Source organism: Canis aureus, chromosome 3, assembly GCF_053574225.1.
Source record: "Canis aureus isolate CA01 chromosome 3, VMU_Caureus_v.1.0, whole genome shotgun sequence".
Lineage (NCBI taxonomy): Eukaryota > Metazoa > Chordata > Mammalia > Carnivora > Canidae > Canis > Canis aureus.
Window position 1 is genome coordinate 66,816,288 of NC_135613.1, and position 576,716 is coordinate 67,393,003.

General features: G+C 39.7%; 2 protein-coding genes, 1 long non-coding RNA gene and 2 pseudogenes across 10 annotated transcripts; 3 read left to right on the forward strand and 2 right to left on the reverse strand.

Annotated features, from left to right (window-relative positions):
- Positions 1 to 1,264: 1,264 nt before the first annotated feature.
- LOC144305561 (mitochondrial import inner membrane translocase subunit Tim17-A pseudogene) lies at positions 1,265 to 1,899 on the reverse strand (annotated as a pseudogene).
- Positions 1,900 to 10,890: 8,991 nt separating this feature from the next.
- Positions 10,891 to 151,441, reverse strand: ARHGAP20 (Rho GTPase activating protein 20). 6 transcript variants are annotated; one of them, XM_077893415.1, is made up of 15 exons: positions 151,423 to 151,441; positions 131,446 to 131,528; positions 69,270 to 69,434; positions 61,251 to 61,400; positions 54,395 to 54,436; positions 53,430 to 53,514; positions 50,091 to 50,168; positions 47,647 to 47,713; positions 44,915 to 45,103; positions 25,731 to 25,909; positions 24,005 to 24,166; positions 20,093 to 20,202; positions 17,592 to 17,781; positions 16,136 to 16,250; positions 10,891 to 15,120 (listed from the first exon to the last, which is right to left on the reverse strand). In XM_077893415.1, the coding sequence occupies exons 2-15, from the start codon at positions 131,523 to 131,525 to the stop codon at positions 13,265 to 13,267; spliced, it is 3,468 nt and encodes a 1,155-aa protein (XP_077749541.1). In that variant the 5' UTR covers positions 131,526 to 131,528; positions 151,423 to 151,441; the 3' UTR covers positions 10,891 to 13,264. The 6 variants fall into 6 exon arrangements, with proteins under 6 accessions (XP_077749541.1, XP_077749538.1, XP_077749543.1 ...); XM_077893412.1 differs by lacking the exon at positions 151,423 to 151,441 and adding an exon at positions 150,552 to 150,769; XM_077893417.1 differs by lacking the exon at positions 151,423 to 151,441 and adding an exon at positions 150,076 to 150,208.
- Positions 61,969 to 62,825, forward strand: LOC144311223 (small ribosomal subunit protein eS4, X isoform-like; annotated as a pseudogene).
- LOC144311225 (uncharacterized) lies at positions 151,325 to 316,824 on the forward strand. 3 transcript variants are annotated; one of them, XR_013376797.1, is made up of 7 exons: positions 151,325 to 151,812; positions 153,687 to 153,735; positions 172,305 to 172,502; positions 226,790 to 226,911; positions 308,010 to 308,130; positions 312,340 to 312,461; positions 313,622 to 316,824. It is a non-coding gene; the product is annotated as an uncharacterized LOC144311225 (long non-coding RNA). The 3 variants fall into 3 exon arrangements; XR_013376796.1 differs by having other exon boundaries at positions 151,326 to 153,735; XR_013376798.1 differs by lacking the exons at positions 151,325 to 151,812; positions 153,687 to 153,735; positions 172,305 to 172,502 and adding an exon at positions 226,539 to 226,660.
- Positions 316,825 to 431,489: 114,665 nt separating this feature from the next.
- LOC144305563 (large ribosomal subunit protein eL39-like) lies at positions 431,490 to 431,912 on the forward strand. Its single transcript, XM_077884512.1, has one exon. It carries the CDS (start codon positions 431,556 to 431,558, stop codon positions 431,709 to 431,711), a length of 156 nt encoding a protein of 51 aa, XP_077740638.1. The 5' UTR covers positions 431,490 to 431,555; the 3' UTR covers positions 431,712 to 431,912.
- The last annotated feature ends 144,804 nt before the right edge of the window (positions 431,913 to 576,716 follow it).

Here is a 576,716-nt window from a genome sequence, read left to right on the forward strand (position 1 = left end):
CACTCACCACATTGCCAGTCAAGCTCTAGCCCTAGAAATCCTCAAAGCTCACTGCCTGCCACCCCTCACTCCTGTCAACTTGTTACCTAAATGTGCCTTCTCAGAGGCCTTCCCTGGACAGCTGATCAAAAATTTCACCTGCCACTTCTACCTCTCTGCTTCATTTTTCTCCTTAGTGCTTACCATCATATAATACACTAAATATTTCCTTATTTGTCTTGACAATTTGTTGATTGCCTTCAACACTAGAATGTAAACTCCACCAGGGCCAGAGATTTTTCCCTTTGAGCACTGCTTGCTCACTGTCCGCACCCTGCCAGGACAGCACCTGGCACATAGTGAGTGATTAGTATGTGACTTGCTGAATGAGTTAGCAATTGTTTTCTGTCCTTTAAGTAGAGCAAATACCTTTCATTAACAAATCAGGACACAGGCTGAGTGTTTCTGTGTTCTTGACTCCTAGCTTTTGAAAAAACACAACGTTTCTAGTGACTAGGCTTTTGCTTTTTTCCCCTCTCCCTCAGGTGAGACAGGAAGGCTGGGGAGGGGGGTAGTTTGGTACTTCCTCTCCTCGCACTTCCCAAGTATAGAGAACCAGAGTGGGCTGGAGTCACGTATAACCATTCCCATTTGTTGGTAAAATAGTTTTCCTTGAGGGCGAGCTTTGTTAAAAAGAACAGAATGCTGCAGGCATATTTTAAATGGCTGCTTTTCTCTTCTCCTTGCTGGAAGCATGAAATCTTTTTTCTTTCTTTTTTCCCCTACCTTCAATCCTTTTCTTTTTTCTTTCTTTCTTTCTTTCTTTCTTTCTTTCTTTCTTTCTTTCTTTCTTTCTTTCTTTCTTTCTTTCTTCTTTCTTTCTCTCTCTTTCTTTCTCTTTCTTTCTTTCTTCTTTCTTTTCTTTCTTTCTTTCTTTCTTTCTTTCTTTCTTTCTTTCTTTCTTTCTTTCTTTCTTTCTTTCTTTCTTTCTTTCTTCCTCTTTCTTTCTTAAAGAAAGAATAAATTCTAGGGGTTTTTTAATGTTTGAATGACAGAACACACAAAACCAGGCAGAGAAGTTCCCAAGGAAATGATGGTTACATTTCATTGTTATTTGCCCTTTGGTCCTTTGTCTTCTAAGCATTTATTATAGTTTCTTATAAATATATTAAACATTTGTTTTTATGACAAATGCAATCCAAGTGTAAATAAATAAGTGTATTATCTTTTAACATCTGCCCTCCCCCCCCCCCCCCATGTTCCTTTAAATAGAAAATGAGTTCAGAGTCTCCTTAGAGCCTATTTGGCCATAGCTGTCCCACCTATGGTTTTAAAAACAGGGTGTAACTTATCTTCTCTGATTCCTTCTTGAACTACAGCTCATTCTGTTAAAGAGATCCTGGGAAAGAAGTCCTATTGATATTCTTGATAGTCTCCAAAAGGGAAGGATAATTACTGGCCTGAAGGTTCTTCAGCAAACTGGGAAATTGTGCAGAGGCCATTCTTGTCAACAAGATACTAGCTCCTTCAATCAAGGCTAGGTGAAAGCCACCCATCGTGGCTGACTCAACCATGGTCACTGGTCCATTTCTAGCTGCCACTTGTGATGGAGTGCCAGGAATCTTCTTTCCCTCAGACTTGAACCATACAGTAGTCATTCATGGAAAATAAACTTCCCCAAACAGCAAAGCGACCTCCCAACTGCAGAGCCCTGCACTCCCTCATAGTCTGTGGTTTACTCCCACTGGAGAAATGCAAAAACCTTTGATTGCTTGAGAGATCCTACCACCTGTGGTACCCATCCTAAAGGCCCCACCACAAACATCTGCAGTTTGCCAAGGGCAGGGCTCTTGCGCACATTCCTCCATCTTTACTCCACCTGTGCAAGAGATCTTTTTCTTTCTTGCTTGCTTGCTTTTTTTTTTTTAATATTTTATTTATTTATTCATGAGAGACACAGGGGGGGAGAGAGAGAGAGAGAGAGAGAGAGAGAGGCAGAGACACAGGCAGAGGGAGAAGCAGGCTCCATGCAGGGAGCCCAACGCGGGACTCGATCCCGGGACTCCGGGATCATGCCCTGGGCCGATGGCAGGAGCCAAACCGCTGAGCCACCCAGGGATCCCTGAGAGATCTTTTTCTGACCTTTACCATGAGAACTTGGTAGGGCTCCTGTTAGTAAAACTCACAAAACTGTGGTGGTCTCCTAAGACTGGGCACCCTGGAGCTTTTAACTCTCAAACTTACTTATTCTGAGCCTCCAACAATATGTTAATTACAATCTAAGTTTTCTTCTTCAGGATTGGTTCCTGCAAATGTTTGTTTCTGGGCTTCTGCTCTGGTCAGCTGTCCTTCTCTGTATTTATTTGCCTATCTCTCTAAATTTTGGGGCAGCAGTTTTCCCAATGATCTTTGTTTTTTGATGGATCTGAGAAGAACTGTTCATTTTGTTTGTTCGGCTTTCTTCTAGTGAAGAAAACTTTCAAATTCCTTAAATGCCACACCAGACTTTACAAAAAAATTTACTGTTGAGAGGGATCCCTGGGTGGCTCAGTGGTTTAGCCCCTGCCTTTGGCCCAAGACATAATCCTGCAGTCCCAGGTTTGAGTCTGTGTGGGGCTCCCTGCATGGAGCCTGCTTCTCCCTCTGCCTGTGCCTCTGCCTCTCTCTCTCTCTCTCTCTCTCTGTGTGTCTCTCATGAATAAATAGAATCTTTAAAAAAATTTTTACTCTTGAGTTTTGAGAGTTTATAAATTCTAGATGCTAGTCCTTTGTCAAATACGGGGCTTGCAAATATTTTCTCCTAGCCTACAGCTTATATCCTCTTTACATGTACTTTTGGAGCAAAAGTTCTTAATTCTGGTGAGGTCCAATTTATTTTTATTTTTATGAGGTCCAATTTTTTCCTTTTATAGATCATGCTTTTAATGTCAAATATAAGAATTTTATACCTATCCTTAGACCCTAAAGATCTTTACCTGTTTTAGGTTTTATGGTTTAAAATTTACATTTAAGTCCATGATCCATTTTGAATTAATTTTTGTATAAGATAAGTAGTTTAGGTTGAAGTTCTACTTTTGCCTTTGGATGTCTAAATGCTCCAGTACTGTTTTGTAGAAAAGACTACCCTATCTCTATTGAATTCCTTTTGCACCTTTGTTGAAAATTAGTTGACCATATTTGTGTAGGTCTACTCTGTTCCACTGGCCTATTTGTCCATCTTTCCACCAATATCACACTGTCTTGATTGCTGTAGTTATATAATAAGTCTTAATATTGGATAGAGTGTTCCCTCTCGTTTTATTCTTTGTCAAAATTGTTTTAGCAATTCTATGGCCTCTGCCGTTTCATGTATTTTTGAAGAAGTTTGTCTATGTCTACAAAAGTCCTTCCTGGGATTTTGGTTGGGATTGCATTAAACCTATATATCAATTTGGGAAGAGATGACATTTTACTATGTTGAGTCTTCCAATCCATGAACACTACATCTCTCTCCATTTATTTATGTCTTATTTGATTTCTTTCATCAGAATTTCATCAACATTTTATAATTTTTAGAATACATATCTAATGCAAGTTTCATTAGATTTTTATCTATTTAAATTCATTTGGAGTAATTATAAATGGTACTGCTTTTAACTATATTTTCTATATATTTATAGCATATACAAGTGCAAATGACTTTTGTGTGTTGATCTTGTATCCTGTGACCCTGCAAAATTCAGTTATTACTTCTAGGAGAGTTTTTAAAATTTTTGTTTTGTTTTGTTTTTAGGTTCCTTGAAATTTTCTATGTGGACAGTCATGTCACTTGCAAATAGTTTTATTTCTTTTTCAATCTGGCTATCTTTTAAATTTTTTTTCTTGCCCTGTCCCAGTGACTACATCCTATGGTAGCATGATGAACAAGAGGAGTGAGAGCAGACATCCTTGCTTTTTTCCTCATCTTAGGAAAAAGAAATCTTTCATCATTAAGTATGATGTTAGCTGTAGACGTTTTTGTAGATATTGAGATAATTTTCTTCTAATCTGCTGAATTTCAAAATATACAAATTTGGTGTTAAATTTTGTCAAATGTTTTTGTGCCAATTGATATATTGTGATTTTCCACCTTTACCTTGTTGATTGATACAGTAGATTCCATTGATTGATTTTCAAATGTTAAACTACTCATATCTGGAAAATAATTCTACTTGGTTATACTGTATAATTCTTTTTACACACTAATGGATTTGGCTTGTTAATTTTTTTGTTTTTGGTCTCTAAATTCATAAGAGGCATTGGCCAGTAATATTGTTTTTGTATTGGCTTTGTTTGTTTCTCTTATCAGGGTAATGCTGGCCTCATAAATGAATTCAAAGTATTCCCTTCTTTCTATTTTCTGGAAGACATGATTGGTGTTAATTTTTCATTCAATGTTTGTTATTCTCCAGTGAAACCATCTAGGACTAGAGATTTTTCTTTAAGAGCTTGTGTATGTATTTATTTATCATTATTTTCAGGAGCTTTTAAATTGTGAGTTCAATATATTTAATGATTATAAGAATGTTCAGATTATTTGATCTTGGTTGAAGTTTGGTAATTTGTGGTTTTTGAGGAATTTTTCCATCTAAGTTGCCAAATTTATGAATGTAAAAATTTCTTGAGAGTATTCCATTTAATGACTACAGAATCTATGAAGATATTCTGTTTTAGTTCTGATACTGGTAATTTATGTTCTTTTTAAAACAATTTTTGCCATTAGTCTCAATAGAGGTTTATCAATTCTATTAATTTTTCCAATGAACTTGTTTTATTGATTTTCTCTATTGTTTTCCTATATTCTTTTTTTTTTCTATTTTTTTTATTTTTTTTATTTTTTTTATTTTTTTATTGGTGTTCAATTTACTAACATACAGAATAACACCCAGTGCCCGTCACCCATTCACTCCCACCCCCCGCCCTCCTCCCCTTCTACCACCCCTAGTTCGTTTCCCAGAGTTAGCAGTCTTTATGTTCTGTCTCCCTTTCTGATATTTCCCACACATTTCTTCTCCCTTCCCTTATTTTCCCTTTCACTATTATTTATATTCCCCAAATGAATGAGAACATATAATGTTTGTCCTTCTCCGACTGACTTACTTCACTCAGCATAATACCCTCCAGTTCCATCCACGTTGAAGCAAATGGTGGGTATTTGTCATTTCTAATAGCTGAGTAATATTGCATTGTATACATAAACCACATCTTCTTTATCCATTCATCTTTCGTTGGACACCGAGGCTCCTTCCACAGTTTGGCTATCGTGGCCATTGCTGCTAGAAACATCGGGGTGCAGGTGTCCCAGCGTTTCATTGCATTTGTATCTTTGGGGTAAATCCCCAACAGTGCAATTGCTGGGTCGTAGGGCAGGTATATTTTTAACTGTTTGAGGAACCTCCACACAGTTTTCCACAGTGGCTGCTTCAATCTTACAGATTTCTATTCTAATCCTTCTCACTTATTTTCTTCTGCTCCTCTTGGGTTTATTTTGTTCTTTTTCTATTTTCTTGAAATAGGAGTTAGCTTTTATGATGTAAGCACTCAGTGTTACGAATTTTTCTCAATACTGCCTTATCAGTATCCGACATATTTTTTTGATAGGCATTTTCATTTAGTTCTAGGATTTAGAAAAATTTCCTTTGAACTATCCCTTTAGACCAATAGGTTATTTAGAAGTGTGTTTTTTTGGTTTCCAAGTGTTTGCAGATTTTCCTGTTACCTTTGTTATTGATTCCTAGTTTGATGCATTGTGCACAGAAAAATACTCTGCATAATTTTAGTTCTTTTAAAATACTTATTTTTCAAATGGTTTTAATTTATGTTCCATGGGCAGTTGCAGAAAATGTGTATTTTGCTGGTTGGATGAAGTGTTCTATAAATCCCGATTATAACTTTTTGGTTCACGGCATTGATGAGTTCTTTCTCATTGCTGGTGTTGTCTAGTTGCTCTATCAATTGTTAAGAGAGGAGCACTGAAGTCTTCAACTGTTTTTATTTCTGCTTTTAGTTATATCAGCTTTTGCTTTATACATTTTGAAGCTTTGTTGTTTGTGCATACATGTTTTAGGCTTATGATGTCTTCTTGGTGGATTAAGCCTTTATCGTTATATAATGTTCCTATCTCTGGTAATTTTTTTTGCTCTGAAGTCTACCTTATCCAATTTTAATATAGCCACCCTTGCTTTCTTTTGATCAGTGTTTGCATGGTATATCTTTTTTATCCTTTTACTTTCAGCCTACATGTGTCATTGAATTTGAAGTAAGTTTCTTATAGATACGATTCAGCTAGGTAGTTTTTTTTTCTTTTTTTTTTTTTAATCCATTCTGTCAGCCTTTGTCTTTTGATTGGTATATGTAGGTCATTTGTCGTCAAAGTCATTGTTTACATGTTAGACCCAAAGTATGCCATTTTGTTGTTTTTGTTTTCTTTTTGTTGAGGTTTCTCCCCCCACCCCTTTCTGGTTCTTGTCCCTCTTTTTTTTTTTTTTTTTTAAAAGATTTTATTTATTTATTCATGAGAGAGAGAGAGAGAAAGAGGCAGAGACACAGGCAGAGGGAGAAGCAGACTCCATGCAGGGAGGGAGCCCAATGTGGGACTCGATCCCGGGTCTCCAGGATTAGGCCCTGGGCTGAAGGCAGTGCTAAACCGCTGGGCCACTGAAGCTGCCCTGTTCCTCTCTTTTCATTTGCCTTCTTAATGGATTAAACATTTTTTAAGATTTTATCATGATTTACTTAAGGCGTTTTATCAAAATACACTTTCCAAATACATAGTTTCTGTAGTTTCTCTAAGTATTATAATATCACATGTTGTATCCCATTTCATTAGAATCTTAATATTCTGCCACTTTGAGTGAAGTATAAGAACATTTCCTTCCCAGTTTTTATTTTTCCCACTTTTAAATATTATTCTTTTATCAAATGATGCTCTAATTTTTGTTTCAAGCATTAAATATGACTTACAGACTCATGAGAAGAGTCTATCATTAAGTAATCTTATTTTTGCTTTTTGTTGTCCTTTCTTCCTTCCCGAAGCTCCAAATTTCCTTCTTTTAGGATTTACTTTTTGTTTAAAGAACTTTCCGTAGCTAACCTTTATTTATTTATTTTGAAAGACTTTATTTATTTATTCATGAGAGACACAGAGAGAGGCTGGGGGGAGAGGCAGAGACACAGGCAGAGGGAGAAGCAGGCTCCATGCAGGAACCCTGATGTAGGACTCGATCCCGGAACTCCAGGATCACACCCTGGGCTGAAGGTGGTGCTAAACTGCTGAGCCACCCGGGCTGCCGCATAGCTAAACTTTAAATAGTATACCTGTTAGTGACAAATTCTTAAAAATTTCCTTTCATTTGAGAATGTCCTTATTTCCCTTTAATTCATGAAGGACAGTTTTACTGGATATGGAATTCCCGGCTCACAGTTCTTTCAGCATTTGCAAAATGTCCTATGTTCTTCTGGTCTCTGTGGTTTTAAATGATAAATCTGAAAACTGGTGTTCCCTTATAGGTAAGGTATCATTTCTGTCTGCTTTCAAGACCCTTTCTCTTTGTCTTTGGTTTCTAAACAACTAGTTAAGATGTATTTTTCACTTTTACCTAGTTTGGGTTTTCACTCAGCCTCTTGAATGTGCAGACTTGTGTCTTTCATCAAATTTGAGCCATTTTCAGCCACCATTTCCCTGAATATTGTTTCAGCTTTACTCTCTCCTTTTTTGGAACTCTAATGATACAAATATTGGATCTTTTGTTATTTCCCCACTAGTCTTGGCCTACATTCCGGGGTTGTGGGCCCACAGACCATTTAATTTTCAGAGACTCTATGGTGCTATTTTGATCTGTTCTCAGTCAGAGAAGCCTCTGTCCCACAGGCCTTAGATCCCCTTGGCTCAGTGCTTTGTGTGGTAGAAGAGGCCTCATGTCTATGCCATCTGGCTGTCTGTGTCTTTGTGTGGGAGAAGAGAGCCTTACACCTGCTGGGGCAAAGATGTTTCCCAGATTAAGCAGTTTGCTTTGACTCGGTTCTTCTTTCTGTTGTTGCCTGGCCATTCTGTTATCTCCCAGTGGGGAAGAGGGGAGTTTCAGGCCTACCAGGAAAGGATAACTCTCCCCTTGGCCATTTATTATTAGTGCGGCATTCATCTATCCCACTTGGTGGTGGTATCTAGCTGACCTAAAGGTGTCAGAAGGACTCTGATTGGGGGGTAAATGAGCATATCTGGGCTGTCTTCTGTTGATAGGTTGAGAAGGGTCAGGCCCGAGTCTCCTGTTTCTATTGGATGAGGGGATGTAAGATGCTGTTATTGTACTGTTTCTCCAGTCCTAGAGTTCTGAACCAATTTGCCTTCCTCTTAATACCATTTAGAGTATCTTCCTTGTATTATTCTTAGGATTTGTAGTTGTACTTAGTGGGGAGGAGAAGGGAGACACAAGTCTATACCATTTTCTCTGGAACAAATTTTCAGTCTAATTGTTTTTATATTTCTTGTAGCTTTTTGAATTATTTCCAATACTGGGTTATTATTATTATTATTTTTTGTAGTAGAGATATCTAGCTGTTTCTGTAACTTTAGAGTTTGGATTGGTCCTAATGTATATAATTTTTATCCGCTTTATTATGAAGTTTTATTATCATCCCTATTTTAAGGTGAAAGGCTGAGAAAAAAGAGCCTCGGGTCAGAATGAGGCTCCAATTGAATATACCCACCATATAGGGCTATTGTGAGCATTAAATGAAATAATACATATAATGCATCATTTACCAGAGCATGTAGACAATAGTAAGTGCCTACTGAATATTAATGTTTATTTTCTTCTACACATCACAATTTTTTTCCATGGTTGTTTAGAGTTCCTGGGGACAGAAACAATCTTTTGTTACCTTGTATCCCTAGAGTCTACAACAGTACCTGGTAATAAAAATTGAACTGCCTGAATAGCATTTGTATCATTTGTGTAACACCTTCATCTCTCCCTAACCCATGCTCTAGCACTCTTGTTTTCTTTGAACAACTTGTGATTTCAGTTTCTTGCTTGAATTAGCTCATCTATAGCTATCCTCCTTCTCTATTCATTTGCTGTGCCTTCAAGCAGTAAGCTTCTCTGTATTCATGTATTTTGATAATTCTGCTTCTCAGTCATCTCATTCTTACAAAGATATGTTTTATTTCCTCCTGAAAATCCTAGGCAACAGCACAGTCTCTGTGACCAGTATGAATAATTCTTTATTATACATTTTACTTGTGCAGAAATGGGTATACTTCCTAAGTACAGGTTTGTAGCCAACTTACTCACTCTTTATAGCAGGATCAAGATGCTGCAAGAAGTTCTAAATTTAATTCCAAGTTACTGTAATTTAAAATCAAACCTATATGTAAATAATATTTAAATCTTAATGTCTCAGAAACCTGCACTTTATATTGCTATGTAAAATAAAATCAAACTCCGGAAAATGTATTTACTTAGCCCTAACAAATAGGTTGGGAAAACACTTTGAATTATCTAAATATGTATGTATGTTCTAGCGCATGATGCACAATGAGAACACGTACTGTGCAAAGTTAGAACAAGGTACATCCAATACTATCCTCTGTGTATGCTTTCTTGGGACTTCAAAATTTTCCCAATTATACACCTTCTGCCAATTCTACTATACAACTGACATTATGCAGAACTGAAACTCAAGGAGTTCGCTGTATTTTAAAAAGCCCACAAACAATAAAGATGAAGGATTTATACTCACAGGTGGCTCAGAAAATGAATAGGACTCATACTTGGGGCAGACAGCACAGAACTCAAGAGAACTCTTCCTTTCAGCAGGAAGCTTAGCTTATGAGATATCCTGATAACCAGAATAGATATTAAAGAAAGTTAACATTTTACCTAAGTTTATTATTCAATCTTTTTCTTTGTATTGAAATACGCAGTTTTCAAAGAATTCCTCTCAAGCCATTAAAACATGATTGGGTAGGAAAATATCAGTTAAACACTACCATAATTTTGATTAAGATACATAATATTCTTAGAGTTTCTTTTCCACAGACAAAATATGCCAGTGGTTCAAGGATACATTAGATCCTTTCAGTTCAATGTCATGCCATGAAAGGTAGAAAAATACAATGTGAGATAATTCCTTGAATCCAATGTTTTTAGTAAACTGAGACCTTTTTCAAAGCAAAATTATTTTTGTATTTCTGTAAAACTTAGATATTAACATCAGTGTCTCTGTACATTGCCCAAATATAATCAGTGACATTTCTGACAGTGGAGTTGGTAATCTTCAGTATTCCATTACAGCAAATCACTTTTTTTTTTTGGGTGGGCGGGGGGAGACTAAGGTAGTTTATATTTTTGAATTTCTTTGCAATGGTAGTTAAACTTACACAGAATGAACCTCAATGAATGTTGAGAAGGCAAAGAAGCAGCAGCCATGAAAAACTAGTAACATTTAGTAAGTTTATATGATTTTAGAAATACTGATGTGTTGGAGTATCTGAATCCAGACATCCTGGATGTGTCCAGGGTCAAATGGGTACTCTGGTTGGAATGGTTCAAATTTAGAAAAGAAAATCTCACACAATCAACCAAACTGAGTTAATGGTTCTCTGGGTATGAAAACATAGACTATATCTGATTCTAGGAGCAAAATGAAATTGTAATGCCTAAGAAAATGAAGATTATGTGTCTAAAGCGGACTTGTTTGGTAAATGATAAGATTAGGAAAATAACAAAAGAAAGAAAACCCTATTTTTCTAGAAAGACTGACCATGGTCTGTAACTAAAAGTCCAAAGTTCCAATTCAATATTAAATACATGTTATAAAATTTCCAAAGTTAAGAAGAAATTGGGTTCATTAACTAAAACAACTCTACAAAAGGGCAATATTGCTCTGATGGGATTTTTAACTCTACAGAATTTTTTTTTTTTATTTAATAGACAGCATGGACTTCATACATATCCATTATCAGTGCTTTGAAAACCAAACAACTTTAAAAGTTAGCAGCAGTTTCTGCAAGTACAAAAATACACATTTATTACATTACATATGGTAGTAAAATTTGTCAAGATATATTATACAAACTCAAAGCATTTTAGATAAAGCATCAGTCTAATATATTATAGATTGACAGAGTATAATAAAATGACATGTAGTCCGTCTTCCAATCATACAATATAATACTTTACAGCAATATTAACAAACTATTCACATTAAGTATTACAGGAGTATCTAAGGGAACACAAAGAATAGGAATGGTTATGGAAAACTTCAGTATCTATTTTCTTCTATGCTTCAAATTGGGGTGGATAATATTCTACCCTCCCATATGAAAGGAAAAAGGATAGAGCTATTATTTTGTTAAGTGGAAAATGAGTTTCTTCCAGACACTCGAAGCCGTAATTACTTTTATTCACATCTTGCAGTTCCGACAGTAGTATGCCCTAAGGGTAAGGGGAGTGAATCCCTGTTGCCTTTATATATTATACCACAAAAGATGCATATGGACACTCAGGAGTCTAAATACAGGGGTGGCTGTTTATAAGGTAAAATCTACTTCACATCTGTGACTGAGATGGCCAGTGTCATGAAGGAGCTCTTTGGATACAGAGTTCTGAAAGTTAATTACAATGCTTAGGGCCAACAGGGCCATGTCCCATAGAGGTAGGTAGCACCTATAGCTAATACTGAAATGACCTCTACTTTATAGAAAACATTATTTTTTTTTCTATAACTGAAAAATGCAATTTTTAGGACAACAGGGAAAGAACATTTGACATGAAAGTTTCCTAGTAGCTAAGAAAAATAATTTGGCATCAGTTAATTTGTGGGAGAAAGGTCCATCTGATGGTGAACTAAAGAGGCCAAATGGATTCTGAGCAACTTCTTATAAATAAGTAGTTAAAACGAAGGAAGATGCACATCCATTCCTGATTCTATCCCTTTCTACTGGCTGGCAAGGCCTAATAATCTATGGAGATAATCCCAGGGATGTACTGGTATAATCTTTAAGGCAAGAGAGTGGAGAAGTATTCATGGATATGAGATAAACTAATGGGATATAAACCATGAATCATTTGGGACAAAAATGTGTAAAACTTCTGGAGATGAGAAAATCCAAAGCCAATGACTGTCTGAGAAGACCTCCTGCTTCTATGGTGGGTGTTCCATTCTATGACGGTTATAACCTGCCAACTTTAAAATCACTCTCTCAGCTGCCAATGACAATCAGAAAAGGGATGATTTATCAGTAAATTTTTTTTTAAGCTGGCTAATCTAAGAGGCAGGGCTCTAGAAAAACATTTTTCAGCAAAGAGAAGCCATGCTTTGATCACATGTTGGCAACAGCGTCCTATAACAAAGAAAGGACTGGTGTTGCAATCTTTCCCTCCACACTAGGATAGCGAATGCTGTAAGGAGGTCACTCTCCAACAGGACAAGGTGTAGTCCTGGAGAATGTTCCTAACACAGGCAACTTTGGAAAGGATACTGAAATGAGCAACCATTTCCTTCTTTCTCCTCACAGCTCTATGTCCCGGAGCCTTTGCAAAGCAGTGGAACACCAGTGAAAAAACAAATCAATGAACACAACCACCAAATAAACTATGGTACTCATGGCTCTTGAATCATTCTATTTATTCCATTCTAGCTCCATCGATGGGCTGATTCCTGGAATCTTCCTGTGAGGGCATGTGACTAGAGAATGTCACAGAAATGCCTACTGGCTTGGATTCAGGGAAACTTTTCACATGATTTCCCTCATTACTGGACATGCTTTCTTTTTTACTACTTTGATTAGTGGCATGTTTCTTGCTTAGTTATTAAAAACATTCTGTGGAATGTGGATGTTTCTCTGCACCCTCCCCCTCTTGCCACAGTCCTTATTCTTCACTTATGATATCCTGACCTCCTCAGGATACTAATCTCATGTAGGACATGTTTCCTCTACCCAGAATATGTTTTCTCTGGCCCTCTGCTAGTATCTCTAAAAAGACACGATAGGACCAATCCCATGCTCTATATAAGGAAAAGCCTCCCAGTTAGGTGGTGAAATTTTTTAGTCTAAACTTTTTGCCAAATGGTCTCAATAAAGAGAATTCTTCTGTTGTCCTAAGTATTAGCAGTGATTATCCTTATGCTACCCATCCCATGTATTTATACAAAGGGGTCATAATAATCTTGTCTCTATGTCATTATTAGCACAGTTTCTGTTCTTGCAGACATCAGATTCTTAGACTTGTTTCTGTTCTTGCACACATCACATCACATGTGGTTAAATGTCTTTGGCTAAATGTTGGTCCCCAGGATCAGAAACCATTGTAGGCCCCAAGTTTGGGCTGGATACATCATCCACAGACAAAGAGCTGGGGGAGGATCTTCTACAAGACAGAGAACCAGGAGAGCACTGCTCGTTATTCTCTTCATCCTTGTGTGACTTCACACAAAGCTTGAGTCCATCCTCCACGAGGCTGAATGGAGAGCTACAGTGTCTCTCTGAGTCCTGGCTGGGGTAAGAACTGTACCACTGGGCTGTTTGCACAGTTCCAAGCTCTTCAGGCGCCCTCTGAAGCATGTCTTTCTGTCTCTCTGGTAGTGGGCTGGCTTCTGAAATACCAGGAGCATGTGGAGGTTGCTCTGTGGGCCCTTTTAGAGAAATGACTTTCTTCTCCTCTGGTCTGGATACCCTTGTCTTCTTTTTGAGGGACCAGTTTTTCAAACTGGCCACACCATTTCTCAACCATGTGCTTGGGTGAAGAGTTACAGAATGTATTTGTGAATGCCATTCTACAGTATCCTTTTTCATATAAGCCAGGTGGCTGCTGGCCTGCCCTGATGAGGGACCAGGAGTTGCAGAAATGAGGCTGGAATTGCTAAAATCAGAAGAAAGCTCTTCCTGTTTTCTTTGAGCTTGAAAAGTGCAATCTATTGGAGAGGAAGTTTCAGTGGGGGTAAACACAGAGTGCTCAGAAATCTGAGAAAAAGCGCTGTCTTGGGAGCTCACCGATGAGCCAGATGGGGAAGTGCCTGGGGAGGACAAGCTGGAATAGCTAGTCCTTGGGCAGAGGTTTAATCTTGGGGGTAAACCCTTCTCAGGGTTCTGGTTTGTGCCACTACTCTTGCCCACCTCAATCCCCATGACCAAACTCTGATTAATGAGCTTTTGCCCCTCCATCTGCAATGACTTGTGCCGCTTGAGATAATCTTCCTCTCCATGAAAGAGACCAGCTTCATAGCTTGTTTTATGCTGTTTCTTTGAGTAAATTCCCCTGAGATAGGTCAGTTTGCAGTGCTGGTCATCCATGTTGGGCTCTGAGCAGCGCCGGTGCCTCCTTGAACCTTTGATGGCATCTGCTGCATGTGGTGGGGAGTATCCAGATGTATCTGCACCAAAAGGTTGGTTCCTGGGATGGTCCTGTGAGGACATGTGACTATAAGATGCCACAGAAATGGCCACCGGCTTAGATTTAGAAAAAAGTTTCATATGATTTCCTTCACCACCAGATAAACTTTTCTTCTTAACATTTTTATTAGTGGCATTTTTCTTGGTATCAGTGCCTGCGACTAAACTCTGTTTAAAATACGTCTTACCCTCTTCCTGGAGGGGTTGATTCTGCTTCAGATAATCTTCATCTTTTTGTGAGAGAATTGCATCACAGCTGGACTTGCGTAGCTTTTTCTGATAAAATTCCCTGAGATAGGAAAGCTTAGAATCTAGATAATCAATGCTGGGCTCTGAGCAGCGTCGGTGTCGCCTCAGGCTTTTGGGAACATCTGCTGCAGCTGTGGACAGGTAGCTGGGTGTGCTCATGCCAGACGGGGCCCTGGCATGATCTCGTAGTGGGACCTTTGTGTACACTACTGCAATGTTCACTGGCTTGGATTCAAGAGGCCTTTCCATTTGAATGTCTTCATCTTTAGAACGGTCCAAGTCAAAGTCGCTAAGGGTTAAAAGGCCTTCCACCTCAGGCTGGTCAAGGTCATAGTCACTGAGGGTTAATACAGAGTCCATGCTTCTGCTACCCTGACCAAGTTTCTTTACCAAGTCACTACAAGGAGCATCGACATCCTCATTTAGCTCATTTTCCAAGCTGTCATAGGAGGAGTCATTCAGTTGGAAGCAAGAGATATCTGTCAAAAAAGATCAAACCACAATTAACATTTTTACTTACCAAAAATACATTCTGCCTTACAAAAAAAAAAATCTATGGTACTTAGTTTCATTTTCTTCTTATATGGATTGTTCAGATTCCTACTCTTGAGAAAGAAAGGATCTTTCAGTCTTCCCAGAATAAAAAGAATATGTTGGATTATACTGAATTTATCTCAGTTCCCGAAGAAATAGGCTTTCTTAATTAAGATCTCCTCAAGGCAATGAGGACATGTTGTTAGTACCAAGAAATGGTACAAAATACAAAGGAATGAATGTCAGGTATATGCAGGTTCATGCCTGTAGGTGAGCGCACACGGTTTGGTCTCAGAGAAACCATTTATTAACCAACATTCTTCAATGTTCACTACTTCATTTAATCTTCCCAACAACTATAAAAGTTAGACATTATGGCTATCCAGATTTATAGATGAAGATACTGACATTCAGTGGCACAGAATAACTGGTCAAAGATAACATAACTAGTAACTGGTGGTCTTGGAATTCATATTCTGGAAGGTTGAATGGTTTCAACCACCCCCCGCCGCCCCGGCCTCCCAGCGCTAGCTGTTCCTAAACTGTCCACAGCATGCTGAAGTGTCTCAGGGGCCACTTGGAGGAAGAATGGGGAGAAGACCAGGCCCACCTCTACCCCTTCAGGGACTTTCTACCATAGTTTCAGCCACAGCAATTCTACATACATGTTAGGGACCCTTGTAAAGGGTTATTTACAAAAAGGTTAGAAACATACCATATGATGCTTCTGAAGTTCTGGACCTCATTTTATACATTTCTTAACCCCACCGCAGTGTTAATATGACCTGACCTACTAGTAGGTCATCCAAGGAAGAGCAGAAACCCTAGGCTCACTGACTGAAGTCAGAGGCTTCCTTCGTGGAGCTGCAGCAGGCCCCAGGACACTGTCCTAACATTTTCACAGACATATGTCTGTTCCTCACAAAAAAAAAAAAAACCCAATCCAGTTATTCACAATACCTGAGGCATTCTCTCTAGTATCACATCTTACTGAAACCTGTCCCAAGAGGGAAGTGATTTCTTCTCCAAATATCCTACAGCAATTTTCAATGAGAAATTGTATAAGCAAAGAAACCTGCACAAAAAAGGACAAAAACAAAGTGCTATTTTTCATATGACATGCTTATAAATCAAATTTCATATAGAATCCTGAGAAAAATTCATGTCTGCTTTAAAAATTTATAAAACAGTTCCCTCTAAAAAAACTACGCCACTTGCAAGAGTAGTTTGGATATAGAGATGAATTTTAATTGATGGACTAAAGTTCTTTGTGCCCTTAGCTCAATGTTAATGCTTTCATACTAATGCTCTATCTTTAAAATGAGGGTAACCGTGGCATCTGGGTGGCTCATTTTGCTAAGCTTCCAACTCTTGATTTAGGCTCAGGTCATGATCTCAGGGTCGTGAGACTGAGCCTCACATTGGGCTCCTCACTCAGCATGGAGTCTGCTTGAGATTCCCTTTCTCCCTATGTTCCTCCCCCTGCTCTCTCAATAAATAAATAAAATCTATTAAAAAAAATGAAATAAAATTAGGGTAAAGTATTCTCTTTAGGGCATTTGGGGTAAGTAAACAAATAAACTTTCTTATTGAAATTCATGAAGTATCATTTAGATAAAGATTTATGAAATGTATTTCATATGGAAAGGCAGTTGTCTGTCATAAGCATGGGAAGTGGGCAGCATCCGCTGTGGGTTTCCTGTGAAGCAGTGAGACAGCTAGAGAGAAAACTTGCATTTGCCTCACTGGTTTCCACCTATGGGATTCTTTCCCTTGGGCTCCCTGGAGGAGCCTGTGGAAGAGGTAAAATGTTATGAGGGGGCTCTGGGCCTCCAATGGGTTGTGCTGGAAGCCTTCCTTAGTCTCCTTACAATAGAAGTTGAGGTGGAGGAACAGGCAGTGTGTTGGAGCAATGGGAACTAACATCCCTAAGCCCCGTATTAACTACTAGGCACTGGAGGGGTGTGAGTTCAAGTAACTCCTATGTGAACTAGATATCATCACCACCTCTATTTTTGAGATGAGGAAACTGGATCAACAGAACTGATTTTATTTTAGACTGTGTGTCTGGAAGTGGCGGGGCTGAGGAATGAACCTTGGCTTGTCTAAATCCAAAGTCCTTTTTTTAAAAAAAATTAATCCTATCAACTTCTTTCTTATAACTCTAAGGTTTAAGTCAGTCATAGTGTTTTGCCTCAAGGTTAAAAAGAAGTAACCCAACTGCTATCACTGCTTTGCTCAAGAAATTACCTTTCCATAATCTACCAGGATAGGATAAAACACTCAGTACATTCAAATGTATAAGGAGGTGTATTTAAGTTATTTAAGAAAATGTCTTTCAGAATTAATACCCTGAATTTTAGGTTCAAAATGGGGACTCAGTCCCCCAGGGTATAAAAATGAAAAACTTCATTACCTTTTTTGTAAATTCATTTTCTAGTTCTGGGCTGGAGGAAGTAGGAGGCCAAAGAATGCTTGGAGCAATACACACCGCTAGATTAAATGCAGTCATCTGATTGGATGAGGAACGCTGCTCAATGTTGTGTAATAGCCCGAAAAGATACCTTAGCAGAACAACATTGGCTCTCGGAAGCTGGTCTAATAGCCTAAAGACAGAAAAATGCACTCTTTAAGAAAGACATTTCATAAAAAACTTGTGTAGATAGGCAACCCTTGTTTTGCAACCATGCAAAGGAAGGACTCAGTCCAGATATGCAAGTTTTAGTTAACATGGTACATGCAAAGCAGGGACTCCCTGTACAGAAAGAATAAAATATGTACTGGGGATTTAATGATTTATTTTGTACACTGTCTTCACAATCCAATGAGGATGTAAAAGAATGCAGAAAAATGGCTTGTAAAAAAAAAATGCCGCCTGAAATATTGACTTGAAATTAGTGCAATGTGTTTTTACTTAGGCAAATCTTGTAACATTTCAGAATATTCTCAACCAAGACCCCTAAAAAGCTTTTTGATGAAATTAAATAACAATTAAATTTTAGTGGTTCTTTATTTCCAAGTAGCAACACAGGAATTCTGTCTCTTGGTGAGAACCCAAACTTTTAACTATTAAGACTTTCAGGTCCATTCTGAGAGCTTACTTTCTGCTCTACCAGCTTCCAAGGTCAATTTTGTCCCAAATTTCTTTTCCTCACTGGTATTACTTTCCTACTTACCTATAAGTCCAGCTTATAATAGTACATTTCCTACTGTTCCTATTTTGTAATTGATAAAGGATTTTAAAATTAGTCATTGAAAATTATATTGACTACCATCCAGAAAAAAGATATATATGTTTATATTCATGGTTGTTTCTTTTCAATGAGAGTCTGCAACCTGGGAGGGAAAATAAGGTATTCTGACTCTTGCTGCATAAATAGCTCAGAGGCATTTCATCAGTGTGATGGGCTGACAATGAGTGTAGTTTTGTAAGGACAAGTTATAAAAGATATTGAAATCACCAAGACATTACTGAGTGTATTCTATGGAAAGTAAGGTGCTGGCTACTCTTCTGTGTTATCTGTAAGTAACTTATGGAAAGTAAGGAGCATACTCTTCTGTGTTATCTGATTCTATAGGGGCCCTATGACTGAGTTATTTTACAACTCTCTAAATTGTAGATTACTGATAGCACTATGCTTAACACCTGTCCATAGACTTTAAAATTCTGTCTGGTGGAGAGATACAGGATTTATTTGCTCCTCTTTCATGCTCCAGCAGAAAAAGCCAGTTTTGTATCTATATATAAATTCATTTCAGCATTTGATTCAACTATGCAAGTTGTGGTAGTTTGAAATCTCCTTTGAACTGGTGGTAAACTCTAACCGGTTCTCTAAAGATTTAAATAAAAATTTTCACATGTGTTCATTTTATATTTGTATGAGTCTTAATCTTTTAATTTTTTTAAATCATCCTTTAACAAGTTTGTATGATACACAGTTTTACACAATGAGCAACAAAGCAGAGAAGCTTTGTTCTTTATCTCTGAATGGCTTCCACCAAACCATAATGGAAGCATAGATAGCATTTCTGGTATCTTCAACAGTTGTACATGTTCTACTGATAAAAGATGTCTATCAATAGCAGTGTATAAATAATAATTCATATCTGGAAGTTTTCAAGAAAAAAAACGTACTAAATAAGCATATATAAATAAGTGATATTAGGATTCTTGGGTTTTCACAGAACTGGGAGTGTTACCTTTTGTTAATGGACACTTCTTTCCAATTCTCTTATAATGCAGGAAACAGTCAGGAATATGGGCAGTAAATTCTGCTAGCAACCTCCCTTTGCATGAGAATAGACAATGCGTTTTTTGTGATAAGACTGAGACTTTGCAATTCCCTTTTTTCTTGACACATTTCAATAGTTAACTGCCTCACTGTGGTGCCCCCACAACACCTTCCTCCATGGCTCTTTACTAGTACTGGTTGTGCTACACTTGAATTCTTGGTTTATCTATCTACTCTACTAAGGGAGTGAGTTCCTTGAGGGAAGGGAATTGCCTGTGTATGATTACAGCTGCTGAATGAGATATATAAGGAGTTGTCTGGTTAGCTAATTATTTACCAAAATTAAGATCATAAATTGTAGATTGAGTTTACAGTATTATTAGTTTATTATTATTATATATTATTATTATTTATTATTATATATTATTATATTTATTATTATTATTACTATTATTATTAGGTTTCCACTCCTAGAGAGTCAGATCTACAGGAGGTATACAATGGTCAAGTATCCCATGTTAATAAGATTAAGTAAAAACAATAATAACAATGATAACAGCTAGCATAAATCTATTTTTAAACTAGTCCTCATGGATGACTTTGATCGTCATTACTTGAATCGACAAGCTTAGAAAATACTTTTTTTTAAAGTATTTTTGAGACATGACTAAATTAGAGTAATTACCTTTGAATCGTATTTATTCTCTCTTCATCATTTCCTTGATCCATGACACAGACCCACTGATCATAGAGATCTGATGAAAAAATACTTCCTGGAATATTTCGTAGAAAATCCTTACACAGAAGGAAAATAAATATTTTGTCATTATTCTCATGCTAAATATGCACTGGGAAAATCAAAAGGCAAACATTTCGTTGAAAAGTTAAGTCCTCCCTTTTTGGAGTACACGGAGCTTTGTGCCAACTCTCCATTGTCGCATACACATAGAGACACAGGCTTTGATTTTTTTTCTAACAAAAACCAGAGGAAAATTGGAATCTGGACTATAGTGAGCAAGATAAGGACAACGTGCTTGGGTTGGAATCTCATTTGTGTACATTTTAGCCAAGTAGTACAACATGGCAGGGTCTGGCAAACCAACTTAAAGTCCTTTTCTCCCCAGCTCTCAAATCACCAGTTCAAATAAATGCACTCAGACATCTGTGAAGTGGGTAATATGGTAGTCAGTCATCCGATCATTCTACACATACTTGTGCATACGTGCTATGTACTGTTTGAGGGGTGAGTGACGGAGAACTGTGTAAAACAAAGTCCTTGTTATTTTGGAACTTTACATTCCAAAATAATGTGGCATTGGTCAACAACTCCATGCACAGGTAGAGTTTCTCCTGGCATTCCCCTCATATATTTGGGGATGGGGGAGAAAGAATTCCAGGCTATGTATGGCTGGGCTCTGGAGCCTGGGAGAGCACCCACACGCCTGATGGACACTCAACAACACGTCCCAGGTACATTACCCTCTCTGGCCTCTGAGACCCCAGTCTGCTGAGACTGCTGATGGGGCTGAGTGTGGTGAAACCAGGCTATATAACAAATAGGATACGATCAAGGGTATTTGTTGTTTGACTTGTTTATAAAAAGCTTAAAAGTAAATTAAATTTGGTCCTGGTCCTATATTCATTTCTGTTCTAGGCCAACTCTCTCTGTTGCTTTTGGCATCGTATTAAAAAGGCCAGGCTTGCAGAGTCTGATCTCCACCTCAGTAAACATTATGCAGAAAAAACTCAATTTTGTGTCTAAGCACTGTACCCATGGTCTGGCAAGTTCCTGCTTACAACATGGAGACGGGTCAAAGTCTGTAATTGAGTAGTTTTAACTCTTGCTAGAAAACCAAGTCAGCAACTTTACCTATGTGCCTTATAAAAGGCAATACATAACATGTTTCTCTTGTGTCATTTTTGTATTACTAATAGGGAAGCTGTGGCATCTAATTGTTACACTTTGCTGATGAGGTATGCATCTTCCCTCTGAGAAGGATGAGCTCTTCCAGGTCAGGGACAGACCTACTACCTTCTTTGTAGACCTCAATGCCACACATGATCCTAGACACACAGCAGAGGTTATTACTGAACTCTTGCTATCGTTCACATGGCCACATATTGATATGGAACAAGGGAAGGCCAACTAACATAACTGAGATTCTAAGATAATTTAAGACTCCTCTTTGTAGTCATGTCACCTATTATCATATATTTTTTTAGAGCAGTTAACAAGTAAGAAGAGATCACTTCAAAGTCTTTCTCTGTTCTATTATATCTTCTGTACAAATGTACCTGGATTCTTATAATTCAAATGTGTCATCACAAAAGTCATCTCCTTTTGGGTAAAGCTATTGAATTTTCATAATTCCAAACTAATTTTAGTTACTGCACCTACTTTAAAAGTCAGATTTAGAAGAGGCAAAATTTGTTATTTCAAAGTGGGGCAGTGACAATAGTTCCCTTCTTAAATCTCAGTGGAAAACATACTTATGATCTGTCTTGAAGAAAAACATCATTAAATCTTAAACCTACACTTGAAAGATAATAACTCGTAACATCTCAATGAACTCTCCACAGCTGGAATAACAAGTTACGAAATACAACCACCATCACAGCTGAGAAAGGATGTGAGAACTGGTTCTGAATTACAATCACCAGCTCACAGTACTCAACTGACAGTCTCCTCCCCTCCCAGAGCAGAGACCAGGTCCTCAGCAGGACTCTCAAATTAATTTACAGGATTAAAAATGAACTTTTCCTCAAAGGTCCAATGGATCAAAGTCAAAGTGTCTCAAGTAATTTTCTTCTCATTACAGTTTAAAGAGTTAAGCTTGTATTTTATTTATTTATTCGTTCATTCATTCATTCATTCATTCATTCATTCATGATAGACACAGAGAGAGAGATAGAGACACAGGCCGAGGGAGAAGCAGGCTCCATGCAGGGAGCCCGATGTGGGACTTGATTCTGGGTCTCCAGGATCACGCCCTGGGCCGAAGACAGGCACTTAAACCACTGAGCCATCCAGGCTGCCCAAGTTAAGCTTGTATTTAAGCAAAACCAGCATAAGTAAAAAATTAAAGGAAAACTTAAGTACCACTTCTAGATAGTCTTAAACACAAAAAAACAAAACAAACCAAAAGCTCAAAAACTTTTGGCAGAAAGTATCTTCTTTCCTGCAACCACTTGGAAGAAATGAGAGTAACACACGGTTACATGATTACAAAATTTCAATTACTTGGAACCCATTTACCCAGATTTTTCAATCATTTGTCTTTTACTTATTTGTATTTTTGTACCAGTGATATTTCTGCAATCTGAAATATAATTTGACTCCTCTAAGTCCCATATTTCTTGATAATAGCCTCAAAAATTTAATACAGAATTTTAAGTGTGGTTCTGTGAAGAATAGCATAGTAAGAACATTTTCTAAAATGTAAGCTTTAACTTTTTAAATTAAGAGATGGGAGAAAGCCTAAATATATGAAGAAAAAAAGAAAAATTCATTGTGCTTATATAGCCCACACATATATCTGGCTAGGCATACCATGCATATCTTTACTATATTTCAAGATGGAAGAGTAGTCACAAACCCTGTGCAAAATCGATTAGATAACCCTAACTCCAGCTCTCCATTTCTGTGAGTGATACTTTACTGTAAAAGTCTACAGCAGGGGTTAAGAGCAGAGGTGGCTCATTTGCCAGGAAACATTTGATTATTCTTCAAGTCATGGAGTAAGATTCTGTAGGCAGCTGACCAGGAGGAGGGACATGGAAGGGTTGTCTTCACCACGTTTTCCTCCACTCCTGGCTCAGGTGGATCCCACATGGGCTGGGAGATGGGAGCCTGAGTCAGGTCTACAGAAGCTATGGCTGCGGTTGAAGTCTCTGCTAGAAGCTGGTTCTGACTTTAGGTTTTCAAAACACGGGAGGCATTTTCAAGAATGTGGGGAGGAAAACATTTCAGAAGAGCTGTAACTCAACTATGGATGGGGTAAAGGGTAAGAACCACAAAAAATGCCAAATGTGGTCAGGGTTTTATAAAAGACCCAGATGCTGGAGTCATTCCTATTTTGCTTTTACTTTAAAAAGGCACTGGGGTGCAGGGGAAGGCATGAGGATTGTACAAGGGAATGGAATTTTCAGTGGTCTCGGTTAGCAAGTTTTTGTTTTAGTCGTTAGGCAAATGTTTATTATGGTAAATTCTGTTTCAAAGTTGGATACAAGTTTATTCTTGAAAATCTGCCTTTATTAGGAAGGTAATGAGACTGTGAAGAAGACATCATAATCAGGATGTTTATTTTGGTAAATATGCTGTGTGTGTTTTCTTTTTATTTTTTATATGGGGTGGCAGAGTGAAGATGAAAAAATTTAAAAAGCATATCTGACATGCCATATCTCTGGCAGAGGCTTTTAAAGGCCAATGTTGGCTTTGTGAAGTGGGTTTTGTTGTTGTTTGTTTGTTTTTAACACTTTTTAGATTCTAAATCTATTAGGGTTCTTTGCAGCTGGGAAAAATGTTGTAATGAGAGAAACTAGTTGTCTTCTTCTAGAGCTACACTGTGGGAGTAGATGGAGGGAGAACCTTTCCTACCTTGAAGACAGATGCTATCACAAAAACAGATTCACAGTCTAGATGTACTTCAACTCCAGAATTCAGTTTCTCTTTTAGCTCTCTGCAGGATTTCACATTGGCCGATTGTCTGAAGATCCCTTTTGTGAGGGGTCCTTTTTGATTAAGAAAGAAAAGCATATCCTATAAGGAAGCAAAGGAAAAAACCAAAGTGGCACTTCACCCATACAAGCAGGGGAACACATACTCACCCTCTCTGACTGCCAGAGGTTAGGGCGTCCCTGGGAAAACACGGAAGGAGGGGCTACTAGAAGTTCTAAGCCAGTTTATGTTCTGGTGTCTCTAAATCTCTCTCCCCTTCTCATTTTTCCTAAATTCAACATCTAAACATTTCATTTAATGAAACTGTCTTTTGTTCAATGAACAGCCACTATAAAATCAACTTTCTCTGACTGCTTCAAACTCCCTGCAAACTTGTCTCCCTTCTTCCATTACTCCTCTTTTCCTATTATTCTCTTATTCAGACTCTTTCCCCCAAATATGGAAATACTCTTGCTGGACTCATTCTTCACTTGGCTCGTTTTTTTTTTTTTTTTTATATATGACTCCATACCTCATTCTACTTTCTGTATTTTTACTCCATTCTTTTAAAATCAGGCTAAAAAAAAATCACCTCTTCAGGAAGCTTTCTCCACTCTACTGCATTGTGATCAATCTTTCATTTTGCTTTCTTTCTAGCAAAGAAATGTCCTCTGCTTGTGGTGTTTGGAAGAAGAATGGGTGTTGGAGACAAGCAACTCACGGCATCTGAAACCTAGTAATGGCGCATATTTACTCTGTGCATTTCTGGTAAACTGAAGCTTTTTAAGTTTGTAAAGTAGGGGGAAACCCGGGTGGCTCAGTGGTTTAACGCTGCCTTCAGCCCAGGGCCTGATCCTGGACACCCGGGATCGAGTCCCACGTCGGGCTCCCTGCATGGAGCCTGCTTCTCCCTCTGCCTCTCTCTCTGTCTCTCATGAATAAATAAACAAAATCTTTAAAAAAAAAAAAAGGTTGTAATGTAGGGATAATGATAATGATAATAAATGCTCAATCTGCTGTGCAGGGTGGGCAATAAAGGGGCAAGGCTCACGTGTGGCATGTATAAGTGCATGATACAGGATAAAGAACTGTACATCTAGTACGGTGCTTGTAGAATACGGGACACTCAATAAATGTCACTTGCCAGTGATTATTTAATATATCAAAGAGACAGTACAAACTCAGTGGTTTCATCTGGCTCATTCTATTCATGAAAGGTAACTAAATGCTGGAGGATATACATGTGTAAACACTTGAAATGTAAGTAAGACACACATTGGATTTTTAAAAAGTAAAAGAATGAGTAGTTTCTGCTTCTAAAGTGTTTAAAGGAGGCTTCCAGAACAATGCAGAGTTTCAGAAAGGCCGTGTGAGAAATGTGAAAGATCACAGGACTCTGGTGTAGACTCTGCCTACAGAGTAAACTCTAATTTATCTGAGCAGGCTGATATGGCTTCTTCCCGAAACCACCAGCCCTACACCATCTCTCCCCATTATGTTTCCCTTAGGATTCTGTAATAGCCTAATCAGATTTTTATTCCCTGAAGTAATAATAATATTCTCAGCCAAAGCTGAAACCGTGTTCTATAATTGTTCCATTTAAGAACAGATTTCCCTCCCAGGGTTCTCCTTTCCCATTGCTGTCACAGGCCAAAATGAGACTCACCAAGACATGTTTGGGCAGATTGTCATTTTCACAAATATTTGGCAGAGAGACTCCAAAGAGCTGTCCCGGCATAGGAGATGTTGGTGACACAGGCAAGTTATCCAGGTGAGTGCTAGAACCCCGCCAGAAAGCCCAATTTATGATAGATCTTCTCCTCTTAAATGTCTTCTGGCCTGAATCTAAGGAAGAAGTGAGATTATTAGGAAAACTATTTTAATTCACTTCGTCTTATTTTTACAATTTTCAATTTATATAATGTTCGTTACTATGGCTGAAAAAGAAAAATGCTTATAGATGTCCTTTGTTACTGACAATTCAAACTAGGAAGTTTCACTGTAATATTTTATAAATTAAGGAAAAAAAATCAAATGTTTGGGTTATTCTCCATCCCAGTTTTGGAACATCACTGGTTGGTTTATTTGATTTTTGGCACTGAATTTTCAAAGGCAAAGAAAAGGCTCTCTTTACTGAACTGTAACAGCTTAAAGCAAAAGATGTTTCATACTAACACCTATATTATCCCATTTTAAAATGAGAGTAGGCATACAAAGAAGTTGAAGATTAAATCAGACCACAATTAAATGGTGAGGAAAGGAAGGATGGAGGGAGAAGGAAAGGAGAAAGGGAAGAGGAGGATGAGGAGGAGGAAGGAAAAAACCCAAGAGTTGTCTTAAGATGTTCTCTAGAAACAAATAATGCTTTATTAACTTGATGTACCTCTCTACTGCTAAAAACAAAGGCAGGAAGCTAATGTTCTACATTCCCCTCCTCCTTTCTTTCCAACTGCAAAGACCTTTTTTAGGTATCTTTTTAGTTCCTAACTTTAAAAAGCATATTCAAGGCAGCATGGATGGGTGCAAATGTGAGTGAGACTCGTCCTTGCCATGATGAACTTTACAATCTAATGGGAGAACAGGTCTGGTGGTGATGGGAAAAGAAGCAAGTGTATTAATAAATAAAATATCATAAGGGAAGGGTAGAGCACCAAAGGCATTCAGAAGAATGGTAAAGCACATCTACCCACACTAAGAGGGAGGGAGTAATCCTGGAGGCATTTGCATTTGATTTGGATTCTGAATGAACAAAATTTCAACAGAGCACCTGGCATCGTGGTTCACACCTTGTAATTACTCAATAAATCATTCTCAGGCAGTAAGTGAACTGAAGAGAGATTCAGATGGAAAGGGACAGCGTGAACAAAATAGGCAGAAAAAGGTCGACAGTGAATCATGATTTTGTGAGATCACACTGCTAAAAGCATTTTTTGTCATCTGTAGCTAATTTTAACATGAAAGTTGATGGATTTGCACAGGATTTGATTCTTAAAAAAGACAGCTCTATAATGTTTCCTTGGACCTGTCCACTGACGTCCCCCAGTTCCAAGAACATACATACAGAAAACAAACTCTAGACGAAATGTAAAAATACAAAAGCCTAAAGGCACCAAAGAGTAAAGAGAAGAAGGTGGGTACAGGAGGTAAAAGGTTCGGTACTTGCAAGGGGGAATGGCATGGTATAGGGCAAGTGTCCCATTTTTACAGTTTCCTGTTCTTACAGCTTTTAGCCTGAGGGTGGGCTCCAGGGTGGTAGGGCCACTAAAATCTGGAGGAACCTGCACTCTCGCTGTCTTGAAGAACTACAGAAGGGACACAGATACACCCACAGCAGCTAAAAAGAATGTGTGTGGCATCCCAGAAAGGAAAAAAAAATGAATAGTGGGAGCCCCAAATATCGTGTATAAATTTTGCCCGAATCTCTGGCTGGCCCAGCAGGCACACACAACATGTGAGATTGATTCAAAATGGCTTGAGATTAAGACCAACAGAATGGAGATTTGAGGCTGTGGTGCCTTCAGGTGCCCACATAAGATCTGCCACTATTTTCTCCAGTGAGAGCACATACGAATAGTCATCAAACTCTGTCGTGTGGCCCTGAGAGCCAAGCCAGCACAGGTGATGTTCAGCTGGTGAACACTCCCTAACAACGGGATGCTGAAGAGGTTATCTTTTCAGAGTGGGAATGGCCACACATGTCAAATGCTAATTTCAAATAAGAGTTTTATATAAATGTTTTATATTGTTTAGCTCTAATGTCCCTTAGCATTTTATTTCCTCAGAATAGCCAACTTAAAACAAATACTACAAAAACCAAGTTGTGAGGAGACAGTCAAATAAGTAACATCTAATCAAATGGCCTTCAGACCTTCATCCACCTTTAGCTTCCTTAGAGTACAGTAAGTGCATCATCAGTTCCTTACTTCTTGGTGTAAAAGTCTGCAGCTCTGGAGTCAGGAGCCCAGTTAGACTCCTGGTTCAGATATTTATTTGGGCAAGTTACTTAATGCCAATTTTAAAGACATTATAAGAATATGATCTATACCTTAAAGACTTATTAAGAGGATTAAGTAGGATAATGTACATTAAAATACTACTTTGCAAGGGTATGGGTCACAGCAGTCTTCATTAAAACTGCCAAGACACCAATCTCCTCTCCACAGAGTGTGTCCTCAAATCCATTCTCCATTTAGTGAAACACTCTTGGGAATTGTGTGGACAGAAAGGAATACCAGACTCTGCTTAATTAAAGCACTTCCTGCCCTGACATTCCCAAACTTAACCATTTTAAAAAACAGAGAAGGAAACAAAACCCATTCTTAAACCCAGAAGGGAGGTTCCTGTGTTTACCAATGTCAATCTGCAAATGTTTATTTAATACGTATGTTAAGCAGCTGTGCTCAGTCTAGTTTCCTTACATTTAACCTGGTTTCTTTATTTCTAAAACTATCAGATTTATTTGACTTTTTAGCTTTCAAACACTCCTTAGGAAAAATGCTTCATCATAAAGTTATATACCCAGCTATCCTATGAGTGTTGACAGAGGATAAAGTAGAAAATGGAGTCCTGTACTTCATTATAAATACTTTCAGCTGCAGCCATGCCTTTTGTTATGGACAAAATTCAAGTTTAGAGTTCATGTTCACTCTGGGACCAAGAGAAAAAAAATTTCATTAAAGTTTATTTTCTTGCAGAGCTTGCAATGCATAGCTCGTACTTTCTAAATGTCAAAGGTTGATGAAAAAACATGCTATTGTTTTTATAAAAACATAAAAAATATAAGGGATATGTAATTGTAGAGCAAACTAAATTTTTATAAATCAAACTTTACTAAACAATCCTGGAAAGATTCAAGTTAGTGTTTCTTCATGCTTAAATTAGGGATCTGAATACTAAGAGTTACAATTCTCAAAAGTTTGTGCTTATCAATTATTATGGAAAAAATAATTTAAAAAACCTAATTAGAAATTCTAGAAAGATGGAACTTAGCATCAGGAGAATACAAATCAAAACCACAATGAGATACTACCTCACACCAGCCAGAATGCCTAAAATTAACAAGTCAGGAAACAACAAATGTTGGTAAGGATGTGGAGAAAGGGGAACCCTCTTGCACTGCTGTTGGGAATGCAAGCTGATACAGCCACTATGGAAAACTGTGGAGGTTCCTCAAAAGGCTAAAAATAGAGGTACCCAGCACTGCACTATAGTTATTTATCCCAAAGACACAAATGTAGTGATCTGAAGGGGCACCTGTACCCCAATGTTTATACAGCAATGTCCACAACAGCCAAACTGTGGAAGGAGCTGAGATGTCCATCGACAGATGAATGGATAAAGAAGATGTGGTATATATATACAATGGAAGATTACTTGGCAATCAGAAAGGATGAATACCTACCATTTATGTTAACATAGATGAACTGGAGGGTATTGTGCTGGGCAAAGTCAGTCAGTCAGGGAAAGACAATGATCATATGGTTTCACTCACAGGAGGAAAATACAAAACAATGCAGAGGACCATATGGGAAGGGAGGGAAAAATCAATGGGAAGCAATCAGGACAAACCATGAGTAACTCTTAATCAAAGGAAACAAACTGAGGGTCCTTAGAGGGGAAGGGGGTAATTGGATGGAGGGCACTGGGTGTTATAGGCAATTGATGATTAACTGAACTCTACATCTGAATCTAATGATGTACTATATATTGGCTAACTGATTTTAAACTAAAAAAAAAAAAAATTCTAGCAGGATGGAAACGTAGGAAGATCCTGAACTCACTTCCTTTCATGGATGCACCTAGTCTACAGCTAGATATGGAAATACTTCCTCTAAAAACCCCTAAAAACTGGTGGAGCAACACCTTCATACTGGGCAAGTGAGAAGGAAACCACATCAAAGTGGGTAGGAAGAGCTGAGACACAATCTTACCATAAGGTCCACCCCTGACATGGTGATCTGCGATTGGGAGGAAATTCAAAACCTTAAGCTCCTCCATGAGGAGAGAATAGTTTTTTTTTTTACTCCACATTAGATAACTCAACTTCTAAGTCTGGCTGGCACCTGAGAAATGAGTCCCCAAACATATGGTTTTGAAGGCCACCAGGGCTTACACCCATGATGCCCACAGTGTTGTGCCAAACTGAGGAACGGTTCTTGAAAGGCCCATATGCAGATTCTCTGTCCCCACAGCCCAGTGCAGAGGCAGCTCTTTGAAAAGCACCCAGACTTTATGTAAAAGAGCCTCATTTCCTAGTTTTAAAGCATTGGTTTGAGGGGTATGGACTGGGATCCTCTCTGAGGATGGAAGCTTCCTGCTCTCCCTCTGCCTTGTTGATGCTAGGTACATCTCTCTCTCTCATCTCTCTCTGTCTCTCTCTCTCACACACACACACAAATCCCCTTCTAGCAAGTACTGTCTTTATGCTCCAGCTGATGGGTGCCATATTCTATGCTTTCCCTCTGCCTAACTAATGCTGGCATGTGTCATATTTTCCCTTCTTTTTAAATTTTTCTTTTAATTTCCCTTTCCTTTTTAAAATTCTTTTCTTATTTTTCCTTTTCCTCTCCACCCCCTCCTTTTTGGGTAGGTGCCATCTTTGCAGCTTTGCACTCTCCCCCTGCCTTGCTCTAGCCAGTGGACACCATCTGCTCTCCCTCTGCTTGCTCAATGATTGTCTGGCACTGGAGACCACAGGAACTTGCATTTCTGGGTTCCATGAAGCTGTAATAGTCAGAGATAGTTCCTGGCAGATTACCACACCTAGGGCACTCTGCAGACAGCAGACTGAAACACACCCCCATTCTTTCTGTGAAAGAGGCCTACTTGCCAGTCTTGGGGCTAGCTTCAGATATGACATATATCTAGAGGCTTTGAAGGTATTCTCAGGGAATATAGGATGGGAGACACCATCTTTGCCCTTCCCCTCTACTTCCCTATAGGTCACCAGTATCTCCCAGAAAGAAGCTTATTCATTCATCTGGAGCCCTGACTTTTGCCACTACTGCCTAGGGGACATCTCCAGATGGATTAGCTCTAGGAACCAGCAGGGTATATACTTGTGGTCCCACAAGACTGCATATATTTTCATTCTTTAAAAGCTGCTGCCTGGGAGTCTGGCTTCCAATCAGCTTACATCTAGTGCTGAAGGAGATTCCCCCCCACCCCCGCCCCCTTTGGAACACTGACTGCTCTCGGCATAGCCTCAATTACTGGGAGCCATTAACAATAAAATGGGCTGCTTGGACAATCACAGAGGTTGGGAAGACAACCAAGAGCCAGAGCAGGGGTAAATGTTAAGGTTCATCTCCTATACAAGGCCAACCCTTCAAGACTGGGAGAGGTAACTATTTCATTTAATGTATAGAAAGTTGTACAGAGAGTTAAGCAAAATGAAGAAACACAGGAATATTTTAAAAACAAAAGAAAACATAAAATCTCAAAAAAAAAAAACCCTTAATGAAATAGAAATAAGTAATGATTAAGAGTTCAAAGTAATGGCCATTAAGAAGCTCACTTAATTCAGGAGAAGAATGTATAAATACAGAACTTCAACAAAGAGAAAATACAAGAAAGTTCTAAGTGGAAATCACAGAGCTGAAGAGTACAGAAACTGAACTAAAAAACACAGTAGAAGGGTTCAATAGCAGACTAAAGGAAGTAGAAGAAAGGATCAGTGAACCTGAAAACTGGGCAGAGGAACTCACCTGATCTGAGCAGCAGAAAGAAACAGGGATGAAGAAAGAGAAAAGACAGCTAAAGGGACTTATGGGACAAATATGAAGCAGACTAACATTTGCATTTTAGGATTCCCAAAAGGAAAAGAAAGAGAGAAAGGGGCAGAAAACTTATGTGAAGAAATAAGGCTGAAAACTTCCCTTAAGCTGTGGAAAGAAAGAGACATCTAGATCCAGGAATTCCTGAGAGTTCCAGATAAGATGAATCCAAAAAGACCCATACCAAGACACATTAAACTTAAAATGCTAAAAGTTAAAGACTAGAAAGAATCTTAAAAGCATCAAGAGAGCGGGATGCCTGGGTGGCTCTGCAGTTGAGGGTCTGCTTTCAGCTCAGGGCATGATCCTGGAGTCCAGGGATCGAGTCCCACATTGGGCTCCCTGCATGGAGCACTTCTCCCTCTGCCTATATCTCCACCTCTCTCTCTCTCTCTGTGTCTCTCATGAATAAATAAATAAAATCTTAAAAAAAAAAGCATGAAGAGAAAAGCCACTTGTTACATACAAGGGAATCTCCATAAGACTATTTGATCTTTTAGTAAAACTCTGCAGCCTAGAAGGAGTAACATGATATTTGAAGTGCTGAAGGAAAAAAATTTCCAAAGGAGAATATGCTACATAGCAAAGTTATCATTCAGAATTAAAGAAGAAATAAAGTTTCCAGGAAAGCAAGAGCTAAAGGAGTTTATCATTACTAAACCAGCCTTACAAGAAATGTTAAAGGGACTTCTTTAAGATGAATAAAAGGGCACTAATTAGTGATAACTAATTAGTAACATAGAAAAATATAACTCAATGGTAATGGTAAACATATAATAAGATAATGGATTGATCACTTATAATTTAGTATAAAGGTTAAAAGACAAAAGTAGTAAAAATTAATACGATAATTAGTTAAGGGTTACACTTGGTGAAAATTTGATGTAAAATGTGACATCAAAAATGTGAAACACAGCAGGGGTAGAATAAAAATGGGGAGCTTCAGAAAGTGTCCAAACTTAGTATCAATATTTTTTTCTTAGTATCAATTTAAAGTAGGAATGTTATAAATTTGTTATGTGTATGCCTCATGGTAACCATCAAACAAAAACCCAGAGAAGATACACAAAAGATAAATGAGAAATTAATCAAAGCATACCACTAAAAAAAATCATCAAACTACAAAGGAAGAGAACCTGAAAAGAAGGAACAGAGGAACTATAAAACTGCCAGAAAAAAAGAACAAAATGGCAATAAGCACATACCTATGAGTAATTACTTTAAATATAAATGGACTAAAAACTCGAATTAGAATGGAAAACATAATGTGGCTGAATGGACCAATAAAAACTTCATGACTCATCCATATGCTACCTCTGAGAGACTGACTTCAGATTTAAGGACATACATAGACTGAAAATGAAGAGACAGAAAAAGATATTCCATGCAAATGGGAAACCAAAAGACAGCTGGAGAAGCTATACTTATAACACACTGGACAAAACAGACTGTAAAGCAGAGTTTGTAATAAGAGGCAAAAAGAAGCTATACTTATATCACACTGGACAAAATAGACTGTAAAGCAGAGTCTGTAATAAGAGGCAAAGAAGGGCATCACACATAATGATAAAGAGGTCAATCCACAAAAGGATATAATGTTTGTAGATATTTATACATCCAAAATAGGAGTACATAAATATATAAAGCAAATACTAACAGACATAAAGGAATCAAATAGATGACAATATAATAATAGTAGAGGATTGTGATACTGCACTTTTATCAATGGATAGATCATCCAGACCAAAAAAAATCAATAAGGAAATACTGGCCTTAAATGACATGGTAGACTAGATGGACTTACCATACATACAGTGCGTGCACTCCACCCAAACAGAACAGAATATACATTCTTCTCAAGTGCAAATGGAAAAATTCTCCAGGAGAGATCATATATTAGGCCACAAAAGTAGTTTTAACAAATTTAAGAAGGTGAAGTCATATCAAGTATGTTTTCTGACTATAATGGTTTGAAACTAGAAATTCATTACAAAAAGAAAACTGGAAAATATGTGGAGATTATTCATGAGCTACTGAAAAGCTCATGGGCCAAAAAAATTAAATCAAAATAAAAAATACCTTGACAAGGAATGGGGGCAAGATGGCAGAAGAGTAGGGTCCCCAAATCACCTGTCCCCACCAAATTACCTAGATAACCTTCAAATCATCCTGAAAATCTACGAATTCGGCCTGAGATTTAAAGAGAGAACAACTGGAATGCTACAGTGAGAAGAGTTCGTGCTTCTATCAAGGTAGGAAGACGGGGAAAAAGAAATAAAGAAATAAAGGGCATCCAAGGGGGAGGGGCCCCACGAGGAGCCGGGCTGAGGCCGGGGCGAGTGTCCCCAGGACAGGAGAGCCCCGTCCCGGAGAAGCAGGAGCTGCACCAACCTTTCCAGGCTGAAAGGGGCTTGCAGGGAGTTAGAGCAGGACCCCAGGAGGGCGGGGATGCCCTCGGGCTCCCTGGGACACTACAGACACCTGCGCCCCGGGAGAGTGTGCCACACCCCGCGGCCGAGCTCCCTAAAAGACTGCAGCACGCACGGCTGGACCTGGAGCAGCTCGGAGGGGCTCGGGCAGAGGAAGAGTCTCTGTGGAGGGGGCTGCGGGGCGGGAACGGGAATCCAACAGTGGAGCACAGGGCGCCGGACACAGCCCAGGATTCGGTCTCCCCCCCGGGACAGGCAGAGGCTGGGAGGGCCCAGGACCACAAGGACCCTCCTGCCCTGAGCTGAGCAGATCAGCAGCCCCGCCCGGAGCCTCCAGGCCCTGCAGATGGAGAGCTCCAGAGTTACTGCGGGAGCTGACTCCAGGGCTCCAGAGCTGGCCCCGCCACTGTGGTTGTTCCTCCTGGGGCCTCACGGGGTAAACAACCCCCACTAAGCCCTGCACCAGGCAGGGGCAGAGCAGCTCCCCCAAGTGCTAACACCTGAAAATCAGCACAACAGGCCCCTCCCCCAGAAGACCAGCTAGACGGACAAGTTCCAGGGGAGTCAAGGGACTTAAAGTATACAGAATCAGAAGATACTCCCCCGTGTGTTATTTTTTTCTTTTCGATTTCTGATTGCTTCCCCCACCCCTTTTTTTTTACCTTTCTTTCTTTTTCTTTCTCTTTTTCTTCTCTTTTTTCCTTTTTTTCTTCCTTTTTTCTTTTTCTCTTTTCTTTCCTTCTCTCTCTTTTTCTCCTTTTCCCAATACAACTTGTTTTTGGCCACTCTGCACCGAGCAAAATGACTAGAAGGAAAACCTCACCTCAAAAGAAAGAATCAGAAACAGTCCTCTCTCCCACAGAGTTACAAAATCTGGATTACTATTCAATGTCAGAAAGCCAATTCAGAAGCACTATTATACAGCTACTGGTGGCTCTAGAAAAAAGCATAAAGGACTCAAGAGACTTCATGACTGCAGAATTTAGAGCTAATCAGGCAGAAATTAAAAATCAATTGAATGAGATGCAATCCAAACTAGAAGTCCTAACGACGAGGGTTAACGAGGTGGAAGAACGAGTGAGTGACATAGAAGACAAGTTGATGGCAAAGAGGGAAACTGAGGAAAAAAGAGACAGACAATTAAAAGACCATGAAGACAGATTAAGGGAAATAAACGACGGCCTGAGGAAGAAAAACCTACATTTAATTGGGGTTCCCGAGGGCGCCGAAAGGGCCAGAGGGCCAGAATATGTATTTGAACAAATCATAGCTGAAAACTTTCCTAATCTGGGAAGGGAAACAGGCATTCAGGTCCAGGAAATAGAGAGATCCCCCCCTAAAATCAATAAAAACCGTTCAACACCTCGACATTTAATAGTGAAGCTTGCAAATTCCAAAGATAAAGAGAAGATCCTTAAAGCAGCAAGAGACAAGAAATCCCTGACTTTTATGGGGAGGAGTATTAGGGTAACAGCAGACCTCTCCACAGAGACCTGGCAGGCCAGAAGAGCTGGCAGGATATATTCAGGGTCCTAAGTGAGAAGAACATGCAACCAAGAATACTTTATCCAGCAAGGCTCTCATTCAAAATGGAAGGAGAGATAAAGAGCTTCCAAGACAGGCAGGAACTGAAAGAATATGTGACCTCCAAACCAGCTCTGCAAGAAATTTTAAGGGGGACTCTTAAAATTCCCCTTTAAGAAGAAGTTCAGTGAAACAATCCACAAAAACAAGGACTGAATAGATATCATGATGACACTAAACTCATATCTGTCAATAGTAACTCTGAACGTGAACGGGCTTAATGACCCCATCAAAAGGCGCAGGGTTTCAGACTGGATAAAAAAGCAGGACCCATCTATTTGCTGTCTACAAGAGACTTATTTTAGACAGAAGGACACCTACAGCCTGAAAATAAAAGGTTGGAGAACCATTTACCATTCAAATGGTCCTCAAAAGAAAGCAGGGGTAGCCATCCTTATATCAGATAAACTAAAATTTACCCCGAAGACTGTAGTGAGAGATGAAGAGGGACACTATCTCATACATAAAAGATCTATCCAACAAGAGGACTTAACAATCCTCAATATATATGCCCCGAGTGTGGAAGCTGCCAAATATTTAAACCAATTAATAACCAAAGTGAAGAAATACTTAGATAATAATACACTTATACTTGGTGACTTCAATCTAGCTCTTTCTACCCTCGATAGGTCTTCTAAGCACAACATCTCCAAAGAAATGAGAGCTTGAAATGATACACTGGACGAGATGGATTTCACAGAAATCTACAGAACTTTACATCCAAACTCAACTGAATACACATTCTTCTCAAGTGCACATGGAGCTTTCTCCAGAATAGACCACATATTGGGTCACAAATCGGATCTGAACCGATACCAAAAGATTGGGATCGTCCCCTGCATATTCTCAGACCATAATGCCTTGAAATTAGAACTAAATCACAACAAGAAGTTTGGAAGGACCTCAAACATGTGGAGGTTAAGGACCATCCTGCTAAAAGATAAAAGGGTCAACCAGGAAATTAAGGAAGAATTAAAAAGATTCATGGAAACTAATGAGAATGAAGATACAACCGTTCAAAATCTTTGGGATGCAGCAAAAGCAGTCCTAAGGGGGAAATACATCGCAATACAAGCATCCATTCAAATACTGGAAATAACTCAAATACAAAAGCTGACCTTACACATAAAGGAGCTAGAGAAAAAACAGCAGATGGACCCTACGCCCAGCAGAAGAAGAGAGTTAATTAAAATTCGAGCAGAACTCAACGAAATCGAGACCAGAAGAACTGTGGAACAGATCAACAGAACCAGGAGTTGGTTCTTTGAAAGAATTAAGATAGATAAACCATTAGCCAACCTTATTAAAAAGAAGAGAGAGAAGACTCAAATTAATAAAATCATGAATGAGAAAGGAGAGATCACTACCACCACCAAGGAAATACAAACGATTTTAAAAACATATTATGAACAGCTATACGCCAATAAATTAGGCAATCTAGAGAAATGGACGCATTCCTGGAAAGCCACAAACTACCAAAACTGGAACAGGAAGAAATAGAAAACCTGAACAGGCCAATAACCAGGGAGGAAATTGAAGCAGTCATCAAAAACCTCCCAAGACACAAGAGTCCAGGGCCAGATGGCTTCCCAGGGGAATTTTATCAAACGTTTAAAGAAGAAACCATACCTATTCTCCTAAAGCTGTTTGGAAAGATAGAAAGAGATGGAGTACTTCCAAATTCGTTCTATGAGGCCAGCATCACCTTAATTCCAAAACCAAAGATCCCACCAAAAAGGAGAATTACAGACCAATATCCCTGATGAACATGGATGCAAAAATTCTCAACAAGATAGTAGCCAATAGGATCCAAAAGCACATTAAGAAAATTATTCACCATGACCAAGTAGGATTTATCCCCGGGACACAAGGCTGGTTCAACACTCGTAAAACAATCAATGTGATCAATCATATCAGCAAGAGAAAAACCAAGAACCATATGATCCTCTCATTAGATGCAGAGAAAGCATTTGACAGAATACAGCATCCATTTCTGATCAAAACTCTTCAGAGTGTAGGGATAGAGGGAACTTTCCTCGAAATCTTAAAAACCATCTACGAAAAGCCCACAGCAAATATCATTCTCATTGGGGAAGCACTGGGAGCCTTTCCCCTAAGATCAGGAACAAGACAGGGATGTCCACTCTCACCACTGCTATTCAACATAGTACCGGAAGTCCTAGCCTCAGCAATCAGACAACAAAAAGATATTAAAGGCATTCAAATTGGCAAAGAAGAAGTCAAACTCTCCCTCTTCGCCGATGACATGATACTCTACATAGAAAACCCAAAAGCCTCCACCCCAAGATTGCTAGAACTCATACAGCAATTTGGTAGCGTGGCAGGATACAAAATCAATGCCTAGAAATCAATGGCATTTCTATACACTAACAATGAGACTGAAGAAAGAGAAATTAAGGAGTCAAACCCACTTACAATTGCACCCAAAAGCATAAGATACCTAGGAATAAACCTAACCATAGAGGTAAAGGATCTATACCCTAAAAACTATAGAACACTTCTGAAAGAAATTGAGGAAGACACAAAGATATGGACAAATATTCCATGCTCATGGATTGGCAGAATTAATATTGTGAAAATGTCAATGTTACCCAGGATAATTTACACGTTTAATGCAATCCCTATCAAAATACCATGGACTTTCTTCAGAGAGTTAGAACAAATTATTTTAAGATTTGTGTGGAATCAGAAAAGACCCTGAATAGCCAGGGGAATTTTAAAAAAGAAAACCATAGCTGGGGGCAACACAATGCCAGATTTCAGATTGTACTACAAAGCTGTGGTCATCAAGACAGTGTGGTACTGGCACAAAAACAGACACATAGATCAATGGAAAAGAATAGAGAACCCAGAAGTGGACCCTGAACTTTATGGGCAACTAATATTCGATAAAGGAGGAAAGACTATCCATTGGAAGAAAGACAGTCTCTTCAATAAATGGTGCTGGGAAAATTGGACATCCACATGCAGAAGAATGAAACTAGACCACTCTCTTTCACCATACACAAAGATAAACTCAAAATGGATGAAAGATCTAAATGTGAGACAAGATTCCATCAAAATCCTAGAGGAGAACACAGGCAACACCCTTTTTGAACTCGGCCTCAGTAACTTCTTGCAAGATACATCCACGAAGGCAAAAGAAACAAAAGCAAAAATGAACTATTGGGACTTCATCAAGATAAGAAGCTTTTGCACAGCAAAGGATACAGTCAACAAAACTAAAAGATAACCTACAGAATGGGAGAAGATATTTGCAAATGACATATCAGATAAAGGGCTAGTTTCCAAGATCTATAAAGAACTTATTAAACAACACCAAAGAAACAAACAATCCAATCATGAAATGGGCAAAAGACATGAAGAGAAATCTCACAGAGGAAGACATCGACATGGCCAACATGCACATGAGAAAATGCTCTGCATCACTTGCCATCAGGGAAATACAAATCAAAACCACAATGAGATACCACCTCACACCAGTTAGAATGGGGAAAATTAACAAGGCAGGAAACAAATTTTGGAGAGGATGTGGAGTAAAGGGAACCCTCTTACACTGTTGGTGGGAATGTGAACTGGTGCAGCCACTCTGGAAAACTGTGTGGAGGTTCCTCAAAGAGTTAAAAATAGACCTGCCCTATGCCCCAGCAATTGCACTGTTGGGGATTTACCCCAAAGATTCAGATGCAATGAAACGCTGGGACACCTGCACTCCGATGTTTCTAGCAGCAATGTCCACAATAGCCAAACTGTGGAAGGAGCCTCAGTGTCCATCGAAAGATGAATGGATAAAGAAGATGTGGTCTATGTATACAATGGAATATTACTCAGGCATTAGAAACGACAAATACCCACCATTTGCTTCAATGTGGATGGAACTGGAGGGTATTATGCTGAGTGAAGTAAGTCAATTGGCGAAGGATAAACAGTGTATGTTCTCATTCATTTGGGGAATATAAATAATAGTGAAAGGGAATATAAGGGAAGGGAGAAGAAATGTGTGGGAAATATCAGAAAGGGAGACAGAACATAAAGACTCCTAACTCTGGGAATCCAACTAAGGGTGGTGGATGGGGAGGAGGGCGGGGGGTGGGGGTCAGTGGGTGACGGGCACTGAGGGGGACACTTGATGGGATGAGCACTGGGTGTTATTGTGTATGTTGGTAATTGAACACGAATAAAAAATTAATTTATTAAAAAAATACCTTGACACAAATAAAAATGTAAATACCACATACTAAATCTTAAGGGACACAGCAAAAGCAGTTAATTGTAATAGGAAAAGTTCATATAAATAAATGCCCATCCCAAGAAATGAGAAAAATCTGAAATAAACCACCTAAATTTACATTTCAAGGAACTAGAAAAAGAATAAACAAAGCCCAAAGTTAGTAGAAGGAAGGAAATTGCAAAGATTAGAGCAGCAATAAATGAAACAGAGACTAAAGTAATAAGTGAAAAATCAATGAAAACAAGAGCTGCTTCTTTGAAAAGATAAAGAAAATTGACAAATCTTTAGCTAGCTCACTGAGAAAAAGAAGGCTCAAATAAAATCAGAAAGGAAAGAGGAGACAATACAGGTGATACTACAGAAATATAAAAGATAGTAAGAGACTACTATGAATAATTATACACCAACAAATTGGACAATGTAGGAGAAATGAATAAATTCCTAGAAATATACAACCTTACAAACCTGAAAAATGGAAGAAGTAGAAAATCTAAACAGACCAATTACTCATAAGGAAATTGAATCAGTAAAGTCCTCTCTACAAACAAAACACCAGGACCAAATGGCTTAACCTGGGGAATTCTACCAAATAGGCAAAGAGGATTAATACAAATCCTTCTCAAACTCTTCCACAAAATAGAAGAAGGAACACTGTGAAATTCATTTTAAAAGGCCAGCACTGCCCTGATACCAAAACCAAAGACAGAGGAAAGGAAATTATGGGCCAATATCCCTAATGAACACAGATGCAAAAGTCTCAAGAATCTATTAGCAAACCAAATTCAGCAATACATTAGAAGGATCATCTGCCAGGTTCAATTTATTCTGGGGATGAAAGGATGGTTCAACACTGGCAAATCAATCAATGTGGTGCAACACATTACCAAAGTAAAGGATAAAAATCATACAATCATTTCAATAGACACAGGAAAAGCATTTGACTATGAGCATGGCTGCTCAATACAGCAAACTACAGTGACATATTTATATCTGGATGGTGTTTTGAGTGGCTTGTATATCCTGATACTGTAAAATTTTAATTTTTCATTACCTGTCATGTCTAGTGTTGAGCTTTTAAGGCACAGAGAGAGCTGTGTGGATGACTTTATTATTATAATAAATAACAGGATCCCTGGGTGGCGCAGCGGTTTAGCGCCTGCCTTTGGCCCAGGGCGTGATCCTGGAGACCCGAGATCGAATCCCATATCGGGCTCCTGGTACGTGGAGCCTGCTTCTCCCTCTGCCTATGTCTCTGCCTCTCTCTCTTTCTCTCTCTGTGACTATCATAAATAAATAAAAAAAAAGAAATATAATAAATAGCAAAGTATTGTGCTAATCATGCAATGATGTAACAGTTGTGGTAGAAGAACACAATATATGTTGATATTATACCAGGAACTCATCACAATATTCCCAACTTGGAAAAAGTAAGGATTATAAGAATTCAGAATATTTTTTAAAAAGATTTTTATTCATTTATTTGAAAGAAAGAGACAATACAAGCAGGGGATAGAGGCACAGGGAGAAGCAGAGTCCCCACTGAGCAGGAGCCCAATGTAAGACTTGACTCTGGACCCCAGGATCATGACCTGAGCTGAAGGCAGACAGTTAGCCCACTGAGCCACCCAGGTGCCCCAAGAATTCATAATATTTAAAATGAAATATTTCAGCACTGTAGAATTTCTTCCCCAAAATAAAAACAAAAAACAAAAAATGAGGTTCCAACAAAAGTCAGTCTCTGAGTAGCTCATTGTTAGTAATAGAAGGAAAACTATTTACCAACAGGGAGCTACTTAAATTTTCTGTGTTTGCAGTAGATGAAGATGTGTACAGAGAAACTAGACTTAAGACTATTAGCCTTATGGTGAGAACAGCTCCTTGAATAGTTGACATTCCCAGCAATAAGAAACTAAAAAACAGGACAAATTATTTCGGGCCACTATCCTTTGTTCTTGAATAGTTGGCAGATGCTACCAATACTGCTCAGTTGTTTATTCAAGAAGTCAGTGCTTTGTTTGAAGTGACTGAGTTATTAGCCTTGAATAGTCTTGCATGGGACAACTATAGGTGAGAATATTTTCAAAGAATTTAAGAAATTAAGAATACTTCACTACAACCTAAAGTGCAATCTGCTTTGGTGGTAAAAGTGTGTGGAGCAGAAAAAGATGTAATTTGACAAATTTACAAAGCTCATGAAAATGCAGTGTTTACTGCGTATAATGGTTGTTCATTATGTTATTCATCAGTAGTATTGTGTGGGAAATATACGCATCTATCATGTGTTACTGCATCAGCAGTGTCAACAGTAAACTTCATCCACTGGGCTTACCTACTGCCATTTCTGTGAATTTCTGTGAGTAGCCTGCATGCTATTACATGGCATCTGAATGGCTTAGTAGGGATAAAGCTGTACAGTGATTTTTGAACTTATAGCTGAGACTGAAATTTTTATGAATGAGAAAAATTTTCCTAGTGGTGAATGGCTTTGGAAATTAGTTTTTATTGAAAATTTGATGATGTTTCTTAATGAATTTAACCTAAATTACAAGGCAAAAAATGCTTACATATAAAACCTTTGAAAGTTTCATTTTGAGACAAGTGACATTTAATCACAACTGACAACGTTGAGCTGTTTTTACACTTCTCATGCTGTGAAAAGTTAAAAGAACCAAGATCTCCATTCTTAAATTTGTAGCAGATATATTTTCTGAGCTCAGAGTATAGTTCCAGGGGTATTTAACCCTCAATGCAAGTACAAAGGAAATTTCCATATTTCAAGATCCTTTAAATGTGTAATCAAGGAGCTTCTAATTTTCAAAAGTAAGTGATTAATGCGCAATGACGTGCTAAAAGGCAAATATCAAAAGAATAACAAATTCGACAAATGTCTCAGAAGAGGGGAATATGCTCAATTAAAATTATATGCTTTTAGAATGAAATCAGTATTTGGCACTACCTATCTATGTGAAAAGATATTTTCAAAGATGATAAAACATATAAAATCTTATTACAGATCAGAACATTTTGCATTCAATTATTAACTTAGTACTCCAATTAAGCAATATGTTATTCCCCCAGAAGAATTTAATTCATCTTATTACTAGACCTGTATTACATGAAATTATACTCAATTACTATATATTAAACATCATCAATAAAAAAAATGAGTGGAAACTTGTTTTCTCTTTTGTCATATAAGTACCTACATAATTTACTTGATTTTGTGTTTTGACATGCAAAGTTTACCATCTGACCCTTTACAGAAAAAGTCTGCTGATCCCTGATTTAAATTAGTGGTTTCCAAAACAGCTATTCATCAAAATCTTATGTGTTAAAATAACACAGAACTGGTTCACCTGTAATAGGTGATTCTGATGCCCAGCTATGTTGGCACCACTGGTCTGTGATTACTCCATCCCTGATACTATTTACTATGAATCACCTTATAGTTGCGACCACTACTATCCTAACTTCCAAGAGGGAGAATCAGGATTAATAAACAGAGAGTGCAAGTCATTGGCAAAATTGGGTAAAACCCTTAGGATTTCTGACTCCCAGTTATTGGTCAAATTACTTAAAATTGAAAAGGGACACAGAGAAATAGTTTTAAAAAACTGAATATAAAGGGAGAAGAGTAAGATACTCTCCTCAGCTTAGTTATAAAGGCAACGTTCCGTTTATATCTTTAAAGAATAACAGCATACCTATTAATAAATAAACTCATTTGACAAATATTTATTGAGTACTTACTTATATATGCCAACCACTGTTCCAGGTGCTGGGAATATAGTGGTGAACAAGACATACCAAAGTACCTGCCTTCACAGAGCCCACATATTAGTGGATGCAAAACTATAATGTGTCTATCATACCCCTACAGAATGGCCCAAAGATGTGAGGAAACAGGCTTGGAGTCCCCAGGACTCAGTCTGCCATCCTAAGAGAGAAGGTGACTGGTGCATGTACAGCTTCTATAGCTGTGTTACAATCCTGAGTGGAGGACTTCAGTGAACTATGAAGTCTGAGGCTAGGTTATCACCACTGAGTGACAGGTGGGAGTGTGCCTGCGTGGAGGAATGCAGATGAAAAGAGCTGCCATGTTCATCGGATCCCCCAGCAGGTTCGAACTGACAAAGGTTGCAACATCAGTTTTCTGCTACCCCACTCACATTTAAGCCTGTATGACACGTTTTATTCTGTTCCCTACTCAATCTCACTTTCAGACTGAGGGCTTAAAGTTCAAATTTGGGTTAGGGTAAATAATGGTCCTCTTACTGTTGAGTATCATTTTTATCATTCTAGAATCTTTATTATGGGGTGGGAACAAGCAATGGCTAGATTCATAGGGAATTTAGATTAGATTAGTAGACCAAGGAGACATTTCTGTGGAAATATCTTAGTTTTCACACACTTATCCATACAAGACCCATAACAGTCTCCTGACACCCATCATCCACAGGCTGGGGAACACATAGTGTGACAACGTGTTACAGTACAGAAAGGGCCTTTGACGGGTCTGTAGTATGGCACAGGGCCTTGGACACTGCGGTGAGCATAAGGCTAAAGGGGAAAGAATAGTGAAGAGGCAAGGAATGGACGGTGCTGCTACTTGCTGCTGATTCCAAGTCCATCACACCTACTGCTGATTTATAAAATTATCCATATTTTCCTTCAAAACACATAGGAAGTTAAAAAGAAAAAATATCTCAACGGGCTAGAAGTTTGGGCCTTTGCCTTTGTACTAACTTTGTTTTTAAGAATAAAAACTTTTGCTAAACAAAGTCTCCACAAAGGAGGAGAAGCAACTTACCACTTAGTTGCTGGGCTGCAGCCAGGCGGCTGGGCTTCAGGATGAACTGACACTGTGCCTCCCGAGGCAGCTGCTCCGTGAGGAGGGACTCCTGAAGGCTGGACGGTGCACTGGAGCCTTTTGACCCCTGTGTCAGGACCATCGTGTCTCGAAGATGGCTCATTTTAATTCCATAGGGATATTCGTGCCCTACACAGAGAAAAATCTCAATGTAGACTTTAGGCTGACAGGCACCATGAGCATGTGTGCTATCTACTAGAATGCACTGCAATTTGCGGCTGGGACTTCTGGAATAAAGAATCCTTTTGTCAACTGAATGATCACTATGCATGCTCTTAGACTTGGAGACTACTGCATAATGCAGGTGTCCCTATCAAAGTAGTTTTAAGCAGGTGGTGGGAAGAGGGCAGAAAAAAGCAAAAAGCAAAAAACAACTTTAGAGAGTATCTTCTTTGGAGTGCACAGATTAGTTTGTGAGCTGCAGGATGCTGATTTTTACTATGTTTGCATCCAAGACTATTTAAAGGTATTTGAGTTCTCCTTTGACACTAACTGTATCTGTAAATCTTCAGCAAATCCTTGACATCTCTCAGCCTTAAATTCACGGTTTAAGATATTTACCCTACTTATCACACAGTGATAAGGATCAAATAAGTAAACTTTAATGGTTAGTATTATCTAAATAGTAAGGGCAAAGAACTATGTATTTTGAGCATCACTATTACTGCTATAATTCAACACAAGACATGTGTCTGAAAAAGATATTTCATTACTTCTTATCAGTTATATAATCAGAGTTACTCCAGAGCATCAGGACTAGTTTGTTTGATTTATGCTTCCCTCCCACTGTTGCCCTCTGAGGGTGTGTTCACAGGCAATAATCAGAAGGAAGACTGCAGGGCATTAGAAACACAGAAACAGGATTCAAAAAGGAATCTGCGAACTACAAAAACTAAACTCTGGACATTTAACTGCAACAAGACTTTTTGCTCTTTAGTTTTTTCAGTGATTGCATTTTCTTAACTCACAGCTTCAAGTACCACTGTGCTGTAGATTTGCCTTTTTAAATATAGAGAATAAGTTCTCTTCTTTTTTTTTAAAATAAGTTCTCTTCTATTCCTAATTTAACACTGAATCTAACTCTGAACTCTTCCTTTTCCTTTCCATCTAGCATAAGTATACAATATCAATGTTCCAATAATATCGAGGATTACAGCTGCTTCCAGGGATTAAGGGCCAAAAAAAAAAATAGCCAGCAGCTAAACTACAATTGAAGTTTCCAAGGCACACTGAAATATACAGTGGAGAATTTTTGCTAAATCATGTTATTTTCTTTTTTCAGTGAGAATTAACAGTGAAGTTTGAAGCTGTTTTAAGCTCAAAAGCTACCACCTAAAGAATTTTAATTATTTTATGAAAACAATTATTTAAGTATTTGCTTTTATTTTATTTTTTTAAACATTTTATTTATTTATTCACGAGAGACACACAGAGAGAGAGACAGAGACACAGGCAGAGGGAGAAGCAGGTTCCCTGCAGGGAGCCAAATGCAGGACCCGACCCTAGGGCCCCTGGGATCACTTCCTGAGCCAAAGGCAGACCCTAGGACCCCTGGGATCACTCCCTGAGCCAAAGGCAGACGTTCAACCACTGAGACATCCAGGTGCCCCTGAGCATTTGATTTTAATCACAACTTGGTTGCTCACTTGGTTTTCACAAAAATGACAACTTAAAAAAGAAACCAGAAATGCAGTGAATTTTGGCCTCCAACATGTGCATGACATATATAAAATATATATTTTAAGTCTGAGTATATATATTTTATGAAAAGTTTGGTTTTTGATTACTCAGATCCCTTGAAACATCCTGAATTACACAGTAGTGATCTCTCATGTAAATGAAAGGATTACATGAGATATCACATATAGTATGCTTTTCACAGTACATGGCTGATAGTGAGCATTTAAAAATTGTTAGCAGAAATCATCATCTTCATTTTTATTACTATCATCATCTCAAGATCTACTACAGATACTGTCCCTTATTTTAATTGCTATATTTCTATTAACCACATGGAGTGACCTTACTGATCAAGAAGTATTTTTTAGCTGAACGATTTAAACAAGGTGAGATGCAATCTATTTAACCAATAATTCCTTAAAACAAATTCTGGGAAATCTGTCTAGAGAAATAGCAGTTTTGAAGTGATAACTGGTAAGTCAGTGAATATTTTTAAGGACTCTAAATGGGTTAATCTCATTTTCATTCTGATGCCTTGGGCAGGTTTTGAATATGCATTAATCAATTAAGAGGTATGACGGGATTATAGATAATCTTACAGAGGCAATGTAATATGAAGAAAAGGGAACAGGAAATTCAAGACTTGAATGTGAAAAATAAATATGCAGGGAAAAGGAATACCAGTACATATTGTTTTTTTATAGAAAAAAAATTTAAAAAGGTTTGCAAAATACCTCTGTTTTTAAGGTAAAAGAGCAAAAAGGGAAATTTACATTTCTCTTCCCAACTAACTCTACCATTAGTTGCTTGAGTGAAGAGACAGTTATTTGCCTAGCACTTAGGAAATGGTTGATAGGTATGTATCGAATGAATAAATAAATATGAGATTTAATATTTGATGGTACTTACATTTAGGACCACATGACCAATTCTCTGAGACATTTAGTCATAATTAAAATACAACTCCATCTTAGATTTTTGAAGAAACTTACCAATAAGTGGGTATGGTGCCTCTTCTTTGCCAGAATTGACCCATAATTGGTAATCTCTCTCAGACCCCTTGGGGATAAAAGAAGTAATAAATAATAATAATAATAATAATAATAATAATAATAATTCTTTCATGTTTGGTAATTGACTAAGAACACTTTTTAAAATTTTTTGCATTATTATGTTTTGTTAAAAAGTAGGACAATATAAACACTATTCAGGTTCATGGGGGTGGATATGGTTTTTAAAGATGGCAATGCTGATTGCTACAACCTATCTTCCCTTGTCTCATCCTTAGCAGAGGACTCAGGAGTCCTGCTCTTTCTCCCTAGTGATGACAGGGGATCCACAGACTGCAATGGAAACAGGCCCTCATGATGACAGGTAGCCCACAGAACATAAAATTATAAGCCTCTTTACAAAACAGAAAGAATGTCCTGGTTTTCTATAAGGTTAATCTCTTCTTTAGAATCCTGACTTCTGCTATATCTCTGGACTTCTCAGAGAATACTGGACTTAATCTCCAACAGGCCCCTGCAAAGACACCTTGTTATCCAGAAAGCCAAAACACTGCTGTGTCTGATGAAAAAGTAAAATCTCAAAGGCTAATTACTTATGCAGCTATTTCTGGGCAGAAAAGAAAATGACCAAGAGGCTCTGAGGAGATAGGTAGCTGGCATCTACACTGATTTTATTTTGGGCAAGTCCAGTCCTGGGGACAGAAGGGACAAGAATTCAGTCTAGAGAATATGCCCACTCATAGAAAACAATGAGATTGTTCACCAGCAGAATTACAGCCCAGCAATACTAAAAATTTCACTTCAAAGAAGTAATACTAAATTATGTAGACTTTGCTGCATCATCTAGGAGAGGATAAAGAAAAATGTTTTAATTGGCAATATTCAATATTCTTGCCTTTATTTTTTGATGAAAAATCATGGTCCTGACCTTATAATGGAAGGTCCTGGCTGTGGAGAGTAACCTCTGGCTCCCTCCCCTACACTGTCACTTCTTTCCCCATCCTTGACTCAAAAAATTTTATTGCAAATAGGGAGTGCAAGCAATCTAATGAAAATCCTTTATTTTTTGTCATATCTGAAAACTATAATAATCCATTAGAATAGAACAGTATAACCAAATAGCCTCAATTCTTAATTATAATGAATAGAAATATTTTTGGTCTCAGGAGATGGATCACTCTTTCATAGGAAAAGCATAAATGAGTCATGTCATTAATCTCCCTTCCTTTTCCTCAAACTACTTACTTTCTTCCAAGATATAAACACATAAGCTTAGAAGTCAATGCAGAAGTGCCTCTTTTATCAGTGTATATAAATCTAATTATACCTTAAATGTATTATTAAATTTAACTAAAAGAAGCTAGATTTCTTAAAAAAAATCAGATTTCTTACTCTGAAGTCTGATTTCTCTGAGTACTTACTTAAGGGCTTATGATAACACTGTGTACAAGTAAATCTAAATACAACTTATGAGACTGCAGCATATCTAAACATCTGCTATGTTACATCAAAGTAATACTGTCCACATTTACAGAGAACCTTACTCAGAAAATGGTGTTATTCGAGTGCTTCCTTTAGCTTCCAACCCTCAGAAGGTCATTCCTGTTAATATGAGGCCCACCATGTGGTGTTTATTTACTAGTAGGGAGGAAATAAGGAGAACTTTCCAGTGTTCTTCCTACCTCATCTTCAAATATGCCAATCTTTTCCATTAATAAAATCTGAACTTAATAAAATTTCAAAAACTCACCTTTGCCCAACAAAACAGAAGGAAGAAGAAGCTAAATGCAAAATGGGGGGAAATGTGGTATGCACACTAAAGCTCTTTAACTCCACAACTGAATTCAAAGCTTGTTTTTTAATTTACCAAACCGTTAGAGGTACCAGCCATCTCATCTCCTGGATCTATAGCATATGGATGTTAGCTATGTGTTCTTCATGTATAAATCCTACTACAGAGCAAATCCTTCAGAATTTATCATCTTAAAACTGATGAAATCTTGGGATAATAGGAAAACAATTAGGTGAAGGAGAAGAATCAGAAAAGGAGATAGGGAAAAGAGAAGAACAGTCATAGAGTGACAAGTGGGAAGGAGTTTAGAACATTCTCATTAGAATCTTACACCAAGAACCTCCCCCCCATATAGTATATGTATATAGCATATACAATAAAAATACATTATCATCATTCTAAAACTATAGCCTTATTTTATTACACTTTCTAGTTCACATAGGTCTTACAATGTCAGTAGAAGAGTAGCATCTAATAAGCTTTACTGTCCTTTTTTTCTCCATTTTTGGGACTAAAAACCAAGAATTTGGTATCACTAATAATAAGCCATCTTATGATAAAAGGGATAATATTTATATGACTCTAAAGTATCAAAGTTTGTTTTTAATTAAGAATATTTAGTAGAGTAACTTACAGTTATCCCTAGCATTGGTAGTGACATGTTGATAACTTCATTTGCTGTATCTGAATTTGTTACTGTTATAGTTTTAGACTGCAGAAAAAAAATAAGAAATATAGTTTGAATAGATAATTATTATGAAATGATTACCTAAAAGCAAATTTTGATTTCAAGTGTTAACAGCATAAAGCATATGACTTAAGTGGAACAACATATCCTTGATGATAATTTACTTTCATTCCATTATATCTTATGCCTTTTGATAAAACATCTATATCTCTTAATATAAAGAATATGTAGCACGCAAAATATGAGACCTTAAGCAAGAAACAAGAAGATTAACTACATATGAGAGTACATGGACTACCTTTCCAACAACCCCACTCCTGCCAAATCTAGTGAAGTTGGTCCCCTATAACATCTTCATAATTATATTTCTATAATGCAAAGTGTAATAAAAAAGGGAGAGCACTGGATCACCTTCTACTTCTTCCTGAGGACTGTTTTCACAGTGTGGGTTTCACAGTCATTTCTTTGCATGGTAAAAAGTTGAGGTTAAATCAGAATAAAAACAGGCTACGAAAAGACATTGAAAGTTTAGAATTTTTAAAAACCACTATGTATTGAGCACTATGTCAAACACTGTGGCTACTGAGATTTTCAGTGTTGAAATCTGCAGACACCTTAAAACCAATGAGTCAGGCAAACAGGATTGAGAATTTTAGAAAGCTCAATTGTACTGCCAACTCTATTAAATAGGAGATCTCTGATAGCTCTGTGCTTAAACTACATTTAGAAATTACTACTTAAAAATAGACAGTTTGGGGATCCCTGGGTGGCTCAGGGGTTTAGCGCCTGCCTTTGGCCCAGGGCATGATCCTGGAATCCCGGGATCAAGTCCCACATCGGGCTCCCTGCAGAGAGCCTGCTTCTCTCTCTGCCTGTGTCTCTGCCTCTCTGTCTGTCTGTCTGCCATGAATGAATAAACAAAATATTTTAAAAAAATAGTTTGCAATAAACAGAAAAGGAATTAAAATAATTTTGAGATATCTATATAGAGTTCACTGAGTTCCAAGACATTTAAATGTAAGACAATGCTATGCTATCAAAAAAGAAATATTTACTATGCACACAGGTTTTATATACTATAATCATCAGGTGAATCAGCAATTAGGGCTGTGTGCCTGATAGGGCTTAAATGGTATAAATAAGTAGTGTAAGCAGAAACAAAATGATATAAAAACAAAAATGATACAAAAATAACATTAAGTGAAATCTGCTGATAATTCACCACTTATCCTTCCATTATAGCATTTTTTTCTCTATGAGCCGATTACTTGACATGACAAATTACCTCTTAAAGTTGTTTGTTAATTGATTTCAAATTGTGCTCTTGAACTCCAAAGATTATGTAAAAGTGTCTCAGAACCCAACAGGCAGGGCTTAGAACACCCATCCTAGTGTTTGTCTTCTACCAGAGTAGATAGATGTTTTACACTGGGCTTTAACTTGAGATATAATTTTATGAAAGGCATCTGCTTTTTATTCTTTTAAGTCTGAAAACCTATCCTTAAATTAAATTTTAAAGAAATTCTCTTATGAAGTCTTTTGTAAAGTGAGGAATCTATCCTGTAATACTATCTCCCAATGTACCTGATTTCTAAGATAATGATTTTTCTTAATATTTGATACATTCATTCAAAACAGTAATTATAGGTTGTGTGTTTTTCCTTGTATGCTTTTCTGGCAGACGAAACAAATGAATTTCAGCAGACAGTCCTCTTTGGTTAGTAAACAAAGAAAACAAACAGACAAAAATGAAAATGTGGCTTTCTTTTTTCCACGTTAGCAGAATTCACTGACAGGTTGTATATTAACTAAAGGCCAAGAATGTTTTCCATACCAACATTTCTATTTTGGGGGGCATCACTCTTTCTGGAAGCAGGGCTTCCTGAAAGGAGACTCTTGCTATGAAGCAACGTCAGAGAGCCAAGGACAGGGTGTCATATCATTGTTGGGTTAACCAGGGTACTAGTGATAAAAACAGCACTTAACCTAACTACATCTCTTGTTTTCTCTTTCAAAGACAGTGGGACTCTGGTCCTTTCTCAAGCACAAGCTTTCCAAACACTGAAAATGTTAAAAAAAAAAAAAAAATTCGAGGGATTTTCCATGAAAATCCTAATTATAACCCAATTACAACAACTGAATCAAAGCTGGCAGAAAAACAGAGGTAGGTTTTTGTTTGTTTTTTGCTACTTTGCAACAATAGATCTTTGTAGTTTCAAACCATAAAAATTTCAGTATTTCCCTCAAGCAGTGACATCTGGCACTCATGTCAGAACTTCTATATAACTTTTGCTTTTGACCAAAACATACTGTTTTGTACTACATCGTTTTCCTGTGTGAACCAGAGCTGTTGTAAAGTATGGCAATGCATAGTATCATAAAAATATCCATAAGTTTTCATTTTGTTCATCACTGATGACATCCTTGGCATTTGTTCTATTTTTCCGGTCATCAAATTATAAATAATAACTAGGGCTAAGTGGGTTTAATTTTAATTTGACCAGTATGATAAAAATTGTGAGGTAGTAACATGCTGATGCCTTAAAAATGTCATCTCTCCTAGCTCATCCATTTCATTAACTCAAGGGAGTCAATCCCTAAGAGCTCAGAGAATGAAGAACTATCTAAAACCAGGGATCCCTGGGATTCCTGGGTGGTGCAGTGGTTTGGCGCCAGCCTTTGGCCCAGGGCGCGATCCTGGAGACCGGGGATCGAATCCGATCCTGGAGACCTGGGATCGAATCCCACGTTGGGCTCCCGGTGCATGGAGCCTGCTTCTCCCTCTGCCTATGTCTCTGACTGTCTCTCTCTCTCTCTCTCTCTCTGTGTGACTATCATAAATAAATTTTTAAAAAATTAAAAAAAAATAAAACCACCTTCTACTTAGGAAGTGACAAGTTGGAATTAAAATTGCTTAATACTAATAGGAAATATATCCTTGTGAAAATGACTTTACTAGGAGCCGCTACAGCTGCTATTGAAAGGATCCAGAGAAACATTAATGCCAGAGGGAAGAAAGAGACATCTGACAAGCAATATTCTTTCCAAGTGTAAATGTGAGATACTGTAGTTAATATGTTTCTCTTGCTTCATTTTCTCTAGAGTTTACTTTTCACATTTACAAAGACATACATACATCCAGCAAAATGCATTTTCCCACAATGGTATTTCTAAATGCATGCCTTCCACAGCACACACACAGCCACATGTCTGTCTGCCTGCCTGCCTGTCTTTTCATCCATGGTGCTCTGCTTTACACAGGGGCTTGGAATTTAATTCACTTACATAGGCACAATTCCCAATGTCCTTGGCGAAGATTTTGAGGGGAATGCTCTTCGGGTAGTCCTTCTCTTTCTCTAGATTGATGTATCTAATCAAATGCAACAACAACCCAAAAGAACACTGAGTCAGATGGATTTTGCTAATGGTTTCTTTGAAAATCAATCTATTTTGGTAATATTTTCAATATACTTGTATGCTAAGTTTTAAAAGGCAGATGGAAAGACTCAGCAAAATCTGATTATATATTATGTTGGAAGAGAATTAAAAAAATTCTCAGGACATGAGGTATATGGGCACAAAAAAGAGTGGCAGACCCACTTCAAGTGAGGTCTGAGCACCACAGTCTGCTTTAGGCACCTCTGAGTGGTGTTTCATCTTCCAAGTTCCCTACCTTCTCTGGACAGGAGACAGTACAGGAGCAGATAGGATACTTTATTACGCCAAACCAAGACAGTGGTTTTTTACTTCTCATTTAGCTCTGGGTAAAGCATGAATCTTCCCTTAGGAAGGCAGTGAGGGGAGGAAGAAGGTTATGGAAATAAGACATGAACCTAAATTGACCAGTTAGTCTGTACACTCAAAGGTGAGGTAATAATTGATCTTTGAGGTGGTTGGCAGAAAACCTTCCATATACAGAAACTTAGTACATGCTCTGAGGAAACTGCTCCAAATGCTGGGTTGGAGACATGGAGGTAGGAGAGATTATTGACTAATTTCTGTCTAGAATGCTATAACTAGGCCTCCATGTTCTCTTTCCTAGAAAGTAAGGGATACATGTAATGAAGAGAACATTGTTTACAGCAAGTAGTAGCCAGTGTACAGTTCAAACAGTAATTTATTTTGAGGATAAATGAATAATTTCTACTAAGGAAAAGATGAATAGTTTGGGGGCATAATTCTGCAGAGAAGAATTTAATTCTTTTAAACTACAGGTTAAAGATAAAGAATATGTACATTGAAAAAAATACCTCTGAAGGAGAGAGAGCCATTTGTCCTTTTGTTCCGGAGAACTGCAATCAAAGAAAATAGGAGAAAAATTAAACATGTAACACATTTATGCTAACATATCTGAGACTGTCAATCCAGACAAAATATCAACAGCCTGTTAAGAGGCAGCCGCATGCCATGGCAACTCTGGTCTAACTGAGCTCTGGGGAATCTGCAGGGGGAAAATCTCCAATAGGAAAAACTATATGGTCAAGTATAGTTCTGTTAAAACCTCCTGAATGGATCTAAGATAGGGCCATTTTCTTACTTTATGGCTCTTTTACAAGTATAGCTCTCATGGTGGAATGAATATTTGATCTGGAGTCTAAACACCTGGTTTCAAAAACACATGCAAGCTTCGTGATGATGAGTGGATCACTTCACATCTCTAAGCTTGCTTCCATATCTGAAAAACTGGGCTAATTGTCTCAGAGTGTTTTTGTGGCTTTAAGTACCATACAAACAGAGAGTATGCTCAATTTGAGATTAAAGAGAAATTTGGCATATTAACAAAAACATCTTGGCCCAGAAACCAGTTTCTTGTAAGGAAAAGAAACATTTATACATATAGCAGGATTTTAACTGAGTAAATTATTTCATAGAAAACCTATTCTTAATTATGACAATCTTCTTAGACCAATTCATTTAGGACTAAATCATTATTAATAATTTTTCTGAAGCTACTGCTACATTTAATTCTTAAACTTAAAAGTAATTCAGTGTTTATTTCTATATGGTCTTGTTACTCACTAGCTTTTAAAGTCATACTTCAAATCTTCTTAATGAAGCTGGAAACCCTTGCTGTTTTTTTGTTACAGAAAAATACACTTAAGTATTTGTAATCTGTTTCTAACTGTTGCTTACCAATTTCTCTATATAGAATCTCCCAGGATTGGGCATTAGAAAGTGCACTACATCTCCTTTACCACTGACCATACAATTTTCATCTTCCATTGTTCCTTAGAACACTTTGGTGTATTCACCCTTCTTGAACAGAGTATTTTCTAGGTTCATTTGTGTCAAATCTTGATTTAGCAAAAAACTTGAAAAATAGGTGTTTTCTTTGGACCTGTGCAGTTTTTTCAAAGCAGCTAAAGAAAATTACCCCTTTAAAACACTTTGTATTTTTTTTAACTTTTACTTTTTATTGACATGTACGATACACAGAAAAAATTGTATAATGCTTACATGTACAGCTTGAACACTTTTCACAAACTGAACACATCCATGTGACTGAAACTTAGATTATGAAATAGAAAATCACCTTGAGAGAATGGTTTTTGTTCCTTTTCAGGCATGAGTTACCACTATCCTGACTTCTAATAGAACTGGATAGTTATTGTTATTATAAATGTAACCATACAGTATGTACTATTTTGTATCTGGCTTCTTTCATTCAACATTATATTCATGAGACTTATCCGTATCACTGCAGGTGGTGTTAGTCTGTTCCTCCTCATTGCTGCACAATGTTCCACTGTTTAATATACAGCATACATTACTTCAAAACTAAGTGATTCATGAAGTGTGTCAGGTTAACTCACTGAGATTAACTTATGTAGTCTTATGTTTTCCCCTTTCTCCTACTCTCTGCAAAAAGAATCTAGAACTCCTCTTTCTTTAGTGATTCTTAATCTCAGGCATCTTTACCAAATTAAAAACAAAAGTACTCCAAAATCAAGGTGATCTCAGAGTTTCATCAAGACCTAAGCTCGTGTGATAAGAGCAAGAGAAGGAGAAAGCAGTATATTTTCAAGAAAGAGAAAAGGCAAGGCAGATTGGAAAGAGACCCTCAAAACTGGGAAGGTCTGTTACCCTGAGAGTGAGCAGGGAACCCGATGATCATCAGCTGAGGCGTGTCTGGAGAGACAAAGACCCCACAGCCAATGACTGTGAGCAGCAACCAAGTATCAGCACCATACCCTACAGGTGGCAAGGCATCAGAGAACATCTCTGAATGTAAAGGACACAGAAGAAGGTAATGTCAGTAGTGATTACCACAGACTGAAGGTCAGAGCCTTTCCCCTGTTTGGAAGACATCACGGAGATCTGCTGGCACCATGGAGGCTCAACATGGGTTTGCATTTCATCCATAAATAGACTTTTCTTGCCTTTCTGAGTTTATGAATAAAATTCCTGCTAGGTTCTTAAGTTAAAAATTTCATTCTTCTGATTCCTCTTATAGACTGTTCCGTCAGATTTCAGCACTTCTTATGTCTTTGGACAATGTTCTCATTTTGTAGCGTAGTTATCTGTAGTATCAAGAGCATCTTGATACTGTTCTTCAGGCAGTGTCTGTTCTTCAGGCAGACAGAGATCCCAAGTCTGAGAATCAGATATGAGCTGTAGGACTCCTTCTGGCCATTTCTTAGATGTGACAATCTATTTGTGCGCTAAGGGAAAGCACGAGAAGTTCACATTTATGATTTGCTCCTCCTTAACTTGACACAGCTGGGAATTTCTCACTATAGTGGCAGCTGTCAGTCTTAGATCTCAAAGCTATTAGTCTTTACATTTTTGGTTTCTTTGCAGTATTACAGTGTCTGGCTAGGAGAGCCTGCTTCTCAAGCTGCTAGACTGATGGTATTTTCAACTGATCATGACCTAGATTTTTAATATTGACTGACATATACCATTTCTGATGTTCTTCAATCCTTCCTAAAGATCCAAGCTTCTTTTTGATAAAATTTCACTTTAGGCTGAAAAATTTCTGTCAGTGTTGTTCTTTTCTTTCTTTCTTTCTTTCTTTCTTTCTTTCTTTCTTTCTTTCTTTCTTTCTTTCTTTCTTTCTTTCTTTCTTTCTTCCTTCCTTCCTTCCTTCCTTCCTTCCTTCCTTCCTTCCTTCCTTCCTTCCTTCCTTTCTTTCTTTCTTTCCTTTCTCTTTTTCTTCTTTCTTTCTTTCTTTCTTTCTTTCTTTCTTTCTTTCTTTCTTTTCTTTTCTTCTTTCTTTCTTTCTTTCTTTCTTTCTTTCTTTCTTTCTAGCAAAGTTCTGCTGGAATAAGTTCTTAGAGTTAAAAGAGGTTTTTCACTTTCATTTTTGAAGGGCATTTTTGCTGGATATAGTATTCTAGGTTGGAAGTTTTCTCCTCCAATGCTTTATTTTTTTATTTTTAATTTTTTTTCCTCCAATGCTTTAAAGATGTCATTCCATTGTCCTGAAATTTTCATAGTTTCTGATGAAAAAGCCACAGTGATGCAAATTCTTGTTCTCCTATATGCAAGGTGTTGTTTTTCTCTGGATGTTTAAAAGATTTTCTCTTACCTTTGGCTTATAGCAGTTTGTCTATAACATGACCAGGTGAGATTTTCTTCATACTTCTATTTGGGGTTCACTGAGCTTACTAAATCTCTACATTTACATCTTTACTGAACTTGGGAGATTTCCAAATTAGTATTTCTCCAAATACTCCATCCATTCCCTCTCTCTCCTCTTCTGGAGTTCCAATTACATGTATATTGTATCTTTTAGTATTTTCTAACAAGTCCAATGCATTTTGAATTAAAAAATGTTTGCTTGTAGGTTTAGTCAGTTAAGTGTCTGACTCTTAATTTCAGCTCAGGTTGTGATCTCAGAATCCTGAGATCAAGCCCTGCACTGGGGTCTGTGCTAAGTGTGGAGTTTGCTTAAGATTCTCTCTTTCCCTCTTTCTCTGCCCCACCTCAAGTAGATAAAAACATAATTTTTTTAAAAGGTCTGTTTTCTTTTCTTTTTTTTTAAAGATTTTATTTATTTATTCATTAGAGACACAGAGAGAGAGGGAGTCAGAGACATAGGCAGAGGGAGAAGCAGGCTCTATGCAGGGAGCCTGATGTGAAGCTCTGTTTTCTCTATTCTTCAGACTGGACAATTTGTATTGATGTATCTTCAAATTTACTGACTCTTTCCTCTTTCATTTCCATTCTGAAACTAAGGCTACATAGGGAATATTTATATATGTAGATATATAATATTTAAGATATTGCAGTTTTCAGTCTAAAATTTTCACTTGGCTCTTTTTAAAATTTTCTATTTCTCTGCTGAGAAATCTTTTCATTCATTTCAATTGGCTTTTCTTTTTACCTAGTGAGCACAATTATAGAAGTTGGTTTAAAGTTCTTTTCTTTAGGATTGGGCTCTACTGATTATCTTTTCCCTTTTCTGGTTCTTTGTATGTCAAGAATTTTAGATTATACTCTGGATATTATGAATATTTTGTTTTGGAGACTCTGAATCCTGTTATATTTGCAAAACAGTGATGTTTTTGTCATTAACAGTCAACTCACTTGATTAGACTCAAGCTGTCATTAACAGATACCTAACTTCATTAGACTTAACAGCACCTTGGCCCAATTCTTTTAGCCTTAGCTTCAAGTTGCTCTGAGTCTGCTCCATGCATGTCACCAATCAGTCCATCTACAGAATTTGAGATTTCCCTCCTCTGACATCCTCCTTTATGAGACTTCCTCCCTCACTCTCCTGTGGCTATGGCTGACTCAGACTCTGTACTCTTGTGGTTTGGCCAGAAAGACTGGGGGCTTCTGTAGGTTTAGTTCCTGATCCATGATATGACTATAGCCTGCCCTTACGCCAATGCCTCAAACCCAGGAAACTCACCCAATGATGGTGCCTCCTTCCAAGTTTCAATTCCTCTCACAAATATGCCAGCTTCACTCTGTAGAACCCTTATGTGGTTGTTGTTTGTATTTTGCTCAGAGTTTATAGTTGTTATCTGTAGGGTGGTCAATCTGCTAAGACCTCACTCTGCCATACCAGAGCCAGAACTCTTCTTTTTACCTTTTTTTTTTTAAAGATTTATTTGAGAGAGAGAGAGAGAGAGAGAGAGAGAGAGAGAGAGATCACAAGCAGAGGGGAGGGGTTGAGGGAGAAGCAGACTCCCCGATGAGCAAGAAGCCTGATGTGGGGCTCAATCCCAGGACTCTGGGATCATGACCTGAAATAGAGGCAGAAGCTTAACTGACTGAGCCATCCAGATGCCCAACACAGCATTTTTTCTTGAAATACTCTTTTAGTTTTGAAAGAAGTTTAAACTTTCAGGAAAGCTGCTAAGATAGTAGAGTCCTTGGATACCTCTCACCTTTCAGTTTCCTAAAGTTATCCTCTTATATGGCACACCTGTAAAACCACAAAACCAATATTGGTACATTACTATTAACTAAATTCTTGACTCTTCAGATTTTGCCAGGCTTTTTTTTTTGTTTATTTTTTTATTGGAGTTCGATTTTCCCAGTGCTCATCCTGTCAAGTGCCCTCCTCAGTGCCTGTCATCCAGTCACCCCAACCCCCTGCCCACCTCCCTTTCCACCACCCCTTGTTTGTTTCCTGGAGTTATGTGTCTCTCATGTTCTGTCATCCTCATTGATATTTCCCACTCATTTTCTCTCCTTTTGCCTTTATTCCCTTTCACTATTTTTTATATTCCCCAAATGAATGAGATTTTACCAGTTTTTCCATTAATGTACTTTCTCTGTTCTTGGACCCAATCCTGGATAACACATTGCATTTAGTTATCATGTCTCCCTAGTGACTGGTCTATGGCAGTTGCTATATCTTTTCCTGTTTCTTGTTTGTTTAACCATGATAATCTGGAGGAGTGCTTGTCAATTTAACCTATAGAATATCCCTCAGTTTGTGCTTGTGTGAGGTTCCTCTCATGTTTGGGTTTTGAAGAAGAATAATACAAATGTGAATTGCTCTTATCATCACATTATATCGTGGGGTACATGGCATCATTCGTGATGTTAACCTTAATCATTTGGTTTAAGTACTCTACTTTTTGAAGAATACAATGTATATAAAACTTGTTTCCATATATTTACATCTTCTTAAAACAAGTTTCATGGAAACTCCTTATTAAAGACATCATGTATGGGGCACCTCAGGTGGCTCAGTTGAGAATCGCCAATTTAGCATGTTCAGGATACGATACAGAGATTTATCTAATCCCATCCCAGTCAGGAGGTGAGTCTTAGGAAACTAACTTTCACTTCTTGATTCATAAATTTGCTTTTGATGGTCACATCTCTATGTCAAATAAGAACCTGATGTTCAGTTCAGGCACCCCATTACTTCATGACATTAATTTTATTTGTATCATAAAAAAACTGTTTCTTTAGAAAATCTGGGAGTATGGAGGTGCCTGGGTGGCTTGGTCAGTTAAGCATCTGACTCTTGATTTCGACTTAGGTCATGATCTCAGGATTGTGAGATTCAGCCCAGCATCGGCCTCTGCGCTTAGTGGGGAGTCAGCTTGGGAGTCTCCCTTTCCCTCTCCCTCTGCTCCTCCCTCTGCTTGCTCTCTCTCTAAAATAAATAAATAAAAAATCTTAAAAAAAAAGAAAATTTGGAATATAAACCAGTTATTCAAACTTAACTATTATATAAAATTTTTCAGTAGAAGTTTCTTTCAGTGGGTTGAAAAAGACCAACTCGAAAGCCCACGCTGTAAAACAATACTTGAACATGAGGGATAGAGAGACTGGAGAGGGGCGGTCCTAGAGCTCTGACCACTCTAATCCTCTCCCACAGTCCCTAGGTGTTTCAGCAGAGCCCCCGTAAAAATTACTGGTCAATTCAAGCTAAATGCCTCCATGGTTCTCAATATTTACCATTACTCTCCACATAATTGAATAAGAAACTCCGGGGGAGAAGTGAAAGGTATTCAAGTGTCTTTACTGGGGGTATGTCAAAAGAAGAGTCACTAACTTCAGAATAACTTAATCAGAATAAAATATTTTCAAAAATCAGAACAAAATCTGATTAGCTTTTTCTTGCCATCCTAGAAACTATCTCATTGACAGTGTTATACATGTAAATATAGGAGAAGCTATGGTTCTTACCTGAAAGTGGCCACAAAGTTCACTGTGGGCCAGCCCAAGACAAAGGACTTCGTGGCATTGGTGTTGCCTTCTCCCACTTCATCCACACAGCTTGCTGTCCACATGTCACATAATTTAATTTTATTTTTTATCTTAAAGTTGTTGTTGTATCTAGAAAGATACAAACCAGACAACACTTATTTTATTTCTTAAATTTTATGAGAGCTTCTTTACTTGTGATAACAGGACAGTTTTCAGTAATCATGGTTAAAGAATATCTTATTCATTGTTGGTAACTTCAGTGCCTACCACAGGAAACTGTTAAGATGCTTGGCTACCTTTGGCCCAACAAGGCCTTTGGAACATTTGGTGTATAAGGCCTCATGCTTACATTTATGGGCAGCAAATAGCCATGAACTGCCTACTTTATTTTTCTATGTTGAACATTGAGTCTGGATTAAAAATCTAATTTTAAATCTACTGCTGTTCTAAAAAATTTATTATTTATAACTTGCCTACTCCAAAAAAAGTTGAGTGGCTGAATAAAAGATTAAAATACACATTATTTATGAAAATATTTATAAAATTTTCACATTAAGAGAGATAGATGCACTTAAAATCTATTATCCAGAATTAATTAGAGGAATTTTTAATATATTTCCAACTAAATGGTTACAAGATTTCCTAGTCTTTACAAGCAAAGTTTAGTTTACGTTTCCTTTCTTAAGATTTTGTTTATATCTTTTCGTGCCTAGCGCAACCATAGCTCGTGGTCCCAAGAAGCATCTGAAGTGTGTAGCAACTCCAAAGCACTGGATGCTGGATAAACTGACTGGTGTGTTTGCCCCTCGCCCATCTACTGGCTCCCATAAGCTGAGAGAATGTCTTCCTCTCATCATTTTTCTAAGGAAAAGACTTAAGTATGCCCTAACGAGATGAAGTAACGAAGATCTGTATGCAGCGTTTTATTAAGATTGATGGCAAAGTCCGAACTGTTATCACCTACCCTGCTGGTTTTATGGATGTCATCAGCATTGACAAGACTGGGGAGAATTTCCGTCTAATCTATGACACCAAGGGTCGCTTTGCTGTTCATCGGATTACACCTGAGGAGGCCAAGTATAAGTTGTGCAAAGTGAGAAAGATCTTTGTGGGAACAAAAGGAATCCCTCATCTGGTGACTCATGATGCTCGCACCGTCCGCTATCCTGATCCCCTCGTTAAGGTGAATGACACCATTCAGATTGATTTGGAGACTGGAAAGATTACGGATTTCATCAAGTTTGATACTGGTAATCTGTGTATGGTGACTGGAGGTGCCAACCTGGGAAGAATTGGTGTGATCACCAACCGAGAGAGACACCCTGGTTTTTTTGATGTAGTTCACGTGAAAGATGCCAATGGCAACAGCTTTGCCACCCAACTCTCCAACATTTTTGTTATTGGCAAAGGCATCAAACCATGGATTTCTCTTTCCTGTGGAAAGGGTATCTGCCTCACCATTGCTGAGGAAAGAGACAAGAGACTGGCAGCCAAACAGAGCAGTGGGTAAAATGGTCCCTAGGTGACGTGATTGGAAGTCTTTATACTTAAAGATTCTACGGCACGAAAAAAAAAAAAAGATTTTGTTTATATCATCTCCCCTTACATTCTGGCTAAAATGAAAAAACTATAGACTAAAAACAGACCCTAAACCAAACTGGAAAAAAAAAAAGAGGCAGGAAGTACTATACTTAAGTGGAGTTAACACTTACTATTTATCTCCAAGGACTCAGAAGGTGATCTACTTCAAGTTGGCAACAATATTGCTTTTTGGCAATTTCTACCTAATTTCCCTTAGAACCTGATACTGAAACCACCATTATCTCTTGACCTAAATTCACAGATTTAATGCTCATAATGGACCCAAGACTTAGTATGAAGGCACTGGGAAAGGTAAGGAGAATGCTCAGGGAAACCTGCAGACTTCCTACCATTCAGAACCATTTGTGGAAACAGTAAAAGGTAACATGAAATCAAAGATACTTCATATGGCAGTATTCCTAAAACTCCTTCATGGAATATTAAAGCCAGAACTCTTCAGTAGGATTTATAAAATGAAAAAGGATCCTGCAGGAACTATACATGTAGGATAGTCTAGATTCTAAGCTTCATTTATACTTCCCCTAGAGCACACTTAATGTAAGTGTAATAGGAAAGAGACTTGTGACATAATGATGTCTTTCTATGTTTCATTTGAATATTTTTCATCCTGTTGCTACGAATCTTTAGATTTTTAAAAATGACACAGACTCAACTGAAGATAAAATCTTATTTCTTTTTATTTCCTCGTTAAAAAAACTTATTTTTTGATAGCAAGTATTTAGGAAATATAAAACTGAAACTATAAATCTTTTGGAAAGAAAGGTATATTTTCATTTCTCTTTTCCTAATGCAGGTCTCTCTCTTTATCAGATACTTCAGATACCAGGTGAGAACTTTTGACATTTACTGCCCTGGAAGAAAGTCATTGCAATGATTCTTTCCCTAGATCAATAAAGTGTCAAGATTATCCACCTTTGGATACAAAAACCAAAAAGTTGTCTGAAAGTGTAAACAATCATTTCTGTTCTACTGGCTTGTATTTACTGAGAACTTCCCATGTGCCAGTCACTGTGGTAAACACTTTGCACATATTATTTAGTTTAACCTCATTTCATAGATGGAGAAATGGAGCCATAGACAGATTTAGCTAAATAACTTGGCAAAAATCAAACAGCTTAACTAGTGCAGCTAGAATCTGAACTTGAGCAGTGTTGACTTCTGAATTTATCTAATACCTTTAACTAAAAATCCCTGGACATTGTTGGTCTTATAAGTATCTGGATGGATATCTTACCATGAAGTTCCCTTCAGCTTTTCTATTTTGAGCCTCATTTTTTAAAAGTTTTATTTATTTAAGTAATTTCTACACCCCACCTGGAGCTTGAACTCTTGCATGACCCTGGAGATAAGAGTCAGATGCTCTTCTGACTGAGCCAGCCAGGTCCTTCGAGTGTTACTTTTGTCTTTCTATGTACCTATAAGGCTTTCTTTTTTTTTTTAATTTTTATTTATTTATGATAGTCACAGAGAGAGAGAGAGGTGCAGAGACACAGGCAGAGGGAGAAGCAGGCTCCATGCACCAGGAGCCCGGTGTGGGATTCGATCCCGGGTCTCCAGGATCGCGCCCTGGGCCAAAGGCAGGCGCCAAACCGCTGCGCCACCCAGGGATCCCTCCTATAAGGCTTTCTGATGAGACTGTTTACTATGGAGGTAGAGAGGAATCTCATAAACACTTATGTCCACAAAAATAAATGGATGAGTTCCAAAATACTTAAAACTAGTATTAAATAAAATTTTGTATTTAGTCCTCGAGTCATAGTATGCTTCTTCATATTTTTCATACTCAATTTCCAAAAGTATTAGTCTATTCTAATAAATATCTAAAAGCATAAATCTAATGTAAACTGGCTGAAAAAAACAAATTAAAAACCTAACTAACTATTTCCACAGAGTAGTCCCTTACTACAAATTTATTAAGATGAGGAATCTATTTCCTTGTTTTCCTGTGTTCCAATCTTTATACTGGAAGCAATCCCAGTAACTGTTGAAATATACAGGATTCTAAGGAGATCTCCCTCCATTTGAAGATGGAAATGTTTTACTAAGTATGTTCGGGGTAGAGAGCATGGTGTATTCCACAAGTATCTGATGGTAAATTCTCCTGATAATGAATAATAATCAGAACTCCATTTTTCTCTTCATCTTTTTGACCTAAATAAAACTCATCATATTTCCCTACTTGCTCAGAAAATAAAATAGGAGTATCTGTGAATGCATCAAATGTAATTTATGAGAATGACCAGATAGTGATAAATTCTGGTCAACATTTTTTTTAAGGCAGCAGTATTCAATACTAATGATTACCTTCTCAAATCTAGATGTCTTCTCTATCTTGAGAGTCTTGGGCTCATGCCACCCATTCCCCAAATTAACTTAGATCACTCATACTTCTTAATGTCCCTAGTAAATGTAGAAAGTACTTAAAATAATCTTTCATGGATTGACTCTCTTAAATAAAAACACAATTAAATCCATTGTTAATAGGTTTTGTCATTTCATAAAAACATTTAAGTAGACACAGAGTTCTTTTAAAAGCAGCATATGAAAAAAAAGGTATATATCTTATGTGAGGAAGGGGACTGTCAAAATAAAAAATCAGCTATAAAAGCAGGTGAGGGGCACAGATTTGACAGTATATTTAAAACAGCAATTTTCTAGTGGTAAAGAAACTATCTTTATATAAAAGGTTTTTCAACAAAACACTATATGGGTTACATAAAACAACTTGGACATTAGCAAAATACAAAACAATAAATGACAGGTAAGAAAATGAAAATCTTCTACTCCAAATATTATCATAATTTCTGAGGGAAAAACACCTAAAAAGGGTGAAGGAAAATACTTTCCTTCCTAAGAACTGAATATATGTTACAAGTAAAAAGTCTCTAAGGTCCTAACGCACAGGAAATGGATTATTAAAGCAAGTTTTTGTTGTTTGCTTATCTACCTGCAGACTGAGTGTAAAACTATACACATAATGGGTACAAGGGGGAACAGTACGTCAGGTCAGCCACTGGGAATATGGCCTAGATCAAACCCTAGCTCAGCCACCTTCTGTCTGAAGGACTGTGGACGAACCCCCATGAGTCTCAGTATTCATTACCTAAAACAACTCATCTTGGAGGATTGTTAGGAAAATGTAGTAGGATCTTTGCGATTCTCTTATCATAATACCTAGTATACAGAATCCATCCAATACATTTGAAGAAAAGAAATGACACCTAATCTACACTAAAAGAATGATTTGTTCCTCTATTAATAGCATATCACTTTAAATGGACCTAGTACAGAGGTGTGGATGGGAGACTTTTCTTTCTCTATATTCCTTATAACATCAAATCCACTTCCAAAATCACATCATAGGCATTACTTACATTCAAAACATGTTTTAAGCTTTGCTGATAGTGAGTTTCATTCTATTATGGTTGGAAAAGATAAGTCGTAAGATTTCAGTCTTGCAAATTTTAAGACCTGAGATATGACCTCACAATGTCAGAATGGCTATTAAAAAAAAAAAAAAAAAAGAATCCAAAAAAACCAAAAACCAAACAAACAAGCCAAAAAGACAACCAGTACTGGTAAAGGACATGGAGAAATCGGAGCCCTTGTACACTGTTGAATGTAAAATGGTTCAGCCACATTGGAAAGCAATATGGAGGTTTCTCAAAAAATTAAAAACAGAACTATTATATGATCTAGAAATCCCACTTCTGGGCATTTATCAAAGAACTAAAATCAGGATCTTGAAGACATATTAACACTCAAGTTCAATGCAGCATTATTTATAATAGCCAAGGTGTGGAGAGAACCTAAGTGTCCACTGATGAATGAATGGGTAAAGATAATATGGAATATTATTCAGTCTTAAAAAGATGGAAATATAATGTCTAATAACACAGATTAACCCGGAGGACGTTATGCTAATGAAATACATCAGTATTTATAAGAGGTATCTAAAATAGTCCAACTTAGAGATATCTAAAATAGTCCAACTTAGAGAATCAGAGTGCAATGTTGGTTGCCAAGGGCTGGGGGAGGGAGAAAAAGAGGAGTTGCTCATTAACAACCATAAAGTTTCTGTTATGCAAGATGAATACATTCTAGAAATCTTGCCTATTAGTTAACAATATTGTATTGTACACTTAGAGATTTGTTAAGAGGGTAGATCTCATGTTAAGTGTTCTTATCATAATGAGAAAAAAGAAGACATTTTTTTCTTAAGGAAAAAACCCAACAGATTCTGAAACCATTTCCTTATTTTTATATTGCCTCTAACTTAAAAAAAAAGTATCAATGGTTCACTAAGCTTTTCTATACAGTTTCTTACTAGATGAGTGTTTAGTTAGATCCTTTTACTCAACACAATCTTAAGAAAGACCTGATTTAATGCTCAAAAAACAAAACAAAAACTTTCTACGGGGGAATTTTCTAATAAAATCCATAAGAAAAGGGGTAAGTACCAGAGATAGCAGACCTCATATTGTTTAAAAGCACAGACTCTGATGTAAGATGGACCAGGGTTCAAATGTAAGCTCAACTAATGACTACCTTTGGGATCTTGGTGAAGTCGCTTAACTTCTCTGAGTATCAATTTTTTCTGTAAAAAGAGAAAAATAATATCTGCCTGACAGAACAGTTCTGCAAGTTTAAGTCTCTAGAAAAATACTTAACATATAATATGATCCAAATAAATGTGAGGTCTCTATTGCTATTAATACTAAATAAACTGCTTTGCAAAATTAGAATTTAGCTCTGCCCATGTCTTATTTACGACATGATATGACTGAGGTGAGAGTGAGGGTAAGCTGAAAAAAGTCTTTACTTTTCTCTAGTGACTAAAAATCTCTTTGATGGTAATGGATTTATTAAAATACTCTTAACTTTTATTAGGTTTGATAAACAAGACTGAGGGATGGAGCAAGTAGCAACCACCATACTCTGGGCTGAGTGTTAAATGCATGGGTATTTAGTATTTGGCAGAAAGTAAATCCTTTTGGTTACCTCTAAAGCATATTCCAAATATGTGTGCCTCCTTCATTTAACTGCCACCTCCCCAGATAAAGCCCTCACTGAGTTTCTTCAGGACTACTGTAGCCGCCCGTCCAGGCTCCTTGCTTCTCTACTCTTGCCTACTCTCTGGTCCATTACCTATCCTAGCCAGAAACAAGACCTTAAAAACATGAACCACATTGTGGTACACACCTAATTAAAATCTCTTTGAATAAAATCCAAATTCCTTATCACAGCCTATGTTGCACCTGGCTTCTCAGGCAAGCCCCCAACTACTTTTGCTTCCTGATACTCCCACCCTTGCGTGGTTGTCCTCCATGCACTCAGGCTGGTCTGTGTGGCCAACTGCATACATCAGAAATGATGATATGCCACCTCCAAAGTTAGGTCATGAAAGACTGTGGCTTCTATTTGGGGTGTTCTCTTGCTTGCCTACACTCTACCTCATACTCTTGGATCTTCCACTTCAAAGGAAGCAATGCCATATTATGAGCAGCCCTGTGGAGACACCCACATGGAGAAGAACAGTCAGGGAGGAACCAAGGGCTGCTGGCGTCCACATGAGTGAGCAGGGAGGTGATCCACAAGCTTTAGTCAAGCTGGAAGACGATTACAACCTGGTCCACAGCTTGACTGCAATCTCATGAGGATGTCTGTGCCAGAACCACCAGCTAAGCCACTCCTCAGTATGAGATTGTTCAGTATGAGATGAATGTTCCTGAGTATGAGATGTCTGTAGTTATAAACTGTTGTTTTGGGATAGTTTGTTACTTGGGAATAGATAATACGTTACTTGGGAATAGATAATACGGCCAACAAAGGTCCTGATGACCTGATCCTTGTCTATTTCTCCAACCTCATTTCATATTCTTCTCCTGCTCATTATGCACCACTTACAGAGGCTTTCCTTTAGCTCCCTCCAAGCACCAAACTTTTCCCATTATCTTTGGACCTGCTCTTCCCTCTGCCTAGAATGCTCATCCTCCAATATCTGAATGGCTTCAATGATTTCCCCCCCAACTCCCAACGTTGCCTACTTAACATATACCCCACATTTTTACTTCACGCTGCACCCTATTCTCTTCATAGCACTAATTACAATCTGTAATTTCTCCCACACATTCCATCACATTCTGCACTGTATCCCCTATATGTATTCAGAACGTGGCAAAGAATGGGACTAAGTGAACACCTGTTGAATGAATAAAGCAATTGAAATGTTTTGTTTTCAAAAGTCAAACAAAACAACATAAAACTCACTTCAGATATTAGTTATGGTAACAGAGGCCAGACATTCTTTACAGTAAGCACTGAACAGAAAGGTTATCTTTGTTAGTGGAAATGCAATTTTATAATGGTAACTGAGAGGGTTTACAGTGTACTCACTTGATTTTGGCCACAACAAACAGATCATTGAACAGGAAAAGATGCCGCTCCTGCCTCTGCAGGCCTCTTTTGAGTTCTACCCTGCCATCAATGAGCAGAGTCCTGCTGGAGCATACAAATGATGAGAGAAATGTACATGTATCCACACTGGCAGAAGGACTCTCCCTGTAATAGATCAAACACCACAAATCTTTAGTCAGATGATCAAATATAGGAATGAGTTCTATAACATTATAACTTCTAGTTGGTCAAGGAATATAAAGCTCTCCACATCTTTTTAATGCAATGGCATAGTTTCTTAATTGGTCCCTCAGTCTCCCTCTACTCGGTGGCCTTTTACATTTCATTATGAAATTTTTTTCAAACACAAAGCAAGGTTGTAAATTTTATAATAAACACATGTATATCCTAACCTAAATTTTACCATTAAAATTTTATTGCACCTCAGTATCTAATCATATATCTCCCCAACTACCTATCCTTCTATCTGTTCAATAATCCATTCCATTTTTGGCATTTCTGTGTAAACAACATAACAGCAGTACCTCTCCCCTTAATATCATTAACTAGAGTTCAATATTTACTTATAACTTAAAAAAATGAATGCACAATGAAATGCTCAAATCTTAGGTATATGCTCACCAAGTTTTAATGGATATATTCACTTGTGTAGTCTAAAACTTCATCAAGATAGGAACATTGTCATCACACCGAAGTATTTCCTCTTGTCCCTTCTCAGTTGTTATATATACTAGCTTCGGCTTCTAGGTATTGGCCTATGGGTGGTTTATTTCTTCACTGCAGGCTGAGACCACCAACTCAAAAGTATAATAGCATCAAACTTATATTTTTACCTACCCGATTATTTAAAAAATAGCCCAAACCAGATTTTTAGCCATTTGTGGCTTGATTGTTTTGCATATGCCACATAATTACACCCAATATCTGCTAGCCTTGATAAAATAGAGCTTAGTGATGGTAAGACTCCACGTCACTCCTGCCCTTCAGAATTCTCTGACCCAGAGATTCCCTGCTGTGCTGCTGAGACGTGTAATCTTCAGAGACATCCTCTTCGATCCCCCTCACTTCCAATCCCCCTCACCTCCAATCCCCCTCACCTCCCTTGTCCTTTTCCTCTTCTGGATGTTGGTCCTTTGATCATAAGCCCCAAGACAGTCTCACGCTATGAGGAGCTTCCTTTCTCCTGCAACCCTGCCCAATGGTATCTTTTTCCTTGTTCAGTCCCTAAATCCCTCAAATTCCTAACAACAGTCAATCCCAACTCCATCACCATCAAGGCAATCAGTATTCTGACTTTTTTTTCCTACCAAAGATTAGTTTTGCCTGCTCTACAGTTTCACATAAATGCAGCTGCCATGCGTACTTCTTTGTATAAGATATTTTTAGTCAGCATGCTTTATTACATTTATCAGCAATCCATTCCTTTATGCTGTTCAAGAGTATTCCATGACATAAATATACTAAAGTTTGATTATTTCTTCTCCTATTGATGGACCTGGGCTCTTTCCAGTTTTTAGCTATTATGAATAAAACTAACTATTAAACATTGGACTAGTCTTTTTATGACCTATGCTTTAATTTCTTCTGAATAAATATCTAAGAATGGAACTGCTGGGTCACAGAGTAGGTAGATGTTTAATTTTAGGAAAAACAGTTTTCCAAAACAGTTGTACCAATTTTTATTCCCAAAAACACTGTAGGAGAGTGCCAGCTGCTCCACAACCTTGCCAACATTTGGTGTTGTCAATCTTTTAAATTTTGGCCATTCCAGTGGCTATATAGTAGCACCTCATATGATTTTAAGTTACATTTCTCTGACGACTAAGGATATTGAACACTTGTATATCTTCATTTGTGAATCATCTTCTAAATCTTTTGCCTACTTAGAAAAATTAGGTTATATATTTTTATACTGAGTTATAGGAATTTTTTATATATCTTGTATACTCATCCTTTGTCAGATGTTTTAAAAATATTTTTTCCTTATCTGCTGCCTGTACATTTTCTTGATTCTGTTTTTGATGAACTTTATAAATTTTGAAGAAGTTTAATTTATCATTTGTTGACCTAAGAAATCTTTACCCATCCCCAAGTCATAAAAGATATTCTCTAATGTTTTCCACTAAAATCTGTATAGCTTTACTTTTTGCACATCTAAGTATGTGATCTATCTCAAATTAACTGCAGCTTATAGTATAAGGCAGGGGCTAGGGTTCATTTTGCTTTTCCATATGGATACCTTATTATTCAGCACCATGTTCACAGAAGACTTTCCCTTCTTCAATGGATTGCTTTGGCACCTTTGTTAAAAATCACATGAGTATAGAGCATGGGTCTATTTCTGGGCTCTCTGCTGTGCTCCACTAACCTATTTGTTAATCCTTATGTCAGATACACATTGTCTTATAATTTTACCCTTACAGTAAACCATGAAATTAGGTACTATATGCCTACCAGCCTTTTTCCTTTTTGAGACTGCTTTGGATAATCTAAGTCCTGTATATGGAAATGTGTATTTCCATATGCATTTCAGCGATTAATAAAGATAAAGATGAATAAAGATTAATAAAGAACACAAACAGAGAAATGTTACTGTGGCAGAGGAAGGAGATGAGCACAGTTTCAAATATACTTTGTTTGGATTAGGTGGTGTGGGGAAACCAGGCAGGCAGCTAACACTTAGAAGAGATGTCAGAAGAGATGTAGATTTGGTGATCATACAAAGACAGGTGTATAAATACTATAGGAATGGCTAGAACAGCACAGAGAAGGAGCATAGAACACACACAAAAAGAAGGCAGAAACACTTCCTTGAGAAAAGATGTGATTTGAAGGGGTGAGGAAAGAAGAATCTGTGAACAAGATGGAGGCAGGTGAAAAAGTAGCAGAAAAAGAATGAAAAGCAGTGGTGGTCTGGGGTGCTGAAATTGGTAGAGGGGTAACAAGTTGAAGCCTGAAAAGATGTCTGGGAAAAAAAATCAGTTGGTCATTAAGACCTTCAAGAAAACAATGACAGGAGATTGGAGAGGTTCTGAAGAACTCAAACAGCCTGAGGCTTGAGGAGTAAAGAATGAGAAGGAAGAATTAAAGGCTGGTTCTGGTTATTTTTTAGCAGCTTCACACTACTAGGTGACTTTAAGAGGAAAGGCAGGAAGAGGAGAGAAACAATCAGCCCTGAAGGTAGGTGTTATAACCCCTCATTTTGCAGATTTGGAAGCTGATTTTCAGAGCAATTAAAATACACAATGACTTACAAGTAAGTATGGTTTCAAAACATGTATTTAGAAAAATTCCATGTAGCTTTTCACAAGGACAAGCATTTCATTCACATTGACTCATCCCTCATCCACCCATGGTAAATGAGCTCAGTAGCTTAGGACTTCATGGGGGTAGGTAGGAGAAGAAGTGGGCTCTGGATGGGCTTTTTTGCTAAGCAGTGTGACACGGTGACTTTGGCTGCCTCAGTTTCCCCATCGTAAAGTAAAGGCAGTTGGAGTGGAAGATCATTAAACGGTTTTTATAATTTGTATATGGGAATAAGTATAAAAACATGTACTCAAAAGATGGAATTAAGATTACTAAGGTCAGAGAAAAAGATAATGGATATGGTTAGCAAGCAACCCTAACCTATAGTTTACAAACATAGAGATAAGCATACTTGAGAATCACCTCAAGGAAACAAGTCAGAGTTCAAATAAAATTAAAACCAAGAAACAGTCGTGACAAAAATAGCAGTAAGAATGTAGAAATATTTATTAGTCTAATTTTAAAAGGAGCTCAAATAACAAGAATTTGTCGGAGTCTCCATCAAAGGTTAGGGTATAAGAGGCCATGTCCTGGCATCTCAAGCATCTGGTTCACATGGTAGCCACAATAAGTGGAGATTTTGGGTTATCTGTTTCCTGGGTTGGAACAGTATGGGTCACAGGGTCTCATCTCCCCTGGATTTACTACACCACTGAGTGCTCTCTGAGATATTGTCTTAGTAGTTAGCCCTCCCTTCCTCTGTTACTGCTGTCCTTAAAGTATGGTCCCCAACAAGCAGCATCAGCATCAACTGGAAACTTCTCAAAAATGCAAATTCTCAGGACCACCTCAGACTTACTGAATAAGAAACTCTGGAGGGTTGGCATAGCATTCTGTATTATTTAACAAACTCTTCAGATGATTCTAATGCACGCTGAATTTTGAGAACCACTGCTGTCCCAGACTCTGTAACACCCTTGGCTCTAACATTCTAAAATTCTACAACTCTGTATTTGAAGTAAATATTAGTAGCATATATTTCTACTTCAAGTGAACTTGTGAGAGCTGTTCCTCCATTTCCTGTAGTTCTGGGGCTATAGCTACCTTTCCTAGGAAATGAATTCCATTCTGCTCACTAATTGCTAATTACACACATACTATGTGTGATTTAAAGAGATGTGGGCAGCCCAGGTGGCTCAGTGATTTAGGGCTGCCTTCAGCCCAGGGTGTGATCCTGGAGACCTAGGATCGAGTCCCATGTCAGGCTACCTGCATGGAGCCTGCTTCTCCCTCTGCCTGTAATAAATAATAAATAAATAAAATCTTAAAAAAAAAAAAAGAGAGATGTATAAGTGAGGAACAAAGACAATAAACCAATCAGAGCTGTCTGAAAGGGAAAAGTTTCTCTATTTAATATTGTAGACTGAAGTTCCGCACTGATAAAAGGCCTATCATAGAGAAAAATCCCTTCTATTTCAAATTTTTTTTTTGAGATGAGATGTGGGAGGAGGCATAATGGCATCTTTTATCATGTAGTGATTTTCAAATATTTAGAAAAAAAAGAATGAAATTTCACTTGCTGTTATGGAAAATGAGTAGGGACAAGGCTAGTAAGCAAATAGATGAAGAATAACACAGTATTTTACACAGCTTTAGTTTCTTAATCTCTGGACAGAAAAACTTTGTAAGGAGAAAAGCCATCTTTTCATTTTGGTTTTAGGTTCAGTAAGTAACTGCTTTTTAATTTTAAGCTGTCAGATAGTAGTATGGCTTAAACTAGGGATCCTCAAACTCAAGGGTTCCAAGAGTAAATAGTTTAGGCTTTGTGGGCTATATGGTCCCTGCTGTCAACTACTCAGCACTGCCACAGTTTCACAAAATCAGCCACAGACAATACCTAAATGAACAGGTGTGGCTATGAGCCAATCAAACTCTATTTGCAAAAACAGGCTGCTTGTCTGGGCCATAGTTTGATGACCCTTGGCTTAAACAAGTTCTAAAACATTTAAGTACTCATAAATAAAGGCTAATCTGGAATAATAGGAATTAGAATTTTTTGTTTGTTTGTTTGAGGTTAGTACAGGCCAAAATTTAATTAAGTTATTTTTTAAAAAAATGTTTTGCACTTTAAAGCAACTCCAAAGGAATTTCATACATAATAATTCATTTTCCACCTCACAATAATAGTTTCAAATAAGTAAATTTGATGGTGGTGTAGGGGAGAATCCACAAAGAGGTTAAAATATTTTTCTTTTTCATTGTGGATTTTTCAATGTACATGTCTGCAGTCTGTCATTTTGAGGATCTATATGTAAGTATGGATTTATATTCATACGATTTCAGCAAGCTAAGCACTGGTTAAAAAAAAAACACAACCAACATTCATGTAGTAGTCTAAAGATAAACATCTCAGTACTCACATAATTTAAAATGAAAAAAATCTGTCCTAGAAGGAAACAAAAGCACAAATAACCTTTGTGTTTTTAAAACTACAATCTTAATCAGTGTTTCCTACTTAAAAATGTATTTCTCAATTATGTGACTCTGAAGTGTTTATTTTTATTCTGAGTGCATGTAGATGTGTTTATTTTAGTCTTTTAGAGTATGGATAGGGGGAGCAAGGCAAGATTGTAACCTTCTATTTAGCCTCTTAATATAGCCTGATTAGGATTTACAAGTTATAATTAACAAAGCTCTAAAATGATCTAACAAATACAAGCTGAGTCTAAGAATTAACCTGCTGCTGGCTTCTTATGTATTAACATTCCATTTTCAAATAGGTTTGTGAAGCCATTTCTAAAAGGCAAAAAGGAATTTTATAACCTTAGTAATTTTTTGCTAAAATAAGATAATAGTTTTTATGAAACCTGGCCATAGTAATGCCTCTTAATATTTTTTACTAAGGCTCATTGTAAAAGTGAGTTTACTTTTAGGTAACAATTTTACAATTTTAGAGGTGGTGTTACTTCATCATCTTAAATCAGAGAAGAAAAGACACTAAAATTCAGAACAGTTTTTGAAAGTTTGTTTATAAGTGATAATTAGTAATTATGACAGCAAGTACTAGATAGGATCTTGATAACCTCAAAGCCTAGCACATGGTCACTGCTCATTTCAAATGCCATCTATCTATTCCATGAAAATTTTCTTTCAGTTGAATTCTTGATGTTATCTTCTATCTGATATCTAGCACTTATATCCTGCCTTGTACCTCTGAAATATTCTCATTCAACACGTATTGGGTATATGATTGCTGTGTAATAAGTTAATTATTTGCTAGAGTGATATGGATTGCATTTGCCTGTTGTGTACCAGTGTTAGAGAGAGTCATGGTCCCCATGGTCCCTGGGGTCGAGGAATTACTGTGATAGATCCATCAGACAGTAAACACAATGACAAAGTAGTGAGGTAAGTGTGATAAGAACTTCAGCAGACTCGGACACAAGAGAGAAGCAAAAACAGGAGCCCCTATCTGGGCCTGCATGGGTCAGAAAAGTGTCTTGGAGAAACCAAAGTCTTAAAGGATGGACTGGCCAGTGAAGGCTGAAGGCAGTCTGAGTGGAAGGAAGAGCAGAGCGACCAGGCCTGTTGTGCTGCAGTAAGTGGTGAAGTTCAGAAGATGGGAGTGACACAGGCCTGAGGAGGGAGTGACACAGACAGCAGATGAGGAAGGGGCCATGTTATGGAGGTTTCTCCCATCACATTTAGACTGTATGTGAAAGCCCTAAAAGATTTTAAGAAACACACTGTTTTGTAACTTGTTGAAGAAAACAGATGAGGGCAAGCTTAGAGGAAAAGAGGAATTTACTGCAATAATCTTAGGCAACAAATGTCATGAACCCAAGCTGGCAATGAGAAAAGGACAGAAGATATAGAAAAAAAAAAATTATCAATGTTATTAAAAATACAAATTGTTAAAATTTGCAAATTGATTAGTTATGGGAGAGATATAGGACAAAGAAGAAGAATATAAACCCAGCGCCCAGCCTCTATTTATTTACTTATTTTTAATTTTCATCCAACATATATCTGTTAAGCATCTCCATGTGTCGGTGCAGCATCGAGCTAGATGGTGAAGAAGATACGGGGTAAGCAGCTCAGATTTATCCTCTACTCGTGAAACTCTGAGTGTAGCTCTACTGTCAGCTATGTTCTTGACATCACCCATCATTTTTGCTCAGTTCCATTTGTAGCAGAGGTTGAAAACCACAACCCACAATCATATTTTATTTGGCCCACCCAGAGGTTTCAAAAACATTTGGTTTTGAATATCCAGTTCACCACATTCCCTCTCTTGCCACGTTTTTTTTTTTTTCTGTTTACTGCACCTCCCTGCGACCTGAAAGCATTTAAGTCTGTGATTCAAGCCTTAGTGTTAGTCTTTTAAACTACCTTAATTTTTACTTTTAAAATGTATTTTATCTTTATTTTTAAAGATCTTATTTATTGATTCTTGAGAGACACAGAGAGACAGAGACATAGGCAGAGGGAGAAGCAGACTCCCTCTAGATAGCCTGATGCAGGACTTGATACTAGGATCCCGGGATCATGCCCTGAGCCAAAGAAAGGCAGATGTCCAACCGCTGAGCCACCCAGGTGCCCCAATTTTTATTTTTGAAAAATTCATGATAAAATATACACAAAATAAAATTTACCACTTGAACTATTCTAAAATATATAATTCAGTGGCATTTAGTATATTGACAATGCTGTGCAACCATCACCACTATCTAGTTCCCAACATTCTCACCATTCCCAAAGGAACACTTGCATCATTAAGCAATTACTACCTGTTCCCCATTCTACCCAGTCCCTGGCAATGACAAACTTCTTCCTATCTCTACGGATTTGCCTATTCCAGATATTTCAGACCACATTATAGGTGGCCTTTTGTGTCTGATTACTTTCACCTGGCATCATGTTTTGTAGGTTCATCTATATTGTAGTATCTGTCAGTACTTTATTCCTTTCCATTGCTGAATAATATTCTATTGTATGGATGGACCACATTTGTTGATCTATTCATTAGTTGATGGTCATTTGGGCTTTTCCACCTTATGACCATTGTGAATGGTGCTGCTTTAAAAATTCATGTACCGGGCAGCCCGGTGGCTCAGTGGTTTAGCACCACCTTCAGTCCAGGGCCTGATCCTGGAGACCTGGGATCAAGTCCCCATGTCAGGCTCCCTGCATGGAGCCTGCTTCTCCCTCTGCCTATGTCTCTGCCTGTCTCTTTTTCTCTGTGTCTCTCATGAATAAATAAATAAAATCTTTAAAAAAATAAATAAAAATTCATGTACATATTATTTATTTGAACAATTGTTTTGTTTTGTTTTGAGCATATACCCAGGAATGGAATTTCTGGATCATATTATAATTCTATGTTTAAGTTAATGACAAACTACAAAACTGTCTTCCACAATGACTAAATTATTATACATTCCCACTAGCAATATATGAGGGCCCATACTTTTGACTCTTCTCTCTGGTCTCCACACATAATCACATTTTATCTTTTAAGGATATTCAAACAAAAAAAATAAAATCTCCTGAGTCTAGACATTTACAACCTCTCCTATGGTTTGTCATGAACTCCTAATTGGACTCTCTACTTCCTTTCTCCCTTCTTCAATCTATACTACTCATATCTTACTTCTATTAAATCAATCTTCCTGATGCACATGTCAATGATCATGGCACGTACACTGTCTAAAGAGTCAGCCCAACTCATTTACCTAGCTTTCAAATTCTACCATCTGTTTGTCCTAACCAGTTGATGACATCTCAGGTTGAAATTCTCCATATTGCCTGTGTAAAGGTAACCCTTGTGAGTCTTAAGAGAATAAATTAGTCCAGATGTAGTTTAGAACAAAAAGAGATGACTACTGAAATGAAGCCATAAAAACCATCAACATCAAAATTTAGCTTATTCAGCAATAAAAATCTGTCCATTAGGTATTCACGACTATCTCAAACAGTCAACATTCAAAGCACATTTTCAGAAAATCTGGTCTAAAGCAATTATCTGTCTTATTGACATGGGAAAGCCTGTTACATTTCAACAGTCATCATCCAGAAAAAAATACATTCAAATTACCAAATAAAACTGTACATACATGATAACATGATGTGGCTGCGTGTAGTAGGTGCTATCATGTCCACCTCAAATTCACATCAATGCTGCATCATGCAGCTCATATTATAGCTCTGACTTGGTGGAACAGAGCCTAGTCATAGATAATGTTGATAATCAAGATCAAAATGAATGAAGCTAGCACAAGGGTTTTTAGAGTAAACAGGAAAATGGCTGGATAAATAGTGTGAGCAAGGCCTTAGAAGCAAAAAATACAAAAAGGAGAACTTTTAAATTATCAAAATTCTAATTGGAACATGCAGCATAAGTGACATAATGAGACCCAACAATCTTATGTTAACAATCCTAATATTTAAAGAGCCAGGAAAATATAAACACTACAAAAGCAGAGACAGAATAGCAATAGGGAAAGATAGTGATAAACAGTTACACTAACAGTGCACAATCATATACAGAGAGATACTACTTCCAAAAAAGGGACTAAACTACATCACTTCTTTATAGCCTTGACACAGAAGTTGTTCAACAACATCTATTAGGAATTCACTTAGTACAAAGCACTTGGAAGTTACAAGGAGAAAACAAGATCACAAAAGCACTACATCTGAGAGCTTAAAAAAAAACCCACAACCCAGTCTACATATAAATGAAACACAATGATGTAAGGCTAAGTGAAGAAAAACCTGAGCTTTACAACTCTAAACACTCCAGTGAAAATGGCAACTCTATGAGAACAACCTTATTTGATTATGAAATAATCAACAGGAACAGAGACTCCAACAAGGACTGGAGAAACCTTTAAACCACTTTAGACACTGTGTGGCCTGTTGACCTAAAAATACTGTATTATCATAATTATCAACTAACATTGGTTTGGGTCATCATCTTGACTCAGTTAAGAATGCTAACTATATTCAAGCTACTCAAGGAAATTTATATGTGTAGTGATTACAATGTGGTATAGTTCTATGTTAGCTTGTTTACTGACTCAGCAACAAACTAAGTCATCAACATGCTGGTTGGGCACTCCAGTACTCTAATTAGTTTGGTTCAGGTAATAACTATATAACAGTACACTGGAAGGAACAAAAGAATCATACCTGATTAAAGATAGTTCCATCTACAGTTTCTGGATCTGCTGAAGTTAAAAACTATCATTGGATAAACTTCTAGTTAGAAAATTAAAAAATATCATATACCTGTGAACTAGAAAGTCCTCAAGGCAGTACATTAATGGCAGGGACTTAAGTTATCTGCTACTTCTACCTCATTTAGGCCAAAATGTTAATATTCAGGTTGATCAATAAATGTGCTGATTCAATTGGTTGATTTGTAACTAATAGAGAAGGGTTACCTTTGATTGGGAACTTTACTATTTTACCAAAATACCTACAAAATGTATTTCACAGTAAGAAAAAACTGTAGAATAGATACTTTTTTTTTTTTTTTTTTTTTTTAAATTTTATTTATTTATGATAGTCACACACACACAGAGAGAGAGAGAGAGAGAGAGAGAGAGAGAAGCAGGCTCCATGCACCGGGAGCCTGACGGGATTCGATCCTGGATCTCCAGGATCGCGCTCTGGGCCAAAGGCAGACGCTAAACCGCTGCGCCACCCAGGGATCCCGAGATACTTAAAGGCTTTTTTAAAAAATATATTTTTTTAATTTATTCATGAGAGACACACAGAGAGAGGCAGAAACCTAGGCAGAGTCAGAGAAAAGCTGGCTTCCTGTGAAGAGCCTAATGTGGGACTTGATCCCAGGACACAGGATCATGCCCTAAGCCAAAGGCAGATGCTCAACCACTGAGCCACCCAGGCATCCTGACTTTTTTATTTTTTTTAAGAAAATCACAGCAATGGGGATCCCTGGGTGGCGCAGCGGTTTGGCACCTGCCTTTGGCCCAGGCCGCGATCCTGGAGTCCCTGGATCGAATCCCATGTCGGGCTCCCGGTGCATAGAGTCTGCTTCTCCCTCTGCCTGTGTCTCTGCCTCTCTCTCTCTCTCTCTCTGTGACTATCATAAATAAAAAAAAATAAAAAAAATAAAAAAAAAAGAAAATCACAGCAATGAGTTAAGTCTCTTAAAGAAAAAAAAAAACTCTTGGGGTGCTGGGTAGCTCAGTTGATTAAGCGTCTTTCAACTCAGGTCATGATCTCAGGGTCCCGGGATTAAGTGCCATGTCAGGAGCCTGCTTCTCCCTCTTCCTCTGCCCCTCCCTCCTTATGTGTTCTCTCTCTTCTGAAAAATAACATCTTAAAAAAAGAAAAATCCAGGATCCCTGGGTGGCTCAGCGGTTTAGCGCCTGCCTTTGGCCCAGGTTGCGATCCTGGAGACCCGGGATCGGGTCCCACGTAGGGCCCCCGGTGCATGGAGCCTGCCTCTCTCTCTCTCTCTGTGTGTGACTATCATAAATAAATTTAAAAAAATAAAATTAAAAAAAAAGAAAAAAATTCTCCAGAGGTTTTGAAACAGATTTTGAGCACATTCCTGGCCTTGATATATTTATTTCAAATTAAGTGAATTTGGGAAATAGAAAATAATTTTTTAGTGGATGCTAAATAGAAAGTTCTATTAAAGGAATATTTTAATCCAATGTGTTGTTTTTCTATATTGAGATGATTAAACTATTTGATGAAGTTTAACCTTTATTTTTAGAATCCCAAAACATATTCCATATTTACAAATAATTTGCTCAGTCACATATTAATGATTGACTACAGTGCATTAAGCCCTATTCAACACACTAAGGATATAAACCAGTTTAGTAGCCAGAGGTCATGAAAGAATTTCACCTTTCATTCTAAGTGAGTCAAGAAGAGGGGATGGTAAACAGTATGGAGGAAGACAAAAGTGGAAAAATGTAATACTTGCTTAAAGAAAATTTAAAAGAAAATCATAGTAATTAGATGGCTAGAGCTTCTTAAGTAAGAATTCATTAGAGGCTTTTTGAAAAGTAGTAACTCAGGAGAAAAATAATGGTGGTTTGGTAGTTGTGGAAATGGTAAGACATAGTTCTATTTTGGATATATTTCAAAGGTAGACCTTAAGAGGATTAGATGATACACTGATTTCTGATGTAAGCAACTGGAGGAGGGGCGGGGATAAGAAATCTGGCTTTGGAGATGCTAAGTTTGAAATACCTATTAGATGTCAAAGTGGAGATTTTTTTTTTTTTAAGATTTTATTTATTTATGAGGGACACAGAGAGAGAGAAGAGAGAGAGGCAGAGAAGAGACACAGGCAGAGGGAGAAGCAGGCTCCATACAGGGAGCCCGATGTGGGATTCAATCCCTGGGCTCCAGAATCACACTCTGGGCTGAAGGCGGCGCTAAACTGCTGAGCTACCTGGGCTGCCCCCAAAGTGGAGATTTTAAAGCTATGAAAGAGATCAAGCCATCTAGGGAATTAATATAGAGAACTTCCTCAAGTACTGAGGCCTGAAGCCATCAACATTTAGAGGTTTTTCAAGGAAGGAGAAACTGACAAAGGAGAATGATCTGGCTGTCAGTAAACAGAACCAAGAAACCCAGAGAAGAAGGGACAGATTGGAATGTCCAATGCCAATGCCAAGGAAGGTGATTTGACCATTGGACCTAGCATTATGGCATTCACCAGTGACCCTGTCAAGAACAATTCTGGCGGGCATTCATGAAGAAATGATTCCAATTTGGTTAACATCAAATTTTTGGTAATTGATGATTTTGGAGAGTCATCCTTTAACTTTTCCAAAAACATGTTCAACTTTTGGAAAGAAAATTGTTAAGAAGATACCAAATAAAACTGGAAACACACAAAAGTAGTATCTAAACCCAAGGAAGTACTAATAAAATGGCCTTGGTCATTAGTTGGGAACTATTACAAAGCTCCAACATTATTCCCTCACTATAAGAGACAAAATAACTAAGCTGAATAGAACCTAAATGCTATCTCATAATTTCATATGTTCCAGAAGTTTCTCCCTCACAGTGCTAAGATATATTTTCCCTCAGAGAATACAAAGCATATTTTCTTGTGCTTATTGGCAGTCACTTCTATCAAACACTAGCAGCTTTTCATAAAATTGGTGTTTAAATCAAGAATCAGTTAATATGTTATAAAGAAAAGATGTCTGAACTTTCTTTGACAGACATTTCAATTTTTGAAAAGAATATGTTTTAAAACTACTATGTGCACAGAAGGTACTTGAATAGCTTACCAAAAAGCCTGGGATGCTGTCTCATTCAACCTTTGGGACTGAACAACCTTTCTATCCACCAAACTCAGTCATACAGATGACTGAATTCTTGAAAATAGGACTTAGAAATTGTTAAGGACACCAGTAATTATAATTCCGGAAATGGTCTCATAAGTCCCATGCCATAACATGAAACACTTTAAATTATTTTTATTTATTCAATTTTATTTTTTCAGAGAGAGGGTGTATGGTGGGGGAGAGGGGCAGACAGGAAGAGAGAGAATCTTAAGCAGGCATCATGCTCAGTGTGAGAGCAACGTAGGGCTCAATCCCACAACCTGGAGATCATGACCTGAGCTAAAATCAAAAATTGGATGCTTTTCTGATTGAGTCACCCAGGCAACCCTGAAATGCTTTTTTTAAAAAAGTAAATCTCTGTTTTTGGCTTGCAATAAAATATTCATTTGTCTCCTTTTGATAAAAAAATACCCAAAATTCAAGTAACTGAGCTTTCCAGATAGCCTGGTTGTTTATTTTACTATACTAAAACTCACTTATTGTAGAATAAAAACAATAACATATTTAAAAGATGCTGCAGTTTGTTTGAGTCAAAGCTGACTTAATACTCTTCAAGTGTTCATGCAAGCCTATGCTGGGAAATCCAACGTTGACACTCTTAACCTTTCAAAGCATTAAAATTCTAACATACCTTCCAATTTCACACAAAAGTAAACCCAAGCCATAAAATAAAAGCTTTACGTAAAGCATATACAATATATACTGTCAACAAATGTTGTGTTGACACTTTTTTTTTATAAATTTATTTTTTATTGGTGTTCAATTTGCCAACATATAGAATAACACCCAGTGCTCATTCCATCAAGTGCCCCCTTCAGTGCCCATCACCCAGTCACCCCCACCCCCCGCCCACCTCCCCTTCCACCACCCCTAGTTCGTTTCCCAGAGTTAGGAGTCTCTCATGTTCTGTCCCTTTCTGATATTTCCCACTCATTTTTCTCCTTTCCCCTTTATTCCCTTTCACTATTTTGGAAAAGCAAGTTTTAATTTACTACTGCCTAAGAAACTGTTTTCCAGTTACTAATTCTTTTCACCTGGGACTGTCACCATTGGTGCAAGTATCTGAATGAAATGATGATGTAACACAGCACTTCAAAAGCCTGGTATTTTAAGTAACTCCTTTTATCTGGTACAATTTTAATATCTGTCACCAAAACAAGAAACACAAAAAAATCCTCTAAATTGACCAGGCACATATGTTGACTGGCATCTAAAGGTGTTGAAGACAGTGTAATTAGATATAAAAAAGATATAATAAAAGGTCACAGAAAAGGGATGTGCCCTCAAATATTGAGGGAGTTTACGAGTTGGAAAGTATCCTTCTTCCCGTGTGGCCAGGAAGAAGACAAGAGGCCAGAAGAAGCTTCTCAGGGGCATCAGCACTTGACCTGAGTCCTTCGGAGACTTACGCTTTGGACCATAGAGAAAAACTTAAAGCACAAAAAGATCAGGTGATTTGCTAAAGGTCACCAAACTACTCCCTGCACAGTCAAGTCTGGAACGATGGCTTCTCCATGCCCAAAGCAAGGAGGCTTCAGATCAGGCCCTACACTTGGGATAGAAGCAGCAGTTCTGGCAGCACTTTTCATACAGTTTTTCTCCTAATAAGTGACCTTTGTCTATTTTTCCATTTTTCTGGCTAAAATAGGTCACAACAAAAAGGACACTGAAGGGCAGCCTGGATGGCTCAGTGGTTTAGGGCTGCCTTCAGCCCATGCTGTGATCCTGGAGACCCTGGATTGAGTCCCGCATCGGGCTCCCTGCATGGGCCTGCTTCTCCCTCTGCTTGTGTCTGTGCCTCTCTCTTTCTCTGTGTCCCTCATGAATAAATAAATAAAATCTTTAAAAAAAAAAAAAAAAGGACACTAAGAACAGGAAAAATTCAGTTTTTGTTTAAATAACTTACAGGATATTCTTTATCTCTAAACAGAAAATATATGAAATCTTTTTAAAGAATGTCAGTATCCTGGTTTACGAGCAGTATCTGACCCATGATAGGTATTGTAACTACTTGCTGACAGAATGTACTACAAAGAAGTTCCATTATCATATCATATCATATCATTATCATATTTTTTTTGTTCTCTACTTATTTTGTATCTGTATGCCATGTTTTCCAGTGAGCACTCTACAATGCACATCAAGATAGGATCCATGCCTTATTTCTAATCCTGTTTCTAGAACCGTGGCTAGTATAGAGGACTCAGATGTTTGCAGAATAAACTGCTAAACAAAACATCCTTAGTTTCTTCTCCACCCACAAAAAAAGTAAAATGGAGAAATCACTCCATTTAGCTGGATCATTCAGAAACCAGAACCAAACTCCAAAGCCATTCTGTGTTGGTATGAATACTTTTTAGCTGGAGTAGGGCAGGGGTGGCTTCTGATTGATGATCCTCATGGTTTCAACAACAACCCAGGGGAGCAGTGTGCAAAGAACAGAATGAACTCTCTTGAGGGGAGGCAGACCTGTTTGATAATTTGCTCCCATTCTCTACCTCACTTTATGATTTTGGTCTCACTTTACACCCATGCCACTGTATTTCTAAAATTATTTTCCCTCACTGCTCTTAAATAAAAATAAAAATGAGGGGAGAAGAATCCCAGAAAGATGAATATTTGACTTCACACAATTTAGTTCATAGTGGCAGGGCTTTTTTTCAAAGGATCAAAGCATTCCAAAAAGTGAGAAAAAGCTAAAAGCTATTAGAAATAAACTAAGCCAACTGTCTCTCTTGCCCAAGTTAATAGACTCTAACTCACCCCCTCAAAGACTTGGGCTGCAGGCACATGTACACAAGCATGCACTAGGATGCCCAGCATGGTTTTGAAATTCTAACCCCTGACACAAGGGCAAATCTTTTAATTTTGTTCCTTACAAAATACAAAGCTTGGCATATACTCAACAAACGTTTGTTGAACTGAAACCCAAACTAAAGAAACACAAGAAGCATTAAAATACTTTCCAAACAGATCCTAGGCATGGGGAACCATCTTACCAAAATTATATTAAAAATTCTTTTATCATTCTCAAAAAAATTCTTTCCCTCATGTTCAAGTTATCAAGAGAGTAATCAAAATGATCATAAATTAATGCTAAATAACAAATATTTTAATTTCTATTTCTCCTCTAAGTCTCTAAAAATGTTAGTAATAAATGAAATACTTTTACAAATAACCACTGGTGCACGTTAAAGTGTGAAACCCACATATTTATAACTAGACAAAATAAAAATTGACAGCTCAACTAAAACCAAACCACATTTTAAGTCATTTTTCACATAGCTAAAATGACATCATTGCCTTAACAAAGCAAAAAGCACGCATTGCATCTGTGTTGGTAGAGCTGAGCAAACACACATGTGGCCTGATTTATTTCCAGACTGAAAATTTTAATGCACTGCTCTGAGGTGGTTTCCCTGACCATTCAGCACAGTGCTAAAGCAATATGCCCTGTCATAGAAGCCTTGCTGGAAAGAGATTAGTGAGAAAATGCTCTACTGTTTCTATCATTCCCAATAAAATTATATTGGAATTAAATTCCAAAGGTTTCTGAATCTTGGGGTTCAGAGAAGATCTGAGAATAAATCTTTAAAGCAGAACATGATTAAATTCTAATGGAAGTGTCATTCTCCTGATTCTTCTCCACTCACCTCACCTATAGTTACATGAAGTGTTAGCATTCCACAAAAGCAGAGTTGAAGTAACTACACTTGAGCTGCCAAGACTCTATCCTTTTTATATCAGGAAGCTAAGTAGACTTAACCTTTGGAAACAGAAGAAAACAAAAGGGTGGTGATGGTAGTGGGGGAGGAGAAGGGACAAGACTTTTCTTTCAGAACCAGACCTTTTTTTTTAAGATTTTATTTTTATTTATTCATGAGAGACACACAGAGAGAAGAGAGGCAGAGACATAGGCAGAGGGAGAAGCCGGCTCCCTGCAGGGAGCCCGATATGGGACTCGATCCCAGGACACTGGTGCCTCCAGAACCAGACCTTAATGTGTTCCAAAATTTCAGAACAAAATAAGACCCCCTGCTTTCCTTGAGGGCAAGGGTTTCTGACTGTCTTGCTCACTGCTGTGTTACCAGGAGTACCTGCCACAGGAAATACTCAAGAAAATATCTGCTAAATGCCTTATGATGATGAATGTTTATCTTGCTATGACTGTTACAGTCATGGGTCTTTTTCTGAAGGTGGCGGATTTCATCAGGGTTAGTGACATGGGAAGAGACAAGTCTCCGAAGAGGGTGAGAGTGCCCAGCTCTGCCTTCTCACTCTTTCTTTGATCTGGTGCCTCCTGAAAGAGCTCCTTGGGGTTGGCACTGAGATGACTAGAAGAAAAGGAGCAAAGAAAAAAAGGAGCAAAAGAAATGTACAAATGATATTTTCTAATGATATGTTATTGTCTTTATTCCCCATATGGCTCCTCAGTTCTCTGAGTATCTTCTCTGGGATGTTAACAGGTGCTCAGCCCTGACTATCCTCCCTAGTCACACCCTGTCTAACTGCCCTATTTTATCTTCTCATACTACATACATTTTTTTTGTTTCTTTTTTCCTTTTTCATTATTTATTTTCTTTAGTAACCTTGACACCCAACATGGGGCTTGAACTCATGACGAGATCGAAAGTCACACGCTTTACCGACTAAGCCAGCCAGGCACCCGTAGGTACGACTTCTAATACTCACATTTGTTGGTGTGTTCTGCTATCCACATCCCCTCACCACACTGTAAACTTCATGTGAGCCAGGGACCTTACAGCTATCTACCAAAATGCTAGATAATATCTGATATATAGTTGTCAATATATTTGTGGAATAAACTAACAATTGCTAGGCAATGTTCTAAGCAATGAGACCAACAAAATGCCTTCCCTTCTACAGTTTATGTTCCATAATGACATAACATATATCAGGAAAAAGAAACCTGAGGCAAACACTAGATTGAAGGGCTTTCTCCACTTTCCTATTTATCTATAAACACAGTGAAAATTGATGAAAAACCTTTCTTTCCCCCAGCTAAACATCTGATGGGAGTAATGTTTCTCATTTACACTGATACACTGAGAAATGTAGTCTTGTGTCTTCCTTAGGCAATCCCATTTTGTTTTCCCTGGCTGTAATGCTGGCACTACATATAGGATGATCCCTATACTGACACTTGGGCCAGAATCTTCAATTGTCACTGTAGTGATATCAGTGATACCTGGGAAGAGATCCTCCACGGTATTCAGAAGACACAGAATAAGGCTGAATTGAGAACTCTAGCCTTCCCTTCTTGCTTGGATATTCTCCCTCCACCACCAGTGTAGGACAATCTGGGTTTTATTCATTCAGCTTGCAAGTTTCTGGGTACCCTCATTAATTTTGTAAAATTCTTGGCCATAATCTTCAAATATTTTTTCTGACTCATTTTTCTCTGTTTCTTGAACCCAATTTACATGTATGTTAGACCACTGGATATTGTTCCACAGTTCCTGGATGCTTCACATTTTTCTCCATTGTGTTTTACTTTGTAAAATTCCTATTAATCAATCTTTATGTTTACTTCTTTCCTTAGCTGTATCAAGTCTGCACATAAGCCTATTGAAAAAAATTCTTCATCTTTGATATCACAGGTTTACCTCTAAGATTTCCAATGACTCCTTTTTAGTTTCCATCTCTCTGCTAAAATTTCCCATCTGTTCATGAATGCTGTTCATCTTTTCCACTATATCCTCCTTTACACATTTAAAAAATATTTTTTGTACATTTTTTTAAGTTGGAGTTTGATTCGCCAACATACAGCATAACACCCAGTGCTCATCCCGACAAGTGCCCCCCTCAGTGCCTGTCACTCAGTACCCCATCCCCCATCCACCTCCCCTTCCACTACCCCTTGTACATTTCCCAGAGTTAGGAGTCTTCCATGTTCTGTCTCCCTCTCTGATATTTCCCACTCACTTTCTCTCCTTTCCCCTTTAATCCTTTTCACTATTTTTTATATTCTCCAAAGGAATGAAACCATATAATGTTTGTCCTTCTCTGACTTACTTCACTCAGCATAATACCCTCCAGTTTCATCCACGTTGAAGCAAATGGTAGGTATTTGTCATTCCTAATGGCTGAGTAATATTTCGTATACACACACACACACACACCTCAAATCTTCTTTATCCATTCATCTTTCGATGGACACTACATCTGTATCTTTGGGGTAAATCCCCAGGAGTGCAATTGCTGGGTGGTAGAGGAGCTCTGTTTTTATGAGGAACCTCTACACAGTTTTCCAGAGTGGCTGCACCAGTTCACATTCCCACCAACCGTGCAAGAGGGTTCCCCTTTCTCTACATCCTCTCCAACCTCATCCATCCATTTGTTGTTTCCTGTCTTGTTAATTTTCACCATTCTCATTGGTGTGAGGTGGTTTCTCATTGTGGTTTTGATTTGTATTTCCCTGATGGCAAGTGATGTGGAGCATTTTCTCATGTGCTTATTGACTATGTGTATGTCTTCTTTGGTGAAATTTCTGTTCATGTCTTTTGCCCATTTCATGATTGGATTGTTTGTTTCCTTGCTGTTGAGTTTAATAAGTTCTTTACAGATCTTGGAAACTAGCCCTTTATCTGATACATCATTTGCAAATATCTTCTCCCATTCTGTAGGTTGTCTTTTAGTTTTGTTGACTCTTTTCTGTGCATAAGTTTTTTTTATCTTGATTAAGTCCCAATAGTTCATTTTTGCTTTTGTTTTCCTTGCCTTCATAGATGTATCTTGCAAGACGTTCCTGTGGCCAAGCTCAAAAAGGGTGTTGCCTGTGTTCTCCTCTAGGATTTTGATGGATTCTTGTCTCACAGTTAGATCTTAAATCCATTTTGAGTTTATCTTTGTGTATGGTGTAAGAGAGTGGTCTAGTTTCATTCTTCTGCATGTGGCTGTCCAATTTTCCCAGCACCATTTATTGAAAAGACTGTCCTTTTTCCAGTGCATAGTCTTTCCTGCTTTGTCGACTATTAGTTGACCATAGAGTTGAGGGCCCATTTCTGGGTTCTCTATTCTGTTCCATTGACCTATGTGTCTGTTTTTGTGCCAGTACCACACAGTCTTGATGATCACAGCTTTGTAGTACAACCTGAAATCCGGCATTGTGATGCCCCTGGCTGTTTTTTTTTTTAAATAATAAATTTATTTTTTATTGGTGTTCAATTTGCCAACACACAGAATAACACCCCGTGCTCATCCTGTCAAGTGCCCACCTCACTGCCCGCCACCCAGTCACCCCCACCCCATTCCCTCCTCCCCTTCCACCACCCCTAGTTCATTTCCCAGAGTTAGGAGTCTTCCACGTTCTGTCTCCCTTTCTGATATTTCCTACCCATTTCTTCTCCCTTCCCCTCTATTCCCTTTCACTATTATTTATATTCCCCAAATGAATGAGACCATATAATGTTTGTACTTCTCCGATTGACTTATTTCACTCAGAATAATACCCTCCAGTTCCATCCACGTCGAAGCAAATGGTGGGTATTTGTCACTTCTAATGGCTGAGTAATATTCCATTGTATACATAGACCACATCTTCTTTATCCAAACATCTTTTGATGGACACTGAGGCTCCTTCCACAGTTTGGCTATTGTGGACATTGCTGCTAGAAACATCGGGGTGCAGGTGTCCTGGTGTTTCATTGCATCTGTATCTTTGGGGTAAATCCCCAGCAGTGCAATTGCTGGGTCGTAGGGCAAAACTATTTTTTAACTCTTTGAGGAACCTCCACACAGTTTTCCAGAGTGGCTGCACCAGTTCACATTCCCACCAACCGTGCAAGAGGGTTCCCTTTTCTCCACATCCTCTCCAACATTTGTGGTTTCCTGTCTTGTTAATGTTCCCCATTCTCACTGGTATGAGGTGGTATCTCATTGTGGTTTTGATTTGTATTTCCCTGATGGCAAGTGATGTGGAGCATTTTCTCATGTGCTTTTTGGCCATGTCTATGTCTTCCTCTGTGAGATTTCTGTTCATGTCTTTTGCCCATTTCATGATTAGATTGTTTGTTTCTTTGCTGTTGACTTTAATAAGTTCTTTATAGATCTTGGAAACTAGCCCTTTATCTGATACGTCATTTGCAAATATCTTCTCCCATTCTGTAGGTTGTCTTTTAGTTTTGTTGACTGTATCCTTTGCTGTTCAAAAGCTTCTTATCTTGATGAAGTCCCAATAGTTCATTTTTGCTTTTGTTTCTTTTGTCTTCGTGGATGTATCTTGCAAGAAGTTACTGTGGCCAAGTTCCAAAAGGGTGTTGTCTGTGTTCTCCTCTAGGATTTTGATGGAATCTTGTCTCACATTTAGATCTTTCATCCATTATGAGTTTATCTTTGTGTATGGTGCAAGAGAGTGGTCTAGTTTCATTCTTCTGCATGTGGCTGTCCAATTTTCCCAGCACCATTTATTGAAGAGACTGTCTTTTTTCCAGTAGATAGTCTTTCCTCCTTTGTTGAATATTAGTTGACCATAAAGTTGAGGGCCCACTTCTGGGTTCTCTATTCTGTTCCATTGATCTATGTGTCTGGTTTTGTGCCAGTACCACACTGTCTTGATGACCACAGCTTTGTAGTACAACCTGAAATCTGGCATTGTGATGCCCCCAGCTATGGTTTTCTTTTTTAAAATTCCCCTGGCTATTTGGGGTCTTTTCCGATTCCACACAAATCTTAAAATAATTTGTTCTAACTCTCTGAAGAAAGTCCATGGTATTTTGATAGGGATTGCATTAAATGTGTAAATTGCTGTGAGTAGAACAGAAATTTTCACAATATTATTTCTTCTAATCCATGAGCATGGAATATTTTTCCATCTCTTTGTGTCTTCCTCAATTTCTTTCAGAAGTGTTCTGTAGTTTTTAGGGTATAGATCCTTTACCTCTTTAGTTAGGTTCATTCCTAGGTATCTTATCGTTTGGGTGCAATTGTAAGTGGGACTGACTCCTTAATTTCTCTTTCTTCAGTTTCATTGTTAGTGTATAGAAATGCCACTGATTCTGGGCATTGATTTTGTATCCTGTTACATTGCCGAATTGCAGTATGAGTTCTAGCAATCTTGGGGTGGAGTCTTTTGGGTTTTCCATGTATAGTATCATGTCATCTGCAAAGAGGGAGAGCCTGACTTCTTCTTTGCCAGTTTGAATGCCTTTTATTTCTTTTGTTGTCTGATTGTTGAGGCTAGGACTTCTAGTACTATGTCGAATAGCAGTGGTGAAAGTGGACATCCCTGTTGTGTTCCTGATCTTAGGGGAAAGGGTCTCAGTGTTTCCCCATCGAGAATGATATTTTCTGTGGGCTTTTTGTAGATGGCTTTTAAGATGCTGAGGAATGTCCCCCTCTATCCCTACACTCTGAAGAGTTTTGATCAGGAATGGATGCTGTATTTTTTGTCAAATGCTTTCTCTGCATCTATTGAGAGGATCATATGGTTCTTGGTTTTTTCTCTTGTTGATAATGATCTATCATGTTGATTGCTTTACGAGTGTTGAATCAGCCTTGTTCCCAGGGATACATCCCACTTCGTCATGGTGAATAATCTTCTTAAAGCACTGTTGGATCCTATGGGCTGGTTCTTGTTAAGAATTTTTACATCTGTATTCATCAGGGATATTGGTCTATAATTCTCCTTTTTGGTGGGGTCTTTGGTTTTGGAATTAAGGTGATTCTGGCCTCATAAAACAAGTTTGGAAGTATTCCATTCCTTTCCATCTTTCGGAAAAACTTTAGTAGAGTAGGTATTATTTCTTCTTTAAACGTTTGATAGAATTCCCCTGGGAAGCCATCTGGCCCTGAACTTTTGTGTCTTGGGAGGCTTTTGATGACTACTTCAATTTCCTCCCTGTTTATTGGCCTGTTCAGGTTTTCTATTTCTTCCTGTTCCAGTCTTGGTAATTTGTGGTTTACCAGAAATGTGTCCATTTCTTCTAGATTGCCTAATTTATTGGCATATAGCTGCTCATAATACATTTTTAAAATCGTTTGTATTTCCTTGGTGTTGGTTGTGATCTCTCCTTTTTTGTTCATGATTTTGTTAATTTGAGTCTTTTTCCTTTTTAATAAGGCTGGCTATTGGTTTATCTATCTTATTCTTTCGAAGAACCAACTCCTGATTTTGTTGCTCTCTTCTACAGTTCTTCTGGTCTCTATTTCATTGAGTTCTGCTCTAATCTTTATTAACTCTCTTCTTCTGCTTGGTGTAGGTTTTATTAGCTGTTCTTTTTCCTTCAGGTGCAAGGTGAGCTTGTGTATTTGAATTTTTTCCAATTTTTTGGTGGATGCTTGTATTGCGATGTATTTCCCTCTCAGGACTGCTTTTGCTGTATCCCAAAGATTTTGAATGGTTGTATCTTCGTTTTCATTAGTTTCCATGAATCTTTAATTCTTCTCTAATTTCCTGGTTGACCCTTTCATCTTTTAGCAGGATGCTCTTTAACCTCCACGTGCTTGAGTTTCTTCCAAATTTCTTCTTGTGATTGAGTTCTAGTTTCAAAGCATTGTGGTCTGAAAATATGCAGGGGACAATCCCAATCTCTTGGTATAGGTTGAGACCTGATTTGTGACCCAGTATGTGGTCTATTCTGGAGAAAGTTCCATGTGCATTTGAGAAGAATGTGTATTCAGTTGCGTTTGGATGCAAAGTTCTGTATATACCTGTGAAATCCATCTGGTCCAGTTTATCACTTAAAGCCCTTGTTTCCTTGGTGATGTTGTGCTTAGAAGATCTGTCATTTGCAGAAAGCACCGTGTTGAAGTCTCCTACTATTAGTGTATTATTATCGAAGTATGTCTTTACTTTGGTTATTAATTGGTATACTTGGCAGCTCCCACATTAGGGGCATTAATATTCATGATTGTTAGGTCTTCTTGTTGGATAGACCCTTTGAGTATGATATAATGTCCCTCTTCATCTCTTACTATAGTCTTTGGGATAAACTTTAATTTATCTGATATGAGGATGGCTACCCTAGCTTTCTTTTGAGGACCATTTGAATGGTAAATGGTTCTCCACCTTTTCATTTTTGGCTGGAGGTGTCCTTAGGTCTCAACTGAGTCTTTTGTAGACAGCAAATAGATGAGTCTTGCTTTTTTATCCAGTCTGAAACCCTGTGTCTTTTGATGGGATCATTTAGCCCATTCACGTTCAGAGTTACTATTGAAATATATTAATTTGGTGTCATTGTAATACCTATTCAGTCCCTGTTTTTGTGGATTATTTCTTTGGGCTTCCTCTTTCTTTTACAGGATCCTCCTTAGTATCTCTTGCAGAGCTGGTTTGGTGGTCAAATATTCTTTCAGTTTCTGCCTATCTTGGAAGCTCTTTATCTCTCCTTCTATTCTGAATGAAAGCCTTGCTGGATAGAGTATTCTTGGCTGAATGTTCTTCTTATTTAGGACACTGAATATATCCTGCCAGCCTTTTCTGGCCTGCTAGGTCTCTGTGGAGAGGTCTGCTGTTAATCTAATATTTCTCCCCACATAAGTTAGCGATCTCTTGTCTCTTGCTGCTTTAAGGATTTTCTCTTTATCTTTGGAATTTGCAAGTTTCACTATTAAATGTTGAGGTGTTGAACAGTTTTTATTGATTTTGGTGGGGGGGGGGGGGAGAACCTCTCTATCTCCTGGACCTGAATGCCTGTTTCCCCTCCCCAAATTAGGGAAGTTCTCAGGTATGACTTGTTCAAATATGCTTTCTGGCTCTCTGGCCCTCTTGGCATTCTCTGGAACCCCAATTATATGTAGATTTTTCCTTCTGAGACTATCATTTATTTCAGTGCAGATTGGCTATGTGAGTGTGCTGAGTCAAGAATATCAACCACAATCTAAGTAAATTTCACCCTAGATGAGTCTGAGGAGGTCAGAGACCAGAAATTGAAAACAAAGATCAGAATGAAATAAAACAAAAGGACCACTAAAGTGAAAAACAAATTTTAAAACAAAGTAGTAAAAAGTAAAAGGCCAAGAATCTCAAAGAAGAAGAAAAAAAAGGGAAAAAAAGAAAAGGAAAAGGAAAAGCAAATGTAAAGAGAGAGAGAGAGAGAGAGAGAAAAGAAAAACCAAAAACAAAAGGGGCGGGGGACTGGGAGATGGTGGTGATGAGGTTGTAGGGGACGGAGAATGTAGTCTACCTGAAGGGTCCTAGAGGGTGATCCTCTTGGTTCTGAGTTATTAAGTTCTGTATGTTAGAAGATGCTCAGTCCCAAATTTATATAAACCAGAAATACTTGTAGAAAGCCCCAACACTGACCATCAAAATATAAATGACATAAAAGAGAGGGGCAGAATGGGAATGAGGAATTTCACAGAATGAATCAGCACGGTATATCACTTGGTTCTGGGTGCATGCTGTTCATGTTTTAGAAGGTATTTACTTCCGCCATTGTAGTACAAAATGAGGCGGAGAAAACAAAAAACAAAAAAACACAAAACAAAACAAAAAAACATATCTTGTATATCTTCCTAAATTGAGTTGAGTATGTTGAAGGTAATCTAGAAGTGGAAAATATATCTGAGACCTATAATTGTAGAAATATGAAACTCAAAAAGGAAGAAACTTAAAAATGAAGAGGTGGTAAAATATTGTAGTTAAGGTGGGAAAAGAAAAAAATTGGAAATTTACAATCTGAAATAAAAATGAGTTGTACTGGAAAAACGAAGAAAAACAAATATGAGGGGTACCCTCTAGTTCTATATACTATAAATCCCTCTGACTTCCCCTGGAGCTTTCCAGCACTGCTTGGTCAAGAACTTGCTCTTCCCCTGTCCTTCCAGCTGGTCTTCAGGGGGAGCGGCCTGCTGTGCTGATTCTCAGGTGTGTGCACCTTGGGAAGCTACCCCGCCCCCCTGCCCAGGTGCCAGGCTCAGTAGGAGCTATTTACCCTGTGAGGCCTCTGTTCCCTGGCGGCCCCACCCCTCCCAGGCACAAGGTGACAAAAGGAAGGAGAACCCCACTGGCGGTAGCCAGGTCTCCAGCCTTGGAGTCAGCTCCCCGCAGTAACTACCGCAGTCTCCCAGTCCACACTGGCCTAGATGCTCCCGGGGTGAGGGGCACTGACCTGCACAGCTTGGAGGCACAAGGCAGTGGGAAAGTCCTCACTGTCCTGTGCCCTCCCCGCCTCCGTCTGTCCCAGGGGGAGCGCAGGATCCTGGGCTGTGTTCCCCAGCGCTCTGGAATCCAGGGCCTGTGGCTGCTGGAATCCTGCTCCTGGGCCGCTGCTCCTGAAGGCAGCAGAGTGCAGACCCCTTCCCCGGAGCCCCTGTCTGACCTATTGGCTTCTCCCCGAGGCCCCTCCTCCAGCCCTTTACCGAGCTTGGCCTACAGTCTGTGGTCAGGTTTCACATTTAGGTCTGTTAGCCATTTTGAAGTTATTTTTGTGTATGGTGTAAGAAAGTGGTCCAGTTTCACTCTTTTGTATGTTGCTATCCAGTTTTCCTAACACCATTTTCCTAACACCATTTCCTAACACCATAAGTTTTCCTAACATATCCAGTTTTCCTAACACCTAACATCCAATGAGTCTTTTTCTCATTGGATATTCTTTCCTGCTTTGTTGAAGAGTAATTGGCCATATAACTGGGTTTGTTTCTGGGTTTTCTATTCCATCTACTGATCTATGTGTCTGTTTCTGTTCCAGTACCACACTGTTTTGATCACTACAATTTTCTAATATAAGTTGAAGTCTGGAATTGTGATGCCTTCAGCTTTGCTTTTCTTTTTCAAGATTGCTCTGGCTATTCGAGGTCTTTTGTATTCCATACAAGCTGCAGAATTGTTTGTTCTAGTTCTATGAATAATGTTGTTGGCATTTTGATAGGGGTTGCATTAAACTGCTTTGAGTAGTATAGGCATTCTAGCAATATTGTTATTTTTTTAGAGTTTATTTATTTGAGAGAGTAAGCAAGAGAGAGAGCATGAGCAGGGGCAGAGGAAGAGGAGAAGCAGACTCTGAGCTGAGCAAGAAGCCTGGTGCAGGGCTTGATCCCAGGATCCTGGGGATCATGACCTGAGCTGAAGGCAGATGCTTAGCTGACAGGGCCACCCAGGTGCCCCCTCCTTTTTTTTTTTTTTTTTTTTTTTTTAGTTTCTATATCATTTATTTCTGCTCTAATCTTTATTGTTTCCTTCCTTCTGCTAGTTTTAGGTTTTGTTTGTTCTTTTTCTAGCTCCTTTAGGTTGTTTATTTGGGATTGTTCTTGCTTCTTCAGGTAGGCCTGTATTGGTATAAACTTCCCTCTTAGAACCACTTTTGTTGCATCCCAAAGGTTTTGGACCACTGTGTTTCCTTTGTTCCCATACACTTTATTTCTCTTTTATTTCCTGGTTGACCTATTGTTTAGTAGCATGTTATTTAACCTCCATTATTTAAGTCTCCAGACTTTTTCTGGTGGTTGACATCTAGTTTCATATCACTGTGGTCAGAAAAGATGCATGGTATGACTTCAATCCCCTTGAATTCGTTGAGGCTTGTTTTGTGATCTAGTAAGTGATCTATTCTGGAGAATGTTCCATATGCACTTGAAGAAAATGTGCATTCTGTGGTTTCAGGATGGAATGTTCTGAATATGTCTGCTATACCCATCTGTTCCAGCATGTCATTCAAAGCCATTGTTTCCTTGCTGATTTTGTTTAGATGATCTGTCCACTGATGTTAAAGTTTCCTCATTACTGTATTATTATCCATCAGTTCCTTTATGTTTGTTGTTTTATGTATTTGTTGCTCCTATGTTGGGTGCATAAACATTTATAATTGTTTTATCTTCTTGTTGGACTTCATTATTATATAGTATCCTTCTTTGTTTGTTACAGTCTGTTTTAAAGTTCATTTTGTCTGATAGAAGTATTGCTACTCTAGCTTTCTTTTCACATCCATTTGCATTATAGATGTTTCTTCATACCCTGCCTTGCTTTCAAGCCTAAAATATGTCTTCCGTAGGCAGAATATAGATGGGTCTTTCTTTTTTTTTTATTTTTTTATTTTTTTTTAATTATTTATTTATTTATTTATTTTTTTTGGGGGGGGTCTTTCTTTTTTAAAGGATTTGGCCATCCTATGCCTTTTGGTTGGAGCGTTTAGTTGATTTACATTCAAAATAATGTGATAGATATGTGTTTATTTTATTATATGTTTTGTGGTTGTGTCTGAAGTTTTCTTCTGATCCTATCTTCTTTCTTTTATGCTGTGTTTTTTAGTGATATATTTGAAATTTTTTCTCTTTATCGTTTGCAATATTAGTGATTTTTGATATATGGTTACCATTTGGTTTGTAAATAGTATCTTCTGTATATATCAGTCCATATTAAGTTGATGGTTAAGTTTGAACCCATTATTTATTCTGCTATTCCCCATGTTTTATATATATGTTGTCATAATTTTCTAAAGATTGGTTATTTGAGAGAGAAAGAGATAGGCAAAGAGAGAGAGAGAATATGCATGGGTGTACGAGGTGGGGCAGGGGGAGAGGAGCAGAGGGAGAGGGAGAGCATTAATCAGACACCTCACTGAGCATGGAGTCTGAGGCAGGGCTTGATCTCATGACCCTGAGATCACAACCTGAGCTGAAACCAAGAGTTGGATGTTAACTGATTGTGCCATCAGGCGCCCCTATGTTGTCATATCTTACATCATTTTATCTTGTGAATTCCTTGACTGATTTTTTTTTACAGAAATATTCATTTTTACTGCTTTTTTGTTTCTTACCTTTTTTGTTTCCTACCTTTAGTCTTTCCTTTCCACTCAAAGAGTTCCCTTTAATATTTCTTGCAGGGCTGGTTTAACGGTCATGAACTCCTTTAGTTTTTGTCTGGAAAACTCTTTATCTTTCCTTCTATTCTGAATGATAGCCTTGCTGGCTAGAGTACTCTTAGCATCAGGTTTTTTCCATTCAGCATTTTGAATATATCATGGCCATTCTCTTCTGGCTTACAAAATTTCTGCTGAAGAATCCCCTGCTAGCTTTATGGATTTTCCCTTGTATGTTACTGTCTTGTTTTTCTGCTTTTAAGTTTTCTTCTTCATTATTGTATTTTGCCAATTTAATTACAATATGTCCTAGTGTGTATCTGTTTTAGTTGACTTTGATGGGAGTTCTCTATGCCTCTGGATCTGGATACCTGTTTCCTTCCCCAGATAAGAAAGTTTTCAGCTACATAAAATAAATTTTCTGCTGCCCTCTTTATCTCTCTTCTTTTGGGACTCCTATAATATGAATGTTATTATGTGGGATGGACTCACTGAGTTCCCTAAATAGATTCTTGTTTTGCATAATTCTTTTTTTTTTCTCTTTTGTTCAGCTTGATTACTTTACATTACTCTGTCTCTTAGGTCATTAATTTGTTCTTCTTCTTCTAGCCTGCTGTTCATTCTGTCAAGCATGTTTCTCATTACATTTACTGAGCCTTTTATTTCTACTATGCTGTTTACCTCTCTGTTATGGGTCTTGCCTGTATCTCAGGTCCAATGAATATCCTTATGATCATTGCTTTAAATTCTCTATCAGGCATAACATGTCTGTTTTGCATAAATCTCTTGCCATGGCCTTGTCCTGTTCTTTTATTTGGGTTCATTTTTTCTGTCTTACTTTGTCTGCCTGTCTGTGTCTGTTTCTCTGTGTTAGGAGGGCCAGCTATGTCTTCTTTTTCTTTTTTTAATGTCTTCTCTTGAAAACAGTGACTTTATGAAGAGATCCTGGAGTGCCCTGCAGTATCCCCTTTCCATCAGGACCTGGTACTTATGTGTGCCACTTACACCCTGCTATTTTGTCTGAGTCACTTTTCCTTTCAATGCAGTCATCTGTACTGACTCTCTGTCGTTGTGGGCTGTGTTTGCTCTCTATGGTGTTAGTGGGACCCAGGCAGACCAGCTCTGGGGGGGGGGTGGTGTGCTTGCCAAGGAACTTGGGGGTTGGCAGTGGTGTTAGTGAAATTTGCACTGTGCCACTAGTCTTAGGCCAGATCCCCTGAAGTGCTGCAGCAGGTAGGGGCTAGGCACCAGGCCAGCTGGGGGTGTGAGGCTGGGGGCTGTGGCTGGGCATTGCAAGTGCATGGTTTTAACAAAATCAGCCTTGGGCCCAGGGTAGATGCTGGAAGGCTTGGGAATGGGTAAATCCTCAGGAGAACTGGAGGGCCTGGCTCACTGCTACCAGGTTAGGTAACAAGTGTCTATGTAGTCCTGCCTCCCACAGATGGCCTTGTGTTTATGCTGGGAGCTGGGGGAAGAAAATAGCACCTGCCAGCTCCCTTGTTTTCACAGAAGTCTCCCAACACACTCCAAAATCAGGATGAAGAGATCTGTCTCCCATTTGTCCCTGGCATTGTAAAAACTGCCATTTTTATATTGTTTCTCCAAGCAGGCTGCTGTCTCTTTAAGGATAGCAGCCCAGTTGTCACTGGCCTTCCCAGCCTGCCCAGTTGGCTGACTTTTAAAGCTCCAAGCCCCACTGGTTATACAAACTCACCAAATTCAGCCCTTGTGGTTTTCAAAACCAATCTTTATGGAAATTAGTCTTCCCTGTGTCAGTTTCCCCACATGAGGGGCTGTTTTTCTGCCCTCTCTGTGTGCACTGCTTCCTCCCCACTGCAAACAGCCTCCCTCACTTTCTGACCTTCCTAATCTCTCAGATACTGCTTCTTCTCTATATTTAGTTGTGGAGTTTGTTCTGCCAGTCTCTGGATAGCTCTCTGATTTATTTATTTTGAATGTGGATACCTAGTTGTAAATGTGGGACAGGGTGAGCTTGGGGTCCTCATACTTTGCCATCTTCCAAAACTCTTCCTGACTGCTATATCTTTTAACAGTGGGGTTTCTTCTTATTACATGATGTGTTGTGAAATTTTTGATTGAACACTGGACATTGTGATAGAGGAACAATAGAGACTGCTATAAACAGTATTTACTCATGGAAATGGGCAGGTCTCTTCTTCTGCTAGGACATTAACAAGAGAGGTTGAGTCAATTTAGTCAGTCTTTGACCTGGGCTTGCATTTAGTGGTTGCTATCTTTAACATCAGTGTACTACAGGCTTCTGATTCTTCCAGTGATCGACTACTGCTGCCCTGTGTGTGCTTAGTGTGAGGCCTGGAGCTTTTCTCACTGCTCTACTTTCAGCTTTTAGCTGTCCCTGAAAGCCTGTATTATGCATGGGAGGGGGGGGGGTCTCTTGCCAGCTCTTGCTCTAGCAGTAGAATCCTAGTGCTTGTTACTTAGCATTAGGCTCTTGGGGGGGAAGACATGTGGGATTCTCAGTCCCTTTGGTCTGTCTCAATTTTAGGCAGAGCCTATGTACTCAGACATGTGCAGTGGGGTTTTATATTTCTGCCCCTCCTCAATCTTCATGACAGCCAAATTCTGCTTTGAATCTGCTACAGCTCTTAGGTAGAAGAGAGTTTCCAGCTTCTCCCCAGCAATAGCACACCTCTAGCTTTCACTGGTGCAGAATCCTCGGACCAAGAGGATTTTCTGTCCTTTCCATAAGGGCAGAGGGTCCAGAAGCAGTAGGTATCTGTGAGCTGTGTAGGTGAGGAAGAAGCTTCTCTCCAAGAAGCAGATAGGTTTTGCTTCTTCCCCTTCTTAGGAAGCCCTGGAATTTCACTTGGGTTCTGGGAGTGAGAGGATTTGCTGAGTCCTTCCTTGGTGGCTTAAGGCTTTTGCTTCATAAGAAAGAAGATTCTGGGGCAGCCCGGGTGGCTCAGCGGTTTAGCACTGCCTTCAGCCCAGCGTGTGATCCTGGGGTCCCGGGATTGAGTCCCACGTTGGGCTCTCCGCATAGAGCCTGCTTCTCCCTCTGCCTGTGTCTCTGCCTCTCTCTCTCTCTCTCCTCTCATAAATAAATAAATAAATAAATAAATAAATAAATAAATAAATAAATATCTAAAAAAAAAAAAAGAAAAGAAAAGAAAAGAAAGAAGATTCTGACAAAAAAGGCAGAGTTTCATGTTTCACCCTGGTCTCCTGGAGGTAACCAATCAACTTTTGCATGCCTGTGCCACTCAGGTGGGCTCTCTTCCTTGTCTACCTCCAGTCTTTCTTGTGAGAAACCCAATGGAGGCCCATGAAAAAGAGCCTGCAAATGAATCTAAACTCTTTGTGTTCTGAAAGTGAAACAATCTGTGTGCCCCACCTCTTTGTAGAGAGACTTGTTAGTCTCTTGAATTTAGTTAGTTGGTTGTCTTATAAACTCAGTTTTCACCAGTAGGTTCAAAAACAGTTATAATTTTGAAGATTATATGGCCTTTACTCATTGTTATGATGGGAATGATGGTCTCCTGAGTATTTATTTTACCAAGGAAAGCAGGAGATATCAGATATTTAGTATTTTTTCAACCTTTAGTCCTTGAGGATATGAATGAAGTCTTCTTTTTTCTTTGTTGTTAAGTCCATTCCAGTTCTAATTTTGTAAGGTTCTGAGAATATCATAGAAGGGAAGTATAAATGTAGGCTGGAGCTATAGCGAAAGAGAGTAAGATACTAAATTTGGCTATGAGGTAGTCACTGGCCATTGATACAACAACAGATACCTAGGAAATGATCATGTTACAATGCGTAGTGAGAAAGATACAACATAACTTAAACGAAAAATCATTATGGGAATTTAGTGTGAGGAGTCGGGAGGGGTTGGAGAGGAAAGACAGGACAATCTGGCCAGGAAAGCAATCATAAGGTATAAATTGAACATCTTGAAGTAGTTCTCTAGGTAGAGGAGCAGAAGAGAAGTACATTCAAGGCAAAGAGAGGTAAATAAACCACAGCAGGGTTTAGGGCTGATGGTGTGGGAAGGGAGTTTTAGTAGGTAAGCATAAGACAGAAATCGTGGACTCACACAGACCTGAGTTTGAAACCTGGTTTGCTGCTTCAAGACTGTGTGACTCTGGACAGGTGGTTAAGCCCTAAAACTGCCTTTTAACAGCCTGTCAAATGAAAGTATTAATGCTTATCTCTCAGGGTTGTTACAAGGATTAAATGAGATAATGCACCTAACATCTAGCTAAGCACATCTGGAAAACGTCCGCCCTCAATACACATGGCTGTCACAACTGATAGCGGTGGTTCTCCATCACAGAGGGAGGTACCACACATTCTCTGCAGCAGTAGTCACCTGGGACTTTTTGAGAAACCTTAAGAAGCCCAGAGGGTCACCTGCTTTAGGAAAACAACTGCCTCCGTATGGCCTGAGTATAATCCTCTTCTCCCTTAAGACACTGCAGTGCCTATCTCCTCCTTGGCACAAAAACCAGAATACATATTTTGAAGTAGCTCAGGGACCCTCCTACTAGAAGCAGCAAGTAGCAATTTATGCCTGGCAAGTAGGAAGAACTACTAATTTCATCTGTTTCACTATGTCTCTGTAGGAGGGAAACAGATTTAAAAAAAGTATGTGCTCAAAAACCATTCTTATTTATAGGGCAGAGTTAAACTCAGGTTCACATAATGCAAATATAGTGAAACACAGATAATATCGTTCAGCAACAACTCCATTTCTATTCTGAGAACTAAGGGTTAGAGCCCATGTCTACAACATCCAAGACTCAGGCTGTTGTTTATTGTTTGCTTGCTTTTGTCTTGGGCTACCAGAACCTGGCAGCTCTCTCCAGACATTTAGTAATCCTGAAGAGGCCTGGAAATTGCCTCTGTAATGTTGCCAGAAATTAACTATATTACATGAATTTCATTCCCTGGGCTATGCTACCTGGCTATGGCTTAATTACTTCTGAGACTCAGATTTCACCTAGAGAATGCCCTAGGATTGCACTTTTCAAATTTTAGGCTGTATCTGAATTATATGTAGCACTTGTTAAAACACAGAATGCTGGGCCCTAGTCCTGGAATTTTTTATTTGCTACGTGGTTGGGCCTCTACTCAGTATTTCTAACATATTCCTATGTGATGCTGATGCTCTGGGTCCCAGGATCACCCTTGGAGAACCACTAGCCTCAGGGGTTTCTGTTTTCAGAGTGGTGTACTGTCTACTTACCTGAGGTATGTGTTAGAAGAACCCACTGTCACTGGCTCATAATTGTGAGAACAGGAGGCAGTGAATAAATAACAACAAAATAAGACAAAAGATGAAAGAAAAGAGGAATAAACAGTTCTTCCATCAGTTTTTAAAAGGGGCTGAAGCCTGAAGCTTAACTTGGGGGTGAGTGGAGTGTTAGCAGGTCGACCTTTTTTTTCTCATACGATTTTCATTAGATCTAGGAGCACAGAGCCAATTTATCCAAGCCCATCAACATTAGCTCCATCCTACTTATATCAACATTCAGCGGACAGTCTCAGGAACACAACTGCTAAGGACAATTATCCCAATCTTTCCCCAAAGGTCATTTGTTTCAGAACTAAGAGAATTTACTCACATTTCTGGTTACCTATTTTCTTTTTAAAAAAAGATTTTATTTATTTACTCATGAGAGACACAGAGAGAAGCAGAGACATAGGTAGAGGGAGAAGCAGGCTCCCTGTGGGGAGCCCGATGTGGATTCAATCCCAGGACCCCAGGATCACGATCTGCGCCGAAGGCAATGCTTTATCACTGAACCACGCAGGCACCTGTCTGGGTACCTATTTTCAATGCCTTAGAAAACAGGCATTTTTGTTTTTCTCTTTATGACTGTCCTGTGTTTGAAGACATGGGTCTCTTCTATAACCCTTTCCTATTTCTAAGGCTAGATAGGAAAGAAAAATTAAGGCTAGAGTGGGGACAATGCAAGCCTGGGTCCTAGCCCTAGCCCTCCTCCTAACACCCCCTTGAGGGGTAACCTGAAGCATGCAACGTCTCTCACTCTCAAGCTCCAAGACTACTGGAAAGAGCTACATGATTATCTTAGAAAAGTCTTTCCAATTTGAAAACCCCATGGTTCCTCAGATTCCACGTTTCTTTCCTAGTACAAAAAGAGGAATATTTGTAACCAAAATGAGACACAACAAAGGAACACTGAATTCTATGTGACTTTGTAATGACCCTTTAAAGTTGCCTAGTTCAATGCAGTAGCTTCTGGCTACAAATAGAACACTTTCACTTCACAAAAAAGCACTATTTGTCAGCACTGCTTCAGAAGTATAATCATAAAAGAGTAAATGGTTTTCTTTCCTTTTCCACTGATGTACATTTCTTCCCTCTTTCTCTATTCTCTCACCCCTACCAATAAAAAACTTGGTCTGGAATCATTTAAGCATTTGCCTTAATCTTAACTTTATGTTATAGTTGTAATCACAACTGTGCATCATATATATGTAACTTCACAACAATATTCTACTTCTAGAATAGAAAATGACTAGAAATGAGCTCTTTAATAGTACAATACCTTCGAGAAATCCTTAACATAGCACAGCTTCTCAACTGCCTAGAATAGTTTAGGTATGTTTCTGCTTTTAAGCTAGGGATTTTGCCTGTCATGTCATGTAGCTGAAGCCTAGATAACAACTTTTAGAGCTTACCCCTCGTACTTTTGGGTTCCCACCTGTATTTTCAACAGACTTCCTTTTTGCATAATGTATAAAGTTCTCTGTGTAAGTTCTCCCTTTCTTTCTAAAAGCAGTACTGTCAATAACGTGGGTTCTGGAGTCAGACATACCTGAGCTTTAACACTGGCATTTACTAGTTATGTGCCTTAACATTGATATTCTAGGAGCTTAAATTTTTCTATAAATGGTGATAACTAAGAATAACAAACAGCACTGGGGAAGTTAAAATGAAGAAATGTATTTGAAAGCACTCAGCAGATAACAAATGCACAAAAAAGTTAGCTACTGCTATTAAAGATCACGCGAAATTCATATTCTTCCCAAAAGAACAAGACCTCTGATCAATCACAGGTTACTTGCACTGAATTGCAACTTTACAAAGGATTATCAGATTACCTTGGCTGTATATGTCAACCTGAAGTGATGCAATATGAAATACCTATGAAGCTGTCTGGCACACAGTGATGATTTGAGTACAATCAAGCAGTTAGACACAACTTCCAATTTATAAGAAATATGGGAGTAATAAAGGAATAAATTATTATTTTTTAAAATTTTATTTACTTATTCATGAGAGACACGGGGGGAGAGAGAGAGAGAGACAGAGAGACAGAGAGACAGAGATACAGGCAGAGGGAGAAGCAGGCTCCATGCAGGGAGCCCAATGCAGGACTTGATCCCAGGGCCTCCAGGGATCTGGACTGAAGGCGGCGCTAAGCTACTGAGCCACCTGGGATGCCCAAAGGAATAAATTAAATGATAACACAAAAAAAGTGAGACAAATCCAGAACATGGGCTACTGTGGCCAGCCTCTGAGTTGGCATGCCATGATAGCAGCCTGCTGGTATTCTTACCCCTTTATCCCCTCCCACACTGTATTAGTGCTAGTCCTTATGACCAAGACCAATATGGTGGCAGAGATGGCATACATCACTTCCAAGATTATGTTATAAAAAATAATCTAGATTTCATCTTGGTCAGTGTGTATGTGCACACGTATGTGTGTATGTGTGTGTATCTTTCTCTTGGATTGCTTGCTGTGACTGAAGTGGGTTGCTGTATCATTAGCAAGCCTATAGAAAGATCCACTTGGCAAAAAATGAGGCTTCTCGGCAATAGTCTACTGAGTGAATGTTACTAGTAGTGGATCCTACAGTATTAGTCAAGCCATCAGATGACTGCAGGGCCAGCTGACATCTTGATTACAACCTCATGAGAGATTCTGAACCAGACCCACCCAGCTAAACTGTTTCTAGATTTTTCACGCTCAAAACCTGTGTGAAAGAATGTTTGTAGTTTGACGATTCTAAGTTTGGAATAACCTGTTACATAGAAACAGAGAGTATGTTAGCTATTCCATAGACAAAAACCGGGATTTAGGACAAGTTTCTTAAAAAAGTTAATAAATAAAAATTTAGGGGCACCTGGGTGGATCAGTTAAGCAACTGACTCTTGATTTTGGCTCAGGTCATGATCTTCATATCCTGATATTGAGCCCCACATCAGGCTCCGCACTCAGTGGGGAGTATGCTTGAAATTCTCTCTCTCTCCCTCTCCCTCTGCCCCTCACCTCCCCGCCCCTTTTGAAAATAAATAAATAAATAAATAAATCTTTAAAAAAATAAGAAATTGAAAAAATTTTCAGGGACTGTTCTATATTACAAGAGGCTAAAGAACTATAACCAAATTGTGAACTCTGATTTTAATCCTGTTTTAAAAAATGATAGCTATTAAAAAATGCAGGGACTGTTAGGACAATTTGAATATGAATATGTATGTATGTATTAGATGACATTAAGGAATTTTAATTTCCTCGGGTGTGATACTGATTTTTTTTTTTAAGATTTTATTTATTTATTCATGAAAGGCACAGAGAGAGACAGAGAGAGAGGCAGAGACATAGGCAGAGGAGAAGCAGGCTCCCCATGGGAATGGGAAACCTGATGTGGGACTTGATCCTGGGATTGCGGGATCACACCCTGAACCAAAGGCAGACGCTCAACCACCGAGCCATCCAGGTGTTCCTGATTTTGTTGTATAGGAGAGTGTTCTATCTTTAAGTATGTTATGCTGAAGTATTTTGCTGAAATCACTGTCTGAATTTAATTTCAAATACTTCAGAAAAAATATAGATACAGATATAACTAGATGAATAGAGATGAAAAAACGGGATTAATGTCAACAATTACAGATAAAATACAGGTGATGGGTAGGTCAGTGTTCACTGTGCTAGTCTATAAACTTTAATGTTTACAATTTTTCTCTTTTAAAAATGTTACAGAAAAGTGGAATGTACCCCTCCCCCCAAATTAGAGCTATCTATAATTGTCATTAAATTAAAAAAAGATTTCAGCCCAATGAGAACCGAGTCCAGATTTCTACACTGTTGATATTCAGTTCAGAAGTTTGCACAATTCCCACACAAACATATCAGAGGACTATTGTTGAATCAGTAATTCCACTTAAAAGTTATCCTATCTGTCCAATGTTTGCTAATGGTTAAAAAACACAAAGTTGGTACTGATTCCTCTTCTTTTCCTGTTTTCATAAAAAGCAGACAATTACTAAATCCAGAAGGAATTAGTCCATTTCAGTACCCAGGTGCACAAACATAACCAGAAGCTCATTTTTATATAATAAAGAACTTTTGTGCTTATCCAAAACACAGGGGAAAGAAACACAGTGGGGGGAGGAAAATAGGCAGGAATTCACATTTAGAAGTTAACTGAAAAAGGTACTTTAAAACCAATGAGTTAATTTGCAAGTTAAGTAAAATTTTACTTCTTTCTATAATACTGATATGAAAATTCTATCTGGGTCTAAATTCTCAGCTTAAGAAAAATTCACTGACACTCTCATCATGAGCACATCCAAATTACGCTTTAAAAAAACCTGACATAGCCGACTTATAGTCAAAACAATAATTCAGCATTTATTGTTATGTAAAGAACATTTTATATTTCTACATGGAACTGGTAAATTTTGTTTTTATGTCATGCATTTCCAATTATGCTCACATAACAGAGTAAATATTTTAAAATTTACATTTATTTAGTATAACATATAATTTAAAATATATAAGTTTTATTTCACACCAATAGATAATTAAATTAAAGCTACTCAGATACATCACATCAACATAACCTGTTAGTGAGGCTGTGGTGAGAACAGGAACTCTTCTGCATCAGTGAGGTGAAAAACAATGGCACAGCTTTTACAAAGGGAAAATGTGGCACTATCTAGCAAAGTTATGGCTATCCTACTTCTGATAAGTACAAGATTTTCACTGAAATTCATTCACAGCAAAAGAATGGAAACAGAGTAATCAATCATACATCAGTGGGATCCCTGGGTGGCTCAGCAGTTTAGCACCTGCCTTCGGCCCAGGGCATGATTCTGGAGTTCTGGGATCGAGTCCCACATCGGGCTCCCTGCATGGAGTCTGCTTCTCCCTCTGCCTGTGCCTCTGCCTCTCTCTGTGTCTCTCATGAATAAATAAATAAAACCTTTAAAAAAAATCATACATCAGTAAGGGACTGCCTTATGGTACATGTAAGCAATGGTTTACCAGGGACTGCCTTATGGTACATGTAAGCAATGGTTTACCAGGAAGCTATAAAAAAAAAAATGGTTTACCAGGAAGAAAAGTATCTCTATATACAAGAACTAAGTGATCACACAGATATATTGCTATGTAGAGGAAGTGCGGTAGAAAGCATATAGTGTGTTATTGTTTCAGAAAGAGAGTGAATACATATATTCATATCTGCTTATATAAGAAACTGAGTTTTTTCAAAATTACTAATGGCAAAGAGAAAAAAGTTGAGATGGAAATAGAAACTGAACTTATTTGAATATATTTTAAGAGATTCAACTTGTACTATATAAATACATAACTATAAAATTTTATAAAGCTATAAAAATTGTTTTTATACAAAACTATAAAATTACAAATTATAAAATCATATTTTATAAAATTTTATAGTTTTATTCACACAATAGAATTGTATGAAATCAGAAAAAAATAAAATTAAAACAAATTAGCCAAAATTATCACCTAGAGAAAAACTATTCCAAGTGACTTTATAAGAAAACCGTAATCACTGCTGGAATATGCCATAAAGATAAGGATAATTGCTTAAAAAAACCAAACTATTTTTAGTAATCATTTGTGGTAGTAATGTTGATAATGCTATTCTGAAAGTGTTATGTATGTATTTCAAGATAATGTAATTATTTGATATTCTACTTCCTACATTCCCAGAGTCACTGGGAGTGGTATTCTCGGCATGAAAGAAAGGAAACATAAATATTAACATAGATTATGTTAAGTAAAATACCTGTAGTCTGAATCTGAGTTGGAAATCAATTTATATTCAGTTATGACATATTTTGTCACTAAAGAAGTTATAGTCTCTTTATGATATCCATTGAAAAGACCTAAAACTGATGACCAACCTAGAAGCAATAAATGTATCAAGTGCCCAGATTATAGTCTTGAGGAAACACCTGATCTGAGGCAGGAAATACACAAGATGTACCACGAACATCTTGTCATACTGAAAATCACATTTTTAAGCAACCCATTTTCATAGAGAAAATAAATCAAAAGGAAAATTAGAAAGTATTTTCAATTGTAAAGGAAAACATTGCATATCAGAATTTGTGATATGGAAGTAGCACTTAGGGAGAAGTTTTTGCTGTTCAATGCGTATGTTAGAAGAAAGATCTTAAAACAACTATTTCAACTCTACCTTAAGAAACTTAAAAACAATAGCAAATTAAACCCAAAAGAAGAAAAAAGGAATATTCAAGATCAAAGCAGAAATCCTTGAAATGGAAAACAGAAAATGGAAAATTAAGAGAAACAAAAGCTGGTTCTTTGACAAATTGGTAAAAATTGTCAAAGCTTTGATAGATTGATCAAGCATAAAAGATAATCACTAACATCATTATTATGTAATACACTAATAATAGAATTACTAATATCAGAGATTTGAGACAAAATATCACTACAGACTCTACAGGTATTTACAGGACAATAGGAAGTATTATGAAAAACTATATGGCTATAAATTTGACAACGTATATGAAATGGAAAAAAATCTTTAAACTATGTCATCAGTCACAGTTTACTCAAAAAGAAAGAAATAATCTGAATAGTCCTGAAATTGAGTATGTAGTTAAAGCCTTTCCATGAAACAAAACTCTATGTCCATTCAGCTTCACAGGTGAATTCTCAAATATCTAAGAAAGAGAGAAAGAAAGAAAGACTAGTCCTCCACAAACTCTTCTAGAAAACTAAAGGGAAAAAACATCCCAATTCATTCAAAAAGGTTAGCATTACCCTGATACCAGAGCTAGACAAAGACATTATAAGAAAACTACAGACCAGTATCCCTCATGAACACAGATGCCAAAATTCTAAAAATACTCTTTGGCAAACTGAATTCATAAATATATGAAAAGAATATTATATCATGACCAAGTGGGGTTGTTCTCAAGAACGAAGAGTTGCTTTAACAACTCTAAAATCAATCAACATAATTCACATATTAACAAATTAAAAATTTTAACATTATATGGTTATCTCAAAAGATACTGAAAAAACATTTGACAAAATAGAAGGGAATTTCCTCTTTCCTCCTAATGTCAAGAGTAAGATGTCTACCATCACTGCCTATTTTCAACAATATACTCAGGCTTTGGCCAGATAAATCAGGAAACAGACAAACAAACAAAAAAGAAAAAGACAAAAGAAAAGAAAGAGCACCTAGATTGGAACAAAGAAGTAGAACTATCCTTGCTTATAGACAACATGATCATTTGTGTAGAAAGTTCAATAGAACAAAAAAATCTACTAAAACTAGTCTGTGAGTTTAGCAAAGTTGCAGGAAAATGTACAATGTGCAATAATCAACTATTTCTACATACAGGCAGAAAATACTTAAAAAAACCTACTATTTACAAATAGCAGTAAATATGAAATACTTAGGGGCAAATATGACAAAATATATAAAATATGAATACACCAAAAAAGATAAAACACTGCTGAGAATCATTAAAGAAGACCTAAATAAATGAGAAAAACATTTTGTTCATGTTGAGTTGGAAGATTCAATATTATTAAGATATCAGTTCTACCCTGATTGGTCTATAGATTCAGAATCCTAGTAAGTAATATGAAGAAATCATACAGGATATGTTATCCAATTACAAGCGAATTGAAATAGCAATTAATAAAAAAAATGGGAAAAGTCCAGAAATATTTGGAAATTAAATAGCACAGTATGATGATCATGGATATATGAAGAAATTATAGGAAAAATTGAAAAACATTTTGATCTACAGGACAATGAAAATATAGTATATCTGAACTTTGTGAAATGAAGCTAAAACAGTGCTTAGAAAAAACTCATGTTAGAAAAGATGAAAGGTTTAAAATCACTAATCCAAGTTTCCATTTTGAGAAGTTCGGAAAAGAACAAATAAAATACAAAATAAGTGAAAAGAAGGAAATAATAAATATAAGAGCAAAAGTCATTAAAATGAGAGATTTCTGTTCTCAACCATGCTAGAAATACTCAAACAACGGAAAAAAGAAAAGAGACAAAAATAAATAGAGAAAGAGAGAGAGAGAGGAAGGAATGAACAACCAACCAACCAACCAATCATTTCAGAACTGGACAACAGAAGCATAGAATAGTAATTCCTAAGAGAAGAGAAACAAATGAAGTGAGCTCCAAGATTGCCCCAGATCACCGTGTAGATACTCTACAATTCAGGGAAGAGGAAGCCAAACAACCCAGCTTCAGGAGATAGTTAAGAATTTGAGGAGGCCGGAGTGTCTAGAATTCACAAAGTAGAGTAAGCAAGAAGGAAACAGTCCAGAGTCAGAGCTCAGAGATCTGCTAAGGGTTCTGCTCAGGTTTTCATCTGACAACTGATAAATTCATGTGTGTGAGGAAGCGACCAAAGGCCAGGGAAATAATCATCAGGAAAAAAGCAGGTAAAACTAATACAGGAGTGGAAGTAGTACATGTTCCCAATGGCCAGAATGGAGAAACTCCATTAATATTCACAGTATTGACTGAAAGATGACTCTTAATGCAGAAAGCCCTAAAGAATCTATCAAAAAATGTTATTGGAACTAATAGGACACTTAGTAAGGTTGCCAGATACAAATACTATGTGATTTTTCTCTATATTAGCAGAGAACAATTGGAAATTAAAAATTTTAAACTGTACCACTTATAGTAGCATCAAACAACCCAGATACTCAGGTGTAAATTTGACAAAACATATGCAAGACACTAAAAACTGTAATATATTATTAAGAGAAATAAAAGCAGACTGAAATAAATGAAGAAATATGGTGTTCACGGATGGCAATACTCAATATTGCTAAAATAGCAATTTTACTCACAGTAATGTCAATGAAATTGCGATCATCATTAAAATCCCAGCAATTTCTTAAATTGCCAAAGTGATTAAAAAATTTCTATGGAAGCTTATAGGACCTAATACCAAAATGATTTTGAAAAATAAGAACAAAGCTGAAGAACCCTCACAACCTGATTTAAAAACATATTTTAAAGCCACAGTTATCAAGACATGATACTAGCATGAACAACAGAATAGTGTCCAGAAGTAGACATACACGTACATAGACAAGTGATACAAAGATAATTAAGTGGGAAAAGAAAAATCTTTTTGAAAACAGTGCTGAAACAACTGGATAGCCATATGCAGTTCTAAGTATTAATGCTGATCTCATATGAGATACAAACATTAACTCAAAATGGATCATAGCCCTAAATGTAAAATCTGAAACTATAAAAATTCTACCATCATTCATAGGAGAGAGGCTGACCTTGGGTCTAGAAAAAAATTTTAGTAGTATATAGAATGCACAAAAATGTAAAAGAAAAACAATGATGGATTTCATAGTAATTTAAAACTAGGCTCTTGGAAAGACATTGTTATTGGAATGAAAAGGCAAGCTACACATTGGAAAAAATATTCACAAAACACATGACTCAGAAAGAGACTTCTATTTAGAACTCTACTGCCAACTGAATTTTCTGAGATTATGGAAATATTTTCTATCTGCACTAACAGGTAGCCACTATTCACATGTGACTAAATGAGCACTTGAAATGTAGCTACTATGACTAAGAAAGTGCATTTACAGTATTCAGTTTAAATTAATTTAAATTTAAAGTGCCAGTGGTTTGTGGCTACCATACTGTGCAGCATAGATCCGGAACTTATAAAGAATACTTAAAATTCAACAGTAAGACAAACTCTGCCCCCACCCAACCAATACGTGATATGAACTGACACTTTACCAAAGATGATATATGGATGCCAAATAAACCTATGAAAAGATGCTCAATTTATTAGCAATCAGGAAAATACAAATTAAAACCAAAAGTGGCATAACACACATACCAGAATGACTAAAAATTTTAAAAGACGACCATACTAAGTGCTGGTGCATTTTAGGAGGCAATACTGGAATTCACTTATATCCTTCTGGAAGGAGGAGGTGACAATCTCAGCTCATTTTATGGGGCCACCACTATCCTGGTGCCAAAACCACACAAAGAAAAGAGAGGAAAGCTACAGCTCTATCCCTAATGTGTATGGACTGAAGGTACTTTATAAATCCACACATAACCCCTTTCTAACCATAAGAAAACATCACATGAACCCAAATTGAAGGACATTCTACAAAATGTCTCAAAATTGCCATGTCATCAAAAATAAGAAAGGTCTAAGAAACTGTCATAGCCTAGAGGAGCTTAAGGAAGATATAATGACTAAATCTAATATTGTACTTGGGATGAGAACTGGGATAGAAAAAGGACATTAGGTAAAAATCTGATAAATATAGCTTTTAGTTAATAATAATGTATTAATATTGGTTCATTATTTGTGACAAATATATGTACAACAGTATTTTAAGATGTTAACACAAGGTACACTAGTTGAGGGTACCCAGAAACTCAGTAATTCCCATAATTTTTTTGTAAATCTAAATCTATTCTAAAATAAAAGTTTATTTAAAAAAAATCACTGTAATTCACTATATTAAGACTAAAAAGGAAAGCAACAACAACAGTATGATCATTTCAAAGTTTCAGGATAAGTGTTCAACAAAATTCAACACCCATACATGGCAAAATACTAAAAAACCACAATTAAAGGATAATTCCTTAATTTAAGGACAGGACATCTACAAAAAGACTTGATAGCTAGCTAAAATCATATGTCATGGTGAAGGGCTGAATATTTTCCTGACTAAAATGAGAAACAGAAAAAGTTAAGTCTGCTCACACCATTTCTACTAATATACCAGAGGTTCTAGCTAGTACATTAAGGTAAGAAAATAAAATAAAAACTGAACAGATCAGAATGGAAGAAGTAAAACTGTCTTTATTCACAAGAGAAATGAATGTGTATATAGAATATCCTGAGAAACCTACATTAAAGCTAACAGAATTTTTTTCAAAAAGCTAACAATTAATAAGTGAATTTAGTAAGATCAAAGGATTAAAGGTCAATAAATACTCAACTGTATTTCTATATTTTAGCAATGATCAAATGGAACACACAATAAAAAGTTACAGTTATCAACAAAAATCATGAACAAGTTATAAGAAAGTTCAGTAATGAGGATATTATGCTATTGGCAAGGACAGACATATAGACTGATGGAAAAGAATGGAGTTTAGAAGTGGACCTACACAAATATGGTGAGTTGGTTTTTGACAAAGTTTTGAGAAGGAAAACATAGGTCTTATTTTCCCAATTGGCAAAAGAAAATTCTTTTCAATCATTGGTATTGTAACAACTGAATATCTGTAAAGTAAAACAATAAACCTCTATCCTTTATACCATATGCAAAAATTAAATCAACTTGATCATAGGCCTAACATAGAAGAAAACACAGGATATTAGGAGACTTTCAAATATTCAAATATTTCTTAGATAAGGCATATATGTATAAGCTATGAAAGAGAAAACTTGTTAAATTAGACTTCATCATAACTAAAAATTTTTGCTCTTCAAAATTTTTGCACTATTAAGAAAATGAAAAGACACGACAGATTTAGAGGAAATATTTTCATTATATACATTTGACAAAGGACCTATATATCCAGAATAAATAAAGAACTCTTATAATTCCTTAGGTTTACAAATAAAGAAATGCATAAAAGTTCACTCACAAAGGAAAATGGGCAATGATTACATGAAATGATGCACAGTATCTTAGTCTTCAGGAAAATACAAATGAAAACCACAATGAGATACCACTACATACCCACTAGAAGGGCTAAAAAAAATTAAACTGTCATTTGCTAAGGTTTGGCCAGGATGTGGAACAACTGGAGCTCTCTTGCATTGTTGGTATGTAAACCAATAGTACAAACACTTTAGAAAACTGCCTGACAGTTTATTTTAAAGGTAAAGAAACACTTAGTATATGATCCAGTAATTTCACTCTTTGGTATTTACCCAACAGAATGAAAACAGAAAAGACCTGCATATAAATGTTCCCAGCAGTTTTCTTCATAATAGTCCCAAACTGCAAACAACTCAAATGTCTATCAACTGGCGAATGAAGACACTAACTGTGGTATTTCCACAAATGGAATACTGCTTGGCACTAAAAAGGAACAAACGTCTGATAGATGTAATACAGATGAATCTCAAACATATTCTGCTGAGCCAAAGGAGACAGACAAAAGAAATAAATAGGACAAAAGAAAAATATTTATACTTGATAAAATATTTAACTATCTTAAGTTTTATATATCTCATAATAGAGGTTTAAAACATATAAAGAAACTAATAGAATAACAAGGAGAAATTTACATGTCCACAACTGAAGTGAGACCACAGTGAACTTACACAGCTCTCTTAATGAGCGGCAGAACAAGAGAATAAAATATTAGAAAGAGACTAATGATTTACATAAGTAGTAACATACTTTTCCACATATAGGTCTTCCTTCTAAAAATCTGACTATGTAACAAGTCATAAAGAAAAGTTAGAAATCATATATAACACAGTCATATAGAGGCCAGAAACTTAGATACTGACATCAAAAATTACAATAAAAAGTGAAAACAAACACAAGTAATATAAAATGCAATATATAACATTTCAACTTTCTTACTTTATACTAGAAAATACCTACAGTCAAGTAAATAATTACATTAAACAATGTCATTTACAGGAAATTTTAGCTTCTTTGAGATGGAGATAAAAGTAGAATCATTTCAGAGCCATTCTATCATTTTCATTTAAAGTGATCTCTCATCTCTTCGTATGGAACTACAATAGACAGAACGTAATGGCCACAAAGAAATTATAATAGTAACAATGAAGTTTCATAAATCTAGCTTCTAGAAATGTTCTTTATCTTATGAGATAGGAAATTCTCAAAATTGAAATGATTTTACTAAGGCAGTACAATATGTTGGGTAAGGTCACAAATTGTAACATCATAGAGAACAAATTTAAATTTCCACTTCTTTACTTATTAATAGCTGTGAGACTTAAGCTAAATCATTTTAAATTTCTAAGATTAAGTATCTTTACTGTAAAATGAGAAAGTCACTTAATAACGTATACAGAAAATACTTAATGAGGAATCTGGTAAATGGTAAACATTCAATTTAAATTATAGCTTTTATTAGTACTGCTAACACTAACACTTGTCCTATACACCATTATAATTGATGATGAAGATGTGCCCAATTAGCCAATCTGTTAGTGTCACCATATTTATCCAGTCTTCAAAAGCTAGGAACTTCATTCTTAGGTCCTTCCACTCCCTTGTATACAAGTCTGATTCTCACTCTCTAAATTTCACTCCTTTATCGTATAAGCTCTTCATTACCATTTGCCTTATTATTTTCATCTATCTCCTAAACAGTCTACCTGTCTCACCATCTCTCTTCCAATCAATTCTTTGATAGAGCTGTCTTTCAAAAACAAAAATTAAATCACATCTTTAACTCTGATTTTCTTAGATTATTGCTATATTACCTAGAAATCCAAAGTCCTCAGCCTGACAAAGGCCATTCCCAATATGGTCTTTGTCACCTGTCACTCTTTTCTACAAACTTTGAGCTCTAATTTACATTCTAATTAGTAGAACATTATACCACTGTTCCCTCTGTTAAGACACTCCCACTCATCCATCAAACCCCAGGATAAAACAGTACTACCTCTAGGATGCTTTCTCTCAAGGCCTAAGGCAGTTGCTTTGTTCTTTTATTTCTACCTTCATTATAGCACTTATAGTCTATTAAAGTAATTTATGTTTGACAGTTTTTCCTTATCTACTTGATTATGAGCTCCTTGAAGGTTAGTATGGAAAAACTCTAGTTTTTATTTTTATTTATTTATTTATTTATTTATTTTTTATGATAGTCACACAGAGAGAGAGAGAGAGAGGCAGAGACAGGCAGAGGGAGAAGCAGGCTCCATGCACCGGGAGCCCGACGTGGGATTTGATCCCGGGTCTCCAGGATCACGCCCTGGGCCAAAGGCAGGCGCCACACCGCTGCGCCACCCAGGGATCCCAAAACTCTAGTTTTTAAAAAGATTTTATTTATTTGAGAGAGAGCATCCATATGCATGTATAAGCAGGGGGGAGGGGCAGAGGAAGAGGGAGAAGCAGACTCCCTGCTCAGCAGGGAGCCTGAGATGTGGGACTCAATTTCAAGACCCTGAGATCATGATCTCAGCTGAAGGTGGCCACTTAACCAACCGACTGAACCACCCAGGCACCCCTGGAAAAACTTATTTAGTAGGAGTGCCTCCCTCATGGTGGGCAGTCTTTGAATAAATGAGAACATTTTTGTAGGAAAAAGCTGAGATGTCAGAAATAAAACATAAATGTTGTTACGATTTCCAAAAGCTTAGCATATTTATTCCTTAACTCCCTACTTCATGTTAGAAGTTAAAGCAAATCCATAGAATTTTATTTATTTTCAACATGACATTTTATATATGATACATAAATACAGTTAAGTAGGGACCATACACAGCATCATCTATGATCATGCTGATGATTCAGTCATAAAATTATGTACATAAACTTTGAAGCCAAATGACAGAAAAAGGTATCAAGATGGATAGCCATGAATACAGACCAACATTTCGTTTTTACCTCCCTGAATTTTTCAGATTTTCTAAAACGCAAATATATAACTTTCTATGTTTTTGAAGAACAAACAAGAAAATACATATTCCAGAAAACCATAATTATTAAAAAAGTTAAGTTTATTAAATCTCTAAAAGTTAATTTGTAAGAGTATGCATCATAGCAATCTGCCAAAGGACTATGCTTGTAGAAATTATTTTTTCCCAAAAACAGAAAGTAAGTTTCAATGAAGAAAAAAGAAAGCAATCCAAAACAAAGGTATGTAAGTATAAAATGAAGTGGACAACTGAAGCTTGGTTGGCTTTCAATTATCCAGATGTTTCAGGCTCAAGGGCTTTGGGGGCCTCAGAAGCCTCAAATTAGTGCCACAATACTGAACTCTGCTTTGTATACATGCACATAAAATTAATCATACTGTTTGGCAATACATAAAGAATTCTAACAACTCATTAATTAAAAGACAACCCAATTGAAAATGCTTTAAGTTTTAAATAGAACATTTCCCCAAAAAGATACAAATGGCAAGTAAACACATGAAAAGATGTTCAACAATCATAAGGGAAATGCAAATGAGAACCAGGAAGAAGTGCCTCTTTGAGCTGGCTGAGAGAACTACAGTCAAAAAGCCAGAAAACAAGAGTTGATACGGGTATGGAAAAAGCAGAGCCCTTACATGTTGCTGGTGGGAGTGTACAATGGTGCAGCTGCACTGGAAAAGTCTGGCAGTTCCTTAAAAAGCTAAAAACAGAGTTATCACAGGACCCAACAATTCCACCCTAGGTATATATACAAGAGAAATGAAACACACACAAAAACTTGTATGTGAATTTTCACAGCAGCATTATTCATAGTATCTGAAAAGTAGAAAATACCCCAATGTCCATCAACTGATGAGTAAATAAACAAAATGTGGTGTATCTATCCATCTAATGCAATATTATTTCACAATTAGAAGTAATGAACTACTGATACCAGGTGCAACATGGATAAACCCTGAAAATGTTACACTACCTGGAAGAAACTAGTCAAAAAAGACCATATATGCATGACTGCATTTATATGAAATGTCCACAAGAGGCAAAGTTATAGGAACAGAAAAGAGATGAGTGGTTCCTTAGGACGAGAAATGGTAAGAAAGGACATGGGAGATGAATAGGAGGGACAACTAATGGTTATGGGTTTCCTTCTAGAAGGAATGAGAATGCTTTAAGTCTGTGGTAATAGGGGGCATGCCTGCGTGGCTCAGTTGGTTAAGCATCCAACTCTTGGTTTCAGCTCAGGTCATCATCTCACAGTTGTGGAATGGAGTCCGTGTCAGGCTCCCTGCGGTTCAGATTCTCTCTCCCTCTCCCCTGCTCCTCTCATCACTTTTGCACATGTTCACTCTCTCTCTCACTCACTCATAAATAAATAAATAAATAAATAAATAAATAAATAAATAAATAAATCTTAAAAAAGAATGGTAATTAATAGCTGCACAATTCTGTGAATATATTAAAAACAACTAAATTGTATACTTTAAATGGATGAATTATATGGTATGAACTGTACCTCAACAAAGCTATTTAAAGAAAGAATGTCATCAGTCCCTTTTCAAACAAATTACATGGTCTGGAAAATGAGCATTTTCATTTATAAACAGAAATAGTATCTGTTTCCATCTTTCTACCTTTAGCTTTAAGAATACATAAAAGGTACATGGAGAAACAATCTAGAAATCTAGTTTCATAAACTAGATGACTACTGGTTATCTATTGCTGCATAATAGGTTACCCCAAACATAGCAGCTTAAAACAAACATTTATTATCTCACAGTTTCTAATGGTCAAGGAACCAGGGAGTGGCTTAGCTCGCTGGGTCTGGCTCAGATAGCTTACGAGGTTGCCATGAGGCTGGGGCTGCAATCTGAAAATTTGGGGTTGGGAAATCCAATTCCAGTCTCATTCATATGGCTGTCAGTTGGGAGGCTTCAGTTCCTCTATAGGCCCCTCTACAGGATTGCTCAGGACATGGTTTCCCGCAGAGCAAGTGATCAGAGAGAGTGTGAAAGCAATTAAGACAGAAGTTCGTATGTTTATAATCTCATCTTAAAAGTGATATACCATAATTTTTGCAATATTCTACTGGTTACACAGATCAATTCTGATACAATTCTGATGCACAATTCTGATACTGGGAGGGTATCAGACAAGAGTGTGAATACCAGGAGATGGGGATCACTAGAGCCATTATGGTGGCTGGCTACCAAAACATTATAACAACAAAGATCTTAGACCAAAGATCCCACATAAGTAAATGCTTGACCTTTGCAATTAAAAAGGACAGAGGGGATATGTAGTCCTCAGTAGTGTGACCAACACACTCCTAGGTGTGTAAGAGCTGTGATAAAAAGGTTTGCAAGGTGCATTCATACTATTTTCTGTTCTCCATGTGACAAAGCTACAATTAGCATAAAGAAACAAAACTGTGGAGTTGGGCATTGGTGGAGGAAGCACATAAAAGACACTGAGTCCATCTCACTCTCCCCTCTCCCTACCATAGTCAGATGAAGAAACAGTTCTAGCTGCAGAAAGGCTAGGTGACTCTACCAAGGTCATACTTGGACTCTACCAAGTGATAGAGCAAGAACCAGACTCCACTCTCTGTGTCTTCTCAGTACACCAGGGGCTCTACATCAGAGAACCAATGGCAGTGACTCACAGTGCAGATGATATGGTAAACATGTGAGCATTACATCACATACATCAAACAGTTGGTCACTCCAAAATTGGTATTTCTTTTTGTGGTTTTCTGACGCTGGATGCATTACTTTCTCAGGCAGTAGTGGACACTTACCCTTTTTCCACTCCAACTGGGAGCTGCCCTACTTAGCTGGGGAAGGAAGGAATCACTCATTCAGCTCAGCTAATATTACAGAGTATCATTCCATACCCAGCACTGAACATGTCGATGTGAAGAGCAGAAAACACGGTCCCTTCACGCAAAAAGCAGACAGTCAAGGTGAGAAAATGAGACTTATACATGGAGCACTAAGAAGTTATACATCAAGTGACAGGGCAGAGCAGGAAAAAAACGTAATACTTAGTGTGCCAGATATTTTATAGTATCAACTCTCTGAATCCCCTACGAGGTTATCCTCATTTTATAGATGAGGAAAGTGATGCCTTAACGGGTTAAGGAACTTGTCTAAATTTTTTTTCCTGGTAAGAAATTGGCCTAGAGGCTACCAGGGAAGATGGCAGCAGGGCCCGCACTTTCTTAGCCACAACTGTCAAATACGGTTTTCTTCTGCCACCCTCTGAAGTTCTTTTTTTCTGGGTTCTGATAGAAGTTGATTATGGAACTCTAAAGCTCCTCTGAGAAATTCTAGGTTTCCAGCTGCACAGGGGGAGGGAGAACCTAGCCTAGTATGGTATGGATGTCTCAGGATGTGGCTCAGCCTATGGGGAGGGGTGAGGAGTGGGGGAAACATTCACTAAGGCAGTACTGCCTTTCTGGTGCCAGTATGAAAGATAAATTGAATCATAACTGCAATTAGTAAATGAGGCCATAGTTGGAAAGAGGAAATTAAATGCATGCACTGTTCTGCAAGTGCAAAAATAAATTAATTTGACTCTGTCAAAGCCCACTAGAATGTGGAGAGACTTAACACAATCTTCTAATGAGTCCTCCCAGCATTATGTCATAGAATCAGCACAATACCCTGGAACAGATGCATTTGATCATTTTTTTTAAAGATTTTATTTATTTATTCATGAGAGACAGAGAGAGAGAGAGAGAAAGAGAGAGAGGGGCAGAGACACAGGCAGAGGGAGAAGCAGGCTCCATGCAGGGAGCCCGACGTGGGACTTGATCCCAGGTCTCCAGGATCACGCCCTGTGCTGAAGGCGGCACTAAACTGCTGAGCCACCCAGGCTGCCCACATTTGAGCATTTTTAAAGAATATGAAAAGTAGTTTGAAAAGATTAAGGTCATCTTTGGGTCTGGAGAGCCTTTTGCTTAACAAAGCAACAAATTCCATTTTTAAAAATTTTTTTTTTCTTTATTTATGATAGCCACACACAGAGAGAGAGAGAGAGAGAGAGAGGCAGAGACACAGGCAGAGGGAGAAGCAGGCTCCATGCACCGGAGCCCGACGTGGGATTCAATCCCGGGTCTCCAGGATCGCGCCCTGGGCCAAAGGCAGGCACCAAACCGCTGTGCCACCCAGGGATCCCAACAAATTCCATTTTGGTAAAAATCTGCCAACTTTGCCACCTTTGACACCTTTTGGCTGTCTCTTTCCTTTACAGCCAAATTTTACAGCTTTGGGAAATGTTCCTCACAAGGAAAGAGGGACCTTGCAGGCTGTTGGCAATCTTGATGTGTCAAATTTCTACTGTGTATTCTTCTGATCACACACCTTCAATAATCTATGGGTCTCTCAATTAAGACCTACGAACACATTGTCCCAAACTGTAGGAACAGGCTTTGTGCAGAACCAACTGGCATTCAGTGCAAGGCAGCACAATGACTAGTACTTGGCATGGGTTTTTTCCTAAGATAACATGTCTATATAGTTTATTGTGATTTTGAAAAGGTGTTGATGTTTTAAAAATTCCTCTCAAATTCAAAATTTTATTTCAAAGTCTTATATCAAGGAACTGTATCTAGATATGATAGGTTTACAGAATTCCAAAAGAAAGTCTATGATCACCTTTTTTAAAAAAATCAAGATTATATCTGTTTATTCATAAGAGACACAGAGAGAGAGGCAGAGACATAGGCAGAAGGAGAAGCAGACTCCTTGTGAGGAGCCTGACGCAGGACTCGATCCCAGGACCCCGGGATCACAACCTGAGCCAAAGGCAGATGCTCAACCACTGAGCCACCCAGGTACCCCTAGTAACTTCTCTTTTAGACTGATCTTTTCTTTAAATTATATCAAACTGTTGCCATGACTATCTTATTAGAGTCTTCAGTATGAGAATGGCTTTTATGAGGTCATTCACTTCATTCCAGTTACTCTATCTGGAAAGTTCACACTCAACAATCACAGGTGGAGGTGGTTTTTCATTCTGTTGTGAAAGGAGATTTGACCACAATCCCCAGTAAACTATTCCAGAGTATAAATGTACTCCTTGCATATGAAAGGACGATGTGTTTTCATTTAGATGAGTATTAAAATTACAATGCTAACGTAACAGAGAAAAAAGGAAATGGGGTAATGTGAAATTTGTACAACACATGTGGGATAGCCTAAGTAAGGCAATGTTAGTGTGTGTGTGTGTGTGTGTGTGTGTGTGTGTGTGTGTAGTTAGGCACAACAGGAGTGAACTGACCAAAAGGAACCAGAAGCCAGTCAGCAAACAGCTGCTGTCCTAGTTCTCTAACACCTTCTGATGTGGCTCTCTCATCCTAGCATCCTTACCCCAAACTGGCTAATTCTATATGTGTCTCATTTTGATTCATAGATTTGGCACATACAGATTTCCTAGACTCTTCGTCTGGAGAGGCCAAGCAAACCAGGTCAATTCTCTGTGTCTCTGGACCTTATTTCCCAGAGTCATTCTAAGTATACTTCGAACTTCGGCCTAGGGAGACCTCAACAGTTGTAAGGGTCTACCAAGAGTAAGTCCAAGGTGTTCTGAGCTAATCTTGCATCAGGCCAGACCTAGAAATATAATTGTCTTGCTAAAATGAATTTAATATTAGAATCCAGCTGGCTTCTAGACTGCAACTTTCATCCACTTTATTTCTAACCTGTGGTGGCCCTCAAAGAGTCTTTTTATGAGGATTCTGTGTCCTATTTCTACTGTTACTATTGATACTACTACTACTGATAATAATAATAATAGTTTTCACACATAGAGTACGGATTATGTGCTAGTAATTACAGTAAGGAATTTACATATATAAGACCCATTTGTCTTCCTTACAATCTTATGAGATAGGTTATTAACCCTGGTTTAAAAACTTACCCAACATCATACAGCTAGTAAGGACCAGTATCAGGATTTCGAACCTGGCAATCTGGCTCCAGAATCTATGCTCTTAGTATATCATAGGACTTTGGTTTGAATAATATACCATGCAAACCAGAGGCCTGTGTTTGCAGTCCCATCTCTAAGGCTATAATCAATTATGTGACCTAGGGTAAGTCTTTGACTCAATTTCCACTATTCAATGAGATAGGCTCAATGATTTGCTTCTGGTTATACAATGGTATGTATAAAGTAGGAGCTTTTCATTAACAAACTTGATTTTGCTAGATGAGTCAGGAGGCTTAAAGCTTGGAAATGAAATACATCTAAGTGAAAGAAGCAACTAATCTAAGAATTTTCATACTTCATAGTTCGTGATACAAGCATTAGATTCATATTTTACAGAGGAAAACACTGAGACTCAGAGATGAGGTGATTTTTCCAAGGCCACATAGAAAGTCAGGATGGACAGCTGGCATGTGAATGCAGTTAGAGCTCAAGCACTTCCTATAGTACTCAACACTTCCCTGGCAGGCTGCCTTTCCTCTCAGTAGCAGTAAGCAGAGATTGAAAAGTAACCTAGATAAAGTCCCTAGCATGAGGTCCTGCAAAGAGCACATATGCAATAAGTTAATTTGGACATGGGGATGGCAATAGGTGAATATCACCTTAAAAGTGTTAACAGATGGTAATTTATAACAAAAGTGGGCACATTTTTGTGCAACTTCTACAAGGTGGGCTGAGTACCTATCAAAACAAGAGAATTTCTGGAGGGAAAGTCTGTATGACTTGAATCTATCCCTGAGTAAACAATGAAGAAATACCATGAGAATGCCAATATATGTGTAGTATTTCCAGATTATATACATGAGTTTGTGGGTTATTTTGCTGCATGAAATAACTTCCTAACAATAACTCAGAATCAAAAGCAATCTGCCTTTCTTCTAGCCAGAATTTCACCAATAATACTGATGATTAGGGCAATTCTCTCATGTGTTGGCTATCTAAAGGAGGGCAGGAAAGGCAGAAACTTACGAAATTACTAACCTGTACAACAAACTTACTAAGTTCCTGTTTTGGTTTGGAAATGGAGTCACTTGTTCACTCACCAATTTATCCAACAAATAACACCAGAAATGTACAAAACATTACTTTATCAATAAATGGCAAGGGCATTCAAGACAACAGGACATAAATGGTGACACCAATGCAGTGGGATGAGCGCGTACAGTGAAAAGCTCCAGAAGCATGAATGTTATCTATGATAGGTTAGAGGAGTGCCTGAAGGAAGTGACATCTGAGCCAAGGGGAGAGCAGAATGTACTTCGGAAACTGCAAGTGGTTAAGAATGATTAGAATTCAGAGTAAGCAAAAGGAAGTCTTTTGACTGATTGAATTTCTCAAATCATAATTATGTAACCACTGAACTAGAGGTAGAAGGGTTTTATTAGATAATAATTTTGACGCTCTCATTTCAAGATCAAGGAAACTAAGCCCTCTAATTAGGAGCCCTGAGTCTCACCACGAGGACAACTACTACATGAGGTGGTGTTGTTCTTAACACAGAACTGAACGCTGTTGTGTTTGAGAGTCAATACAGCTGGAAAACCACTAATCTTAGTGTGAAGGCTTAGCATCTGCTACAACACACGCTAAAATAATTGCTTAGAGAAATCACCTCTAGCTCATCTGAATGGTATCCATGTACAAAAAAGAAAAGTTAAAATCTATAAACCACCTCTCCTTAGGTACTGTAGGAGCTGATCCAAGAACACTAGAGATAAAACTGTTTGACACATACAGTTAACTCACCAATTAACCTAAGTCTTCCCTCTCTTTTAAATTAAAGCTCTTGTTCATTAAATTCAATAAAAATTGAGGTGCAACAGCTGTTAAATGAAGGGATTCTTTTAAATCTCGTTTGGGGATGTTTGCTAAATGTTGGACAAAAAACTTTATCATCATTAATTACTAAGCAACACCTTACCAGGAAGCCACAGCAGAAACAGTGACATTCTGTCACAAAGTCAAAATCAAGTAAGGGTACAATTCAAGAAATATGCAGGGCTATGATGACTGTGTATTTAATTCAAGAATATGAAGTGCTAAAGTACTCTATTTCTTTTACAGGTTAGTTTTAGTTCCCATCATATTACATGTAAAGAAATAGTAAAGATTATTTTTGGGTACTAGAATTTTATTGTACAAAGTTCTACCTGAAACAATGTGCTATCAGCTTGGCCTTTAGAAGTTTTTCATGTTTCCTGGGTGCAACTGATTGTGAAGCAAAGCAAAATTCTTTTTTTTTTTAAAGATTGATATTTACTTATTTTAGAGACAGAGGAAGAGAGCACATGTGCATAAGCACACGTGTAAGGCAGTGGGGAGGCGGAGAGGGAGGAGGAGAGACAGAACCTCCAGCAGACACAGTGTTGAGCATGAAGCCTAACATGGGGCTCGATCTCACAATCCTGAGATCATGACCTGAGCTGAAATCAAGAGTCTGACCCTTTTTTATGTTTTAAAGATTTTATTTATTCATTCATAAGAGACTCAGGAGAGGGGCAGAGACACAGGCAGAGGGAGAAGCAGGCTCCATGCAGGGAGCCTGATGTGGGTCTCCAGGACCACGCTCTGGGCTGAAGGCAGCACTAAACCACTGAGCCACCCAGGCTGCCTAAGAGTCTGACACTTAATTGACTAAGCTACTCAGGTGGCTTAGCATTCTTTTAAGAAAAGGATTCTTTTGTAGCTTGCCATAGTGGTTCTCCACCAAGAGGGCATTAGAATCGACCATGAAGAGTTTCTGACAATTATGCAGCTGCCTGGATTCCACTGCAGGTCACTAACCAGGAAGTTCTAGAGACCACCAGGCTAGATGACCTTCATGGTTCTTTCCAATCTGGAGATTACATTACCTATAAATACCTTGTACACATTAAGTGCCCAACACTATACACACTAAAAGCACTAGTTCCACACCACAGGTACTCACTTTACTGATCTGGAGAAACTCATAAGAAATAAACCGAAAATTAAAATATACACAACCTTCAACTTAAATATACCTTTTTCCTGTGGTTATTTTGACACAAGTCCACCATATTTCATTATTTCTGAGGCAGAAATTTGTGGAACTGGCTCTACTGTAAGTACTAATTACTGCAGAGGGATAAGACGGCAAGAATAGGAAGGACATGGCTGTATATTATCACACTGGTTGTCTACCTCACCACAATCCCAGTAAGGTGGACAAGTGTTGCCAGTGTCACTGATCTGGCGCTTCCTCTACCATCCTTCTCAACATTATTAGACCCAATTCCCCTATGGGATACTAATGCCTACACATATGTATTGATTTCCATTCCTCCTTTTCTACCCTGAAATTCATAGATATTTAACTGAATTTCAAAAGTATCAAAAGTAATACAAAGGAAAATGAAATAAAAGTAATTAATAACTATACTAAAAGACAATGAAGTAGTCAGATGCTTACACTACTTAAAATTCATGTATTTAAATTTAAGAGAAGTTGGATGGTAAGAAATTGTAACACACAAGTACAGGAAAATGAAGTAAAGACATTTTATTGAGATTTTCTGAAACAGTCCCAAACAATAGAAATTATCTTTTGATATGCACGCTGGTGGCATATTTGGGGAATTTAGTGTTTATTAAAATAAAAGTATACAAAAATACTTTGTATATAAGACAGAGTTAGGTTATAAGCAGAGATAATCATACCAAGTTTTTTTAGCCTCCTTCACAAACGTCCAGGCACAGGACACTCAAAGCCATGTAGATATGCCACAATTCTCTGATGTGCAGGGTGCCCTGAGCATTATCTGATATCTACCATCTCTGGTCACTGCCCACTGAATCAGTGAGATAAACTCAAATGCTGTAAAAAAATTCCAAAATGCCCTCTAGAAGTTAGTACTACTCCACTGAGACCCACTGGTCTTCATGAACTTTAAGTATCTGCATGCATAGTATCATAGATTCTCACACCGGCTTAGGGAGTAAGTGGGCCACCAGACCTCTCATCTTGGGCCTAAGATTCTCTGATATAAGGACTACTTATTGAAAAGCCTAGGGCATGTCTATCCCAGAAACTTCCAGTAAGAAATTATACCTAAAACTGTTTTTAAAAAAGTAAATAAAGCTATTTTTTACATAGGTAATATATCCATATATACAATTATGCTAAAAATTCTGCCTCCTCTTACTACCTCCCCTGAAAAATACTCCTGAGTTTTCTAGGTAATCAAGGTCAAATTGTGAAAATGTTACCATTCTCTTTTTTCTACAAACGCAAAGATACATTAATGTAAATAATCCAAAAGTCATTTATATATGGCACAGAAATGTATTATTCATTTGGAAGAAGGGTATCTTCCTAAATAAGTTTTGCTTAGGCGTCTATTAAAAGTAATTTACATTTCCTGGTCTACCCAATGCCTAAGCATGTATCTTCTAGGAACAGGTTAGGGGTGCCTGAGCCTGAGAACATGTTGCTACTAAGAGAGCAACCAAAGTGTTGAAAGTTTCACTAATTGGGGGTTGGCTCTATAATTTATTTTTGACACTGAAAAAAAAAACACATGCCTTCACACAAATTTTATGTTAAATTAGCACATCATTCATAGGAATATTAGATATACCCTCACTGTAAGTAAAGGTAATAAGGACTTCACTTTATATAGAAAGATACACAGATTAGAGCAAAATCATCACAGGGTTCCTTTAAAGATAAAAACTCGTCCTGGTTAAAATGCCATTTAAAAATTAATGAATAACTTAATGACTGAATATTCATTCAATTTCTACATATTATGAAAGATTTGCATAAAATATCTATTGAAATGGTATTTAGTCTCAGTAGGTGAAATGGTCATTTACATAGTGAGTTTGCCTGTTTTTACACTTCAAATTCTGCTGATTAGTTCATTAATTTTTTTAAAAGATTTTATTTATTTATTCATGACAGAGAGAGAGAGAGACAGCCTGCAGAGAAGCAGGCTCCATGCAGGGAGGGAGAAGCAGGCTCCATGCAGGGAGCCCAACATGGGACTCGATTCCGGGTCTTCAGGATCACACCCTGGGCCAAAGGCGGCGCTAAACCGCTGGGCCACCGGGGCTGCCCTTTATTAATTAATTTAATAATGGATTTAAGAATATTTTTCCATCTCTTTGTGTCTTCCTCAATTTCTTTCAGAAGTGTTCTATAGTTTTTAGGGTATAGATCCTTTACCTCTTTGGTTAGGTTTATTCCTAGGTATCTTATGCTTTTGGGTGCAATTGTAAATGGGATGGACTCCTTAATTTCTCTTTCTTCAGTCTCATTGTTAGTGTATAGAAATGCCACTGATTTCTGGGCATTGATTTTGTATCCTGCCATGCTACCAAATTGCTGTATGAGTTCTAGCAATCTTGGGGTGGAGACTTTTGGGTTTTCTATGTAGAGTATCATGTCATTGGTGAAGAGGGAGAGTTTGACTTCTTCATTGCCAATTTGAATGCCTTTAATGTCTTTTTGTTGTCTGATTTCTGAGGCTAGGACTTCCAGTACTATGTTGAATAGCAGTGGTGAGAGTGGACATCTCTGTCTTGTTCCTGATCTTAGGGGAAAGGCTCCCAGTGCTTCCCCATTGAGAATCTTATTTGCTGTGGGTTTTTCGTAGATGGCTTTTAAGATGTTGAGGAATGTTCCCTCTATCCCACCTCACACCAGTGAGAATGGGGAAAATTAACAAGGCAGGAAACCACAAATGTTGGAGAGGATGCGGAGAAAAGGGAACCCTCTTGCACTGTTTGCACTGTTGGTGGGAATGTGAACTGGTGCAGCCACTCTGGAAAACTGTGTGGAGGTTCCTCAAAGAGTTAAAAATAGACCTGCCCTACAACCCAGCAATTGCACTGTTGGGGATTTACCCCAAAGATACAGATGCAATGACATGCCGGGACACCTGCGCCCCAATGTTTATGGCAGCAATGTCCACAACTGCCAAACTGTGGAAGGAGCCTCGGTGTCCATCGAAAGATGAATGGATAAAGAAGATGTGGTTTATGTATACAATGGAATATTACTCAGCCATTAGAAATGACAAATACCCACCATTTGCTTCAACGTGGATGGAACTGGAGGGTATTATGCTGAGTGAAGTAAGTCAATCGGAGAAGGACAAACATTATATGTTCTCATTCATTTGGGGAATATAAATAATAGTGAAAGGGAATATAAGGGAAGGGAGAAGAAATGTGTGGGAAATATCAGAAAGGGAGACAGAACATAAAGACTCCTAACTCTGGGAAACGAACTAGGGGTGGTGGAAGGGGCGGAGGGCGGAGGGCGGGGGGTGGGGGTGAATGGGTGACGGGCACTGGGGGGGGCACTTGATGGGATGAGCACTGGGTGTTATTCTGTATGTTGGTAAATTGAACACCAATAAAAAATAAATTTATTAAAAAAATAATAATGCATTTAAGAAATCAGCATTCCATTTTTATAATCTCAATTTGTTTATCTTCATACCTAAAATTGGTAAAAATTTGCCTCATGCCAACATAGGTATCACTTTATGATAAAAAACAAGCTAAAGTTTGTGCATAACAAAGACATATGGTGATTAAAATAGCTCATCTTTTAGTATTCTGATTGTTGTTTTTATAAATAAAGTTTAGCAATATGTGGAGCATGTACATTTGTGTACTAAGTGATATGAGATTTTTGAATCAGTTTTAAAGCAAGTGACCACACAGATCAGGCTTTATGATTCACATAAAATACAGACCTTATTAAGTAACATCAGAACAGAAGTCAGATTTTCTATTATTAAACAGAAAATTTTGGTGCTGATATAAAAACAAAAAAACCCCTCACACACACAGATAAACAGCGTATTCCAACTGTGTAATACAAAGCTATTCACTTACTTGGTACTGGGCCTTTTTTGCAGGGCTTTATCCAAGATAAGAGATGGGGCACTCCTCCTCCTTTCTGCTAGTGTTTTCATCTTCTGTTGAGACAAAAAACAAAAATCCAAATGAAGACCACGTGACTTGTAAAGCCAGTAAATGCCAACTTTCAAACCAATTCAGCAAGTTTTGTATTACTAATCTTTGCCTCTCAAAGAGTTTGCAATCTCACTGTAGAGATAAAATAATAACATCTAAACTAGAATATTAAGTGTCAAATAGTAGTATAGGCTTTAAATATTTTTTTATGGCCAGAGAATAAGGAGGTTAAATGTTGATCAGAGTATTTGGGAAAAGCATTATCACAACCATTATCATCAACTGTAGCTAACAGATATATTGCTTATTGTGTTCCAGCCCCTCTGCTAAAGGCAGGGCTGGAGTACCTTATTTACAATGCAATTTACATTGCATAAAATGTCATCTGCGTAGTTCTACTGTCTCTCTTTCATAGGCAGGACAGGCCCCAATTGGGCATCAAGGAAAGTCAGGATTTGAAGAGATCAAGTAAAGGGAGGTGAAAAAAAAGAAGAAAGGAAAAAAAAAAACAGTTAAAGCAAAACACATTTAATAGACCTTTAAGCCTAAGTATTTACACATTTGGATCCCTTCTTCCAAACAGATTTTTTTTTTTTTTTTTTGCTGTAACTTAAAAAAAAGACCAGTTTTTTCTTTTCTAAGTGGTATATAAACATAGGATTAACTGGATAATTCAAGTTCTCTGTTTCAGAGGACCTACAATTTTTGGTAAATGAGGATTTGCTTAACTTAGATTATCCAGATAATCACTCTCTAAATTCAATCTTGCATATTTAATAATTCTAGGTAGAGTCAGTGGGCCTGCCCCTGGGTATGGATGAGTAAAATTACCAATATACTCATCAACAGCCATGAGTGAAGTTCAGGCTGTGGCCACTCTTCTCGCTCCTTTCTCACCCTTTCCTGGCCACAGGTCTTACCTATGGCTGGAAAGAAGTTCCCAGCTATCCTGGGAACCGGGTGCTGCTCTAGGAGGAACCATAGAAAACTAACTGGCTCAGTGTGAGTCCCTCATTACATTATTCATAAAGGAACTGTTTCTTAGCTGGTAAAATAAAACCTAGATCCTGGCATAGGAACAGAGGAAGAATAATCCAGTGACAAAGGGATACTGGACGGCTTTGGTACAATTCATATCCCCCCAAATTTGTCATGTCCTCAGGACCTCTCCACAGTTCCTGTCACCAGCATCATCGTGCCTCAGTATTGCTGTTCCTCCCATTAATAGTTTGGCTCACATGTGGAAACTATATGTCTAAACCTCCTTAGTATAGCTTAGACAGCAACTGAAACAATTACATAAACCATGAATAAAAGACAGGAAACCAAGAGGTAAGAAATCTAGAATACCATATTTCTCAATCAGGAATTATTATTAACTAGGAAGGAGTTTCAGGGAAGGCTAAATTGTATCATTTTCTTGTTTACATGATATGTATTTAGTGCCTACCTTCTGGAGAGGAAGCCCACAGTTTTCAACAGATTCCCAGAAAAATCTATGATTTTGATAACCTACATTATAACCTCCAGCTTGTCAGCCGATCCCACTGTTTCCATTACTCACATCTTGTCGGAACAGAACTCTCCTGAAGCCACCATTCTGAGGCTAGTGTGCTTGTAGGGGTGGCAGGGAGAAGGAAAATCTGGGACACAGTGTCTGTATTGCGAGGTTCAGTGGCCTGTCCCCACATGAAGAGTCTCAAGAATAAAAGGTTAATTTTACTAAGAAAAGTGGCTATTTGTTTACATGCACATTTCTGAGGATTCCGTTTCACCTTCCGGTCTGGGCTAGATTGCTGCCCCCAATCCTCCTGACTTCCTTTCTTTATTCAGCATCTATATTCTATGCTTTGAACTGTGAAATGCGCCCAATCCTTTAAGCTTTACCTGGGCTCCTTACCCTTAGTTTTGACCTAGACCAGGTCTCCCTAATCTTCCTTAGTGGGAACCGACATTCCCGGATCTATTTTACCAATCTTGCTTCCGTGGCCCCTAACCCTCTGACACCATGGTCAGCAGGCCCAAGCTCCTCAAGGAATCTTCATCAGACAAGATTTCTAATTTGGAGCTCCTTGCCTTTCAGGTTTACAAAAGACTCAGAAAGTGTTCAAAAGACACCCATAAATATGATTTAAAATGTTGGGGGAAGAAGACTCTGTGAGAAAAGCTAAAATGATCTGAAGTTCTTCATTTGGAGGGAGAAATAATCTACAAATCAATGCAGAGTAATATGGAGGATAGAAAAGTGCCTTCCAAGGAAGACAACACAAAAAAGAAAATGCTGCTAGCCTGTAGACTGAGAAAACAGGTTATCTTGGTTAGTGGTTCCCTGAAAAAATTTACAAAAGCTGTGAATTAAATTGTGCACATAATTTCAAGGGGTCAGAGACCTGCATAACATGGATTCCTTAGGGATTCATGGACCCCAAATTTGAAATCTTCTGACATAAGAAAATTTTCCTGTGATGGCTGTTAAATATGAGAATGAATAATCAAATAAGGGTGACAAATTTTCTTCTGTAAAAGGGCTTTTTTTTTTAAAAAAAAAGATTTTATTTATTTATTCATGAGAGACAGAGAGAGAGAGGCAGAGACACAGGCAGAGGGAGAAGCAGGCTCCATGCAGGAAGCCCGATATGGGACTCGATCCCGGGTCTCCAAGATCACACCCTGGGCTGAAGGTGGTGCTTAATCGCTGAGCCACCCAGGCTGCCCTGTAAAAGGACTTTAATGGGTTGTCTGTCTTTCTGATTTTGTCTGGTTTTATTTTTTCCTCTCTTCCCTTATGATGAAACCATAAGAGACTCTTAATCATAGGAAACAAACTGAGGGTTGTTGGAGGGGAGGTGGATGTGGGGACGGGGATACTGGGGGGATGGACATTAAGGGAGGCATCTGATGTAACAAGCAGTGGGGATCATACAAGACCCGATGAATCACTGACCTCTACCTCTGAACCAATAATATATGTTTTTTTAAAAAAAGAAACAAAACAAAAGTGCTTTTAAAATAGAAGTTTTTCATGGACACCTAATGTAGAGGACCACTGACATACTTAGTAATTAATTAGACTGTGTTTTCTTAGTTATAAAATTATCAGATGTATGAGTTATCAAATGCAGAGTGTATCCACCTCATCCAGTGGATTCATATGCAAGAGAATGTAATCAAACTACAGCAAGAATATTATTTTTATTTGAGATCCTACTGTTTGTAGTGAGACTCTTTCATCACTAATGAGATATGCAACCCAAAGCAATTCAGTCACTTGTCTCGGGTTTCATTTCCTAATCTAGAAAATCAGAAAATGTGGACTAGACGGTATCTTAGGTCCCTTCTATTTTTGATATCCTCATGTTAAATGTCCACCAAAGATTTATTCTGGATATACAATACAAGGAAATAAGCATTATATATGCCATTTTAAGACTCACAGGATTCATTCCTCTTATAAATAATTAAAAGTCTTGGGGGCACCTAAGCGGCTCAGGGTTAAGTATCTGGCTTTTGATTTCAGCTCATGACTCAGGGTTGTGAGATCAAGCCCTGTGTTGGGCTCCATGCTGGGTATGGAGTCTGTTGAAGATTCTCTGCCTGCCTCCTGCCTCTAGTCCTCCCCCCAGCTCACTCTCTTTCTAAAAAAAACCCATGAAACATAAGAATAGATAAGCTCCAATATAATAGGAGCTTAATAACTAGATTTAGGTGTCAATTCACTAAAAATACACAGATCTCTTTCTTTTGCTCCCAAAGTATAGTAAAACAGAGGGCCAATGGTGATTCCAAAACAAATTCACTTATCTATCAAAGAATCTGTTCTCAGGCAATAAGGACTTAGATTTTCTTTTTTGTTTATAACAACTGTGTGAAATACAATACATGGAAATAGAAAGAGACTATTGATTCATCTACAAATAGATACCCTGCAAGCTTGTCAGGGCAAGTTGTGACTATGCCTATATTAGCACTAACAAATTTCAATTGTTCAAGGACAGGAAAAACTAAGATTTTTTGCCTCACAGAGAACAGAGGGTAGGTTTAAAGCAGTCCTTTTTGTTGTTGTTAGCTTAAAAATCACAACGTACAGCATGATTTTTCAGAATGCCCACATGTTTGATATTCATATCTAAATGACCTCACAAATACTGGATGCCATTCTGAAGCAGGATATTTTTAAAAAAGTAATCTGTTTTTTCTTTTTTTTTAAGAGAGGGAGAGAGGGAGGGAGAGAGGGAGAGAGGAGGGAGGAAAGGAGAAGGCGGAGGGGCAGAAGGAGGAGAGAGAGCCCAAAGCAGGGACCGATCTCACAATCCTGAGACCATGACCTGAGACGAAATTAAAAGTCCAACATGTAACTGACAGAGCTACCCAGGCGCCCTGATAATTTTTTTTCTAAACTGACAAACTATATATTAGGTTAAAAAATCAACTGCATTAATCTTTTGGGAATGATTTTCTTGATACTGTACCACTTCCCTAGTCTTCAAGACCCCAAAAACTAAACAAGAATTTTATATGAGCTAAAAAAACAAACCAACCATGAAGTAGCATTTATTTATTTATTCCTCCACCTCCAAATTGGGAAAGAGAAAGAGGAACTTGGAAGAAGTTGTAAAAGGGAATAAATGTGATTGCTTTAAAGACGGCTGTGTTTTTACTAACAGTAATTTATTACAGAAGTCTAACATGAATAGAAAAAAGTCATTAGATCTTTGATTTTCTAAGTTGTCTCTTTTGCAGTTATATTCAGCGATAAAGGCAAAACAAAACCTATTCTGCCAAAAAGTAAAATAGAGACCATAATTGAAAATAAGAACCAGGTGCTTATAATTCATTTTTTAAAAATATTTCAATCATAGCAGAACTGCAGCAATATCACCAGCTAACCTGCAAACTGCTTTCCACTTTCTTAATCAGCTGGATTCAATATATGCTCAATTCCCTGTGCTTCCATCTTCCTTCACATATTACGCCTTTGTTACAGAATTTCATGTTATATTATTTCTCTTTCTGTCCCTTTCTAGAGAGTAGGAACTGTAATTCTTTCCAACTTCCTCCAGTTCTTCAACAACTATTTACTGAAATTCTGCTCTGTAGCAGGCCTCTCTCTGCATTCCCAAAGCCTCTTACAATGCCTGGCACAAACTATGTACTCAATAAATGAAGGTTTTGTGTGAATTTTAAAATCCACTATCCTCCATATCTATTTCACTATCCCCAAACATACACACAGAAAAACAAACAAACCTTTAAGGGGCTTGCTGGAATGCTGTCATTAAGAAAATGTAAGCTTTTGCTATGGAACTGAATGGTGAAGAGTCAAACTTGTACACTGCCAACTATATCTGACACAGGGTTGACATTTACCACTTTGTTTTTTAAAGATTTTATTTATCTATTCATGAGAGACACAGAGAGAAGGCAGAGACACAGGCAGAGGGAGAAGCAGGCTCCCTACTGGGAACCGACATAGGACTCGATCCTGAAACTCCAGGATTACGCCCTGAGCTGATGGCAGATGCCCAACCGCTGAGCCACCCAGGTGTCCCGACATGTACCACTTTGAACTACAGGGTAAACATCAGATGATTAAAGTTAATTACCTGCCAACAAATGGTGCAGGGACACCTGGATATCCACACGCAAAAAGATTAGGTTGGACCCCTATCTCAAACCATATATAAAAATTAACTCAAAATGAATCAAAGATCTAAAAGTAAGAGCTGAAATTACAAAAAAATAGTTAGAAGAAATATTTGTGACCTTGGATTAGGCAATGGTTTCTTAGATATGACACCAAAAGCACAAGAACAAAAGAGAAAGAATAGATAAACTGGACATTTGTGTCAAGATTAAAAACTTCTATGCTTCAAGGGGCACTATTAAGAAAGCATAAAGAAAACCCACAGAATTCAAGAAAATTTTTGCAAATCATATATTTATTATGGGATTTATATATAAAGAACTATTGAATTGTCACAATTAAATAAAGATAAATAAGCCAATTTTAAAATGGGCAAAAGGATCTGAATGGACAATTCTGTAAAGAAGATATACAAATGTCCAATAAGCACATAAAAAAATGTTCAACATCATTAGCCATGAGGGAAATGCAGATCAAAACCATTAAATATCACTTTATACTCATCAAGATGGCTTTAATAAAGAAGACATAAAAAGTGCCAGTGAAGATGTGGATAAACTCAACTCTCATAAACTGTTGGTGGGAATGTAAAATGGTGCTGTTACTTTGGAAACTAGTTAAGAAGTTCTGCCAAAGGCTAAACACAGAGTTACAGAGGATCCTGCATTTCCTCCTGGGTACATAAACAAGAAAAATGAAAACATGTCCACACAAAAACATGCATGTGAATGGTCACAGTAGCATTATTTATAATAGTTAAAAAGTGGAAAAAAAATGTTCATCAACTGATGAGTGAATAAACACAATGTGGTATATCCATATAACAGAATATTACTTGGCAATAAGACACACTGACATGTATAACAACATAGATGAATCTTGAAAATCTTATGCTAATTAAAAAGCAGTCCCAAAGGGCCACATAATATATGATTCCATTTATATGAAAAATCCAGAATAAATAAATCTACAGAAACTTAAAGTGGATTAGTGTTTGCTCAGAGGTTGGGATGAGACGACGAAGGGGTGTGGTGTTTCTTTCTGGGATAATGAAAATGTTCTGAAACTGTGACAACAGATGCACAGTTCTCTGAATATACTATGGTATGTGAATTATATCTCAATAAAGCTATGAAAAAGAAAAACAAAGAGCTAAACATCAAACTGCTAAGCCACTGGGTTCCACCCCAGCAAAATGGCTTATAGCCAAGAGCCATAATTTCCTTTATTTGTATAACAATCACCTATAGTACAAATAAGAAAATGAAAATTATTTGCTTTTTGTCCAACATGTTTTTGTACAAAATGTGTGACTCTCCGAATTCCTCAGAGATCTAAGGAATAATGCTCACCTTTTTACTGCAGTTCGTCCCCGCTCTTCCCCTAACTCTCCAGTGCCCTCACCTTACCATTTTCACACAGTACACTTTCAGTAGCAGTATACAAGTCAGTGAATTAATATTGCTCGTATCTGAGAGTTTAAGCTGGTGAAACAAATGTGCCTATGTAGGAAAAGGAAACTGTAAACAGATAACTGAAGAAAAAAATTTTTGGTTTTTTATTTTCAACAACTCAGAAAACACTGCTATTTTTGGAACCTCTAAATCACTCTGAATCTGGTCATTCTTAGTTCTCAGAGAGATTATAGGAAAAGAATGCCTATCAAAAGAAAGAAACAGGAAGAAAGATTTTAAGTCAGGTGAAGTACAATTTTTCATACTTTCTTCTGTTACAGTCACTTTAGGAAGAAAAACATCTAAGCATTTCAGCAGAATTTAAGTCAAATGTGATGAAGTCACTTCTAAACATTTAAAATTAGCATAGCATTAAAATGAGGGCTTTGAGTGTTTGCTTCAGCAGCAGATATATTAAAATGAGAGCTTTGAGGAAAGCTTTTAAAGAATTCAGGTTTCAAGGCTAGAAAAAAATTAATCAAATTTACAAATTAGCTTATTCAAATTTGATCATGAATCCTTCTGTAGCTGGTCTATACAATTTTGCAAGCAATAAGCTGTTTCTTATTTGTTTTCCTGACATACCTGCAGCATTTAATTTGTGGAGACATACCTCAGAGACACTGGCTATGCAAGGAAACAAGAAAATTATTTTTAACCATACACCTTGCTTCTATGTCCTGTTATCACAACCAGGTTCTGACCACTGGGTAAGCTAAAGCTTCTCACTATTGTCAGTGTGGTCTGTGATGTGTGTGATCTTTTATTAATGAATCATCTCATCCAGAACCCATTTGAGCATTTAATTAACACAAATGTCATCACAATAGACTACTGTGAAAGGATAAAAGTTCTTTTCTGAGATTAAGAAAGAAATACTTTTACTTTTCGCTGTCTTTTCTCCTTCTATGAGAAAACCAATTTGAAATAAAACAATAAAGATGAGAATTTATGCCTTGTAGGACAATGGGCACTGGGCTAGGAGACACTGGACCTAAATTCTGCACCCTGGTTCTAGCACTTAACTTTTGAGTCCTCTAAGATGACATAACTATCCTACCTACCACAAAGAATAAGGTAAGATTATATGCGAAAGTCCTCTGACACGGAAAACACTGTGATAGTGTAACATATAAAGTAAGGCTTTAGCCTGCATAAGTACTGTATATAAATAAATACGAGGGTAGTAGAATTCCTCTTAGACATGATTTTTTGTTCTTCTGCCTCTACCTGACCCATGCAGGCTTCTGGAGTATCACTGTGGGCCTTGAAGTTGGTGGACTTTCCTCTTTGGCAAAGTCACCAGTTTCAGCCTCTGGTCATGATTCATTTTTAGTGGCACCCTGGAGTAGACAGGATCAATCACCAATCACCCTAATATTCCCTTAAAGGGGGCTTCACTACATTTTTCATATCATGGCCCACACAATGCGATATGATTTACACATCCATGGCACACTGTGATAACAAAGAGGGTCTCCGGCTGCCCTGTACCCATCTACCTGCCTAGTGGCTTTGGGGCTGGCTGTAGCAGCCACATCTCTAATGGTTGGGAAGCTCTGACTTGCAGCAACCTCTCACTTTCCTTATGCAGAGGGGAAGGGCATGGTCATCAAATCCAGAAACCATAATGGTAATAACCAGAATGTTTAAAATAAGAATAGAAAGCAGGCCCAGGTCTATCCAGATTCAGATGCAGTATAACTTAGTGATGACTACTGCCAAAGCAGAGGTTGAAGAGTTTGAATGTAGGGGTAGAAGAGGAAATACAGACTCTCTCCTAGGTGTCCATTAAGACCCAGGTAAACAAGGAAAGTAAAAGGCCACAGAGTAGCTGTGAAACGTGAGCTGATGTGGACACACATACATTCCATTTTCAGAGTCCACACACCAGTGACCAAACATCCAGAAATAGGTTTTACCTTTCACTTGTGCCATGTGACAGCTGTCTGTCAAAATGAGGTCAAGGCTGCTCAGCACAGCACTGACACACAGTACTGATAAGACTATTTCTGCTCTTGGTCGGATGTTTCTAATCTAAACTTGTCCTAGATAAAGAAAATAAGACTGAAACAAAATTATAAAATAAAATGGGCTGTGTTGCCTGCAAGCCTCATTATTGGTGGATGACAGGAAGCAGTTTCCTCTGCTCCCTTTGCAGCCTCTCCCACTGTAGCTAAGTCCTCCATAAGTCAACAAAGGCTAGCCCTCATCCCCATCCAAGGCTGCTTCAGGAACTGCTGCAGTTGCCAACACCACACTGAATACCCAGCCTGCAGGGCTCTGTGCACACACCAGGGCCCGCAGAGTCCCTATCATCCACAGCACGTGGGACATCAACATAAAAATGGAGAGCACACTTTCCTGCGGATGAACATTCATTTCAGAGGTATTGTGCACAGGCTACTATAACAAAATAACACAGACTGGGTGGCCTCAACACACATCTATTTTTCATAGCTTTGGAAGCTGGGAAGTTGAGTCAAGGTGCCAGCAGATTCAGTTCCTGGTGAGACCCTCTTCCTCATGTGCAGCGGCCTTCCAGCTGTACTTCTTCATACGGGGGACAGAGCCAGAGGGGGTACAAGCTCTCTGGTCTCTTCTAAGGGTACTAATCCCATCATGGGGATTCTGTCCTCATGACCTCATCCAACCCATGGGGATTAGGACCTCAACATGAGTTTAGGGGAGGGCACATTCAGTCTGTAACAGAGGTTCTTGCCAAATGCTCTGGAGATATGAGAGGCAGGAGTCATAAAATCTAGCAAATCACAGTAACAAAACATACATGTTTCTTCAGAGCCCATGTATACAAGTGCGTGTAGGCATAAGTATGTCTACATATGCATACAGAACCTTGGTGGTAGTTACATACCCATTTATTTCTATGAAACTTCATAGTTTACAACATGTGTTAGTGGCGATTTACTTTGAAATCTAGTATATTTTTAACTACTCACAACTTCTAGGAAGGCCAGCTTCGTAATCACATACATATCTTTGTTGTTATGTGGTTCTTTAAGGCACAAGATGTCTTTACTTTGAAAAGAACTACCAACAAGTCCTGGATAACAGGAAAAGAACTTTGAAAGAATTCGGACACCTCGATTACTGAAGTCTCCTTTTTTCTAGGTGCCTTCAGTTATGTCACCTCTCCCAGTTGATGGAACATATCCACCTTTTGTTCTGCAGACTTTTCTCCGACTCATAATCTGGGACAACTGTGAAATCATAGAGTAACCGATTGCTTCACAACCATCTTTACTTGGGAACCAAGAGCGACAACTACACTATTTAGGAATCTGTGACTTGTGAATTTTCGGTCTTTAAGCTGCAACTCCCTATTTTAACTATTTCACTTCAAGTTGATAATTACTTCTTATGCAAATGCATAAAAATAAGATAGCCCTTAAGTTTTGTTTTATAAAAAATACAATTTATTCTGTTCTAACATATGAATGTTAGAGTCACAAAGAATTAATTTTTCTTTTGCCATGTTAAAATGCACTATTGTGTTTACATTGTAAGTAAAAATAACTATGCAAGCAAGTTTTTTCCTACACACAAGATTCATGGCATAAAATGTTTTCTGAATTGAGAGTTTCAACTGGGTTTGCCAAACACATGACTGTCCATAGTGGAATCATCTGTACACCCACATGTAACTTTGAAATACAGTTCTATAAGTTTGGGGCCTATGCCAAACTTTCCAGCAGCAAGCAAGACTGAGATATTGGCCTGGAAAGCAGGCCTGGCTAAGGAACTCCAGAGAAACAATGAATGCCTTATATAAAACTTCTGAAAATGACAGATACCAAGGCATAAAAGTCATACATTTCCAAGGTAATCAGATCAATAATTGTGTCATTTATTGTCACTATTAGTTAATATTTACTGTAATGATTAATTTTACTGGTCAACTTGACTGTTCATAGGGTGCCCAGATTAAACATTTCTAGGTGTGTCTGTGACGTATTTCTGGATGAGATTACCATTTATATCACTGGATTTAAGAAGACAGATGGCCCTCCCCACAGTGAGTGGGCATCAGTCAATCTCTCGGGGGCCTTCACAGAACAAAGAGTAGAGGAAAGAGAAATTCGCCCCCTTTTTCCTGCCTCACTGGTGAGCTGGGACATCTCATCTCATCTTGCCTCAGGAAAAGATGGCAGACTATGGGACTGTTTTTAATCTGTTTCTCTGGAGAACCCTGACTAATGCATTTACCTGACATTTACCTAATGGCAGCAGTGAACATAACCTTCAATGGCAGATAGAGAAAGTAGAGCTTCTGATTCCCAGAGAAGGGAATTACCTCTCAGGAGAAAAATCTCTCAAATGTGCTTTTCTCAGCTGGTTATACAGAATTCAGATTTACTCTCTCCTATATCTTATGCTACAAATAGTAACAAAAGCATCTATAATCTAGTTAGAAAAAGAAATAGAGTTGGAAGATCTGGTTCAAATTCCAGCTTTGCTGCTTGTGGCCTTGGCAGGGCTCAGATTCCTTCTTCTGTAGAAATAAGCTAATAAAACATCTCATATAATTGATGTGTATTATATATATAGCGAGGCATTCACTTAAAGAGTCTTTAAAATTTCCTTTTATTATCCCATAAATTATAAACATTAAATTCTTATCTTTCTGCTCAGGTTTCTACTTTATATATTTATGACCTTCAAGGATGACTACTTTCAAGGGTAAGGTTATGGACTGAATGTCTATGTCCTACCTCCCCCCCCCCCATATTCATATGTTGAAGCCCTAATTTCCAACGTGATGGTATTAGGAGGCAGGGGTCTTCGGGAGATGATTAGGTTTAGATGAGGTCATGAAAATGAGGCCCCTATGATGAGATTAGTGCCCTTAAAAGAAGAGACCAGAGATAACTAGTTCCATCTCCATCTCTCTCCCTCTCTCCTCCTTTCCCTACTTCTCCTCACCCTCCCATGAAGTCAAAGAAGATGGTCAACCACAAGCCAAGAAGTGAACTTCCAACCAGAAACTGAATTGGCTGACACCCAGGTCATAGGAATTCAGAGCCTCCAAAACTGTAAGAACTATAAGAACTGTAAAAAAAATCAATGTCTGATGTTTAAACTACTCAACTTATGGTATTTTGTTATGGTAGCCTGAGCCTAATGAGACAGATAGCATTCTTCACTCATTTGCATGTAAATGTTCTTGTTTCTTGTTTTCAAAGAAATAAAACTCTTTTTATTGCTTTACACCTCCTTTCACCTGGGAAAAGATACTAATTGGCTTCTTTTTTTTTTCAAAAGTACAGAATATACTTTCTTCTTTTGACCCACATATGGGTCAAAAGATATACAAGATATGGATTATCACCACCATTTTTACAGACAAAGAAACAAAGTACAGTAACAATTTTGGAGATCTCACCAGGGATAACAGAAGCCATTTCTGATTAATCTAACTTAGATTTTGATAATTTCAGACTCCTCTCAGCTAAAACAACTTTATGGACCTGATTTTATCCATTGATTTTGTGAATAACACCAGAAAGGGATTCAGCAAGATACTGGTTTAACCACAGGCAAAGTATTTTTTCAGTATTATAGGGTAAAACTTAAAGTTTACTCTCCAAGATGTTTCATTCAAACTCCAGCACTTAAGGCCAAAGTTGGCTCTTGGGGGTGTTCTACCAAGACCCAGAGAATGCAGAAAGATAAGACAGAATGAAGTGTACAACAACAGCTGCCACATTTTAACATGTTGGAGCTATTTTAAAATCCTATTGCTTCGATTGACTTTCTGTGCATACAGGTCTGTTTTCCCTATCCCAACATCCATCTTATTCAAGGAGTTTTCAATTAGTACATGAAACCAAAGGGTCAGAGTGCTTGAGGAGGATACAAATGATCTCTAACCGAAATTACTCTAATTGGTGCTTCCATTGCATTTCATAAAAACTGTTCTATCCAAATAGGGATATCCTCAAGGATGCATTATCCAGAAGATTTATCTAGAATTCTATCCAGAATGCATATCCAGAAGCATTATCTATATATGTTCCCACTACCTTTTTTTTTTTTTAATTTTTATTTATTTATGATAGTCACACAGAGACACAGGCAGAGGGAGAAGCAGGCTCCATGCACTGGGAGCCCCACGTGGGACTCGATCCCGGGTCTCCAGGATCGCGCCCTGGGCCAAAGGCAGGCGCTAAACCGCTGCGCCACCCAGGGATCCCCCTACTACCTTTTAAAATCACACTTTTAGAAAGTACTATACAAATCTACTGTGTCTTATTCTGGAGAGCCTAGGTGACAGAAAATCTTTGATTTCTAGAAATAGTCAAATCCTCTGACTAGTGAATAAAAGTTGATGAGCCAGGTAGGTAATTCTGCTTCAGATTAAAATAATAAATGTGGCTATAAGATAAAAACAATAATTCTTACATGGCATCTACACACTGACTCCTCAAATGCATCATGTTCTTTCCTACCTCAGGATTCCTGAATAATTGTTCCTACTTCTTGAAATCTTTTTATAGCATCTTGTTTTCACTCATAAAAGAGTAAAGCCACACTGAAAAGAGGCCTTCCTTGAAACCTTAATGCCAGAGTGGCCTAGCTCCACATCCATGTTTGTTTTTTCAGTAATAGTTGGCATGGTTTATTAATTTTTTGTTATTACTGCTTTTGTCTCTTTGTCTCAACCTGTGCTGTCCAGTATGGTATCCATTAGACACATGCGGCAACTTAAATTTAAATTCAAATAAATTACAGAAAAAAATGATGAATTGGATATCATCAAAATTAAAACTCTGTTCCTTGAAAAACACTGTTGAAAGAATAAAATGACCAGCCACAGAATGGGAGAAAATGTCTGCAAATCACATGTATGATAAAGAACTTGAATCAGAATATACAAGTAACTCTAAAAATCAGTAATACAAAAACTAAGAATCCAACTAAAATTGGGCAAAATATCTGTTAGCACTTCACTAACGATAACACATGGATGACAAGTTAGCACATAAAAAGATGCTCAACAACAACAACAACAACAACAACAACAAAAAGATGCTCAACATCACTAGTCATTAGGGAAATGGAGATCAAGACCACAGTGAAATACCATATTATACCCTCTAAAAGGGGGTAATCAAAAAGTGTGGGTGAAGATGTGGAGAAATGAGACTCATGCACTGTTGGTGGGAATGTAAAACCACTTTGGTAAACAATTTGACAGTTTCTTAAAATGTTAAACATACATCTAAAATCTGACCCAGCCATTCAATGCTTGAGTGTTTACTCAAAAGAAGTGAAAGCAGAGGTCCACACGAAGGCTTGTAAATGAATGTTCACTGCAGTTTTATTTGGAGTAGCCAAAACCTACTAACAGGTGAATGGATAAACAAACTGTGGCTTCTCTACATGATGAAATACTACTCAGCAATGAAATGAACTACTGGTATATGCAAAAACATTAATGAATCCTAAAATAATTATACTGAATTAAAGAAGCCAAAAAAATACATAGTATGATTCCATTTACATGTAATTCTTGAAAATGCAAATTAATCTACAGTGACAGAAAACAGACCAATGGTTGCCTAAGAATGGGGAGCAAACCAAGGGATTAGAAAGGGACATAAACTTTGGGGTTTATGATAAATATGTTCATTATCGTAACTGTTGTGATGGTTTCACAATTATATGCATGTACCAAAGCTTACAGATTTATATACTTCAAATACGTAGTTTCCTGTATTATGCCTCAGTATCCTGTATTATGTATCCTGTATTATGCCTCAGTGAGACTGTTAAAAAATTTTGTTCCTCGGTTGCACTAATCACATGTCAAGTGTTCAACAGCCACATGTAGCTAGTGGCCATCAAACTCGACATTGTAGATAAACAGCAGTTCCATCAGCACAGAAAGTTTTAGTCAACAGCAAAGCTCCAAACCAGAGGGTGAGCAAACTATACGCCAGGGACCCACCACCTGTTTTTCTAAACACAGTTTTACAGGAAGACAATTATGCCCAGTTATTTACATACTGCCTATGCTGTTTTATCACTACAACAGCAAAGTGCGTAGCTGCAACAGAGACCTCATGGTCGACAAACCTAAATTATTTACTATCTGGACCCTTAAGAAAAGGTTTGCTGATTCTGGTCTAAATCAAACACTCTGAATACAGGGGCTCTATCTGTCCTGTCACTGCTGTATTACCCAACTAGTGCTTACTGAGTACCTCGTATGTAGCACTGTCCTAGGCACTGGAGAGGCAGCCTTGAACAGTACAGATAAGATCCCTATTCTCATGGTTTTCACAATCTGGTGAAGGGTTCAGATAACATAAGAAGTAAATAAGAAGCAAGGATGAATGCTACGATGAATATAAAACAGAGGTATAGAGCAAGAGTGAGGGTGGCAACTTCCATTTGGTAGTCAGGACAGGCATCTGAGAAGCCCTAACATCTGAACACCATGGGAGAGTCAACACTGCAAAGTCCTATGGCAGAAGCAGAGAGAAGAGCACCACCCAAGGCCTCAGAAGAGGAATGAATCTGAATACCTGATGTGTAAAAAAGAAGGCCTGTGTGGCTGGAGAATACACAAGGTAGAAAAGGGAATGAGATGGGAGAGATAGAGAAGGCTATTTTATCCTAAATATGATGGAAAGCCACTACAGGATTTTAAGCAAGTGAGCAATGTGATCAACTTACACTTTTAAAGATCACTCTGGTGCTAACTGGAAACTGGGTCAGGAAAGAGCAAGCGAGATGTTAGACAAGTGAGGGAGTCTCTGTAAACGTACAAGGGAGAGATGGTGGTGGTCAGGCTTGGGCTACAGTGATAGCCCTGAGATGAAGTGGAGAAATTCAAGATATGTTTTGAAGTAATAGTTGACTGGCCTTTCTGATGGTTGCTGTAGAGTAAGGAAATAAGAGGAGTCAAAAATGAATCCCAGAGTTTGGCTTGAACAAGTGGGACACAGTATGTACCACAAATATGGGAGAAACTATAAACAATCAGAGCTAATACTTACTGAGTGCTTATTATAGGACAGTAGTCACTCAATTTCACATTTCATATTCCTAACAATCTTGAATAGTAGGTAGTACTGTCGTGTTCATTTTATAAATAGAAAACTATAGGTTACAGTTAAGGTCAGAAAGATAGGACCAACTCAGCGGAGACTTGAACCTGGGTCTTCACATTCCAAATTTCACTACATTGTATGAAACTGCCCCCTTAACAGTAACATTCTAGGCAATGGCAGGACCACAGGATTAACAACGGTCTCTCTAGGATGACTAGCTTGAAAGACACTATTGTTTTGCTTCTTTCCATTATTTAAGATCACCTTGTTTTCATAGAATAAAAGATGCTTTTATTTCAAAGCACTTTCTGCAGAATTATCCCTTTGATTCCCATTTTATAAATGAGGAAGCTGAAACAAGTCAAGTGATTTCCTCAAGATCATTAAGATATCAACAGAACAAGAAGTAAAAGCCAGATGAACTGATTCCATGCAGTGATCTGGCCAATAAACTTGTCTTTAAAAATATGGACCATTCAGAAAGAAAACCACACAACTGTTTTACATCAATACCCAAAATACACATACATATATGAAATAAAGAATACAAACCTGCACTCACTAATTTGCTAGGATTTTTCTATTTAATTTTTTATAATGTTGATTATAACTGGCAGTTTAAAAAAACATTGATCTAAGCCTTGATAATTAACACTACAACCACATGGTAGACTTTTTTAGAAATAAGTCTCGTGACTCACTAAAACTACCAAACACCAAAGAACGCAAGATGAAACATTAAAAAAGATCAATCTGTCGAGTATTTGCGTTACATGACGACTGGAGTCTATGAGAGTATGGACTCCAGAGAATGACAATGATACCATGAACCATCCTTTGGAAGTATTTTTTATTACGATTACCTTCTATTGCTAATATGGAGGCCTGAAATCAAGGCGTGCCTGCTAATGTTTAAGATAAGCAAGGATGTATTTTTATGGGGGGGGAAAAAAAAACCACATTAAAAGCAAAAGAAAAGATTTCTTCAATCTCGTCTTTGCTCCAAAGGAAGTAAAAAGCTACAGAATGACCAGGATTAGCAAAATCTATTTCCAAAAGAAAGACACACTGCTGGTAATGTGACAGCCCATTATGATGTATAAGGAAGGTTAGCATCTTAAGGACAATGGTTCAAGATGTGAGGCTATCTTTCATTTAATGGACAAGTACTACTTGATAAATGATCAAGCTACTCCAGTGTTCTTTGCCAGAATGTTTCATTTCCCTTAGTAAAGGAAGACAGCTGTCCGGGGAATATAAATCTTTGATTATTCCCAATTCCTTAAGTTTACAAGAATTAAAAAAAAAAATGCTTTCAGATCTGTGTCAATTACTTTGAACATTCATTTACCTTCCTGAATGTGGCGCTAGCCTGGTAAATTCTCACACACACACACACACACACACACACACACACGCACACGCAGGCGCGCGCCACCCTGCATCTCATCTAAGAAGAAGAAAAGCAACAAGGACAAACCACAGCCTCCATACATCAAAGGCTGCCAGCACTTCAGCGCACGGTCACCAAGCTCGCAGGCACTCCCAGGTGGTCCCGCACACACTCGGGCGCTCTCAGCTCTGCTCCACGGACCTCCATCCACCAGGCTCCTGGTGTGCGCAGCCTCACGGAAGACTGTGGGGTCCCGGCCACCCGAAGGCCGGCACAGCCGCTGGGGGAAACGCGGTGCCTCCGGACATCTCTTAAGGACGGTCATCCCTCTAAGCCCAAGTTGTTTCCAGAGACGCTGGAAGGGCACCCTCAGGGCACAGGGCAAAAAGGGGCCAATACCAGAAGGTGGGGGGGGGGGGGGCGGAGGAAGAGCAGACACGGCCCGAAACGCCCCAGTTCGGTCCGCGGGGAGCGGGGCAGCGGAGGCCGGCGGCTCGGGGCCACGTGCCCTTGCCCAGGGGCCCCTCTCCCCGGCGCCAGCTGCACGGGTGCCCGGGGTGCCCGGGATGCCCGGGAGCCGCACGCCACAAGTTGCCGCCCGTCCCCGCTCCCGGCGCCCACGGGGCACACGCGCGCCGCCCCACGCCCCGCCGCCTGGGGGGCCTGGGGGGCCAGGGGGGCCAGGGGACCCCGCGGGGCGAAGGCCGCCGGGCCGGCCCCGAGCCCCCAGCCCCTCCGCCGCAGCCCACGGGCCCCGCCCCGCCCGCGTCCAGGCCCAACTAAGCCTCCGCGCCCCTGCGGTCTGGACCGTTAGCATCCCAGGCATACCTGCGCGTCCGAGCGCCGCCGCCGAGCCCGGGTCGCCGTGGGGGCGCCGCGCCGGGCGCAGGAAGCACCCCCTCCCCACCACGACCCCCCCCCCCCCGGCCGAGCGTCGGTGTCCAGGTGAGGGGCTGAGCGCCGCAGCCGCCCGCCTACCTTCCTGGCGCGGGGGGCCGCCGCCGCGGGCCCTGACCCCTCGGAGCTGACCTCGTCCGCAGGCGGTGAGCGCCCGGGGGACCCGGGGGCGCCCCCAGGGCACCCGGCGGGGCGGGGAGAGGCGAGGCCCCGGTGGCCGCCCGCGCGCCCCGACCGGAGGAGGAGCCCGGCCGCCGGTCCCGCGGCGGGTGGAAACGGGGAGGGAGGCTGCGGGGGCCGCTCCCGGAGCGGTTACGACTCTAGACGCCAAGGGCCCCGGGGTCTCGGGCTGACTCGGGGCACGGCGGCGCCGGAGGGCGGGGACGGCGGGAACGTCCCGGGACTCACGCAGCGGGCCGCGAGCCTCGAGCGTTGAGTCCCCGCGGCGGCGCGGAGGGAGCGCGGGGGGAGCGCGGGGGGAGCGCGGGGGGCGCGCGCTGGGAGTGGGGCGGCGGCGGCGGCGGCGGCGGGCGCGGGGCGCCGCTCCGTGTCCTCACCTTCTTGGTGCCGGGGCCTCCGGCGAGCCGAGACACGCCTGTCAGCGAAGAGGAGCGCCCCGGCTGCCCCCCTAGAGTCTCCTGCTGGGGGGACATCGCTTCCATGAAGAAGACTTTCCCGCAAACCCCAGCCAGGAGGAGGCTACGCGGTCATGGCCGCGGGGCCGCGGCCGGAGGGGCGAGGACGCGCGGGCCCGAGCGGCTGCCGCGCTAGGCAGGGCGCCGGGCTCCGGGCTCCGGGTGCGGGCGGCGCGCCTCCCGTCGGGGCCATGCACCGCCGCTGCGCTCGGCACCGCGGGCTGCAGGCGATTGCGGCGGCGACCGCCCGCCCGCGCCGCAGCCCGCCCCGCCTCGCCTCGGGCCCGCCCCCTCCGCGCCAGGCGCCCCGCGCGGGGACCCGCCCCCGGCCGCCGTCCTCGGGCCGCGGCGCTCCCAGCGGCTGCCTCGCTCTGCGGCGCACGGGCCGGGCGCGTCCCTGCAGGCACGGGTCTGCGAGGGTCCGGGCGACCGACTGACCTTGCCAGCCCGCGGCGGCTCCCCGGCCCGTGTCACGAACGGGAGCTTCTGAGCGCGAACGCGCGCCCCTCCCGCCCCTCCCGCCGCTCCCGCCGCTCCCGCCGCCTGCCCACGCGCGCCCGACCCCAGCTCGGCCCGCGCTGCGCCCGCGGGGAACGGCGACGCGGCAGCGCGTGCGGCGGCGCAGTCGAACCGAGGACTTGCGGTGATTTCGGCCTCCCTTCCACCGGGCTGCGGAGGGGTCCCCCCCACCCGAACCCGCACGCCCACCCCCGCCCCCGAGGCCTGGGGCGGGGGCTGCGCGTCGCAGGGTGCCGCGGCTGCGCACATTGGGAAGCCCCCAGCAGCGCCTGACCTCTGGAGCAATCCCGGACGTTAGTTAGCCTGTTTGGGGAGCCCTCGTTGGCTTCTGCAGCGGGGCTCTGCAGCCCCAGCACAATTTGCACCAGCGGTTTCCGCTGTCTGCGGCTGCAAGGACCTGGGCATTCCAAACGTCAAAGCGCAATTAAGGAAAATGCAGGCAAGAGAGAGGACTCTGAAATTTGGCTTAGCCATTGAGAAGGCTACAATATGTGGAAGTGTTTATCAGATATCTGCGCCGAGAGCATAACTTCCTGACAGCCCAAATAGTGGCAAATTTTTTTAAGGCCAAAGAATAATCAGAGGGAGGGGTTTTGGAGCCAACCCCGGTCTAGTTGAGCGTTGCTGCACTTTGCAGGACCAGCTGACTGGTGCAGATGATTCGGTAGGTGGCATTCTTCCCTTGGAGTCAGGACTACATAAAGGGCGGATTAGAGATGAAGGACACCACTCCATGATACTATGTTGTATGTTGTAGAAGGGGGTTTGTTTGTTTTTGTTATTTAAAAAAAAAAAAAGAACTGAGGTTCCTGTGGGATTGGGCAGTTATCAGGACAGGTTGTAGAAGAATAGGGCTCTGGCCGGCTCTGTTCCAAGCAGGAGATGCTATCCAAAACACACACACACACACACACACACACACACAGACATTTGCATACCCCCCCTCCAAACTCCAGCATTGTTTATCGTGGAAGTAACGGGGAGAAAATGTTCCAGCCCATATTAAGCCTTGTCCACATTACATTGTTCAAAGTAGATTTACATAGGCTGTAAAAATCTTGATTTATAAATGTATATACATATATATATAAATCATTCTGGTGTATGTGTGTATATTTTTATATATGTACACAGGCGCAGTTTTTCAGGAGTGACTCTTTCTGCTGCTTAGACCCATGTGTAGTGACAGGATTTGTACCCACTATAAAGTTTATCATGAAGTTTACACTGCAGATGGCTTTGCAGTTCTTTCATTCCTTGTCGAAATCCTACCATTATGCCTCCTATCATTAATGGACAATCCCAGTTTTCCTTACTCTGCTTCATTTTAAAAATTTCAATAATGCTTATCTCCTTTTAATATTTCATGTAATTTACTTATTATGCTTAATGTTTGTTATCTGTCTCCCAGCGATCAGCAATCTTTTTGTTATTGTTGTTTACTGTTGTATCTCAAGTGTCTGGCACAGTAAATGTTTGTTGATTAAATGAGTGAGACACAAAAAGGATATGAGATAGATCCAGAAGGGGCAGGCCTGAGTTATTTTATGCAGAGTCTCATGTATTATCAGGTGTTTCTTTTTGAGCTAATACCTCATGCTCCAATCAAAGTATTACTTACATTGCACATGTGGGAAACTCACTTTCACTTCAGAATTTGTGAGTGCTTTTATTTCAAATTCCATTAGTCTTGATTTGCATAAAAAACCACCCCACTCCTCTCTTATAAGGAGCTTTGGAGGAGATCTCACTTCCTGAAGAACTTTGCTCAGATTAATATCATCACCAGGGTAATGAAGTAAGAACACAAATAAGATCAGTCACTCCCCAGGATGCCTGGGTGGCTTAGTGGTTGAGCATCTACCTTCGGCTCAGGTCATGATCCCGGAGTCCTGGGATCAAGTCCTGCATCAGGCTCTCCATGTGGAGCCTGTTTTCCCTCTGCCTCTCTGTGTCTCTCATGAATAAATGATTTTCTTTTTTTAAAGATCAGTCACTCCCCAATGTAAAACCTTCCTTGGCTCCTACGTCTATAGAATAAATAGCAAATGCTACAGTGTGATATACAAGGCTGTCTACAATCTGACACCTCATTGCCACTTCTTTGTCTTATCTCCTGCTCTGCTTCAACTCTAGCCCTGTTTTCCCTCACATTAGACTATTCGCACTTCCAAGAGCTCCTTGACCTCTCACTTCTTCATGGTTTTGGACCTGGTGTTGTTGCCTAGGAGGTTTTCCTTCTGTATGTTCCAAGCCCTATTGTTTTGCTTGTGTTCATCTAATGCCTGGTGCATAGCAAATAACTGATTAGTATTTGTCAAGGAAAGAAAGCTTCAAGACTTACATGAATAATTACCCCAGGAAAATCTTTCTTCCTCTTTATCTAGCTACCTCCACACCTCAACCACAAGGTTAAGTGCACCTTCTGTGGTAGTAACATAACATTTGTTATTTTATACCAGGTACTATTTTATGTATTTTGCACATACTAATTTACTTACATCTTAATAATAATCTTCCCTACACCCCATTTTACAGATGGGAAAGCCAAGTCATGAAGATGTTAAACAACTTGTTCAAGCAGCTGGTAAGTGGTGGAGCCAAACTTGGAACCTGGACATCTGCTCCAGAACCAGTGCTCTTAACCGCTTGTCGATAGTACCTCTCCTATGTGCTTCCTTTTCTTTATAGCACACATTACACTGTTATTATCTGTTTTACTTGACTGTGAGCTCTTTGAAATAAAGGTGATGTTTTGTCTTCTCTTTTTTTGTGCAAGTACAGAGTTATACTCTTCAGTGATGTTTTTCAATGACTTAGCTTTGAATGAATGGTGAAGTAGCAAAAAATAGCCATTTTCATTCTGCTACACAGTTTAAGGAAGATGCTCTGATGGGGGAGAAATAATTCGTGGGCTAGTCTCTTATTCCTTAAAACAGTGAAAGCATTTTCCATGCACTAGGAATGTTACGCTGTAGAAAGTGTGATGCCAGAAAACAATAGTGATGACAAGGCAATTGAAGGAGTGTGATGACCATGTCTGACACAAGCAGGATGCATCCAGAATATTTTGAAACAAACTGTAAAGCAGAGTACTGAGAAAAGGATAGTTTAGCAGCTGGGAAACACCAATAGCAGACCTTTAACAGGAACTAGTCTAAGAATGAAACCAGAATGTTTGGCCAACCATTAGATTGAGTAACAGTGAATAAATTTAACTATGAAAGGGGATGTCTGCACAACTCATTCATCCCATGTATATTTATTGTGTGTCTGCTATGTGCCAGACACTGTGCCAGGCACTTTAAGTATAGTCAAATTGAGTCCACAGGTGTCATCCTTGTAAGCCCCAAGACATGCACAAGAATCATTGGCAGTGCTATCTGAATATTCTAGAGCAGAGACTGCAAACTGATGGGCAACAGAGTGAATTCAGGCGTGTTTTTCAACATAGACACTTTTTTTTCCCCAAACCTGTTGCCAACCTTAAAAATCAAGATATTTCACATAGAAATCTGGGCTAAATTTCTCCAAGGCAATAACAGCTAAAACTAAGTTGTAGCTGTGGTATTACATTTAATGCTCGTGACAACTCTGGTTGTCATAATCACCACTGTCTCATGCTGGGGAACTACTAACAGGGAAGATAGTAGAAGATGAAAAACGGGCAAGAGAGCTAAGGAGGTCAGAGAAGAATGACAAATACCAAATGTGTGACTGTATGTGTGTTGAATTAGTAGAATTTTTCAGAAAGAGAAAAAGTTGACAGTGTCTTACTGTTGTAAAAGATCAAGCCGTCCCAGGATGACTGTGAGCCTTGATATAAGTGAGGTTTTGACTTAGTTAATTGTCAAGATCTGACATGGGGACTTTCTCATCCTTGGTTAGAATCTCAAAAGGGGCTATTTCCTTAAAGAACAAAATTCCAGTTTTAAGAGTAGAAATTTATGAAGTAAGAGGGTAGTTAGGAAAAGCAGAGGAGGAAGGAAGGAAGAAGGGGGAGTATAGAAGGAGGATGCTAAAAGCTGAGGCTGGAAAAAGAGCTTAGTCAGACTGTGAAGGACCTTGGATTCTATGGTAAAAATTTGAACATTATTCCCCAGGGAAAGTTGTAAAAATGACTGGTGTCTGTTGAATGCCTACCATGTGTTAGATATACATTATATGCATCATTTCATTTAACCTCTATCATCACTAAAGATGTCGGTATTATTATACTCATTTTTAAATATGAAGATGAGGGGTACCTGGGTTCTCAGTCTGTTAAGTGTCTGACTCTTGATTTCAGCTGAGGTCTTGATGTCAGGTTATGAGATTGAGCCCCTCATTGGGCTCTACACTGGGTGGGGAGCCTGCTTAAGATTCTGTCTCTGCCTCTTCTTTCTCTGTCTCTCAAAAAAATAAAAAAGAAAGTTTAAAAAAGAATAAATAAGAAGTTGAAGCTCAGGGAAGTTAAGCAGCTTTCTGAGGTCGTTAATCAAAAAATGGTGGGTTTGAACCTTGATCTGATTGAGTTCAAAAGCCATACACTTATGATGTCAGAGTATTATAATATTAATAATAGCTATCACTTATTGAGAGGTTGAAGATGATACGGAGAAAAGGATTTGGTAGTCAAAACACTAAGCTAATCACTTTACACACTATCATAATCTTTGAAACAACCCTAATATTTTGTATTTTTATGCCCAATATACAAGTGAAGAGCTCAGAGCTATTAAAGTACTTATCAAAGATTATACAGGTATGAGTTGAAGAGCCAGGATCAACTCAGGACACTCAAAACTCACACTCTTAACCACTACACCTGATGATATGGTCTAATTTTTGTTCCTTGCCACTGAAGAACATCATAAATTGCGTTCCATTCATTTTGTGTGAGATAAAGCTACATATGCCCCTAAACCCTTCTGCTTAGTCCATGATACGCTTGCTTTCTGGTCAGAGGCTTAGCTTAATTATTTTTAAAGTGTATTTTGCAAAGCAACTTGATATTTTATATTTTGTAAAGATTTTATTTATTTATGTGAGAGACAGGGAGAGAGAGAGGAAGAAGCAGACTCCCTGCTGAGCCAGGAGCCTGATGTGGGGCTCCATCCCAGGACCCTGGGATCATGACCTGAGCTGAAGGCAGATGCTTAACCAACTGAGTCACCCAGGTGCCCTGCAGCTTGATATTTTAATAAGAAACAGCAAAAAGGAGAAATTTCTATTTTCCATCAAAGTTTAGGTTGCTCTGTCAGCCAGATTAAATTAATTAACTGATTATCATTTGTGGTCTATCACATGCTTTATGTTCTTGCCCATTATTCAAGGGTGAGCACAATCTGTGACACCTCTCCCCACAAAGCACTTCAGGTTTCTTTTCTGTTTCTAGACATTTCTTGTCTGTTTCTAGACATTTCAATTGACTGCATGTTTTTAGCTCTGTCTACGTGTTTGTGTTAGAATCCTCCCGAGGCATTTGTGGAAATTAGCCCTTTTAACTATACTGCTATTTCATGGTTATATCTGCAGCACACAGGTGATTATTGTCTGTGCTGATACAGTAGAGCTTAGGGAGCTCAGTACATGAGTGAGTTCAGTAAGTTGTGCAAGATTGCTCAGCTGATAAGTAGTGCCACAGCATTCCAGTCCAGTTCTGATTCTCAAAAGTATGAAACTTAAATCCTTTCTCTTAAATCCTATTTAAAAAATGAAAATCAACTGTTGCATATTTGCAATGGGAACTAACAGAAGATGTTATGGTAATAGAACAAAAAATATGTTTATTGCAGCATTATTTAGAATAGCCAAATTATGGAAACAACTCAAGTTTCCATCAAAAGATGAATGGATAAAGAAGATGTGGGATATGTATGCAATAGAATATTACTCAGCTGTAAAAAAGATTGAAGTCTTGCCTTTAGCAGCAACGTGAGTAGATTAGAGAGTACAAAACTAAGCAAAATAAGTCAGAGAAAGACCATCTGATTTCACTAAGATGTGGAACTTAAGAAATAAAACAAATGATCAAAGAAAAAAGAGAAGAACCCCCAGAACTCTCAAACACAGAGAAAAAACTTGTGGCTGCCAGAGGAGAGGTGGATGGAGGAATGGGTGAAATAAATGAAGGGGATTGAGAGTACACTTATCATGAAGAGCACTGAGTAACATATAGAATTATTGTATCATTATATTGTACACATGAAACTAACATTGTATGTTAACTATACCTGAATTAAAAAAAATAAAACAACAAAACCAAAACAGATTTCTTTTTTAATAGTGCTTATGTCAACTAAAAAATGTCAGATATAGAAATTCTGAAAGAATTTTTACTTTAAAGCATATTTTCTGAAGCATGTTATTTGCAACACTAGTCCATTAGAATACTCTTTTTAAAAAGGAGGGGTTCCATAGTTAAGGGTTCCATGGAAAATACCACTAATGTGATAATGTACATTATAAAATGTATATATTAATGTGCATAGTAAATCTTTGATAAATTCTGTAGTTAAATAAAAACCCCAACCAAACCCTGCTTAATCTCTGCTTAACCTTTTTCTGTCCCTATATGTATAACATGTTAATCGAGTCCTATTAGAACATTGCTGTGTATGCAATGAATTTTAATGCAGTGGTGATGGGAGAATGAGGCATGTTCTCCTTTAGTCACTTCCCCTCCATTGTTTCTTTCTTACATCCTTACAGTATTAAAAGTTCTTCCAACATGCTTCCTTTTTGAGTTATCACTATGCCGCCCCCCTCCCCCCACACCAACTTTCTTTTTTTTTTGCTTATTGCCAACTTTTGGAGTAAGAATCTATATAAACTGCCTCTACTTTTTCATTGCCTTCCCTTTTTCCTTTTTTTTTTTTTTTTTGCCTTCCCTTTTTCCAAATATGAGATTCCTTTTGTGATTTCCCAGTAAGCAAATGCAATAACTTCTATAATCAAAGATGATGCTTTATAGCATGTGTCCTGCCACTCTTCTTTTAGCAGCCATGACACTAGTCCTTTTTTTTTTTTTAAGATTTTATTGATTTATTCATGAGAGACAGGGAGAGAGAGAGAGAGAGAGGCAGAGACACAAGCAGAGGGAGAAGCAGGCTCCACGCAGGGAGCCTGATGTGGGACTCGATCCTGGGTCTCCAGGATCACGTCCTGGGCTGAAGGCGGCACTAAACCGCTGAGCCACCCAGGTGTCCCACTAGTCTTGCATTCATTCATTAATTTTACAAATATATATCCACTACCCAGTTGCGCTAACCACTGAAGATACAAAATGAACAAATTAGACATGCTTTCTATTTCTACTTTCTAAAGCTTATATTTTAGTTGCTCTATTTCTCTGAATTCTCTAAATGATCTTTGCTGGATCCTCTTTTCCTCCCCACATGTTTAATATATGCATCTCTCAAGGCCCTGTCATTTCTCTTTTCCCAACATACACTTGTGTGTAGAGACACATGCACACACATGCACACACTCAAGGTGTTGAGAAAAATCATGACTTTTGATCCCACAAATGTTGAATAAGTGAATTTATGATTTTCCTAATATTGGATATAACTATAGCACCTGTACTGTCATTTTTATTCAAAATGAGGATTGTTACATGAATGAAATGGGAAATTATTGTTTTTTTCCTATGATAGAAAGGTGTATGTTGAATGAGGGAAAGGCAGAAGTGGACTTCAGAGGGCTGTATCATACATGTGAAAAAGACACATAAGCAACTAGCACATAGTTACTGAGAACTTCTTGATTTTCTGTTAAGAAGTGACTAGGAAGATGTCAGACAAAAATTTTATCATACCATGAAATTTGTCTGGAAGTGCATACCCACAAAATAAACAAAAAGAGCTTTTAAAAATCACTTACTGCCTCCAAAGAAGGAAAGGAACATAACCTCAGCCTGCAGTTCTCAAGGTCAGATCTGAAGCATCGAAACCACCTTGGGAACTTTTGAAAGTAATATTTGGGCCCCTTCTCCAGAAATTCTAATTTAATTGGTTTTGAGTGCAGCCTAAATGTAGAATTTTTTTAAAGCTCCATACCTGTGTCTAAGGTTAAAAAACATTGGTCCAGGTTAAACATTCCAAAACATGGTTATCGAGGGGGTGAAAAGATTTCAGAGAGTAGTAAAGAAGAGTAGTGATGCTATTGTTTGTTTGTTTGTTTTCACTTCACTCCAAATCTAGGGGGCAAACTTCTGAATTGGCCAAATATCATTCTTGCTAATATCACTAAGTCTAGAAAGAAACACAATAAATAAGTATCTTTATTTTTCTCTTTTCCTCAGGATCAATGATTAGTAGAAACTGCTGCTAGAAAGAAACTGATGATAATGAAAAATGAACATTGAGGCTGCCTTTCTCTTATGGAAGGGAGGACTTCAAAGCTAATTCAAGAAATAATCTAAAACTTGAAAGTCCTCATCCATTGAATGGTGTACCACCCTCCACCCCAACTATAAGCAGAGAGAAGCAGAGAGTCCTAGTACAGACTATATAATAGAATCTCAGAAGAGATAGCAGAGAATAAGCAAGATGAAACAAAATGATGTGGCAGTGGTGCAAAAATATAATAGCACAACATGAAATCATGCATTGGATGCAAAAGATAGAGTCCAACCTAAATGAAATGAATTGAGAATATAAAGGAACATAAAATAATTCATAAATGCTGCACTTAATGAAAACCAGTATTTAATGAATAAAAGCTCAAAGAGGCAATGACAGATGAAAAGAGAAGTCACAAGTTTTAAATAAAATGAGGACTCGAATCAATGTCATTACAGAACAAATAAGTAAACTAGATGCAAAAACTTAACTTTAAGATCCAAAGAACATCCTGTGTTTTTGGTAAATTAAAAACAGAATACTTAGCATCAGGATATATCCTTATTAAACTATTAAACTTCAAGGTTCCACTATAATGCAAGTTCCATAAAGGTAAGAGTGTTTTGTTCACTGCTATATGGTTAGTGCCTAGAATGCTGTTGAGCAAGTCAGAGGTGCCCAGTAAGTATTCGTTGAATGAATGAAAGAATGAAGAAAGATTTCTTCACTTATTCAGACATAAAAACCAACTTATCTAATCTCTGGTTCCACTTATAGGGAGATTGGAAGTCATCACTAGAACTTAAATACAAGTAAAAATCTGAACAGACTGAAAAATTAACTGCTCTTCTTGGATCCATAGGAGGGGAACACACAGGGAAAAGTGCTACACACAAGACTGGGGAGATAGGGAAATACAGGGAGCCAGGGCTTACTGATGGAGATACTCACAAAAGGAAGCTGCTGCTGTGCCAGGATAGGAAAACCTGAACTGTAATTGATGAGTAGCTAGAGGCTCAGTGTGGACAACTCTGAAAGTTAAAATCTCCAGGGGGACCTAGACATGGTAGAGTGATGGGCAGGGGGCAGGGTGTCCCATATCATTGTAAGATTTCCAGGGTACTAAGTATCAGAAGAAAAATCCCTGGCAGTTTCCAACTGAGAGAGGGGGAAAAGAACCAGTTTGTTTGTTTGTTTTTTTAAAGATTTTATTTATTTATTCATGAGAGACACACACAGAGAGAGAGGCAGAGACACAAGGCAGAGAGAGAAGCAGGCTCCACGCAGGGAGCCCGACACGGGACTCAATCCCAGGACTCCAGAATCACGCCTTGGGCAAAGGCAGGCGCCAAACTGCTGAGCCACCCAGGGATCCCAAAAGAACCAGTTTGAAATACACCAGAGCATTCTGTTTTCTTAAAAACACCTGCCCTTCATGGAAAACTTGTTAACCAGAGCCTAACCGGATGTATTACCAGAACCTAAGATACCTGGGGAAAGGAAATACCTCATTCCAACCCTCCTTAGCCATCATGTCCCATGTAAGGGAGAGAAAAAAAAAACAAAAACAAAAAAACAACTGAGAAACACTTGTAAAGTTCACAGTCCAGAGGCATAAACTCACTGAAACATAGACCTAATCATAGGACTGTAGAATGTTTTCCCTCCCCAGCACCTCACCAGCACGTTATTAAAGGCCTACTTACTGCAGTTCCTTTTACCTAGTACAGCATGTCTAGCTATCAAGATAGAGTTATAAGGCATAACAAAAAGGAAACAGAGCACAATGAATCCCCTCCACAATTTGAGAAACAGAGTATGTATCAGATCCAGACATGGCAGGGACATTGGGATTTTCATATTGGAGTTTAAAACAGCTATGAGTAATATACTAAGGGCTCTACTGCATAAAGTAGTCAGCATGCAAGAATAGTTAGGCTATGTAAGCAGAAAGATGGAAATTCTAAGAAAGAACTAAAAAGAAATGCTAGAGATCAACAACAACAATGACACAGTAACAGAAATTAAGGAAGTCTTTGATGGGCTCATTAGTAGATTAGACATGCCTGAAGAAAGTATCTCTGAGCTAGAGGATGTACCAACAGAATATCTGAAAACCAAAAAAGAAAGAAAACAAAGCCTGAAGACAGAATGTAGTATCTAAGGACTACGGGGTAACTATAAAAAGTGTAACATACACATAATGAAAATACCTATTAGAATACCCAGTGGGTATTTTCTTCTCTTTAGAAGAAAAAGGGAAAAGAACAGAAGAAATGTTTTGAAACAATAATGACTGAGAATTTACCCAAATTAATATTACATGTGAAATCACAGATCCAGGAAGCTTAAGAACATAAGGTAGGATAAATACAAAAAAACCACACCTAAGTGTATCATTTTTAAATTATGGAAAAATCAAAGATGAAGAAAAAATGGTTAAAGAAGCCAGAGGCAAAGACATCTTACCTAAAGAGGAGCAAAGATAATTTTATGTGACTTCTCAGAAACCATGCTAACAAAAAGACAGTGGATGAAATATTTAAGGTATTGATTGAAAAAAAACCCCACCTACCTAGAATTCTGTACCCTGCAAAATTATTAAAAAGTGAAGGGGAAATAAAAACTTAGACAAACAAAAATTGAGGGAATTTCTTGCCAATAGACCTGCTTTGCAAGAAATGTTAAAAGAAATTCTTTAGAGAGAAGGAATATAATATATATCAGAAACTCAGAGCTACATAAAAAAGGCAAAGCATCAAAGAGAACTAGTGAAGATAAAAACTTTTTTATTTCTTTTTTTAAACTTTTTTCTTATTCTTAACCAATCTAACAGTTAAGTCTGTTAGAAACAATAATAGTAGTTATGTATTCAGTTATGTATGCTTATGTATGTCATATATATATACATATATATATGCACACACACATATACAGCTAACATCATACTTAATGATGAGAAACTCAAAGCTCCCATAAGATCAGATAAAAGACAAGGATGCTCCTTCTCACCACTCCTTTTTCAACATCATACTGGAAGTCTTTGCTAATGCAGTAAGGCAAGAAGAGAAAATAAAAGGTATACAAATTGGAAGACATAAAACTTTCTTTCTTTCTTTCTTTCTTTCTTTCTTTCTTTCTTTCTTTCTTTCTTTCTTTCTTTCTTTCTTTCTTTTTTTTCTCTTTCTTTCCTTTCTCAAATGGCATAGTTGTCTATGTAGAACATTGAAAAAAAATCAGTCAAATAACTCCTGGACCCAATAAGTGATTATAGCAAGGATGCAGAATCCAAAGTTAATATACAAAAGCCAATTGCGGGATCCCTGGGTGGCGCAGCGGTTTGGCGCCTGCCTTTGGCCCAGGGCGCGATCCTGGAGACCCGGGATCGAATCCCACATTGGGCTCCCGGTGCATGGACCCTGCTTCTCCCTCTGCCTGTGTCTCTGTGCCTCTCTCTCTCTCTGTGACTATCATAAATAAATAAAAATTAAAAAAAAAAGTCAATTGCTTTCATGTGTGTCAACAATGAACATGTGGAATTTGAAACTAGAAACACATTTCCATTACCATTACCAAAAAGTGAAATACTTAGGTATATCGAAATATGCACAAGATCCATATAAGGAAAACTAAATTTTTGATAAATGGTATTAAAGGAAAACTAAATAAATGAAATGATAGTCCATGTTAACTGATAGGAAGTCTTAATATTGTCAAGGTGTCAGTTATCCCCAACTTGATCTATAGATTCAGTGCAATCCCAATAAAAATCTCAGTAAGTTATTTTATGAATATTGACAAAGTTTATACAGGGAGACAAAAGATCCAGAATACCCAACACAATATTGAAGATGAAGAATAAAGTTGGAGGACTGATGCTACCCAATTCGAAGACTTACTATAAAGATTCAGTAATCAAGTAGGGTTATATTGGTGAAAAAATAGATTAATGGAACAGAATACAGAGCCCAGAAATAGAACCTTATGAACATAGTCGACTGATACTTAATCAAAGTGCAAAGCCAATATAGTGGAGCAGATAGTGTATTAGGCAAATGGAATGACTGTGCATCCATATCCCTCTCACCCACTGGCCCCCACCACTCTAGACACAGGCATTAATTCCTTCACAAAAACTAACTCAAAATGGATTATAAACCTAAATGTGGTATGCAAAGGGCATAGGATGACATAGGAGAAAATCTGGAGGACTTTGGGTGTGTTGATACCTTTTTTAGATACAACACCAAAGACATGATCCATAAAAAATGATAAATGTAAAACTTGAGCACAAAAAACAATATCATGAGAATGAGAGAGAATACACAAATTTGGAGAAAATATTTGCAAAAGACACATCTGATAGAAGACTGTTATCCAAAATATACAAAGAACTCTTAAAACTCAACAATAAGAAAACATATTGATTGAAAAAATGGGCCAGTGAACCTTAAAGATACCTACCAAAGAAGATATACAGATGGAAAGTAAGCATAAGAAGAGATGATTCATATCACATGTCATCAGGGGAATGTGAATTAAAATGAGATGCTATAACACATCTATTAGAATGGCCAAAATTCAGAATAGTGAGAACACCAAAAGCTGAGGAGGATATAGAACAGGAACTTTTCATTCATTGCTGAGTGTAAGTTTTCTTACAGAATTAGATATACTTACCATTGGATCCAGTAATGTTTTGTTGGTATTTACTTAAAGGAGTTAAAACCATATATCCACATAAAAATTTGCATTTTTATGCAAATTTTTGACATTGAGATAATGGAATATTATTCAGCACTAAAAGATAATGAGGTATCAGGCCATGGAAAGACATGGAGGCACTTAAGTGCATAGTACTAAGTGAAAAGCCAATCTGAGAAAGCTATGTACTGTGATCCAACTATATGATATTCTGGAAAATACTATGGACACAATGAAAGATCAGTGATTGCTAGTGGGGGTGGGGGAGAGGAGATGAATAGGCAGAGCATAGAGGATCTTTAGGGCAGTGAAAACACCTTGTATGATACAAAGATGGATATATGTCATTATTTGTCTAAATCCGTTCAATGTATAACATTAAGAGTGAAACCTTAGGCAAACTTTGGACTTTGTATGATTATAATATGTCAATATAGGTTCATTTTTGGTTAAAAAAATGTACTGTTTTAGTGAATGATGTAGATATCGGGGGAGCCTATGTATGTATGTTGGGAGGCAGAAAGTATATGGAAAATCTCTGTACCTTCCTCTCAATTTTACTGTAAACCTAAAATTGCTCTAAAGAAATAAAACCTTAAAAAAAAAGCAAATTACATACAAGAGGAAAAGAGTTGAGACTGCCTTCAGGCTTCTCTACAGCTAGAAGAAAACACACTAATATCTACAAAGTTTTGAGAGGAAAAGTGGCTTGAGAATTATACCCAGCCAAACTGGCACTCTGCTGTAAATATACATTATCTCATTTAGTCTTAGCAACAAACCTGTGAAAGGGTCACTCTTATGATTCCTGTTTTTTTTTTTTAAGATTTTATTTATTCACGAGAGACATAGAGGGAGAGAGGCAGAGACATAGGCAGAGAGAGAAGCAGGTTCCATGCAGGAAGCCTGATGTGGGGCTTGATCCCAGGACTCCAGGATCATGCCCTGGGCCTACGGCAAATGCTCAACCACTGAGCCACCAAGGTGTCCTGATGATTCCTGTTTTTAAAAAGGAGGAGTGTGAGGTTCTGCAACATTAAATCACTTGCCAGGATTATATGAGCCAGGAATCTAGGTAGTATGACTTCAAGTTCTTTATATCAATTTTTATTTAATTATCATAATAATTCTGTGAATTTTCCCCCCTCAGATTAAAAAAAGAAAAACAATCTACATATTAAAAGATAAAATAATTTTCCCAAAGACATTGCAATGCTGGGATTCAATTCAGCCCTATATACTTTCACCAATCATGGGCTTTCCAGGGCACCAACCTTTAGAATTGTGTGTGTGTGTGTGTGTGTGTGCGCGCGCGTGTGTGTATAGGTTTAATTACTAATTTCATCTGATTCTATCTATTTTCACCCTCTCTTCACCTTTTCTTGGAAAACATGATATATGGAGAAGTCATAATTCCTCAGACTTTTGCTTAAACCAATTTTATGATCTAGTAAACATGCCCTTGGCAATTTTTATTCAAGATCAGAACTGAACTTTGTGACCACAGAGCTTATGGTTCTGGATGTGCTTCAGAAGCCAAAGAAATTGCAAAAGGGCAGAAAGTGGTGAGATTCTCACAATATAATTCAATACTATATTGTTCTATGTAATTCCTTTAGCCTGGAAACAAATTTTTCCTGGGGAAAACAGAACAAGTCTATAAGCTCAGATTTCTCTGCCTGTTGAGATAGTTCCTTTCTTGTCCTTTCTTTTCTTTTCTTTTTTCTTCTTTTTTCTCCTTTTCAGTCAAATTGCTTCAGGGATGAGCAAATCAATGAATATAGATTTTATTTTTGTGTTATAGACCAACATATCTATTAGTAATTTATGTCCTAATTTTATTCTACTGTGTTATGAACTCTCACTCTGAGGTAGTAGGCTGTGGACAGAAACTTCTACCAAGCTTTGAATTGAGTTTTTAGTTTCTTAGACTGTATGGTATGCCCTGTAAGAATTCTAGAATCCTAGATGAAAAGAAATTCATAGATGATGCTGCTCTGAAAATTTAAAAACAAGACTTTAAGCAGAATAAAAATTTAGAACTTTAAAAAAAGTTCTTTAAGCAGAATAGTAAATTATATATATATATATATATATATATATATATATATATATATATATATATTAAAAAGACTTTATTTATTTGACAGAGAGAGAGCTCGAGTATAAGCAGGGGAAGCAGGAGGGGGAGAAGCAGGCTCCCAGGGCCCTGGGATCATGACGTGAGCTGAAGGCAGACCCTTAACTGACTGAGCCACTTAGGCACCCCACAAAATAGTAAGGTTTAGATGATCAAGTAATAGATCCAAAATGTAGATAATCCGAAACCACAAATGAGCCAAAAAATAATTTATAATTAGTTTAAGAATGTGTTAACTTGGGATCCCTGGGTGGCGCAGCGGTTTAGCGCCTGCCTTTGGCCCAGGGCGTGATCCTGGAGACCCGGGATCGAATCCCATATCAGGCTCCCGGTGCATGGAGCCTGCTTCTCCCTCTGCCTGTGTCTCTGCCTCTCTCTCTCTCTCTGTGACTATCATACATAAATAAATAAATATTAAAAAAAAATTTAAAAAAAAAAAAAGAAAAAAAAAAAAAGAATGTGTTAACTTTGGTAATTCTAGTAGAGTTTTTTTTGTGTGTGTGTGTGCCAATTGTACCACATTTGGGTTAATAGTAAGATTGATCTGGTTTCCTAGAATAGTGAATGTCGACTGGTTGATTCAGGGAGGCAACTGGTCTAGGATTATAGCTTTGTAAATATATCTGTCACTTAAATAGCAATTAACCTTGAATCTGTTCACTTCATTCCTTTCATACCTAGGGTGGTCTAACAAAATCATTTTATGATGTGGCCATTTGAAGGGACCTTTTATAGTTTATTTAAAGTATGAATCCTTAAAGCTGTTTTATTCCAAAAAAAAAAATCGAGAAGACCTACAATATTTATTCTAGGGAAGAACAAGTAGCTGGTGCATAAAATTTTTTTTAATCTCCCCAAGCATATTTACATTATTTTTTGTACTCACTGGATGTTCCTGGAATTTTCATGTGCAATGTGGACATCCAATAACTTGACTGGCCTTTTATTTAAACTAGAAACTAATTTATTCTTAAAAATAGGGATTAAAGAAACACCTAAGAAGGGTGAAAGTGTTCAAAAGGTACAAATAACTAGTTACAAAGTATTAAAACCTGGGGTGTAATATATAGCATGGTGGTTATAGTTAATACTATAATGTATATTTGAAAGTTGCTAAGACAATCCTAACAGTTACCATCACAAGAAAAAAAATATGTCTATGTGTGGTGATGGATACTAACTACACTTGTTGTGATGACCATTTTGCAATATACACACATATTGTATTCTTCTGTTGTATACCTGAAACACCTGAAATGTCAATTATATCTCAATTTAAAAATAACAAAAAAATCTTACCTAATCTTATGAATTTGCTGCTAGTACTTTCTTTAAGAATCATGAAGCATGGAATTAAGCAGAGAAATTCCATTTGGAGTTAGATCTAAGTTTGTTTCCTGGCTCCACATCCCAACTGTGTAAACACAAGCAAACTCTGAACTTTGGTTCAGATAAATTTAACACTTACCTCAAGGGTTTGTGGGCTTGGCATATATGAGATATAGGTAAAAGGATGTTGAATAATGCAAAGCACTGCAGAAGTGATATTTGTTGTTCTCTTCAGTTTAATCCAGACATGGGTTTCCCTGAACCTTTGCTGTAAGGTGAGAGCCTCAGGTTAATTCTGGAGTTTCCTGACTTTCTAAGCCTTGTGACAGGCACTGTCTGTGTCCCTGAGAGGACAAAGGAGAGGGAAGGGAAGACATGTGCCTTCCATTCTTCTTTCCCAAGCCATATGAAAAGGCCTTATGAGCCAGAGACTATGCGAATAAGAGTGAAACAATTAAGAATCACTTCCCTGTAAATTAAACTTGAGAAGTTTTCTTTTCTATGTGAGCTGATCATGAAGACACTGAAAGCTGTGTCCATAGTCCCTGTGTTAAAATACTTCAGTGTTAAATTACTGAATGATTCCATACTCAGAGAACAGAGCAGGAAGAGGAGAGTGATGAGAAAAGAGAATGCTTATGCTGACACACAGAAATTAGTAATCAGCAAGAAATGGAAGGGAGGAAAGTGCACATGAATGTTTAATGGAGTTTTTAGGCAATTAAATTTTACAGAAATGTGCTTTAAGCATGTGGCATTGCTTAAGGGCTAGCCCCATCAGATCAGGCCATCAGACAGTCTTTTGTTTGCACACTGTGTAGCAGGAGAAGGAGAGAAATACATATTTGTATATTTTAGGAGCATGTGATGGCTACATTAGAACAGCAATACATCTTTTAAGTCTTTTGGTTACCAGAAATCACTAGGCACCCCTACATTAGATCCAAGGACAAGGTGAGAAAATAATGCTTTCTAGAAAAAAAACACCAAGTAAAGATATCTCCAATGTATCACAGACTGTGTTGCTAAAGGCATACTGTTGCTCTGTAGGGTGATATCAAGAGGGGACAAGATAAAATTACAGCTGATACTGCATTTTTATGTTATCTTGGCAAGAACAGCGGCAAGGCTTAGCTTAACAAAATATTAACACTCTTCCCAAATGCTAATGAAATACAACTAGAGAAATTGGGGGAATTCTGAATTTAAGTGTTTTATGGGCTAATGCTTTTACACATTTGTCTTGTGTCTCATTTACACAGCCACAGCCACAGAATTGGAGATCAGTGTCTCCCTGGCCTACACAATCACATTTCATTAACTGTCATCGTCAACTCACTGACCTTCAAACATCCAGATCTATGGCTTGGGAAAGAAGGGGATGGAGGGAGAGTGGGAAGGAGAGAAAGAGAAAAGAAAGAGGAAGGAGGAAGGAGGGAGAAAGAAAAGAAGGAAGGGAAGGAAAGAAAAGAAAAAAGATAAATTACATGTAAACCAACACTGATTTACCAAACCTCTAAGACGTTTTTTAAAGACTTACGTATGACTGGGAGGTAGAAAGATATTAGGCCTTTACCTGCATTGGTTAGAAATAGCCTGTGGTGAAGGAACACACCCAAGCTCTTATAACTCCTCTGCAGGACGTTGCGTGAACTGATTAGAATACCTTTTGTAACTACTGTGGCCACGTTTCCTACAGAAGGAAATCTATCGCAGAAAAGCAGCTTAATGTCCTAAAAGAGCATATAAGAGAGGGGCTTAGCATAATTAAATTTCAAAAATAGGCTTTTCTCAAACTGTGGATGGACTGAGGAAAGTAATTCATACCAGAATAGACTGACTTGCTCCAACTGTCTTATAGAGTCTTTTCCACATAGACTGATCTGTTTGTATGCCTCCAATAGTTCTGTGCTATTGAAAAGTCTATTTTTTTCTTCTACCAAATATAGATATTCTACTTTGACTTCAGAGAAATATTTTTTTATGAATCCATTGAAGTTATGGTCTTACTCATTTTTGTGTGTTTCTCTATCAGTAGGTTGTACAGATAGTTACCAGCCCATTTATTTTTTAATTTTTATTTATTTTTAAAAATATTTATTTATTTGTTTGAGAGAGAGAGTGTGTGTGTGTGAGTGGAGGAAGGAGCAGAAGGAAATAATCTCAGGGCGACCTCTCCGACCTCCACACCACAAATCATGGAGTCCAACACAGGGCTCAATCTCATGACCCTGAGATGATGAGCTGAGCCAAAATCAAGAATTGGGCCCTTAACTGACTGAGCCACCCAGGAACCCAGCCCACTTGATTTTTTGAAAGAAAAGAAATGTTATAAAAATGAATTATCTTTCAGAGCATTCCTGCTCACAGACCTCAAATATGGAGGTTGGAGCAATGAAGAGAAGAAACCTCTGGCATTCCATTATCATTCCAGTTGTAGTCTGGTGAAACTCAACCCTTTGTGACTTACTGGACTTGTGTAGGAAAAAGCCTATTAACAAGGATTTCCAAGGGGGCTCACTCTACTCTCTCAATTTAGATGTTTTCCATTAAATACGTTGTAGTAACTACATTTCCTTGAGGTGTACACTCAACAACATTAAATACATTAGATACAACATGTCTAATTGGGGCCCTTCCTCTTCCCCATTACACTGGTTCCCTTTCTTTTTTCAGTCTGCCAGCTGCCAAAGGTCAAAACATGACTTGTATCCAGAACATGTAAGTCTCTTTCTCCATATGGGATTTCTGTATGGGATTGAAGGAGGTCCACCCTGATTAGGAGGGCAATTAGCTTTAGTCTATAGATTTCAATGTAATTAATTGTCAACCAAAATACCTTCACAGAAATATACAGAATAATGCCTCACCAAATATTCACACACCCCATGGCCCAGTCAAGTAGACACACAAAATGAACAATCACATCAAATTTTGCATGATTTAAATTTGGACTGTTTATCTTTTTAATTATTCACTTGTTTTTTATATGTTCTGGATAAAAGTTCTTCATGTATAATATATCTCAACTGAAGTATATGGCTTATTTTAAAATTCTCTAATAATGTTTATTTAGAGCAAAAGTTTTATATTTTCATGAATTTTTAAAAAAGATTTTATTTATTCATGAAAGACACACACAGAGAGGCAGAGAGACATAGGCAGAGGGAAAAGCAGGCTCCCTGTGGGGAGCCTGATGCAAGACTCCATCCCAGGACCCCAAGATCACAACTTGAGCCAAAGACAGATGCTCAACCACTGAGCCACCCAGGCGTCCCAATTTTCATGAATTTTTTAAAAAAAATTTTGTTACAGTTAGTACTTTTGCATTTTATCTAAGAACTCTGGTTACATCAAGTTGCAAAAATAATGTCCTATGTTTTCTTCTGGAAGCTTTGTAGTTTTAGCTTTTAGATTTAGGTATATCATCTATCTTTTTTTTTTTTTTTTTAAGATTTACTTATTTAGTGAGAGAGAGAGAAAGAGAGAGCACACACAAATCAGACAGAGGCAAAGAGAGAGTCTTCAAGGAGACTCCCTGCTGAGTGTGGAACCCATCGCAGGGCTTGATCTCATGACCCATGAGATCATGACCTGAGCAGAAACCAAGAGTTGGATGCTTAACCAACTGAGCCACCCAGGAATCTCTCAAATTAATTCTGTATGTTGTGTAAGGTAGAGGAATTAAGGTGTTTTTTTTTAAAATATATGGTTATCTAATTTGTGAAAGGTTTCCCCCATTTAAACTGCATTAATGTTTTTGCTAAAAATCAATCTTTAAAAAAATCAAATATATTTTTTAAAATAAATAAAAATTTTTTAAAAAGTCGGCTCATAACTATTTGTACAACCTACCAGGTAGAGAGACTTAGAAAGTGAGTAAGACCATGGCTTCAGTGGATTCATAAAAAAGTATTTCTCAATTATATAGCTTGTTGTAGCCCTATTTGTGGATTCTTTAATCTGTTACATTGATCTATTTCTCTATATTTATGCCAATAGAACACTGTCTTGATTACTGTGTCTTTATAGCAGTTTTGAAATCTTGTAGATAAGTCTGTCAGTGTTTATTTTTAATATTTTAAAATTTTTTATTTATTTTTTTAGAGAGAGAGCAAGTGAGCAAGTGCATGTATATGAGAGTTGGGGGAGGAGCAGGAGGAGAAAGGCTTCAGGCGGATTCCCCACTGAGCTGGGAGCCCAACTGTGGGTCTCAATCCCATGACCCATGAGATTATGATCTGAGCTGAAACCAAGAGTTGGAGGCCTAAGCAACTGGGCTACCCACTCACCCACTTTTCAAGATTGTTTCGACTATTCAAAAGTCTTTTGAATTTCCACAAAATTTAAGAATTAGCTTTTCATTTTCTAACAAGCAAACAAACCAACAAAAAAACTCTGCATGGATTTTAATTCAGATTGCATTGGACTGATTTAATTAAGGAGACTAGAATTGATCTTTTAATTATCTCGATTCTTTCAGTCCATGAACATGGTATAATCTTTACCTTTATATAGGTCTTATTTAATTTTTCCCAGAACAGGTAGTTGTTTTTTCTTTTTAATTTCAGTATAGTTAACATACAGCATTATTTTAGATTTAGGTATACAACATAGTGATTCAACATTTTTTAAAGACTTATTTATTTATTTTAGAGAGAGAGAGAGCACATATGAGCACAAGGGAGAATATGAAGCAGACTCCATGCTGAGCTTGGAACTTGATGTGGGGCTCAGTCTTACAACCTTGAGATCACAACCTGAGCCAAAACCAAGAGGCAGACATTTATCTGGCTGTGCCACCCAGGCACCTGGTGATTCAACAATTTTATGCATTATTCAGTGCTCATCATGGTAAGTGTACTCTTAATCCTTATCACCTATTTCATTCATTGCCACCCCTTTTGGTGTGCTTCAGTTTGTTCTCAATAGTTAAGGGTCTGTTGCTTGGTTTGTCACTCTCTCTCCTTTTTAAAAAAAAAAAAAAAAAACTTTGTTTCTTAAATTCCACATATGAGTGAAACCATAGGATATTTATATTTCTCTGACTGACTTATTTTGCTTAGCATTATACCCTCTAGCTCTATCCATGTTGTTGCAAATGGCAAGATTTTGTTCTTTTTTATGATTGAACAATATTTTTATGATTAAATAATATTCCATTGTGTGTGTGTGTGTGTATATATTCTTCCTTGTTCATTCATCTATCCATGGACACTTGGGTTACTTCCATAATTTGGCTATTGTAAATAATGCTACTATAAATATAAACATAGAGGTGCGTGTATCCCTTTGAATTAATGGTTTTGTATTTTTTGGGTAAATATCCAGTAGTGTAATTACTAGATAATTCTATTTTTAACTTTTTGAGTAACCTCTATTCTGTTTTCCAGAGTAGCTGCTCCAATTTGCATTCCTCCCAACACTGTAAGAGGGTTCCTTTTTCTCCACATCCTCACCAACACCTGTTGTTTCTTGTGTTGTTGATACTAGCCATTCTGACAGGTGTGAGGTGGTATCTCATTGTGGTTTTGATTTGCATTTCCCGATGATGAGTGATGTTCAATATCTTTTCATGTGTCTGTTGGCCATCTGGATGTCTTTGGAGAAATGTCTTCTACCCATTTTTAATTGGATCATTTGGTTTTTTGGTGTTGAATTGTACAGATTCTTTATACATTTTGGATACTAAACTTTTATCAGATATTTGTAAATATTTTTCCCCATTCTGTAGGTTGCCTTTTAGTTTTGTTGATTATTTCCTTCGCTGTGTAGAAGCTTCTTATTTTGATGTAGTTCCAATAGTTTATTTTTGCTTTTGTTTCCCTTGCCTCAGGAGACGTATCTAGAAAAATGTTGCTATAGCCAGTGTCAGAGAAATTATTACCTGTGCTCTCTTCTAATATTTTTATGCTTCCATGTCTCACACTTGAGTCCTTAATCCATTTTGAGTTTATTTTTGTGTATGGTGCAAGAAAGTGGTCCAGTTTCATCCCTCTGCATGTTGCTGTCCAGGTTTTTTTGATACTATTTATTGAATGAGACTGTGTTTTTCCTATTGCATATTCTTTCCTCCCTTGTTGAAGATTATTGACCATATAATTGTGGTTTTATTTCTTGGCTTTCTAATCTGACCCATTGACCTATGTGTCTATTTCTGTGCCAGTACCATACTGTTTTGATTACTACAGCTTTGTAATATATCTTGAAATCTGAGATTGTGATACCTCCAGCTTCATCCTTCTTTTTCAAGATTGCTTTGGCTACTTAGGGTCTTTGTGGTTACATACACATTTTAGGATTGTTTGTTCTAGTTCTGTGAAAAATGTTGACATTTTGATAAGGATTGCATTAAATGTGTAGATAGCTTTGGGCAGTATAGACATTTTAACAATATTTCGTCTTTCAATCCATGAGCATGGAATGTTTTTCCATTTCTTTGTGTTGTCTTCAGTTTCTTTCATCAGTGTTTTATAGTTTTCAGAGTACACCTTTCTAGGTATCTTACTGGTTTAGGTGCAATTGTAAATGTTTTCTTAATTTCTCTTTCTGCTGCTTCATTATTGGTGTATACAAATGGAACAGATTCCTGTACGTTGATTTTGTATCCTGTTATTTTACTGAATTCATTTCTGGCAGTTCTTTGGTGGAATCTTTCAGGTTTTCTATAAAGAGTATCATGTCATCTGCAAAATAGAAGTTTGACTTCTTCCTTTGGATGCCTTTTATTTCTTTTTGTTGTGTGATTGCTGTGGCTAGGACTTCCAGTACTGTGTTGAATAAAAGTGGTGAATCCTTGTCCTGTTCCTGACCTTAGGAGAGAAGCTCTCAGTTTTTTTCCCATTAAGCTTGATATTAGCTATGGTTTTTTCACAAAAAAAAAACCATATTTATTATGTTGAGGTATGTTCCCTCTACACCTACTATGTTGAGGATTTTTATCATGAATGGATATTGTACTTTGTCAAATGCTTTTTTAGTGTCTATTGAAATGACAATATTGTTTTTATCCTTTCTCTTACTGATATATCACGTCAATTGATTTGTGAATATTGAACCACTCTTTCAACTCAGGGATAAATCCTATTTGATTGTGGTGGATGATTTTTTTAATGTATTGTTGGATTCGGTTTGCTAGTATTTTGTTGATGGTTGTTCTGTATATGTTCATCAGGGATATTGACATGTAGTTCTCTTTTTTAGTGGTGTCTTTATCTGGTATTGGTATCAGGGTAATGCTGGCTTTATAGAATTGAATTTGGAAGTTTTTCTTCCTTTGCTATTTTTTGAAACAGTTTGAGAAAAATAGGTACTAACTCTTCTTTAACTGTTTGGTAGATTTCACCTATGAGTCTATCTGGTCCTGGGCTTTGTTTGTTGGTTTTTTTATTATTATTTTTTTTAAATTACTGGTTCAATTTCTTTTCTGGTTATCAGTCTAAGTTTTTAATTTCTTCCTGCTTCAGTTTTAGTAGGTTATATGTGTCTAGGAGTTTATCCGTTTCTTCCAGGTTGTCCAATTTATTAGCTTATAGTTTTTCATAATATTCTCTTACAATTGTTTGTATTTCTGTGGTGTGGACTATTATTCTTCCTCTTGTTAGTAATTTTGTTTATTTGAGTCCTCTGTCTCTCTCTTTCCCTTTTCTTTCTTTCTTTCTTTCTTTCTTTCTTTCTTTCTTTCTTTCTTTCTTTCTTTCTTTCTTTCTTTCTTTCTTTCTTTCTTTCTTTCTTTCTTTTTTTATGAGTCTGGATAGCGGTTTATCAATTTTGTTGATCTTTTTAAAAAACCAGCTCCTGGTTTCATTGATCTACTTTTTTTTTTTTTTAAGTTTATGTATCATTTATTTCTGCTCCAATCTTTATTATTTCCTTCCTTTTGCTGGATTTGGGATTGTTTGTTGTTGTGTGTGTGTTTTTTTTGTTTTTTGTTTTTTTTTTCCCCTAGCTCCTTTAGATGGTAAGGTTAGGTTGTTTATTTGAGATTTTTCTTACTTCTTGAGATAGGCCTGTATTGTTACAAACTTCCCTCTTAGAACCACTTTTGCTGCATCCCAAAGATTTTGGACTGCTTTTGAAAAGAGTTTCGTTTTCATTTGTTTCCATGTAATTTTTAGATTCTTTTTTGATTTCTTTATTGACCCATTCATTGTTTAGTAGCATGTTATTTAACCTCCATGTATTTTTATGCTTTTTCCAGATTTTTTTTTTTCTGGTGGTTGATTTCTAGTTTCATGGCACTGTGTTCAGAAAAGATGCATGGTATAACTTTGATCTTTTTGAATTTGTTGACATTTATTTTGTGGTCTACTGTGTGATCTGTTCTGGAGAATGTTCCACGTACACTTGGAAAGAATGTATACTCCACTGTTTTAGGATGTAGTGTTCTGAATATGCCTAGTAAATCAACCTGGTCCAGTGTGTCATTCAAGGCTATTTCTCCTTGTTGATTTATTGTCTAGATGATCTATTCATTGATATAAATGGGGTGTTAAAGTCCCCTACTATTATCTATTAGTTCCTTTATGTTTGTTATTAACTGTTTTATGTATTTAGTGCTCCTATACTGAGCACATAAATATTTATAATTGTTATATCTTTTTGTTGGATTGTCCCCTTTATTATCATATAATGTCCTTCTTTGTCTCTTAATATAGTCTTTGTTTTAAAGTCTGCTTATTAAAAAAATAAAAAATAAAAAATAAAAAATAAAAAAGTCTGCTTATATCTATATCTATATCTATCTATACCTATCTGTCTATCTATCTATCTATCTATCTATCTATCTATCTATCTAGGTATCTCTGCTTTCTTTTGATATCCATTTGCATGACAAATGTTTTTCCATCCCCTCACTTTCTTTTTTTTTTTTTTTAATTTTTTTTTTCATCCCCTCACTTTCAGTCTCTTGGTGTCTTTTGGTCTGAGATGAGTCTCTTGTAGGAAGCATGTAGATCGATCTTATTTTTTTAAATCTACTTTGTCACCCTTTGTCTTTTGATTGGAGCATTTAGTCTATTTATATTCAAAGTAATTATTGATAGGTATATATTTATTGCCATTTTATTACTTTTTTGTGGCTGTTTTTGTAGTTTTACCCTGATCCTTTTTTTCTCTTTCTCCATTTCATGGTTTACTGGCTTTCTTTAGTGATATACTTGAATTCTTTTCTCTTTATTGTTTGCATGTCTATTCCTGGTTTTTGATTTGTGATTACTATTTGGTTTGTATATCACATATTTTGAATATAGCAGTGTATATGAAGTTGATGTTCACTTAAGTTTGAACCCTTTTTTTATTCTTCTCCTCCCCACTTTTTAGGTATATGGTGTTATATCTTACCTCTTTTCATTTTGTGAATGCCTTGACTAATTTTTACACGTATACTTATTTTTACTACTTTTGTGTTTCCTACTTTTTATATGCTTATCATCTTTCCCTTCCACTCAAGGAGTTCCCCTTAACTTAGCTAGTTTAGTCATCTTGAACTCCTTTATTTTTGTTTGTTTGAGAAACTCTTTATCTCCCCTTCTACTCTGAGTGATAGATAGCCTTGCTGGATGGACTATTCTTGGCTGCAGATATTTTCCTTTCAGCACTTTGAATATATCCTGTTATTACTCCCTTCTAGCCTTCAAATTTTCTAATGAAAAATCTACTCATAGCCTTATGGGGTTTCCCTAGTATGTAACTGTCTTTTTTTTTCTCTTACTACTTAAAAACGTTTTTTTCTTTTTCACTACTATTTGCCATTTTAATTGCTATGTGTCTTGGCGTGAACCTCCTTGGGATGATTTTGTTGGAGGATCTCTGTCCCTCCTGGATGTAAATATCTGTCTCCTTCCCCAGGTTAGGAAAGCTTTCAGCTATTATTTCTTCAAATACGTTTCCTGTCCCTTTTCTCTCTTCTCTTCTGGGATCCCTATAATGTGAATATTATTACACTTGATGGAGTCACTGGATTCCCTAAGTTATTCTCATTTTGTGTAATTCTTTTTTTCTTTCTTTCGTTCAGCTTGACTAATTTCCATTACTCTGTCTTCCAGGTCATGAATTTGTTCTTCTGCTTCTGCTAGCCTGCTGTTTTTTCCTTTGAGTGTATTTATAATTTCATTTATTGTGGTCTTCATCTCAGATTGGTTCTTTTTCTTTGTTAAGGTCTCACTGACATTCTCCACTCTTTTCTCAAGCCCAGTGAGTATCTTTATGATTATTGCTTTAAATTCTGTATCAGTCATATTACTTATATCTGTTTTGTTTAGGTTTCTTGCTATGGTTTTGTCTTGTTCTTTCATCTTGGATATATTTCTCTGTCTCTTCATTTTATCTAACTGTCCATGTCTCTTTCCATGTGTAGGAAAGTCAGCTATGTCTCCTGCTCTTGAAGGTAATGGCCTTATGAAGAAGGGGTCCTGCAGTGCCCTGTAGTGCTGTATCTTCTGTTCTCCAGGACCTGGCACTTTAGAGGGTATCTCCTGTGTGGGTCACCTTTCCCCTGCTATTGTGTCTTGGCTGCTTTTTCCTTCAGTCCAGTCATCTGCAGAGGCTGTCTTTGCCTATTGTGGGCAGTGTTTGATCCCACCATGTGGGGTGATGTGTGCAGTTTTAACAAGGGGCTTGCTGGTCTGCTTGTGAAATGAGAGCTGCTGCTGCAGCCAGGACTGGGACTGTGTGGGTTGGGTGTGAGTTTAACATGGTGCACCTCAAGCTTCTGTGGGGTCTGCTGCCACCTCTGCCACCTCTAGACCAAGGCCTCACAAAATGCAGAGGTGGGGAGACATGGTTTTGGCCAGGTTTATGTGGGTCTTCTTGGGAAGGGGACCTGCAGCTCTGGAACTGAGACACTGGTGACTAGAAAGGGTAAATCTACAGAAGTGGGGATAGAGCTTGAAGTAAGCAAGTTAGGTAGTAAGTGTCTACATTGTGTTGGTTCCTGTAGGTGGGGGGCCCGATGAAGGGCAGGGGAGGGAAGTGGTACTTTCTAGCTCTTGTGTTCCCTGAGATCCCTGCCTCTGGGGATGGGCTCTGAGATGAGTAATATCTCTTCCTCCGTATGCCCCATGTGGGTTTCAAGCTGCTAGCTTTTAAACTGGGTCTCCTGGGGCTGCTTATCATGCTGTCTCTTTAAGGGTAATGACTAAGCTTCCTAATGCCCTCTAGGCTTTTCCAGAGCCCAGCAATCTGTTTTTTTTTTTTTTTTTTTTTTATGATAGTCAGGCTTTAGGACCTACTGATTGTCAGAAAAAAATGAAATTTGGCCCCACTTGCTTTCAAAGCCAAATGTTTTGGTGATTTGTCTTCCCAGTGCAGGCTCCCAGTATAAGAGTCTGTTTCTCTCTTCTCTGTGCCCCTCACTCTCTCCTGGCTGCAGACAGCTGGGGCCCTCTTAGTTCCCCACCATGTCTTCACCCTTCCTACCTTCTTCCATGTCACCTCTTTTCTACCTTTAGTTGTGGAGTTTGTTCTGCCAGTCTTTGGGTTGTATTCTGGGATATTTATGCTGGTGTGGTGTTATCTAGTTGTATCTATTGGATGAGGTGAGCTTAGAGTTTTCCTACTCTGCCATCTTCCCAGCCTCCTTCTAGAACGTGTAGTTTGTATATTATAGTTTTTATTCTTCAGGTATTATAATATTTTGCTAAATTTATCTCTAAGCATTTTATATTTTATGCTATTGTCAATGGTATAATTTTTTATTTCTTTTAAATTGGCTGTTACCAGTAACTAGAAATGCAGTTGGTTTTTGTGTTTTGACCTTGTATACTGCGACGTTGCTGAATTTAGTCTTCAGTTCTGGTGGCTGTTTTTAAGATTTCTTCAGATTGTATATATACTTAATCATCTGTGAATTAAGTTATATGCCTTCATTTTTAACATTTATGCCTTTTATTTATTTTATTGCCTATTTCGCTGTCTAGAATCTCTAAAAACAATGTTGACTGAAAGTGGTAAGAGCAAACATCCTTTATTTCACCCTGATCATAGGAGGAAAGGGTTTAATATTTCATCATTTATTGTGACATTATCTGTAGATTGTTTTATAGATGCCCCTTATCAGATTGAGAACATTTTTTTCTATCTAGTTTGAAGAAAGTTTAATTTTAAATCATGAATGGATATTGAATTTTATCAAATGATTCTGTTTTTTTTAATCTTTGAGATGATTACATAATTTCCTCCTTTGTCTTTAATGTGGTAAATTATTGTTTCTACCAACAGTAATGTAGTCTTGTTTTCCTGGGATAAATCCCACTTTACCATGATTTATTATTTGATGTCTTAATGGATATTTTAAAATTAAAATTTAGTATTTCCCTCAATTATGATTGTAGACAATAAATCATGGTAATATTAGCAAACCTTGTGGCATATTCACCAGTAAAATGAGATATTTTCATTTATATATATATATATAATGAGATATTTTCATTTATATATATAATATATATATATCAATAATATATTATTACATTTGCAAATATTATTACATTTGCAAATATCTTGGATATTGTTTATATTCACTATTGCATTGATAATATAGATGGTGGTTATTAGGCCTTTTGCTATGTCATATTACTTGATTAGTTAAAAAAGAAGTAATTTTTATTACAATATTATAAATGTTCTTATATTTGATAACTGAGTTTCAACACATTTTTTCTAATACTCTGCATTTTATTTTATACACTTAAAAATGTTATCTTATGAATGACTCTCTAGGCTTTATCAGACTGTCAAAGGGGTTCAAGGAACCAAAGGTTAAGAATTCCTGAAATAGGGATCCCTGGTGGTGCAGTGGTTTAGCGCCTGCCTTTGGCCCAGGGCACAATCCTGGAGACCCGGGATCGAATCCCACGTCGGGCTCCCGGTGCATGGAGCCTGCTTCTCCCTCTGCCTATGTCTCTGCCTCTCTCTCTCTCTCGGTGACTATCATAAATAAATAAAAAATTAAAAAAAAAAGAATTCCTGAAATAGCACTAAAAATGTCAAAGTCTTTATCTTAAAACATTTGGGACTAGATGAGATCACCTAAAGAGTGTACACAGAGAGGATTAGAGAGTGGAGGACAGAATCTTATGCCATGGAAATGAAATTTCAAAATTACATATTTCCCTTGTCTTCAACATTTGGTATGATTTTCTTCCTTAACTTTTTTTTTATTGTAGTAAAATACATATACGATAAAATTTACCATTTAACCATATTTAAGTGTATAGTTTAATGGTATTAAGTGCATTTATATCACTATGCAAACATTACCACCATTCATCTCCATTTACCACCATTTAGCAACTCTTTCCAACTAGCAGAGGTAGGACTTTATACCCATTCCTTCTTTGCTCAGGCCCCAGTATAGTTTTCAAGTAATTATTCCCAAAAATAAACAAGATAAATTAGACAAAGGTGACATAATCAAATAATCAAAAGTTCATTTTTACCCTTGCCCTATCTATGGACATCTGGCAATGTTACTTTGTTATATTTGGATTTGGGGATTGTATCTTAACTCTTTCACTTTATATGCTTGCTTTCTCTTCTAGATTAAAGTCACCTACAAATTGTTGTTAAATGATTCTGTACATTATTCAGTGATTACCACAATAAGTATTGTCATCATCTGTCACCATAAATGTTATTACAAAATTATTAATTATATTCCCTATGCTGTATTTTAATCTCTATGATTTGTTTATAACTGGAAGTTTGTATCTATTAATCTCCTTTATCTATTTTGCCCATCCCTTCCCACCTCCCTTCAACAACACTTAGTGAATACTGAACCTTGATCCAGGGAGAAATACAGGATAAGTTCTATAAGCTTCTGATCATGACATTTTTATCAACTAATCAACAATACATAATCTCATTTTATGCGTATTGTTTAAAGATGCCTTACTTTATATAAACTGTTGATTCATTAACACTGAGCTTAATGCCAAAAGCATTGTAACTCAAGAATGAGTTACAATGGGACACCAGAGAACACTTAGGCACTATGGTTGGAGGCCATTTTAGATAGATATGAATCTTTTTTTTATAAATTTATTTTTTATTGGTGTTCAATTTGCCAACATATGGAATAACACCCAGTGCTTATCCCATCAAGTGCCCCTCTCAGTGCCCCTCACCCAGTCACCCCCACCCCCCCGCCCACCTCCCCTTCTACCACCCCTAGTTTGTTTCCCAGAGTTAGAGGAGTCTTCCATGTTCTCTCTCCCTTTCTGATATTTCCCACTCATTTTTTTCTCCTTTACCCTTTATTCCCTTTTACTATTTTTTATATTTCCCAAATGAATGAGACCATATAATGTTTGTCCTTCTCCGATTGACTTATTTCACTCAGCATAATACCCTCCAGTTCCATCAACGTCGAAGCAAATGGTGGGTATCTGTCGTTTCTAATGGCCATTTTAGATAGAAAGATCATGATCAAAAAGCACAAAAATGCAAAAATGTGACATTCTAAAAAGGATATCTGTTTAGTATATAAGAACTGAAACAAAAAGGATAGGTATCATCTTGTTTGACCTCAATTGAGAATGTACACATTGGGTAACTCAAAATTTTCACTGCTATATGAATGTCTACAGATGACTGCAAAGGCACCATGAGTATTAATTTTGGCATTTCAAATAAATTTTAGTGAGTAGGTGAATTCACAGATATGAAATATACAAATAATGAGGATCTGCTATATTTTTCTTAAGCACACAAGAAGAATATTGAACGCATTCTCGGCAGAAGAAACCAACCATCAATAGCAAGAGATCAATTTCATACAGGTTATATCATATATCTATACCATAATTGGAGTACAAACTAACCATTCCCTCTAAAAAACTTAGAAAATACTTAGAACTAAACAGTGATAAAAATAATATATTTCAGAATGTGTGGGATATAGTTAAAATATATATGTGTGGGATATAGTTAAATATAGAGAATTTTATAGTTTTAAAAGTTTTTATCAAAAAAGAAGAAAGAATGAAATTTAATAAGCTAAAGGTAAAATTTAAGTTAGAAAAGGAACAATATAACCAATCTAAAAGTAATGAGATAATAAAAGCAAAAAGTAGAAAACAGAAAATAAATATACCATCATTTAGATCAATATAGCCAAAAATTAACAGACACACCTCTGGTAAAACTGATCATGAAAAAAGATCACTCTTTTCACTCTTAAGAATGAAAAGTGGTCATAATACAGTATAGCAGAGTTTGTTAGAGGATAATATATTTACATTTTGCCCATAAAATGAACATACTCCTCAAGGAGAAATAGAAAACCAAAAAAGTCCTATAATTAAAAACAAAAACAAAAAAACAGAACCTCCATCAGTAGTCAACAGTCTTCCTAGAATAAAAACATTTTGAAATGATTTTATAGGTGAGTTCCACCAAACTCTAAGGAACAGATTATTTCAGTCTTATACAAAGTCTTCAAAACCAATGGGGGAAAAAAGCAATAGAAAAACATTTCTCAACTCATTTTATAACATTAAATAACGTTTATAAAAGTATGACCAAATCTGGGCAAAGAGAATAAATTAAATGAAATGACAATAAATAAATGTAATAAATAAAATAAAATACCAATCCACTTTCTTTCCCCTTTAGAAAATTAGAATGCTATTTACCTTTACTACTTATATCTGCTAAGACTCCTTCTCATCTTTAGGGTTCACTAGTATGGATACAGTGATTCTGCCCGTAAGATTTCTGAGTTCCCTGGCTAATCCACTGGGGACCTTGAACTCACTAGGAGTAGGCGGATGATGTCTTACAATCTCTGTATCTACCTTGCCCATTTTATTCTATCCTTTTCAACATGGAGATAATTTTTCCTGAAAAGGCAGAAGTAAAATAGAAATTGTGCTCTATTTTTCTTTGTTATCCATTAACACTACACCATCATTCTTAAGTTAATGCCTGAAGTTATTATTATTATTAATAACCCGTAACTTAATAATAAATTCCAAAGTGTGTTCACATACTTGGCATGAAGTAGTTATTGCAATTTAGAAAAGAAATATACTGGATAAAACTTGAACCAAAACCAAATAGGACAGATGGTTTCATTCATTTATTCAACAACTATTTATTGATTATCTGTTATGTGTAAAAAAATTATGCTAGGCACTATGGACAAAAAGTTACATAGTCCTGACCTAGAAGAGCTCACAATTTAGGAAGTGGGAAGAGGGTGGGATGGGGAGTTGGAGAGGTGGGATAACCATTAGGCATTTTAATCCTAGAAAAGCAGGTGGTGATTTTCAGGAGGCAGAATGAACCATAAAAAAAGATTTATTTGGGCAGCCCGGGTGGCTCAGCGATTTAGTGCCACCTTCAGCCCAGGATGTGATCCTGGAGACCTGGGATCGAGTCCCATGTCCGGCTCCCTGCATGGAGCCTGCTTCTCCCTCTGCCTGTGTCTCTGCTTCTCTCTCTGTGTGTGTCTCTCATGAATGAATAAATAAAATCTAAAAAAAAAAAAAAAAAAAGATTTATTTCCCTTTATTGTAGACCAGGGAGTACCATACAGGGAATATATCTTGATTGTAACAAAAGACCATAGTTTCTTATTACCTAACATGACACCTCAGTTAAATATTCTGATGAATAAAACTGAAGGAGGAAAAATGAGTGGGAAAAATTAGAGAGGGTGACAAAACATGAAAGACTCCTTACTCTGGGAAACAAACATAGGGTAGTGGAAGGGGAGGCAGGTGGAGGGGATGGGGTAACTGGGTGCAGGCACTGAAGAGGACACTTGATGGGATGAACACTGGGTGTTATACTATATGTTGGCAAATCGAACTTCAATAAAAAATAAATTAAAAAATAAAACGTTATTAGAGCAATTGAAAAAACTTGAGTATGGATCGGAATAATGTAATAATGACAGCTCTCCAGATTTTGATAATGTACTATCAGAGAATGTATGTAGTGTATGTCAGAGAATTTCTGGGGAAACGTACATTGAAATATTTAAGAGAAAAATTCACAGGATCTCCACCTTATTTAAATGGCAAGAAGAATGTGTGTGTATATAAGATAAAATAATAAAATGGATAATTTTGAAAAAAAAAAAGAAAAACATGAACTGAATGATAGAATGGGGTAAAATTTATAATTGGTTGCATTTCAGAAGGGTGATTATTAATATGAAAGGATGTCTTTCATGGTGCCATGGGGTTTTGTTCATGACTGCCCTGTTCAAGTAAACCTAGTGAAGATGTGGAAGTCATGTTCATTGAATCTACAGAAGATGTAAACCTTGCGGGGAAAGCTAGCGTGGTCAAGACACTTAGATTTAAAGTCATCCTAAGAATCTGTAATAATATGCTTGAAACAGATGAAATATTATACAGGAAAAAAAACCCTGCGTGAAAAATTTGATTGTATGTTACAGGAAGGAGAAGATGTGAATAAGCAGTAGTTCCTAGGATGAAATCCAGAAGTTTTAGTTGACCACAAGCTCAATTTTAGCCAGTAATTTGATATGGCTAGTTAAAAGTGAATTCACATTCATATGCTGCATGAGAAAGTAGACCATGAAGATATGCTTGTGCATACTGCTAATTTAGCAAATACCAAGCTATATTAAAATTATTTGTTTAGTGTTTTTCCCACTAGATTGTGAAATATTTGAACATAGGGATTGTAAATTGTTTATTTACATATTCCCAGGATTTAGCTCAGTTCTTGGAATATAGTGAATGTTCAGGAAATAACTTTTGAATGACTAATGAATAATAATTATGTGTAGAGGCTGGCCTGAGCATATTAATGTAATTAACTCATTTTATCCTCCCAATACACCTATTGGAGAAAGTTTTATTAATATTTCTATTTTATTGATGAGGAACCTGAGGCCGTAGTATGTGATTGATAAAATAGAGGATGTAGAAAAGGAAAATACACAAAACTTCCAAAGTCTCAGTATAGAAAATAGTTTCAAACTTTTCAAGGTTTTTTTTTGAAAGCAAGTGACTTGTTCAAGGTCACATGCCTATGAGTGGTAGAGCTGAGGGTTATGTAGTGTCTATATAATGTGCTATTGGACTGCACAGCTTAGAACATAATATGGTCCAAGGGTTAGTGGAAGTACTCATCCTTCTTCCCTCTCTTTTTCCATCCTTCCTTTTCCATATACTCTTATTTAAAAAGGGGGGAGGTTAAATTACAAAAATAAATGTAACAAAATGAAAAAAATAAAAAGAGAAATTCCAGCTAAGAGAAAAGAAGGGTAGGTAAGTTGGAGCCATGGTAAGGCCAATACACAAAACACATATAGTGAGGTCCCGTTTCCATGAAATTGTGACTGCCTAACTATATTTATAGCTCCCTTCTTTACATCCTGTTGCATTTCTTGTTTATAGGATGCTTTTGGCACTTTATTATTAATTTGTAATAATTTTATGGGTATAACTGTTATGCCTCAGTAAGATTGTATCCATCTTGAGGTAAGGACCTGGTCATATTATCTTTCATATTTTTTGGCCCCTAATATAATACTAGATTCATAGTAGATTCTGTATAAGCAACTACTCAATTATTGGGGTTAATATTTACTTCTCAAATCTTTGTTTCCTTTCTTTCTCTTTCTGTCTTTCTGGAACCCCAGACAGATTTAACCATTCTTCCGCATTCCTCCTGCAAAAAGCAGTTTTCTTTATATTTCTACTCTAACACTTTGACTGACTACTTACCGACTACTTATGGCCACCCATAGATTGTGATCTATTTTTGAACATATTTTTTTATGTTCATATTCCATTCTGAAGTCAACTCCTAGTAAACATTGAGATTCAGTAAATAAATATGGGAAGGAAGGAAAGAAGGGTTTTTTTTTTTTTTCCTTTTGTCTATTTGATTGCTGGTCATTTCCAGAAAGATGGTAGGAGAAAAAACTTAGATGACAAAACTGCATCTTGAAAAAGTCTTAATTAGGAGAATATGGTCAAAATTACTTGCTATAATGAGATTTTAGCATTTGTGTCTTTTGCTTTTCCATGCCACCTTTCTATGAGTAAAGCGCCTAATAATTAAGAGTCTGAAGCCTTACTATTTGGATTCAGATGCTAGCATTACTACTGCATAGCTGTATGACCTTGGGCAAGGAATTTATTTCTCTGCGCCCCAGCCTCATCATATATAAAATGAGCTTAATAAAAATACCTACCTCAACGTGTTGTAGAAGGAATTAAAACCAAATATGTATAGCTAGAAATAATTTACAGTGGTGCCTGGCACATATATAGTACTAAAGAAGTGTTTGCTATTATTATGATATCTTCTTTTGAAAGATTGTATTCCTTGTCTTGTATTGCATCAATTGCCATTTTAGTACTGGAAACACTCCAGGACTCTTAGCCAGAGTGCTCTGTACTTCTCATTGCAATGCTGGCTACAAAAGCAATGCTCATAGAAGATCATGAAGTACCATATGATTGCAAATTCAAGAATGTGTGACCCTCAGAAACACCCGAAGGAGCTTGGTTTAGATTTGTCCAATGCTCGAGAGCATAACTGGTAAGAGGCAGGCAAAGGTCCAAATTAATGGGTGGCCCTGGCTATGGAGAGGAGATCCTGGGGATGGGAGGATGGTCCCACTAAACACCCTGACTCAGCTGTGACATTCCTGACAGCTGGATTTAGGAGCTGGCTCCAGGATATGAATCCAAGTTTACAAATTCCTTAAATTAAAAGACATGGAACAGAGGCAACTGAAGCCTAATACATTTTTATTCTTACAACAGCAGCTTAACATAACATAATCTTTTGAAGTTTGCAAGTGCTCTTTCCATTACATTATCTCATTAATTCACCTGTGAGAAATAAAGGGTGGATACTTTCATTAAAAATTTGTAATATAAATAAACATAAGTATTGAGGGAAAGATACAAATTCACTTATCATCTTCAAAGTCATTTCCAATCTTCTCCTATCCATTGGAGTACAGTTTTCTTAAGTGGATAACACTCTGGGTCTGAAAGTAGAGAAACAAATTTGGGCAAATGAAATTATTGAGAGGATCATCTCGGGGGTCTTCTAGGTAAAGAGAGTAGTAGTAGCACCAGGAACACACCTCAGATGTTTAAATTTGACTCTACTGGGTCGTGGCAGACTTGACTTCTCCAGTCCTCTGGTTCACTGCTTCAACTCTATCCCAAACTCTGATTAGAATCCACTCCAGATTCCCACTTGTCCAAGCTGTCCAGCTTTGCTCAGTCCAGATACTCCCAGTAGGAAGTGGTAGTTGATGGGCAAATAGGGCAATTAAATTCAGTTCAACATTTATTTATTGAACCCCTTGTAATACAGATTACATGAATGTGCTAATCCATGTGAACGAGCTAGGTTCAGGATTGGAGATATAAAGACATTGATCTAAGGTACTCCTGACTTCAAAGAGCTCACAATTTAATGTGACAGACTTACATAAAACTATGAGTAAGGGCTAGGCTGTGGGGTGTCTAATAAGAGACATAAATAAAATGGGCTATGAGGGCACAGAAGAAAGTGGCTAGTTTTAAAGGGCAAGACAAATGCCCTGACATACAATATTTTATTTAATCCTGTGAAGTCATCAATGTGGAAACTGATTAACCTCATTTGAAAGTAACTGAGCCTGAGACAAGTTGCCCAAAGTTAAACGGGAAATAAGTGAGCAAACGTAGATTGGAATTCATGTCTGCAGAAACTAACACGTGTATTCTGTTCGACACATTTTGCTGGTGATCCTAATCTGATTAGGGACCTGTGAACTCCTGTTGCAGGGCTCCTAAAACCCCACATGTTCCACGGGAAGCCAATGCCCTTCCTTAGATGGGTCAGGGCCCACCCTGATGTTACTTATGGTGGGAACATCTCAGTGGACTTGTACATCTGGATTAAGAAAGGCCATAAGAGAAATATAAATCCATAATTGGAACACACTTGATAAGAAAGAGGCACAGAATCCCAGAAATCAGTCTAGGAGTGGGCTCTGCTTCCTGCTCTCACGTAGTGCTTCTGTATCTGTAAGCCCTGGTGAACCCCCCAGCACTGCGGCAGCCTATGAAGTGCTTTCTCAGGGAAAACAAAGGAGTGCCGCTGAACTGTGCACCTGTTCCAGAACCATCATTCTGCACACTCTTTATTTGCAACACTCACCTTGGGAAGCTAATGCTTCTAAGTGATGCTTAGGCAAGCTGCCAGTTGTTTTTGCTTATCATTAATGTGTGCTTCTGATCTGGTTACCATGGTTACAGGAAACGCCAGAGTTGGCTTTCACTCAAATCAAGGGTCCCATCTTTTATCCATGGTGAATGCTGCACTCTGACCCAACATTCCAATCTGGTCCCATCCCACACCGGAGCCTACTTCTCTGTGCATTGTAGTGTACAGGGCAGGGGCTTGAGTAAGGGAGCCTTATTATTATTTTTTTAATGTTTTATTGTGTGCTTGTGCAATTAAATAAAATGCTACTCCCTGAGAGGAAAGCAGGATATTTACTCATAAGGGGAGCTTGGGATTTGCCTCAGGTAAAGGGCCATTTGCTTCCAATGAGCACATTACCTCTGAGGGGAAAATTAGTTTTCTTTACATTTCTCTTTCAAAGTAATCAGAATTCAACAAAGTTACTCTCCTTCACCAATCCGTAGTGGGGAATCCCAAATATCATGATTGGTCTCAACTTTGTCTGTCATTACCCAAGGCAGAATCACCACCAGCCTGTGAAATTACTTCCCACGTTAGCAGGATGACCTTTGGAACTGCCAGTCTTCAGAAAAATGCCTGGGGAAGCCTTAGCCCATTGTCCTGCTCCATTGCCTAACTGCCTCTGCCTGTGATAAATTAGACATTCAGAGAGCACCAGCTAAGATGCTGTGAGCTTCAAAACAGGCTTACGCTTTACGCATCTACAATCAGCTACCTGATTCACTCCCTCTGCTCAAGCTATTCAGGAAGTTGGAGGTTGTTGGTAGAGCCACTAACGTACTCCCTGCCCCCTTTCATATCTGCCCTTGACATGAATTTCTCACTAATTTCATCTGCACACAAGTGTTGGGCAGGGCAGGTGAAGGATCTACTTAGAATGGTTGGTCCTAAGCCTTACCACTAACTTTTTGGTCAAAATGAAAAAAAATGCTCTTTTTCATCATACGTATTATTTTGATTCATCACTGTTTGCAGTGGCTTCATTTTGTTCTCTCTGGAAAGGATTACAGAGAATTCTTTTACTCTGGGTCTTTAAAATAGGAACCCTTTATTCGGCGCCCCTAAAACCCAGGCAGCAGGCAGCTCTGGCAGTCCCCCAGAGCAAATAATGACTTGGTATTTCAATATTCATTCTGAGCACTGTCTATTCCCCTGGGCAGCCAGGCACATGGCCCTCTGGAAATCAAACAGCAATAAAATCCAGTTTGAGCTGGTCCAAGTTAAGACATTTCAGGGAATTTGGGTTTGTTTTTTCTACAAGCATAAATCTCACCACACCACTGTCTGTAGCTCCTCAAGGGCAACAAGAAAAGTTGTCTATTCAGGAGGCGAACTGACTTGAGTAAAAGGGTTCAAAATTAACTATCTGCTTGCTTTGCAACCAAAATTTTCCCCATAGCCAAAGTCCCAGGAAGGATACCTAATCAATTCTTATTTGCCTTCAGCTTGACTTCAGTTGAGGAAAGTTTAATTTAGTGCTTGTGTGGGTGGGCATGTGCAAATTTGCAGAATAACTCGCATTAACTGTTTATTTACTTGTCCTTTGGAATTTGGCATGCAGCCTGGCAGCCAGTCACTAGCCAACACTTAGCAAAAGTGGGGAATAGGGAAAGTTTATTTTAGACAACCCTACTGCCTCTTTCTCCTCCTTCTTTCCACATCTGTGGCATCCCCTTCCCCAGATGCCCTGAGCTATTATGTTCTCTCTCTCCCCCACCACCCGCCAAGTTTGCTCTGGAAAGAATCTGAATAACTCATTTGTTCTAAGTTATGAGACATCATCCCAGTGGGACAATACTGTCTTTTTTATTCAGCAATATTAGAAAATGAGGCATAAATAGAATATATACATAAATAAAATTTCCAGATAAATGAAAATTATATGTTTTAAGTGCCAATTAAAAAATAAATTGCCTTGGAAAGAAGCGTTTAAAATTGCACCATGTATATCCCTTTCTTCATATGCTGAGGGCATTAACAATAATTGACCAATTGCGCAGCATTTCACACTTTACATAGTGCTTTCAAATACATTTTCTCATTGATTTTGGCAATTTTTAAAGTAAGACATTGAGCTCATGTTTGTAGTATGGGAATCATTATTTTCAAGTACAAGTTGCTCTACTGTAATTCATACCACACTGTGATACAATGATGTCTTTCATGCCCATTCATAGTGTCTATCATTTACCCCTTCTTAAGGTCTTCATTTGTTTGCAGTGTTTCCTGGGTCTTTGTACCCTCCTCCCTCTGCAGAGACAGCTCCTATTTCTCATTGCTGGAGAAGCTGTATCCAGCAGTTTGAGCCATCCAACCTGATTTACTATCCCTGCTTTAACTAACTGCTTCTAACTTTTGTGGGTTGGGAAACCAGATAATTAGCCTATTAGAATAGTGTCTTCAAATAAGACCAAACAATCTGTTCATTGATGTAAGCTTGGCTTTCAGAATGACTTTATTTCCAAAATAGAAATCTTTAAAATTTTCCTCTCTCACCATGTTTTCTGAAACCATGATCCTATTCTGGTTTTTATATCATTCCTTACTCAGACTGTATCTCACTGTGGGCCAAGTCTATGATGCTTTCTTAGGATCCTCACATCTCTTCACTTCTGAGGAAGTCCGGGCTCCTCCCATCCTGCCCTTAGGCTGCTAAATATTCCCAGAAAAATTCAGGAAAACACATCAAATAACATATTACAATTTTCTTTTAAAATTATTTATTTTAGAGAAACAGAAAGAGAGCAAGAAAGAGTGAGCAGTGGGGGAGGGGGGCAGAGGGAGATAATTTTTAAGCAGACTCTCCGCTGAGGAGACTTGGACTTGGGGCTCCATCCCACAACCCATAAGACATTACCTGAGCTGAAACCAAGAGTCAGACACTCAACTGAATCACTCAGGTGTCCTGCACATTATAATTTTAAGCTTAATGTAAAAGTAATACATTATAGAAATGTAAAAGATGAATTTTGAAATCATCCCCTCCCCAATAAAGGAAGTAAATCACTAACCACCTGTTCTCTAACGTAAGCTCTGTTTGGCAGTTTGGTGCATTTCTCTCCAGTTCTTCTTCTGTGTCTGTGTGTGCATACCTGCATGTGAGTTTGTGTGCATTTCGATCTTACTTTTAATTTTGCATTCTTCTTTTTATACTTATGTTAATATCATTGGCATGTTCTCTTGTCATTGTATCCTTTTCCATCCATCATATTTAATGATTGTGGAATATTTTGTCAAGTCATTGCATGATAAATATTTTCAAAATTTTTTAAGACTTATATATTTGAGAGAGGGGGTGTGTATGTGGGGGGGTGGGGCAGAGGGAGAGAGAGAATCTCAAGCAAATGCCATGCTGAGTGCAGACCCTCATGCAGGGCTCTATCTCATGGCCCTCAGATCACAACCTGATCTCAAACTGAAAGTTAGACATTTAACCAACTGTGCCACTCAGGTGCCCCAAATATTTTTAATGTTAATCATGTTTCTGTTATTAGATATTTAGCTTCTTTTCTTTATTATGGTTTGTGATACTGTAGGTAACACTGCAAGAAAACCCTTTTATGTCTATACATTTTCTCTCATTAGGATTGTTTCCTAATTAACTCCCACAGATAGAATTACTGATTGAATGGAAAGAGCATTTAAAAAATGTGAAATCTCTAGAATCCTAAATCTTTCCTTCTTCACTTACACTGACTGTTATTTTCCTATTAACTATGCTCACTGATCCAGCAATTTTCCTGTGTCTACTTTGTGTCTGCCAGTAGGGAGACCAGAAGGAATAACCCGTGGTCCCTAGTCTCAAGGGATCCTCAGTTCAAAGTTATCCTGTGCCTGGTGCCACTGTGAGATATTTACTTGGCATACTGGTGACACAGAGGAGAAAATGACTAACTCTTGGCAGAAGAGACCAGATGTTTGCATTAAATTTTGAAGAGCGAGCAGGAATTTACCAGGCAAAGGCATAGACCCCAGAGAAGCATGTGATGCTCAGAAAACTGCAAGCAGTTAATTTTCATTAGAATATAGTGGGTGACCTAATAAAATAAGAACACCTGCTACAATTTATTGCAAGCTAGGTATCAAGTGCTTGCTAAATGTTTTCTAGACATCATTCCCATCAATCTTTACAACAGCCTGTGAGGTGGGTATTATTAGCCCCATTTTGCAGAAGAAGATTACTTATTCACTGATTACTGATAGGCAGTAGAATGTGTATTTGAATGCAGATCCACCTGACTGCATAGCCAATGTCCATAATCATCATGTTTTACTCTCAGCTAGATGGAAAAGACAGCATTATGGGAACTGAGATAAGGAGAGACCAGCTCATAGAGGTCTTTATAATTTATGCTAAAAAGTGGCTTTTATTTATAGCTTTTTTTTTTAGTGGATCTGGGCTGGCTATTCCCTCTTGGATGCTCATGTCAAACCTATACATACTTTTGTCATTACATTTGTTATGCTTACTTATAATGTTTGTTTGCAAGTATATATCCCCCATTGACCTGAGAGGTTCTCCAGTGGAAAGACTGTCACTTATTTCTATGTCTTCCCAATAGCCAGTTCAGTGCCTAGCAAAGTGTGAGATGAAATCAATGTGAATGGATGAATGAATGAATGATTGAATGGACTTGGGAATTTTTAAGTTTGATTATTGGTATGCTGCAGTGGCTTGCAACTGCCAATCATTATGTTTTCAGGAATGATCTGAGCTTGTTAAACACACAGTTATTAAAAATTAAAGCATATAAATTTACAACTAAATGCATTATATTAAAACAAAGGTCACAAATTGTTAAAACTCATAGCTTCTTAAACTATTTTATAGTATTTTACTATTACATACAGTCTGGAGGTGATTTCATCTATTGCCTCTGAATGGAAATATTCTATAATGGTGAGCTTCTCTTCACTCTGCATTCACACCAGTGACTTAAAATTGACCATAGTGTTGAAGCCCTCTCCTCTTTTGAAACTCCTCTTTAGTTTTTGTGATATTCATTGTGGTGATTTCCCTGTTTCTCTGCCTATTTTCTTTCATTTGCTTGTTCCTCTCTATCTTCCTGTCTTTTAGAAGTTCTTTCTTTGGCCTTCTTAAATCGTAGTTTTTGTGATTTCCCTTATTTCTCTGTAGAAATGACTTTCTCATTTATATATCCAGCCTGAGCTTCTCTTTTGGGCTCTGGATGCATATTTTATTTCCAACTATCTACTAGCATCCTGACCTAGATATTCTAGAATAAATCTCAAACTGAACCCATTATATTCCTAAGACAAACCCCCCCACCCCACCATTCTTTGTGGCCATTATAATAATTTCCATGATTATGTTGATGGCAGCTCCTTCATTTTACTTAGTTACCTGGGCTTGAGTTTTCTTTGTTTCCTTCCTCATTTCCCCTGACATGTTTCTTAAAATTTTCATCTGACAGTGGTCTGCCTTGTGTTTCCTTCCTTCCTACTGAAAGTTGTACAGCTTGATCATGTTTTGATTTGTACTACACTTATTTATGCTCATGTATTACACTTCTTAGCAGGTGTTTTAAAAGGCAGGACCTAATTTTTAGACTTCTTGGTATTCCTTAGAGCATCTAGTAATATTGTATGTAGTAAATGTACTACATTATTTTATGTTGTAAATTTATCTTTATTCATTAAATTCATTGAACTTAATTGAATGAAAGCCTGAGGGAGTTCTCTTATGAATAAGTTGTATGGACTTTATGAATATATTTTGGTGCCCTGAAGATTTTTTGTGCTAATTTTAAGTTCTCTGCTGAAGCATGAATAATTAATATTAACAGATAAGTAACTTCAAAGTAAGAGTTTGTAAGTAGAGTAGGCTGAATTATGCTCCCCAGCCCAAGATATTTACATCCTAATCCCCAGAACATGTTATTTTACGTGGCAAAAGAGACTTTACAGATGTGATGTTAAGTCTCCTGAGATGGAGAGATTACCCTGGATTATCAGTGTGTCCAATATAGTCACAGGGGTCCTTATAAAGGGGAGAGAGGAGGGCCAGAGTCAGAGAAACAGATATGATGACAGAAGCAAAAGTTGGGGTAATGTGGAGCCAGGAGCCAAGGAATGCAGGGATCTTCCAGAAGCTGCAAAAGAGAAGGTAACAGATTCTCCCCTAGAGCCTCTGGAAGGAATGCACATTGGCTGACACCTTGATTTTAACACACTGAGACTAATTTTGGACTTTGGACTTCAAGAACTATAAGGTAGTAGAGTTGTGTTGTTTTAAGCCTCTAACTTTGTGGTAATTTCTTGTGGTAGCAATAAGAAATTAATACAGGGGATTTTGGTGGAATGTACATTTTAATATTAGACAAAGCAAGGAATCAATTCTTAATTGTGGAATTTCAAGTATCTGTAAGCTGGTTGGAGGAGGTAGACTTAGGCCAATACATTGAGAGATTGTGAAACTGTTAGGCCCCATGACAAGTAAGCACTAGTGAGGCTTCCGGGGCAGAAAGTCTTTGGGTGTGCACATGATGTTCAGATCAGGAAACAACTCATCTTAACCCCGGGAGGCAAATTAACCTTCAGAGAATGAAAAATAAGAGATCAAGAGGCTTCCCAGAAAGTATTCTTTATTTTAGAGATGAAGACAGCAGAGACTAAAGTGTGTGAAGTTAGGGCTCTGATGCAGCACATCCTCTCACCCCCATGACTTATCTGTGGCCAAAGTCCATGTTACTTCTGACCTCATTCAGCTTTCTTTCCTCTCTCCCTCATCTGAGCCACCCATACATTCAAACCATCAGTGAAAAATTTCACTTTCTACTCTTTTACAGGATTTGGGCTAATGGGACCATGTGCATTAGTTATCTATTGTTGTGTAACACATTACCCCAAAACCTAGTGACTAAAAACACATTTATTATTTCTTATAGTTCCATCAATCAGAAGCTCAGAGATGGCTTGACTGATTGTATCTATCTCATAGTCTCCCAGTGACCTCAAGATGTTGGCTCAGTTCATGGTCATCTGAACACAGAATGATGCTGGACTACCCACTTCCAAGGTTGAAGTTGGTACTGGCTGTTGGTCTGAGGTCTCTGTACTCTCCTTAGGGCTGCTTGGGTATCCTCAGAACACAGTGGCAGGTTTCTCTTAGATCATGAGATCCAAGAAAGAGAGCAACAGGTAAAAGCCTTCCTTTTTATAGTCTAGACTCAGAGTTTGCATAGCATGACTTCCATTGTATTTGATCTATTAGAAGTGATTCACCAAGTCTGGCTTGTACTCATGAGGTAGAGGATTAGATTTCACCTTCTAAAGGAAGAGTGTTAAAGCATTTTTGGACATATTTTAAGGCCACTGCATCTTGCCTTAAAACCATAGTAGCTAGAGCAATTATCAACAAAAATATATATGTCATTTTGCATTTCATGATGTATTTCTATATACACGATCTCATTGAACCTCATAAATGCTTTGCAAAGAAGGTATTGTTATTATTACCCCAATTTTATAGAGAACAAAAGTGAGATTTGTTTTTATTTTAAAGATTTTATTTATTTATTAATGAGAGACACACAGAGAGAGAAGTAGAAGCCTGATGTGGGACTCAATCCCGGTCTCCAGGATCACGTCCTGAGCCGAAGGCAGACGCTCAACCACTGAGCCACCCAGGCGTCCCAAAAAAGTGAGATTTAGAGACCTTAAGAAGCTTGCCAGATCTAATCTTTGTGGTTTCAAAACTAATGCTCTGTCTTATCTTCCACTTTGACTTTTCATTTCCCAATACCAGTGGGTCCTTATAGAGCAAACACAAAAGAAGGATGTAGAATATGTCCCTTTTTATCTACATACTTTTGTAGCTCATTAAGAAGAAGCATATATTGAAATTTAGTATTTTCTATGAACAGGTCAACATACATTTTGACCTTCAATCCACTTCTCATCTTTACCTCTTCTTATTCTCCCATCCTTCAGTGAACAGATGCTCCAGTGTGATGGTCACGCAGAGTTTTGCAATGGCTGTGAACTTCTGGGGTGTTCAGGGCTGCCAGAAGACAAGGAGTATAGTAATTAACAGGGCACAAAGACTTCCTTCCCCAAGTGCACAGGTATCCCTGGTAAGACAGATGTTGTCTCCATTTTAATTCACATGGTCACTGCCTCTCCTTAAAGTCCAGTGATTCTAACCAAGGATGAAGAAAGAAAAATCAATGTTCATTGGTATCACTGGTACATCCCAGATATGGTGCTAGTTACTTTACATAGTGGTGAGTTCCTTAAGGGTGAGACTTATTTACCTTTGTCTCTTCCTTCTCCCAAATTCTAGATGGTGGAGTTCTATAGGGTTTGTCTTTTGCACTTCTTCTCTTCATATGCATTGATTCATGGATGAACTCATCCTGTCATGGCTTTAAATGCCACCTCTATCCTGAACACTCCCACATTTATATCACCAGCCCTGGTCTCTCACCACAAGTCCATGTGCACATACCAAGATGTCTACTGGACATCTCTGTTTGGTGTCTTAAGCTCAATTTGTTGGTTTCCTTGCCCTTAGTAGTCACAATGAACTATGCAAATATTTGTCTGGTTGCTCAGACTGAAAAGCTTGGAGCCCTTCCTTTTCTGGAGTCCTATCACACTCACATCCAATACATTAGTAAATTCTACTAATTTTATCTTCAAAATATGTCTCAGATCCAATCACTTCTCAGCATGTCCTTTACCACCTCCTGCTCCTAGTCATTATCCTTTCTCCTAACCTGTTGGCTTTTCCTGCTTCATTCTCATCTGTCCTCTTCTAGCTTATTCTCCAAGCAACTTTGCAGTGATCCATTGGCATTACAAATCCCTGTCTTGTGACTTCCCTGGTCAAAATCCTCTGGCAACACTCAGAACTTCTTCCTGGTATCCCCAAGACCCAGTCTGGCTCTGCTACACTCACCCTTGTCTGCTTTGCTTCAACCATGGGGGCAGCTAAGCTTTTCTTGAACATGCAAAGTGTGCTCCAGGCTCACATCTCCTCTCCTGTGCTGGAATGTTCTTCCACAAGATAGCTACTCAGCTTGCTCCTTTACTTCATTTCAGCTTCTGCTTACATGTCCTCTCCTCAGAGAGGTCTTCCCTGGCCACTCTATTTAGAGTAGGCCTACACCTCCCTCTTTAGTCTCTGCCTCCTTATCCTGCTCTTTTTTTGTTTGTTTATAGCACGGATTAATTGTGCTATAAACACATTGTGCATATTTATTGGATTAAGAGTGTTTTGTTTTTGTTTTTGTTTTTGTTTTTTGCCTATATCCTCCCACAGAACATAAGCCGGAGTTTTGTTTTATTCATTAGGTTAATAGTAGATACTCAGCAAACATTTTCTGAATGAATGAGTGAGTGAATGAATGAATTTTTCTTTGTAACTTCAGTATCTAATTACAAATCTGGAACAGAAGAGCTACTTAATAATGTCTATTTGAATTATCTCAATTAAATCTCCTAACTTGAGATTTAAATAGTTTTCTCATTTTATAGAGATATTATATAATTGGCCTAAGGGCACCCAGCTGAGCAGAATTTTGATTCCTGGTCTCTGCAAATTTAGAGCGTCTGTTATTTCCACTTTCCTCTAGGGTTTCTGTTTCCTTATGCTGCCTCTGAGGTCTTGGAAGGGCTCAGATGATAATGAAAAGGCTCCTTTGCATTGTGTTCATATAAGAAAGGTTAGGGGGAACTCAAGGTGTATGGGATCTAGGTCTCTATAATAGCCCAGAGAGACACTGTTGGCAGATGCCAAGTACCATGTCTTCTCATGGGTGAGGACAATAGCGTTCTTGCCCCTTCCCTCCTCAGAGAGCTATTCCAGAGTGCATCTTGTGAGTTTTTCCTGGGCACTCACAAAATACCCCAAAATAGTGTGGTCTGAGGCCAAGTCTAGAAAGCTTCAGAGCCATATCCTGTTGCAGCTCTCCTCAGGTCTCAGGAGAGGAGACGGTAGGGAGGAGATGGTAGAGTATGACACTTTGCATAACATATGTGTCTGTTTCAAAATCCTAAGGAAACTGTGGGTGGGAGCAACTGTGGTTCTTCATATTTATAGGATGCGTTAGTGAGCCAAATCAGTTACTCTTCCAAAGGTCTACATGTCAATAAGCCTGGCAAATAAGGAAATTTAGTGTAGCTGTCATTTACTTTGTAGCTACTGCTCTGAGGCTACTCAATCTCAAGGGTTATTTTTTCCACAAAACTACGGTTACTTACTACAGCCCAAACTAATTAATCCATCACTGGCCATTTGGTTTTGTAGTTTGTCCTTCAGTTATAAAGTTCTTTGATACTGTTCATGGTGCATGGCTTGGTTCCCTAACAGGATTGTTAGCTTCTTGAGGGCATGGACCAGAGCACACATCCCTCTTTTGTCCACACAGAGCACTTTCCCTCCTCTCTCTTAGTCACTGTGATCAGTGGAGAAGCTCATCTATGTGGAAGTTCCTGAAACAGTCCAGGTCAAGGTAAAGAGTATATTAAGAGGCTTCCTACCCCACTCTCCTATAACTCATCTCAACCAGTTTTTATAGTCTAGAATTTATTGTGCTATATTGACCCATTAATGTCATGCCTGGAGGGAGCTCTGGGCACTTTCCCATTTAACCATAGTCTTCCCTGAAGGCCTCCTACACAGATCACATCAGAACACTCAGGCATAGGCTTCAGTTTTCTGCTCAATAGTCCATTTCCCCACTGGGGTTGAATCCCCTTCCTGAAGCCTGGTGGAGTTTGACAAAATGTGGAATCCATGACCAGGCTGGACTCTGTTTTCCATGTCACCCAACATTTGAATGGAATTCTGAATTCATAGAGGTGTTTTACTGCTGCGTGGTTGAGTGTAATGGGGCTCCTACCTGTACTCTCCTGACACTTGGCCCATCCACTGCTCGGGTTCTGGAGTATCTTGTAGTTTTGAATACTGGCATTTAGACAGCAGAGTCTGAGGCTCAGGGGTGGGTTACCTCAGTCCTGATGTCAGTTTCCCACCTTTCTCATCAACCCATGTGACTGAGTTCTTTGTGTGCCTTTCAGCTGAGCTCATTGCAATTCTGATTGCAGTGAAGTAGATACTCGATAGTACTAAGAATGATGAACATGCATTTCTCTCTTAAATCATTTCCTATAATAAGAAATATTGGCAATAGAGATTGATAATATGAGCTTCACTCCATGGAAGAGAAACTAAAGATTTCCTCAGAAAGAAAGGAGAATGCCAGAGCAATCAGGAGCCACTCTGTGCTTCATTCCCATGAAGTTTATCCCTATTTCCAAACCCTTCAATGCCTCTAACTTAAGGCCTTCGAATTCACCTGTCAAGGTGAATTTGTAGCCTAGAGTGTTACAGAACAGTTAAGATCCAACTACTATACTTTGTGTTCACTTAGCATCTTTCCTCAGAACACACTGTCATTTAAAGCCCTTTGCAGAGGTATTAAGTGATGACCACTCTCTCATATAAAAGGAGGGTGACTGAAGCTTATTCTCATGGTAAAACTCTAGGAAAAGTATAAAACATATGACTCAAAATTATCCCACCTGAGAGTTGAGGGACCTGAGGGGCATTTATGCACTCATTTCCGTTATTCATTGCTTGAAGTCTATGAGGAGTAGGGATGTACTACCAGCCTGCTGTGTGTTTGGGGTGGTCGATATTATGTGTGGTGATAAGTGCAGCCTTCTGGAAATACCTATAGATCCATAAGTGGCAGTAATATTGTAATTTATAACAAGAAATATGTACTTGGTCTTCTTTCTTGTTTCCTTGGAATTGTAATTCCTTATTCTATTGGAATTTCCTAAGTACTGAGAGTGATAAAGGTGTCTTTTGTTATGTCAGTTAGGTGAGTTTTAGACAGCACCTAGGTAACCAAAGGATAGGGACTGGTCACCAGTTGATCCAACCAGGTGATTAGAAAGTTAGAAATTTTATTCCCATGCTCTGACCTTTTCTGGATAGGGGGGAGAGTCTGGAGGTTGAATCAGTAACCAATGGCCTAGGATTTAATCAATCATGATTATGTAATGAACCTCCATAAAAACCCAGAAGGATGAGGTTTGAAGGGCTGTTCCTGAGTTATATCCTTTCATAATGAGCCAGTGATGTAGTAAAGTAAAATGTTTCTCTGAATTCTGTGAGTGGCTGTAACAAATTAACTGAACCCAAGGAAGGGATTGCTGGAAACTTCAATCTATAGCCAGCTAATTAAAATGCACAGTTGACAACCTGAACTCATAACTGGCATATGAAGTTCAGAGGGTTGAAGGGTGGGAACAGGCTTGTAGGACTTAGCCCTCAGCCTGTGGGATCCGTTGCTGTCTCCAGGTAGATAGTGTCAGACTTGAGTGGAACTGTAGGACACCCAGCTGGAGACTGAGAATTGGGTGGTGGTGTGGGGGGATACCCTTCCCACCTTCCCCACCCTCTGTAATCAGGAACAGTATAATCAGGAGCAGTGTTCTTATTGGAGGTAGTGGGGAGTCCCCTCGGCAGGATGCTGACAGAGTCTACTATACAGTTTATTTATGGTCCTTGAATTATCTGTCAAGCACAGAACTTAGTTTTTACACATACAGCACTCTAAATTACTGATGAAGAACCCATGGCTCAGAGCGGTCCTAGTTTTGTACTCAAATGTAACCCTCTTGAGGTGAGGGATTATGACTGTCCTTTCATCATTCCCCCTGCCAGGCTTTGGATTCCACACCTAACTGATACTCCTTAAACGTCTGAGCTCCATCATGATAATAATTTACACAACGTCAAGTGGTTAATGAATGAATTAGGAATCATATCTTTATATCCTTTATTTAATTATATTTGAGTTTCACAATAACTTATTGAGTTATTTATGAGAAAATATTATTATCATTAGCCAAATTCTGCAGATGAGAAGCCTGCTGTTAAGTTATGAGTTAGAACAACTTATTTAAAAGGTAGAGAATAATTAATTCTTTTGATCTGAAATGCACAATTCACAGAAAACTCACGGTAAAGATAAAAGTTAATAGATGGTTATTTAAAGGATAATATAGTCAACAATGCCAGGAAATTAGAAGCAAAACTTCTTTTTATTTAGTAAAGGGCATTTAATATAAACTTCAAAACATGGTTATATGTGTGCTAATTGTTCTTAAATTGTTTTTGTAAAACATTTGCCACATTTCCAGCATTTTTATGGAAGCTTGAAGGGAAAATATTACTCTGTGAACTTTTCTTTTTTTTTCTTTTTTTTTTTTTAACTAAGGCAAATAAATAAATAACGATGAAACTTTGTGCATACCTCTGAAACCCAGATAAGGGTTCCTTTGTGACTCTCACTAATACAGAAAACTATTTAAATTTTCTCACTTCCCCTTTCCTTTCAAACCTGATCCAGTTTAGCCTTGGCTCCCACCCCCTCTTTCCCCAGTTATAAAACCAAATGGAATGTTTGCACTGAAGGGACAAGTCTGTGCAGTGACTCAGAGGAAACAAGCATTTATAAACCATGTTTCCCTAAAGCCTCAGCACAAACATGGCTGTGGCCCAGGTCCAGACTGGCCAGGGCAAAAACTCAGGAGAGTGGCCCCAGCAAAGCCGGGTGTCAGAGGGGCCCAGCCAGGAATAAGGCCTGAGCCGCACATGGCCTTGAGGCAGTGCCACACCTTGGAGATTTCTCATCTCTGAGAGTCAACACAAGAATGGCTGAAATGAAGTTACACAAAGAATTATTTGGCCTTTGCTAGAGTAGGGTCTTCTCTTTGCATGTTCAGTGTAGTTTGGTCTGGCTACAGCTTCCTTGCTGATGCCTTCCTTCTCAATTATGTCTACAAGCTGTCTTCTTTATATAATATCTTTGCCCTAGGGCCTAGGCTGACCATAGCTGCCTGGAATACATACAAGGACAGGTTGGTTTGCATTCTGAAGTCAGATCTAGTTTTGAATCCCAACTCACTACTTCATACTTACATTTGACAAATAATTATTAAAGACTTATTTTGTACCAAGCATGGTTCTCAGTGCTGAGAATGTGGGATCCAGCAGGACAGACAAGGGGCCTGTTCACTTTTCCATTCTAATCAGAGGAAATAGGGAAAAACAAAAACAAACATAGATGATTTCAGAGTGATGGCAATAATGTCAAAATGGGGTGACTAGGAAAGGCCTCCACAGGGTGGTGAAGAAGACTCTTCCATGAAGAAGTGGCATTTAAGTGGAAATCTGAATGACAAAGAAGGGTCTTGGAGGATAAGATCACTCCTGGCCTAGGCACACACAAAGTCCTGAAAGAGGAATAACCTTGGTCTATTTGAGGAACTGAAAGAAAGTCTGTATGGCAGGAGCACTGAGAATGAAGGAAGAGTAGACTAGGCGAGGCTGGAGAGTGTGGCAAGTCAAACAAAGATGGCCACCCATTCCTTGAGAGGCTAAAGTACCAGACAAGTGACCTTGGCCCAGCTTAGCTGCCAGCTGAATACCACTGAGTGACTCCCATAAATGCCTCATGAAACAAAAGGACCATCCAGCCAAACCTTACCTGAAGTCCTGACACACAAAATCCTGAGATATAATTTTATCTCATAATTTTTAAAAAAGATTTATTTATTTATTTGAGAGAGAGAGAGAGAGAGAGAGGATGGGCATGTGGAAGAGGAGGAGTGGAGGGAGAGAGGGTAAAAGAGAGAATCTCAAACAGACTCCCCCTTGAGCATAGAGGTTGGCATGGAGCTCCATCTCATGACCCTGAGATCATGACCTGAGCTAAAATTAAGAGTCAGATGCTTAACCAACTGAGCCACCCACATGCCCTTCTCGTAAGTTTTCAGCCCCTAAATTTTGGGGTAATTTGTGTCTCAGAAAATACTATCCAGAACAAAAAGATAGGCTGGAGTCAGGTTACTCTGACCTTGAGTCAGGAAAAAAGAGTTTGGCTTGAAATGGATGAAGTATCATGGGAGGGCTCACACAAAAGGTGTAGGGGCTTATAGGAGCTACATTTTAAAACTTAACTTGACCACTATTTGTCTCTGGTTCCCAGTTCTTTGCCTTGTACAAGTAAACTGATCTATCTCTGGTTTCTTTAACTGTAAAAGAGAAGAAGAATATCTACCTCCCAGGGTTGTTTGGGGATTGAATAATATTCAGTGATGAACATAGTGCCTAGCACCAGCATAAGGGCTTCACGAATGGCAGCTTCAATTGTTACTATTTTTTTTGACTTGGCTTCCACCTGGAGAATTGAGAAGTCTTCAGCTAGGTCTTCCTAAGGAGAATTGTGTATGTATTCACTTATAAAGCCCTTTGACATCCCAGTTGGTGCCTCTCACGTCCATCAGGATTGGCCACCAAAGCTGCCGTTTGTATCCTCTGTTGCGTCCTCTCCTCCTCTGATGTTGGTTCCATGGATCCTCCAAAATGGCAAGCCATGGTAGCTTAGTGGATTATGGCCCAGTTTCTGTGGCTGGTTTGTCCCCTCCAGCATGGGCTATGCCAGGCTGCCGCCTCCCAGGTCAGTTGGTGGACTCCAGCCGTCACCATGGTCAAGGGATCAAACAGCCTCACTCCCTCCTCCTGGGAGAAGAAACTGACAAAAGAGTGATTCCTTGGCCTCCTGATTCCTGTGGAACGTTCAGTGCTAAAAGTCTATTACATTATATATTGGTACGTTATCGATTTCACTAATACCTATTATGAGGTGACTTAGTCCACCCACAAATTGACTGTAAACAGCCATGCTCGCTGACCCTCTGATAAGCTATCTACTTGGCACATGCTGCTCCCCCCCGCCCACACACACACTGCTGCTCTAGTTTGTCCACTCCATCAGTTTTTCTCAGACCTGTGTTGGAGAACTTCAGTTCATCTCTTCAGACGTGCTCCATAAAAAGACAAGTGTTCTCAGTTACGTAACTGCTCTTTTCCACCCCTCGATGTCAGAGACCTGGGGTATGCATCTGGGTGTGGAGACTTGGAGACACACTCCAGCAAGAAACTCTGTTTCCCTGGGCTTAATCCAGTATTTCGTAAACCTATTTAATCATGGAACTGTTTTGAGTTTCTCCTATGAAGAATATCCTATAAAGGAATGTTTGAAAGATACTGCATTTAGTTTCCTTCCCCCCCTTTCAGGGACTGTGAGTCTTTTATTTCTTTAGGTTTCACCTTGCCTCTCTCTATTTTAATAATGCCAAATGCCAGAACTTTTTGTTCTTTTGGGTGTTAGTTCTATTGCGTGGTGAAAGTAGACTGCCTGGGTCTGAGTCCTGAGTCCATTCCTTACCAGCAGCATAACTTTGGACAAATTAATCTATCTGTGCCTCAGTTTCCTTATATGTAAAATAAAGATAATGATAGTGCTTTCCTCAGTAGGGCTGCTGTGGGAAGAAATGATCTTATGTGTAAAGAGTGGGTTCCACATTTTTTGCTCACAAATGTTAGCTAATACAATTAATATAATTAATGAAATATAATTACTACTACTGCTATCAACAAGGATCTATAAATCTATCTTTTTTATAGATTTGTGTGGCTTGAACTGATGTCATCCTGTTCTTTTTTGAATCAGCACTGCTGTACAGCAGCAGGTGTATACAGATGTATGCAGGTAATATATCACTGACATCAATATGAGATAAGTATTAACTAAATTTTTTCTCTCACTCCTAAATCTGTGTAATACTTTGTAACAATTACATTTGCTGTCTTATCAATACTAATGCCATAATAGCACCATTTAAAATGTGGTCATATGTGTTTAGTACATTTCAGCCATTCCACATCAAATATCCCTGAAAGAAAAGTTATTGGGGAGGTATAAGCCTCATGTTAGAGAATCATTTATTCTAAGCATGTATGAGTTTTCTTAGTTCATCGGTTCTCACTATGTTTAGGAGAGTCTTGCATGGTGTGGTAGAAATCAGCATTAATCCCATTTTCCAAGTGAGGCCTTCAAGGCATATCAAAATTTTATTTTTATATTTCTGCTGGTGGAAGCAGAAAAATACAGACTATCAGGGTGGAGGACAGCATGATTAGGACCTTTCCAGGATCCCCAGACACTATTTCAGGGCTTTTGTTTGGGCAATCAGAGCCAGCCTTGAAGAATGGACCAATGGCCCCTTTGACTCTAGTCTCTGGGGAGGGGGTACACAACGAGATCCATTGACTTCATAAGGGAAAGTTAAGGCCAGTGTTTTCTCTTGGAAGTGAAGTAGGGAAGATCAGGGTTCAGTTGAATCGAAATAAGTATAGTTTTTCATATACTAGTGATTAAAAGAAACCCTGTATTATATAGGTTGCCTCAATCTTGCTCTGTATAATAGTCTTTCATAAATTATATGTATATCATCATTAGAGAAGAATGGGTCATATGCTCTGTTTGGCTTCCTACTCTGCCCTGCAAGCAGCTGCCCCAATAAGAATTCCGTATTTGGAAAAATATTCTATAAAGCTATGCTTAAAAAGTCACACTTACACTAATGGTGACTGTACATAGTACAGTCCCTCCTGACTTAGAAGCAGTAAGCTTTCAGGCACATTTTTTTGACTAGCGTAATGACAGAAATGGTTTTATAACATAAAGCACAAGCACTCATTACAGAATTATTATTATTAACATTATTTCCAGAGGATTTCTTGCTTGCATTCTCTCTATCCTTGAACAACACATGATTGGGAAGAGCAAGAGTTCTAAGAAGACCATTTAATATCCACAGGATGGGCCCACTGTATCTCCAGGGCTGAGCACAAGCCTGGCCCCAGCGAGTTTCAGAGAACATTTGTTGGGTGAATGGATGGAGGAGTGAGGATATAAAGTGTTTTCCTGCTGAATTATCCAAATAAACTATTTAGATTTCACATTACTGGATATATTTTTTAGCTCTCCACTCTGTTCTGGCACTCAGGTGTGCTTTATAAAAAGTCAAAAATAAAATCAGAGCCCTTTTCAAGAGCAACACTTTCTAGGATCAAAAATATGATGCAAATATGAAAAGATGTCTCCTTTTCTATCCATTGCTGTCTTCAAGCAATTTAATATGTGGCCAAGAGCAAGAAGACAAGTATCTCTCAAATGCAATGCAGACAAATTGCCTACTGCTATTTAATGAAAAGGAAACAAAATTGATCTTACTTTGTACTTTTATACGAATAAAAATATTTTTTAAACCCTTAGGCCAGAAAACTTCCCTAGAGTAATATTGTATGATTGCTTGGTATTTATTTCTTTATAAAAATATCAATACCAGCTCTCTAGTAAATTGGTTTTTGTCTTATTTTGTGCAAAATCAAACCATAGGATAATTGCTAGCATATATAATATATATAGCCTCTTTTTGCTGGAGGTCATTTCAAAAACTTGTACTCTAAGATATATCTCAAAGTGAATAAAAATAAAGTTGTACAAATATTTCTATTGGCAATATATTTTTTTCCTGCTGTTTCACAGAACCAAAAGAGTGAGAAAAATGATTCACTGAGAATGCATATGCTAGTAATTTACACATACAGTGTCTTGGAATATTTTTCTTACAAATGACTTTATATTGAGGACGAATCTTCCTACAGCTTCTAATTCAAACCAAGTGTTCTGGATTTGATATTAGGATTCACTCTCAAATATCTTGCTCAAAGGACAGGGAACAGATCAAGGATCTGTCTAATAATGCCATATAATTATGAAAAGAAGAACCAAATCCAAGAGAAAGATGTTGCTGTAAACTTCAACATCTGTCAAATTTGTATAGACTCTTTTCCTGGAGCGTCTATGAATTCCCAGGTTAAAAGGTTCACTCTGAGAAGGAAAGAATCCTTAAAACCGTGAGAAAAACCTTATTTCCCAGCTTTTTTTTTTTTTTTTTTGTCTTTGTCATTGTTGGCATCTAGAACTCAAATCACCCATCAGCTTTGAAGATCAAGTCTTGGGATGTATGTGTGTGTGTTTTTTCCAAAGCAAAGTAGTAATTCTACTGTTTTGCAACACAGAAAACATAGGATTTATGGGAAAAATTGCAAAGTTTGTGGGAAAACATCCTGGTTTCCACTTACCTGTGATCTTATTAGTTTAAGGCAATTTTCTGTTCAGGTATTTTTCTACTCCCCACCTTTTCATCTGAAAACATTCACAAGCCTTCCTTAAAAATATGCCAGCAACTCCTTTATTGAACACCCATTGTGGTCATGGACCGTGCCACATTGGGCTCTGTGAGATCTCTGTGAGATCCTGGCACTTAAATAACTCAAGGTCTATTTGAGGTTAGCGGATTCCAAGAATGCTGGCAAAGGGGTACCAGGTGCCTACACATGAGGCAAATGTTAAAAACCCAGATGATGTCAAAAGGTGTTCTTTCCTGCTTCTCTGCCATCACTCATGCTTTCCCCCTCCCCTCATGGAATGCTGTCTCTATCCTTTTGAAGTTTTACCCATTCTTTAAAAACTGGCTTCTTGGGGCACCTGGATGACTCAGTTTGTTAAGTGTCTGCCTTCGGCTCAGGTTATGATCCCAGGATAATTATATTAATATAATTTATTATAAATATGATATAAATAATACTTAATTATAATTAATGATGTATTAATTGTAATTAATATATAAACTATGCCAAGTTACATATGAACTACAATGTTACATATTATAGTATTAACATTTTAGCTTGTAGATATGGATCACTCAGTTTTGCTATTATATAATAGTACATTCTGTGAATATATCACAAGTTATCCATTTTCATAAAAATGAACATTTGGGTTGTTTGCAGTGGCTTTGCTATTAAAACCACAAAATCAAAGCATCCATGAGCAGTCTTATATTCTCCTGGTTTACGTGAATAAGAAGTTGTCCCTCTTCCATCCATGCTTAATTTTTCTCCTTAGTATTTATCACTGTCTTGTATTATGCAGGTGCACGTACATACACATACACACATGTATGTGTCTTAATCATTACCTGGATCCTCTACTGAAATAGAAGATTCTATTTTTTTTCCATGCTATAGCCGCAGTGCCTAGAAAAGTGCATATAGCAAGGGCTCAGAAAATATTTGTCTAATGAATGAATGAGTGAATGGATAAATAAATAAATAAATAAATAAATAAATAAATAGGATTTTGCCCCTTGTTTGTTAAGTAAACTGCCCTGCCTGGATTTCCTATTGATGCAGAAATCAGCATGGAATATTGAGAGGACATTGAGTACACTATTCTGAGTCCTGATTCCAGATCTGCCACTAACTAGCTGTGAAACTTTTGACAAGTTACTCAACCTTTCTGATTCTGAGTATAAACATTTATACAAAGGGAATAACAATGATCTCCAACTGTTCTTAGTATGTGATGCATATACAAACGTCTTATAAACCATGAATTCATGAATGTATGTTAGCAGTCATTCCTTTGGTAAAAATTCCGTGCATTTTTATGGAGATTCAAACAAAAATGAGTAAAAGTTAAAATTACTTGTTCTGTATTGAGAATTTGTGAGGTTGGATAGGGAGCCTGAAAGAAAATAACAGACTAGAAGGAGCAAGGAAGACCAGTTCTGGGGCCCGACGGGGTATACTTCGTATGGTGGATGTGTGCTATCAAACGTTCACTGAAAAGTCAAGTTATTTTTAACCTCAAGAAAGCATGAAGAATCTCTTTTTAAATAGGGCAACCAAGATAGTGTGTTACCCTTTTCCATCAGCCTGCCTAAATGAAATATTCATTTTTGTGTCAAATAACAAGTGCTATATATAGTTGAGCACTAAGAAGGGATAGAGTCATCTGAAGGTAAATCCTTAAAAAGTCCTGGATATAAAATAACTGTAGCGGAAACATCCATTTATATTGAATCAAGATTCCATATTCTGGAGAATGATGGTTTCTTTTTTTTTTTTTTCTTCTATCTTGGTCTCACATGGACAGGCAAAGGCAGAAATGATGTCTGAGGGAAGCTTTTCATCCACCTGGTCCAGAGTGCCATACTGGAAAAGATCCCCGGATTTGGAGTTGGTTTGACCTTGTGTTGTCCAAAATTAATTGTAATGGCCTCTGTTTTACTTGTATAATGGAGTTGATAACAATACTGTCCCACTTTGATGGTTGTAAGCATTAAGCATGATGAGTGAAAGCCTTTGTAACCTGTAAAGTGTGATGTTGATATTATGAGATTTGAGTTATGAGGTTCAGTGTCATGAGACTGGAACCCAAGGCAAAAGTGTTTGTGTCATGAAAACTAGACACTAGGCAAAAATGTGAAGTGAGCAGTTTAATTATGCCCTCTTCCTGTCATCCCCCAGTGTTTATTGGTGTTCATTCTTCCTTCCTAACCTTGTCTTTCTCATGGGCTCTCAGAACTCGTGCTCAGGCACTGCTGAGAATCTCCCGCATCCAGAACTGGAACCAGATGTCCATCTGCCCTACACATCCGTCCTGTGTCTTCTTCTGTTCTATTTGGGCTTTGTCCTTTCCTTCCTAAAATAGTTCCAAGGTTTAGCAGAGTGGCAGAAAAAAAAAGGATTATTTGTTTTTTCATTCACCTAGAACCTCAAGTCTTGAGTTTTGACATGATCTCTGGATGAGGTTTATTCGGTCACAGAGATCCACTGACAAGGATCCACTTGGAAAGAAAAGGTCCACTGGGAAGCTTTAACTTTTCCATGACTTGCCTAAAGGTGTTTTGACAGTTTTACATATACCAGGAACACACTGGAAAAAGCACAGACCTCTCTCAACCTTTGACAAGGTCTGAGTGACACAGTTAATATGAGATCATTGTTAATAAATGCTTATGGAGTAGTATCTATGGTTTTAATTCTGTGTTTCATATCCACAGCAAGAGTTTAAGTGGGTTGGTTAGGAGAAGAAACATAGTATCTTAAGGAAAAAAAAGAATCATTTACAATTTTTTGAAAGATTAAATATATAACCATGCATGGATTGGAAAACCATATAGTAGAGTCTTTTTTACCTCCTTGTCTCTCTCTTGTGGCCCATTATGTAGTTTCTCTCTTGTTTTCCCTGCTTCTATCCATATTCTTCTTCATTCCCTCCTCATCCTTTCCAGGTCAAACACTGGAGGAACTTAGCTTGATTAGATTGGCTTACCATTACTACCCTCATTGTAGTAAGGTGAGGCTCTGAGTTAATGCACCCAGTGGGTTTCTGGTCTACCTCGCCTACCCTTGATTCAATTGGCAATCAGTGCTTTGCGGAGAACAGCTTGGCTCTGCCTCCCCTGGCAGGGAAAGGTCTACAGGTTTCCAGTAGAAGACAAACATGACTGACAGATCCAGGACACCTAAGAGTCAGGTGTATGAGCATTGAGGAGGGAAATTGCTTTGAGCAGATCACTGTATTAGCTTGAGAGGCCCCCTCAAATCTCATGGTTGCACAGTGCTCTCATCCTTTCACCTCTACTATGGATGAGATTGTTTCTCTCTCTCTCTCTCTCTCTCTCTCTCTCTTTCTCTCTGTCTTATTTTTCCAATTTCTCAAAGGCTCCAGAAAGGAGTAGGCAAAGAATGCTGGTCTTGGAGGTGAGGTGGAAAGGCTCATAAGGGCAAAGCATCTCAAAGGATTTCTCTAATGATTGTTGGAATTTGAGGCCAGTGTTGAATTTCATTTCCTATCTCACATCTCAGATCCCATTCTGCTACTTACCAGCTGTGAGACCTTGAGAAAGTTATTTCATCTCTATAACTGGCATAATGCAGCATTACATCTGCCTCCACACTTTGTGAGGATAAAATGAGGTAACAAATGTGAAGTGTTTACCCCATTCCAGGCACATGGCAGAGGCTCAGTATATTATTGTTGTTATTGCTTGATTACTTCACTTATTAACTGCCCAAACGTGTCACTTAGTCAACTTTTATTCAGAGCTTATCCTGTGCGAGATAGTTCACCAAAGCACATAAGGCACCCGAAATGATTTAAAATTTTAAATTTTAAATTTTAAATTAAAGTGATTTAAAAGTTTTAACAACCATCTGACTAACACTGCTAATTTTTTGAGCAAAGCCCCCATAAATGCACAATCTTATAGTATCAGTGAGTTAGGGTATTGTTCTAAGCTACAGACTAAAGAAATTCTTTTTTAAAAGTTTGTGATAATGAATTTATGTGATTGAGATGGAATTTATCTTGAAAGTAAAATTTTAAATAATGATTAAAGTTCATAGTATTTAAATAGACTGGGAAATTATGCCAAAAGAGACACAGTCAAGCTTCAGAAAGCATAAAAAACTGCTTAAAAACTGCTTAAAAGTTTTGAATCTGTATAATTTTTTACATGACATTTCTTCTCAAAACAAACATTTTTTTCCTTGAATGAAAAATTCTGTGCTAACTCATATCCTCCCCAAACACTCCTTGCCCTGCAATAACTTATCAGTGTGTGCACAGGATGGAAAAAAAAAAAAGCTAAGGAAGTAGTTTTCAGTTTCAAGTTTCCAAAAGGTTATTATAAATAACAACCAGTATGTTTGAACAATGGTGTTTTCTAGTTAATTTAAGTTTTTGCTTACTTGGGAATTAACCCTAATACACTTTTCATTTTGATCCATATTGAAATTTACTGTAGGATGGTGAACATAAATCAATTTTTCTTACATAATTCAGGGTGCTAGATCAGGGGCAGGAATGTTAATTCTCACATAAGGCATTCAAGAAATATTTGTTGAGTGTAATAAACTCTAGAGATACACAGTATAGAGGACTGGACAGATGATGTGTTAACTTTAAGATATGTGTTAGAGGCTTTCAAACCCTTTTACAGCAACCCACAGGAAAGAATACATTTCATATTGCAAACCATTACCTACACACACACACACACACACACACACACACACACATCCATATAAGTACTCAAAAGAAAACTTTTGTAAAACTATACTTACCAGCTGCAATGCACTCTGATTATTTTTATCATAATCTATTGTCTTTCCTTTTTAAAAATACTGCTATTTATGAACTACTAAGTTGATTTCATGACCTGTCAATGAACTATGATGTATAATTTGAAAAATTCTGTTTTGAAAAACAAATCTCTTCTACTGGCCTGTTTTGTTGTCAATTGCATAATTCACCTAAGCATAGACTTCAGAGGGAAAATGTTTTTCTAGTTATTTCTTTTAACTTTAGGAAAATTGAACCCTATTTCTTGTTTAATACTACCCTTTAAATTTGGATTAATTTAGCTTCTGGTTACTGTTACTTAAGTGACAGCCTATTACTGAAGATTTGACCTTAAGGAAATTGCTAAATCTGATTTGCCTAAGTATCCAAAGAGGAGAGAATTAAGTGATTAATGAAAGTCTTTGAAAATAAGAAATTCTGAAAGATTACAGTAAAATAATATCCTTAAAGTGCCTAATGTGAAATTCAGATTTAAAAATAATCTAAGAAAAGACACATCATCAAGCCAGTGAATGAGCTGAATACACTCTAGAGTCCTTTCCTCTGTGGCCTACTCATTTGTGCTTTTTATTGGCATTAGGAATCATTACCCTGGTATCCTGGTGTGTTTCCCTGTTATGGGGTATGCAGTGTATATGTTCATCAAAATATTTATTTATTTATTTATTTATTTATTTATTTATTTTTAAAATAATTTTTTAATAGAGGTGCTTGACTGGCTCAGTTAAGCGTCTGATTCTTGATTTTGACTCAGGTCGTGATCTCAGGGTCATAGGATCAAGCCCCAAGTTGGGCTCTATACTCAGCTTGGAGTCTGCTTGAGATTCTCTCTCCCTCTCTTTCTGCCTCTCCACCAGCTCACTCACTCACGCTCTCTCAATAAATAAATAAAATAGTTTTTTGTTTTTGTTTTTTATCACAAAGAAACTTAGTATGTCAGATCCTTAAGATTTGGGGAACTTAAAGCTTCATATAAGGATAAAAACAGCTTCTTCCACTTTCTTTGGCTGTTTGATTAAAGGCTTAATTTGTTATGGGTGGGGATGGAAATGGATAGGAGGGGCAGAGGTGGTTTTTACAAGCAACGATGTGGCTAGTTGTGAAGGTCAGAAGTGTCCTATCAAGTAGGCAAGCTCCCAGGTATTTATTGAGTGCCAATGAGATTCTTAGCCAGCCAGTAATGCTGCTAAAACTATTAAATGTTAAACCATGATGGTACACATTGCAAAACCTCAAATTTCTTTTCCTGTGGCTGCCATGTGGCTCTTTATATAGCCCAAGTGGTGTGTTGTGCAACCAAATCTGGACACTCCAGGCACAGCATGTTTCTGGTGCCAGAGGAAGTGGTGGGGTAGATCTGAAGGATCGTGGGAAGCAAATATTCAGTCCACATTTATTCCCAGGCCTTACTCAAGAGGGCTGCATGATTTGAGGAATTACCCCAGCCGTGCTTCCCTATTCCCAGAGAATAAAACCACAGGGCAGTTTGGGCTGATGTATTTGCACCTGCCTGCTGTCTGCAACATTGTCACCATCACCCTGAGTCACGGGCATTAATGACTGCCTTGTGGGCCACCATGGTGTAGGGAGGGGTCAGCCACTCAAGGGCTGGAATTAGATTTCGGGTCGTATTTCAGTTGTGTCACACTAGCTCTGTGAAGCTAGCTAGACCTTTCACTAGAGTCTTCCAGCACAGTTTCCCATCTGTAAAATGGGGACAATAGTACATACCAAGTGAGGTTGTTGAGATTAAAGAAAATAAAGACTCCTAACTCTGGGAAGTGAACTAGGGGTGGTGGAAGGGGAGGAGGGCGGGGGGTGGGGGTGAATGGGTGACGGGCACTGAGGGGGGCACTTGACGGGATGAGCACTGGGTGTTGTTCTGTATGTTGGCAAATTGAACACCAATAAAAAATAAATTTATTATTAAAAAAAAGAAAAAAAAATAAGACTTAACATGTATCACATGTTTATTATGGGCCAGGCATAATTCTGAGTTCTTTTTCCATTACACGAATGGACTCATGTGATTTTGAGCACAACCCTAGCTAAGGAGGTGGGGTGTCATTTCCATTTTCCAGAGGAAACCTGAGATTGATTTGTACAAGGTGGCACAGGTAGGAAGTGGCAGAGTGGGCATTGGAATCCAGGCAGCCCGGCCTAGAACTTGGCACTGTTCACACGGAGTGTTCATATAGGACTTCAGGAAAATAAAACTGTTTGAAAATGGTTCTGTGGTGGGGTGCTTGGTAGCTCGGTGGTTGAGCATCTACCTCTGTCTCAGGGCGTGATCCCAGGGTCCCGGGATCGAGTCCCGCATCAGGTTCTCTGCATGGAGCCTGCTTCTCTCTCTGCCTGTGTCTCTGTCTCTCTGTCTGCGTCTCTCATGAATAAATAAATAAAATATTAAAAAAACAGATGATTCTGCAGCATCCCCACGTTCATTCAGGGAAGAGCCGACGAACTCCCCTCAGTGTCAGTTCGATGTGAAGCCCTGTACTAGGTGCTGTGGGGAAGCAAAAGGAGCTCATTGTTGTCATGTATAATAGGGAAGAAAAGGCCACTGGCTTGCCTCTGATGAGGAGTGGGAATTTAGGGGATGAGCAGGGGCTGGGAGTTTGTGGTGTCAGCCACTGATCGGCGAAGGGTAAAGTGGAATGAGGAAAGAGCTCAAAGATACTGCTGAGAAATCAGGCTCAGAGGGTAGGAGAATAGTGATCCTCTTGAGCAGCATGAGGGGTACGGAGGAGGTATTGCTCAGTGGGAAGTGGTGCTGGTCATGCTGAGCTTCCCTCTAGTGACCTCAAAGTATATCATCTAGGTAGTGTTGGCTGTTGAACTGAACATGCACTGAACACGTTTGTTGCTCATTAATTTACTCCATAAATGTTTAACAAGCATCTATTTCCTGTTATGGTCACTTAGGCAGGCTCTGAGGTCCTTCCCATACTGGAACTCACGTTTATTGTGAATTTGAAGCAAAACGCTTTAAATCTATCAGTTCTATCTATAGGTATTATCTTCTCCTCTCTCAATTTTACTTACTGTTTCTGTCTTTACTAATTGCTCACATTAGTACCTGACACTAGAGTATAAGTAGAGGTCTAGTTACTACAAACATCTTAATTTTTTGAGGTACAATCAGGATAGCAAATTTAAATAAAAGATACTCTATCTTCCTACTTACACAAAAATACTCCAGAAGTACTTGGGAGGCCAGGTTTGAATTTACCATTGTCAATCAGCTTGGAGCTCTGCATTGAAACAGGGCAATTTGCAGACAGATAGCATAGGCCTATGGGCCATCTTCCTCCCTGCCTCAGACCCTCAGTAAGAGACCTTGGGAGCACCTCCCACACAACACTAGTAGCTACTTCTTGGCCATCCTTTGGGTGTAGCCCAGTCTACTCTCAGGAAAACTAACCCAATAAAGAGCTGAGATTGGTTCCCAGAGTGGGATTGAGCCCATTTGTATAGGAAATTCTAGAGTTCTCTGGAAGTAGGGACACAGGCTCTGTGGACTTTTTGCCTGGTAAGGAGGAGCAGATAGAGGGCATCTGAATGTGGGCTGTGAAGTGTGGAGCTAAAGGTAGGACCCTACTTGCCTTGTGTATGGGAGTATTATTTCCCTATTGGAATCTTAGTTACATTTTTATAATTCTCCAGTAAGCAGCACATATATGTTCCTACAAGATTAGTGTGAGCCCTCATCTAACTTCTGATACCTGTCATAAATTAAAGTTTTCAAATATTTATTTTTGTTGACCTTGCCAAAAAGCAAGCAAGCAAGCAAGCAAACAAACAAGCATTCATAACTCTGGTCTTATTGAGGACAGCTGCTAAAAAAAGTTCTCAGGTACTTAACTATCAAACCAAAGGCAGATGGATGCTGCTTACTTTGTTATAAATTCTGCAGATATTGTCTTTCCATGGAAATTCAGGGAAGCCTCAGATTTGCATTGTTGCAATTTTTAGTTTACTGCCATTTGTTTCCCTCATTATTCCTCCTAATAATTAATTTCCTACATTTGTAATTTGTTTTCAGTTCTCAGAGTTGCTTCATGGCACCTCAGCATTTTCAGGGGCTCTCAGTCTCAAAATCAGAAAACATCACCTTTTAAATGTTATTAATGAAGACTTTGTTAGTTCAATTCAGTTCAAAATCGTGCACTCCATCCTTTGTGCCAGATACTGTGTTTGCCCCTAGAAAGATCAGAATGACTAGGTTACTACCCTTCAAGAGCTCATAGGCTGGTTGTTGAGACAGCATATAAGCACATCAATTACAATTAACACACAACAAATCTTACTATAGGGGCTCTGAGAGGAGAGAGGAATGCAACATTGAGATTCAGATGTGTGAGAGTCTGAGAAGATCTCACTGAGATCTTACCCAGTGGGTATTTCCATTGGGTCTTAAGGATTAGTAGGAGTGTGCCAGATGAGTGACATGGTCGTTATTGTCCATTTTCCTTTTGAGTTATTCATTTTTTTCTACTTGTATAATTCATGAGATGTCTGGATCTTCTAGTCTCATTGCTCATGAATTTAGATTTTTCTGTTTTCTTATTGTATAGCCAGTGTCTCACATACAGAACACAGTTTTGTGTGTGTCAGTGTTATCATCTATAAAATGGCAACTATTAGTACCTACTGAATAGAGTTGTTTTGAGGATCCCAAAAATATGGTATCTAAATGCTTAGTGTTCTGTGTATGAGTTAGACTTGTGTTTGACCACTTGTCCTAAAACTCCAACTCTCATAGCTTCGCCAAATTGGGGTTCGTTTTCCTGGCATTGTTTACAAGTCCTGAGGGAAGCAGTGCATGGCTGGTGTAGAGAGTAGGATGGTGCCAGGGTCCTGGACTCCTATGAACTTTCTGTTCTGCCTTTCTTATCATATGGCTTTCTTTTTGATGCTTGTTAAGTCATGATAACAAGATGGCCACTCCACCTCCAGCCTCATGTACTGTTCAGGAAGAAGGAAGAAGGAAAGAAGAAGCAAAGGGTAATGCCTTTATCAGAAAAGCCAGAACTCACCCAGAAATCTCTATGAGACTTCTATTTACATGTCACAAGCCAGAAATTTTCCTGTGACCTCCGTGACTGTAAGAGAATCTGAGAGGGCAGATATTTCAGGTGACCATTTTTAGCATCATAAGCAACACTGGGATTCTCATAGTAAAGGGAAGGAGCATGGAAATTACGCAAGTAGCCAGCAGCTTCTGCTACATCCAACACACAATAAACCCCCCACAGTTGGTATTAGCTTGCAGAAAACAATAAGTGTTTGTTCAGTTGGATTAAACCATCATGCTGCCTTTCTGGTCCAGGTCGCTATTGTCTCTTGCTATGGTAAGAGCCTCCTAAGTGATCTCCCTACCTCCATTCTGGCCCCTTTACAATCCATTTACCACTAGGGGCCAAAGTGATCTTTTAAAAATGTAAGATGACCTAACTGTAAGAGCTAAAGCTATAATATTCCTAGAAGAAAACATTGGGCTAAAACCTCATGACATTGGATTTGGCAGTGATTTCTTGGATATGACAACAAGAGCATAGGCAACAAAAGAAAAAAACAGATAAGTCGGACAACCATTAAAATTAAAAACTTGTGCATCAAAGGGCATAATCAAATAAAAGGCAATTACAAAATGGGAGAAACTATCTGCAAGTGATGTATCTGATAAGAAGTTAATATCCAAAATATATAGAGCTCCTACAAGTCAATGACCAAATGCCAAACAACTTGATTGAGAAATGGGCAAAGGGATTTGAAAAGATGTATCTCCAGAGATGATATACAAATGACCAACAAGCACATAAAAAGCCTGCTCAACATCATTAAACATTAGGGAAATGCAAAAAAAAACACAATGAGATATCACCTTACATCTATTAGAATGAGTGTGAAAAACAGCCAAAGACAAGTGTGATGAGGCTGTGGAGAGATTGGAACCCACATGCACTATTGGTGGAAATGTAAAATCATGCAGCCACTATGAGAAATAGTATGGCAGTCTCAAAAATTAGAATTACCTATGATCTAGCCCCAAAGAATTAAAAGTAGGGTCTTGAAGAGATATTCGTACACCCATGTTCATAGTAGCAATATTCACAATAGCTAAAGGGTGAAAGCAACTCCAGTTCATCAGTAGATGAATAGATAAACAAAATGTGGAATACATACAATGGAATATTATGTAGCTTAAAAAAAGAAGGAAGTTCTGAGACAAACTCAGACTACAACGTGGATGAACCTTGAAGACATTATGCTAAGTGGTAAGTCAGTCACAAAATGACAAATATTGTCTGATTCTATTTATATGAGAGATCTAACATAGTCAAATTCAGAGACAGGAAGTAGAATGATGGTTCCCAGGGGCTGAGGAAAGGGGAAGTGAGGAGTTGTGTAGTGTATAGTTTCAGTTCTGTGATATGAAAAAGTCCTGGAGATTAATTGCACAATAATCATACACTTAAAAATTAAGATGGTAAATGATAAATTTTATGTTATGTGTATTTTACCATAAAAAAAGTCAGATAAAAGTCATTCAAATTGGAAAAGAGGCCAAACTCTCACTCTTTGCAGATGTCATAATACTACATATAGAGACCCCAAAAGATTCTGCCCCAAAACAGCAGTTCAGCGATGTGACAGGATACAAAATCAATGCACAATAACCAGTTGCATTTCTCTACACTAACAATGAGACTGAAGAAAGAGAAATTAGTGAGGCAGTCCCATTTACAATTGCACCCAAAAGCATAAGATACCTAGGAATAAACCTAACCGAAGAGGTAAAGGATCTATACCCTAAAAACTACAGAACACTTCTGAAAGAAGTTGAGAAGGCACAAAGAGATGGAAAAACATTCCATGCTCATGGATGGGAAGAATAAGTATTGTGAAAATGTCTATGCTACCCAGAGCAATTTACACATTCAGTGAAATCTCTATCAAAAGAGAGTTTATCATAGTTTTTCTTCTCAGAGTTGGAACAAATTATCCTAAGATTTGTATGAAACCAGAAAAGACCCCGAATAGCCAGAGGAATGTTGAAAAAGAAAACCAAAGCTGAGGGAATCACAATTCTGGACTTTAAGCTGTATTACAAAGTTGTGATCATCAAAACAGTGTGGTACTGGCAGAAAAGCAGACACATACATCAATGGAACAGAATAGAGAACCCAGAAATGGACCCTCAAATCTATGGTCAACTAATCTTCAACAAAGCAGAAAAGAATATCCAATGGAAGAAATATAGTTTCTTCAATAAATGGTGTTGGTAAAGTTGGACAGCCACATGCAGAAGAATGAAACTGGACCATTCTCTTATACCATACACAAAGATAAGCTCAAAATGGTTGAAAGATTTGAATGTGAGACAAGAATCCATCAAAACTAGAGGAGAACATAGGCAGCAACATTTTTGAACTGGGCCACAGCAACTTCTTGCAAGATACATCTATGAAGGCAAGGGAAACAAAAGCAATAAAGAACTGTTGGTACTTCATCGAGATAAAAAGCTTCTGCACATCAAAGGAAACAGTCAACAAAACTCAAAGACAACCTACAGAATGGGAGAAGATATTTGCAAATGACATATCAGATAAAGGGCTAGTATGTAAGATCTATAAAGAACTTACCAAACTCAACACCCAAAAAACAAAGAATCCAGACAAGAAATGGGCAGAAGAGATGAATAGACATTTCTCCAAAGAAGACCTACACATGGCCACCAAGCATGAAAAAATGTTCCACATCACTTGCCATCAGGTAAATACAAATCAAAACACAATGAGATAATGCTTTACACCAGTGAGAATGGCTAAAATTAACAAGACAGAAAACAACAAATGTTGGTGAGGATGTGGAGAAAGGGGAACCCTTTTGCACTGTTGATGGGAATGCCAGTTGGTGCAGCCACTCTGGAAAACAGTATAGAGGTTCCTCAAGAAGTTAAAAATAGAGCTACCCTATGGCCCAGCAATTGCACTACTGGCTATTTACCCCAAAGATACAGATGTAGCAAAATGACAGGCCACTTTGCATGGCAATGTTCCTAGCAGCAATGTCCATAGTAGCCAAACTGTGGAAGGAGTCCTTCAACAGATGTCCTTCAACAAATAAGTGGAGAAAGAAGATGCGGTTTATATATACAATGGAATATTATTCATCCATCACAAAGGATGAATACCTACCATTTATATCAACATGGATGGAACTGGAGGGTATGATGCTGTGTGAAATAAGTCAATCATAGAAAGACGATTATCATATTTCACTCATATGTGGAATGTAAGAAATAGTAAAAGGGACCATAAGGGAAAGGGGGAAACTGAGTGGGGAAAAATCAGAAAGGATGACAAACCATGAGAAACTCCTTTAACTCTGGGAAACAGACAAAGAGTTGCTGAAGGGGAAATGGGTTGGGGTATAGGGTAATTGCGTGATTGGCATTAAGGATTAGGGTGCACGATGAAATGAGCACTGGGTGTTTTACTATATGTTGGCAAATTGAGCTTAAATAAAATTTAAAAATTTTAAAAAAGTAAGTCAGATTATATCATCGTCATGTAGAACCTTCTAGTAACTTCTCATTGCACGAGAATAAAATCCAAATGATCCCTTATGAGCTATCGGCCCATTTGTCAAATGCCTACCTCCCTGACCTCATATAATAGCACTGTCCTTATTTGTAATGTTCCAGTGTCACTAATCTTTTCATCTACCAGACCGGCTAAACTCTTTCTTGCCATAAGGCTTTTGCTCTGCTTTTCTCTTTGCTTAGAACATTCCTCCCTATTTTCTTTTTTTAAAAAATTATTTATTTATTTATTCATGAGAGACACAGAGAGAGGCAGAGACACAGGCAGAGGGAGAAGCAGGCTCCATGCAGGGAGCCCGACGTGGGACTCGATCCCAGATCTTCAGGATCTGGCCCTGGGCTGAAGGCGGCACTAAACCGCTGAGCCCCGGGGGCTGCCCTCTTCCCTATTTTCACACAGCTGACTCCTTCTCACCATCCTGATGAAAGGTCAGATATTTCCTCTTCAAAGAGATCCTTCCCTATCCCTCTTTTAGAGAGGCCTCTTTCCCACTTTGGCCACCATCTATCATATTGCCTTATTTATTTTTTTCCTAGCCCTTTCACTATATGAAATTATTTCATTTGTTTCTTGTCTCCCTCAGTAGAATCTAAGCTGGATAGAGCAGAGATTTTGTGTGCTACTGTATTCTCAAGGCTGACACATATAGGCACTGAATAAATCTTAAACAAATAATTGAATTCAGCTGATAGTTATGCCAGTTGGTGCAGCCAACTGGGTTCTCATTATGTTCCAGGCAATGTACTAGGCACCAAGCATAAACAGACATTTTGTGATCACCTTCATGATGCTCTAGTAGTAGGCTATAGCCTTTCCCAAGACTGGAATCCAAAGGACCATCACCTGTCAAGAACCTGCCTTAGGGAGAAAGCAGAACTGAATGATGGAGGGAGAACCCGATGGTTCAGTTGAGCCCCTGCATCAAACTTTGTGGTTAGTGGACTATTAGATTTTTTTAATTTTATGAGCCCATAGATACTTTTGTTTGCTTATGCTAGATTGATCCAAATTTCTGCCTCTTGCAAACCAAAGAGTCCTAACCCATAAATACGAAACAGAATTGTAAAAAGCCATGATGGACTCTTCATGCATTGTGGATGTACATGGACATATGTAAGGAGGTGGAGATGATTTTATTTCCCAGTTCCTCTTAGGAAAGATACAGCATTTATTTGAGAGGGAGAGAATTGAGACAGCTGGATATAAGTCAAATTTCTGTACATGTGAAAGGAAAGAATCCTTTTATTAATCCAGTGGCAGAAGAAGGAGGAAGAAGGAGGGAAGAGTTGATGTAGGAGGGTATGAGATGGCAACACTAACTCAGTCTCATAATCCCTAAGTCATTAATGAAGTCATTAAACCTGAACAGGGCTTGGGTGCAGGTGAATTTGGATGTGTCGGGGTTAGGGGATTGTGGTGCTGGGGCTGAACTTTGGGCCTGGATGGGAATGATATGGAATTGAGACAGTATAAATGAAGAAGCAGAGTAAGGCTCAGTGAAGGATGTCCCTGAAGTCATAGAAAATGTGGAGGAGACATTGGATTCTCCCCAGGCTATGGATTTGGGTTCAACTCATGTTGCTCCAAATCTCCCAAGAACAAGGGGCCTAAGATGATGTCTGGTCTGCATAGATGTTTTCTGCTTCTATTAAATATATTCTCAGTATGCTGCATTTCATTCATGTGCTAACATGAATATGTAGTTTTGTATATACATATTATAGTCTTTGACTTTATATATAATTTTTTTTTAATCTTACATGGAACTTTTCTTCCAAAGACTTTCAGGCTTTTTTAGAAGTTTCAGTGCATTTTATACATTTCAACCTATTTTAGAAGCTCCATCCTTATGTTCTGTAATTGTCATGAGGTTGCTATGATCATCCCACTTTGCATGCTTTCACAGGAATTTGTTTTTCTTCTAAAAACATGGCTCAGGGCCAGAATCTGATTATAGATATCTGAGCCAATGGTCAGTGTCAACTCCAGAAAGAAATGTTATGAATTTCCAACATATTGTATAATCCAGCCTTTCTGAAATGACTGATGCTATTTTAAAAGCAAGAAGTAATCATAGTGTACTCTGTGCTCCGTGGCTTGTCACCATTGTGGATCAGCAGATAGACGCTGGCCAGATCTTGTACCTGGGACCAAGTCAGACAGGACCTGAGCACAGAGTTGCTGTCCTCAGTGCAGAGAGGCTCATGGCCTTTAGGCTGGAGCATGGCAGTGCCTAGGGATGCAGGTTGTAGTGGTTTCACATCCTCATTATTCAATCCTTTGGCATTTGCTGTGTGCTATAGAGTAGAAAGAGTTGAAAGGATCAGTTAAAGACAGACACAGGCTTTGGTTCTGTCCTAGTTCCTCTATATTAGGCCTCTTTCCTCTTTAAGCCTCAGATTCTTCATCTGTAAAATGGTGGTAATTAACACCTATCTTGCAGAATTTTTGTAAAGATTAAGTGCAGATAATGTACAAAGCATTTAGCCTGGGGTTAGTACATAGACACCTCTCAACAAGGGAAACTATTATGTGTTATATGTGTTATCAGTGCATCAGTGAAATTATTCACTGGTGTGAGGAAGCAAATATAAGGAAATAATAAGAGGTTACAGTTAAAAAAAAACAAGTAGCAGAAACATCTACACAAAAACTGTTTTCATCATGTAGACTATGTAAATTTGATTTTTTATGTCACTACTACATCTATAGTGATTCAGCCATCTAGTAGATAAAATGAAAAATATTTGAAAAATTAAATTCTCCCAATTACTTAGTTAAACTCTGAAAAATCACCCTGATACAGGTATGTGAGTATGCTACCCCAGCATGACTTGATACTTCTCTCCTCCACTTCTCACCTGTACTTCCTTTGTGCTGCCCCTCCACCCCCCACACCCTTCCTTCTCTCTGCCTCATGGGAAGTGGTATATAATGTTGGAATTGATAGTATGGGCTTTCCAATTAGGAAGAATCTTTTTCCTCTTTAAAAATGGGATGCTCCAAGGGGCCTAGATGGCTCAGTCAGTTAAGTGTCCAACTCTTGATTTCAGCTCAGGTCATGATCTCTTGGTGGTGAGATTGAGCCCTGTTTCAGGGTCCACGCTCAGCATAGAGAGATTCTCTCTCCCTCTGCCCCTCTTCTCCTCTCTCTCTCTCTCTCTCTAAAATAAATAAATCTTTTTAAAAAATGGGATCCCTGGGTGGCGCAGCGGTTTGGCGTCTGCCTTTGGCCCAGGGCGCGATCCTGGAGACCCGGGATCGAATCCCACGTCGGGCTCCCGGTGCATGGAGCCTGTTTCTCCCCCTGCCTATGTCTCTGCCTCTCTCTCTCTCTCTCTCTCTCTCCCTCTGTATGACTATTATAAATAAATAAAATAAAAATTAAAAAAAATATATAAAAAATGGGATACTCCAGCTCACAGTGTTGTAGGAATTTAGTACAAAAATGCCTCAAGTTCTTGGTGAAGGATCTACAATGTGCAAAGTAGTTAATAAGTGGTTGTTATTTTTTCAATGATTGAAAATTTTGCTGCATGCTGATGATTGACAACATCTTAGCATTTCTGTTGACTTATTAACTAATGTACTCAGGTGTGCCTGGGTGGCTCAGTTGGTTAAGTTGTCTGCCTTTCGTTCAGGTCGTGACCTCAGGGTCCTGGGATGGAGTCTGCTGCTTCTTCTCCCTTTGCCCGTCCCCCTGCTCATGCTCACTCTCGCAAATAAATAAAATCTTTAAAAAATAAAAAATTAAATAAAGTGCTCAAATATCCTGAAAATATTGCTGTTATCATGTAGTTCATAAACTACAGATGTTCACAAATCGGACATTGGTTAGATTAGAATTTCTCAAAACATGGTCCAGGGATTCCTGGGGGTCCCAGAGACTCTTTTAAGAAGGCTCCAAGACACTTTTATGGGATCCGTAAGATCACATTATCTTCCTAATAGTATTATGACATTGTTTGTCCTTTTTATTCTCATTCTGTCACCAGTGTTTTAGAGGTTATACAATGTGTTATATTACCAAGAGATTGAATGGAGAAGCAGATACAGGAAATCAGCTGTCTTCTCTTAAGGCAGACTTTAGAGATATGACAAAAATGTATAATGTTATTCTCACTATAATTTTTTTGTTTTGGAAATGTAGTTATTTTTCATAAGATTGTTATTTGTGTTAACATGTAATTGGTTTATTACTGGCATTTTAAAATGAATTAATAACATTTTAAAATTCCTCATAATTCTGATATGGTAAATTTTGATAGTTATAATCCACATAATCAAAAACTCTTTGAATCCTAGTAATTTTTAGGAGCATAAGGAATCTTGAGTCCAAAATGTGTGAAAAATCACTGGATTTGGTATATTATGGTCCATGCAATATGGAATGTTATGCAATCATCAAAAATGTTGCAGAAATGTCTTTGTTGATAAGGAAAAATATTCATAATATATTAAGTGGCAAAAGGTTACAAAATTCTGTGCTATGTTACCCTATTCTTGTTTGGAAATGTATATGCGTACAAATAAAAGATGATTCTAACTATTTTATGTTTGTTTTGCTTGTCTACATTTTCTGTCTTTTCTGTGTAATTAGCATGTAATGCTTTAGTAATAAGGAAAAGAAATTTGATTTTGAAAAAATTCAATTTACTAAAGCATTCATGGTTGCATTATAGCAAATAGTTGTAACTGAAGATGCACATTTCCATTATCTGACTACAGTAGAACAAATGGTTTGAAAACAGCACAAGCTAAATTCGAGGAAATTCTACATATTCTTGGGATAATGATTTGCAACGTTTTGAAATAACAGATAATAGTGTTCACCTAAAATGACCTGGAAACTCAACAAAGCATTTAAAAATGAACTGAACCAAATTTTAATGTTCTAGAAATATGTAGCATTATGAAGCTGGAACATGTTGTTCACGGATTGGTTTCATGTTCTGTTCTGGGGCTTTATCTTTTTTTTTTTTTTTGCACTCAATACTACAAAATAGTAACTTGTATTATTCTCTCATGGCATCACATGTCTCCATTTTGTCACCAGGATGAGATTGTGTTGTCCCTCAGAGCAAGGACCAGGTCTTAAAATTCTTTTGCAACAATTATCACAGTACTCAACTGACAGGATTCAATATGTAGGAGGCACTAAACACTTGAAAGATTGAAATGTTTCTTTTTTCTTTCAGACTTATTGTCCAACTAACTCATTTCATGTGAAAACCCTAAACTGTCTTCATTACTAGTTTATAAGCATAGAAGGAGCTGGAGAATTCTGAGTATCAAAATGGTTAGTTATTCCTGCAGTTTAAGAAACAAAACTAACAAAACAAAACTTTCTCACTGATTTGGTGGCTGACAGATCTCATACTCTATGGTGCTAATTGCCTTACTCATTTTTTTTTTCCATTTGAAACAGAAGTACCAAAGCACATGCATGACCAGACTGAAAGATGGTTGTGTTCTGTACAGCGGCCATATTCTGATGGATTCTGGAAGACAGAGGGATGAGACAAGCGGCTGCTGGAGTATCTCCAACAGGTAAAGCCTATGCTCTCACAGGGTGGTGGCAATGGTCATGAGAGGTGGGGCCGGTTTCCAAATCTGAATTGAGTTTTTTGGTTGGAAAGACAGAGTCTGTTGATGACTTTGCGTGAGGAAGGAGCTGTTGAGGGTGACGCAGAGATTTCTAGCTTAGGGGACAGGAGATTGGAAAGGCCAACCACAGAGTCAGTGACAGAAGGCATAGTGAGGAACTGGATATAATGGATTTGGGTAAAGACATATTGAGTGTAAGTTCAGTTTGAGACTTTTGTGGTATGTGAGTACCTCACTTCTTAGAGTTTTCTCTCACTAATGGATATTATCCTTCTCCAGGCTTTCCCCAATGCTCCTCCCTGAGGATGGAACACATCTCTGATCCTAGCATCCCTTGAATGTAGTTCATTGTCAGATGTTGGTTAATGAGACCTGCTAGGGCAGAAGAGTCTAATGTCTATGTCAAGTCAGTACGTTTAGAGAACTCCAACACCCTACCTGCCCCCCACCCCACAATGAATTCAATCCCTAAGCACCTCCCAGGGACCAGTCACAGTGCTGGGTATTGAGGCTGCAAAGCTGCACTAGACACTGAATGTGCTGTCGGGAGCACTGGGCAGGAGATAGACATACCAAAAATACAGCTCTACCGGGGGGGGGAAGCACAAGAGTAGGCTGAACCTAAAATAATTTCAAGAAGGAGTTTGGTTTATGGTTGAAGGTCCCTAAATAGAGGTTCTGTGTTCCCTTTCTGGATACTCATCACTGAACTAGATACAAATCCAGCATAGCAATTTTTAGGCTGCTATCTAAGAGAGAAGCTGATGGACAGATGCAGCTGGAAAGCAAAAAATATGCCATCAAAACAGAGAAGACCCTTCAGGGTCGGTTGAAGAGTGTCAGTTGAAGAGAAGAAGACCCTTCAGGGTGAGAGTCAGAGTGTCAGTTGAAGGCTTTCTATTAAGAACCATGTATTTTCAGAAGTTAGGTCACAAACATTTGAGATTCTTAGTAAAACAAGACTGTAGAAATGGAATGCAGGATTGCATTACCTTGGACTTGTTATTCAGTCTGCTATAACATGTAGCAAGTCCCAGATAGTTCCAGGTAAGCCTGAGGACTCTGCTCTGCAAATCAGTTAGGGACCCAGTTTCTGTGAAAGTTCTGATATCTTTAATACATAGTTTCCACCATTGCTCCAGGCATTGACATCTGGCCAGGGTAAGGGGGAAGAGCACAGAGGGTGTTAGCGCAGGAGGATTTTATAGGATAGGCTGACCAGGAAGTGGTATAAATCACCTCTGATCATATTTAGTCTCCAGGTTACTGCAAAGTGACCAAGGGCAGCTGGAAAAGGCAATCCAGCTGTGACTCCAGGAAGAAGAGGAAATGATTTGGTGAACAGTGAACAGTTTTTGCCACAGCCATGGGTGGGGATGGGAAAACTAAGCCAAAGGGGCGTTCTGGAGACACAGCCTGAAAGAAAAAGTTGGAGGGAAGAGAACAAGATAATCTCTATTGAAACAGTTTAAATTCTCCTTCACCTCTCTCAGGGAGTAAGGCTGGGTCACAAAGCAGTCAGCACTTCCAGATTTTCCAAGTGGCTTTCACAGATGGAAGTCAGCTAGGAATCTGTGTGTCTGTATGCAAATTTACATCTTTACTGTGAGCTATGAGTGTTGTATAGTATATTCTGATTATTATGCTCCTTATTATGACATCATGTTCAAATGCCATTCATCTCTTAATAATAATAATAATAATAGTAGTAGTAGCTATTATATATTGATCTGTCATTGGCCAAATTGAATTTTCTTGATGAATCTATTAAGTAGCTACTATTATTATAAGAATTTTGTAGATGAGGAGATGCAGGCTTAGAAAAGTTGCATTATAAGCAGTTAATAAAAGTCAGAAAATGTTACTCTCCTACTTAAAAAATTAGTGGCTTTCTGTTGATTAGAATAAACCAACCTCCTTACTTTGGCCTACATATCCTCTATAATATGGCCCAGCTTAGTTCTCTTATTTCTTCCCTTCCTTCTCTATGCTCTAGTCTCAGGGGCCTTCTTTTTGTTTCAGATCCCAAATTAATCTTGCCTTAGAGCCTCTGGACTTTGTATTCCCTTGGCCCAGGAATGTCTGGATTGTTTTTGTTAATTAGGTTGCAGGTCAAATCTCATCTCTTGAGAGAGGACTTCCCTGACCATTCTGTTCAAATGAGCATTTTCCTCTCCAGAATTGTTCTCTATAACCTTTCTCTGTATCATTTTCTTCATGGCAGTTGTTGCCCCAGAACTCTTTTGGTAATGCATCTTATTTGCTGTCTCCGCTTTCACTGTAAAGCCCATTAAAATGATGTCGTTGCCCATTTTGTCCACTGCTCTGTTCCCAGAGCCTAGAGCAGCACCTGACATGGAGGGCACTGAGTAAATATTGCTGAATGAATGAAGAAAAGTGTAACTCAACCCAAGTTATAAATTAGCAAGAAAGTGGAGCTGATATTCAAACTTTTCTTGCTTATAGTAAAAACAGCTGGTGACCACCTACTATGAGGTCTAGTAGGCATTGAGTAAACACTGTTGGATGGACCCTGCAGCAGTGTTCTCCAGGACTGAAGACAAGAACTTGATAGAGCTCTGCTTGCATTAGGGACCTCTGGGCCAGATGCCCTATTTTTGGGTTCTGTCATTTGTGACAGTCTATGCAACCCTCCAAGTCTGAGTTTCTCTGTCTAAGAAAAGGGGTAAAATACCACTTATCTCATCTCATTCTTGTGAAGACTAAATAAGATAAGCATGTGAGAACTTCGCTGGAGACTCTAAAAAAATGATATGAGCCTTTATTTTTGTCAGAAAGAAGTAGAAATGCACATTTGCTTCTTCAGCCCTCTCCATGGTGCGGTTTGCATAATGGGAGGTGGGGCAGGTAAGAAGCGAGGCCCTGAGCTCGGTCTGGACTTCCTGGGGCAAAGCCAAGCCAAACCTGCACACTGATGATGGGGCCTGAGTACAGACCTGTCTTAGTGCCCACGTTAGCAGAGGCTGGGAGCAGTTTCTGGGGGCTGAAAATTTCTTTCCCTGAAAACGTGACCCCACCAGTGATCCACTCTGTGGTTGGAAGAAGTTTCTGTATCCCCGAGTGCAGAGACAATTACCCCCAGTAGGGATGTGCCATGGGGAGGGGAGATGGTTGCATTTTGCGACACCAGGTTTCACTTTACTGCCACACAGTTAAATGTGAATTTGTGATAGTAGTAACGGTGTTATAGGGCGTAGGGGCTTTTGCCAAATTTCTCTAGACATTCTTTGATGACTTTGGGATACTGAATTGTCTTTGCTACTCTTTTACAAGTTCGAGAATACACAAGCAAGATGATTAACCTCTGCTTCAAATAGATGCTTAACATGTTTTCTTGTGTGTTGAGGAGAAGTGGGCAGAACCCTTAGTAATTTTTCCCAATTGCTCATTTTACAAAGGACACAATGAGGTGCTATCTAAGCTTAGGATGCTCTTTTGTGGTGGAGTTGGGACTAAAACTGAAGTCCTCTGACTCAGAACAGGTCTCTGGACACAACATATCCTCAACTAAATAAATGTTAGAAAAGAGTTACTTTTTGAGCTTCAGACTTTTTCCCTTATTTGTCCCATGATACATGCTACTCTTCAGTTTAACACCTTCTAAGAAGCATATAGATCTCTGTCTTGTAAGCCTTTGTGCTGTCCTCTTTCTCAACATCATTGCAGGTATAGAGATTTCCTAGAGGAAATGTCCAAAAGTCTTTGGGAGCTGCTGAAGAGCTGGGGAACTCAGAGTGTAAGTGGAAAATATTCTAAGACTCTTCCTAGAAGAGCTTTTCAGCTGAAAGAGGTCATTACATTTTAAGGATTGACTTTATATCTTTTATAAGCTAGGGTTAATAGGATTTCTAAATTATTCGCTATATGGATTCTTTTCTCCCTTGTGAATTGTTGCACTTAAAAAAATTTAATTGTAGTAAAATACACATAACATAAAATTAACCATTTGAAGTGTACAATTCAATTGTGCTGATTATAGTCACATTGTTGTGCAACCAATCTCCACAATGTTTTCTTATTGCAAAACTGAAACTCTATACCCATTAAATAACAACTCCCTATTTCCCCCTGTCCCCAGCCCCTGGCAACCAAAATTGTACTCTCTCCATGAATTTGACTACTCTGGTTACCTCATACAAGTGGAATCATACAGTATTTGTCTTTTTGAGATGAGCTTATTTAACTTAGCATGCCTTTAAGATTCATACATGTCATAGCACTTGACAGAATTACTGTCCTAAAACTGAATATTCCATTGTCTGTATATACCACATTTTGTTTATCCATTTATCTGTTGATGGATACTTGGGTTACTTTCATTTCTTGACTATTGTGAATAATGGCTTCTATGAATGTGGATGTATGCCTATCTCCTCAAGACCCTACTTTCAATTCTTTTGGGTATATACTCAGAAGAGGAATTGCTGGGTCATAGTTAACTATTTTATTTTTTTGAGGAGCTGCTATACTCTTTTCCATAGTGGCTGTACCACTTTACATTCCCACCAACAGTGTACAAGAGCTCCAATTTCTCCAAATTCCTACAACACTCATTATCTGTTAGTGTGTGTGTGTGTGTGTGTGTGTGTGTGTGTGTGTTTTGAAAGTAATCATCCTAATGAGTATGAGGTATTTTGCTGTGTATTCTTACTGTATTTCCCTAATGATTAGTGGTACTGAACATCTTCTCATATGCTTGTTGGCCGTTTGAATATCATACTGGGGAAACATCAACTAGAGTCTTCTGCTCATTTTTAAATCTGGTTATTTATTTATTTATTTATTTGATGTTGACTTGTAGGATTTTTTAAAAACATTTATTTTATTTATTTTAGAGAGGGAGAGGGCAGAAGGAGGAGAGAGAGAGAGAGAGAGAGAGAGAGACTCCCCACTGAGTGTAGAGCCTGATTTGGGGCTTGATCCCATGACCCTGAGACCATAACCAAGCTGACATCAAGAGTCAGATGCTTAACCAAATGAGCCACTCAGGTACCCCATACTTGCAGGAGTTCTTTGTGTACTTTGGATATTAATCCCTTATGAGACACATGACTTGCAAATAGTTTTCCCATTCTGTGGGTTGCCCTTTCATTCTGCTGTGTCCTTTAATACATAGAAGTTTTCTTTTTTGTGTGTATGTAGTCTACTTTATCTACTACTTTCTTTTGTTGCCTATGCTTTTGGTGTCACATCTAAGAAATCATTGCCAAATCCAATGTCATGAAGATTTTCTTCTGTGTTTTCTTCTAGGAGCTTTAGAGTTTTAGCTCTTAGGTTAAGGTCTTTCACCAGTTTTGAGTTAATTTTTGTATATGGTAGAAGATAAGAGCCTGTGTTTACTCTTTTGCATGTGGAGCTCCAGTTTTTCTAATGCCCTTTGTTGGAGAGACTGCCTTCTCTCCACTTAATGGTCTTGGCACCCCCATGAAAAATCACTTGACCATATATGGAAGCATTCATTTCTGGCCTCTCTATTCTATCCCATTGGTCTATATGTCTGTCTTAGGCCAGTGCTGCACTATTTTGATAGCTGTAGCTTCATAGTAAGTTATGAAATCACGAATTATGAGGCCTCCAACTTTGCTTTTCTTTTTAAAGATTTTTTTTTGTCTCTCCTAAGTCTCTTGAGATTCAACATAAATCTTAGGATGGATTTTTTCCTGCAAAAATTGCTGCTGGGATTTTGGTAGAGATTGCATTAAATCTATAGATTGCTTTGGATAATATTTAACAATATTAAATCTTCCAGTCCATGAAAATGGGCTGTCCTTCCTTTTGTCTGTATTTCATTTCTTCAGCATTTTTTTTTCTTTTTGGTAGTTTTCAGGGTACAAGACTTTGCCTCCTGAGTTAAATTTATTTCTAGATATTTGTGTGCATGTGCATGTGCTATTATAAATGAAATTGTTTTCTTTTTGGATTGTTTATTTTTAACGTGTAGAAATACAACTTACTTTTTTTTTTTTTACAACTTACTTTTTAATGTTGATTTTGTATCTTACGACTTTGCTCAGTTTATTAGTTATAACAATATTTCTTAGGAATTTTTTGGGTTTTCTATGTATAAGATTATGGTGTTTGCAGAGATCATTTTACTTATTCCTTTTCAATTTGCATGCCATATATTTTATTTATTTACTTATTGGCTAATTGCTCTGTCTACAGCTTCCAGTACTATGTTGCACAGGAGACATGAAAGTGGGAATCCTTGTTCCTGAATAATACAATTATCCTGTGTCAAAGTAAACAGCAACATATAGCAAACTGATTTCAAAGGAGAATATTGAGGCTGATAAAAGTCAGACAGAGGAATTTCTGTAGGAATATTCTTAGACTCCTGCATTGCTTTTCACTCTCTAGTGTGCTCCAGCAGGGACAGTGACCTAGGGCACAGTCACATTTAATAGATATTCATGAATGAACAGGCATTAAAGATTTCAGGAACAAGGGAGCAAAGTCCCTGCTTTTGAGGAGCTTACAGTCTCATTTGGGTGTATGTGGGGAATAAACCATGATCAAAGAAGCATTAAGAAAAATGTTGGAAGTGATAAAGTCCTATCGAGAACATTCAGCAGGATTGATGGGTAGGTAATGACTAGGAGATAGTTAAGGCCATCTCATCTGGAGAAGTGACACTTGAGCCGTGCTATAAATTAGGGCAAGCACCTGGCCATGTTAAGACCTGGAGGTATGTTCTAGACAGAGGAAGCACAGGTGAGTGAGTCTATGGCAGGAACAAGTTTGGTGTGCTCAAGCAAGAGAAAGGAGGCCAGTGAGGCTGAAGCAGAGTGAGCAAGGACAAAGTTATAGGAGATGAAGTCAGACAGGTTGGCTGGAGCCAAATCCTATAGGGATTTATTCTCAGAGTGATGTGGTTTGATCTACACAGTTAATCTCTGTGCTGCTGTACAAAGAATGGGTATGAAGATAATGGGCTGTACCCACATGGCTCCCACACATCCCCTTGCACAATCATTTTCACCCATTGAGCACAGGAAATCCCTGCACCAGAGGCTTGTCTTCCATTCTTGTACCAGGAACCAGCCAGTTTTGTAGTACTGCAGGAGTGATGAGAGGAGAATAGAAACAGAGAAGGTAAAGAGGGAAAACCAAAGCTCAACTTTAGGACATTTGGGAGACTTTGACTAGAGGTGAAAATGCAGCTGATACTGTCAGTACCTTGTCCATATGCCTGCCTTATCCCCTGGAAGCAGTCCTCTGCCAATGACCACCTGGGAGATGCCAGATAAATATTCAGATTCCCTTGCCCTTCATGTGATAGCTCACATGTGTTCTATGTGGTTTTCCAGAATTCCCCAGCAGGACTGATCCCCAGTTGCCCACGGAAGAATCTTGCTTGGTGGTGCACCATTTATTTGCTTCCTCTCTGTCCCATTTCCTACACCCCTGGCATTCATATTCTTGTCTCACACTCTGCTTCTGGGGTAACCCCACCTATGAGAGGCCTAAAGATTATTACACTGGCTGTTGGGGTTATGTCAGAGGATCCATTTATTGAGTACCTCCTGGGTATTTTTCTACAGACTTCTAGACATAGGAGGCAATATGAAAGCTTTAACTTGTGAATAGATTTTGTAAATTACAAACTGCTCCTGCAGACTGGATGTAAGCAAGCAAGATGAAATAACATCTTTGCTTTTTGTTCAGTTTGTATCTCCAGCATTTAACTCTGTGTCTGACTCTAGAAGACCCTGAAAATACTTATTGGATGAGTCAGGTAGAAAATATGGCAAATATCCAGAGATGAGATGAAATGCACATACTTTGTTATTTCTTAGATTTTTCGGGAAACCCAAGGTGATGGATAAACATCCTTGATTCTCTTTCATTTTATCTCTGTTCCCAAGCTATAGCTGGGAGCTGGGAGTGAAGTGTTTGCTGGGGCTGTGATATTCACTTAGTTTTTCTTTGTTAATTTATCTGAGCTTAACTTTTATTTAATAATTAATTAATAATTAAACAAACATTATCCAGCATCTACTAAGTGTCAGGCACTCTGATGAGAATATGGGGATACATGGGCTAGCAAAGAGACACAATCCCTTCTCTCTTGAAACATAAAGATTGTTGGGGATAGAGACATTGCACAAATTATTACAGATCTACTTTTTAATTATAGTTGTTTTACGTACTATAAAATATAAGTACAGTGTGTCATGGAGCATATAACTAGAGACCTATTCTGGTCCAGAAATCTAGAAAAAGTTCATTTGAGAAAGTAACCTTTAAATTGAAACTTAAACGTAAAGTGATTGAATTAAATATTTAGCTATTTCCTCTTTAGCTTTGAAATCCTGTGATTGTATTCCCACTTTAAACACGGTTTAAATTCTTATGTCAATCTCTGGGCATAGTGGTGGGTTGTGGGTCTAAGTTATGAAGCCAACTTCTTGCACATCAGATGACTCCATAACAAGAGGCACACAGGTTCTTGGTCCAGTTGATTCAACACTGTTCCCTACAAGAATGTGTTGAGGATTTTAAGGACACAAGATTGTGATGTGTCTGTACTTGTTCTGCCAGTTTTTCTAACTTCCTGTGTGCTCATTCTTATTGGCCTGCCTCCTTCTTCTGTTGACCCATCAACATATCTCTAGTGTGAATACTGCAGGGATATGCCTGAGGACAGATGCACACTTTTGGAGATGGAAACAAACGTGATTCTGAATTTGAAAAGAATAGGTTCAGATAATTCTCATGTATAGGCTCCAGATATTGGTGAAGATTCAAATTCAAGGAGCTGTAGAATATACATTTTTCTGGGTTCTCTTTTGTGTGTGGCACAATTACACTTACAGTATTTACCCTCACACCAACTGAAGGACACTAATTTTTTCCCCTGCTGACATGGCTTTTCTAGGTCTAATCTCCTCTAGAACCCAAACAGGGCAGCCGAGGTGCTGTCCAGCAATTGTGGGGAATCTTCATGGAATTTTATTATGAAATCTTGAAACAATAAGGTATCAATCCAACATTTCACTAATTTTTAATTTTTTCATAGAATTTGCTGATTAACTAATGGCTGAATAAGCCAGGAGAGAAAATTCATTTCTTCCTAAGGCAAGTGACTCATTCCATTCTTCTTTTTTCTAAAATTTATCCATGAGAGACACACAGAGAGAAAGAAGCAGAGACACAGGCAGAGGGAAAAGCAGGCTCCATGCAGGGAGCCCGATGTGGGACTCAATCCTGGGTCTCCAGGATCACGCCCAGGCCAAAGGTGGCGCTAAACCACTGAGCCACCCAGGCTGGTGACTCATTCCATTCTTTAAATGGCTCTGTCCATTGGCTTAACCAATACCTATGTCCCTATAATGTCTTCTCCATTGCTCTTGTATATTTTCTGTACTCTGCTCGAACAGGTGTGGAGCTGGAATTTTTTTTTTAAGATTTTATTTATTCGTGAGATACACATCATTACTAGTATCAACCACTAGACATATGAGTGGAGATGCTTCCAGATGATTCCATCCTTCAGCTGTTAAATCACTCAAGCCTTTAAGTCCTCCCCAGATGAAGCCAAGACATCCTATAGCAGAAACAGTGGTCTTGCTGTGACCCGAGTTCCTGACCCAACCAATAGTTTTTCTATGCCATTAAGTTTTAGGATGACTTGTTATGCAGCTATAGTAACTGGAACAGGTGGTTGTATTGTGCAAACAGTTGACTAAATATGCCTGCAGCTCAGAAGAGAGATTCAGCTAGAAATGTATCCCTCTGGATTTCTGCATTGTAGATGATGGCTGAAGCTCTAAGAAGACGTGAATAATTTAGGGCAGTGTGTAGATTTAGAAGAGGGTTAGGAATGTCACTTTGGGACATAACAACATTGAATGTCTATAAAAGACAAGGAACAGGAAAGAAGCCAAGAAAGGGGATATCAGAGAAAGGAACAAATACATGAGAGAGGGTTATTAAGGAAAGCATAGGATGAGCAAATTTTGTGAGACGTGTAGGGATCAGCACTCTCAGCTGCCACGAAGAACACTGGAAACTAGTTTAAAGATAAACAGGTATCCTTGTCCGGAGCCGTTTCTGAGAGAGAAGTGAGGATGAAGGGTGGATGGAGGTGTGGTGAAGAGTGGTAGCTTACATGGAAGGTTCTTAGTAAATATTTGTTGAATGAATCTGAAATGGAGTTCAGCAGAGATATGTTGGTTACAGATGGAAGAAGAGAGAAGTAGCTGACAGAGAGTAGAGAGCCAGGGAGTCTTGGTGGGGGGAAGGGGAAGAGAATATATTCCAGCATTTGTGATGGACGCTGCAGCACGGAAGAGCAGCTGTCTCTTGCCACCCTCCACCCGCACCGACCCACACAGGCAGCTGGGGTGACCCTTGTCCGGAGCCTGTTGAACACACACTCTGCAGTGGCCAGAACTGCTCTCAAGCTCCAACCGGGGGCTCTTTTCACCGCATCACAGCACAGCCTGGATGACAGTGGCATGGCCACATTGCCAACACTTCCCAGAACATGCAAGTCTTTTGTTTAATAAGAGGGTGGAGGTTGGGGGAGGGAGAGAGTAGTCAGCCAACTATGAAACAGGTCACAGACTGTGGACTTATATACAAGTGCCATGGAAAAAGTTAAGAACAACATCTTTTATTCTGACAGCACCTTCTTTCTTCCAAAAGCCCATAACACTTTATAATTCAGATTTGTTCCCCAAATCATCCAATCCAGCAGAAACATGCCATTTCCTTTGTGAGTATACTGAGGAGGTCAAGAAAAGGGAGGAGGGAGGCAGGGTAATCCTTTCAGACAATTAATATTCTGATTTTTCACTTACATCCAGGTTTAGAACCAAAGACCTAGCTGTTTTTCCACAGTAGAAAGACTTTTCACTGACTTTATAATTTCTGTTTTACATTGTCAATTTAAGCTCGTTTTGAGATGATTTTTTTTTTTTACCACAGTTTCTTGACAAGTGGTTTAGGGATGAGTTATGCCAAAAATCTGTTATTTACTAAGTAGAGAGAATCCTTGTCTAAATATATGTTGTAATGCTGCATTAAAGGGATAGTACAGTTGACCCATGAACAACGAGGGGGTTGGGGTGCCACCTGCCCCTGTGCCATCAAAAACTTGTATATAACTTTTGACTCCCCCCAAACTTAGCTACTAATAGCCTACTGTGACCAGAGCCTTACTGACAGCATAAAGTCAATTAACACACATTTTGTATGTTATGTGTATTATATACTATGTTCTTATAATAAAGTAAGCTAAAGAAAAGAAAATGTTAAGAAAATCATAAGGAAGAGAAAATGCATTTTTAGTACTGTCCTGTATTTATCAAAAAAATTAAAATAAAAACCCATGTATAAGTGGAGATGTACAATTCAAACCCGTGTTATACAAGCATCACCTGTATTTCAGTTCAGCTGCCTTTCAGGCTCCCTGGTCCTCTGTTGGGCTGGAGAAATTCTAGGTCAATGGAAAATTATGATTGCCTGAAGCAAGTTAGGAAAATAAGTGAATTATGGATCTTTGCCAAGTCATGTGCCTAAGAAACCAACTCAGACTAACCAGGACAGCAAAATCCTCTTAAAAATGACTGTTAAAGTACTCCTGCCTTACATTTGCTTGCCAGATACTGCAGATAGGCCCCTTTTGACTCTTATATTCTGAAGCAGCTTCTTAGGAGAAATGATTAGAATCTCCATAACCTCAAGTAGTCAACTTGTTCTAAAGAAGAATCAGCCTTTGAGTCTTCTCCATGTCCTGGGACCTTATTTGCTGATGAATGCCTAAAACGGGTGTCCTCTTATTATGCCATTGAAGCCAAGTCAAGAAGCTGTCAAAGAGCATGCTGTTTCTCCTGCCAAATCATCGTGAGACACAAATGTTTCCAAACTTGCTTCTCCGCATCTCCCCAAATGTATTAACCAAAGAACAAAAGGGCAAAAGAACCAAAGAACAAAAATGCTCTAGAGCATTATTTTATCCTTTCTATATTTCTTCCCATAAGGACAATGGCTTCATTCAACAGGGATATTAGAGTCAATTCTAGGAGTTGTCACAGTGGCCTCATCCAGGGACATGGTGGACTCCAAAATAGGCTCTGTAAGGTGGACACCTGCTGAGATGAACCCCAGTCTGTCTGTATTGATAAGCTTTCAGGGGCACACCTGCAGAGGACCTTCCTTATTCCTTAGGCTTTGTGATGGTTGCTTGTATATGTCAACTTGACTGGGCCATGGGGCGCCCAGATACCTGGTTAAACATTATTCTGGGGTGTATCTGCAAAAGTGTTTCTGGATGAGATTAACATTTGAATCAGTAGAATGAGTAAAGCAGATTGTCGTCCAGTATGTGGGCTGAGGCCCTCAGAAGGCGTGAAAAGAACAAAAAGGCTGAGTAAGAGAGAATTCACTTTCTCTGCTTGCTGGTCTTCAAGCTGGGACACCAGTCATCTCCTGCCTTTGGACTCAGACTCAGACTGGGACTTACACTATCAGCTCTCCTGGTTTCCAGGCCTTTGGCCTGAAGGTCTTGGGAACCTTCAGCTTCTATAATCATGTGAAACAATTCCTTAAAATAAATAAGTAGGTAGATAAAGAAGTATGTCCTATTGGTTTTGTTTCTCTGGAGAACCTTTGTTGATACAGGTCTCTTGTCATGTTTCCTTTAGTCTCAATGTTCAGGTCATGATAAAAGACAAGATGGATATCCTGACAAAGTCGTGGTCTGGAATTGTGCATTGTGACCCAATGTCACAATGGGGTCCCTTCTTACTACGCTGAGTGGGAGCTTCAGTCTCGTCACTCAGATGGTTAAAATGACGGGGGGCCTCAAGTATTAATATGATCATCTCCTCTCTCCCATCTAATCTTTCTTGGGTTGTTTAGTATGAAAGCTCATTTACAGGGAATTTCTTGTTTAGAGAAGATAACAGTGTAGAGCAGATGACCAAGAAATATTTCTTCAAAGCAATTATAAATCCTTGACCATCCTGGGTATGACTGTCTAGTCTGCCAATTATTTAGGTTCTTTAATAGTAGAATCTCCAGCTGTTCACCTGCTTGCAGGTGATTTTAGTAACTAGTTCACAACTCAACTTGAAGATGATCATGGGACATGGAAAATAATGAAAGTAGAAGCAGTTCATGATTTTGAAGTAGAAAGTTCATACTTTCCTTTTTCTTGGTTCGATTGAGATAAGACTGAGGTTTAGAGATTATATCTGGGGTTTTTTTGGTGCCTTTTACTGGGGTAAAAAGTGGAATATGCCCCATCTGAAAATATCAGTTCCCACTCCTGTGCTATCACAGTTGGAGGTATGCATGTCATTTGTTAAAAATGGCAGCTGGTAATTTTGTGTATCCAAGAGAAGCTTGAAGAGAGAGCCTTGCATGAGCCTCCAAAGGAAGGATCCAGTTTAAAAAAAATGACTCAGACACTCAAACACTTGCTTAAAATTTATGTGGGACATTTGAAATATTTCCACAAGAAAATTTAAATAAGCCTCATAATAATGATTAGACTGGGGATCCCTGGGTGGCGCAGCGGTTTGGCGCCTGCCTTTGGCCCAGGGCGCGATCCTGGAGACCCCAGATCGAATCCCACGTCAGGCTCCCGGTGCATGGAGCCTGCTTCTCCCTCTGCCTGTGTCTCTGCCTCTCTCTCTCTCTCTGTGTGACTATCATAAATAAATAAATAAAAATAATAATGATTAGACTGGCACAGACTGAATCAGTGGGAAGAAATCACAGTGAGGAACTGGGAAGATAGGGCAGCATTCTTATTTTTGCTGCAAGCTTACTGTATGGTCTTGGGTACAGCACATCGCCCCTCTGGGCTCTGACTGTCATGATATCACATGAATAAAATGGGGGAGATGTATGGTTTTCAAAATGTATGTCATAGTGTCCTGCTGTCTGCAGAGGTGAGGATAACCTGAATGGGGGCTCCCAGACCCTGTTCAACTGGAGAAGCTCCATTTTGATTGATTTCATATACATATGTGGCTTTCATGCAAGGTTTCATTTGAGGAAAATTGTCCATAGCTAAAAATAATTTAAAAAAGAGCTTTACAAACCTTTGACTAGATGATCTCTAAGTGTTCTCTCAGTCAGAATATTTTGTGTAATTATTTCAGCACTCTTCACCAAGAGGGCAATCCCTGATATGTCCATGGGGCAGGAGAGGGGACAAGAGAGATACACCTAAGTGCTTAAAATGGCTATTTTTTGTGTCTACTCATTCAGCACTCTTTGTTCATCACTCATCGTACCCCCAACTTTATTTGCTTTCTAAAAATTACCATTGCAACTTAAAAAGTTCCTCTATGGGGACTTATGGGTGGCACAGTCAGTGAAGTATCTCACTCTTAATCTCAGTTCAAGTATCTGACTCTTAATCTCAGCTCCGATCTTAATCTTAGGGTTGTGAGTTCGAGCCTGGTGCTGGGCTCCACACTTGGCATGGAGATAACTTAAAGAAAAAAAAAAGCTGCTCTGAGAACCAAATGCTTACATGTATCAAAGATTTTTCTTCATGATGTTTGCCCCCTTTATACTTCCTCAAATGTTTGATTTTATTTTGTAGCATCTAGAATGCCCAGGCTAGATATTATTTCATTCAGAGAACATCCCAAACATCCCAAAGTCAATGGTAAATGTTTGGATTTTTTCTTCACCATTTGGCATGCTAGTTAGCACAAATGGGAGACAATTCACTGAAACTTTATCTGTAGAACCTAAAATCACATTTTGTGCATAATATCTCACTGGGGATAACTCAGAATCCTTATAAGCCTTTTCTTCTCCAGGTGGAGTTAATCAAAGTGCTGAAGGGCAGAAATCTAAATCTTATCTTGTCTTTTTCTCCTTTTTTTTTTCCCATAAAAAGACCTTAAAATGTTTTAACAAATCCAGATTCTTTTATCATTGGTGCTTCAACTAGTCTTAATTCTATTGGAGCTCGTATTTTTTAGTCTAGATACCATCTGTTAAAGAAATGGATCATCTTTTAGGGTCTATAAAGCCAGGTCTGTGTTTCCAAAGCATGCCTTGAGATATGTACTTCCAAATGACACCACAACCTAAAAAGGAAGAATTAGCCTTTTTGTTATTGTTCTTGTTAGTTTTTTAAACTAGAAAAAAACTCATAAGGTAAAAATATTAGGCTTTGTCCTCTAGTGTTTTAAATGATTTTCCTTTTTACATCCAAGATTCTAGGATACTGCCCTTACTGACCAGGACAAAAATGGGACAGCTTCCCTTATCCATAGTTAAGGAACCACCTTTTATCTGCTTGCAGTAAGGGTTTAAGAACTTTTCTGCCAAATGTCTATGAGGGAAATTACATAGCAAGTACTTAGTCAAGCATGACTGTTGAGAAACTTGCTTGCCTAAGTGAAGCTCTCATTTTCCATTCTCACAGCTGTATCCATGGTCATCAAAGCAGTGGAGAGCAAAGCTTTATTTGCAAAGGCTACTCATTAACGAAATCAGTCTAAGAGAAGGCATTCCCTCTCTGTATCTCTATCTCCATCTATATCTATAGCTATACCTGCACCTGCGTCTACATCCACATCCACATTACAATTTCTATCTCTATCAATCTCAACATCTATCTATCTCTCTCTCTCTGTCCACTCCACTGTAAGCCTCAGAAATACAGGGACTGTGTTTACTCATCTCCATGTGTCCCACAGCACTTTTCTAGGGAATCAGACAATATCTGAAGAAGTGAATTATATAGCATCATCTTCCACATGTCTAAAGACTGAAGTCCAAGATAAAGAGGGATAAGTCAGTAGATTCCTAAAGTCCATTATCACCATGTCTGATCAGATAAATTACATTCCCAGGAAATTATAGCAATAATAACAAACCATGACTTATACAAGTTGCTACAGTTTTTGAAAAACCAGGACAGCAGACTTTATCTTTTATCATTTGATCTTTCTACTATGGCGTGAACATCATCCTGCTCATCTTACAGATGAGGAATCTGAGGCTCAGAAAGATTATGTGTCTGGTCTTAGATTACACAGCTAGTGAGTCTTAAGGCAGGATCATCTGCAGACTACATGCTTTTATCTATCTGCATTATGACCTACCTAAATGAGATAAGGGAAAAACAATTCAGTCAGTGTCTTATATAGTCCCAAATGCATAAGATATCTATATTATGCTTCCTTCTAGAAGTCCGGGCATCAGAAAACCAACCAAATTTTTCCAAAGTTGATAAACTTCTCTGTGAGAATCTGTGGCTTTGCAATAATTCTTCCCTCATGAGTATCTGTCTGACAACATCCTATGGCTTGGCACACTGCAGCCTCTCTACTCTCTATCTCATTTCCCTCCATTTGGAGTTCTGCAAGCACTTGCATCAGCTGGAACCAGATTGAGAGAGATTTGGAGTCTCATAGAAGTATCTGGAAAAGACTTGCTTCCTGGAACCTGGAACATAAGTTTGGAACATATTCCAAACTTCTATTAGGACAAAACAAAGCAAACAAATAATCTCTGAATAGAGTGTTGATTCTCTTAGCTTTAAGGAGGTAAGTGGCTACCAAAAGATATTAGACCAGTAGCTACTAAAAAAGAGAAAACAATGGACTAATAAAAGTATCTTACTCCAAGAAGATCAGAAGCAAGGCCTTGCCCCTCCCCACCCCTCCATAGCAGTGGAACCAGCTGCTCTCAGTTTTGACTATGATATTATAATACCTATTACTGTCTAGGTTTCTCATTGAATTTACTGCTTTTTCAATGTTGTCCCTTAAATTTTGGCACTGGTGGACTAAACTTACTGCCCAGCTGACTGAGTTTTTAATGGAGCTTGACCTTGATTTTTTAAGACTAGGGAACAAAGGCAAAGGGAGATTGGATCCAGGGAGGATCTTCCTGGGGTGACTTGACTTGTTTTAGTTCAAGCAAAAGATGGAGCCTCTCAGCAGTCACTTCTTCCATAAAACACTATTCTTCTTCCTCCTTATGTTCCATGCTCTCTGCTCTAGAGGTTTAATCTCTCTAAATATTCCCCCTGACAGAAGCTGCCTCTGTTACGCCACTGCCCCGCCTCCCCCGCCCTGGGAATAAAAGTCGAATTCCTTCACAGAGCATTTCTGGCTCCTCACATCCAGGGCTCACCCTACCTTCAGCCTTATTCCCCCTTCCTGTTTTCGTATTCCAAACATATGTGCTCCCAACTCCACACATGCCATATGTCTGTGTGCCTTTGTTGTATTGTTCATTCTGCCTGGAAATGCCATTTTTCCTATCTTTGCATTCCTAGAGTCTACCTTTTCTTCAAGACCCAGCCACAGCACCTCTTGACTAAAGTTTCCCTGATTACCAGGCTCACGATAACCCACCTACCCCACCTGTAACTTGGAAATTCTCCCCCATCTGGATCCTATTATTTACATACATGTTTTATCTTTCTGGGCTGGTTCTCTGTTGGCACCACCCCAGCCTTCACCTTGATGTACCTTGTTCCATGTTCTGGAATACTGATCCTTAAACACTCTGTCAGCTGGCTCCCTTGTCTGCCAGCTTCCATTTGACTTTAGTTCATGAGAGGTACCAGTAGGGAGATCAAGATTGGGGAGGAGAGCCCTGCCCTCTCTGTCCCTGCTTTAGCACTGCATCTCTGCCAGTAGCTGCCTCCCTCCAAGCCTGCAGCTTCTGCCAAGCAGCCCTTCTACTGTTCAGCTCTCATCAGGTTCCAGTTACACTCCTTCCTCCCCTGTTCCTCCAGCCATAGAACTAGTGATGGCTTACCATTTGTTGCTGCTGTCTGGATGCTTCGATAGCTCTTGTTAAATCCTGTAACACACTCACGCCTCTGTATGTGGTCCTTTCATTAAAATATTTTCATATCCACCATCTAGAGTGTGCTGTGTTTCCTCCTGGGACCCTTACCTGATATCCATCTTAAAGGCATTATTTGCAAGCTCAGGGAAAGGCTAAGGGGTAAGGTGTTTTGAATTGCAGTCCAGCTCTGCTTCTCACTACCTATAGAATATTGGGTACTCCCTTCCCCTCTCTTTGTTCTAGTTTCATAATTTGTGAATTATTCCTTCATGAATAATCTTGCAGGTTTGTTTTGGGGATCAAATGAGATCACAGGCCGGAAAGCACTTTGTATGTCTTTGTACAGTATTCGGTGTTATTCTGATTCATCTTTTAACCCTCCATGATGTCATAAGTACTCAATAAATGAGCTGTTTCATATAGATCTGTAGAATGAATGGATGGAAAAGATTGTTTTCCATGTATTTTTCAGAGTCAGCATTCCAAAAGTGTAGGAAGCAGACAATCTACATAGTAAGAATTCAGAGTAACAGAGGACCAGTACGTATCACACACAGAGAGTCAGCAGAGGCCCTAATGGGGAGTTTTCTGTCCAAAATCCATTTTGGCCAAATGTTCTGTAGCTGTACTGATTTTTAGTCTATTTGTTCTAGTGATTACCAAGAAAAAAGTGTTGCAGAGATCTGTTTTGAACTTCAATAGTGGAGGAAATGATAGGAAGGAAGAGGCCTCTGAATGTTGACTTGGGCCTGGGATGAAACTAAACATGGCTGTGGAGAAGTCTTAGCCTTCACCCAGACTTTGAAAAAAGCCAGATTCATTAGGAAAACTCTGTTGCTCCCCACAGATAGCTCTTGGTTAACCTGTCCCAGTTTCAGAGCCACCAACATCTCTAGCTGATTTTATCTGCAAAGATCACATACACTTTTCTCCATGAACATACAGAGCATACTATGGCAATCTGGTACCAGATCTGCATTGTGTTTAAAATGGCCATTTGACATCCATTGTGAATAGGAGAGTGTCAGTTGTCTGTGGAGAATTTTCATCAGAAATGTGGGGTGTAGTGAGTTAAATGGTGGCCCACAAAGAGATATGTTCATGTTCTAATACCCAGATTCTGTGCATGTTACTTTATTTGGAAAAAGGATATTTGCAGGTATAATTACATTAGGGATCTTGAGATGAGAACATCCTACATTACCTGAATGGGACCTAAATCCAATGATAAGTGTCCTTATAAGAGATAGAAGAGGAGAAGAATCACGTGAAGGAGAGGAGGCACGTAGGCAAATATTGGAAGCTAAAGGATGCCAACAGCCACTGAGAGCTGGAAGAGGCAAGGAAGGATTCTCTCAAGAGCCTCAGAGGGAATACGGCCCTTCCAGTGCCTTGATTGTGTACTTGTGAGAAAATAAATTTTGCTGTTTTGAGCCACCAAGTGTATAGTAATTTGTAGCTGTAGGAAACTAATACACAGAATAAATAATGTTTGCAAAAATCCCAGAAGAAAATCTGCCAAAAGCCATTGTTCTCAGTGAGCTTAGTATATTGGAACAATTTAGAATCCTAAAAGTCTAACTTTGTGACCTCAAGGGCCCCAGGGGCCCAGGCAGTAACTGCTTCTCCAAACACGAGAGACATTTGGACACGTGACAGTTCTGCCATTTGGTAAAGGTGGCTTTCTTTATAAGCTACTTATGTGAACATGAATTGTTGTAAAATAAATAGGCTTGGGAACTAAATGGCCCCACTGAGAAGAGCTGAAGCCTGTGAGGAATGCCTGAGGCGAGGGGCCAAGATGAAGCGGTCTTTAAGGCATCTGGAGAAGAATGCTACACAAAACCCAGGGTAGCTTGGTTCAAGGACAGGAAGTGTTAAAATAGTGCCTAGTAAGAGCTGGAGCCAGGGACTTGGCAATTTATCATTTTTGTGAAAAAAAAATCCCGAGCACATTCCATTGAATGTCTTTATGAAGGTGTTTTGTGGTTTGGAACACTGTGGTTCCTGGGCACTATTTCTGACTTCCAGTGGAGAGCTGGGGAACTGTCTATCATTTACACCTCCTCCGTCTCCCTCTCACAAGCCAAGGATAATGCTTAAGGGGACAGCATCCATTTCCCCCTATAATAATTTATCTTTAGAGAACCTCAGCTCTTCCTTTGATTAAACAGCAATGCACTGTAACAAATATGCATCTGTCCAAACCTCTTCTATTAAGATTTATCAATATTGACCAATCCATGGACAGAAGCCTTTCTTCCTTTTTCCTCACCTTCTCTTTAGATTTTCTGGCCTTAAGGGAAACAAAAGCAAAAATGAACTATTGGGACTTAATAATGATAAAAAGCTTCTGCACAGCAAAAGAAATAGTCAACAAAACTAAAAGACAACCTACAGAATGGGAGAAGATATTTGCAAATGACATATCAGATAAAGGGCTAGTATCCAAGAGCTATAAAGAATTTATTAAACTCAACAGCAAAGAAACAAACAATCCAATCATGAAATGGGCAAAAGACATGAACAGAAATTTCACCAAAGAAGACAGACATGGCCAACATGCACATGAGAAAATGCTCTGCATCACTTGCCATCAGGGAAATACAAATCAAAACCATAATGAGATACTATCTCACACCAGTGAGAATGGGGAACATTAACAAGACGGGAAACAACAAATGTTGGAGAGGATGTGGAGAAAGGGGAACCCTCTTGCACTGTTGGTGGGAATGTGAACTGGTGCAGCCACTCTGGAAAACTGTGTGGAGGTTCCTCAAAGAGTTAAAAATAGACCTGCCCTACGACCCAGCAATTGCACTGTTGGGGATTTACCCCAAAGATACAGATGCAATGAAACACTGGGACACCTGCACCCCAATGTTTATAGCAGCAATGGCCACCATAGCCAAACTGTGGAAGGAGCCTCGGTGTCTATCGATAGATGAATGGATAAAGAAGATGTGGTCTATACATACAATGGAATATTACTCAGCCATTAGAAATGACAAACACCCACCATTTGCTTCCACGTGGATGGAACTGGAGGGTATTCTGCTGAGTGAAGTAAGTCAGTTGGAGAAGGACAAACATTATATGGTTTCACTTATTCGAGGAATATAAAAAATAGTGAAAGGGATTATAGGGGAAAGGAGAGAAAATGAGTAGGAAAAATTAGAGACGGTGACAGCACATGAGAAACTCCTAACTCTGGGAAACAAACAAGGGGTGGTGGAAAGGAGGGTGGGTGGGGGGTTGGGGTGACAGGTGATGGGCACTGAGGGGGCTCTTGACGGGATGAGCACTGGGTGTTATGCTATATATTGGCAAATCGAACTCCAAAAAATAAAAATAAAAAAAATAAAAAAAATAATTTCTGGCCTACTGAATTCAGAATCAACACATCATTTTTGATGTGTTCTTACTATTAAACAAACTGGAAATATGACACCTTCTAAAGTGTATTGGGAGTGTGGCCAGTAAATCTGATTCCCCCAGTAGGGGACCAGATCAGGTGAGGTCTCCGGGGACCAAGATTGTTTTTTTGTTTTGTTTTTATAGATTTTATTTATTTATTCATGAGAAACACAGAGAAAGAGAGGCAGAGAGACACAGGCAGAGGGAGAAGCAGGCTCCATGCAGGGAGCCAGACATGGGACTCGATCCCATGTTTCCAGGATCAGGCCCTGGGCTGAAGGCAGTCCTAAACCGCTGAGCCACCTGGGCTGCCCCCCAAGATTGGTTTTAAGGACACCAGTCACCCAGATGTAGATCCAAGTGGAAGCTGATGTGAAACTCTGCTTAACGAAGAATGGAAGATTTACAGTCAGAAACGCCATTCCAGGCATTCATTCTGAAAACTGAGAGCAGAGAAGGGCTCAGAAGCTACGTGAGGGCCTGGAAAGGATGGGAGCTTGAAGCAAGTTGAGAATAGGGCATCCAGGACTCATTTTTATTGGGTGCTAGCCATGTGGTACTATGAGCAAAGTCAGAGCAAATAAGATCACAATTTGGGCAGTGTTCTATCCTGTCTGTGCTCAAGCACACTCAGCAAGAAATGAGGCTCCTTTTTTTTTTTTTTAATTCGCTAGAGCACTTACTGCATCAAAGATTGATTAAACAACGTTCACTAATTGACTTTTAAACATTAGGCAATAAATGATGCCTGGTTTGGGGACTAAGATAATAGAATTCATTTTAATTTTTCTGAGAATTAATAATCCTCATGGTATCATTTGATTAAGGACAGAGAGCTAATCAGAACTACCTGAGTGGCATTTACTTTCCAGACGTAGGTGTCTGTTGATTGTTATTTTTATGGTAATACCATTTAAAAATTATTCTCATTCCACTTTTTGCATTGATCCTTTTTCAATTCTAGGTAATGGTCAATTACTCTTAGCTGATTTTTTTTTTTTTAAAGTACAAAATCTCTCTCAAACCTTCAGTCAAAAATGCTTTGTGTCCCGCTAAAGGGCTCCTTCACTATTGCTATTGTTACCTTTGCCATATGTTCTGGCCATGATTTTCTGAGTACCTTTGAAATGTGATCACCTCTGACATATCAGAAAAATAAAAAATCAGGAGACATCTCATCTATGCAGCCTGATTCCCAAAAGGTTCCCTAGAGACACTGAGCATGCCTAGATCCAGATGGGGATATATAATCTGAACTGCTGGTGAGGCCAGGAATTAATAGATCAAGCAGCAAGGAGAAGTCAGCTAAGCAAAATGATGCATGACATATCATAGAGAGAAGGCCGCAGCTGGAATGCAGTGAAGCACTGCACCCTTACTGTTGGAAGCTGTCGTGCAGACGGCAGTTAATAATACAAAGCAAGTGTCGGATTGGATTTACTTCTCTATCCTGAATTGTACCACAAGCACAAACAAAAGATGAAAACAGAACCCTGTTCCAGGATGGAGGTGGGTGGGTAAACACTCTGAGTTACAGAACTACCTTAGCAAAAGAAATTTCATGAAAAAGAAACCTTCTGGAGCCTTAGTTATACTTGGGAGGATTTCACACAGAGACACCTGCAGTGCAAAGCTCCCAGATATTTCTCCAGATTTTGTATTCCAAAGGTCCAGATGCCTTTCATTTGAGTTAGATCCCAAGTCTTAAGAAATCTGTTTAATACTTAGTAGTGCAATTGCTAGGTTGTAGGGTATCTCTATTTTTAACTTTTTGAGGAACCTCCATACTGCTCTGTAGCGTGGCTGCAGCAGTTTGCATTCCCAACAGCAATACAGGAGGGTTTCCTTTTGTCTGCATCCACTACTAGGTATTTACCCAAGGGATATAAATATAGTGATTCAAAGGGGCACACGCACCCCAGCGTTTACAGCAGCAATGTCCGCAATAGCCAAAATATGGAAAGTCCAGATGTCCATGGACAGATGAATAGATAAAAGAAAAAAATATATACAATGGAATATTATTCAGCCATCAGAAAGGATGAGTACCTACCATTTATATCAACATGGAGTGAAATAAGTGAGTCAGAGAAAGACAAGTATCATATGATTTCACTCATATGTGCCATTTAAGAAACAAAACCAGATGAACATAGAGGAGGGAAAGGTAACATAAAATAAGGTGAAACCTGAGAGGGAGGGAAACCATAAGAGACACTGAACTCTAGAAAACAAATTGAGGGTTACTGGAGGGGAATTGATGGGATGGGGTAATTGGGTGATGGGTATTAAGGTGATGGGTGATGTAATGAGCACTGGGTGTTATATGCAACTGATGAATCACTAAATTCTACCTCTGAAACTAATGAAAAAAAAAAAAAAGAAATCTGTTTAATTGAGGACCCATCACTTGGGAGGAGAGGCCTTCTAGCATCCATGACAATATTGCCAGAGGTAGTGGCTCTTTTGTGAATAGTGTACACAATGTGGTATTCTTTAAAAATATATTCAATATGAATCATTGAATAACTACTATGCACCAGGCCCTGGGCTTGATGTTGGGAATATAACTATAAGGCATTTGAGAAGTTTGCAGTCTAAAGCATGAGAAAGAGAACAGGATATTATAGGGAGATTTACGTACCTTAGGAGGAGGTACAGAGTGGAAAGTAAAAAAGCAGACCCCGGAGCTACATTCCTTGGTGTGCATCTGGCACTCTGGCACTTTTTAAGGTGAATTTCTTAACATCTCTGGATCTCAGTTGCCTCATCTGTGAAATGGGTATAGTAGTAATTCTTTATAAGTTGGTGAAGACAGTGGATGAGTTAATTTATATAAAGCACTCAGAACACGGCTTGGTACATGGTGAGCATGTAAACATTAGTCTGTTTGAGAGACAAACGGGTGTTATGGAAGTGCATATGAGGAGTAGAGCACTTTGTCGTGTGGTGTCACGGAGGGCAGACATCGCAGGTGAGAGCCAAAGAGAGGAGGGGTTAGTGGGTGGGCAGGACATTTGGAGCCTGGGGAGGGAGGGAGACGTGTATAAAGAGGGAGACAGGAGTGATGTTGGCACACATCCCCGCAAATAATTTAATGTTCTCATGTTGCCTGATTCATTTGGCAAGAAAAACAGGTTCACAAGTTTGCTGCCTTCACCAGATGACAGATTCTCATTTCTCTAACACCTCTTCTGTGAACTGTCCCTGATAGATTTGGTTAGCTGCTCTCCTTGCTGTGTTTCCATATCCCTTAGTGACACCAGTCACACGACACCGCACTTGTTTACTCCTCTGTCTCCCCAATTAGGCTGTCAGCTCCAGTACGGCTGGATCTGCTGCTTTCCCCATTTCCTGGTGTTCCCAACATCTAAAGCAAGATCTGGTGCATAATAGGTACTCAGGGAAGGTGTACTGGATAAACTGTGTAGCTTGTGGGGATAGGGACAGAACAGTGCTAATTTTTCTCATCTCATAGCTCTTCCTCAGTTTTAGTATATGTGCTGCCGAAGCGAGCACTCATAGCTCTTCCTCAGAACCCAATCTTAGTTTTTCTCCTTCCAAATGTTCTGTCCTTTTCAGATAGAGCATTTAATCTTTGAATTATTGCAGGTGCAAACATGTGGGCACAACTTTTCCCTCCAAAATTAATCAGCTAATTCTTTGTTGCAATGAGGTAAGCATTTTGAAGGAAAACAATGGACAAAATATACTTAATATCGACAGTTGTCAAAATCCTGAGAAGCTTGCTATGAAGAAATTCTCACTCTGCAGCTACATTGCAAAGTAAACCTCACACTGAAGCTTCTTGCTGACTTTGACATCAAATTTGGAATCATTCCCTCAGCATTTCTTAGATTATCTCAATTAATTTCCATTTATGCATTTTCCAAGGGCTTGTGCAAGAAGTCTATGGACAACTCACTTGTAGGCATTTGTCTTCTTTGTTCTTCTTTTTCCTCCCTCTTTTTGACACTGAAGTTTGGGAGTTTCAACATGCAGAGCACTGCTAGCCAAAGGACATTTTTCTCCTCACTCAGAACCACTCAGCATCTTTACATGGTTCCCTGAGAGATCATCTGAAGTGCAGAGACATCCCTAATGCATAATTTCAAAGGCCATTTCCACATTATAAATACCAGATCTTGTGAAATGGGAGCAAGACACATATTTGGCTTGTTGACTTATTGCACACACACTGAATCAGGACAGGAAAAGACCCTCTAAGGTCTTTGAAGGGTAGGCTTGTAGCCAGGGAAGTCACGTCGTCATTGCACACGTGGAAGATGCCTCAGACCTGTCATGGCCATGGCCTTGAAGAATGTGTCGACCCCCACATCTAATATACAAGAATTATTGATTCATTTATTTACTCAACAAAGATTTGCTGAGTGTGCACTCTGTGCCAGACATTGAGGATAAAGCATGTACAGGATAGATAAGGGCTCTGTCCTCATGGAGTTTACATTATCACAGGGAGAGACACACAACAAACAAATATGGAGATAAATAGGACAATTCCAGATAGAGGCAACTGCTCTCAGGCACACAGGGAAATAGTATAGAGAATGAGTAGGCTCAGGGAAAGCCTCTCTGTGGAGATGACATTTTAGTTGAGGTGGAATGTTGAGAAGAACATTTGAAGATGTGGGCAGGAGGAGAACATTCTTGGCAGAAGTTAGTGACAGATCAAGGGTCAGCTCCATGGTCCCTATTCCTGTAAGACTCACCAGTCACACCAAAAAAGAAAAAAAAAAAAAACAAAACAAACAAACAAAAAAAAAACAAAGAAAAACAAAAAGAAAAAATTAACAACCTGGCCATTTCCAGATGACCTAGGGCCTCTGTGTGACACAATTCAGCTGACATCATGCACATCCACATCGCATTCTGATGCCTCTTCCTCCTTTCAATAGAGCAAAAGGTCTGAGGTGGGAATGGCCACTTCATTGGAAGGCAGAAGAGAGGGCTCTTGTGGCTGGAGCAGAGCAAGTAAGAGGTGGAACAGTTTGATTTGATTGTTATTGTTAGGATATAGAGCATAATAAAACTAGCTGTCATTGCTAAGTCTGATTCTTTTTTTTTTTTTTTAAGATTTTATTTATTTGAGAGCGAGAGAGAGCACAAGTGGGCAGAAGGGGCAGAGGGACAGGGCAATAGCAGGGATGCTAAGTGGGGAGCCCGATGTGGGGCTCTATCCTAAGACCCCAGGATCATGACCTGAGCCGAAGGCAGATGTCCAACTGACCAAGCTGCCCCATCGCCCAGCTAAGTCTGATACGTTTAAGAGCATTATCATATTTGTTACAGTAGCTCTATAAAGTAAGTGCTATTATGTCCTCCTTTTGTAGATGAGGAAACTGAAGCTTAACATACCTAAGGAGTTGGCCCAAAGTCACAGAGCTGCTAAGTGGTGGAGTCAAATTTATGTGTGTCCCTTCCGGAAACCAGACTCCGGTGTAACTTTGCTCATACTTTGCTTTTGAGAGGCGCTAAATATGGAAGCCAAAGCCTTGGCTCCTTAACATCCAGAGGAGCCTGGATGGAACAGCACTAGTGATCTGGTTGTTTCATTTTCACTCTGGCTCTTTTAGAAGAGGAAGAATGAGCAAACTGATTTTTCAGTGTGCCTTTTCCTTGTCAACGGGAAGAAGGAAAGGGTTTCCAGAGACCTACAGTAACAAAATAAGAAGTAGAGTTTAGGAAGGAAATGGTCAGACCACAAAGCTATTGAGAAGCATTGAAGCTGATTCTTCTCTTTGTCATTTATTCGTCCTTTTTTTTTTTTTTTTTTTTGATAATGTGGTATCTTATCTCCAGAGCTCTAGCACTCCCCAACCCCAAGATTGCTTTTTACTTAAAGAGAGTTTCAGTTCAAGAAAAGACCACACTCTGGTCTCCTAAAGCACGTGAACTGTGTACCAAGGCCTAACCTCATAGGAGAAGGATCTGGAGGGACCTGGAGCAACACAACTCTAAGAAGCTGCCTTGATTAAGCTTGATCATTACTCATTCATATTAAACCTCTGATGAAAGGAAAGGATTTCAGGTAACTGAAAGACTGGCCAAACTGCCCTTGACTTAGGATAAAGGCATTCTGCTGGTGGCCCTCTTTCCTGTAATGCTTTTGCCATAAGGGAAAATTGAACTTCAAAGAGCTGTGTGCAAGAATTTTATCAGGAGGAAATGCCGTAGGATGTGCTTCTTCTCTTCTCACATTTGTAATCACTAATCATGCATGTTTTAATTAGAGGTCCTCTTCACATAACTTACCAGAGCTACAAGAACATTAAAAAACAGAAATGAAAACTTAATTAAACTCCTTCAAAGAACATAGAGGAGATTGAGTTTAACCACAGTCTGATTCTAGAACAAATTAAATATTTTAATTCAAGATAAATATAGTTTCTTACATGAGTAAACAAATTTACCTGGAAAATATTTTCTGCCTTCAAACATTGATTGATTTAAAATTATTTTTTTCCTATTTATGCAGCACATTTTACTTATTTCTCTCAGAATGCTAAAATGTAACAAATTCTCAAAAGAAAAGGAAGGCTAAAACTGAGTCCCAGTGCTAGAGTGACATGCTTTCTGAAACTGCCAAACTGGACACGTTTATATTTACATAAATTACATAAACTAACTCATTTAGTTTTCATAGGTACTCTATGGCATGAGATTCTTGAACCTATTTTATGGATGAGAACTCAGAGTTTAGGTAGATTCCATAATTTTCCCAAGATCTCACATCCAGTAAGTAGTAGAGCTGTGATTTTGGTTAAGGCAGTCTGGCTACAAAACCTGAGCCCATCGTCACTATAGTAGGTGGCTTCTCAAAGTCATCTTTTCTCTCTCTGCTGTACCACCAAAATATTTGATATTGTGCCTCTCTTAGAATATCTGGAGAGTACTGCCATCCTATTGGAACCTTCACTTTAATTGTTATCATAAATTGGCTGTTCTTTCTTTTGTTAAAACATTTTTTATCCTACAAAAGTAACAAACTTTTATACAAATAATGAAGATGTGTTAAAAAAAAACACAAGAGCTACAGCCTGAGTTTTAAAGGATTTTACAAAAAAATAAATAAATAAAGGATTTTACAGGTGATGGATTTGATTGCTCATTTTATCTAGGCTTGTTATTTATTCCCAGTGATTCTCTGATGACCTTGTTCCCCCTCAGCCTCCACCACTGTTCTTCACTGGCTGGACTGCTTTCTGCAGACACCTGGCACTCCCTGCTGATGCAGTGACTAGACGTGTTCTCTTTCTCACCCTTATCTTGAAGGTTCCTGAAAACTGAAGATCATGTGGGTGCTCCGTACACTGTGAATGTTTCCTCACCACATAGAGACAAAAACCGAACTGGGCGGCATATATGATAAGACTATATCCAAGAATCAAACATATCTAAACAGAGGGAATTTGCTTTTGATTGATGTTTTGATGAATTCGCTGGAAAGTTTATTTTAGAACTCTTCAGAAGACATCTTATAGATGGTATAATCCAAACCATTATTTTACAGACGAGAAAACACACACTCAAAGAAATGCTGAGAAAGGAACACATACTTTGGCATCAGATAGATAAAAATTTGAATCCTGGCTCTGCATGCAAGTGGCTGGCTGTACCATCCTATCCCTGATGCCTTCTGAGGTTTGATATAAAACGGTGAAAATTGTTACATTTACTCTACCACCACTGCTATCCCTCTCTCTAATCTAAATCTCCCTAATCTCTTGTGTGGTTTCTTTTTTTTTTTCAATAATAAATTTATTTTTTATTGGTGTTCAATTTGCCAACATACAGAATAACACCAGTGCTCATCCCGTCAAATGCCTTCCTCAGTGCCCGTCACCCAGTCACCCCCACCCCCCGCCCTCCTCCCCTTCCACCACCCCTAGTTCGTTTCCCAGAGTTAGGAGTCTTTATGTTCTGTCTCCCTTTCTGATATTTCCTACCCATTTCTTCTCCCTTCCCTTCGATTCCCTTTCACTATTATTTATATTCCCCAAATGAATGAGAACATATAATGTTTGTCCTTCTCCGATTGACTTATTTCACTCAGCATAATACCCTCCAGTTCCATCCACGTTGAAGCAAATGGTGGGTATTTGTCTTGTGTGGTTTCTGAAGAGCCTCCTGATTTTTACTCCTTGTAATCTGTTCTCCACTTAGCAGCCAGAATGGACTTTCCTAAAACGAAAATCAGATCAGACTTTCTTTCATTGGTTCTAGAATAAAATCTCACAAAGCCTAGCATGAGCTGCCCTTGCCTTTCTGGGCTTTGCTTCTCTTCGTGGCTCCCCTCCAGCTACACAGACTTCCGTTCTCTTCTTGGAAGGTGCAAAGCTCTTTCTGGCTTGAGAGCCTCTGCATTAGCTGTTCCTGCCTTTGAGGTGCTGGCTGCAGGATGGTCCTTACCCGGCTGACTCCATTTTCCTTCCCCCATCCTGGTCACTCTACAAAAAGGTCCACATGTTGGCCTTTGTATATCTCATAACCCCTTTCACATTTTCCATCACAGCAATTATCATCATCTGCAATTATCATGCATTTATTTATTTGTATTTATGATTTTATTATTTGTTACACTTTGTCAAAGTTGCATTTATTTTCAGTGTTTCATTGAACTCTGCAAGTGTTAATACATTTGTAAATATGAAAATAGTGCAGAAGTACAAGAAATGAAACATGCAAATTCTCTTTACTGCCCAGTAGTAACCAAGGTTAACAGTTTCCTGTCCATATGTCAAGACTAACTATACACATAAAAACATTCATACACACACACACAGTTTTTTATTTAACCAAAATGTAATTATACTGTACATGTACATACTGCTTCTGCCTTTTTACCTATTTATTCTTTTTACTGGCTAGCTTATCTGTACATGTAGATCTATATATATATATATTTAACATCTAAATCATGTTGTTTAGCTATATCATAATTTATTTAAACCATCCCCTTCCTGATGGATACTAGGCTATTTGTTCCTTTTGTATTTTAACCAACCACACTGCAGCAAACAATAATGTACACATATATCTGTGCATGTGCCACAAAACAGTCTAGACAAGAGAGAATTACAGGATTTTTGGGTTAAGGAGAATAGGAATTTTAAATTTGAAGAGATACTGTCAAATTGCCTTTCCTATAATTACCTTGCTTTTAACAGAAAATGGATTAGGCTTAAATTATCTGTATCTCTTCCCAAAATATAAGATCCTTGTGAACAAAGCCCTTATTTTATCAGAGAAGCTTTTGACACAAAGGAATCCTTCTCAAATGATAGATATTTTTATTGGTAACAATACTAGCATACCTATTCATTTGATGTGAAATCATAGAGGGTAGCAACTTGTTACCATGGGATCTCCTTGGGGCTAGCAGAGTCAAATTTTAGGCTTTTTCTATATTCCTGGAACTGGGCAGGCCAGCACAGGGTAGAGGAAAGTAGCCTAGAAGAAGCCTGGTGGGCACAGCCAGGACCACAGGGGTCAATGACAGTCATGGTGAGTACTGTCAGGGCCTGGAGTCTGAATTGTGCTCAGACACTGGCTGGTCCTCAACTCTACCCCAGGGAGTTAGACGTTCAGAGAAACCTGTAGGACAGAGAATGCCGGGTATTACTGTCTGGGGCTCTCAATTACCAGCTACTTTTGACTTTGGCTAGAAGAAGGTACAAACATCTACTTCAGGCCACGTTAGATCCTGAAGCCCCATCACCAAATCAGCCATGAAACTTGTCAAGAAAGTAAGAATTCATGGGAGAAGTCTCAAAATAGCACATTCACAGACTACAAGAGGTTTTGAACTTTGCTCTGCCCTCTACCCTGCTACGCTATTCTCTACCCTCTAGCATTTTGGTGACCCAATTGTAGGTCTTTGCTCAAGCCTGAGCTCTTCCTGCTTAAAGCAAGTCTGAGAAAGTAGTAAAAGTGAGGAAGAACTGCTCAACCCGGGACACCTGCATGGCTCAGCGGTTGAGCATCTGCCTTCAGCTTAGGGCGTGATCCTGGGTCCAGGGATTGAGTCCCATGTCGGGCTTCCTGTGAGGAGCCTGCTTCTCCCTCTGTCTGTGTCTCTGTCTCCCTGTGTCTCATGAATAAATAAATAAAATCTTAAAAAAAAAAAGAACTTCTCAATCCAGGGCAAGGGCTGGCAAAGCCAGGATCCCAAGGTAGGCTGCAAGGAATTGCCCTGTTAGCAAGAGAGTGGCCTCTTCTATACCTTCAGGTTGGACGTTGACCATCAAGGGTTGGACACATTCTCCCCCAGCCCAGTTTTGTTGAGATATAATTGACGTATAACACTGTATAAATTTAAGGTGGATAGCATAATGATTTGATATATGTATATGTTGCCAAATGATCACCACAATACAGCTAGTTGACATCCAAGGTTTAGAGGTTTTTCAGTGTGTGATGAGAACTTTTAAGATTTACTCTCTTAACAACTTCCAAATATGCAATACAGTTTGATGACTACAGTCATCATGTTGTACATTACATCCCAGAACTTCTTTATCTTATAGCTGGAACTTTGTACCCTTTAACCACCTTCACCCATTTTGCTCACCCAACATCTCCTGGCAACCACTAATCTGTTCTCTATATTTATGACTTCATTTTGTTTTATTTTGTTTAGATTTCACATATAAGTGAGATTACATAGTATTTTCTTTCTCCATCTGACTTATTACAATTAGCATAATGCTTTCTAGGCCCATCCATGTTGTTGCAAATGGCTGGATTTCCTTCATTTTTTTATGGCTGATATATATCTATCACATTTTCTTTATCCATTCATCAGCTGATGGACACTTAGGTGGTTTCCATGCTTTGACTATTGTAAATAATGCTGCCATTATCGTGAAGGTGCAAACATCTCTTTAGGATAGTGATTGTTTCATTCAAATACATACCCATAAGTGGGATTTCTGGATCCTATGGTATCTTTATTTTTAATTTTTTGAGCCACCTCTGTGCTGTTTCCCATAGTGTCTGTACTAATTTACATTCCTGCCAACAGAGCACATCCTCACCAGCATTTGTTGGCTCCTAATTTTTGATGACAAATTCATCTCATTAATCTTAATGATTAAACTCATATCTTGTGCTGTTTCTGATCACTATCAGTAAAGAGGATGTAGACTTAAGATCAGACACTATTATTTCTGATCAGGAGCTCATAGGGCAAAGGCTTCTCTCTTCCCTCCTACCTCATCTTGCATGATCCTAATTATTCCCACCTTATTTAATCAGATGAATTTTGGGCAGAGAATGAGAGAGAGGACATTCAGTTGTGGAACATGAGTTGCCATATTCTTTCAATTACAGATAAGGTTATTAATACACAAAGGTAACCTCCAAGGATGACCTGGGCTTAGACCTTCCTGTAACCATTAGGATCGTGATTTAGCAGGGCCCTTGGAATTGACACATAAAGTCACCTACATATAATAATGGAACAAGATAAAAGCAAATAAACACACACAACTGCAATGGCAACCCTGGGGTTGGAGCATCTGGGCAGGTCTGGGATCAAAAAGGGGAGATGCTTCGGGAAGAATTCACCTGTGGCCTCCTTTTAAAGTAGAATCCAAAGGAGAATAGGCCAGTTGGAGAAAGGGAAGCATGGAGGCATGTCAGCCTTGCCAAAGTAGAGAACTGTGGGGCCAGTGATTTCTGCTATGATCCTAGCTCTGCAATCTTACATCTTGGTCCCCATGGTTTGTGAAGAGATGTCAGTGACTTCTCTGATATCCTGAGCTTTGAATTGTTCTTGAGTCTCTCTTCTCTCCATTGAAATGAGACTGCCTTGAGTCCCATTCCCTCAGAGACCTAGTTGTTGCTGGAAGGCAATGCATGCTATTGGATTATCAACAAAATCTACTAAACATAAAGTAATTCAGACTGTTACCCCTTTTCCTCACACATACAAAGAATACTGAAGCCTTTGGAAGGCTCACAGATGAGACATCAAGGACAGGGATTCACTGATCATGACATGCTAGGGAGAAGATATATGTTAATAGGCAGGCTTATTGTGTTTCCCTATTGACACGGTAAGCTCTCAGAGTTACAAGGGTGGCTCACATTTTGAACACTAAGTACTAGGCATTCTCATAGTCGAATAGTCACAACAACTTTTTTGAGGTATGTCTTCTTATTCACATTTTCCTATGACAAAAACAGAGGCTCAGAGAAGTTAACCAAATTCACACAGCTAATAAGTGGCCATGCCAGGGTTTCAATTCCTGTCATCTGGCTGTGTCTTGTAGAGGGCACCAATACCACTTCCTCCCAGGTTGAACCAGAAGTACTCAAGTGCTAGTTGCTCTTGATTCAAGTCAGTGTTTTTGGTTAAGAGCAGGCCTGATTTTAGTAACATCTTTCATTTCTGAAGAACTGGCAGAGAAAATGGGAGGCTTTAATCTCAAGGCCAAGCCAGTTTTCTACATCTAAAATCCAAAGGGCTTGATGTATCCAGGACCACATAAGACCACTTAATGTCTGTTTCAGAAGAAATAATTCCCAAATAGCTTCAAAATAAAAGTTCTCTTGCCTTTCTAGTGAGAACATGTAAATTGGACTTAAGTCACCTTAGAATCACATCATTTCTCAACTACTTCAATGTGATGTTCCAATCCCATCTCTTCAGTGCTGTTTCATGTCTTTTTACCTAGATAATCTTGGCCGTAGCTCCCTGACACTTTCATCAGTAAGGTGAAAAATAAGACAAAAAAATCACTCTGTAGTTTACCAGTTTTCCCCCAAGCTTGTTGCTCAGCAAAATTCACATTCTACAAATCTCATTTCCTCACTCGTGTTTTTTTTTTAATGTTGGGTTTTTATTTTAGGGGGGAGCATTTTTCAAAATTGTAAAATACAAGGATCTCTCTGTACTATTTTTGCAACCTCCTCTGAATCTATAACCATTTCAAAATGATTTTTTAAAACCTTGTGAAATGCACACATAATAAAGGAATATGTATGGCTTCAAGTGAACACCCATGTGTCTGCCACCCTGTGTAAAAAAATATAATATCCCCGGTGCACTGAAAGCCCACCTCCCACAGTGCCATATTCTCTTTTCCAGTTGTATTCCCTTGTCTCTTGCCCAGAGATGCTACCTTCCTGACTTGTATGTTTACCATATTTTTTTCTTCACTGACTTACCAAAAATGTTCATATCTCTAGATAATTTGGCATGTTTATTAGCTTTTATCAATGGAATTATTCTGCATTGTGTGAACTTTTCTAGGATTTTTTTATTCCTGAGATTCATCCATTTCACTGATGTAATTGAGGAGGTTATCAAGGGAGGACATGTTTCACCATTCCCACAGCCGGAGCTGTTTTCAAGAACCATTCCTGAGAGAGTAAGGTGTCATTGGACCCATCTGTATGGTACATGAGACTGAATCCCATTAAGGCATCTTTTAAGATTCTGCTGGGAAGGTGCGGAGATGTACTTGTTTTGCGGCTGCTTAAGACAAATATCCTATATAAGTTCCCTTGCTTGTTATATTTTCTGCCTACTGACCTGGAGTGTTTGGCTTCTTTCTTTGTCCTTACCTTGCCCTCCATGAATGGGCCAGTTTGTGAACTAACAGTCATTTATTTCTTTATAGGCTGTATGCTATTCCAATTGTATGATTATACCATCGTTCATCCAAACTATTTATTATTGACATTTGGGTTGTTCTCATTGTTTATAGTGGTGCTTTAGATATTCTTGTACACATTTTTGAATCCACACAGAGTTTTCTCTAGTATATTTAACTAGGAGTGGAATTATTGGATCATAGCTTAAGTACACATTCTACTTTACCAGGTGATACCAAACAGAAATTCAAAGAGTTGTACTTATTGACTCTCCCACTAATACTGGATGAGAGTTTCCATTGTTCTACAGCCTCACCAACACTTGATATTGTCACACTTATTTTTTTTCTCTGTCTGACACATGTGTAATGATGTCTTATTTTTTGTTCTAATATATATTCATCTGCTTACTAACAAAGTTGAGCATATTTTCAAGAATTTGTTGGCTATTTGAGTTTCTCTTTTATTGAGTGCTCATTCAAGTCTTTTGTCCATTTTCTCTACTGGGTTTCTCTCCCTTATTGATTTGAAAGGTTTCTTTTTGTATAGCTTAAATATAAGTAGATTATTGATTATATGTGTTGAAAATATTTTCTTTGTTTATGGCTTACCCATTATCCTCTTTATGGTGTCCTTTCAAGAATAGATGCTATTAATTTTAATGTTAAATTTTCTACTCTTACCCTGTTGGTGCTTTTGTATCTTAAGAAACCCTTCCAACATGAGGTTGTGAAAATATTTTCTGAATTATCTTCTGAAAAGTCTATAGTTTTGTTTTTTCATGTGTATATCTTCAATCCACATAGGATTGATGTTTGTGGATGATAGAAAGTAGAGGTCAAGTTTCATTTTCCCTCTATGGATAAACAGTTGCCCCAGTACCTCTTTTGGAAAAGTTGAAAGTGCTATCTTGTCCTCATTGCTTTGACTCCTGTCATAGGTTAAGCATAAACCTATGTGTGGGTCTGACTGTGGTCTCTACTGTGTCCCATCAATCTTTTTCTATTCCTGTGGCAATTCAACACTGTCTTAATTACTGTAACTTTATAATACATTTTGAATGACACTTTCCTCATCTTTGTTCATCTGGAGTAACTTACCTTTCTTGGCTTTTTGAGTTATTAGAATCAGATTATCAAGTTATATTTAAATTATTTTAGAAGAATTGATGTGTTTTTGATTATTGAGTTTTGTAATCCAATCCTTGATTGATTTGGTCATTTCTTTATTTATCTGAGGATTCTTTGGTGTCTGTAATGGACAGGATAGGCCAGGTTATGTTGTGGTTACTGCTAACCTTTAAACTCAGTGACTTAATGCAAAGCTTATTTCTTGCCTATGCTACTTGTCCACTGTATGTCAGCTGGGGATCCACTCTGGCTGATGAAGCATCACCATCTGTTTGCAGGGGTGGTGGGAAAGAAAGATTGCTGAGTAGTACACTGGTTCTTAAAGCTTCCACTCATCTTTCTTCATTCAAAGCAAGTCAGGTTGGTCACAACAGGAGCAGGAAAGTGTGTATATAGGATGAAAGAGAGCCAAATATGATTGTGAACACCAAAGCATCTTTAAATCAAGATAATTTTATAATTTTCTCTATAATGTCTTATTATATTTCTTCCTAGATGCTTCATATGTTTGTTGACATTGTAAATGGTTACAACATTTAATTTTTTTATTTGCTCCTGGCATATGAAATGTAATTAATTTCAGTATGTTGATTTTATTCAGCAACTTTGCTAAATTGTCTTATTAATTTTTAAATTTATCTGTAGTTTATTTAGGATTCTCCATGTACTGAATCAAATAATTTGTGAGTCATAACACTTTGTTTCTTTCTATTTCCATATCTGTTATTTTCTTTCCTTGCCTAACTGTTCTGGATACAATCTCTAATACCATGTTGAATAAAAATAATGATGTTGGGCATCATTATCTTCTTCCATATCTCAAAGACAAAGCTTTTCATTTTTCATCATTAAGTATGATGCTTCTTGAAGCTTTGTTTATTTGTTTTTAGTAGAAACTCTTTTAATAGATTTCCTACTATACCTAGTTTTTTTTTTCCTGTTGTTGTTTTTTTATATCCCCATGACTTATTTATTTTATAACTGGAGATTGGTACATTTTGATCTCCTTCATCCATTTCTCCTGCCCCCCGCCCCCATCCCCTGCTTCTGGCAACCACCAGTCTTCTCTGTATCCACGAGCTTGGTTTTGTTGTTGTTGATAATTCTTAATTTCTTAAGAATAAAAAAAGAAATCACCAGTGGGTGCTCACGTTGATAAATGCTTTTCCTGCACACGTTGGGAGAATTTTATTTTTTATTCTTTTTCATTTGTTAGTGAATTGAATTACATTAACTGAAAAATTACTGAAATTATGTTTTCTATTATGGAATCAGCCTTGCATCCCTAGGAGAAACCCACTTTCATCTTGATGTGTTATCCTTCATATGTTTTTCCGCATTATGCTTGTTAATCTTTTGCTTAGGATTTTTATAATTCCCTTCCTCATATACATCATTGTCAAGTTAGGTACTGAGGTCATACCATTACAGTATAAGTAGCTGGTCAAACCATCTTGGCTTTTACTTTCTTTGAGGGGGATTTTTTTTTTTTTTTGTCAGCTCACTAAAAATATCCTTGTTTTAAGTAGATTTTAAATAAATTCTTGATATTCCTCCTTCTTCTTTCTTTCCCCCCATTCTTCATAGGCCTACTTTTTGGTATTATTTAATGTTATAATTATTAAAATTTAAAACTCAGCAAAATATGTAAGCAAAATATGTAAGAAAAATGTAAAAAAAGAGAAAAATGTAGTAAGCTATATTTTATTCAAAGGAGAGAAGGAGAGGAAGATTGAGGCTGTGGCTAATGTGTATTAGGACTGATTTTTAAGTCAAGTGGATTTTTAAAAACTATATGACAATTACAATATATTTATTGAGAGCTAATTTGTTTATGGAGACTTCACTATGTGTTTGGAATACTGATTTGCAGGCATTATCTTATTTATCTATGTAAGACACTTGCATTGACAACTTTATGGATAGAGGGACTAAGGATAAATGACTTGTCCAAGGCCACATACCTGCTAAGTGCCAAAGCCAGGACTCAAACCAGTCCTGTTTGGCTCCCCCAGACTTTGAGCTTAATGTCTGCATTATGCTGTCTGTCATGTCTCAGCTCACACACAACAAACAGTGGAGGGTCCCATTCCATGGATGGCTCAATTCCAACTCCAAATCTGCTGAAGATTTGGATAGAAGCTCCCAGTTTATAGGTAATTGTTTTTAGTTTCTTTAAGCCTTGACTCTAGACTCAGTTTTGACCAGAACTTAAAAATGAAACAGCCAGCAGCAGGCAGGACTGGTTAGTTTGAGAACCAGATCTCTTAAGAATCATATCATTCTATTTGGCCAAAGTAGTGACAGCAGTGAGCAGACAGTCTGAACCTTTCAGGTTTATGTTTGAATTTAAATCCCTATTACTAAGGAGAAGCTTCTTTCATGCTGTACGTAATTTCACACTCAATACCTTTTTCTTCTTTTACCTGTAGTAGACATTCTATTGTAGATATTTGGGTGTGATGGGAGTGTGGGTAGGTGGAATATATGAGGGTTGGTAGATGTCCTAGGTTTCAGTCAATTTGAAAATTAATTCAGTCATTAGGCATCAACTTTATCTGGGTGTGAGGAGTTCCCTTAAAAATAAAGAAGTAAAAAAAAATAAAAAAAATAAAAAAATAAAGAAGTAATTGGGATTGGCAAACCTGTGTGCTCTTTTTCTTAGAATATTTATAGTGATAGTACTGGAGTTCTCTGCCTCTCCCATACTTGTTATGTGGGTTTTATCTAATGATTCCGGACATCACAGAGGAGATTATGATTCTGAATGTTGTCCTCTCATTTTAAGAAGTTGGAGTGCCTTGATCCTAGTGGGAGATGATTTATTATATCCACCCTCAAAAGAGGCCTCTGAATATAGCCCTTTCTTCCTCCTGCCCCAGGATGAGCTATTCTAATCTGTGGTGAGAGTTACATATAGAAACTCAATCATTTTATCTCCCCTCTCATCCCTCAGCTACTTTCTCTGAGAAGTGGGTCATTGTAGGGACTGTGAGACAGGACAGTAGTGGGGCTAACCCAGGAGAGGCTGCAGAAAGTAAATGAGAGTGTAAGTCTTAAATACCTGGGCTAGAGATTGTATTGTATGAGCAACATATTGTATGATCTCTGAATTATTAGTGGGAATCATGAGATGAATAAAATATCTAAAGATACTTTTTACCAGGTTGGTGTCTATAGATTCAATACATTATTCCATAATCCCAAGTCACAGCTGTCATAGCTTATGCAAGCACACATGCATACCCATGCATGTATATAGGGAAGAGAGACATGGAGAACACATGTTCCTATGATAGCAGACAAATGAATTTCAAGAGAATTTCAACCAATCAGGATATCTTAATTTCCTTCTGTAATTGATCATTTTTTAAGCCAATGTTAGAGATAACTCAAGAACAAAGGCCAAGACTTCTCTAATGAAATATGTCTCTTTAGGTCCTGTTCCTCAGAAGTGTCATTGGTGAACTTGCATTGGTAAAAGAGTAGGTGTCTCATATGGTGGCAGCATGGATCTGGGTAGATCAGACCCACAGAAGTCTGAAAGGACGTCAGGGTTGTCTTCTTGTAATTGTTCCTGAAGGTGTCCCATTCTAAAGGCAGGACAAATAGACATGTCATTAGAAACAGTGGTACTGGTTGGGGATCATCTTCATGTCTCCATGCTGGGCCAGTGTCCTAACACATGGCTTATAACTAACATTAACATTAAAGGTAATGCACCTCTGAGCCACCTTGACCCTCAACTTGTCCTTCTGAAAGTTATCCTCTTACCTGTTCAAAGTAGTTGAGTTTTATATCCTTTTGACTAGTGAGATAAAGCTGGAAAAAGAAATTGGGTCTGACTCTCAGAAGGTCTTCAATGCCTGCTTGAGAGTCATTGTAGGTTCTGGAGAAAAGGAGCAATTGATCATGGTGCTCCTGAGGAAGATTAGTGTGGCGTAGACCCAAGGGGAGATTGGGGATGCAGAGCCTAGTTAGCATGCTATTAGAATAACCTGGGGAAATGATTAAAAGGGTTTCAATTGGAGCAATAGGAATAAGAGAATAAACATGGGAAATATTAAGAAATAGAAGAGGCAGAACTTGGTGAGGTGGAGAGTATGGTGAACCCAGTATTTACTTTCTATTTTATTTCTTCCCAGTGAATTCCCAGTTTGGAATGTAACTCTCTTCCACATAATCCTGGGCTTCAGGGGGAAGGAAGCAGACTCTGTTCATCCCAAGCACCAGTAGATCTTGGCTAACCCATGATTATTTGCCAAGGGGATTGGTTTTGAGGTGGTCATGTGTCCAGATCGAACCAGAGGGGTGTGAGGTAAGCTGTCCTGGGCCTTTGGAAAATGTATCATTTCCTTGTAAGAAGAAAACACTCTTAGACATGTCCTGCTTTCTTTCCTGGTTGTTGTCATGTCTGGATGTGGTGCCTGTATTTGCAGGTCACCATCTTGTTATCAGGCAAAGCACAGAAGATGGCAGAGCCAAGGGAATTTGGGGAAGTGAAGACGGGGCCTTGAAGATGAATCTTTGAGTTTCTTCTCATGTATGATAATACATTTCCTAATTGTTTCAGCTCCCTGGAGTCATTTTCTATGGCTTGCAGCTGAAGCCATCTTGATGTCATAAGAGAGATGAAAAGTTTAAAGCAAGGATAAGGTTTCCCCGCTGGGACTAGGAGAATGGTGATTCCTTCATCTTGTGGTGAACAGTGCTTGGACTAAGTTCTATCAGATCTGGGCAAAATTGCTGTTCTTCTGCTTTTATTCTGCAACTTTGGAGAAACTGCCTAAGTCCTCTTAGTGTGTTTTCTCTTTTCCAGAAGTATAATAATTATGCATGTACTCAGGGTTATATGTACATAATACATATGAATGCTGTCACCAGTAGGCGCTCAGTAAATTTTGGTTTCCTACTTCCCCAATTCTACATCTGCCATGTGGTTCCAGAAAGGCAGTTTCTTCCTCAACCAAACCTACCAGCCTGCTGTTATGGAACCCAGCTCATACCATGCTCACACCATGCTCACACAAAATAAGAGATCAATAAGGACTGAACTGAAATGAACCAGAGGTTAGGGAGCAGAGAAGGATGAAGTTCATGGTTTTATCAGGGAGGGGATTGGTGGGCTAGGCTAGGAGCAGGCCAGAGCACAGTTTTGCAAATGATTAATTGAATAGGATGCTAGAATATCAAATGATGGATAATAAGCAGGCAGTTTCAAAAGGCCAAAATAGAGTCAACCATTTTGGCCTTTTGTTTTTTCTGTTATGACAGCACCGTATTTGTGTTAGTTTAATATTGATTTCAATTTTAAGTGGCATTGGGAGGCATCTAGGGAGGAGCCACAGGAGTACTAAACCTCAACATTTTTAAATGTTTTTTTTTAAAGATTTTATTTATTTATTCATGAGAGACACATAGAGAGAGAGAGAGAGGCAGAGACACAGGCAGAGGGAGAAGCAGGCTCCACGCAGGGAGCTGGACATGGGACTCAATCCTGGGACTCCAGGATCACACCCTGGGCCAAAGGCAGGCGCCAAAGCGCTGAGCCACCGGGCTGCCCCAACCTCAACATTTTTTAGGTGGTACAATAAGGGATTAAGAGACTTGGAATTTGAATTCTGTCTAATAACCTCTAAATCTGCCAACTTATTGAGAAGCAAACTCATTTAATTATTTAACATCATGTAAGAAAAAAAATTTAACATCCTTGTTCAGTTGGATGAACAAGGCAGCTTTGACATCGATCGCATAGAACCAACCTCAATCACACTTGTGCTGTAGAAGCACAGTTAGCAGCACAGTATGACACTTGGCAGGCTGAGACCTGGGTATCAGAGGGGAGACTTTCCACGTGGGAGGAAGCAGGGACCTGGGGTGGCCTTGAATCTGTGTTTGTGGTTAAAGCCCTTGCATTCAGGCTTTTCATGGCTTGTCTCAGTGCCTGGAGGGGCCATACTACATGTATTATGCAGTTGCAACTGCAGTAAATATAAATTGACCTCATTTACTCATTGCTTGGGTGTAGAATTTCTGGATGTGGAAGGACAGATTGAATAGTAAAGCAAATTAAATGACAATTTTGAATGCTGTGATCATATTTCCTGGTTACGAGGGCTTCGGTGGTTTTTCTGCCAACTGAATAATTCTCATTTGAAAAACACAGATGTATGTTGGCAGGTCCTGTGCTATCCCAAACATACTGTGAGAAGCTCAAATATAGTTATTTAAATTACCGGATGAAAGCACGAGTCCTCACCCAGCTCAGCTGTTATAAATGCTTACAGGATCAGAGTGCTTGGCTTGGGCTTTGAATGGCAATTAGAGATGTAGGTGAGAGGAGAGTTATAGGAGCTAAAGATCTGGGAAGCTGGGCATAAGTGTCAGCGCTTCTTCGCATCTCCTTTCTCCTCATTTCTGTAGTAATAAAAAGAGATGTTGGGTAGCTTTCACCCTGGGATGAGGCCGGGTGTCTTCACAAAACCATGGCAAGCACCCAAAGCAATCCTTTCTTTGCAAAGACCAAGAAACCTCCCACTTCCAATAGAAACTGTATCTACCATTTATCGAGTGTTTGCAAAATACCAGTCCCTGTGCTTTACGCAGTTTATCTCATCTAATCCTGAAAAAATCCTGGAAGGAGGTACTGGCTGTCACCATGTTACAGACGAGGAGGCAAAGGTGAAGAGAGGTGAAGGAGCTTGCCCAGCAGAACATGGCCAGTTAAGTTGCAGAATGGAGTCTCAAACCCAAATTCAGGTTTTCCTTAAGTTCCAAGGCCAACATTCTTAACCCTAGATTCAGTTGTCCTAAGCCTACTGCTAGTGAGCATGTAGTGTTGTAAAACTGAAGATGGCTAATAACTCTGAAGCCTTAGGGAATTCCACAGTGCTGGTAGACAGGTATTTGGAACGGGGCCCCATGGCTTCCCAAGTGAGAGAGCTGTAGTCACAGGGTTAGCTTAATAAAAAGATTGCCTTTCATCCCTCACACAGGGATAATGAAATAATATGGACTCATCACCTGCTTGGCAAAAATCTCTACAGAGTTAGCCAGAGGAAACCTTAGGGGGTTTGGACCTGGACAAGGCACACAGAACAATGCCGAACCTGTACCCAGTGCTGGCTGGCTCTCTGCACAGCCGCACTCATGCTCAGGACCCAGTGTTACTCTCCTTCCAAATACTTGTTTTTCCCCTTGTCAGGCACCATGTTGGGTTCTATTCCTGCCTAGGCCACAATGGAGAATACTTGGATTCTTCCCTTCTGACAACTAATGGTTTCCTTTTACTCATTCTCAAAAAGATATAAAGAGATCTTGCAGGGACCCTTTACTCATCCTAGGTTGGGTCCTTTTGCCTTGTACACTCTGGAAAAGGAGGTTCTGTCATTTTCCTTGTCTTCCATGCTGCGGTCCACATCCTTTCTGAATCCCAACCTAAGTTTGGCTTCCTGAGGTTTCTTTTTTTTTTTTTTTTTTTATTGGTGTTCAATTTGGCTTCCTGAGGTTTCAATTCTTTCCTTCTTGTCCTTCTTGCATTGTCATTTGGAAACTGGGGGTGGCTGGAAGAGATGGAGGTTCTTTGTGGGTATTCTGAATCCTGACCTGAGCCTTGTAGAAGTTGACAGCCACTCTGCTTATTAAAGAGAATATATTCCTTGTATGTCTATTTTTATATCCTCAGAGCACTAGGAAGCCTTCATTGGAAGGGAGGCGATGTCTCTCAAGAGACTGAGCAACTTGGAAAATAATGGGCTTTCAAGCTTTTCAGGTGCCCAGAAATTGCTCTCTTTTAAAAACGACTTTTATGCTTTTGAAATAGTTAATTGAATAGCGTTTACATTCATAACACTACAAGAAATCATCCAGCCCCATGTGCAGTTGTGACAGCTGGAAAGTATTTTTCATTCATCTTCATGCATCAGACCTCATGGAACCTTCGTTGCCCCCTTCCCCTCTCCCTATAAGCCTATAAAATACATTTTCTTCTGCTGACACTGCAGCATGAACTCTCCATAGCAACTTATCCCCACACCACCTGTTAATAATGCCAAGAGTAATGTATTTAACTCCCTGCATACTGTGCCAAAATGTTTACACAATTGAGCTTATTTCAGACTTTAAAGAGCAGACATAAATCCTAAACTAGCTGTGTCCCTTCCAAACACTCAGGGAGTTGGTTGCAACATTTTTGTGGGTAGAATTGGGTAGATTTTTCCCAACTATTTTTTAATAAAAAGTAAGGCGCTCCTTTCGGGCTGCTTTGCTGTTTGAGGGTACTCAGAAATGAGCTGTTTTGCAGAACATTGTCAAATGTAAGAGTACATCTTTTTAGTCAAATATCCACTTTATTGGCAAAGTCCTTAAAACAAGAACTAAAACTTCTAAATGAAAAATTTGTTAATATAAATATCTAATGATGATTTTTTATAATGCATTACCTGAATTAACATTTACTTTGTATTTTACTGTTTATAATTTCAATCTATTTATTACTGTTCTTATGCAAATTCTGTACTGTACTGATCAAAATCTGGATTTTACACAGACAGACCTGAGATTCATACTAGAAAGTGGTCTGCCTAAGATAATACAGCTAGTAGGAGATGGAGCTGAGAATTATACTGTGATCTGTTTGCTCTAAAGCCAAGACTTTGCACTACATAAAAGCTTTCAAAAATAGGTTTCTAGAAACATCTCATGAGGAGATATTAAGAGGCATATCTCTAAAAGACTGTCCTGTGGTTAAGGTACCTTTGGAAACTTGATACTATATTATTTTTACAAATTCACACTGCACAAGTACACTTAAGGCTCTGACAAGTTCTGTGATAAAAAAAAAAAAAAGCCTGCTTAGTTCTGTGCAACCTAGAAGTTTCCAGACTTATTTGAGCATGATGCACTTTTTCCTTAGCAAATCTATTAACACTCAGAGAAATGTGGTCTGTGGAACACAGTGTGAGAGACACTGTACTGTACCAGCCTGCTTCCCAGTCAACATTGAGTGCCCCAGGGGCCAGCTCCTCTGTCCTTCCAAAGGCCTCTGATACACCTTTTTAAAAAGGATATGTATTTAAAAAAAAAAAAAAAAAAAAGGACATGTATAAAACAGTACTGAATCTCCCGTCAGCCATTCCTTACTCGTTCACTCAGGGCCTCTCCCTCTTAGTAATACTTTATTTTTTTTTCTTAGTAATACTTTAATCCGACTTCCTAAAAGCGATAATTTTTCCACATCTTTTGAAACAAATAGCAAAATAAGGCCTGGATTAAACAAAGCTCAACTGGTTTATTCAGATCCCCAGAGAGTCAAATATCTTACTTTCATCTGAAAACTTTTACTCAGCCCAGCAGAACTCTGTGCTTAAACAAACATGTTCATGAGACCCCACATAGTGATAAAGCCAGATGAATTGATCAGTTCCTTCAGAAAGCATTTGGTATCATGTATATGTGGTCAAAATCTAAAATGATGTCACTACTGGTAAATGGCCCAATGAGTAAAGAATTAGTTATTCTAAAGATTGCGAATAAAAACTTTTTTCAGGAAAGCCTATTGTCCACTAAATACCCAGCACTTAAAACTAAAGCAACAACAACAGCAACAACAAAACCGAAAGCCTTGCTTACAACTAATCTAAATATTTGAAAACCCCTTAAGTTCTAACTGGAATGTTCCCTTTTCTTCCAAATGCCTAGCATTATGTGAATATAGCGAGGAATTTTGAATCTTTGACTAATTTATTCCTTTCTGTTTTTTAACTCCTCCACTTCGTATCATACTAATCTGGTGCTTCCTATGATATTGACAGCCTGATTATTATTAGTTGGCTCTAGGCTGGGACCTTTAGCTATAAGTGTTAATTACCTTTTTATTTGCAAAGAATAAAATGAAAACTAGCAACACCAGGAAGAAATCATGTTCCTCCCGAAAGAAATCTGAAGCCAAAATCCACGGAAGGATACAAATTTCTGTCTTCTTTGTCTTTTCACTGTTATCCATCTAAAGCTATAATGTGTTTTTTCAAGAGATCCTAAAACAAAGATGCAAAAATAAAAACTTTAGAACCACAGTTTGGAATATGCAGCATAGAAAAACCAGCAGAAACTGTAGACCCCACATGACAAGAGCAATTTAAAACCACCAAAGGGAGAAATAACCTGGCAAAGTAAGATATCAAAGAATTTGGATCCAGAGTCACAGATGAAAATGTCAAAAGCTTGCAGCTAAGGATAAAATAAGGAATTAAATAAAAAGTTGTTCCTTTGAACTGGATTCTTTCCAGGTCAACAACTACTGAGTCGTTAAGAAAAACTAGAGTCCAGGGAGTCCCTGATTGCCTGTGACAGGCCTCCATTCCCCAGATGGAGTTAGTGTGCTGCCCTTGCCAATAGCACTGACTCACCCACCTCCGCAGGGTGTGCACACAAGCTCCGAAGAGCAAAAGCAGAATCTGGCTGCATCCGGTTGTGTTCCTGGTCAGCTTGCATTTTCAACCTCAGAGTGAGGGGCTATGAGTTAAATGTGGACATTTCCTTAAAGTTCAGTTCATCCAGAGTGTTTGCAAAAGCCCAAGTGCTGCAGAGCAGTGAGGATTTTCTTATACCAAGAACAAAATTAAATGTTGTCTATCAGCTAGACTAGGGAAAAAAGTGATCCAAACCACATAATATGCTATTAGCATAACTATGTGCTATGATAATCACCATGATCGTCTCAGCATCAGGGTTGTAATGACTGCGGAGTAATGATGAGGTTGTACCACGCTGGCCATACTCTTTGGGCTGATCAGAGTGATCATCCTTGTGATTAAGGGCATTGTAGAACTTGCTTTCATTGGGTAGACCTCCATTTGCCCTCTCTTTGGAGAGAGTGGCATCTGTGAATACAATTTTCCTTTTACTTGGGTGGCTTACTTTTTGATGCACAACTTGTAAAAGTCTGCTGTCATAGAGTCCCAGAGCCAGCAAGGTCCCTAGGGGTCCTTGAGGTTCCATGTGCACGCAGCACACAAACAGGGTCAGTTCGGTCACATCTGGCCATTGCAGCAATTTACACAGCTGGGATCCAGAAACATCAGTTTCACTCTGCATGCTGTGCCAAGCACCCCACAGAACCCTGGCCTCAAGGAGATGTGAAGGGCTCTGTCCACAGCCCTGGATTCTACACACCCAGGCCGCTCATGGGTGGACCAGATGATGCTGTGTGTTATGATTTGGGAGGAACCGGCACTTGTGCCCTCAGAGTCTCCCCATCTGCTGGCACTTTGCCTGAATTTCCAACCATTAGATTCCCTCCTCTAGGTGAAGGCAGTGGTTCCCTAATTCTTTTTTTTTTCTTTAGTACAAAGAACTCTTTTTAACATCAAAAAATTTTATAGATATCCCACATTGTTAATATTTTTAGTTTCTGATGAGTGGAAAAAGATGCAAAACAAGCCACTAAAATCCCAGTGGTGCTTTTACATGGATTCATATTTAATAAGTTGTAATAATACCTTAATATATTTGACAAATAGTCACCCATCTATCTAAGAGCCCTATTATTTATTCAGTTTAGGGATAATGTTTTGGAAACCTATGAAATCATGCATCTCTAGGTCTGCATTTTTACTCCCTGCTTTCCCACTGTACCTACTCCATGTTTTATCACCAAGATTTACGGCCCTTTGAATGGAGACACTGAGTTAACCAGCATTTTATAAGTGTGCATTCTCTGGAACATTGCTTCCTAGTGTTCAAAATAAATATGCAAAAAAAAAAATCGGTAAAACCTGGGTTATACAAAGTCAAGAATTTTTCTTGACTGCAGGACTTCTCAGAGCCTTAACTGTTGACATGCATTTTGAATCACTATGAAGGAGGCACAGATTTCAGAATTCACTAAACTTGACCCATGGATCCTTTTTCCAGGCATACCTATTGACATATCTGGCAAAAGTGTTCTGAAGTATTCTGAAGAACACCACTTTGGGTTAAAACATTTCCCAAAGATCCCTGTTGGATATAAACATAATCTGGAAGAGGAGAAACTAGTAAGCCTTTTGTTTCCACTAGGATGTTACCAAGATTAGCTCCTGAGAGAGGTTGTTGAGTTGCCAAGGGAAAGGTCTTGAAGGAATAGCTTCTTAGACATCTCTCTTCTAAGGAGCCTGAAAACGTGAACAGCACAGCTTCTTGTTTCAAGTGACATTTATAGCTATACTTAATATCTCATTAGCTTCCTCCCTCTTTTATAAAAATCACAGAGGCCAAGGGAGCAAATGGCTGAGAGTCTGTCAGAAAATCATGTAGTACAATGCAGAAAATCATTTTGGTACCACAGAGTAAATGTTCTCTGGATGTTAGAAAATTCAAGGGGCACCTGGGTGGTGCAGGCAGTTGGGGATCCGACTCTTGGTTTCAGCTCAGGTTGTGATCTCAGGGTTGTGAAATTGAGGCCTGCGTTGAGACTCTCTCTCCCTCTTCTTCTGTCTCTCCTTCCCCACTCTTCTCTCTCTCTCTCTCCCCCCGCTATCAAATAAATAATTAAATCTTAAGAAAAAGAAGTAAATCATATGCAGAATTTTTGTCTTTAACTGAATACAGGTTTTGTTTGTTTTGTGTGGCATGTAAGGCATACGTCAGTGACACTTTGGAGGCCTGGCTCTGTCAGAGGCTGTGTGTTCTGGGTAGATGTGGGCTGGCTGGATACTGCCTTCTGATGGCTTCACGAGGTGTGCCCAAGCCTGAACACCCCTGTGATGATCCATTTGCTCTCACTGCCACCCACAATCTAAACTGAGCCCCAAATTGTACCTAGTCAAGCTTCACATCTCTGCACTCCTGTTGAAATTCTGACCTCCCTGGAAAAGATAAAAGTTCAAATGTGTTAAGTCTTTCACAAGCTTTTTTTTTAATGATAAATTTATTTTTTATTGGTGTTCAATTTGCCAACATACAGAATAACACCCAGTGCTCATCCCGTCAAGTGCCCCCCTCAGGGCCCATCACCCTTTCACCCCCACCCCCTGCCCTCCTCCCCTTCCACCACCCCTAGTTCGTTTCCCAGAGTTAGGAGTCTTTATATTCTGTCTCCCTTTCTGATATTTCCTACCCATTTCTTCTCCCTTCCCTTCTATTCCCTTTCACTATAACAAGAAGTCTTTCACAACCTTAATGTGACATGTGACATGGGATCGGTGAGACTGCAGTTGTGTGCAGAAAGAGGGGAGCATTAGGACGCTGGGGACAGCCCGCTGGAGCCACCTACAAGGGCATTTCTTGATAGAGACAAGGGACTCCCGAAGGAGCCTGTGTTGCCCCCGTTAAATGGCAAGTCGAAACAGCCAAATCACTTGAGGTAAAGCAAAGGGCAGACCATCTGTGCTTGCAGATGCAGCTAAACTAATGTGAGGGAGAAAATAAGAGCAATTACTTAGAAATTTTAAAGCCTCAAGCAATTCTTCCTCAATCAAATGAATATATCAGGTTAGAGTGATTTTTGGACTTGAAGTTACTAGTAGAATTGTGTCAATTTGTCATTCTTCGTTCATGTGTAGACACCGCTAATAAGCACATCTTTGCTTCTCACTTATCTCAGTGGAGACATAATTTTGTTTTATAGCCCTTTCACATGACATCATGTTGATCAGTTAATAATTTATCAAGAACCTCTAGCCAAATATTAAAACAAATGTGCACCATAACACATCACTATATCTTTCTTTTGAACCATTCAGAGGGACAGGCATAAAGTTAAATCACAAAACATCTGTGCTCCTTCACATTCTTGTAATGATGTGATTTTAACTTTCCATGCAATTAGAATGAAAACCATCCCAATTAAAAGATTTGAACCAATGTGGTGTTCCTATTAAGGTGTTAGAGCATTCATTCTGTCAAATAGGGAAAAAAAAATGGTTCCCTTTGAGATTTTCTCCATTAAACCAGTTTCCTAATTGCTACATGCTATTTAAATAGCTTTGACTGCACTTATCTCAAATGATACAGTTCAATTAGCCTGCAGAAAAATTTAGGTCTCCAGTGAAAATAAATCTCACAAAAAAACCCAACCTATATCAGAGGACACAGATATCTATTAAAATATTCTTGGTAGATGCTGCCTTTTCTTTTCTTTCTTTTTTTATGATGCCAAACTCAATTCCATTCTATTCTCTGAATATAAGCTATTATAATCAATCTTACTAGCAGTGTCAACTATAATTTATTAAGCATCTACTAGGTACCAGGCATATTGCATATTACAGAAGACTTGGAAGATACAGAGGCAATAAGATGCATTATTATATGTAGTTATTTTAACAATAGTCCAATGATAAATATGCATACTACAGGTGAGAAAATGAGATGGAGAAGTAATTAGAAAGCTTTTCCATCTACTTAATCAGTGTCCAAAGTGATATTCAAACCCAGTCTTTATTACCCAAGTTCTTATTCTTAATCATAGGGCCTCTCCTAGTCTTTGTTGGCCCTTCAAAAAAAAATTCAATGTAAGTATTATTTTCTTTAGTTAATTAAACAGCATATGTAAGATTAAAGTACAATTGTTCTTTCTTTATGTTTGATTTTTAAAATACATACATAAAACTAGAGAGAATCATATAATGGATCTATCTATCTATCTATCTATCTATCTATCTATCTATCTATCCAGTTTCATTTACCTCTCCACTTCTTTTTCAGGAGTATTTAAGGGCACACTCCAGCTGTCATGCCATCCATGAATATTTCAGCATGCATCTCTGTCTGGAGACATTTTCCACCACAGCCACCATGCCATTATCACGCCAAACAAGTTATTATCTAAACACATAGTCTGCTTGAGTCAGGGTCCTGGTAGGAAAACAGATGGCTTATTCAAAAGAGGTAATTGAAGAGATTTTAATAAAGGGACTGTTTACAAAGCTGTAGCCAGGGTTAAAGAAAACTAGCAAGGGCTGGTGCAGGGCCTGAAGGCTAGCAATGATGAGAAGCTGTTATCACCTCTCAGCCTGTAGACACAAGGCGAGGAAGGTTCCTGGAAGTTGGAGAGAATAGCTTGCCAGAAGGGAAAGAGGTGGAGGAATAAATAAATATTTTACTCTCCTTTTCACCCTCAGAGCTCCTCTTGGGGCAGTTCAATCTGAACTCCTAGGACAAGGAATCCCAAGTAATTAATACAGGGCTTGGCAAACATTTTTTCTGTAAAGGACCAGACTGTTAATATTTTTGGCTGTGTGGACCACATGTAGTGTCTCTCCCTTATGCTTTATTTTTTTTTTCTGTATGCCCCTTATGCTTTATTTTTTTCTGTATGCCCCTCCCACAGAAGGATAGTTTACAAATAAACTTATAAAATATTTAAAGTATAGAACGTGATGATCTGATATGCAAAAACATGGGGAGTGGAGCGTCCCCCACTGAGTTACATATCCATCACTGCACGTATTCACCTGTTTTTTGTTTGTTTTCTTGTTTGGTGAGAATATTTAAATCCTTTCTTTGGTAACCTTTAATTATATAATACAATGTTAACTAGAGTAACCATGTTATACAGTAGATCCTCAGATCTTACTTGTTTTATAACTGACAGTTTATACCCTTTTACCAGCCTCTCCTTATTTCCCCCAACCCCCAGCTAGCTACCAGCAGCCACTTTTCTACTCTGTGTTTCAAGGAGTTCCTCTTATTTTTCAGGTTCCACATATTTGTGATACCATGCAGTATTCATCTGGTTTATTTCACTTAACATGCTGCCCTCCACATTTATCCATGTAGTCCCAAAGGACGGAATCTCTTTCTTCTTTAAGGCTGAATGATTTTTCCATTATATATACATCATATATATAATGGACACATTATACAGATACATTTTTTATTTTTAGCTTACAGTCTAACGGCTAGATTTGGCCCACAGGTCATAATTTGCTGACTTTTAGTTCATAAAGACTAGTAACCTGGAACATAGAGGGAGTCAAGGGGGTATTTGCTTTCTGGAAAAGCAAAGGGAAAATATCTAGACACAGTAATTCAAAGACGGTTTGTTCAAATGAAGATCCTGACAAGATCCACACATTTAGTGGTATTTGGTAGCTATGTCTCTTTATTCTATAAACTCTTCCCTCTCCTTTTGGATAAATGCTACTGATCTTGGGGGAAACAAGTTCTTTTGTTCTGTAGACAAAATATTTGGCTAATTGCTTTCCTGTAGTACCTTTCAACATGTTTCTCTGTATTTCCTATAAACTGTTAGATGGTGATGCTTGATTAGATTAAGGTTCAAATGTTTAAGAAACAATGATTCCAAGTTGGTACTATATACTTCCAGTTACATCATATCAGGTGGAGTATGATGTTTCTGACTGTCCCACTTTTAGTGATGCCATTAAAGTAATGCCCAATGCTCTGCAAAATCCATTGATGATTGTTTCCTATATCCATCAATTCATGACTTTGGAAAATGATGATATTTTCATTTTAATTCCATAATTCTTTCTGCATTTATTAACTAGAATTCTTCTGTAATGATTTTCTTTACCTTATTAACTATTTGATTACCCTAAAATATAGGTCATACTGGGAATGCAAGATAAACACTTCGTTATTTACCAATTTTAACTTAGTGCCCTCGTGATCCCCAGCATTGATCAATGAGCTTTTTTAAAAAACTACTGCTTTGAATTTTTAAAATAAATATTTATATTATGTCTATATAATATCTAGACAAATCCATAAACTTAAAATAAAAATACACACGTATAGTGTATCAATCTATTGCAAACATCATTCTTTGTCTTTCTTACATTATCACATTTTAGGCAAATGAGCACTGTATTTGTGTGCATGTGTATGTGGCTTAAAACAACAAAAATTATTTTTTTCATAGTTCCTAAGTCCAGAAGTCAATATGTGAGCACCGTTGCATTACCTCTAGAGGCTGTAAGGGAGATTCCATTCCTTGTCTTTTCCAGTTTCTGGTGACCGTTGGCATTCTTAGGCTTGTGAATACATCACTCTACTCTTTACCTCTGTCTTGAGAAGGGCTTCTCTATGCACTTCTGTCTGTCTATTGTCATATGGATACTTATCATTGGATTTAGGTCCCACCTGGACCATCATGAGATTTTTAAACTAATTACATCTGCAAACTCTTTTTTCCAATTAATATCACATTCAAAAGTTTGGAGGATTAGAATGTGGACATAGGTTTTTGAGGGCTACTATTCAGTTCACTACTAGTGTCTTTATGGTTTTGTGATGATTGATCTATTTATAAAAAATGTGTTTTTTGAGGGCCATGAATATAATGTAAGCTAATATTGCAAATATAGAAGCACTGATTGACACTGTTTTATACCAACATGACACATAGTAAAAGTTTACTAGTGACCTATGAAATATAAAATTATCAAGTCAGTGGTAATAAAACAGCAAAAATAAGAAAAATATACATTATTTTCGCTAGTACAACTATTTGGTACCCTGCCATCCTTTGGTTCTTTATATGTGTATTTTTGTGGTATGGATGAAGGAAGTAGGGTCAGAAATTAAAAAGTGAAAGAATGCATTGAAGGGGTTTACTCCCATTCGATCACAGACACTGGAATAGGCTTGTCTTATCTTTGAGGATTCTCTTGTAAATTTCGTATCCCAATGGCATTCCTAACACTTTTGTATATAGTAGAATGGCTTGACCCATTCTGTCATAGCACAGAAGACTTGGAAGATACAGAGGCAATAAGATGCATTTTCTCTATACCTTTTGGAAAAGAAAAAAGTAGAGAAAATGTTCAATTTTTTTGTTTGAAATTGTTATGCCTTTGTTTCAAAGAATGGGCATTTTTTTTCTTCCTTCAAAGATCCTTTTTTATTTATTCATGAGAGACACACAGAGAGAGGCAGAGACACAGGTAGAGGGAGAAGCAGGCTCCCTGTGGGGAGCCCGACATGGGACTCAATCCCAGGACCCTGGGATCATGACCTGAGCCAAAGGCAGACGCTCAACCACTGAGCCACCCAGGTGCCCTAGAATGGGTGTTTCTAAGAAGGAAAACTTCTTTGCATTTCAAGCATTCAGACAAAGGTATCATATGTTGTCAAAATCTGCATTTTATCTGTCAGTGTCCCCGTAGTGACTGCAGTGTGGGCTCCTGTGTCCTTTTGGTAGCTTTCTTCCTTCCTTGCAGGGCAAAATATCTCAGGCTCATCTTACACATTTTCTGCTCTACATCTGTTTCTCCCAGCAAATCCTGTTTCTTTTAGTAGGAAATGATACTGAGAGCCTACTATGCGGGTGCTAGAGATCATTCCCTTGCTGAGTTGTAATTGTTTTTCAGATTTATTTCCTTTAAAAATTAAGTGTCTGTTGTTTATTTTCCATGTAATTGGGTGAATTTACATCTCAGTTGGCCAGAGATAGTCTGGGTTTACATCTATTTACCTAGTGCAGTCAATGGTACCACTTTAAAAGTATTCCTGTTAGGGATCCCTGGGTAGCTCAGCAGTTTAGCACCTGCCTTTGGCTCAGGGCGTGATCCTGGAGTCCCGGGATCGAGTCCCACGTCGGGCTCCCTGCATGGAGCCTGCTTCTCCCACTGCCTGTGTCTCTGCCTCTCTCTGTATCTCTCATGAATAAATAAATAAAATCTTAAAAAAAATAAAGTATCCCAGTTAGGACATGGTATATGACCACCCTACTTATAAGTCACTTAATCTCCGTGCCGAGCTGGGTAAGTTGGTGGAACAGGTGATCTTGACCTCAGAGGTTGTGAGTTGGAGCCCCACATTGGGCGTAGAGATTACTTAAAAATCAAATCTTTAGAAAACAAACAAATAAGTGTCTTAATCTGTTTTTATTGGCTGCCCCAAAGATGTTTCCTTTATCTTTAAAATCCTGTGGTTTCACGAGGAAATACCTTGGTATGGCTCTCTGGGTCAATTTGCTCATATAAATACGTGGTGTACTTTTTCAGTATGTAGGCTTGTGTCTTCTTGTATTTCAAGAAAGCTATCTTCTATAGTTTATAGGGCTAGTTCTGTGCCATGGCTTTGGATTTTTCTTGGAAGATTCTAATCATATTGAATTTTCCTTACCCATATTTTATATCTATTGTTTTCTTTTGTATACTCTTAGCTTTCTTTGAATTCTTCTCTCTGCCTTACATTTTTCTAACTATGTACTCTCTGTTACCAAGTCTTTCATGTTTCCTTTAGGCTTCATTCTGAAGTGTTTTTTTGTTTTTGTTTTGTTTTGTTTTTGCTTTATTTTCACAATTTTCCTGAACCCTGACAGAACTTTTTCATATCCTGCTGACTTTCACACCATCTCATCTCTGATATTTTCTACTCATAAGTTATGCTAAGTTTTCATAGTTCCCATACCATTCTTATCTGGATCTTAGCCCTTTTGTAATATTAAGCTATGGTTTTCATCTGCCTCATGGTCATATTTTTCTGGTATGCCTTCATCAGTGCTTAATTTTCCTCTTTTTTTTTTTCATACAGTATCCTTATATGGGGTTTAGTCGTGATCCATTTTCTCTTGAGATGCCCCTCCTTTTTTCCCCCTTATTCTTTGAGAAGGAAATTCAGGGTCAGGGTAGTTTCCAAAGGAAAGTGGTTCTGAGGCTCCCCTCTCTGTTGGTGCCTTGACAGCCTTTCCAGTCAACAGACTTGCTTTCCTGCACCCCCTTTCCATCATAGGAGTTGAATCTTCTGTTTATCACTATTGTTTCTATCCCGCTGGTTTGGTATGCATAAGCAGTTTGCATAGCAGTTTATCTCTGAGTTGGCCTCTATCTTCCAGAAGGGTATTTCTGAGGCCTTTGAGAGATTAGGCTGGCCAGGCCCTGTCATTTTCTCCTGGGTGCTTAGTATGTCTTGTTTGTACCCATCTGCTCACGATAGCCCATGGAACTCTTCCCCAGTGTTACCAATTGTCTGTTTCCAGGTTTGCTTGCCAAAGATTTCACTGCGAGGGAGCTCTCAAGTCTCCTGAGACCATCGGAATGCTCTTTTCTGCCTACAAGTGCCAGCTCCATGCATGTCCTGAGCAGGTTCTGTTGTTGATGGTGGTTTGGCATTATCCACTTTATGCTCTTGGGGCTCCAGGGAAATTCCTTGTCATCTCACTCTGCCGAAGATGCTGTTTTATTTTTAAATCTTGCTATTCTGGTTTGCCTATTTTGTTTTATTTTATTAGAAGACTGAGGGATATTTAAACAGTATGCTGCTATAATTACTCTGTTCTGGCTGAAATTTGAGGTCACTTTTAAAAAACTGACCTGACATAGTTAAATTTGGAAGTATAGAAAATAAGACAGGACCTCATAGAATTCAACCCCATGCCACTTGGGGATAGTTGCAACCTGAATCAGGAATTAGATTTCCATACCAGGCCCAACTGTCTACAGCTGCCACTAGTGCTTCAGGCAAAATGGCAAGGAGGACACCATTTATTTCTGGTTGCTTCTTGCTGCCTCACTCACTACTGTGTCTGAGCCAGTGGGCACAGCGGCTTGAGTCTTCTGTATGAGTTATTACTGGACAGACCTTAGGGGGATATGGGCCATGCATTCAAAGTCAGGCCACATCAGCCTAAGTCAGAAAACTTGTAATTGGTTGAAGGCAGAGGGGTTACCATCTGTGAGCCAAGATATGGGCCAAGGAGTCCACAGGCAGAGTCCACAGTTGTTTTGGAAGGGCTGAGGAAGCAGGTGGGGCCCTGATAGGCAGCCACCCAGGCTGAGGCCACTCAGCCTCCTATTTGCTCCTGTGCTTGCTGGCCAGATTTGCTGCACATTGTCTGTTGTTTAACAGGGCTGTGTTCTTGGATGATGCTAGGGCTCATGGTGGGGCATCTTCTTCATCCAGAGCCTTAAACTGGTCACAGGTTTTGTTCCTGTCGGTGGAGCTGCCATTATCTCACACAAAACACTATTATAATTTGAAAATTCTCATGCCCAGTATCTGAGGGCAGATCAAAGCCATTTAAAACAAGTACCCTTGACCACGTTCTCCTTTCCACCAAGAACTCCATCTCTGCATCATCCTTTTTGTCTCTGTTGGATCCAGGAAAAAGACAGGTCTCTCTCACCAAAGCTAAAACCTCAAGTGTTCTGGAGAAAAAAGTGTTCAGGAGATGTCCGATGGAAAAATACTTGTACCATTTTCTGACTGTGTGGCCATGAGTGTCACTCACATTATCTAATGTCCAGTTTTCACAGAAAGTTGCATGGTTGGGGTATCGTTTAAGGTTTGCTTGCAGGTAACATAAACCATCCTCACTTATTTGAAGTGAGAAGAGATTTAAAACAGGGAATTCAGCACTTATGAAATCAAGGAGAGTGTTAGAGAAGCCTGCTCTAAGCTAGTCCTTCAGGAATGACTCCCAGGAAACAACACAGAGCCCACCATCCAACCAGATGCATCTGATTGGCAGAACCTAAATTGCAGTGGAAATCTTTGCCCAAAGGGAGCCATGGATACACAGTTTTTGGGTTTCTGGCCTCAGTGGTACAGACAGGCACACTGGAATGGCTCTGACCCCATTCACTGATAAAAGAGAAACTGGCTCTTACCAGAAGAACCAGTCACATGACTGGAAATGGAAGAGCCGTAACTGAGCCTAGATATAAACTCACATTCTTTTTTTTTTTTTTTTTTTTATTTATTTATTTATTTTTTTAAACTCACATTCTTAAGACTGCCAGTCTCTGGCCTGTCCCAAAAGGCATCTCTGATGGAAGAAGAGTGAGAAAGCTAGTTTATAAGCATGATCAGGGCTTCCTTATCATAGAACATCTTTCCTTGACTGTGCCACCTAATTACCAATTACTGGTTCCATATCACTTTCTCCTCTCCCATCAAACTGCTCAAATGTGGGAGGAATCTTCTAGGATCTTACAACTTATGAAAACGACTATCAAAAAAAAAAAAAAAAAGAAAGAAAGAAAAAGAAAGAAAATGACTATCCTCAAAGTGCCCGGGTGGCTCAGTCGGTTGGGCATCTGCCTTCAGCTCAGGTCGTGGTCCCAGGGTCCTGAGATCAAGTCCGTGTAAGACTCCCTGCTCAGCTCAGAGTCTGCTTCTCCTTCTCCCTCTACCCCTCCCCACTGTGCAAGCTCTCTCTCTCTCTCTCTCAAATAAAAAAAAAAAACTTTAAAAAAATAGAAAGAAAATGACTATCCTGGCTTTCAGTCTGTTGTATGTGGACGGGTCTATACTTTGACTTATTATACTGGACTGTTTCCAAAGGTGGCAAATTATACTGCTTCAGTTTTTCATGGGAGAGTAGTTTTTTACACTAGTAAAAATTAAGTTTGACTTAAGATGGAATAAAACAGAAGTACTGATTCCTTCTGTAAATGGGCCTCAGAAAGTTCTGATGGATATCAAAATGCTCCAGGCCCTTCAGTCATTCATTCATTCACTTACTTCTTAACATCCTCATTCATTATTTGTTGAGTGTTCACTATGTGCCAGGAAAACATGCATTGTTCCTGCCCTCATGGTGCTAATAGTCTAAACATGAGGACAAACATTAAATCACTATTAAAGAGGTTTGGCACAAGGGGGAATGGTATTATGGCAGTAACAGCAGATAGGTGAGCACACGCCTCCCTGGAGGAGTTTCCTCTAAGCTGAAACCTGAAGGATATGTAGAGGTTAACAAGGCAGAGGAGGAAGAAGTGATGTGATAGTGTGTTCTCTTCAGAAAGGGGCTGCAAAGCCACAGTCCTGGGAGGAAGAGGGAGCAAGGTACATTTGAGATGGTGAATAAGGAGCAGCGTGGTTGAAGTGTGGGGTAGGAAGGACAGTGAACCAAAATGTGCTGTAAGGATGGGTGTGGGAGGTCATTTGCAAACTTGTAGGTTGATAGGTTGATTTAGCAGAATGCAACCCTCTGTTCTATTCAATGTGGTCATTTGAAGTTGCTGCTAAGCCAGATGGAAACACATGCTGAAATAGTGAGTAATGATCCATAGGTTAATAGCTTCCTATTAGTAAAAAGAAGCAGATGCTACTGGACCATACATGCAATTAAGAGATCTTGTTATTATGTATATTATACCTCTGTAATGCAGAGGTAAGAGATGACAAAGATGCACTCTTTGTCAAAGTGTATTTCTAATGTTCAGTGAATATTAGAGAAGTGACACAGAAAATTATCATCTTTTAAAAATGCACTCCTGATTTTCAGTATTCCAAAAATCAGGCCTTCATTGTTCAGTTATAGAGAATAGGTATTTCCATTTTGAGTAGTTAAATTTTTGTCTTTTATGTTTCCCATATTATTCATGAAAGGTGGATTATTTCATAATAATTTATTTTGCAAGGAGGAACATTGTCATGGTAATAATAAATTATTACTTTTAGAGAAAAGAATGTTTATCTTTCCTCAAAGTTTTGAGTTTTAGGATATTCCAATGGTGGAACAAATACTGGTGACTGGGGATGTGGTGGAGGTCGTCCCAACTATAGGCAGTGGGACAGCTGGAAGGAGAATATGAGACAGTTGGTATGAAATATTAGGAGAGTGTGCCGGCCCACACAAGGCAGTAGCTAGGCAGCCATAGGCATCTACAAAGCCTGTAGTATCTCTGGGCCTTAGTGGGAGCCCTGACCTATAACTGATCCAACCTTGAGGTTGCTTCTTTGATTATCTGGCTCCCATCTAGTATGGACATGACACCAGAGTGGGTTAGAAGACTTTAAGTCCATAATAAATTCATTTCCACGTGTGTAAAAATGGAATGAGTGACAGTTGAGTGGTGGCAGATCCAGCCTTCCAGGGATTGCATGAACTTTTGCTGCTATCTCTTCCATCCCAATTCACTCATTCTCTTGGAAAATGTCTAATGAGCCCTACTAGGAGCCAGACTCTCTTCTAGGTATTGGACCAGGATCTGTTTATTAAATTATTCAACACTTATTTATTGACTATCAGTTATGTGCCAGGCATGGTTCTGATCACAGGCAAACACAATAGACAAGGATTCTGCATTCACAGAGTTTTTGCATTCAATGGATATTTGAGATGTAGAAATGCAGAAAAGTGCTAAACAGAGAATTTACAATAAGGTAAATAATTATAACATGGTGGCTACTTTAATTTGGATGGTGGAGAAGTCTTCCCAGAGGAAGTGACCTATGTGCTGAGATTCGAATGGTAAGAAGAGTAGTCCTAGGAATATCAAGGAGAAGAGAATTACATACAGAGGAACAGCTAGCATAAAGATTCACTATCAGGAATGAGTTTTGCATGTCGGAGGAAAATGTAAGTTCTTGTAGTTGAAGTTTAGTGAAGGAGAGAGAGGTACAAGAAAGGCTGGAGAGGTAGAGAAAGATATTCAGGGCCTTAGAGGTGAGGGTCTGATGCTTGATTTTTCTAAGTGCACTGGAAAGCCACTGGGAATTTTTCTTCAAAATTATCTGATCTGTATCTAGCTGTCTGTCTAGCTCCATAGAAAATATATTGCTTTCTTTGCTATTGCATACATGATGTGTTACTGTAGATATCATTCTGATCCTTGCCTTTTTCACTTAAAAATATACCTTGGAAAGCTAAGCCACTGGGGATTTTTAAGCAGGGAAATGACATGATACGATTTAGATTTTTAAAAATATGACTCTGGCTGCTAGGGGAGAAATGCAGGATATGTGTCTTTGTTTCAGCTGCTATAACAAAACACAATAAACTGGATGGCTTAAAAAACAAACATTTATTTCTCACATTTCTGGAGACTAGGAAGTCCAAGATTAAAATGCTTGCAAGTTTGGTGCCTGGTGAGAACCTGCTTTGTGGTTCATAGGCTGTTCTTCTCACTTGTCCTCATACGGGGGAAGGGGTAAAGGAACTCCCTGAGGTCCCTTATATGATGATACTAATCTTATGCCTGAGGTCCCTATCTCATGACTTAGTCATCTCCCAAGGACCTCAGCTCCAAATGTCATCACATCAGAAATTAGGTTTCGATGTGTGAATTTGGGCGACATAATCCTTCAGCCCATTGCAGTATGATACTAGGATTGTATGAGGTATGAAGGATGGAGAGTGACTGAGGTAGGACCCAGCCTCAAAGAGCTTCATCTCTCTTCTTAGCACGTTCACTCTCGGGACCAGTCTCATGTCCTGTGTACTTGTCCCTGGTATTTCACACTGAACTGTGGTGTCCCTGGGGCCAAGCTAGTGTCTTTCTTGTTCATCTCTGTGACTTAAATATCTAGCCAGGTGCCTGACACTATAGTAAATGCTCAGTGAATGTCTGTTGAATGGGTGAATTGACAAGGCTAGACAGTTGTTGTTTTTAAAGATTTTATTTATTTATTCATGAGGGACAGAGAGAGAATCAGAGACACAGGCAGAGGGAGAAGCAGGCTCCCTGCGGGGAGTCTGATGCGGGACTCAATCCCAGGACCCCGGGATCATGCCCAGAGCCAAAGGCAGACACTCAATCACTGAGCCACCCAGGCGCCCCAAGGCTAGATAGTTTTATTAATAAGCCACCTTACCCTAAATAGCATGACTTTCTTCCCATGATTAGTCAATGTTTGTAATGGAATATCCACTGTGAGTGTCCTAGTGTAACACCATTATGTGACCACAGTATAAAAAATCAATGATTAGAGAATTTTGTGTTATATTTTTGGGAGGATGGACAGCATTCAGAATGGTGAAAAGCCCAGACACTAATTCATATAAAATGACTAAAAATACTAGGGATGTTGATGCTGGAGAAAATTTAGGGAAATGTGGCAGCTGCCTTCAAATGTGTAAGGAACTGTCATATGGAAGAGAAAGTGTGCTTATTTTATATTGCTTGAGGGAGAGAGGCAGGAGCACAAGCTACCCGTCTCAAATAAAAGAAAACAAATTTCTACAGCTACCCAATAATAGAATATGTTCTCTTGTGAGGTAATGTGTGCATTGTCTCCAGAGATATTCAAACAGAAATTAGATATTAATTTGTCAGGGATGCTACAGAAGCAACTCCTGGATTTTATATAATGACAATAGCTACCCTTTATTTAATACTTAATCCTGCTCCAGACACTCTGCCAAGAGCTTTACAAATGTTATCTCATTTATATTTATAACAATTCTATGTGGTAGGAATTATCTTTTTTTTTTTTTTTTTTTAGATGAAGAAACTCAGGCTTAAAAGAGGTGAAGTGATTTTTAAAAGGGCATACAATTAGTAAGCGAAGAGCCAGGAATGCATCCAGGTCTCTCTGACTCTAAATTCTTTGTCCTGTATCATACTGGGCTCAGGCATCCCCAGGAGATTCCTAAACCATGGCCTCTTTCTCAGTCCTCCTCCAGATTAAGCCACAGCATTTCATTCCTCTCCATCACCAAGGATAAGAGGTGCTCAAAGCAGAGACGTTACTGGTGGGAGTTCAAGGCTAGATGCAGTGGGAAGAGCCCTTCTGTTTCTTCTGTGAAGCTGGATGGAGAGAGTTCTGGATAGCTCTTCCTGAGAGAAGCTCTCATCATTTCTCTAACACTGTGTCTTCCTCTAATCTTGTCTAATAAGACAGGCCCCTAGGTTGCCATCCACCAGACCTGCCTGAGGGTGCCAGCACAGGGTGGATTTCCTTCAGGGATCCCACAGGAGAGATAGCTTGTCAACAGCAGGAGTCAGATACTCTTGACCCCCCAGTCCAAAATTACCCTGACTTTATTTCAACACCCTTAACATATCCTGCATCCTCTGAAAGTTGATTTCTTCCATTCTAAGATTCTGATATTCTAATACTCTTGGAGTATAAGATACCTTCTACTGAAGATTCAGAAAGGGGTGATAGTGTTATAGACTGAATGTTTGTGTTTCCCCAAAATTCATATGTTGAAGTCCTATCCCCCAGTGTGATGGTATTTGGAGATGGGGTCTTGAGAATATAATTAGGTTTAGATGAAGTTGTGAGGGTAGAGTCCCCATGATAGGATTATTGTCCTTATAGGAAGAAGAGATGAGAACCTTTCTTGCTCTCTCTCTCTCTGCTTTGTAAGGAACATAGAAAGAAGGCACTGCCTACAAACCAGGAAGTAGGCTTTCACTAGACACCAAATCTGCCCGTGCTTTGATCTTGGACTTACCAGCCTCCAGAATTGTGAGTGATAAATTTTTGCTGTTTAAACCACCCAACCACTGATATTTTGTTATAGCAGCCCAGACTGATGAAGACAGACAGGAAGTGGTTTTTATTTTGTTTTGTTTGTATTTATGGAAAGGAATTGTTGAGTGAAAGGACTTTTGTTTGGCCTCTGTGGAGGGGAATGTAATGTCTATGATGGCCACAAAGCCAAGGAGACATCATATTTGGATCTCTGATGAACCAGCAATCCAAAATGCCTGTCTCATATTCATGCATGCTTGACAACTTAGTGAAAAAATCAGCATGGTGCCCCTTCCTTTCCCATGCTATCCGGAGCCCACGTGGGCAGCACTGCTTCCTAGGGCAGCTCTGGTGGAAACAGAGCTGGGGCAGAAAAGTTGCTTCACTTATGAGCCCTAGAACGGATACCCCCTGTAGCCAGTGAAAACCACATTATTAGTTTCCCTCAGTCTAAAGAGAACCCTGCACAGTGTATAGTGGTGAAAACACCACCCCATTGTGTACCTCAGGAGAAAGATGTATAGTTTTCCCAAAGAAAAGAGAACTTTTGGAAAGTAGGGACACATGGATTGCCCTGTGAGATCAGGGAAAAGAGAATAAAGCCAATTTTTATTGAAGGGCTACTCAGTGTCAAGCATCTTACAGGTTCAGACAACATAAACCCCCATAACAACCCTGTGAGGATGTGTTGTTCTCTACTCATCAGAAGGCTTATAGGCACAAACTATGTGTTGGGTTCCACTGAGGACACAGTTGTAAGTAAAACTCACAAAGACCCTGCTCTCCATAAGCTTATCTTCTTAAGGTTATAATAATAATGCTAAGGTTTATTGAATAACTGAGTGCCAGTTCTATTTTATGGGCTTTCCACACACTATTTCATTTAATTACTCAAAAACCTCACAAGGGCAGGGGTATGGTCAGTCCCCAGTTTGTCACTGAGGAGACAAAGGCACAGATAGGAGAATTAACTTTCCCCTGTGCATAGCTCGCCAGTGGCAGAACTGGTGTTCTGACCTAATCCAAGGGGCCTGGCATCAGAGCTCGTGCTCTTGACCTAATCCTCTTCTGCCTCAGGGGTAGAAATGTGTTCCAGATGAAGAGGGTGGAGCTCACACGGCCAGTGACGGGCCACAGTGGGACTTGACCCCAGGTCTGTCTGACTCTAAAGGCCTCCCGCCTCTTCATGAGGCTCCTGACTGACAGTGGTGGATGTGCTCATCATCCTGATAAGACATCCTTCCTCTCTTCTCCCCTCCCCACTTCCAACGAATGTGTGATGAATACCTTCTGATTCTCACGGACAGTGCACAGTGCTGCATTCCTAATGTAGATTAAAAGTCTCTGTAGATCCTTTGTTTTCCATTATCAAGGGTTGAGTACACAGGAGACAAAAAGTTGCGAAAAGTGGAATCCGTGTGCATTCAAGAAGTCTGAAAAACTTTCTTGAACATTCAGAAAAGATGATTCTGGTTTCTCCCACAGCAGTTATTTTTAAATTGCCAAATGTTACTTTTCTCTTTCTTTTTTCTATCTCTTGAATGTTTTAGAATGTGCACAAGTCAGCAAAACTTGGGTTGCTTTTCTTTTCTATTCTCAGAGAGGCCTTACCCCAGAGGGCACGGCCTGGCATCGCGGGGCTGGGCTTTCCCACTTAGCGCGTGTTTCTTCAGCTGGTCCTGTCACTGCTGAGCGCGCAGCAGCGGAGGGCTCGGCCTCAATCTGGATCCACTGTGTTTTCCCTCTTATCATATTTCCATGCTCAGTGGACTCGTGAGTGGAGAGAGTCTTTGAACCGGCATGGCAGGCTCACCATAAACACAAGGACCTGTGAGCTGAAGAAGGAAGGAGGCTGCCCCTCCAGGAAGCTGTAGGCCTCACAGACAAGGAGGCAGCTCTGTTGGACTGACAGTCCTGTAGAGGAGAAAAGCCACGAGCGCCTCATGTCGTGTGAGAACACAGGGTGGGCTCGGTTACATACTCCCCACTTGTTCTCCCAGCACTTCCAAGAAGATCTGGAATAGGAGGGGGGTTCTCTTCACGGACTTGCATTAACCTGTTTGATAAACACAAAACAACAACAATCTGACAGCCGTTCTGTATGATTCCCAGCTCCAGAGTATTTAGCACCTTGCTTAGGATGCCGGCAGATCTGGAGAGCTCTTCTGCTCTCCCTCTGTCACTGAGGTGTGCCTTGCCTTTTGGAGGTCCTTATCCCTCCCTCTGGAATCCCACAAGGCACTTGTTAGACGTCCCATCATCTGCTCACAAATTCCATAGAGTTTTATTTTATAACCATAAGTACTTTCCCTGACTGTGAGTCCTCTGGTCTACCTCCAGCAAAGAGTTTATGTTATGATATGTGTGTACCTTCTGTCCAGTTGAGTGCACTCACCCAGTCTAATTAGGCTGCCATTCCCTCATCCCTATTTAGGTTCCCAAAGACCAATTAGTCTTTCTTTCTAAGTCACTGTTCGGGTCAAATCTCTCTCCTCCTCCCTGTTCTGGGCTGTGCAAAAGCCGATTCACAGCTACAGTAAAGCTGGGCAATGGTAGGTCACATCTTAGAGCTGGTCAGGAGTTGGTGACAGTTTGGATGTGGAACTTAAGGGAAGGGAGGAGTCGGAGGTGGCTCCTAGACTTGGATCCCAGATGGCCTGGGAATGACGTTTCCATGCATAAGCACAAAGGGCAGACATAGCAGACACATGCAAGAAAAAGAAGAGCTGGTTTGTGAAATGAATACCTATGAGGTCTTAAGTTTGGGACATGATGAGTTTGAAATGTGGGCCAATAGGACTGCAAGTCTGAGGTTTAGGAAGAGATCAGAAATACAGATTTAGGGGTTCATCTGCATAGACATGATGGCAGATGCTGTTAGATTTGAACATCATTGAGAGTAATGCTGTGAGGACAGAGTCCAGTACAGCTTGGAGTAGCAGCCCATGGGGGAATGAGAGAAGATTAGAGAGGCTGGAGATGAGCCAAGGTTGTACCAGATCAATGAAGACAAGGGAGAGGAGGATTTCAGAATGTCCAGATCACTGTAAAAGTGGACATTTTGTTGTGACTTAAGCAGAGAAACAAAGAAGGTATGTAAAAAATCCACATGAAACAACAACAGCAAGAAAGAAACTCTGAAACCTTAGATGTCTCTGTACCTTAGATGTCTCTACATGAGCCCAGTGTAAGTCACAAAGTAAGCCTGAGGCATAACCATGCAGAAAGAAACAGTGACATGAAGTCACACACATGTCAGCAGGGCACGATGTGATGATGGTCCACATGCCAGGAGCACAACAGTAAGAATGCCTTGTTCAAAGGAGCCACAGCTCCCAGACAGTGCAAGGGAGATGATCACGTAGCAGGTCATTTACCCTGATATCACCTAGTGGGATCATTGACATCAGGCATTTTGCTGACTGCATCACTGAGCATGTTGATCAAGCCTTCAGTTCATGCAGCACAAATTACCCAAAAATAACGCATTTAAGGGAGCCAGTGATATACTATTATTTCTAAGTGCAGTTTGAATTGTCGTTCCTGTCATTTGTAATTGAATGGCACCTAACTGATACGGCTTTTTACTTGGTCTTCCTGATTTTAATTCTTTGGCCTATCTTCTACTACAAGATTCCCAGTGTTTTCTTTCTAAACTATACATGTAACAATAGCACTTCCTTGCTTATACCCCTCTGCAGGCTTCTCAGCAACTACTGGATAAAGTCCAGATGTCCTTGGGTATTATACAAATCTGTTATCTGGTTTCAGATGACTGGTCTCTTGCCACTTCTTTCTACCTCTCTTAAATTATAATTTAAATGACTGAACTCTTTCATTTTGAAGCGTTCTAGTTGGTTCTTCTCCAAACTCATCTGTTTTATCATGCTGTTGTGATGTTTCATGTTAGCAGTTTGTTTTAGTCTCTGGTTTGTAATTTTGCAGAATGACTTGTCTGCAGCAGGGAAGTTTTTTCTCTGGCAGCTCCATGCATGCTAGGTTATAGACACTTCCTTCAAGATGCTTGTGTGTTAGCTTCATCCAGGGTCTGGTGGAATCCATCAACTTAGGACCAGATTCTACGTTAACCTCTTTGCTTAGGATTCTTGCACAATGGGAACAATTATAAGTTTGGACTGCATCTATTCATGAAGCACAGAGTTGGGATTTCTTCTCTTGAGAATGATTCTTTTCTGCCCATGTACTGTCTTGCATAAGCAGAAAATTTCCTTTTCACTTCCTTAGGCTTGTGAGGAGAGGGCGGTATTAATTTCTCTTTCACAGTTAGGGCAGCCCTTGGAGGCTCTGGTTTTATGCAGGTATTTCTGCTCAGCCCTCCCCCATCCCCCCAAGTGGGTGGGCCCAGACTATTTCCTATTCCCTTAAAGCCTAGCACCTCAGGGTTTAGAGCCAGTATACCTGTCTGACACCCCCAGGGCTACAGCAATATCAGAGCTTTTTAATTTTCCAACTCTGAGTTCCTTCTTTATTTCTAACATATGGAATTTCCTTGATTTCTTTTTCTTCTTCTTCTTCCTCCTCCTTCTTCTTAGCATGGTTGTTTCTTTGAATTTTTTTCCCTGGATTTTGTATATTTAACTAATATTTCAATTTATTTGTGGCTAGAGGGGAGTCCTCTCGTGTAAATACTTTTCTTACCATATTCTACCTTTTTAGCCAAAGAGGCTCACTATTTTTCCTAGTGTGTGACTTGCACTGTCCATTCATTCACCCCACAGATATATTTTTTGACTGTGTACTTTGTGCCAGGCACAGTTCTAGTGCTTGAAATATAGCATTGAAAAAAAAATAGAAAAAGATTCCTGAGCTCATGAAGCTTAGCTTCAGACAGGAAGAAACAGAAATGTGATGTATTAGGGCTACATGGATGAATATGAACAAATATCAAAAACAAACAACTGTATAAAAAGTAAGCTTCAAAATAATATGTATAGTACAATATCCATTTTATGATATTAAATACGTGTAACCCAGTATTATTTCTGGGTACATCATTGCCAGTAAACAAAAGTATACAAGGGAAGGTGATCGACCACATTCAGGTGGTTACCTCTGGAAGGAAGGGAGGGGGAAGACTATGCAGGAAACATCATCTGCTTCTTTAAAAAGAAAAGATTTTATTTTTAAGTAATCTCTACACTCAACATGGGACTCAAACTTACCACCTTGAGATCAAGTCTCATGCTCTACCAACTTAGACAGTCAGGTGCCCCTCTAATTTTCAAATATGTTTTTATTATATATGTGAAGTAAAAGTGACAAAATGTGAAGATTTAACAAAATTGGGTTGTGGCTACACATATGCTTATTATAGTATGCTCTGCATTTTCTATATGACTGAAATAATTTGTAATAAAACGAGAATGCTAGAGAACATAGGCAGCAGTCTCTTTGACTTTGGCCATAGCACCTTCTTAGTAAGCATTCTCTGGAAGCCAGGAAAACAAAAGCAAAAATGAACTACTAGGACTTCATCAAGAAAAAAAAACAACAACAAAAAAACTTCTGCACAGCGAAGGAAACAATCAACGAAACTAAAAAGCAACCTGTGGAATAGAAAAAAATATTTGCAAATGATATATCAGACAAAGGTTAGTATTCAAAATCTAGGAAGAACTTCTCAAACTCAACACTCAAAAAATAAATAATCCAGTTAAGAAATGAGTGGAAGACATAAATAGACATTTCTCCAAAGAAAACATGCAAATGGCTAACAGACACTTGAAAAAAGTGCTCAGCATCACTCATCATCAGGGAAATACAAATCAAACCACAATGAGATACCACCTCACGCCAGTAAGAATGGCTAAAATTAACAACTAGGGAAACAACAGATGTTGGTGAGGATACAGAGAAAGGGGAACCCTCTTACACTGTTGGTGGGAATGCAAACAGGTGCAGCCACTCTGGAAAACAGTATGGAAGTTCTTCAAGTTAAAAATAGAGCTATCCTATGACCCAGCAATTGTACTACTGGGTATCTATCCAAAGGACACAAATACTGATATGAAGGGGCACATGCATCCCAATATTTATAGCATCAATGTCCACAATAGCCAAACTATGGAAAGACCCAGATGTCCATCAACAGATGAATGGATAAAGAAGATGTGGTTCATATATATAATGGAATATTAGTCAGTCACCAAAAAGAATGAAATCTTACCATTTGCAACAACGTGGATGGACCTAGAGGGTATTAATGCTAAGCAAAATAAGTCCGTGAAAGACAAGTACCATATGATCTCACTCATATGTGGAATTTAAGAAACAAAACAGATGAGTATGGGGAAGGGATGGAAAAATAAAACAAGAAAAACAGAGAGGGAGGCAAACCAGAAGAGACTTAACTATAGAGAACAAACTCGGGGCTGCCAGAGAGGGGTGGGGAGTTGAGCTAAATGGGTGATGGGCATTAAGTAGGGCACTCATTGTGATGATGAGCACTGGATGTTATATGTAAGTGATGAATCACTAAACTCCACTCCTGAAACTAATACTACACTATATGTTAACTAACTTGAATTTAAATAAAATCTTGGGAGATAAATAAATAGATAAATAAAATGTGAATGCTAAATGGCTTTTAAAATGAAACCTAAAAAGAAGTCAATAATAAGAATTATAAATAAATAAATTATATAGTGTTTTTGGAAGATAGTAGGTTACATGGAACAAAAGAGAAAAAGTAGACCTGGGTAAGGGATTTCAGGAGGGTTGCAGGTAGGCGATAGGCTGAGGTTCTGAACAAAGGTGGCCAGCGTAGTGTTCACTGAGGAGGCGTTTCTGAGGTAACTACAAGATTTTAGTGGAGAGATGACTTCTGCTTATCTTAGATATCATTTACTGAAACCGAGGCACTAGCCCTGGGAGAAGCTGTGTGAGTGTGTTATAGCAGTAGAACCAGCAGACTCAGTGATGAAGGGACGATCTGGAGTGCATGGCAGGTGAGGGATTTGTCTTGCTACCTTTCAGACATTTAGTTTCTAGGGAAAAGATAATGAGGTCTTCACTTGTCTAGGAGAAGCAAAGTTTATCCTGGAAGTTAGGTCAAAAGGAAATTACTCTTGGTGTTCTCTTCATGTTCATAGGGAACATGAAGCTATATGTGGGACATCTTCAATCATATTTTTCTAATCAATGTGTATGGCTGTTTTTAATGAATCATCCCTTGTGTAACCTGAGAACATAATAGAAAATAATATCTGTGAGAGTAATTCTGTATGGATCCAAGACCATGTCATTCAGATAATTAGCTTCCAGCTACCTCTCCTGATCTAGGGATATGTGTTTGAGTACTTAGGCTGGAGGCCAGGATTACAGAGTGATTTCAGTGATACCAGGTAACGTCATTTGATTTCCCCCGTTCCACCCAGTCCTCCTCCATCGCTCCACTCCCTACCTAGTTCTTTCTCGAAAGTCTCATGGATTAGTATGATCCACCTTCACATAGCTACTTTTAAGTATTTGAAGACAGTTATTATAGTTCCCCAAACCTCTTCTTCTGTGTGGAAAAGGCACTGGTTCTTACTATTCATGTGAGCCATGGCATGTTTTTCAGAGACAGCCCTACCACCCTCACTGGCTACCACCTTGCAAAGATATTCTATTGTGTCAATGTCTGTCTTAAATCCCATATATGATCAGAGAGCACAAAATACAGTGTTCCTGTTGGTATTAATACAGCCCAAGATTATATTAATGTTTCAATTAACACCAGTGTACAATTTTCACAAGGACAGCTACAATGCCTGGATGCATAATCCAAAGTTCACTATTATCCAGGTCACATTTGCATCTCATTTGCAAAAAATGTGAAAAAAGGAGATCCCTGGGTAGCTCAGCGGTTTGGTGCCTGCCTTTGGCCCAGGGCGCGATCCTGGAGTCCCGGGATCAAGTCCTGCGTCAGGCTCCCGGCATGGAGCCTGCTTCTCCCTCTGCCTGTGTCTCTGTCTATCATAAATAAACAAATAAATAAATCTTTTAAAAAAGTGAAAAAAGTTATCAAAAGTTTCAGCTAAATCAAGAAACAGTACATTTATGACATCCCTTCAATCTACAGGAATCATTTTCATAAAGCAGATAGAACAGTTTTGGGAGTCTCATACTTAATAATCCATGCTGACTTCATATAATAATCCTTGCTTTTCTAAAGGCTTACATACCACATATTTTAAAATCTATTCTAGAATTAGATTCAGATTGATGTCATATTTAATGACCTATAGTTTCTGGAATTTATTTATCCTCCCTTTTTGACTTCAGAAATAAATGTTTTCCAAGTTTCACCATTGCAGCATTACTGCTGGTATAGAAGGAAGGGCCGTGCACTGGCAGCCAAAGGACTGTGGGTTTAGATCAGATTTGCTCCTAGCTAGCTGTGTAACCTCGAGCAATTTGCTTGACCCATTTTTGAAATTTAAAGGTTTGGACTGTAACCACTCAGAATGCCTCTTGCTTGGTGTCTTTAAGATATTTACCCCTTTTTTAAATGAAAATTTTATTTATTTCTTTGAAAGAGACAGCGAGAGAGAGCATGAGCAGGGGGAGGGGCAGAGGGAAAGGGAGAAGCAGACTCCACTGAGCAGGGAGCCCAATGTGGAGCTCCATCCCAGGACCCCAGCATCATGACCTGTGCCAAAGGCAGATGCTTAACCAACTGGGGCACCTAGGCACCCCTATATTTACCCTTTTGATAAGAAATTACCTATATTCTTCTAATTTCAATGTATAGTCTTAGAGTGAATTGCTTCTCCCTGTTAATAATAGATGTGCCACACTGAAAAATAATTCAATATCCAAGTTGATTTGGTTACTTTTGTTCTTCTTTTTCAAAAATCTTTATTGAAATACAATTCACATACTATAAAATTCATCCAGGAAAGGGTACCATCCCATGGTCGTTGGCATATTCACAGAATTGTACATCACTACAGTCTAAGTTTAAAGTATTTTCTACCCTTGTTCTTAAGTGGACTGAAGCATCAGCTCAGCCAGGGGGCTATCCATGCTAGGGTAACAGATGTAGGTCCAGAGCTTGGAACCCTCTTTCAAGTGTTACCCCTTTTCCTAAATTGTGTGTCCTCATTCAGAAGTATAGTTAGTACTTAGAACAGCATTGGCTGGCTACTATGAATGAAAGCTTTGGGGAATGCCTACACACCTTTTCATGAATCCACTAAATGCTCATTCACTGTATTTTCCAACGGTGGTAGAAATTACATGACTATTTCAGTAGCCTAAAGAAGTGGGCTCTTGGTACCACAGGGAACTTCCCCCATTCCTTATTCATCAAAACATACTTAAGTCTCTCAATTCATGTATGAATGTTCCTTGAAACTACCATCTGCCAGGTTCTGGATGTTCAAAGCTCTAGAGATTCAGGGGTGAATAAGATAGCTGTTGTGGCCACTGTTGGAGGAGAGAATCAGGAAACAATGAGATAAGACTATATATAGTCATCGTAACAGTTACAGGAATGACAAAAACATCTGTTGAAAAGGAAGTTTGTAGAAGGCAGAGGGCCAATTGCTTGATCCTCAAAAATGGGAGTTTATGAAAGTCTGGCCTCCTAATGGAGAAATCACTTGGGTCAGAAAGGAAGCTCTCAAGGGCTATATTCCCTGTAGCAAACAAAGAAATACAAGTGGAGAAACTGTCTGTGCACTGAATACAACTATCTGTTGGGGAACACATGTGGGCTATGAAGTCACTCCTGGTCCATAGAACAAAAGACCTGCCAGTCAAAGTCTCTCACTGGTCTCCCTTGGAGAACTCTGAGTTTGGTGTGGATGTCAGGTTCTAATGGGACATAAGGAGATGACACACACTTGGGTCATTTGAGGAATCTTGAGGACAGGCACAGATTTTAAGGCAGGGGAGGGAAAACCACCAGACCTAAGAGATAGTACAGTGGCCTGGGGCAAGTCACGGAGGGGTGCTGTTATTATCCCCAGACTGAAGAGCCAGGAGCCTTGAGGACAGGGCTGCCCCACAGAAGGTGTGACCTTTGCCCTCCCCAGGAAGAAGGCATAACCCCTTCCCCACCCCAACCCCCACAGTTTGCACTCTTTTCCAAGAGTTCTCTGATGGCTGAACTAGTGGGAAGCAAGAGGGCAAAGGGTGCTCTTTGGTGTGATCCTTGCAGGTCAGTCTTCCAGAACACAGAGCAGGGTGGATAGGGTGGAGAGTGGATTTGAAGGGGCAAAAGGGGGAAGTTATGTTCTGGCCTCTCTCTTCTTCACAAACTCTTCTTCCTCCACTGCCCTCTAGTTCCTAAACTAGGTACGTGGTGTAGTATCGAAGGAAAAGCAAAGGGCAACAAAGGTCTGGAGTCCAGTATTCAGCGATTCAAAATCTCTGAGTCCCTTTATGATGTGGAAGACACCTAACTTATCTGAATCTGGTTAAGAGCATGGGCTCTGCAGTCAAACTACCTGAGTGCACATCTTCCCTCTGCCACTTACCCTGTAATTCTCTCTCTCCTGTCTCTCTCTGTCTTCACTTGTCATTCAATTCCATTTAAGAACAAAGTGCTTGAAAAGTACTCAGTAAGTGTTGGTGGTTTCTGTCTGTAGATGGGGATTATCTTACCTATTTCTTTTTTTAAAAAAGATTTATTTATTCATGAGAGACAGAGAGAGTGAGAGAGGTAGAGACATAGGCAGAAGGAGAAGCAGGCTCCCTATGGGGAGCCCAATATGGAACTCAATCCCAGGACTCTGGGATTACTTCCTGAGTCGAAGGCAGATGCTCAACCACTGAGCCAGCCAGGTGCCCCTATCTTACCTATTAGCGCTGTCAGGAGAATTAGACAAGTTAATGCATGTGCAGAAGGACTTTGTGGAGCTCTGCATAACAACACCAAAGCCACAGGTTTCTGCTTTTCCTTCTTCTATCCTCTCATTCCTTCTTTCTTTCATACCCATTGAGCAAATCATTATGGAGCCAGACACTGTCCTGGGCACTGAGGAGCCAGTGGAGGGCAAGTATATAAGGTCCCTGCAATCCCCGAACACACAGCAAGTGGGGCCTGTGGATGATAAGCAAACAATCAAATCAATGAACAAGGTAATGTCAAGTGGCAGCAGGTGCCCTGAAGGCAACAAAACAGGCAACTAGATTAGGGACTAAGAGTGGGCATCTGGGGAAGGGAACTATATAGTGTGGCCAGGAAGTCCACCTGGAGGGGTGTTTGAGCTGGGACATGAAGGAATATAATATCCTGGCCTGGGTAGATAGTGAGGCCAGGTTATGGAAGGATCTAGAGGGAACAGAAATACAAAGTCTCTAAACAGGAGTGATCTTGGAGTATTCAAGGGTGTAGGAAGAAAGGCCAGAGTGTTTACAGCCTAGTAGGGGATGAGGGTGTAGGGTGGGGAGGAGTTGCAGCTGTGAGGTTGTAAGTAAAGGCATGTCGTGATCTGAATCTGTTTCTTCATCTTGCTTAGACACTGTCACTGTGGGCTTGAGGATTAATGTGGCACAGAGAAGACCTGTAGTATGGTTCTGAGAAGAGGGCCAGCCCTGAGGGCTGAGACAACACAGGAACTGCTTCCCCAGAAGGGGGCACTGCAGCTGACACCTGACCCAGGGAAGATGACCTACGTGGAGAGTTGGTGGCAGGGATCTTTCAGCCGGAGGTGGGGACCTCTTAGACACAGAGGAGAGGATGCACAGAAAGCTTTTGCAGAACAGAAAGAGGAATAACCTGGGCATTAGCGCTGAAGCAGGTGCTTGGAGTTGGGTCTCAGATCCAGGGAGCATGTTTGCAGGGCTGAATGTGAGAGCCACGTCCTCGCCCTGTCTCCCAGCACACGACATGCCCATGGGGCATGGTGGCCACCAGGTTTGGCCAAGATCTTAGGTTGTGGGACAGAGCATGGTTACCTGCCTACTGGGTCTCGTGACTTCTCTCGCACAGTCTGCTGATTGCCAAAAGGCACCAGTCACCATCCAGAAAAGGACAAGTCCTCATGCTTAGAGAGTAAATGGGGATATTAATGAGTGTCATATGGTGGAAGGAGCTCTGGAATTTGAACCTAGTTCTGTCCCTTTATTTTTTTGACCTTTTGCAAACTACTTAATTTCTCCACGTCACAGTTTCCGCATTTATCAAATTGAGACATTACCTACTCCCCAGGACTGTTGGAAGCATTTGGTGACATAATGTATGAAAAGCTGTATTTCCATTCCCCCTGCTTCCACCCCTCTGTGGCCATCTACAGTCTGTAAGTAGATTCCGAAGCTTTTTGGATATCCTGTGATTGTCAGTCAAAGAAGCAATGCCAGGGAAGGCATCTGAAGAGCAGGTTTCCTCTGGGTTAAACCTGGCCAGCAAAATAAGCTCCCCAGTCCAGTTTCCTTCCTGCTAGGTCACATATCCAAAAGCAACGTGCTTATTCTCCAAGGCAACAGCAGATGCTTATATCAACAGAAGGGAGAGGGTCAGACATTTTAAAATAGAAAACAAGGTCAAAAAGCTCAATTTGGTCAGTAAATACTGACCTCTCACAAACATTTTTAAAACCCCAAGTGTGGGATCCCTGGGTGGCGCAGCGGTTTAGCGCCTGCCTTTGGCCCAGGGCGCAATCCTGGAGACCCGGGATCGAATCCCATGTCAGGCTCCCGGTGCATGGAGCCTGCTTCTCCCTCTGCCTGTGTCTCTGCCCCTCTCTCTCTCTCTCTCTCTCTCTCTCTCTGTGTGACTATCATAAATAAATAAAAAAAAATTTAAAAAAAAATAAAAAATAAAACCCCAAGTGTAAAATTGGCTCATTTCATTAACTCTGCTTCAGATTCTTCAGCTGTAGCTACTTTCTCCTGCCTGAGGGGCCAGGCCGAGTGTCCCCAAGAACTTACAGAATGATAGGACCTGTGATCTTCATGCAGGAAACGTTCTATGCATTTAGATGGCATATTTTTTAGTCTGTTAGTCTCTATTTGAATATTTGAGAGGATTCTTGATGCACAAAATGTTTTCCAACTGCAGCTCAGCGGGTTGCTAAGGTGAAAGCGTTCGTGATTATAAACACACTGGAAAGAAGAAAAAAAAGGCCCTGGTGTATATCAGCGTTTTAAATGCTGTGACTTGGATTCAATTTAATTATTTCCTCCCTATGGCTTTAAATCGAAGGGCTTCAAAATCAGGAGTTACTACTCATAAACTTAATGCCTTTCCCCTGGTAAAAGCAAAGGAGCTCAGAAATAAAGGGGCCCCAGAGTGGAGGCAGTGTGAGCAGAGAGCGCAGAGAGCATTGGATGGGACATCCTGAGCCCCGGGGTCCCCAGCCCCAGTTAGCTCTTTCTGGGTGCCTCTGACTCATCATTCATAAAAACAAGGCCAACAGTCTCTAAACCTTTTCCAGCACTGAAAGGTTATGTTCTACAACTGTGGCAACGATATATGAAAATTGTCACTGCTCTCTCCCAGGGCCATAAATCCTGCAGAGTTCTGGAGTGCCAGAAGGAGAAGGTGGTTTGGTGCATTCACCTCCTTCCTGGGGCACACCTTGCCTCCTGCACAGTAGCAGTCATTGTACACCTCATCCCCCGGGCACCTCTCAGAATTGTTGTAAGGACTGAACATAAAAATAAGGTGATGAAGGCCAAACAGCTAACCTAGGAGCACTCCAAAGAGTTTGGGATGTTGAGAGTCTCTGGATGGGAATGTGAAGTTAGGCCTGGGGATGGAGGTGGTAAGGGTAACTGGTCAGTTCACAAGGATGTGGGACAAAATGGCAAATGCAGCTTTCCCTCTGCTGAGGCTTCAGGGGCTCAGTGGGACCTGGCCTCTGGAGACTGACCCACTGTTCCCAGCATTGCCCTGTGGGAGCATCTGGGCCCAGCCCAGAGTACAGCAGATTTGGCTCTGCATCACTGTGCATGGTGAAGATGGTGCATTTGTCAGTCTGGGGAAGGCTGCCTGGGTAAATTGTCCTTGCCACCCTGACAGCCACACAGAACAGAAGATTCAGAGTAGCTCCCACATGAACTCCACATGTGAGTTGTCCATATGGTCTGCAAATCTGTGGGACCCTAGCAGTCTGTCCTCAGGGGCCAGTTACACTGTTTGATAGACTTCTACCTCTACTTCATAGCCTTCTCCCTGTCCCCAGGTGTGTATAGCGACAGGAGTTTAATGAACATCAAAGGTGTCCTGGGGAGAAACATCACAGAAGATCAAGGAGAAATGTAACTGGTGTTTGCAAAGAGGAACAGGTTCTTGTTTCTTCCAGCCATTCCCCATCTTTTCTTTTCCTCATTTGCTTTTTTTTTTTTAAGATTTTATTTATTCATGGGAGACACAGAAAGAGGGGCAGAGACACAGGCAGAGGGAAAAGCAGGCTCCATGCAGGGAGTCCCGATGTGGGACTCGATCCCAGATCCCAGGATCATGACCTGAGCCAAATATGCTCAACCGCTGAGCCAACCAGGTGCCCCTCTCCTCAACTGCTTTGAAAGTATGAGTTCTTGTCCTTTTCTGAATGGTGACTGGTGCCTTCAGGCAGTCAACTGAGGGTGTGAGAGAAGTCATGAGACCCAGTGGGCAGGAAACTGAGCCCTGTTCCACAGCTTAGGAGTTCTCTGCTAGGTATATTAGTTTTTCATGGTTTAATGTGGAGATACTGTGTTTGCTTTGGATGAACTATAAGATTAGACATATTCTTGTAAGCAGGAGTAGAGTGCTCTGCTTTAGGGGTGATCAGCCTTATTTCCTTAGGTCAGGATCACTGGGATTCCAGGCCAGCTTGAGAGCTTTCCTCAGGACAGCAGTAAGACTTACCTGTCCTTCCTCACAGGGAAAATATCATTTTCTGCTCACTCTGGATATAGGAGTATTATTTTCTGTCGAAATGAAGAGTTCCTTGTCTTTTATGATCCATCTTTCTATCCCACCATTGACTATGCTCCTGAATCACAGTCTCATCTGTCTTCAGGGAAGAGACTGGGTGGCAAAGATAAAAAATCAAGCATTGATCATATCCTATCCTTTGTCCATAATCATCATTGATGCAGACACTATTGGTTACCTACTCAGCCTGAATTCCTTGTTTCTTCTTTGATGGTAGAACCCTGATCTTGTTCTGCTATCTCTCCTCCTCTGCATAGCCATATACCCAAAGAAGGTGGTCCTATCTCTAACTCAAAGATGGCCCCTGAGTAGTTATGCTATTCCATTCTTCCTGTCAGTGATTGGTTTATTCACAGATTGTGACTCAATCCTGGCCAATAAGATATGGGACAGGGGTTTTCCCTGTTCTTCTGTTGGACTTTGTAATATCTGCATGTGCTTGCTCTTTGGAGCTGCAACAGCCATCTTGTGACCAGCAAGAGAACTGCCCCAAGGGCCAAGCTGATCTGCTATGGATGGCAGAGTGGAAAGCTAAAAAGAATATGGTCCTTAGGGTTATATTCAAGCCCCTGAAATAACCAACCATGAAGCCACACTAACTTGGAATTTCTGATTTCTAAAGTTAGGCAAATGAGGGTTCTCTTTTATTTGCAGCCAAAGGAACTGGACTTAGAAACTGGTGCCAAGAGGGGCTGCATGCAACAATAGGGGAATGGTGGGGAATGCGGGATCAGTTAGTACCTGGCCAAAGGCAGTGTACCAGGTATATTATGTGGTGGGACTTGAGTCAATCACGGCATAGACTTAATTATAAGTTAATTATTAGCTGTGGTTACCTGAAATGGAGTGCCCTGTGAAGATAAGGTTTGAGGGGACCAAGTGGCAGCTACTATATAGTTTTATAGAAAGTCTAAAGCAATCATATTTTATAGACAGGATTATTGCTTCTGTTTGAGCTGGACAACACTTAACAGGGAGGATGTCAAGTTCGAATTTCTAATTCAGGTACAACTGAAAATCAGGAATGATCTAATTATGTAATGTTGAAAGACTAAACCACACACCAAGTTCACCCCTGCAGATTACTGAATTACAAATTCGTTAATATCACTACTTTACTGAGTGTCCTAAGTGAAAGTGAGGCTATGAATTGGAAAAGAGATGAACCCCCAGCAAAAATAGATACCTATGGGAAGAGCTGGATGAAGTATTAGTCTGGGTTGAGAGAGTTTCATATATATAAATAAAGACAAAGATAGAGAGAGAGAGATTGATTGATTATAAGGAATTGGCTCATGTGATTTGGAGTCTGAGAAATCCTAAGTTCTGCAGTCAGCAAGTTGGTGGCCCAGGAGAGCCAATGGTATAAGTTCCAGTCTGACTGAGAAAGACCAATTTCCTATTTCAAAAATAGGTTCCCTACTCTTATACAAAAAAAAAAAAAAAAAAAAAAGTGGCGGGGGGGAGCCTTTTTGTTCTATTCAAGCCTACAGTGGATCAGATGAGGCTCACCCACACTAGGGAGGACAATCTGCTTTACTTACTCTATTGATACAAATGTTAGTGTTGTCCAGAAACACTCATAGACTAACACATGACTAGATATCTGGCCCAGTCAAACTGACACATAAAATGACCGTTGCAGATAGTTTAGTCTTTAAAGCCGTCACTTTCCTAAACCTTCCTTACTCGGTAGGGCAGCTCTCTCTCCCATCCGATGAAGCCATGTTTCCCTCCTGAAAGCTTTGCATGACTAAGGAGACAGCTCTCCTCTTTCTCCACTGCACCCATGTCCCCAACCCCTGCCAGCTTCTTTAGCTAGAGCCATATACCAGAGTGTGTCAGGGGACCAATTACACAATGAAAAACCCAGGAGTAGATTATTTTCACACCAAATCGAGTTATAAGAATTTGCTAATTATTTCAGGAAAATTCTAGTAAAGGTCAGCAGAAAAGAATTCTGAATATACAAGATCAAGGAAAGAGGGACGTAATTCTAAATGCAACTGAATTTGTCAGTAGGTGTGAACCAACCAGAGATTCTGAATTTGGTGCATTGGGTCAGTATATTCTACCTATTTGCTTAGTTGCATAAAAACTAGATACAATAGTGGGCATTGCTAAATGAAAATAAGTTGCCAGAATTTCACTGTTATAATGGAGAAGAAGGAATTTAAAGACTTAGGGAGATGACAGTGTTAGGATGAATCTGTCTAGTAAGGTTCACAAACCCACACCTTAACTACATGTCCCCTGAGAGGGCCCAAAAGACACCCCCTTCACCCAAGCTCTAGGAGTACATTGCTTAGGGGAGCACTTGCATCTTTTAAAAGCAATGTAGCAATCTCTTTGGCCGCAGGATGTTGCCTTCTATTTTCCCTGTGATGTTTGAAGTGAAGTTACATACTGAAACGTAACGGGAAAGATAGACAGCAATCAGTTTAGAGAGATTACAGACTGATATAGTTACTGTGGGAAAAGAGGAAGAGAAATGATCAGAAGTATGTAGAATATTAGAACTATACAAAATAATGTAGCGATACTGGGGGCCTGGTTGATGTTGAAAAATATGAATGTTAGTGGCCCCAGTCCACTTGGTATTGTGTGTGTGTGTGTGTGTGTGTGTGTGTGTGTTCTTAGGAGCAGCCAGCAAGCTAGTTATAGAAACAGAGAATGAGAGTGCTCAGATTTATCTGTGGCTGGTACTTTTGCAAAAGTGTACAAGAAAATAACAAGAGGGGAAAGAAGTTAATCACATGGAAAGGGTGCAGGTGTTAGGAGATGTCTGGACTAGGCAAGGAGGCCTCAGGAGAGAGTTGTCGGGAGGAAGTAGAAGGATTCAGACTGTAGATCCGGATGAGACTGAAAATTGAAGATTGGGTGAGATAAGAGAATGGTAGACTGATTAGCCATCTATCAAACCTGTTTCTTTTTCTTTCCCTTCCACAGATAGATTATTTTCCCCTGTCTTTCCTGTGAGCTTGTGTCTGAGTGCTGGCCAGTGGACTATTGTGCACTAGTTCTAAGTCTGGTCCACAGAACCTTCCATGTGCAATCCACCGTGTCTTTCCTTTCCTTATTAGTCTCGGAAGCCACAAGTTGAAGATGGTAGAGACACCAGATGGAAAGAAGTTGCATCCCTGAGTTGCTGCTTAGATGAGAACTGCTTACTCATCAGGGGCACCTGTTTGGGACTTTAATCAAGTAAGAAATAAATTTATATTGTGCTAAGATGCTGAAATTGCATGTTTTGTCTGCTACAGCTGCCAGTGTTCCCTAACTAATATAGTTGTTTAAAAAAAAAAAAAAACAGGAGGGAAATTTTTGTTTCTCAATTAGGATATTCCAGAGGTGACACAGTTCCTGTTGATAACAAGGTCCAGGGAGTAGTGGTATGCCTGATGTGGAGAGGAGGAGGATGCCAATGGAAGGAAGACGTTAAAAGCATAGAGAGTTACAGTGTTGGATGTCAGTGTAGATATTAACATTGTCCAAGATGATGACAGGATCAATGGAGAAGAGGAGACTGTGAATCAGAATAATCTGATATCAGCTAGCTCTTATTGGGTGCCAAGCATTTTGCGTTTAATCCTTACAACCACCAGATGTAGTAGGCATTAGCCTCTTTCATAAATAGGGCTCCTAAGCCTTTCAGGATTTGAACTCTATTCAGTCTACTTGGCTTCAAATCAATATACTTAAGTACTATATTAAAGTTTCCCTGAACAGTATGGATTTAAACAGAAAAAAAATGCGCCAATGTCATGGACAAAAAGATTGCAAAATATTAGAGCAGAAATCTCAGTCAAATATTAATGTCAAAATTCCTAAACAAGGTGCATAGATTTATTTCTCTGCGTTAATAACTACCTGGGTGCAGAGTGCAGACCCCAGAGTCTAGGCTATGGTCCTCTCTGATAGTTCCCTTTTTGCTGTTGTCAAGTCTCTTTAGTATTTTACTAAAGACCCTTCATTGAATTTCTTTGAATGACCCCATCATCTGGTCATTTGAGCCTCACTACGCGAAGGACTAAGCAGGGTCAGAGAGATGATGTGACCTACACCAAGCCCAGATTGACCAAGTCGGGTCTTCTGATCCTGGGCCAGTACTTTTTCACTATGTGGGTTAGATTAGAGATTTCTAATTTTTTTTAAAGCTATGGAAGTTTTTCTTAAAATAAAAACATGTTAGGAAAATCAGTACATACAATGGATAGAAATAATTGTGTATTATCCATTCCATGCCCACAATATTTCCTAATAGTAAAAACTCTGTTTCGATGAACTACGGTAGGATGAATGCCCCCTTCTTTCTGCCTTCTTCCTACAGCAGACCCAGAGACACCTCCCCATTTCAAAAACCCCCTAAGCAGTAAGTGGCTTTTAGTTCTCTAGTGACCAATGCAAAGAGGGAAGCATAACTATTTACAAGAGGAACAGAACCAATGCAGTAAAACCAATCCACCAATTAAGAGAAACACAGTAGAAGGCTATTCCAAATATTCTGAATACTAGTCCTCTAGAAATATATATGTGTGTGTGTATATATATATATATATATATATATATACTAAGACTTTATATAAATAAGTAAATATACATATATAATGTTACAGAATATTTATTTATTTTTAACCCAGAAACTATATTCTAAAGTATATATCCTAAAGAAATGACTTTATATCTAGTATGAGACTGTCAAGAGCATCATTGTTCTCAATAACTCCTAAAAGGAAATTACATACATACCTACCAAATGTAGAACGGATAAACACATTGAGGTACTTTGAGACATAGGAATAATATATAATTATTATTATATGAAGGAAAATGAAGGAACTACAGGAATATGAATGAATGAATCCTAGATAATATTGATATAATATATTAGAGGCTTGTGTGTTTAGAAACTGTATTGCTGAGGAAGCGTCCATTGGTTTAAGACTATAAAGGAAAGCAAGAAAATGATTCTAATAAGAGTTAAGATGATTGTTACCTTCCAGAAGCAGGGAGAGTATTAAGGAGAGAGGAAAGAAGAGAAGGGTACTTGGCCTGGATGGGGCTTCCCAAGATTGTTAATCTGCCTAACTGTTATTTTATGCACTTTTCCGAAATTATGCTCCCCAATTAAAATTTTTTAATAGCATGAGGCCACACATATGCACACACACCTATTCCTAAGGAGAGAAACCTTTGGTGGATTTCCCTACAAAAGATGCAATGCACTGTAATTAATATTAAATACTCATCAATATCACCTTCATATTAAACATAGCATGTTCTTTTTCAGGACTACCTTTTACCCTGGTTCTTCTGGCACCACCCCAAAGCACACTTTGGTGGCTTGTTTGGTTTAAGCTAAGATTAAATTCCACAGAACTTAGAGGAAGGGAGTTGCCAGATTAATTCTTTTTAGGAATTATCTCTTTTACCTGAGCTTTTAAAAGATTTTCTGACAGTTCAAGATGGGCTCTTCTGACAGGTTGCTGGGCTGGGACTATTCTCAGTTGCTAGGCATGAGAGAGGAGTAGCCCCCTCCTCTGAGAATTGAAGGACCATTAAAAAAAAAAAATCTGCCTGAACAGAAGGCCATTTCCAGTTTTGATTGAAGAGAGCTAGAAAGTCCCTGAAACCAGGGCCAAGATTTCATTTGGAAAGTAATTTTGAGTCTGCTGCAATTCATAGAAAAATGAAAAATTGAGACTCCAGTTCTTTGCCATAAGCATAGCTCTGGTTATTTGAGCCTAGACAAAAACACCCATACAAGGTTTAGGTTTGGTAAATTTAGCTTCTTGGGATACTCTTCAAGACAAAATAGATAAGAAATGTCCATCAAGATACATCAATGCAGCTAATTGCTCTGGGGATATTTCCTCTGTTAACCATCTTCCTAAAATAACTTTAGTTTTAGCACAGTGGATTCAAAGCCTCTCTTAATGATGATAATTAAATATTGGGGTCAGATGTCTGTTAAACCACTGGTAGTTCATAATGATGAAGTCATGTTATTGGCATCTGAGAGAATTCTTAACTTTCTGTTTCTCGTTGAACGTATATGTGCATCTAGCTTATTTCAAAAAAAGTTCAAGTTCTTAATGGGCACATTAAAAAAGAAGGGGGAATCAGAGCATATTTTTCATTTATCCCATTAAGAATTATCTGATCTATCAAATGAATTCTCCTTCCATCTATCAGTTTCAAGGTTGCTGGTATAACTTTATTATGCATATCCATAACTGGGAGTATTAACAACCAGTAGTATGTGGTAAATACACACGGCTTAGTCTATAGCCGAGTGTTACATACAGAGTCAAAGGCTATTGAAACATCTCTCCATACGGAGCACTCACTACATGGTGTCTCAGGCTTTTGCAGTGATAGCCACACCTAAAGTCATCTCCCTAAAGAGCATGGCCCTAGGCCTTGTATGGTTCTAAGACATCTGCTTCATCTAAGACCACCAGGAACTCTTCTCTTAATCCTTAGTTTCTTCTACTTATGAATACTCTCTTGTCATCTGTCTACTTCACTGTTTCAAATGGAGCCAATTCTGCCCGTGCCAAACACATGGGGAAGGGTCAGGAAGCCAGGACTGGACAAAAGCCCTGGTTCTAGCATTCATCCACATATTTTCCTGCACCCCTATTGAACTGTAGTTCCCAGGTCTCATTTCCCTGAGGGTTTTGATTTTTGGCCCGTGCTCCAGTTCCTGGCATCTACCTTAGGCCCGCCTTCTCGTCATTACTAGTCTAAACTGCTTCCCTTACTTCCCAAACCATGGCATCCCACTCAACTAATCTTTGCACTTCCTTCTGGTCTTTACACTTGCTCTGGGCTCCTGTGGCCAGTCCAGGCTGTGCGGTTCCCCCATCAGGCAGGCCACACTCATCCACCCATTGGAGGAGCATGATCAACCAACCATCTAGGGTAGTACTTATCACTGTGTTGTAATAGTTACACTGTGTTGTAGCTTTAAGACCATGAGCTTCCAAGGGCAGGCATTGTCATATTTATCTTTGATTCTTCTAGCACAGTTCACAGCACAGGGGACAAGTTCATTTTGTAAACCGTCCTGGATGCTTTGGGAAAAGAGCATGAAGTAGTTCATTTATATTACATTTATACTCTAGTAGTTCATTTTGCAGTTGGCAGAGGTCATTAAGGTTGCTATTTCATTCAGTTAATAATATTATGTGCAAAGCAATGAGTACAATACAGGAAAATACTTTTTATTTTTGTCTTGTAAAAATGAATAATCATTTTCTATTGATTCCAATCCCAATTGGGCTGAAAAGAAAAAAGAACAAAAGTCTTGTATATGTATGTAGGAGGGGAGGGGTATCTGTGCACTAGGGGTGTGCTCTCCCTGTCTGACATTCCTCCTTGAAGTCCCTCCTCTCCTCCCACCCTCAGTTCTCTACCATCGGCCTCCAACTGTCTTCTCAACCCAGAGGAGACTTGACCTTTAGATGGGAGACTGGAGAAGATCACCTGGGTTGGGATCCTCCCAACCAGAAGATTGTCTAATTGCATGAGTAAGTAATTTTTGTCTAATTTTTTAGAGCAGTGTAAAACTACTGCCCTCCTTTACAACAGACATAGGTAATAAAGGCTTTTGGTGCTTGGGTAACACTTCCCTTGGAAATATTTTGTTCTTGGGGCACCTGGGTGGCTCAGTTGGTTAAGGGTCCAATTCTTGATTTTTGCTCAGGTCATGGCATCGGGTTTGTAAGATCAAGCCCTGTTTTAGGCTCTGCACTGAATATGGAGCCTGCTTGAGATTCTCTCTCCCTCTCCTTTTGCCCCTCCCCTACCTCTCTCTCTCTCTCTAAAAAAAAAAAAAAAAAAGTATCTTATTCTCAAAATGTCTGAAAGAGTTACCACATTGATTGATGCCAAGCCAATCCTGGGGTAGTGCCTTTAAAACAACAGCAATGCTAAAAGGTTTAGAGTACCTGTGCAGTGATTTGACTCTTTAATCATTTTAAGTTACTTACTAGTCATTAGCTTTCCATCTAAATGATGAGTCTCTTAGGGGAAGGACATGGTGAGAGGGAATTTCAAATTCTCCATCTTGTTTGTTTTTCTTTTTCTGTTCTCAGTAGACAGTGCAATATCTGACACCGGGTGGGCACTGCACAACCCTTTGTTGGATACATGTATATGTTTTAACTTCAGGAATACAATCCCTATTTAGTTAGCTAAGGAATAACTCCTGCTTACACGACTTAATGAATCAGTGGTGGTTATATGAGCAGGGAGTGTTGTAGGAAATGCCAGCCAATAACATAATTAGCACACATGGATAGCAGCCCAAGAAAAAGACTGTCCTTATAAGAAATGTAACTTCTGAAGCCAAACTAGGGATGTGGGTTAATAAGGAATTTTTGAGCTGCTGTCATATGCAAGATGAAACTTGCACAAGAACTCCTTTCTCTTCCTACTCCTGCACATAAAAATTTACTTCTGTGTCTCCTGCACCACCTTTGTATCCTCCTGTTACAATAGAGGAGCTTTGTATCAAAATCCAGCCCCTTCCCCTAGGTCTGGGCTTTCATTTCCCCAGCTTGAGGAAATGCATGCTATTTAATCTATATATTAGAGTTGTAGTTCTCTTTTATTTTTCAAACATGCTCAGATAGTTCTCATTTGCAAAAACAAAATAAAACTCTCTCTATCCCCATGATCTCCTCAGTGTACTTCCACTGCTGCCAGATTTCTAGAAGCAGTTTTCCACACTTGGTGTTCTCACCTCCACCTCGGTCTTCAGCATCACCTGGCTTCTGGCTCCATCACACCAGCAGAAGGCTCCCGCAAAGGTCATCATTGACATCTCCATGATGGGACCCAAAGGCTGCTTTAAGTCCTTGCCTAGGTAATTCAGATTCTACAGCACTGCTGACCATTCCCTCCTTTTCCTCCTGACTTTTGTGACTCAGCATTCTCCCGGTTTCCCATGGATCTCCTAGCCATTCCTTTTTTGTCTCCTTTGCAACTTCTTCCTCCTCTACCACGCCATTAAGCATCAGAATTCTCAACTCTTTGTTCTAGTACCTCTTCATTTTCTGCTCTGTGTTTCTCTCCAGGCCAGTGGCACTCAAATGTAGCTGCACCTGGAGAATCACACTTAAATATTTCTCTAAAAAAGTAAACGAAGAATTTATGGGGGTGGAGGTCTTAGTGTGTTCCAAAGTTTTAAGGATTTATGGGAATGAATATTTGGAAATTGGGAAACCTGGTTCTTGGAAGCAAAGACTGATAAAAGGCAACTCATAATCCAAGATTGCACTTGTTTTTCAAGGGACTTTATTTTTTGAGAGCAGTTCTATATTTGTTTCAAAATTGAGCAGAAAGTACAGTTTCCATATACCTTCTTTCCCCACAAATGCATAACCTCCCCATTGTCAGCGTCCTCCACTAGAGTGGTATAATCCATGAGCCTGCACTGACACATCATCACCACCCATAGTCCACAGTTTACATATGATTCATTCTTGATGTCATGTAGTCATAGGGTTTGACAAATGTATAATGAAATGTATCTGTTATTATAGTGTCATACAGAATGGTTTCACTGCATCAAAATTAATCTGTGTTCTGCCTATTTACCTCTCCTTCCTCCCTAATCCCTGACAACCACTAACTTACTTACTGTCTCCCAAATTTTCCTTTTTTTTTCAGAATTTTATATAGTTGGAACCATAGGATATTAGCCAGAATGGCCTCTTTCACTTAGTCATATGCATGTAAGGTTCTTTCATGTATTTTCAGGGCTCGATGGTTCATTTCTTTTTTTAGCTCTTAGTTACATTCCATTGTATGGAGGTACCACACTTAATCCATTCACCTACTGAAGGACATGTTGGTTTTGGCAACTATTATAAAGCTACTATAAACATTGGCATGCAGGTTTTTGCACAAGTCCTTTGGGTAAAAAAAATATATATATACCAAGCAGCATCATTGCTGAATCACATAGTAGGAATATGTTTAATTTTGTAAGAAATTGGCAAACTGTCTTCCAAAATGGCAATACCATTCCTACCTGCAATTAATGAGGGTTCCTGTTGCTCTACATCTTCACCAGAATTTTGTGGTGTCAGTGTTTTGGATTTGGCCATTCTGATAGGTGTATAGTGGCATCTGATTCTTGTGTTAATTTGTGGTTCCCTGAGGATGTATGATGTGGAATATCTTTTCATATACTTATTTGTCATTTGTACACCTTCTTTGGTGAGGTGTCTGTTCAGATCTTTTGGTCAGTTTTTAATTGGGTTGTTCATGTTTTTTGTTTTGTTTTGTTTTGTATATTTTGTTCTTTATCAGATATGAATCTTGCAAATATTGTCTCTCAGTCTGTGGCTTATTTTCTCATTCTCTTGAGATGACACATTTTTGGCCTCCTTATACAAGTTCTTCAGGTACACTTTCTGGAGTTTTCTTGAGAGAGGCACTGGCCTTACTTTTCATTTAGTATCTCCAAAAGGAGAAGGAGCTCTCCTGTTAGTAGTCTGCTTGTGTACACATGTTCTTTTCCCACTTGCAAGCTGTAGGTCAACTCTCAATTCTGCATTTTGATGCAAATAAGGAGGAGACATCTCTCATGTCTGGATCAAGAAGGACAACCCCTCAAAGGAAGAAATTTAATACAAGTGAGAGTGGCCCAGGAACTCAATTAAGTCACACATCTCCCTGAAAGTCCTCACGTATTCATTCTGGAAGCAGTGTATTTCAAGTGCACTGGCCAGGACTGACTGATGTCCTAACAGCATATCCCCGGATAGGATTCCTCCAGCTTTTTCACCCCAGGCCTCTTCTGCTCAGGTTCCCTGTCATAGCAGCCTTCTTGGTTAACATTATTATCATTTATTTTCTTTTAATTTCAACCTATAACTCAGCAAGAATTGGAAGCAAAGGAGACTCAAGGCTGCCTCTCTTTTAAAACAAATGATATCTTGTTCCCAGCAAGGTGCAAGTCAGATGGAAGACATTTTTCAAAAGAGAAAAGGCAATTCTGCCCTCTTGGGGACTTTCAGAAAAAAAAAAAAAAAAGACATGTGAGTTAATATCCTTCCTCTGGAGTGAAGCAGGGAGGAACTAAATGGGGTAGACAATGAGGAAATTAGTACCTCTGGGTGAAGCCTTCTGTATGATTTCATTAGTCTGGTTGAAATGAATTACCATAATTTTGGGCATTCACCTATTCAAATGTAAATATGAAAGCAAAATACTAGGTCAATTGTTTTGGGTTTATCTCCCCACCCCCCCCCAACTTTAATGTCCCATGCTAACAGTTTCTACATTGAGGACAACAAAATGGAGATTTCTTCTAGGATCACTGGTGATCCCATGGACCACATGGTAAATGGATCACATGGATAAAAAGGCCTATGTTACTCTCTTTATACAATAAATAATGCATATTATGAGCATTATAGGGAACAAATGAGTGCCTTCTAAATAATTGACTTCTGTTTCTTCCTTTTATCCTTTGGTCTGTCTCTTTTCCTTCTTTCCTTCCTTCCTCCTCCCTTCTTTCTTTCCTTTTTTTTCTTTTTTTTTTTCCTTAGAATATTGGGACTTCGTGTGCATATTTGTTGGGTTTCCTTTCAAATATAAGAGAAGTATGATTTTCAAGTAGCCTTTGTAGACATTTGAGACATGCAGGAAAGACAAAAATCAAAAGGTAGAGGCTTGAGGCAGCAGATGGGAGGACAGCCTGATTTAAGCAAGGTTCCAAGGTGCTTCATTTTCAATCATTTGTGAGCAATTGCGCTTCGTATTTCCTTCTTTCTTCTATCTACTTTGAGAGAAAGAAGCTTAGCTGATCAGTGGGTTTTTTCCCTTTCACTAATTCGGCTATTAATCACACAATTTCTTTGGTGGGATGAGGGAATACGTCATGGAAATTAAAGCTCCTTTTTCCCCTTCAACTCTTGTCTTGTATTTGCAGCACACTTTGTATTTGCAAAGCAGTTTGATGGGATGTTTGATCTCCACCTGCATCAGTCCCAGTGAGCTAGGTTGTGCTCTGGAAATGAACAACCCCAATTCTCAGGGTCCTAAAACAAAACAGTTAGTTTATAGATTATGGTCCAAGCCCATCTGAGACTATCAAGGTGAACTTCTTATCATAGATACTCAGGGAAGGCCAGCAGAAACTCCATCTTAACACCTGCTTTCATGACAACAGAGGCAGGAAAAGACCAGAGGGCATAGCCATCATGTCCACTCACCTTTTTTTGGTCAAAGCAAGTCATAGGGACAAATTTGATATTTTTGGAGTTGGAAATTACAAACACTTCCTGGAGAGGAGCACAAAATACTTGTGAATAACTACACCATCCTCCGTGACACCTTAGAGGTAAAACACCTAAAGTTCAGAGAGACGAAGACACTGGCACAGGATCACCTGGGTGATTAGAAGAGGAGCTATGTCTTCTGACCTCCATGTTGGGTATCACTGACCCTAAGTGCTTGATCTATATTTGCAGACATCCCCCTGCCTTCTGGAAGATACAGGAGACATTACCTCTTGAGTATCATCTTGTGGCTTATCAAACTCTTTCTAAAATTTTATATTTTCTTAAACTCTCCAAGACACATAGGGGTCACGTTATTTGGCTTAATCGACTATACAAGTGGCTCCAGAGTTATGTAACTGAGTAGGCAGCCATCTGGTCTAATTTCAGAGAGCTGAAAAGACTCCATAAATACTCCCCAGCCCCTACTCCTCAATGCCTGAAGCTCCCCTAATAGCTACTACTATTAATAGCTCTCATTAATTGAGGTGCTTATGTGTCAGGAATTGTGCTAAGCGCTTTACTTTTACAATCTCACTTAATCCTGCAAAGTGAGGAACGTTAGTGTTCCGCTTAACAGACAAGGAGTTCACAGTCCTTGAACTTTCCCCAAGTTGTACAGTGATTGAGTGATAAACAATGTTCTTTCTGATTGCCAAATCTATGCTTTTGACCTCCACTACTTCCACCTGACAGGGGACATTACTTTACATGCCACAATGACATATAAAATTTCAATGCAGATACTTCTGGGAGGGGTACAATGTCTTGGATAGTAGAAATGCAGCTTCTTTAAGGACAGTCCAAGTTTAAAAGGGGAAGATTTAGGCAAAACTTGAGGAAGGCTTGAGGACACATGCCACGGAATGAGAGTAGGAAATGGGAAGTTCCCCGTGTTAATTTCCCAACAGAGTAACCAAGTACTACAAACTAGGAGGGTTTAAACAATGGAAATTTCTTGTCTTAGTTTTGGAGACTAGAAGTCCAAGATCAAGGTGTCTGTAGGGTTGGTTTCTTCTGAAGGCTGTGAGGAGGAATCTGTTCCATGCCTCTGCCCCAACTTTTGGTAACCTCAGGCATTCATCTCTTGGCTCCAAGATGGTGTTCTCACTGTATCTCTTCATATTGTCTTCCCTCTATGTGTGAATGTGTCCAAATTTCCCCTTTTGATTGAGACACTGGTCATATCGGATGAGGGACCCACTGTGCTCTAGTATGATCTCACTTAACTAATCACATTCACAGCAACAGCATTTCCAAATAAGGTCAGGTTCTGAGGTACTGGGTCGTGGTGGTGAGTGTGGTGTTAGGGCATCAACATCTGGAGGGAATGCAGTTCAAGCTATGACAATCCCCAGTAAGGCCCCTTCATGCCTTTTTATTACTGGAATAGGTCACTGCTGTTAGGGATTCCCCACAGGCTGCCTGGAAAGGCAAGTGACCAACCCAGGAGAAATGGAGGTTGCTGGTGCTTGGTGAGGGGGATTCTGACCAGTAGGAGGCATGGAATTGGAGGTATCTGACTCCATGGTCTTGGAAGCAACACAAGAATCACCTGGTCCTAAAAATCTCTTTAAAAAAAAAAAAAAAGAATCACCTGGTCCTGAAAGCCAGGCAAGTGTGTGCATCTGGAGAATAAAACAAATATGCATAACAAGCATCCCCCGGAGTCCTCCCATCCTACTCCCTGGGCTCCACCTCCCTTGCTTGCTCCCCCTCCCTTGGTCCCCCAAGGTTACCCACCTGCATTAGGCCACAGCTCATAAACTTTTGCCTCAGGCTCTGTTCCCTATAGGAACCCAGAATCAGTCTAATCTAGAACATTTTTTCGTTTTTTTTTTTATAGCCATTTAATATCTTTGTGAAAGCCCCCACCCTGCTACCACCAAAATGTGATATCTCATTGCCAAAATAATCACTTTTACATTTTATTTTAGGTACATTCACTGGGAGGAAAGTTGAAGATACAGTATTTAGGGACGTTGTTTGTATTCATGGAAGTGCTTTTTTTTTTACGTTTCTCATTACTGGATATGTTTTCTGCTGAAAATAATCTGTCATCTTCCCCAAAGTGGGCATTATCTTAAAGCTGCAGTGAATAGAGATGAAGAACTGGAAAAAAAATCTTTTTTTTTTTTTTTTTGAGCAGGTTTGCACACTTCCATTTTCTTCTCATCCTCAGTCACTCAGACGCCTTCTAAAAATCTCAGAGACTTAGGGACAGATCACCTAAAGAGAAATGCAGCTGATCCCATTGGTATCAAGGAATTTTCTAGAGAAATGGTATGTGCCAAAACAATTCCAGGTATTTTCTTGGATGGGTTAACTTTATAAAAATGTAATGTGTATCTGACTTTTATTAGCCCAGGCGCTAGGGAAAGGGCTTAGCTGTTCTTGCTGATGCACTTTTATCACTGATGAATAGGATGGTGTGCAGGACAGGACCTGATTTTTGGAGGCCCTGGTCAGGCTTTACCTTTGCTGGAAAGGGAGGCAACCACAACCAACTACTTCATCTCTGGGCCTCATCTTCTTCATCCTGCGTGATGGGGAAAAGGGTGTGGATGTCTTCAAGGCACTTTCTGGTACTAGCCTTCAGCAATTTTTGGTTCACCTCAATTATGGACATAGTCAAATGGCTGGTTCACCAAGTGAGGAAAAAACAATCATTCTTATTTTATGTGTAACTGGATCTTCTGCTCACAACTTTTCTGAGAATAAATTTGTGAAGACCAGCAGGGAAATTCTTATTGTCTAACTTGGTTTAAGCAGCCAGTTTAGCCAGAGGGGTCCTCTTCCTGGGGATGAGGTGTCTCTTACTTAATAAAGACTGCAGAGCTGGCTGCTTGGACCAGTAACAAATAAGAATCACAGCCAGACCTCAGAAGAGTTGTTACATGAGAAGGAGGCCATTTCAGCCAAGGAGCTTTGCCAGGAACTTGCTGGAGCTGAAAGAATAGACTCTGGTTGTTTTAGCATTGGAGAACATCTGGGTGGTTGGTACTCAGGCCATCAAGGAGCATAGCACCAGATGTGGACAAGAAAGGCACACACCCCTCCTCCAACACACCCAGAAGCCTTCCAAGGATGGGAAGAGTGAGCAAGGTAGTTCTCTGTAACATTGCACCTTAAACACACACATACACACACACACACACTTTTAAATGTTTAGATTGAAATAAGATTAAACCCTCTGGACACTTATCTAATTTTCTCTTCTCTATTTGCCATCGGATGAGGCTTTGAATGAACCCAAATAGCTATAGACCAAATAAAGAAACTGCATTTTCCTTATGCATCTAAGTTGTGCTATCAATTTTGTGAGCTCTGAACTTGAGGAACACCAACACCTATGAAAGAGGTAAATGCAGGGGATGCTCTCCAAGAAACAGTGATGAAGAGCCTGAACCCTGTTTCTCTCAGACCCTCCAGTGTCCCAAGGCACCTCTGAAGGACAAAGCATAAAACCATTGTTATTAGGGGTCTGTGGCCACATGGCCCCTGCTGTCAGCCCTAGCTCCCCTATTTACTAGCCCTGTGGCCACAGACATGTCATCAAGGCTCTCTGGCAGGATGAACATGTGACTTATATGAGAGAATGAATGTATTTAAAGCACATGCAGGAGGCTGTACACTCAGAGGTGCTACCTATACAAGAGGATGACAGAACCACATTGGGAATGATGGGAAATTCCATGGTTGATGCTTCTGAAAATTACATTTTGTTCACCTTGGGACCTCACCAGCTCTTAACTGATATAACCAAACAGCTAAAACTATGGGGAAATCAATTTACTCCCAGTCAAAAGTCTCAGTGTTCTGTCCTCCAAAAGAAATTTTCATTTCAAAAGAAAAATGAATCCCACTATGCTAAATTTATAATCTGCAAGTATTCCTGTAGCCTTTCAAATGGCAAGGTTTGGAAATATTTTCCCTGTCACCTCATTTCATGCTTTATCACTTTGCAAGAGTGAATGAGATGATAATCTCATACACCACCACTGAAATCTAATTTCCACCTTGGCAGAATTGTTTTCACACCTTCATTCACAAAATTTCTCAAGAGATACTCAGGCTACCAGTAAAAATATCTCCGTGTTCAGGCACTGTGGAGATACCTAAGTAAGGTAAACAATTGCATTTCTACATAATTTACCACTTTGCAGGGGCATGTCATGCTATGGTGCCCAGAACCCAAGGGTAAGATAGAAGTCTTGGCTTGGCTCTTCCATTAACAAGTGGCCCAATTGGAACAAGCTCTCTTCTTTATAAAATGGATTGCCATATCAATTCCCAGGCATCTGTGACTTTTTAGTATCACAGGTAACATTTAAGAAAGGAAGATTATAGAATGTAAAGCTTTGTTAATTTTTCTTTATGGACCATAGTGATAGTCATCAATAGTGCATGATTCTTCAACACTGTTACTAGTTAGTATCTATAATGAAATTCCTGGTGAATCCATATATTCCAGACACTCTTCAATCTTTACAGTGCAGGCATGATTATTTACGGCAAGGATCAATCCAGCAGCCAGTCCCTCTCCTTGACCATCACTGCACCTGCCTGGACTTACCTACCCTAAGAGGAGTACAAACAGAGGGGGGACTCAGAATGCATATGGTACAAATAGTTGTAGTTTTGGAGAGAGAAAGGCTCTGCACTGCCTGTCATCCTCAGTACTACTCTTTGCAAATGGCCAGTTGACATGTTTTCTTACTCTGTAACTAGATTACAATGCCTTCATTAAAATTAGTTTGTATATTGAAAGCTAAGAGAGAGCATGTTTTGTCCATTACTCTATTGGCACCGTAGTCTCCTGAAGAGGTGTCAAAAACATACATGTCAAATGAATAAATAAAAGAGGTCTAAGTGAGTAAATAAAAGAAGTTCAAAAACTTTTTTATGGTGTATCACAGCAGATCAGCTTCAGAATTCTTTCCTTAAATAGGCTACCTCTTTCTTCTTGCATACTCATCCTTAATATCCCAGAGACACACTTTGGCTTTGTCCATCAACCCTTAAAGGAGATAAGACCTGCCCCAGGTACATCTCTGTCCTAGCCCCTTATAACGTAAATTGAAACTCTATCTTTAATTCTATCACCTGTGCATAATTGCTCACTTAAAAATAGCTGCTTTCTTTTTCAGCCTTGCAAAATAGTGAATAATTTTCACAATAACAAAAAAATAAACCAAATCTCTCTTTGGATCCATGCTGCCACATTCCACCTGGCCCCTCATCTAGCCAGGGTTAGGCTATGAGAGTGTGTGCTAGTGCTGAGCTACCAGGCTGGACCAGCCTTCTGCTCACTGAGGTTAGGCTTGTTTGTGTGCTTACAGTCCTCCTGTTATTAGGCGACACATTGTGAAACATGAGTGTGCGGTTCTCTCATGAAATTTGACTTAAAAATAATAAAAACATGGCTGGTGCCATAATTAATAATTTGAACATTTACTCAGAAAATCATGGGGAGAGTACAAGAGAAAGAACAACAGACAGAAACAAAACTCTCTTTTATTGACTTACTAGAGAAAACATGCTTTTAGAATTGTGTTAGTAGATATTTTTACACACTGTCTTAAACTTAGCTTCTTCTCTCCCCTCAATTTTTTTTTTTTTTTTTTTTTTTTGTGAAGTAAGGGGTGAAGTTGGGGACTGGTGTGCTGGGATCTCCTGCCCCACTGACCTTCCAGGGGAAGTCAGGATGGAGGCCAGGCTGATCCTCAGACCACAGGGAAGCCTGACTGAATTTGTGATGCACATGGACTTGTGGGAGGAGGCAGTGTGAGGTCTCTGGCTCCACTCAAGGAGTTTAGCTTTGACAAAGGCTCATAAAAGTGAACTCTCTTGCCTGTTTCACAACACATCTGTTCCCATTCCCTCCCAGAAAAGAAGGGGAGGAGATCTAGGCAGAGTTGGTTGACTCCGGGCAAGGGTAGCTTTAACTGGGGAGATGGAAAGAGCTAGTCTGCAAGTGTGGCCCTGGTGCTAAGGTGTTTGGACTCAAAGGTCTTATCAGGTGATCTTACCTTTGCTTCTGTGGATTTCTAGCATCTCGGATTAAGTAGCATCGACCTATTTGCCCTGGAAAAGACTAGAGGGATTAGGGCTCTCTGCACATCTTCATACCAAGACTTTGCTTGGTTCCCTATATTTACTCAATGCTCAACAGCCAAGTATAAAAATTGTAAGAATTTTTGGGATCCCTATATTTACTCAATGCTCAACAGCCAAGTATAAAAATTGTAAGAATTTTTGGGATTTTGGGTGGCGCAGCGGTTTAGCGCCTGCCTTTGGCCCAGGGCGCGATCCTGGAGACCCGGGATCGAATCCCACATCGGGCTCCTGGTGCATGGAGCCTGCTTCTCCCTCTGCCTGTGTCTCTGCCTCTCTCTCTCTCTGTGACTATCATAAATAAATAAAAATTAAAAAAAAATAAGTTTAAAAAAATTGTAAGAATTTTTTAAAAAGATTTTATTAATTTATTCATGAGAGGCACAGAGAGAGAGAGAGAGAGAGGCAGAGACACAGGCAGAGGGAGAAGCAGGCTCCCTGTGGGTAGCCTGGTATGGGACTCGATCCCAGGACTCTGGGATCATGACCTGAGCCAAAGGCAGATGCTCAACCACTGAGCCACCCAGGCGTCAAAAATTGTGAGATTTTTAACCTGGACTACACAACTATGTTCAGATGAAAAAAGGAGACCGTAAACACCTCTATAATAAAAGGTTACCTAGACTATCACCAGATGGAAAGCCCCTAGTCCAGAAACCAAAGGAATTGTAAGCCAAGGTGAATTTGTAAGAGCACCTGACCACAGACTCTTGGCCTTGTGCCTTCCTCTATTTCCAGCTGGTCTCCTTCTTCCCGAATGCATTGACTTCTTCCATTTGGCCATCAGATTCTCAAGGATAAAGACCATGCCCGAAAGTGTATCATGAACATTTCTGTAAACTTTTGAAGTTGGGCCTCTCATTAGAATCTCCACTCTAAAGGGGCTTTGTCTTAGTCACCACTGCATTCCCAGAGCCAGGCACATAGCTACAATCAGTATTTTTTTTTTTAAATGAACAAGTTGATACATTTATTCCCTCTGGTATAGCACAGTGCCTGATATTCAGTAGATTCTCGATAAAGGTTAAACTAAACTTGGAGACAGTTCTGACTTCTTTGCATGACCTGTCTCCATTTTGTGAACCAGAGGATAAGGCTAATCAGGGAAAGGACAGAGGCTGAGGTGCCAGTCACTGACCTGAGTAGATCAAAATGAAGCTTCTCCAAGTCTGCATGCTGTCAATTTTTGAAAATCTGCTTTGACATCGTCAGAGTCTCTTTTCATTTTACTCATCAAATTTATGTCAGATACAGCCACCAACTGCTTTTAAATCAATTTCCATTTTCACGAAGATGGCTCTCTGCATTATATAATCAGAAGTCAGGAAGCCATAATCCATACAAATTACTTGTTTCTGCTCTTCAAAAAGAAACAGTATTCATCGCAATAAAACAACTACTGGGTCAGTCCTGTGCTTTCCCCTTATATTTGGAGTATATAAAATGGAACACTAGCAATGCAGCATTTGAGGAAGCAGAGTAGGTGTCCCACTCAATCCTCAGTGGAGATAAGGTGGCATTTAGATGCTATTTCCGGTGACACCCCGTTAGGTCTCAAGTACTTGTTCAGGATCTGGTTCAATATATGACAAGTAAAAGGCTTATCCCCTATTAGAACTCTAAGTAGTTTCCATCACTTTGTATCTGATTGCTTCATTTTATGTCCGATTTGAAAGAACAGGTTGAAAAATTGCAGTAATCAGAGAGAATTTGGGCATAAATCTTGCTTGAGAATCTCCTAAACTGCTATGTATCAAAGCCTAAAGCCAGGCTTTTATTGAAAAGAGCTTTTATTAGTATATAGAATTATGCATCTGTTGAGACTCTGATCAGAAAAGCAATAAATGAGAAGTCCTGAATGTCAATATGGGATGTTGTCCTAATTTATTTTTTCTGGAAAGAAAAAAATTATGTAAGGGCTTATTGATCAAAGAGATAGCTGTCTACTGGTTGAATTTCTTAGTTATCCAGAGAAAGAAATGTATATCATAGAATTTGAAATGTAAGGTAGTGATCAAAGGCGACTTTTATCCTCAACTGACACGTTTTGTCCCTCAAAAATTAAAATCTATAAAAAGATTTTTTCTCATAAAATTATCAACATTTCTTTTATTTTGTCTTTCAACGGACTCCTCAGATAAACGCTTGTCCCATGGAAGTTGGCTTACTGCAGACCTAGCTTATTCATGAGTCCTCCAAGGCTTCCAGCTCCAGGGACATTAGATTCTCAGCACCAAGTTGGATGCTTAGCCCAAATTGGATGCAAATAGCTGAATGAATGATTTTCCATGCTTGTTCATATAACCCCCTTCATCTTTCTACCATCCTAATTCAATACTTTCCTAATTTAATGTGGATTCTTCTGCAGAGTCTTTCTAGGCAAAATTCTACTCTCACTTATTGTAATTTTATTATTAATTTATGGAGAACCCACTCTCTGAAAGCAATTTAGGCCTTGTTCACTATCTAACATTATCTTCCAATTATTTTCCCCCAACTCAACTGCAGATTCTCTGAAGATTGAAAGCATTTATGATTTTTCTACCCGTACAGGGCCTAGCATGATGCGGGCACATCATAGACAAGGAGTAACTTGGAATGTTAATGACAGCAAATCTTCAGACAAATCTGGCAAAGTCTGGTGACATATAGGTCTGTAATCTCTTTAACTGGATTCTCTCCCTCATCCTTGCCCACAAATCACCACTTTCTTTCTGCTTAATCTTTTAAATCATGAGGCCCCGATGTTTTAGTAATGAGAACAGAGTAGTTGTTGACACTGGGCTCTGACACCTCATTCACAAGTTTGGTGAGCCAGTTGTTCTGTCCAGGGTGTCTGCCTGGGAGGCTCCAGACTCCAGTGGGAATGGGGCTCCAGACTCCAGTGGAAGGGGGGCTCCAGACTCCAGTGGGAGGGGGGACTCCAGACTCCAGTGGAAGGGGGGCTCCAGACTCCAGTGGGAGGGGGACTCCAGACTCCAGTGGGAGGGGGGGACTCCAGACTCCAGTGAGAGGGGGGCTCCAGGCTCCAGTGGGAGGGGGGCTCCAGATTCCCGTGGGAAGGGGGCTCCAGACTGTAGTGGAAGGTTACACTGAAGTTACAAAACAGTGAGAACTCAGGTTCAAGTGCTTTATAGTCAAAATTTATAGGAAAGTTCTTTTTTCATGTGTGAATGCAAAAGGTTGAATATCTGTGAAGAAAGAATTATTTTAATCTGTCCTTCAAATTTAAGTCTTACAAGAGAAAATCTTATGCTACTTGGGGATCTGATCAAGATGGTAGGCTTATTTTAGATGACACTTTGTGTGTGTGGGGGGTGGTTGTCTTAGCCACAAAGCAGAGCCTGAGAGAGGTTTGTGTGCAGGTAGTTGACTTAGAAAGTGATCCCAAGGAGCAGGAAGGAGGGACAAGGGAGCAAAACAGAGAAGGAGGAAAACCAAAAGGATGTATATTGAATTTGCCACTGTTTTTGCCCCTGAAGTTTAACCCTATGGGACATTCTGAGGAAACTATACCCCAGGAATGGGGTGGCAGTTGTTCATGAGCTCCTGTCCTCTGTGTCTCCACATTTTCAGAGATGCTATAGGAAGCATGGTTGGGTGGGGGTGGAGCCCAAGGTAGGTGCTGGCAGGTGGAGCCTGCGCAAAGTTGGTTGAAGCCTTGTTAGGATGATTTTTCCCACATCAGGGCAGGGGTGGGGAAGACCTGGAGCCATGCACACAGACAACTCTGCCCAGGAATGTTCTCTTTGGCGGTAACACTGCCAGCAGGTGGGAAGAATCGTGATGGTACAGAGGGGCCTGGCCCCTGTCAAGCTCACTATTCTGTGCTGTGAAAAGCTTCAACCAGATATGGTCCAGACACAGAGCCTGTTCAATTTTATGTAAATTCAGTTTGTTAAAACAAGCCACCCCCACCCCGCCCTCCCAAACTAAGGTACCAGCCCAGCTTACAGAGGAGGTGATTCCCCATTGCCTACTGAGCAGCCCGACTCCTATGCAACTTTGACAGAATTTTTTTTTATCACATCTCCTTGGAAACCATCCCAGTGTCTGAACGTCAGACCCAGGCACCCTGCACATCTGAGACAGGTGCTGACAAGGATAAGATGGGACAAAAATCAAAACTGTCCTTCAAGTGATACTGTGAATATTTGGCCCACTATAAGTAATCAATTTGTTTCCCCAAATTTATCCAGTTCCCAATTAAATTATGTCCATCTACTAAAAAGTAATTTTTAAAAAAATCTGTCTAGCCTTTTGATACTGGGCAATCCCATGACAAATTTATAATCAGTAATATTTAAAGTAAAACAAATCCACCTTTCAGGCCAGTAACTAGGAAAAATGACCATTTTCAAATACCATCTAGAGTTCATTATTGTCCATCACTCAACAGTAGCCAAGTGAGCCTCAAGTACAGAATATTAAAAATTTTATAAATAGGACTTTGCTCTGTTTCCATCCCCAAATTTTAGGATAATCATACTTTGAAGCAAAAAGTGAAGACCATTACTCAAAGCTATTCCCAGCCAGTGGGAGGATAATCACTTTCTTAAAATAACTCAATCAGAATACTAATAGGCAATACTAAATGGTGAAAACACTAATCTACAGCTATGTTTTTTAAGCTCCTCAGACTATGAGCCACATGCATCTGTCCATGGCAGGTAGTTCCTGTTCCCTATACTGTTAGAGCCAAAATGTTTTTTGTCCTTGTTGAGATCTAGTTCTCCAGCTTTTTCTTTGATGTCATGAGTTACCCACCCCTATCATACTTTCCCAAGACATTTTGTTTTAGCTATTTGGTTTCTATTGCTTGCTTCTTTATAAATAAATAAGTCCATATTTACCAGTCACTGATATTTCCTAAAGCAAACTGTAATAAAATATTGAGGTAAACACTAAGAAGCTTACTGAGAAGGCACCTGTGCTCCTAGAACATTGTCTGACTTGAAATTTGGCCTATGTTTTTGTTTGCTGGTTTGTTTGTTTTTCCTACCAAAGAAATGCTCACTCTCAGTGTTGTTTATTCTGTGGGTTTGGACAGAAGTATAATGACATGTATCCATCATTATGGTATAATACAGAGTCTTTTCCCTGTCCTAAATTTCCTCTGTACTCTGTTCATCCCATCCCCCATCCCTCTACACCCCTGGAAAGCAGGGCTCATTTTGTTGTGTCGGTGATTTGGCCTTTCCCAGAATGTTACATAGTTGGAGTCATACAGTATAGTCTTTTTAGACTGGTTCTTTCACTCAGTAATATACACTTTAGGTTCCTTCATGTCTTTTTATGGCTTGATAGCTCATTTCTTTTTAGTGCTAAATAACATTCCATTGTCTGGATGGACCACAATTCATTTATCCATTCATCTACCGAAAGACATTTTGATTGCTTCCAAGTTCTGGCGATAATGAATAAAGCTACTCATAAACATTGCTGTGTAGGTTTTTGTATGAACCTAAGTTTTCAACTCCTTTAGGTAAATACCAGGCAGTGTGGCTGCTGGGTCATATAGTATGAATATATTTAGCTTTAGAAGAAACTGCCAAAGTGTCTTCCAAAGTGACTATACCATTTTGCGTTCCCACCAGCCATGAACGGAAGTTCCTCTTCTTCCACATCCTCATCAGCTTTTTCAGGAATGTCAGCATTTAGATTTGGCCATTCTTATAGGTGTATGGTTGTATCTCATTGTTGTTTTAATTTGCACTTCCCCAATGACATATATTGAGTATTAATACTGAGTATCTTTTTATGTACTTACTTTCCATCTGTATATCTTTTTTGATGAGTCACCTATTAAGGCCTTTGGCCCATCCTCATCATTTTGAAAACGAGTACACAGAGGTTTAAATCGTTAAGTAACTTGATCAATAGCTTATTTTTTGCAGGTCATTTGAATCTAGGATTTTGTCACATAACATTCCATCCTCTTTCCATAAGATTTAAAAAAAGAGAAGTTTGAATAGGGACAGGAGGAAAAGGCAGCTGTTTTAGAATAATCATTTTTTAGGCCTCTTTGCACAGTTTTGGTTCAACCATGTCAAAAACACATTTTGCCCAGAGAACTTTTAATTTCAAAATTTTCAAACCTTTTATTTTGAAATCTGCATAACACATAGGACTACAATCCACAGATCTCTCATCTGGTTACCTTAAAATCATCAAAACATCACATGCCAGAAGCTGCTTGGGGTCTGAGATGGCTCTTAGTTTTTTTCTTTTCTTTTTTTGGCTCTTTTAGTTAGTTGGTTAGTTAGTTAGTTAGTTTGGTTTTGGCTTTTGCCTTTTTAATCTGAGCCCAAAGTTTTCCCCTCGTCCCAAACTACTTGCTAATAAGAAGTGACATCTGAGTCTAAAAGCTGTGAACTTGATTTAAGTTTATGACCTGCTAGGAGAAAACTAGATTGTAAAATTTGTAAGTCAGCTGTTATCCTTCACCTGCTTGCACAGAATCAGAAACACTAGGTTACAAAAGAACCCGTTTGGGGTTGTTCCCTCTCCTTACACTCCTTCCCAAGCTCTGCCTTTTCCCTTTCTCCTGATAATAATACACATTCGTGGAATAAAATCCTTTATTTTGAAAGGAACTGAAAAGACCTTCATATCTTCAAATTTTTTAAGGCATTATTATTCCCTGCGGACGAACAAGGTCCCTTGGACTTGGGATGATATGCCTAAAGCCACTAAGAAGTCAAGTAGACGTGAACTCTTTTTTTTTTTTTAAGATTTTTAAAAATTTATTTATGATAGACATAGAGAGAGGGAGAGACAGAGAGAGAGAGAGAGAGAGAGAGAGAGGCAGAGACACAGGCAGAGGGAGAAGCAGGCTCCATGCAGGGAGCCCGATGCGGGACTCAATCCCGGGACTCCAGGATCGCACCCTGGGCCAAAGGTAGGCGCCAAACCGCTGAGCCACCCAGGGATCCCCTAGACGTGAACTCTTAAGTAAAATCTTTTTCTTTGGACATTTCCTTGTATTGTCGGTCCATTTTCAAGCTTTTGGGTTGGAGGAGACTAAAAATAAGATGGGCACATGGATTCTCAGAGTGAAAGAATGTTGGCCTGTGTCAGTGAGCGCTTGTATAAGTTGGGCACTGAGCAAGTGCTGAGAATCTCATGGGAATAGCTGGACATGGCCCTGCCTGCCCAGATTCATAGCTCAGTAGACCTATGTGCATGCGATTACTGCACCCCATGGTGGGTCCTTTGATTTCAGGGTGTTCCGGGACCCAGAGAAAAATCACATACCTCTGATCTGCTTTGGGGGAAAGGAGAGGGATGTGACATCCTTCCTAGAGGATGTGACATCCAAGCTAAGATTTAATGGATAAAGACAATTTTGTTCAGTGAACAAGAGAATTTTGTGAAGGAAAGATTTTGGGGAAAAGTATTCCAGGAAGAGGATAGATAGAACATGTGTACAGACCCAGAGATGAAAGAGGGCAAAGTGTGTTCTAGGAACAAAGCAAGAACATTTAACGTAGAGGGCAAAGGCCCATCATCTAGGCTACAGAATCAAGAACTCAGCTTAATTGGTGAGCTGGGTCTGACTGGCCCAAACCCACTCAGGAGCTTGGTAGAATCAGGCACGAGATGGTGATGAGGCTCAAAGACTGTCTCTGTTGTGTCAGATCTCCACAGCCCAACGAAACCTGGGTTTTCCTGACCGGTGCCCGCTGCAGCTAATTAGAGCATTGTGAGGCTTGCTAATTGCCTGAGGACCATTTTTATAGACCACAGCAGAGAGGGGCACTTCAAAGTGCCCTTCTGTAGACCCCACAGAGGTGGTCTGAACCATCCCATATCTGAAGAAATAGAAAAGAAACACTTTAGCTTTATTGATTTTCTGGAAAGAATGTATTTGGGGCTTAGGGGAGGAAGCATGTTTTTCAGACCTTTATTTTGGGCATGAAATCTCTTTTTCCAAAATGAGGGCTGTGGAGTAAGTTACGGAGTCCTTCCAATGGCAGCTTTGCTGGAGCTACGAACAGGGGAACCCGTGCATTCTCCTGCCACCCTCTGATGGAGTGGCTTCCAGAATTAGAACTTCACATCATTTATCTGCCAGCACATATGTAACTGGGGCAAGGAGTAGCCTGGGCATCTCGATGTATCCACTCACATTTCATCTTGTGCTTACAAACACAAACCAAACCAGACAATCCTACAACACAACCCCAAACATGTTTGTATTGTGCATATTTGCTTTTCTGTATAAAAGGAAATTTTCCTGATTAGCCAGTTGGCCCCATGTCCCCCAATGGGCTCTTCATGGAACTTGATTTAACATTGACATCTTGCCGAGTGCTCCATAACAGAGAATAAATGAACAAATAAATCTGAACAACTATTTTTGAGCTCTTAATATACACCAAGCACTAGCACTTTTATCTTCACCGTCATTTAATCTCCACAATAACATGGTGGGGTGGGTACTCTCTCCCCATTCTATAGAAGAGGAAGCTGAAGAACACGGAGGTGGAATGATTTACCCTCCATCACAGCTGGAGGGAGTCAAGGCAGGCAGGACACAGAGCCCATCTGATTCCAAAGCCCTCTGCTCTTCATGACATCACACTGCATCCAGAAGGAACAGAAGAGAGCCTGGGGTCACATGAAACATCATGCTTTCATAGCAGTCACTTTGGGAAGACTTCACCTTGGCCTCTGCTGGCAAACTGATGAAGAAAGTAGAGGAAATGAGACAATTTAAGTTGGGGGGGGGGAACTCCCCTCTCCTCCCCTCCGAATGTGGGAAAATCTTATTCCAAAATGTGCCTTTAAAAAATAAATATGTAACAAGCATGTCTTCTTGGAAATAGTGGCCGCAGATCACTCACTTATTTCAAGCGATCATTCCTCTCCGGCCCTTGTGATGGGGCTGCAGGGGCTGCTGGGGAGAAGGCCTTCTGCTGGCACATGGGCCCAGCATCACTACCCTTCTGACAGGAAGAACTGAGCCTGTGCAATGTGATTTAAAGCATCAGCGACTAGGCCAAAACATCTAGGACTTTTGCCAACTCGAGGACAAAAGCTCACCCACACTTGTTTCTTAGAACACGCTGATCAATCAGTTCAGCTCAAACGGTTGATCCAAGAAGTCCTGTTTAAAAATGACACCCAACACAGAATTGGAGCCTGGAGGATCCATGAGATCCAGTGCACTTAAGCTATCTGCACCTGCTCACCCAGAATAGCCAGTAAACTTGGGGTCCTGCTTTCTCCCCATCCTCTCTTGCCCTTTGAATTCACTCTTTCCATTCTTCCATTCTAGACAGTGCCCAGCTCAGAGTGGGCAACAGCACACAGGCTCAGATAACCTGTAGCCCAGCCAGATGCCTGGGCGGTAGTGCATCATGGTCATGAGTGTGTTTTTCCTATAGCCATGCTCCCAAGCAGACAGAGGTACTGTTACTGTGGTTCTTTTACATTACAGACACAGCAAGGGCAGTCCCAACATTTTTTCCTCTTTGAAAAATTGTCACATGCTTAAAAAAATAATAAAATTGTCTATTTTACATAGATGGGGTAAAATCCACTAATGTAGTAGTGTTCGTAGGCTTCCTTTCCTGTTCAGTCTTTACCTGCTGACCATCTCCCTCCTCTACCCGCCCCGCCCCCCCATAGTTCTCTCCCATCAACATCTACTCATGTTTTTTTATTAGTTCTCCTGTTTTGTACTGAGACCTTTATCATTTTATTAGGTTCCCATATGAAGTCTTTTGTGGTTTCATATGAATTTTAGGATAGTTTTTTTTTTTTTTGATTTATGAGAAAAATGCTATTGGAATTTTGATAGGGATTGCATTATATCTATAGATCACTTTGAGTATTATGGACGGTTTCACAATATTAATTCTTCCAGTCCATGGACACAAGATAGTTTTCCCTTTATGTGTGTCTTCTTTAACTTCCTTCATTGATGTTTTATAATTTTCAGTGTACTTCTTCTAGGACTTTTATGATTTCAGGTTTTACATTTACATCTTTGATCCATTTGTTTTTTTTTTTTTTTAAGAAGCAGCTTCTTTTTTTTTTTTTTTTTCTTTATTTATTTATGATAGTCACACACAGAGAGAGAGAGGCAGAGACACAGGCAGAGGGAGAAGCAGGCTCCATGCACCGGGAGCCCGACGTGGGATTCGATCCCGGGTCTCCAGGATCGCGCCCTGGGCCAAAGGCAGGCACCAAACCACTGCGCCACCCAGGGATCCCCTCTTTGATCCATTTGAATTGGCTTTTGAATGTGATGTGAGATAAAGGTCTAATTTCATTCTTCTGCATGTAAACATCCATTTTTCTGTATGTAGCTATCATTTAAAAAAAAAAGATTTTATTTATTTGACAGAGAGAGAGAGAAAGAGAGAACACAAGCAGGGGAGGGTCAGATGGAGAGGGAGAAGCAGACTCCCTTCTGAGCAGGGAGTCCAATGACAATGCCCAGGCTCCTTCCCAGGACACTGGGACTATAACCTGAGCCCAAGATAGATGCTTAACTGACTGAACCACCTGGGCACCCTGGTAGCTGTCATTTCCAAGTTTTTCACCTCTTTGGTTAAATTTATTACTAAATATTTTATTCTTTTTGTTGCCATTGTGAATCGAATTGTTTTCTTAATCTCCTTTTTGGATAGCTCCGTGCAGCTACTGAAATGCAAAAATGCTACTGATATTTATATATTGATTTTGTATCCTGCAACTTTACTGAATTTATTAACCATTTTTTGGTGGAGTCTTTAGAGTTTTCTTCATATATTATAACATCATCTGCAAACAGATAATTTTACTTCCTCCTTTCCAATTTGGATGATGCCTCCTATTTCTTTTTCTTATCTAATTTCTCTGGCTGGCTAGGATTTGCAGTACTATGTCGGATAGAAGTGGTGAGAGCAGATATCCTTGATGAGTGTGTGTGAGTGTGCGTGTGTGTGTGGTGGGAGGGGTGCGGGGCGTGCTCCTGCCTAGGGAGTTCTGCAGCATGTGTTCTGAGCAACTCCATCAGCCGGAGTCAGCATCAGCAAAGACAACAGAGGTCCTTAATGGCAAAAGCTACAGTTGTCCCTGGTGGCAGCAAGGGCTGCTGAGGTCTTCCTGGCTCTCCTTGTCCCTGGAGGTGGTAGGTCATGGCCAAAGGGATTCCTCTTGGCCCCAAGCCATGCTAGGTTAGGAGATGAAGTAAAATAGGTAAAATGCTTTGTGTACTTTTCTACGTGTCCATCCTCAGTGTTTGAGCTCCTTTGGTGCAGCTTCGTAATTGTACTCTGGAGTTCTTTTACAGGGGTTTTTATTGATGTGTGGTTGTACATTGTTTTTTGTAGGGTGGACAAAGCCTGGAATCCCTAATTTGTCATCTTCTGAGGTCACTTCAAATGCATTTTAAAATAACTTTATCACATTCCTCAAAACAATCTAGCTGGGATTTTGATTGGTATTACGTTAAATTTCTATTAAATTTATAGATTAATTTCAGCAAAGATGGACCATTTTTATAGAACAAAATCATCACATCCAAGAGAATGAACTATCTCTCCATTTAATCAGGATTTTCTTCTATTCCTTAACAGAATTTAGAAGTTTTAGATATTCTTTGTTAATTACTGTGTACTTTATAACTTTTGCTACTATGGTGAATGCTAATTTGACTATATTTTGTGGTTGGATTTTGCTGCTATAGAAAAGTGCTTTTGATTTTTTGTAAATTGACCTATATCTGGCAACCCTGTTGATCTCTAGTTAGGTATCAGTTATTAGCTGTAGAATTTTATCTCTGCCCACTCTAGCTAGGTTTGGGTTCTACTTGCCTTTACGGTGAGAATGTCTTATAATCCAGCTATTATTTTTTTCCTAAAGCATATATTGTTGCAATTAGGACTTGTCTGTGCTGATATCAAAATCCAGAAGAAAGACTGGGTATAGTTAGACAAATGGATAACAGTTTCTTTATGGTCAAGGAATATACAAATACTTGAGCATAAAAACTGTTAAAAAGAAAACCATAGGCCCAAGATGGAGTCACTTAGGTCAAGTCACCAAACAAGGGCATAATATCTAAACTAATTACAGTTTCAACCTTCCCCAGAAATGTAGTCTTAACTGGTTAGTCAGGCATTTTCTGGTCAGCATCAATGAGGTAATCTGTCACATGGGCCCTCTGTATCCCCTAAAGGAAGATGAAGTAATCTGCCCTATAAGAGGCCCTGTTCTTCTTCCTAAGGGAAGGTGACCTTGTCTGATACAATCCTTTCTTTTCTTGTGCTCATGTCCTGCCTCATTTCTGCCTATAAAACCCTTCCAATTTGTATGGCTCTTTTGGGCTCCCTACTACTTGCTAGATGAGATGCTTACCAATTCTTGAATGGCTTGATAATTAGATCTTCAAATTTACTCACTTAAATTTTGTTTTTTAACAAGCCGAAAGTCACTCACTGGTCCCAAGCTAACACTCAGAGAATCAATGATTATAATTCCTTAACAAACCCCCGGATTCCCTAAGTTTCTTCAACTGTGTCCTTCCTTGCTTCTTCACTTTAAAACTTTTGGGATTACAACCTGAAGTAATCGAGCCTAGTCAACAATGGGCCCAGGTCAGGGACAAATACTCTGGAAATCAAGGTGGAAACCCTCTCTCTTCTCTCTCTTCCCAGGATGTTAAAGAAGCACTAGGACAGGGCCTGCAAACCTGGCAGCAGGAGGGGGCTGTTCATTTGGGAAATGTTCAAAGCATTCTCTGTATCAGAGTTATAAATGGGGTCTATACAGGCAGAGTGAAGGGAAGAGCTATGGAGAACACAGAAGAGGTAAGTGATCTGCCCAATCTCACAGGATAGGGGAAATCTGACCTATGTGCAGAGAGTCTAACAAGCCTATGGTACTCCTTTTCTATTTCCACGGTAGGTTTTTTAACCTGAGTTATCCAGACAATTCTTTTTCAGGTCTTTGCTTTATTTTGCTTGTATAAGTAGTCCTTGAGGTGATCTAAAAATGAAAACAAAAGCGATAGCTGTATGAAGCTGTTTTTCTTTTACAGTGCCTTCAATAGCCGCGACTAGTAAGCGCCTTTCCAACGTTTGGACACAAGCCCTGCACTCACTGCTTTCAGTAATAATTTGTTTCAGATAATTTTGCTAGTGGAGTGTGTTTTGAGATAGGTGCTCTGACACCTCAGAAGGCAAATTCCAAACTCTTCTGGAAATGATTTTTCAAAAGAGAAACAGTCATGAGGAAGGATTACCAAGAGAACTTTTGGAAGCTGGCCACCCAATTAGGCAACTTTTCTTCTCCAAGGACCTGTAACTTGTGCTCACAGTTTCAGTATTTATATAGACACAGCCCTTGAACTCTGACATTTTAAAAAGAAACTGAGCTGTATCAGAAAGCTGGGATCTGTGACAGCCACGTTGGTCTCCTTGGAAAGCAAAAGTGCTCTCAGGAAAAGACAAGGGATTCACTCCTTAATCACACCGCCAGTCACTTCTCCTAAGAAAGGTTTGCAAATAAGTAGGAAAACACAACCCTGTTCTACATTTAGAAGAAGCAGGACCAGAGGGAGGAGAAAGGGGAGTAAGGAGATGGGGAGGGAGAGGCAGTACAGAAGGAGGTTTTCTGACTGAAAATTCACTGAGGGAGAGAGAGAAACATTGTAAGAGGAGAGGAATGTTCATGAGGAATCCACAGCCAAAAGACTCAAACAGTGGAGCATCGGGCAGATAACCAGTAAGGAGAGACCAGTGCTTTTTTAAAGCACGTCTGGCATTGGTCTTAGCTTTGTGAACAGAACAGAGGCTTTAGGAGCAGAAAGAGTTGAGTGCAAATTCTGACTCAGCTGCCTCCCGCTGGGTGCTGGTATTGTCACTGAAGCTCCATGGAACTCTGTTTCCAACATCTGTAAAACGAGGTGAACACCACCTACCTCCAGTGCTCCCAGAGGGATTCAAAATCAGGTATATAAAGTTTCTTGCACATCATACCTCCTATACTATGGTGTCCTTGTCAAAGATTAATCTTCCATCTTCCTTAAGACTGATTAGCCAGGAATGTTCTGAGGTTGAACTGTGTTCTTCTGTTATTTAATTATCCTGATGAAAGCCAGAGGGTAAGACCACACCCCTGTGCATGGTTGGAGCTTTCCCTGAGGAGAATGAGCATCACCACTGACATCTTTTCTTGGATGAGGTCAAGGTCAATCCTGGGACAGCAAATCAAGACGAGTGGAGGTGCTTAGGGACTGCCAGGGGGCAGTTCTTCCTCTATGGAGGTGGAGGGGCTTAAAATGGCTGGCCTTAGGCTTTTCTTCAGGAGATATGCTATAGGGATTCTCCCAGAAGAGAAGAAAGATGATCCCTTCAAGATTGTGGTCACTGAGAGCACATAGAGAAGAGCCTCCTTAGGGCTTCCACATGCCTAGCAGCCCTGAACATCACCACAGTGGTCTGTTATCATTTCTTCTGCCATTCCATCAGGAAATGGGATCAAGTAGAGGATGGAGGGGTGCAGGGGAGAGTAACCAAGGCCAGAGAGAAGCCCATCCCCAGATGCAGGAGAACGGACAGATGCTCAGAGGAGGGGAAGTGCTGCATCTCAGAGCCTGAGCTGCATGTGGCAGGCAGAGAGCACCTGCTCTAGGACACCCCAGCCTGTGAGGAGGACATTCTGATTAAGGCTGGACATCATACAGCCAAGGGAGGTGGGGCATTTAAAAGGAAGTATATAAACTTTTGCTAATGAATACATTTCTCAATTATTGCTAGCTCCAGTTTTGAATTAAGATGTTAGTTATCTTCCAGAAGAATATTAAAAAATATCTATATTCTACATGACTGGCTTTTGATGTGAGAAACATCCTGCCATGGTGCTCAGCTTTTCCCAGCCCCGGGTTCTTCTGGGAAATGCTGGCCACAGAAAATGCTGCCTCTCTTGAAATGTCCCCCCGCTCCCCACTGCTCACTTGCCCCCTTGCAGCTGATCACAGACTGCTAAATGTACGGAACACCACTTAGAAAATGTCTCTGGCTTCCACACCCCACCTTAGCAGAAAGCCTGGCACTCAGAATCTTGTCTCACTCAGTATTTCATTTTACTTTATACAACCTACTGTCTTTTCTAAGGCCTTTGAGCCCTTACTGAAATAAACATGAGGACAGATGGGGTTCCCTTGCTGCAGGTTCATGAATAAACAGCCTATGTCAAGTTCATCTTGGATTTTGTCTTTGCAGATGAGAAGTCATACCAAAAAAATATAGCATTTACCGAACAAAAATTTTTAAAAGGAAATTAAAATTATATGCACTAGATTCACACATTGAATCAAACCAAGTTAATAGGTGTTAAACATCTTCCCTGTTCAGGGTTCAAATATATCTCTGCTAATAAACACTGTGTGATGGGAATTTAATTGGGTTAAAGTGACTCTGGCCTCCAGAGAGGTTTTTACCAAAGAATCAAGATTCATATGGTTTCACTCATATGTGAAATATAAGAAATAGGGAAAGGGACTATAAGGGACAAGAGGGAAACTGAGTAGGGAAAAATTAGAGAAGGAGACAAACCATGAGAGACTCCTAATACTGGGAAACAAACAAAGGGTTTCAGAAGGGGAAGAGGATGGGGGGATGGGGTGACCGGATGATTGGCACTAAGGAGGGCACTTGATGGGATGAGCACTGGGTCTTATACTGTATGTTGGCAAATTGAATTTAAATATTTTTCTTTAAAAAATAAAACAGACAAGAAAAAGAATCAAGAGTCTAATTTGGGGATTTGAACAGAACCTAGGGACAGCACATCAGGATAGGATATGGGATGTTCTTTGTGCTTGAACAGGAAGGCTTCATCTAATGAAGCTGAGTGTCTTAATTGAGGAAGACGTTTTTGAGTCCATGTTCTCCACTCTAGGTAGGCTATCAGATACCATTCCCTGGGTAATTCATTGTTTCCAGGTCTCAGGAAAGTGTAGGTACAAATGAGTTTGTGTTGACACTAATGCCCAGATCCTGATGGTCTTCAGCCCCAGCAGCAGCATGCAGGACCTCAACAATTCCCCTTCTTCAGTCTTCCTGTTGCTCAGGAGCTTTTAGAGGGAATAGCCCAGCCCTGTGTCAGATGCCCTTCATAAGGACTCACTCTCTTGCGAATAGCCACCTTTGGTGCTCACAGTCCTGGGCAAAGCTGGCCTCAGGATAAAGACTCAGTGAAACATTGACGTCCCCTGAAATCATCCTGCCTTGGTCCAGAGACCCATAACCTCTGAGAACTCATATTCTGGAATGCCTCTTGCCTGTGGGGCTCAGGACCCCAGAGATCCAAAGGGAATAGGAACCATGTCACAACCAAGTCACCCATTCCTTATCTTTTTCTCTTTCATTCATCCTCTCCTGTGTAAAATCTCCCTCCTCTTTTCTTCAGCAAAATACAAACCCCCAGCTGAATCTACATCCAGAGGGGTCACCACCAGCTGTTTTTCTTAAACAGTCACTTTAAATCTTCACTTGACCTAGCTGGGGACACACCAGATGCTGTTACTTTAAACAGAACCTCTAAACTTCAGTTTTCAGAAGAGGGTGGTTAAATGCCCTACTTGATGCTGATCAGCCTGTAGGTCTAGGACTGATGTGAGGGCAATGCATGGATGGACCTGTGAGGGTAGCACATGGATTGGTGGCTGCCTGAAGCTCTGAAGAGTGGCTGGGTGGGGGAACATAAGAACCTTTTTTAGAACTGATGCACCACTCTAACCTCCTGACCTCTGTCTAGAAAGCCTTTCCTGATCCTAGTAAGTAGATGGAACCTCTCTGTTTCAACTTACCATAGCTTGATGTACCTTCCAAACAGTTACATCTTACTCTGGTTTAGGGTTTTTATAGTCTCTACTTGATAAAGTTTATAGAGAGAGAATCTCTTCCCCTTGTCAGGACTTTGCTTATGGCAAATGTTGAACACTATTTGCTTGTTTGAATTAAATTCTGTTCAGTTATACTAGGCCCATTGGTGGCCAACTCTTCCGATGGTGGGAAAGGAGAAATTAAGCTTCCCCCACAGCACCCTGGCTATGCCCCACAGCAAACACCAGTATAAACTTGCCTTCAAATTCTGGCCTGGCTCTCTCAGTTCTTCTGGACACAAGATTAGCACTCATTCTCCTGTTTCATTACCTTCTTGGAAATGCCTTTAACCTCCCACTGTAGCTGCTGGCTGCCCCTGCAAGGCCCTCATGCTGAAGATTCTCCCCTCCCCCACTGGCTTTCCCTTTGGGGATGAAACTTCTCTCCAGGAGCTTTCTGAATGGGGAAACAAAAGCTCTGCCTGGCTTTCTGAAGGAAAAGTGAGAAATGCCCAAGTAAATCAGCAGAGACTCTCAATTGGCAGATACCTTTACTTTTTAATTAAAATACCTCGTTTGGAGGTTACATGCTCCGCTTGTGGGAGGGTAAGTTATCCTATCACTTCTGGAAGACAATTTGGCTAGATGTCAAGCACATTTAAAATGTTCACATCTTTTAATCCAGCAATTTTACTTAGAGCAAGTTTCCTGCAATTCACAGGAAAAAAAGCGAGCAAGCAAGAAATTTAAAAAGGCATTCAACCTCAGCAGTAATAAAGAAAATGCAAATCAAAACACCAAGGTGCTGACTTTTACATACTCCTTGTTTGCATGTGAATTGACCAAGCATTTTAGAGAAATACCCTGGCATTATATATTAAAATTTAAAATATACATCCCCTATGAATTAGTAATCCTAATTATAGAAAGTACCCTAAAGAGATAAAAAGCATTAGCATATGAAAGTACACGTGGAGAGGCACCTGAGTAGCTCAGGTGGTGGGGTGTCAGACTCTTGGTTTCCACTCGGGTCATGATCTCAGTGTCCTGGGATCAAGCCCCACATCAGGAGCCGCACTCAGCATGGAGTCTGCTTGAGATTCTTTCTCCCTTTCCCTCTGCCCTTCCCCCTGCTCTCTTGCCCTCAAAATAAATAAATAAATCTTAAAAACAAAAAAGAAAATATGTGTGGATATTTAATGCAGTACCAGTAGTAACTCCCCAAATCTGTAAACATACATGTCAATTGATGGGAAATGGCTTAATAAATTATGGTATGTCCATATCATGGAGTATTATACAGTTATTTAAAAAATAATTATATCTGTATGTTGTGCCCTGGAAACTTACTGAAGGTTTATTAAGTGAAAATAACGATTTCAGAGAAACAATATATGGTAAGGCTCCATTTTTATTTTTAAAAAGTATTCATTTATTCTTTCAACAAATATTTGGCTAACTCTGTGCCAGGGATGAAATGGTGAAAACCACATAATATCTGCCTTCCTGTGTGCTATTTTAGCATAGAAAACACATAGAAAGGAAATGAACCTCAAGAAATCAGAGAAGAAAAGAGGTTGTATATTTTTTACTTACATCTATGCATTGCCTAAATTATTTCTCTGAGCCTGTTCCACTTTTGCAATTAAACAAAAAAACTTATGCACACACAAACAAAAAAATTATCCTGATGAAGTAATCAGAAAGGCACCTGGGGGTTTATATACAAAGAGATGCCACACAGTGGTTATGAGCTTGGCTTTGGAGTCACAGACCCAAGTGTGTTTATTTTTTATTTTTTTAAAGGTTTTTATTTATTTATTTATTAATGAGAGAAAACAGAGAGTGAGAGAGAGGCAGAGACACAGGCAGAGGGAGAAGCAGGCTCCATGCAGGTAGCCTGACATGGGACTCGATCTCGGGTCTCCAGGATCACGCCCTGGGCTGAAGGCAGTGCTAAACCGCTGAGCCACCCAGGCTGCCCCCAAGTGTGTTTATACCTCTGCCACTGACTAGCGCTGTGATCCTGGGTAAGTCATGTGACTTCTCTGTGTCTCAACCTCCTGCTCAATAGAATAAATATCATAATAATATTCATCTGGAAAGGTCATTGCAAGGATTAAATGACATATGTAAAGCATTTAACACAGCATCTGGCACATAGTAGATATTTAAAAAGTGGTAGCTATAAAAACAGTAAGGATTTTACGTATTGTTTAAGATTGCAACAAAAACCTTAAATGTCTAGCAATTGCCATATGAGTAATGGGTATGCTGGAATATTATAAAGTCATTAAACTCACAATTTTGAAGATTTTTCCTGAAATGAGAAAATATAACTTGGTAGTGAGCACAGACCTATATATTCACTATAATTCCCATTTCGACAAACATGTATCTGTGTGTATATATATGTATATATGTGTGTATATATACATATATATGCACTACAAGGAAATGTCTAGAATATCAACTAAGTTGGTTGAAGTATCTGTCACTTGCCCTTGTCAGTTTTCCAAATGACAAGCAGAAAAATCTCCTAACATAAAAAGGAGATAGTGCTTTCCTCTAAGCTTGGAAGATGAGAAAGGATGGGTTGTTCAATTTCCATTCCCCTTTATTTGGTGGCAAAGGAGAATCCCAAGTGATCATGAGAATTATGGCAGGGGAATCTGGCGATTGTTGAATTCCTTGCTTCTCAGAGTGTGGTCTGTTGATCACTCCAGAACTTGTGAGATGCAACCAGATCTACTAAATCAGGTTCTGCATTTTAACAAGATTCCCAGGTTATTCTTTTGCATATTGTGGTGTGAGGGACAAATGACATTCCCGTGGGGTACCTGGGCGACTCAGTGGTTGAGCATCTACTTTCGGCTCAGGTCATGATCCTGGGGTTCTAAGATCAAGTCCCTGAGGGGAGCCTACTTCTCCTTCTGCCTATGTCTCTGCTTTTCTTTCTGTGTTTCTTGTGAATAAATAAATAAAATCTTTTTTAAAGATGGCATTCCCTTGAGAATTTTAAGAGGTGGAAAGATAAGTTCAAGGTCACAAATGAGGATTTTCATAGCAGAGGCAGGTCTCTGGACCCCTGTTAGAACAGGGGGTTTCTTCATCGTATCTTGCTGTCCCTCACTATGTTCTCCCTCTATGCACCCCATTTGGTATACATTATCTGACCTCTCCTCCCCAGGTCTTTTCTTATTCTAGTAATTTTTACAGGCATGGTGTTTTACTATTAAGTCTGAAGTCTATATTGCACTGGGCAAATTATTCTTGTTGTATGGCAATGGGTGGGCTCAAGGTCAGCTTCAAGTGCCTGCATTATTGAGAGTACCTTGGTCTAATTCCTCAGGAACTTCTTAAATGTCCATTGAGATTTGTCTCTAGTTCCTTATAAACTACTTCCATCAGAGCCGAGTGAAAGCATGGTCGAAAGGACAATGAAAAGTCTCGTAATTTCTGACCACAGTCTCAGCACAAATGTTTTCCCAATCCTGCCCTTTCCTTTGTTCTCTGAGTCCTACCTGGGTTCTCTTCCCATCCTCTATCACTTTCATCAAAGGTTTAATTATGCTCCTGGATTTTGATCACAGATTTATTAAGTGTTTAACTCTATGTTCCCTGAATGATGGTTTCTCAGGAATGAAGTGCATTCAGAAGGAGAGTAGCAGGTCAAGCATGAGTGTAATTTGGAAGAGCTTGACATGTGCCACATCATCTCTGCCAGTGTGAATCACTGCTTTGGTTTTTCAAGCCCTGGACCTGCTGGACTGTGCCTGCCAAGTCAGCTGAGGTTCTCCAAATTAATTTTAAGGACATACGGTGGCTTGGAATTCTCCAAGTTACCAGTTCACAATAGTAAAAAAAAAAAAAAAAAAAAAGACTCATTTGATTTCTCCTCAAACTATGATCCAAAATATAAATTACCTCGGGATGCCTGGGTGGCTTAGCAGTTAAGCGTCTGCCTTCAGCCCAGGGTGTGATCCTGGAGTCCCAGGATCAAGTCCCACATCGGGCTCCCTGCGTGGAGCCTGCTTCTCCCTCTGCCTGTGTCTCTGTCTCTCTCTTTCTGTGTCTCTCATGAATAAATAAATAAAATCTTTTATATATATATATATATAAATTACCTTGAAATGGCTAGAAAATAATATGGCATTATACTAGATTAGAGATTATACATTTATAGGCCAAGGCAAATTCCTAGAAAGAATCTACCTTTTTGAAGACAACACACAGGACATGCTGGAAGCATTGCAAAATATTGAGTTAATCCTATTCAGTAAGATTTACCAAGTATCTCTACTGTATAATATACCATTTTAGATGTCATTGTTGTTGGAGGGAGGTGTGTCCAAAAACGGCTCCCTGATGGAGTTACAGTGTAAGTAAGTTGAAGAGAAATAGGCAATCTATCATTCCAGACAGAATATCAGAATGGTCAGAGGAGTCCATGTCCTGTGGGAGTTTGCACAGAGCATCCCTGTGTATGTAGGGGATCAGAGAAGGCCAAAAATGGGGTATTTGAGATGGGCTCCTGAATATAGAATAAAAAAAAAAATTCTTCTTCATTTATAAACTTAAAAAATTATAACTTGTGGGTTTTCTCAGAAGTCATTCAGAGATAAATAAAGAAACCATTAATTTTCACACGCTAATTCCCCCTTCTGGCCCCCAAAGTAACCAACATTCATAGTTTGGTATATCTTTACTCACTTACACATATCTACACATATATAGCTGGCTAAAACTTTGCCTTGTAGTTGTGTTGTTGTTTTATAAAATAGGATATTATATACATTATTCTGTGATTTTTTTATTTAATAAATTCCTGAATATTTTCTCAGTTTAATGCTTGTTGATCCAACTCATTGTTTTTAATAGATGCACAGTGTTTTATACAATGACTGTTCCAGAATTTGATTTACCGTTTCCATAGTGATAGACCTTTAGGTTGTTTCCAGGATTTCGTTATTTCAAATATTGACAGGAAGAGATGAAATCAGAGAGTCAAAAGGCCAGAAATATAACTTAGGGTTAAAGCATTTGTGGTCCAATAATTTCCTGTCAGTCATTGCACTGTTAGCAGCTATGCTAGTAGGGATCCTCTTTGTCCTCTCTGGCTCTGGGCTCTTCTGTTATCACTGACAATACTCATGCCTTACTATATTTCCTGTTATACCAGACTTCCAGTCATTTCTGCCTTTAAGCATGCCTTCCCTGTTCTCACATCCATTCAGAGCCTGCCCATGCCTCCTTCTCAGAGAACAGGGATCAAGTCACCTGCCTCTACGGACACCACCGATGAAATTGTGGTGACCATGTGGTTAAGGCTAGGCCCATCAGCTTCTGTCTTCTGAGAATTTACAAGTGGGGCCTTGAAACATGGTAAGGGCTATGTGAGATGCTGGAACTGAGAAGTGATTGACAGCTGAAGTGAATGATTGTATAAGAGCCAAGTACTTGCCCAAACAGAGAAGGTCAAACAAATGGAAAGGGCAAAGGATGAAGCAGATGTGTAAAGCAAGTAGGGGGAAGGGAGAAGGAGAGAGAATAAGAACCTCATTGACTTGCTACAGACTCATCGGTTCCTGGTTCCAGCCCTGTTTGAGGACTGATCATACTTTTTGACCTTGGGTTCCATAAGACACCTGTGTCTCCTTCTAGTTTCCTTTTGTGTGGACAAGATGAAGGGAGGGTGATTTTTTTTTTAATTTGCAATCAAGTGATTTGAACTAAGACTTTGACTGAGAGTGGGGTTAAGGGAAAGATATTCTTTTCCACCAAATTGAAGCTAGAGAGAAAGAGCAAGCCTAAAGCTCTCCTTGGGAGATGTGATAGCCTGCTCTCTACCAGTGTGGAAAGAGATACAGATTGTGTGATTTATTAATACAGAATGTTATGTGACAATAAATAAAAATACTTGGGAGGAAAAACTCAAAATGCTTCATTCAGTGAAGTTATTTAAGGTTGCACCTCTATTGGAAAGTGAGTCATAAGAATCAGGGCTCCCAGCTGGGTTTCATGGAGAGGATCAGGGATGGCTGGCTTGGGTCCTGTTACATCCTTTGTTATGTGACATTGGAAACTGGAGCTTCATTTCTGTAAACTGAAGACAATATGTAACATTTTTCAGGAGATTAAATGAAATAACAGATGCAATGTCTGGCATCATACCTGCCACCTTACCTTAAGCCCTTAAGAGCCTTAGCTCCATCTAGCTCTTTCCTCCCTCATCCCTCTAGATCTTCCTCTCACCACTATTTAGGAATACAAGTTCCTTTGAGTCCCATCTTCTGTAAGGTTGAAGCTGCTCTGCCCTCCTCCTGATGCCATAGAGCAAGGTAAGGAGAGAGGAGCACAAGAGACCATGGTGCCCTAACCAGATTGAAAGATATTAGGAGAAAGCGATAGGGTCCTAGAGGGTGTGGGGAGCGGGCAAGGGCCATATGTGTACCAGAAATCCTTGTACATATGGCTGAATTAGAAGCTATCACACAAAACAAGTTAGAACCAACCAGTGTATTCTTTTATTACTGCAAAGACCAGCTCTACCAAATAATCACAGCACCAAGTATTTAGAGACAGCTATAGATAACATCATATAGTTGATACCTGAATTGTTTGTTCATTAGCTAATGGCTATTCCCAAAGCAGTGTTCTAGAGGGACAGCTATAGTTAGTTATAACTTAATGTTGATTAGTGTGGCCATATGCTGGAATCATAGAAATCATAGAAATATAAAGATTGACCAGTCCTCTCTCTAAAGAGCTTATAGCCTAGAATGCATGTATAAAAACACATACACTTAAGGGATAGTAAAGGAAAGCAATTTTTAAAAATTAGGCCATGAAAAAATTCTAGTTAACATTAAACAATTATAAAGGTCTTAGCATCACTGGTTTCTGTGTAGGACAAATGGAGGACTTTTTTTTTCTTTAATTTCAAGAATTTTCATTCTGAAAAGAACAAAAATCTTTCTGGAAGGACTAGTACTGTCCAGGTTTGTGTAGGTAGGAGGTAGGAAGATGTAAGAGCCCTTTGCCACAGTGCCATGTCCTGCTTGACTGAGTCACTGTTTAATGATATAGTTGTCTGACTGACATTGCTTCTTGTATCAATGCACACAACAGCGTTGTACATATTTATTTACCAGCCACTGGGAATAAAAGAGTAAGGAGTTATAGGGCTTCTTGCCCATTGGATCTCTCAGACTTTTGGGGAAGACAAGCATATGGCCAGATAAATTATGCTAAAATTTTGTGTTAAGATAGAATATAACTGTGCTTGAAGTGAACCCATAAGGCAGAGCTGTTCAGTCTGTGTAGAGAGACTGGAAGACTTGAGAGCTAACTATCATTTTACATGTCTGGAATGACCTATGTAAGTGTGTATGTGCAAGTGGTTATTAGTATGTGCATATACACCTCTATATGTACATGCATATACATACACAACACATATAGTGATGATGTCCCAATCCCAGCACCTTAATGCATGTACTGACAGAGATGAGAAATAGAGTCCTTTGAAAGGGAGAAATGGAAATGAAAACCTCAAGTCCATTTATAATTAAGGTTCAGACACAGATTGTTTGGGAGACCACATACATATGTGGGTGGATTCTCCTAGAAGCTAAATCTACGAGCAGGAGAGGAATCATCAGAATCAAAAGAGCAAGACATGACCAGCCAGACTCTATGCTAACCCTGGGGGTTGAGGGGAACAAGTTGTGGTTCCAGGTAGCTTCTTGAAACTGTGTTCTAGTCTGGTTATACTGGAGACATGTGAGCATACTGGGTATACTGGGAAAGGTGTATGTGGACAGAACAAACAAGTAAGAACAATCTTACTGGATTCTTTACACTTCAAGGCTTGAGAGACCATGGTTTGGGGCCCTCTTAAGTTTTTGTGACAGAGGGAGAGAGTTTTCCACTTCTTACTTCACTACACACACACACACACACACACACACACACACAAGCGAGTGTCATGGAACCATGAAGTAAAAACATTGATGTCTCTGAAAGATTAGCAAAAAGTTTCACTGAATGGCTCCTTGCAAGATTCCCTACTGCACCCAATAAAGCTCCCTTTATTCAACCATCTGAGAAGCACGTCTCAAGTTCCTGTTATGTGCCAGTGACACTCAGTGTTTAAAAACACAGCTATTGGCCACTTTCCTTGGTGTAAGCAAAGGGCCCTTCTGAAATGAAAGACACATGGAGGCTAAAATAGCACAGTTGGGTTCCCTCCTCATTAAATGAGATGGGAACAGGCTTGGAATGGCGAAGAAATGATTTCTGTGGAGGAAAACCTGAAATCCAGCAGGGAGCCTGATGTGGGACTCAATCCCAGGACCCTGGGATCACGACCTGAGCCAAATGGAGATGCTCAACCACCCAGGTGCCCAAGAATTTTTTTCTTTTTGACATGATGTTGAATTTTCAGTCAGGCCAGTTTCCTTGTAGAATGTCCCACGCTCCGGATTTTCCTGATAGCATTCTAGGCGTCACTTAATCTCTTCCTGTATCCCCTGTATTTCCTATCCTCGAAGCACCTTCCCAGGTGCTGTTTTGTGTTTGTTGTCACATGCTCTCAGGCCGCCCCACTATAAATGACACCTACTTGGGTCCTGAGAATAAGGTAGGGGCTGCCCAAGCATTCTATCATAAAGATCTGTCTTTTTTGTAATTAGTAACTAAAATGTGGATTGATACTCAGCATTGGCCAGTCTGCTACCCTGCACTCTGACCCGTTGGGGTCCCTGGTCTTTACCTGAAACAGTCATCATAGTAAGGATGTAGAATAGCAATTTTCTATTTCTGGGATTCATCCCACTTTTATTCACCTGGCATTCTTTTGTTGAGGAGGGCTTTCCTTCCTGTCCCATGATGCTCGTCTCTTTCTTTGTATTGACTACTACTGTGGACGTGGATTTTTTTTTTTTTTTTAATTTGAGTTGGCCAACATGGGCCCCTCAGGCTGGGTTTTGAATATTTTTGGCATGGACCCCTTAGTCTCTGAGTACTTCCTTGCTCTCTGGTACAATAAGATTTCATAGGCTTGCAGGCCACCTGTGCTTTTACTTCTCCAGTCCTGGAATCAGTGGTTTTTGTTTTGTTTTGGTTGTGTGTGTGTGTGTGTGTGTGTGTGTGTATTTAAGTGAAGCCTGAATCTTTTCAGTAAAAAATGATATTTAGAATCCAAAATCCAAGGACTGGGTATGCCCATTGCTACTGACAAGAAAGCACCTTTTGAAAACTGAAATCTTATTCAAAAACCCCAAAAGTAAAACAAAGAAGTGAGGTGTTTGATTTGGAATTGGGAGGACTATCCCTAGAGGTCCAGCGGAGAAGGGGTGATCAGAAAGGAACAGTTTCTGCTTCTTAAACCCTAAACTATTTTTCAGGAGAGATCAATGTCCCACAACTTAAAAATGAGTGTCTCATTATTGTGCTTCAAGGATCAGAGAACGTTTACTTTCATCCAGAATAGAAAGCATTTATTGTCGTCATAATTGATGAATGCCAACTTGAACAGAAGAGAGATTTCAATTACGAGGTTTCTGTATGTGGAAAATTCTTCTGAATTTGAAAAAGTCATAGACATCAACCATCCAATTTTTCCTTTGTTTTAACATTGATTTTTTTTCTTTCTTCGGCCAAGGGAGGTATTGGAGTTTGTATGCAGAAAAAGAGATCCATATTGATTTTTATGCGCAAATTATTTTTTTATTCAAGATACAAAAGGGAATATATTTTAACAGTGAGAAGAATGTTATTCTTTTCCTGATAATTAGGTCTCCTTAAATATAAGAAATTATACCCTATTCTCTTGTGATGAGAAGCAGGACACCAGGACTCCCATTATTGCTTTACTTAGAAGCACCAGGACTTATGAATGAACTTTTTATTAGGAACAGTTAAGTGCGAGGCTGTGATGCAGAAAGAGAAAGGCAGGAAAGTACAAACAGTAAGGAAATGGTTTCCTTTGCACTGTTGAAATCCTTTGCAGTGATCTTCTTAAAAAATGCCCAGAGTCCTCTACAGGGAGGGCTGGTCACTATTTTGAAGGTGATTTGAAGTACATGGGCTTCTCTTATCTAGAATAAGAGAAGACTAGACCTAGGCTAAGACTGTGATGGGTAAAGAGTCAGCAGCCACTCCTGTTAGCCAAGATGGGGCGATGCTTGATCATTTCTGTAGTCGGACAGTGCTCATGTTTTGTTTGTGTTCAGACATAGTTATGAAGTGGTCTTGTTTTTGTTTTGATCCATCCTGGTTACAGAGTGGCTTCATCTGATGTTGACACTCTGTGAAATGATTTATGCCAGGAGAACACCAAGGCCTAGCTGTGAGTGTCAGGCGAATCTGGATTCAGGGGTTGCATGCTCTTCTCTGCCCAAGCACCAGCTCACACTGGACCCATTGTAGTTCATGCAGGACATGCTGGCTCATCTGCTGTAGCATTTATAGTTCTAGAGTCTGTACCTTAGATGCAAAAGTAGGTGAATGCCAGTGGTTGCTTTATACTTCTTTTTCTGCTTCTTTGATTATGGGCCAACTATAATCATTCCTCATCTCTCACATCTATGTGTCCTCAGTTGAAGTCAGCATCAGATATTGACCAGGGGCTCTGAATCCTAACTCTAAACTTCCTGGTAAGAGAATATGATTACCTGTTTAGATCAGGTGACCACACCTGTGGTCAGTGACTTTTGACTAGAAGGACTGTGGAAGAGAAGTGCCATTCCCCAGGCCCATCTGTAAAGGAAATCAATCCTTAGAGAAGTGGGTCATATGCTGGGCATTGCCTAATGCAGGGACGACTTACCCAGGGTCCATGTTAGAGACCTCACCAATATGGTAGAGTAATAATAAAGCTAATACCTTATATGGCTTCAGTGCTTTACAGAAGCAAAGCCTTTCCATCATCTTGTTAATCCTTCCAACCACTCCATGAAGTATTATTTATTTCCACTTAAAAGGGAATATGGTGGGCAGCCCTGGTGGCGCAGCGGTTTAGCGCCGCCTGTAGCCCAGGGCTTGATCCTGGAGACCCTAGATCGAGTCCCACATCAGGCTCTCTGTATGATGCCTGCTTTTCCCTCTGCCTGTGTCTCTGCCTCTCTCTCTCTCTCTCTGTCTCAATAAATAAATAAATAAATAAATAAATAAATAAATAAAAATAAATATCTTAAAAAAGGGGGGGAATATGGTGAGAATCAGAGGAATTTAGAGATCATCCCAAGCCTATACACTCTGTTACTCTAGAATTGAGGCTAGAACCCTAACTATGATTACCAGGGCAGCTCTGCCTCCATGATGAGTGTTCCCCCAGACCTGGGGGCATGTTGATGATGGGTCAAGGGGAACTTACTTGAGGCAAACAAATGAGTACAAAATCTGAGCCAGTGGTAGTCTCAGATGTCTGACTCAGAGCCCGGTAGAGAAGTAACAGAAGACTAGCAGACCTGGGAGGAGTGGGAAAACACAGAGAGGAGGGATGGGTTTTCCTCTCGAAGACACGAGAGGTGGTGGAAGAAAGAAGAAGGAGACATGAGGAAAGGTGGCTTTTCCTACGCAGGGCAGTGTTGATAAAACACAGGAACCCTCAGTAAGGACAGAGAAACCATCAAATGGACTCATGTGGAGGCCTGGGGCCAGCGGATCGGAATGGTGAGGAAGTGTGCGTGTGCGATGAGGGTCAGTTTAGGGTCCCGTCGTCTGTGCAGGCTCTTCTACCATCTTGTCTTTTACTGAGAGATTTAAGTGCCTCTCTGACTTAGGGATGTAGGAAGAATAATGGAAGTAGGGCTGAAATTCCCTCCAGCCCTCAGCTCTATGATCTATGATTTTAATAAGCTCCACAATGCCAGGAGACCCTATAAAATTGTCTCTAGAGCTTGCAACTCTCTCCAGTTCCCAGTGGCAAGAGCCATTTTGCATTGAACTATTTTTGCATTTTATTAGATTTGGTTGTTTCTTATTTAATTGAGCTCTTCTTGGAGAAAATGCTCCAGTATCTCAGCCCTTCCCACAGAGCCTGACACTGTAGCCATTATACTGTGGATGTCCCGTGGCCCCACACTGTCCTCATCAAGACCCTACACAGATGCAGGCTTTGACTAGGGGCCCTGGAGGATTTTGTCTCCCAGTGGATGTACAGAGGAATGAGGAACCGGTTAGACCAGTCCTGGGTATGCGGCAGGTTGAATTGGAAAGGGCACATAGGCTTTTAGGGAAGTTTGGTACAAGTGGGTGAGAGCCCCCAGTAAGATGGGACAGATTTTGTGGTTCTCAGAGAATTTGTTTTTTCTCTTCGGGGTTTCCATTTAAAAAAATTTTTTTAAAAATTAAAAAAAAAAAAAAAGAGGGAATTTGTTGTTTTTTTGGCTTCTCACTCTGGGAGCTGGAGCTGATTTTAAAGGATTAGTAAATTAATCAGTTCAGTTCTGGCCTTCATCTCAGGGCACAGATGTTCCCTCACTGCAGGGGGAGAGCCTTTGGCTTGGTGGGTGGAGGAACTCAGGAAGGGGAGTATTCCAGCTCTCAGATAAACATCCACAACCCCCTCTGTTGTCTGAAAGTGCTGGGGAGGGGCTCACTGGGGCCGGTCCTTGCTGGAGGGGAGGCCAGTGGGCACACTCCAGTCTGTGGTCTGTGTGTGCAGCGTCCATGTCACAGCACATGCGTGATAGATGAATGGACAACTCCACTCAAACGATGCCCTTTCCTACCCCATGGCGTTCTCATGTGAAATGTTTAAGCCTATTAAATGTGTCTCTGGCACCCCGTCATCCCCTTTCAGCATCCTCTCTGTGGCTAATTCCCACTATGGGTGACCCAAGCCCAGTCCTCCCACCCTTGCCTGCTGTAACTTATTCACATCCATGTCTCTGCTGCCCCCACACACCCATTCCTGTCCAGTTCCAATCATTCTCCCTGACATCATGCAGACACCACAGTGGGATCAGAAAGGCAGGAACAGCAGCCCTGTCCTGGAAGCTCAGTTATGTGACATTCTTGGTCTGCAGACCTGGATTCAGGTCCCTGAGTGCTTTGTCCATCAAGACCTGGGCCCACCCTTTCCTGCTGGGACCCCACAGTTTTCAGACCATTCAGTTTTTTCTTCTTTCCTTTCATGAATCCACAAGCTTAGTCCATTTGTTAGAAGTCAAAGGCTAATTTTCTGTGGTTCGAAGAAACTCCACACCCTCACACTACCGTGTAGCCTTCAGATGCCCAGGCTATAGTTCACTGCATCCCAGGCAACTAGTGGAGCTTTAATCCTACAAAGCTCCTCTCTGGATGTCTGCCCAACCTTCTTTCCATCCTGGCTCAAACCCGACCAACTTGACAACTTTGCCGCAGGGCTCCTGGCCCGACCCTCCCCCTGGTGCCTTATGCCACCTCTGACTCACCCAGGATTTAGGGACAGGTCCTGGGAGGGGGCTGGACCTCAGGTGAGTGCCTACATTCATTCATTCATGGAGCAATCATATTTATTTCTGGAATGCTTTTCCACAGCCCTCAGAAGAGCTGCTACCTAAATAGAACTGCAGCTTTTCTCTCAAAGAGATTAAAATTAGATGACTTTGTTCTCTGGTCTCATTTCTTGCTTCAAGAATGCAATGGTATAGATGGAGGTTGTCACTGTCTCCATCCCAACTTGGCCATAGAAACAGTATTTGCCTCATTAATTTTTCTTTTAGCACATGGAATAAAACATACCTGTTTCTATCAACATTTCAAGTTTTAGGTTTCTGCAGCCTTACAATGAACAGATGTGCTACAGCCTATAAAAAGAACAGGCATAGAGGTCGTGGTGTGTGTGTGTGTGTGTGTGTCCTTATTCTCTTTCTATAGCCATAAAACTTCCTGAAATTATGAAAGGCTAGGCTTTCAAAGTACAGAAAGATGACCTTGCCTGGTTCTGTCTAGTGACCCTGAAGATAATTTAGATTGTGTGTATTTAGTGGTACCGAGTGAAGAGGATGAAGGCTGGGAGGCAGAGGCAAAGAGAGGATGCTTGGTGTTAAGGCTCTGGGTCTTTCCTCTGTCCCAACCACGGAAAAGGTGTTCAGACCTGAACTTTAGGGTCACATTCTAGTGTCCTATTACTTCCCATATCCCAAGTTCCTCAAAGACGGTCAGGGACACAGCTTTTCAGTAGAGTGCTGAATTTATGAGAGAGCAGAGGGCAAAAATTATTTTGTCAAGCTAAGAAAATGTGAGGTACAATCCACTCTGAGCTAGGTCAGCTACAAAGGTGGCTCTTCCATATTTTACATGTCCTGTGGTCATTCATGCTTTTATAATTCTAACCTAACAATCCTTTAAATCTGCCACCTAATATTATACCTCAAATATGGGAGGTGCTCTGTATTCTTTGATGACTCTCCTGTCTTTTTTCTAGATTCCAGGTGGACTATCTTCTCTTTTGCTAGGATCCACCAGTATTTATCATCTGTTTGAAAGAATAAAAACCCCAAAATATAAAGCCTGAAGTCCGTGTAGGCAAAGATGGTTTAGAGACAGGACTAGTGAAGCAAGAGAGAGCCCGAAGTTCACACATTTCATTGGTGCAGTGGCCCTGGGGACTGAATTCAGAGCTTTTGTGCCTTGGAAAAGCCCTCATAAATATTTAGTGAGCTGATAGTCAAGGAAGGGCTGGTGGAGAACCAGGCAGTAAATTCTACTTTAAGGCATATGAGAGATCTTTTTCTTGGTTGGAAGAGTTTATGAATTCTGTGGGGGTGGGGCATGCAATAGTAGAGAGGGTGAGGGGTGGGGATTGAGCTGTGATTTGTTATGATCTTATTTTGGGGGCTCAGATTGACTCCAGAGTGTTTTCTGCCCACCTCAGCATTCTAAAATATGTAACATTTTATATATATGTATATATGTAACTTTAATACAATATCAAAACCAGGAAGCCGACATTGGTACAGTCTACAGACCTTATTAAGATTTCGCCAGTATTTACATGTGCTTGTGTGTGTGTGCTAGCTCTGTATAATTTCTTCACATGTAGAGAGCAGTGGATTCTCTCCTGACACACTCAGAACTGTTCATCACCACGAAGATACTCCCTAATGCTAAACCTCTGTGAGACTGGCCCATTTTTGGTAGGGCAGTTGGCAGCTGCAGCAAACCCTCAGGCTAGCTACGGATACCCATTGCATCACCTGGACGTAACCTGTAGTTATGTGCAGCCATCCGTGGGTTCCAGGACATAGCACCAAGAGCTAGTACAAACTCCCAAAGTGTATCTACTGAACTTCTGTACATGGGAAAGTTGAAATCCAGAGTTTAAGGAACTTGTTCCATCACACAACTGCTAAGAGGTGGTGTGTGGATTTAGGCTCAGACCAATCCCGGAGCATGAACTTTTAGCTGCTGTGCTGGGCCTAATGGCCTTTGTTGCCCTGTGGGTTTGGAGACTTCCAACCTGTTAGTTCCTAGCTCTCAGTACAGACACAGCCCCATATGTGAAAAGAGGCAGGATTTTATTTACAGATTGTCAGCTGGTTTTGGAGGGTGCCGATGTCAGGACAGCTCCTCAACCTTCTCTCTGCCATTCCAGTATTTATGACATGATTCTGGGTGAATGATATCAGGTTTCATGGATGAAGCATGTATAAAGATTTTTTAAGACTCCTTGGTGAAGCACAATAATTTCCCCCATCTTTTAAGTGAAGAAACAATCTATAGACAAGAGCACTTTCTGAAATATAGATTGAAATGTATAGGTGTCATATAGATCATTCATTCACTCATCATTCACTCACTTGTCCCTCACAATCCATTGGTTCTCCTAACAGTGTTGGGAGCCTTTCAGGTCACACGTCAGCTTCACCGTGACTTGTCTGAGGCCTCTGCTTCTGAGATGACAGCCACATTTTCAGCCGTGTTTCCCTTCATTTTCACTTCTCTACCTTGCTTTGGGCTCCAGCCATGCTGAACTGTGCTGTCTCCCTTCCTGGCCTTGATTATAGGCTGTTACTTCTGCCCACAGCATCACCTTTCTACAGCATTCCACTTAGCCTGGAAAACTATTCATCCTTCAACTCAAATGTCGCTTACTCCACAAAGCCTTTCCTGACCTCTGTAGGCAGAATTAAGCATATTTTTTTCTCTGTGTGTCCAAAGTATCTTGCTGACATCTCTAACACAGCCTTAACTAAGTTGCTGCCATTGTCTGTTCTTAGGTGTGCTTTACCCACGAGACCGTGAGACTCGGAGACCGGGGACTGATCTCTGGTCATCCTGACACCTCCAGACATAGCAGACAAAGGACACTTGAAGAATGTGTGTCAAATGAATGCGTATCATCCCCACCAGCATTATCCAGACTTGCCATCATTCTTTCTCTATTATTCATAGGCAACAGATGCTATAATCATATTCTGAACTCATGGGAGACCAGATCACAGAAACCTGGGCCATGCTAGTTTTATGGCTTCATATCAATAGGAAGGAGGAAACTTACCTATTGAGCACTGAATGTGCACAATACCTGGTGAGAACTCAGTAATGTGTGTGCCAGTGTGGAGAGGTAGGTAGTAGTAACAACCATTTTACAGATGACAGACATTTCACAAAAAAGGTAGCAAGGGATGGAGCTAGATTTGAACTCTAAAACCTGTGTGCTTCCTCCAAGCCCAAAGAAAAAGAAGGCAGCCCTGGCTGCCAGCCCCCGAGGATACTGCCCTTGAAGGCAAGAGGTGACTCATGATTGGGAGTGATCTGGGGTAAGTCATTCAATCTAATAGTAACAATGAACCAGCACTTGTCAAGTACCAACAGTATGCTTGGCACTTCACAGCTCACTTAATCCTGCACCACCTTCAGGACCATGAAGTGGGCACAATTAATATACCCACTGCACAGATGGGAACAGAGAGGCTCAGAGAAGTTAAATAGCTTTTTCCAGTGAATAAATGGTTTGTGACCCAGAACACATTAGTATCTAAAATGTATGTGGCTACTGGCTGTTATTATTTATAATTTCTCCATTTAAAATTACTTTATCATTGGCTTGATTGGTCCCTTCCTCTCTTCCCTTCCCACCCTTCTACAAAATGTAAATTCAGTGATGGCAGGGATCCACGCTGTTGTATTCACTGATGAGGTGACCCTAGATCAACACTCAGCACACAGTAGGCCCTCAAGACAGATTTATTTTATTTTACTTTTTAAGATTTTATTTTATTTATTCCTGAGAGACACACAGAGAGAGGCAGAGACATAGGCAGAGAGAGAAGCAGGCTCCATGCAGGAAGCCCGATGCGGAACTCAATTCAGGGACTCTGGGATCACGCCCTGAGCTTGAAGGCGGGAGCTCAACTGCTAAGCCACCCAGGTGTCCCAAAATTCAGTTTTCTTCTTCTTCTTCTTCTTCTTCTTCTTCTTCTTATTATTATTATTATTATTATTATTATTAAGATTTTATTTATTTATTCTTGAGAGACACACACAGAGAGAGACTGAGAGAGAGAGAGAGAGACAGAAGCAGAGACATGGCCAGAGGGAGAAGCAGGCTCCATGCAGGGAGCCCAGTGTGGGACTTGATCCCAGGTCTCCAGGTTCAGACCCTGGGCTGAAGGCAGCACTAAACCGCTGAGCCACCTGGGCTGCCTCCTCAGGACAGATTTAAATGAAAATGGTGGAGTTAGTATTTGAAAACAAGTCTGGGTTGCCTTAACCCATTTGCTTCTCTGCAAAATGGAGGTAATGACACTCACTTTCCCTAAGACTGATGTGTTCATAAATGCCCTAGAGCCTTGACTAGCACACTGACTTTACCCTCCAATGGTAGGTAGTGGGACTGTTTCTCTTCCTTGGACATGTGTTCCATTTGGCAATGCAGACTCTAGGCATAGCAAGACTGGCATTACTGAGTCTCTCTTAAATAGGTCATCCTGAAAAAGATTTTCATAAGAAATTAACACTTGGGGTTTCTATCTAATTCTGGGAATACCCAGAATTCTATGAGCTTATTAGGGTTCAAGCCAAATATGAGGCCTGAGTCTAGGTCTTGATGTCAGGGACTTGCCTGTTTAACACACAGTGTGAGTGTGCATATGGGGCCCAGGAGAGAGCTACAGCCAAGAGGCCACATCTACCACCCACCAGTCTCCTCCATGACCAGATGGAGCAGCTTTACCTGGAGCTTGCCCAGCCTGTTCTTCCCCAGCCTATGGGCACATTTGTCCCCAATAGCCAGACTCTGTATGTCAGATTCCAAAGTTATCAGGATTAAGAGTCCTGTTGGTGTCCCTAAGTCACCAACTTAACCCATTTAACAGAGAAAACATTGCCAACATTCCTTCTTTGCCCTGCACTTGACTGATCTTAACTGAATTTTCTGAGTTAAGAATGAATTATCTCCACTAACTTTGACTTTGAAAGAGCTGCCTCTCTGGCAAGAGCTGCCTGAACCCTGCAGGAGGTTTTAACTCTTTGAGACTGCAGGAGAGCTTTTACTGTTCAGTAGCTATTCTGTTCAACCAGACAAGACCAGACCACCCACACCAAAGCCTGAGCTCTACTTTCAGGCTATCCAGAAGTTTCCTGAAAGGCAGTGTGGAAAAAGGTCTCAGAGTAAGGGAGACAAGAATGGGCGCACACTGTCTGATTATGGTTTAGGCAGTTAAGATGTGAAACTGTGTCCTAGGACATGGCTTCTTTTCTGGAGGAAGACCGGGCTAGCTGGTGGGTCAGTTTAAGAATGATCAAGCCAACAAACAAGACAGTGTAAGTGTAACACCACAAATCCATAGACATGAGAGGACAGGGATGGCACCGTGAACTGGAATGACTGAGAGAGGTTTCATGGAGGGGGCGGATCTTAGGAGAAGCATTGGAGGCTGAGGATTTCGGATAAATAAAGAAGAGGGAAGACAGTTCAGATGGGAAGATCAGCATAAGGAAAGACTCCAATATTGAAGAGTAGGGGTGGAGGAGGGGAACAGAGCTTCTAACTGGGGAGAGAGGGGAGACTTGGCCAAGTCTCCTATGGAATGGTGGAGAGAAATCAGACTGGGGAAGGACACAGCTGTTTGGCATATAACTCAATAACATTTACTTAACCTAGCTTTTGCCCCTTGAAGGAGAGATGGAATGTTCTTAGTTATTCAGGTCACAAGTGAGAAATTTTGAAACCATACTTAGGTTCAGGGAAGGAGATGCATTCTCCTTTGCTGGATGTGCTGTTGTCTGTCCCTTAAATATCAGTGTCTCCCAGGAATCAATCCTTCCTTGACTTCTATTTCTGAGCATCCTCCTGAGGCAGCTGAATCCACTCTCATGCCTTCAACCACCCATATACTGCATCTCCCAAGTCTGTACCTGCCCCTGGTGTTTCTCCTGGGCTCCAGGCCCTAAATCCATCTGTTTGCTAATCATCTCAGCATCTCTAGAATGGGATTATTTAATTTATTAAAGGGAGGATTTCCTGCCAAGACCTCCTTTTCTCTCATAGTCTCTTAAAGGTCCCTCCATTCCTTCCTTCACATCTTCCTTCCTTCTTCCTTATAGAAAGCATTAATCAAATACTGGTGATATGCTAGACACCATAAGAAATGTTTTCTTGCTTCTGAGGGTCTCATGGTATAGTAGAACAGGTAAATGAGTCCAATAACTCATTTTCATTCATTTAATAACTATTTATAGAAAACTATTTATAGGGACGTCTGGGTGGCTCAGTCAGTTTGACTGACAAGAGTCTGACTCTTGACCTCAGCTCAGGTCTTGATCTCATTGGCATGAGTTCAATCCCCATGTTGGGCTCCATGCCCAGTGTGTAGCCTACTTTTTAAAAAAAGCTACTTATAAAACATTTGAATAAATTGAGGTAGGCAAATAGTGAGACAAAGAGGAGAAGACAGGAGAAATAGTATATGATAGAACACAAAGGAGAGTAGGCAAGAAATATTTTTAAAATGTTGTCTATAATAATGAAAATAATAGCAAACATTTATTTAACCCTCACTATGTACCAGTACCCTGCTAAGCACCTTACATGTTTTTTTTTTTTTTTTACATTGATCCTCATTATAATCTCAGAAATAGGTAGTGGTAGCTTGCCCATTTTATAGTTGATGAAATTCCTGTCCAGATAAACAAACTTGCTCTTGAACTTTTGTGAATAAGTCATTGAGCTGGAAATAGAAGCTTCTCTAACTCAAGACGTGACAAATGGAGTGGTACAGGAGGGGCAGTATGCAGAAGCAAGATTCTAAAGGGCTTTCCATGCCTCAGGAAGGGGTTTGGGTTTTATCTCAAAAGAAATGAAGAAATATTCCATGCTTCTAAACTGAAAAGTTACCTGAAGCAGATCTTCTTTTAGTGTAGTCAGTTTTGGAGAGGAGCCAATGATGAATTTGGAAGCAGGGGCAAGACTGGAAGTGGATGGACCCATCAGGGACTGTTGTCATAGCCCAGGTGAGTTTCATGAAACCCAAGAAAAAAGGATGACAATAGATAGATCTTGTCAAAATTTGGATGTAGGTTAGGAATAATGTATGGGATTTTAAAAATAATTTACTTTCGCAAAAATAACCATCATTTGATAATTCAGTCAACAAACCTTTTTGAGTCTCTACTTTATACCATGGACCATTCTAGGTTCTGGGAATAAAATTGGCACAAAATATAGCCCCTGGTCATAAGGAACCCACACAGTCAAGATGGAGATAAATGAGAGTCATCACAGGTAGCTGTCCAGTTTTTCCAGAACTATTTGTTGAAGATATTGTCTTTTCCCCCTTGCATTTTCTTGCCCCCTTTGTCATAGATTAGTTGTTCATATAATCATGGGTTTATTTCAGGGGTCTCTATTCTATTCTATTGACCTATGTGTCTATTTTTAAGCCAGTACCGTACTGTTTTGATTACTACAGCTTTATAGTATATCTTGAAGTCAGGTATTGTTATACTTCCAGCATTTATTTAAATGAGAAACAGAGGCCATAGGCATACAAATGATCTGTAGTCAGAGACAACATTACAAGATTGAATCGAAATAACTTCAAGAACTCCAGCTGTCACATTTTTACATTCTGCAGCTCTTGACAAAACTGTTGTCCTCCCTGGGAACAAATGGATGAACAGGACTAGGCAGATTTTGCCTTGTAGGAACACAGAAACAACCCTCCCACACTGCCATGGCCAAGACCACTGTGCGGACAGAGTGGCATGGTTTATACCCTCAAGGTCTAAGTCCAAATGCAAGACATAGGCAGGGGGTGTCTGATAAGCTCCGTGCTGCTGGCACCATTCACTCCAACTGGACTGCATATGATGGGAACAGCTTGTAATGTTCTTGTGATAAAGACCGAGAGATTTAATGGGATGTTTCTACTGAGCACAGCTTGGAACATTTCACACAGTCCTGCCATCCTCCAGGGGTGCTCAGGCTTTGTGTAAAGGCACAACTCTCAGCAGAAGCTTTGAGATTAATCAAAGAGGGAAAAATTAGTGGCAAAGAAGATTCTGCAGATAACAGGAAGGCCCAGAGAAAGGTGTCTCCCACAGAAGCCAGCACTGGGCCTTGTACCTGCTGTGCTCTCTATAAATTCTCACTGAATGGACAGAGGGGTGGGGGTGGCAGGAAGGTTGTTAGAAGCTCTGGAGTAGAGAGAGGCTGCAGCACCCATTAGATTTTCAGGAAGGTGGTTTCAATTGCACTCTCCTTTATTTGGTTCATGGGTATTTTAAATGCCTGAAGATCCTAGGGAAGGAGAAAGAACAGAGCCCAACAAGTCATAATTGGCCCCATTAGATTCTGAGATCAATGTGCTGGGGAACTTCTGCCAAATTTGCACTCCCTGTGGTGCTGTGAGAGAGCTGAGCAGCTGCAGACTTCTATGCAGAGTTCCTGCCATTGATCTAGACTTCAGAGCTCATATTCCCAGTGTTGTGGTGGAAGAATGAGGTAACAGAGGGCAATTTCCAAACCTAAGATCCCACACGACTCTCCCCAAACCCCAAGACCCCCAAACCCAACCCAGCTACCGGTAATATTAGAATAGGCCTTGAAAAGTAGTGCCTCAAAAGTTCATGCCCTACTTAAGAAACCCATTTCTCCATCTACTGAGTTACATGATCTCTAGGTGACTCATCTAACCATTGAATTAAACCCTACTGGAAACATTTATTGAGCTTCCAACACTGAAACATTTTAATATTTCTCTTCATTCTTTGGCTGAGTCTGTAGCCAAGAGTCAAAGCACAAACTTGCCCTGAGAAAGTGAATCCTTGACTCGAACACTCATTCTGAAAGAGAAAGCACTTTTCTCTCATGGGCAATCTTGTTCTCAGAATTTAGATAATTTAGATAAATCTCTGAGGTTTGGAAGAATTTGGAAAAGTGCAGGGTCACTGAACGAACTCAACTATTTAACCTAGAAAACTTTGTCCAATTCTCACTACAAGTGCAGTCGGAAAATGGGAGCTTAACTTGCAGATGAGAAGGTCCTGGGGCTGTGGGGCCTGAGCCCAGACACCCTTGTAGGGTGGTGGTTAGAACAGACTCTGGGGCGTGAGCAGGGCCCAGGAAACAACATTTTGGTTGGAAAGATATGAGTGCTGACAGGAAGGTTGCTGTGGAAGTTTACAAGTGAAACAAATGGGCAAAGAAAAAAACCATCTCAGTCTCATGAACATTTTTCAGACCACCAGGCATTTCACTGCTCCAGGGGAGCCTCATGTCTGGGGACTGTCTCTGTGGGAAGTCTCATGACAATGGGGTCACCTGTGTGGCCACTGGGATGAAGTACATGGCCAGCCGTTTCCTCCTGGCCCATCTCACGGGACCTCTCCTCTACCCCATGCCAGCTTCTTCCAAGTGGCCCATTTGCCTCTGCTGCTCAGCAAGCATCTCTGAGCAGAGGCCAAGAGGGTTGGGCATCACCTGGTGATGATGTCAGCCGTCAGGGCACAGGGATCCAGGCTCACACACTGGTTGGATTCAGCAGAACATTTTCCTGCCTTTTCTCTCTGTAAGTGATTTGGACTTACCTCCTTTCAGTTTGACTGCTGTTACTTAACTGATACTACCTTTGCTCTTGTTTGAAGTGTGATAGAATTTTAATTTCTAAAATAATGGTTTAGAACATAGGATACATTTATAATTTATTTCTAAAAATATTGATATAATTCTTACAAACATAATATTTCCATCTCAGTGGACTCTACAGAATTAGATAGTATAAGTGTTATATCTTGATCAAGAAAAGAGAGCTACTATTGCTCAAACCACCACTGAAGTTTGACATGACTGGGTGGAGACTTAAAACAAATAAAGAGCATGTCCATATGTGAGGAGCTGTTATTAGAAACCTGTCAAAGTACCCTAATATTTACCTTAATAAATTTTGATTCGTTTTTTAAATAACACACACATATATATACTCCCCCCCGCCCTAAAAAGCCCTAAGCAAAACAATATCCCAAGCTAAACTCAGTAAAGTTTTATGAGGTTAGCCCTAACTCCACAGATCACTTTAGGAGAGTTGACATTTTGCAACCATTTGTTTCTTGTTTTGTAATCTCTTTCTCACGTTATTTCATTCAGGATATTCTTTGCTATTTCAATGTTTCTAGATTTTTTGCAGTCAAATAATAATTTTCCTCACAGGAAAAAAGGGAAAGATAGGAAGGAAGGAAGGAAGGAAGGAAGGAAGGAAGGAAGGAAGGAAGGAAGGAAGGAAAGAAAGAAGAAAGAAAGAAAGAGAAAGAAAGAAAGAAAGAAAGAAGAAAGAAAGAAAGAAAGAAAGAAAGAAAGAAAGAAAGAAAGAAAGAAAGAAAGAAAGAAAGAGAAAAAGGAGAAAAAGTTAGTTTCCACTTAGTGTTTCTAGTTGTTCTGGGTCACCCAGGTTGTGAGTATACAAAGTATGACATTTTACCAGAAACAGAAGTTTGCTATTTGATTTCTTTTAACTCTGTTCATTTCATACTTTAGTAAATAAAGAAGAAATTAAAGCCACAAAAATATTTAAAAGGAGAAGGCAAGAGATTTGGCAGAGAGGCAGCAAGTCGTGGGAGCATCACACCGAGCTCACTTGGCAACGGCAAATCATCGGGCATTCTTGGAGCACAAGTATGAGGATGTGAGAGCGAGCGGGAGGTTAGCCCGCAGGGCGGTTGTCGCAGGCCACGCTAATTGAGCCTCGTTCTCAGTGTAACCGGGTTCTACTTAAGGGACCCAAGAAGAGGTGTGTTTCAGAAAGATTGTTCTGCCTAGAGGGGGAAGCACTGGGAGGGCCAGGCCTGGGGGGCAGGTGGTACTGTAACCCAGACACGGGAAATTGTCTTTAACTAGGGCATGAGCATAGAAGTAAGGACAAGGGAGGAATGGAATCCAGAAACTTCTAGCAGGAGTAGAAGAACGGACAGATCCCAGAAACACTGAATAGGTAAATTAGTGGAACTTGGTGAGGAGTTAGGAATGTTCCCTGACTTCTGCAAGGAGCTGAATGCACGAGGTGCCCCAGAAATGGGAAGTTCTAAGGATGAGGGGAAAGCTTCCAGAAGGGAGCGGATGAGTTATGCTGTGAATGAATCTGACACAATTAGATTAATTTGGGGCTCATTCAGTTGACTTTGCAGACCTCTGGAATTTGCTCAGGCTCCACACCTCAGTTTGAATTCTGTGCTCGAGGGGATCCCTGGATGGCTCAGCGGTTTGGTGCCTACCTTCGGCCCAGGCTGTGATCCTGGAGTCCCGGGGTTTAGTCCTGCATTGGGGTCCCTGCATGGAGCCTGCTTCTCCCTCTGTGTCTCTGCCTCTCTCTCTCTCTCTCTCTCTCTCTCTCTGTGTGTGTGTCTCTCATGAATAAATAAATAAAATCTTTAAAAAAAAAAAAAAAGCAGAAAAAGAATTCTGTGCTTGGGATGGGAGAACTTCTCTATGTCTCCTGCTTGTGACTTGGGCCTGGCCTCTCCACTCCAAATATTTCTTTTTTAGGGAATCAACTTGGTGGCTGCAGTTTATGACTATACTATGTCTTTGCCCCGGACTGGTGATTTGTTGCAATGACGTCTTCCTTACTTTGTGGTTCTCTTTGGGCCCTGGTATAAATCCATGCACAGATATTGAGAGGTGTCAGTCCCAAGAGTCCCTAGGTAGTTTCTGAGATGCTTCTTTAAAGGAGAATTCAGGAAAGAAGAGAATGGATCAGGCTGTTGTGTTGGGAAGCTGGTGGGCCTCCGTTAGTTATTCCGTTAGTTATTCCGAAAGTCATGCCATTGTCTTTTCGGTAAACCAGGAACTGGGAATTCGGCAGTGGGTGAGGCAAGCCTAGCCCCTGCCTCCTGTCATCTCATGAATTGGTAGAAATAAGAGACAAACAAGCTGATTTTGAAGGATACATTCTCCTCCCCTTTCTCTATGCTTTCTGAGCGTGCTTTAAACAGGATATGATAAATCGTGTCCCAGATGCCTTCCTTGTGTATAGATTCAATGAGAAGGGTGCTGTGCCTAAAAATTTTATCTGACCCAGGATTTAAAAACAACAAAATAAAACCTCTAGTTTTCAATTTTCTCTGTCTTCTCAGGTTTCTGTAGTAAAGGGGGTTGATTGGGGGTGGGGAGTACCATTGCTGGGGGGACTTTGTAATGGGCTGGTAGGCCCTTGAGGTAGATGGTTTAAGAAAGGAAGTAGACCTCTGATACTGCTCCTCAGATTGCTGTCTCCAGGGTGGACTAGGAGGGGAGGAGTGTGTTCCAAGGGATGTGTTTCTCTTTCTTAGACTATACTCTCAAAGTTACTGAACATGTCAGTATGTGTGTCTGGCTGGGGTTATACATACATATTCTTTCTGGAGATACCCACAGAAATCCAGAATACTGCAGGGAGAGGTCGTGGAGAGGCCTCCGAGGAGTTTTCACATGGGGGACTGCTCTACTGAAGTACCCCCAACTCCGTACTCCCACTCCCCGGTTTGCATGGACTCTACTGGACGAATAGCTCAGACCACGAGACATATTGTCGACGATGATTGTGTCCTGTGGATTGCCCCAAGGGTGAGGGAAATCCAGGCAGAGCTTTCCAAAGAGGACTTAACTGAATACTTTCAGGGAAAAAAGAAACAGTGTCATATCAAGCAAGCTTCTGGGGCTCATCTGCCAGCACCCCCTGAGAGCCACATCTAATAGTGTCATCTAAGACAAAGCAGCACTCACTTCGTTTCCCTTTTAAAATGCAGGGCAATAGAAGGGAAGGAAGAAGAAATGGGTAGGAAATATCAGAAAGGGAGACAGAACATAAAGACTCCTAACTCTGGGAAACGAACTAGGGGTGGTGGAAGGGGAGGAGGGCGGGGGGTGGGGGTGAATGGGTGACGGGCACTGAGGGGGGCACTTGACGGGATGAGCACTGGGTGTTATTCTGTATGTTGGTAAATTGAACACCAATAAAAAATAAATTTATTATTAAAAAAAATGCAGGGCAAACCACCTGCTGTTCAGGTGACAGTTTTCTGCTCCAGAAAATCCCTTATCCCAAATAATTATCACTAACAAAAATCTCATTTTAAGAGGAAGTAAGGGAGGAGGAATGAAAGGGATATTTGGTCCTACCAAAGAGAAGGATGGGAGGATGCTTCTAATTCAGGAGTGTGTGGGTTTTGGAGACAGCGCTGACCTAACATACATGGACACCTGCCCGGGAACCTGCTGCCTCCCCGCAGAAGGCTGGGTGATGCTGTGCTGCCTTGTGGGGCAGCCGGGATCTCTGAGCCAGAGCACCCACTCTAGAAGCTAGCGCCAGCTGTGTGACCTTAGGCAAGCTCTTCAACCTCACTGTGCCTCGTTTGGCAATTGGGAAGAATGAAATTACGTATTGCAGAGAGGAATGTTTTGTATGTTTTTTTTTTTTTTAATTCAAGTATAATTAGCATAGTGTTATATTAGTTTCAGGGGTACAATATAATGGCTCAAAATCCTATACATTTTTCCGCGCTCATGGAGATAAGCGTACCCTTGAAATGAGTTAATGCTGTAAAGTGCTTAGCACTAACAGTGCCTGGCACAGTGTGCTGAGGGAGTGTTTGTTCAAAACTGGGCTGAAGTCACTCCCAGGCAAAGCCACACGCTACAGGAGAGAGCAGCTGAGTTGGGTGTCCAGCACCCGCAGACCTACCTGTGGCCAGACTCTCTGGTGCCCCAGGCCCCTGCACAGCGTGTGACTGGGAGTCTGGGTGCCCTGGCCACGGAGCCTGCAGCAGGGACGGAGAGGGAGGGGTTAGAGGGCCCCATGGCTTGTCACCCAGTCTGCGAGGCTGAGATTGGAAGATGTTAAACAGCCCTGGGCTGGTACATTCCTCCCATTCCCAGCTCATTTCCTGGCCCAGGAGGTACTCCTAGAGCAAGCTGGAGCCACCTTTTCTCCTTCCAGAGGAGGGAGGTTTATTCTGTTTCAGCCCCATAAATATTCCTCCGGTTTTACAGCCACTTTCTTTGCCAGCCAGATGGGTGCCAGTGAATACTTGCAGATTAACTGGTTCCTGCTAGAAGAATCCTCGTTCCCTATCTCTCTATCTCTCTGGCACATAAGCTGTTGCTCAGATAAAATAAGTTCAGGTCCAGCATCTTTCTTCCTCTTTGCAGCTATTCTTCAGAGCCCTGTGTTCCCCATTCCTGCAGCAGAGATGGCCAACACCAGGCACTCTTTCAGCAGCCCCCCTGATGGCCTCCCCAGCAACGTCACTAGTGGACGCAGGTGCTCCTCATGGAGCTCATCCAGTAGCCTCAGTGGTCTCATCCAGCCACAGCCAGTTGGTTGTTCACTGTCCTGTGATCTTTTATGACTTTTGCCTCCTTCTCCACCTGATTGTCACATTCGTACCTGTACGTACCCGTGGTGCCTGGTTATAACCCAGCAGTGACCATTGTCTATGTCCCCCAAAACCTTCAAAGTGCTGATCCCACAACAGGTATCTTTTAATAAAAATAGCTCTCACTCCCAGCCCAGACATGTGGCAGAGAGGAGGTGATCTACATAAATTCTGGTCAAGTGATGGATGGGCTCACAGCCACTCATTTTCAAATGCTCAGGGAAGAGTGGGATGATTTTAGTCCCCAGACTCCATCTGTTCTAGAAGTTAAAAATAAAATGAGAATTCAGTTAAAACTATGCACACAATCCACCCAGAGTTGTGCCAGATTTTCTGATAATACCCTACTTTCCAGCCTATGAGAAACTGAAGTGTGCCTGTGCCATTAAAGAAACACCTGAGAATGTCAAACTGCTTTAATTAAATGATAGATAACATCAGTGTATATGCAAACTAGCACAGGTTTTTTTTTTTTCTTTTTAAAGGAGCCTATCTTGTCTTTAAGCTTTTTGCTCCTATTTTTCTGCAGAGGGAAGATCTGCAAAGGATGTAAGGAACTGAGCCACTTAGTCCATTTGTCCCCTTGAGGCTAGGCAAGGTCAGTGAAGGGGGCTCAGCATTCTCTTAGCTTTCTTTCTGTGGTGCCTATCCTGACGTTCAGTTAACTAGGGGTCCTGGCAAAGCGCATTCCACAGTTCTTGTCTGGAAGGAAACCTCTAAAGGCTGGACCCTAAAGCCCGATGGTCCCCTTTCTAAGCCCAGTTTTGCTAAGGATTCAGAAGAAACATCTTCCTTGCTAGATGGATAGCTTTCCCATGCCTCCACTAAAGGAGTCCATTACATTAGCTAATGTATTAATCTCATTAATGTGTCACTTGTTATTTTTAAGATCAAGATTCTGAGAACTGATGATGTAAACAGGGTGATGAGAGCTTCTAATGGCAGGGCTCATCTCTTTTCAGTTAATGTGTCTGGAACAGAAGTATTGCAAACAAACCCCCTCACTGCAAATGCACCTGAGATTGCTGGGGGAGTTGGGGGAGATGGAGAACGTTGGAAAGGAGGTCCAAATATCCCCAGAGAGGCTACCAGATGACCTCTGAATGTGCTTCCAATCCTGATGTCCTTCCAATTCTAAGTGATTCTCTGTCATTCCTTCAAATACTTAAGATTGGCAGTTGCCAGAGGTGGGCAGGGGTGGGCGAAATGGGTGAAGATGATGGTAAGGTACAAACTTTCAGTTAATAAGATAAAGAAGTCCTGGGGATTGTCATATAGCATGGTGCCAACAGTTAACAATACTGGGGAACCTGGGTGGCTTAGCTGGCTAAGCATCCAACTTTTGATTTCAGCTCAGGTCATGATCTCATGGGTTGTGGACCTGAGCCCTACACTGGGCTCCTCACTCAGTGGGGAATCTGCTTGAAAGATTCTCTCCTTCTGCTCCTCCCCTCACTCATGGGCACTCTCTCTCAAAAAAAAAAAAAAAAAAAAAAAAAAAAAAAATTCTTTAAAAAATTACTGCATTGTATATTTTAAAGTTGCTAACAGAGTGATCTTAAAAGTTCTCATCCACAAGAAAAAAAATTATAACTCTGTGAGGTGAAGGATGCCAGCTAGACTTCCTATGTTGATCATTTTTGTATATATGCAATATAGCCTGAATGTTTTTGAATGTATCAGATGCCGATATTGTACACCTTAAACTAATACATATGACATGTCAATTATATCTCAAGAAAACTGGGAGAAAAAAATGACAGGTGCAGAAACTGCTTCCTGTTCCCCCTTCAGAATAGTCCTTCTCTCTTTACTCCTGTTAGTAATAGAAAGTCCAGTGTTTTCCAGGACAATGGCTGTTCAGCTAGAGACTGCACGTGCCAGCCCCCTTTGCAGTTAGGGACGGCCTCAGAGTAAGATCAGGCCAATGGGATATGAGAGAAAGCCATTCTTGCAATTTCTGGGTTGTGCCCTTATACAGAAGCTTCCAGTTAGCTGTGATACTTATTATTACCTCTACTTCTGGCATTCCGAGAGATGACCTTTCTCCATTCCCTGACCCCCAGGCCAAGTGCATCTGTGAATAGTGTCTTATCACTTATCTCAGTCTGTGCTAAGAAACTTCTTTATCTTCTAGGTATCTGGGGAGCTCATCAAATTCTAAGTCACATTTGCTTCCCCAGCACTGAGTAGCAGCTGTTGTTCCTGCCACATTAGAGACTTCCCATAGACATTTGCTAAATAAATGGAACTAAGGAATACCCTATAGTATTCATGCTGATTAGAGTCAATATACAAGATGTGGCAAGGATCACAGACAACATCTCATTTGTTTTTGCCAGGAACTCAAAATGGTTGATAGCAATCAATTGTATTTCAAGAATTAACCCATCCTCTCATCCCACCCACCGTATACATGTTAGAGAATTCACCCAAGCCTTCATGTTTCCACCATCTATAAAATGTCCAAATATCTAGCCAATAATGACCTTTTATTTTCAGGAAATATTTTTTAGTGCATTATGCATTATTTGGTTAGTTTCAGATACCTCGGTAGCTACTTTCCAGGAAAATCAGCTTTAAAAAGAGGCTGATCAAGTATGTTTCTCTAAGGAAAGTTGGTTTGTTGCTAACTAGAGGAGGGAACTTGTGTTGTGGCCAGACAATGAAGTAACATTGCCTTGTGTCAAGATAATCAAGTAACATTTTAGAGGAGAAAAACCACAATTGCTCTGTGGTAAATATGTTTATAGTTTGGCTGAACATTCACTTGGATACAATAAAGACAAAAAGAGACATTTCTTGTCTTCTCTGTTTTCTTCCAGTTGGCATTATTTGCTTAAAAATCCTGTATCTTCCAAGTGGAGGTTATCTTCTGGTACAAGCAGGATTACACCATCTGAGGTATATTAAGTGATAGGCATCCATCTTTTACACCTTAATAAAAAACAGGCCAGGGCAGCCTGGGTGGCTCAGAGGTTTAGCGCCACCTTCAGCCCAGGGCCTAATCCTGGAGACCCGGGATCGAGTCCCGCGTCGGGCTCCCTGGGTGGAGCCTGCTTCTCCCTCTGCCTGTGTCTCTGCCCCTCTCTCTCTCTCTCTCTCTGTCTCTCATAAATAAATAAATAAATAAAATATTAAAAAATAAATAAATAAATAAAATAAATAACAGGCCAAAGTTGATTCAAGTCAGAGACAGAGAAAAGCGAAGTGCCTATTCTTCCTTATTCCATAGCACTGAAGGGCACATTCTTTAGACACAGAAGTTTTAATCAATCCTGACAAAGTGAACATTTCACACTGAAGCAACTCTAAATATAGACATTAAACTGGCCACGATTATTTGTCAACAAAGCAAATTACAATACTCAATAACCAGCACAGAAATCTACATGAGCCCATGAATAGGTATGATTTTAGGGCTGTAGGGAGCCGTCTTGTACATAGAGCCACTGCAGCATCAAGACACCAATGGAGAGCGTCAGAGAGCAGCCAGCAACCGGTGCATCAGAACTTGAACCCAAGGCCTCTGAGCCAGGGGGTTTCCACCCCAGGATGCTCTTTAGTAAATACCAGGGAGTATTATTAAAACTAGGAGCAATGAAATAAGAACAAGAAACCAACCCAATGACCTGGAAGATGAAAACCGTCATGGAAGTCCGTCACCTGATTTGTTTCACCCAGAGAGGAGAGGTGGAGGCCACCTGGAGTAACATGTATTTTGTGTTTAAAGGGAAAGAATAGTGCAAGCCAACCAGAGGGGTGTATTTAGCTTAGTTCAGCTTCTCTTTGATTTTTAATGGAATGCCATAAATTCTAGATGTTTGTGTATGAGCAAACATTCATATAGTGCCTCACGAAATTTTACTTCCACAATTAATTTGAATAGCCTAGGTAAAAAGTAGTCCTAGGGATTGAAATCTGCCAAAAGAGATGACAAATTGAGTGTAGGGTGAGGTTTCCCAGGATTCAATTCTCAAGATACTCAATGAGGTGGGGAGGCAGCACTGTCAAGAACTGCATATGTGGTGCCACATTGAAGTGATATGGATTGGCCCAGTGATGGAGAACTAGGTGTATCTGAGGACAGACAGACCAAAGGTATTAGAAATAGCATTTAAAAAATGGCATTTTTTAATATCATTAAATAATTTTTTGAAAAGCAATTGACTTATAAATAATGAAGGAAAGATTTAATAATAACAATAGTGACGCCAACAGGAACTACAAATAAAAACTTTGATGTGACTTATGGGCATCTACATGTCCCTCCATGCTGCTTGCCTTGCCTTCTCTTTGTTCCAGCCAGCTTTCTTCCACTTTCTGAATGCCTCGACTGCAGGGAACATGGTCTCCCATTTCCGTCACCCCTTCTACTTGACAAATTCTTACTTCCCCTTTGGCTCTCAGATGAAACAACTATTCTTGTGGAAACTTGCCCTGATTCCCTGAGAGGAATTGAGCTCCCCCTCTGTCTTATGTTCTCATGATAGCCAATAGTTTTTCATAGCAATCATGGTAATTTCAATGCTAATTCAATGCATCTTCCGTGAGACCATCAATTCCACGAGGCCAGGGCTATGTCTGCATTCCCAGCTCCCAGCATGGTGTGGGGCACAAGGGGATTCAGTAAATGTTTTTGAGCTAATTACTATCAAACAAAAAAAACATCTGGATGGTATTTTCTGGTGAATAAAATATGTTCACTTCATAGAGAATGGGGGCTAATTTAGTAGCTCCCTGAAACTACTGGAAATTATTTATATACAGCAAATCCTCATTTATCTCAGGAGAATCCAGGGCATTGGAGGAATTACCTGTGACCTTTATGGAGATTTACCTTTATGTGAGATGATCACTTAACCTACATTACTACCACTCATAGGAGCTAGTAGGGGAGGCAGGGGAGAGTCAGACAAAGGGAAAGCTAAGGAGAGGGACTTTTGAAGCAATCTGGGCAGGTCAGTGTCACACATACATGTATGAGGAAAGCCCCTTCCCAGCTGGACAGACTGCCTCCACCTTCAGACTGACATCTTTGTGGTGCCAGCACCATGTTGCTTTACCCCTACGTCTAGCACAACGTGCTTTGTACACTTTTCTGCCAGCAGGCTGCTCAAAAAGTGCCAAATGAATCACTCTTTGGCCTGGAGTTGTCATCTTTCCTATGTCTCCTACCTTTGGAAAAAACAAAATAAGTGTATCACTGGATTGTGCTTAGCTTTTAAGAAATAGTGAGGTGAAATATCACTTCTGCATTAGCCCAAGTCAATGAGCTGTTATATAGAAAATTGACTAACTGGCACCAAAGTCATCAATTACATTAATATGGCAAAAATAATAAGTTCCTCTCTACTTGTTGCTCCTGCAACCTTTGACCATCTTGGAAATAAGCCTGGTAGTGAGGAGACTATGTGGGGAAAGGCCTCAGTCAACCCAGCTGTCCCAGATGAAGCTATCATAAACCAACAGTCCCAGATGACCCACCAGCTGACCACTAGCCCGTGAGTAAACCCAGCTGAGACCAGCCAAGCCTGGCCTAGACAGGAAGACTGTCCAAATGAGCTCAATCTGCAGAATTGTGAAGTAAACACATGACAGTTATTTCCAACCACTAAATTTTAGGATGGTTTTTCCCCCAGCAATAGCCAGCAAATATGAGGACACTTGAGCAGCTTAGCCCCTGCACAGATCCAGCATCATCAGCTCTGCCAGTCTTCCATGGATTGGTGCATTAGGATCCAGAGTAGACGAGAGCTTTGACACTACAGTTCTCATGTAGTACCTGTGGCAGAACATGCTGGAGACAATTTATGAGGCTACTGTTTCCCTAACTTCCTAGTAGTGCAGTTTGTTATATGACTGTTAGGTAAACACCGACCTATCAGTATTAAATAATTTGGTTGCTCTTCCCTTCTGTGTTCTTCTCTGGTCAAGCCACAACATTAGTAAGCATTTCCTCTCCCCAGGCTCAGCTCAAGAGCCATTTGTAGGTAGACACATTTACTTCATCACCCCCCACCCTGGGGCTGTAGAATAGTATACATCTGGCAAAATATTCTTAGGCCACATTTTAGAAAGCTAATCTAGAAATTGTTTGTTTGTTTGTTTGTTTGTTTATAATTTTATATTATTTATTTATTTATTTTTAATTGGAGTTCAATTTGCCAACATATAACATAACACCCAGGGCTCATCCCTCCAAGTGCCCCCCTTAGTGCCCATCACCCAGTTACCCCACCCCCCTGCCCACCTCCCTTTCCACTACCCCTTGTTCATTCCCCAGTGTTAGGTATCTCTCATGTTTTGTCACCCTCACTGATATTTTCACTCATTTTCTCTCCTTTCCCCTTTATTCCCTTCACTAAATTGTTAAGGATTTTTATTTCATGGTTCCTGCTAAGATACCCAGGAAGAGTATTTTCTTCATATATAAAACTAGCTGTAGGTATTGCTGACAGGATGCTATAATTGAAATTATCTACACAAGATTCTGTGTCTCGTTCTACTGTAAGTTCTTCAAAGTCAGTGATTATACTTTACTTATTTTTGAAATCTCCATGCTTAGTGTAAAGCCTTGCATATAACAAATTCTCAGCATATTATATGGGGATGAATGAATAAATCGATGAATCAATGAACCATGTGCTTTGGGCAGGCCCAGTGTCATACTGATTCATTGATGGTACCAAACATGAGCATGTTGGATTCTTTTTTTAAACAACAGATTTTTGCCTTTTGAGCCCCCTTGAAACCTTAGGGGTTTCCCTGGTTTCTTTTGGCTTATGAGATTTTTGCCTTCTGGCTCACTTTATTTTGTGAAGTCTTAATTTACATGTAATAAAATCCAATGTAGAATTTTTAAATTTACTTCATTAGTTCTATAAAAATAAAGATAAGGATTAAAGGAAAATAAGTTGAGAGAAACATCTGAAGACTCCCCAGGCATAGAAAAAGGGAAAGCTGTGGTAACTGTAAGGAGTCTGGGCTTACATGTTACTTTCCCCAGGAAGCCCATGCTTAATACCTCACTTTAAACAGCCACTTACCCTGCTAACTTCTAGCAGTCCAAATTCTGCTTATTTGGCACTATTTTTTATTTTTTTAAGAATATTTTATTTATTTATTCATGAGAGATAGAGAGAGAGAGAGAGAGAGAGAGAGACTGAGACACAGGCAGAGGGAGAAGCAGGCTCCATGCAGGGAGCCTGATGTGGGACTCAATCTCGGGTCTCCAGGATCACGCCCTGGACTGAAGGCGGCACTAAACTGCTGAGCCACCTGGGCTACCCCAGCTCTATTTTTTAAAAAGTATTTGTTGTCTTCAAAGATACCATAATAACTTTTGGCAAATATTAGGTGCCCAAAAAATAGTTGTTATATAAATGAATATATCCATGGCCTTTATGGTGGGCAGGATTCTAAGATAACCTCCAAGGTTCTTAACTCCTCATATACATACTCTGTGTGGCCACCTCCACTTGAGTGTGGGTGGTCCTGTGAATATGATAGAATATCACTCTCTACTCTTGTAACTAAGTTACACTCTATGGCAAAGGTGAAGGGGTTTTACAAATGTGATTAAGGGCCCAAACTAATCTGAAGAGATGATCCTGGGTGGGCCTGACCTAATCAGACACTACCTTCTACTACATTGCCAGCAGCCAGTGAGCTCACAAGAGAATCCAAGTCTCAGATAAGGTTGTGGTCTCAATGACACCTTCCTTGACTACAGTCCTGTGACACCCTGAGTAAGGGGGCCCATTTAGGCTGTGCCTGGACTCCTGATCCACAGGAACTCTTAGATAATAAGTGTATGTTTCATTTTGTTTTGTTTTAACCTATCAGTAATTGCTTTATTTTTCTTTATTGAAGCATAATTAACATACAGTGTTATATTAATTTCAAGTGTGCAACATAATGATATGACAATGCATTATTCAGTGCTCATTATGAGAAGTGTAATGCTGTGTTAAAGTGCTAAATTTGTAACTTGTTATGTAGCATTTGAACTCACAGTGTTGAAGAGAGGGTCTATGCCAAGCAACTCATGTGGTTAAGAAACCTACAATCCAGGTTTGCAGTCACCTCTCTTTGTATCTTTTTTCCCCTTGTGTCTTTACTCTGCTCCTCACTATTGGTTATTTTACTTCAACCTACAAATAGATCCCCAAGTCAAGAACTCAGCTGGCTACCAGGCACAGATCCTCCTAAATGTCTGGTGGGCACCTCCAGTGGAACCCATCCAAAGTGATGTCCATCAGTCCTCCCCCAGACCTGTTCCACCCCTGTACATCCATCTGCTAATATATAAACACACTCAATTTAAAAGCCTTTTTTCAAAAGCAGAAGTTCATATAAATGGCTATTAATTCTCACTATTATTAATGTCAAAATAACACTTTTTCTAGTACTGGAAAAGTAAGCTGGTGATATTGACAACATAAATTGTATTATATAGATAAGTGTAAACTCTGCAATTACACTAAAAAAATATAAAATTTCTAAAGTGACTAGAAACTTGGAAAGAGCTCACACATCAGCTCTCTCCATACTGGATGCTGGTTCTTGGTTCTTATGAAAATTATTTCAAAGTAACACTCATCATGTCTTTAAAAATTAATATTATGTGAAGGGAGATTTTTCAATATAAAAATAAACTTTGATGTAATGAAATAGTACATTGAGGCACTCTAAGCAGAAACATATACAATTAGTGTTTACCTCCTGGGCTGTAAACTCTGTGGGTCTGTGAGACCAAGACAATTACATACTTTGCTCTGCACTCCATCTCCAGCGTCTAATATAGTGCCAGGTGCATAATTAATATTAGTAAGTATTCATTAAATTAACAAATCAATGTGAGATCTTGATGTAATAGTTAGGGTAGAGTAACCTCTGTAACAAATAGACCCTGACTGATGCTTATTTTTTACTGCTGTAACAGTACCAAATAGGTGAAAAGCCTCTGCGATGTCACTCAGGGACCCAGACTATTGTAGGCTCTATCACCCTCACCTTGTAACTTTGATTAATGCCACAAAAGTTGTCTCCATTCCAACCAGCCAGAGAAGGAGATAGAGCATAGAGGAATGCCTCATGAAGTTAATGGGGCAAGCTTGAAATTCTTGTACATTTACTCACATTCCAGTGGCCAGAACTCAATCACAGGGCCACAAGTGGATGCTGGGACATGAAGTCCAGTCATGTTCCCAGAAAGAAGAGGAGATCATGGATTTTGATAATCGTCTCTAGCATGTGTGATGTCCTACCCCTATGAGCAGGCTGGAACCAGACCCCATTTTATCTTCTTAAAGCAAAGCATATTTGCCCACATTAAAAAAATTAGATGTACACTCTCTATTGCACTTGTATGAGCAAAAACACGTAAGAGAACACCTATCTAACAAAAGAATGAAGTTATTTTTCATATCAATTTATTGTGTTGCCACATAGCCCATTTTACAATTGATTCTTGCTGCCATCATCAAGACCTCCCTCCAGCTCCTCTATCATCTGTACATCTGATCTGTCATCCGTATATTCTATTCCACCTCAGCTTTGAGACTTACTTCCAGCTTCACTCTAACTTTCTTGCTTATCCTTTCTTCCAAGACTAGACCGTTAACTTTAAGAGATGCAATGACTAGTGAAACAGTCTTGCACCAAAGTCTCCTGAAGGTAACTAATTAAACATATTTCTTCCACTGAATGTGTGTTACTAAAAACAAAACTACTATGTTCTGTCTCAGGTTAATAAAGAAACACAAACAAACAAAACAACAAAAGCTCTTCTTGGCCTTCCTGGATTTTACAGATAAAATCCAGACTCTCTAGCTTACCATGAAGGCTATCATCCAAGTGACTTCCTAGACTCACTTCCTTCTGTCACTCTATCTTGCAGTTTAAGTTCCTGCCATCATGGCCTTCTTGTCAAATTGCAATCTATGTTCAGCCTTACCACTTTGTGCCATATCAATTTCTGACTCTGTGCCTTCTTTGTACAAACTTTGCATCTAAAATCTCTCCCTTTCTCATTTCTTGAATTAACTTTATTGTAAGAAACTAGCTGAAGTATATTATCTCTTCTAAGAAGACTCTGTGACTATCACAGGCAGAGTTGGCTGATCTATCCTCTGTGATTTACAGTACTTTGCTCAATTTTCTGTAATGGCACCCAGCACATTGGATTGTACCCTGGGCTGTCCACAGGTTTTTACACCCATAAGACTGTCAACTCAAGCCAGGAATGGTTGTGTCTTAATTGATTTGATATCCTAAATACTTGCAATAGCTTATAATATCTCACAGGTGCCCATTTATTTTTTTCAAAAGAATGAAAATTCAAAGTGAGATAACTGTCCAGGTAAGTCTTTGTCTTGAGGGTAGAGGGCCATACCAAAATCAAGAATACAGACCATTTTCTAGAACCTGAATGTATTCTTTCTCTTTGTGATTCTCAAGAAATCATTGTCACTAGATCATCATCATCATCCGGGCAATTTCAACCCACCCTCCCCCCGCCATGTCCCAGTACTCTTGTTATTTACTTTGCCTCAGGAATTCAGCAGCCAGACAACCCAATTTTACAACATTATCTTATTTCTCATAAAGTTCACCAAATGTTCCAAAATTTCCTGCTGAAGCAACATATGTTTTATCTTTGGGCCTTTTAGTCAATTTGGTCACTACATAAAGCCACAAATGAATCTTGCTGAGATTCCTCTAAGCCAGACAAGGTCAAGATGCCACAGAGCTCAAGAGTAATGTTGCTGTATCATACCAGTACATGCCCCTGGTGAGCAATAACACTTCTAAATGCTGATTTCCAGCTCTGACTCAGAAAAAAAGGGCTCTGATCTGGGAATAGGAGTGAGTGAGATGTGGGGGCTTGTTTTTCATAAACATTCCCTACTCTTTGTACATCTGATAAGTTGTTCGGTACGTGTTCCAACTGTCTGACTGTCTGATCTCTGCTTTCCCTTCCCACTCGAGCCCTTGATCTCTTCCTAGTCTACAGGGCCATCAGCCCTTCTGAAACCCAAGATTCTCCCAACCTACAAATCATGAATCAAAACACACACGACTTTGTGTGAACAGATGATTTTCTTTTAGGAAGTTCTTTTGGGACCATTAAACTACCTTAAGCTTTATTTCCTTTCTGTATGTGATGAAGTATGCATTGGCCCTTTACACATTTTATTTCTAGCTTAATATCTTCAGTGTCAAGACTATAACTTACTTTACAGATGAGGAAACCAAGGTTGAAAAGTTTGATCCCCAAGGTCACACAGCTAAGGGGTAAGTGAGCAATTCTGCCTGGAATCCAAAACTCGTTCTGTAGAACTAGAAGCCTTGGCATTCTGCAAAGAGCTCATGCTATTTTGATATTGCCATTTTGGTGCCAGGGATATTTTGATGGGGCTCACAGGCTGAGGAACAGAGCAAGGCTTAGGCATAGGGTCAGGGATACATCATGTATTTCTTTTGAGAACAGTAATAAAAAGCAGTGTTTTGATAATTTGATATGCCATTTTAATATGGCTCAATCAAAATGCTCTGCTTTGTTCTGCTAATCCACTACCATCTGAATCACAGGGCACACACAATACCAAAGCTGGAAAGGCCCATTTGGAAATGATTTATTTCAGCCCCTTCCTGCTACTGCTGAGAAGAGCAGGGAAGGGGTCTGCCAAAGGTCACAAGGGTAGTTAATGAAAGAACTGAGATGAGAGCCTGGCTTCCTGGCACAACTGCTCAGGACTTAAGATTCACACCCTACCTCATACACAAAGCCCTGCCCAGCTCAGTCCACATGATCTTTGCCTTCTGAGATGGCTCATCATACACCATCTCCATGTCTTGGGACTCATTCTCCACAAGGCCTTTTCCCCTTGTTTATGCAACAGTTGACCTTAACGTCTTAAAAAGGCATCACATTTTTTTAAAAGATTTTATTTATTTATTTATTTATTTATTTATTTATTTATTTATTCATGAGAGACACAGAGACAGAGAGAGAGGCAGAGACACAGGCAGAGGGAGAAGCAGGCTCCATGCAGGGAGCCCGACGTGGGACTCCATCCCGGGTCTCCAGGATCACGCCCTGGGCTGAAGGCGGTGCTAAACCACTGAGCCACCCGGGCTGCCCCAAGGCATCACATTTAAACACATTTAATAAGTCACCTTTACTAAAATAATAAAATTAAATTAAGTTGGGGACCTGGTTGAGAAGAGTAAAAAGGAACCAAACTCAGAGAAATGAAGTAGAACGTAAAAATATCTTTAAAAGTTAAATTAAAAGATAATGAAAAAATGAAGTAAATAATAAGTAAAAAGTATTAAGGATAATGACTATTAAGACATTTTAAAAATGTGAAAAAGATTAATAAGCATAAACTTTTTGAAAGGTACAAATACAATAAATATAAAAACCCAAATCTTAAAGATTTAAGAGATGCAAAATAGGTAGTTGGATAAATTCTTGATCTGAAAATCTCAGACTGACAAGCTTGGCCAACATGCTTCCAGCAGAGGGCTAAGGGGGTACAGAAATGAATCCCCTAATTATGGTGTCCCAGGAATTCTGGCGGCCTCTGAAAATCCAGTGCCAATGATAGCTATGCCTGACTCTGGAAGTCAGTTCTCTGAAGTCAGAAAATTGATGATTTCCTCTGCTGTATGGCATTCCCTTATTGCTTCAGGAATCAAAGGTCTGTTCCAATGAATAGGACAATGACTGTACATTATGGATCTGAATTAGGGAAATAGTTCTGGTCTGTCTGTTGTTTCTAATCCTAGCCACATCTCTTATTACTTAACCTTGGTATGCTTTCCTTGTCTCCTGAACAAAATGGGCATAGTAAGAGTGCCTAGCTCCTTGGTTGTGAAGACCACGTGAGGTCACTTCAGGATAAAACTCTTAGTACAATACCCAGTACATAGTGCCTGAACATTTTAGCTGTTTACTTGTTTAGATGGAATGAGTGATACCAAAGCCTCCCCGCAACAGGAGCCCTGCATATATTGTGTTCACCCTTGTGAACACCAAGCACAGTGTTGGACGCATAGTGGGAGTCCAAATAGTCGTTAATTGAATTAATGTACAGATCTCTCCATTACTTCTCATTTCCTTTTTCATCTTTATCATGTTTAAAAACAAGGAGTGACACTGGGTGGCTCAACAGTTGAGCATCTGCCTTTGGCTCAGGGCATGATCCTGCAATCGAGTCCTATACCTGGTTCCCTGTGGGGAGCCTGCTTCTCCCTCTGCCTATGTCTCTGCCTCTCTCTCTCTCTCTCTCTCTCTGTGTGTCTCTCATGAATAAATAAATAAATCTTTAAAACAAACAAAAAAACAAAAATTCCATGCATTTATTTAGTAACCACTATATGCCAGACACTTGAAGGATAGAAAAATAATATAAACAAGGATTTTAAGCAGAAGTATGTTTGGTCAGGTGTATTTTAAGTCAATGGGGAGAGCCGGTTAAAAAGCAGCAAACCTGGGTTAAAGTAACAAAGATGATGTTGACCACAATAATGACCATGAACATATGGGACACCTGGGTGGCTCAGTAGTTGAGTGTCTGCCTTTGGGGCAGGTCATAATTCCAGAGTCCTGGGATCGAGTTCTGCATTGGACTCCTCACCGGGAGCCTGCTTCTCCCTCTGCCTGTGTCTCTGCCTCTCTCTCTCTCTCTCTCTCTCTCTCTCTCTCTCTGTGTCTCTCATGAGTAAATAAATCGTTAAAAAAAATGACCATGGACATGAAGAGGGAAAAGTGCATAAAAAGTGGACTCATGAGGTTTCCTGGTGGAAATCCCATCACAGGGATTAAATACAAGGAGTGAGAGAGCCGGAGTCTCCTCTCTTACTTAATGTACAACTCACTTGCCACATGATTGATATACTTTGTGAAACGTCCTCCATCTCCCCCAGCTTTTACCTGAACATCCTTTTTTTTCTTCCTTTGAGAGTATGCTTTATTTTTTTATATAAATTTATTTTTTATTGGTGTTCAATTTTCCAACATATAGAATAACACCCAGTGCTTATCCCATCAAGTGCCCACCTCAGTGCCCGTCACCCAGTCACCCCCTCCCCCTGCCCACCTCCCCTTCCACCACCCCTAGTTCCTTTCCCAGAGTTATTACCTGAACATCCTATTGCCATGTTCTTCCTTTGTATCAGGTATTAGACTTCATATTTTAGCAGATATGAAAATGTTTTATTAAATTAAGTGGAATAGAATGGAAAGTCAAAAAACCCAACATGCACAGAGGGTTTTTTTGGTTTGTGTTTTTAAACAAAAAGTGAATCCCATTTACTGTCTCAAAAACAATAACAAAAAGAAATAAGGAAAGAAAGACAGAAGGAAAGAAAGAAAAATAGTTTAAAGAAAAAAGTGAAATTTAAAGTATCCTTTGAAATGAGCTTTATGCCACAGACCACTGGCAACATGTCTGTTTTTTCTTTAAGAAGGAGCCACTGGATTAATCAAATACATATTTGACTCTGTTGCATTTGTTATTTGACAATTGCAGTCAGTTAACAAAAGGATTATTTGCAAAGAGAGAAAGGGTGAATTCTTCCCCTTTGGTATAACAAAAAAAAAAAAAAGAAAAAAATATATATGAAAAATGGAAAGTATATTAAGAATGTACAGAATTGTTACTTGAGTTTTAAACTTGTCTTAACTTAAATAATTAGTTTTATGCTGATTCTAAGCACATGTTGAAAATCTATGCCAAATCTACTTGTTTATTAGACATTTTACACTAAGGCAGCAGCTTAATATTAAGTCATTTGAAGCTGACATTTGACAGTGTCCTTTTAATATACTATTTCTACTTTTTCCATGATTGGAAGTTTCAAGAAAAATGTTCAAGAAATATCTACCCTTCTCTTAAAGGTATATAAGTCTTTATCTTCCTAACTAAATTCTTGAAATGTGTCCATGTATAATCTCCCAGATTTGAATAGCCAATTCAAAGCCTTTTTTTAAAGGATGAGGGTTATAAGTTATAATTTTATTTATTTATTTATTTTTTAAAGATTTTACTTATTTATTAATGAGAGACAGAGAGAGAGGGAAGCAGAGACACAGGCAGAGGGAGAAGCAGGCTCCATGCAGGGAGCCTGATGCGGGACTCAATCCTGGGTCTCCAGGATCACACCCTGGGCTGAAGGCAGCGCTAAACCGCTGAGCCACCAGGGCTCCCCATAAGTTATAATTTTAATAGATTTGTTATATTAAACATAAATTTGGATTCCATTACAGCATAGACAATAGTAGATTGATTTTTCAAAAACCCTTATTTTGAATTGTAGTCAATTCATGAACATGGGAATCAAATTCAATGCATGTACAGCCATTATAATAAATGCAAGAGACGATATCTTCAATGTGCTGACAGCAAGCAACTATCTACATGTAACCTCACCCTTTGCTAAACTATTACTTAAGAAGAAGAGCAGAGACATTTTTGTGCAATCAAAAAAACAGAGTTTATCATTGAAGGAGAGTCTTACGGGAGGAACTTCAAGGCTGAACCTCAAGAAGAAGAAATTTCAGTGACAAGAATGGAAGTGAAACACCAGGAAGCAACAGAACCAATACCAGCATAGAAAAGTCTGTATAGATACTGAGTAAGACAATACAATGACAGTGCCTAGTTTTACGGTATAAAAATGATGTCAAAATGGTGTAACAGAGGAGAGCTAATGGAATTACAATTTCTAAGGTCTTTGTATTTTTCTGGCAAAAGGGTAAAGACTTAGCTAAGAGTAATTTTTGAGGAAATACAGTAGATGGCTTCCAAACCTCTTGAAGAAAAACATTAGCTAAAATGTTCATCAATCCAAGTGAATTAGAAGGGGATCAAAATATACAAACTTTGTTGAAAAAACAAAGAATGTCAATTTGTCAGCTACGTGGTGTTTACATGAAACATCCTTAAATTATGAGGATACAGACACATTCAAAGTCCAACAGCAGAAGAAGTTACCCCAAAGAACCATGAATTAAAAGCCAAATGTTATAGCTCTATTTGCATCAGAAAAAAAATAGATTCTAAAGCAAAAGTAATCGTAAGGGATGAAGCAAGATGATGACCTCATGATAAATGGGCCTTATGATAAATCTTCGTTTATCACGAAGATACAGTAATTAGAAACTTGTAGGCACCTAATGGGGTAGATTCAAAATATGCAAAACAAAAAGTAGTTTATGAAGCCTAACTGCTTAGAATATGATTGATGTACATGTATCATTTACCAATGTCTTAGAAATCTTTTGTTCTCAGAATAAACGTTTATTGCATAAACAGTTGGTATTAAGTCTGTACAAAACTAAAGAAGTCTTAAAATACAGAATAAGTTCAAAAAGTTATTCACACATCAGTTAAAATGATTGGCCTCAGAAAAACAGAACCACCACAGAGAAGCTCTTCTTCGAGCCAGCCTTGTTCCCAGCCTTTGTATCCCTCCCCTCTTGTCCCTGACAAGGCTCCCCGCAGGTCCAGCCCCACCCACACTTCCAGGATCAAGTCATACTTCCCACAGAAATTAGTGAGTCTGTCTGGTCAACCAGCCCCTGTTAGCTCAGTATTGTTACTCTTGCTACTGGTAAACTGGGCTTCTCCACACCTCTTCAGTTCAAATCCTTGCCTTACTTGTACCAACCTCCCTCCCAAGGCCTGAATATTGGTCCCTGAATCATACTTTTACTAATCAACTGCTGGACTCCGGAACAATCCTAGACTTCTGGTCAGTGTGCTTCACCTGTCAGGTGAGGCACAGCCCATTCCCTCAACTTCACTATTTCCTTATCAATGAATAGTTATCACCATGTCCCTTAGGAGCAATACTTATTGGACAGACAGAGCTACCTCTTTCAACACTGCAGCTGGGTCATGTGCCCTGGCTTCTGTGCTGTTCCTGTTGGTATAGGTCTAGTATCTGGTGCTTGTCAGACACCTGAGTGTCCCTTCTGATTCCAGTGCCTGATAGTTGCAACACCAGGCTTCTATTTTTCTAGTTTCAGGTCATCTCTGACTCTGATTGATGACTCTTTTGTCCCCTGCATCTGTTGTCTGATCTGCCACTTAGTGGAAGTCATTCACCTCCATTAAATCTCTAACACTTATGGAATGTCTAACCCGTGCCACGCTTGACCTAGGTGCCATTGGATATAAGAGGAATAAAATCTCTCCCAATGCCTAGAGCCTAGAATAGAAGGGACATAAGTCTAATACATGGAAAAGAATTTAAAGGAGACTTATGTCATTGTTGGTCCTTATGTCTGGATCTCTGGGCACACAAGACTTGGTGGACATCAGATGAAGGCTTTCGTTACTCACTCAGATATTTATCCTGCACTGAACCCCTATAGCTACCACGATATTTTTGGCTCATATGCTGTTTTATATTGCTTTTACTGTCAGCCATTCATTGTTACATTTGTGAGGAATTCCACTATTGAAATACAGCAAGTCAAAGGGAAATACAAAATGACAATAATTTTTCAAATTTGCCTCAAGATGTTCCAACTATACCCACAGATAGCATTCAGAATTCTCATATCAGACATCAGGTCACCAGTAGATTAATAGTGTTTAAAATGTAAAATATAGAGCAAGATGGCGGAAGAGTAGGGTCCCCAAATCACCTGTCTCCACCAAATTACCTAGAAAACCTTCAAATTATCCAGAAAATCTATCAATTCGGCCTGAGATTTAAAGAGAGACCAGCTGGAAGGCTACAGTGAGAAGAGTTCGCGCTTCTATCAAGGTAGGAAGACGGGGAAAAAGAAATAAAGAAACAAAAGGCCTCCGAGGGGGAGGGGCCCCGCGAGGAGCCGGGCTGAGGCCGGGGCGAGGGTCCCCAGGACAGGAGAGCCCCGTCCCAGAGACGCAGGAGCTGCATCGACCTTCCCGGGCGGAAAGGGGCTCGCAGGGAGTTGGAGCAGGACCCAGGAGGGCGGGGATGCCCTCGGGTTCCCTGGGACAGTAACAGACACCTGCGCCCCGGGAGAGTGCGCCGAGCTCCCTAAGGGCTGCAGCGCGCACGGCGGGACCCGGAGCAGCTCGGGGGGGGCTCGAGCGGCGGCTCCGCGGAGGGGGCTGCGCGGCGGGAGCAGCTCGGAGGGGCTCGGGCAGAGGAAGAGGCTCCGTGCGGAGGGGGCTGCGCGGTTCCAGGAGCAGCTCGGAGGGGCTCGGGCGGCAGCTCCGCGGAGGGGGTTGCGCGGCCCGGGAGCGCGAATCCACCAGCGCAGGCTCCGGAGCACAGGGCGCCGGGACACAGCCCAGGATCCCGCCTCCCCCGGGACAGGCAGAGGCCGGGAGGGCCCAGGACAGCAAGGACGCTCCTGCCCCGAGCTGAGCAGATCAGCGGCCCCGCCCCGGAGCCTCCAGGCCCCTGCAGAGGAGAGCTCCGGAGTTACAGCCGAGGCTGACTCCAGGGCTCCAGAGCTGGCCCCGCCACTGCGGCTGTTCCTCCTGGGGCCTCACGGGGTAAACAACCCGCACTGAGCCCTGCACCAGGCAGGGGCACAGCAGCTCCCCCAACTGCTAACACCTGAAAATCAGCACAACAGGCCCCTCCCCCAGAACACCAGCTAGACGGACAATTTCCAGGGGAAGCCAAGGGACTTAAAGTACACAGAATCAGAAGATACTCCCCCGTGGTTCTTGTTTTGTTTTGCTTTTTGATTTGTTTCCTTCCCCCGCCCCCTTTTTTTCCTCCTTTCTTTTTCTTTCTCTTTTTCTTCTTTTTTTTTCTTCCCTTTTTTTTCTCTTTCTCTTTTCTTTCCTTCTTTCTCTCCTCTCTTTTTCTCTTTTTCCCAATACAACTTGCTTTTGGCCACTCTGCACTGAGCAAAATGACTAGAAGGAAAACCTCACCTCAAAAGAAAGAATCAGAAACAGTCCTCTCTCCCACAGAGTTACAAAATCTGGATTACAATTCAAGGTCAGAAAGCCAATTCAGAAGCACTATTATACAGCTACTGGTGGCTCTAGAAAAAAGCATAAAGGACTCAAGAGACTTCATGACTGCAGAATTTAGAGCTAATCAGGCAGAAATTAAAAATCAATTGAATGAGATGCAATCCAAACTAGAAGTCCTAACGATGAGGGTTAACGAGGTGGAAGAACGAGTGAGTGACATAGAAGACAAGTTGATAGCAAAGAGGGAAACTGAGGAAAAAAGAGACAAACAATTAAAAGACCATGAAGATAGATTAAGGGAAATAAACGACAGCCTGAGAAAGAAAAACCTACGTTTAATTGGGGTTCCTGAGGGCGCCGAAAGGGACAGAGGGCCAGAATATATATTTGAACAAATTCTAGCTGAAAACTTTCCTAATCTGGGAAGGGAAACAGGCATTCAGATCCAGGAAATAGAGAGATCCCCCCCTAAAATCAATAAAAACCGTTCAACACCTCGACATTTAATAGTGAAGCTTGCAAATTCCAAAGATAAAGAGAAGATCCTTAAAGCAGCAAGAGACAAGAAATCCCTGACTTTTATGGGGAAGAGTATTAGGGTAACAGCAGACCTCTCCACAGAGACCTGGCAGGCCAGAAAGGGCTGGAAGGATATATTCAGGGTCCTAAATGAGAAGAACATGCAACCAAGAATACTTTATCCAGCAAGGCTCTCATTCAAAATGGAAGGAGAGATAAAGAGCTTCCAAGACAGGCAGCAACTAAAAGAATATGTGACCACCAAACCAGCTCTGCAAGAAATTTTAAGGGGGACTCTCAAAATTCCCCTTTAAGAAGAAGTTCAGTGGAACAGTCCACAAAAACAAGGACTGAATAGATATCATGATGACACTAAACTCATATCTCTCAATAGTAACTCTGAATGTGAACGGGCTTAATGACCCCATCAAAAGGCGCAGGGTTTCAGACTGGATAAAAAAGCAGGACCCATCTATTTGCTGTCTACAAGAGACTCATTTTAGACAGAAGGACATCTACAGCCTGAAAATAAAAGGTTGGAGAACCATTTACCATTCGAATGGTCCTCAAAAGAAAGCAGGGGTAGCCATCCTTATATCAGATAAACTGAAATTTACCCCAAAGACTGTAGTGAGAGATGAAGAGGGACACTATATCATACTTAAAGGATCTATTCAACAAGAGGACTTAACAATCCTCAATATATATGCCCCGAATGTGGGAGCTGCCAAATATATCAATCAATTATTAACCAAAGTGAAGAAATACTTAGATAATAATACACTTATACTTGGTGACTTCAATCTAGCTCTTTCTATACTCGATAGGTCTTCTAAGCACAACATCTCCAAAGAAATGAGAACTTGAAATGATACACTGGACCAGATGGATTTCACAGATATCTACAGAACTTTACATCCAAACTCAACTGAATACACATTCTTCTCAAGCGCACATGGAACTTTCTCCAGAATAGACCACATATTGGGTCACAAATCGGGTCTGAACCGATACCAAAAGATTGGGATTGTCCCCTGCATATTCTCAGACCATAATGCCTTGAAATTAGAACTAAATCACAACAAGAAGTTTGGAAGGACCTCAAACAACGTGGAGGTTAAGGACCATCCTGCTAAAAGATGAAAGGGTCAACCAGGAAATTAAGGAAGAATTAAAAAGATTCATGGAAACTAATGAGAATGAAGATATGACCACTCAAAATCTTTGGGATGCAGCAAAAGCAGTCCTAAGGGGGAAATAGATCGCAATACAAGCATCCATGCAAAAACTGGAAAGAACTCAAATACAAAAGCTAACCTTACACATAAAGGAGCTAGAGAAAAAACAGCAAATAGATCCTACACCCAAGAGAAGAAGGGAGTTAATAAAGATTCGAGCAGAACTCAACGAAATCGAGACCAGAAGAACTGTGGAACAGATCAACAGAACCAGGAGTTGGTTCTTTGAAAGAATTAATAAGATAGATAAACCATTAGCCAGCCTTATTAAAAAGAAGAGAGAGAAGACTCAAATTAATAAAATCATGAATGAGAAAGGAGAGATCACTACCAACACCAAGGAAATACAAACGATTTTAAAAACATATTATGAACAGCTATACGCCAATAAATTAGGCAATCTAGAAGAAATGGACGCATTCCTGGAAAGCCACAAACTACCAAAACTGGAACAGGAAGAAATAGAAAACCTTAACAGGCCAATAACCAGGGAGGAAATTGAAGCAGTCATCAAAAACCTCCCAAGACACAAGAGTCCAGGGCCAGATGGCTTCCCAGGGGAATTTTATCAAACGTTTAAAGAAGAAACCATACCTATTCTCCTAAAGCTGTTTGGAAAGATAGAAAGAGATGGAGTACTTCCAAATTCGTTCTATGAGGCCAGCATCACCTTAATTCCAAAACCAGACAAAGACCCCACCAAAAAGGAGAATTACAGACCAATATCCCTGATGAACATGGATGCAAAAATTCTCAACAAGATACGGGCCAATAGGATCCAACAGTACATTAAGAAAATTATTCACCATGACCAAGTAGGATTTATCCCTGGGACACAAGGCTGGTTCAACACCCGTAAAACAATCCATGTGATTCATCATATCAGCAAGAGAAAAACCAAGAACCATATGATCCTCTCATTGGATGCAGAGAAAGCATTTGACAAAATACAGCATCCATTCCTGATCAAAACTCTTCAGAGTGTAGGGATAGAGGGAACATTCCTCGACATCTTAAAAGCCATCTATGAAAAGCCCACAGCAAATATCATTCTCAATGGGGAAGCACTGGGAGCCTTTCCCCTAAGATCAGGAACAAGACAGGGATGTCCACTCTCACCACTGCTATTCAACATAGTACTGGAAGTCCTAGCCTCAGCAATCAGACAACAAAAAGACATTAAAGGCATTCAAATTGGCAAAGAAGAAGTCAAACTCTCCCTCTTTACCGATGACATGATACTCTACATAGAAAACCCAAAAGCCTCCACCCCAAGATTGCTAGAACTCATACAGCAATTCGGTAGCGTGGCAGGATACAAAATCAATGCCCAGAAGTCAGTGGCATTTCTATACACTAACAATGAGACTGAAGAAAGAGAAATTAAGGAGTCAATCCCATTTACAATTGCACCCAAAAGCATAAGATACCTAGGAATAAACCTCACCAAAGAGGTAAAGGATCTATACCCTCAAAACTATAGAACACTTCTGAAAGAAATTGAGGAAGACACAAAGAGATGGAAAAATATTCCATGCTCATGGATTGGCAGAATTAATATTGTGAAAATGTCAATGTTACCCAGGGCAATATACATGTTTAATGCAATCCCTATCAAAATACCATGGACTTTCTTCAGAGAGTTAGAACAAATTATTTTAAGATTTGTGTGGAATCAGAAAAGACCCCGAATAGCCAGGGGAATTTTAAAAAAGAAAACCGTATCTGGGGGCATCACAATGCCAGATTTCAGGTTGTACTACAAAGCTGTGGTCATCAAGACAGTGTGGTACTGGCACAAAAACAGACACATAGATCAGTGGAACAGAATAGAGAATCCAGAAGTGGACCCTGAACTTTATGGGCAACTAATATTCGATAAAGGAGGAAAGACTATCCATTGGAAGAAAGACAGTCTCTTCAATAAATGGTGCTGGGAAAATTGGACATCCACATGCAGAAGAATGAAACTAGACCACTCTCTTGCACCATACACAAAGATAAACTCAAAATGGATGAAAGATCTAAATGTGAGACAAGATTCCATCAAAATCCTAGAGAAGAACACAGGCAACACCCTTTTTGAACTCGGCCATAGTAACTTCTTGCAAGATACATCCACGAAGGCAAAAGAAACAAAAGCAAAAATGAACTATTGGGACTTCATCAAGATAAGAAGCTTTTGCACAGCAAAGGATACAGTCAACAAAACTCAAAGACAACCTACAGAATGGGAGAAGATATTTGCAAATGACATATCAGATAAAGGGCTAGTTTCCAAGATCTATAAAGAACTTATTAAACTCAACACCAAAGAAACAAACAATCCAATCATGAAATGGGCAAAAGACATGAACAGAAATCTCACAGAGGAAGACATAGACATGGCCAACATGCATATGAGAAAATGCTCTGCATCACTTGCCATCAGGGAAATACAAATCAAAACCACAATGAGATACCACCTCACACCAGTGAGAATGGGGAAAATTAACAAGGCAGGAAACAACAAATGTTGGAGAGGATGCGGAGAAAAGGGAACCCTCATACACTGTTGGTGGGAATGTGAACTGGTGCAGCCACTCTGGAAAACTGTGTGGAGGTTCCTCAAACAGTTAAAAATAGACCTGCCCTACGACCCAGCAATTGCACTGTTGGGGATTTACCCCAAAGATACAAATGCAATGAAACGCCGGGACACCTGCACCCCGATGTTTATAGCAGCAATGGCCACCATAGCCAAACTGTGGAAGGAGCCTCGGTGTCCAACGAAAGGTGAATGGATAAAGAAGATGTGGTTTATGTATACAATGGAATATTACTCAGCTATTAGAAATGACAAATACCCACCATTTGCTTCAACGTGGATGGAACTGGAGGGTATTCTGCTGAGTGAAGTAAGTCAGTCGGAGAAGGAGAAACATTATATGTTCTCATTCATTTGGGGAATATAAATAATAGTGAAAGGGAATATAAGGGAAGGGAGAAGAAATGTGTGGGAAATATCAGAAAGGGCGACAGAACGTAAAGACTGCTAACTCTGGGAAACGAACTAGGGGTGGTAGAAGGGGAGGAGGGCGGGGGATGGGAGTGAATGGGTGACGGGCACTGGGGGTTATTCTGTATGTTAGTAAATTGAACACCAATAAAAAATAAATTAAAAAAAATAAAATGTAAAATATAGCTGTGATTATATACAGTTTGACTTTCCATCTATTGAGAGTAAAGTCTACCCACAGCCACAATGTGTTGTTTGTGGATCAATGCTTATAAATCAAAGCTTGAAACCTTCTCCCTCATCTTATAATTTAGCAACAAAACCTGAAAATTATATATATCTAAAAAGGATACCAGTTGATTTTTTGTAAGCTCAAAAGAGAAGTTCCAACCTTCAAGTTATGAAAGCAATTGTTGGTTCAAGAACATATAGTTAGACTTCATTTCATTGTAATATATTTTTGGTCCCAAAGCCAAATATGATATAAAGTCATATTAAAATTTGTCTATAAATTATTCCTTTGCATATAGAATTAGGTTAAAATAAATCAAAGAGTATATATTACTTGATAACTGAAAATATTGTAAAGATTTCCTCTTAAAATAATTACTAGACTATTGAAAATTAAATATTAAGATAATATGTTCTCAGGATGAAATATTTAGAGAATACAAAAAAGTAGATAATAATATAAATACCCACATTCTCAGCACCTAGCTGAAGAATTTAGGACATAGATCTAAAATATCTATTTTTAATTTAAAATAACATTTTAATATATATCATGTAAAAATGATAAAATAATTGGTAAACTTCTTAAGAGGGTTTGTAAGATTTTACTCTAAAAGGAGTTGGCAAGTCAGAAACCATTAGGAAATGCTTCTTTACATATTCACTGAAATCATAGTGTGCTTTTTACTGTGGATGTTATGACACCAAATTTCTTTGCTGTCCCTCTTATTCATATTCACCTAAGAAACCCAACAAAAAGCAAAGAGTAAATGAGTCTTGAATATTTTTTGAATATTGTTTTGTACTGTTTTGTTTTGTTTTGTACTCTTAAGTCCAGAGCGAATAGCACAAAAAATTTCCTCCAGCATTCTCTATATTCTGAGCCAGTCTGTGTTGTTGAAACAGCCAGACACTGGGGTGAGACGTAGTCAGAAGTCATTATTATGTTAGACTCCACATCAGACACATTATATGGCTTTGTTTCTTTAATTCCCTTGAAATCAGCATTTTTGTGGTTTCCATTTTGCACATGAGGAAACCAAAGGCTAAAAGAGGTTATGAGTGTTGCCCCAGGGCATCAGTGTTAGAGCCACTGCTAAAACTTTCGTGCATCTGACTCCAAAGCCCGTGGTGTGTGTTCTCTGTATCAGCATGCTTAGAGGCTTTGAGGTTTAGAACACACAGCAGCTCATGATAAAACATCACAAATGAAAGCACACTGTGTCCACCTCATCTTTCCTACTCTTTGGAGGGCAGAGTCAAACTCAGGCCAGAGTTCCTAGAACCTTTAGAAGTTCCTGTCTCATTCTGTCCCTGGTGAATCTGGGGACACCTGGCCTCCACAGCTACTGATCCCTTCCACTCCTGGGCAACTAGTGGCCTAGGAAACCCATATTAAGAGCATGCCAGGTCCTGACTGCTGGATTGCCAGGGCCTCTGTGTTAATTGATGACCAAAACCCCAGTGTTTCCGAAATCACACTGATCCTCTAGCTTCACTGTGAGTCCAGGTGTACTTCCAACTTCTTCACTGGGCCTCACCTGTGGAACTCAACACACCTGTTTAACATTAATTCAGACCAAAACAAAACAAAACAAAACAAAACATTAATTCAGACCAATGCATAATTCAAACTACACCTTTGTCACTTTAGGAAGAGGAAAAGGGGGAGGAGGAAGAGGAAGAGAAAGGAGCAAGAGAAGCAGAAGAAGGAAGAGATTAAGCGAGAGAAGAGCATGATCTCTTTAGACTTCTTACTGCTGGTCTGTTAAAGGAAGATATGGGACCAAGTAAGTTCTTGTTAATTTTTTCTGGATGTAGAATTTATGAGCAAAGCTGTGGGCCCAGTTTTAAGGGCATGCACACATACACAGTACATCTTGCCCACTAGGTCTCCATGATTCCTTCCAACTCTTTGCCAGATACTACTAAATACTACTAAAAATTGAAATCAAGCCTCTTTTATTGCTATCACATTCTGGTCCTTATTCAAAGGGGTGGTAGAGAAATAATAATAATGGTAGTTGTTTGCTTAGCAGCTTACCGGTTAAAATCCAAATCATGTCAAGTGGTATTAAGGATAACATCGTTACTCTAGATAGTTTGTTAATTTATTTGGCTTCTGGGTTTTGTTATGTTTTGATTCGGTTTTTTGGAGCATGACTGACATGCAATGTTTATTCCATTAGTTTCAGGTATACAACATAGTAATTCCACTTTTTTTTATGTTATGCTATGCTCACCAAATGTAGCTGCCATCTGTCATCACAATGCAATGCTATTACAGTATCACCGACTATATTCCCTAAGCTGTGCCTTTTATCCCCATGACTTATTCATTCCATAATGGGAAGCCTGTATCTCCCACTCCCTTTTGCCCATTTTACCCATCCTTCTGCTCTCCTCCTTTCTGGTATCCATAAGTTTGTTTTCTGTATTTATGGGTCTGATTCTGCATTTTGTTTGTTTGTTTATTCATTTGGTTTTTTTTATTCAACATATGAATGAGAACATTGGTATTTGTCTTTCTCAGTCTGACTTATTTCACTTAGCATAATACCCTCTAGGTCCATCCATATTGTTGCAAATGGCATGATCTCATCTTCTTTATGGCTGTATAATATCATATATATTATATGCATGCACACACACACACACACACACACACATCACATCTTCCTTACCCATTCATCTATCAATGGACACATAGGTTGCTTCCACATCTTGGCTATTGTAAATAATGCTGCAATAAACTTAGGGGTGCCTATATCTTTTCCAGTTGGTGTTTTTATTTTCTTTGGATAAATACCCAGTAGTGGAATTATTGGATTGTATAATATTTCTATGTTTAATACTGTTTTCCACAGTGGCTGTGCCAATTTATATTCCCACCAACAGTGAACAGGGTTCCTTTTTCCCTGCATCCTCTCTAGTACATGTTATATCTTGTCCTTTTTTATTTTAACAATTCTGACAGGTATAAGGTGGTATCTTGTGCTTTGGGTTTGCATTTTCCTGATGATTAGCAATGTTGAGCATCCTTTCATGTGTCTGTTGGCCATCTGTATGTCTTCTTTGGAATAATGTCTATTCAGGTCCTCAGCTCATTTTTTAATCAGGTTGTTTCTCTGATGTTGAGTTGTATAAGTCCTTTATATATTTTGGATATTAACCCCCTTATCGGATGTGTCATTTGCAAATATCTTCTCCCACTCAGTAGGTTGCCTTTTTGTTTTGTTGATGGACTCCTTCATTGCAAGAAAGCTTTTTAAAAAATTTATTTAATTCCATTAGTTTCAGGTATACAACATAGTGTAATTTATGTTTAAATTATTTATTTTATTTAATAAAATAAGATTTATTTTATTAAATAAATTTTTATTAAATTAATTATTAATAATTAAATAAGTTATTTTAGAGACAGAAAGAGTGTGGGGGAGGGGCAGGCAGAAGGAGAGAATCTCAAGCAGACTCCTGGCTGAGCAGAGAGCCCGATGCAAGGGCTCAGTCTTAGGACCCATGAGTTCATGACCTGAGTCATAAACAAGAGTAGGATGCTTAACTAACTGAACCACCCAAGCACCCTGGTGTGAAAGCTTTTTATTTTGATGTAGTCCCAATAGTTTATTTTTGCCTTTGTTTCCCTTGCTTTAGGAAACATATCTAAAAAAATGTTGCTATGGCTGATGTCAGAGACATCACTACCTATGCTCTCTTCCAGGATTTTTATGGTTTCAGATTTTATATGTTTATAAATTTGAGTTTATTCTTGTGTGTGGTATAAGAAAGTGGTCCAATTTCATTCTTTTGCATTTAGCTGTCCAGTTTTCCCAGCACCATTTATTGAAGAGACTATCTTTTTCGTGTTATATATTCTGGTTTTCTTTGTCATAGATTAGTTTGCCATATAAACATGGGTTTATTTCTAGGATCTCTATTCTGTTCCATTGGGCTGTCTTTGTTTGTGCCAGTGCAATACTGTTTTGATTACTATAGCTTTGCAGTATATCTTGAAGTCTGGGATTGTGATACCTCCAGCTTTGTTCTTTTCCAAGATTGCTTTGACTATTTGGGGTCTTATGTGGTTCCTTACAAATGTGAGTATTATTCTAGTTTCGTGAAAAATACTATTGGTATTTTGATAGGGATTGCACTGAATCTGTAGGTTGCTTTAAGTAGTATGAATATTTTAATAATATTAATTCTTCCAATGCATGCACATGGGATATCTTTCCATTTGTTTGTGTCATCTTCAGTTTCCTTCATCAGTGTTTTATAGTTTTTAGAGTACAGGTTGTTCACTTCCCTGGTATTTTATTCTTTTGGGGACAACTATAAATTGTTCTAGATACAGTAATATACTGCAGGTAAGCCTCAACCCCTCAAACAGAATAGAGGTTGGTAAAATGTTTAGCTGCCACAGTAGTTCTTGGCCAGACTCCTCCTTCTCATCCCACACACACCCCTCCACCTCAACACCAAACTTTCAAAGAAATTGCTGGGAGCTTCTTTGTTCTAAAGAAAAAGGCTGAATGGCTACATGAAATGGGCAATGAAATTTTCCGGGTGTTTTTCCTATTCTATTTTCTATTCTATTCTTTCACAGTCTGAATGATAATCACAGAGGAAGTTCCCTTGGCAGTGTTGTGTTTCCATGGTGACAGGAGAGGTCAAGGTTAACAAACTCGGGTGCTGGGAATCGTCTGCTGCAGAGTGGATGCTAGGGAAGGGCTGGCAGTCCAAGTGTCACCAGGGGACCCATTTTCACAGCCTCATCCTTTGAATGGGCCACAGAGCCTGACTTGTGCCTTTCTGAATGGACAAACCAGGGATGTCTTGAAAGTAATAATAGCTCCATCGCTTCCCCCTGTGAAGAAATGTGCCGTGCCCTTCCTCCCAAAGGCCAGGACTGATGCCTCTCACCAACAACAATCCACGGATTGTTAGAATATGTATATGCTCTTTGTATTGGCACCAGAAGCTCAGAGATGCCAAGTTTTAGAAACCAAATGTACTTTAGAAAAGCAATTTGATCTTTCGGAACAAGGGATCCTAAATAAGTTCTGACCATGTCAGGGCAGGCTTAAAGATGAATTAATAAAAGGCGAGTAGGAAGCATGCAATTTAGATTAAATATCCGATGACCCAAATAAATCCCCTTAAAACATAGCTTGGCTATTCTCCCTGAAACCAGAGGTTCTGATTTTACTCTTTTGGATTCTCTGTTTATGCTTTTATGTGGGTAGGTAAAGTCTTGAAATTTGTATAGCTTCCTTCCAACCAGAAATAAAGGTGAAGAATGATGGCCTTAAGGTAAGCTCTATGGGTAAAGTAATTGATTAAAAACTGTGATTTCTTTGAGAGGAGACAGATGAGTCTATGTATGATGAAAGACACAGATACTCTTAGGATCCTAGATATGGAATGGAATAGACTTTGTAGATCACAAAGCTGTGGTTAAAAAGGACCGAGACATGGGACAGTTGTCCCCATTTTAAGCAGTACTAACGGATGCTTGGGACTTCTGCTACCAAGGAGACCTGAGCATTATATACACACATTGTCTCCCATGACCCATCCGTGCGCTAATGACTCAAACCTCAGTCTGAGGTCCAGCTCCATATATCCAGTGGCATGTTATGTTCTCTATTTGGGTGTCCACTAGACACACTAAACTTAACAGGAATGAAAATTAACCCCTTGTTTTCACCCCTTTATCTGTTTCTCTTCTCTCCCTCAGTAGCCACTTCTACTTGTCCAGCCAGAGACCTGGGGGTTACCCTCACTTGCCCTTTCTCCCTCATCCTGAGCAACAATTATGCTTATGGCTTTCTTATGCTTTCTTGTAAATATATCTCAGATCCATTTCCTTCTTTGTGTCTTCATTTCCACTCTCCTTGCTTAGGCTTCCATTTCCTCTCCTGAGGATTATCACATCCTTCTGTACTGAGTATCCTACCTCCAACTTGCCCATATCCATAAATCCATTCTTTTCTCCATGGTCAGAATGACCTTTCTGAGATTCGGATATGATCATAATTCCTCTGCTTAAAAGCAGTCAGTGGTTCTCTAATGCCCTTGGGCCAAATCCCAAATTCTGTTAGGAGTATTACAAGACTTGGTGGGATCTGGCCCCTTCCTACTTCTCCAATTTCACCTTTAGATGTCCTACCCTCCTACCTGCTCCCCACCCCCATCCTCCACACACACTGGAGTAAACTACTTGGTTCCCTGAATGCAATTCTTTCTCTTGACTCTGAGTCTTAGAACCCTGCTCATACTCATATCCACTCTTTTCTTCCCTGGCCACTTGTCTTGCTGGGCTAGGTCCTCCTTATGCTCTAGATGTCAATTTAGTTGTAATTTCTTAAAGGACATGTTCCCTGCCCACCTCCCTGCCCCAATTTACCCTGTATGGTTTCATAACACCATATACTTTCTTCATCAAAGCCCTTTCACATCATAGCTATTATTATGTGATATCATATTATGATAATTGCTTCTTTATCTTTTTTGTGTATTTATTTTAAATGTAAGCTCCCTGAGAGTAGGGACTGTGTCTGTGTTATTCACCAATATGTTTGCAGAGCTTCACATAGTGCTCAAAAATATTTATAGAATGTTCTTAAAAGAATCTCCATGACCAAATGAGCATCTGATGGAAATATAGACTACACTTTTTAATTTTTTTAAGAGAGTGGGAGGTGGAGGGAGAGGGAGAGAGAGAATCTTAAGTAGGCTTTATGCTGGGCTAACAAAGGGCTAACGAAGCCTAACAAAGGGCTTGATCTTATAACCCTGAGATCATGACCTGAGCCAAAATCAAGAGTTGGATACTCAACTGGCTGAGCCACCCAGGCACCCCCTGAAAATCTGGATTATGTAAGCTCTGAAATCCTCATGCTTTTTTTATTATCTGTGAATTTTTGACAAGGACTAATGAAGTGTCAAATACTTCATAATACATTTTTAGTATTTAGTGTAGTTAATGTTCTCTTTTACATTGTATGACTATAATTTACATTCACCTATGGTGGGTTCCCACCAGAATTATATTGGAGGAACAATTTGGCAATACCTCTTTTCTAAGAAAATTCCTGTGGATTAAAATTTGGCTCATGTAGAAACTAAATAACCAGCCCTTCCAAAAAACACGGGTGGAGTATATTTTCCCAAACATTTTTGGCATTTTTTTCCAAGACAGGGAATAATTTGGATGGAAGAGAGGATTAAAGATTATCTCCTTTGGAAATAGCATATAGAGAAAGAGGGGTTTGCCAATTGTCTAAATATTTTCACCATGATGTCTTGGGCCACTTGGTAATCTCTGTAATTTCTAACAAATGTAAAATGTTTTTTGTGGAATTACAATGTTTGAGAAGATTTCTGGCAGTTATTTGGCCTTTTCTGGCAATTTCAATCAGGACATTCATGTGTTACCAGTCACCTTTCTAAAAGCCAGCATTGATAATACCTTTCTTTGCAAAAGCCTTTGCTGATTATCCCAATAGCTACAGAAATAAAACTGAGTCTCATCTGCATGGCTCATGAGACCCTAGATTGGACCATCCTACCTCTCTGAGAGTTTATCTTTCCCGAGTTCCTCCATGTATCTTACCTTCCAGTCACACTGTATGACTTACCATTCTCCGAAAGCACCTTGACCTTCAAGCTTCTGTATTTTTGCCTATCTCTACCTTGTACCTGGATTCCCTTTTCTTTATTTGCTGAGGCAATTTTACGCATCCTCCAATGCCCAGCATTCCAGTGTCTGTAATGCTTGAATAACTAATGGGGACCGATTGCCCAGGGTTCTAAATATCAGACCAAGGCAGTTGAACATGGCTCCAAGAGAGTGAGACTGAAGAATTCTGAGTATGTGGACGGTGCACACAAAACTGTGTTCAGTGAACAAGTTAGAACAAGCCAGCAGTCCCAGGGACCAGACAGTGTTAATGTTCACATAGTATATAGCCAATTAGAAGGAGAAACCATGCCTTCTAAGTTTCCTGAAGAAGGATTGCAGATATTCCCATTCTTTCCTCCTAGTCCAATATGATGTTTTGCTCTTAACCTGGCATTCTTCTTGCCACACTGCTGGCCAGCTGTAAACTTCTGTTGGACACACCAATCCAGGCAAACAAATAGACGTGTCCCTGACATCATCAGGCCCTTCCTGAGTCAGCTTTGATTTCAGGCTGCCACACTCATGACATCTGTTAGGATTTCTCAATCAACTGTCTGCTAATGAGTTTCATGCCGAAAATGAAGATGAGAATGAGGGCATGTTTACTGAATGCCACAGCAAATTTTTAAAAGAAGAGATCTAGTTTGTCTGCATTGTCTTGGAGTTTCTGTAAATGGCAAAACAGGAGAGTGGAAAAACAAAAATAAAATGACTTGAAACAATTCAGCTTAAACTTGAAAATCACTCATGCCTGCCATCATTGACACTCAGAAATGGAAGCCAGTAATTTCCAACTGGCAACATAATCAGAAACCATTTAAAGAGTAGGACATGAAATGGGTACCTGTATTTTAAGTGGATGTGAAAAGATCTCACACATTGTCAAAGAAAAATCAAAACTTTTCAATTAATAGAACTGCTTTCAAGAGATCCAAGCTGCCTTAGAGTTCAAGTAGATGTCCCCACAATGAATTCAATATAAATGGATGTATTTTCCTTGTGCCCTGTCATTTGTGCCCTGTAATTTGTCAATTAGGTTGAGAGTTTCCCATCCCTTGTCTTCTCCAATCAGCACTATCTGTCCTCAGGGAAAAGATGCCTGTCTTCTCATACATGAGCTAAGAACTTTCTTCCTGGCCCTCGGCTTTAATTACCCCTACTTGGGGAAGACATTATTTTACTTTTTTATTAGCTCCCTTGGGCAGTTAAATACAACTTTTTACAAAGTCAATAAAAAATAAAAACTAATGCTTATATTTAGTCCAACAGTTATATAGTTACTGACTTCCCCATCCCGACTTCTCCCCCAAATAATGGGTGAATCGGTTGAATCTAGTTGGGGTTTTTATGAACCACTTTGCATGTGTGGACCCTGCAAAGAGAGAGAGACTTCCTGAGATTGATTTAGTAAAAATATTTGTTTACCACTTAAACAGCACTTCACCACTTTTCCTCCTCAGCTCCCACAAAGATTAGCAAGTGTGTCTGCATTTATTTTTTGATTTTTTGAAGAATTTAATTTGTACTTTGTTTTCATTTTCATTTTATTTTAATTTTGGGATTTTTTTCATTTTTATTTTTAAATGTTACAATCGCAGGTGACTTTTATTATCAGAAGCACACCGACATTATCAGTAAGTCATATGTGCATATCGGGATGTTGAAAAATAGTGGCATCTCACTCAGGATGTCCTTAAAAGGTTTCCAAATGGAGTTGTCAGCTCTCAGGAGGGAGGGCAGGGGTGGGGGGTGGGGGCGGTTGGTAGGTGACAGCCTGAGTAGTTTGCAAGTGGATTCCACAGAATTTCCTGCTTCTAGGTTTCTGGTCCTGCTAGGCTTGCTTGAGACCTCCCCTGGTTAAAAACCAACTTCCTGAAAACATCCTAAGGAGATTTCAATAGGTTAACATCCACCACATGAAGGGAGAAGGCAAGAGAGGAGGAAGTCATGGCAGAAAAAAGGCTGACCTTTGAGAATGCTGTTTGACAGTAGGCAGGGAGCTTCCTGCTGCAGAGGGAGGTGTGACCTGGGCTCTTCTCTGTGTTAGGGGGTCATGGCCAAGGTTTGTCAAAACAAAGCCACACAGAACACCCTAATGCCAACTGGGCAGAAGCTCTGACCTGTTGCAAATGAAATCATTAGGAATTCCTTTGGAGGAAGAATTCCAGCCCTTGAGCTCTGTGGCTAAGCAAATGCAGATGTCTAATTGTGCACGTTGTTATCTCCCCTAAGCCACGGCCTGGAGCGTGCCACTTCCCTTTGCAAAATCCTTTAAGGCTGCCACCCTTCTAGAACCAAGTCTAAAATCTTCAACCACTCTTTTAAAGCTTTCTTCATTTTTGTTCCATGTAATATTCAAGTTTCAAGTCACAACATTGCAAAGATGCAGATGTCCTAGTAGCTATGGGTTTTTTGCTGAAGCAGTAGTCTCTTGCGTGGATGGTACATCTCTCCCTCCAGGGGAAGAGCTGCATTTCCTTCCAGGGAAGGGTTTCCCCTCTTAAAATCAGCCTCTTCCGCTCACTCTGAGCTCTGTTACAGCATTTCTAATATTATTTCCAGGGACAACGGAAAGTTCAGACTTTGACATCAAATACATCTGCGTCCTTCTGCCAGCTACACTGTTTACTGAGAGTTGAACAAGATACTAATCTTTTCTGAGCTTCAATTTTCTCCTCTGATAAATGGGAATTATTCTAACATATGGCAGTTGTGAGGATTCACTCAGAAAATATCAGGAGGAAAGCAGTTGGAATACTTCCTGGCACCACATACAACTTTGCTATTTTTGTTTCCTTCAATAGACTGTGTTATCAGGGTCACATCTTAGATGACGCGCATTCTCAAAAGCCCTGGGATTTCCACCTGGTAGATGCTAAAAACTCTTTATTGAGTTAAGATATTTACTGAGCAGATTCATAGTATGAAACCAGGAAAATCACACCAAACAGTGCAAATGGTCTCTGTGCATTGCCCACTCCAGCCCACGGCTGGATGGAGGCCTCTAGGTAGGGCTCCTGAGGAAATCAGGCCCTCTTCCTTGTTTCTTTACCTGGAAAGCACCCATTTGCTTACAGTCACAACCAAAACCAACAAAAACAAAGACAAAAAACAAAGGGGGGGATTACCAAATCCTCCATAGCCCCTGTAAAGATAATTATATTATTTGTCCTTTAAAAGCCAAATAGGGAAAAAATTGTTAAGGGATGACCTACAGCAGTGGTTCTCAAACTTTTGGTTTTAGGATCATTCTCTCTCTATTCTTGAAATGATTGAGGACCTCCAAAAACTTTTGTTGATATAGGCTATATGTGGCTATATTTCACTGTACTGAAATTAAAACAGAAAAGTTTAAAGTATTTATTTAAAACATAATAAACACATAATGTGCTGACAAAAATAATAGATATTAGGAAAATTACTGCATTTCTAGAACGGACCAACAAAAGTGAGAGAAGAAACTTTCTTATATTTTATTTTTTTTACATTTTTGCAAACCTCTTTAATGTCTGGCTTTGTAGCAAACAGCTGGATTCCCATAGATGGTTCTGTATTCAGCTGGTAGTGAGATATTAATTTGAAGAAAATTGGCCTCACTGAGAAGTAGTGGAAGGTGAGGACTCAACAGGTGTAGCTTCTTAAAGGTAGATGCAACGTGGGATCTGAGCCATATCAATGAAACTTTCTTACTTGTTACATTAAAATCCATTGGTCAGTCTTGCATTTAAATGGCTCTTTCAGTATGCATGATTCTTTAACATCATGCTTTTCATCATTTGGAAAATACTGGTTCGCTGAGTTATGCAGAGCTTCAAAACTTTAATTCATTTCATTATACAGTATATAAAACTTCCATTTGTTAATATCACTTCCAACCTCATCAGAAAAGTCTTTCTTTATATATTGGGAGCTGCCAAGTTCATAGTAGAAGATAGGAATTTCTAATTTTTGCTTGGAAGTCAAAATTTTATCATTGGCAATGCATGCTGTCATTTTTCTTGAAATGACAGTCCCACTTGGTTTATTTTGAGAAAATACTCAAGTCTGATGAACAGTAGTTTATCAGTTATTCTTCCAAGTGGATTTGATATTTTATTAAAGAGAGGCCAATTACTCATTGTGCAAAAAAAAAAAAAAAATGTTTTACCTAGAAAAAACTATTGTATTCTGGTGTGCAATGGAATTCCTTTATGTTTACTTTTCATTTCATTACACAAAATAATAAAAAAAGATGAATAATCAAAGGTTGAATGATTTTAGAACAACATATTAATTTGTTAAAATTAATTACTTTCTAATGTATTTTCCTTTATAAAGTATAAATTTATTATTATAAAGTAGTTAAGTATTTGCTAATAATTTATTATCCAAAAATTACTAGTTTTTACTGCTTCAGCAAGGTTATTCCTAAGTCAACCTGGCATTTTCTTGTTATCCTGAGTGTCTACTCAGGCAATGAGGGACCAGTGACACTACTACACCCTGCTGATGGTGTTCAGTTGATGCAAGCACCAGAACTAGGGAGGCCACCATCAATGAAAACATATTTTAAAGGTACAATCAGGGATCCCTGGGTGGCGCAGTGGTTTGGCGCCTGTCTTTGGCCCAGGGCGCGATCCTGGAGACCCGGGATCGAATCCCACGTCGGGCTCCCGGTGCATGGAGCCTGCTTCTCCCTCTCCCTCTGCCTATGTCTCTGCTTCTCTCTCTCTCTCTCTCTCTCTCTCTCTCTGTGACTATCATAAATAAAAATAAAAAAAAATAAAAAATAAAAATAAAAAAAATAAAGGTACAATCATAAGTAAAGATAAATTTCTTCCCACAACACTGAGCATAGCACAGGCCTTTCCCCCTGCTCTTCCTTGAGTTTCTTTCTGAGACAATATGCCTTATCTCTTTAGGACAGGATTAAAATAAGAAAGACACTTGGCACTGGCAAAGCACTCCTGCAGGGACTTTGCCTCTAACATTTTTCTTTAAATGTGGTCACTTTGAAAGGGACAAGAGCTGGGAATCAGAACACATACTTCATCCTGAAGCAAGATCATTAAAACTTTTGAGTAAATTCCAGAAAACTGTCAGCTCTAATGCTCCCAATCAAAATATTGAAAAGAACTACATTTCAGTATTTAATTTTCTAATCCAATTAATAAAATTTCTTTTTGCCTTCTTACTAATTTGTTATTTGCAGTAACAGTGGGTTGGTAGAGCCAGTGATAAAGCTGATGATCTTGTAAAGGGTTGAGGATAACAAGAAACCGGAGGTCACTCTGTTCAAAAGGAGCAAAAAAGGCAGCCCGGGTGGCTTAGCGGTTTAGCACCGCCTTCAGCCCAGGGCCTGATCCTGGAAGACCGGGGATCGAGTCCTGCATCAGGCTCCCTTCATGGAGCCTGCTTCTCCCTCTGTCTTTGTCTCTGCCTCTCTCTCTCTCTCCCTATCTCTCTCTCTCTCTCTCTCTGTATCTCTCATTAATAAATAAATTTTTAAAAAATCTTCAAAAGGAGCAAAAAACTCAGAAGGTGGCTTTCCTGAGAAATTCAGCCTTTGCCAACTCACCGTCAATGTGATTCATCAAAACACTGGAAAAGTAGGTTGAGAAATGCAGAAAGGTAACTTGTTTCCAGTGGGCTAGGACTGGACATATTCCAAGGTCATGCTTACTTGAAACATTGGAAAGATTCTTGAAGAAATCATATACAAGTGAAATGGTGAATGGATAATCTAATCTAAATTCATCCTGACCCAAATTTCATCTTGAGCATACAGATTTTATCTATTCTAGAGAGGCCTCAGTCATCAGACCTAATCATTTTGTTAAAATGAGATATGTTGATGACTAATAGGATGCAGTACATTTTCTTCTACTCCTTTAGACCAAATAATATTTTCTTTATCTTTCACCCTTTAGCAACAAAAGAAGTCCTGAGTCTGTCCTTTCATAGTGGAAATATCTTTGAATCAGGACACAGGGACATTGGTACTTCCTTGACTTTAAACATTGCTAAGTGTGATACAGAGCAAGTTGCCCTGTCATTTAGACTGTGAAATGATCACCAGATAATTCAGCTCCCCTAATTCACAGATATACCTTCTCACGCATCATAGAGATGGATGGAAAATGGAAATTTTCAATGGAAATTTTAGAATTGAAAAAAAAAAACAATAACTACACTAAAACGATGAGCTCAACAATAGAATATAAGAGACAGAAGAAAGAAGACAGTGACCTAGAACATGGACTAGTAGAAGTTATCCAGTCTGAATAAAGCAAGTAGACTGGGAAAAAAAGTAAACATAGCTTCAGGGGCCTGTGGGACTATAACAAAAGATCTAACCTTCCTGTCATCTTTGGGGCCCCAGAAAAGACGAAGAAAGAGGGAATGGCTGAAAGAGTCCTCAAAGAAATAGTGGCTGAAATGTTCCCAAATTTGGCAAGAGATTGAAATGTATGAATTCAAGAAGCTGAGCAAACCCCAACCAGAAAAATAAACTAAAGAAGACTATGCCAAGATATGTTATAAACTTCTGAAAACTAAAGACAAAGAAAAAGCCCTCACAAGCAGCCAGAAAAAAAACCAAAACTTTGTATACGAGAAAGACAATTCTAAAGTCAGTGGATTTATCAGAAGCTATGGGGGCCAGAAGGAAGTAGAACAATATTTTGTTAAGTATTGAACAACAGCAAAACTCCATCAACCCTGAACCTTATGCCACCAAAATATCCTTTGAGAATGAAGGGGAGATCTGAGCTTCTGGGGAAGAGGGCAGAGGAGGAGAATCTTATAGGAGCTCATCTAGATAGCACCCACTGTAAATAACCCAGAAAACGACCTAAATGCTGGCAGAGCAGACTCTCCACAGTTAGTCATAGGAAGGCCAGATCAAAACCATAGGAAGGGTCAATACATGGTCAGGAAACAAATCAACCTGTGAGAGACTAACCACAAGGGGGAGGAACATGGCAAGCATGGAGAGGGAGAGAGCAAAACCCAGGCACCCCAAGCATGGGGCACCCACACTGGGAAGATGTATCCCCATAACATTCAGCTTTGAAAACTAGAGGGGCTTAACTTTATGAATTTTGACAGTTAGAGGGGCTTAACACTGAAACTTTAAAAATCATCAGGCTCAGCTCTGGGAGAGCTGGAGGGCAGTAAGAAACCAAGTCCCCACCCTTAAAGAGACAGCACAACAAACAGCATCCACTGAGAATTAGCATGGAAACAACTAATCTCTGGGGTTTACAGGAAGGAGATATATTTACTGTAAGAACTTGTACAGAGGGACAGGGATATTTATGAAACTTCTCGAAGAAGAAAAGAGCTGGCTAGTGCCATTTTTCTCCTCCATCTCCCAGCTTAGATACTTAGACACCCGCAGGAAATGATAGAAACCAGCACAAACACTTGCCAGCTAGTTTCACTAACAGTGTACCCCACCCCTTCACTCTCCTGCAGATCCATACCACCCAATCCACCTCACTCCACCAGAGTCCATCAAAGGATGACATTGTGCAAACAGCTCCCAGTGGCCAGCACCACTCCAAAGTGGCTCCTGCCCTGGAGAGAGGGGAAGATAAGCACACACACCAGTCTGTCTGCAGCCCCAGTGGTGGACTGGGGACAGTGCTTGGGTCTGACTATAAGCCCCATACACCAATGAGAGCTTCTCAAGGGACAACACAGGGAAAGCATCCTGCAGTCTGGTGCAATTGCAGTTCTGGTAAATATCTAGTCTGACCCAACTCAAACCCAAGGTGATCCCAGACTGCCCTCTTAACAGCACCAACTCTGCCCACAATAAGCAAAAAGAGCTATTGCAGATGACTGGACTGAATGCAAACACATCTCAACCACAGCATAGGGTGCATGCAACACATAGGAGAAACCCCTGAAGCGCCAGATTCTTATGAACAGGGCACTACAGGACCTCTTCTTCATATGGCCAGTATTTTAAAGAGCAAGAGATGTAGTTGAACTTTCCTAACACAAACAGAAAGCCAGACAAAATGAGGAGACAGAGGAATATGTCCTGGATGAAAGAATAGGACAAAATCAGAGCAGAAGAGCTAAACAAAAGAAATGGTGATAAGAAATGTATCTGATATCAATGGAACAGAATAGAGAATCCAGAAATGGACCCTCAACTTTATGGTCAACTAATATTCGACAAAAAAGGAAAGACTATACACTGAAAGGAAGAAAGACAGTCTCTTCAATAAATGGTGCTGGGAAAATTGGACATCCACATGCAGAAGAATGAAACTAGACCACTCTCTTTCACCATACACAAAGATAAACTCAAAATGGATGAAAGATCTAAACGTGAGACAAGATTCCATCAAAATCCTAGAGGAGAACACAGACAACACCCTTTTTGAGCTCGGCCGCAGTAACTTCTTGCAAGATACATCCACGAAGGCAAAAGAAACAAAAGCAAAAATGAACTATTGGGACTTCATCAAGATAAGAAGCTTTTGCACAGCAAAGGATTCAGTCAACAAAACTAAAGACAACCTACAGACTAGGAGAAGATATTTGCAAATGACGTATCAGATAAAGGGCTAGTTTCCAAGATCTATAAAGAACTTATTAAGCTCAACAGCAAAGAAACAAACAATCCAATCATGAAATGGGCAAAAGACATGAACAGAAATCTCACAGAGGAAGACATAGACATGGCCAACAAGCACATGAGAAAATGCTCCACATCGCTTGCCATCAGGGAAATACAAATCAAAACCACAATGAGATACCACCTCACACCAGTGAGAATGGGGAAAATCAACAAGGTAGGAAACCACAAATATTGGAGAGGATGCGGAGTAAAGGGAACCCTCTTGCACTGTTGGTGGGAATGTGAACTGGTGCAGCCACTCTGGAAAACTGTGTGGAGGTTCCTCAAAGAGTTAAAAATAGACCTGCCCTACGACCCAGCAATTGCACTGCTGGGGATTTACCCCAAAGATACAGATGCAGTGAAACGCCGGGACACCTGCACCCCGATGTTTCTAGCAGCAATGTCCACAATAGCCAAACTGTGGAAGGAGCCTCGGTGTCCATCGAAAGATGAATGGATAAAGAAGATGTGGTTTATGTATACAATGGAATATTACTCAGCCATTAGAAATAACAAATACTCATCATTTGCTTCGATGTGGATGTAACTGGAGGGTATTATGCTGAGTGAAATAAGTCAATCAGAGAAGGACAAACATTATATGGTCTCATTCATTTGGGGAATATAAATAATAGTGAAAGGGAATAGAGGGGAAGGGAGAAGAAATGTGTGGGAAATATCAGAAAGGGAGACAGAACATAAAGACTCCTAACTCTGGGAAACGAATTAGGGGTGGTGGAAGGGGAGGAGGGCGGGGGGTGGGGGTGACTGGGTGGCGGGCACTGAGGGGGGCACTTGATGGGATGAGCAGGGGGTGTTATTCTGTATGTTGGCAAATTGAACACCAATAAAAAATAAATTTATTATTTAAAAAAAAAAAGAAATGTATCTGATAGAGAATTTAAAGGAATAGTCATAAAGATACTCACTGAGCTGGAGAAAAGAATGGAGGAACTCAGTGATACCCTAAACAAAGAGATAGAAAATATAAAAAAGAACTGATCAGAGAGGAAGAGCTCAATAACTGAAATTAAAAATATACTAGAGGCAGGGTACTGGGTAGCTCAGTCAGTTAAGCATCTGATTTCAGCTCAGGTCATGATCTCAGGTTCTTGGGATTGAGCCCTGCATTGGGCTCCTTGCTCAGTGAAGAGTCTGCCTTTCTCTCTGCCCCTCCTCCCACTCCTACTCTCTCATTCTCTCTCTCTCAAAATCTTTTTTTAGATTTTATTTGAGAGAGAAATAGGAATAAATAGTAGACTAAAGGAAGCAGAAGAATGAATCAGTGAGTTGGAAGACTGAGTAATGTAAAGCAACCAAGCCGAATAGGAAAAAGAAAAAAAGAATAATCAAAAGCAAAACTAGATTCAGAGAACTCAACAAAACCATCAAGCATAATAACATTTGCATTAAAGGGACCCTAGAAGGAGAAGAAAGATAAAAGGGAGACGAAAATTTATTTGAAGAAATAATAGCTTAAAACTTTCTGAATCGGGGGAAGGAAACAGAAATCTAGATCCAGGAGGCACAGAGAGCCTGCAACAAAATCAACCCAAGGAGGTCCATACCAAGACATATAATTGAAATGCAAAAAATAGTGATAAAGAGAGGATTTTAAAAGCAGCAAGAGAATGGAAAACAGTTATATACAAGGGAAACCCCATAAGGATATCAGTGAATTTTTCAGCAGAAACTTAGCAGGCAAAAGAAAGTGGCAGGATATATTTGAAGTGCTGAAATGAAGAAAACCTGCTCTATCAAAAAATAATCAAAATATATACTAAAAAAATACTCTATCCAGCAAGGCTATCATTCATTCAAAATAAAAGGAGAGATAAAGAGTTTCCCAGACAAACAAAAGTTAAAGGAGTTCATCATCACTAAATAAGCCTTATATGAAACGCTAAAGGGGATTCTTTGAGTAGAAAGGAAAGACCATAAGTAAGATTAAGAAAAGTAGGAAAAGGAAAAAAATTTCACAGGCACATATAAACACAATAAACATAGTAGATTAATCACTTACAAAACCCGTATGAACATTAAAGTACAAAGGCAGTAAATCAAGTACATCTATAAAAATCAGTCAAGGGATTCACAAAATAAAGGATGTAAAGATGACACTCTATTCCTAAAATGTGTGTGTGGAGGGAGGGTTAAAAATTTAGTGCTTTTAGAATGAGTTCAGACTTAAGTGACCATCAACTTAATATAGACTGCTATATGCATTAGATTTTATATATAAACCTAATGGTAGCCACAAATAAAAAACCTGTAATATATACACAAAAAAATAAAGACAAAGAAATCCAAGCGTATCATTAAAGCCATCAAACCACAAGAAAAGATAGCAAGAAAAGAAAGGAACAGGGAAGAACAAAACCACAATAAACCAATTAACAAAATGGCAAGTACACACCTATCAATATTGAATATAAATGAACTGAACAGTCCAATCAAAAGACATAGGATGACTGAATGGATGAAAAAGCAAGACTCATCTATATGCTGCCTACAAGAGACTCATTCCTACCTAAATACAAATGCAGATTAAAACTGAAGGGATAGAAAACATTTATCAGACCAATGGAAGTGAAAAGAAAGCTGGGGTAGCAATACTTAGACAAAATAGACTTTAAAACAGAGACTGTAACTAGAGACAAAGAAGGACACTACATAGTCATAAAGGAAGATAATTCAGAAAGAAGATATAGGAACTGTAAGTAATATTGCACCCAACATGGAGCACCCAGATATATAAAGCAGCTATTAATAAATATAAAGGAAGAAATTGATAGTATACAATAATAGTAGGGGACTTTAACTCCCCACTTATATCAATGGACAGATTATCCAAACAGAAAGTCAACAAGGAAACAGTGGTTTTTAATGACACATTGGACCAGATGTATCTAAACAGATATATTCAGAACATTCCATCCAAAAACAGAATACACATTCTTTTCAAATGCACATAGAACATTCTTCAGAATATTTCACAAAGATCAAAAAGATTGAGGATTGAAGTCATAGCATGCATTTTGATGACCACAATGCTATGAAACTAGAAATCAACCACACACACACACAAAAAAAAATCTTGAAAGAACACAAATATATGGAGGTTAAACAACATGCTACTAAACACTGAATGAATGAACCGAGACGTGAAGGAGAAAATCATAAAATACATAGAGACAAATGAAAATGGAAACACGATGGCCCCAAATCTTTGGAATCCAGAAAAAGCTGCTCTAAGAAGCAAGATTATAGCAATACAGGACTACTTCAAGAAGCAAGAAAAGTCCTAACCTTATACCTCAAGGTGCTAGAAAAAGAAGATCAAACAAAGCTGAAAGCCAGTAGAAGGGAAGAAATAATAAATATTAGAGCAGAAATAAGTGAAATAGAAAATAAAAAAAGAAAAAGAAAAGAACAGATAAACATAACCAGGAGCTGATTCTTTGAAAAGACCAACAGAGTTGATAAACTTTTAGCCAGATTAATTAAAAAAATAAAATAAAAATGAGAGAGAGAATTCAAATAAACAAAATCAGAAATGAAAAAGGATAACAGGGCAGCCCCGGTGGCCCGGCAGTTTAGCGCCTGTCTTCAGCCCAGGGCATGACCCTGGAGACCCGGGATCGAGTCCCAGGTTGGGCTCCCTACATGGAGCCTGCTTCTCCCTCTGTGTCTCTGCCTCTCTCTCTCTCTTTCTCTCTCTCATGAATAAATAAATAAAATTTTTAAAAAAAGAAAAAGGATAACATAGAAATACAAAGGATTAAAGGGAATATTATGAAAAATTATATGCCAACAAAGTGGACAACTAGAAGAAATGTATAAATTATTAGAAATAAATAAACTTATAAAACTGAATAAGGAAAAAAATAGAAAATTTGAACAGACTGATCACTAGCAATGAAATTGAATCACTAATCAAAAAACTCCCAACAAACAAGAATCCCAGACCAGATGGCTTCATAGGTGAACTCTTCCAAATATTTAAAGAAGAGTTAATACATTCTCTCAAACTATTCCAAAAAAATAGGAGAGAAAGGAAAGCTTCCAAATTCATTCTATGAGGCCAATATTACTCTGATACAGAAACCAGAGAAAGACAACAAAACCAAAAAAAAGAGAACTACAGGCCAATATCTCTGGTGCACAGAGTTGCAAAAATCCTCAACAAAATACTAGCAAACCAAATCCAACAATACATTTAAAAAATCATTCACCACTATCAAGTGGTATTTTTTCCTGGGATGCAAGTGTGGTTCGAAATTCACAATCAATCAATGTAATACATCATAGCAACAAGAAAAAGGATTAAAACCGTATGATCATCTCAATGGATTTAGAGCAAGCATTTCAAAAAGTACAACATTTATTCATGATAAAAAACCCTTCACAGGGCTCCCTGGGTGGCTCAGCAGTTTAGCACCTGCCTTTGGCCCAGGGCGTGATCCTGGAGTCCCAGGATTGAGTCCCACGTCAGGCTCCCTGCATGGAGCCTGCTACTCCCTCTGCCTGTGATTCTGCCTCTCTCTTTCTGTGTCTCTCATGAATAAATAAATAAAACCTTAAAAAAAAACCTCAACAAAGTAGGCTTAGGGGGATATACCTCAACATAATAAGGGTATATAGAAAAAAACCTACAGCTAACATCATACTCAATGGTGAAAACTGAGAACTCTTCCCCTAAGATCAGGAATAAGGCTAAGATGTCTACTCTCACCACTTTTATTCAACATAGTACTGAAAGTCCTAGCCACAGCAATCAGACAACAAAAATAAAAGGTCTCCAAATTGGTAAAGAAGAAGTAAAACTCTCACTATTTGCAGATGATATTATACTCTATATAGAAAACCCTAAAGACTCCACTGAAAGACTACTAGAACTGGTAAATAAATTTAGTCAAGTCACAGGATACAAAATCAATGTACAGAAATCTGTTGTGTTTCTATGCACCAATAATGAAATGGTAGAATGAGAAATTAAGAAAACAAGCCCATTTACAATTGCACCAAAAAATAATAAAATACCTAGGAATAAATTTAACTGAGAAGGTGAAAGATTTGTGCTCTTATAAAACACTGATGAAAGAATTTGAAGATAATATGAACAAATGAAAAAATATTCTATGCTCATGGATTGGGAGAATCAATATTATTAAAATGTCTATACTACCCAGCTTGATCTGCATTTAATGCAACCCCTATCAAAATACCAACAGCACTTTTCATTGAACTAGAACAAATAATTCTAAAATTTGTATGAGGAACCACAAGAGTCTCTAAATAGTCAAAGCAGTCTTGAAAAAAAAAAGGACAAAAATGGAGGTATCACAGTAGTATAGTGTTTCAGATTTAAAGACAAACTCCAAAGCTGTAGTAATCAAAACAGTATGGTACTCACACAAAAAGAGACACATAGATCAATAGAACAGAATAGAGAGCCCAGAAATAAACCCATGTTATTATGGTCAATTAATCTATGACAAATGAGCCAAGAATATGCAATGGGGAAAAGACAATATTTTCAAAAAATAGTGTTCATAAAACTGGAAAATTGCATGTAAAACAATGAAAGTGGACCACTTTCTAACACTGTACATAAAAATAAACTCATGCATGGAATTTAAGAAACAAAACAGATAACATAGGGGAAGGGAAGGAAAAATAAAATAAGAGGAAAACAGAGAGGGAGGCAAACCACAGGTATTCTTAACTATTAGGGAACAAATTGAAGGTTGCTGGAGGGGAGATGGGTGGGGGTATGGGGTAACTGAGTAAAGGGCATTATATTAAGGAGGGAACTGGAAGTAATGAGCTCTGGGTATTGTATGCAACCAATGAATCACTGAATTCTACCTCTGAAACTAATAATACAGTATATGTTAATTAAATTGAATTTAAATAAAGCATTAAAAAATAAACTCAAAATGGGTTAAAGACCCAAATATAAGACTTGAAACCATAAAAAGCCTAGAAAAGAGCACAGACAGTAATATCTCTGATGTTTTCATAGCAACATTTTTCTAGTTATGTTTCCTCAGACAAGGGAAACAAAAGCAAAAATTAACTATTGGGACTACATCAAAATGAAAAGCTTTTGCACAATAAAAAAAGGAAATAATAAAAAAAGACAACCAGCTGAATTCAAGGAGAAGATATTTACAAAGGATATATCCAGTAGGGGGTCAGTATCCAAAATATACAAAAAACTTACACAACTCAACACCAAATGTCCCAAAATAATCCAATCAAAAATGAGCAGAAGACATGAACAGACATTTTTCCAAAGAAGACATGTAGATGGCCAACATACATGTGAAAAGATGCTCAACATCACTCATCATCCATCAGGGAAATGCAAATCAAAATCACAATGAGATACCTCCTCACACCTGTCAGAATGGCTAAAATCAAAACACAAGAAACAAGTGTTGGAAAGGATGCCAAGGAAAAGGAAACTTGTGTACTGTTGGTGAGAATGCAAACTGGTACAGCCACTGTGGAAGACAGTATGTAGGTTGCTCATAATTTAAAAATAGAATTATCATATGATCCAGTAATTCCACTATGAGGTATTTACCCAAAGAATATGAAAATACTAATTTGCAAAGATATAAGCACCTCTATGTTTATTGCAGCATTATTTACAATAGCCAAATTATGGAAGCAGTGTGAGTGTCCATTGATAGATAAATGGATAAAGAAGATGTGGTATGTGTACACACACATACACACACACACAATGGAATATTACTCAGCTATATAAAGGAATGAAATATTTCCATTTGCAACAACATGGCTGGATCTACAGAGTATAATGCTAAGTGAAATAAGTCAGAGAAAGATAAATACTTTATGATTTCACTTATATGTAGAATTTAACAAGCAAATCTAATGAACAAAGATAAAATAGAGACAAACACTCTTAAATATTGACAACAAACTGGTGGTTGTCAGAAGGGAAGTAGGTGGGAGGGGGTAAGATAGGTGAAGAAAATTAAAAGCACACCTATTGTGATGAGCACTGAGTAATGTATAGAATGGTTGAATCCATATACTATACACCTCAAACTAATATAGCACTGTATGTTTATTATACTAGAATTTATAAGAAAGAATGAAAAGATTCTTAGATGAAAGAAAACAAAGAACTTGTTGCCAGTAGATATACCCTAAGAGGATAGTTAAGGAAGATTTTGTAAACAGAAAGGAAACAATAAAAGAAAGAATTCTGAAATATTAGGAAAAAAACAAAAATCATGGTAGGAAAAGACATGAGTAAATACAACAGACTTTACCTCTCCTCTTGAGTTTTCTAAATTATGTTTAATATGGAAACAGAATTATAACACTGACTGATGTGGTTCTAGATGTACAAGTTATTTATATTATAAATGAGGGAGGATAATGGGACATAAAGGAAAGAAAGTCTTCTATTTTACACTCAACTGGTAAAATGATGACACTAGTAAATTCTGACCAGTTGTGTATATAATGTAGTGATGATAGTACCACTAAAAAAAGATCTGTAAGAAATAACTAGAAAAACACTATTTATAAATGAAAATCAAATTCAAAAAAATGTCCAAGTAACCCTCAGGAAGACAGGAAAATAAAATAGAGGAACAAAAACAGAACAGTCAGAAAACAAGAAAACAAACAAAATATACGTATAATATCAGATTTAAGACATTATGTATCAATATTTATATTGAATAAAAATGGTCCAAATATACCAATTAAAAAAGAAAGATTGGTAGAGTGGATTAAAAGCACATGACCCAACTACGTGTTGTCCACAAGAAATTCACTTCAAATACAGTGTTAGGTTAAAAACCAAAGCATAGAAAAAATTACTGTATGATTCATGTATATAATATTCATGAAATGATGAAATTATAGTAAGCAGAACAAACTAGTACTTGCCAGGTGTGATGGAGGGGGTGGGGGCAGAAGGGAAATGGATGTAGCTACAAAGGGACAATTGTGGGGTTTTTTACACTGTGGGTAGTTTCTGGGACATAAAAGTGTATTTGCTTCAAATTTAAGGAAATCCATCAGTCTTTTCTTTTATGGGTTCTACCTTTCTTAGAAAACATTGTACACATCAAGATTATATAGTAAAAGTCACTTTATTTTCTTCTAGCCCATTTACAGTTTCATTTTTCACTCTCAGCTCAATTTCTCTGTAAATTGGGAGAGGGTAGGAGATACTGGGCTCCATATTAATTTTTTTTTAGGGGCACCTGGGTGGCTGGGTGCCACCTGGGTGGTTGAGTGTCTGCCTTCAACTCAGATTGTGATCCCGGGGTCCTGGGATTGAGTCCCATATCAGGCTCCCCGCAAGGAATCTGCATCTCCCTCTGCCTGTATCTCTGCCTCTATCTGTGTTTCTCATGGATGAATAAAATCTTTTAAAAAGTTTTTTTTTTTTTTTCAAAATGGAAATTCAGTTGTCTTAACACTATTGAAGAAGTAATCCTTCACCTACTGATTTGGGATATCATTTTGATTATTCAAAACATTCTTATATTTACTTTTACTACCTATATCTAGCCTTTTATATCTGTCACCTTTACTGTTTTATTTTTCCCTTTGCCTGGAATCACCATCATAAAACATTTTAGCTCCAGAAGATGTTCATAGCAGGAAATATCAATCACCTATCTTTGTTATCATGGGCTCACTAGCTGGATAACCTTTGGCAAGTAAGGTTCTTTGAACTTCCGTTTCTATCTATAAAATAGAAGTAAAATACACCTCTCTGTATTATGTCAGCGTGCCAAGATCCTCCCCCTTCAAAAGCCTACCAATGCAGGATTCTCTAAGTTCTGCTTACCTGGTTTAGTCCTTTTGTGCCCCTAGAATCATGTGTATAACAGTCTTAAAAAATAAGCTTTTTAATTTTGAGATAGTTTTAGATTTAAGAAGATGTGGGAACATAATTCACAAAGTTCCCACAAATCTTTCACTCAGCTTCTTCTTACATTAGCATCTTATACAACCATACTGCAGTTATCAAAACCAATGTGTGAATGGTCCATACACAGAACTAAAGGCACCACTTGATAGTGATTTTTCTTACTGGAGGAGATGATTATGCCAGAGTCCAAACTCCTTTTATTTGTGCATTTTGGTTCCTAAATGCCAAAGAGAAAAGGTAGACTAAAAGCCTCAAGTTGTTTCCTAAAATTAAAAAACAGAAGAACAAGAAGGAAAATGATGTAACCCTTTATTCTTCTCCTCCCACACAACTGGAAAGGGTTGGCTTAGCTTAGGACCATGAAAGTCAGAGTAAAACCTCCACATTCTCCTTAATTCCACACATTATGCGTGGTTACCGTTAACACACATGCTTCCAATCACCCCCTGTCTTAAGAACAGTGCAAATGTGGGTGCTAAGAGAATTGAAACTGCCAAACACATTTGACATCACAATGCCCTTGAAAGAGCTATCAGCTAAACTCAGATATATATGTACATCTCAGCAGTTCCATTTTATTAAACTCACAACATTTCCACCCAATTTAAACCCACTGTGATAGCACACGTCGTGACGGATTTGGGTGGTGTTTTCCTTTCCAGTTGGCTCTAAGAACATCATATGAAGCCAGACCACAGTTTGATGCCAAGTCCATGATTAGCGTTCCACTTGGGTCTCTTTTGTTTTTTGAGCAGATATGCAATGTTGGCTACAACCACTCAGGGATGGGGTGAGAACAAGACCCGTTCAAGAAATGTGACAATAGCTTGAAAATTCATTTTAAGAGCAGCAACTCTTGTTACCTTAAGTGTCAGCTATGAATTTCTAGCTAAGGCCTGTATTTCTGTAACCGGGATTGCAAACTAGTGGACCCTGGGCCAAATATGGCTCACAGATGTGTTTTATTTGGCCAATTCAATGTTATAAAAGCATCTGAAATTTGTGGCCAACATTTACATATTAAGAGATTCTACACAAAAATCTGGATTTCTGTATTCTCATGAAAAACTTGATGTGGCTGCATTGGGCCTGCTTTTCCACATGGCAACAATTGGCGGGGTTGAGCTGCAGCTGCTCTTCGAGACAGCACACGTCCCATCTGGTTAGCAAAATCTCTACCCAGCTCACTTCTCCTATTTATGTAACTTGCCTTGTCTCTGTGGCTGTTTGGATTTTCAACACTAGTTTATAATCAAAGATCAAGACAATTTCAATAATTTAAGCTTCTGGTTCCACCAAGGTGAGAAAAACTATGATGAGAAAATATGGCTGGTCTGGGTTCCTTCAGAAGTAGATCTTGAGATTCAAGTGTAATTTATTTGGGAGGTGATCCCAGGAAAAACTGGCAGGATAAGGGGAAGTGTGTCGGAGAAGAGAAGCCAACCAATAAATAATGTGTTATCAGTTAAGTGACTGTTGTGGTCAACTGGAGCTTAATCCTACTGGGGAATTCTAGAAGGCAGTGTAAAGTATGAGCCTCAGAGTTACCAAAACCCAGACATAAGAGAGCAGTTCTTCCTATCAGTTATTTATTGATGGTTGCTCCCAGAAGCAGCGAATCCTCAATATTTCCACAATGCCATTCCAATGGACAGATCATTCCTGAAGGTCAGAGAAAACCCCCAGGCAAAGAAAGGCAGAGGCCAAAAGTTGGACATTAGTACCCCAGACACTGAAATCTGAGGCCAACGAGAGGATAGGTCCAGGACACCAGTTGCCTCAGCCACACCATGCTTTTGTGACTAAAACAAAGAGATGGGAACAGCAGGGAATAGAGGAGGTACTTGGTATTAGCTGACCAGGAGCACAAACTTTCTCTCCTTTGTGAGAGCTGCTCATTCTTTGAACCAACTTCAAAAGTTCCCCAAATTGCCCTTCACTTCTGCTGCACATTCTGAGCCCCTGGGTAAAGGTGGGATAAATTGAACCACTCAAAGCAAGGGAGTTGTGAGGATACCAGGCTAGAGTATCTTTTGAAGGTGACATGAGCTTTGGTCCGCTTTGGTCCTCTCAGTGTATATTTATTCCGAAGCAAGGGCATTGAAGCACTTTCTGTAGTTATCCCATGATCAGAATCCAGATGTGAGTAGGCCAAATTCATGTTTTTCCTGTTCACAGTGGTGAGTCATAGAAGAATTGGATGTGACTCAAGCACGAGCCTGGCGCACGTGAATGCTTTAGTCATATTGCTGTTTCCTTTGGTGAGAATCCTGGTAATGTCCAAGTGTCATGATTTGTTTATGGTGACTTTGAACTAGAACAGCACAAAATTATAAATTATGTAATTATTTACATTGAGTTCCAATCACTAATTGATCCAGTCCTGCTGGTATGATTGCTGGTGGCAATCAGTTACTTAATGGAAACTGTCACCTCCTAAATGGAAGGGGCAACATCAACAGCACTTGAACAGAATCTGCCCCTACATAGTAGGTGTTTGTTGAGTCATATTAAGTGCTCATCAACTGTATATTCTATTTACCTTTTGATTCCTCCCTCTCTCCCTTCTTTCCTCCCTTTTCCCCTCTTCTTAGCCTCAGTTCATCAATTAGAACTGGGATAGGGCTGATAAAAGAACATTCTAGAAATGATAAGATAGATAGAAAGATAAAAATGAGTTAGGATACAGTTAATTCCTTGAACATAAGGAAAATATTTTATTTAGGTCCAGGATGTTTTCCTGAGCCAGGAGCAGACTTTTTTTTTTTTTTTAAATTTTTAATTTATTTATGATAGTCACACAGAAAGAGAGAGAGAGAGAGAGAGGGGCAGAGACACAGGCAGAGGGAGAAGCAGGCTCCATGCACCGGGAGCCTGACGTGGGATTCGATCCCGGGTCTCCAGGATCGCGCCCTGGGCCAAAGGCAGGCGCCAAACCGCTGCGCCACCCAGGGATCCCAGGAGCAGACTTTTAATGGTGATAAACCGGGTTGGACATAGTTCCACTCAAGTCCAGAGTAGCCATAATGTTGGATATTGATTCCCGGCTTATGAAGGTTTTTGTCAAATTGATTTTCTCTTTGGGGAATCTTCCCCTAATGTGATTTTAGTGGATTTAAACTAGAAAGTACAGAAAATTATTAAATACATGTAATTACACTCAGATTCAATTACTCAGTAGGAACCCTAGAAAGTCAATCCACATTGATGACATTGTTGATTATTATTTTGGATAATTACTTAAGAAGAGCGTACGCATTTAGAAAAGGACCATGGGAAACACGTAGAACAGCAGTTCTCAAGTGGGTATAGAAGATGAGGTGCCACTGTATACGTGTATAGGTGTGTGCATATGTATGTGTGGCTGTGTAAGAGAACATATCAGAATCACAGGGACACACACACACGGACACACACATTTATACACACATCATCACTATTCCTTCTGCCTCTCTCTCTCTAGATAAACCCAGTATTAAATTATGTGTCTCTGGTTGAGTCATGTTTTTCTCTGAAATGCATGAGGCATAAAGTCCCTCTTGGGTGGAAGCCCAGCTTCTCCATCTCCTTGAGGAAGAAGCTGCAGCCCTCAGTGAGGACTGCTGGGGAGACCGATACAGACACCCGATCCTTCATCTAGGTTGCCCAAGGAACCCAAAATGTGAGATTGACAACTCCAAAACATCCAAACTTCAAAATAGGAGCAAATCTTATGGCTTCTTCTTCTAAATGGTCATTAGAATCTCCGAGGACTAGAGAGAGTATATTTTTCTCACAACTTTCAAAATTCATAGTATGTGGCCTCCAGAGACACAGCTATCAAAGTGCCTGAACACACTCCTCCAGGGTTTATGATATGTGTGTGTGTATGAGAGAGATAGAGAATGTGTATGTGAGGCGGTGTGTGTGAGAGAGAGACTGTATGTGTGTGTGTGTATGAGAGACTGTAAATATATGAGACAGTGTGTGTGAGAGAGACAGTGTGTGTGTGAGGGACAGTGTGTGTGAGAGACAGAGAGACAGTGTGTGTGTGTGAGAGAGACATCGTGTGTGAGGCAGTGTGAGACTATGTGTATGTGAGAGAAAGAGTGTGCGCGTGACAGAGAGACAGTGTGTCTGAGATAGGCAGTGTATGTGAGAGTGTGTGTGTTTGTGAGGGAGAGGGAGGGACAGTGTGTGTGAGGCAGTGTGTGTGTGTGAGAGAGAGAGACATTGTGTATATGTGAGACAGCGTGAGACTGCGTGTAGGAGACAGTGTGTATGTGAGAGAACGACAGTGTGTGAGACAGTGTGTGTGTGAGAGAGAGAGAGGGAGACATAGTGTGTGTGCGTGGGTGTGAGAGAGAGACACAGTGAGAGAGAACATGACTCCCCGCTGTGATCAGACTCCAGGCAGGAAATTTAGGGTTAACATTCCTACCGTCAGCCGTCACAGGGGCCGGGCCCCGGTCTCCGCATTCCTGGGCTGTCGTCAGTCGGCCTCACGACTTCAGTGGGCCTCGGGGTCTGTTTCGCATTTAACTCTGCCCCACATGCACCACCACACGAGACCTGTCGCGGTTTTGCGAGCAGAGGATGGTTAATGTCTGAAGAGGGCGGGGACCCTTACCAAGCACCCCCAGGAGAGTTGCGGACCTGCAAAGATAACGATCGGTTTCGCGGAGGAAACCACGAAGGCACCAGCCCCAGAAAGTGATATTTAAAGCCCAGGCCCATCAGGGACCCCCATTTCCCCATTAGCCGGCCTAGTCTGTTTCCCCTCATCAGCAAACATATGTCCTCCGAGGAAGCAGCCAAGCCTGCCTGAGCTGGTTGCTATTTCTGCAGGAAGGGGGTGGGGGTGGGGGTTGGAGAAGGCAGGAGAATTTCTGCACTACAGTCCTGTGTGTGGCTGTAAATGTCCGTGGAAAGTCGTGGGTCCTCACTGGCATGAATGATACTGTAAAGAGCAGCAGTGCCTCTCCGAGCATATGCGTCTCTCACGGTGCCCTCAGTGTGTGCTTAGCTGCCGGGGGGCAGAGAGACGTGGGTTTGACTCCAGCTCTACAACACAGTACTGTGTGACCTTGAGAAAAAGTGAGTTACATGCTCCGATTTCAACTATCCCACTCCGACCGTCGTCTTCTGCCCTCCTGATTCCCGGCCTCCATCACCTCCGTAGACAAGCTGACCCTCATCGGGATGGTTGGCCCACCCATCCACTAGTGTCAATCCCTCACTACATCCAAGGCCTTTGTTCACTCATACCTGAGCCAAGATTCTCCAAGATTCCAGTCATTCAGTAACTGTACCCTGCGTGTATCTTTAATTTCCTCGCCTTCTCTCGCTTTGGGCATCCTAGTTTGCTGAAGCCACAAATGCAGCTACAACTCCTCACTGTCTGCTCCTCACCTGCACCTGTACAGTTGGATGTGGTTGGAGAAAAACACATAATCTTCCTGACTGGCCTCATTAAGTGTGATTATCACCTTGAGCCGGGCCCTCGGTGCCACCCCGCAGCAGGCCCATACTCCCTGCAACCTTCCCCATCTACTTTCCCACCCATGTTCTGCTTCTCCCACTCTCCACAGACCTCCTTTCCCATCTTCCCTCTCAGTTACTAGCCTTGCTTCCTAGTTTCCTGAGAGAAACAAAGGCATCAGAAGAGAGAACTGCCAGACTCCGACCTTTCCAGCACACCCATCTTCCCGTTACCGCAGGTGAGCATTCTGCACTTAGCCAAGCCCATCTTGCCATGTCTCTGTCTCTGGCATCATCAACCTTTCCCTCTCTCTTTGAACCATTCCCGCCCCAGTGTGCTGCAATCTCATTTTACTCATTTTGCAGCAACGCTCTGTAAAAGAACAGTCTATGGCATGGTCACTATCTCCAAATAATTTCTTCCTGTTCCTTCTTGAGCCCATTCCAATCAGGTTTTCCATCCAGTGAAAGCGCTTTCATTAAGACCACCAGTAACTCCCATGTCGCCAAACACAATGGTAGGCACTTTGTAGATATTTATTGGATGAATGAATGAAACATTCTAAACATTCTCTTCAGGGGATCCCTGGATGGCTCAGCAGTTCAGCGCCTGCCTTCAGCCTAGGGCGTGATCCTGGAGGCCTGGGATCGAGTCCCGCGTTGGGCTCCCTGCATGGAGCCTGCTTCTCCCTCTGCCTGTGTCTCTGCCTCTCTCTCTCTCTCTCTCTCTCTATCTCTCATTAATAAATGAATAAAACTTTAAAAAAAATAAACATTCTCTTCAGATGTAAAACAAGATCATAATATCGACTTCTAAGGTTTGTTGTCAGGATTAGTTCGTACTAATCCAGACTAATCCAGAGTTAAGTGCTAAATTATATATTGAGCAAAGGGATTTTCCTACATTTTAAGAGAAACTATTTACCTGTAATGCATAGGGGCAGCTTCCTGCAATGCTGGCCTTAAAAAAAAACGGTCTTGGTCATGTAATGTAACTACCCCTTGCTCTTATGGGAAGGTTTCTTCCAGTTTCTGTAAAGACGGGAAATTGCTTTTTCTTAAGTTGGATATTAAGTATTTCTATTCACTGATGCACTGAAAGGTGAGAATTAATACCATTTGTTAATGAGAGTATAACGGCTTCTCTCCAGACAGTGTAAGAGTTTGGTATCTGAGTAGGAGAGATATCAGCACATCGAGTTTGTTTATGAAGTAGATCCCAGAATATGTGTGAAACTGTTGGAAAATAATCAGAATCTGAGAGACAGAGTGAGAGCAACCAATGCAAAAAAGAGTGGCCAGGAACTGAACACTGTACCTGGTTGGTTGGAGAGACTCAAAGGATGGGCTGGCCAAGCCAATCTCACAGGCAAAATCAGAGTTCCTCAATGCCCATCATTACCTTACTGGAAGGAATATACAAACCTAAAACTTTTGAGGGCAGTTTGACAAGGTGTATTACAAAGTTCTGAAACAAATGCGCCCTTTGATCTAATCACTCCATTCCTAGGAACTCATCTCAAGGGAATAATGATGGCAGTGCATAGAGATTAAGCTACAAGGCAGTTTCCTACAGTCCACTGTATGGTTTAAAACAAAGTCTAAGGGTACACCAATAAGAAATTGGTTAAATATTTTATTCTATATAAGGTCATTAAATGCGGCCATTAAAAAATATGCTAGATGGGAAGCCCCGGTGGCGCAGCGGTTTAGCACCGCCTGCAGCCCAGGGCGTGATCCTGGAGACCCAGGATCGAGTCCCACGTTGGGCTCCCTGCATGAAGCCTGCTTCTCCCTCTGCCTGTGTCTCTGCCTCTCTCTCTCTCTAGCTGTGTCTTTATGAATAAATAAATAAAATCTTTAAAAAAAATATGCTGGAGGTTATACTTCTTGATGCTGAAATATATTCATGATATATTAAGCAAAATGATCAGCTGCAAAACAGTATATAGAGGATGTTACATTTTCATAAATTTATAGAGACAAAGATTGAAAAGACAAATGAGAAAATATTAATAGTTATGAGATTACTGGTGATTTCCATTTTCTTCTCTTTATTTACTCATATTTTATAACTTTTCTACAAGTGTGCATTATTTATGTAATAAACGTTAAATCCACAAGGCAAAGTTATCTCATCAGTTAGTGTAGGACTCATCATCCCTTTTTCTCTTTCTCCTGGCCCCTAATGGTCATATGCAAATAAGATATGAATAAGGAAATATATGTAAATTAATCAACATACAGAAGGAGGGGAGTGATTAAAGCTATTTTAGAAGAATGTCCATCCATTCATTCACCAAATACTTATAAGTGTGAACCATGTTCTGGCCACTGTATAATTATCCAGCCAAGAATGAGACCAGTGTGGCTCCTGCTTTCATGTAATTTTTCATCTAATGAGGAAATCGGATTTATGCAAGTAGTTATATAAGCATGAGCATTGTTGCAGAAGAAAAATTCAGGTGTTCTAGGAGCTCATAAAAGGCTATAACACAGACTGAGAGGTGTAAAAGTCTTCTCTGGGTGGGTGATATTTAAGCAGAGACCAGAAGGATGAATAAAAGTTGGCCACACATAGAGGAAGGAAGAGAATTTAAGACAGAGAAGGAAGAAAGCAAGCTCTCAGTGAAAGACCAGCATGAGTGAAGACCCTGAGTTAACAAAAGCACAGAGCTCATCTGAGGCCGACGCATTGAGAACACGTGGGTAGGTATGAAAGAAAGGTGTGTCACAGGCACTAGTGTGTGGGATTTCATCACAAGTCCCAGAGTGTGCAGGGAGAACTCTGGCAGGCCCCCTTTGGAAGCACAGTAGGAACTCAAGAGAATAAATGAACCAGACCTAAGCCAGAGTGCCTCCTGGTACTGCAGAGTTCTCAGGGGTGTTGGGCCTATGAAATATTCTTTTATAATTGCAACAGAGCTGGGCACTTACTCTGCACTGGCTGTGCATTACCTCACTTGATCCTGTCCATCATACCATGAGGCCAGTGCTCTTATCTTCATTTCATAGTTGAGGAAACTGAGGCTTGGGGAGATTAAGTGATTTTTCCTCAGTCCAAAAGACAAGCAAAATAGCAGAGAAGGAGTTCAAACCCAAGAAAGTCCACGCTGGCCCCTGAATGAAGTGAATGACAGAGGGAATGTAGGAATGCATGTAAAGGGTCAGGATACAGATGCAGACCAGCAAGGCAAATCTCATTTCTTCCAAATAAAGTTAAATTGGAAGTCTTTGTCCCCATGAGCTGGTGGGAAACTGGAAGTCAGGCTTTTTGAGGTTTCCGGTGCTTTCTGGGGCTGTGCTGTGGTTGTGAGGTTGGGCACAGGAAGCAGTGCCCTGGTTTTGGAACATCCCCTCTGTCTCAGCTGACCTGCAGTGTAATACCACTGCATACACTTCATGATACCCAGTGCACCTGGGAAACTCCAGCAACAATTTCCAGGAAGAATAAACTGATTTTCAGACCTTGAGAATTCAAAACGTTCTTCACTTTACGATGTGGAGCCTTTCATCTCTCTCCAGCTCCTACTCATAAACTCCAGGCTCAACTTTGCAGATCCAAGTCCATTAACGTGCACATCAGAATGACAGGGTCTTTTTCTGATAAGACCCCTCCTGTTCGACTATGGCTGTACCAGTAAATAGTGAGGGTTTACCTCTGTTATTGTGGCGAAGAAAGATTCAGTCTCTGGCTAAATTGCAGGGCATTTGGTGGGTCCATTCATCTGTTTGTTTTGTAAACCCAAGAAGCCCTTCCTCTTTGTGTGAGTTCATTACACATAGTCCTGAATACAAATAAAGTGACTCCCCAGGTGAGAGGTTGCAGGTGATAAAAATAATTTGGCAAATGTTACTGTCATCAAAGTAATGTCATCAGGCCCCTCAAGTGAAGGAAATCTCAGCACTAGACATCCAGACAAGCCAGCCTCAGAGAAGGGTGACATTTGTGTGCACATTTGTTTACATTTTGTGCCTTACAGTCTACAGGCATAAGGAGTGCTGTGCTAAGTTCCCATGCCCATTCAGCAGAGGCGCTGGCCAGCCAGTGATACTCAGCATGCAGTAAGTGCTCAATAAATAAATGTGGGAGAATGGATGGAGAATGAAAAAATGCTTGGCCCTGCTCACTGAGTAATTTCAGCTTCAGGAGGGTGTTTGGATGATACATGGGCCCCAGCAGGAAAACATAAAGGAAATGACACTGTTTCCTACAGCCCAGGTAGATATGGGACCATGCAGGATGGTATGAGGATGGCTGGGATGTCAGACCCATTTGACTTTTAACACTTCCTCAGAAATGTATCTGGGCAGGCATGGACATGAACAAGTGCATTCTCAATTTCCCTGCAATGGCTCAATGGCATGATGGCATTTGGCTGGGATTGATTTTTGAAAAGCCTGGTAAAAATCATACATGTACCTGAATCTGGAGGCTAACTCAGATGTTGGGTGTTTTTTCTTCTGCTTGGCATGGGACATCTCTGTTTGGCACCATTGCTCATTTCATTTTTCTCAGTTGCTGGGTATTTGAATGAGAGAGAATCTGAATTTACCACTAATTGGGTGAGCTTGACCTGGGTATTTGATCCCTCTCAGCCTCCATGTCTTGAATTCAAAAGTAGAGAGAATGCCACCCAGCTGATAGAATTATTGTGGTGATAAATAAGAGGTGTATAAAAGTACCTAAGCAGAGCTCTAGTCACAGAGGGGGTTCCTGATAAGTAATAGTTACTCTGCTGCACAAATAATAAAGAAATTAATTATTATATTTCAGTCTTTTAAATTGCTGCAGTAAGGAAATGTGCAAAGTGCTATAGATACAAGAGAGCACACCTGACTCTGCCTGAGCAGATGAGAAGGGCCTCAGATAGGAGATGACAAGTGAGCAGAGGACCAACAGGAGAGCAGAGGGAGTCAAGTGGGAACAGGCAAAGGGTGTTTGGGCAGAGGAAACATCACACAGTAGAGCCAGGAAACTTGAAAGTACCTTACAGAAATAGAGGGAAGTTTCATGTGGCTGAGAACAAAAAGGTGGTGAGGCTAGGAAGGCCATCCTGAGATGTGTGGACGGATTGTGGGCCCGCCAAGTCCGTATTTAGAAGGAAAACTGGCAGATTGCTGAGGAGGGACTGGAGTGGAGAGAGGCTGGGAGATTTATTATAGTCATCCGATTTGATCACTTATAGCAATACAACTACCTTTTTTAAAAAAGATTTATTTGGGGATCCCTGGGTGGCTCAGTGGTTTAGTGCCTGCCTTTGACCCAGGGTGCAATCCTGGAATCCCGGGATCGAGTCCCGCGTTGGGCTCCCGGCATGGAGCCTGCTTCTCCCTCTGCCTGTGTCTCTGCCTCTCTCTCTCTCTCTATGTCTATCATGAATGAAGGAATGAATGAATGAATAAATAGATAAATAAATAAATAAATGATTTATTTATTTTAGAGAGTCAGAGACACAGAGGGAGAGAGAGAGAGCAGGGAAAGGGGCAGAGGAAGAGAATCTCAATTAGACTCCCTGCTGAGCATGGAGGCTGACTTGGGGCTTGATCCCATGACCCTGAGATCATGACCTAAGGTGAAACTAAGAGTTAGGCACTTAACCAACTGAGCCCCCAAGGTGTCCCAACAGTACATCTACCTTTTATGGAGTTCCTGTAATCTGTCAGACAGAGCATTTAAACATGTTTTATTTCAGAGCTTCAACAAGTCTGTAAAAAAGATTCAGTTATCCCCAATTTGCAGTTGAGAAAGCTGAGATATAGAGAGGTTAAAGGCCTTGCCAGGTGAGGTGGATAATAATTTCTGCAACTGTGATTTGAGCCCAGGTACATGTCTAACTCCCAATCCTGTGCTATCCTACTGCTCCTGGTCAATGAACAAGTGGAAAAGGAGTCCTACTGGAACCCCAGGCCAATGCGGGGGCCCCTGCTGCCCTTTTCAGAGCTCTCATGACAACTGCCTTTTTGCCTATTTCTCACATGCGTTTTTGGCTTTGGGAACCCACCTACCAAGAATGGCATTGTCCCCTCACCCGCCATCCACACCGTACCCTCTCCCACATCATATTTTGACCCCCAAATCCTCTTCTTACTTAAACTACATCCTAATCCTGCCTCACATCTTGGGTACTGTGCTTTTACTGAGGCTTTTCTCAGTGTCCCACGGTGTAGACTATTCCGTAGTGGAGACTCAGATTCTTGTTCCTCTACTCTCCCTAACTATCCTGAAATAATATTCAGGCTATACCCATTCGATTCCAAAGATATGATTACTGTGTATTTAATTCATCTCATGTGTTGCATAGAAGAAAGGTCATGACACTGAAGGTTAAAAAATATCAAAGCAGGGCAGCCCGGGTGGCTCAGAGGTTTAGCGCTGCCTTCCACCCAGGGTGTGATCCTGGAGACCTGGGATCGAGTCCCATGTCGGGCTCCCTGCATGGAGCCTGCTTCTCCCTCTGTCTGTATCTCTGCCTCTGTGTGTGTGTGTGTGTGTGTGTGTGTGTGTCTCATGAATAAATAAATAAAATATTTTTAAAAATCTGAATGCAAACCCCAGTTCTGCCCCTTCCCAGTAGCTTACCGTGGGAAGATTCCAGAACCCCCATGAGGGTACTAATTAGAATACTTGAGAGCAAGCAACAGAAATCCACTCTTGTGTACATAAACAAAAGAGAATTAACTGAAAGGACACAAATAGTTTGCATGATCAAATAGTCAAACAACCTGCCTTAGGAGGGATGGGAAGCAAGACCCCTCTGGGTATATCAGTAGCAGTGACTTACAGACTATCTCTCCAAGCTTGGCCAGTAACGCCCTATTTCTGTTTTGTGGTGGCCACCTGGATTCCAATTTCCATGGGGTTCCTTGCTTCGGGTCATATGCCCATGTTCCTTGATGTTTGTAGGACTGACATCACACCAAAATCAAGTGTCCTGAGAAAGGAACTTTTTCCCCAAGGAAAAGCAGAACATTACTACCAGTATAAAAAGGAAGGGAAGCATGAGCGACCTTTGTCCTCTACTCTGAGACTCAGATGCCACGTATAAAAGGTTACTGAGTTCCCAAAGAAAAACTTTTAAGAAAAAAGAAAACTTCCCAGGAAAAACACACACCTTTACAAGTAATGTGTAGAATATAGATTTCTCAAACAGTAAGTAGTTGGTCCACAGAGGTCCATCCAATAATTGAAGATACAGATTTTCAAAGCCTATGGGTATGAGAGGACCCCAGGAGCATCCCCAAATCCATCCCATGGTCCAGTCTGGCAGAAGGAACAGGGAAGGTTGCACTGCACAAATGAGTCACCTGTGAAGACTGGAAGTACAGCAGGCAGAGGAAAAAGAACAAGAGACAACGGGTTTGCAGCCCTTGATCAAAGTCAGCTCTAAGATAAATCACTACAGAGAACACTTGTTACACAAAGGGCTTATTGTACAGCTTTCTTATCTTATTCTTACCCTAAAGGAACAACACCAAAAGCTGAATGGCTGTATTCGTAGGCAGGGAAGGCAGCATACTGAGAAGGCTTTGTGAGACAAGGCACCTGAATTCAAGCTGCCAACCAGCCCACCCCCGGCACTGGTCTTTGGTAAATAGTTCTCCCAGGTGGACTGGCCCTCATTCAGTGGTGAGTGATCATCAGAAACAAACCAGCATGAGATGGATACTTAGATAACCAGAGGAGGAAGAAAAAAGAGAAGGAGCAGGAGGAGAGAAGCAGCAGCTGATCAAATAGAAATACAGATGAAGAACAAATTTCCAAATATAATTATCACATTAAATGGGAGAATTTCAGAAAAGTACTTTTCCATTGGCATCAACTAAATAAATATAAGCTCTTGAAAGAAGAGTTGAAGAAAGAGGTGAAAGAGAGTAAGACATTAAAGGAGTGTATATTCCTGATGATAGTAGGAACAGTTCAGAAGAGAAGTTGAAGGAAACAAAACCATCAGAGAAATTAAATCCACGTTCAAAATAGCAAAAGCCTAGAATAGACACCAACTGAAAAACACAGACGCGGAGGACAGACTTGAAACAAAAACATGCAAGTCCTAAGTATTAACAAATCATGAGTTGAAAGCAATTAGAAAGTAAATTACTGGTATGTCAGTAGAAGATGGACTAAATAAAGACGCTGGATTCTAGAACTGGTGTTAGAGGAAAATGAGAGCAGAACAATTAGAAGAAAAAATATTCAAAATACCTAAGAAGAAATTTTCCTGAAGTAAAAGAAATCTAGAATCCATACAGATTAAAATGGCCTATTGCAGCTGAAAAAAAAATTATACAGAGCAATCTACTCTAAGATATATCCCAATGCAGTTATCAGATTTCAAGAATAAAGAAAAAATGTAATAAACTCTAGCATCCCTTACCTCCCCCCAAGAAAATTAGCCTATGTAGGAAAAGCAGTGGGTCCTCACTATCCAGTGTTAGAAAGTGGTGAGTGACCCAATTTTCTTTCAAGTGGAAAAACAACAGATTTTTTTCAAATATGCCAGAGATTATGGCATAAGCATTTATGCATCCTTCTTTGTAAACTAGATATAATTATGTGGTGACTCCAAAAATGATATAGAAGAGTCAAAGTATTAAATGGCCAAAAAATATAGAAGTAGAGATCTCAATCATAATTTCTATTAAAGAGACAAAATACCAGGGCATCTGGGTGGCCTATTCGATTTAGCTTCTGACTCTTGATTTCAGCTCAGTTCATCATCTCAGAACTGTGAGATGGAGCCCCGTGTCAGGCTCTGCACTGGGCATGGAGCCTGCTTAAGACTCTCTCTCTCTCCCTCTGCCTCTCCCCTTGCTTGTTCTCTCTCTCTCTCTCCCTCTCTCAAAAGCTCTCCTTCCCGCCGCCATCCTGGTTGCGTGTGGTTGACTGTGATCGCCATGTCTTCTCACAAGACTTTCAGAATCAAGCGATTCCTGGCCAGGAAACAAAAGCAGAATCGTCCTATTCCCCAGTGGATTCAGATGAAAACTGGTAATAAAATCAGGTACAATTCCAAGAGGAGACACTGGAGAAGAACCAAACTGGGTCTGTGAGGAAGCATCGCACATGATGAAATAGCAAACATAATTGGCACACATATTTAAGCCACATGGAGATCACATATTCCTATCTTATCAATATGGAAACATCCTTCCTACCTGGCCAATAGACATGTCTTATCAAGAGAATGATTTTCTCTGTTACTATGCCTCTATACCAGTAGGTTGGTTCAGTAATAAATGTGAGACCTTTCAGCTGAAAAAAAAAAAAAAAAAAAAAGAAGGACAAAATACCTAGAAATAAACAGAAATGTGCTAGACACACAAAGGAAACCTGTAAGAAGAAATCTTTGTTGAAAAGGAAAAGAAGCTTGAAGTAAATGTCATATTTTCTATAGGAATGTTTAATATTTTAAGGAAATAATAATGCTTCCTAAAATAACACATAACTACAATTTAATCCCAATCAAAATACTAACAGGAGGGCTTCTTATGAAACCTATAAACTGATATTTTCATAAAGAAAAAACTTAGCATGAGGAAATAGCCAGAAAACTCAATAAAAAGCATAGTAAATTTGGGAGGATGGCCCTAAAGCTGTAACCTGGAAAATCTGACGCTGCCACAAGTGTAGATAAATAGATCAATGAGGTGGAATAGTCTAGAAATAGACACAAAAGCATTTGTGAAGGAAACACACTAATGGTGTTGAGATGATTCATTGGCTATTTGGAAAACATCAAGCTGAATTCCTACCTCACTTCTTTCACCGAAAGTAAGTTTCCTATTGGTCAAGGATTTAAGTTTAGAAAACAAAACTGAGAAATAACTGGGAAAAAATATAGAGAATATTTAAAATATAATCCTGAGTAATAATATTCTAAGTGTGACATAAAAAAAAAGCCAGAATCTGTAAATGTCACCTGATACAAATTTTAAACTTTATATGACAAAATCTACCACCAACAAACTCAGAAGACAAATGCCAAATTAGGGGGAATATTTATAATATGTATTGCTGACAAAGGGTGAGTTTTCTTAATATCCAGAGTTTGACTTAAGGATAGAAATAGGCAGTGTATACCTATAAAAAGTAGAACAACACCCCCCTTGGAGTGCCTGGCTGACTCAGCTGGGAGAACATGCAGCTCTTAATCTTGGGGTCAAGTGTTCAAACCCCACATTGGGGTAGAGATTACTTAAATAAAACTTTAAAAAGCATCCCCCTTGAAACACAAAAGTTTGACTATGTTGCTCAAAGTTGAAGAAATGAATTTTTAATTACAATGAGATACCATTTTCAGTTATGGATTGGAAAATATTTAAGCCTCAGGTAGTATGTACCATTATCACAATTATAAATGCACTGCACACCCCAGGGTGCTAGGTGAGAATGTGAGAGAGCAGTTTGGCAATATCAATGGTAGAAAATTATAGGCACAAGCATACTCTTTACAGCACTCTTTTTATTAAAGCAAAACTTTGCAAACAACCTAGATGTTCATTAAAAGGACATTGGTTAAAGTTTGATAAACACAAACAGTAGAGTTTCACATGACTATTAAAAGAATAAGGAAATTTCACCAAAGAAGACATAGACATGGCCAACAAACACATGAGAAAATGCTCCGCATCACTTGCTATTAGGGAAATACAAATCAAAACCACAATGAGATACCACCTGGTGAAAATTAACAATTCAGGAAACAACAAATGTTGGAGAGGATGTGGAGAAAGGGGAACCCTCTTGCACTGTTGGTGGGAATATGAACTGGTGCAGCCACCCTAGAAAACTGTGTGAAAGTGCCTCAAAGAGTTAAAAATAGATCTGCCCTACGACCCAGCAATTGCACTGCTGGGGATTTACCCCAAAGATACAGATGCAGTGAAGCGGCAGGACACCTGTTGTTTCTAGCAGCAATGTCCACAATAGCCAAACTGTGGAAGGAACCTCGGTGTCCATCAAAAGACGAATGGATAAAGGAGATGTGGTCTACGTATACAATGGAATATTCCTCAGCCATTAGAAACAACAAACACCCACCATTTGCTTCAATGTGGATGGAACTGGAGGGTATTATGGTGAGTGAAGTAAGTCAGTCAGAGAAGGACAAACATTATATGGTCTCATTCATTTGGGGAATATAAATAATAGTGAAAGGGAATAGAGGGGAAGGGAGAAGAAATGGGTAGGAAATATCAGAAAGGGAGACAGAACATGGAAGACTCCTAACTCTGGGAAACGAACTAGGGGTGGTGGAAGGGGAGGAGGGCGGGGGGTGGGGGTGACTGGGTGGCAGACACTGAGGGGGGGCACTTGACGGGATGAGCACTGGGTGTTATTCTGTATGTTGGCAAATTGAACACCAATAAAAAATAAATTTATTATTAAAAAATAAAAAATAAAATTTAAAAAAAGAAAAAAAAGATGAATGGATAAAGGAGACGTGGTCTATGTATACAATGGAATATTCCTCAACCATTAGAAATTTGCTTCGACGTGGATGGAACTGGAGGATATTATGGTGAGTGAAGTAAGTCAATTGGAGAAGGACAAACATGATATGGTCTCATTCATTTGGGGAATATAAAAAATAGTGAAAGGGAATAAAGGGGAAAGGAGAGAAAATGAGTGGGAAATATCAGAGAAGGTGACAGAATATGAGAAACTCCTAAGTGGGAAACAAACAAGGGGTGGCAGAAAGGGAGGTGGGCAGGGGGTGGGGTGACTGGGTGACTGGCACTGAGGGGGTCACTTGACGGGATAAGAACTGGCTGTTATGCTATATGTTGGCAAATCAAACTCCAATAAAAAATACAAAAAAAAAAAAAAAAAGAATAAGGTGCTGATGATGAGCAAGTATCTCCCACCTAGATTGATTGTTACATATAAGAAAAGGGGGTGCAAAGTGGTATGTACAACATGAGCTCATTTGTGTACAATGTAAATAGATGTATCAGATACCCACTTTTATACTTAAGTGTTTGCACAGGAGTTTCTGGAAGATTACACAAGGAACTGTTACTAGTGTGGATCTGTGGTGGGTGAGCTGCAGACATGGGACAATGGACAGGGCTTGCTTCTCAGTGGATAGCCCTTTGCACTTAAAAAAAGTACCAAGTATGTGTGTCAATTTTATAATTTTAGTAACTACTAAATAAAGGAATAAAGTGGGAGGAAATTTATTTTTACGTGGAAAACAATGTTTTTATGTATGTTCCTACTAGATCATGCTAGCATCTTTTTTGCTTCCCCGAGGTACATTGACACCATTAATGTTCATCCCCACAGATTCATTTGACAGCAATAGGGATTTTTCAGGACACTGAGTGGGGAAGGTCAGAGGAGACCACACAGACAAAGGGAAGGTGTGAGAAAGACTTTTACACTTAATCGAGTTATAAAAATTAGCACCTTGATTTTTTTTCTTTCTGAAAAAATGTGGGAAATAAATTCAAATATAGCATCAGAATTAAATATTCGAGGTTGCCATTACAAGAGCAAGAGACCAGGCACAGTGTGGCTCAGTGGGTGAAGTATCTCCCTTCAGCTCAGGTCATGATCTCAGGGTCCTGGGATCAAACCCCCTGTACGGCTGTCTGCTCAGCAGAGAGTCTGCTTCTCCTTCTCCCTCTACCCCTCCCCCTGCTTGTGGTCTCTTTCTCTCTCTCTCTCTCTTTCTCTCTCTCTCTCTCTCCCCCCTCTCTTTTTCAAATAAATGAATAACATCTTTAAAAAAAAGAGCAAGAGACCATTCTGAATGTACCTCCATCCTGAACCAAACGGTGCTAAGCTCTGAGGCAGTGAAAAGAATAAAACATATTCCCATTCCATAAGCCATCTTCAGGCTGGTAGAAAAGGTAGGCAAGTGAACAAGTAATTCACACATGATTCAGTAAGTGTGATGGTGGGTGAGCTCTGCTTTGGCATGACACAGTGTGCCGGGTAGAGTAAGGGCTCCTCCGACTGCCATATGGGTCCGAGGGCGAGCTGTCCTCTCTCCCCTGCCACTGCTCCTCAGAAGCTGAAAGAAAGGTACAAGCAAGGCCATGATTTATTTTACTGACCCATGATCCTTCTCCTTAGAATTTCTTTCCAAGCACAGGATGTTTCATGAGGGGGGGGAAAAAGTAATACCCCTTGCTTAGCAATTTTTCTTTTTCAGGAGAAGAACTTCTATTTCCTTCATAAGAAATTTTAGAATAAGATCCTACCAGTACCAGAGCTTTCAAATCCAAGCATGCTGCCCCAGGCATATGGGAATCAAGGCTACTTACCTAGCCAGAACACGTAGGGACCAATATGTATTTTTTCATCTGTCATTTATTGACTGGCCAAGAGATCCTTTTTTGCCCTAAATAAAGAGAGTTTTCTTTTTATAGAACTCTTGTGAATGACATGCCATTTGATCCACACAAAACTCATGAGCTGGCTGTTCCCTGTGTTCTCCCTCATATAGATAACCTCAGAAAACTCTGTAAGGTAGTAGCGTTAGTTATTTTCTTTCATAGATAAAGATATTGGCTACATGTTAGTTTAAGGACAAGATTGGAACCAAATTGCCTGGATTTAGTTCCCAGCTTTGCCATTTAGTGACCCTCCACCCTTGGGCAAATTGTCTAACCTCAACGCGCCTGAGTGCCTGCATCTACAAAAATGAGAGGAGGATATTTCATGAGGTTATTGTAAAGGTTAAATGATTTAAAAATGAAGCACTTGAGACAGTCCTTGGTACATAGGAATCATTAAATTTCGAGGTCTGACTCCAAATCAAGAGATCTGTGTTGTTGACTTGAAGCTCTTTTCACTGTCTTGTGGTTTCCTAGAGTTTGTGGAATACTATTAGGTTTCATGTGGAGAAAATCATCAAGGGAAGGGGTCTTATTGTCAGACTTCTAAAGTCTTGGGAAAGTAGCGCACTAAGGATGATCAGCTCTCTTCTCTAGAAAAGACTAGATATCTCTTTACAGGGTTTCCCACCCAAATAGTGGTGCTAGAGCCTTTCCTTCCTCTCCATCTTTGCCCCTCTGGCTGCTAAGACTGTTTTGAAGGTGGAGGACTTATAAATGTCCTCAGCCTTTGAAAGGTGGAGGGCATTCACCAGGTCAGTTCCACCAGGGCATGGCCATGTCCCGAGGCCTCAGGTGGCCTTTGGCTATTGGTGATCCCTATGCTAAAATCAGACAGCCATCGATGGAAGGCTTGCAGTTCTCAGAGACAAGAAAAAAGCCAACAGAGCTCCTCCACATGGTGAAGTGTGATGCTCCCTATAACTGCAGTGAGTGATCAGCAGTTCAGGCTCAGCTGCCCAACTGCTGTATTGCTTCCTGGCAGGTGCCATCGATGGTACTGACCCTCTCCTCTGGCCCCTGTGGAGGAGAGGGACAGGGGCTGGCTGGATTTCCTGCTCTTCCTCTAGTCTGTCATCCATTCAAGTGACCTGAAGGATTGTAGACTTTACTAAGGGATGGGATGGGGGAAAATTTTTGAATGATACATGAAAGCAGAGCAAGACTTGTTAGATTGGAAAGGGGAGGGTGGGAGGGAGGGAGGCTTGAGATAATCAAAAGTCTAAAGAAAATGCAATCAACATGTGTGCAATTCTTACAGTTGGCAAAGCACTTCCTTTGCGTTATTTCCTCCGAGTCTCTGAGTGCTGCCATGTAACATGCTTATGGCGCCTCCTTTATAAAGGAGACAATGAAGGCCTTGTTGGTAGCTAGTAATTGCCAGGGCTGGGATTCAAACCAGGTTCTGCTATCCCCGTTGCTTTTTGCCCCACGCTGTGCTGCCAGGCATGAGAGCTGAAGGTCCCCGGAGGAGAGCAAGAGAGGCAGGAGAGGACAAGAAACCAAGAAACCAAGTGCCAAGGCCGCTTCTCTACAGCGTTGCCTTAGGACAGGCTCTGAGTCGAGCTGCCACCCTAAGTGTCTGATTAGACAAAACCTGTCAGGAGCGAAAATCCATCCTGCTGAGGAGTTTGAAAAATAATTTCAAGCTGGAAATTGCATTTTATCTTTTCATCCTCTTAAGTTCAGAATTCAACTCCCCACAGTTGCCTTGATTTAAATAAAAAAAAAAAAAAAAGATAAAGAAAGGTTCCAGCACCACAATTCAGCATGCAGTGAGTCAGAAGTCCCTGTGTCTCCATGCTGAAAATGGCCAGGACCCTGAGATCATGACCTGAGCTGAAGGGAGATGCTTCACCCACTGAGCCACACAGTGCCTGGTCTCTTGCTCTTGTAATGGCAACCTCGAATATTTAATCCTGACGCTATATTTGAATTTGTTTCCCCCATTATTTCAGAAAGAAAAAAAATCCTGCTTTCTTATATGGTCTCTGGTTGACCTTCCACCTTTGGTTCCTAGGACTTTCTAAAGTCTTGGGAAAAAACTACCTACTATTCAGGCCCTGGTGGAGACCAATCCTTGCTATAACTGATTGAGGATATAAGTTTAAGCCACTATTGATTACACAGACTATTTTGTTTGATCCTCACAATAAAACCCAGGAAGTAGGTAAATCAGAGCTCAGGAAAGAGAAATAACTGGCTAAAGGTTATGCTGCTTATGAATGAAAAGAAAGAGGCAGAAACCCAGGTCTGAGTGACCAGAAAGTCAATGTTCTGTCTTACTTGACTGCCTTTCTGCAATCAGGTCTGTGTTTCTCCAGGTCGATGACATGCTTAGAAAAATTCACTGGCCATTATCTTTGCCTTTCTGGCTCTTAGATTTAGAAGAAACTATGTCCCAGGAAACTACTAATAAACAGTCTCTGGTCTTGGAGTGTCTTACCACAACCACTAGTATTATCCACTATCCGCACGTGAGCACAGATCTACTTCTTCTTCAATCATAGTACACAGTGGGATTGGGCTCCAACATCTGATGCAGTATCCTGTCTCATCAGCCAAGACAAGCCAATCAGTTATAGGTACTTTAATCAACCACCATAATTCGATCGGAAATGAGAGACCTTGATTAGGGCAAGTAGATCCAGTTGTACCACCAAGAGACATTCTGATCAGGAACACAGAAACTGATGAAGATCAGACGTGAGCAGGACTTAGATTGGCACCTAGATTCATTAGTGTTCTACTTCTATGATCTCCAGAAGGTAAGGCCTGGGGAGCCAGGACGGGGTGGAACAAGGGCAGGGAGGGGTGCAGGGGGAGCCTCTGATTCAACAGCTGGCCATGTGCCAGCTCCAGCAGAGTAAACTGGTCAAGGAGACAGGCCAGACAATAATACCGTTTCTCTCCTGGGGCCTGCCAGAAACATGTCCTAGAATGCTGGCAGGCTGAGGGCCCAGAATATATAGCAGAAGCCTGTTGCCAAGGATGTGAAAACTAGAAGCAAAACAAAGAGGCAGCCTGGGGATGGGCTGCTGCAAAGTGGAGAGAACTCTCCTCTTAACCTCATCCAGGGGCAGTCCAAGGGGAGGAGGTTACTGAGGGCCTGAGCTATTTCCATTAAGGAACACTTCTCCTGCTGCCGTGATCAGGCCCATTAAGCTCTCGGTGATATTATAAAATACCTAGGTGACCAGCCAGGGTTAGGAGTGTAGGGATAGACAAAGGGGCTCATTCTCTACAATAATTAAGCTCCTCAGAGAGCTGGGCTTTGTAGCCTGGCCCCTTCCAGAAACTATTTCTCTGAGTTATGGTCCAATGTTAATCTCAAGGCTCTTATAGAGAGTAAAAAATTGCCCTAGAAAGTCTGCTTCCTGTACTGCTCATTATGTCATTCAGTATTCTTTCAAAGAAAAAAATGCTCAAAAAACCAAAAAAAAAAAAAAAAAAAAGCTTCATTTAGCAAATTCCTTTCTGACAGGTATAGTCAAAAGGCCATAGATTTTTTGATTAAAGAGACCTGGACTGGAGTACTGGGTTTTGCATATACTAGTGACACTCTGACCAATGATGCAGCTTTGCTTCTTAAGTGGAGGTAGTAACACCTTCCTAGGGATGTTACAGGAATTACAGGTGCTATTTATTAGATGTTTTCCCTGTGCGAGATACTCAGCTAGAGTCTTATAAACATCTCCCTGAATTCTCACAGCAAACTGATGAATCAGAGATTATCATCACCCTTGTTCACAGGTAAGGGATTACCTGCCCTGAGATAGGAGGTAAATCCTACAATGTCCTACAGCGTGGTGGTGGTGGGGGGGTGACAAAGGTGATGTACATGAATGTTCTTGGCATGTATGGAGTGGGTGCCAAAAAGTTGTTTAGCTGCCTTGTCCTTTTCTCTCAAAGACCTGAAATATTCCCGTTTTAGTGATAGAAAGACTGAGTTCTAATCTTTTGAAATCTTTTTTCCCTTTGGCTCATGAGCAATTCAGTTTAATGTTCAAAAACAGGAACTGTTTCATGAATATTTCATCCTCCCAACTGGTTCATGGTTTTGAATTTCCTATTTTAAAAGCTCTGTTATAGACAGACATGTTTACTGTAAGCCATTCTACATTCTTCAGGAAACAGTTTACAAATCCAGATCCTTAGATGGGCATCGAGCTGTAGGATGACCACAGTCCTGCTCATTACATAGATTATTTTTTAAAATTCAAATATATTAGAATGCCTTAATCCAAATAAGGGTTGCCCTTTAAAAGGGAAACCACCGGAGATTAAGGCACAATTCAATGATAAATAATTCAAAACACTCCAATGACTCCTCTTTGGGAATGACCTTTTAATATCTGTGACATCATTTTTTCATCCGTAAAAATGATGGCAAATTCACGTTGAGGGTGAGAGGTTTCATTTTTGGAAACATAAGAGTCAGAGCTAAAAATGTTGAGTAAGATGAGTGATTAAACTAGGAAAGGTGGGCTTTGGCCCAAAGCCAGATGACTATTTAAAACACAAGACTGATTAGCTTTCTCATGGGGCTTGTGAATTGGCTGTAAAGACTGTGTCAAGTTCTAACCAGCAGATAATTCAGAGGAATTTGCTTAACGAGGCACTGAAAAGAAGGTAATCACTTGGGAAGGAGGGACTGCCTTTGTGACAGGAATGAGGACTTGGAGGGACAGTAAGGGAGACCAGAAGGGCTCATATGCCAGGCTTGGGAAGAGGGCACATTTGAATGAAGCTTCTTGGAAGCATGAAGAGGCTGATGCCAACAGTCACAGGGCTCAAGTTTCCTTGGTTAGTATGGGTCAGATTGCCATGCAAAGAAACATCGGGAACTCTTGTTTAAAGGGCCAGGCTTTGGCGAAATCCAGGAAAGAAGAAGAAAATTCAACACAGGGGCAAAGAAAATGAGGAAGAATCTCAGGAGAGTCACTAGTCCCTAAGCTAAGAGTCACAGCATCTTCCTGCATCATGATTCTGAGACACTCGGTTTATCATGCCCACATTTAGTTGAGCAGGAATTTTCATTGTTCAAGTAACTTTTATGTTCTTATTCCAATGAATCCTCATAATACCCTTGTGAAGTGGGTGACATAGGTAATATTATGGAACCCACTTAGAAGAAGGCCAAGACTCAGATAAATTAGTTTGCTAATTGCTCACAGTTATCCAATTTAGGGCGCTTGGGTGGTTCGGTCGGTTAAGCATCTGCCTTCAGCTCACGTCATGATCTCAGGGTCCTGGGATGGAGCCCCGTGTTCGGCTCTCTGCTCATAGGGAGTCTGCTTCTTCCTCTCCCTCTGTGCCACCCCCTGCCCTGCTGGTGATCTCTCTGTCTCTCAAATAAATGAATAAAATCTTTTTTAAAAAAGTCACTTAGTAGTGACTAGTCTGTCACTAGAACCTTGATCTACTGTCCTCAACTTCTGAATTTAACTATTTGCTTTGCTAGTCCCTTTATCAGCAAAGACATAGAAATTCTGGGCTATTTTCTACAAAGAAATGATCACAGTGATCTTAACAGTTTTAATTAACATCTCAGAATAATATAAAATCGCTTTGAAAATTAGAGAAGCCTCTACCTGACAACTCGTGTCTGAAAACCCTGTCACGTTTCACATCTGTTGAATTGACCAGTGATTGTAAGCTGCGCCTCCTTTTCATGGACACTCAGTTTCTGGTGGCCAGCCAGTGATTCTTACTAAGATGTGCACGCAGGACAGAGGCTCCATGGGTCCTATTTGTCAGCCTGTCCTAGTGAATTCCTTGCAAGACACAGAGCAGCAGGTCACACCCAGCCCCTCCTGACTCCTCTTACAGCTCACCTCTCAGCAGCCCAGCCATATTTGAGCTCCCACAGCCTTGAAACACAAAACAAGTGCTTTGACTCCTAAATTGGAGTTTGAGCCAAATCCCTCAAAATGCGTGGAAAGGCTGAAATGTATACTCCTTAAGGATGGGATTTCTCCTGAACTGCTTTGTCCTCAGCATCGGCGTGGTATCTATAACATGGATGCTATTTAGAAAAGACCGTGAAGTGGATGAAGAAGAGGAAAGGGGACCAAGAAAAGGAAGGAGGGAAGGAAAGAGGGAGGCAAGGACAGAGAAGAGGAAGGAGGGAGAGGAGGGGCGAAGGACAGGGAGTCAGGAAGGAAGCCCACCTCCCTTACCCTGCTGGCCCCACCCAGCCTCAGTCTCTGTTCCTGGGCCTTCTGGCAAGGCAAAGAAGTGAGATCCCTCAGCAGTAATGTCAGCTCCAGCCTGCTGTCTTGTTTTCAGGCCTCAATGGTTTTAATGAAGAACAGTTATAAAAATATGTGGTTTGTGTTCATAAAAACTTCCAAGAAACAGGGAAAAAAGATGGGGAGTTGATTCTACCCAGAGGCATTTTCACCAGGAATTCTTGGCTTGGTCTCTCTGTGAGCCATGCCCACCTCAAGAGATTTCATCTGGACAAACTGGAGATATGAAGAAAAGAGATGCCTCCTAGGCCTCGTGGAGACTGATTGCAGATTGAACTCTATCTTCCGGGCCCATTTGTTCACTAAGGAGATGGTGGAGGTTATGATTCTCCCAGGGACACACATATCTTCTCTGTACCTTCTTCTGCCAGTCTGCCCCCACGACTACGCTGACAGTCATCTATAGCCAATTAGATCCCGGGGGGCGGGGGGGGGGATTTTCCATGCTATGATTTATGTAGGTTTTTGCCTCATGTTCATTTTGCAAGTATTTCTTGATCGCCTGGTGGGTGTCAGGCATTATTTCCTATCCCTTCCTGCCCAGCAGGACCATGACACAAGTTTATGACTATGGTGATGCCTCCAATGGTCTCTTGCTCCTTTAGAACCTCATGGACTCCGTCTCGGGCACCTGTGGAAGGCAGCAGAACCCTCGAACCCACTGGGAGCAAGATCAGCCATGTGTCCTAATTTATTAACACACCAAGTTAGCACTCCTTTGCCTGGCTTTCAAGGCTGGCTTCCCTCCGTTGCACCAGACAAGCCTCTCCCTTGTGGCACAAGTATGCCAAGTGCCTCTTAGCCTTCTGTACCTCCTTTCATGTCAGGGTCACTGCAAGTCCCTGTGGTGTCTCTGTACAGATTAGAAACAAATGTCCCTTCCTGAAGAGACTTTCTTTCCATCGAATGGAAGATTGTTCAGAACATACTAATTTTGTTAGAAGAAGACACTTCACTCTCTGTCTTCCAGGAAAGTGTCATAATAATATAGAAACTGTGCTCTCTACACTGTGGACCTGCCTCTTTAGATCCTGTCCTCTTCATGCATGCGTGACTGTGTGCAGTGGTACTATTACTGCCTTCCTGCCTGAGTGGTTCCATTTCTCGTCCCTTCTATCCAGTTTACCTGACTCACATCTCAAGCTCTCCACAGCTATTTCCATAACCACTTATTCACACATTCCATAATTGTTATTTGAGCACTTATTACATGCTGGGCTCTATTCTCTGCTTTGGGTATACAGCGGTAACACAAGATGGGCAACGGCGCTGCTCTCATAGAGACAGCCTATATGAAGGGAAAAACCAGTAAGTGTAGAAATGGCAAGAAAACAAAAAAGTGATTGGCTAGCAAGCCACAGGGGGCTTCTTCAGAAAGGAAGGTTAAGAAAAGTCACTCCAAAGAGTTGATAATCGAGTGAAGAGAAGTCAGCCAAGCAAGGCCTCAGGGAGGAGTATTACAGTTATAAGAAACAGTGAGGACAAAGGTTTATAAAGCAGGTCTGTGTTTGGCATGTCCAGGGACCAGGAAGGACGACCACCATGGGCACAGAGGTAAGACTGGTAGGAAGTAAAGAAGTAGGGCAGGGCCTACAGCATATGAGGTCTTGTAGATGTGTTAAGGAGTTGGGGTTTATTCTGGGATTTTAAACAGCATATAAAACAAGTGAGTTATATAATTTGATTTCAGTGTTTTAGAAATCCCTCTGAATTGTAGGAACTAGAATGGATCGGGAACATTAGTTGGGTGTGGGGCACTTAGCCTAATGTCTAAGGCTTCCTTCCAACTCTGACATTCTGTGATTCTGCCTTTACTAACAGGCCCCACCATGCATATGGTTCTGTGTTCCTAGTTGCAAATGGCAGGCTCCATTTTAAGCAGAAGAGGAATTAATTTGAGATTTTAGGTAATCCACAGAATTGAGGAAGAGGTTGGAGAAACAGCCAAAAGACCGAGCTTCCAGGAGGACTGCCCCAAACCACCAGACAGGACTAGCTAGAAAAGGACACTGCAGAAGCTATTCTGCTGAGCTGTGGATGCTGAAAACTCAGCTCATCTTCAGGCCTCTAGCTGTGAGGTCACTCCTACATCAGGGCTGTCCCTGCTGCTTCCTTTCCACCATCAGGAGCCCAGTGGCTTGAAGCAAGGATTGGTCTCCACCGGGACCTGAATAGTAGGTAGTTTCTTCCCAAGACTTTAGAAGGTCCTAGGAACCAGAGGTGGAAGGTCAACCAGAGCCCATATAAGAAAGCAGGAGTCCAGATACCATGATCAGGGCTGGATGCAAGACCAAAGGAACTAGAGGTATGGAACAAGCCTGGGGTTATAACCCTAAGTAATTGGGCTAACAAGACGAGACAAATTGACACAAAGCTAGGAACCTGAGGGAAAAGGAACATTTAGTATTTATTTGCATCAGGACTAATGATCAATGCCTATCTTCCCTGTTAGATGACGAGCTCCATAAAAGCAGGGACTTTGCTATATTTATTTGCTCACCATAAAATAGCTACAGAATGCAATATGACACTTTTGGGGTTATGCAGAGTCAATATGAAAAACAGCCATATAAAGATAGTTTCTATGATTTTTTTAAAAATATTTTATCTATTTATTCATGAGAGAGAGAGAGACAGAGACACAGGCAGAGGGAGAAGCAGGCTCCATGCAGGGAGCCTGATGTGGGACTCGATCCTGGGTCTCCAGGATCACACCCTGGGCCAAAGTGGCACCAAACTGCTGAGCCCCAGGCTGCTCCAGTTTCTATGATTTCTTTAGCATACAATTTCTTTTGTATTTTTTCCTCACTATAAAAACTACCTGACAAATTCTCTTAAAATTTAGGGCCAGCTAAAGACATCTTATTCCTTGATCTGGGTGGTGGCTTCAGGAGTATATTTGTTTGCATAAATTTGTTGAGTTACATACTTATAACTTGGGCCTCCGAGCCAGCAGAGCTGACAATGCTAAAGATACATGGTGCATAAGGATGCTGTTGGAGCCTCTGGCACACTCTAGTAGGAGTAAACCCTACTATAACCCTCTAGTTGTGGAGCAGAGTCATTTTTTTACTTCAGGCCACAGGGCCCTGGTGTATCTAGAATGACTCATCATGATCTGGGATTACCAGATCTACCATAAGGTTGAGTAAACACACTAGTAATATATCACACAATGGAAATGGTAAACTCAGGATTGGGCTTGAGCAGGTTTAAGGAGCATCTTGAGCATAGGCCTATATTCCCATACACCTACCTCTGTGTAACGTATATGTATGTCCTCACAGGGGGTCTCTGTGACCAACTGGTCAAGGAGGAAAACTACTGGGGCTGATTTGCACACAACTGAGCGTATGTTTGTAGCCAAAAGTGGCTACTGTTGCATTTTGGCTACACTCAGAGGTGACTTTAATGGACAAGTAGCAAAGGGAAATCCTATCAATGGGTAAAGATGCAGAGATGCAAGCAATACAGTTAGTTGGTCACTCGCTTTGTATGGAGGGAGAAGTGACCTGAGGTTGAGATATACATGGTAAATGACTTTGGTTGATTAGCATCTGGGAAGAGTAAGCTTGAAAGATAGGAGATAAGGAATTCTGGGGAAGAAGCCTGTGACTGGATCACTGGAAATGAGTACCAAGCATGTAGAATTTTGTTGCCTTAAAGTAATGTCCACCAGAGAGGAGACATTCAACAGTTCAACGATGGGCCAAGACAGCTTGTCCCATGATGTCAGCCGCCCTAGTGCTTGCAATCTGGGTAATTATAGATAGAGGCTGAAAGCACAGACTCTTTCTTACCAAGGTTGATCTAGCTACTATCACAGCTGAGTGCCCAAACTGCCAGTAGCAGAGACTATTCTAAACTAAATCCTCAACACGGCATCATCCCATGATGAAACCAGTCGCTGGAGACAGGTAGACTATATCATAGCATTTTACCTTGCGGGGGGCAGTCATTCATCCTTATGGAACTGATCATGCTACTCTGGGGATGGATTTATGCTGGCTGCCCTCAGTACCTCTGCCAGCACCACACCCAATGGCCTACAGCCTGATTTACCAGTATGGGATCTTGCACAAAATTACTTCAGAGCATGGGACAAAAATTTTTAGCCAAGAAGGTCGAACAGTGGGCACATGATCACATGATCTGGTTTCACCACAGACCTTCCTCACCTGGATTCAGCTCACCTAGAATGATGGAATGGACTGTTAAAGAGTTTGCTGACACACTGGCTGTAGGACAACTGCCCACAGTGTTTTAGCACTATCTTCCAAGATGCAGTATCTGTATTGAGTCACCAGTTGATACATGGTGCTGGGTACCCCATTGTGGAATGTAACACACATCATGGGATTAAGGGGTGAGTATAAGATTGGCCTCTCTCACCATCACTCCCAGGGATCCACTTAGGGAATTTTGGCTTTCAATTCCCACACATTGGATTCTGCCAAATTAGATGTCCTGCTTGTTGTCATGGAATGGGGGTGGGAAGGAACACATCCGCAAAAAGACTTTAAAGGGTCTCAAGTTAAGATTCCTATCTGCTCTCTGGGTTCCTCACAATGGTGGGCGAATGAGCAAAGAGTATTGGTGAGAATAGGAACCCTGATTATCTTGAGAAGCCGGGGTTCTACTCTGCAATGGGGACAGGGGACTCAAGAAATTCTTGACAGATGAGGAAATCAACACTTAGGAAATTTCGGTGACATTCTCAAGGTGTCCTGGTATAGCTGGGACTTGAACTCAAGTTCTGTTCCAAGGGTTTTCTCATGATATCACTCCTTCCTTTGTGATGGCCTGATATTCCATGTGGTTCTTGGGGGCATGAATGGTTTTCTAATCCCTCAAAACTAGTCATTTTCTGACACAAGGCCATGTCAGGACACAGAGAACTAAAAAAAAAAATGATGTTTGCCATGACCTCGTGCATATAGTCTTTCATTGTGCTTAAGCCAGTTCAACAAATATGTTTACAATTATTAGGTTATATAAGTTTGAAATCAGGTAACAATCAGAAGGCCAATGATGAGGAACTAAATTGTTTCATAGAGTTCATTTCTCTGGATGCATCAGCACATTTTCATGAGCACCACCGACTCCCAACTTTAAGTGAATAATCAAAAAGAAAAGTTTGCTTCTGTCAAGGCCCAATTTATGCATTAATGTCCCAATAGTCTGGAATACCTGTTTAACTAGGGAGCTGAACTGCTTTGGCCTTTTTAAAAACCAGAGAAGCATGAGGAATCAAAATGTTTATCTGATCTTGTTATAATGAGAAAAATATGCTTTGGAACCAAAAACAAGTTTTTTAAAAAACTAACTCATAAAAAGGAGGAAGAACAGGAGATATGCAAACACCATTTGGTGATACTATTTCCAAGCATATAGCTTTAGAAACAGCATTCAGCTTAATAGTACTCATTAGGTGCCAATGACTTGGTTATTGATTGGGTAAGATTGAGCCAAACCCAAGATTGAGACAGGACTTCTGCTCTCAGCATGGTCCTACAATGACTCCACCCTTCTCCCCTTACTCCTACATCTCATTGAAGCCAATTGCTACTTCTTCCTCTATCCACTCCTATATCCTTATATATTTCCATTTATGTCTTAATTATTTCTTATTTGGGCAATTGGAGCCAGCTTTCTTAGCAGACTAGGACATTCTTTCCTCTTGATTCAAATTTACAAAGACTGTGTATTATCTGTGCCATTGTATTTACTCCCCAAACCTTTCTCTGGCTCTCCACCTTACCTGTCTCTCATCATGACCACTCACTCCTAAATCCAAATGTCCTCCCCTGTCCGACTGCACCCTCCTCTTCTCCTTCCCAACATCTCTATAAACCTAAAACGAATGTGGTCATATATAACTTGGTTTCTTATTCCATTCACAATGCCAGCTTTTTCCTTTTGCACTATCAAAGTTTGGAATTGCTGCATATCCCACATCTTGTAGACTTCTCTTCTTCAGAGCCTCCTCCCTGCAGCCAAGAAAAGAGAAATTACTGGAGCGCCTGGGTGGCTCAGTTGATTAAGTATCTGACTCTTGATTTCAGCTCAGATCATGATCTCAGGGTTGTGAGATTGAGCACCACATCAGGCTCCACATTGGGCATGGAGCCTGCTTAAGATTCTCTCTCCTCCTCCCTCTCTAAGGAAAAAAAAGGGGGGGAGGGGAATTATTCACCATCTGAATCCGAGAGAATTCTTTCTCCATCCAGCCCTTCCCCATTCCAATTGATTTGAAAAGTAAACACCTCCAAGCAAGATCAAACTATTTTAAGGGTGGGATCCAGGCAAGAGGTAGCACCTATTCACCAATCCTGCCCCCAAAGTCAGGCATATAACTCACAGGACACAGACTTTCCTTCTCTCTGTTGTATCATCTGTATTCCCCAAGCCCACACCTACCATTGGCTACAAAAGATTGCATCAGCAAAACAGAATTTCTTAGGTTGTGCTCACATTCAATCTTCAAGAAATCCAAGACCCTCAAAACTCTTCCCACATAGCTCTGGGAAGGCCAGCCAGTGCTTTGGATGGCACACACCTGCCCCTGACCTTCCCCACTTTACTGCACAGAGAAGTAATGATGACTTCAGTTGCTGCCAGGGAGGAAGGAGCAGCTGTACTAATGGTTTCTGCCAACCCAGTCAGGGCCTCCGTCATGGCCACCAACTGTGCAGGGCTGGCCTCTGTGCCAAAGGCCCTGGTGCTCTGTCTTTGACCATGGAAGATGCTCCTGCTGATACTGCGGAGAAAACTGATTCTCATCAATGTCGGCCCAACATCTGCTAACCACCTACTCTCTAACACTCCCCAACTCACACCAACAAGAATGCCATTTCCTATTTCTGCCAGCACTGCTTTCAGTAGCTCATGGAGATTCTAGGAAACCAATCCATTTAGTTTTTTTTATTCGTGATTATAGTCCCCTAAACCTGATAGTCAGATATGATTCCGTAGTTGGTGGATCATTGGACAAATGATTGAGAAGCACTTGAATTTAACACCACTCTTCCCCTTCTGCACCCACCCAGCGTGTCCCTTCACTATACCCTTGCTGCTCAGTCCTCCCTTCCTTAGAGTGAATTTTGCCTCTCATGAGGACAGACCTTTGGCAGGCTCGTCCTGCCAGTCCTACCAATATGTCTAAAAGGAAAAGTTCGCTAAAAAGTGCAGGTAAAGGGGGATCCCTGGGTGGCTCAGTGGTTTGGCACCTGCCTTTGGCCCAGGGCGCGATCCTGGAGTCCCGAGATCGAGTCCGCATCGGGCTCCCAGCATGGGGCCTGCTTCTCCCTCCTCCTGTGTCTCTGCCTCTCTCTCTCTCTCTCTCTCTGTGTGTGTGTGTGTGTCTATCATGAATAATAAATAAATAAATCTTAAAAAAAAAAAGTGCAGGAAAAAACCTAGGTGGGAAGGAGTGACCAGCAATCAGAAGGAGCGCCCTGACAACAACTTTCACATGCAAAGACCTAACACAGTGATTCTCAGCTGATGAGCCGCAGCAGAAGAAAATAAATTAGAAAAGTCACTAATGAGAATTCTGTTTATTCTCCCAGTCGTTTGTTTCTTCTGAATGAGAGCTTTATCCCTTAATTACAGCTCTTAGTAATTGTCCATGACTGACAATTTACTGTTGCACAATTTCTTAGAATTCACTCTCTCATGATTGTAAACAGTCAATATTTCCACAGAATCTAAGTTCTTGATACTGCGCAGGGGCTTATTTAAATTTGATGCCTGACCTTCGCAAAAGCAGCACAAGCTCAGACCTCTTGCTTCATGCCCAGTCTCTCACATAGACCCTGGCAGGAGAGACAACCCCCCGAGTGATGTACAAACCTTTAAGAGTTCTAGGATTCTTCTGTGGTGCTCACCTACCAGGCTCCTTCAAATACTGCATTCTCTTTTTCCTAGGAAAATCGAAATTTTTCTGAACATTGTCTCATAAGCAATATGCCTTTTTTCGAAGAGCCCTCTTACTTATGTAAACCATCCACTTTTTTTTTTTTTTTTTTGGTCAAGCTGTGGTAAAACAGGAGATGTCTGTTTCTAATTGTTTTCATACTCTTGGCTTTGAACTTCACACGCTTTCAGCCGATGCACTCCTTAAATCCCCTTTCTCCCTGGGCATGTAGCATTGCTAATACAAACCCTTGGGCCAGATCTTATCTGCACAGGAATATCTTGATCAGAGATTGCAGTTATTATATCCTGCTTGGATATTATTTGATTTGATGCTATTAGATCAAGTTCATGGTAGACTGTCTTCTCTTTCTTTGCTACACTGATTTATTACACTTTTTATATGCCAGTGGTTCTCAACACTACCACACTTAACCTTTCCTCTTAGAACATCCCTTCAGTAATTTGTCATAAAATTGCACATGATCTTGGGTATATTCAGTCCTGCTTTCTCTTCATCACAATTTCTGCCCCAGTCTGCAGGTATCCAAAGCACAAGGGCAAATAAGAAGAGGAAAAAGCATAAAACTAGGAATTAGAAATCTTGTATAAATATTGTTTATAGGGAAGAATTTAGGGTAAATTCTGTTTTCCTAAAAAGTTTCATTTGAATTATGTGTGAGAACTCATGAAGTTTCATGTTTCAATCACTTAACTAGTCATGTCTTTGAGCAGGGTCTTAATGTTTGTGCTTCAGCTCTGTTCTGTGGAAAAGCAGAATAATATTGTCTGTCTTATGATCTCAGTGGAGTTATAATCATATGGGATGATTACATGAGATGATTTCAAAATGTATGGAATACCACTCACCTGTAATTTGATAATGTGGTCTTTAGGAAAGCAGAAAGAACATCTCTAGAAAAGTAAGTAATTTTCTCTTTAAATGATGTTCCCCTAATGCTTAGAGTTGGACTTCTGATAAACAGAATAGACCTTTTTTATGCAGTGAAATTCCAAGAGATTTAGAAAGCATCTTTAACCACAAAAATGCCTTTGCCACCTGCTTGTGGTATTTGAAATATGATCAATCACCAGGGACACATTTGTTAGAGATGAAGATTGCAAAGAGAAGCTTCTGAAGAAGGAACATGCTGACATGGCTTCAAATCTATGGTATAAATTAAAAACTGGTTCTGGAACCTGTCCTAGGAGCAAGTTTGGATGTTAGGGAGTGCCTTGACCCTTGTTTGGTATACTAGTCTTCTAAAGGATCTATTGCCTGGTTTTCTCCCAGCAGCTTCTCACCCCTTGGTCCATCAGTTCATTATAAAAATGGCAGAAAATTGTGGTCAAGCAGTGTTGACCTCCTGTGATCATAGCTGGCCCCTCTCCTCAGTGAGTGTCCCCACCCCTTATTGGGAACTGCTGGTTGAGTCTGTGAGCTGGGATAGTCAAATCCCTCTTGCTAAGATGACTTTGAATCATAGAATTTCAGAAACAGGTCATTTGAAAGACTCTAATCAAGGGCTCAGTAATTCAAATATCCATAGAGGCTAGATAGATAACATGACTATATGAATCAGGCCAGTATGAGGAATAGGGAATGGTGGGGTCTGTGGCAAACTGAAGAGAGAATGTGGGTGTTATACTGCCATTTAAATTCAATCTAATTAAAGGTTGTGTTGATCCAACCAAATACATCCATAGAATGACCCTATTTGGACCCTGTCTGCCAGTCTGTGACTTCTGAGCTGACCCACCCATTATAGAGCTGAACTGTGGATACAGCTACAGTCATGTGAGATAGAAGAGGCACAAGTTACAATGGCCCAGTTTGACTTAATCTTACAACTTTTCCCCTTCCAAGTGAACCCTGGTTGTTCCCGGGACACATCACAACTTTGTGTCTTCAGCCATTACATGCCTTCTGCTCTACCTCCCCACCCCCTCGCCTGCTCTGTCTCCTCCTGGGCTGCTGATCTGATTGCTGTGGAAGAGACCCCTGCCACTGCAGCTAGCACTGAAGGGTGTTTGTGGAAATACTGATGTCTGTTCCATGGGTATCTTGGGGGTGCCCTCCATGCCACCGCTCCCCAGCCTGCAGAGAAGGGACACTCACTCTCTGCCTGATTCGGTGCCACCCTTCTATACCTGAACCCCAAAGCCACACAGGTGAGCCCAGAGAGCTGGAGTGAACCCAGAAGGCCTCTTGTGAAAACAGCCCCTCTGGCTTCCTTTCTTTGTGCTCATCTCTCCTGTACAATTCAAGGTTAAACACACAAACACCATCCATCTCTGCCAGAATGAGCCACGGTGCAGGCACAGCGCATGCAGTGCCAAGAAACATTTTTCCCCCACCCACCCCACCACCAAATAAACAAAAGGAAATCTGCAAAGACAGTGCTCTGACTAAAACATACAGAGGAGTTTACATTAACTAAAAGAATCCAGCTTCTCTGTTTAAAGCCTCAGCATTAAGAAAACTGTCAAGTCAGTGCAGTGAGTCAGGACTTGGTTTATATTTGTGCAGCTAAAGGGCCTATTCAGTTGATTCTGCATGAGCAAAAGAATAGGCTTACCAAAGATTATTGAATCTAACCTTCAGCAAGACAATCAACTTCTGGCAGCTTTCAACTAAAATGTTTCAGCTTCTACCCATAGTACCTGCACAATATCCTGCGGTTGGGTTTTAGTCCTCATATTTTTGGAAGATTTTGAAACTTCAAGAGACAGAAAAGAAAACTTGCAGGACGGAAGAAAAAAATTGTAAATGATACATCTGATAAGGGACTTGTATTCTGAATATATAAAGAACACTTGCAACTCAGTGATAAAAAGATAAATGACCCAATTTGAAAGTGGGCAAAGGATCACTTCAAGAAAAAGTATTCAAATGGCCAATAAGCTCAAGATGCTGTGATTCATTAGTCATCAAGGAAGGGCACATAAAAACCATAGTAAGGTAAACTTCATTCCCATTAGGATGGCTACAGTGAAAAAGACAGTAACAAGTATTGATGAGGATGTGGAGAAATCGATACTTTTATACACTACTGGTGGAAGCTTCAGCTGGTACAGTCTCTTTCCAGAATGTTTGTCAGTTCCTCAAAATGTTAAACATGGAGTTACCATATGACCCACAATTCACCCCTAGGTATTTCACCCCAGCGAAATGAAAACATATGTCACGTAAGAACTTGTGCATGAATATTCATAGAAGCATTTTTCATAATAGCCAGAAAGTAGAAACAACCTAAATATCTGTGAATTAATCAATGCTATATAAAATGAGTTGTAGCCATATAAAGAGATATTACTCAGTAATAAAAAGGACTGAATACATATACTACAACATGGATGAACCTTGGAAATAGTATGCTAAGTGAAAGTAGCCACTTGCAAAAGTTCTCATATTTCATGACTCTGGTAATATGAAGTATTTAGGATAGAAAGAAGAGGGAGTGACTGCTACTGGGTTGGGATTTCTTTTAAGGGTGATGTTGATACAATCTTGTGAATATGCTACAAGTCACTGAATAGTACACTTAAAATGGGTGAATTGGGTGGCAGGTGAATTATATCTGAAAATGTTGTTTAATATATAAACAACATATATTTTTTTTTTAATAAAGAGTGTGACATGTGAATAATTCAAAGCACAGAGTACTGAGTGACATAACCAGCTTGGCTCTTCCCAATTCCCAGTTGTAAAAAAGTAGTAAGATCTATAATAAAATTGGTATAGATATAAATAGGAATTGAGATACAGACATAGACATGGGTTTCAAAAATATGTATTATTATTATTACCATCACCTATATTGAAATAGTTTGACTCAAAAAACATTGCAAAAAATAGTACAGAAAGCTCACATATACCCTTCTCCCAGCTTCTTCCAATGGTAATACCTCATATAGTATGCTAAAGGCACAGATTTTATTTTTCTAATTTATTTATTTATTTGAGAGAGAGAGCACGAATGGTGGCGGTTGGAGGGGAAGGAGCAGAGGGAGAAGGGAGAAGCGGATTCCCCCCTGAGCAGGGAGCCCGATACGGGGCTGGATTCCAGGACCCTGAGATCATGACCTGAGCCAAAGGCAGACACTTAGCCAAGTGAGCCACTGAGGTGCCCTAAAGGCACACGTTTTTAATCCTAGTACTCTTCCCCTGTTCTTGTAATACGTTTCTTCGTGGTTGATAATCTACCATCTGTTTTGTCCCTACATTTAAGTTTGCCAAAACAGGACAGTACCTCCTTCACTACCAATTCCACAAAGTAAACACCACTTGAAATTCCTGATTTTGGCTCTGATGCCCATAGAAGGTGAGTTGTGCCACCGTATCCCCAGCCTCCTTAGAAATGGCCTTTGGGAAGACACTGCAGACTGCAGAGCCCAGCCTCAGGCTGAGGAGCCCAAGCCAGAGAGGGTCTCCTGAGCCCTTAGCTGACATGTGAGCTGGGAGCCTGGAGAAGCAAAGGGGGAGAGAGAGCAAGTGTGAATGAGAGTGTGAAAAGCTGCACTTGAACATGTCTCCCAAGGGTGGGAAGTGAGAAATGAGGCTGATGAAATGTCAAGTAAAGAAATAGTAAGTCAAAGCAATGGATGGGCGATGGCAGCCAAACCAGATCTTGGGAGCAAACAGCGATAGAAAGCAACCTTCAAATGGCTGAATGCAAACATGAAAAAATAAGAAAAGCCCTGGCTTGGTGCCAGGGGTAAGAGCCAACCAATTCTAACTGCAAAGCAACATGCATAAAATGCAAGGAAATATTGAGTCACTCAAGTTGATTTGAATAAGATAATACAAAATATGAGTGGCCTCCTCATAGAGAATTTGCAGGGCTCTCTCGCCAAGATCTCCTGGGACCATTGGCCTGCTATCATCTTGTAGATGCCTTTAGAGTTCAGCTAAAATTCAGACAATGCAGTGTGTTAACCGGCTAAACCGGCTAAACCAGGTTTTCAAGTCAAACGGACATGCGTCCCACCTATTCCAGCTGCACTATCTTGAACCGGTTACTTACCTGCTATGAGCCTCAGTTTCCTCATCTGTAAAATGAGAGTACTAGTAAGAATCTCACTTAAGTAACAGTAGCACAACAAAGTGGTTGTGAAGATATGTGAGAAGAAGCATAGAGAGCACTCAGCATAGTACTAGCTAAAAAAAAAAAAAAAAAAAATGTACCCAGAAAGGAGTGGCTGTAATTAATTTGAGAGCATTGCTTGTCATGAAGAACCCAAACCATGTGTGGTCTTAGAAGATCTCAGTTGCTGCAGCTGAGGATCCCCAATATCCTCCATGAACCCACTTTGATTGCTCTCTTACTATGTCATCGAGACAAGAGGCATGCGCTAGGCTTAGCAGCCTTCGCCTCTCCACTCATATATCCCCATCTATTTCTGGATGATAAAGGGCAGTTGAAAGAGTCTTTAAAGACATTGCAAGTGTAATTTTAACAGCGTTGGTGAGGACTGCTGGAATCCAGAGAGAAGAGAGACCTCTACTCTTACTTCCACCCTGTCTGCTTTGGAAGCAGCCACGAGGAGAGGTCTGGAACAGTGTAAAATAGAATGCTGAGGAGGTGACATTTCACGTGGCCAGAGGAAAGATTCCCACAAACCATTCTGAGAAGTGCAGAGCCTTCAGCTTCAAACCAGAGAATGGAAAGAGCAGAGCCTTGACTTTTAGTTATGCGGTCCCTCTATCCCCCTGTGCTATTGCCTCATTTCTGTGTATCCTTTGCAGATAGTAAACTCCTCAATTCCATTCATATGAAATATCTGGAAGAGATAAATCCATAGAGACAGAAGCAGATTTGTGGTTGCCACAGGGCAGGAGAGAGTGGGGAATGGGGAGAAGCTGCTTAAGGGGTACATGATTGTATTCTGAGGAAATAGAAATATTGTAGAACTAGAGGTATTTGCACAATATTGTGAATGTACCAAGTATCACTGGATTGTTCACTCTAAAATGGTTAATTTTATGTTATGTGAATTTCATCTCAACAAATTAAAAAGCAAAACAACTCCTCGGAATGAGTTGTCTCTAACATTCTGCTCTAATGGTCTCTCGCTTTCTCTGGACCTCATGCAGGTCAGGTTTTCATCTCCACTAACTACTCCACTCAAACTGCTACTGTTAATGTCATTGTGACCTTCAACATGCTAGATCCCATGGTCACTTGTAGCCACATGTGGCTGCAAGAAAAGTTAGAAGGCGTGCTTTTTATTCTAGGCAGCTATGTCTTCAACTAAAATCAGCCTTTCTGTTACTAATCAGAAGGGGGAAATAGACAATAAAGGAAAATTAGCAGTCTCTGCTAATCTTTTTAAGGGTAAACCATTTAAACCCTAGAAACACAATGTATAGCCTCCAAATTTGGTGGGCGGAGTTGGAGGGAGAAGGATATTTAAAAGAAAAACTAGATTAATTCATTAGAAGATAGGAAAGAAATAGACAAGAAAAATTTTGATAGAAAACACAAAGTACAGAAATAATTCATATACATAAATAGTCGTAATACTTTGAATGAACTCATCAATTAAAATTCAGAGATTCTATCAAATAATTGGTCCATTTCATCTAAGTTATCAAATTTGTGGGCTAAGAATTATTCATTATATTCCATTTTTATCCTTTTAATGTCCATAGGATCAATAATGATGGCCCCTCTTCATTTCTGATATTAGTAATTTGCATCTTGTCTTTTCTGATCAATTTCATTGATCTTTTCAAAGAAGTAGGCTTTGGTTTCATTGACTTGTTTTTCTGTTTTCTGTTGTAATGGTTTCTGCTCTGATTTTTATTATTCTTTTTCTTTTCCTTTTGCCAACTTTATGTTTAATAATTTTTTCTAATTTCCTATCCCCTTTATTCCCTTTCACTATTTTTTATATTCCCCAAATGAATGAGACCATATAATGTTTGTCCTTCTCCAATTGACTTATTTCACTCAGCATAATACCCTCCAGTTTTTTCTAGTTTCCTAAAATGGGACCTTAGAAGATTAATTTTAGATCTTTCTTCTTTTATAACATATGTATTCAGTGCTATAAATCTCCCTCTAAGTACTGCTTTTGCTGCATCCTACAAATTTTGATAAATTATATTTTCATTTTCATTGAATTAAAAATGTTTTCTAATTTCTCTGAAACTTCTTTATTTGACCCATGTATTATTTAACTTTGTGTTGTTTATTTGGGGAGTTGCCATCTCTCCTTAGGTTATTCTATTCTTTTAAATTAGTTTAGTTATGTTTTTGTAGCTTGAAATTTGGTCTACCGTGGTGAATGTTTTATGTGAACTTAAGGATTCAAATTCTGCTGTTGAATGAAGTAATCTATAAATGTTAACTAGATTCCGTTGATCGGTACTGCTGTTCATTTCAACTATATCCTTACTGTCTTTCTGACTGCTGTACTTGTCAATTACTAATAGAATGGGATTGCGGTCTTAACTATACATAACTATCTCTCCTTGTAGGTTTATCAGTTTTTATCTCACATGTTTTGACATGCTGTTAAGTACCTACACATTAAGGATTGTTGTGTTCTTGGAGATTTACCCTTTTGTCATTATGTAGTGCCCCTCTTTATCCATGATGATTTTCCTTATTCTGAAGTCTACTTTAAGACAGAGATATTTATATTAGATACAAAATAAAGTTCTTTGCTATTTATTAAAGAATCAACTAAAGAAAATTTTACACAGAAAGACTGGAAAGACAAATGGTAAAAAGGCAAAACTAGCTAAAAAGATCTGGTGCAGTGATCTTAAAAATCAGATAAAATAGAATTTAAAGTGTAATCAGTAGAATTAACAACTTTAATTAACAAAATATAATTTAGTCTAAATAAAGAGGGATACCATATAATAATAAATATGATATTCCACCAAAATATATAACAAGTATAAATATTAATGCACCTATCAACTTAGCCTTAAAATACCTAATGTAGAAATTAACTTGATTACAAGGAGAAATTAATAAACCTGTAAGCAAAAGGGCACCTGGGTGGCTCAGTAGTTGAGCATCTGCCTTTGGGTCAGATCATGATCCTGGGGTTCTGAGATTGAGTCCCACATCAGGCTCCCTGCAGCAGGCTGGGAGAAGCAGGGAGCCTGCTTCTCTCTCTGCCTTTATCTCTGCCTCTCTCTGTGTGTCTCTCATGAATAAATAAAAATAAAATATTAAAAAAAATAAAAAAAATAAATAAATCTATAAACATAGTGGAAGATTTTAATACACTCTTCCAGAAAAAGTGAACAGATAAGAAAGTTGTAAGAATATGTAAATTTGAACAATATAATTAACAGATTTAATCTCAAGGATGGAGATACAGATATAGATATAGATATAGATATAGATATAGATATATCCCTGTACTTACAAATAAAGAGCATGTTTCTATTTTTCAAAAAGACATGAATCAGTTATTAAAAATGGCCACGCACTAGTACTTGTTTTTCGGTTCAAAGAATATTAGACTCCAGAATGCTGGTTCTATGATTCCACAATATCTATTCTTAAATAGGAATGGGTAGTATCATTGCAGGAGTACAAATGAAGTTATTCAAATTTAAGCATCCAAAGCTGCTCATTGAGGTTGTTTGAAGGGAAAAGACTCAGAAAGGAAGCCTCCAAAAGAAGTATCAACCTTCTCTGAAGAATTAGCATAATTGAGAACATGTTCTCTGATAATGCAATTAAATAAGGAACATTAAAAATGTTTCTAAGCAAAACATTTCAAAAAAAATGAAACACAACAAAAAATCACAGTTCCTCTCACCATTCTCAGGAAGTAAGTCTTTAAGTCACTTTGATCCACAAGAATAGTCCTTTTAACAATTGAAATATCCATTCCCAAGTCATAACTATTTAATTCCATTTTCTTATCCATTTTAAAACCTTTCCCCTTCTCTAGCTCCAGCCAGGAAATCACCAAAGAAGTGGAGAAGGGCTAAGTTCTCTCTCCTTCCACGTGTTGCCCTCCTTTGTCTCTACCTCTTTCGCAGCTTGCCTCTGGGTGCGCAGAGTAGGAGATGGGAAGGAAGGAATGAGGGAGTAGAGGGATGGGGTCAGGACACTTCCTCTTGACTGCAGGGACCTAACCTAAAGATGGCACTGTAGGTTCTGGTGCCTACTTAGTAGATGCCCTACTAACTCCTTCTCTTTCTCTCTCTTTTTTAAAAGATTTATTTATTTATTTATTTATTTATTTATTTATTTATTTATGATAGACACACACAGAGAAAGAGAGAGAGAGAGGCAGAGACACAGGAGGAGGGAGAAGCAGGCTCCATGCTGGGAGCCCGACTTGTAACTGGATCTCTTGGGCTGAAGGCAGGCGCTAAACCGCTGAGCCACCCAGGGATCCCCTAACTCCTATTCTCTTAGGGCATTTTGTAATCTCCTCATATGTGCTCCTTGGATTGCAAGGACCCCAACAAAGAAGCTGCAACTCACAGCAAGAAAATCATTAACTCCTCTCAGACAGTATAATTCCTCTTTCCTGGGCAACAGTACCCCCCTTCCTGGGTCACATGGCCCCTCAGCAGTCCTCTTGGGTGGGATTCTAAAGAGCTCATGGTCTACCCTGTGCATCCTGAGCCAGATCTGGCCCCTGAGAAGTGCTCACTCATCCTCATTCCATGGAGAGAGGAAAAAATCCTGGTGCAACCATTCCTCTCAGTGTGGCTGCCTCTGTTCTGATCCAGCCACAGCTTTCCTGCTAGTTCTCATGCTCCCCTAAATGTAACAGGCATATTTCAAGGTGCTTGAGTTCTTCTCTTGGGGAAACCCCTCTCTGGCTTGAAGGAACAAAGACAGAATTACTCTTTTTCTCCACTCCTAGAAGTGTGATGGGTTCGGGCAGGTGGATGCACAGTGCTCTGGCATCTCTACGTAGACATCTTCTATTGTGTTGGTCTCTGACTTGATCCCTCTAAATAGATGATGGACAAACGGTGTGCAAATGAGTGATGCACCATTCTCTTTGAAAGTCTTGCACAGGTGGTCTAAACACCATTTTGGAAAATAAGGCACTTGGCCCTTTGCTCTGGGCCTTTGAAGCCAGAAAGGCCATTTTTAATAGCCCATTACATCACCATTATTACTATTAAGCAATGGGACAAATAATTCTAGAAGCAAATCTTTGCCCTAGTGAGTTTCCACTTCCAGAAACAGGTATCACACAAATGCAATGTACTCTCAGGTTTACTCACCTTAACTCTGTGGCACTAGTGTTAATGGGAATGCCAGGAAGTCATGGCCAGGGAAGGGAGATCATTTGGAGGCAAGAGATCTAATCTTTTCCAGCTTTCCTCAAGTCAAAGCCTATAATTTTAAACAATTGGTTAGTATTGTGAGTTTACAAACTGCTTTCTTCTTTTTTTTCATTTTATACTCACAGTGACCCCTCTGAGTCTGTGTTATTATCCCCCTTTTTTTTTCTAAGAAGTAGTATATTGAAACTCAGAAGACTTAATTCTTATTTAAAGTTACAAAGCCGAAAATAAATAAATAAAGTCATGCAGCTGGTTTATAGCACAGGAGAACTTGAACTCCTGCCCTCTCTCCGGGACATGACACTCTAGGCTGCCTGCATGTGAGGCCCACACAGTTTTAGCTTCTTCTTACCAACAAGTTGAGATGGGGTAGATTTTCAAAAGACAAATTCCAAAAGGGCAATCTGAATATTCTTGCTAATAAACCCTATCATTCAAATCAAGAAGTTCCACTAGGTAATCACATATATATATTTGGAACTATATATTGCAGAGTCTCTTAGATATATGGTTTTCTAGGAATACATTTGTCATGTCTAGTGTTCTAGCTTAGTTCTGAGATTGGAGATAAGTCTCAGAAAATACTGGTCTAATAAGGAAGAAGCAGTAAGCAAAAAGCCCCAGATAGGGAGTGCTCCAAGTTGGATTGGATGAAAGTTTTGATTAGTTTGTGATTTATCGCAAGTTAAATTTTCAAAATAAATTAAAATTATTTTCACTGAATTTTATGGCCCCAAAGTCTTGTGACTACTTCCAGCAATCTCCTTGCTGGCTGGAGCAGTTTGAAACAAATAAGTGACCTCATGTAGGAGTGAGGGAGGGAAGCAGGATGACGTCAGCATTGTGGGGCGTGACACTGCGTGGCTCCTGTGTCCCTAACAAATGACTTTGCCAGAGGATGCATTAATGCAATGTGTAAGGCAGACATCAGGACTCTTGTCACTGGCCTATTCAGCGTGGATCTTTTACTGATTATCAAGGCAGTGACAACCAGGAAGCCAAAACAACAGAGCTTCTAGCTATTTTCTCATGATTGTGCTTCTGTGTCTTATCAGAAAGAAATCAATTTTGTATATCTAATTTAATTTCAATTAGAGGAAGGGAATTCTTTGAATATGTGTGGGAAATTACTTTTTTAAAGTTTAACTGCCCAGACCAGAGTCATTTATAAAACACCTCCAAGTGAAAATAAATGAGGAGTGGTTTGATCTCACAGGTATTCGGGGAGCTGACTCAGGCTCAACACACATGAGCAGGAAGCAATTCACTAAACTGCTCAGGAGAGGGAATTTCAAGTACTGAGCATCACAGAAACAGCCTGAGCTTAAGCAACTGGGGATATGCCAAGGCTCAGGAACCTGTCTCTCTTTGCCTCAGTTATCCCATCTGCAAAATGGGGCTACTATACAGATGAAAAAGCAATTATTTCATAAGGTTTACTCAAAAACTTACAATTATGATTACATAATATTCTGTCCATGACATTCCCTGAATGAACTGAGAGAGAGAAAGGGGACGGTATCTGTATCTTGCAAGAGGCAGTGGTGTGATGGGGACTAGCTCTTAGGAGAGCTTTCTGGATTTATTTTTTTGTTTTTTTGGTGTTTTGTTTTGTTTTGTTTTGTTTTGTTTTTTTAGCTTTCTGGATTTGATCTCAGCACCGCCACTCTCTGAACATGTGACATGGTCAGAAAGATCACTTACTCTCTTCCACCTCCAGTTTATCATCTGTAAAGCCTCATGGGCTTGCTGTAAAGACCAGAAGAGTGTTAGAACAGAATGTGGCATGTAACAAGTACTTATACAGGTGTACATAGATACTCTCAACCTGGGGGTACATATTCAAGATGGCAGCAGAAGGAAGGTCCAGGCAGCAGAGTGGTATCCAGACTATAAAAGTGAATTTCGGTTATATCTAAACATTTAGTTTAGCAAGAATCAGTATTTGATGCCTTACGAATACAGACACTGTTCTGGGCAATCTTGTTGTTCTCAGTAATACTGCAAGGTAGATAATAAGACAATTATTTCTCTGCTCATTTTGTAGACAAGGAGAGTGAAGTTAGAATAGTCCAAATCTGCACAGTAAGCAACAAAATCCAGTTTTGCACCCAAGTCCATCGACGTTCCAAAGAGCCAGGGTCAATGCTCAAGTATGCTGCCCACCTGCTCAACTTTGCATGCCGGTGCAGGGCCAGGCACTCTGCTGGATGCTTGGCTCTCTCCAGTACCTCTACCCCTCATAACCCTGCAGGGTGGGCATTACTAGCTCTACTTTTCTTCTCAGAGAGCTAACCCAAGCCTACTACTTGACGCTGCAGAGTGCTCACCAGCGACAGTGAGGTGGGAAGCATCTGACATTTTTCAGAATAGGAGTTTAGATGACATTGCTGAAACACTCGGGTATATTTATTTCCAACCACTCCAACTGGCACTCTGGCACCTCCTTTTGAATAATGAGCCTCATTCAAGCTGGAAGGATGACTCATCGCTTGTCAGTGCTAACCAGTGGGGCTTGCTGATTGTAGCCTAAGGCTCCTGGAGACAGTCCAAGGACCCTCTCTCATTAGTACCGGGGGATACCCATCTCCCCTCCTAGCGTGAATGTGTCTCAGGGCTTAGATGAGTCCCCCTGCCACTTCCAGCCTCCACCCTGCTCCGCCTTGAGAAGGAGATGCACGCACTGCCTAATTACCCTAACTAATGGCCTGTCACAGCACAAGAGACCGTGAAATCTTTACCTAGGGGTGAGTGCCCAGGCTTGCATGTTTATTTTTAATTATAACATCTCATAAAGTTACAAGAAGTTGGAATTTGCCTTGCTGTGACATTTAGGAATCCCAAATCCCCTTGTATTTTGTTTATTTTGGGCGAGTCTTCTCATTAGGCATGCTACTCAGCAGGGCTGACCATTTGTGGTCATCACACATCTCATGTTTGCTTGGCTGCAGTGCGAGGCAGCCTGGTGCAATCGCTGGTTGTTTGTATCTGTCTGGAAGGTTCGAAGGCAATGGGTGTTATGGCAGAAAGCAGTCTCATCAGATGAGTGCAGGGCTGAGCTTTGCCATTCACCTGCTTACAAATTTGTGTGGTCCTTGCATTTCTCTGGCTTTCATCTTTCAGATGTGGTTTTTAAGCGATGGCTAAAATGGATGATTTCTAAGGATGTCGAGATAATCTAATCTATCCTCTGACACTAGAAACATCCGCACCTGAGACTTGCCAAAGGGGAGGCTATTCTGTTTAAAATCCTTCAGAGAGAAATATTTCCCACCTCTCCTTTCCTGGCCTTTCACTGTAAGATATTCCTGGAGTTGACAACCTTTCTCATAATCAAGGTCTTTCTTAAACGTTCTCTTTTTAGTACCCTTTCCACAGCATTACCTATGGTTTTCATAAAGTCTGAGCCTATTTATTATCATAAACCTGTCCCTCTGGGTTTCCTTATACTCCAGGGCTCCCCACTTTAGCTTTCTCCTAGCCTAGAGTCAGCATCATTACTTGCTCATAAGTGTTCTCTTTGGTCCGGAAGATACTTATGCCCTAAGAGGCTGCCCTATGTTGAGGTAAATGAAACATTTTTCAAAGAGTGTTCCATGGAATACTAGTGACCATGAATATGAAGTAAGTGCTCTGAGAAAGTGCTCCAAGGTAAAGTACATATTGGAAGTGCTGAGATAAATAGAATTAAAGAAGCATCCCTAGCACAAGAAGCTGAGATCCCACTTCTCTGCCTGTCAGAGCTGTGAGGACTATGGAATCAGGAAACCAGGGGCAGGAGAATTACCTATCTCTGAATAGTCACCTCACCTTACCGATAAGAGAGGAAAGTGAAGAAAACATTTTTTCCATCTCTCCTCCCAGCCCAAACCCTACCTCGTTCAGGGGACGTCTTGGAGGAGTGGACACAATCAAAGACTTTGGAGATATACAGACCACCGAGGTCTTGCACTTTCTCCTTGGGTGATATTAGGTGAATTCTCCCTCCCAAGTTCTGTAACCTTATCAATGGACCTCGCCCCACAAGGTTGTGGTGAAGAATAACTGAGAAAAAAAAAAAAAAAACATAAAGAACCTACAATCACTGAAACAACTCCAGTATTATCAGAACGGTGATCTAAGCCCCCTAATGACCAATTAATTAGGTCTCCTCTCCCTGTTTGAAGATGGGTTTGACTCCATCCTTCTAATCAGAGTCCCTTCTGTCCTTAGTTCCTACACAGGCGTGGTGTTGTCCGGACTCCCAGACAGACATGCACATTTGAGGGATGCAAAGCCTGACTTTGAAAGGCAACGATAGCCAAACCCTAACATGGGCAGGAAATTCTGTGGTTGGGCAGCTGGTCAATAGACTGAAAACCCATAGAGACTCTGGATGTGGAATATTGTGGTGAGCTCTAGAGAGTGGAAAGAGAAGTGCTCCTATTCCTGACGTTGGCAGAGAGACCTGCAGGGGCCATCCTGGCTCTGGGAGAAGTGGGGTGTTATCTGGAGACTAGTCAACACTCATTCACCCTCTCCAGTCTCTAAACAAGATGGAAACTGGCAGACCTCAAACATGTTTTACTTGGCTTCCTCAGTGGTTTTGAAAAGTCATGTTAGTTGCCAGGACTTCAAAATTTAGAGAGTACACATAAAAATTCAGGTCTACAGTGTGTTTTAGTTTAGGGTTTGTTGTTGTTGTTGTTGTTTTGTTTTTTAAATCTCAGTACTCTAGCATAACAGCTATTGCCCAGGGTAGAATAGATGCAGCCCCTTAAGAGATGGCCAGGAGCTCCATTCCCCCACTTCCAGCCTTCCCTGCCATGGTACCTTGTCTTCTGAATGTGTTACTCAATGGCTCCTCCAAGTACCTGAGTTTGAGCCCAGTTCATTGGACAAATGCTGTATCAGGTACCGTGCGAGATGCTAGATGTACAGACTAGTGAGGGAGAAAGATACGCAAACAATGGTAATAGCAACTAGATGCTCTAACATTTACAGACAGGGCTATGGAAATCCCGAGGTGGGGAGGGCTAATTGCCTAACAATAATAATACCTATAATTTATCGAGTGCTTAAAAGCACTTGGCCTGCCTGAGGAGTCACGGATGCTTCTCAGAAAGTTTTCCCTTCAAGAATAAGACATTTTTCAGCTAGAGAAAGAACATTTTGGACAGAACTGCATTATCTAAAGGCCAAAAAAGTTCAGTGAACTCTGTTCAGTGGCTGCAGCCTGAGCCATACATACAAGGGACTTGGGTGAGGGAAGGGCCATAAACCCAATGTAGGGCTGTCGGGGACCGGAATTCTATCCTGCACCATTGGGAAGGCATCTGAATTTTAACAGGCTCCTCCACAGTCTTTTCTGAGCACTGGCTTAGAGAGAGGTAGAGGGTCCTATAAAGGAAGAGACAAGGGATAGAGCCACTGCTCTTTGTGGATCTTTGGGCAAGGGGATGCTGGGGTAAATTAGCCTAGGGTGGTCCCCACTACCCTTCACCCAACCCTCCTATGGGATATGTTTAGGGAATTCAAAGTGGCATATAGATTAGACCCCTTCCAACATGATGAGGAAGATAAAGCTGGTACCAAACGTACTGACAATGCCTTTGAACCCAAATGTAATTCTGTCTTAATTCTGTCTTGAGTTGGTCCTCCTCCTCCCCCATGGAAGGGAGGTTTGAGTCTTCATTTATACCTGTGAACAGACATCTTTTCCCTCAAAGTCACGCACAAATACCTTTCATGACTATGCGCTCTCATTACTGTTCCCTCCAGCATCTCTATTTTTTGTTGTATCCTCCTTTGTGAATCATTTATTTTTTGGTAACACCCATTTACACTAATCTGCAAAGGGGTCACAGGGCAGGTCTGGGGCCACTTTGCCATGCAGATTATTTAGAAGAAGCAACACGAGAGCCCTTTGGGAAATTCTCACAAGGAACTAAATCAGAAAGTAATATCCTGTTTTGTCTGCACTCTGCACTAGTCCTCGTGTGTCCTGTAGAGGAATCCTGGAGTTTCTCCCTGCTGGCTGAAACATAAACAAACCGCTGGCTCCCAGCCCTACCCTAGAGCCCTTCTAAGGAATTACACTGAAAACAAAGTGTCATCAAAACCAAACCAAAAGATGGAAACAAAATCTTAAATTCTCACTAGCTGCTAATTTCAATTCTTGGAGCAAACATTTCTTTTTTTTTTTTTTTTCATGAAGGACAAGCATTTATCTCTTTATCAAGATTAGTTGGCTCCCAAACTTTTCGTTTAAGAGGGTCTCCTTTTTAACTTTAAATAATTTCAAGAATTCTTCAGAATACTGTCAGCATCAAGCAGGTTGAGGAAAAATATACAGCAAAAATCCACTAGTACTTTGTTAATACTTTTTAGAGGAATTTTAATTTTATTAATTGTAACTGTATGCTTACCTGTCCATTGAAAATGGCAGCACACATAGATGAGAGGCATCGCTCTTCTGTTCAGTTTTGAGTATCGTCACAGTTACTTGGAAAGCATATTGACCATGGAGGTCTTTACAAGAATTTTCTTTCCCACACCCCATCCCCAATGGGAGTCATCCACCCACAGATTGAAAATCACACTCAGCTAAAACAGCAAGGGTGCAATGTTTTGTGTTTCTTTTAGGTTTATTATTTTGTCAAAGAACAGAATTCATTGTGATATATGTAGAAAATGATTGGTGTTTGGTGGAAGTCCTGTAACACTGTCTATCCTCCTTCTGTTTGAATTATCCACTGTTTCCTCAAAGAGTAGGCCCTTCGAAGGTCTCTGCTGTCATTTACTCCATCATGGGATAATCTTCTTTCAGAATCTGTAGCTCCATGCTTAGTGCCTAACATGAGTACTCTAGTTTCACCTCCAGGAGCAAATGCTCCAGAAAGATCAGGGCTATCTGATTTAACACGAGAAGAGACACAGTAATAAGATTGGAAACGAGGCAGAGTTTGAGATGGGCCTTAACAGATGAGGAAACCGGACAATTTTTTTTCTAAGATATTATTCATTCATTTGAAGGAGAGAAAGAGAGAGTACAAGCAAGGGGTGGGGAGGGGCAGAGGGAGAGGGAGAAGCAGACTCCCCGCTGTGCAGAGAGCCCAACTCTGGGCTCAATCCCTGGACCCTGAGATCATGACCTGAGCCGAGGTCAGATGCTTAACCGACTGAGCCACCCAGGGGCCCCTCGACAATTCTTTAAATCCCATGCCTGCCATGTTTGTGACTTGGGTCCAGAAATTAGAGTTTTGGAGAAATAGTCACTTAGTTTTTTCTTAATAAGGAAGGGACAGAGGAAGGGGAAGGAATCTTTGAAAGGAGGTAAAAGGCACACCCCTTTTACCAGATAAAAACTATTAGCAAGCTTCCAGATTGTGTGGGCTAGTCACAGAGATTTGGGTTCCAGTAAATCTGAATGTGTGACTTTCCCTGTTAGGGGCAGAGTTCTACCCCCTTCAAATTTACATGCTGAAGTCCTAACCCTCCATACTTTAGAACATGACTATGTTCAGAGACAGGGTCATTCAGGAGGTAATTTAAGGGAAAACCAGGTCATATGGCTGGGCCTTAATCCAAGGTGACCAGTGTCCTTCTGAGCTGGGAAAAGAAGGACATAGACACACAGAGGGAAAGTATGGATGAAGAACACAGGGACAAGACAGTTATCCACTAACTAAGGGGAGAGGCCTCATAAGAAACCAACCCTGCCGACCCCTGGATCTTAGGCTTCTAGCCTCCAGAACTGTGAGGAAATAAGTCTCTGTGGTTTAAACCTCCTCATCTGTCACTTCGTTATGGTGGACCAAGCAGACTAATACATTCCCTGTCTTACAGTTTACTGATCCTTGATATTTAATAGTGTATTTTTGACCACATATCCTTATTGCCAAAAGCACTCACATTTTACATCAAGCAGCTTTCTGGCTGTGTCTTTTGCAGTCCATTCCTGCTTTTCACCTCTACCAGCAGCTCTCCAGCAGCTATCCTGACCTCCGCACTTCACATACTCATTCACAGCACCCAGCCTCCTGGAGATTCCTGCACTTGTAAGGTTCATTACCTTTTGCCTTTGTATTTATCTTCTCTGCCTAGAATGTCCACGTGCTCTTGTCTCTTTGAGGAGTTCCCCTTAATCCTTCAAAACTCAACTCAGAAGTGTAACCTACTCAGGGCCTCCTCTGTCCGATACTTAATCACTCACTCTGCCATATTCTGAACATAATTACTTATTACACATACAGTGGTACTCTACTTTCCTATATACTGAGCTCTTCTACGGACTGGGTGGGACCCATCTCCGAGGCCAGCACCTAGCACAGACCCTGGCACACAGCAAGTACTTAATAGATGTTTATTGAGTCAAAAAAGTAATTGGATAGGTTGTCATAAAAAAATTCACATTTTCACAGGCATTGTAGGTGCAGCAAACTCTGAACTTGGAACATGGGTCTCTTGAAATTAAATTGAAATTGCATTGATACAGCATATAGCTACTTACCAAACACTTTTGCTATTATCAAATACATATGTTAGCTAATAAAGGGACCTTAGATCCTGGATCAAGCATCTTCATTTGTAAAGGAGAAAATTAAGTGAAGAAATGTATCCAAAGTCACATAGTTAGTCAAGTGGGAAATGCAGAACTAGAACACAGATACTCTGACATCTGACCCAGTGCTCTCCACTTATCCAGATTCTCCTCATTGTTTCAGGCCTAGATCAGATCTCAGCTCCTTCATGGAGCATTCTGATTGCTCTTCTCCGTGCTAATACCCCCTTCTCTGAGGTCACCATTAGTCAGACCTATATGGGTTCTAGGTCTTGCTCTCACATGCAGAGTTCATAAGTCTCTTTTCAGAACAAGTTCCAAAGTCTAGAAGACTTAGATAAAAATCCCAGGTTCTTATTCTCCAACACACACACACACACACACACACACATACACACTCGTATATTGCCCCAGATTCAACTGAGGTGTGGGCTTCCATGAGAAGAGACTCCTGGGATGATGTTCTCTCCATTCTGTTAACCTAATCCTGAACTAGTTCTTCCTCCAGATGGGTAAACATAGGTTTTAACAAGCCTCCTTCTGATGGGGCACAAGATCCAACATTCTCAAAAGTAGAGTCCATTGGAAAGAATACTCCATGTTCTCGGAAACGCATGCCTTTCAGGTCCATCTCCCCCACTTAAAAGTGGAGCAGCTATCCCAGGCTTCTCTCCTCCACCCATCTAGGCAGGTGTCCCATATTGGGAATTGATTGAATGGGGCAGTTCCAGTGAGGAATCTCCTGTTTTTCCCACTCCACCAACAAACCCATATCATGTCTCTATCCAGGAGGATGGATTGCCCCATCCTGTAGGAATACTGAAGAACTTGCCCTTGGGGTCTGGGGGGAGGTGAGGTGTCCTTGTCATCTTTGTCCACTACTTTCTGAAAGAGAGAGTAAGAACCTACAGGATTGATTCCATCTTTAGGCAAGATTTCTTACAGAAATCTGTGTTCAGGGAAAGAAAGTTTTATTAATCAATCCACCACAACATAAGCAATAAGAATTTTGCAGGGGCAGTTCAACAACTAGATATATTTGTTTTCCAAGAACTGTATTTAGTATAGCTAGAAATAAATGTGAAAGTAGCTTGACGTTTACATAGATAAATTGTCATTGGTTTTAAATGAACAAATGTTAATTCTCTCTCATTCTCCCCTTAGCAATATCTTGAGTGGAGGACAGGGATGATTATTGATGTTTCATTCATACCTTCAGCATACATATACTGTATAGTAGGCATTTGGCCCTCAAAAACCATCTGTTGGATGAAAAAAATGAATGAATTGATCAATGAATTTTGTTAAGTTGCTCTTGTTTCTATCAGCTCTCTTTATCTAATTTCATATTCATCATAAAACAATTTCCTAAGTTGCTAAATCAACTGTTCTAAAATGCAGTACTTAGCATTTCCCTGGTAGGTCCATGAGCAATACCAGTTAACTCATTCTGATTTTCCCAGTCGTAAACTTTGCTTCTGAGTGTTTTAGATGGTTAACACGACTAATCTGTTTTAAGACCGCAGGGTACAGGGGCTCCTGGGCAGCTCAGTCGGTTAAGTGACAGGCTCTCAATTTCCGCTCAGGTCGCGATCTCCAAGTTGAGAGATTAAGCCCCCACATCAGGCTCCATGCTCAGTGAGGTGTTTGCTTGGGATTCTTTCCCTCTGCCCCTCCCCAACTCACACTCTTTGTCTCTGTCTCTTTCAAATAAATAAATAAATCTTTAAAAAAGAAAACTGCTAGGTAGTACTCCAGTGATAATATTGAGTTAGCATGGATACAGTCGCAGATGCTGTGTGCCAGACACTATGCTAGCCATTTTACTTGTGGTATTTTACTTAATTTTCTATAAACTCTAGAAGGTAGGTGCTTATATTCTCTCCTTAATCTTAAGAGACAAAGATGTCTCTTTGGCCAGCAAGTGAATAAGCCCTCCCTTGAACTCAGAGACCTTGTGAACTCTCTCTCTCTCTCTCTGCCCCTCCCTCCTTCCCCCCCGCCCCGATTCTAAAGTTTAAGCCCTGTTTATTGTGCTATACCCATCTCAGTAACAGGCTAAATATAGGTTCACAGAACATAATGTCCTAGGCATATAAAGTATATGCTATATAGACCTAAATTCAAAAGCCCTACACTTCCTGGGTAATTATTTAATAGCACTTATGGCCTTTGGCCAAGCCACTTATACCTCTTTGCCTACGTGCCATTCTGATTCATGATCCACGCTCATTTATTAGGATGAATGTAATCCTGCCCTATAAACCTCAGTGATACATTGACTTACACTCTTGAGTTCTTCACTATGGGTCACCAGCTTGTCTAATCCTAAGAACTATATCTTCTAAAAAGAATTGCCAAACCCCATTACCAAGGATATCTTCAGGTCAAAAGCCATTATTAATTAATTCTGGAAAATATTCAAGAGATTTAAACCAAGATTTTGTAGGAAAAAAAATGAATTGATGTTGTGTCTCTTAAGGGCATCATAAATTTTAATGTGGTGAGTTTCATTATTACATTCTTACTTGATCCCATACCAAGTAAGAAGTTCCAGATGAGCTTCCAGGTGTCATCTAAAGAAAGCATTATGGAAACTCTGGTGTTCTTTTTTTTTTTTTTAATTTTTCCCTCAGCATTATGTGCTTTCACATATAGCAGACAATATTGTTAAGCTTCATTATTATTGTGTAACATTGTTTTCATCATTGATTAATTATTATTTTTTGGAAAGTGATAGGTTCTAGAATTTAAAGAACTATTAATTTTGAACAGAGCAGTGACAAATCATAGATGATGTCAGTTGTTTTGTTTACTCTAGCCAATTTTTCTTTGCTGAGAGCCAACTACTACCAGTCAAGGAGTCTACAGCTTCATATCCTGTGACTTTCCCAGATGAAATTAATTCCTGGTCTAGAAGCTGACTGATAATAAAATGTCCTAAAAAGGACACTTTTTTTTAAAAAAAAAGGACATTAAAAAAATTTAAAAAAAAAAAGGAATTGGAGGGTTGCCAGGGTGGCTCAGTCAGTTGAACATCTGTCTTTGGCTCAGGTCATGATCCCAGGGTCCCAGGATCCAGCCTCACATTGAGCTCCCGGCTCCTGAGGGAGTCTGCTTCTTCCTCTCCCTCTGCCCCTCCACCCTCCTGCTTGTGCTCTCTCTCTTTCTCTCTCTCAAATGAATAAATAAAATCTTTAAAAAGAAAGAGAGAAGAGAACAATTTGTTTGTGATCATTGATAATTGACTGCCACAAAACAACAGGAATCGAATATCGGAGTACAATGTTTCAAAAATGCATAGAAATCCCAGCTCTTCTGAAAGCGCTAAGATCAAATCTTACAAATCAAATGAATTTTTCTAGAAATCCTTGAGTGTAAGAAAGAATTATGATTAATGTTAAAGTAGCATAAAATTAGCACTGTCATTTCTGCCTAGATTAATTCTTTCTTAAACGCATTGTTGTATAAGATCCAGGAAAGTGCCTGCCCAGACAGTATCCACATGCAGCTGTAGCCTGAGGCTGGATCTCTGGGGACAGTTGCTTGCCCTTTTTCCCAGTGCTGGAGGGAGGCAGGACCTGAACTGAAACAGGCTCCCCAGCCATGCAGGGCCTGGGGTGGCAAGTCCATCCTGCAGGCACTGGAGAAACAGACAGACAGACGTCCTGCAGGAGGGCTGAGATCCCTAGCCTGTTTCAAATGGAGGTTGATAGAAGACCAGCAAAATAGTCTTTGCATTATTCTCCTTCCTTTCAGAAATCCTTCATTTAACTGTTACTGTTTATCCTCTACATAAAAAAGGCAACATGCACAAAATTAAGGAACATGGGGAAAATGACAAACGTTCTAGAATTTTAGAAAGTTCCTCAGTTTTAAATTCTCAACTTGCATTTTCAAAGCATGCTCAGTAGCCTCTTTCAGGTCACTGTATACACTAGTCGTTAGGTATTAAGCACATAGCTGCCGGGAGGCAATTCTCCGTGGGTCTCTTGCATGTCTGCACATCTTGTGAGCAGAGGCACTGACTGTCCTTTGTTCTGGGCTCCCTTTAAAGGGTATGTGTATGGCAAACAGCCTTGGAAAAATGTCTCCCTCCAGAGCAAAGGGCAGGCATGCCTACTGCTCATTAAAATAGATACTGCCTTTAAAAAATAAATTAAATAAAATAGATACTACTCATGAAGAAAAAAAATTGTAACTATGTGTGATGACAGATGTTAACTAGTTGTTGTGGTGATCATTTCCCAATATGTACAAATATTAGCAACTCATGACGTTGTATACCTGGAACTGATACGTTATGTGTCAGTTATACATTGATTTTTTTTAAGCATGCAAAAAATGAAATCATCGAGAAGATTAGTTGAGAAAAGCTCTTCAGAAGACCCTCTGTAGTTCCACGTGACCCTAGTGACACCCAGGCGTGGAAGACCAGGAGGGAACACAAGGTCAGGAGGCTTTTCTCTGAGCCTGCATTTTGCAGATTTTAGTCATCCACATGTGATATCTTTAAAACACTTGTATTATGAAGAAAACAAAAAGACATGGGCTCCCTTCACTCCCTTCACTCCTTACAGTCCTGCCCTGTAAGGAAGCCTACTGTGTGCACAGGCATCTGTTTGGCGCTATCTGCATGACTCCCTTGCGACTTGACAGAGGGGAACCAAAACACATGTAGGTGCTCAGGCCTCCTGCTGGGCTGCCCCTCACCCCTCACCCCTCACCCCTCACCCCTCACCACTCACCCCTCACTGCTCCCTGGGCCCTTGCTGGGCCTCCCTGTTGGCTTCCTACCAGCAGCCAGGAAATTGGCAGGCTGACTTGATGGGGTAAACTCTCGGGCCTTCACAGCCCTTGGTAATAGACTGGCAGCTGGCATGCAGAAGCTGCTAGATAAATGGTGGCATCCCCATGTCAGCTGCCCTCCCGTGAGCCCTGGCAGGGGCTGCTGTTTCTAGGCTCTACTTCCTAGTCAGCCTCACGGGGTGGTTCTTTCCTCTCCTCCCTGCTCTGCAGACTAGGCCTCTTGGTCTCTTTAGTTAAGGAAGCCATCTGCTGCTTTGATCCATTGAGTTTCATCCACTTGGCAGGATCTCTTGCCCTCCTACAGGCTTCTCAAGCTTTGCCTCTTGGAATTCCCATTGTCATGTTTAGTACCATCCATAGCTAGTCCCAGAAGAGTCTTTCCTCTGGTTTTCAGCCTCTCTGCCCTCCACGCAGCCTGTTCAGCCCCAGATGGAGGAGGAGCATTTTGGTTAACCAGGCCCCTGGAGCCCATAGGCACCATGATGGGAGCATATTCCTGCCTCAGACATGGAGGCTCTTCTCCCCAGGCTACAGCTTGCATTAGACACTATCCCTTACTTTCTGTGTCCTTTGTATTATTTGCGTACTAATACGTCTTTCCTGTTAGCCTACAAGCAATTCGGAGAGCAGAATGTCACACTCCTTTTTATATACCCTTTACAGACTAGTGCTTTCACAAATAATAGTCACTAATTAAAATGAGTTTGAATCTTACATATAAAGTTAGTGCAGGCATATAAAATCATTAATATCTTTGACCATCACAAGGGAAACAGGAGAGCCTGTCTGTCACATAGGCCATATTGTCACCCTCGCCCTTCCTTGCATTGCTATTGCGATTTTCAGCTCCCCTGTTGCATATACTACTTTGGCAAGAGCTTAAAGATGGCTTCATGACCTAGGTGCTATTCTGAAGGTGATACAGAAGCAGGAGTGGAGTCACCCGATGAGCAGGATGGGAGATCTGAATGGCCCTGGAGGAAGTCCCACTGGTCATTGGAGGAAAGGAGTGAATCAAGGATGGCTAGTGGTCCCTAGTGAAGAGCTCTCCAACACAACACGTGTGGGGATGCAGACAGCAGGGCAGAATTTAAGTAACAAGGAAGGCACCAGGGTCATGTTAAATTTCTGTGGGACGAGCACAATGGGACGGAGTGACTGCAGAAAAAAGAAGAACTTATTTAATCTAGCTTTTAGGGGCACCTGGGTGGCTCAGTCGGTTAAGCGTCTGCCTTCGGCTCAGGTTACGATTTCAGGGTCTTAGGATCAAGCCCCGCATTAGGCTCCTTACTTAGCAGCAAGTCTGCTTCTCCCTCTGTGATTTCTCCGGCTCTCCCTCTCTCTCAAATAAATAAAATCTTCTTAGTTTTGTTGACGGTTTCTTCTGCTGTGCAGAAACTTTTTATCTTAAGTCCCAATAGTTCATTTTTGTTTTTGTTTCCCTTGCCTTCATAGATGTATCTTGCAAGACGTTGCTGTGGCCAAGTTCAAAAAGGGTGTTGCCTGTGTTCTCCTCTGGGATTTTGATGGATTCTTGTCTCACATTTAGATCTTTCAACCATTTTGAGTTTATCTTTGTGTATGGGGTAAGAGAATGGTCCAGTTTCATTCTTCTGCATGTGGCTGTCCAATTTTCCCAGCACCATTTATTGAAGAGACTGTCCTTTTTTCAGTGGATAGTCTTTCCTGCTTTGTCGGATATTAGTTGACCATAGAATTGAGGGCCCATTTCTGGGTTCTCTCTTCTGTGCCATTGATCTATGTGTCTGTTTTTATGCCAGTACCACACTGTCTTGGTGATCCCAGCTTTGTAGTACAACTTGAAATCTAGCAATGTGATGTCCCCGGCTCTAGTTTACAGCCACTCTGGAAAACTGTATGGAGTTAAAAATAGAGCTACCCTATGACCCAGCAATTACACTACTGGGGATTTACCCCAAAGATACAGATGCAGTGAAAAACCAAGACACCTGCACCCCCATGTTTGTAGCAGCAATGTCCACTATAGCCAAACTGTGGAAGGAGCCTCAGTGTCCATGGAAGGATGAATGGATAAACAAGATGTGGTCTATATATACAATGGAATATTACTCAGCCATTAGAAACGACGAATATCCACCATTTGCTTCGATGTGGATGGAACTGGAGGGTATTATGCTGAGTGAAGTAAGTCAGTCAGAGAAGGACAAACATTATATGGTCTCATTCATTTGGGGAATATAAAAAATAGTGGAAGGGAATAAAGGGGAAAGGAGAGAAAATGAGTGGGAAAAATCAGAGAAGGTGACAGAGCATGAGAGACTCCTAACTGGGAAACAAACAAGGGGTAGTGGAGAGGGAGGTGGGTGGGGGGATGGGGTGACTGGATGATGGGAACTGAGGGGGACACTTGACGGGATGAGCACTGGGTGATATGCTATCTGTTGGCAAATTGAACTCCAATAAAAAAATATACAAAAAAAATATCTAGCTTTTAGAAAGCTTCTCTAAGGCTTCTCAGGGCAGAAGAGTGACCTTGGAGGGAAAGGGTTCAGGAAAGCTGAGTGCCCTCTCCTCTGCCCTCACCCTCTCCCTACTCTTGGCCTTCCAAGTACGTTCACCAGGCCAACCAGGCCCAAACCCTGCTTTTCCCCACTTTCTCTCCAAGAGACTTTCAGTCTGCAAGGGAGAAGTAAGACCCCAGGAGAACAGCTCTTCCTTCCTCTGCACTACTTTCCACATGCTGGAGATGAAGACACAGGGCATGCATAGCATCTTCATTTTATTTTCTGATGTGCCTGGCACAAATGCCAAAGACAGCTACAAGTAATTGCTCTCCAAGCTCCAGTGAACTAGAACATCTTCATTTAAATCATGCATAGCCTGGAATTTTTTTTTTTTTTAAGAAGAGAAAGATGACTTTATGTGGTAGTTGCTAGGCAGCCAGGCTCTCGGGGAGCTCAAACGTACATGCCGCTTTGCAAAATCTCAGCAGGCAGGCACACTGTCCTCTTCAAAAAGCTCTACTTATGCAACACTTGCAAGCTTCCACCACATCCAAAAATGTAAGCTCCTCTTGTTTTTAACTACCCACCATTCCCACACCCCATTAACCAGTGATAAACCAGAAGATAATTTGTGTTACCAGGTCTCCTATGCCACTGAGGGGCTTGATGCCGCCTAATCTTTAGGGGGAACTCTGGTGAAAGTATGAGAAGAAATGAAATTTTAAAGATTTTCACTTCTTGCCTTACATGAACATGGAGAAATTTTGGAAAATGCAGAGAAGCATGAGGCAATTAATAAAAAACATATATAATAATCCACAACTCAGAAAAATCAGTGGTAATTATGGTGATGTTTCCTTCTAAAAAGATATATAACAAAACTGGCATCACTAAATACTCAGTATTTAACACAATGCCTAAAAAATAGTTGGCACTTGCACCCAACAAATAATTTTAGTAAGTGATTTTATGTCAGTTTTTTCAATGAATATCATATATAGGAGTATTTTCACATTAACATTTGGTTAATATTTTGTATTATAAATCATTTTCATCTTGTCTACTTTCATTAGGTATTTATTTTTCCCCTAATTTTAGCTAGTTTAAATAATGCTGTATGAAAAGCCTTTACATAATTCTTTTCTCTTTTTTTCAGATTTCTTTAGGAATAGATTCCTAAAATAGAATTTTTTGACCAGAAGTTATAGATTCTATTAAATTTCTTAATAGTTAATCATCAAGGTGCTTTCAAAGGCATTGGTAATCATTTATGTTTCCATCACAGCTTATAATCATTCCTGTCTCACTGCACTTTAATTAGCATATTAATTAATACATTGCCATTTTTTATCTGCCAATTTTGTTGACATTTTATTTCATAAAGGTATAATTTGCTGTTGGAAATTCATATCTTATTTTGACTTGATATTCAATATTTTTTTTACTGTTCGTGGCTATGTACATTGATTTCTTTGTGAATTGTGAATTAATAGCCTTTGTGGACTTTTTCCTTCTTAGGGAGGGGACCACGCAGAGGCATGGACACCAAAAGGCAGGGCTCACCTTCAAGTCTGTCTGTCACAGTCAGCTCAAAGTCAGTTGGGATTTATTGAGGCTCTCGGAGTCCTTGAGTGGTGTAGCTCAAGGAATAGATGTTCTGACATCTAAAAAGCCAAGAGGAAGGATTTCTTTGTAGAGAGTTGTCACAGCACGCAGTGCTCCCCATTCCACCACCCTTACGGACGGAGCAGGGACAGAAAGGTTTTCTTTTTAAATTTTCAGCCATGTGAGAGCTCTATCAACAAGCACTCAGAGAATTTGACACATGTCCCCTGGCATTTGGGGAGCACAGGTTCTGAGAAGTAAATCTCACCAATCAGATGGGAGCCACGGAGGTATCCTGGCTCCTACCCAAGAGAGGCTCAGAGAGGTGGCATGGGGGTGGAAAGGGTGGCCACCAGATGCCCAGGGGCTGGGGAAGAATTAGAAGTGGCTTGTAGAGGAAAACCATGGCATGTGCTAAGAACCTCCCATCCGAGAGCTCCCCAGGAAAGAGACAACCAGCGCTGGAGACAGAGAATCAGCACATCCTGCTGGCATCATCCCTGGGAATCATCAATGCCATCATTTTCCTGTTCTGGTCCCTCCTCCATCACCCTCTTTAACTCCGGCAGAGCCAAAGCATGTGGCAAATCAAAGAGTAGAGGAGCAAGATCCCTAACAACCAGGAGGTCCATGGCTTTCTCTGTCTCCATTATGGTAACTATCTGGTCCTGATCAAGAGAGAAGAGAGGATATAATTGTAAATGAAACTTACAGTTTTAATTTAACACTACATTGGACATTGTAATCACTAAGATGAGAGTGTTCTTATTATTAAAGTAACCAAAATGCATTTTTAAAAACCCAAAAGTAACTAGAAATGTAAAAAACCTCTCCATGTTTTCATCCAAGGGATGGAAAAGAAACAGAGTCCTCAAGGCCAGGGATCAAAGGTCAACATGAGGAAAAATACAGTTATTTTGAGCCCGTGCTCTATCATGTTGAACTCCGTCAATTGTGTGACAAAAAGAGGACCTCAGGCATATCTCTCCTCTTTTAAAAGAAAGTTCTTAGCTCTCCTAATCTGTTTCTGTTTCTAGACTAAATTTCTTAGAAAATTCCTAATTCAGATTTTTATTAGAGTAGGCCAGGACTTTTAATTTAGAGAGAATTTATTTCTCTACAATATACATGTTACCATCTGGAATATTGTACCTCTTCTTTTATTCAATTGTTTTAGGATCCCAGTAAAATTTAATATTAGTCATCCTCATTATGTCCTACACAATTATTGTTGACTTTAATCCTGTGAATTTTATGGTTTGTTTTTATTGATGTTTCTGTTGTTGCTACTACTGATGCAATATTTTTTCTCTCCTGTCATAAAACTGGCTATTGTGTTTTAAATTAAATATAGCAATTTGTACATTTAAACTATGACTAACCACTTTACTAAACTTTCATTAATTTTAAGAATGCTTTCATTGATTATTTTGCATTTCATGGGTCTGTAGTTAAACCATCTGCAAATAAAGGCAGGCATGTCTTCTTGTGCTTATAGCTTTTGTTTCTGCTTTGCATTTTACTGAATTGTCAAAAAAAATAGAAAAACATTATCAATGGTGATATGGATCAGATAGGTCTTATTTTTTATTTTAACGGGAATTTTTTCTAGTAGGTTAACCTTGAGAATGATGTTGGCTATTGTCTTTAGAAAGATGTCCTTTGTGTGTAAAGGAAGTAAAATGTTATTCCTAGTTTTATAAAAATTAGGTCAAGAATAGGTATCTAAACTGTTTTTGTCAAAGGCCTTCAGTTAAAGTTATTTAAAGGCCTCCAGTGAAAAACTTTTTAACACCCCAAATAGCAACACTTTCCAGTGTTTAAACACTCTGGTTTATGAATAATTTAAATTTGATATTGTAAACTCAGCCTATCTTATGTTTTGCCTGAAATAAAGATACAAAACATTGTCAGCTTTTGCAGATTTTTAAGGCCCATATAGAACTAATAAATTGACCAATAGGACTCTTAATCACTGGAGTTGTATATACATTCACTTTTCAGAAATGGTAGCATATTTTAGAATTCTATAGTCATATTTATAGCAGCTAACATTTTCAACACTTGTGGACATTTATGAAAGGATAAGGAAACAGCAGGAGCCCATGTATGTTCAATGAGAATCACACATATCACACATATCAAATTAGCCAACTTACTTTTTTATAAAGTTATCAAATGAGGAATATTTGGTAGAATGAATCTGGATTTCATAAATTCATTTATTTTGCAAAGCCTCTCTTGATGTTCTTCTTGGTAAAATGGAAAAATATGGATTGTAGCATAGCTTTGCAGCTATTTGAAATTGAGTCAAAATAGTGATTCTGTGCTCCTAAGAGGAATTATCAGGAGAGGCTCTGCTTAATCCTTCCCATTAAATATTTTTATCAGTTATTGGGATGAAGGTGTAGGAGGCAATGTGTGCCAAACTCCAAAATGTCACAAAGCTGCAGAGAAGAAATCAAATGGAAAAAAAAAAATCAAAAACTTAAAGGTCTTAAGAGCTTGAAACATAAGATAGAAATCTAAAGAAAAGACAAATCTTTGAAAAATGAGTATGCTCAAGTGACAAGTGGATGAGCATCACACAAGTATTGGAGAATGAAACAACTGGCTTGGCAGCTGTTTACACCAACAGTATCAACAGCAAACTTTTTAAAAAAGATTTATTTAATTTATTTGAGAGTGAGCACGGCAGGGAGGGGCAAAGGGAGAGAGAGAATCTCACAGGCAGAATCCCTTTGAGCAGGGAGCCTGACTTGGGATCAATGCCAGGGCTCTGGAATCATGACCTGAGCCAAAACCAAGAGCTGGATCCTCAACTGACTGCACCACCCAGGCACCTATCACCAGCAAACATTTCTGAGCACCTTCAAATGTGAGACTTGTGGTTAATATAGAGCCGCTTGATGTGGTGTCCCAGGCTGGGTCCCAGGAAGCCACTGTGGGGTTTAGACAACAGGATGTGTAGCAGGAATGCCCATGGAATCCACCCCTATGCAATCCGCAAAGGGAGCAGAAGCAAAGGGAAAGGCCGAGCTGATGGCAGCCGTGTAACTGCCTTGGCCAAGCTCCGGAGAAGCTTTAGAACCAGAACGGCTCTTCAGAAGTGTCCCAGGTCGGTGCAAGATGGCCCGGCCTCTGCACTCCCACATTAATCACTCCGTGGACGTGGGCCGCCCAGGGGTAGGGGCGCGACCTTGGACGAGGCAGCTCTCTGCAGCTGAGGCAAACCCTGAAGGGCCCGACAGCTGAAGACTATCTACAGACAGCACTACCAGCAGCTGGGTAAACAAATCCTTCGGGGAAGGGGTTTCTGGGCCACGAATCACAGTGTCCACCACAGTGGGAAACCCCAGTGCCTGCTCCAAGCCCGTAAGAAATGCTGGGGTGAATGTATTTTTTTAATGTTTTTAATACGTGGTGAAACATTAAAAAAAGCAAGAAAGGGTGCCAAAAGTGAAGAAGGAACTGACAGACAAACCCTAAGAACCAGATATGTGCCTTAGGGGGACATGGTTTTAAGCTCACTGAGGAGGATATGGGAGCTTTAGGCTCTATTTCCAGTCACCTACCAGAAAGAACTGCAAATGCCTGTCTTTAGTGCTTGGTCCAAATCTGTACTACCTTCAAGGTGAAAGAGATCCTAAAATGAGATATTAACATAAAAATTAATCTAAAAATGGTTCTGTGTCTAGAGCCTCGGTTGATGTCCTCACCCTCAGCATACCAGGGCCAGCCAGCAGATGAGCTCACATGTGCAATGGGGATGATACAGGTAAGAACCCTCAAATGCCAGAATCTACAAACTTAGAGCTAATTCTGAAAGAGACTTCAAGATACATATGTTTAAATGGTCAGAGAAATAAAGGAAGGAACAAAATCCAAAAAAGCAAATCAACTGGAGAAAATAACAAATACAAATTCTAGAAATGATGAGTACAGACATTGAAATTTTTTTAAGAGTTCAACTGATGACCAACTCAACACACCACTGAAGAGAAAAAGGATTAAATTGGAAAACTGATATGCACAGATCACCTGGAATGCAGCCTAGAAGGATAAGAAATGGAAAAATATGAAACTGTCTACTATGTTCAGGGTATCTTGTAAGATGCTGAGAAACTCATTCATTCAATACTTATTAAATACCTATTATATGCCACGTGTTGTGCTAGACATGGGGAACACCATAGTGAGCAAGAGTTCCAATGACTTGGGAGATTTATGTTGGTGTCACCAAAACATGGTCTACACTTCTCTGATCTATGACCCATACAAAATAAAGCAAAGAAAGTAAATGATAAGAAGTCAGAAGAGCTATTGGGTAATGTAGTATGGGGCTATGTCAAGCTAATGAAGGGAGAATTTGTCCAAGTCTACTTTTTACCAGTTATACAGATTTGGAACAACGCATTCCCTATTGGACCCCACAGTGTAAAGCTGGATGTTGACAAAGTACAGGGGGTCCAGACTCAGGAGACAAAAAAAAAGTGTAGAATAGCCTAGAACATAATAATTTAAGAAATAGTTAAAGGGTTCTCTGGCCTGGGAAGAAAAGCATAAAATGGTGCAAAACCCTCCATGACTTTTCAACCTGAAAGTGTGATTCAGCTTAAGACTTCTGTGACAGAAATTAACCATTTACCTCTTTCTTTTCTCTAGTTCTACAGCTAAACTGTATTCCCAGCTTTTCCTTTGATTAGGTGAGAGGTCATGTGACCAAGGTCGAGCCAGTAGACTGGAACAAGAAGCACCATGTGCTACTTCTAAGCCTGGACCATAAAAGCCTCACACGTATACCTGCTCTTTCACTCTCTGTGGACTAGATCCCGAACACAGGGGCCTTGGAAGCCAATGTTCAAGGTAATAAAGCCACAGTATGGAAGGAGCCATGGCCCCTGAGAACTGCATGCAGAAAACCTTCCACCAATTAGGCATGTTTTTTTCCAATCTGATGTGATTGAGAAATACATTTTTATCCTATTTGAGCATGATACATTTTGCTTTATTTGTTTTTGTTTAATATTAGCTAACTAATACGGTTTCTTGAAATAGGATTCCAATCCAATTTTCACTCCCAATTCCTGCCTGATTCATTTCTAATAGAATTCTATTTATGGCAACTTTGTGTCCCCTAGTGAAGCACTCTTGCAGGGAGAAAACTTTGCCCCTACCTTGAATTCTTTTTGTCACAGAGCTTGGTATATCATCTTGTCACTGGTCCAAATTCTCTCAAGGAGAGGGAAGCTTTTACTTAGTCTTCTCCTTCAGGAATTAACTTAGACATCTGCTCCTCAACCAAACTGAGTTACTTGAAACCTGGGACTCTTTTACGTTCATGTGCATATCCTTAAGACCAATCACAATGCTAGGCATGTAGCAGGTAATTATTGATTAAATCAATAAACAAACAATAGAGGAGCCGCACAAATGTGAAGCTATGCCTCTGATCTCTGGTTCTTAATGATAAAACAGAGAAATATCTATCAAAAAGAACACAGAGAGCTATGTATGCAAACTTATATAAGACTATTTCAATGTAGATTATACACATCTATGTGCATGTTTGTATATAGAAGAAAACAGGTTGATTTCAAATCAGTTATTTCTGTGTATAAAACAAACAGCCTCTTTTTTGTTGTTTTTTTTTTTTTTACACAATCAAGGAAACCTGAATGTTAGCTATTTTTAAAATACACTTAAGGCTCCCCCAAGCAAATGGTCTCTCACTAAATTAGTAAATGAGTAATGGTAATGAGATTGCTCTGAGAATAGCACATGTCAGAAAATTGTGGTGCTCGAGAAACACAAAACCAGCAACCAAACCTTTTAGGAAACCTTACTCTGCTATTGCACAAACACATCTTTCCAGCTCAAGTACAAATATCTACTAGATCCCTGATTTTTATGAACAGAAGTAAAAAGTTAGACAATGCTTAAGGCCAATGCATTCTTACCCTTCTTCAGGATCTATGCTGGGAACAGAAATAAGAATGAGAAGAAATATGGTGTCTTCCTTGTTGTTTTGAGAGAGAAAAAGCCAGTGCTTGGTAAATAAAAAGTGTCCAATTATGGTGTCAGTCAGTGCTGTAGAAACCTAAACCCACTCCTCTTTGGGCCTCCTGACCCTCTCTCCTCTTGTATCATGGCACAGGAGCCATGAACTCCTGTGTCTGCCTTCTTCTCCTCACATGAGATTTGTGAGGACAGGAATCATTTGTTTACCACATATGTGATCCCAGGGACCTGGCGCAATCTGAGGCTTTAGTAAATGTTTATCAAATGTTTGTCAAATAATCTTTAATTGTCCTAAAAGCCTTAAGCCAACTGTGATGAATTCTCCCGTGGTTAAGAGTACACTTGCAAGAACAGAGCACAAAAATGATCAATAACCACACACCCTTTTTTCTGACTTGAATGTCAGTTCCACAAAAACAGGAACTTGATCTTACTCATGGTGGTAACCCCCAACACACACTCCATAAGCATTTGTTGAGTAAATGCATGACCTCTCTCGTAATCCTTTACGAAATTTCATTCAATAACATAGCTTTATCGTGATAAATCCTTGACATTATCACTCCCCCGATTCACTTTGCTCAAAATTTGACTGCTGGCTTCCTGCAATAGATTCGCTATCTATAGATGCTGTAATGATGACTGCAAATTTAGCAGCATAGAAAACCACCCTTCGTTATCACATAGCTCTGTGGGTCACATGTCCAGATGGGCTCAGAGCCTCTGCTGAAATCGCTGTGTCAGGCAGGCTGGAGGGTCTGGGGGAGAATCCACTTCCAGACTCATTAAGGTTGTTAGAAGAATCTCGTTTCATGTGGTAGTAAGATTGGGTCATTTCCTTGCTGGTTATGACCAGGGGTCACAGCTTCTAAAGCCACCCACATTCCCTGGCTCGTAAATTCCTTCATCTTCAAAGCCAACAATGATGAGTCCTTCTCACTCCTCAAACCTCCTTGGTCTCCCCATCTGCCTCATGTCTCCTGCCTTTTTTGGCTACATCTTTGCCTTAATCTTCTGCTTTTAAGAGTTCATGTGGTTACAGTGGGCCTATCCAGATGACCTAGGATAATTGCCTGTCTTAATCCATGTGGGCTGCATAATAAAACCACATAGACTGAGAATCCCAAACAACAAATATACATTTCTTACATTTCTGGAGGTTGGAAAATTCAATACCAAGGCACCAGGAGATGCCAAATCTGGGGAGAACCTGCTTCCTGGTTCACAGACAGCAGTCTTCTCACCGTGTCTCCACATGGAAGAAAGGGTAAGGGAGCTCTCTGGGGTCTCCTTCATAAGGGCAATAATCCCATTATAAGGGCTCCATTCTTGTGGCCTCATCATCACCCAAAGGCCTCCCTCTAATACCATCACTCTGAGTATTAGGATTTCACAATGTGAATTTTGAGGAACACAACCATTCAGTTAATAACATTCCTCATTTTAAGGTCAGGAACTTTAACGATTAGGAACCTTAATTCCATCTGCAAAATCCCTTCACAACGCTACTGAGATTAGTGTTTGAATAACTGTGTAATGGGAATTCGGGAGGACATCTTTAGAACTCTATGACACTGGCAGTGAGCAAACAAAGAAAATGCCTCAGGGGCTCCTGGCTGGCTCAGTCAGTAGAGTGTGTGACTCTTGATCTTGGGTTGTGAGTTCAAGCCCCACATTGGATGTAGAGATTACTCAAAAGGAAAAAAGAAAATGTTATAGACAGAAACCAGTCTCTATGTAACCTCATCTCAGAAGCAATATCCTATTTCTTCTGTCATTTCTCTTTGTTAGAAGCAAGTCAGTGAGCCCAGCTCCTGCTCAAGGGAGGGAACCTACAGGCCCTGAGGACTAGTAGACAGGGATCACAAGCGACCATCTTAGAGTCTGCCTTGCACAGAAAGGGAAAGTAATTACATTGTGTTGTATGGCTTAGCTATTAAAAGCAACTTGTATAATCATATACTGTAAATACTGAATATCCTGGATAACATAAATAAAATTATCAACATTATACTGAGAGGAAAAGGTTGTACAGTAGATAAATGTGTTTGGTGGGAAAGGAGGATGGAAGAAAGCTCAATCTTCACAGTCCTTCGTGAGGAGTCAATATAAAATATGTGTAGATAGCAGATCAAGACATAGCAATAAGTCTATTATTTAGAGTCAAAATGGTGAAATACCCAATAATTGGGTTAGAGAAGTCAAAGTGCTTCCAGGTTGGGGAATGTGAGCACGAGGGGCTGCCCTCATGACTCTATACCACGTGTGCATCTAACTTTGATTGAAAGAATGAGGGGTGGGGGATGACAACAAAAAAATGAGCATGCAGAGCTTTCTCATTGAAAATTATGAAATGATGTGCATCCAGTGAAAACAATGTAATGCATTGTTAGCCAAGATGGAAAACCTTTGGCCCAAGCAACACCCAACAGGATGCAGAGAATGAAAAGACACAACCTCCATCTCAGTGGAGTAGCAGATATCTATCTGTCCAGCTGTACACTGAAGCAGCCCCACCCCCACTCCCCAGGCATGTGACAAATGGCCAAAACGGCCAGTCCAGAACCTGCCTCTGTTTGCAGCCACCCTTGTTTTCTGGGCTGGCTCAGCTGCTTGAGGCTTGGCATTGTTTCTAGATATGGGCCCCACTTTTGACCTTTGGAATTTTTATGTTAATTTTACAGCTTTGGGTTCTTTGAGAGACACTTAAACCTGCTCCGAACCAAGCCCATTGCCACTGTAGGACCTTGCTCTTCTGTAAAAAAGCACTCTGGCCAGACCATCTTCCAGCTGCCTCCCCTTTGGGATTCCTTGGGATTCCTTGGATTCCAAATGTTTCCTTCTCAGAGGCTTTCCCTGAAGACCCACACTAAAGGTGCAGTCTCCCACAGCCCCCAGTAGTGCTTTTCACCCCTCTTCATCTCCTTTCTTTCATAGCATCTGTCAGAATGTGAAATGGCCTTGTTCCTTTACTTTTGCCTCTTTATTTAATTTCCCATGGTATCCCTGAAGCCCACAACAAGCATCTGGTATCTATCAGTTATCCAACAGATAACTGTTGAATGGAAAAAATGGATTGTGTAGTGTATTCATTAGTTTTTTTTATGCAATAATGCTGCATAACAAATCACCCTAAAATTCAAAGTCTTAAAACAATGAGTATTTCTTTCTTACCCATGGATCTATGGGTTTGCTTGGGTTCAGCTGATCTTGAATGAGCTTGGCTGGGCTTGGCTCCAAGTTGGGGGTTGTGTTCAGCTCTGCACCATGTGCTTCCTCATTCTTCTTGGACTAGAAGCTACCAAGGTCGTATTCTTCTCTCAGTACACCACTGGAAAACAAGAAGGCAAGCAACATCATGCCATGCTTCTTGAAGCCTTGGCTGTGATTGTCACACTATTACTTCTGTGAACATTGCACTAATCACAGAGAGTTCTATGAGCAATCCTAACTATCAATGAGTTGGGAAAGTAGACTCTGCCCACTCTTAGTGGGGATGACACTAAATTAAAAACAAATATACAGATAGGGATGTCTGTATTATTGCTACTGATTAAATATTAAGTGCACAGAATATTAAAGCTATAAAGAATTTTATTTTGACCAATCATTTCATTTTGCAGATGAGAAAACAGACCCAGAGAAAGGACATCAAGAGAACACCTTGATTTATATGGCAAAGTGGTGGATCTATAATCCTAGGAAAGCAGAGAGAAGGATTAGGATCAATAATTCAATCTTATCTGAATGAATGAATACAAGAATGAATTGGACTGACAGAAAGGGGCCAGTAGAGAGAGAGAGACTAAAGATGCAGGAGAAGAAGCAAGACCTTCTTCAAGTCTTGGAGAAGGCAGGGGATGATAAACCAAATGTGTCAATGGAAGGTGAGCCTTGGAAAGGAAGGATCCTACCAGAAGGGAGAAGAGAATGAGTAGGTATATAGACATATTCCTAGGTTTTAAGGAAGGAAAAATAAGATTTGGAAGAGTTCAGTTCTATGACAAAGAGTACGACACTTGACTGAACTCTCCCATAACATGCCAACAATGACACCATCAGGTGTAATGTGATTGGTGATGGGCTTCCAGATCCCCGAACTTCCGACCAGCTGGCTGCTCCACTTAACAGCATTGTGGGAGGCTGTTACAGTCTATAGAGCACCAACCCTTACTCAGCACAAAGTCAGTGAGTGTTAGCATCGTTCCTCTGGTGTGACCTCATTTTCCTCATCGAAATGGGTGTTGGAGTCATTTGCTGAGAGTGAAGGCAGCAACAGTTGGAGAGCTGGCTTCTGGTAAATGATGAAGATTTGGGCTCATATCTAAGGGAAATGGGGGGAAAGTGACCAAAAGCACCTAAAGAATTGACCGCTGACAGAGGGCTGGCTTCACTGAGATTAGGCCATGAATTCAAGCAGTATCCATGCGAATGGTTGGATGATTTTCTCTAGCACTCCTCTCTTCAACCATTTATTTACTGAAGGCCATGAAAATCAGTGCCTAGTTCCAAACAGATTATCATCTAATCAATACATCTGTAAAATGAGTTAATGACTAGGGAAAAGGCTCTTTTATAATTCAGAACCTAAAAGTAAAAACTAAAGCATAGATTCATGCAAATGTAACCTTTCCGTATCATCTGCCTGCACAAAATGTCACTGCCATTTGATTTTCTAATAAATTGCAGACATATACCATGTTTAAATGCAAAGTTTAATTAAGTCAATAAAATATGAGCATAAAGCAGTAGAATGAAAGTTCCATTCCTGTCTTTTACTACCTAATTGAGAGATACGTGTCATTTATCTTGAGATAGTATTTTTGCAAAAGCACTTAGAAGAGGTTCAGCTCCAATATTCCAAAAGGATCACTGCCAACCACTATTACTTATGATAAACACATATATATAGATAGAAACATCTACATCATTGCTGCTGCTTAACTATTAAGTGTCAGTGTCACAGAATAATAGAACTGTAAAGAACTATGCTCTGGTCCAACCATCTCATTTATAGATGAGACAAAAGGCATGAGGAAATGAAATTCATTCTTTTGCAGAAAGCACACAACAAATTGGAGGCGCAGCAGAAATAAATCTCAAATCTCCTTTTTTTCTTCCCACTCTAGTGGCATTCTGTGGCACTAGCTTGTTCTCTACCTGTGCCTGGCAGTGTTACCATGCAAGTGTTGCACTTTGCCACAATGAAGAAAGCAAAGAAAGGCACTGCAGGATCAGCTGTGTACAGTGTCATTCTGTTCGTGCAATCAGAGGAGCAGCCCCATCCCCTAGAGACCAACAAGCACACAATCTGCTGTGGTGAGTGCACAGTCAATGCCTGACCCTCCTGAGGACCAACAGAGCCAAGTGCCTGCCATTCAGAGATGTTTTCTGGTGAGCAAGATGTATTCCAGTTAAAAGTTAGAGTGAATCTGGTCAGTGTGAGGGAGCACAAAGTGTCATTTGCCTTATTTTGGAAACTTTAGGAAGTCACTCGGTACTTACTCAGCCACCAGATAGCCAGCGTGCCAGAAAGAATATTACCATTCACCCTCATCTTTACCGACAGGGTTGCTAATGGGCTCTTTATCTGATTTCCATCCTCTACAAACCTCCTGTCCTAGTCCATTTCTGCTGCTATAATAAAATGTTACAGATTGAGTAGTTTATAAGTAATAACAATTTATTTCTCACTGTTCTGGAGGCTGGGAAGTCCAGGAGCAGATTTGTTGTTTAGTAAGGGGCCCACATTCTGGTTCATAAACAGCACCCTCTTCCTGTGTCCTCACATGGTGGGAGGCAAGCAAGCCTCCATCTACTAGAGCCACCAGTTCCATTCATGACGCTTCACCCTCCTGACCTAATCACCTCCCCAAGGCCCTATCTCCTAATACCATCACGCTGAGCATTAGGATTTCAACATATGAATTTCTAAACATCAGAAATACTATCTAAGAGGTAACCATTTCTAAAATAATATGGAAATGTTAAGAGGCGGGGTCATTAGAGGTCTTTTTAATTTAACTTTAAACAATATTTCTAACTCTCTGATGGAAAAGAAGGAATATGCTACATTGCACTATTTTCCTCTTCCTCTCCTCTTCCCACTTCAAATTTTCTTTGGCTATAGAACAAATTACCACAAAATTGATGGTTTAAACAACAGAAATGTATTCATTTACTGTTCTGGAAGCCAGAAATCCAAAATCAGTTTCAAAATCAAGTCCAAAATCAAGGTGTTGGCAGGGCCACAGTCTCTCGAAGCTTCGGAAGGGACTCCTTGCCTTGTTTCTTCCTGCTTCTGGAGGCCGCCAGCATTCCTTGGGACATGACCACATTGTTCCAGTCTCTGCCGCTGTGGTCACATGGCGTCTCTTCATCTGTGCTGTGTGTCAAGCTTCCCTCTGTCTCTGTCTTATAAGAATATATGTGACTGCATGCAGGCCCTGCACAGATAGTGGCCAATAATCTCTCTACCCTACCCCCCTGCATGTAATCACATCTACAAAGTCCTATTGGCCATTTATGGTGGCAGCCCCAGGTTCCAGGAATTAAGACATGGCTAACTTTTTGGGGGGCATTATTCAGCCCAACACAGTTCAATTATTCCTGTTCCAACAAGTGATGGTTTATGATAGCTGCATTCTCTTCTGTCTTTGCAATCTGCACATTTTCTTAGTTCCAGATTTAAGTATTTACGTAGATTGGATGTCCATTCCCAGGCCTTTATCTTTGTTTCTCCATTTCTGGATTCTTTTTTTTTAAGATTTTATTTATTTATTCATGAGAGACAGACAGAGAGAGAGAGAGAGAGAGAGGCAGAGACACAGGCAGAGGGAGAAGCAGGCTCCATGCAGGGAGCCCGATGTGGGACTCGATCCTGGGACCCCAGGATCATGCCCTGGGCCAGAGGCAGTGCTAAACCACTGAGCCACCCAGGGATCTGCCCATTTCTGGATTCTTAATTTTGTTTTATCCCTTAGCTAGAAGTCACTAGCTACTGTTATGCTGTAATTCATCAATTTCTGCCTTTATACCCATCACATCTTTCCTCTTTGGTTGTTTCCAATTGTTCTTACTCTTTTTTCCAATTTTTTAAAAAATATTTTATTTATTTATTTATTTATTTATTTGGCAGAGAGAGAGCACAAGTAGGCAGAGGAAGAGGGAGAATTAGACTCCCTGCTGAGCAGGGAGACTGATGCAGGACTCAGCCCCAGGACCCTGAGATCATGACCTGACTGAAAGGCAGATACTTAACTAACTGAACCACCCAGGTACCCCTCTTTCTTCCCATTTCTGAAACTGTCAATCTCTAGCTTGTTTGTTTTATCATAAATAATTTTTAGATCTATAAATTTCACTCAGTACTGCTTTCACTAGGCCCACAAATTTAGCACGTGTTTTCATTTGTTCAGCTTTAAATATCTTGTGATTTTTCTTCTGAATTTCCTCTTTCACCAAAGTTATTTAGTAATGCATTTACATTTTGCTTAATTTAGCAGCTTCTGAAAAGAGTATGTTTAAATGGTTGATGGTCAGTGTGGTTTTATTTATTTTCCTCTATAGTTCTGTTTGTGGCTTTTATTACAGCCTGTATTGTAAGGTGCATATATGTTTCTAATTAATTTCTTGATTATTCTTTTACATTCCAATTTCACCCTTATAATATTTTCCCCTTGCATTCCACCTTTAATATCAAAATTGCTATCAGAACTTTGTAGGAAATATCAGAAAGGGAGACAGAACATAAAGACTCCTAACTCTGGGAAATGAACTAGGGGTGGTGGAAGGGGAGGAGGGCGGGGGGTGGGGGTGCATGGGTGACGGGCACTGAGGGGGGCACTTGATGGGATGAACACTGGGTGTTATTCTGTATGTTGGCAAATTGAACACCAATAAAAAATAAATTTATTATTTTTAAAAAAAGAACTTTGTCCAGTTTGTATTTCTCCATACATTTATTTTCTAATTTTCTGTATCCTTTAGTTTTATTTATTTTTTTGTATCCTTTAGTTTTAAATGTTTCTTCTAAAAGTATATTCATAGAACATGCTTTTTTTAAAAAAAAAAAAAAGATTCTATTCATTTATTCATGAGAAACACACAGAAAGAGGCAGAGACATAGGCAGAGGGAGAAGCAAGCTCCCCAAGGGGAGCTCCATGCAAGACTTGATCCCAGGACCCCGGAATCATGACCTGAGCTAAAGGCAGATGCTCAACAACTGAGCCACCCAGGCGCCCCTAGAACATGCTTTTTAAATAAACCTTTCAAACTCTTTTGTTCAGTAAGTTAAGCCCATTCGCATTTATTATTTTTTATTATTATTTGTATATTAGAATGTGTTCCCACACACACTTTTCATATTTTCTATTTACCATATGTTCTTTCCACTTCCTTTTTCTCTTTTCCTGCCCTCCAAAAAAATAGATAGGATTCTCTTCTCCTGATTTGAAAGTTGCACATTCTTTTTTTTATTATTATTTAATGGTTATGCCAATTTAAGATCGAGAGTTGTATTTATATTTATCTTTCAGTTTAATTATTCACGTCAACATCCACTACCTAAATAAAACAAGTACTTTCACAATTCCTCTGGTCACAACCTTTTTTCCTAACTATGTTTTTAATCAGCTGTAATTTAGTTCTAGATCATTATGAATATACCATCTTTTCTTTTGAAATAATAGTGAACTTCACTAAGTTACTTATTTATTATCTTAGTTTGGGCTGCCATAGCAACATGCTATAGATGGAGGGACTTACGTGACACTCTTTATTTTTCGCAGTCCTGGGGCTGGAAGTTGGAGATCAGAGCACCAGCACAGTTAGATTCTGGCAAGAGCCCTCTTCTGGAATGCAGATAACTGACTACTCCTCATATCCTCACATAGAGGAAAGAGAGAGAAAGGCAGCTTCGTCCTGAGTGACTGTTCAGATGCTCCCATTCATGAGGGCTCTATCCGCATGACATCATGGTATCTTAGCCACCTCCCAAAGGCACCACCCCCTAATACCATCACACCCAGAACAGGATTTCAACACAGGAACTTCGAGGGGACACAAATATCCACCCTTTTGATCCACATATCTTATGACGTTCTTCTGGATTTCTCTTTCCATCAGAGAACTTCCTCCAAGAGTATTTTCAAAGAGGATCTCTGTGTAGTAAATCTTCTGTGGTCACCAATGCCTGAGGATATCTTTACTACATCCTTACACTGATATAATCGTTTACCTGGCTATCACAGTCACTAGATAGAAATTCAACCTTACTGCATTGTCTTGCATCCAGTGTTGCTATGAGGAGTCAAATGCCAGTTAGGATTTTCATGCTCCTTCCCACCGGAAACTTGCAGACTTTTCTATTTGCTTTTTATGTACTTAACGTCTATAATGTGTCAGGTGTGATTTTTTTTTTTTTTTCTGATCTGACTTGTTTAGCTACAAGTCCTTTCAGTCTTAAATTTAAGCAGATTCCTGGGCTTTTTTCCCAAACACTTCTTACCCTGTTAATGCATATATAACATATATTTTCTTTCTTTCTTTCTTTCTTTCTTTCTTTCTTTCTTTCTTTCTTTCTTTCTTTCTTTCTTTCTTTTGGCACTTATTACTTGGATGGGATCATTTCCATTCTATCCTCCATATCTCTTATTTTTTCCTTTTATATTTGTAATCTCTTTATGCCATTGTGGTACCATTTTGAGGGAGTTCCTTAGCTTAGTCCTGAGGACCACTGATTTCTCAGCTATATCCATAGGTCATACACTTTATTAAGTTCTTTTTTTTCAGTAATTATATTTTTCTTACCCAATTTTTTCCACTTGACTCTGTTTCATAGCAGCTTGTTTTATTACTCATTCAACAATATTCTTCCAAATCTCTTTGAAGATATAAGTTATTATTAAATGTTTAACTTGTAAAGGCCATGAATCCAGTTGTGCATGGTATATTTTATTCATCTTGCAGTCTTTTTTTTTTTTTTTTTTTTTGGTAGTGTCTCCTATGAGCTATATTTCCCTGGTTAGTAATGGGAGAAGGAGCCAGACTCTCATTTCTAGTTGGTGTGCCTCTTCTTATGTGCTTGGAGAAGAAATGCTCATGTGCTAAAGTGGAAGACCCTGGTTCCACTCCTCGACTCTCTCCATCATTCCCATCATTTTCTGTACTGCTCCTCTTTCCTGCCCCCAGGAAAGACTGAAAACTTGACTTTCACTCCCTATCCCTAAACAAACATGAAGTGGTGGTGAAATGACAAAATGCCAGCACCACCCACCAACTTGCTGTCCAACTGTCACAGTGCCCTCACCACTGTGAGCACCCACATGGCCCTGGTGTTGCCTGTGGATGCTGGAAGCACTGGGGTGGCACTGAGGGGAATTTGTGTTTTTATGTTTGTTTTGGTTTTGGCTTTGTTTTTTAGCACACTGGTGAAGAGACAGCAAAGGTCCTCAAATGTAGGGTAGGAGGAGAAAGAGAACACAACTTGGAAGCTCCCCAAGTCCACCCCCAGATGCCAGCGCCTCTTCCAACGCCTGCTGTTCTCTCCCTCCTGGGGGAACGACCACTCTCTGTCTCCCCAGGGGCATCCCAGTGTTTCATGTTAAATGTTCAGATTCACATATTTCCTTGCTACTTCCATGACTTCTCTAATACTGAGTTCAGAGAAGGAGCCAGAAGGAATCATTCTTGTGACTTTTCCTTTTCCTTTTGGATGAGCTCCTCTAACATGTATATGTGTTCCTTAATGTTGAACTTCGTTATGATTTTTCTAACAATCTTTAATGCATCTGATGTGACTTTTGTCTTTAAAAGTTTTCCCTTTTAATTTCCATTTCCTTCCTGATCTCTGACAAATTGTTATTTCACATTTTCTGCTATCTTATAATTTCTAATGTTTCAAAAGAAATCAAAAGCACAAATAGGAGATTTGGAAGAATATGTGATGAGTCAGAGAAAGCATTCCCATTCTGGGATATCATTAAGATTCCCTGGGTCAAGTTAGGAAGAGAGAGTCTGAGAGGAAGTAAGATTTGTGTAGAACTTGTGGGTGTCTTAAAAAAAAAAAAAAAAAGCTGACAAGCAAATGATAGCACCTCCAGACAGGATTGAGGAATCTAAGAGGGGTACCCAGATCCTGGGAGACACAGATCCAGGGGAAAAAGTCTGGGTGCTGTGTCATCAAATCCTGGTCCGAGCTGCCTCACAGAATGTCCTTGTCCCAGTGGGACCTGAAAGCAGGGAGAAATCCTGGTGGCCAAGAGTGACAGAAGGTTGTCAGGGTTCCAGGCCATTCCACAGAGACCTAGCCTGGCATGGAATTAGAGCCTCATATTAAATTCCTGGCACTTAGAGGAAGCAAGGAGATTCTAGGAACCTTAATAGCCTTTCAGGTAGGAACATGCAACAGCTAGTCAGCAACCTGCAGAGACCAATCACAGACAAACACAATATGGACAAGGACATCTCACAAATGTCAGCATCTGTGGATGACAGGCCTTGGCACAGCATCATCTACCCACATCCCAGAACTCAGGCACAAATCTGGAGCAAAAGACAGGGGTGCCTCAATGAAGTTAAGTACCACAGTCTCAGTAGCATGGAGGCTCATAATAGAAATTTCTTTCTGTTCTACAAGCTCAGATTTTTTTTTTTTGTCCCTTGATTGCTGGTCTGAGATGATCATATATGTCTTGGGTATGTGGTCTGCTACATATGGGAAGCCCTTCCTTATGCCTCAACCATCTCCTTCTGAGAAGAAGGTGACAATCTCTCTTTAGCTGGCATTCCAAAGCTGCACAGATTAAATCCTTTTGGTCAAGTGAAGTCTGTTTCTTTCTATGTAACTATCCAGGTAACTGTACTAGATCCTCTTCCTGATGCTTAAATAGGAAGCACAAGCCTTTTTAAAAAGTATAATTCAATGCAGAAGTTGAAAAAAAAAAAACCCTAAGTGATGCCTCTGAGTTAAATAAAGCATTCAAACCCATAGTGGAATAGAAGAGCTGTGAGAAGAAGGCCAGGCAGGCCTGTGAAAGCTTGCAGCAGTGACTCAGATGGACACAGCATTGTACCTGCAGCTCATTTTATTTCTACCTTAAGGATTATAATAGGTAACACTTGGGGCACTAATGAAATGTACAATATTTTGCATACACTTTGCATACAGTTATTCATTTATTCCTTATACAAGCTGCGAGCTAGTATCTGTTATCCCCACTGACAGCTCAGGAATCTGTCAGGTAGAGGCAAAGTGACTGACGCAGGTGCAGACGTGCTGATGATGACCAGCCCAGGTCTGCAGACCTCCAAAAATTCCTTTCTTAACCATTCAGCTATTTTGCATGCCCAGTAAAGTTTCCCCCCACCCCGCCCCAGTTCAAAATTATCCCAAAAAATGTGATGTAAAAGAAGACTATCTGGTTACTCAGGGACACAATTCTTGAAAAATGTATTTATAATTCAGGAAGAGGAGGTGGGAGAGGGCATTCTCTCCTAACCACGGTAAGCAATCTGTTCAGTTCCCAAAGCATGAAGTTTGATTTTCTTTTTATCTGGTTTTTATGTTTGAGGGAATATAAATGTCAGGAATCAAGCATCCCCTCTGGATGATGGAGTAATAAATAACTTTCATATCATTTTGCACAGATGCTGTGACTAAATTAAGACCAAGAAAGATATAAACAACTATAGCAACAGACCGATGATGAATCTATTTTTAAGAGCAACAGTTAAATTAGAAAGATTTGTCAAAAAAAAAAAACTTAGAAGGAAATAATTTGAGCACCAATTCTAAAAAATTCTAAGAAGATCCAGAGCTAGAGTAAGTGAGCAATCCACTCGGCCCAGAAAGGGCTGAAATCATTTCCCCGTGTTAAGCAAAATACTGATTAGTTTTAAGGCGTAAAGGAGAGTTTATACCTTGGAAGACTTAAAATACTACTGGGAATAGAAGAAAGTATTTCTGAAATAACAAAAAGTATATACTCAAAATAAAATACAATATAAAGAATAATATCATTTATCCGTCCTCAAAGAAATTCACACTTAAAACTGAGATAAATATTTATCCTAAGCTGATTCAATTTTATTAAGTTAGCTAATACTTTGAACAACTCCAACACAGTAATACCTACCACTCCTGGGTATTTATCCTAAAGTAAATAAATACAAAAATATCAATAACAACAAATGTTCAGTGAAGCATTATTTAATAATAGCAAAGTATTGAAAATGGAATCAAAACAAAGCAAACTTATAATTTGCTTAGTAACAATTATTTGTTATGCATTATCTGGGTACTTACTTAGGTTATTATATTTAACATAATAATCTAAATATGCTTTTCCTAACTAGGAAATGAGCTCAAAGAGGTTAAGTTATCTGTGAAAGATTAGACACATGCATAAGATTTAATATTTAGTTAAAATACACATGTACATAATTGCCTCTATGGTATAATGAAATACATGAAATTATATTTACAAATGGGCATTGAATAGAAAATGCAGATAGCTGATTTTGTCAGAGTAGTGGCATCATGACTGCCTTTCAGTGATTTTAAAATTTTCACTCTCCGTTCATTTATTCAAAGATACTTACTGAATGCCTACATCAATGAGCAAAATAAAATTCCTGTCCTGGTGGAGATTACATTCTAGTAGGGGAGACAAATAATGAATAAATATATACATTACATGAAATCAATTAGTGAGAAATACTGTGAAGAAAAAAAAGTAGTGTGTAAGGACTAGGTTACTCTTTTTAACAACACTGGTCAAGGAAGGCCCTTTGATGAGAGGGCATTGCACAGTGAAATAAAAGGGAGTAAGCCATATGAATATATGTAAGAGCATGATAGGCATGTGCAAAGGCCCTGAGGCTGAACTAGAAATGCCATACAGACATCTTAAAAGACACAGGGCAAAATTCATGTAGTAATGTTAAGTAGAAATAGAATGATTAAAAAGACTACAAAATTACAACCATTATCTAACAATTATCATTAAAAGGCACACAAAAAAGAAAGACAAAGTAAAAAGTACAATATGTTGACTGCGAGTTATCTTGGTGTAAATGTAGCTTTTAAGAGCAAGAGCTCCAGAAGCAGACTTCCTCGGTTCAGATCTTAGCCCTGTGCTCTCAGAAAATTTACATAGCTTCTCTGTGCCTTATCTGTAAAGTGGAGGCAATAATATTAGTGCTTGTAGGTACTTTAGTGTTGTTGAGAGGGGTAGTGGGCAGAATAATATGCCTAAAATGTCCACATTCTAATCCCCAGGAATTCGAGTGTGCTACCTTATACAGCAGAGAGAAATTCAGTTGCAGATGCAATTGCTAATCAGCTGGCCTTCAAATAGGGAGATTATGTGGGGTTATGGAGCTGGGCCAAGTATAATCCAGAGGATCCTTGAAAGTGGAAGATGTAGGTAGAAGGGTCAGATGTGACCACAAAAGTGGTGTTAGAGAGATGCTGTGTGGCTGGCTTTCAGGAAGGAGGACAAGGCCATGAACCCAGGAATGTGGACATTTCCAGAAGGATTCTTTTCTAGAGTTTCTAGAAACAAAACTCAGCCCCACTGATACCTTGACTTTAGCCCAAGGAGACCAGGGGAACTTTTAAACTACCAAACTTTAAGATAATAAATTTGTGTTGCTTTAATTCACTAAGCTTGTGATAATGTGTTACAGCAGCCATAGAAAACGAATGCAAGAGGATTATGTGAATTTCTGGAAGTAATATTTAGATCAATACCTGGCACATGGTGAGCATTCCAGAAGCTGTTACAATATTTTGAGTGGCATTTCCTCCTACACTTTCCCATAAACAATAAATATGTATTGGTTAAATATTATCTTAAAAAATATAAGTGGGGAAGAGACTACTTTAAAGGAGGAGATATTATCAGTAGCACTAATAATACATGGAAAGGAAATTTTTAATTGCAGATTAACATAATTAAATCAAATATAAAATAGTAATAGGGAAAAACGAAAAAAATTTTTTTCCTAAATTAAAAAGACTTTTTATATGATATGTTCTTTGCTTGCTAACAAAATACTGACAAGCAGCTGGGGCTGGAGCAGATTAAAGAGGTTTCATTTTGGATGTGTGATTTATAGACTATGAGGAAAACCATGAATCCATCTAGAATCCAGATGTAGGTCAGTAATCTAAGGCATGGAGTCCAGTAAGTTCCTTCACAGACAAAGATCATAAAAGTTTGGAATTTCACTCCTAGTAAAAGCCTCTAGGAATTTGTGAATTTCGTTTTCATTCCAACAGAAAAGTGAGAAATCAAATTGTAGCAAGTCAACAGAGAGAGCCCCCTCCCTTAATTCTTGGCTCAACCAGGTCTCCAGGGCACTCAAAAATTTCAATTCCATCCAAACACTTAGCGAGCATCTCCCATATGTATGGCCAGACCCTGTGTTAAGTAGCATTGAACTTAAATACAGACAGCACATAATCTACAACTTTTATAGTTGAAAAAAAAATACAGGCTCATTATTTTAAAAACTTGGAACATTTACTACTCAAGCTCAACTTTTTATTCAAAAATATTTCTTGAATGTCCTTCTGAATATATTCAGATATCATGAAATAGTTTCAAATGACCGCAAGGTTTTTCAAATAATTTGTGAGAAAAGAACAGGAAACTTTGTAGCTTTTCTACTTTACTGCTTGGGAATTACTTTCAGATCATTTAGATATTTGGCTAAAAAATCAGTGTATTTATAATTCCATAAGAATTATATAATGAGATATTGGTCGAAATGTTAGATTTTAAGATAGTACTTTTTATTTTTAAGCCTTGTTTCATTCTTATGATTAATAAGAATCATTTTGATTAAAAATGATGTACAAAAAATCAGATACCTGCCCCGTCCATCTTCTTTCCCAATTCCAGTTGCCCATAAACAAACGCTTTCCATGTTTTTGGCTATTTGTTCTGGTGTTTGCATCCACATTTCTAAATAGTTGGTATATATTGCTCTTTTATGAATTTCTACATGTGCACCACATCTACTGAATGCAAACGTGAGTGATGAGAGTCCACCTCTCAGCCACACCCCTCATGCCCTCCACACAAACACATGAGCTCATCTTTCCCTATTCTTCTGAAATAGCTCTATCACCCTCTTCAGTTGAACCAATGTTTATTGTTTTCATTTTATGACTATGTAAAAACAATGCAGAGTAGATCCAAGTACTATACAATAGTTTCATTTCCTTTCCTCTGTAATACTTTGCCCCCTGGAATCAACAATTTCCTCATTTAGTCCAGTCGTTCGGTTCAGTGTGTGACTTCACAAATTCATTGCCTCACTCTTTGACAGAGCAGAACTCCAGCCCAGCAGGAAACTCATCAGCTTTGGAGTCTTTCCCTTGCGACATCTCTGCTGGATGGAGCTGCTCTGAACTGGACCAGTTGCTCCAGAGGGCTGCCCTTCATCAGCTGTCCTAAGACTTTCCTTCTGGGTCACCCTGAGAATCGCCTTCACCCCGTTCCTGTGTTCTAAACCCTGTTTCCAGGACACCTGGCCTTCTCTCTTGATGATAACCAGTCATTAGGGAAGCACATCTTTCAGGAGTTTCACAAAAAAAGATACTTGGGACAGAAAAATGTTAAGAACTTTCAGGTCCCAAAACGTCTTCTACCTTTGTGCTTGGTGATTGGTTCCATTGTATCCGGAACTCTGTTTTGTAACTCCATCATTCTAGCTTCCCATATTGTCTTCAGGAGTCTGATCCTACTCTGATTCCCAACCATTTGTATGTAACCTATCTCGCCCTCTGGAGGCTTTTACAATTTTCTCTCCCTAGCATCCTAACATTTTTATGGTGATATGCCTTTTTTAGTTTCACTTTTTGTTTTTCATCACTCAGTTTGCTGGCCAATCATGCTGCCTTTTCTTTGAAACTTCATTCCAATGGTCTGGGCAATATCTTCAGAATAGGTCTTTAATAATTCTATATTTCCTCTGGTCTCTCTTTGTGAAACCTGTATCATTTATATCTTTTTGGAACTCCTCAACTGATAATTAAATTTTCTTGCCTTTTCTCACTACTTTCGGGAGACATATTTTGAAATAATTTCTCAACTTTGTTTTCCAAGCCTTCCACTGAATTTTTAATGTTCGCTTTCACATTTTAATATTCAAGACCTTTCCTTTTTAAAGCAATCTATTATTTTTCATGGGCACATTTTCTTTTCTTATTTTTCTGATAATCTTAAAAAGGCTCAATGACTTCTTTCCTGTTTGTTCAGTTTGTTGTTAAGTCTTTCTTAAATATCTGGTAATTTGGGCTTTATTGCAAGAAGGTCTAGGGACACAACTGTCTTTTTAAAGACTCACAAAAAGTCCTCTCTTTAACACTTCACTCTTGGGCACATTATGTTTCCCAGATACAGATCTCCCAATCTCATAGTTTAGGTTTAGGGAGATGGTTGCAAGCTTTGCCATTAGTACCCAGGAGGCCAAACGGGGCTCGATGTGGAAGGTGTCACTTCTGGTATGCAGATCTTCATCTAACATCCTCTATCTTCAGCAAGGTGTCTCTGTCACACCCTTAGTTGTTTATAACCTCTCTAATTTGAGAATCTGTCTGATTCATCCTCTCTAGACAGTAAACTTCAAACCACTGGCCAGAGCCATGGAGCTGAGGTCAGTTGCTCTGAGGAACGGGGGTCTAATTGCTAATATAAATAAGAATTTTCAGCAATCCACCTGTTTTTAGCCCCACCCTGCAACTCCTACTTTTTGAAAGACCTGCAGTCTCAAGTTCTGTGAGATGAGTCAGTTGGCTTTTTTACTGGCTTTCTACACCACAGGCTCATATTTCAGATTTTCAAGTCAGTTAAGTCCGTTACTTCTAGTTCCAAATTCCTGATTCCAAATTCTTTGAAATGAGTTGTCAGATATAAATTTGTGCCTTTTTGTCCTTACAGATGTATGCCTTTTAGCCCAGAGTCCCTAGAGATACAAGAGTGGATGTCCACACCCTGTATGTTTTTCTTTCTGATTTGCAAAGCCTGCTCTATTGTACCCACTACCCCGTACCCCCATTCCCCAGGCAACTCTAATCTTCACCTTGATGAAACTGAAATGTAAATGAATCCTGGTTATTTCCAAGTTGTAGGACTATAAGTGACTTTCATAATCTCTCTCTCTCTCTTCATATTTTTTTTTTTAGATTTCACATAAGGAACATGTGTTAGTTATTTAATCAGAGAAAAAATACCATATATCTTCAAAAATATGTTCTTATCAGACATCTAATTTTTTGGCACTCTGCTCAATAGTTCCTGAAATTTTAATTCAGTAATTATTTTTTTAATCTGGCTCCTCAAATTAACATTTAGTTTACAAAAGATCCAAACTGAAAATAGGTCAGGCTATATATCTTATAAGTAAGATGTCAGTAAAATTGCAGAATGTTAGCTAGAAAGATCTTCAGCATCATCTAGTTCAATGATTTTTTTAAAAATTTTTATTTATTTATGATAGTCACACAGAGAGAGAGAGAGGCAGAGACATAGGCAGAGGGAGAAGGAGGCTCCATGCACCGAGAGCTGGACGTGGGATTCGATCCCAGGTCTCCAGGATCGCGCCCTGGGCCAAAGGCAGGCGCTAAACCGCTGCACCACCCAGGGATCCCTCAATGATTTTTTTAAACTGTATCTCCATGAATCTTGGGGTTCTGTAGATAAGTCTTAGAGCTACAGAAGAAGGCAAGGGGAAGATAATCAGTATGGATCTAGATCTTCCACCTCTTCTAAAAAAAAAAAAAAAAGAACATTTCTTGCTCAAGAATTTATCTGGAACCCATTCACTCATCTCCATTGCCATGGCCACCACTAATCCACACAACACCATCCCTACTGGATTACTGAAATAACCTTATTACCTGGTTTCTTGCTTCCACTCTTGCCTTCTGCAATTTCATCTTATGCTACTCACACTTTACACTTCACTTTCTGTACTTAAGTCCTATTTGCTTTTTATTTACTTTCTAGACATATCTATATTAACCCAAATAGGATAGCACATGTTGAGGTAGCAACCAAAAAAAGCAATAGCTTAATAAAATCATTTTTTTCCCACTCATGTCAGAGTCTAATATACTGTCCTCCAGAAAGCGACTCAGGGATCTAGGCTCCTTCTATTTTGGAGCATCATCCCCACTGGCTGCATTGGTGAGGCCTGTGAGAAAGGAAGTAGGAGGAGGGTTACCCAACCTTGGAAATGGAACAAAGGCCATTGGCCAGAATTCAGTCAAAAGACCTCATCCTAATTATAAGAAAGGCCGGGGGATGTAGTCTTCCAGAATGCCCTGGAAAAGGAAGATGACAAAGGAGTTGGTATACAGTTAATGGACGCATAACAGGACCTCTACCATACCACCTCAGGGTGTTTGCTGTTACCTTTTCATATTTTCATAAGACATTTTTTTTCATAAGACATCCTTTACATAGTTTTTTGCATAATTGAATCCTCCTCATCTTTCAAGTTTAAGCTTAGTTTTAATCTCAGAAAACTTCTCCAATAATTTTCACCAAAGAAGTCCACTATGGCAGAGACTGATAGTTACCTCTCATCCTTTCTCCCCTTCACCTTTGAAAGAAAACTTATGTTTAGGTGCAGCTGTTGTGGCCAGGATAAAAAAAACTACATTTCCCACCATCCTTTGCACCAGTCTGGTCATGTGACTAAGTTTTGGCCAGGAAGACATAGGTAGGTAGTGTTTTCTAAAACTTCTAGGAAGTTTCCCTGAGGAAATGAGTGGGCCTTCCTACATCCCTTCCTCCGTTCTAATTCCTTTATGGATTCAGGCAGCCATCTTGGGCAATGAGGCAGCACTCTAAACAAGATGAAGCATGAATGGAATCAACTTATGTCTCTGGTAACTTTGTGGTGCTACCACAGCAGACCTGGCCTGCTTATCTCAGGGTTTCTTGCATGAGAGAGAAAAATTAACTTCTATTTTATAAAGATATTATAATTTTATAAATGGCAATTTAATACACTCTCCTTATTATGCAGATAAGGAAACTAAGACATTATGATTATGTGGCTGTAAATACTGAAGGCCAGGACCAAGTTAGTACTCCGATCTCTGTCCAGTAGTCATCACATCAACAGTCTTATTATGAATATTTCAGGAAAAACAGAAACCAAACATACTGAATCATTACTGTGTGTGAGGCACAGAAGTTTGAAGCATGCCTAGTCCTTGCCCTTCTCAGTATGACAAATGCATAAATAATTATGATACAATGTGATAAGTAGTATAATAATAGATATGTGCATATGCAGAAAAATAAAGGGGATGATTTAATTCTGCCTTACATTATCAAGAAGATAAGAAGTAACATGGGCTTTGGTGGATGAGTAGGAGTGTTCCAGGTATAAGAATAGAAGAGGAGTAAGAGAGGTATAGGAGGCAGATGAAAATTAGGGTATAGAAGCATGAAAGGACACAGTGAGTGCAACAAATAATCAGCAGAAAGAGCAAAAAAAAAAAAAAGTGACAAATGAACCTAGAAATTTAGAAATTTAGGCTTAGGACAGGCTCCAAAGGTTTTTGTATACAAACACTAGACTAACTCCAAAGGCAAGGAAAGTTCCCACTATGATAGTTACTGCATTGGATTTTTAAATTTTATATTCTCTTTCCAATAGAAGCCAAATTTCTTTTATTGGGATTAACTCTTTGACAATACCTGTAGACTGATGGGACCCACCCAAGGTTCCAATCACCTTTCTTCATGGAAAGCCTGCAACCCAAGCTAAGCCACTTAGACACCCCTGTCTTATACCCTGAATCTTGAGCAGCAAAAAAAGAGACCACACATGGTTGTCATTTCAGTCATTCACAAGCCAGGATCTTTGCTATAACGGTCCTGCCATGAGACTGTCTTATGGCCTCCTTAACCCAATCTCAACCCATCCCAAGCCCCCAGGGTCGTTTGGCTCTTATCCTTCTTCCTGTCCATTCTGAGAGTCCTCATTATTCTTCTGACATATTTATTTTGCTTAAGTTAAACAGGATGGTTTCTTAAACAGGATGCTTGAGACAAAGAAATCTAACACATAAAGTCTCTCGATATGAATCACCAAGGTTAGAAGGAAATGTCTCTCCCCAGCTCCATATTGTTCCAGAGTTGAAACTGGGGTGTCAGAAGTTAACACTTCATTGTTGGCTTTTACACTACGCTACACTCACCAACCTAGCTTTTGTCAGTAAAAGCTTACCGACCCTTTTTATGTTATTTCTCATTTGGCTCAGAGTTTAATCAGGGAAGATGGAGCTATTTATTGGGCTTTCTCAAAGACTCTGACTGCTTATACTACCACAGTTAACCTACAGGACAACCCAGTTCAGAGAAGTGTATTACCAATGTCCCTATAAACAGCAAGAAATAGTGCCCAACTGACAGAACAAAGGCCAGTACTCTCATTGCCTAACTCAAGATCCCATGTTCTTTCCTAAAAGGGATTGTCCAGCTGGCTTTTGATCCTAATTGTTGCCATCCCAAAACTTTTTTCTGTTTTACAAATTCAGAGTTGATAATAATTTTATCTTTGTCAAGGCAGGAAATTCATGTTTCCCATGAGGAGTCTTTTAGGTCTGACCCAGATAAAATTAAATGGTCTTTATCTGGATTCTTGCATTCCTCTAGATTCGTGGAAAAGGAGCAAATGCCGAGAAGGAAGTATGCTTTAGCACAGCATACAATAGACTTCTGAATCTTCTGTAATTAAAAAAGGATTTTGAGAATTTATTTTTATCAAGATCCTCAGATGATTCAGAGAACACATTTTTTTGAGATAAATGATCATGTTACCAAGAGTAATAGGAGATATTATTAAGGGTTGCATAAATACTTGGAGAGTGACAAAGAATTTAAATGATGCAGGATAGAAAAATTTCCTTCTCCTAAAAAATGAAACTTCAGATTAATGGAACAACTTGAAAGACATCTCAACTATTTCATCTCAGTGCTTCACAAAAATACACAAATGGGCCCTAAGATGGGGGTATGAAAAGGAAAACACATTATCAACCTTTTTTATGTTCAATCCTGATTTTAATGTCAAGTGAAATTCAAGTGAGGTGGAGTGTGAAGAGCTTTCCCAGAGTCACTTTTCTACACTCACACATAAACTCCAAGAGAAGATGCCAGCAGTTCACATTCTCAGCCTTTATGCTACCTTTATCAGTAAGGTTTTGCTCTTGTTCAGGGATTATCTACCGGTTGCCATCTCTATAAATCATCTCTATAGTGCATTTCAACATAGATCATTTATTCCAACTACTATACTTAATTATCAGATAAACTTACACCTAGAATGGTAAATCAGACACACCCAGGCCCAACCAGCAAAGTCCAGATCTGTCTCCTACCTACACAGGAACTTGAAGGGAGACATTAGATTTTTTGTTAGTTGATACTGGTATATTGGGAAGGAGATGGGTGAAATAGATCACTTGTCCTCATAGTGATACCAAAATTACTTTTGGTGGCTGGCAGAAGAGAGATTGACTTTATTTGGGGAAATACCTCTGTTTATCTCAGGCTGCCATAACAAACACCATAGACTGGATAGTTTAAACAACAGAAATGTATTTTCTCACTGTTCTGGAAAGTGGAATCTGAGATCAGGGTGCCAGCATGATCTGATATTGGTGAGACTTCTCACTGGTGGTGGTGGTGGTGGTAGTGGTGATGATGGTGGTAATGATGGTGATGTGATGAGGTGGAGGTGGTGATGGTGGTGATGTGATGACATGGTGGTGGTAATGGTGGTGGTACGGGGGTGATGTGGTTGTGGTGATGATGTGGTGGTGGTGGTGGTGGTGGTGGTGGTGGTTGTGGAGATGGTGATGTGGTGGTGATGATGGTGGTGATGACGATGGTGGTGATGATGGTGATGGTGGTGGTGGTGACAATGGTGGTGATAGACATGGAGGTGCTGATGTGATGATGATGATGGTAGTGATGATGCCGGTGGTATGTGTGAAGAGTATAAGAAAAAAACAGAAATTTCAGAAGCCAAGAAAAGGGGGGCCACCAAGCTGATTTGAGGCTGACGTACCTTGTGATATGAAATGATCAAGGAAAATCCTCAGGGTGTGATGCCCAGGGGACTTTCAGGTACAGGACATCTAACATTCATTTTAAGTCTGTTTACATTTGCGCTGGAAATAACTCCTCTGATCCTCAACGTCCCCAGCTGATTTCACTACACACACAATACCCCTGCGAAGTGAGTCTTTTTGTGGAAATCAAAGAAGAGGCCTAGTTTTATATCTTAGCCTTCTGTACACCAGGCATGGATATGACAAAATGGTTTGTAAACTGAAGAAGACCCAAAGATGACCAGGAAACTCTTATCCACCTCACAGATCCACAGAGGAGTAAAACCATTTTTTTCTGGTTCTCAAGAAGCAAGGAGACCCCAGCTAACATGGGCTAAACAGATTTAAAATACATATATATATAAAATATTACTCAATGTGAGGTTTATTTAGAAGTTTCCTTAGAAGCTGTTATGTGGAGAGAGAAGCCCTCACCGGATATGTTAAGGTTATGTCAAGGCTCCCAGCTCCCTGCTGAGCACTCCCCAGTGAGGCAGCTGTCCACTTCTTCTCTCTTAGTCAGCAAGAAAGGCTGAGGGGTTCTTTTCTTTTTTTAAGGTTAACATACACATGGAGTGTTTTCTTTGTTTGAGGGTGGAGGGGAAGGGGAAAACCCATAAGTACATCATCGTTTCTTTCCCATAAGTAATCAAATAGCCTATTCAAGTATTTTCAAAATGGTTACACTTCTGAGGCATGAGGAGTGTCTTTCTCTCTCCCAATCCTGACAAAAGATGATTCCAAATGCAATAAAGTGGGCTCCAGAGACATCCGTTTATTTATTCCAAATATTTCAGCTAATGAGAAAGCAAATTTGAGCTCCCTGTCCTGGGGGGCTTTGCAGCCAAACTCTCTGGCAGTGCTTTTGGCATGGGCACCCCGATCTCCTCCTTTTGCCTCCAAGGCCCCGTGAGGTCCACTCTCTCTCCAAGTTTCTCATTAGTAGAAACCCCATCACTCACATGGGATGCAGAGACTTCACCCCTGCTGAACCTTTTATTGTGCTCGCTTCACCAGCCTCTTGTCCCCTCTAGTGCCCCAGCCAGTGCTCTCTCTGCAGGACTCCCTCCCACTCTGTCATCCTTCTGTGTGGCTCCTGGCAAGAAGCTTCCTTTGATGGATTCCACAGACCCCTGACCTCACTTTGAAGTCACCACAGCTTAATCAAACACACCCACCTCAAGACTCAGCATCACCACTTTAACTGGTTTACCAAACTCATTAGGCACCCTGGGGAACCCAGTTTGTCTCCTGTATGACAGAATAATAAGTAGGTTTGGGGGGAAAGAAGGGAGGTGAGTGTTGTATTGTTGGACACATACCACTGAGAAAGCTGAGCTTCCTCTTGGAAGGAAGTGGGGAGACCTGCTGCCGATGGCCATCCCTCCTCTAGCTCCCATGAGGACCGCGGAGCCAAGCGCTCAGCTTTGCTGGCTGTGGTTGACCTTGGACAGGCCACTTTGTCTGAGTAACCATTCCTTAAGGTCACGGTCAGAATTAATTAAAGTACCTAGCACAGTATGTGGTAAATAAAAAAGATACAATCTCCAAAAAGCAAAAACTATTGTTATTTCCAACAGTCAACCTCAGTGAAAGGTGAAGTGAAAGGTGAAGCTCATGGAGACCCACTCCTGTACTCCCACTGAGGTTGTTAAAGAGGCATGAATTCGTGCTGTTTACGATGATCCTGACTAGTCATATACCATTGGTGATGAGAGCTTGAGGGCCTCAGAGCAGAGAATAGTCATAATAAAAATGATCATTTAAATGGCTGCTACCTATTGCCCACTTACCTTGTATTGAACAACTGAAATAATTACTGCCATTCTAGTCAGTATTATATCCCCCCCCACTTTACATTAAAGGAAACTGAGAATCTGAAAGTTTGTATGGCTTCTTTAAGGGTCTTATATCAGCCAGAGCCCTGACAGGAAAGTCGAAAGTGACAGGAAAGTGGAAAACTGTTATCATCTCTAGGCTTAAAGGGGCTGGGTGGTAGGTAGCAAGGAGGAATTATGTTATTGTATTCCAGAAAGAGCCAGAGCCCTAGCAGAGCAACCAAAGAACAAGACCAGTGAAAACAGCAGGGAGGCAAGGGAGGACAGGAGTAAGCGTTGGGTTGAATACCCCATGAGATAAAAAAAAAAAAAAAAGAATACCCCATGAGATGAACCCAATAGGAAGCCAGAGGACAAGTGAATGGGACATGTTGCCCCAGAGTGGTCAGCCTCCCTGGGAAGAGCAGAGGAGGGTAAGGAATGGACGGCAAGCACAAGGACACCGTGGAGAATAAACAAGTCACTCAGCTCCTCATTGGGACTTCACTCAACTCATTTGTCCAAACAGCAAATTCTACTGCCTGGAAGATATTGGTGTAATCTTTTAGGTAAATAAGCAAAGGGAGATTATGGGATGCTATAAAAGAGGATAACAGAACTGAATAAATCTGATTTTGAATCAGGATCTACTACTGGAACACTTTGTGACATTGGGCAAGGTCTTTCAGCCTTGAAAAGGCTTAGCTTCCTCATCACTGACACCGAGAAAGTCATTGTCCCAAGGGCAGATGTCCAGCGTAAGGGTTAAGTGAGATAAAAGAAAGTGGAAAGGCATTGTCACAGCAGCTACAGGAGCAGACTGGGGAGTCAGACTGGCCAGATTCAAACCTGTGTCATATGCTTTGAGCCAAAGTCACCAATCAGTAACCCACTTTTCTCATCTGTGAAACAGAATGATGAACCCACTGACCATACAGGTCCACTATGCCAATCAAGTGATTCAATCTATGTTAAACTTAAAGTTACCCAACAGTTCATAAGAGGTCAGTAAATGTTAGCTCTTTTTACTAACATATTTAGCACACTGCCTGTCGCACAATACGTAGTAACCCAGAGTTCACCTCCAAGGGCGTGGGAGCAGAATGAAGAGTGTTTGCATTCACACCTCTTTGTTTCTCTTCTCTCCAGAGTACTCAGAACCCCCGTCAAACTGAGATTCAAACATCAATTCGAGGAAATATCTGCACCCCTATATTTATTGCCACATTATTTATAGTAGCAATATTTTAAGTAATATTGATATTTTATTTAGCAATAAAATAAATTAGAAGCAGCCTGAGTGCCCATCAATAGATGATGTCGGAAGGTGTGATATATATAATGGAATATCATTCAGCCATAAGAAAAGAGTGAGTTCTTGCCATTTAGAACAACATGATGTGTAGACCTACAGGGAATTATGCTAATTGAAATAAGTCAGATGGAGAAAGGCAAACACTGTATGATTTCTCTTAGATGTGGAACTCTGACAGACAAAACAGACACCAACCAAAACAGAAACAGACACATAGATACAGCAAACAAACTTAGTTAACAGAGAAAGGTAGAAGGGGGGCAGGGGAATACGTGAGATCTGAGAAGGGAGAAGAACATAAGAAATGATGAACTTGTTTTTTTTTTTGTTGTTGTTTCAATCCAGAAAAGAATCATAGAGGAGCTGAGATAAGCTCTGTGCTTGACATGAAGTGCCAGAGTCACTCTCACAGGTCCACATGTGAGATTCCTATATTGACCTATTTCATGTTATTCAGTAACTCAGAGGTGAGTCATTACATTGTTCCCCCCAACTGCTTGTCTCCTGTCTTCTCCCTGAGGGATCCTTGTATATCATCTGAATTCTTTCTCCCCAATAAGAGTATCTAACTATTCCCCTTTGATATTTTCCCTGAGACCTGAAATGAAAACAGTTCCCAGTTTCCATCTCCAGACGTTGGCCAAAAGAGATTTTTTGCTACATTGACTGATCTAATCCCTACTTGTTTTGAAACGTGACAGTTGAAAATTGAATGAGGAGACTTTGCAAATCACTGTCAGGGAAGTTCTTTATGAACATTTTCAAGTAAGCAATAAAGAGTTTTCTCTTGTTGCAACAGATGGTAGTGTTGTTTTATAGTTACGAAATTCAGCATCTCACACCTCAATGACTCTACTCTTTGGCACTCAAATGCTTTAGTATTTTCTTGTGGCCTTTGCTAAGCAAGAGAGGGTGATCATTTAGTATTTAACCATGCCCAGTGCTTAGCACATAGTAGGAGCTCTGTAAATGCTGGCTGAATAACTGAATGAATGAGTCAGTTGATCAAAGCTCAAAGAATATTTTTTTACACAGCACATGTCAACAAATACAGTGCCTAGGCCACAAACATATTTTGAATTGATTATGGATAAAACCATTGAGAGCAGAGTTTCTGGAATTCTCCTTCTGGATCCAGGTCAGTACAGCACATAAGCTGCCTTCTTTCATGTTCCTGCTATCTGTCAAGGACAAGTTCTTAGTAGTGCAACCTCAGAACCAATCACCTTGGTCAAGGTCATTGCGTTTTAGTCTCTGTGTGGTCACTTTGTGAGCCCCCAACTCTAGCACAACAATTAGGCCCCATCTCACTGGACCCCACTACTTGGCAGCTACTCTTTTCATATTTAAATATTCTCCATACCTACTTGTTGATGTGTCCCAGATACCTACTCAACATGTAGCACAGAAATGAGATGTGAAATATCCAAATTCATCCAACATCAATAAAGTGGACAGTCAAGGCAGCACAACATGGATGTGGCAGCCCAACTATTGACATGTGACTTTTCAAAAGGTGGTATATATCGGTTGCCTCTCCACAGAAATTACCAGAATGAAAAATAAAATATTTTGGAACCTGCGATAGAATATGCTATTATAGCAGCATAAAAGTCATAAAATAAATAATCAAATGTATGTAAAGAATAAATTAAAAGCCACCCTTCAGCTCTTATCCTTCACCTAACCTGCCATTCCCAATTCAAATGACCACCATTATCAATAGATTGTGAATATCTTTTTATACATTTTCTTTTTTAAAAAGATTTATTTACTTACTCATGAAAGACACAGGCTGAGAGAGAGGAAGGCAGAGACACAGGCAGATGGAGAAGCAGGCTCCTTACGAGGAGCCTGATGTGGAACTGGATCCCAGGATCATGACCTGAGCCGAAGGCAGGCACCCAACCACTGAGCCACCCAGGTGTACCTCTTTTTATACATTTTCTTCACACACGTGTTCTTTTTACACAACCAGACTATACCATACATTTCCTGCAACTTGCCATGTTCGGTTAACTGACATCATTCCAAGTCAGTACGGAGAGATATGCCTTACTCTCTAATGGATTTCATATATGGCATTGTAGCTTAATTCTAGTTGTGTTGTTGTTGTTGTTGTTGTTTGGGGGATATTTTCTTTTTACAGTTAAAAGCAGTAATTTACGATCATCTGTGTACATACATCTTTGTGTGTTTACTTATAGGATAAATTTCCAGCAGTGGAATTGACAAGTTTAGAGGGTAGCCACATTTCAAATTTAGGTTGATATTGCCAGTTGCCCCACAAAATGGTTATACCAATTAATAGTCTCAGAAACTCCTTTTCTTGTTATTTTTTTTCTAAAAACGAGGGTGGAAAAGATGGAGAATGAATGCCAGGGATGTAGACTAGGGAGGTAAAGAAACAGCAAGATCCGGGGTGAGTCCCTTCACCACTTTGCTCTGGCTGAGTCTGCTGAGCCTGATGCACCACCCAAGGAGCTAAGTGAAAGAATGATGTACTACATGTTGGCAAATTGAATTTAAATTTTAAAAAATATCAAAAAAAAGGAAAGTAGGAGTCTCTGATTAACACTTCCCACCAAGTCAGGACATAGGGAGCCAGTTTCTCTCCATAACAACTAACTTCAAAAAAAAAGAAAGAAAAAAGAAAGAAGAAAGAAAGGAAAGAAAGAAGAAAGAAAGGAAGAAAGAAAGAAAGAAAGAAAGAAAGAAAGAAAGAAAGAAAGAAAGAAGAAAGAAAGAAAGAAAGAAAGAAAGAAAGAAAGAAAGAAAGAAAGAAAGAAAGAAAGAAAAGAAAAGAAAGACAGGCTCAGAGAACATCTTAGAAGATTAGAATCTACCTGTCTGGTTTTGTTCAGGGATCTCTGTACCTCACTCTAGGAGATGAGAAGCCTTTTGGACAAGGCTTTCTTTCAAAAGCAACATGTACAAAATGAGTGGTGGAAATTTAATTCTAATAGCCTTTTAGAATTCCCAGAAGAAACAAGATCCAGTGCAATAGATGATTGAGTCATTCAGGCAAAATGGGGTTAAGGGCACTGACATCGATAAATTGGCTTTTTCTGGCCTTCCCTAGCTACATTAATAAAAATCTTATGGAACATCTTAACCCTATGCTTGTCAAGCTCTGAAGCAATCCATTGCTATTTCTCTGCTTGGATTTTTCTCTGAGCGGAACAAAAAGATATCTGATCCCAAGATAAAATCCCACAAGTACCATCACCTACTGCCAAGAAACTTTCTCCTTGAAAAGTAGGAATAAAAATTAAGTTTGTGAAGGAAAAACAAATGCCAGAAACAGGAAAGTTTGCTGCTAGAATGTTCTCAAAAGGATCACCTTCATTTTTTTGGAAAAACTAGCAAGTCCATTGGCATCCCTTCTCCCATTTCCAGTATTATGGTCTGTCGGGGATTTTTTTCCCCTCTTTTGAGGAAAGTGTTGTAGTAATCTATCTCCGTGACCCACAGTGGTCTGTACCACTATGATGAATTGACTGTTAAAATCCTAGAAATGAGAAAATCTAGAAGATAGAAGTTGATTCTCATTATGCACAGTAGTTACAATCACTGTGAACCTGACACTCAAGAACACTAAGTCACAGCTCCCAGCAGATTAGGTTCCTGTGAGCCACAGGCACATTTTCATCAACAGATCAATACATAAGCAATGCTGGATATATGTTTCTTTTTAAAGATGCCTTATTATGTACAGAATTGATTATATATTATGTTAAATTGACTATTCATATATTGGATAGATCCAATTGCTACATATAAATACAGTTGCTCATTAACATTGGACTCATAGCCAACGGCATGACTAACTCATGACTGAACAAAGCTTATCACACACCTTTGCTCCACAGGGCCCATCACAGCCTTTCTGTGCTCAGCAACATGAGGCCACACTTCAGCACCGCACTTTGGGGCCATTTCAAACAATGAAATTACCAACCAAAAGTACAAAAATGTGAAATACATGGCACTTAATACCCCACGAGAAGGACACTTGTCTACAGTAGGAGAGCTCAAGCAAACAGGCTGAGCATCACTTTGCTCTACCTCAGCTGAGAAGGTATATGCCGGTGGACTTAAACATTTTGCCACACTGTGCACATCTGCAAATGATGACTGAAGTGCCACAGTATTGATCTGGAGTTACAAATAAATGTTTGCCAGTAGAAGAATTTGCAAACATAAAACCTGTATATTCCATACGAAGATTGAGTGTATTTCCTGCTCAAGCAGAATCAGCAGATCAGAACTCCCACCAGGCATCTGCCTCCCTCATCCTCCCTAAGGCCTCTGGGTTGGCCCAGTTTGGCTTGGATGACTCCCAACAGTGGAGCCTCTTCATGAAGGCACTAAACGAGGTGCTGAAGAGAGGTGTGGACCCAGTTGTGCAAATAATCCTATCTCCCCATAGCAGCTTTATCATCTACTGGGAAGGAACAAGCTCACAAATGATGGTTTAAGACCCAGTTTACTAAGTGACATTCTGGGCTAATGAGGCAAGAGAAATGGGAGACTAAAGTGTACTTCCTACAGTTGTCTTTGTATTCTTTATTCCTAATTAGATCCTCTTATATCATAGCATGAAATTAATAATTCTTTCAAAGAGGGGGCCCCTGAATAGTTCAGTCGGTTAAGCATCTACCTTCAGCTCAAGTCATGACCTCAGGGTCCTGAGATTGAGCCCCACATTGGGCTCCCTGCTCAGTGGGGAGTCTGCCCCTCTCCCCAACTAATTCTCTCTCTCTCTCTCTCTCTCTCACTTGCTCACTCTCTCTTGCTCTCAAATAAATTAATAAAATATTTTGTTAAATAATTTTTTCAGGGGCACCTGAGTGGCTCAGTCAGTTAAGCATCTGCCTTTGGCTCTAGTCATGATTCCAGGGTCCTAGGATCAAGCCCCATGTCAGGCACCCTGTTCCATGGGGAGTCTGCTTCTCCCTGTCCCTTTGATCCTTCCCGCTGCTATGCTCTTGCTCACTCTCTCTGTCTCTCCCAAATCAATAAATAAAAAATCTTAAAAATAATAATAATAATTTTTTTCAAAGGGAATATCGGAAACAGGATTGCCAGATTCAGCAAATAAAAATTCAGAACAACCAGTTAAATTTGAATTTCAGATAAACAATAAAAGATTTTTTTAGCATAAGTATGATCCTGTGTTTACACTACTTTATGCTTATATGTCAGTGTAAGTGTGCCGACTGCCATGAGCAAGACAGGCAAACAGCTGAAGAGGGGATGAGTCTGAGAGGTGGGTGACACATGGGAGTCAGGGGGAAGGGGAAGAAGAAGGAAGATCTTTCTTTCCTGGCTCCCCTAATCCCTACCTTAAAGTCAGATTTTGCTGAACTTCATTTTCTTTATGTTTATTTGAGGATAATTACTTCTTCCTCATAGACAATTAGGATAACCAAATAAGATCACATATATAAGTCTCCTTCATGGCGCCCCAGAATAAGCCACTGTCATTACTCATATTATTCCTGTCGGAAGCAAGAGAAAGAACTGGCACTTCTGTGACCATCAGAGCTTCAGATGTTTTGTGTTGTTTTCCTTCCTGAGGCTGTTGTGGCCCAGGAAATGTCACCATGGAAAGGCATCATAAATTGTCTTTTTTTTTTTCAACATAAGAGAAAGTAGCTTGTTTTACAGTGGTTCATCTAATTTCCTGAAGGCTGGGTATCACCAGGAAAAGTAAAAATTATATATATATGCTTATACTACATCTCATCTAACATCTGGATGTTTGGAAACATCTAGATGTCAGCTCTTCAAATTTCAAGACAGATGCTTGTTGATTTTGTAATATATGGCTGTGAAACTCCATTTCTGTTATTTTATACCTTTACTAGCATTCCTAAAGTGACTTTCCACACATTTGATTTATTTCTTGCATACTCCCCTTTCAGGACCAAGCAACAAAGGGTTTGAATGATGAGGGGTTTGAACCAAGAATCCTGGCAGCTCACTCTGGAACTTCTCTCAAATGGAGTCAGGGCCTTGTGTTGCTTTTCTGACTTAATTTTCATACTTTGAGAGCTTAGCAATGGCAACGAAATTTTTAAGCAATAACAGTGGGATCCACTTGTTCATTCAACGGGTATTTTTATAGCATGTGACTACAGTGGGTCAGTCACTGCGCTAAGTACTGGAGAAATATAATAAACAACAAAAAAAATAGAAATCTCTGTTCTTTTTTTAAAAAGATTTTATTTATTCATGAGAGACACACAGAGATAGAGAGGCAGAGACACAGGCAGTGGAAGAAGCAGGCTCCCTGCAGGAAGCTCGATGTAGGACTCGATCCCAGGTCACCAAGATCACGCCCTGAGCCAAGAGCAAACGCTCAACTGCTAAGCCACTCAGGTGTCCTGAAATCTCTGTGCTCTTTGAGCTTACAGTCCATGATCTTGGTTAAATGTTTGTAATACATGGCAGGTCACCTATCAGCAAAAGAGCTTAGAGCTCCAGAGATAAATGGAACAAACTAAGAAGATGGGCACTAGGCCTGCCCACAGGTGTCCTCCACCAGAATGGTATAGACTGCATATACTTCATCTACAGACCGCACACAAATCGGCGACTGCTGAATCAGGCGGCAGGATTGGGCTGAGCTGGTCGGGCTAACAGGAATACAGGCTGGCCAGAGGCAGGACTAGGAGACGTGGCAGTAGGGATGGTGTGGTGTGCTGAGCGGTTCTATCACCCTGCGAGCCAGGCCAGAGGGGAGATCCTGTCTCGCATGGCCTGGGGTAGAGGAGAGGTCACCCAGGGCTCAAGACAGAGGCCTGGGCCCTACCCTGGACTATGAGATAGACAGCCTGACCACGAGGCCAGGCCTTCATGCATTAGACACTCACCATGTGCATATGCTGTTCCAAGTCCTGAGATGTAGCAGACAAAACTCCCTTCCTTGTGGAGTTTGCACTTAGAGGTAGATAATCAAGACCATACAGAAACAAAACAGAGAAGGAAGTTAGGGAACACTGAGACGATGTCAGCATTTTCAAATGAAGTGGTCAGGGTAGGCCTTGCTGAGTTGACAGCTATGATCTGAAAGAGGTAAAGGAGAAAGGCACGTGGCTAAATGGGAGAGGATGACTGCAGGTGGAAGAAGCAGCAAGTGCAAAAACCTTGAGGCAGGAATGTGCCAAAGGGACGGTGAGAAGATGGAGTGGCTGGAGTGGAGTAAGCTGGAGGGAGAGTAGAAGTTGCTGAGGCCGGAGAGGCAACAGGTTGAAGGGTGTGTGGAGTGGAGGGAAAAGGAGGAGATTCAGAGGTCCTGGAGTGAGTTTTTGCTTTCACTGTCAATGAGATGGAAGGTCTGCTGGAGGGTTCTGAGCAGAGAACCACTGTGGTCTGACTTAGATTAAAACAAGCTCACTCAGGCTGCTGTGTGGAAAGTAGACTGCAGAGAGGCAGGGCTGCTTCTAAGCTGGAGACACCAGGTAGGTGGTAGATGACAGGATGCCAAGTCAGCTCCTTCACTGCCCACCCACCCACCATACATTCTTCTGTCTAAGAATGAGATGGATGACAGAGCCAGAGGCAAGGTAGTGGCTGCGGCAGATGGGGACAAAGCTACCTCAGCCGTGGGTGAATCAGGCCGAGGAGATAAGAGGTCACAGGAATTGGTGGCTCTCAACCCCAACTTCACACCCATCACCTCAGGGAGCTTCTGAAAATATGATGCAAGACCCACTTATTTATTCCTGGGTGGTATGTTTTTATTAAGCCTCCCTGGTGATTCTAACGTGCATCCAGGGCTGAGAACCATTGATGGGGGCCATTGCAGGCTGACACCACAAAGAGTAGGTGGACACACATCCACACTTCATACATTTCGTAAATATTTATAATGCCCAGCTGGGAGCCGCTCTGCCTAGCGGTTGGTGCTCGGAAGATGTTCCATGTTACTGGTATTAATAAGAAAGAGGTTGAAGGCCCTTACCCTAGGGTAAGACCAGAACTTGAGAACCATACTGCCCTAGTTTTGGCTGTAGCAAACGGTCAGGTGAGAGGTGAGGAAGGCCTGACCCAGGTGAGGGGCCTTGGAGAGAAGAGAACAAGGTGAGGGTTGCTGTGCAGGTCGTTCAATAAGGAGGTTGCAATTGATTGGCTGGAGAGAGAGCGAGGGGCGGGCCCAGGAGAGGGGGAAGTCCACCGGAGGCTGCAGAGGTCCAGATGTGGCCCAGCAGCCCCTCTTTCAAGACAGGTTAATTTCCTTGTTAAAAGCAAAAGAGCTTCTTTGTTTTCTCTGTACAGGTTTTTGCTTTGTTTTCCCTACTAAATAGTACAATAAATTCCACTACCTTATTTGTTTTACCAAATAAAAGAATGCCTGCCAATATCTGTTAGGTTAACATTATAGCTCAATTCCAGAACATCTTGTAGTGGTTATTTCTAACATGTTCTGGAATCTGTACTTAGGGTACTCAGTGCCTTAACCAACCCACATTTGAAATTGAATTGCTTCTGCACCAGCTTATCAAGGTTATTATGCCTGCAGAATAATTTATAGCAGATGCAGAGCAGGGGGCCCATCCTCCGATACCGCAATTATCTCAGTAATCTATCGACTCAAAGGCTGGTGATAGAGCAAGAAATGCTGTGAAAAGTTTCTATTTTTGATGGACTTTTCTGGTAGATGAAGCAGTACAAATGGTTTAAAATGTGTTCCTCATGAAGGGATAAGATGTTGAAAGACCCTGTGATTTAAAAAGCTGGCATCACATTGAGGAACTGTTTAGTAGATTTAATAGTCTGTAATTTGGAGAAATGGTACAGATGAGATGTCCTTCTTTGTTACCAGGCTAGAGAATCAAGCATGGCATTCAGACCACCTATTTATAAACTGCACGTTCGTGGGCCTTGCCTCAGATTTTTTCAGTATCCTGGCCGTGGCCTCAAAATCTGCATTTAAAATAAAGACCACAGGTTTAAGAGCCACTCATAGGAAATATGAGTGGGTTCAAGCAGCAGGCAATCTAATGCTAGAGGTTAGAGTAAAGAAGATTTACAACATGGTGGGGGGGTCCCATAACTCTATTTCTATACACAATTGGTATACATAATCATCAAATTTCAGAGCAGAAAAAAAAATTTCAGAGCAGAAAACAGAGGCTCAACCAGTCCAACGTGAGCACCTTGTCTAGAATATGTCAGAAGAAACTCCAACCAGAAGTCAGTTCATCTTTCTCTTAAGTCAATGCTATTTTTACATTTTGCATTTAATGTGCTATTAAATGCTATTAAGCTTATTAATATTAATGCTTATTATTATTAAGTCAATGCTATTTTGCATTTAATGTGACATTTATTTACCTTGTCATTTGTTTGTGTGGCTGTCACCATACCAAAGCTTTAATAGTTATCACAGAAACTGAACTTTGTTGCCAGCTACAAATACCATATTTGGTAGCTAAATGTATAGGTGAGACCAGTTGGGGCAGGGACCATGGAACTCGTAGGGTCCTCTCTAGAGGGTCCTCTCTACACATGTTACAGGACCCCCTATACATATCAAACTGAGATGCATTCTGTCTTTCCTGACACTAAGAGTGAAGGACACTTTATTTTTATGTTCTATTCAGCTTTCTTTAGACATAATTGACATATGATATGACATAATTGACATATGATATGACAAAATATGCAATTTGATTACTGGCGATGTAGGACTACATCGTAATTGAGAGTTTATCACCCTAGAAGTTTCCTGTGCCCTTTGAAATTCCATCTTCCCTCCCTGTCCACCCCTGTCACCAGAAACCACTAGCCTGTTCTCTGCCACAATAGATTTGTTCATATTTTATAGTCTTAAATCTATGGAATGTTAGTGACTCTTTTTTTTCTGGCTCTTAATGAAAGAGTTGCTAAATGATAGCAATTTTAATATTCATTCATTTTGTTGTGTGTACAGATAGGTTTTTTTTCTTTTTATTGCTTAGTGGTATTCCACTACATTGATAGACCATAATTCATGTAACCATTTGCTTATTGATGGACAGTAGGATTGCCTGCCGTCTCTGGCTGTTACAAATAAAGCAACTGTAAACATTTGCACACAAGTTTTGTGTGTATGTGTTTTCAATTATCTTAGGTAAATACCTATGAGTAGAGTGGTATGATCGTATGGTTAGTATAGGTTTAACTTTTTAAGAAAGTGTCAAACTGGGGCATCTGGGTGGTTTGGTGGTTGAGCATCTGTATTTGGCTCAGGTTGTGATCCTGGAGTCCTGGGATCAAGTCCCACATCAGGCTCCTTGCAGAGAGCCTGCTTCTCCCTCTGCCTATGTCTCTGCCTCTCTGTGTGTGTCTCTCATGAATAAATAATAAAAATAAAATAAAATAATAAAATAAAACAAAATAAAATAAAAGTGCCAAAGTGATTTTCACCCTTTTTTCATTTCCCCTAGCAGGTGTATGAGCATCACTTACTCTGTGTCCTCGACACCTAACACAGGTTCTCACTGTAGCCATTCCAGTATATGGTTAGTGATTATCTCACTGTGGCTTCAATATGTATCTTCTAATAACCAGAACTCAAGACTGGCAGTTGTTACTCTGGTTTTCAAAGAGAAGGAAAAGAAGAGGATATAAATAGAAGCCAGTACAGCCAATACCAGTCCCTGTCAAAATTCCAGAACAATTAGTCAACCAAGTAGTTAAGATAGATCTAGAAGACTGGAAGCCTCACTAGCTGCCCACCTGGGCTGAATAGTAACAATTCCTACTTAGTGAAGATTATGAATATTTTGATAAGACATTGTTAGATCAGCAGATAAGAGAGGTAATGTAAGCACTAATCACCAGATATATAACAGTTGCTTTTCATTATGGGAGATACTTATGTGTTCCTAAGTTTTTAAGTCATGGGCACTTCTGTGTCCTCCTTTGTCTGCCAGCCTTGTGTATGTCTTCACTTTCGTTCTGCTGCAGGGTCTCTTCATTTGCTGTTGGATTAAGTTCAAGTTCCCCCATGGCCCCATGTTTGATGATGCTCATTTCTGTTCCATGTGTACTTTTCCATTCACGATGGCGCTCTTCCAATCTCCTACATGTTTTTCCATTTAATCTAGTTGTCAACTGAGAATATTTTATGAAAAATCACTTGTACATTACTTGCCCATAAATTGTTATCATTTTCTAACTGGATAGCCTAAACAGAATGGTCTATCATGTATGCTTCTTCATTATACTATCTATGGAATGTTCAGTTTGGGGGCATTCTTGTTATCCTGGTCCAGAAGTCGATATCTGCCAATATATAATGAATGTCTTTATCCCTTTAATACCATGGATATTAAACTTTATTCAATTTTAGCCTTATTTTCAATTTTACTTCTGTGCCTTAATCCTAAAGTAGTTCTAAATTTAAGTAGATCATAATCTACATAGAGTCTCTTATTATTAAAGTTGAATAGATTCCCAAACCTGCTTCTGTTGTCAGTCGGAAACAAATTAGAAAGTTTTCCTATGTGGGGGGAGGAAAAAATCTCCTTATCGATAAGGGATGGTCATGGGATCCCTCCCCCCAGAATGCTCTCAAGATGCTTCTAGAAATCACAGGACAGTGTGCCTTGCTGCATATTCCTAGTAGTTTCTGGAGGAGAAAATAATACTTTAGCAGGGTCAAATGAGTTAATTTTTTATCTTCTCAGCTAGCAGAGAAAACTAGAAAAATTTCTCACTAATTTCTATTTCCCAAACCGGGAAACTAACAACAAGAAACAAGACATCCCCCTTCCACAATGGAAGAGACCAGTAAGAATCTGTGAGGTCACTGAGCCTGACATTATTAAAAGAGGAATCCCTAGCAGTAAAAAAATAAATAAATAAATAAAGCCCAAACAAATAAACAAATAAAGCCTTTCTGCAGATATGGAAAGTAGGCTAGTTTGGAGACTGTATACCTAGAAATATAAAGAAATTATGTTTTTCATACCTTCTACAAAGAGTATTTCCCTTAGATTATATTAATACATTTTTTTAATGTTCTAAATGTATTTACAAAGTAAATTTGCAGTCCCTGAAAAACAAGATCACAACCAAATAAGCCTACGAGTGTTCCAATTTTCCATTCCCAGCCTGGGAGGCAGTAAGGTTTTGAATTTTGTTTCTTTGTTTATTAACATCCTGTAATTTGAATTAGTAGAGTGTACAGCAGCATTTCTCAAAATACAATTTTAGTATAATAAGCTGAAGAGCTTGTTAAATGTGGGTCCAGTTTGGCGCTAAGAGATAGGATCATTACATTTATAAGAATAAGCTGAGGGACACCTGGGTGGCTCAGTGGTTGAGCATCTGCCTTTGGCTCAGGTTGTGATCCCAGGATCCTGGGATCGAGTCCTGAAACAGGCTCCCTCTGTCTATGTTTCTGACTCTGTGTCTCTCATGAATAAATGAATAAAATCTTAAAAAATAAAAGAATATGATGAATTTTTTTATTTTTTTAAGATGAATATTTTTTAGTTTGGAATCAACTTGTAGTTTGTAAATCATGCTAATCTGTTATCTGAAGCCTACTTATAGCCTAGGAACTCCCTATAGGTGACTGGAGATTTTACTGAGCTGAACTTCAAATATGCACTATAGAAAGCCCACCATATTCAACTTCTTGCATATGAATAGCTACATTATGATTTGTCTTTATACTTTGGTGCTTTGCAAGCAAAACTTTGATAGGATATGTGACTGACTTATCTTAAACTTAACTGAAAGCTTCCTGGAAAAATATAGCTGGTATGCTACCCGACATATATAATATAATAAGCACTCAGTAAATATTTACTTAATGAGGAAATAAATGAATGAATAAATGTTTGCCCATTTCATCTCTGCTATTCCTTCTTGCTTTTCTGTGTGTCTTATCATAGTAATTGATATTGTCATTCACCTAGATTTCCAGGCTAAAAATGGGAGGGTTATCCATAGAGCTACCTTCTCATTTACATATGATTGGTTACTAAACACCCTCATGTTTGTACCATCAGAATGTTCTCACTTCCTAGTATTCCTAGTTATTATATGAGATGTTATATATTAGTAAAGGAATGATAAATCAAATGTATAAGGATAATGAGCATATATGTGCCTAAGAATATATCCTGTAAATATATAAAGCATCGTCCTGCAGAGCGCAAATCAACAATTGAAGATTTTAACACAACCCTTTCAGAAACTTTTAAGTCAAGTAAAACAAAACAAAACAAAACAAAATAACAAACAAGCAAAAGATCATAGATTTGAATAACATGATTGATAAGCTCAAACAAATAGATGTCTAGAATTTTATACCCAACAGAGAATATGCATTGTTTTTGAACAAACATGGAATATTTACAAAACTCTGTTAAATTACAAATAATCAGCATCACACAGACTATATTCTCTGCTCATCATACAATAGGATGAGAATCCAGCAAGAAAAGACTTTTTTTTTTAATCTCCTATGCCTGGAAACTAAGTAACATACTATTAAATAATCCTTGGGTTAAAAAGAATACCATAAAGGAAATTACAAAATATTCATAACTGAGAAACAAGGAAATATTACATGCCAAAATTTTTGCAATACAGTTAAACAAGTACTTGGTGGGAAATTTTCATTTGGATTACACTTGCCAGCAAACAAGAAAGACTGAAAACAAATCCTAAGCATCCAATTCAAGAATCTGGAAAAAGGAGCAATAAACACACCCCTCCCAAAGGACCAAAAGAGGACACAGTAAATAAAGGAGGGATAAATCAATGAAAGAACAAAAGAGAAGCAGAGAAGACTAAATGCCTGAAACTGGTTATGTGAAGAAATGTGTAGCAGAAATAAACCATTGGTCAGGAGGGTGGGATGATGCAGGGGGAGCCCAGGGAGGGAGGGGGGCACTCAGTGTAGAAACACATAAATACAGAATGAAAAAGAGTCATAACTGTAAATAATATATATAATAGCTTTTAACTTTTAATCATACTGGATGTTAATATGTTATTGCACATGTCTATTACATATTGTACTTATGTACTGATTTTTTTGTTTTTGTTTTGTTTTTAAGATTTTATTTATTTATTCATGAGAGACACAGAGAGAGAGGCAGAGACATAGACAGAGGGAGAAGCAGGGTCCCTACAGGAAGCCTGATGCAGGACTCAATCCCAGGACCCTGGAATCATGACCTGACCAAAGGCAGATACTCAACCACTGAGCCACCCAGGTGCCCCTGTACTTTTGTATTATAATTGAATATGTATGTAGAAGCATATAGTATCATATGTGATACAGTGTATTTTTACCTTGTATGTAATATATATCATATATATATATATATATATGTTGTGTGTATATATATATATAAAATATGTAGTACCTTGTATAGTGTGTATATATGTCATATACTATTCTCTAATTCATAAATCTATATACTATATACTGTACAAGGGCACAAATTATTACATTATGGGAAAGAGAAAAACAACTGGATGTGGGGGCGATTTGGCTGCAACATCTGTCACTCCATTGATCTCCTGGGTTGATTCGGCAGATCTGACTGGCTAGGCAGCTGTCCCCTCCCTCCTTCTGAAGCAGAAGCTCCAAGAGGATGACCTTCCCCGATGGAGGAGGACTGTTCTTCTTCGGTCAAGGGTATAGGACTAGCTGCACTTCCTTGCTAGAACCTCCAAACAAGCTCAAGAACAGCTGAAACAGGAAATAAGGGAATACCAGTGACACGGTAACTAATTGGACTATATAAATGAAAAGAAAAATATAAAACGGTCAAAACTGGATCAAAAATAAATTTAAAACCCAAATAAATAAATAACAATTTTAAAAAGTGAAATGGCAGGTTCTCCACACAGCAAAAGCTTCAAGGCTCGAGATAACTTTATAGATAAGTTATATCATATATTCAAAGAACATATCTTTATTTTATAGGTCATTATAAAATGTAGAAAAATAAGGAACGCTGTACAAATCATTTTATGAGACTAATTTAATCTTGATTCCCAAAATAGGTAAGAACAGGTCACAGAAGGAGAATTAAAGGGCTATGCAGGAACATTGGTAAAAGATCCCAAATAAAAATATTTGGTAAGCAAACCCAGAAGTGTATTAAAAATACTACACTATTAAGTGGGGTTAATACCAGAAACCCAAGGTTGGTTCAATGTCAGAAATATATCAGTGTAATCCACCATATGAATAAACTAAAGGAGATAAATCATAGGATTATCTCAACTGATGCAGCAAAAATAATTTGATAAAATTGAATAACTAGATATAATTTTAAAATACTTCTTGAAAAACTGGGAATAAAAAAGGAAATTTCCTTAACTTAATAAAGATCAAGTACCAAAAACCTAAAGCAAACATCATTCTTAGCAGAGAAATTTTAAAACTTTCCATCAAGATTGGAAACAAACCAAGGATGCTTACCATTATGTTTTACAAAGTCCTGGTTAGTTATAAGATGACAAGAAAGCTAATATATAAAGACTGTAAAAAAAAACAAAAACAAAAAAACCTCTGAAAGTCTCATCATATGCAGATAACATAATCATCTAACCAGAAAAGCCAACAGAATCAACAGGTAAACAAAAGGAACTGATGGGAGAGGTTAAGCTTTATCGCCAGAGAGATCAACTTACAAAATTCAGGAGACTTCCTCTATACCAGTAATAGTCACTTGGGAAAGGGTATACCACTTACAAGTGCAACAAAACCTATATGATATTTAGGATTTCACCTAATAAAGAATACACAGAACCTTGGGGAAAAAAATGTGATTATGTGAAGACAGATGAAACTGTATCCCTTCCTTATACAATATACAGAGCTAGACTCCAATTATACTAGGAAGGATCAAATTATACGCAAAAGGGACTCCTGGGCAGTTCAGTGGTTGAGCGTCTGCCTTCCGCTCAGGTCCTGATCCCAGGGTTCCAGGGAGCTTTCCTCTCCTTCTGCCTGTGTTTCTGCCTCTCTCTCTACATCTCTCTTGAATAAATTTTAAAAAATCTTCAAAAAAGAAGAAAATATAGGAGAACTCTTTTGTGATGTAATAGTGTACAAAGTCTTATTAAATAAAGCTTCAAAATCAGACATGAGGCAAAAAAAAAAAAAAAAAAAGGTTGTTGGATTTGACCACAACACAACTAACGAAATGTTGAGTCCTGAGTAAGTCCATGGCACTTGGAAACATCATGTTTATGATGCATATTCATAATAACTCATGAGTCCTCAGAAAATGGCTAAGATGTGCCTGCACAGGATTCGGGATCATGTGTGTCTTGCTCTTCATAGCTTGAGGAACTCTCACAGTGCCTGGCACATAGTAGGTGCTTAATAAATATTTATTGAATAAATAAGTTTTATTGTATTTCCTATACTACATAGTAAGACAAAGAAATATGGAATTTGTCTTAGAAATATTCCTTTAAAATCTTAAAAATTTTAAGCTTTAGTAATCTAAAAAATATTCAGTTATTTAGAAAATGTGCTTATGCAAAATACTTCATTTTCTAATTTGGTAACCAAATAAGGAACTACTTCATCATTATTTTTACTTATTGTTTGTGGCACTTGGGTCATTTTTTTTTTGTCTTTTTTTTTTTTTTTTTATGGCTGAGACTGAGCCTAGTCACCTGTTCTAGGCCACGTTTGGCATGGCAAACAGGTTAGGATATCTTTTTTTTTTAATCATAAATTTATTTTTTATTGGTGTTCAATTTACCAACATACAGAATAACACCCAGTTTTCAGTGTCAGTTTGAAACGTGATTTAAAGTCACACTCAAAGTGAGTTGAAGTTTGCAAATTAAGTTTCAAAAGACATTATTGGGTAAATATTTTCTCTGAAGCCCAATTATATCATATAATCTGAATTTCTAATTCCTGCTGCTGGCAGGCCAGACAGAGAGGCAGAAATGAGAAGAGTTAATTCATAACTGACTTATGTCTTAGCTTCATTTCCCATGATTTCACCCCTCCTTGAAACAGCCCTCTCTTACTCTTGACAAGAAGAAAAGCATAATATCCTTACAGTTAAATAGACACAAACAAATATTGGACCTAGCGTCTGTTTGCAGTACTTCTGATTTATTGGCTGTGATATTTTTCTGCTGCCACAGGAATGGAACCAACCCGTTGGCAGAGGAACTGGGCAGCTGAGTCCAGAGAGAGAAATGGGGTAACAAATCAAGCCTTCAAAGAGCAAAGCCTATTTCAACTACTAAAGGTAATTTCCATTCTCCAAAGAGGAAGAAATAGAATTTGATAAATACTCCCCAAATATCGCTACAGTTATGTAAAGCCTCAGCGTGAAGCTACTTCAGATTCATTTCCTCACCCCCAATCATGCCCCTTCTTTTTGGTTTTCATACTCTTGACTGTTCTGTTTGTCTAGAGAGGTTGGCATCATGCCTGTAGGGTGACGTTTCACAACTGGTGCTGATTTCAGGTTCTGCACATAGTGTCTTTGGTCCTAAGCCAAAGGTAAGATTTTGTGTTTGCACCTTATGGGATAAAACACTTTTCCAGACAATGTTGCTTAAAAGAAGTTACCCTGACTTTGCTAATTCCTGGATGGCCCTGCCTACCATCTTTTTTCTTAAAAATCCAGAGCAGGGCTGTAGCTGGCACTGCCGAGCCTCTAGTTGAAATTCATTTTCTGAAAACCATGGCCTAGTATCTTCCTAGAGCCAAAATGGATGATTCATTGCTGAACATATTTATACAAACTCATTTGGTTGTAAATTATAGAAATCCAACTTCAACTAGTTTGAGCAAGATGTTGGAGTTATTGTGTCAGAATCCAGGAAAGACTGACAAAAGAAGACCTTTTGAAATAGCAGATCCCCAGCTGGTTTCAGGGACTAGTGAAACTAGCAACCCAAATGGCAACCCATCTACTCCTTCCCTGTACCCCTCACCTCTCAGCTAAGTTTTCTTCTCTTTCACTAAAGACAGCTCTCTTTCACATGATGGGAAACATGAGTATCAAAATCTCCTAGGTACTTTTTGTAACCCCTAGCACAAATTAAGGACTGACACTCAGTTCTAGTCAAAATCTGAAAAAAAAAAAAAAAAAGATACTGGCTCAGTTTGGGTTAGATGCTCACTGACAGGGGTGAGGTCATGTGAGAACAAAGCAGCTTTTACAGCAGCCCTATAGATAGGGATACAGAGCAGAAAATATCACAGTAGTTCACAGAGCATCAAGAATAAATGTATTAGGATAAAATAAAGGTAATCTGGCTTTCTAAGAACTTTATTGAATATCACAAAAAAAAATGTAGTTCAACTCAAGAAAAATCCAGTAACTCTAGAAAAACTGTAGAGAAAGATAACAAATGACAAATTACTTTAAGGCAAAAAGCAGTGCTGCAGATGGAGGGTCATTTCACAATGGCAAATGATCTTCTTCAATAGAAAGAGATAAAGATTATATATATATCCACCAATTTGACATAGAGATATATAAAAAAAAAAGTGACACATGGAAAAGTTGACAAGTCTACATATTTAAAAATATCTTCCTAAAATATGTCAGTTCTGTCCAAATTACCTATATCACCACTGCCAGAAGCAAAAATTTCACATGAGATTTCTTAGGAGCTTAGGCTTCTGTGGTTGGTAGATCATGCCAGGAAGTCCTGTCTCTGGCACAGAAGGACTAGGTATAGCATGCAACATGTCAAGAGCCCTGAATTTTCAATCAAGAGTAACTATCTCTAACACTACTGGATACCATCTAGTGACTGGGTGGTTAAAACGCAATGTGGCAGAGATCTCTCTGCCTCACTTTTCTGAGATAAAAATAATCCAAGCAGTTTTATGGCATGTACAAAAGCATATCTTCTCATGGAAAAATTAGTCACAGAAACACAAAGGTTGCCTCACAGACCAAATACAGCTTTCAAACGTTGAGAAAAAGCAAGCTATTTCAATTTCTTGAGGATTTAATAATATATTTCTTAAGCATGAATGCCAAAAGGAATTAGAAAATTTGTTCAATATTACTTTAAATATATTTGACAAATCAGCACTTTTAACACATGATTATGATGATTGTATGTGAGACAATGTCTAAAACTGTAAAGTGGTGGATCTTAGCAAATGTGAGGTTCAGGCTGAATGCCCCCCCTCACTACCCCGTTCCAGAACCAAGCCCCATAGGAAACCCCAAGACAAGTGCACAAACTACTTTGATTTAAATTCAACAGACTTAATGCATTAGTCGTGGGAATTAAGTGTACTGGGATCATATCTTGCTCAGATTAAGATCCATATCACTTTCTTGAAATGTTAAATCCTTTGTCTAAGATCAGATAATTCCCAAAAATCTAAGTGGAATGATTTCTCAGGGGAAACTTCCTAATCAAAATACTTTCTTAGCGTGCCTGGGTGGCTCAGTTGGTTAAGTGCCTGCCTTCAGTTCAGGTCATGATACAAGGGTCCTGGGATCAAGCCCTGCATCAGGTTCCCAGCTCAGTGGGGAGTCTGCTTCTCCCACTACCTCTTCCCCCCACCCCTGCTTGTGCTCTCTCTTTCTCTTTTTCTCTGTCTCAAATAAATAAATAAAATCTTTTTAAAAAATACTTTCTTAAACATAAAATTTGAACCTATAGTGAAACTTCCTGGGACTATGCCAATTTTACATATTCATAATGCTAAAAGGGGATAGAATTAGCAGGCAATAAAGGAAGATAATTAGCAGAGGCCAAGGAACCAGCTTTGGTGATCAAAACGCATTTTTATTTAAAGTATTTCACAGATGGAGAAACCAGCTTTGAGAAGGTGTCATTTGTCTACATTCCCACAGCAAATAAAAAGTAGGATGCACATATACTCATGTCTGTCCTATTCCAAGACCCACACTAATAAGTAGTAGGAATTTTGCTGTATTCAAATACATTTACTAAATTCATTTTTTCATGTCATTCTTTTGTTCCTGTAATCTTACATTTATTAAATCTTCAGGAGCCCCTAACAGTAAAGGCATTATGCTAGGTCTAGAGAATTAGCAGGGAACACAAAGAAATCATTGTCCTCATAAACATTCAGTCTAATGAAGAAGACCTAATACAATATAAAAAATTAATATATTTGAGCAAACAGGATTGAAGGATGTTCATTCATATGAGCACTATATACTGAAAGAAAATAAATGTTTTAAGCAATAGAAGCTAAACAAATGTGAGTGTTTGAAACAAGAGTAAGAAGGTCAAGATTGGCCTGATTCCTAACATCCCTAAACATAATGTTCTTATTCGCATAATCTTGTAAATGATTCCATCCCACTTCATTGAGTAGACCAATAGATGGGTAGGTAGAAAGATGATAGATACATCCATTCATAGGTATGCACATAGATGGTAGACAGATGGACAGTGATAGGTAAATACACGATAGATGATGGGAATGGGAGTGGAGAAAGAAGAAAACCCATAACTCAAATGAACCACATTCCTCCTGACATGTCCTAAATTTTGCTTTCCAAGTATTTTCAGAAACCATTCCTATGTTGTCTGAGAGTGTGATGATGTAAGCCCAGACACATTTTTGTTCACACTCAGCCACCCCTATGTTTGCCTTCGGGGAGCCCCACTTATGCTCCTGCCTTGGCATCATCTCCTACTAAGCGCAGTCCTAAGCTGTAGTCAGGCCTCTGCCAAAGCTAGGATGTGACAGCCATGTAAAGAGTCATGGACACCACAGATACCACTCGTTTTCTGTTTGTTTTTGGTTTTCTGTGTTGAAGCTTTGCCGTGAGTTCAGACTGACCTTCTGGCTGTTGGTCTTACCAAGTGAAATTGAGTATTTTATAAGCAGCCAAATGGCATCTATCATCCCTTAACAAATAACCTCATTCCTTACACATGTGAGGTGTGAGTCCTCTTAGCTGGCACAGCTGACGTGAGCATAGCACACTCACCTCTGAGCGGTGTTTCTACCTTGCCTTCAGTGCAGAAACCTCCACCCAAATGGATCAATGATCCTCTTCACCCTCTAACACTTAAGAAGAATATACAGCCAAGAAATAGATTTTTTATATCCCCTGGCTTCTTGATCTTGATTATTTTTTAAATTAAAAGAAACTTCATTGGGGTGGGGGTGCTGCACGTGGGTGACTTGGTCAGTTAAGCATCCAACTCTTGATTTCAGCTCAGGTCGTGATCTGTGTGGTGAGATTGAGCCCCAAGTTGGGCTCTGCTTAAGAGTCTCTCTCCCCCTCTCCCTCTGCCCCACCCCCACTGCTCACGTGTGCGCTCTCTCTCTCTCTCTCTCTCTAAAACAAACAAAAAGAAGCTTCATTTTGATTTCTTCATTAATCCCCTCATAAATCCCTTCAGTCAACACTCCTCAAGCACCTATTGCATTCAAATTACTAGTGAAGAGCCGGGGAAACAAATCAGTGAGGCTCTGGCCCTCACCTGGAGAAGCGTGTTCATCAGCCAACTCCAGGGTGAGCTCAGGAGAAAGACACCTCTGTTCACCAGGTATTTGGTAATAGTCCTCCCCTTCTAAGCAGGATTGTTTATTTAACTTTCTTGTGTAGCTGCATACTCTCTGTCTCTAGCTATGTCCAGGCTTAGGTTTCCAGAATTCACATGAATTTTCATTGTTTTAAATTTCTACTGCTCCCCAAATGTAACTATCTTGTATGAAATGAAAACATAGAAGCACTCAGAAAAACAATAGGTCACATCTTTGAAATATATAAGAAAGTGGAACAGCGGTAGGGGAAAATGACTTTAATGTCCATTATGTTATCTTAGCTCCATCTTGAATCAACGGAAATGTGAACTAGGGAGTAAATTTGGCTTTCCAGAAACAGATGTTCCTCTCATTCGGGTACTCGAGTTTGACACTGCTTCCTAATGTACCAAACAATAACATCTAATTACCTTATGAAGCCAACACTTCTTAATGATTATGTGCCAGGTGCCAGAGACACATAGATAAATATGACATAGTTTCTGTTCTCAAAGAACTTTGCTTTTCAGAGTGAATCCTGTGGCTTCCTCAGAGTAAATCCGGCATAGGCAACTACTTAAAAATGTATTGCTCCAGCTGACATTATTGGGATGGTCACACATCTCTGCCCTAAGCCAAAGAACGAAGCTCAAGAGATCACAGAAATCTGGGTATAGTTATAAGCAGGCAGGTAAGGGCATCATACAGAGGGCTCTAATTGAGTCCAGAGGAAACATGTAGCCAGCTTCTTAATTTGGAAAACAAACACAGATTGCAGACATTTACAGAAGAAACACTTATGAGTGGTTCTAAAGGGAGGTGATGAACAGAATGTGACTTTGAGGATCGTGATTAGCTGTGAGGTCTTACTGTCCTCGCAAAATGTTGGGACACCCAGACCTGCCCACTCTAACATACCTCCTGTGTGGAGCCCAGAGAATAGAGGGGAATCATTCAATTCCAACAGCATTATGTGCTTAATATTTAATAAGTTTTCTACTATCCTCAAATAACTCTTATCAGAGAAACCTGTGGTGTAAGGAAGTAGAGGGAAAGAGCATTGGTAACACATCGTCAGTCCTGAATGCTTGGATCCGTTCCTTAAGCCTCTCAGTCCGCAGTTTCCTAACCTATAAAATGGGGATACTTTAGTTTGGATTGAATTGCATAATAAGTGTTGAACACCTAATTGATGGATGCAGGGCACACTGCCTAGATCAATAAATGTTGGCTTCCCAGAGAAAAGAATTTAGAAGATTCCCAGAGCACATGCCTGAGGGTACATTTGTAAAGATTATATTTATATTTATAATAATTATACTTACAGCAGCCAGGATATTCTGGCCAACAAGTAAAGAACAAATTTGTAAAGCCTCAATACTAAAGACTGGAATATAAGCTAAGTGTTTGAGTGAGTGGCAAAGGTCCAGCAAAAAGAATAGAGCATTGTAGGGAACTCGGTGCCTCTTAGGAGAGAGCTCTGTAAGTCCCCTCGAAGGAGGGAACCTATTAAAACAAGCAGGCAATTAGTTTATTCAGCAAACACAAATTGAGTGCCTACATTGTGCCTACACCGAGTGGCATTCTGTTAAGAAATGGGGAAAGAGAAGAAGGTTACAGTCCACAGAAGATTCAAGAGACCCCACAATAGAGGCCAGTTGAAGGTAGCCACAGGATACAGTCCTACAGTAGATCTCCTCTTCCACTGGAGCCCCTACCCAAACGATGGTCTTGCCCTCCCAGAAGAGAAGCGAGAGTTACAAGTTAGAAACAGCTAGCAAACAGCCACTTGAAGGGATGGAGGGATTGCTGAGTGCCTAACTACAAACAGGTCTGAGTGATGCGGGCTTGCACTTCTGAAAGCTTACGAGCTCTAACTCCAGGCCAGGAAGGGCACCACATGCTATAGGACTCCAGAGGAGGGAGGATATGCTTTCAGCTGAACATGTATCACCTCACTGTATGAACAATTTACAGATACATGTTGTTGTCATGGGCTTGAAAAACAGTTTGGAATGTAATTTGAGTAAAAAAAAAAAATATATATATATATATATACACACACATACACACACACACACATATATATATACACACACATATATGATGGATAATATTGTATCAAGTGCTAGGTTCTGGATGTAATGCAATTCTAACCACTGAGCTACAAAAAAGAAATAAAGTCCTTACAAGCTAACAAAGAAATATTAAATGATCCACCAATCAGACCACCTGCCAATAAAATAAATTGCTTTTTTAGAAGCTGCTGAAATAGGGTGAAAAGAATAAGTGGGACTTTATGGTAAGCTCACAGCTCGATTTGTTTCTGGCAGTGTTCGTTCTGAACCATAACAATGTGTGCTCGTTAGTTACTAGCAGTAACTAGCCAGGTCTTTGTGCCAGAGAAGAGTATGGTAGTTATCACCGTTAATTAAAACCAGCCATATAAAAGGAATTAGAAAGCAAAGTACGCTTTTCATATAAGATAAGGGGAAACAAGTGGCAGAGAGTAGATTGCCACTTGCCTTAGGAAAACCAGTCTGAACAAGAAACGAGACAAAAACAAGTGTAATGATTCTGCCAAATGTAGGCTTTTTAAGAGAAACTTTGGGATCCCTTGAGGAAAGTGTTTGTTTCAATGCTGTCAACATTCTTGTAGATGTAGGGGAGGTTTAGACTCCTCTACTACTACTTTTAGTAAGACTTCTCAACGTATGAATTGACTTTCTTTACATAGGCTCATGATGCGCTTCCTTTGATTTTACCTGCACAACAGCCAGGTGTGTAAGAGAGCTTAGGCTTCCAGGGAGATGGTCCTGGACATGGGAGGACATATGCTTTACATATGAGAGTCCTCTATTGATTTTCTTAACAATGATCTTAACAGGCCTGTTTGGTAATCAGAAGTGTATAATCTTGGATGAAGTCCTATTTTTCATTATTTTTTCCTTTATGGCTAGTTCTCTCTGGATCCATGTGAGAAATCTTTGCCTGACCAAGAGTTATAAAAAGTTACAAAAATATTCCCTTATGTTTTCTTCTAGAGCAATCTTCCCTGACCTTTGTTACATTATCATTCCCCATGTGAGTTTGCTAGGGTTGCCCTAACAAAGTAAAAATGGAGGGCTTACTTAATACAACAGAAATTTATTGTTGCACAGTTCTGGAGGCTGAAAGTTCAAAATCAAGGTGTTGGCAGACCCTTGCTCTCTTTGACAGCTCTAGGGGAGGATCCTCTCTTGCCTCTGGCTAGCTTCTGATGGTGTGCCAGGAATCTTTGGCATTCCTTGGCTTGTAACACTTCACTGCAGTCTCTGCTCTGTCTTCATATGGCCTTCTCCCCTGTGTGTTTCTCTCCATGTCTCTTCTCCTCTTATTATTAGGACACTAGTCATTGTATTAGGGACCTACCCTACTCCAGTGTGACCTCATCATAGCTTCTTAATTACATCCCCAAAGACCCTATATCCACACGTGATAACTTTCACAGGTATCAGGGGTTATGACTTCAGCATAAGTTTTTTGGGAGACACAATTTATAACAATAATACTTCCACAGGAGTCTTTTCAGATGTTCTCTTTCCAATCAGCCCAGTCCCCTGACATGAAATGTGTTAATATACACAAGATATATTGTATGTCCATTCTTATACTATGACTCTTTAGAGGGCCACAAACTATTGTAATATCCAAGACTTTTGCACCCTCACAGGGCTGATTTTCACCGCCCTTCACATTCAGATATAATAGCCATCTCAAATGCATTTTTGTGTATAGTGTGAGATACAGGTTGAAGGTTATCTCTCTATATGGATATCCAATTGTTTCAGCATTGTTTATTAAAAGGGTTTCATTTTAGGGTCCCTGGATGGCTCAGTGGGTTAAGCATCAGCCTTCAGCTCAGGTCATGATCCCAGCATCTGGGATGGAACCACATGTCAGGCTCTTTTCTCAGCAGAGAGCCTCCTTCTCCCTCTGCCTGCCTCTCCCCCTGCTTGTGCTCTCTCTCTCCTCTCTCTCTCTCTGTCAAATAAATAAATTAAATCTTTTTTTAAAAAATAAATAAAAATAAAAGATTTTCATTTTGTCATTGAATTGTTTTGTGCCGTAGTCTCAAGGTGTAGTTCTATTTCTGAACTCTTGTGCTATCTTTACACCAATACAGACCTTCTTTTTAAAGATTGTTAGCTATTCTACATTCTTTGAATCTCTAAATAAATTTTAGAAATGACATGCCAATTCCTACACACACATACACACAGCATACTGAGTTTTAACCAGAATCATATTGAATGTGTAGATTAATTTGAGGAGAATCATCATCTCAGCAATATTGAGTCTTCCAATCCATGATCGTGGTATAACTCTTCATTCAGTTTAGATCCCCATTAATGTCTCTCAGCAATATTTTTGTGTTTTGTCAGTATACAGATTTTACACATCTTTTGCTAATTTTAATCACAAGTGTTTTGTGGTTTTACATGCTATTCTAAATGACATTGAAGTTCATTTTACAGAGATTTATTGCTATTATATAGAAAGGCAATTACTTTTCATATATTGACTTTGAATCCTACAACCCTGCTAAACTCACTTATTCATTCTAGTGGTTTTATGTAGATTATCTAAGGCTGTCTGTGTATACTACATGTTATCTATGAACAAAGACTCTTTTTCACCCTTTTTAAATCTATATGTCCTTTATTTCTCTTAATTTATTACCCTGGGTAGTACCTCCCATACAATGTCAAGTAGAAATAGTGAGAGTTCTTTCTTTTTAAAATTTACTGAATCTCATTGTATGGCCCAGCATATGTGGTCTATATTGGGGAATGCTCCATATGCATTTAAGAATGAGTATTTTATAGTTTTTGAAGATAGTGTTCCACAAAGGTGAATTAGGTCACGTTGTTAACTTATATTTTTCTGTTCTCTTTTATATCCTTTCTGAGTTTCTACTTTTTTATCAGTTACAGAAAGAATGCTGAAATCTCTAAATATACTTCTAGATTTGTCTATTTTTCGATTAGGTTTTATCAGCATTACCATCATTTTGATTTGTAGCTCTGTTATTAGGTGCACACACATTGAAGATTGTTATCTTTATGGTATTACCACAATATCTTGGATACTGTAGCTTTATAATAAATCTTGAAGTCAGTACTGTAAGTCTTCGAACTTTCCTCTTGTCCTTTCAAAGTTATTTAGCTATTCTAGGTTTGTTGTTTTTTGAAATGAATTTTATTTTTTTTTTTTTTTTTTAAATTTTAATTTTTATTTATTTATGATAGAGAGAGACAGAGACAGAGACACAGGCAGAGGGAGAAGCAGGCTCCATGCACCGGGGGCCCGACGTGGGATTCGATCCCGGGTCTCCAGGATCGCGCCCTGGGCCAAAGGCAGGCGCCAAACCGCTGCGCCACCCAGGGATCCCTGAAATGAATTTTATTTTTTTTTTTTTTTTTTTTTTTTTAATTTTTTTTTTTTATTGGTGTTCAATTTACTAACATACAGAATAACACCCAGTGCCCGTCACCCATTCACTCCCACCCCCCGCCCTCCTCCCCTTCTACCACCCCTAGTTCGTTTCCCAGAGTTAGCAGTCTTTACGTTCTGTCTCCCTTTCTGATATTTCCCACACATTTCTTCCCCCTTCCCTTATTTTCCCTTTCACTATTATTTATATTCCCCAAATGAATGAGAACATATAATGTTTGTCCTTCTCCGACTGACTTACTTCACTCAGCATAATACCCTCCAGTTCCATCCACGTTGAAGCAAATGGTGGGTATTTGTCATTTCTAATAGCTGAGTAATATTCCATTGTATACATAAACCACATCTTCTTTATCCATTCATCTTTCGTTGGACACCGAGGCTCCTTCCACAGTTTGGCTATCGTGGCCATTGCTGCTAGAAACATCGGGGTGCAGGTGTCCCGGCGTTTCATTGCATTTGTATCTTTGGGGTAAATCCCCAACAGTGCAATTGCTGGGTCGTAGGGCAGGTATATTTTTAACTGTTTGAGGAACCTCCACACAGTTTTCCAGAGTGGCTGCACCAGTTCACATTCCCACCAACAGTGTAAGAGGGTTCCCTTTTCTCCGCATCCTCTCCAACATTTGTTGTTTCCTGCCTTGTTAATTTTCCCCATTCTCACTGGTGTGAGGTGGTATCTCATTGTAGTTTTGATTTGTATTTCCCTGATGGCAAGTGATGCAGAGCATTTTCTCATATGCATGTTGGCCATGTCTATGTCTTCCTCTGTGAGATTTCTGTTCATGTCTTTTGCCCATTTCATGATTGGATTGTTTGTTTCTTTGGTGTTAAGTTTAATAAGTTCTTTATAGATCTTGGAAACTAGCCCTTTATCTGATATGTCATTTGCAAATATCTTCTCCCATTCTGTAGGTTGTCTTTGAGTTTTGTTGACTGTATCCTTTGCTGTGCAAAAGCTTCTTATCTTGATGAAGTCCCAATAGTTCATTTTTGCTTTTGTTTCTTTTGCCTTCGTGGATGTATCTTGCAAGAAGTTACTATGGCCGAGTTCAAAAAGGGTGTTGCCTGTGTTCTTCTCTAGGATTTTGATGGAATCTTGTCTCACATTTAGATCTTTCATCCATTTTGAGTTTATCTTGGTGTATGGTGAAAGAGAGTGGTCTAGTTTCATTCTTCTGCATGTGGATGTCCAATTTTCCCAGCACCATTTATTGAAGAGACTGTCTTTCTTCCAATGGATAGTCTTTCCTCCTTTATCGAATATTAGTTGCCCATAAAGTTCAGGGTCCACTTCTGGATTCTCTATTCTGTTCCACTGATCTATGTGTCTGTTTTTGTGCCAGTACCACACTGTCTTGATGACCACAGCTTTGTAGTACAACCTGAAATCTGGCATTGTGATGCCCCCAGATATGGTTTTCTTTTTTAAAATTCCCCTGGCTATTCGGGGTCTTTTCTGATTCCACACAAATCTTAAAATAATTTGTTCTAACTCTCTGAAGAAAGTCCATGGTATTTTGATAGGGATTGCATTAAACGTGTGTATTGCCCTGGGTAACATTGACATTTTCACAATATTAATTCTGCCAATCCATGAGCATGGAATATTTTTCCATCTCTTTGTGTCTTCCTCAATTTCTTTCAGAAGTGTTCTATAGTTTTGAGGGTATAGATCCTTTACATCTTTGGTGAGGTTTATTCCTAGGTATCTTATGCTTTTGGGTGCAATTGTAAATGGGATTGACTCCTTAATTTCTCTTTCTTCAGTCTCATTGTTAGTGTATAGAAATGCCACTGACTTCTGGGCATTGATTTTGTATCCTGCCACGCTACCGAATTGCTGTATGAGTTCTAGCAATCTTGGGGTGGAGACTTTTGGGTTTTCTATGTAGAGTATCATGTCATCGGCGAAGAGGGAGAGTTTGACTTCTTCTTTGCCAATTTGAATGCCTTTAATGTCTTTTTGTTGTCTGATTGCTGAGGCTAGGACTTCCAGTACTATGTTGAACAGCAGTGGTGAGAGTGGACATCCCTGTCTTGTTCCTGATCTTAGGGGAAAGGCTCCCAGTGCTTCCCCATTGAGAATGATATTTGCTGTGGGCTTTTCATAGATGGCTTTTAAGATGTCGAGGAATGTTCCCTCTATCCCTACACTCTGAAGAGTTTTGATCAGGAATGGATGCTGTATTTTGTCAAATGCTTTCTCTGCATCTAATGAGAGGATCATATGGTTCTTGGTTTTTCTCTTGCTAATATGATGAATCACATTGATTGTTTTACGGGTGTTGAACCAGCCTTGTGTCCCAGGGATAAATCCTACTTGGTCATGGTGAATAATTTTCTTAATGTATTGTTGGATCCTATTGGCCAGTATCTTGTTGAGAATTTTTGCATCCATGTTCATCAGGGATATTGGTCTGTAATTCTCCTTTTTGGCGGGGTCTTTGTCTGGCTTTGGAATTAAGGTGATGCTGGCTTCATAGAACGAATTTGGAAGTACTCCATCTCTTTCTATCTTTCCAAACAGCTTTAGGAGAATAGGTATGATTTCTTCTTTAAACGTTTGATAAAATTCCCCTGGGAAGCCATCTGGCCCTGGACTCTTGTGTCTTGGGAGGTTTTTGATGACTGCTTCAATTTCCTCCCTGGTTATTGGCCTGTTCAGGTTTTCTATTTCTTCCTGTTCCAGTTTTGGTAGTTTGTGGCTTTCCAGGAATGCGTCCATTTCTTCTAGATTGCCTAATTTATTGGCGTATAGCTGTTCATAATATGTTTTTAAAATCGTTTGTATTTCCTTGGTGTTGGTAGTGATCTCTCCTTTCTCATTCATGATTTTATTAATTTGAGTCTTCTCTCTCTTCTTTTTAATAAGGCTGGCTAATGGTTTATCTATCTTATTAATTCTTTCAAAGAACCAACTCCTGGTTCTGTTGATCTGTTCCACAGTTCTTCTGGTCTCGATTTCGTTGAGTTCTGCTCGAATCTTTATTAACTCCCTTCTTCTCTTGGGTGTAGGATCTATTTGCTGTTTTTTCTCTAGCTCCTTTATGTGTAAGGTTAGCTTTTGTATTTGAGTTCTTTCCAGTTTTTGAATGGATGCTTGTATTGCGATGTATTTCCCCCTTAGGACTGCTTTTGCTGCATCCCAAAGATTTTGAACGGTTGTATCTTCATTCTCATTAGTTTCCATGAATCTTTTTAATTCTTCCTTAATTTCTTGGTTGACCCTTTTATCTTTTAGCAGGATGGTCCTTAACCTCCATGTGTTTGAGGTCCTTCCAAACTTCTTGTTGTGATTTAGTTCTAATTTCAAGGCATTATGGTCCGAGAATATGCAGGGGACAATCCCAATCTTTTGGTATCGGTTCAGACCCGATTTGTGACCCAATATGTGGTCTATTCTGGAGAAAGTTCCATGTGCGCTTGAGAAGAATGTGTATTCGGTTGAGTTTGGATGTAAAGTTCTGTAGATATCTGTGAAATCCATCTGGTCCAGTGTATCATTTAAAGCTTTAGTTTCTTTGGAGATGTTTTGCTTAGAAGACCTATCGAGTATAGAAAGAGCTAGATTGAAGTCACCAAGTATAAGTGTATTATTATCTAAGTATTTCTTCACTTTGGTTAATAATTGATTTATATATTTGGCAGCTCCCACATTCGGAGCGTATATATTGAGGATTGTTAAGTCCTCTTGTTGAATAGATCCTTTAAGTATGATATAGTGTCCCTCTTCATCTCTCACTACAGTCTTTGGGGTAAATTTTAGTTTATCTGATATAAGGATGGCTACCCCTGCTTTCTTTTGAGGACCATTCGAATGGTAAATGGTTCTCCAACCTTTTATTTTCAGGCTGTAGGTGTCCTTCTGTCTAAAATGAGTCTCTTGTAGACAGCAAATAGATGGGTCCTGCTTTTTTATCCAGTCTGAAACCCTGCGCCTTTTGATGGGGTCATTAAGCCCGTTCACATTCAGAGTTACTATTGAGAGGTATGAGTTTAGTGTCATCATGATATCTATTCAGTCTTTGTTTTTGTGGACTGTTCCACTGAACTTCTTCTTAAAGGGGAATTTTAAGAGTCCCCCTTAAAATTTCTTGCAGAGCTGGTTTGGAGGTCACATATTCTTTTAGTTGCTGCCTGTCTTGGAAGCTCTTTATCTCTCCTTCCATTTTGAATGAGAGCCTTGCTGGATAAAGTATTCTTGGTTGCATGTTCTTCTCATTTAGGACCCTGAATATATCCTGCCAGCCCTTTCTGGCCTGCCAGGTCTCTGTGGAGAGGTCTGCTGTTACCCTAATACTCCTCCCCATAAAAGTCAGGGATTTCTTGTCTCTTGCTGCTTTAAGGATCTTCTCCTTATCTTTGGAATTTGCAAGCTTCACAATTAAATGTCGAGGTGTTGAACGGTTTTTATTGATTTTAGGGGGGGATCTCTCTATTTCCTGGATCTGAATGCCTGTTTCCCTTCCCAGATTAGGAAAGTTTTCAGCTAGAATTTGTTCAAATACATATTCTGGCCCTCTGTCCCTTTCGGCGCCCTCGGGAACCCCAATTAAACGTAGGTTTTTCTTTCTCAGGCTGTCGTTTATTTCCCTTAATCTATCTTCATGGTCTTTTAATTGTTTGTCTCTTTTTTCCTCAGTTTCCCTCTTTGCTATCAACTTGTCTTCTAGGTCACTCACTCGTTCTTCCACCTCGTTAACCCTCGTCGTTAGGGCTTCTAGTTTGGATTGCATCTCATTCAATTGATTTTTAATTTCTGCCTGATTAGCTCTAAATTCTGCAGTCATGTAGTCTCTTGAGTCCTTTATACTTTTTTCTAGAGCCACCAGTAGCTGTATAATAGTGCTTCTGAATTGGCTTTCTGACATTGAATTGTAATCCAGATTTTGTAACTCTGTGGGAGAGAGGACTGTTTCTGATTCTTTCTTTTGAGGTGAGGTTTTCCTTCTAGTCATTTTGCTCAGTGCAGAGTGGCCAAAAGCAAGTTGTATTGGGAAAAAGAGAAAAAGAGAGGAGAGAAAGAAGGAAAGAAAAGAGAAAGAGAAAAAAAGGGAAGAAAAAGAAAAAAAAAACGAAAAAAAAAGGGAAGAAAAAGAGAAAGAAAAAGAAAGGAGGAAAAAAAGGGGGTGGGGGAAGGATACAAATCAAAAAGCAAAATAAAACAAAAACAAAAACAAAAACAAACAAAAAAAGAACCACCGGGGAGTATCTTCTGATTCTGTGTACTTTAAGTCCCTTGGCTTCTCCTGGAAGTTGTCAGTCTAGCTGGTGTTCTGGGGGAGGGGCCTGTTGTGCTGATTCTCAGGTGTTAGCAGTTGGGGGAGCTGCTGTGCCCCCGCCTGGTGCAGGGCTCAGTGGGGGTTGTTTACCCCGTGAGGCCGCAGGAGGAACAGCCCCAGTGGCGGGGCAGCTCTGGAAACCTGGATTCAGCTCCGGCAGGAACTCCGTCTGCAGGGCCTGGAGGCTCCGGGGCGGGGCCGCTGATCTGCTCAGTTGGGGCAGGAGCGTCCTTGCTGTCCTGGGCCCTCCCGGCCTCTGCCTGTTCCGGGGGAGGCCGGATCCTGGGCTGTGTCCCGGCGCCCTGTGCTCCGGAGCCTGCGCTGGTGGATTCGCGCTCCCGGGCCGCGCAGCCCCCTCCGCGGAGCTGCCGCCCGAGCCCCTCCGAGCTGCTCCTGGAACCGCGCAGCCCCCTCCGCACGGAGCCTCTTCCTCTGCCCGAGCCCCTCCGAGCTGCTCCCAGGGCCGCGCAGCCCCCTCCGCGGAGCCGCCGCCCGAGCCCCCCGAGCTGCTCCGGGTCCCGCCGGTCCCGCCGGGTCCCGCCGTGCGCGCTGCAGCCCTTAGGGAGCTCGGCGCACTCTCCTGGGCGCGCAGTTGCTGTTACTGTCCCAGGGAGCCGGAGGGCATCCTCGCCCTCCTGGTTCCTGCTCCCACTCCCCACGAGCCCCTTTCCCCCGGGAAGGTCGGTGCAGCTCCTGCTCCTCCGGGACGGGGCTCTCCTGTCCTGGGGACACTCGCCCCGGCCTCACCCGGCTCCTCGCGGGCCCCTCCCCCTTGGAGGCCTTTGTTCCTTTATTTCTTTTTCCCCGTCTTCCTACCTTGATAGAAGCGCGAATTCTTCTCACTGTAGCATTCCAGCTGGTCTCTCTTTAAATCTCAGGCCGAATTCATAGATTTTCAGGATAATTTGAAGGTTTTCTAGGTAGTTTGGTAGAGACAGGTGATTTGGAGACCCTGCTCTTCCGCCATCTTGCTCCTCCCCCCTGAAATGAATTTTAAAATCGATTTCTACAAAAAAAAAATCTGCTGGGATTTTGATTGGGATAACTTTAAGTCTATAGATCAATTTGGGGAAAATTGACATCTTAACAACATTGACTCTTCCAGTTTATGAATGTGTATGTGTGTGTGGATAGATAGATGATAGATAGATAGATAGATAGATAGATAGATAGATAGATCTTCATTTGTTTAAGTTTTTCATTTCTCTCAGAAATGTTGTTGTTTTCAATTACAAGCCTTGCATGTTACCTACTAGATTTATCTATAAATATTTCCTATTTTGATATGATTGTAAATGGTAGGGATTTTTTTGTTTCTGATTGCTCATTGTCAGTATAAAGAAATGCAATTGATTTTTGTATATTGATCTTATATCATGTATTCACTTGTAAGTTCTACTGCCTTTTTGTAAATTCCATAAGATTTTTCCATATAGATGATCAAGTACTTATGAACAAACATTAGTTTTATTTCTCCCTTCAGAGGCTGCATACCTTTTATATCTTTTCTTTGCTGTATTACAGGTCTAGAACCTTCAGTGCAATGTTGAATAGAAGTGGTGAGAGCAGATATCCTCATTTTGTTCCTTATTTTAGAGGAAAGGTATTTAACATTTCATCTTTAAATATGATGGTAACTTCAGATGCCCTTGATCAAATTGAGAAAGTTGTCATCTAGTCCTAAGTGGCTAAGAGTCTTTATGAGGAATGAATGTTAAGTTTTGTCAGATACTTTGTTTTGCATCTAAAAAGATAATCAAGTAGGGGTTATTCTCTTTTCTCGCCTGCCCCCCGCCCCCAGTCTGTCATGGTAAATTATATTGATTGATTTTCAGAGGTATTATTAACCTCACATTCTTGTGATAAGCCTCAATTGGTCATAATGTATGGTTTTTAATGTATATTGTTGGATTCGATTTTTTTATAATAAATTTATTTTTTATTGGTGTTCAATTTACCAACATACAGAATAACACCCAGTGCTCATTCCATCAAGTGCCCCTCCCAGTGCCCGTCACCCATTCACCCCCACCTCCCGCCCTCCTCCCCTTCCACCACCCCTAGTTCCTCTCCCACAGTTAGGACTCTATGTTCTGTCTCCCTTTCTGATATTTCCCACACATTTCTTCTCCTTTCCCTTATATTCCCTTTCACTATTATTTATATTCCCCAAATGAATGAGAACATACAATGTTTGTCCTTCTCCGAATGACTTATTTCACTCAGCGTAATACCCTCCAGTTCCATCCACGTTGAAGCAAATGGTGGGTATTTGTCGTTTCTAATGGCTGAGGAATATTCCATTGTATACATAAACCACATCTTCTTTATCCATTCATCTTTCGATGGACACCGAGGCTCCTTCCACAGTTTGGCTATTGTGGACATTGCTGCTAGAAACATCAGGGTGCAGGTGTCTTGGCATTTCATTGCATCTGAATCTTTGGGGTAAATCCCCAACAGTGCAATTGCTGGGTCGTGGGGCAGGTCTATTTTTAACTCTTTGAGGAACCTCCACACAGTTTTCCAGAGTGGCTGCACCAGTTCACATTCTCACCAACAGTGTAAGAGGGTTCCCTTTTCTCCGCATCCTCTCCAACATTTGTGGTTTCCTGCCTTGTTAATTTTCCCCATTCTCACTGGTGTGAGGTGGTATCTCATTGTGGTTTTGATTTGTATTTCCCTGATGGCAAGTGATGCAGAGCATTTTCTCATATGCATGTTGGCCATCTCTATGTCTTCCTCTGGGAGATTTCTGTTCATGTCTTTTGCCCATTTCACGATTGGATTGTTTGTTTCTTTGCTGCTGAGTTTAATAAGTTCTTTATAGATCTTGGAAACTAGCCCTTTATCTGATACGTCATTTGCAAATATCTTCTCCCATTCTGCAGGTTGTCTTTGAGTTTTGTTGACTGTATCCTTTGCTGTGCAAAAGCTTCTTATCTTGATGAAGTACCAATAGTTCATTTTTGCTTTTGTTTCTTTTGCCTTCGTGGTTGTATCTTGCAAGAAGTTACTATGGCCGAGTTCAAAAAGGGTGTTGCCTGTGTTCTCCTCTAGGATTTTGATGGAATCTTGTCTCACTTTTAGATCTTTCATCCATTTTGAGTTTATCTTTGTGTATGGTGCAAGAGAGTGGTCTAGTTTCATTCTTCTGCATGTGGATGTCCAATTTTCCCAGCACCATTTATTGAAGAGACTTTCTTCCAATGGATAGTCTTTCCTCCTTTATCGAATATTAGTTGACCATAAAGTTCAGGGTCCACTTCTGGGTTCTCTATTCTGTTCCATTGATCTATGTGTCTGTTTTTGTGCCAGTACCACACTGTCTTGATGACCACAGCTTTGTAGTACAACCTGAAATCTGGCATTGTGATGCCCCCAGCTATGGTTTTCTTTTTTAAAATTCCCCTGGCTATTCGGGGTCTTTTCTGATTCCACACAAATCTTAAAATAATTTGTTCTAACTCTCTGAAGAAAGTCCATGGTATTTTGATAGGGATTGCATTAAACGTGTAAATTGCCCTGGGTAACATTGACATTTTCACAATATTAATTCTGCCAATCCATGAGCATGGAATATTTTTCCATCTCTTTGTGTCTTCCTCAATTTCTTTCAGAAGTCTTCTATAGTTTTTAGGGTATAGATCCTTTACCTCTTTGGTTAGGTTTATTCCTAGGTATCTTATGCTTTTGGGTGCCATTGTAAATGAGATTGACTCCTTAATTTCTCTTTCTTCAGACTCAGTGTATAGAAATGCCACTGATTTCTGGGCATTGATTTTGTGTCCTGCCACGCTACCAAATTGCTGTATGAGTTCTAGCAATCTTGGGATGGAGGCTTTTGGGTTTTCTATGTAGAGTATCATGTCATTGGCGAAGAGGGAGAGTCTGACTTCTTCTTTGCCAATTTGAATGCCTTTAATGTCTTTTTGTTGCCTGATTGCTGAGGCTAGGACTTCCAGTACTATGTTGAATAGCAGTGGTGAGAGTGGACATCTCTGTCTTGTTCCTGATCTTAGGGGAAAGGCTCCCAGTGCTTCCCCATTGAGAATGATATTTGCTGTGGGCTTTTCGTAGATGGCTTTTAAGATGTTGAGGAATGTTCCCTCTATCCCTACACTCTGAAGAGTTTTGATCAGGAATGGATGCTGTATTTTGTCAAATGCTTTCTCTGCATCTAATGAGAGGATCATATGGTTCTTGGTTTTTCTCTTGCTGATATGATGAATCACATTGATTGTTTTATGAGTGTTGAACCAGCCTCGTGTCCCGGGGATAAATCCTACTTGGTCATGGTGAATAATTTTCTTAATGTACTTTTGGATCCTATTGGCTAGTATCTTGTTGAGAATTTTTGCATCCATGTTCATCAGGGATATTGGTCTGTAATTCTCCTTTTTGGTGGGGTCTTTGTTTGGTTTTGGAATTAAGGTGATGCTGGCCTCATAGATGTTGCATTCGATTTTATAAAATTTTGTTAAAAATTTTTTCAACCATGCACTTTTCTTTTATTGTCATGTTCATGCTGTGTTTTATAATGTTTCAGCTTACACCAGAGCAAGGCTAACCTCCTAGAATGAATTGGGAGATAATTCCTTCCTTTCAATTTCTTGAAGATTTTATAGAGAATTGCTGTTATTGATTCTGTAAATATCTGGTACAATTCACAGTGAAGCTATTTAAGACCTGGATTTTGAGAGTGTGTGCAGGACAACTTTTAACCTCAAATTTTTTCTAATAGATAGTCGATTTGGGTTACCTCTTTGTTCTTGAATAAACTCGAATAGTTTGTATCTTTCACGAAGTTGGTCCCTTTCAGTTAAGTTGTCAAATTTATTGGCATAACATGTTCATAAAATTCCTTCACTATCTTTTTGATATCTGTAGAATTCTTACTGACAATACCTCTCTCGTTCCCAATAATGTAATTTGTGCTTTCTCTTTTTTATTCCTGATCAATGTGGTTTGCGCTTCATTGGTTATACTTGATCTTTTCCAAAGAACTAACTTTTGCTTTCCTTGATTTTCTCTATTGTTTTTCTGTTTTCAATTTCACTGATTGCTGTTCTGCTCTTTAATATTTCCTTTCTTCTCCATACTTTGGATTTCATTTGTTCTTCTTCCCTCTGGTTTTGTAATGTGAAAGCTGAGGTCACAAATTTAGATAGCATCTTCTTTTCTCTTATAGGTGTTTAGTGCTATAATTTCCCTCAAAATAACAGTTTAGTAACATCCTATAAATAGTAATATGTTGCAGTTTCATTTTATTCAGTTCAAAATACTCTATTTCCCTTTTATTTCTGCTTTGACCCACTAGATATTAAGATATATAAATGGCAAATAAGCAAATGAAAAGTTACACATATTCATACACAGAATTGTATGCAAATGTCCAGAGCAGTTTTATTTGTACTAGCAAAGAATTGGGAATGACCTAAATGTGCATCAACAAGTGAATGGATTTTTTTGAAAACCATAACTGTTCCTACAATGGTACACTTTCTCAACAGTAAAAAGGGATAACTATTGATACGATGCAACAACATGCATGAACCTCAAAATGATGCTGTTTGAGAGATGGGAGATAAGAGCATGCACTGTACAGATCCACTAATATAAAATCCTGAAAAATACAAACCACTTTATACTGGCACAAACCTAGGGAAAGAGAGCAAGGACAGGAAAAGGCAGGAGGGAAGGATTCCCAAGGGGCATGAAGAAATTTCTGAGAGAAACAGACATGTTTATTATCTTGACTATGATGATGATTTCACAGGTACATACACATGTCAAAACCTATCAAACTTTACACATCAAATGTATGTCATTTATTGCATGTGAACTATATCTCAACACCACCCTTAAAGAAAAATGGAATGCAGAATGGAAACAGTGGCTCATCGCTTCTCAGGTGACTGGATTATCTTGTCAGAGCCTCCCTCTTTCCCTAACTCGGGTGTTTTGCAGTCTTTGACTCACTTTCTGTGTCTTCTTGCTCCTCTCCAACCCTCTCTGCTTTACTATTCTGTGTGTGTCTCTGTGTGTGTGTGTCTGTATCTGTGTGTGTATGTGTGTGTGGTATTAAAACTGCCTAAGAGAAGATCACAACCGATACTCATGAAGAATCCTGGCTGACCCTCAGAGGTCATGAGGTCTCCTTTATCTGGTGTATATGGTTGCCCTTGTCAGATTAGTGTGTGCAGTGTCTTGTTCAATCTGTTGTAGTCAGGGCGCCGTGAAGGACATCAAAGGAGCCTAATGACAGGAAGTACCTTTGGCTGCTTCCCTGGAAAGAGGGCTGTGGCTAAGGAGTGTTCTCAGGCTCGTTTCCCCCTCCCTGGCACAAGTATGCCCAGCTCTCCAGTTCAACCCTGTTTACACGGGCCCTGGAGAGTTCAGGTGACCCTCCTATGTACCTTCTATGAAATGGGCTGAGGGGCTCTGTGCAGTCCTTCTCCTGGGAGGCAGGAGCCCCCAAAACAGCCCTTGCTGCCTGCCGGAGAAGAACAGCATGCAGAAACAGACACATTGCTGAGCTCCCTCCAAAGCACAGATGGTTCTCAGGCACAATATATTACACAAACAGAAAATGTTACTGTGTTCTTCCTGTGGTCAACTCCTGGACTGCAGAAAAGGTTAAGAGTATAATATATCTGTAGATCTAATGTCTTACACAAATGTGTGACAACAAAGGGGGAAGGGGCATCATTTTCTGAAAGCGGAGATTATGGTCTATTGTCCCCAAAGGTTGCACGCTGAAGCTAAAGGTCACATTCAGAGAGGGGGCTCTCCTGGTAAAACCCAGACCTCTTCATCTCAGCTGTTCTCTCCAAGGTCCAGGAACAACATCACCCTGGTGTGTGAGTTTGTTTTACTTCTTTGAGTGGCTGCTTCTGCCAAGAAACTCCTATTCGTCGTTCCACTGGTCATTTCCACTAGAGAATTGAGAGCCCATCGCTGAGCAGAAGGGAGATGTGGAAGCGTGAATGTTTGTTATGATTGAACCCACTCATATCTTTCTGAAATGTGTTGCACATGTGTAAAAAAGACAGACATAGGAGATGGAGGTCCTACCTAAGAAAATTTTGCAGAACAAAGGCAGTCGACTCATAGCTTTGGAATAAAGCTTATTGTCTCTCTTTTTTTTTTATCCCCCTTTCTCTTTTCAAAGAGTTTGCTTTTCAGAATAAGTAATGCGACAGAGAATGAACATTATGAAGTGAGGGGCAAAAATGAAGCTGAGAAGTGGGAACAAATGTAAATTAAAGGATAATTTCATGGCTACACCAATGAGCATCTTGGTTTGAACTGCTGTGGCCGCAACAAAGCAACACAGATGGGCTGGCTTCTAAGTAGCAGAAGTTTCCTTCTCATGGTTCTGGAAGCTGGAAGTCCAGGCTTGGGGAGCAGCATGGTTGGGTGAGGGCTCCACTCTGGGCCCCAGACTTCTTGCATCCTCCCATGGCAGAAGGTCAAGGGAGCTCTCTCGAGCCTCTGTTATGAGGATGCTGATCTTATTCATGAGGATCCTGCCCTCCTGGCCTCATCACCTCCCAAATGCCTCACCTCCTGTATCATCAGCGTGGACATCAGATTTTCAGTATATGAATTCTGGGAGAACATAAACATTCAGACCATAGTCATAGACCATTTCATAGAAGGTACAGAGAAGGGTCACCTGAACTCTCCAGGGCCCATGTAAACAGGCTTGCACTGGAGATCTGGCCTTACTTGTGCCATTGCTGAAGACTGAGGTACTTCACTGTGCACACACACACACACACACAAACCCACACCCACAGACACACACATGCACACAGAGGACAGAAGTCAAAAATTACAAAACCCACAGAATTTAGAATCGCTTGACGGGCTGTGGTTCAGCCTGGCTACTTACCAGTCCTGAGCACGTCTCTTCAAGTTCCCAGTTGCATCAGCAAATGAGGATAACAATGACACCTGACCTGTTCATTCCCCAAGGGGGGTGTTGTAAGCACGAATTATAGGGACACCTGGGGGGCTCAGTAGGTTAAGCATCTACCTTTGGCTCAGGTCATGATCCTGGGGTCTGGGGATTGAGCCTCCAGTTGAGCTCCCTGCTCAGCAGTGAGTCTGCCTCTCTCTCTGCCCCACCCCCTGCTCTCTCTCTCTCAAATAAAATCTTTTTTTAAAAAAAAGAATAACATTATGCAGTTACTGTATGCCATCATTTTTTAACCTATGTAATTCTTTATGAAGTAGCAATGATCTTTTAATGAAGGAGGAGTTTCCCTTATTCGCCCATCCAACAACCATTTATTGAGTGCCTACTGTGTGCCAGACATTCCTCCTTCTACTTTACAATTATCCTTTTCGTTTTCCAGATTCCAGCTGCAAATGAGGATTTTATTGCTCCTACCTCTTCTCTGTAGCTTCTCCATATATAAACTTCTAAAGGAGATGTGTATACATAAAACACACATGCAGAGAGAGAAATAGATCATATCAACGATACTGATAACGGCGGGTGCCAAGGAAGCCAAGATAAAAATGAAAATGTAAGAATAACAATGACTTATTCAAAAAAATACTACACTAAAGGATTTTAGGAAAAGAAACTGCAGATAGTTGCTCCTAGCCACCTCATCATCTGTGCTCTGAAAAGGAAAAATAGAGTTTTAACCTTTGTCTTCCTCATTTTATCAGAGCTTTCAAGCCATTGCAATCTGTCATCCCACACTAAATTTCTTCCTGATCTTCTACATCCTAGAATAGTTTCCATTTTAAGGATCTTGGTCCTCCAAATCTTTGGTCCTGCTACTCATGTCAGGTTTCTCCATCCCTAGGTTGTCCATTGTACTACATCAGTACCTAAACTCAAGAAGACAGAAACAGGAGGCCAGAACCACAACTTAAGCTCAGAGTCGCTAGTCAGCTTCCTCTTGCACTTTCCTTCATTTCAATAGTTGAAAAGACCGTCGGTCCCCTGTTCACAAAGCTGCACAAATAAACTGTAAAAACTCCTCTCCCAAACTGGAGGTTGATTTAAGCTCCACGTTTTTTTCCTCCCATGTTATGTAATTTACAGTTTGAATAAATAGAAAATTAATTTTAATTCAAAACAAAATAATCATGGCTTTAACTTCACATATTCATTACATGAATTCAAGTAAAATTTTTGAAAAAATAATACAGGGACACCTGGGTGGCTCAGCGGTTGAGCATCTGCCTTTGGCCCAGGGTGTGATCCTGGAGTCCCGGGATCGAGTCCCACATCGGGCTCCATGCATGGAGCCTGCTTCTCCCTCTGCCTATGAGTCTGCCTCTCTCTCTCTCTCTCTGTCTATCATGAATAAATAAATAAAATCTTTTAAAAAAAGAAAAAAGTATACATACTATAAAACTGTGGTTGCTCTTTTATGTTCCTCATTAAACTGTCTGGGATATGGCTTCTTTCCTTTTAACGTGCTTGATAGCACCTCTTGTTTATATTTTCATTGCATCTGTTCCTTTGCAAATTAGAAAAATGATAAAAAATAAAATAATTTGAATGGAATTTGCCAGAGCAGATCCATGAAGCGCACGGGGTCAGATTTGTCAGACCGGTGAGGAGTGGGGCCAGCGGTCCTAAGCCTGCTCTATGCCGACCCAGAGGGGCAGCTGCATCTTCCCTCCATCCTTTCCTTCTTGGTCAGGAGCGCAGGGATGCCCCGGTGTGTCTCCTGTAGGCACAGAGGGCCGCTCTGCCGGCAGCCCGACCCTGTGCATGCTGCCTTCCCATTCCCACGGCCCCTGAAGATCTCCCCGCACTGGGATGCCTCCAAACCACCCCGAGGAGCGGCTGCACAGCACCGAGCGTGACAGCTTGGAGAAGCAGGTAGTTCGCCACTTCAGCGGAGCCTTGGCTAGGATAGGATGGAAAATTTGCCAGTGCTGAAAGAATGCTTTGCTTCCCCAGCACCCAGGTTGTTCTTTGCATACCTGCAAGAGTCGAGGGAAAGACCCGGCTGATGAAGCATCTGACTGTCAAACCAGAGCAAGGGCTCCTGTGGCAGCCCTGTCTCGGGGCTGTTTGGGGAAGACAGGAGCTCACGGCTGACCACAGCATCCACTTCCTAACTCAGCCCCAGGCACACATTGGTCCAGCCAGCACTAATCCATCTGATCACCACAGGTCATTGGAAACTTACATCTGATCATTAGGGGTCATTGGAACTTACAATTCACAGTGTAGGGCTACTGTGTGCGACTTCTCTAAGAGGGGCGCAGAGTCCTGCCCCACTGAGCAGTATCAGTCTCTTCTCATTTTGGTAAAAGCCAGCATTCTCCTTGGCTGCTTAGAAAGCAGTCATGACGGCATTCCTCCTCTAAGAGGAAGGGAAGGGAAGGGCGGTTACAGATACATCACCAGGGCTGAGCAGAACCAGTTGTTTGTTACAAGGATGAGCTATGTGGGAGGAAGGAGGAGAAGAGGCAAGACTTGTACAGCATTTTGCAAGGTCTGAATTCTTTGTTATTAATTCAAATAAATAACCCTGGAAAAAATGGCTCAGTATTCTGACCCTTGAATATCTGGGAACGAAGAATGATTTGAAGCTGACTTCTGGTGGATTGCTAGTAAGCAGAATTTAAAAAAAGAAAAGGTAATCACATCACAAAAGTGTTAAGAAGCACTGGATTTTGGTCTTGAGCTTTAAACCTGTCACTTTAAAAATGGCAAAAGAAAGCTCATGCCAACATAACTTATCCGAGATGACATCAGCATAGACAGTTTCTTCTCTGCATCATGTGTCTTTATCTTGAGCAGATCCTTCTCTGAATTGGATCACCCTGACCCAACCTCCCATAATCTACCCAGGAACAAGAAGAAATAACAAAACTATTTTGTGTGATGGTGGCTATGATTTGGTTTTTATAATGAGCCTAGAAAAAGCCGACTCTGTTTTGCGTTCAAAGTTGTAAATCTTTTATAAAAGCTCAAAATGCCTTGAATCGTGAATCTGGTTCTCAAGAATTAATATGTGGAGCATTATTAAAATGCTTCATTTGGAACATGTCTTGCCTCTTGTGCTTCTTTTAAATGCATATCAGAAGTTATGCTAACAAAGTAAGCTTGTTTTATATCCTGGAGGACTGCATTGCTCACAGTGGCTGTAAGTGCAGATAACTTGTGCCCATGCTCTGGCCCATAAGACCACGTGAATTTCTGGACATTCCTCCTAAAGCAAAGAATTGAGCTATGATTGTTTCCTATAAAAGATATGTTTTACGAGAAATCTTCACAACATTTTTACCTTGGATTTATAGTCAACAGCATCTTTTTGTAAAACCACAGTAAAAATTAAAAAATCAAAAAATAATAACGGAAAAAATGGTAATTTTTTTTAAATCTTCAAAGCAGAGACTGTTGTTTTCCTGACATATATTCCCCTTCTTCCTTTGAATGAAAGCAAAACCCTACATCATTGGGTGTGGCAATTTGCCCAACGATTTGTTCCTCCTCGAGAAGCCTGGGTGGCTCAGTGGTTGAGCATCTGCCTTTGTTTCAGGATGTGATACCAGGGTCCTGGGATGGAGTCCCCATCAGGCTCCCCACAGGGAGCCTGCTTCTCCTTCTGCCTATGTCTCTGCCCCTGTGTGTTCTCTCATAAATAAATAAATAAATAAATAAATAAATAAATAAATAAGTAAACAAATAAAATATTTCAAAAAACTACATTTCTAACCATCCCTTAGAGATAGAAGTGGATGATAATATATGGATGGAAGTCATTGCATGTGGTTTCTTGGAAAGGGGATTGATTCAAATGAGAGACAGGATGGAAAAGCGATAGCTATTCAACCATCTTGTGAGCAGCAGATTGCCCTGAAAATGAAAGCCATTTACTAACTAAGGTCAGCAAAACAGAAAGAAGGAGACTGAGTCCTCAGTGACCATGGAGTCACCATATTTAGTACCTTATTAACCTACTTCTAGACTTCTCTTGTTAGAGAAAAAATGTATATCCGATTTATTTTAATTACTTTTACCTTGGATTTTTCTTACTAGCAGCCAAACTTAATCTTGTCTCCCTATTCCCTTCCCAACTGTGTTTGGCAGATATAATGATTGGAATATTAAAGTAAATTGTTAAAATTTAACTTAGACTTTTTCAATTTAGGGGAAATAGAAACTATAGTTCCTAAGCACGACCACTTCAGTGCAGAAGAATCTCTGAAGTACAAGAGGGGCATAGAAAGGAATCATTTATAAGGAGTTATGAATCCTTCATTGTCTCAATTATCCAAATTAAAAACAAAAAGACCCATTATAAAAAGCAAATCATAGACATTGGCCCTCAGAAGAGGAGAGCCATATACACAGTGTGATCGGAACCCAGAAACAGGCAGGAGGGATGTTTGTGTGTATATACAATTAATTAAAAGAGGTAGGTGAAATAAGAAAAAAATGGTGTGAGCAGCTATAAAGTATAGAGATCTTTAGCAATAAGGAAAAAAATCTTCTAAGAAGATATCCAGATGGCCAACAGACACAATAAAAAGATGCTCATCATCACTTACCATCAGGAAAATACAAATCAAAACCACAATGAGATATCACTTCACCCCTGTCAGAATGGGTAAAATAAAAAACTCAAGAAACAACAAGTGTTGGTGAGGATGTGAAGAAAAAGGAACCCTCAAGAACTGTTGGTGAGAACGCAAGCTGGTACAGCCACTGTGGGAAACAATGTGGAGGTTAGAACTACCCTACAATCCAATAATCAAACTACTAGGTATTTACCCAAATAATACAAAAACACTAACTCAAAAGGATAGATGCACCCCTATGCTTATAGCAGCATTATTAACAATAGCTAAATTATGGAAGCAGCCCAAGTGTCCATCGATAGATGAATGGACAGGGAAGAAATGTATATATATATATATATATATATATATATATATATATATATATATATATACACACACACACACACACACACACACCACGGAATATTATTCAGTCATAAAAAATAATTAAATCTTGCCATTTGCAACAACATGGGTGGAGCTAAAGAATATAATGCTAAGCAGAATAAGAGAAAGACAAATACCATAGCTTTCACTCAAATGTGGAATTTAAGAAACAAAACAAATAAAGAAAAAAGAGAGAAAGAGAGAGACAAACCAAGAAACAGACTCTTAACTAGAGAGAGCACACTGATGGTCACCAGAGAGGAGGTGAATGGGGGGATGGGTGAAATAAATGATGGGAATTAAGAGTGCACTTCTCATGACGAGCACTGAATAATGCAAAGAATTGTTGAATCACTATATTTTACACCTGCAACTAATAGAACACTGTATGTTAACTACACTGGAATTAAAATTAAAAATAAAATTTTAAAAAAAAGTCTTCTGAAATGGGATTTGAGACTTGCAGAATTATAGGATGGATATCATGTTTAGCAGGGACATTTAATCATATTAGAATGAGTCAATTCTGGGTCTTGGAAAACCAAGCTCTTTGCTAAGCTTCCAGGGACATGGCTCAGACCACCCTGCAGAACCAGCCTGCTGAGGCAGTTGCTGACCTTCCACCGCCACTCCAGAGCAATCCATGCCACTTGATTGCAGTCCCCACCGATGCTCCTGTTTCTGCATGGAAGTTGACCTCAGCTGCACCACTGGGTCTGTAACAAAGCCTATTCCTCACAACATTCTGCTCTTATATTTGTCATTCATCTTCCTGCAAAAAAAGCCTGAAAATGTATTGACTTCTACATTAGGAAACAAGACTCATAACAAAGGAATTTGCCCCAAATACACAGAAAGACTTGTCAAAATATGATGGGGAGCTATGAATAGGATAAATGTGTGCCACACAACTGCTAAAGATGAAGAATTCAGGAAGTTCTGAATGTTAAAACGAGAAGAAACAACTGGTTATAGAATTCAGGCAATTGGTAAAAGTGCAGTTTCAGTCTGAAATGAGGGCCACCCCAAGACTGAGCTAAGAAAGTCATGGTGTCCATGGTGATCCGGAGATGCATGCATTCTCCCAGTGAGCAAGTGGTTATTGAGTGCAGATTCATGCCAGAGCCTGTTACAGCACTGGAGATTCAGCAGTGAATTAATAAATACTGATAAAAGTCCTTGCCCCCATGAAGCTTGCATTTCACGGATAAAACAAATAGGACCTGAAAAGCCATATACAGGAATCTGCCACTGCATACCTGCAATCTATCCAGGCTTATCAAGCTCTATTTCCTAATTCCTTTCCCAGTATCTCCCAAAGTATGTTTTGCCAACTCTGTGTTTTAAGAATGGAAAGGACTTGGTGAACAAAAACATTTGGGAAATGACAAGGATACAAAAGTAAACAGGTTTGTTGGAGGCAGGATCTCTCAGAGGCTTTAATATATTTAATATATTCCAATATGTGCATTGGAAATCTCCCAGAAGGGAATGGAATGAGTATGTACGCCATGTGTCCAAACTTATATGACGACAGAACCTTTTTTTTGTGAAGTATTTTTACAGAACTAGAATACCCAGGAATGCTTTAGAAAACGCTTCCTTACACTGTAACAAAGTTGATTTTATTCTCTTAAAATAACTGCTGGAGGGAGTGAAAGATGTGGCCCCCCAGAACAGCAGTGAAGCATTGGGTTTGGCTCAAAAAGAATTCTCCTTGCTCTCCAGGTGAAAACAGAGAAGGATGAAGCCGTGCATATGAAAACACTGAGGAGATCCTGAGCAATTTTCACATCAGAGTAGTAAGTTAAGGAGAAAAAAAAAATTTTTTTAAATAATGGTTGAGTTGAGAAGGGAATCCAACAATAGAGAAATATATAAAACATGGGTAATGAACCATCTTATTTATGTTCTATTAAGGGGCCTTATTCACAGAAAAAAAATAATTAAGGATCATATACAAAAAGAAACTTTTTCTCTCTTACTGGGAGAACAAAATGTACGATCCATATGCTTTTGGAATTACCAACAGGGAACATGGTATTGAAAGCAGTAATTTTAATCCCTTTCTTCACTAAACCTTTCATTACAACCATGAAAAAAAATCAAATAGCTCTCATTTTCATATGATTTGTCCATACTCTTATGGGGTGCCGATGAATAGGTGAAAAATCAGAGCACAGCTCACACACAGAGAGGGATAGAAGAAATGTAAGGAAACCGGATGCCTCTGTAGGGTAGAGAAAAATCCTTTAGATAATTGGCAGGTCACAGGAAGCCTTGAAGATAATAATGAGAAGCCTGAGTGTAGAAGGCCCCAAACGTAGGGAAATATTTTTGAAAGATTATGTGAATCCTACTTCTCCCCCAAGAGGCCAAAGTCAGACAAAATGGATCAATATTCTGGACCCTGAGAGCCTCCCTCCATCTTTCAAGATCCTGACTTAGAATATCAAAGTTTGGGGAAAATTCTCATCCTGTTTCTTCTGTGTCCATGCACGATGAAAACCACATTGGTTCTGAAGGTCTGCTCAAAGTGGATGCAATATGGAAACCACCAGGGATGTGAAATTAGACAGTTTATTTTCTAAAACTCAAGAGGCATCTTTACAGGGTCAAATGCAAATAAGGCTTGACATATACAAACAAAATAATTTCTGCTTGGAAAGTCTCCCTAGACTACCCCTCTCTGCATCACTAGCTTTCATCGGATTCCACGTCTGAATAAGCATGTGAATACTGAGGCCATACTGACAAAACCAAATTTCAAAAATTATTGTGGAGCAGATTCTATTGCCCCAACATTAGTTGGTTTTTATGAGAGGTATGTTAAGGAAGTGACTGGCATAGTCTTGCCTCAAGAGTTGATAAGTCCCCTTGGGGAAATGAGATTATATATGGGAAACAAATAGATTTCTAACAAATGAGGCCCTGATGGGAGTAAGCCTTGATCCTAGCATAGAACAATGGGAGGGAAGGGCCAGCTTCACAAAAGGGAAGAGTCAGCTTGACATAAGGCTTTAGGATGTACTTCAGAGAGACAGCAGGGACAGAGAAATGGAACAGAAGTGAAGGGGCCTTTCCAAGAGGCAAAGCTGAAGAGAACCAGGAAGAGACAAAGAGATTACCAAGAGACTATTCAAAGCCACAGGGAAGGAGCATTTGTGGATAGCCTAAGATTTTTCTCCCAGTGGGATGAAGCATTCACTCACTCTGCCGTTCTAGAGATGTCTCTACTTATCACAAAGCATTACAATCACTTTCTGTGTCTTTTCCCAGCTAGACAATAAACTCCTCTAAGTCAGGGACCGGGTCTTATTCAACTTTGAAGCGTCCACTCCCATAGTAGAGTAGAGCGGGCACCTAACTGGTGATTTCTTTTTAACTGACCACAGGGACTGGGGAGCCACAGAGAAACTATCTAGCAGCCTGGAGATAAAGAAGGAGAAGAATCTAGCAGGTCTTAGAATCTGGTTGGAGGGCTGGGTACATAAGTCTAAAATCCATATGAGAGAAGGCCGAGAAGAAATATCCAAAAGGCAAACCCAGGTTCCATCTCATTTTCATTCCCATTTGTCCCCCAAAATTGATGTTACCTCCTTTAAAAGATAAAAGAAAAGGCTTAGAAATGCAGCCTTCGTTGGACATCAGCCAGATTCTTCTAGCAAGTATATTAAAGTCTTCTTCCAAAAAGACTAGCAGAAGTATTTGGAATTGTTGAATAGATCACTAATTATTTTCAATTCTTGCCAAAAGAGGAAAGGAAAAGAAAGTGATTCATTTATTATGTGACCATAAAGTCTTGATCCAAACCACAGTTATTAGTTAGGGCTGGTGTAGTAAAGCCAAGGCCTGCTGGAACGAGGCGCCCTGTGACAGCTCACCCAGGCATGCTGGGACCTTCCTTGTTCTGCCCTGCGCAGCTCCTGCATATGGATTTTGCATCCAAGTGTTGCTCTCTGTGATGCAGGGCATGGCCTGTTCTCTGGCATTGTAGACACAGCCTAATGGGCTCTGCTCGGTCAGTGCCATCTGCTCATTTTGTGAGCTAGCAGCTTTGCAGGGCATAACCTGTACGGTTCTCCTCTTCAAAACTTAAGAAGAGCTGTGTTTCTCTTGTCAGTGGTAGTAAAAAAGATGGAAACCTATATCTTGTTATTCATCAAAACCACACATTAACTGTTACAGGTCTTCAGGAAGCTATAGAAATAGACATGGGACATAGAAACAGAGACAGAAAAAAGAAAAAAAAAAAAAAAAGAAACAGAGACAGAGAATCATTTCCAAGAGGCAAAGACTTATTCAGAGGTAGAGCATATGGTAAAAGAAATTTAAATGGCAGGTCCATTCCTTTAATGCTTAGACTGCGAATGAGGTGCAATCCCTTAATGAATCACATCAAGGCTCCTGGGCCTTTCTGAGTCCCTGTGACAACTATTGGTCTGCTTGTCTGTCTGTCCCACTGGACTACACACTACCTGAGGGCAGGAACGCAGTCTCTTTTGCTGCATACCAGACCCTCAACAACTGTTGCTGGAAGAATGAAGACTGGATCCTCTCCTCCCCACTGAGGGGGACAGTGGGGGGCTGATTACACTGATATCCAGTGTAATATCTATAATACGGAAGAAAGTAAACACATTTTATAAAGAAAATTAAAAAACAAAGGACAGTCAATTCTCACTATTCACAGCAGTTAAATTCTCTAAAGTCACTGTGGATACCAAGTTAGCAAGTGCTGAACCATCGATAGCTCCCAGGGAAAATAAGGCTTAGATTCCTCTATGCCGCAGGTCACATTTTTCAACTGAAATATATTTGCATTATACAGGTTTGTTTGTTAGCTGTCTTGTAAAATAAGTGGGGCTCATCAGCACTGAAACCCTGCTCTTCCATATTCCCATTTTCCTATATAACACTTAGCATGTATTTTCTTAATTGTTTTGTAGCCTCTAGATCTGCAGAACCTGCCTTGCCTGCAAGCTTAATGTTGTCTTTGACATATGGCCTTTTAGAACTTGTGGAGCTGAGACAACCCCAACGAGGAGGGTGTAAAGGCCTGACCCTTGGTAATGTGACCCTATGTCTCTTCGGCTTTCAGTGTCATCACAGTGCAGCCCACTATGCTTTTCATAAGGTCTTCATCTCACGAATCCACAAATGTACCAGCTTTTCCTTTTTTTCTAAAACTTCATCACACACTACAGATGTTACTACAGCACTTTCTGAGGCAGCCTTATGTACAGATCAGTGGACATTCCCAGTTTTTCCTGAATGGACTTTATTGTTGATTCTTTAACGTTGAACTCACAGGTGACACACTATAACTCATGCCTGAACAAAGCTCATCTAACCCATATGTATTTTCTCTGTAGGGCACATCACAGCCTTCTTGCACTTAGAAACGCTGGCCAGCACTTGAGAACTATTTTTGCGGCCATTTTTAAACAACAAAATTACTAACAAAAACACAAAAATGCAAAAAATTGTATGGCATTAAATAGACTGAGAAAGGGACACTTGTTTATAATATGAAGGCTGAAACAAGAAGGCAGACATCACCCTGCTTGACCTCCGCTGGGAGGTGTGTGTCAAGTGATTTGAATTTTTCACCACTCTGAACACATTCAAGAATGACCTGGAAAGAGCCATGAGTATTGGTTATGGGATTAGAAATAAAAGTGAGTCGATGAATTCGGAAATATGGAATCCAAAAAATGAAGAGCTACTGCTGTCCTGTGGGGATGAGGTCCAGAGAAGGGATTTCTTTCCTAGATCATTTCCTGAGAGTTAAATGAGACAATATATGTAAGCAGTTCAGCACAATGCCCTACATACAGTTAGCAGTCAATAAATTCTTATTCTCTGACTAATTAGATCCCACCTCAGAGGGGAGGTGACTTTTGAGCTGGCCCCTGGAAGATAGATAAGGTATGGACAAACATAGATAAGCAGAGAGAACAGGCCAAGAGTTAGGACATTAAAAAGTCAGGAACTTGGCAGGAAAGAATTTGAAAAGACAGGTCAGGACCAATTTATAGAGTTAAGTTCCAGACTGAGGAATCTGGACATAATTCTACAGGCAACAAAGCAGCTGTGGTATTCTATGAGTAGGAAAAATAGTGATGAGAGCTGAATTTCCAGGAGAATAAGCTGGTGATGGTGTATAAAATGAATGGTGCGTGTGAGAGCGGCAACTCAGGCAACCATTCAGAAAGTGAAAGCATCACTGATGGCAATAATCATCTGGTAATTTTGTGACTTCAGAGAAATTTAATAGGAATTTTAAAAGGGAAAAGGGAAGCGTTTCAAAGTGAAGTCTTTGCCTGAGCTTTTGATGAAAAAAAAATTACTTGACATTCTCATTAATAACACAAATTCCTGGGACCCAATCCATCTCTATGGAATCAGAACCCCCAAGATGGTGGCCTGGGGAAGCCATCTGTCCTCCAAGCATCTCCCATTATTCTTCCATCAGTAAGTTTGGGAAATATTGTCTCCAAGCTGTAGGAAATCAGAACAGCAGCTCTGTCTGCTGTAGGTGTGGTCAAGAGCAACACCCTGCTCCCAACCCTAGATGTTGTGTCCACAAGGCCATACAGAGACAGAGACTGACTGTCGAGCTCTAGCCTTCACCACAGTTAGCTTGTTTTGTCAAGTAAGCCTCTCTACTTCTTAAGAAAAAGGAGAATACTAACCTCCCTGGGCTTAGGGGTAAGGAAGTGCAAATGTTTTCACAAATAAGTCAGCCTTGGAAAGGAATTTTATTAAAAAAAAAACAAAAAAAAAAAACAGGTACAACCAACTATATCCATTTGAAATAAATTTTGTACTTTCTAAACTCTAAGGACAAAATCCTTACTCCTTAATTTGTAATCTTTTTAAAATCCAATTTGTATAAACCTATGAATAGGATGAACTCCAACTGCTAATTCTAAGGCAGACACATAAAGTATTTTTTAAAGTAATATAAAGTATTTTCCATATTTACACTTAAGTAAACAGGTATGAAGAAAGTGAAAGTCTATTTGAAATTGATTCAGAGTCTACTAAAGAACTGTGAAGGTCTGTTCTATGATCCTTGACCTAACCAATTACATGGAAAACTAAAAGAACAAAAAGAAAGAATGAAAATTTTCTATTAGTAGATACCACATATGGTTAAGAAGTCACTGGTATCCAATATATTTTTAATTGATGCTTTAATACTAGCTTTGAATCCATGATCTATCTTCTTCTACCTTCTATTTGTTGAATAGATTGCACTGCCCTGAAGAAGATTCTAGAAGATAGACCATGGATTCAAAGCTACTTTGGAGACTAGATTAGAATTAATGTATCTTTTTAAGAATTTCCTCATATTGTGACAAAACATGAGAGACACCTAACTCTGGGAAATGAACAAGGGGTAGTGGAAGAGAAAGTGGGTGGGGGTTGGGGTGACTGGGTTATGGGCACTGAGAGGGGCACTTGGCGGGATGAGCACTGGGTGTTAGGCTATATGTTGGCAAATTGAACTCCAATAAAATAAATAAATAAATAAATAAATAAATAAATAAATAAATAAGAATTTCCTCAGATTATTTATGTACTCTTTATTTCCTCCCAAAAAGAAAAAAAAATGTCAGAAGTCATATTATATTAATACCTCAAAATCTAAAGATAATCTAGTGTAATCTCATTTTGTAGTGAAGGAAATGGGGCCCAGACAAATTAAATGACCCATGATTATACAATTAGTTAATCAGGAGTTAGAATTTTAGTCTACTGGCCCACCTTGCCTCTTAGCAAAAGGGAAGAAATACTGATTGCTGCTATACACAATCCCATTTGTATCTTTAAGATAAAATGAGTTAAAAATAGACAGCATCTTGTAGTCATTAATAATAGCCATCACTATAATGAATGAATGAGAGACAACAATGAACGCTTGTGTCCAAAAACTTGGAAATATCACGGACCTCTCACAAAACTTTGCTTTGTGAGCAATATTAGAATCAAATATAATCTAAGTGGAGGCATGAGTATGTAGAAACCATCAATCACAGATTCCTAGTACTCACTTACAGACTCGTAGGGCGTTCACAAATCCAAATAGAGAACAGCAGACCTACAGGATACTGGTACACTCTGGACCACCAGTTAAGGCCTGTGGTCTGCATAAAAGATTTGTGCACAATTTGTAAGGAAGCTAGAGGTCTTACACATCTCTGAGACAGCATCTGGCAAGTTATGGGTATCCAGAGTCTCCACTGGGAGAGAGGTACAAGTCCATCCTGTGGGGCTAGTGACGAACGTCTCACACACACACACACACACACACACACACACACACACACCCATTTATCTACTTGCAATCACTAGTTTACATGGGAACTAGGAGCCTCCCTGTAGCAAATGCTTAACAGTGTCTAGTACTGGAGTCCAGCTGTTCACATCTCAGCTAGTCACGATAGACCAGCATCTAAAATGCAGTGGAGAGCACAGTAGGGGAAGGAATCAAAAGGAATATTTGCCAAGCAGAGCAGAGCAGATCAGCAACAAGGCCTGGCAGGTCACAAGGAGAGCTAGTTTCAGATGGTGGCTTATTCCTGAACCCTTCTGGGCCCAGCTGTCCTAGCTAGGACAGCCCAGGGGAGAAGCAGAAGACCTGTTAGCCAAACTCTGCAATGTTGTTGGGCTGTGGGGCCCGCGAGCGTGTAACCTGCCCCGAGGAAGGACAACACAGAGGAGAGGCATTGTTCTGCCCCATGCCATGGGGGCCTAGTGCCCTTAGTGGCCGGGTGAACCACCAGGGTCCGGGCCTCCCTGGGGCAGAAGCCTAGGCAGATGAGCAAGATCAGCTGGTGCCACAGTGGCTCTAATAGGTGTGGCCGAGTTATATGGGTGCTGGTCAGAAACCCCGTGTGGATCCCCAGAAATACTTGAGATAAGAGTTTTAAACCTCAGCCAGGACTCAGACTGTGTTTGGGGAGAGGGTAGGAAAGTTGTAAGTGAGTGGACACAAATCCTCGCTGCTTCACTGGTTCTTTCTTTGGTCCAAACTCTCCCTCCTGGTTTCCTCCTTGCCAGCATGCTGGTTGGTCCAAGGTACTGAAGAGAATGGGCTCAGGGCCGGGGCACCGGATTTCTAGCCTGACTCTCCCATGCGGTCCTGTGACTTTTGGGGATTGTTTTAACTTCCTGAGCCTCAGGGTTCGGGCGTTCATGTCAGTCTGCTCCCATTCACACAGACCCACTCTTAAGACTTGGGGCATTCAAGTAATAAATGCAAAAAAAAGACTTCTTTCTGCTGTATGATAGGCATCTAAACCATTTTCTAATAATTTTTAAATCATTCTAAATTAATTCCTCCCGTCCCTTTCTCAGAGTCTGCACCAACATCCCACCCAGGGGCAGCCAGGCACTCAGCCCCACGCTCTCCCACAGCTAATTGAATCATGAGTGGACATCTAACCCAGCATCAGATTCTCTTCCATGATCCTGAGATTCTAAGTCAGGTCAGACTCTGACATGAACCTCAAGTCATATAAAAGCTAGAGTCAGGTCACCTATGTGCAGAGAAGAAAGAGCTGTTTTGCAAAAATAGTGAGCTGCGAGGTAGACCGAGACATGAGGGCCCACAGCCCATGGGAGGGAGTGGAGAGAGGAGACGAGAGGAGAGGAGAGGAGAGGAGAGGAGAGGAGAGGAGAGGAGAGGAGAGGAGGGAGTGGAAGGGGGGGTGGGGAAGAGGAGGCCGCCTTGCACTTCTCACCCTTGGGTCAGTGAGTTACTCCTGAATCCTCTCTGTGACGTTCATGCGTGCTGAAGCTGACCCACGTGGCATTCTGATTCTTGGCAGCTGCCTTAGTCTGTTCGGCCTGCTAGAACTGGAATATTATAGAGTGGGTGGTTTAAACAATAAACCATTATTTCTCATGGTTCTGGAAGCTGGGAAGTCCAAGACCAAGATGCCAGCAGATTCAGTGTCTGGTGAGGGCCCACTGCTTGATTCAGGGAGGGCTGTCTGCCCACTGTGTCCTCACATGGAGTTGGCAGACCTCTCCAGGGTCTCCTTTATAAGATCACTAAACTCAGGATCCAATCACCTCCCAAAGGCCCCACCCCTTATACCATCACATTGGGGGTTGGGTTTCAACATATGAATTTTGGAAGGACACAGAAGTCATAGCAGCGAACAATTCCAACTAACACAACTGCACCCCACATGGGTGTAGGGAGGTTAGGACCTCTCCAAGTGTCATCCTTAAACAAGTGGCCACAGACCAGACCAGAAGCCAGATCCCAGATGTCCCAACTTCTCCACAGCTGTTGCTGTTGAAATAGTATGAGGTAGGGAGTTCCAGGTCACCTCAGGGGGCAGTGGTAAAAATTCCATTGTTCTCCAGTTCAGGCTGAAGAGCTTCTGGACTGTCCTTAATATGACTCTGTACATCATTAGACCAGATTATCTACCAAACTCTTCCATTAGTTTTGTATTTTAAAGCTAGATTTTAATGATCTGTTTTAAAGTGTACTGTAAATAGCTATGACCAAAATTACCACGGTTCAGAATTCTCATTTTTAATCTATATTTAGCTTTGAGCTGAAAAAAAATCTATAGATGAGAAAGAATATAAAAGCAACTGCGATGACACATTGTTCCTATTTCTACTTGCCAGGGTAACATCAGGATGCTGTTACTGGAAATGAGAGGGTTTCTTCAAAGGCAAAATCCCGGTGTGTCCTTTACCATCTGTGTGTGTGTGTGTGTGTATACATGAGCATACATGTGTGCACATAAGCATGTGTATGTATGTGTGTGTACATGAGCATGCATGTGCATGTCTGTGTGTACATGAGCGTGTATATATGCATATATGTGCATGTGCATGAGCATGCATGTGTGCATACTTTTGTGTACCTGAGCATGTATATATGCATATGTGTGTGTGTGAAAGCTATAAGTAAGCAGTCACAAATCCCTGCTTCATAGTTTCTTTCTCTGCTCCAAGTGCTTCCTCCTGGTATCATTCCTGCTTCCTAGTCCAAGATGCTTAAGGGAACAGGCTCAAGGGCAGAGTTCTGGGTTCTAATCCTGACTCAACCACATAAGGCTGTGACTTTAGGCAATTGTTTAAACTTTTCTATGACTCATTTTTCTCATCCATAAAAAGGGTCTACCAATAGTACCTATGTCATAGTTTTGTCAAGATGAAATGCGTAGATATAAAACTCTTAGAACCATGCCTAAAACTGAATAAATACTCAAAACTTCTAAGTGTTATTATTAGTAGTCATACCTCTTAGTTGTCAGAAAATAGTTTCTTCTTGCTTGAATCCCAGATCCACCCCTCAATTCCAGGTTGATACTGTCTGCTTATTGATGAAATCCTGTCAGTAAACCCAGACTGTCTGGTTGTCAGCAAGGAGACACGAAATAATGTTAGGCAGGATGGAGTCATCATCAGATCTGAAGCTGAGAAATATAACTCTGATTGGAGAAGAGAAAAGGGATAAGAACAAAAGTGACCACATATATGGAAGACAGGTGAAAGGCAATTTTTGGAACCACCTTTGATAAATGACAAGAACTGACTTTAAGGATGGAGAGGTGAGACCAGTCATGAGAACTTGGATACACTCAATAGTATTTGAACTTTGAGATTTTGGAGGTGATTGTGGGGGGCGGGGGGCGGGGGAACGGAGTAAGTCTAAGATGACTCTAAAGCTTTGGGCTTGAGCAACAAGAATAGAGATGACCTGCCTTTACTAAAGTAAGCAATGTAGGGGAAAGATGAAACAAAGTTCATGAAACAAGTTCATGAAAACAAGTTCAATTTTAGGTGCTCACAGGCATCGAAGTGAACATGTCTACTAGGCGCTTTGAAGTTCATGTCTGGCACTCAAGAGAAAGATCTAGAGATGAAAATTAATATAATATGCCAATAAGATATTGGCATAAAGATGGAAGTTTGAAGCCCTAGGAGTTGTGAGATTAATGAAATACATTAATCAAATAGGGTGTATAGGAGAAGAAAAGAAGATAGTCAAATATCAAACTGAGTCCAGTGAGCTCAGGTTAATTAGAAGGATTGGTGCTAATGTCAGGTCCTCAGATTCAAAAATTCTGTATATGAGGAATAATGACTATCTCTAATAATAATAATAATAATCGGGATCCCTGGGTGGCGCAGCGGTTTGGCGCCTGCCTTTGGCCCAGGGCACGATCCTGGAGACCCGGGATCGAATCCCACATCAGGTTCCCAGGGCATGGAGCCTGCTTCTCCCTCTGCCTGTGTCTCTATGCCTCTCTCTCTCTGTGACTATCATAAATAAATAAAAATAAAAAATAAAATAAAAAAAAATAATAATAATGTGGATGAACTCACTCTGAAAGGAGAAGAATTGGAGCACCATGGCAAGAAGATGGTCGCCATTAATATGAAACAAAGATGCATGTCTAAAAGTGAAAAGTGGAGTTCAATAAAGCAAGAGCGAGTCAAATACAAGAGCTCAACAGCCTAATAATGGGGACCGATAATGAATTTGTGTGTGTGGCTCCAGGAACAGTACTCCTAACGTCAATGGACAGGGGACTTATTCTTTACATCTTGATGGCAAGAACTAGAAGAGACAACCTCTAGAACACCAAAATGAGTGAGAGTAAAAATCACACGAGACAGGCGGTGTGATATGACTGAAGATCAGTCATAATGGAGTGGCAATGATACACCATGAGCTCAGAAAGACCTCAAATAAAACTATCAGTCTCCCCTCGTGGACTGCGAGGTGAGAAGCAAGTGATTTGTGTGGCGAGGACTGTGATTCAGATATACAATGACTATAACCATCTCCATTAATTCGGCATCAGGCTGCTGTTACCTGGGCAAGTGCGTGTCATCTGTATAAATATATACTCGCCCATTCAGCAAACCTGAGCCATATGAGGAGTGGGGTGCTGTAGGACAGACTCTATGTTCTGTGAAGCACAGAGGAAATCTGTGTTACCTGCCTTACCTGTGTTACCCTGTTCCAAGGGCAGTGCCTCATATACAGTTTCTGATGTCAAGGAGCTAAGATCAGATCAAAAGTAAAGTACATGTGGATCCAAAGAGAAGGAAGTGTAATTGGTGGCTCAGATTTTTCATTAGAGACATAAAGAATTGGAGAGTGCTGGGATGTCTCAGGGGCTCAGTCAGTCAAGCATCAGACTTTTGATTTTGGCTCAGATCATGATGTCAGGTCATGAGATCGAGCCTGCGTTGAGCTCTGCATGGAGCATGGAGCCTGCTTAAGATTATCTCTCCCTCTCCCTCTGCCTATTTCTCCCTCTAATAAAAAAAAAAAAAAGGAAGAAAGAGCTGGACAATGCATTAAAAAAGGAGAACATCTAAAAAAGAGAGAACATCATAAAGCACATGTACCTGGACATAATAAACACTCAATAAATGATTGCTATTTCTAATATTATATAATGTGCTCATTTTAGGCAACTCCTCTGAAAATAGGGTGTCTCAGAGAAATCCTAGAGCTTTCAGATATATTTGTAACCAGCCATGAATCTGACTTTTGGTATAGTTTCAACCTCCCTAACAGAGCATAATGTAGTCTCTTCAGACGAGCAGAGTGTTTTTAACACAGATGGTTTAGATCAGTTATCTTATTATTCAAAAGTCTGCCCCTCAACAGGAATCCATAGAAGTTTAAACTGAAGATGAGTGGTCATTCTCAGCTAGAGTCATCCCCCATCTTGAAAAATACCTCTTCCCTTATGTTTTGGTTACACTTTCCTTTGATGGACAAACAGCTCCAGCTGTTTCAACCCTCGAAGTGCCTCAAGCCTTCCTGGGCAGGCTTTCTATCCCACTCTTCCTATGGAGACAAGGGGATCTGCATTCAGCCCCTGAGGAGTAGAAAGGACCCACATTTTCCCTCTGATCTTAGCCTAATTATTTTTGTAAATATAAATACAGCCCCATAGACTGTAGCTCTGTGGACCTCATTCACTCAGAAAAAGAAAATACCCAGTATTTGGGTACTGAGTACAGTTCTTAGAAGAAAAAATCAGAAATGCTAAGGCACTAGTTGTTGAATATGCAACAATATGTTGTTGGGTGAACAGAAGAAAGTTCACTGCTAGCTGGGACTTTTTCTAAATTCATACTGACCAACATTCCATGGTATCATCAAAATATTAATGTCAATTTCACTTGGTTTGCTTTCACACACAGTGTTTTGAGGTTTTTTTAAGGTAGTTATACTTTTTTTTTAACTTTCTGGCTTTGGTTTATACAAGATCACGACCAGTTTGTAATCCAACAAGCGCGTGGCAATTGACTCCCTCCTACGTGAAGGACATTGTGTTTGGAACATCATAATAAAGACAGATCTGACATCACAAGCAGCAAGAAAAAGTTTCCCTCAAATGAAAGGCCAGTTGCTGCATTTCTCAATCTATCTAACAAAGTAGCTTCCATTTTGTAGTTGGATCTTTATATTTTATTTGCCCATTTGATATTTATGATGAAAATATTCAAGATTGAAAAAAATCTACTGTCCACCAGCCTTGAACCTGATAGGTGGAACCTATGCACTGCCTCCTAAGATGTGCAACAGTATGTACCAAGTGTGTTAGTGACATCCCTAGAGAAAAGTGCATTTTTCTTGCCAACAGCAATTCTGCTGGGAATAGCTTTTTGAGTTAGGTAAAAATAGCTGTTTTCATCAGTCATCACACTTCCTGTTCAGCTTTTTTATACATACAATTTCTACAATTGGAAAGAAAGTGGGGAAGTGGGACTTTCAATGCTATGAAATTCATAGGCTGCATCTGTATTGAAGTCTAGTTTATGGCAGAAATTATAAGGAAATAAAAAAGAGCAAGGACTTTTCAAATGTCAAAAAGACTGCCAATTGCAGATGCTTCCTCTAATGTAGTAGAAGAGACCGGCTCTCACAGGTACAATGAAATATGTACATCCCAGCTCATCACCACCTTGTGATCTCCATGGGAGGCATCACTTTTAGGAGAAGTATATGTTGAAATAAAGTACGTTGAGTTCTTTTTTTAAAAAAAATCATTTATTCATGAGAGACACACAGAGAGAGGCAAAGACATAGGCAGAGGGAGAAGCAGGCTCCTCACAGAGAGCCCGATGCAGAACTCAATCCCAGGACCCCAGGACCACGACCTAAGCCGAAGGCAGATACTCAATCACTGAGCCACCCAGGTGCCCAAAGAATGTTGAGTTCTAATAGCTACTTTGAGATCACTAAGGAGAGTAAAAACAAAAGTGAGAAGTTTAAGATGTGGTTACTCAGGGTTATCCTCTCGCCCCACTTTTATACTGAGGATATTTCTCCTTGATACATTCTGTAAAGGTACCAAGAGTCATTTTCTAAGATAACCTTTTTATTGAGATATGATTTCACATATAGTGAAATGCATGAATCCTATGTGTACAGTTCAATGCGTTTTGTTGTTTTAATTGACGCATAGCCGACATACAGTATTATATTAGTTTCAGGTATACAACATACTGAATCGATGTTAATATATATTTTGAAATGCGCACCACCATAAATGTGGTTACCATCTGTTGCCATACAAAGTTATTGCAATATTATTGACTAAATTCTCTGTTACACTTTACGTCTCTGTGGCTTATTTATTTTATACCTGGAAATTTGTAACTCTTAAGCCCCTTCCCCTATTTTGCCCATCCCTCCCACTCTAACCACCAATTTGCTCCCTATATCTATGAATCTGTTTCTGTTTTGTTTCGTTCCTTCATTTGTTTTCTTTCTTAGATTCCACATGTAAGTGAAATCATATGGTATTTGTCTTTCTCTTTCTGACTTATTTCACTTAGCATATCCTCTAGGTCCATCCTTGTTGCAAATGGCAAGATTTCCTTCTTTTTACGGCTGTTTTCGACAGTGGCTGCACCAATTTACATTCCCACCAACCCACACAAGGCTTCCCTTTTCTCCACATCCTCACCAACATGTGTTGTTTCTTGTCGTTTTTATACTAGCCAATCTGACAGGTGTGAGGTGATATCTGATTGTAGTTTTGATTTGCATTTTCCTGATGATGAGGGATGCTGGGCATCTTTTCATGGTCTCAAGATGTCATTTTTTAATGCCCTAGAAATTACCTAGATACAGAATAAAGATAATGAAGGTTGTTCACACATTTCTAAAACATAGGTTTCCTTTACTATCTACTTTATTTGTCAGCATCTGGCTTAAAACACACACACACACACACACACACACACACACACACACACCACAGAGTTCAGGATTAAATGATCAAACTAGTTGTGTATTTAACAAAAATATCATATTCCACCCCCAATTCATGAGGCTAGATGTTAAAATCATGGAACTTCAGAGCAGGAAAGGACCTCCTAAGGCTTGGGAAGACATATGGTGTGATTCCAACGTGCAGCCAAGTTTGAAAAAGTTTTCCAAATTGGTTCTCAAATTTTAATGGACAAGTAAATCACTTGAGGATCTTGTTGAGATCCTGACTCAGTGGGTCTGGAGTGAGGCCAAAATTCTGCATTTCTAACAAGTCCCCAGTAAAGCTGATGTTCCTCTCCATGGTCACACTCTGGGGCCATGAGGTCTCTGAGATCTCTCAGCCCAGGGGCCATCAAACTGTTCTCAGAACTCTTAGGGCTCTGTGGAGAGTGCTGGGCAGGTTCCGCAATCTACATTCACATTTGCTAGAAATGAGGCTCATCTGAGCTTGCATCCCTCACCCATTCTCCACCATCACCTCTCCCAATTTAAATGTCATTTAGTGTCACTGTCATTGAATGACTTTATAATGTGTAAATATGATAAATATGAACTGAAAAATATTATAGATCTATTTTACATATAACATATTGTTTGACAAGGGTGTACACTGCTAAAAATACTTCTCTGGCTCCTTCCATTATACAGATAAGGAAACTAAGATCCAATTGACTTTATGAAAGGCACATCACAATTATAGGCCAACACAATTTCCTTTTATAGCACTCAGTTTCCTTGTATAATTCAAGAGAAACTAGCCCAACTAAAGCCAAAGCAATGGAAATGCAATCTGGGTTGCATGTCTGCCCATTTATGTACCAGTGTTTGAATTAAGAATGCAAGGATACTCAGGAATGCCAACCTAGCTCCTGGGCATACTGGGTACAGTCCACTGGTTTGGAGGTTGGTTCCAACTAGGGTTATGTTGAAAATGGAAGGAAAAATTAGGGGTGCATATATCCTTTCAAATTAGTGTTTCTGTGTCCATAAATATCCAATAGTGAGATTACTGGGCCATATGGTAGTTCTATGTTTAATTTTTTTAAAAGATTTTATTTATTTATTCATGAGAGACACAGAGAGGGAGAAAGAGAGGCAAAGACATAGGCAAAGGGAGAAGCAGGCTCCATGGAGGGAGCCCGACATGGGACTCGATCTCGGGTCTCCAGGATCACACCCTGGGCTGAAGGCAGACGCCAAACTGCTGAACTACCCAGGGATCCCCCTAATTTTTTTAAAGAGCCTTCATACTGTTTTCCACAGTGGCTACAACAGTTTGCATTCCTATCAACAGTGCATGAGGGTTCCTTTTTCTCCACATCCTCGCCAACACTTGTTTCTTGTGTTTTTGATTTCAGCCTTTCTGACAGATGTGAGGTAATATTTCATTGTGGTTCTGATGTGCATTTCCCTGATGATGAGTGATGTTGAGCATCTTTTCATGTGTCTGTTGGCCATCTGGATGTCTTCTTTGGAAAAATGTGTATTCAAGTACTCTGCCCATTTTTTAATTGGATTCTTTGGAGGATTTTTGGTGTTGAGTTATATAAATTCTTTGTACATTTTGGATACTAACCCTTTATCAGATTTGTCATTTGCAAATATCTTCTCCCATTCAGTAAGTTGCCTTTTAGTTTTGTTGATAGTTTCTTTTGCTGTGCAGAAGATTTTTATTTTGTTGTAGTCCCAAAAGTTTATTTTTGCTTTTGTTTCCCTTGTCTCAGGAGATATGTCTAGTAAAAATGTTTTTACAGCCAATGTCATAGAAATTAATGCCTCTGCTCTCTTCTAGGATCTTTATGGTTTCAGGTCTCACATTTAGGCCCTTAATCCATATTGAGTTTATTTTTGTGCGTGGTGCAAGAAAGCGGTCCAGTTTCATTATTTTACAGGTAGCTGTCCAGTTTTCTCAATGTAATTTGTTGAAGAAACTGTCTTTTCATTGTATATTCTTGCCTCCTATGTCCAAGATTAATTGACCATATAAGCATGGGTTTATTTCTGAGCTTTCTTTCCTGTTCCATTATCTATGTGTCTATTTTTTTCCAGTAACACACTGTTTTGATTAGTACATCTTTGTGGTATAACTTGAAATCTGGAATTGTGATATCTGAAGTTTTGTTTTTCTTTTTCAAGATTGCCTTGGCTATTCAGGGTCTTTTGTGGATTCATACAAATTTTAGGATTATTCTTTTTCTGTGAAAAATGCTATTGGCATGTTGATAAGGATTGCTTTGGGTAGTATAGACAAAGAATATGAAAACACTAATTGGAAAAGATATACCTTATGTTTATTGCAGCATTATTCACGATTGCCAAATTATGGAAGCAACCCAAGTGTCCATTGGTAGATGAATGGATAAGTGGATTTTATCCATTCATATATAAAGGAATGATATCTTGTCATTTGCAACAACATGGAAGGAGCTAGAGAATATTGTGCAAAGCAAAATAAATCAGTCAGAGAAAGACAAATGCCACATGATTTCACCCATATATGGAATTTAAGAAACAAAGAACAAACAGGAAAAAAAGAGAGACAAATCAAGAAACAGATTCTTAACTACAGAGAACAAACTGGTGGTGACCAAGGGGAAGTGGGTGAAGGTGAGTGAAATAGATGATAGGGATGAAGAGTACACTCATCTTGATGAGCTCTGAGTAATGTACAGAATTATTGAGTCACTATATTGTACACATGAGACTAATTTAACACTGTATGTTAGCTATATTGGAATTAAAATAAACTTTTAAAAAAGAAAATGGAAGGAAAACCATTTTTAGAAGCTTCAGGAAAAAAACGAGAAAAGAAATCATAATTTAAAGAGAAAATTTTGAGCTCCAGAGAAAAAGAGATCAGAAAGCCAAGAAATAAAAAATCAAAAGAAAGTGAGAGAAAGATGGAGAAGGGCAGATGGGGAGAATGAAGAAGTCTTTCAGAGCTTTCCACTTACTAAGATAAGAGCCACTCATCAAGAGCCCTGTGACCAGAAAGGAATTCATGGAAGCAGAGGTCTGACCGCTCAGAGGGCTGTAGAGACCACAGCTTTGAATGGAACCATGGTGAACTTGCGGGCAAGGCCTTGATGATTTGGACCTTAAAATGGTGAAGACAATACTGCAGTTTTCATCTGGTGAACATACTAAAGGTGAATCAGATTTAAAACCATAGGCATTGTTAAAGCTCTGATTGCAGTGTTCCCTCATGCCAGTTTGCCATGCTTACACTTCATACATTTATATTCTTTTATCCTGGGATCTTCTTAGGGCTAGTTTTTTCATTCTAAGTGGCTGAGTGTGAGTGAGCTATAGCATGAACACCCCCGGGACAGCACACTGCCCATGAAGTGAAATGCAGAAGCACAGATCAAGGGAGTAGAATTCTAAGGGAGTCCTCTGTTACTTTGATTGATAGCAAGAGGAATCAGTTGGGGAACCTTCTATTTGGGAGCTCCTTAGAGGTTTTGGTTGTTCTTACAATGCTAAACATTAAACCTAATGAAAGACATCCTAAGGTCAAAGGTGAGATAGATGACAGAAGATAGATAGATAGAACATATATGTAATATATATACATATATTTGAGGGTGATTATTTATTTATCTGTTTTCCCAGCAGGAAACACTGGCATACTCAAGCAGGATAATTGAGGAGACTTTTTTTTTTAAAGATTTTATTTATTTATTCATGAGAGAAAGAGAGAGAGACACACAGGCAGAGGGAGAAGCAGGCTCCCAGGACCCCAGGATCATGACCCAGGGCAAAGGCAGACACTCAACCACTGAGCTACCCAAGTGCCCCACCTGAGGAAACTTTAATGAAGGGACTACTCAGAAGGATGGTCACAGGTTCAAGGGAAACCAGAATTGGTGGAACCTCTTAGAGCTAGCAATAGCAGAGAGCTTGCCACCACCCCTAGGCCTAACCAGGAAAGAACAGGCATTTACAGAAATCCAATAATGAGACCTACAGCTGAAGATCAGGGCTTCCCAGGGCAACAGCAGCCTTGGTCTCTGGTCGAGCCACTGCCAACCCATAGCCCAGCAATGAGGGCTCCTGGGGGAATAAATATCTTGACCTTCTTTTCCTTCCTCCTCAATTTTCTTTTTTTTTAAATAAATTTATTTTTTATTGGTGCTCAATTTACCAACATACAGAATAACACCCAGTGCTCATCCCGTCAAGTGCCCCCCTCAGTGCCCATCACCCATTCAGCCCCACCCCCCGCCCTCCTCCCCTTCCACCACCCCTAGTTCCTTTCCCAGAGTTAGGACTCTTTATGTTCTGTCTCCCTTTCTGATATTTCCCACACATTTCTTCTCCCTTCCCTTATATTCCCTTTCACTATTATTTATATTCCCCAAATGAATGAGAACATATAATGTTTGTCCTTCTTCGATTGACTTACTTCACTCAGCATAATACCCTCCAGTTCCATCCACGTTGAAGCAAATGGTGGGTATTTGTCGTTTCTAATGGCTGAGGAATATTCCATTGTATACATAAACCACATCTCCTTTATCCATTCATCTTTCGATGGACACCGAGGCTCCTTCCACAGTTTGGCTATTGTCCTTCTCAATTTTTTATTACCCATTACTGGTACTTTCATTGGCTAAACCTGATCAGATGCCAAAGGGTGAGGGAGTTTAGTTGATTCAGTCCAGGAAGTTCAGCCTTGTGGGACAGAGTGCGAGGAGGTGAGTGAATCTAGAACACGGAGAGACCTCGCTGTTTTCTCTGGACATCAGGTAGTCACAGGTGTGCTCCTCGCTCTTCCTGCACACGCCATCCTCCTTTGTCTCCATCCTCGAGGGCCCTGTTGCCACCTCTTCTGTACATCTAAATCCTCTCAACCTTAAAGGCTCTGGCTCCTTGGGTGGTTTACACAGTAAACCTTCCATGTTAGGTACAACAGTGATGTTGTACTCAAATGAAAAGTAAGGTTTTGGAAGCCTGGGGCCATACCTGTCTCTAGCAGAAAAGGCGGCC

What these genes read in the sequence shown, in the direction of transcription:
- ARHGAP20 (XM_077893412.1), bottom strand. Translation starts at nt 150,656, where the DNA reads ATGGAAGCGATGTCCCCCCAGCAGGAGACTCTAGGGGGGCAGCCGGGG. An exon ending in CAAAAAAGGCCCAGTACCAA is followed by an intron (nt 69,435 to 131,445) that starts GTAAGTGAATAG and finishes GATCTATTACAG; the next exon opens with GGAGAGTCCTTCTGCCAGTG. An exon ending in AGAATAAATACGATTCAAAG is followed by an intron (nt 17,782 to 20,092) that starts GTAATTACTCTA and finishes TTCTGTCTTTAG; the next exon opens with GCTATTAGACCAGCTTCCGA.
- LOC144305563 (XM_077884512.1), top strand. Translation starts at nt 431,556, where the DNA reads ATGTCTTCTCACAAGACTTTCAGAATCAAGCGATTCCTGGCCAGGAAA.